General features: G+C 43.1%; 1 protein-coding gene and 1 long non-coding RNA gene across 4 annotated transcripts; both read left to right on the top strand.

Moving 5' to 3' along the window:
- The first annotated feature begins 151,291 nt into the window (after positions 1 to 151,291).
- LOC140196167 (neprilysin-like) lies at positions 151,292 to 455,146 on the top strand. 3 transcript variants are annotated; one of them, XM_072254924.1, is made up of 23 exons: positions 151,292 to 151,504; positions 156,543 to 156,748; positions 162,722 to 162,757; positions 170,677 to 170,838; positions 252,300 to 252,380; positions 253,631 to 253,726; positions 269,019 to 269,137; positions 272,988 to 273,053; positions 321,735 to 321,869; positions 337,914 to 338,015; positions 357,886 to 358,022; positions 362,339 to 362,432; positions 366,406 to 366,534; positions 382,119 to 382,217; positions 384,465 to 384,542; positions 392,475 to 392,578; positions 402,538 to 402,596; positions 420,213 to 420,332; positions 420,424 to 420,557; positions 430,874 to 430,939; positions 437,487 to 437,582; positions 446,155 to 446,231; positions 453,557 to 455,146. In XM_072254924.1, the coding sequence occupies exons 2-23, from the start codon at positions 156,586 to 156,588 to the stop codon at positions 453,654 to 453,656; spliced, it is 2,253 nt and encodes a 750-aa protein (XP_072111025.1). In that variant the 5' UTR covers positions 151,292 to 151,504; positions 156,543 to 156,585; the 3' UTR covers positions 453,657 to 455,146. The 3 variants fall into 3 exon arrangements, with proteins under 3 accessions (XP_072111025.1, XP_072111022.1, XP_072111024.1); XM_072254921.1 differs by lacking the exon at positions 151,292 to 151,504 and adding an exon at positions 151,797 to 152,032; XM_072254923.1 differs by lacking the exon at positions 151,292 to 151,504 and adding an exon at positions 154,972 to 155,216.
- Positions 455,147 to 470,429: 15,283 nt separating this feature from the next.
- LOC140195850 (uncharacterized) lies at positions 470,430 to 472,043 on the top strand. The gene is made up of 3 exons (XR_011885553.1): positions 470,430 to 470,698; positions 471,815 to 471,853; positions 471,965 to 472,043. It is a non-coding gene; the product is annotated as an uncharacterized lncRNA (long non-coding RNA).
- The last annotated feature ends 104,673 nt before the right edge of the window (positions 472,044 to 576,716 follow it).

The following is a 576,716-nucleotide window of genomic DNA, read 5'->3' as shown; positions in this document are numbered from 1 at the left end:
GGGGGAAAAGCACACAGTGTGAAAAGTACGAAACACAAAACTAAACAAACTCACAAAGCAACAAAATGTAAAACGGAATCAGACAACACAGGGCCTGACAAAAGTGAGCTGTCATGCCTAGAATTGTATAGCATTACGAAAGCAGATCACAAAATGATATAGATCACAATCGGGTCTGGTGTAAAACTGAAAAAAGAACTGGATACTGGGACAGCTTTGTCTACAACTTTGGAGGCTGACTACAACAGACTGTTTTCTAAGCCACAATTTCAAAAGACCCCAGTAATGCTAAAGACATACACATGTGAAAAAGTGTCACCCAAAGGCAAACTGAAAGTAATTGTTGAGGTATGGGTGAAAAACACAACAATTAGAGCTTTATGTTTTGAAAAGTGGGGGGCCAGCAATTGTTGAATGTGAATGGTTGAGAAAAGTCCAACTGGACTGTCACACAGTCAAAGCTCTCAATGAGTCATCAGCAGGCAAATGCACCCCAAACGGTAGCACTAATCATGACTATTATGATAATGAGAAGGTGTTAGAGAAGGGTGTTGGTAAACTCAAAGGCACAAAGGCCAGAATTGAACTGGATGAAGCAGCAGCACCATGAATCCACAAGACACAATCAGTGCCTTCCACCCTACGTTCTAAAGTGGATGCTGAACTGCAGAGCTTGAAGGCATAGGGCATTCTCTCCAAGGCTGAGTGGAGGGATTGGGCCACACGCATTGTCCTGGCGATCAAGAAAGGAAAGGCCGGAGCTGTTCGCCTCTGTGTAGACTTCAAAGTGAGTATCAACCCTGTGCTGTGCACTGTGCAGTATCCCCTGCCGTGAATAAAAGACATATTTGCATCTTTGTCAGGCAGGGAGAGGTTTTCAAAGATCGACTTGTCTGCAAATGGAGATTGATCAGTCAAGCAGGAAGTTTCTTACAACTAACACTCACAAGGGACTGTTCCAGTATAATTGTCTCATCATTGGCGGCACGTCAGTTCCAGGTATTTGGTAAAGAGCAATAGACCAAGTTCTCCAAGATATCCCAGGAATACAATGTTACCTTGTTGACATCATTGTGACAGGCAAGAATGATGAAGACCACCTCCAGAACCTTGCTAAAGTGTTTACCAGGCTGAGTGAGTATGATCTACATGCAAAGAGAGAGAAATGTGAGTTTCTCAAGAATGAAATCTCATATTGTGGACATGTCATTGACAAGCATGGCTGACGTAAGTCACAAGAGAAGACTGAAGCAGTGCTACAGAAACCAAACTGGAAATATGTTACAAATCAGGTCATTCTTGGGCCGGGTAAACTACTACCACCAGTTTCTCCCAAACACTGCTACAGTGCTGCATCCATTGACTGCATTGTTACAGACAGAAGTAAAGTGGGAATGGTCAGAAAGATGTGAAAGAGCTTTAAAGGAAACAAGGAGACTAATAACATCAGATGAACTGCTCACCCATTATGACCCATCTCCGTCCATCTGATTGGCATGTGATACGTCCCTCTATGGCACTGGAGCTGTTTTGTCACACACTATAAAAGATTGATCTGAATGCCTGATTGCATTCGTTCCAAGATCAGAGCTAGGCACAGAGTGACTAAGCAGTCCTTAGTCTAGTATGGGGAATAAAGAAGTTCCAACATTTCCTGAGTGGACAAATGTTTACTCTAGTGTCAGACCGCCAGTCCCTTGTGCCCATTTTCAATATCAGGAAGAAATTCCAGTGATATCTGCAACCCAGTTGCAATGTTAGGCACTTTTCCTGGGAGCCCACTCTATTACATAGAGTTCAAGGGTACTAAATCACACAGCAATAATGATGGCTTGTCACGTCTTCCGCTGTTGGCAACTGAAGAACAAAAGTCTTCACACTGTGACCCAGTAGAGGTGTTTCACACAACATTGGTGGACGGGTTGCCAGTAACAAATTTTCGAATGCAAAGGGAAACAAGGAATGACCCGACATTGTCAAAAGTCTGTGTACATCACCGTGCAAGGATGGCCAGCTCATGGTAACCCTATGTTTCCAGAGTTTTCAGTGAAATGAGACCAAATGTTGCTATGTCAAAGGATGGCGATGTGTGGATTTTGTGTTGTGTTTCCCTCTCATCTGCACACCAAAGCATTACAACATCTATATGAAGGACATTCAGGTACAGGCAAGATGAAGAGTCTCACCAGGAGCTAGGTGTGGTGGCCGGGAATAGATAGACAGACTGAAAGCTTGACCAAAGCTGTTTGGGATGCCACAAAGTTCAAAATGCACCTGCACAGGTACTGACTATTTTCACCATGGCAAAGAGTGCATATTGACTTCACTGGGTTATTCGTGGACTCCACGTTTCTGATTGCTGTGGATACGCATTTGAAATGGCCAGAGGTCATACCAATGAAGTCAACCACCTCAGAAAAAACATCTACTCTGAGGACAATCTTTGCCGGAAATGGCTTACCTGAACAAATTGTGAGTGACAATGGACCACAGTTCATGTTAGAAGAGTTTTGACTATTCATAAAGAAAAAATGGCATTGAACATTTCCAGTTAGCTTTTCACCACCCAGCAACCAAATCTTCAAGAAATCCATTAGAGCTATGAAATTGGAGGACATTTCTCTACAGTAGAAGGTGGACAATTTCCATCTTGTGTATCGGAACTCTGTTCATGTGATGACAAATCAAACACCGGCAATGCTGTTCATGAGCAGGAACCTGAGAGCATGCAGAGCCCTTTTGAAATCAGATCTACGGAGGGAAGTGGCAGAATAAACAGTTCAGCCTGTTGCCAAGTGAATCAGCACAAGGTTGAACAGGAAGACCAAGCATATGGATACTGAGGCCAGGTGGACATCTGGTAGGATAGCTACAAAAACTAGACAGCTGATTTACACAGTGGATGCTGGAGTTATACATGGAGACGTCATATAGGTGAGATACTGGATGCTTAGCCGAAGAACACACCTGAGTCGACTGCATCCAACAAGATGGTCATATTTCTGCCTCCAGACCTAACTCTGAGTGATGATCATGCCACTAACAGCAATGTGACACTTGCAACAGAGGAAGTTGTCTTTGACAAGATACCTGCCAAACAAATACCTCTCCACAGGTCCAAAGTCCCTCTCTTAAAAGAACCATATCACCGCCCAAAAGACTGAATCTTTAGTGAGTTATTTATGGACTGTTGTTGTGAAAGCATGTTATTTGCATATGGGTTGTTAAAGGAAAGTTGAAAGCTTTGTTACGTATTCAGTTTTATGTTACATTATTCTAAAGGAGGAGGATCGATTTCTTTTAGAGCAATGTCTCCCCTTAGCACTATGTAAGGACTGATAACTTACCTATGCATGTTGATCCTCTCCCTCCCTATGCCCATGGCCCCCTCTGCAATGGGAATACACCAGCTAACCTCATCTCCTGCATGTGTGCCTTTATTTAATTGATATATATATATATATATATATATATATATATAGCTGCTCAGATACAACACCCAGCACAACCCTCACACTATATTATCCAGGCAGCATCTCTAGGAAGAGGTGCAGTCGACGTTTCAGGCCGAGACCCTTCGTCAGGACTAACTGAAGAGTGAGTAAGGGATTTGAAAGTTGGAAGGGGAGGGGGAGATCCAAAATGATAGGAGAAGACAGGAGGGGGAGGGATGGAGCCAAGAGCTGGACAGGTGATAGGCAAAAGGGATACGAGAGGATCATGGGACAGGAGGTCCGGGAAGAAAGACAAGGAGGTGGGGGGGAGACCCAGAGGATGGGCAAGGGGTATATTCAGAGGGACAGAGGGAGAAAAAGGAGAGTGAGAGAAAGAATGTGTGTATAAAAATAAGTAACAGATGGGGTACGAGGAGGAGGTGGGGCCTAGTGGAAATTAGAGAAGTCGATGTTCATGCCATCAGATTGGAGGTTACCCAGACGGAATATAAGGTGTTGTTCCTCCAACCTGAGTGTGGCTTCATCTTTACAGTAGAGGAGACCATGGATAGACATGTCAGAATGGGAATGGGATGTGGAATTAAAATGTGTGGTCACTGGGAGATCCTGCTTTCTCTGGCGGACAGAGCGTAGATGTTCAGCAAAGCGGTCTCCCAGTCTGCGTCGGGTCTCGCCAATATATAAAAGGCCACATCGGGAGCACCGGACGCAGTATATCACCCCAGCCGACTCACAGGTGAAGTGTTGCCTCACTGTTGGAGGAACAACACCTTATATTCCGTCTGGGTAGCCTCCAACTTGATGGCATGAACATTGATAGAGGTGTACAAGATGATGAGAGGCATTGATCATATGGATAGTCAGCGGCTTTTCCCCAGGGCTGAAATGGCTAGCATGAGAGGGCATAGTTTTATGGTGCTTGGAAGTAGGTACAGAGGAGATGTCAGGGGCAAGTTGTTTTTTTAAAAAAAATGCAGGGAGTGGTGAGTGCGTGGAATGGACTGTCGGTGGTGGTGGTGGAGGTGGAAATGATAGGGTCTTTTAAGAAACTCCAGGATGGCTACATGAAGCTTGTCTTGTATAGAAAAATAGAGGGCTATGGGTAAAGCCTAGGTAGTTCTAAGGTAAGGACATGTTTGACACAGCTTTGTGGGTCAAAGGGCCTGTATTGTGCTGTAGGTTTTCTATGTTTCTAATGCATCTGTTATCTCTTCAGCAACCTCTCTCTGGACTCTGGGATGCAGTCCATCTGGTCCAGGTGACTTTATCCACTTTGAGACCTTTGAGTTTCCCTAGCACTTTTTCCTTTGTAATAGTAGTGGCAATCACCCTTCATCAGGACTGGGAAAAAAATGATGAAAAGTTAAAGCAAGGTGGGGGGAGGGGAGGAAGAAGTACAAGGTGGGAGGTGATAGTTGAAACTGGGAGGGGGAAGGGGTGAAGTAAAAGTTGGGATAGGTGAAGGGTTGGAGAAGGGGTATCTGATAGGAGAGGGTAGATGACCATGGACGAAAGGGAAGTGGGGGGGGCGAAAGCACCAGAGGGAGGTAGTGGGCAGGCAAGGAGATAAGGTGAGATAGGGAAACGGGGATGGGGAATGGTGAAGGACAGGGTTCAATTACTGGAAGGTCAAGAAATCAATGTTCATGCCATCAGGTTGGGGGCTTCCCAGATGGAAGATAAAGTTTTGCTCCTCCGACCCGAGTGAGGCATCATCATGTCAGTAGAGGTGGTCACAGACTGACATGTCAGAATGGGAATGGGAATGGAATTGAAGTTGGTAGCCACAGGGAGATCTCACTTTTTCTGGTGAGAAAGTAGGGAACCTTGGTTTTCAAGAGATATTGAGGCCCTGATAAGAAAAAAAAAGGATGTGCAAAGCAGGTATTGGCAGGAGGGAAAAATGAGATGGTTGATAAGAGAGGCAAGAGAACATTCAAGAAAGAAATCAAGAGTTGCTAAAAGGCAGCTTGAAGTTGCTCTAGCATAGGGGTCGCCAACCCATCGATCGTGATCGACTGGTTGAACTTTGAGACTTTCCCAGTAGATCCCGAAAAAAATCAAAAATAAGTACACAAATACTGTTGTAATGTGAGCATTATAAAAATAAGTAATACTAATTAGAATAATGGTAATATAGCAATACTTTTGCTACAAAGCTGTTTGTAAAGAGAGATTGTTTCCAGGTTACGGGGTTTTAGTTCCGTTCTTTCTGCCCAGTGCGCATGTGTGTAGTTCCCCCACCATGAAATGCGTTTTCAGTGTAGCTTGTGCTGCATCAAAGTGACCAATTAAATTAGGTACGCAGTGGTCCCCAACCATCGGGCTGCGAAGAATGCAGCGGTACAACAGTAGTCGGAATGCACCCAACACATCTTTAAGAAAAAAGCCGAAATAAACAAGCTACTTAATTAGGTGCCACCCAGCACGTAAATGTCGGTCCAGATCAGAGGCGATTGCGAGCTGTTTGTTTATTTCGGCTTTTTTTCTTAAAGATGTGCTGGGTGCATCCCGGCCACCGCTGTACCGTTGCATTCTTCGCGACCTGGAGGTTGGGGACCATTGGGTAAGAGTACAGACTGTCACAAACATCAATATACAGCAATCGCTTGTGATATCCTGATAGCATGGCGGAGGCTCCACGAAAGAAGGCGAAACGTACAAATTCCATCCAGAATGGGAACAGGAATTTCTATTTACCTTGGTGAAAGACAAGTGTGTATGTATGTTGTGCCACCAAACACAAGCACTAACTGAAAGAGGGAATCTGGAGCGACACCACAACACCAACCACCAGGAATTTAAAGACACCTACCCCCCAAAGAGCGCAATTCGTGCCAGGAAAGTTGAGGAGCTGAAATCAGGGATGAAGGCCCAGCAATCATTTTTCACAAAACATGCTGCTCAATATAAGGCTGCTATTGAAGCATCATTTCGTGTAAGTCACCTTTTGGCTGAACACAAGAAGCCTTTTACAGATGGTGATTTATTCAAGGAAGCAATGGCTATTACCGCAGAGAGTTTTTAATGACTTCAAAAACAAAAATGACATCAGAACCGCAATACATAATATACCGCTTGGCCCTGCAACAGTGACAAGGAGGGTAGAGTCACTGTTAGAGGACGTGGATATTTTTCACTAGAATTCGACGAATCCCTGGATGTAATGCAGACAGCTCAGCTTGTTGTATCTGTCAGAATGGCTTTCAAGGATTTTACAACAAAGGAGGACTTCCTCACTCTTTTGCAATTAAAGGAGAGAACAAGAGGTGAGGATACTTACAATGAGTATAAAAAATGTCCTTGAAAATGACAACCCCATTCATAAACTGGTGGCAATTACTACTGATGGGGCCCTAGCAATGTGCAGTGTGGATGCTGGTTTTATAACACTAAAAGTCAGTGCCTACTTCGGGTCAACTTATCTATGTGAAATTGCATTTTCACAGATGAAAAATTATTAACTCTAAGTACAGGAGCTGTCTTACTGATAGACACCTCACAGACTGTCTCAGACTGGCTGGCTGTAGTTATGAGCCAAGTTTCAGGGAACTAGCAATAAGTATTCAGCCCCAGTCATCACACTGAGTGCAACAGTCAATTTTTATTCATTTATTATTCATGTTGAAATAAAATTAAATAATGAAACTTGGAATTAAAGGTGTGAAGTATTGTAATATTCTTAAAGAAAGATATGCTAGTTAGTGTTTTCTTGTTTGAATTAATTTAAAAGTTTGACAAAAGTATTTTGTGTAATTCAAATACAATTAGCCCAAACAGAAGGCCTCAAATTGGCAGTACAATCTGAGCTGTTTTTTTCTCTAAACAATTTGGTAGGTAGATCTTGCCTTTCACTAAAGTCAAGGTAGGGGATCTTGGGCTTAAAAAGGTTGGTGACCACTACTCTAGCAGAAAAGGTGAAGGAGAATCCTTAGGGATTCTACAAATATGTTAAGATCAAAAGGATTGCAAGGGATAGTTCATGTTTGGAGCCAAAACACATGGGGAAATCTTAATTTTATTTTGCACCTGTATTTACCCAGGAGATGGATACAGAATCTACAAATGTGAGGCAAAGTGGCATCGACTTCATGATCCTTGTACAGATTACAGAGGAAATGTTTGCAATCCTGAGACAAATCAGGGTGGATAAATCCCCAGGGCCAGACAAGGTGTCCTCTCCAACTCTACGGGAGGCAAGTGCAGAAATTGCGAGGCCTTCAGCAGAGGTATTTAGATCACCCTTTGTCATGGTCCGGTCCGTGGACTCAGGACTCCGAGTCTTCTAGCTGTCCCTCGTTTGGGTGATTTAATAATAGGCACTTGATTCTCATCTTGGGGCTTGGAATATAAGTAGCCTTGGGGTTGAGTGTGGGCTGCTGGTTTGTCTTGTCAGTCCCCTTGGTGCAACCTGCTGATAGAAGGCTAGTGAAACCATTTGTGATCTCTAGGCCTGGTTGGAGGACCACTGCTTCATGGAGCCTTGTTGCCACTTGTTGGAGTAGTTTTTGTGGGATGGATTTGGCTGTTTCCTGGGCCACCTGAGTGACTGCCAGCCACTCTGAGCTAGGTAGGGATCTGGCTGTTTCTGTAGCCAGCTGAGGTTGCTGGCTGAACTGAGACTTGGAGCTACCCCTGGGGCAGAGATGGAACTGTCTGTTGTTCTTTGATGTTTGTCTCCTCTTGTCCTTGCCTCTGTGGGGTAAGTCAGGCTGTTTTGCTGTTGCTCTACAGGGGGATCTGTCTTGTCTTGTCTTGTCCTTGCCTCTGTTGGGTAAGTCTGGCCATTCTGCTGTTACCTGATGGAGAGACCAGTCCCACCTTGGTGTGGAGATGAAGTTGAGTCCTGACTTGTCTTAGGATAAGTCCTGGCTCTGTGTCTATGTTCTGTCCTGTCTCATGTTAGTATCATGTTAAAGATGAGTCCTGGCTTGTTGAAGGATAAGTCCTCGCTCTATGTTGATGTTTGGTTCCCAGTCTGTCTCTGAGCTCCAAGAACCCAGGCCTCGACGATCATGCAGCCGAGCTCCAAGAACCCAAGCCTCGACGATCCCGCAGCTGAGCTCCAAGAACCCAAGCCTCAACGATCCCGCAGCCAAGCTCAAGACTGTAGACCCCAGCCTGCAGCCATGTCATGTTCTTGCCTGGTTCTGGGGTCTGAACCCGAGGCAAGACCCAGGTTCTGGATCCTTGTCTAGTCTCGGGCTCGGAGTTGAAGCCTTGCCTCCTAGTCCTGGTCCCGCTTTCCCGAGCCCAAGTCTATGTTCATGTCCCTACTCTAGTCAAGTCCTGTTCCTTGTTCTTCAGTGTCTGTCTCGCATTTGGGTCCATTCCCAGCACCCCATTGTGACCCCCTTAGCAACAGGAGAGGTATCAGAGGATTGGAGGACAGCCAATGCTGTTCTGTTCTTTAGAAATGCTTCAAACATAAACCAGGAAATAAGAGGCTTGAGAGTCTGACATCAGTTGTGGGAAAGTTATTGGAAGGTATTCCAAAGGACTCTATATAGAAGTATTTGGATAGACATGGACTGATTAAAGATAGTCAGCATACTTCACAGGATGTACATTATGTCTAACGAATCTTAAAGTGTTTTTCCCAAGTATGTTACCTGGAAAGTGGATAAAGGCAAGGCAATGAATGTTATCTATATGGACTTTAGTAAAGCATTTGACGAGATCCCACATAGGAGGCTTGTCAAGCAGGTTCAGTCGTTAGGCATTCAGGATGAGGTAATAAATTGGACCAGATATTGGATTTGTGGGAGAAGCTAGAGAGTGGTAATAGATGGCTGCCTGTCTGACTGGAAGCCTGTGATTAGTTGTGTGCCACAGAGATCAATGCTGGGTCCTTTAGTGTTGTCATCTATATCAATGATCTGGATGATGATGTGGTTAACTAGACCAAATTTTTGGATGACGTCAGGATTGAGGGTGTAGTGGACAGTGAGGAAGACTATCATGGCTTGCAGAGGGATCTGCATCAGCTGGGAAAATGGGCTGAAAAATGGCAGATGGAATTTAATGTAGACAAGTGCAAGGTGTTTCACTTTGGTATAACCAACCAAGTAGGTCTTACACAGTGGGGCACTGAGGGATGTGGAAGACCAAAGCGATCTGGGAATGCAGGTCTATAATTTGATGAGAGGTATCACATGCAGATGGGTTTGTAAGGAAAGCTTTTGGCAGATTGGCCTTCATAAATCAATGTATTGAATACATGAGGTGGGATGTTATGTTGAAGTTGTCTAAGATGTTGGAGAGGCCTAATTTGAACTATTGTCAGGAAAGATGTGAAGATGAAAACAGAAAAACTTCAAGGGTGTTGCCAGGTCCAGAGGACCTGAGTTATAAGGAAAGATCGATTAAAAGTTAGGACTTTACTCCATAGGACGTAGAAGACAGAGGAGATTTGATACAGGTATACAAAGTTTATGCAGGGTATGAGTATAAATGCAAGCAGGTATTTTCTATTGAGGTTGGGTAGAACTACAAACAAAGGACATGGGTTAAGGGTTAAAGGTGAAAAATTTAAGGGTACGGGAGGAAAAACTTTTTTGCCCAGAGCTGCGAGTGTGGAATGAGCTGCCAGCACAAGTGGTGCATGCAAGCTCAATTTCAATACTTCAGAACGGTTTGGATGGGTACATGGATGGTAGTGATACGGCAGCAATGATCCTGGTGCAGGTCGATGGGAGTAGACAGTTTAAATGGTTTCGGAATTGTCTAGATGGGGTGAAGGGACTGTTTATGTGCTGCACTTTGCTGTGATTCTATGAATGGAAAGAAAGGGGGCAGAAACCAAAATAAGAAGGTGGGGGAAAGGGGATGGAGTAGAATTTGACAGATTGGGAAACAAAATTAAGTGTGACAGTGACAGAAAGTGTGGTACAGGCAAACAATAAGGTGCAACGCCATAAAGATCTGGTTTTTGATGTTCAGAGTCCATGTCATTGACTAGGGAACTGTTCAATAATCTTAATACCATGGAGGAGAAGCTGCACTCCATCCTAGAGGTGCCCACTTTCAGGCATCTATATCTTCTGCCCGATGGTGGGGTGGGGAGGGAATGTACAGAGTGGGTGGGGGGGAGGGGGTCTTAGACTATGATGGCTGCTTCATGTGATTATGATGGAGGGACCAGAAGGCTAGAGCTATGAGATTGTATAGTCCAGAACACAGAGCTGAGAGGTGACCTTAGAAAGGTTTATAAAATTCTGAGGGGCATGGATAAGTGAACACTCTCCATCTTTCTCCCTCAGTGTAGGAGAATTGTCATGATGCACTCATGAAGGACTGGACCTAGGTGCATAGGAACGGCAGGAATACCAGGAAGAGATGGAAACTAAAGGTTTAACATCAATATCAGTTTTGAAGGAGCAACTAAGGAACACCACAAGAATTCATCCCCTCTAACACAATGACCCAGGAAGGCACTGAGTGACAGTCCTCTTTAAATAATCATAGAATGCAGGAAACGTGTGCCAGCCAGAATTAACTTGGCAAAATTAAACCGGAAACACAAGGACTTAACAATTCTAGTAAAGATATTGATTTGTAAATACAGGTGCTCAAAACCTTAGAAGTTCAATGCTCTATGACAAACCATAGGGTTGATGACAGTACCTACCCAAGATCAGCACCTGACAGCCCAGAGAGCTCGCGAGGCAGGTCAGAAAAACACAAGGCAGTCTTGGGCTTGAGGAAGTACTGGAAAAATCAGGAACAGCTCTGCTGATCCCAAGGCAGACTGCTTGGGACAGGGCTGGCAAATCAAGAACAGGTCCAGAGCTGCCAAGATAGATCTGAAAAACAAACAAACATGAGGCAGAACTCTCAAGGCAGGACTGAGAATTCTACCCCCTGAACTCTGGAGGCAGCTCTGAAAAACACAAGGCAGATCTGGAGCTTGAACTCTCAGGACAGTTCTGAGGAAAAAAAAAAGCACAAAGCACAATTGGAGCTCAAGGCAGCACTGGGAAATCTGGAACAGGTCTGATGAGCCTCAGCCAGGTCTGGGGTGGGGGGGGGGAGAATACCCAGTAGATTTCTTGGGGGTAGGGCTGGAAAAATCCAGAAAGGATTATATAGCTCAAACTTTGAATTAGACTTGGAAACATAGCATTTCATTTTAAAACAAAATATAAATTGGAGTTGTAGCATATAATTTGGAAACAGCACACAACTCAAAGGTAGCTTATAACTCAAACATTGCATTTCACTTGGAAGCATAGCAAGATCATATAGCTCAAACACATTGTATTTCACTTGAGAACATAGCATATAACTCAGGTGGGGAAAAAAAAGCATAATATGTGAAACCTTACAAACCTTGATGACCCAGAGATCCTCAGAAAAATCTTAAACACAGACTGGAGAAGCTCAGAATCTCCACTGGGGCCATAGGTTAGTGGGGTAAATCTGTCATGATGCATTCATGAATGACTGGACTCGGGTGTGGAGGAATGGCAGGATCCCCAGGAACAGACAGAAGGAAGAGGTCAAACATCAGAGTTTGAGCCTCAGAGGAGCAACTTATCAACACCACAAGAATTCATCCTCTGACACAATGACACCACTGAGGGACTACTACTTCTCCTTTGTTTTATGGCGCTTGGCAACCAGTTTTCAGTGCTTTACTGCCACATGCTGGACTTGTGGTGTTCCAACCAAATATCTCCTGGAGTTCTCTACTTTAGACAATCTAGTTCAGCCTGCAGTTCTCTATTAGCATCATTCTGTAGTTGCAATTCCTTGTGAATGCTTAATGGGATCATTAGATAATACTTCAAACTGCTATTCTTCCCTAATTTTGTCACATGCTTTCGTGTAGTTGCATTACCTCAATTACATTGATTTCATCTACATCACTTGTAAGACTAAAATCGTCTTGTTAAAGAATAGTAATTATTGCATGTTATATTTTTAAAATTGCTGTTTTTCCAAGTCTATCTGCTTTTTCAGGTTTTCCTTTTCTTGGATCGTAGCCTGCAGTTGTTTACTGAGACCTCAGTTCTTCATTTGCTTCCATGTTTTCATTTTATAATCTGAATGTAGGTAATTCACTTTGCAACAAATTCCTTTTCCTTTCGTATCCTTGTAATAATTTCCTCCATTTTCCAATCTGTCCAACACACCGTTGTTCTTGTCGGGTACTTCTATCTGTTGTTGGAGTTCTGCACATATACCCTGGGCTTCAACCATAAAATCTGAGGATTTCCCATAAGTTCTGAAACATTTCTTAAATTCTTGACCATTTGCGATAAATATACTGCCATTAAGATTCCATCTCCCCTGCCTGTGAACTGTTGGATCCTCCATTCAGCGTTTCTTTGACTTCTTCCCACCTAATCCCTTTAATACCAAGATACTTCTCTGCAGATTTGACGATAATTTTAATTTTCTGAGTTCTTTTGCTTGTTTGCACTGAACAATTAATTGCATCCACCATAAAAAGCACAAAATCCTTTCTACTCATTTATAATGTATCCTTATTTTTCATATTACAGCTCTCACAATTCACCAGTTTATTATTCCCGGTATTTGTTTGCTTGACAGCCTTTTCTTATCAAATTCTTTCACTGCCTCTGCATAACTGATTCCTTAAGTTTCTTTTACATATTGTATCTCAGCCGCCTTCTTGCTATAAATGCACCCTCGATAAGCTGCGCTGTGTTCCTCACCACAACTGCAGCATTTCAGCCTAGCTCTCGCATCACATTTCCCACATTCATGTTCTCCAGCGCATCTCCCACATCTTTGTTTTCCACTGCAGACCGCCACAGTGTGCCTGAATTTCTGACATTTTAGGCATCTTCAAGGCAGTGGTATATATATTCTAACCGCATAACACATATATCCTAAGTAAACATTAGTCTGCAATTGCTCTTCATCAAAGTTAATCATTACCGATAAACTATCACAGTTTTTCCTGTTTCTTGTATCTTTCAAACGTTTGGCCTCAATAATTTTTGCTCCTTTTATGTTCTGTTTAATCTCATCCATAGTAACTTTTGTTGGTATCCGCAAAATAACTCTAGTCCACTTTCTACTGTTGGGTATTTACATAATAATACATTGCCTTGCTGAGCACTAATAGCGATCCATTTCGTAAAATCTTTCCTCCTTTAATCTCGCCTATAATTTTGTTGAGAATCTCCGTCAAACGAACTGGGGTTCCAATCACCAAAAGACACCTCGTCTTCACTTAGTTTTATAATTGCTTTAATCTCATCTTCTTTCCATTGTTTTACTGTCCTGTTTTGATCATCCGCTGACTCCTCAGAGTTTGATATCCCGTACCTCTGCTTTCTTTTCTTCCTCTTTCCCACCGACCTCAATCTCTAGTTCACTTCCACTCTCGCCAAAAACTTCTTTCAACAGCTTGGCTCTTTCCTTGATGTTCTCTGTCTCCGCCATTTTCCAGTCACAACTCAACTCCTCTCGATCCACTATCAACTGACCCAACTCCCTTCCTCCAGCAGCCCCACTAAGGCTCTGTCTGTATCTTCTTTTACGACAGTTGGCATCCAGCTTAATGGTGCATTACCGCCACCCTCTGCTCCAGAATGTGCACTAGACATACATTCTAAATCCCTTCACCCAATCGCGTGCGCACACATATACACACACATACAAACCTACACTTCACCCTCCCATCTTTGACCATCCTAGTATCCTATTCCTGTTTATTTGTCATATTCTATAAAAAAACCCTGTACCCCTTAAAAACGCTAAAAATACCCGGACTTGCGCTCTCTCGCCCATGCCCAGCAACTCTTTTAATGTGAATTCCTGCATCCCCAACTCCCTTAATTTATTTCTCATCATCTCTCTCTGTATCCCATACTTCCTGCAACACAAAACTACATGTTCTACTGACTCCTCTTCCTGACATTCCTCACACAATCCTGTCTGGCGTTTCCCTATTTTCAATGTTTTGTTTAATGCACAATGCCCCAGCCTTAACCTAGTCCACACAATTTCCTCTTTTCTGTTTCCATTACCTACCCTAGTAACTGCAACACTCTTTTGTATTTGATATAAATGCCTCCCTTTCCCCTCCCTGTCCCATCTTTCTTGCCACATTCGGTTGACTTTTTCCCAGATTACACACTTAACCTCTGCTTTACTGATACTAATGTGCATTTCCACATTTTCTTTCTTTAACACCCTCTTTGCCAACTCATCCACCCTCTCATTCCCCTTCACCCCTACATGTGCTGGAACCCATAGAAATTTTACCTGACCTCCCTGATTTGCAATTCTTGTAACTAACTGAAGGACTTCATAAAGTACATCTTGCCGATTGTTTGTGTGAAAAGACCTTAAACTTGCTAGAACTGAGGATGAATATGAACATATCAATGCTTTGGCTTGTCTGGCTTTCTGCACCCGTTGCAATGCAACCAACACTGCCAGCATCTCCACTGTAAACACCCCTAACTTATTAGATGTTCTTCTGCTGATTCCAATTTCTTTTGCTGGTATTACCACCCCAAACCCTGTCACTCCTGTTTCAGGTTCCTTCGCACCATCCGTATAAATGTGAGTATAATCACTATACTTTTCCATCACATGACAGTTAAATGCATTTACCAAATCTGTTTTATATCTTTCTTTCCTTTTTACCTCTAACAAATGCCAGTCTATGTCAGGCCATACAAGCTTCCATGGAGCTACAACCAGATAAACTACTGAAGGACTTATCCTCAGATCAAATACTCCACATTCTTTCGAGATATCATTCCCTACCCGACTAAGGGTATCCCTCTGAAACCTCCCATTTTCCCAGCACTCCTGCAACACTCCTTTAGTAGGGTGAGAATCATTGTGCCCCTGCAAGTTAGCCCAGTAGTTTGCCATCAGTTGCATCCTTCTTAGTTCCAAAGGCATTATTCCCATTTCTACCTGTAGTGCTGACACTGGTGACGTTTTAAAAGCCCCACTGCACACTCTCAAGGCCTGAGCCTGAATCACATCCAGTTTCCTTATAAGAGACCTAGCTGCTGATCTATATACTATATTTCCATAATCCAATACAGATCTTACTAAAGCCACATACATTCCACTAAGGCACTGAATGAGAGACCTCTTTAAATAATCATAGATTGTGGAACCATGTGCCACCCAGAATTAACTTGACAAGATTCAACTGAAAACACAAGGGCTTAACAACTCTAGTCAAGATACTGATTAGTAAATACAGCTGCTCAAAAATCCTAAAAGCTCAACACTCTATGGCAAACCACAGGGCTCGTGAAAAGCGTTTAACACTAGAAGTCATTGGAGAGTGGATAGTGGTAACTCTTCCCACAATGGGTGGTGGAGAGATCTGCCACTGGAAGTATGGTGGGTAAGTACAATTACTTTTAAGAGACAGTTGGACTGGTTTGTGGATAGTAAGATTTTAGGGGATGTAAGTCAAATACAGAGAAGTGGGACAGTTGATGTAGGCAACTTGAATGGAGTTCAGGTTATGAACAGAAAGGCTTACAAAATATAATGGATAGAGCCCAGTCTACCACAGGAAAAATCCTCCCCAATCTTGAGCACACCTGCAAGTAGGACTGCTACAATAAAACAGCATCCATCGTCATTGGGAAGGAGATACAAGAGCCTTAGGTTCCATGTCACTAGCTTCAGGAATAGTTATTACTTTCAACCATCAGGTTCCTGAACCAGCATGGATAACTTCACACACCTCAAGACAAAAATCATTCCACAACCTATGGACTCAATTTCAAGCAATCTACAATTCATGTTCCCTATGCTATCCATTACTTATTTATTATTATTATAAATAGGTTGTGTGCTTCCCCCAGCACAATCCTCACACTGTTATTCACTGACATGAACAGGCTACCAGGCCACCCGTGTGCAAATAATGTCAATTGGATCTGATTGATTCTCTGGCTTGAATTTTGAGATTTGAAATTGCACAGATGAATAGCTCTTCAAACCAGAGGATAAAAATAATTTTTATTTAAGTCAATTAATTCTATGATAGAGGACAACAGAAGAAACATCTGTGGAGTGAGAGATTATTTAGTGTCCTTTCGAAGGTAGGATGTGTTCTGATGTAACCTGATTAGAGCCTCCAGTAATTATGTTTTGAAGCCAGCTTTTAATTCCACAGGTAAATTGTTATGACTTTTATTTGTGCTGTGTTTCTGTTCATTACCAGTGGTGCTTTTATGGAAAAAAAAGTAGTGTGATCACTCGAATTGAGTATGATGTTCTCCCATGGGGTTAATGGAGAATGCCTATGCATGACTTTGTTTAACGTGGGGAGGTTGATTATACGGTCAGCCACCACACGATCCTTGACAGATTTGGATCAGGGACCAATGACATGGAGTGCAAGATGAATGGAAACCTTCACTGTGTGGACTTCCTCCACGTTCACTGTTATTGCTGTGGCCTTCACCATCTTCCTCCAGCTCCACCATGGATGACTTGGTATGAAAGAAAATGACTCCAAACTGAACATAAGACATTTTTATTCCAACTGCTTTGAACACTGCATACAGTTCTGTTTGCGTGGCTGGGCGAAGATAATACGTTAAGTCCATAAGACGTAGGTTCAGAATTAGACGTTTAACTCATTGAGCCTGCACTGTCATTTGATGAGCACCACCAACATAGAGCGCTGTCACAGGAAAGCTGCATCCGTCATAAAGGACCCCCATCAACCAAGACACACTCTCTTATCGCTACTGTCATCAAGAAGAAGGTACAGGAGCCTTTGGACCTACACCACCATGTTTAGGAACAGTTATTACCCCTCAACCAGCAGGCTCTTGAATTGGAGAGGACAAACTTATTCAACTTTAGTCACCCCATCACTGAACTGACTGCACAACCTATGGATTCACTTTCAAGGACCCTTTCTCTCATGGTCCTGATATTTATTGTTTATTTAGGGTCATAGAGACATAGAAAAGTACAGCATAGAAAAAAGGCACCTTTGCCCATTTACTCAGTGCAAAGCCATGTAAACTGCCTACTCCTGCGCTGGGACCATATCCCTCCATACCCCTACCATCTATGTACCTATCAAAGTGCTATTAAATGTTCCACGCTCTCACAACCTTCTGAGTGAAGAATTTCCCCCTCATGTTCCCTTAAACTCTTCATCTTTCACCCTTAACCCATGACTTCTGCCTGTTCATTAACATTTTTCATTTTTATTTTTATTTTTGTTTGCACACTTCTTGTCTCTTCCAGAGCCAGTCCTGTTGGGTGCAATTTTCATTGGTTCTATTGTGTTTGTTGGATTTGCTGTGTATACCCGTGAGAAAATGAATCTCAGGGCTCTATATGGTGACATATATGTACTTTGATAATACATTTACTTTGAACATTGATATATTTTCCCTCTTAATCCCATTCTCCTGCTTCTTTACTGTAACTTTAATTAAGAACCTACCAACCTCCACTTTAGATATCCCCAATGACTTGGCCTCTGTGGTGAGAAATTTCACAGGTATATCACGCTCCAGCTTAAGAAATTGCTCCTCATCTCACTAAGCAGGAAAGGGTTCAGGAATTATTTACAAAGATGGAAGTTGGTTTATTATTGTCAGTTGCATTGAGGTACAGCAGAAAGCTTGTCTAGCATAACCTTCATACAGATCACAAATGAGAAAATCTGCAGATGCTGGAAATCTGCTGGGGTCATATACTGTGTCTGGTATTGCTGGTGTGGTGTTCTGTATATTGGAGAGACCTGACACTGGTATATTGGAAACTGCTTTGCTGAGCGCCTATGCTCCATCTGCCAGAAGAGGCAGGATCTCCCAGGGGCAACCCATTGTAATTCCACTTCCCATTCCAATATGTCAACCCATGGTGTCCCCTACTGTCACAATGAGGCCACTCTCAAGTTGGAGGAACAATATATTATTTTCTGTTTGGGTAGCCTCCAACCTGATGGCATGAACATCGATTTCTTGAACTCCCAGTAATGCCCCCCACCTCCTCCTCCACCATTCTCCATCCCCTTTTCCGTCTCTCACCTTATCTCTTTGTCTTCCCATCGCCTCCCTCTGGTGCTCCTCCCCCACCCTTTTCTTTCTTCCATGACCTTCTGTCCTCTCCCATTAGACTCCCCCTTCTCCAGCCCTGTATCTCTTTCACCAATCAACTTCCCAGCTCTTTACTTCATCACTCCCCCTCCTATCTCACATATCACCTTGTGATTCTCTCTCCCTGCCCCACATACCTTTTAAAACTACTCCTCAGCTTTTTATCTCCAGTCCTACCAAAGGGTCTCAACCCGAAACATCGACTGAACTTTTCTCCACAGATGCTGCCTTGCCTGCTGAGATCCTTCAGCATTTTGTGTGTGTTGCTTTCGTACGGAATATTTCTTTACAGCCATGCATTAGAATAGTACAAGTGAAAACAACAGCAGAATGCAGAGTAAAATGCTAGAGGAACCCTACAGATCAGACAGCGTTGAGGGAGGAGAATGGCGTGGCCCTTCAGGACTGGAAAGGAAGGGGGAAGAATCCTGAATAAGAAAGTTGTGGAGGGAGGATGGAGTAGAACTTGGGGGAGGGGTGGGGGACGGGGAGTAGAACTTGGGGGAGGGGTGGGGGACGGGAAGCAGAATGAAGTGTGACAGAGAAAATGAAGTACAGGCAGACAATGAGGTGCGAGGCCATGAAAAAATTGGTTTGTGAGGTTACAAGTCCATCATATTGACAAGGAAACTATTTAATAATTTTAAAACCGTGGAAGAGAAGCTGTCCTTGATCCTGGTGGTATGTACTTGCGGGCATTTGTATCTTCTGCCCGATGAGAGGAGAGTGAAGAAGGAATGTACAGGGTGGGTGGGGGGCTCTTTGACTATGATGTCTACTTCATGTGATTATGTTGAAGGGACCAGAGGGCCAGAGCTTTGAAACTGGATCATCTGGAACAGAGAGAGCTGAGAAATGATCTTAGAAAGGTTTATAAATTCCTGAGGGGCTTGGATAACTGAACAGTCAGTATCTTTTTCCCAGTGTAGGAGAGTCTACATGTAGAAGGCATAGGAGAGAGGATAAGTTTGAAAGGGCCAACTTTTCACACAGCGAGTGGTGGACTGATGGAACGAGCTGAAGTGGAAATACGGTGGACGAGTACAACTACGACATGTATAATACAGTTAAACCGGTTCATGGATAGGAAATATTTAGGGGATACAAGTCAAATACAGGGAAGGAGCAGCTCAGGCAGACAACTTGAATGGAATTCAGTTCATGAACAGAAACTGCTATGAAAAGTACTGGATACAGCCCAGTCCATCACGGGAAAAATCCTCACCACCATTAAGCACCTCTACAAGGAGTGCTGCCACAAGAAAGCAGCTTCCATCATCAAGGACTCCCACCACCCAGGCCATGCTCTCTTATCGCTGCTACCATCAGGAAGAAGATACAGGAACCTTAGGTCCCACGTCACCAGCTTCTGGAACAGTTAGTACCCCTCAACCATCAGGCTGTGAAACCAGCGTGGATAATTTTACTCACCTCAACACTGTAATGATTCCACAACCTATAAGCTTACACTTAAGGAACCTACAATTCACATTCTCAGTATTATCTATTACTTATTTATTATTATTATAAATAAGTTCTGGGCTTCCCCCATCACATCCTCACACTGTTATCTATTGACATAAACACACTACTGGGCCACACATGCAAATAATGTCAATCGGATCTGTGTAATTCTTTGGCTTGAATTTTGAGATTTGAACTTGCACAAATGATTTGTTACTTAGCGGAACAGAAAGAACATTCTGTGGGTGAGAAAGAGATTCCCAGATGGTATGTTGCCTTCCTGGTGCCAAGGTCTGGGACATCACAGTTTGAGTCCTCAGCATCCTTGAGTGGGAGGGTTAACAGCCAGAGGTCATGGTAGCAATATAGGTACCCATGACATGGGCAGGATGAGTGATAAGGTTCTGCATAGGGATTTTAGGGAGTTAGGTGCTCAGGTAAAGTGCAGGACCTCCAGGGTTGTGATCTCAGGATTGCTACCTGTACTACATGCTAGTGAGGACAGAACTAGGAAGAGCAAACAGTTTAACACCTGGCTAAGGAGTTGGTGTAGGAGGGAGGGCATAAGATTTTTGGATCATCTTTCAGGGAAGATGGGGCCTGTACAGAAGGGATGGTTTGCACCTGAACTGGAGGGGGAACTAATATCTTAGCAGGGAGATTTGCTAATGTTGCACGGTGGGATTTAAACTAGAATTGCAGGGGGAGGGGAACCAGAGTGCCTGACAAGTTAGTGGACAGGTTGTGAAGACAGATGTTGGTAAGAGCTCAGACAAAGTCAGGAATTAAAAGGTTGAGTATGGGGCAACTGCTGTCCTGCCCTGCATATATTTCAATGCAAAAAGTATTGTAGGAAAAGTGGATGAGCTCAGGGCATGGATTAACACCTGGGATTATGACATTGTAGCTATTAGTGAGATGGTTGCTGGAGGGACAGGACTGGCAGATCAAAGTTCCAGGGTCCCGTTGCTTTAGATGTGACAGAGCGGGAGTGGCATTACTCATCAGGGTAAATGAATCTGCAGTGCTCCAACAGGACAGACTGGAGAACTCATCTAGTGAGGCTTTATGGATAGAGCTGAGTATTGAGAAACTTATGACCACATTATTGGGGTCATATTACAGATCACCAACAGTCCGAGGGATTTAGAGGAATAAATTTATAAAGAGACCACAGACTGTTGCAAAAAACATCGGTCATTATAATAGGTGATTTTAACTTTCCACATATTGACTGGGAATCCCATACTGTAAATGGACTAAATGGGATAGAGTTTGTCAAATGTGTTCAGGAAAGTTTCCTTCATCAGTACGTAGAAATCCTAATAAGATCATGTGATACTGGATCTGCTATTAGGGAATGAGACCAGGCAGGTGACAGAAGTTTGTGTTAGTGACCACAATGCCATTAGTTTCGAAGTAAATATGCTAAAAGATGAGTCTGGTCGGCGGGTTGAGACTCTAAATAGGAGAAAGGCCAATTTTGATGGTATCTGAAATAATCTGGCAAGGGTGGATTGAGACAGGCTGTTATCTGGCAAAGGTGTACTTGGAAAGTGGGAGGCCTTCAAAAATGAAATTTTGAGAATACAAGACTTATATGTGCCTGTCAGAATAAAAGGTAAGATAACAAGTGTAAGGAACCTTGCTTTTCAAGATATATTAAGGCCCTGGTAAAGAGAAAAAAGGAGGTGCATAGTGGGTATAGGCAAGGAGGAACAAATGAAGTGCTTGTGTATTATAAGAAATGCAAGAGAACACATTAGAAAGAAATCAGGAGGGCTAAAAGGAGGCATGAATTTGCTCTAGCAGACAAGGTGAAGGAAAAACAAAAGGATTGCAAGGGACAAAGTTGATCCACTGGAAGACCAGATTTGTCATTCCTGTGTGGAGCCAAAACAGATGAGCAAGATCTTAAACATTTTTTTGCATCAGTTTTTACTCAGAGACTAGCCAGAGGATTGGACAATAGCCAATGTTGTTGCTTTTTTTTTAAAAAAGGCTCTAAACATAAACCAGGAAATTATAGGCTGATGAGTCTGTCATCGGTTGTGGGAAAGTTATTGGAAGTTATTCTAAGGGACTGGATATATAAGTATTTGGATAGACATGGACTGATTAAGGATAGTCTGCATGACTCTGTGCATGGTAGATCATATCTAAACAATCTTATAGAGTTTTTCGAGGAAGTTGCCAGGATAGTTGATGAAGGCAAGGTAGTGGATGTTGTCTACATGGACTTTAGCAAGGGTTTTGACAAGGTCCCACATGGGCGGTTGGTTAAGATGAACCAGTCACTCAACAATCAAGATGAGTTAGTAAATTGGATTATATACTGGATTTGTGGGAGAAGCCAGGGAGTGGTTGTATAGGGTTGCCTATCTGACTGGAGGCCTGTGACTAGTGGTGTGCTGCAGGGATCGGTGCTGGGTCCTTTGTTGTTTGTCACCTATTGTCAATGATCTGGAAGATAATGTGGTTAACTAGATAAGCAGTTTCATCGTTACACCACCTTTGGGGATGTAGTGGACAGTGAGGAAGGCTATCATGCATGCAGTGGGATCTGTATCAGCTGGAAAATGGGCTGAAAATGGGAGATGGAATTTAATGCAGACAAGTGAAAGGATTTGCACTTCGGTAGGACCAACCAAGGTAGGTCTTACACTGTGAATGGTAGGTTACTGAGAAGTGTAGTAGAGCAAAAAAGAACTGGGAATACAGGTCCATAATTTGTTGAAAGTAGTGTCAAGAAATCTTTTGGCACATTGGCCTTCATAAGTCAATGGACTGAATACAGGAGATGAGATGTTAATTGTTGAAGTTGTGTAAGATGTCGGCGTGGCCTGATTAGTAATATTTTGTGGAGTTTTGCTCACCTGCCTACAGGAAAGATATAAACAAGATTGAAAGAGTACAGAGAAAATTTACAAGGGTGTTGCCTGGTCTGGAGGACTGTTTTCCTTTGAATGTAGAAGATTGAGAGGAAATTTGATCAAGGTATATGAAATTTTGAGGAGTATAGTTAGGGTAAATGCAAGCAGGCTATTTCCACTGAGGTTAGGTGGGACTACAACTGGAGGTCATGGGTCAAGGGTGAAAGATGAGAAGTTTGAGAGGAACATGAGAGGAAACTTCTTCACTCAGAGAATCGTGAGTGTCGAATGAGCTCTTTGCACAAGTGGTGCCTGCATTTTAGGGGATATAAGTCAAATGCAGGGAAATAGGACAGCTCATGTCGACAACAGGAATGGAGTTCAGCTGATGGGCAGAAAATCTAACCAGAAGGACTGGATATGGCCCAGTCCATCACAGGAAAAATCTTCCCTACCTTTGAGCATACCTACATGTCACAAGAAAGCAGTATCCATCAATATGGATCCCCATCACCTGGGCCAAGCTCTCTTCTACTACAGCCATCGGAAAGGAGATACAACAGTGATCGGTCCCACACCACCAGCATCAGGAACAATTACCCCACACAATCAGGCTCCTGATACATGGTGGATGACTTCACTCAGCTCATCGCTGAACTGATTCCACAAACTATGGAATCACTTTTGAGAAACCTTCAACTCATGTTCTGAATATTATTTATTGCTTATTTATTGTTATTATTATTTATCTCTTTTTGTATTTGCACCTTTTGTCATCTTTTACACTTTGGTTGTTAGTCTCTGTTTATGTGTAGCTTATCAATGATTCTATTGTATTTCTTTGTTCCTGTGGAAGCCTGCAACAAAAAATCTTAAGGTAGTCTTGTGAGACCATGGAGACCATGGATCTGCACCTGGAAAGTCTTCACTCTCCAGGGCGCAGGCCTGGGCAAGGTTGTATGGAAGACCAGCTGCAAGTCTCCTCTCTCCACGACACCGATGTTTTCCAAGGGAAGGGCATTAGGACCCAACCAGCTTGGCACCAGTGTCGTCGCAGAGCAATGTGTGATTAAGTGCCTTGCTCAAGGACACAACACGCTGCCTCGCTGGGGCTCGAACTCACGACCTTCAGGTCGCTAGTCCAATGCCTTAACCACTTGGCCACGTGCCCATCACCCCGAGATAGTATATGGTAACATATATATACTTTGATAATAAAATTACTTCAAGTCAACTTGTTTGGCATGGACTGTTTAATAATTATATGACTCTGTGATAAACACTATTCCGACCAGTTATTGCCATGCTTTAATTATTCTTAGTCTGTAGGCATTGTTAGCCAGGGTCCATTCACTGTACTTTCCCACTTGTTCTCCATCCTTTAAGCTTGGTGCATCTGTAGAAATGGATACAGCTGCAGATTAGGTAATGCTTTTTCTCCCTGAAGGAAATGAGTAGGACAAATGTGATTATTATGTCACTCTTACATCTGTAGAATGTTACAAAACCTTTGACGTTCCAGATTTAGACAATTAAATGTAAATTCCCTGGTCACAATGGTGGGATTGAATCCATATCACTAATTATCTGGATTCTAGTCCTGTAACTTAACCACCATACAACAGTACCCCATTCAAGCAGAACAAATTCTTCCTGATTATGGTACTGCACAAAAATCTGAGGCACATATATTTTTAGGGTGCCTAAGGCAGTACTGTAGTAATTTTATGTATTGCACTGTACTAACGCTGTGAGTGATGGTAAACCTGACTCTGATATGGGTCCCTATTCTGGACTGAGAGTGGGAAGGGGACAGGGAGAGGGGAATCATGGTTGCAAAAAGGGAGGGAGAGGAAGGAGCGGGAAACACCGAAGAGATATACTGTAATAATCAATTAAGCAATTGTCTGGAATCAAATAATCTTACCAACTGTCTCAAGGCTAGTTGTGTCTTCGCCCATGCCACCCACCACCCTGATACCTTCTCTGGCACCTGTCCCACACCCCTCCCGCGGTGCTCCACCCTCACCATTCCCAACATCCTTTGCTCCCACCAGATTTACAAACTTGCTTTCCGCTCCACATTGACAAATAGAGTAGTGTGCAAAAGTCTTGGGCAGTAGGTATGTACATGTACATTGGACTTTTGCACAGTGTTGAGAATAGCTGCCTCAAACACCCTAGGTAGATGATAGAATGATGCACAGCTGCCACTAGTATCTCTTGCTTTGAAGATAAAGATTAATTTCATCATACTATCTCATTTATACCCAGCGGCCACACATTATTTGGTACCTCCTGTGTCCAATAAAGAGGCCACTGAGTGTATGTTCATGGACTTCTGCTGCTATGGCCCAGTGACTTCAAGATTTAATGTGTTGTGCATTTAAACATAGAAAACATAGAAAATAGGTGCAGGAGTAGGCCATTCAGTCCTTCGAGCCTGCACCACCATTTATTATGATCATGGCTGATCATCCAACTCAGAACCCCGCCCCAGCCTTCCCTCCATACCCCCTGATCCCTGTAGCCACAAGGGCCATATCTAACTCCCTCTTAAATATAGCCAATGAACTGGCCTCAACTGTTTCCTGTGGCAGAGAATTCCACAGATTCACCACTCTCTGTGTGAAGAAGTTTTTCCTAATCTCGGTCCTAAAAGGCTTCCCCTTAATCCTCAAACTGTGACCTCTTGTTCTGGGCTACCCCAACATCGGGAACAATCTTCCTGCATCTAGCCTGTCCAATCCCTTTAGGATTTTATACGTTTCAATCAGATCCCCCCTCAATCTTCTAAATTCCAACGAGTACAAGCCCAGTTCATCCAGTCTTTCTTCATATGAAAGTCCTGCCATCCCAGGAATCAATCTGGTGAACCTTCTTTGTACTCCCTCTATGGCAAGGACGTCTTTTCTCAGATTAGGGGACCAAAACTGCACACAATACTATTATTGTCCCCTATTTCTGGAAGATTATTTATGTCCTCCTTAGTGAAGACAGAACCAAAGTAATTATTCAATTGGTCTGCCATGTCCTTGCTCCCCATAATCAATTCACCTGTTTCTGTCTGTAGGGGACCTACATTTGTCTTTACCAGTCTTTTCCTTTTTACATATCTATAAAAGCTTTTACAGTCAGTTTTTATGTTCCCTGCCAGTTTTCTCTCATAATCTTTTTTCCTCTTCCTAATTAAGCCCTTTGTCCTCCTCTGCTGAACTCTGAAATTCTCCCAGTCCTCAGGTGAGCCACTTTCTCTGGCTAATTTGTATGCTTCTTCTTTGGAATTGATACTATCCCTAATTTCTCTTGTCAGCCACGGGTGCACTACCTTCCTTGATTTATTCTTTTGCCAAACTGGGATGAACAATTGTTGTAGTTTATCCATGCAACCTTTAAATGCTTGCCGTTGCATATCCACCGTCAATCCTTTAAGTGTCATTTGCCAGTCTATCTTAGCTAATTCACGTTCCATACCTTCAAAGTTACCCCTCTTTAAGTTCAGAACCTTTGTTTCTGAATTAACTATGTCACTCTCCATCTTAATGAAGAATTCCACCATATTATGGTCACTCTTACCCAAGGGGCCTCTCACGACAAGATTGCTAATTAACCCTTCCTCATTGCTCAAAACCCAGTCCAGAATAGCCTGCTCTCTAGTTGGTTCCTCGACATGTTGTTTCAAAAAACCATCCCTCATACATTCCAAGAAATCCTCTTCCTCAGCACCTTTACCAATTTGGTTCACCCAATCTACATGTAGATTGAAGTCACCCATTATAACTGCTGTTCCTTTATTGCACACATTTCTAATTTCCTGTTTAATACCATCTCCGACCTCACTACGACTGTTAGGTGGCCTGTACACAACTCCCACCAGCGTCTTCTGCCCCTTAGTGTTACGCAGCTCTACCCATATCGATTCCACATCTTCCCGGCTTATGTCCTTCCTTTCTATGGCGTTAATCTCTTCTTTAACCAGCAATGCCACCCCACCTCCCCTTCCTTCATGTCTATCCCTCCTGAATATTGAATATCCCTGAACGTTGAGCTCCCATCCTTGGTCACCCTGGAGCCATGTCTCTGTGATCCCAACTATATCATAATCATTAATAACAATCTGCATTTTCAATTCATCCACCTTATTACGAATGCTCCTTGCATTGACACACAAAGCCTTCAGGCGCTCTTTTACAACTCTCTTAGCCCTTATACAATTATGTTGAAAAGTGGCCCTTTTTAATGCTTGCCCTGGATTTGTCGGCCTGCTACTTTTACTCTTCTCCTTTGTACTTTTTGCTTCTACCTTCACTTTACACCCCTCTGTCTCTCTGCATTGGTTCCCATCCCCCTGTTGTGAACTAACCTCCTCACGCCTGGCCTCTTTAATTTGATTCCCACCCCCCAACCATTCTAGTTTAAAGTCACCTCAGTAGCCCCCGCTAATCTCCCTGCCAGGATATTGGTCCCTCTAGGATTCAAGTGTAACCCATTCTTTTTGTACAGGTCACGCCTGCGCCAAAAGAGGTCCCAATGATCCAAAAACTTGAATCCCTGCTTTAGAGGTGCTTTTCTGCACATCACTGTTGTAACACATGGTTATTTGAGTTACACTTTCCTATCAGCTTGAATCAGTCTGGCCATTAACAAGGCACTTTCACCCACAAAACTTTTTTTTTTATCTTTTTTGCAGCATTTTCTGTAAAGCCTAGAGACTGTTCTGCATGAAAATCCTGGTATATCAACGCTTTCTGAGTTACTCAAAGCACCCCATCTGGCACCAACAATCATTCCATGGTCAAAACCATCTGGATCACATTTTTTCCCCATTCTGATGTTTGTTCTGAACAACAAATGAACCTTTTAACCATGTCTGCTTGCTTTTCTGAGTTACTGCCACATGATTGGCTGATTAGATATTTGCATAAACAAGGAAGTACAGGTGTACCTAATAAAGTGGCCACTCAATGTATTTTTAAGCCTTTTGTTTTTCTGATGTGCACACAGAGGGAAAACACAAAAATCAGGCCACACAAGATTGTGCAATGAACAATCAGATAATGAGACCAATCTTAATTAGCGGAGACTTCATAAAGGCAAGGCAGTGGAAAAGCACACTGAGAGCAGACACAGAGACTTACACTGCTCCATTGCCTTGTACTGTAGATAGTTTAAGAGTTTCAATTTGCCCGAAACTTTTCACCTCAGGAAGCCAGATGGAACTTGACAGACATGAGAACATCTGCAGATGCTGGAAATCCAGAGCAACACACACAAAATGCCAGAGGAACTCAGCAGGCCAAACCCAGTACTGATGAAGGGTCTCGGCTTGAAACATCGACTGTTTACACTTTTCCATAGACGTTGCCAAGCCAGCTGAGTTCCTCCAGCACTTTGTGTCAGAACTTGACAGACCTTTCTCTGGTCGTGATGCAGGTGATCGCTACAGTGATGCATTGGGCAGTTATGACGATCTGTTATAGACTGTTCCTCTTTGTTGCAGTGCAGCTTCCATACCATGCAGTGACGCAGCATGTTTGGGTGCTTTTTACTGCACATCTGTAGTTGGCCATCAGCGTAGGTGTGCTTAGTCCATCTCTCTTCAGCCTCTTTGGAAAGCAGAGGCATTGGTGAGCTTTCCTGATCAAGTAGGATGTGCTCAGGGACGATGAGAGTTTGCGTGTGAGATGCTCTCTAGGAGTTTGAAACTGCTCGCAGTTTCCATTGCTGTGTCACTTACGTTATGAAGGGTGTGAGTGGGGCAAGTTCTCTGAAGTGGATAACAATCTGCTTTGCCTTGTTGGCATTGAGGAAGAGATTAAAAGCCTGTATCCAGGCCTGGAGCTCTTCCACCTCCTCCCTGTAGGGCGTCTCATTGTTGTTGGTGCTGAGCCGCACCACTGTCATGTAATCGGTGAACTTAGGTGTTTGGCCATGAAGTCATGTGTGAGCAGGGCGAACCCTTGGCGTGCCGAACAATGGCCAGTCCTGAAACTCTGAGAATGGGTCCTACTCCTGCAGAGAACCGTAGTTAGCGGGTAATTCCAGGTCAGGGTCTCCAAAAGAACCCTGAAAGGGGGAAAATAAAGATGTTAAAGATGGAAATAGAGCTGTTTCTGAAGATGCAAACAAAGGAGTCGCCGTTTAGTGCCATCTTAACTCCACCTCCGTCTCCCTCTAAGCATCCTTCTTCTCCAGATGTGTAAGGACGGTATGTAGAGCAGTGGCTATTGCGTCATCTGTTGATTGGCTGCGCCGGTAGGTAAATTGTAGGTGGTCCAGTTTGGGTGGTAGCAAGCTGCAGATGTAATCCTTAACCAGCCCCTCAAAGCATTTGCTTATTATTGAGGTGAGTGCGACAGGACGCCAGTCGTTTAGGCATGTTACCTTAGTCTTTTTTGGTACAGGAACAATGGTGGATAATTTGAAGCAGGAGGGCACCCTGCACTGGGAGAGGGAGAGAGTAAAAATGCCTGTAAACACACCTGCCAGTTGTGCCGCGCACATCCTGAGTACTCGCCCTGGGACGCTGCCTGGTCCCGCAGCTTTGCGACTGTCCACTCGTTGGAAACACCTGCGTGCCTCAGTGATGACCAGGTTGCAGGTTGTAGCGGTGGCTTTCCTCGGAGGCTCGCGACGTCGAACCGAGCGTAAAAGCCATTGTGCTCATCTGGGAGAGAGGCCCAGAAAAGTGACGCTAGGCACAGGGGGGTCACTCTGGATCTAATGAGTACAACAAAATCACAATAAGATAAAGAACACAATAATACAAAGCACCCAATAAATATAGTACATCCATGAAATGATCCTAACCACAGGAGAGTCTGTACATAAGGTGACTCCAATGGGAAATGATAAATTAGTGGTGGTGGGGTACTGCTTGAGTGCAGCGTAGGTTCACGAGGTTAATTCCCGGGATGACGGGACTGTCATATGTTGAAAGATTGGAGCAACTGGGGTTGTATACACTGGAATTTAGAAGAATAAGAGGGGATCTGATTGAAACATATAAGGTTATTAAGGGATTGGATACGCTAGAGGCAGGAAGCATGTTCCCGATGTTGGGGGAGTCCAGAACCGGAGGCCACAATTTACGCATAAGGGATAGACAATTTAGAATGGAGTTGAAGAAAAACTTTTTCACACAGGGTTGTGGTTCTGTGGAATGCTCTGCCTCAGAAGGCAGTGGAGGCCAATTCTCTGGATTCTTTCAAGAAAGAGTTAGATAGAGTTCTTAAAGATAGCAGAGTAAAGGGATATGGGGAGAAGGCAGGAAAAGGGTACTGATTGTGGATGATCAGCCATGATCACAGTGAATGGTGGTGCTGGCTCGAAGGGCTGAATGGCCTAATCCTGCACCTATTGCTTGGGTTTTTGAGTCTGGTAGTGCTGTTTTGGATGCCACATAGCCTCCTTCCTGATGGGAATGGGGAAACTAATCTACCGGCAGGGTAAGTGAGATCCTCCATGAAATTGCTGGCTTTTTTTCTGGAACCTTTCTCTATATACGCTCTTGATGGCGGGTAGGCTGATGCCAGAGATATGTTGGGCAGCTTTGACCACCCATTGTGGAGCCCTCCCATCCGTCACAGTGCAGTTACCGTACAATGCAGTGATGCAGCATGTTAGGATGCTCTCTGCAGAAAGTTGTGAGTATTGACGTGTGCAGTCCAGCTCTCTTCAGCCTGCTCAAGAAGTAAAGATGTTAATGACCTTGCTTGATTGTATAAAAACTCATTCAGCTCAGTGACATCCTCCCATCCTTAACACAGAAGGCACGGGCACAACCCATATGCCAGCAGCAGTGTTTGACCTATAACAGCTTTGTAGAAACAATGAGTGTCTCAGTTCAGGAACAATTAAGTTTGGGTATTGAATGTAGCGCTTGGCCAGAACCGCCCACAGGTTGTAAATAAATGAAACAGAAATAGTCCAACATTCATGAGAAACTCAGCTTGAACAAAGTATTATATTCTTCATAAGTGATGCTGGGCATCGGGCAGAATACTTGGCAAACCCGTCCATGGCTCTTGTGACTTCTGAAATCAAAATAGGTTAAACAGTTGTTACCCTTCAGCCACGAGGCTCCTGAACCAGTGAGGAAAAAGTTCACTCACCTCAACACAGAACCTGCAGACTCACTTTCAAGGACTCCACAACTTGTGCTTTCAGTATAATTTATTATTTATTTATCAGGGAGTTTTTTTTGTATTTGGACAGGTTGTCTTCTTTTGCACCGGTCATTTGGCGGTCTTGGCTTGTGTGCAGTTCTTCTTTAATTATATTGTGTTTCATAGTTCTACTGAAAATGCCTGGAAGAAAATAAATCACAGGGTAATATATTATAGAACATAGAACATATAACAATACAGAGCAGGAACAGGGCATTCGGCCCATAGTTGTGCCGAACCAGATAAAGAGCAAATCAAAGACACCCAAACTCTAATCCCTCCTACCTACACCATGACCATATCCTTCCATCCTCCTTATAACCTCGTGGCTATCCAAATGTCTCTTAAAAGCCTCTAATATATTTGTCTCTACCACTTTTCTAGGTGGTGCATTCCAAGCATCTACCACTCTCTGAATTAAAAAGCTTATTCCTCACATCCCCCTTAAACCTACCCTGTCTCACCTTCAATGCATGCACCTCTGGCATTAGACCTTTCAACTCCGGGAAACAGATACTCTCTGTCCACTCTGTCTATGCCTCGCATTATCTTGTAAACCTCTGACGCTTCAAAGAAAACAACCCAAGTTTATCCAGCTGCTTGAGATAGCACATGCCCTCTAAACAAGGAGCATCCTGGTAAAAACTCCTCTGCACTCTCTCCAAAGCCTCAACATCCTTCCTATAGTAGAGTGGCCAGAACTGTATGCAGTACTCCAGATGTGGCCCAACCAGAGTTTTATAAAGTTGCAACATTACTTCCTACAAAGCGAAACCCAATAGTATGAATGGCAGCAATGCTTCACTACCAGATGAACTCGATGCCTTCTATGCACACTTTGAAAGGGAAAACACATCTACAGCTGTGAAGATCCCTACTGCACCTGATGATCCTGTGACCTCTGTCTCAGAGGCCAATGCTAGACTGTCTTTAAAGAGAGTGAACCCTCGCAAGGCAGAAGGTCCTGAAAGAGTACCTGTTATGGCTATAAGAACCTGTGCCAATCAACTAGCGGGAGTATTCAAGGACATTTTCAACCTTTCACTGCTATGGACAAAAGTTCCCACTTGCTTTAAAAAGGCAACAATTATACCAGTGCCTAAGAAGAATAATGTGAACAGCCTTAATGGCTGTCACCCGGTAGCACTTACATGCTTTGAGAGGTTGGTTATGACTAGACTGAACTCCTGCCTCAGCAAGGACCTGGACCCATTGCAATTTGCCTATTTTCACAATAGGTCAACAGCAGACACAATCTCCATGGCTCGTCATAGGGCTTTAGACCACCGAGACAACACAAACACCTATGTCAGGATGCTGTTCATCGACTATAGCTCAGCATTTAATAACATCATTTCCACGATCCTAATTGAGAAGTCGCAGAACCTGGGCCTCTGTACCTCTCTCTATAATTGGATCCTCAACTTCCTAACCAGAAGACCGCAGTCTGTGCAGATTGGTGATAACATATCCTCTCCGTTGACGATCAACACTGGTGCACCTCGGGTGTGTGCTTAGCGCACTGCTCTACTCTCTATATATACATGACTGTGTGGCTAGGCAGAGCTCAAACACCATCTACAAATTTGCTGACAACACAACTATTGTTGGTAGAAACTCGGGTGGTGACGAGAGGGCATACAGGAGTGAGATATGCCAACTAGTGGCGCCACAGCTACAACCTGGCACTCAACGTCGGTAAGACAAAAGAGCTGATTGTGGACTTCAGGAAGGGTAAGACAAAGGAACACGTACCAATCTTCATAGCAGGATCAGAATTAGAGAGAGTGAGCAGCTTCAAGTTCCTGGGTGTCAAGATCTATGAGGATCTAACCTGGTTGCAACATATTGATGTAGCCGTAAAGAAGGCAAGACAGCAGCTATTCTTTATTAGGAGTTTGAAGCTCTTTGGCATGTCTACAAATACACTCAAAAACTTCTATAGTTGTACCATGGACAGCATTCTGACAGGCTGCATCATTGTCTGATATGGAGGGGCTACTGCACAGGACCGAAAGAAGCTGCAGAAAGTTGTAAATCTAGTCAGCTCCATCTTGGGCACTAGCCTACAAAGAACCCAGGACATCTTTAGGAAGTGGTGTCTCAGAAGGCAGTGTCCAGTATTGAAGACCTCCAACACCCAGGGCATGCATTTGGAAACTCAATGCCTAATTAGGGAGAGCCAGCATGACTTTGTATGTGGCAGGTCATCCCTTAGCAAATCAATTAAGTTTTTTGATAAGGTGATGAGAGAGAGAGCTGAGAGCAGGGCAGTGGATATTGCCTGCATGGATTTTAGTAAGGCTTTTGACAAAGTCTCTCATAGGATGCTAATCCAGAATATTAAGATGCATGGGATCAGTGGCAAATTGGCTGGATTCCGAACTGGCTTGCACATACAAGACAGAGGATAGTGGTGGACGTGCCCTATTTGAGCTGAAGATCTGTAATTAGTGGAGTTTCACAGGGATCTGTGCTGGGACCTCTGTTCTTTGAGATGTTCATAAATGATTTGGGTGAAAATGTAGATAAGTGTTAGTAAGTTTGCAGATGATATTAAGGCTGGTAGAGTTGTAGATAGCGTGGACGAGTGGAAAAGAATACAGCTTGATATAGATCAGTTGCAGATATGGGCTGAGAAATAGCAGAGGGTTTAACCCAGATAAATATGATGTTGCTCCTCAGCAGGGCAGATGTAAGGAGACGGTACACTGTTAAGTGCAAGGTCCTTAAGTTCTCTCTGCTCAGCAAAACTTTAAATCCAATTCGTAGCTCCTTGAAAGAGTCTACACTGGTCGATAAGATGGTTAAGGAGGCTTATGGAACGCTTGCTTTTATTAGTCTAGGCATTGAGTTCAAAAGTCAGGAGGCTATGTCAGAATCAGAATCAGGTTTATTATCACTGGCATGTGACGTGAAATTTGTGAACTTAGCAGCAGCTGTTCAATGAAATACATAATCTAGCAGAGAGGGAGAAAAATAATAATATTAATAATAAATAAAATAAAACATAATAAATAAACAAGTAAATCAATTACTTATATTGAATAGATTTTTAAAAATGTGCAAAAGCAGAAATACTGTATATTTAAAAAAAAAAAAAGTGAGGTAGTGTCCAAAGCTTCAACGTCCATTTAGGAATCGGATGGCAGAGGGGAAGAAGCTGTTCCTGAATCACTGAGTGTGTGCCTTTAGGCTTCTGTATCTCCTATCTGATGGTAACAATGAGAAAAGGGCATGTCCTGGGTGCTGGTGGTCTTTAATAATGGACACTGCCTTTCTGAAACACCGCTCCCTAAAGATGTCCTGGGTACTTTGTAGGCTAGTGCCCAAGATGGAGCTGACTAGAATTATAACCTTCTGCAGCTTCTTTCAGTCCTGTGCAGTAGACCCTCCATACTGCTGTTTACTCAGTAGTCTATAATTCTCAGATAAAACAGGTCATGTGGACTGTTTAGGGATTTCAGAGGAGGAGGTGCTTGTTGTCTTGCGAGAAATTAGAGTGGGTACGTCTAACGCAGTGATGCCTCAGACATTGTGGGAGGTTAATGCAGAAGATCCAGCAGTCCTGGCTGAGGATTCCAGTTAATTGGGCCATCAGCAAATCGGGGCAGTTGCTTATTTGGGCCAACTCTTAAAGAACAAAATTAATCAAGAAAATAGCCAGGATCTCGTATATTTGGGACACTATGCCTCTTGATTGGGGCAGGAGACTGGTGCAGAGCTGTTTCTAACTAGCATTAGATGCATACACTTGTGTGGCTGTTAGACTGTACACTGCGCTTGGAGCAAACAGCTTTTAATCAGCATCATTTCTGTGTTTAAAAAGCAGTAATTTTTGTGACTGATGCCTGATGAGAAATATGGAGTAAGACAATTCAGAATGGTTTTGTTCACAGTCTGATCTGCTGGTCCAGATGTAAGACCATCTAGGAGAACAGTTGAGCCCACTCCGCCATTTCAACATGACTGATCCATTTTTCCTATCAGCCCCAATCTCCTGATCCCTGGATTGCTTCATGTCAATCAAGAACTTATCAACCTCAACCTTAAATAAGCATAAAGCTGGTCTCCACAGCTGCCTGTGGCTATGAATTCCGCAGATTCACCATTCTCTGGTTAAAGAAATTCCTCTAATTTCCATTCTAAAAGGACACCCCTCTATTCTGAGATGTGTCTTCTGGTCTTAGAGACTTCCACCATAGGAAACATCCTCTCCACATCCACTCTATCAAGGCCTTTCATCATTTGATAGGCTTCAATGAGATCACCCCCCATTCTTCTGAATTCTAGTGAATACAGGCCCAGAGCCTTCAAAAGCTCTTCATATGACAAGCTATTCAATTCTGGAATCATCTTTGTGAACCGGCTTTGAACCCTTTTCAGTTTCAGAACATTCCTTCTATTATATTACAATGGGTGATGGAAAATGCATGCCAACAGGGCAATATTACAATAGTCATGGGGGACTTCAATATGCAGGTAGATTGGGAAAATCAGATTGGTGCTGGATTATAGAAGGGAGAATTTCGAGAGTGACTACAAGATGGCTTTTTAGAGCATCTTGTGGTTGAGTCTACTCAGGGATCAATTATTCTGGTTTGGGCCTTGTGCAATGAACTAGAATTTATTAGAGTTTAAGGTAGAAGATCCCTTAGGGGAGGTGATTATAATATGATTGAATTCACCTCAAAATTTGGAAAGGAGAAAATAAAATCAGATGTATCAGTATTATAGTGGAGCAAAGGGAATTTCAGAGGCCTGAGAGATGAGTTGTCCAGAATTCATTGGAAAAGAACACTGGCAGGGATGATGGCAGAGCAACAATGCTGGAATTTCTGGAAGCAATTCAGAAGGCACAGGATACAGACACCCCAAAGGGGAAGAAGCATTCTACAGGAAAGATAACATTATCATGGCTAACAAGAGAAATCAAAGCCAACAGAAAAGCCAAAGAGGAGGCATATAATAGAGCAAAAAATAGTGAGAAGTCATAGGATTGGGAAGCTTTTAAAAACCATTAGAAGGCAACTTTTGAAGGTAACGATGGAATATGAAAGTAAGCTAGTCAATAATATTAAAGAGGATACCAAAAGTTTCTTCAGATACATAAAGTATACAACAGAAGTGGGAGTTGATATTGGGCCACTGGAAAAAAGTGCTGGAGAGGTAGTAATGGGGAAACAACAAAATAGTGGATGAACTAAGTAAGTATTTTGCATCCATCTTCACTGTGGAGTCACTGCAGTATGGTGGAAGTTCCAGGTGCCAGGGGTCCTGAAGTGTGTGAAACTAACATTAACAGGGAGAAGGCTCTTGGGAAATAGAAAGGCTTGAAGGTAGATAAGTCTCCTGGACCAGATGGGGTACACCCCAGAGTATTACAGGAAAGATCTAACATGGATAAAGCAGTGGCTGATTGGCAGCAGGCAAAAAGTGTGAATAAAGGGAGCCTTTTCTGGTTAGCTATCGGTGATTAATGGTGTTCCACTGGGGTCTGTGTTGGGACAGATACTTTTCTTTTTACGTTATCTATCTATAAATGGGATGAACAAATTGATGGCCTTGTTGCAATGTTTGATGAGGATATGAAGATAGGTGGAGGGGCAGGCAGCTTTATACAGTGTCGGGAGGTGCATGGTCATTCACTTTGGTAGAAGAAATGAAAGGGATGACTATTTTCAAGTGGAGAGAAAATAGAAAAACTGAGATGCAAAGGGACTTGGGAGTCCTTGTGTAGGATTTCCTAAAGGATAATTTGGAGGTGAACTATGTGGTGAGGAAAGCAAGTGCAACATTATCATTTATTTCAAGGGGGCTAGAGTATAAAAGCCAGGATGTAATGTTGTCATGTTGAGAATTTATAAAGCATTGTTCAGGCCCCACTTGGAATATTGCATTTGCCTTCCTCACCACAGATTCAACTGCAAATTAACCCTGTGTGTCAATTAACTGGAATGCATTGTATTTAAAATGTCCTTAGCCACAGGTGAGGTGCCTGAGGACTCGGTGATAGCTGTTTTTCAAGAAAGGCTCTAGGAATAAGTTGAGAAATTATAGGTCAGGTATTCTGACATCAGGTGGTAAATCATTGGAAGGTATTCTAAGGGACAAGATATATTAGTAGAAAATAGACAATAGGTGCAGGAGTAGGCCATTCGGCCCTTCGAGCCAGCACCGCCATTCACTGTGATCATGGCTGATCATCCACAATCAGTATCCAGTTCCTGCCTTATCCCCATAACCTTTGATTCAGCTATCTTTAAGAGCTCTATCCACCTCTTTCTTAAAAGCATCCAGAGACTTTGCCTCCACAGCCTTCTGGGGCAGAGCATTCCATATATCCTCCACTCTCTGGGTGAAAAAGTTTTTCCTCAACTCTGTTCTAAATGGCCTACCCCTCATTCTTAAACTGTGGCCTCTGGTTCTGGAATCACCCATCAGCGGGAACATGCTTCCTGCCTCCAGCGTGTCCAATCCCTTAATAATCTTATATGTTTCAATAAGATCCCCTCTCAGCCTTCTAAATTCCAGTGTATACAAGCCCATTCGCTCCAATCTTTCGACATATGACAGACCCGCCATCCCGGGAATTAACCTTGTGAACCTGCGCTGCACTCCCTCAATAGCAAGAATGTCCTTCCTCAAATTTGGGGACCAAAACTGCACACAGTACTCCAGTTGTGGTCTCACCAGGGCCCTGTACAGCTGCAGAAGGACCTCTTTGCTCTTATACTCAATTCCCCTTGTTATGAAGGCCAGCATGCCATTAGCTTTCTTCACTGCCTGCTGTACTTGCATGCTTGCTTTCAGTGACTGATGTACAAGAACACATAGATCTCATTGTGCTTCCCCTTTTCAGTATTTGGATAGACAGGGACGGATGAGAGATAGTTAGACCTTGTGTATGGTAGGTCGTGTCTACCCAGTCTTAGAGTTTTTTGAGGAAGTTACCAGGAAAGCTGATGAAGGCATGTCAGTGGATGTTGTCTGCATGCACTTTAGCAAGGCCTTTGACAAGGTCCTGCATGGGATTTTGTTCAAGAAGGTTCAGTCACTCCTTATTCAGTATGAGGTAGTAATCTGGATTATACATTGGCTTTGTGGGAGAAGTCAGAGAGGGGTAGTAGATGGTGGGCTCTCTGACTGGTGCCCTATGTCTAGTGGAGTTGCCACGGGGATCTGTGCTGGGTCAGTTGTTTGTCATCTATATCAGCTATCTGAATGATACTGAGGTTAACTGGACCACCCAATTTGTGAATTACACCAAAATTCGGCCTAGTGAATAGCAAAGAAGACTATCAGAGCTTGCAGCAGGATCTGGAGATCTGGACCAGCTAGGAAAAATGGGACTGAGAAATGGCAGAATGAATTTAATACAGACAAGTGTGAGATTTTGCACTTCGACATGACCAGGCAGGGTAGGACTTACACGGTGAGCAGTAGAGCACTGAGGAGTGTGGTAGGACAGAGTTCTGGGAATACAGGTCCATAATTCATTGTAAGTGGCATCACAGGTAGATAGGGTTGTAAGGGAAGCTTTTGGCTCATTGCTCTTCAAAGATTAAAGTATTGAGTACAGAAATTGGGATGTAATGTTGAAGTTGTATAAGATGCTTGTGAGGCCAAATTTGAAGTATTGGGTGCATTTCTGGTCACCCTTCCACAGAAGAGATATCAATGAGATTGAAAGAGTACAGAGAATTTTTACAGGGAGGTTGCTGGGAATTGAAGGCCAGAGTTCTATGAAAAGGTTGAATGGTTTAGTAATTTATTCAAAGGTGCATAGGAGAACAAAGGTTGATTTGATAGGCATATGCCAATTTATGAAGGGAATAGATAGTGTAAGTGCAGACAGGCTTTTTCCACTGAGGTTGAGTGAGACTAGAGCTAGAGGTCATCGGCTAAGGGTGAAAGGTGAAAAATTGAAGAGGAATCTGAGACGCAACTTCTTCACTCAGAGTGGCGCGAGTGTGGAATGAGGTGCTAGAGGAAGTGGGTTCGATTTCATATATTAAGAGACATTTGGATGAGAGGTGTATGGGGAGCTATGGTCGAGGTGCAGGTTTTTGTGACCAAGCTGTATAATAGTCCAGCACGAGCCTGACAGGCCTGTTTCTTTGCTGTAGTGTTCTGTGATTCTATACTATAACTGAACTGTTCTGTATTTTTGTATGTCCAATGACCTTTCCTTTCTTGGATAAGGAACTCAAACTGCTCAGAATACTCCAAGTGCAGTCTGATCAATGCCTTATAAAGCCTCAGCATTACATCATTGCTTTTATATTCTAATCTTTGTGAAATTAATGCTAACAATGCATTTGCCTTCCTTACTAGCAATTCAATCTGCAAGTTAATCTTTCGGGAATCCTGCCCTAGGACTCCCTCGTTCCTTTGTACCTCTAATTTCAGAATTCTCTCCATTTAAAATATATGATGATAAACTAATGTGATGTAATCTATTGGTTTACAAAAGGTGTTTCACCACCACCTGTCTAAGAAGCAATAAGGAATGAGGTATTACTGGCCTTACCACACCGCACATACACTCAGTGGCCACTTATTTAGGATACCAGTGTACCTGCAGTCCTGATGAAGTGTCTCGGCCCGAAACATCAACCGTTTGCTCTTTTCCAAAGATGCCGCCTGATCTGCTGAGTTCCGCCAGCATTTTGTGTGTGTTGCTTTGGACTTCCAGCATCTGCAGAAGTTCTTGTTAATGAGAAAGGTCAGTGGAGACTGGTCAGACTGGCGACAGTCACTCTAATAACCATGCGTTACAGAGTGGTGTGCAGAAGAACATCTCTGAATGCACAACACGTGGTCTTTCAAGTGGATGGGCTAAGGCAGCAGAGAACTATGAAGCTCTACACTCAGCGTATAATTTCTTTTAAAGGCTGGGGAAAAAAAAAACAGCCTAAGCAACGATTTGTTTCAATATCCGAAAATTAACTGATGACTATGCTTCCAGTGAACAACCACTAATCTCGTTGAGAGGACAAATGGCAGCAGTGGGGAGGCAAGGAAAATATTTTTATTGAGGAGCTGCTCCTGAGTATGTTTGCAATGGGAAGTAATAAGAGGCTTGTACAAATATTGCCAGCTGAGCTTCCTTCAACATGAGCTGACGGCTGCAAGTTATGAGTTGTGAGAGGTTTAGCCTTCGAGAGAATATTGAGTAAGACTGGCACAGTTGGTGGAGGTCATGAGATCTCACTGTTCTAGAGTGGTGATTGCATCTGTACAGACAGTCTGTTCCAGTTTCTATTCCAATTATTTCCAAAGTCAATTTTTCACTTTTAAAACTTTTAAGAATTTTACTTAAAGGAGTAACGTAGAACGGGCCCTTCAAGCCCAATGAGTCACACCGCCCAGCAACCCACCTGCTTAAATCTAGTCTAATCACAGGACAAGTTACAATGAGTAATTAGTCTACTGACCTGTATGGCTTTGGACTGTGAGAGGAAACCTGAACAGCTGGAGGAAACCACGCCATCTCGGAAAGGACGGGCAGACAGCGCTGGAATGGAACTCTGAACTCTGGCACGCTGAGCTGCAATAGCATCGCGCTAAGTGAGCTGGCAGTGCCAACACCAATGCGATATTGGCTGGTGGACCTCACATGCAAAGACAACTTTTTCCTTCCTGTTGGTCAGTGACCCCCATCAAGACCAACATGCATTTCCGATCATTGGCCTTTTTTCTTGAAACCCCAATTTCCTCGATTTGTCGGGTGCTCAATGCTGTGTTGTGTGTGTGTGCGTGTTTTTGAGTGTATATGCATGCATTTCTGTGTATGTTATGTATTTCTGAGTACAAGCTCATTTGTACGAGTGTATGTTTGTGGGGGGGGGGGGTGTAAGAGAAAGCTTTGTGGGAGGAGATGACCACCTTGTTTAACAGCTAGTTTGGGAGACCATCAGAGCACATTCCTGAATTCAGAGTCACAGAGTTAAACAGGCACAGAAACAGGCCTTTTCATAGTCATAGTCATGCTTTATTGATCCCGGGGGAAACTGGTTTTCGTTACAGTTGCACCATAAATAATAAATAGTAATAGAACCATAAATAGTTAAATAGTAATATGTAAATTATGACAGTAAATTATGAAATAAGTCCAGGACCAGCCTATTGGCTCAGAGTGTCTGACCCTCCAAGGTGGGAGTTGTAAAATTTGATGGCCACAGGCAGGAATGACTTCCTATGACGCTCTGTGCTGCATCTCGGTGGAATGAGTCTCTGGCTGAATGTACTCCTGTGCCCACCCAGTACATTATGTAGTGGATGGGAGACATTGTCCAAGATGGCATGCAACTTGGACAGCATCCTCTTTTCAGACACCACCGTGAGAGAGTCCAGTTCCATCCACACAACATCACTGGCCTTATGGATGAGTTTGTTGATTCTGTTGGTGTCTGCTACCCTCAGCCTGCTGCCCCAGCACACAACAGCAAACATGATCGCACTGGCCACCACAGACTCGTAGAACATCCTCAGCGTCGTCCCAACTAGTCCATGCAAACCTAAACGCTTGGCTCCTAAACTTCTAAACCTTGCCAATCCATGGACGGTACCTGTCCAAATGTCTTTTAAAAGTTGTTATTGTTACCTGTCTCAACCACTTCCTCTGGCAGCTCATACCACAGGTACCGCCCTGTAATAGGGCATTGGCCTGTGGCCAATTCAGGTATCCGAAGTTCGGAGAGGAGGGGATTTCAATCGGGTCCATTGCTCGAGGATAAAAGGCAGCAGCAGGGTGTGTTAGAGCTTTGACCAGTGGCCAATACAAGTATTGGAAGTTTGAAGAGGAGGGGACTTCAATTTCACTGCCCGAGGATAAAAGGCAGGAGCAGGTAGCGGCAGCATGATCGAGCTTTGACCAGTAACCAGTCGGCGTCTGGGATTGATTAGTAAGAGCAATTAAAGGAAGGCGGGGCAAGTGCTACATCTGTCATCTGAGTGGGCAGAATCAGAGTGGTGATCTTGAGGCTTCAGTGAGAAGAGGCTTCGCCCAGAGAAAACAAAGGAAAGAAAAGCTCAAGTTTTTTTTTTATTCTCTGCTCATCTAGAACAGTAGGGATGCCAGATGGTGAAATGCCCTTCTTGCTGGATGTGAGAAGGCAGGGAGACCTCCAGTGTTCCTGACTACAACTGCAAGAAGTGCCTCCATCTGCAGCTTCTAACAGATGTGTTAAGGAGTTGGAGCTGGAACTGAATGAACTCCAGATCATTCGGAAGGCTGAATGGTGACAGATAAGAGAGGTAGTTACACCCAAGGTTTAGGACACAGGAAACTGGGTGACAGTCACAAAGGGGAGAGGGGTTAAAGAGCCGGTTCTAAGTACCTCCGTGTGCATTCCCCTTAACAACAGGAATACCACTTTGGATACTGTCGGGGGAGACGACCTAACAGAGGAAAGTCACAGCAGTCAGGTCTCTGGCACTGAGTCTGCCTCTGTGATTCAGAAGGAAAGGTAAGAGAAGAGCCACGCTGTGGGATTGGGGATTCAATAGGTAGGGAAACAGACAGGAGGTTCTGTGCACAAGAATGAGATTCCCCAGTGGTATGTTGCCTCCCAGATGCCTGGAGCTGGGCCATCTCAGATCGAATACTCAGCATTCTTAAGTGGGAGGGTGAACAGCCAGAAGTCATGATCCATGTAGATACCAATGACATGGGTAGGATGAGTGATGAAGTTCTGTGTAGGGAGTTCAGTGCTCAGTTAAAGGGAAAACATCCTGGGTTGTGATCTCAGGATTGTTACCTGTGCTAGTGAGGCCAGAACTAGGAAGATTATACAAATTAATACATGGCCAAGGAGTTGATGTAGGAGGAAAAGCATACAATTTATGGATCATTGGGCTCTCTTTCCAGGAAGGTGAGACATGTACAGAATGGATGCTTTACACCTGAACTGGAGAGGGGCCAATATCCTAGCAGGAAAGTTTGTTAATGCTGCACGGTGGGGTTTAAACTAGAGTTACTGCGGGACAGGAGCCAGAATGCCAGAACAGTCAGTGGGGGCAGATGTTGGTAAGACCTCAGACAAAGTTAGGAATCAAAAGGTTGAGCATGGGGAAACTAGTGTCCTGGGCTTCATATATTTCAATGCAAGAAATATTGTAGGAAAGGCAGATAATAGTGCTGAGGATGAGGTAGCTGGTTTACAAACGGAGGCAATCTGTAATGAGGAGGGGTTGTTGAAAGGGCAAAATCACAGTCAACAGGATGAGTTGCAATGTAAAAGGCAGCCAAAATTGAAGAGGGTGAATACAGGACTGAAGGTGTTACATTTGAATACGCACAGTATACGGGATAAGGTAGATGAACTTGCAGCACGGTTGCAGATTGGCAGATATGATGTTGTAGGCATCACTGAACCATGGCTGAAATATTATAGCTGGGAGCTTAATGTCCAAGGATACATATTGTATCGAAAGGACAGGAAGGAAGGTAGAGGTGGGTGGCATTCCTCTGTTGATAAAAATATGAGATGCAAAGGGACTTGGGAGTCCTTGCACAGAATTTCCTAATTTGCAGGAAGGCAAATGCAATGTTAGCATTAATTTCAAGAGGGCTAGAATATAAAAGCAAATATGTTGAAATTTTATAAAGCACTGGTGAGGCCTCACTTGGAGTATTCTGAGCAGGTTTGGGCCCCTTATCTTAGACCAGATGTGCTGAAACTGGAGAAGGTTCAAAGGAGGTTCACAAAAATGATTTCAGGTTTGAATAGCTTGTCATACGAAGAGTGTTTGATCAATCTGGGCCTGTGTTCCCTAGAATTCAGAAGAATGAGGGGAGACCTCTTTGAAACCTAACAAATGGTGAAAGGCCTTGATAGAGTTGATGCTTCCTTTGAGAGTCTAAGACCAGAGGACACAGCCTCAGAATGGAGGGGAGTCCTTTAGAATGGAGATGAACGGGAATTTCTTTAGCCAAAGAGTGATGAATCTGTGGAATTCGTTGCCATGGTCAGTGGTGGGGGCCAAGTCTTCTTGTATATTTAATGCAGAGGTTGATAGATTCTTGATTGGTCTGGTCATGAAGGGATATGAGGAGAAGGCAGGAGAGTGGAACTGAGAGGAAAATTGGATCAGCCATGACAAAATGGCAGAGCAGATACAAAGGGCCAAATGGCCTAATTCTGCTCCTATATCTTATGGCCTGTGCGTTTTATAAAAAAAAAATAATAATTGTCTGGCAAGTTCCTCTTAAATCTTGCCCCTCCCATTTTAAATCTATCCCCTCTGTCTTCAAACTCTGATAAAATAAGTTTACATTCACCCTGTCTAGGCCCTCGAGATTTTATGCACCCTAGCAAGATCACTTCTCAGTGTCTTACACACTAAGTCCTAGCTTGACCAATGTCTCCCAATAGCTCAGTCCCCCAAGTCTTGGCAGCACTCTTGTAAATCTTTTTGCATTCTTTTGAGTCTAATAACATCTTTTCTATAGCAAGAGAAACACAATAGAACATTAATATTCCATGTACGGCCACTAACATTGCACTATGACTCCAAAATTTAATACTCATTAACATAACCTATGAAGTAAGTCAAAAGCATGCCAAGTGCTGTCCTGACGAAGGGTCTTGGCCTGAAACGTCAACTGTACCTCTTCCTAGAGATGCTCTCTGGCCTGCTGCATTCACCAGCAACTTTGATGTGTGTTGCCTTTTTTCCTATCCTGCTTATCAGTGACTCCACTTTCAGGGAACCATGTGTAGTGGAAAGTGTGCCGACTGGCTGCGTTACAGCCCCGTATGAAAACACCAGTGCCTTTGAATGGAAAATCCTACAAAAAGTAGTGGATTCAGTCCAGCACATCATGGGTGAAGCCCTCCCAACTGTTGAGCACATCTACATGAAACATCGTCGTAGGAAGGTAGCATCCATCATCAGAGATCATCAGCACCCAAGCCATGCTCTTTTTTTTGTTGCTGCCATCGAAGGTACAGGTGCCTCAGGACTTGCACCACCAGGTTCAGGAACAGTTACTACCCCACAACCATTAGGCTCTTGAACCACACGCACTTAGCCATCCATTGAGATGTTCCCACAACCAATAATCTCACGTTAAGGACTCTATCTTGATATTTCCTGTTTTCGTTATTTATTGCTACTTATTTAGATTTGCATTTGCAGTTTGTTGTCTTCTGAACTCTGGCTGATTTTTCATTGATCCTGCTCTATTTGTTTTCCTGAGTATGCCCACAGGAAAATGAACCTCAGGGTTGTATATGGTGACAGTATATACTTCATTGATAAAAGTTACTTTGAGTGCTTTTGAGTACTTGCACTCCAAGGTACCTTTATTCTACAACACTCCACAGGGCCCCTCCATTCCCAGTGAAAGTTCCATGTCCATTCAGCAGCTGATACTTATCCAAATTAAACTCCTTTCTCTGTTCCTTGCCCCATTAACTTGGCTGATCAAGATCCTTCATTGTTCTCTATGTAGCCCCCCCCTCCCCCCCGGCCAACCTCAGGGTCGCTCGGCTTGCTGTCGTCTAGGGAAACGGCCCTCGGCCCCGCCAAACTGAGTAATTAGTTTGTGTGGATGCTGTGTGATGTAACCCAACCCGCCCAAATAACAGACAATACACCAGATACAATTAAATGATTTACAGTTTATAGATATTACTGGAACTATAATTAATAGAGAATAAAATACAAAAGGAAAATAAAAGGTGCCACACTTATCAAAGTTCAATCTCTTCATGCAATTTAATGTTCCAGAGCAGCCTACAATGTAAAACCTAATCAAAGGCCTGACAGAAGTCCAAATAAGTCACGTCTACCACTCTGCCCTTGGTTACCTCACCAAAATAATCAATCATGCTCATAAGACATGATCTCCTGTCTTATGAACTTGATTGAGTTTTTCACTTTCAACTCTGGTGCCCCACAAGGCTGTGTCCTCAGCACCCTACTCTATTCACAACTGCTTGTCTAGATTCTGCTGAAACTCTATCTGCAAGTTTACAGATGATAGCACTGTGGTGGTCGCATCTCAAATAAAGATCAGACAGAGTCCAGGAAGGAGAGAGAGAGCCGAGTAACATGGTGTTATGAAACAACCCTTTCCTCATGCTCCTGTTTACAACAAAAGTACTAAGGTCAAGAGAGTGAGAGCTTCATGTTCCTCAAAGTGAACATCACCAATTGTCTGTCTTGGTCCCGCCATGTAGATGCAATTGCCAAGAAAGTTCACTGGTGTCTCTGCTTCCTCGGGAGGTTAAAGAAATTTGGATGTCCTATTGTCCCATTCAACCCTCAGAATTTGTTGTGCTTTCTACCATCAAGCCACTTGTGTATCCAGTTAGTTTACTCTTCTCCCTTGATCCCATGCAATTTAATCTTCTTACCCAGATGCATCACCTCCTGCTATAGTAAATGCTCTACCTGAGATGGCAAGAAACTGCAATGAGTTATGGACATAGCTGAACAGGTCATGGAAACCAAACCCCCACCTTGGACTCTGTTTATATTTCTTGCAGCCTTGATAAGTGTAGACAAACTCAAATATTCCACCCATCCTGGACAGTCCTCTCACTCCCATCAGGCAGAAGATTAAAAAAAAAGGTCTGAAAGTATGTCCCATCAGCCTCAAGAACAGCTTCTTCCCCATTGTAATAAGACTACTGAATGGCTCCCTAGTACAGAAAGATTCAAGGATCAAAGTAAATTTATTATCAGTGTTCATATATGTCACCATATACAACCAGAGGTTCATTTTCATATAGGCATACTCAATAAATCCATTATAGAATTATAACCATGACAGAATCAATGAAAGGCCACACCTACTTGGGCGTACAACCAGTCTGTAAAAGCCAAACTGTGCAAATATCAAAAGGATGAAATAATAATAAATAAGCAATAAATATCGAGAACATGAGATGAAGAGTCTTTGAAAGTAAGTTGATAGGTTGTGAGTTCACGTTGAACTCTTGACCTCACAATATAGCTCATTGAGACCCTGTACTCTGCACTGCACTTTCTCTCCGACTACAACACTTTATTCTGCACTCTGCTCTCCTTTTACCTTGTACTTCCTCAATGCTCTGTTGCAATATATGGACATTTTGTAAGGCATGATTTTCACCGTACAGTTGTACATTTGGCAATAATAAACCAATTTACCAGAGGGGGACTGTAGAAGCTTGGTCCTTAGACTCTATGGCCATAAAACATAGGAGCAGAATTTATTTAAATCTTACATCCATCCCACAGCATAAGTTAGTAAAAACCTTAGTATTATGACTCCATCGCAATGTACAGACATGTGAATTTACAAGTCTAATGGCTTGTAGAAGGAAGCCGTCCCGTAGCCTATCAGTCCTGACTTTAATGCTGTGGTACTGTTTGCCAGATGGAAGCAGCTGAAGCAGTTTGTGGTTGAGGTGACTGGTGTCCACAATGATCCTCCGGGCTTTCTTTATGCACTTGCTGCTATAAATGTCCTCAATGGAAGGAAGTTCACATCCACAGATGCACTGGGCTGTCCGTACCACTCTCTGCAGTGCCCAGCGATCAAGGTTGGTACAGTTCCTGTACCAGGCGGTGATATAGCCAGTCAGGATGCTCACAATGGTGACCCTGTAGGAGCTGGGGGCTTATGCCAGACTTCTCCAGTCATTTTATGCTCGAGTCCGCTCTGTCATTCCATCTATCCCCCTCAACCCCATTCTCCTGTCTTCTCCCCGTAACTTTTGACACCCTGACTAATCAAAAACCCATCAACCTTTGCTTTAACTATACGCAAGGAATTGACCTTACAGCCATCTGTGGCAAAGAATTCCACAGATTCAGCACCCTTGGGAGAAAGAAATTCCTTCTCATCTCTGTTCTAAAGGGACACCCTTGTATACTGAGGCTGTGCCCTCTGGTCTTAGACTCCCCACTATAGGAAACACTGCTCTCCACAACCACTCTATCTAGGCCTTTCAATTTTCTGTAAGTTTCAATGATATTCTCCTTCATTCTTCTAAGCTCCTGTGAGTACAGGCGCAAAGCCTTTAAATGCTACTCATATTAACTCTTTCATTCCCAGGATCATTCTCCTTTAGATACTCTCCAATGCTTCCCATTAAGGGGCACAAAACTGCTCACAGCACTCTGTGCAGCCTTAGTATTACATCCTTGTTTGAATAGGAATGTACAAGGCATGTTTAGTTTACATCTTTTCTGATTTTAGCAAGCTGTTTGTCAAAGGATTATTCAGATTTTCCGGTTCACCTCTGTTGCTGTGACTCTGACAAAACAGATTGAGCAGGCTTCACTGTGCATCCAGAATCATCACTTTAACTGCAATACAGGAACACTCTGTAATCTGACACATTCAGAACTGTGGTGAAACCAGATTAGTAGATTCTCTGGAAAAATTGGATGTCATTCTATTTAATTCAAATATTCTTTAAATGTTATTCAGTAGAATAATGTATTTTTTAGTGAACCCAAAGTCTGGAGGGAGTGAACAGACTCCACAACCTATAGAATCATTTTCAAGGACTCTAAAATTCAGTATTATTCGGCAAATAAACTCTTCTCAGGCTTCCAGCCAGGTAAAGGTATTGATTTTAACCGACCTTTCGATGACAACTTCTGCCATCTTCATCAGGGACGATGCTTAGGCATGTCTAGTCCACTGGTATATATACCCCCATCGTCCATCCCTCCTGATCGGTTACTCATCATCCAATCAGCTTTCCACTGTCCCACCTTGTTTACAATTGAATTCCTGTTCACACTTAGAGTGAGACCTTCCTTCATCTTTGTTAAAATTGTTTTCCTCTAGTTTTATTTCCATGGCTTCCTTCACCAGGCAGTCCCAAAAGCCATTGGCACGGCACAGTAGTTTTGTGCCATCAAGGTCAATCCTATGGCCATTGCGGACGCAATGTTCTGCTATTGCTGATTTCTCCAGGTAACCCAAATAGATACACCTCCTGTTCTCCTTGATGCGGGTTTCCACCGTGCATCCCATCTGGCTGATATACATGGCTCTTCACTCACAGGGAATCCTGTGAACGCCAGCTGATCTGAGCCCCCGGTTATCTTGGACCAGCGTAAACTGTGATTTGAGCTTCCTTGTGGGCTTGTGGATGGTACTAATCTGGTACTACTTCAGGGTCAGCCACTATCATGCCTCTCAACGTACAGCGGCTCTTTCTACCTTAATTAACCATGTGAAAACTATTTCGAGCCCAGAAAGTCTCCGCAAGGAAATGATGATTCTTCATGACATTCCTACAGAATGGCTACAAGGTGAAGGAAATCAGTTGACCCCTTAAGAGCACTGACAGAAAAACCAGGAAACCTAACAATGAGGAGGAACCCGTCACTACTGCCTGTCTTCCCTATATTTCCATGGTTTCTGTAAGGATCACAGATTTGAGTGCAGATAACAGGACCTTTTTCGCAAGTCTCCAATGAACAACATCATCTCAACGTCTCCGCTGCCAAACCACCTTATGATCTTATATACTGGAATAAGGTTATTTGAATAAAATAGAATGTTCCTGATGAACTTAGCAGAGTTGCAGTGCCTTCTATACTTACACATTCTTGTGCATTCGAACTGCCAAACCATAGTTCTAAGTTCAAAGTATATTTATTATCAAAATATGCATGCTATATTCAACCTTGAGGTTTGTCTCCTGATGGGCAGCCACAAAACAAGGAAACCCAACAGAACCCGTTAAAAACAAAGGCAGTCAGATGCCCACTGTGCAGGAAATTGTGCGAACAATAAAAGTAAGCAAATGGCATTCTGAACTGAAGTTCACCAAAGTGAGTCCACAGTTACGAAGCCAGGCGCAGGTGATCCTGTTAGTTGCAGGCCACGGCCTCAGTTAAGCGCAGAGATGAGTAAACTTCGTGGAAGAGAAAGCCGAACACCGGCCCTGTCACCCTAACCTTTCCAGTCTGGCCCAGCACTTCAAATAGCCAAACCTCGGGTTGTTCCTCACTCTAGGATTTGGGCACAGCCACTTCAATATGCTTTAGGGCCTGGAAACCACCGCCTCAATTTGGCCCATACTGAGATTTCCAGTTAGGCCCAGCGCTGAGTCAGTCAACCAGACCATGATCCATTGAGAGTACTGAGGACATGAGTTGTAAAGTAGTACACAAAATGCTGGAGGAAATCAGCAGATCAGGTAACATCTATGGAGAGGAATAAAGAGTTGATGATGTGGGCCAAGACTCTTCATCATTACTAGAAAGGAGGGTTGTATGTGGTAACATATACCCACTTTGATGATAAATTTACTTTGAACTTTGATGCAACCAGTCAGGATCATCTCTATCGTTCATCTGTATTCTTGAAATTATAAAAGATGTTAAAGTGAGTGCAGGAGACCACACCAGGTAAGCTTCAAGAGTGCCAACTATTTAAAGAATTTAGAGAGAGGTCAGGCACTGGGGCCCCAGTGGGTGAACAGGGAAAGCTGAGAAACTCACCTGCAGAGATCACAGGTAATAAACAGAGCCACTTAATCTGCAGCAATTTGGGTATGACAGCCACCCCATTCAGCTCGTTTGATTCTTCCACCAGAAACAGATGTCAAACAATGATGAGTTTTGCTGGGGAGCTAGAACCATCAGGAATATCTGAAATGTGATAATTTTACTAACTGGGCTTTTATAAAATATACATCATATAAGAAAAGTCAAAGCCAAAGTTGAGTTTCTTGTCACACGCAGAAGTATATACACAGTGGCCATGGTTTTCGGTGCACATGTAAAGCTGTGTCAGAAACTCAATGCATAAAAGTATGCAGAAATGGTCAAGAGGTTCAGTTGTTGTCCAGACCAAACATCAGAATAGGGAAGAAATGTGATCTAAGTGACTTTGACCATGGAATGATTGTTGGTGCCATACAGGGTGGTTTGAGTATATCAGAAATTACTGATCTCCCGGGATTTTCACACAGAGCAGCCTCTAGAGTTTACAGGGAATGGTGCAAAAAACAAAACACATCCAGCACGCAGCAGTTCTGTGGGTGAAGATGCCTCGTTAATGAGAGAGATCAGAGGAGAATGGCCAGATGGGTTCAAGCTGACAGGAAAGTGACAGTATCTCAAATAACCACGTGTTACAACAGTGGCATTCAAACAAGCATCTCTGAATAAACAACACATCGAACCTTGCAGTGGATAGGCTAGAGTAGCAGAAGACCACAGGGTACCTAATAATGTGGCCCTTGCGTGTATGTATGCACAGACGCAATGAAACACTTTCTTGCCGCAGCATTAAAGACTCTAAGCACAACACAAGTGGCATTCACAGGAAAAATACAACTTAAACATATACAAAATTTTTTACAAGAAAGACACAATTAGAATAAAAGGGCATCGGCCCAAAATTTCGACTGCTTATTCAGCTCCACAGATGGTGCCTGCTCTGCTGAGATCCATCAGCATTTGGTGTGTGCTGCACTGGATTTCCAGCATCTGCAGAACCTATTGTGTTTAGAATTTTAAAAAGTTAACTTTAGTGCAATGTGATCAGAGTGGTCAGAGTATTGCTGAACTGTAGTGGTGATTATGAAACGAATGGATGAAGGGAGGTAGCTGCTCATGAACCTGGTGGTGTGAAACTTCAGGCTTCTGTACTTGCTGCAAAAAATAGCATGAACCATATTTTTGATGATGGATTTTGCCTTCTTGAAGCAGCACCTCCTGTCGATGGTGGGGAGGGATATACCCATGTTGTATTTTGGACAGGTTCACTACTCTCTGCATCTTATTATGTTCCTGACCCCATTATTAAGTCATGACATTTTCCACAGTACACCTGTAGAAGTTTGTTAATGTGTTCGGTGAAAGTTTATGGTTATAGCATGGTAAGGGCTCTGTACAGACATAGAATTATCCCTGGATTTTGGCTGACAAGTTGCTAGAGTGAAAGAAAAAAAGCCTAGTGTTTATACAGTACTGTTCAAAAGTTTTAGGCACATACAGCTCAGGAGCCTAAGGGTTTTGCACAGTACTGCAGTAACTTGGTGTATTCCACTGTGCGGCTTTATTGTGGATTGGGAGTAGGAAGGGGGCAGGGAGAGGGGAATCATAGTTAGGAAAAAGGTAAGGGAGAGGGGAGGGAGTGGGAGGTAGACAGACATTCTGTAGTGACCAATAGCCCAATTGCTTGGAATCAAATGACCTTGCCTGGTGTCTCAGGGCTAAGTGTGTCTGTACCCACTGCAACCCCTCCCCCCAGCACTCCTTTTCACAACCCCCCTGCATCACTTCATCTCACCATTCCGAGCACCCTTCCCCCTCCTCCAGATCTCACTCTCTGGTCCACGTCGACAAATAACCTAGCGGTGTATATATATATATCTATGTGCCTAAGACTTCGGCACAATATTGTAAAGCACTTTTTTACATTGTTTTTCTGAAACATAGTAAACAGGTGCAGGAGTAGGCCATTCGGCCCTTCCAGCCTTCACCACCATTCAGTATGATCATGGCTGATCATCCAACTCAGAACCCTGTACCAGCCTTCCCTCCCTACCCCCTGATCCCTTTAGCCATGAGAGCCATATCTAACTCCCTCTTAAATATAGCCAATGAACTGGCCTCAACTGTTTCCTGTGGCAGAGAATTCCACAGATTCACCACTCTCTGTGTGAAGAAGTTTTTCCTAATCTCGGTCCTAAAAGGCTTCCCCTTTATCCTCAAACTGTGACCCCTCGTTCTGGACTTCCCCAACATCGGGAACAATCTTCTAAATTCCAACGAGTATAAGCCTAGTTCATCCCATCTTTCATCATATGAAAGTCCTGCCATCCCGGGAGTCAATCTGGTGAACCTTCTTTGTACTCCCTCTATGGCAAGGCTAGGGGACCAAAACTGCACACAATACTCCAGGTGTGGTCTCACCAAGGCCTTGTACAACTGCAGTAGTACCTCCCTGCTCCTGTACTCGAATCCTCTTGCTATAAATGCCAGCATACCATTCACCTTTTTCACCGCTTGCTGTACCTGCATGCCCACTTTCAATGACTGGTGTATAATGACACCCAGGTCTCATTGCACCTCCCCTTTTCCTAATTGGCCATCATTCAGATAATAATGTTTTCCTGTTTTTGCCACCAAAGTGGATAACTTCACATTTATCCACATTAAATTGCATCTGCCATGAATTTGCCCACTCACCTAAGCTATCCAAGTCATCCTGCACCCTCTTAGCATCCTCCTGAAATTACAGGATTTCTGATGCTAGAGGATGGAATTCAATATTTTTATGGGTGTTCTTATAAAGATATGCAAAATTATTAGGGGTGTAGACGCGTACAATCTTTTTCCCAGAATTGTGGTATCAAGAACTAGAAGGCATAGGTTTGTAGTGAGAGAAGAAAGAGTTAATAGGAACCAGAGGGGAAAATCTTTCACCCAGGTAGCGATCAGTGTGTGTAAGGAGCTGCCAGAGGAAGTGGATGAGGCAACTACAATAACATTTAAAAAGGTACAGTACTTGGGTAGGAAAGGCTTTATAAGGATATGTTGCAAGCACACATAAATGAGATTAATTTGGTTTGAAATACTGGTTGTCCTGGACCAGCTGAGCAGTTTCTATGTTGTATCAGTCTAGGGCTCTTTGAAAGAAATGAGGTGGATTGAAACATTACTGGACAACAGCCAAACTTTAAGGTCATTCTGACACTGAGAATAAGCAAATAATTGTGACAATGTACTTGAATGAACCTCTTGATCATGTCTGCATGCTTTTATATATTGAGTTCCTGCCACATGATTGTCTGATTAGGTATTTGCATTAACGGGCAGGTGTACCTAGCAAAGTGACCACTGAGTGTAATTTGATTTTCATACATAAATAAATATCTTCAAGTCTACTCTGTCAATTCATCTGATATACTTGGTCTGTATTAAAAGCCCATCATTCTGCTGATATTCTGAGTCTGTTAATCCTCTGCCTAACAAATATTTATTGGTTTTTGTTCGGATTGAATTTATTGATCATTGTTTCACATTTTTCACAAGCCACCATTTACTGTTTTTAAAAAAAAAAGCTGAAATATAGATCTAATTTTTAGATACTTTAGGAATGGATAAAAGAAGGGGCTAGATCTCATTGGTTATACACATCCTGCTCTTGCCTATATTAAAGATGAAAGGTTTCCACCTGAAACATCAACTGTTAACTTCCCTCCATGTGTGCTGCCTGGCCCTCAGACTTCAGCCCCGTGTATCACTCCAGATTCTAATATCTGCTCCTCATTATCATATGCGAGACCCCGGTTCCATTCTGATGCTCTCCATAACTAGTTTGTACGTGGTTTCCTCCCACATTCCAAAGATGTAGGGGCTAATAGGTCGCATGGATATAATTGGGTGGCACAGACTTGTTGGCCAGAAGGGCCTCTTACTGTGCAGTACACCTAAAGATAAAATTCAGAAGATGTGTAGCTCAGGTGGTTGATGGTTGGGGTGAGCTGTTCTCCAAGCTTGAGAATTTACCTGCAAACGTTTCCTCACTATACGAGGAGACATCATCACTGTGCTGTTGATTATGGTGTGTTCTCCGAATGCTTGGCCTTTATATACTGTACTTTTCAATCAACTGACTAGACATCAATTCAGAAACTGAATTGAGATGTGGGAAGGAAATCTTGTTGCTGATTAGCTGTGTGGTGAACTTCGTGCTGTGTGAACACGTAGCATAGACATAATCATACTTTATTGATCCTGGGGGGAAATTGGTTTTCCTTACAGTTGCACCATAAATAATAGTAATAGAACCATAAATAGTTAAATAGTAATATGTAAATTATGACAGTAAATTATGAAATAAGTCCAGGACCAGCCTATTGGCTCAGGGTGTCTGACCCTCCAAGGGAGGAGTTGTAAATTTTGGTGGCCACAGGTAGGAATAACTTCCTATGACGCTCTGTGCTGCATCTCGGTGGAATGAGTCTCTGGCTGAATGTACTCCTGTGCCCACCCAGTACATTATGTAGTGGATGGGAGACATTGTCCAAGATGGCATGCAACTTAGACAGCATCCTCTTTTCTGACACCACCATCAGAGAGTCCAGTTCCATCCCCACAACATCACTGGCCTTACGAATGAGTTTGTTGATTCTGTTGGTGTCTGCTACCCTCAGCCTGCTGCCCCAGCACACAACAGCAAATGTAATAACACTGGCCACCACAGACTCGTAGAACATCCTCAGCATCATCCGGCAGATGTTAAAGGACCTCATGCAAGAGAACTCCTAGAAGTGTGGTTTTCCACGAACAATTCTACCAACACGTAGACCGCGATCATATTTATGAGCCAATGCAGTCAAAGTTCCAGACCACAATGCACAGAGTTCACCACACAGCCAATCAGCAACGAGATTCCTTCCCCGCATCACAATTGTGTTTCCTAAATGACGTTCAATCAGCTGATTGATAAATACACAAAAGCCAAGCATTCAGAGGACACACTACAATCAACAGCACACTGATGATGTCTCCTTGCATGGTAACAAAGCATTTGTAAGTAAATTGCCGAGATCAGAGAACAGCTCAACACAATCATAAAATAAAATGGCTGGATAAGCACAGCGAGTGAGGCAGGGTATCTATAGAGGGGAATGAATAGGGCTTGGTCTGAAACGTCAACTGATTATTCCCATCTATAGAAACTGACTGACTTACAGGATTCCTCCAGCATTTTGCAGGAGTTTCTGTTTCCTTTTAACGTATCTTGGTGCATGTTACAGCCAAGAGTCTTCAGTGCTCCAGGCAAGGAACAATTTATGCCCTTTGAACAGGTCTCTCTGGCCTGTTCCTGCATCACAATGGTTTCTCACTGAACCAGACAAAAAACATTTATTGAAGTAGGCAGACTGGAAAAACAGATTAATGAGAGGCAGCTAGCAGCAACCATGTGGAAGTCTGTGTGACACACACAGCTGGAACTGTTCACAGGAGCTCGGTGACATGACAGAGTGTGCAGAGTCCATCACCGCCGGCAAAGTGGAGTTCGAACACGGAACGGTACAGCACTGTACCGAGGAGCAACTTTATTCACCATACACACTGTGGGTCACTTTACTAGGTACACCTGTACACCTGGCAAATTTCTAATCAGTCAATCACATGGCAGCATCTCAATGCAGACATGGTCAAGAGGTTCAGACCAAACATTGGAATGGGGACAAAGTGTGATTTCAGTGGCTTTGGCTGTGGAATGATTATTTGTGGCAGACAGGATGGTCTGAGATTCTCAGAAAATGCTGATCTCCTGATGTTTTCATGCACAAAACCCTCCAGAGTTTACAGAGAATGCTGTGAAAGCCAAAAAAAAAAATTCATGTAAGGGGTAGTTTTGTGGGCAAAAATACCTTGTTAATGAGAGAGGTCAGAGAAGAGTAGCCAGACTGGATCAAGCTGATGGGAAAGTGACAGTAAGTCAAATAACAAGGTGCTACAACAGTGGTGTGCAGAAGGGCATCTCTGAATCTTCAACACAGCGAACCCTGAAGTGGATGGGCTGCAGCAGCAGAAGACCACAAACATACACTCAGTGACCACATTATTGGTAAAGGGGGTTCATAATAAAGTGTACACAGAGTGTATATTCAGATGTATAAGGAGAGTTGGTACGATATGCAACACAAAACAATTTCAAAGAACATAGAAAAATACAGCACAGGAACAGGCCATTCAGCCCACAGTGTTATGCTGAACCAACTAAAAAGCAAATCAGAAACACCCAAACACTAATCCCTCCTACCTCCACCATGTCCATATCCCTTTATCTTCCTTACATCCATGTGCCTATCCAGACATCTCGTAAAAGCCTCTAATGCATTTGCCTCTACCACCATTCCAGTGCATTCCAGGCATTCACCACTCTCTGATTTAAAAAAAACTTAACCCCTCGCATACTCCTTAAAACTGCCCCCTCTCACCTTCAATGCACGCCCTCTGGTCTAAAACACTTCAACCCTGGGAAGAAGATACTCTCAGAATCTTGTAAACCTCTATCAGGCCTCCCCTCAGCCTCCAGCAACATCCAAGATGATAAAAGGTATAGGTCGATGTGGATAACCAGAGACATTTTTCCTAGGGATGAATTGGCTAATGCCAAGGGGCATAATTTTAAGGTGAATGGAAGAAAGTATAAGGAAGTTTGTTTTTTATTACCCAGAGAGTAATGGTTGCTTGAAATACCCTGCCAGGGGTGGTGGTAGAGGCAGATACATTAGGGACATTCAAGAAAATGTCCCTGGTACATGGATGATAGAAAAATGGAGGGCTATATAGGAGGGAAGGGTTTCATTGAACTTAGAGTAGGTTAGAAATTCACCATAACATTGTGGGCTGAAGTGCCCACACTATTCCATGTTCTATTCTACAATTATAACGGGCAGTTATACAGCCAATTATATTCTACGTGGGCAGACTATTATTTAAGTGGGGAGAGAATTCAAAGTTCTGAGATGTAACGGGACTTGGGAGTCCTAGTGCAGGATACCCTTGAGGTTAACCTCCAGGTTGAGTTGAGTTGAAGAAGGTGAATGTAATGTTGGCATTCATTTCTTGAGTAGCGTAAAGGAGAGGAATGTGATATTGAGGCTCTATAAAGCATTGGTGAGACCTCACTTGGAGTACTGTGCGCAGTTTTGGTCTCCTTATTTAAGAAAGGATGTGCTGACATTGGAGAGGGTACAGAGAAGATTCACTAGAATGATTCTGGGAATGAGAGGGTTAACATATGAGGAACGTTTGTCCGCTCTTGGACTGCATTCCTTGGAGTTTAGAAGAATGATGGGGAATCTCATAGAAATATTTCGAATGTTGACAGGCATGGACAGAGTGGATCTGGCAAAGTTGTTTCCCATGATGGGGGAGTCTAGTACGAGAAGGCATGACTTATGGATTGAAGGGCGCCCATTCAGAACAGAGATGCGAAGAAATTTTTTTAGCCAGAGGGTGGTGAATCTATGGAATTTGTTGCCACGGGCAGCAGTGGAGGCCAAGTCATTGGGTGTATTTAAGGCAGAGATTGATAGGTATCTGAGTAGCCAGGGCATCAAAGGTTATGGTGAGAAGGCAGGGGAGTTTAATCAGCTCATGATTAAATAGCGGAGCAGACTCGATGGGCCGAATGGCCGACTTCTGCTCCTTTGTCTTATGGTCTTAATATGAGAATAAAAAATTTTAATAAAAGATAAACTCAGGTGAAGGTACAGATTTCGAATATAGTGTGCATAAATACAAGGATATACTTGCAATGTAAACAGCATTATAAAAAGCAATTTAAAGTGTTTACAATGCAGTAACTGAGGTATTAGATAGAGGGGGATGGGTTGCGTAACTCAGTGGTTGATCAGATTAACTGCTTGGGGGCAACAAAAACTTAAGACAGAATCATAGAAATCTACAGCACGTTACAGGCCCTTCAGCCCACAATGTTGTGCTGACCATGTAACCTAAATGGCATGAAGGTTTTGTTTTTATAGACCTATAGGCTTTCCAGAAGGGAGTTTTTGTAAAAGACTTTGCTGGGTGGGTCATAAGAGATAAGAACATAAGAAATAGGAGCAGGAGTAGGCCATCCGGCCCACTGAGCCTGCCGCTCCATTGAATAAGATCATGGCTGATCTGGCCATGGACTCATCTCCACCTACCTGCCTTTCTCCCATAACCCTTAATTCCCCTACTATGCAAAAGTAGGGGTCCCTTGGGGACCCCGGCTGTTGATGCTGGGCCGACCTATATAAACCTGCTCCACAATAAATCTAATCCTTCTACACAATCCATAACTTTCCATTCTTCTCACATCCAAGTGCCTAACTAAGAGTTTTTTTTTAAATGTCCTTATTACTTTAGCAGGTTGGCAGGGTGGAATACTTCTTAACCAAAGGAGTTGTAAGACACTCCCTCCACTAGCCTGCAGATATGAGCAGCCAGTGCAAATCACAAGTCCTGGTTATGCAATCCCTGATGCCAGGCAGATCATCCCTGAAGAGAATTGATAATGGCTGGGGTCACCCATCTTGTGAAGACAGTCCAGAAGAAGGTAATGGCAAACCACTTCTGTAGAAAAATTTGCCAAGAACAGTCAGGGTTACAGACCATGATTGCCCATATCAGATGACACAGCACATAATTTTAATGATGGTGATTACATCAGCCTTTCCCAACAGTGCGTTCCAGGGACACACTGAAAACAGTTAATAACATTTAGAAATAATTTTCAAAACATGAAGTCAGAGAAATTCTTCCAACATGGTATAATCGTTGATTGGCCAGTAGAAATCTGGCAGCAGATTTGCATTGCCAAAGCCATTGACAGGTGTAGATTGCAGAAGTTGATGTATGGCTTTCCCAGTGTTGCTGCTGGCTGGCTCTCACTAATCCGGTTCTCCAGTCTGCCAACCTTAATTAATGTTTTCTCTCTGGTTCCACAAGAAACCATAGTGATGCAGTAACAGGGTGGAATGACCTGTACATATAACACAAACTATTCCTTGCCTGGAGCACTGAAGACTTTTGAGTGTGACATGCACATTTAAAGGAAATACCAAGTATTACAAAATGGCGGCTAGGTGAGGAAAGCAAATGCAACATTAGCATTCATTTCAAGAGGATTCAAGTATAAAAGCAAAGATGTAATGCTGAGGTTATTTTGTCAGACTGCACTTGGAGTATTGAGAGCAGTTTGGGGCTCACATTGGAAAGAGTTCAGAGGAAGTTCGCAAACATGATCTCAGGAACGAAAGGGATAACATATGAGGAACATTTGATGGCTCTGAGCCTGTACTTGCTGGAGTTCTGAAGAATGAGGGGTGATCTTATTGAAACCTCTTGACTATTGAAGAGCTTGTGGCATGGACATGGAGAGGCTGTTTCCTGCTGTGAGAGTGTCCAGGACCAGAGTGCACAGACTTCGAAAAGAAGATCATCCTTTTAAAACAGAGAAAAAGAAGAACTTCTTTAGCTAGGGGGTGGTAAATCTGCGGCTATTTAAAGCAGAAGTTGATATGGCCCTTCTTCAGTAAGGGAGTCAAATGTTAAGGAAGAAGGCAGGAGAGCGGGGTTGAGAAGGATAATAAATCAGCCATGATGGAATGGTGGCCCATATTCGATAGGTCAATTTGCCTAATTCTGCTCCTAAGCCTTATGGTCTTAAGTACATTAGCTGGTGAAGGTATTCCCAGACATTTTTAATCACTGCTTGCTTCAATCTGATGTTCCCATCTGCTTTAAGATGACTACTATCATCTCAGTATATTAAAAACAAGGTAATGTGCCTTAATGACTATGACCCGATAGCTCTGACATCATGAAGTTCTTCAAGGGTCTAGTGATGGAACACATCAACTCCAGTGTTGCAGACAAAACCTTGCCCCACTGCAATTTCCTTACTCCTGAAACAGGTCTACAGCAGAAGCCATCTCCCTGGTTGTACACTCATCTCTGGAGCACCTGGACAAAGTTCAAGGTACATCTATTATCAAAGTATGGATAAATTATACAACCTTGAGATTTGTCTCCTTAGGGGATCAACAAAACAAGAAACCTGAAAGTACCCAAATTAAAGAAAGACCGACAAACACCTGATGTGCCGAGAGAGTGAAAAAAACAAATCACACAAACAACAAAAGCAAGCGACAGCATTCCGAATGGAAGTGAGTCCGTAGTCAGGAAGCTTGGATCAGCCAGAGCTGACATAGGCCCATAGCCTCAGCCTCAGTTCGTCACACAGTGGGGAAAATCGTCTCAAAGCTCGCAGACATGGAGACTGAAGGAGCCGGAGCAGGACACAGCCTCAGTGCTGAGGAGAACCGTATAAATGTCATAGAGCAGTGAGCAGACCCTCACTTCCGGTCCCGACACCCAGCCTTTTCAGTGCATCAGGTCCGGCGTTTAAATTGACCAAACGCCAGGTTGTCTCTGGGGCCTGGGCCCGCCACATCGGTACACTTTGGGCTTGGAACCGGCTACCACGTTCTGGCCCGTACCTGATCTTTTCAAACTGGCCAGTGTTTAGACCGATCCAGCCTCGCTCCTAGTTTAGGCGGATGGGCTCTGAAACTTCTCTGCTCCACTCACTCCAGGACCGTCTCTGACTGTCTTGAAGGTACCTCAACCTTGTTCTAACCACTCCTTCTCAATCATGCCTCGACCTCGCTTTGACTTTGCGTCGCACCCGCACGCCTCGATCCTTGCATCAGTCTGCCTTTCGCTTGCCTCTTCATTGCTTGTGGTGAGTTTACCACAATTTCAGGCCGAAAACGTGTTATTAATAAAGTCCTATCCAGAAAGTTGAACTCACAAACTCCTGTCCGGAAAGTTGCCCATTGGAGCCGCATCCAGGGAAGCGTTCTGTGTGTATAGAGCCACTGAGGTGTGGAGAAGGACAGAGCACGAGTCAAGCGATGGTGCTGGAACAAGGGACTGTGCAAGCTTACCAGAGAGAAGGCTCCTGATCTCTACCTGGTGATGCCCTTTTTCCCAGATGCAGTGGGCATCTGATGATCAGCTGCTCTGAGCAAGCGCAAGAGTTATTTCTCCACCAATGCTCACACTTCAGGGGGTGACGGGATCTCCCTCTAATGGCATGGTTTGTGGAGGATTTGGTGGTGGATGTTCCCACTCCATGGAAGTAGTCTGGGAATGAACCTGGGGTTCTGGCTGAGGCTCTCGGGAGCCATGCCACATGGAGGGCTGGAGGGATGAGGCTTTTGTGGTCGGTCCTAGATAGGCAGCTCAATCGTTCAAGCAGCCCGAGAGGTGTGATGGAATAGGCCATCAGCACTTCCACCATCCAGCCGAACTCTGGTATGAGAGTGCTGAATTTCATGGTGTAATCCAGCACCGAGCACGGGCCTTGATGCAGGCGAATAGCCAGTCTGCTGCCTCCCTTCCATCTCCTGGATGGTCTAAAACCTGGCGTACCTCAGCAGTGAATTCCTCATATTTATTGCAAATGGAAGTTTTATTGTGGCAGCCCGGGTCAGAGCTCACCCAGTCAAAAGAGAGACGATGAAGGCAACCTTGGCTCAGTTTGTGGAATACAGCAACAGCTGCAGCTCAAAGCGAAGGTGCACTGGGACAGGAAGTTGCAGATCCATCCAAGCACTCGGGCACCGAGGGGGGAGGTTGATTGGTAACAAGACAGAGAGTGGTGAACAGATGGTCAATGGTTTCCTGCTGCTTCTGGATCACAAACTCTTGTCAGCAGACAAATTTCTCTCTCTTTCTGTTGGGCCAATCACTGGAACACCCATCCTATTAGGAAATGTAGAGGAGGCTTGACATAAATGCAAAGCAGCAGAGACGACTTAGCAATGAGTGCCCTCTCTAAAACTAAAACCGCAAAGCAGCGAGCCATGAAGGGTAATTGACAGCTCGGAGCAACTAGTTGAGGCTGGCTGGTTCGATGGGTGAACAAGTCTGGCTTTAAATGGTCTACAGGTGATGAGTTGGAAATGAGTAGCAGGTGACTCCTGTGAGCTGGGTGGAGACAGCTGCCTACCTTTACAGACCTGACAGCCCTCTTCTCATTTCAGGCTCCTATATCAATATTAAAGAGAAACTTGTGTAGGAACATGGATGGGAAGGGTATGGAGGGCCATGTGCAGATTGACGGGACAACACAGAATAATAGCTGGGCATGAACGAGAAGGCTCAAAGGACCCGTTTCTGCGCTGTGGTGCTCTATAACTCTACAACTCAAAGATACATACTCAACATCTTAGGAACAGTTTCTTCCCCTCCATTATCAGCTTTCTGAACAGACAGTGAACCAACCATGAACAATACCTCACTATTTTTGCTCTTGTTTTGCACTACTTATTTAATTTATTTTTTATATATTTACTGCACAGTCCTTATTGCAATTTATAGTTTGTTTTTATGTATTGCACTGTACAGAATATCAGTGATACTGATATTCTGTATTGCAACATACAGAATATCAGTGATACTAAACCCGATTCTGATTCTGGAAGACTTACATCCTGGCAGGCAGCCCACTGGCAGACTATTGGATCCATATGGAGGAACCACATCCAATGAGGACAAGGTTCAATTGTGTCTTTTAAAAAATAAATAAAGGAAGTAAATAGCTTCCAGGTTCCAGGACAGAACAAGAACTCGAACGAGTCCTGCCAGGGTTCAGCACGATGGCAGCAGTGAACTTCTGCTTTCAATATTATCTTATGATTCTGTTAATCTACAAATTACCATCAAAAGTAATTGCTTTATCATCATAATATGCACCAGAATGGGCAGAGGTCATTGAAGATATGCCAAATTTCTTTAGACTTCCGAGGAAGTAGAGGTAACACTGGGCTTTCTTGAATATCTTCGCATTCAGTTGCCTCCTCTGTCAGATGATGCCATGGATATTGTTGCAAAGCATAAGTAACTTCAAAGCTGCATTGTTTCATTGCAATACTTCTACCGTAGAAAAATCTGTGAATCTCATTTCTGAAACATTCAATTGAAATACCACCTCGGCAGTTTCTATACAGAGGGAGTTTCAAGTCCTTGATGGAGTGTCCCTACATCAATCCCAATCTAATTGCCTTTTATACACATGAGCCTGCAAAGCTATTAGCTTAATGCTGCAAGGGACTGAATATTTACTCTTCTCTGTGAAATCTGCTCTCATAATTTAAATCATTTCAGCCTCTTAGCTTGGCTTCTGTGGGAGAAAAAAAACAGAAGATTTACATGTCTGAACTGGAAGGTTCATCATCCCCCCGTGAGGTACTGTCTTTGTTCCCTGGTAAAGGTCTAATCAAGGATCATCATTAGTCACCCTGTACATTCAGATAGATTAGGAATTTTCTGTGGCATGCCAGTCAGGACACAACATGCAACAAAATGACTTCTTATGACACAGAGTGTCATAGGAAGTCATTCCTGCTTGTGGCCATCAAACTTTACAACTCCTCCCTTGGAGGGTCAGACACCCTGAGCCAATAGGCTGGTCCTGGACTTATTTCCTGGCATAATTTACATATTACTATTTAACTATTTATGGTTTTATTACTATTTAATTATTTATGGTGCAACTGTAACGAAAACCAATTTCCCCCGGGATCAATAAAGTATGACTAAGCCTAAGACTAAAATAAAACAACATTCAACAATTATAAAGAATAAATAATTCCATGGAAATAAAATTAGAGGTTAAGTGCAGAAATGGAATAAGATGTGCATAAATACATAAGTATACACATGGATTTACAATGTAAGCAGCATTATTAAAAGTGGTTTCCAGTCTGTGGCAGGAGAGTCTGGCAGTCTGGCAGGAGATTGTGGCACTGAGTCTGGTTCTGTGACTCAGAAGGGAAGGAGCGAGGAGAGGCACACTGTGGTGACAGGGGATTCAGAAGGGGGATGGACAGGAGATTCTGTGCATGAGAACAAGGCTTCCAGGTGCCAGAAACCAGGAGATCTTGGATCGAGTCCTCAGTATTCTTAAGTGGGAGGGTGAACAGCTAGAGGTTGTGGTCCATGTAGGTACCAATGACAGGTGTCAGATGAGTGAAAAGGTTCTGCATAGGGAGATCAGGGAGATAGGTGCCAAGTTAAAGAGTAAGACCTCCAGGGTTGTGATCTCAGGATTGTTACCCATAGCAGGTCCTGACTAGAAAGTTTATACAGTTGAATAAATAGCTAAGGAGCTGGAGTAGGAGGGAGGACATAAGATTTTTGGGTCATTGGGCTCTCTTCCAGGGAAGGTGGAACCTGTACAGAAGAGATAGTTTGCACCCGGGCTGGAGGAGGACAAATACCCTAGCGGGAAGATTTGTTAATGCGGCACGGTGGGGTTTAAACTAGAGTTGCAGGGGGATGGGAACCAGAGTGCCAGAACAGTTAGTGGAGAGGTGTAAGACCTCAGACAGTCAGGGGTCACCAGGTTGAGCATGGTGCAACTAGTGTCCTGATCTGCGTATATTTCAATGCAAAAAGTATCGTAGGAAAGGCGGATGAGCTCAGGACACGGATCAACATCTGGAATGAGGACGTTGCAGCCAGTAGTGAGACTTGGTTGCAGGAGGGGCAGGACCAGTAGCTCAGTATTTCAGGGTTCCTTTGTTTCAGATGTGACAGAATGCAAGAGATTAAAGGAGAAGGGGTGGCTTTACTAGTCAGGGAAATTGTCATAGCCATGCTCCCTCAGGACAGACTGGAGAACTCAACTAGTGAGGCCTTATGGGTGGAACTGAAAAACAAGAAAGGCATGACTTTGTTAATGGGGCTACACTACAGACCACCTAACAGTCTGCAGGAATTAGAAGAAGAAATCTGTAACAAGATCACAGACTGTTACAAGTGACATAAGGTTGCTATTGCAGGTAATTTTAACTTTCCAAATATTGACTGCAATCTCATACTGTAAAAAAGCAGTGTGACACCGGATGATCTCCCACAATTGTACTTTCACCTCAGCTAGGGGCTAAATATCGGGGGTGATAGCCCCCGGCCCGGCCAAACTTAAGAAATCTCATTTGGGTGGATGATGCGCGATGTGTCCCGTTACAAATCAGAACCCCAAAACAACAAACGGTATATAATATGCGATTAAACTACTACTACTATGTCGACTCAGGCCTAGGGGGCTGGCGTCGGGCATGATGTTGGACTCTCCACTTCTCCCTTCCCCTCATCAGTGTGTTCAGTTCATTTACATTAGCCGCGCCGCTGTCTTCTAGGAGCATGTTGACTATAGTCTTGGGAGGCCACCCAGGGTTCATCCTCTCATACTTGGGCTCCCATATGATGACTAGGCTGGCAGGTAGCTCAGGGTGGCATAGACAGTGCCCCGCTAGTTGCAGTCTTCTCGGCTCCATTTTAGTGGAGAGCATCAGTAGGTCATTATAGAGCTCAACATTCATCAAGTGCTGTTGCCAACTCACGTCAAGAGCCATCCGGAGCATTCGTGTGTAGCAACCATCTAGAGACTTTCGCACAGTCTTGGTGAGTGTTAATGTCTCACATCCGTATGTGAGAATGGACTATGACTGCTATGAAAATCTTCTTTTTAAGCCCTCTGGTCAGGTTCGACTTCCAGATTTCCTTCATGTCATTCATAGCCCTCCACGCCAGTGCCTTCTGTATCTTTATGTCCTTCTCCGAACTCATCATTCTTGACCCAAGGTACTTGTAGTCAAAGACTTTCTTAATGGTGCCATTCTTTATGGTCTTGAGAGTCCCTTCGTCTCAGTTAATGCAGTTAACGCAATTAATCGTTTAATGTGATGAAATGATTAAACTTTATAATTCTTACTTTGACTATATGGTTAGTAAAAATAACAAAAAAAAAAGAAAAAGGGCCCAATCTTATGAAACAGTCCATTGCGCAATGTTGGAGCTCACTGATACGCCAAATGTCCACCATCCACCTCCTCCGATCGTCGCTGCCGTTCGGACCCTCGCTCCAAGTCCACCCCATCCAGCAGTCTACCAACTCTCTCCATTCGTGTCTTCTCTCATCTCTCCCCAGCAAAAGACCGTGAAAATCTCTCTTCCAGCCTCACAAGAAAGAACAACAGCATTCCAAACCCTGTTATCTCCAGTCATAACCCAAACATTGCTGTTACAGAGAAACCGTTACATTATCAGTGAAACCCTACAGCAAGCTGAATGGGATAGAGCTTCTCAAATGTGTTCAGAAAAGTTTCCTTCATCGGGATATAGAAATCCCAATGAGAGACCATATGATACTGAATCTGCTATTAGGGAATGAGGCAGGGCAGTTTGTGTAGGGGAACATTTGCATAGGTCTGGTCCACAGGTTGAGATTCTAAATTGGAGAAGGCCCAATTCTGATGTTATCAGAAATGACCTGGCAAGTGTGGATTGGGACAGGCTGTTTCCTGGCAAAGGTGTACTTGGCAAGTGGGAGGCCTTCAAAAATGAAATTGTGAGAGTACAAAGCTTATATATGCCTGTCAGAACAAAAAATAAAGATAAAAAATGTAGGGAACCTTGGTTTTCAAGAGATATTGAGGCCCTGATTAAGAGAGGGAAAAAAAGGAGGTTCATAGCAGCTATAGGCAAGTAGGAATAACTGAGGCACTTATGGAGTATAAGAAATGCAAGAGAACTTAAGAAAGAAATCAGGAAGGCTCAATGAAGGAATGAAGTTGTTCCAGCAGACAAGGTGAAGGAGAATCTGAAGGAATTCTACAGATATGTTAAGAGCAAAAGGATTGCTAGGGACAAATTTGGTGTTCTGGAAGACCAGAATGGTAATCCGTGTGTGGACAGATGGGGGAGACCTTAAATAATTTTTTTGCATCTGCGTTTACTCAGGAGACGGGTATAGAAGTAAGGCAAAGCGGCATCAACCTCATGGATCCTGTACAGATTACAGAGGAGGTGTTTGCTGTCCTGAGGCAAATCAGGGTGGATAAATCCCCAGGGACTGACAAGGTGTTCCCTCAGACCCTACAGGAAGCAAGTGCAGAAATTGCCAGAACCCTAGGAGAGATATTTAAAACAGCCTTAGTGAAGGAGAAGTACCAGACTATTTGAGGATGGCCAAAGTCGTTCCGCTGTTTAAAAAAGGGTATAAACAGAAACCAGGAAATTATAGGCCCGTGAGCCTGACATCATTTATGGGAAAGTTATTGGAAAGTATCCTAAGTGATCGGATTTATAAGAATTTGGAGAGACATGGACTGGTTAAGCATAGTCACCAAGGCTTTGTGCATGTTAGGTCATATCTCATCAATCTTATAGAGTTTTTTAGGAAGTTACCAGTAAAGTGGATGAAGTCACCAGTAAAGTGGATGAAGTCAAGGCAGTAGATATTGTCTACAAGGACTTTAGAAAGACATTTCACAAAGTCCTGCATGGAAGGCTGGTCAAGAAGGTTCAGTCACTTGGCACTCATGATGAGGTAGTAAATTGGTTTAGACATTGTCTTTTTAGGAGAAGCCAGAGAGTAGTAGAAGAGGGTTGCATCTCTGACTGGAGGTATGAGACTAGTGGTGTGCTGCAAGGAACGGTGCTCAGTCCTTTGTTGGTTGTCATCTGTATCAATGATCTGGATGATAATGTGGTTAACTGGATCAGCAATTTTGTGGATGACACCAAGATTGGGGGTGTAGTGGGCAGTGAGGAAGGCTATCATGGCTTCTAGAGGGATCTGCTTCAGCTGGAAATATGGGCTAAAAAATGGGCAGAACGAATGTAATACAGACAAGTACGAGGTTTTGCACTTCAGTAGGACTAACCAGGGTAGGTTTTACAGAGTTAACAGTAGGGCACTGAGGAGTGTGGTACAACAAAGGAATCTGGGAATACAGGTCCATTGCAAGTGGTGTCACGTGTAGATAGGGTCGTAAAGAAAGCTTTTAGCACATTGGCCTTCATAAATCAATGTATTGAGTACAGAAGATGGGATGTTATGTTGAAGTTGGATAAGAGATTTGTGAGGCCTAATTTGGAGTATTGTGTCCAGCTCTGGTCACCAACCTACAGGAAAGATGTAAATAAGGTTGAATAAGTACAGAGAAAATTTATAAGGATGTTGCCTGATCTAGAGGACCTGAGCTATAAGGAAAGATTGAATAGGTTACAACTGTATTCCTTAGAGCACAGATGATTCAGAGGAGTCTTGATAGAGGTATGTCAAAAGATGAGGGATATAGGTAGAGTAAATGTAAGCAGGCGTTTTCCATTGAAGTTAGGTGGGACTACAACCAGAGGTCATGGGTTAAGGGTGAAAGGTGTGAAGTTTAAGGGGAACATGAGGTGAAACATCTTCACAAAGAGAATCGTGAGAGTGTGGAATGAGCTGCCAACACAAGTGGTCCTTGTAAGCTTGATTTCAAACTTTAAGCTTGGATAGGTGCGTGGACAGTAGTAATATGGAGGGCTATGGTCCAGTTGCAGATCATTCACATTAGGTAGTTTAAATGGATTTAGTATGGACTAGATGGACTGAAGGTCCTTTTTCTGTGCTGTACTTCTCTATGACTCTATGAGAGAGAGGAAACATTCTACCATCTGCCTCGTTCCAACCATGAGGCCTTGGGAATGAGGATACCTAACGTTTTTCAGATACATAGAGTGCAAAAGAGAGGTGAGAGTGGATATTGGACTGTTGGAAAATGATGCTATAATGCTGGAAAGGAAATAGCCAATGAACTGAATAAGTATTTTGCATCAGTCTTCACCGTGGAAATCACTAGCAGTATGGTAGAAGTTCAAGGTGTCAGGGGTCATGAAGTGTGAAGCTATGATTACCGGTCAGAAGGTTCTTGGGAAACTGAAAGGTCTGAAGATAGATAAATGACCTGGACCAGATGGCGTATGCCCCAGGGTTCTGAAATATGTGGCTGAAGAGATTAGACCATAAGACCATAAGGCATAGGAGCAGAATTAGCCCACTTGGCCCATCGAGTCTGCTCGGCCACTTAATCAGGGCTGATCCTTTTTTTTCCCTTCTTCAGCCCTACTCCCTGGCCTTCTCCCCATAACCTTTGATGCCATGTCCAATCAAGAACCTGTCAAGCTCTACCTTAAATACCCCCAACGACCTGACCTCAGCTGCCAGTGATAATAAATTCTACAAATCCGGCAAAGGAAATTTCTCCGCATCTCTGTTTTAAATGGACAACCCTCAGCCTGTGACCTCAATGGCTGAGACTCCCCCAACATGGGAAACATCTTCCACATCTACTCTGCCTAGGCCTTTCAACATTCAAAAGTTTTCCTTTTAAATTCCAACGAGTACAGACCCAGAGCTATCAAGTGTTCCTTGTATGATAAACCTTTCATTCATGGATAAACCTTGTCAACCTTCTCTGAACCCTCTCCATTGCCAGCACACCTAATCTTAGATGAGGAACCCAAATCTGTTCGCAATACTCAAGGTAAGGCCCCACCAGTGCCCTATAAAGCCTCAGCATCACATCCCTGCTCTTATATTCTAGACCTCTTGAAATGAATGCTAGCATTGCATTTGCTTTCCACACCACTGACTTTACCTGCCAGTTAAGCTTTTGGGTGTTCTGCACAAGGATTCCCAAGTCCCTTTGTTTCTTAGATCTTTGGATTTTTCTCCCCATTTAGAAAATAAACAGCGCATTTATTTCTTCTGCCAAAGTGCATGACCATGCATTTTCCAGTGTGATTTTTCATTTGTTGCTTTCTTACCCATTCTCCTAACCTCCTAGCCTTCTGCAGCCTACCTGTTTCCTCGACACCAACTGCCCCTACACCAAACCTAGTATCATGTGCAAATTTGACAACAAAAACATCTATTCCGTCATCTAAAGTTATTGACATACAGCATAAAAAGAAGTGGTCCCAAAACTGACACCTGCAGAGCACCACTAGTCACTGGCAGCCAACCAGACAAGGATCCTTTTATTCCCACTCACTGCCTCCTACCATTTAGCCAATGCTCTAACTATGTTAGTAACTTTCCTGTAATACCTTGGGCTTGCAATTTTGTAAGCAGCCTCATGTGATGCACCTTGTCAAAGGCCTTCAGAAAATCCCAATATACAACATTTATTGCATCTCCTTTATCTATCCCATTTGTAATCTCCTCAAGAAATTCCAACAGGTTCATCAGGCGAGGTTTTCCCTTAAGGAGACCATGCTGACTTTGTACTATCTTGCCCTGTGTCACCAAGTACTCCATAACCTCAACCTTAATAATTGACTCCAACATCTTCCCAACCACTGAGGTCAGACTAACTGTTCTGTAATTCCCCTTCTTCTGCTTTCTCCTTTCTTAAAGAGTGTAGTGATGTTTCCAATTTTCCAGTCCTCTGGCACCATGCCAGAGTCCAATGATTTTTGAAAAACCATTATTAATGCCTCCACAATATCTACCGATACGTCTTTCAGAACCCTAGGGTACAATTCATTTAGACCATAAGACCATAAGAGAAAGGAGCAGAAGTCGGCCATTCGGCCCATCGGGTCTGCTCCGCCATTTTATCATGAGCTGATCCATTCTCCCATTTAGTCCCACTCCCCCGCCTTCTCACCATAACTTTTGATGCCCTGGCTACTCAGATACCTATCAACCTCTGCTTTAAATACACCCAATGACTTGGCCTCCACTGCCGCCCATGGCAACAAATTCCATAGATTCACCACCCTCTGGCTAAAAAAATTTCTTCGCATCTCTGTTCAGAATGGGCGCCCTTCAATCCTTAAGTCATGCCCTCTCGTACTAGACTCCCCCATCATGGGAAACAACTTTGCCACATTTCAACATTCGAAATGTTTCTATGAGGTCCCCCCTCATTCTTCTAAACTCCAAGGTATACAGTCCAAGAGCAGACAAACGTTCCTTATATGTTAACCCTCTCATTCCCGGAATCATTCTAGTGAATCTTCTCTGTACCCTCTCCAACATCAGCACATCCTTTCTTAAGTAAGGAGACCAAAACTGCCCACAGTACTCCAAGTGAGGTCTCACCAGCACCTTATAGAGCCTCAACATCACATCGCTGCTCCTATACTCTATTCCTCTAGAAATGAATGCCAACATTGCATTCACCTTCTTCACCACCGACTCAACCTGGAGGTTAACCTTAAGGGTATCCTGCACGAAGACTCCCACGTCCCATTGCATCTCAGAACTTTGAATTCTCTCCCCAACTAAATAATAGTCTGCCCATTTATTTCTTCTGCCAAAGTGCATAACCATACACTTTCCAACATTGTACTTCATTTGCCACTTCTCTGCCCATTCTTCCAATCTATCCAAGTCTCTCTGCAGACTCCGTTTCCTCAGCACTACTGGTCCCTCTACCTATCTTTGTATCATCAACAAACTTAGCCACAAAGCCATCTATTCCATAACCCAAATTTGTTGATGTACAACGTAAAAAGAAGCGGCCCCAACACTGATCCCTGTGGAACACCACTGGTAACCGGCAGCCAACCAGAATAAGATCCTTTATCCCACTCTCTGTTTCCTGCCAATCAGCCAACACCCTATCCACGTATGTAACTTTCCTGTAATTCCATGGGCTCTTATCTTGTTAAGTAGCCTCATGTGGCACCTTGTCAAAGGCCTTCTGAAAATCCAAATATACAACATCCACTGCATCTCCCTTGTCCAGCCTACTTGTAATTTCCTCAAAAAATTTTAATAGGTTTGTCAGGCAGGATTTTCCTTTAAGGAAACCATGCTGAGTTCTGCCTATCTTGTCATATGCCTCCAGGTACTCCGTAACCTCATCCTTAATGATCGACTCCAACTTCCCAACAACTGATGTCAAGCTAACAGGTCTATAATTTCCTTTTTGCTTCTTTGCCCCTTTCTTAAATAGTGGAGTGACATTTGCAATCTTCCAGTCCTCCAGAACCATGCCAGAATCTATCGACTTTTGAAAGATCATCGCTAATGCCTCCGCAATCTCCACAGCTACTTCCTTCAGAACACGAGGGTGCATTCCAGCTAGTCCAGGAGATTTATCGACTTTTAGCCTATTCAGCTTCCTGAGTACTTTCTCTGTCGTAATTGTGACTGCGCACACTTCTCTTCCCTGCCACCCTTGAGTGTCAGGTATATTGCTGATGTATTCCTCAGTGAAGATTGATGCAAAATACTCATTCAGTTCCTCTGCCGTCTCCTTATCTCCCATTACAATTTTTCCATCATCATTTTTTATCAGTCCTATATCTACTCTCACCTGTCTTTTACTCTTTATATACTTGAAAAAGCTTTTAGTATCCTCTTTAATATTATTTGCTAGCTTCCTTTCATAGTTCATCTTTTCCTTCTTAGTTTCCTTTTGTAAGCTTTCAAAAAGCTTACATTTGACCCGGGTGACTTATGTACCATTACGTCTTTCAGCTTTTTGAGCACCTTCACCCTTGTAATAGCAACTACACTCACTTCTCTTCCCTCACACCCTTCAACATCTGGCACACTGCTCCACAGTGAAGACTGATACAAAATACTCATTTAGTTCATCTGCCATCTCCTTGTCCCCCATTATTGTTTCTTGTGGTCCTACATCCACTCTCATTTATTCTTTACAGATTTGAAAAAGCTTTTATTATCAACTTTGATAATGTTTGCTAGCTTGCTTTTATATTTCACCTTTTCTCTCTTTATGATTATTTTAGTTGCTCTGTAGGGTTTTAGAAACTTCCCAATCATCTGTCTTACCACTAATTTTTGCATTGTTGTATTTTCTCTCTTTTAAACATTTGTTTTAATTTCCCTTGTCAGCCACGGTTATGCTATTTGAGTATTTGTTTGTTTTTGGAATACGTCTATCCTGCACCTTACTCATTTTTCCCAGAAACTCACACCATTACTGCTGTGCTGTCATCCCTGCCAGCATCTCCTTCCAATTTACTTTGGCCAACACCTTCCACGACTGTAATTTCCTTTACTCCGCTTAAAAACTGTTACATCAGACTTAATTTTCTGCCAGATTTCAAGTTGAACTCAATCATTTTGTGATCACTGCCTCCAAAGGGTTCTTTTACCTTAATCTCCCTAATCACCTCCAGTTCATTACAAAACAGTCAATGCAGTGTAATGCGCTGTAAGGATTCACTGCTAATGTAATGGCTTCTTTGTAATGTTTCACTGCTAGGGCTAATGTAATGGCTTTTCTGTAATGTTCGCTACTGGGGCAACGGTTTCTTTGTAGCAGCAACGTTTGGGTTATGGCTGGAGACAGGACTGTGGTAAGCATGTTAGCCAATCAGAGATTGTTGCTGTCTTGTGAACCTGGAAGGAGGTTTTTCACAGGCTTGGTCGAGGAGAGATGAAGAGGGAAGTCACGTGTGGAGGGAGCTGGTAGACCACCGGACGGAGTGGACTGGGACCTGAGTGTCTGAAGGTCGGCAATGCTCGGAGGAGATCGATGGTGGAAGAATGACGACTGAGTGAGCTCCAGCGTGCACTTTTGACTTTTCCTTGAATTGGGCCCTTTCTTTATTTTCTTTATTAACCCTATATTCAGATCAAGATTCATAAAGTTCAGTCATTTAATTGCATATGGTGTACTGTCTGATATTTTGCGTTGTGGGTTTGTAACTGGGTAGTACATTACACAGCATCCACACAAATGTGATTTCTCAGTTTGACGGGGCCAAAGGCTGTTCTCCCCTCGACGAACACGAGCTGGGTGAGCTTGGGGGTTACAGCAGTATAGCTGATCCCCTAGTGGGCTCAATGACAAACTGCTATAGAAGCCATCTCGTAGGCATTCCACAAACTCACTCTCTTGAGTTCCATTAACAAACTGATTTTCCCAATAAGTTGGAATGCTGAAATCTCCCATGACTATCATAACATTGCCTTTTTGATACAACTTTTCTATTCTCTATTGCAATTTGTGGTCCACATCCCAACTACTGTTGGGAGGCTCGTATATAAATGCCATTATGATCCTCGTACCCTTGCAGTTTCTCAACTCAACCCACAAGGATTCAACATTTTCCAATCCTGTGCCACATCTTTCTAATGATTTGATGCCGTTCTTTACCAGAAAAGCCATGTCACTGCATCTGCCTAACTTCCAATCCCTTTGATACAGCGTGTAATCTTGGACATTCAGCTCCCAACTACAACCATCCTTCAGCCACGATTCAGTGATGGCCACAGCGTCATACCTGACAATCTGTAGAAGCACAACAAGATCATCCACCTTATACTCCGTGCATTGAGAAATAACACTTTGAGTGCTGCAGATGCTACCCTTTTTGATTCTGCATCCCTAATGCACTGATACTCACCCTGCTGAATGCAATTTTGTCCTATCATCTGCCTGCCCTTCCTAACTGTCTGACTGTATGCTATTTTTGCTTTTTCACTATCTGTCCTATCCTGAGTCCCTTCACTCTGGTTCCACCCCACCCCCAGCCAGCTTAGCTTAAACCCTCCACAACAGCTCAAACAAACCTGCCGACGGGAATATTGGTCCTCCGCAGGTTCAGGTACGACATGTCCCTTTTGTACAGGTCATACCTCCCCCAGAAGAGATCCCAGTGATCCAAGAACATGAAGCCCTGCCCCCTGCATCAGCTTCTCAGCCACATTTTAACTTGCCAAATCATCCTGTTTCTACCCTCACTGGCACATTGCACAGGCAGCAATCCGCAATTATTACGCTAGTGGTCCTGCTTCTCAGCTTTTTACCCGGATCTCTAAATTCTCTTTTCAGGACCTCTTTGCATTTCCTTTCTATGTCATTGGTACCAATATGTGCCAAGACAGCTGGCCGCTCTCTCTCCCCCTGCAAAATGCTGAGGATGCGATCCGAGATGTACTTGACCCTGGTACCTGGGAGGCAACATGCTATCCGCGTGTCATGTTCAAAGCCACAGGATCTCCTGTGTATTCCTCTGAGTATTGAATCCCCTATCACTACCACTCCCCTCTTCTCTCTCTTTCCCTCCTGCACCATGGAACCATGCTCAGTGCCAGTAACCCGGTCTCCGTGTCATTCCCCTGGCAGGTCATCCCCCACGACAGTAACCAGAGGGGTATACAGTACTTATTATTGAGAGGAATGGCCACAGGGATGCAGTGCACTAACTGTCTATTCACGTTTTAACTTCTCCTGTAAACTACTCAGCTACTCGTGTCCTGCTACTTCAGGGTGACTATTTCCCTGTAACTCTGATCGATGATCTCCTCACTCTCCTGTACAAGCCGAAGGTCATCCAGCTGCTGCTCCAGATCCCCAACACGGTCTTCAAGGAGCTGCAGCCGGATGCACTTCACACAGATGCAGTCCTCTAGGAGGCTCTGGGTCTCCCAGGGCTCCCAACATCTGGCATGAAGAGCACACAAGAGCTATTTACTACACCAAGTGCAGTAAGAGAGAAAAATAAGAAACCTAAACAGAAGCTTACCAGAGCCAACACCTCTTCTGAGCCAAAGCCTGCATTCCTACTTTCACCACTGGCCTACTCCCAACAATGACTGCGCTGCTTGTCCCTTCTGTACTTTTAAACAAGCATTGTTGACCTGCAAGAAACCTCGTCGCGGTGGTCTGCTCCTGCTGCTGATTTTGCTGCCATTTATTGTGTAGGCATTAATAATGATCTTTCAAGAATCTGTAGATTCTGGATGGTTCGGAAAGAGTGGAAAATTGCAAATGCCACTCCACTCTTCAAGAAGGGAGAGGGGAAGAAGAAAAGAAACTATAGACTAGTTAGTCTGACCTCAGTGGTTGGGAAGATGTTGGAGTCGATTACTAAGGGTGAGGTCTCAGGGTACCTGGAGCCACATGATAAAATAGGCCATAGTCAGCATGGTTTCCTCAAGGGAAAATCTTACCTGACAAATCTGTTGGAATTCTTTGAAGAAATACCAAGCAGGAGAGACAAAAGACAATTGGTTGATGTTGTGCACTTGGAGTTTTAGAAGGCCGTTCACAAGGTGCCACACATGAGGCTGCTTAACAAGCTACGAGCCCATGGTATTACAGGGCAGATTCTAGCGTGGATAAATTAGATACTGATTGGCAGGAGGTAAAGTGTGGGATTAAATGTGCCTTTTCTGGTTGGCTGCTGGTGACTAGTGTTGTTCCATAGGGCTCTGTGTTAGGAACACAGCTTTTTACATTATATGTCAATGATTTGTATGATGGAATTGATGGCTTGGTTGTAAAGTTTGCAGACAAAATGAAGATAGGTGGAGGGATAAATAGTTCTGAGGAAGAAGAGAGGCTATAGAAGTATTTAGACACATCAGGAGACTGGGCAAAGAAATGGAAGATGGAATATAGTGTCAGGAAGTGTATGGTCATACACTTTGGTAGAAGAAATGAAAGGGTTGACTATTTTCTCATTGGAGAGAAAATAGAAAAAAACCGAGGCACAAAGGGACTTGGGAGTCCTTGACCAGGATTCCCAAAAGGTTAATTTGCAGGTCGAGTCCATGGTGAGGAAGGCAAATGCAATATTATCATTCATTTGGAGAGCACTGGCATATAAAGGAAAGGATGCAATTTTGAAACTCTGTAAGGTACTGGTGGGACATCACTTGAGTCCTCTGAGCAGGTTACAGTCCCTTGTCTTCAAAAGGATGTGCTGAAATTGTAGAGGGTTCAAAGAAGGTTCACAAAAATGATTCCAGGATTGAATGGCTTATCATATGAAGAATGCTTGATGGCTGTGAGCCTGTATTCTCTAGAACTCAGAAGAATAATGGGTGACCTCATCGAAACCTATTGAGTAGTCAAGGGCCTATGGAGGAAGAATCTAAGGCCAGAGGACAAAGCTCAGAATAGAGGTGTGTCCTTTTATAATGGAGATGAGGAAGAATTCTTTTAGCCCAAGAGTGGTGAATTTGTGGAATTTATTGCTTTCGGCAGCTGTAGAAACCAAGTCTTTATGTATATTTAAGGCAGAAGTTGATAGGTTCTTGATTGGTCAGGGCATGAAGGGATACTGGGAGAAGGAAGGAGATTGGGGCTGAGAGGAAAGTTAGATCAGCCATGATGAAATGGTGGGCTAACTGAACTAATTCAGTAGATTTCAATAGGTACACTTAATATCAGAGAAATGTATGCAATATATCAATCCTGAACCTATCTGTCTTTGCAAACGTCCACTAAAACAGAGGAGTGCCCCAAAGAATGAATGACAGTTAACCATTAGAACCCCAAAGCCCCCCCAGCTCCCCCTCCCACACAAGCAGCAGCAAGGCAATGACCCCCCCACCAGTAAAAAAGCATCAGCATCCTCCACCGAGCACTCAAGCATGCAGTGAAGCATCAATAAAGACACAGACTTGCAGTACCCAAAGACTACTCATTCACCAGGTAATTCAACATTCCACACACTTTCTCTTTCCTTAATAAGGGAAAAAGGTGTGGCCCGTAGCCCAGCAAGAGGGGAGACATAACAAACAACTCGCTGATTTCTGATGTTAAAAGTTTGTTGTTTTGCTTTTTCCGAGCTCTGTGCTCAAAGAGTCATCCCAAGAAAGGTGCAGATCTCTGTAAACACAACCCCTGGCAGCTAACCTGCTGCTCCCGATGTTCGTGTTCTCCCATTGTGCCTCAGTCAGGGGCACTGGCCTAGAATCAGCATGGCTCCAGAGCCCGAAAATCCAGAGCCCTGAAGGTGTGCTCGCCTTCCAGGCCGCGTCCTTGGGATATCAAAAAACTGCCAGTAGTGAGGTCTTGTGAACAGTCCTATTCCCGCAAAGAACTGAAGTCAGAGTGTAACTCCAGTTCAGGGTCTTCAAAAGAACCTTGAAAAGGGAAAAAACAGATATCAAAGATAGTAATAGAGCTGTTTCCAAAGATGTAAGCAAAGGAGTCACTGTTTAGTGCCATCTTGACCTGCTCTTATATCTTACGGTCTTATGGTATGGGCAATGGAAGATGTTGAGGACTAAGTCAAGCATTCTGACAATTTGCATCACATCACAGTATGGAGGTTCCAATGCACAAGATCGCAAGAGGCTGCTGAGTGTTGTAGACTCAACCTCCACCATCAAGCACATCTTTCAAAGACGACGCCTCAAGAAAATGGCATCAATCATTACGGACCCTCACAATCTGGGGCATGCCCTCTTCTCATTATTGCACTTGGGGAGGAGGTGCAGGAGCCTAAGGGCCCGCAATGAATGATTCAGAAACAGTTCCTTCCCCTCCACCACCAGATTTCTGAACAATCCATGAAAACAAAACTTGTTATTCCCTTTATTGTACTTCTCATTTTTGTTTTAGTGATTAGTGCCAATTTCATGTCTTTGCAATGTATTACTGCTTCAAAACAACAAACTTCAGGTCATATACACACTTAGTGGCCACGTTATTAGGTATTCCTGCACTCCTACTCGTTGTGGCAGCAACTCAACACATAAGAGCATGCAGACATGGTCAAAAAGTTCAGTTGTTCAGATCAATCATCAGAATGGGGTAGAAATGTGATCTCAGTGACTTTGACTCTGTAAGGATTGCTGGTGTCAGATGATGTGGTTTGAGTATCTCTGAAACTGCTGATCTCCTGGGATTTTCATGCACAGCAGACTTTAGAGTTAACAAAAAATGAAAAACAAAGGACATCAATGAGTTGCTGGTCATAGCTGGAATCAGTTCCTACTTAAGCAAGGACATGGACACTGCAATTTGCCGATTGCCACAATAAGTCCACAGCAGCTGCAATCTCACTGGCTCTTCACTCTACCTTGGATCACCTGGACAATAGCAATAACTATATCAGGCTGCTGTTTATTGATTACAGCTCAGCATTCAATACGATCATATCCTCAGTTCTAATCAACAAGCTCCACAACCTGGGCTTCTGTACCTCCCTCTGCATCTGGATCCTTAACTTCCTCAGCAGGAGACCACAGTCAGTGCTGATTGGAAATAGCATCTTCTCCTTGCTGACAATCAACACTGACACTCCTTGAGGATATGTGCTTAGCCCACAGCTCTAGTCTCTCTATGCCCATGACTGTGGGGCTAGGCGCACCTCAAACACCAGTTATAAATTTGCCAATAGCCAACTATTGGCAGAATTTCAGATGGTGACAAGGAGGCGTACAGGAGTGAGATAGATCAGCTGGTTGAGTGGTGTCACAGCAACAACCTTGCACTCAATGTCAGTAAGACCAAGGAATTTATTGTAGAATTCAGAAAGGAAAAGTTGAGGCAACACACACCAGCCCTCATAGAGGGATTTGCAGTAGAAAGAGTGAGCAATGTCAAGTTCCTGGGGGTCAACATCTCTGAATATGTCTACTGGGCCCAACATATTGATACAACTATAAAGAAGGCACATCAACAGTTATATTTCATTAGGCATTTTGAGAAGACTTTGCATGTTATTTAAGACTCTCTCAAAAATCTACAGATGTTCTGTAGAGAGCATGCTAACTATTTATATCACCGTTTGGTATGGAGGGGCAGAATCGGAAAAAGATGCAGAAAGTTGTAAACTCAGCCAGCTCTATCATGCCTCCCCAGCATCGAGGACATCTTCAAAAGGCAATGGATGCCTCAGAAAGGCAGCATCCACTCTTAAGGACCCCATCACCCGGGACATGCCTTCTCATCGCTATCATCAAGGAGGAGGTACAGAATCCTGAAGAAACACACTCAATATTTTAAGAGAAGCTTCTTCCACTCCACCATCAGATTTCTGAAAGGACAATAAATCTATGAACACTATCTCACAATTTTTCTTCTTTTATGTTCTCCTTTTGCATTAATTCTCATTGTAGTCTATGTTTTTTTTAAATTATTATGTACTGCTGCCACAAAACAACAAATTTCACAGCATAGAAATGCCAGTGATATTAAACCTGATTCTGATTCTAAGTATAGCCAGACTGGTTCATGCTGACAGGAAGACGACAATAACTCAAATAACCACAGGTTACAACAGTGGTGTGCAGAAGAGCATCTCTGAATGCACAACACCTCATAACTCGAAGTGGAAGAACTGCGAACAGAAGGTCAGTGAAAATTAACCTGATTCTAATTCTAACGGAGAATTCAACAAAAAGGAAGACTTGTTTATACAGCGCCTTTAAAAATGTCATAAAATGTATAGAGAAGAAGAAGCGGTTGTGTTGCGTTTTATATGAAATACTTACCCAAAAATTTACCAAGAGCAATGTGATAATGGCCAGCCCATGTGCTTTCTTAGTCCCAACACACAAAATGCTGATGGAACTCAAAAAGTCAGGCAGCATCTATGGAGGAGAATAACCAGCCAATATTGTAGACCCTTTATCAGGACTGGAAAGGAAGGGGTCAAAAGCCACAATAAGGTGGGCAGAGGGGAAGGGGTACAAATGGCAGGTGTTAAGTGAGGGGGAGGGTGGGTGTGTGAGTGAAGGGTGATGAAGTGAGAAGCTGGGAGATGATAGGTGGAGGTGGCAAAGTGCTACAGAAGAAGGAAGCTGATAGGAGAGGAGAATGGACCATGGGAGAAAGAGAAGTAGGAGGGGCACCAGAAGCAAGTGATGAGCAGATGAGGAAAAGAGAAGGGGTAACTAGAATGGAAAGTGAAAAGGATACAAGGGAAACAGGGGAAAAAAATACCAGAAATGAGAAACATCGATGTCAAAATATCCCAAACAGAATATGAGATGTTGTTCATGCCACCTGAGCGTGGCCTCATTGAGGCATTAAAGTAGGCCATTGACTGACATGTCAGAATGGGAACGGAAAATCAAATTGATTTCATAATGTTGATTCAAAGCTAAATATTGAATTAAGAATTGTGAGAATTTCTCTGAATTTCCAAGGGATTGCCTTGGTATATTTGCGAATTCAGTTCAGCTTTTGCCTCCTCATTACCACAGCCTGATGTGCCAGGCACAATCTACAATCCTGAATTTCATGGCTTCCACTTTCCCATGTCTGTCTCCTCATTAACAGCCATCATTTTATAACTTTTGTTAGCAAACTCCCATGTTCAGTCTCCCCAACTGCTTCGAGTAACCCATCAACCACTTAACTTTGTCCACAGCTAATCCCCCGGAGATTATGTCCTCTCCCTACCAGAGAAATCCCTTCACTTTATCTCTCCCTCCACCAAGCTCATTGATATTAACTTATTGGAATATTATATCTAGTGTGGTCGCCTCATTATAGGAAGGTCATGGAAACTTTAGAGGAGGTGCAGAGGAGATTTACCAGGATGCTTCCTGGATGAGAGTTCATGTCTCATGTCTTTCACTGTACATGTGACAATAATAAACTCTAGCGATTTTAATTTCAACAGTGAAATGGATATTATGATCTTGGCATTTGTGCAGAAAGGTTAGGAGACTAGAGAGGTTGAGTTAGACGCAAGAAGGTTGAGGACAGATGTAGAAGAGCTGTTCAATTAAAGAGAGACTCATTGAGCAACACAACATAGACACAGGTACCTCAACCAAACTTATCACTGCTAACCAAGATGCCCTCATGAGATAGTCTCACTTGCCTGCATTTTACACAAATCTTCATCATGGATATGACCTACACCATCACCAGTAAAGCCCTCTCCACTATTGAGCACATTTACAAGAAATTCTGTTGCAGGAAAGCATTATCCATCATCAGGGACCCCTCAACACCCAGAACATGCTCTCATCTCATTGCTGCCATTGGGAAGGTGGTGCAGGAGCCTCAGGACTCATACTACCAGATTCAGGAGCAGTTTTTATCCCTCAACCATCAAGCACTTGAACCAGTGGGGAGAACTTCACTCAATTTCATTTGTCTCATCATCGAAATGGTCCCACAACCTATGGAGTGACTCACTTATAATTACTTTTCATTTCATATTCTCAATATTTATTGTTTATTTTTTATTATTATTATTTCTTTCTTTTTGCATTTGCATAGTTTGTTATCTTTTGCACACTGGCTGAATGCCCAATTTGTTGCAGTCTTTCATTGATTCTGTTATGATTATTATTCTATGACTTTACTGAGTATGGCTGCAAAAAATTATTTTCAAGGTTGTAAATGATGACATATATGCATATACTTTGATAATAATTTACTTTGAACTTCGAAGCCACTCTTCTCCATGTACCATCCAAATGGCTTTTAAATGCTGTAATTGTACTTGACACATCTCTACTTCTGAGAGCTGTTTCCATATCCCTACTCCCTACATGTGAAAAATAACTCCGGTCCATTTTAATTTTCTTCCTGTTCACCTTATCTCTATGTCCAGTAGCCTTAAAACTCCGCTACCATGGGAAAAAGGCTGTGACCATTGACCTCGCCTATATCCTTCATGATTTTACATTTCTCTATCACGACACCCTCAGCCTCATTCCATCCCCCCAAAAAAAAGCTCCAGTCTATCCCATCTCTCTTTATAATCCAAGCCTTTCAGACATAATAATATCGCTATGAATCTTTCCTGCACTTCTTACAATTTACTCTGTAATTTCTATAGCTGTGTGACCAGAACTGCACGCAGCACTCCAAGGGTGGTCTCACCAACCACTTGTACTGTTCAAAGGTGAAAGTATGTACGCAGTAGACAACCCTGAAATTTGTCTTCCCACAGACGGTCATGAAACAAAGAACCATGGAACCACCCCGTTCTGAGAAAAATGTCAAACTGTGATAACATAACGTCCCAACTCTTGTGCTCAGATGAAGGTAAGTATGTCAAGTGATGGATTCTGATGGTATAAACACTAGAAAAACATAATTATATGGAAGGAACATGCAGGCATGAAAATAATCCCAAGAATGAAAGAATTAACGCATGAGAAGTGTTTGATGCCTCTGGCCTGTACTTGCGGAGTTTAGAAGAATGGGAGGGAGGAGGAATCTCATTGAAACCAATGGAATATTGATAGGCCTAAATAGAGTGGACATGGAGAGGATCCTTCCTATGGGGGGGGGGATCTAGGACCAGAGGGCACAGTCAACAATAGAAGGATGTCCCTTTAGAGGGTCATGAGGACAGAGTAGGAGAATGGAGTTGAGAGGGAAAATAAATGATTGAATGGTGGAGAAGATTCGATGGGCTGAATATCCAAATTATGCTCCTATATCTTGTGGTCCAGTGGTCTTTTGACAACTGGGAAAGGAACCAGAGGGCATACATGATGTTCTGATGGAGAAGGGAACAGCACATGTGGTGCCGAATGAGAAACAGGCCACTTTTGTCCATTGACCTATATTCTGTGGCCGCTTTATTAGGTATGGCAATGTACGTTTGTGGTCGCTTGCTGCTGTAGCCCATCCACATCAAAGATCGATGTGTTGTGTGTTCAGAGATCCTCTTCCGCACACCACTGTTGTAACTTGTGGTTATTTGAGTTACTGTCACCTTCCTGTCAGCTTGAACAACGCTAGCAATTCTCCTCTGACCTCTCTCATTAACCAGGTATTTTTGTCTCTGCTGCTCACTGCATGTTTTTGGTTGTTATTTGCACCATTCTCAGTCAACTCTAGAGACTATTGTGTGTGCAAGTCCCAGGAAATATGCAGTTTCTAAGATACTCGCACCATACCATCTGCCGCTAACAATCATTCCGCAGAAAAAGTCACTCAGATGTTGTGCCGACCCTCAGACCCTGCCTTCCATATGACCCCCCCAACTTAAATTCCTCCATATACCTGCCTAGTAGTCTCTTAAACTTCACTAGTGTATCTGCCTCCACCACTGACTCAGGCAGTGCATTCCACGCACCAACCACCCTCTTGAGTAAAAAACCTTCGTCTAATATCCCCCTTGAACTTCCCACCCCTTACCTTAAAGCCATGTCCTCTTGTATTGAGCAGTGGTGCCCTGGGGAAGAGGTGCTGGCTGTCCACTCTATCTATTCCTCTTATTATCTTGTATACCTCTATCATGTCTCCTCTCATCCTCCTTCTCTCCAAAGAGTAAAGCCCTAGCTGCCTTAATCTCTGATCATAATGCATACTCCCTAAACCAGGCAGCATCCTGGTAAATCTCCTCTGTACCCTTTCCAATGCTTCCACATCCTTCCTATAGTGAGGCAACCAGAACTGGACACAGTACTCCAAGTGTGGCCTAACCAGAGTTTTATAGAGCTGCATCATTACATCGCGACTCTTAAACTCTATCCCTCGACTTATGAAAGCTAACACCCCATAAGCTTTCTTAACTACCCTATCTATTGTGCTGTACTATTCTGTGTTCTATGTTATATGTAGGTCACATTTCTTCCCTGTTCTGATGTTTGGCCTGAACAGCCACTGAACCTCTTGACCATGTCTGTGTGCTTTTATGCACTGAGTTGCTGCCACATGATTGGGTGATTAGATATTTGCATTAAAGAGCAAGTGTTCAGGTGCCTGAATCTGGGTGTACGCACTAAGTGCTGTTCACTCACAGCCTTGCCCTCGCCATCTCAGCACATTCAGAAATAACGGGTAAAGTTCTGCCCGCAACATAGTGAGCTCTTAGAAGACTCACAATAGTAATGGAGTGCTGATTATCACATAACAAGAAGCATTCATTTGAAACGGAGGAGGTTTTTGAATATGGCTTGCCCTTTTCTTTATTTCCCTGGCAGTGTATGAGTCGTGAGTGAAGCGGTTTGTTCCCAGGGCTAATGGGATTGACTTTTCCTGATTGAAGCTGTTGTGGCCGTTTGAAGGGGACATCACACCCAGACAAAAGGGATGATGAGTGGAAGTGACACAGATGTCTCTCCAGTATCCCTGGCGCCGCCTTATCACTCTCTGCTGTATAAAAGTCTGCCTATCCATCCCTGCCTGCTCCTTACTGAGCACTGAGAAGGCTCATTTGGCATTGATGTGAAGCAGCCTCAGCTGGAATCAATTCATTCCTTTTAAAGCCAAAGTTGAAATCAAAGTCTGGACTTCATGGTCATTTTCACTGGCACGAGGAAAACTTAGTTGCAGCACTAGCACAAGTATATAGCATCTATAAGCAGATTTCACAGGTAAAATATACTCTCCTTGTCCACTTTATTAGGTACCTCCTGCAGAAATTTCTCCTCATCTCTGTTCTAAAAGGATGCCTTTATATTCTGAGGTTGTGCAGTCCAGCTCCCACTGTAGGAAACATCCTCTCTATGTCCACTCTAACTGGGCCTTTCAACATTCAGTGACATCCCCCTCATTCTTCTAAATTCCAATTTCTACAGGCACTGAGCAATCAACAGCTCATGTGTTAACCCTTTCATTCCTGGGAACGTTTTGGTGAAGCTCCTCTGAATCCTGTCCAATGCCAGCACATCCTCTCTTAGATAAAGGTCCCACAACTGCTCACAATACTCCAATTTCAGTCTGACCAATGCTTTATAAAGCCTCAGCATCACACATAAAAGTTGCTGGTGAACGCAGCAGGCCAGGCAGCATTTCTAGGAAGAGGTACAGTCGACGTTTCGGGCCGAGACCCTTCGTCAGGACTAACTGAAAGAAGAGCTAGTAAGAGATTGGAAAGTGGGAGGAGAAGGGAGATCCGAAATGATAGGAGAAGACAGGAGGGGGAGGGATGGAGCTAAGAGCTGGAAAGTTGATTGACAAAAGGGATACGAGAGGATCATGGGATGGGAGGCCTAGGGAGAAAGAAAGGGGGAGGGGTGAAGCCCAGAGGATGGGCAAGGAGTATAGTGAGAGGGACAGAGGGAGAAAAAGGAGGGAGAGAGAAAAAGAATATATATAATTATAATAAATAAATAAATAACGGATGGGGTAGAAGGGGGAGGAGGGGCATTAACGGAAGTTAGAGAAGTCAATGTTCATGCCATCAGGTTGGAGGCTACCCAGACGGAATATAAGATGTTGTTCCTCCAACCTGAGTGTGGCTTCATCTGGACAGTAGAGGAGGCCGTGGATAGTCATATCAGAATGGGAATGGGATGTGGAATTAAAATGTGTGGCCACTGGGAGATCCTGCTTTCTCTGGCGGACAGAGCGTAGGTGTTCAGTGAAACAATCTCCCAGTCTGCACCGGGTCTCACTAATATATAGAAGGCTGCATCAGGAGTACCGGATGCAGTATATCACCCCAGCTGACTCACAGGTGAAGTGTTGCCTCACCTGGAAGGACTGTCTGCGGCCCTGAATGGTAGTGAGGGAGGAAGCGTAAGGGCATGTGTAGCACTTTTTCCGCTTACAAGGATAAGTGCCGGGAGGGAGATTGGTGGGGGGGGGGAACAAATGGACAAGGGAGTCGCGTAGGGAGCGATCTCTGCGGATGGGGAGGGAAAGATGTGCTTAGTGGTGGGATCCCGTTGGAGGTGGCGGAAGTTACGGAGAATAATATGTTGGACCCGGAGGCTGGTGGGGTGGTAGGTGAGGACCAGGGGAACCCTATTCCTAGTGGGGTGGCAGGAGGATGGAGTGAGAGCAGATGTATGTGAAATGGGAGAGATGCGTTTGAGAGCAGAGTTGATGGTGGAGGAAGGGAAGCCCCTTTCTTTAAAAAAGGAGGACATCTCCTTCGTCCTGGAATGAAAAGCCTCATCCTGCGAGCAGATGCGGCGGAGACGGAGGAATTGCAAGAAGGGGATGGAGTTTTTGCAAGAGACAGGGTGAGAAGAGGAATAGTCCAGATAGCTGTGAGACTCCGTAGGCTTATAGTAGACATCAGCAGATAAGCTGTCTCCAGAGATAGAGACAGAAAGATCTAGAAAGGGGAGGGAGGTGTCGGAAATAGACCAGGTAAACTTGAGGGCAGGGTGAAAGTTGGAGGCAAAGTTAATGAAGTCAACGGACTCAGCATGCGTGCAGGAAGCAGCGCCAATGTAGTTGTCAATGTAGCGAAGGAAAAGTGGGAGATGGATACCAGAATAGGCTAGGAACATGGATTGTTCCACAAAGCCAAGAAAAAAGCAGGCATAGCTGGGACCCATACGGGTGCCCATAGCTACACCTTTAGTTTGGAGGAAGTGGGAGGAGCCAAAGGAGAAATTATTAAGAGTAAGGACTAATTCTGCTAGATGGAGCAGAATGGTGGTAGAGGGGAACTGATTAGGTCTGGAATCCAAAAAGAAGCGGAGAGCTTTGAGACCTTCCTGATGGGGGATGGAAGTATATAAGGACTGGACATCCATGGTGAAAATAAAGCGGTGGGGGCCAGGGAAATTAAAATCATCGAAAAGTTTAAGAGCGTGAGAAGTGTCACGAACATAGGTCGGAAGGGATTGAACAAGGGGGGATAAAACCGTGTCGAGGTATGCAGAAACGAGTTCGGTGGGGCAGGAGCAAGCTGAGACAATAGGTCTGCCAGGACAGGCAGGTTTGCGGATCTTGAGTAGGAGGTAGAAACGGGAAGTGCGAAGTGTGGGAACTATAAGGTTGGTAGCAGTGGATGGGAGATCCCCTGAGCAGATAAAGTTGGTGATGGTGTGGGAGACAATGGCCTGGTGATCCTTAGTGGGGTAATGATCGAGGGGTAGATAAGAGGAGGTATCCGCGAGTTGTCACTGTGCCTTGGCAAGGTGGAGGTCAAGACTTTAGCAGTGAAGGGTCCCCATGATATCTTTGTTCTAATGTTGTAGCCCCTCTCGAAATAAATGCTAACATTGCGTTTGCCTTCCTTACTAACGACTCAACCTCCAAGTTAACCTTTAGGGGAGCCTGCATTAGGACTCCCAGGTCCCTTTGCACCTCAGGTTTCTGAATTTGTTCCCCGAGGCAGTGCCCCCATTAGATATTACAATGACCATAAGACCATAAGACAAAGAAGCAGAAGTAGGCCATTCGGCCCATCGAGTCTGCTCCACCATTTTATCATGAGCTGATCCATTTTATCCTATTTAGTCCCACTGCCGTGCCTTCTCACCATAACCTTTGATGCCCTGGCTACTCAGATATCTATCAATCTCTGCCTTAAATACACCCAATGACCTGGCCTCCACTGCTGCCCGTGGCAACAAATTCCATAGATTCACCACCCTTTGACTAAAAAATTTTTTTCGCATTTCTGTTCTGAAAGGGCGCCCTTCAATCCTGAAGTCATGCCCTCTCGTACTAGACTCCCCTATCATGGGAATTAACTTTGCCACATCCACTCTGTCCATGCCTTTTAACATTCGAAATGTTTCTATGAGGTCTCCCCTCATTCTTCTAAGCTCCAAGGAATACAGTCCAAGAGCGGACAAACGTTCCTCATATGTTAACCCTCTCATTCCCAGGATCATTCTAGTGAATCTTCTCTGTACCCTCTCCAAAGTCAGCACATCCTTTCTTAAATAAGGAGACCAAAACTGCCCACAGTACTCCAAGTGAGGTCTCACCAGCGTCTTATAGAGCCTCAACATCACATCCCTGCTCCTATACTCTATTCCTCTAGAAATGAATGCCAACATTGCATTCGCCTTCTTCACTACTGACTCAACCTGGAGGTTAACTTTAAGGGAACCCTGTACGAGGACTCCTAAGTCCCGTTGCATCTCAGAACTTTGAATTCTTTTCCCATTTAAATAATAGTCTGCCCGTTTATTTTTTCTGTCAAAGTGCATAACCATACACTTTCCAACATTGTACTTCATTTGCCACTTCTCTGCCCATTCTTCCAATCTATCCAAGTCTCTCTGCAGACTCTCCGTTTCCTCAGCACTACCGGCCCCTCCACCTATCTTCGTATTGTCAGCAAACTTAGCCACAAAGCCATCTATTCCATAATCCAAATCGTTGATGTACAATGTAAAAAGAAGCGGCCCCAACACTGATCCCTGTGGAACACCACTGGTAACTGGCAGCCAACCAGAATAGGATCCCTTTATTCCCACTCTCTGTTTCCTGCCAATCAGCCAACGCTCTATCCATGTACGTAACTTTCCTGTAATTCCATGGGCTCTTATCTTGTTAAGTAGCCTCATGTGTGGCACCTTGTCAAAGGCCTGAAAATCCAAATATACAACATCCACTGCATCTCCCTTGTCTAGCCTACTGGTAATTTCCTCAAAAAATTGTAATAGGTTTGTCAGGCAGGATTTTCCTTTAAGGAATCCATGCTGAGTTCTGCCTATCTTGTCATATGCCTCCAGGTACTCTGTAACCTCATCCTTGACAATCGACTCCAACAACTTCCCAACCACCGACGTCAAGCTAGCAGGTCTATAATTTCCTTTTTGCTTCCTTGCCCCCTTCTTAAATAGCGGAGTGACATTTGCAATCTTCCAGTCTTCCGGAACCATGCCAGAATCTATCGACCTTTGAAAGATCATCGCTAATGCCTCCGCAATCTCCACAGCTACTTCCTTCAGAACGCGAGGGTGCAATTTATCTGGTCCAGGAGATTTATCGACCTTTAGCCTATTCAGCTTCCTGAGTACTTTCTCCGTCGTAATTGTGACTGCGCACACTTCTCTTCCCTGTCTGGTATCCTGCTGTCTTCCTCAGTGAAGACTGATGCAAAATACTCGTTCAGTTCCTCTGCCATCTAGAATAGTGTATGGTGGAGAGGGATGTGATGGTAATGATCAACAACAGGAGTTCTCAGAATGGTTACAACATGAAGGGACCCTTCTAACCATTGAACATACTATATGCTCTATATAGTAATAGTGCAATCACTCAAGTCGACTATTATGTTCTCCTAAGGAGTTGTCTATTGGTGGCTGTGGAGGCCAATCTGAGATCCACATAACCAAGATGTTCAGGTGGATTTCCATGTGCATGACTTTGTTTAGTGTGGAGAGGGAAGTGCACGGGCAGCCAGCACACAGACCCAAACAGATTGGGATCAGGGTCCCAGTGACATGGGATGCAGATGACTGGGGACCCTTCACTGCTGCAGCCTTCCTCCACCTTCACTGCCATTGTGACGTTTTCATATTCTGCCGGCTCCACTGCTGAGGTCTTGGTGAGGTTGCTCTCTGTCTGGAATCTCCCTCGTGACCTTACCACTACAGGTGCACCTACCGGGAGCTTGGAGGGTCAGACACCCTGAGCCAATAGGCTAGTCCTGGACTTATTTCCATCTGGCGTAATTTAGATATTATTATTTAATTATTTATGGCTTTATATTGCTATGTTTATACTCTATCTTGGTTGGTGCAACTGTAATGAAATCCAATTTCCCCTGGGATCAATAAAGGATGTCTATCTATCTATCTATCTATGGATAAACTCCAGATGGTATTTATTTATTTATTGATTTCAGCCACACCGCCCAGCAATCCCCTAGTTTAATCTTAACACAATCATGGGACAATTTATAATGACCCATTAACCTACTGGTATGTCTTTGGACTGTGGGAGGAAACCAGAGCACCGTGAGGAAACCCACACAGGCCCCCTGTACTCTAAAGTGTTGTGCTAACCACTTGGAGAAGAGCATTCCACCCAGTAGCCTTGCTGTGGCCACCTGACAAAGCCGATGCACATCTCTCATCTGCCTTTCCAGATCCCTTTTGAACACTGCACTGCCACACATGTGGTCTGACCTGGGGGATGCTTCCAACACAGGTTTTATTTCAGTGGATACAAACTAGTCCGTCCAACCCATATAGACGACTCATCAAAGAGAGAATCAGGGTGAAATGTAAAGGATTGCAGATGGAGGGAAAAGAAGAAAAGATTAAAAAAGGGAGAACAAGAAAAAAGGACGATCTTGCATTCGAATAGCAATTTTCACAACATGTTTGCGGTTTCAAAGTAACTTACAGCCATTTAAAAATGTTTTGAAATTTATACACATCTTCTTGACCTGAAATATTAGCAAACAACAGAAACAATTTCTTCTGACAGTTAAAGATTACAAAGTAGTTTGTCAGCATAATTAGTTAATCTTAAGAAAAATAACTAATTTCTTCAATGTGGTTGTTGAATATGATGAAAACAGAGCAATTCTTGGAAATATTAACTGGACACAGTTAAATTTCAAGGATTGAACTTGTCATTACTAACATGATTCAGAACGTTCATTAAGTGAATGTTAATCCATGCTGTTCACATTAACGTATTTGGCTTTCTAAACAAAAAAGATTAATCATTTCCCAGCTTGAGATAAGTTGTTGAAAGTAGCCTTTAAAGAGAAAGTAAATTTATGACTAAGTTATTACTGAAAATTGTCTCTCTAAAGGAATTCCAACTCTTTGATCTCAAATGGGTGTAAATGTTTTTGACATTTAGAATGTCAAAAAACCCATACAAGATCAAAATTGTTACTGAATATCATACAATCAGAAGAGAAAACTGGAACCAGTCCCAGTAGTTTTTTCAGAATACTGATCAAAACTAAAAGTACATGTACAGTATTAATAAATAACTCTGTAAGACCTTAAGGCATCGTGTCTGCTCCACTATTCCATCGTGGCAGATTAGTTGTCCCCCTGAGCCCATTTTCCTGCCTTCTCCACATAACCTTTGACACCCTGACTAATAAAGAACCTATCAACCTCCACATTAAATATACTCAATTCACAGCCGCAATAGCAACGAATTCCACAGATCCACCACCCTCTGGATTAAGAAATTCTTCCTCTGTTCTAAAGGGACGTCCTTGTTTTCAGAGATCATGTCCTCTGGTCTTAGACTCCCCCACTACAGGAAACTTCCTCTCCATATCCACTCTTTCTAGGCCTTTCAACATTTGATTGGTTTCAGTGAGAATCCTCCTCATTCTTCTAACCTCCAGTGAGTTCAGGCCCAGAGCCGTCAAACACTCCTCATATGTTAATCCTTCATTCCGGGAATCATTCTCTTGAACATTCTCTGGACCTACTCCAATGCCAGCACATTCTTTCTTAGTTCAGGGGCACAAAACCATTCAAAATACTCCAAATGTGGTCTGACCAATGGCTTATAAAGCTTCATTATCTATGTACCTTGAGAGGTCCAAGAATTGTTCATGCTGACTAGCATAGTTTCAGGAACAGTTATTACCCTTCAACCAGAGTAGATAATTTCACTCACGCCAGCACCGAACAATTCCACAATCTATGGACTCACTTTCAAGGACACTATAACTCATGCTCCCAAATTTATTACTTATTTATTTATTGTTCTTATTTTGATTCTTTTTCTTTTATATCTGCACAATTTGTCGTCTTTTGCAGATTTGTTGTTTGTCCATGTATGCTTGTGTGCAGTTTTATCATTGATTCTATTGTGTTTCTTTGTATTTATTTATAAATTTATTATTAATTCATTGAGATACAGTGCGGAATAGGCCCTTCGGCCCTTCACGCCACGTTGCCCAGCAACCCCGATCAAACCCGAGCCTAACCGTGGGACAATTTACAATGACCAATTCACTTACCAACTCGTATGACTTTAGATTGTGGGAGGAAACTGGAGCACGCAGAAGAAACCCACAAAGTCACGGGCAGAACATATAAACTCCTTACAGACAGTGCACCCAGGCCACTAGTACTATAAAGCTCTGTGCTAACCACTATACTACCATGACTGCCCACAAGAAAATGAATCTCAGGGCAGTATATGGTGGCATATACAGTAATGTGCAAAAGTCTTAGGCACCCTAGCTAGATGTATATGTGCCCAAGACTTTTTCAGATTACTGTATGTTACCATATACTACTCTGAGATTCAATTTCTTGCAGGCATTCACAGCAGAACAAGGAAATACAAAATAATTTATGAAAAGCTATATGTAAACAAAGACTAACAACAAGTGTGGAGAAGAAGACAAGCTGTGTAAATAAAAAAATAAATACTGAGAGCACGAGTTGTAGAGTCCTTGAAAGTGAATCCATTGGGCGAGGAGTCAGTTCATTGTTGCGATGAGGGAAGTGAGTGAGAACCTGTTGGTTGCAGGGTAATAACTGCTCCTGAGCCTGGTAGTGTGGGTCCTGAGGCTCCCGTACTGCCTGTCTGATAATAATAGCAAGAAGAGAGCATGGCCTGGATATTGAATGCTGATTTCTTGGGACAGTGCTCCTTATAGAGGTACTCAATGGTGGGGAGGGCTTTTCTTGTGATGGACTGGCCTGTATCCATTATGGTTCCTACACACAAGAGATTCTGTAGATGCTGGAAATTCAGAGCAACACGCACAAAATGAGGAGGTCTAAGGCCTCTTTTTCTGAATGATGAGGCCACTCTCAGGTTGGAAGAGCTTTGAACCTAATGGCTTGAACATAAAATTCTCCAACTTCTGATAATTTTTCGCCTTCCCTTATCCCCCTTCTTCAGTTGCCCACTCTGGCCTCTTATCTCTTCTCCTCATCTGTCTATTACCTTCCATTTGTGGCCCTCTTCCTTCCCTTTCTCCCATGGGCCACTCTCCTCTCCTGTCATATTCCTTCCTCGTCAGCCCTTTACCTTTTCCACCTCTCACCCCCCAGCTTCTCACTTCATCCACCCTTCCCCCAAACACCTATCACCTTCCAGCTTGTACGTCCTTCCTCTCCCCACAACTTCTTATTCTGGCCTTTTCCTCCTTCCTTTCCAGTCCTGATGAAGGGCCTGGACCAGAAACATCGACTGCTTATTCACTTCCATAGATGCTGCCTGACCTGCTGCGTTCCTCCAGTACTTTGTGCGTGTTGTTATTACTCCTGTAGTTACTTAAATTATATTTTACTTGCAGAATTCTACCTCTTAGGTAACTGGTTACTGGAGATATTCAGCAAGCCAAGCAGCATCTGTGGTGGGGGAGAAAGAATAATTTATTTATTTAGTGATACAGCGCAGGGTAGGCCCTTCCAGTCCTTTGAACCAAGCCCCAGCAACCTCACAACCCCAACTAACCTTAACCAAATCACGGGACAATTTACAAAGACCAATTAACCCACCCGGTACGGCTTTGGACTGTGGGTGAGAACCAGAGCACCCAAAGGAAACCCCCGCAGTTGCAGGGAGAACGCACTAACTCCTTACAGATTGCGTCAAGCTCCTGAATAAACAGTCGAAATTTCACAATCAGACCCTTCATCAGGTCTGGACTTTGAGTTTTTTTTTAATCCATCATGGTTTACCAGTTTGCAAATTGGATGTGCAATGTGAATAAATTGGAATCTTTTTATATAATGGTCAATAATATAACAAAGTTCATTTGGTTTATTTCAACGCTGTCTGATCCCAGCCATTCTTCCCTCAAGAACTTTTTCCCATTCTAATCAATTATAGCGTACCTAAACAAGTTAATCAGGCTGTCAAAGTGGATGCACATGTATCTTAAGCCTTGAAACTGCACAGCTAAATTCTTTTCTGAAAGTGATAAGTTTATACTATCAGCCTAATCATGTTTTCCGACAAAGATCGTTTTGGTATGAACACAGAATTCTCCAATTTCCGGTAATTCCCTCCTCCTCCCTTCCCCTATCCCTATGTCACTCTGCCCCCTCCCCCGGATACCTACCACTTCCCTCTTTGTTCCGCCTCCTTCTACTACCCATTGTGTTTTCCCCTATTCTTTCTTCACCTTTCCTGCCTATCTTCCCCCACCGCATTATCTTTCCCCTTACTGGTTTTTCACCTGGAACCTACCAGCCTTCTCCTTCCCACCCTCCCCCCAACTTCTTTATAGGGCCTCTGCCCCTTCCCCCTACAGTCCTGACGAAGGGTTCCGGCCCGAAACGTCGACCTATCTTTTCCACGGATGCTGCCCGACCTGCTGAGTTCCTCCAGCGTGTTGTGAGTTGCTTTGACCCCAGCATCTGCAGATTATTTTGTGTTATTGTTCAACGGTTGTGCCTGAGAAACTCAAGAGACCGCGATACATTGCAGCACCTTAAAGAATAGCAATAAATAATCAGAATGAGAGATGCTGTCAGTCAGTCCCTTGGCTCTTCACGCTTGCACTTGCAATGTTATTACTCGCTGATGCCACATAGCAGCCAGGACTGTTAGCTGTCTGGAGAAGACACAATGGCAGAAGGCAGATTGGATCACTTTACTGTGGGCACAGCCTTGAGTGTAAATGCATCTCGTGTTGTGCAGCGCAGGAATTGCACAGTCAGAGGGAGCATCTTCTGCATGACATGTAAAAGTCCCAAGCGCTGAAGGTCAACCAGTGATTGGCAAGTCCTGGTATCAATCCCCAGAAGTTGCTGAAGACTGGAGGGCAAATCCAAAGGTTGAAGTCCAAAGCTTATCGAGTCTGGAGGCAGAAAGCCGGTATGATTGAAGACCGAAGTTGACAAGTCTGGAGGTAAAGGCCAGAGGCTGGAGGTTGGAGGTCCAATGCCTGCAAGTCTGGGAGTCTGGTAATTTATTTTTTATTGGTTATTTATTTTTTATTGCAACTTATTTTTTATTCATTCTACTTCTCTTCTAATATTTATATCTGTGCACTTGTAATGCTACTGTGACACTGTAATTACCGTTGGCATCAATAAATTTTCTATCTATCTAGAGGCTGGTTGGCTGCAAGTCTGGGAGTCTGGGCCAGGGACGAGGCATTAGAGGCTGGTTATCTGTAAGTCTGGGTGTCCAGACTAGAGGCCAGGCTTTAGAGGCTAGTTGTCTGCAACTCTGGGTCTGGGATGGAGACTGGGGTTGGAGACTTGATGTCTGCCTCCAAGGATGGGAGGTCCAGAGGCCTCCTGTCCTGGGGGTGGAGGCCCGTGTGTGGGACGACATGGGAGAGTGGGAAAAGGACTTAGAAAACATAGAAATTAGGTGCAGGAGTAGGCCATTCGGCCCTTCAAGCCTGCACCGCCATTCAGTATGATCATGGCTGATCATCCAACTCAGAACCCTGTACCAGCCTTCCCTCCATACCCCATGATCCCTTTAGCCACAAGGGCTATATCTAACTCCCTCTTAAATATAGCCAATGAACTGGCCTCAACTGTTTCCTGTGGCAGCGATTCCACAGATTCACCACTCTCTGTGTGAAGAAGTTTTTCCTAATCTCGGTCCTAAAAGGCTTCCCCTTTATCCTCAAACTGTGACCCCTCATTCTGGACTTCCCCAACACCGGGAACAATCTTCCTGCATCTAGCCTGTCCAATCCCTTTAGGATTTTATACGTTTTAATAAGATTCCCCCTCAATCTTCTAAATTCCAATGAGTATAAGCCTAGTCGATCCAGTCTTTCATCATATGAAAGTCCTGCCATCCCAGGAATCGATCTGGTGAACCTTCTTTGTACTCCCTCTATGGCAAGGATGTCTTTCCTCAGATTAGGGGACCAAAACCGCACACAATACTCCAGGTGTGGTCTCACCAAGGCCTTGTACAACTGCAGTAGTACCTCCCTGCTCCTGTACTCGAATCCTCTTGCTATGAATGCCAGTATACTATTCGCCTTTTTCACCGCCTGCTGTACCTGCATGCCCACTTTCAATGACAGGTGTACAATGATTTGGTTTATTGTCTTAATGTTTTGCTGTTGTTGTTGTTCCTGCTGCTTGTGTTGTTCTGTGCTGTGTGTTGTGTTGTTGTATTGAACCTTGTGGGTGTGCTCTGTTGTCCCAAATGTGTGGTGTCACTTGGGGGCTGCCCCCATACATCCTTTGATGTGTTGATTGTTAATGCAGACAATGCATTTTGCTGTATGTTTCAAAGTACATATGAAAATAAATCTGAAACTAATCTAATCTAAAACGGTGCTCTGATTGGCGCACGGTTTGATTTTGCATAATCAAAGCGTAATCAAGCACCCCAGTCATTCTGAACGTTCTCTCTTCTCCCCTCTCCCATTGGGCTGAAGATACAAAATCCTGAAAGCACATACCCCCAGACTCAAGGACAGCCTCTGTTCCTCTGTTAATCAAACAGTTGAACGGTACTGATACAATAAGATGGACCCTTGACCTCACAACCTATCTCCTTATGGACTTGCAACTTACTGTTTACCTGCACATCAATTATTACATTTTATTCTTCATTCTGCTATTATTTTACCTTGTGTTACCTCAGTGTTCTGTGTAATGATCTGATCTGTAGGAAAGATATGCAAGCCAAGCTTTTCACTGTAACGCACACAAAATGCAGGAGGAACTCAACAGGTCAGGCTGCATCTATGGAAAGGAATAAACAGTCAACATTTCAGGCCTGAAGTCCTGATGAATGGTCTCAGCTTGAAAAATGAACTGTTTATTCCTTTCTGTAGATGCTGCCTGACCTGTTAGTTTCAGACATTTTGTGTGTGTACTCTGGATTTCCAGCACCGGTAGAATCTCTTGTGTTTAAGTCTTTCACTGCAGCTTAGTACATGTGACTATAATTAACCATTCCAATTCCATTGTAAATGCTTCTTTCCTCCATTGACAGTGCACTGTAGCTGTAAGATGTGCCATCTACAAGAATACTCATCATTGGAGCAAATGGTTGAGACTTCCTTGACGGCATCTCTCAGACTCATAACTTCTAGGGCCTGGAAAGACAATGGGAGGAGGTGCTTGACATTAGTCAACATAATTACAGTCCACTCCCATCCTGGACATTTCTTCTTCTCCCCCCTCTTCCACTGGGCAGAAGATTGCAATGCTTGAGAGCATGTACCACCAGCTTCAAGGATAGATTCTATCCCACTATTATCAGCCTCATAAAGGTTCAAACATTCAAAGGTTCATTTTTTTTGTCAAAGTACAAATGTACAAAACAACTCTGATATTCGTCTTCTCCAGGTAGCCATGAAATACAGAGAAGTCACAGGCACCGTTGAAAGAAAAGACATCAACCCCACCCCATACACAATAAAGGAAAAGAAACAAAACTTGCAAACCCCAAATCCCCCCATCCCCTCACTCACACAAAGAACTAATGGATCGCCTACACAAAAAGGCAGCTAGAGCATCAAACCCCAAACTCCTAACCTCCTCCCTCACACAAAAAACAGCAATAGCATCAAACACCCCCAACCACGCTCTCACACACAAAAACTAACAGATCGCCCACACAGATAAACACCAACAAGAACATCAAACACCAAATCCCTACCTCTTCCGTCACACAAAAAGTAACACATTGCCCACCTGCCAATCGGCAACAAGAAAGCAGAAAACAAAACCCAAAGGAGACCAATAGAAACTACAGTCCAATAAATCTCAAAACTTTGAAAATATCCTCACGTCAGCATCGAACAGTGCAGCCGCACAAACTTAATCCTACTGTGAAGAGTGACTGCTATGCCAAGTCTGAACTGCACTGATCTGGCTACTGACCCCAGTCGACCCCATGGTCTTCATGGAGAGAGACTATTGACCTCCTACACATTCACCTCGATGCTTCAATCTTCTTCTATTCTTCAAAGTGGACTCGTTTATGAGTCCACACCTCGTCTCTGGTCTTCTCCACCAGCAAGCTCATGCTGTGTTCTACATTAAAGATAGACTGAAAAATCAAATGTCTATCTCATTTGGCTGTTGAAAGGATGGAGGTTTGGATGAATTACTGGACATTGGAGAGATCAATGTCCATACCATAAGGTTGGAGGCTATCCGGATGGAAAATGAGTCGTTGCTCCTCCAACCTGCGAGTGGCCTCATCGTGGCAGTAGAGGACGCCGTGGACAGGCATGTCAGAATGGGAAAGGGAGGTCAAATTGATGTGAGTATCTATGGGAGATCTTGGCGGTTGCAGAGGGCAGAGTGAAACTGCATACTGAAGTGGTTCCCTCATCTGTGTCAGGTCTCCACCTATGTGGCGGAGGCCACACCAGGAGCACAGAATAAAATAATAACACCTGACCCCTTCAGACTGTTCTACCATTCAATAAAATCATGCCTCATCTTCAACCTTAAATCAGGGCGGGTATAGTTCCAGTACAGGAATGAGGGAGAGTTAGAGGTCAGGGGCTGGAGCTGGCGTTGAAGTTCCAGGTCAGAGCACTCAGGTGGGAGATTAGTCACACCAGAGGTCGGCGAGTCTGGAGAGAGAAGCCCGAGATCTGTGAGTCCGGAGGTTAGAGCTTCAATGCCTGTGAGTCTGCGAGTCTGAGCCAGGGACTGGAGATTGGTGCTCTGATGTCTGCAGTTCCAGGGTCAAGGACTGGAGGCCAAGAGGTGGATGCCCCTGGGGTTGGAGGCCTAACTGTGTGTGTGAGTGGGTGGGAGGGAGTATGCGAAAGGGATTTGCTTTCCTGTTTTTGCTTTGTCTTGTTTTGTTTTCTTCTGTTGCTGTTGTGTTGTTCTTCTGAGCATTGTGCAATGCTGTGGTGGAGCCGGAACCTGCGAGCTGCCCCCAGCACATCGCTGGGTGTGCGAATGAAAATGATGCATTTCTCTGTATGTTTCATGAGATAAATAAATCTAAATCGAACAGATTGTGGCAATAGATTACAACGTGTGTATGTACAGGGTTCTACCTAAACAGTGGGTATATTTAAAGCGTAGATTGGTAAGTTGTTGATTAGCCTGGGCTTCAAAGGTTACGGGGAAAAGACAGGAGAATGGAACTGGGAAGGATAATAAATCAGCCATGATGGAATGGCAGAGCAGACTCGATGGGCCGAATAGCCTAATTCTGCTCCCATGTCTTATGGTCTTAAGGCCTGACAAACAAGAGTTGAAGGAATGTTTTCCATTGAATCTTTAGAAATAGGAAGGGAAAACAGAGTTCTCACTGGAACTGGATCTGGGGTGATTTTCCTCCCAACGATGCAAATAAACTTGGAACACAATAAAATTACTGTCTTGCAAAATCATTTTGCATAAAAACTTATTCTGGGCACATTGTCGAACTTGGGCACATAGGCTGAGTAATAAAAGAAATGGGTAATAAATGTTAACATGATGTTGTTCTGCCTTTGCCTGGAAGCTGAAGAAAGATCATTATCTCATAGAACAAAAACATAAAACAGGTTCTCTAGTGTCTTTATTTTCTTTGGCACCTCATTGTACCTGGATCTGTTTCTTATCAAAACCTCAGAACAAAATGTAATTGAGTTTCTACACGGCAGTGAGCTGGTAGAACAGGGTTGGAAGTTCAAAGTAAATTTATTATCAAAGTACGAAATGTCACGATATACCACCCTGAGATTCATTTCCTTGTGGGCATTCACAGTTGTGGGGTTGGGTTGCTAGTTCAAGTTTCAAAGTACATTTATTATCAAAGTATGTATGAATTATACAACCTTGAGATTTGTTTGCTTATAGGCAGCCATAAAGCAAGAAAGCCGAACAACCTCAGTTAAAACAAAAGACCAACGCCCAATGAGCAGGGAAAGGGGAAAATAAACACAAATCATGCAAACAATAGAAGCAAGCGACAACATTCGGAACCAAAATGACTCTTAGATCCGAAACCTGGAGCAACCCAGAGATGCCTCAAAGTCCCGGTATCAGTTCATCATGTTAGCGGGTACAGAGCCACTGCAGTCTTCATAGTGTAACGCCCTGGTTCAGGTTTTTACTACTGTGCTGTAGGTATTTCATTTTAGCGGTTCTCCAAGAGCAGCCTGTACTGCTTTCAGCTTGTTTGCATTTGAGCTAGGGTATGAGGCTTGTTATTCAATTTAGGAATGCGCTGTCGGCCAATTGAGATGGTGGAATTGGGAGAAGTTCTGGAGAATGCCGGGTCTTTGTCTTGGTTGGTAGGAGCTGGAAGAAGAGAGGGGGAAAAGATGGCCTTCCCTGTTGCACAAGGTGTTTTGTGCAGCTGAATGGCTGCAAGAAGGAAGAACCAATACTCCCACGGGGGCCGTGTTTGCTCGAGATGGATTTCGAATGACGTTCGGAAGGTGGTTTGTGCTTTTCCGTAGACTGAGGGTCCAACGTGTGAATAACAGGCATTCAAGATGAGCTCCAACTTAAGTGCACATCTGACTGCTTAAGAGTAATGGGCCCTTTTTTCTTTTTTTTCCTCTTTCATTTAATAACTATTACATTAACATTCTTAAATATACTTCTGTATAAATTGTCTGCAGTGACGATCTTTTATTTCTTGCTGGGGGCAGTAAATCAAACAGTATTCACACAAACTGGGGTTGGGGTGGCAAGATACCCCAACCTCATGGATTTGGTGGGACCAAAGTTGAATACATCCTAGATGTACAAAGCCGGAGAGGAAGTGGGGTCCACTTCTAGAGTGAACATCACGGGAGAGCGAGTGAAACTGGCTCTCCCCTCTGATCCTGACACCTTGTCTTTCCAGTCTATCTAAGCCAGCATTTAAATAGTCTGAACAGCGTATCATACCTCGCACTACGACCCAGGCACCACTGCAGCAAGGGCTCCGGGCCTGGACCACAATGCCAGCGACATCCTCCAGGCCCAGATTTTGCCAGCCAGCTCGAGGTCACTCTTGATTTCTCGCACCAGTGCCAGTTGTATGGGCATGGAAACTCCCTACAGGCATGGGAACCCCTCTGCCACGGCTTCCCCTCTCCGAACGGCTCACTCCATCTGCATCGACTCTACAAAGTACCAGCACGGTTCGTCCCTCAAACTCACTTCACCTTTGCTCTCCTCTTCATTGATTGCGGTGATAATTTATCATAATTTCCTTCAGAAAAGGAGTGATTAGTAATGCTTTTAGTCGGATTTCTTGTTTTTCAACTACCAGTGGGCTGTCGCACATGTTCGGTAGTACCATCCTAAACTGGAACTGTTGTCACAGCCATGATTACATCATTGCTGACCTGATTCCAATGATATACATGTCCATATTGGACTGGTAAAGCTCAAATTTATTTACATATTATACAGCCAAATGAAGCAACGTTCCTCCAAACCAAGGTTCAAACACGGTACATATAACTCATACACAGCACATACAGTAGTATTGCCACAAACAAATTAGCAAGTAAAATATATTCCAGAAGATGCAAACACGAAGAATTCTGCAGGTGCTGGAAATTCAAGCAACACACATCAAAGTTGCTGGTGAACGCAGCAGGCCAGGCAGCATCTCTAGGAAGAGGTACAGTCGACGTTTTGGCCCGAGACCCTTAGTCAGGACTAACTGAAAGAATAGCTAGCAAGAGATTTGAAAGTGGGAGGGGGAGGGGAAGATCCAAAATGATAGGAGAAGACAGGAGGGGGAGAAAGAAAAGGGGGAGGGGGAGAAAGAAAAGGGGGAGGGGGAGAAAGAAAAGGGGGAGGGGGGGGATACCCAGAGGATGGTCATAGTGAGAGGGACTGAGGGAGAAAAAGGAGAGAGAGAAAAAATGTGTGGACACAGCAGGCCAGGCAGCATCTCTAGGAAGAGGTACATTCCCCACCTCCCCCTTTTCTTTCTCCCTGGGCCTCCTGTCCCATGATCCTCTCATATCCCTTTTGCCAATCAACTGTCCAGCTCTGAGCTCCAACGACACGTGAGTTAGTAGGTGAATTGGTCACACGGGTGTATTTGGGCAGCATGGGCACATTGGGCCCACTGGGCCCACTGGTTGATGACCAATACATGCTGGTTAATGCTGCAGTGCTGAGGGTGTACAGCCCTGTTGTGTGTGAATCTGATGTAAGGTGTTGAAAGATCCTACAGACTTCTATCTTCACCCCTGGACAGAACTTGTGATATGATAATGGCAAGGATCATAAGGTGAGAGGTTCAGAATTGGCTGCTTGCTCGATGTAGTTAAAGTCAGAGTGAGATAGGGCACAGAGTCAGGCCTCCCTGCCCTTCAATTTTCTGCTAACCATCAACCATCCATCCACAGCAATTCTGCCTTCATCCCACATTCTCTGCAGGTATTTTTGTATTTATTGATTGACTGATTGATTTATTGAGATGCAGCATGGAATTGGCCCTTCCAGCCTTATGAGCCATGCTGTCCAGTAATCCCCTACTCTCAAATTTAATCAGTTTATTTCCAAAAAAAAAAGCACAGCTCTGAAAATTGTTTTTCTTCCAGTGAGAAAGGAAAGCATAGACCTTGGCAAAGTGCACTGGATTTTAAATGTGTGTGATAGAAATCGTTGTACTGGGCCAATGTCTAAAGAAACACACCAGCACCTTGGCTTCCTCAGGTGGCTGAGGATATTTGGAATGTCCACAACGATCCTCACAAATTTTTACAGATGCACTACAAAAAGCATCCAATTCAGATGCAACATAGCCTGCTATGGCAACCAAGACCAGCAGAGAGCTATGGACACAGCTCAGTCCGTCACACCAAACAGCCAAACTTCATGGACTTTGACTACACTTCCTGCTGCTTCGGGAAAGCAGCTAACAAAGCACCAGACAACAAAGATCTTGCTTCTTGAATACCTTTGGGTACATCTTATGTATTTTGGGCTGCTGATCATGAAAATAACCATGACATTTCCCTATTATGCTCCACAGGCAGGATAGATGTATATGGTAGGACAGGTTTTAGAAAGGCACTAAATTTCCATGAAGGATTTTGATATTTGAGAAGATGTTTCCCAGAATAACTGATACCAAGATTAAGGAAGGCATTTTTGTCAGTCAAATAGGTCAACAATGACAGGCAATTGGACGAAATCCTAGCGGGACCAGAGAAAATTGCATGGAAGGCATTCAAGGATGTTGAAAATTTTCTTGGCAACTACAGAGCACAAAACCGTGTGCAGCAGGTAGACAACATGCTTCAAGCATACAAAACCATGAACTGCAAGATTCATTTTCTGAATTCCCATTTAGACTTCTTCCCTGCAAATCTTGGTGCTGTCAGTGACGAGCATGGTGAAAGGTTTCACCAGGACATTGTGATCATGGAGAAACGTTATCAGGGTAACTTGAATCCATCAATGCTGGCTGATTGTTGTTGGACACTTAAGGGAGAAGCCTCAGACACTGAGTACAAAAGAAAATCGACAAAACCTTTTTAGCTGTTGCGCAATTAAAAGCCGTATATTCAATAAAAGTTAACATCTCGGTTTCTCCAAATTCCTACATGATACAAGTAATCTGAAATTATGTTTGTGTTCAGCTTCAAGTGGTCTATCATAAACAAAAAAAAAATCTGTGAAAGCATCAGTCGAAGAAAAGTTGTTGTCCAGTGTAATCAAAGACCTGAACATTCTCTCTTCTACCTGGCCCTTGGGCAGAAGATATTAAAGCCCTTTCACCAATCGACTTCCCAGCTTTCTACTTCACCCTTCCCCCTCTTCCAGTTTCAACTATCACCTACTACCTTGTATTTCTTCCTTCCCTCCCCCCACCTCTTACACTGACTTCTCATCTTTTTTCAACAGTCCTGATGAAGGTCTTTTCCATTGATGCTGCCTGGCCTGCTGAGTTCCTCCAGCATTTTGTGTGTGTTGCTTGGATTTCAAGCAACTGCAGATTTTTGCTTGTATGTAGTTACAAGGAATTTGAATACATGGATAAGAATTTTAAGTCTGAGTTATTAGGTATTCAGTCAGGCAGACACAGAGACAATAGCTAACCAGATTTGGCAGAAATCAATTTAGGCATTTATTATTAACACGAAAAACTGAAGCAGGATCAGTTTGAGAAAATCCCTTGTGTGTGTGAGAAAATACTTTTGTCCCCAAATGAAAAATAAAAAGATTTAGTGATGGGAAGGTATCTGTTTTCATTCAAACAATACAAACAGCCTTGGGAAATTGCTTCTTCAAACTAATGTTTGGCATGTCAGTGGGGATATCTTATCTTTCGCTTTCTGAAGCTCTGAGTATTACTTGCTTTTCCTATGTTTTCCTGACAGGTGTAGAAAGGGAGGCAAGATCAAACCAATAACATGAAATGTATCGGGCTAATCTGTATGTGATATTAATACCCCACTGAATTTATAGCCTTTGTCAAATTCTTTTGTAAATGAAGTTCGCACGGATTGCAACTCAGATGAAGCAAGAATATTGGAACGAGCTTTAAAAGAAACCTTCAGAGCTGTCATAGAGTGGTGTTTTGTGCAATCACTTTTAATGTGCAATCTTTATATTCTGTGAGGCAGTATTCTTTGCTTGTGAAAGAGCTGCAGAAATAACAATGGGCGTAGGCCATTTGGCCTTCGGGTAGGCGCTGCTCTGCGTCAGATTCACGGCAGATCATGCACCTCAAAGTGGAACAGAGCTGATGGGCCAAATGACCTATTTCTGCTCCTATGTCTTATAGTTGAAACACCCTGGTTTCCTCGGCTACATAAGTCTAGAGAAGACAATCCCTGGCCCTACCAAGCTTGTGAGATTGAGGTGCGTGCCCACCCCAAACACCTGTTTGTGTAGGTGCTGTGTAATTCTCAACCCTGTTACAAATTAATGCCACCAAATAACAGACAGAGCACTGCATACGATTAAAGGAATTATATTTATGAATCTTACTTCAAGGGTTAGTAAAGAATAACAAAAAGAAAAGGGCCCATTCTAATTAAGCAGTCAAATGTGCATAAGTTGGAGCTCATCTTGAATTTCTGTCACTCATACGCTGGGCCCTCGGTCAACATGAAAGCACGCACTACCTTCCGAACGTGGCTCGCAATCCATCTCAAACAAACGGGTCTCCAACCGGATTGTATGCTACAACCGGTTCTCCCCAGCATCTTCTCTCTTCATCCCCTCTCAAACAATAGCTCCAAGCCCAACCTTAGTGTTCCTCACCAAAAGAAACCTCCCCTTAATCCGACTATCCTAATTGGATGGCACACATTTCTCCTTTCTTGTCTTCTACAGTAACCCAAACATAAGCTGAAAACAAGCAGCTTGCACAGAACAGCACAAAATGAAATACATACAGCATAACAGTAAAAAAATATGAACCAGGGCATTACATAGTCGATAAAAGTTGCTGGTGAATGCAGCAGGCCAGGCAGCATCTCTAGGAAGAGGTACAGTTGACGTTTCAGGCTGAGACCCTCCTGATGAAGGGTCTCGGCCGGAAACGGCGACTGTACCTCTTGCTGGAGATGCTGCCTGGCCTGCTGTGTTCACCAGCAACTTTTGTGTGTGTTGCTTGAAATTCCAGCATCTGCAGAATTCCTCGTGTTTGCCTTACATAGTCTTAAGGTCTTAATGCCATTTTCCCACTCAAGCAAGTTCTGTTTTGAGTAAACTTATTGAATGATTCTCCTCAGCCTTCCAAGGTAGGGAATTGTACAGATTCCGCACCAGTGACCTGGGTACAGTCCTGACCTCCAGTGCCAGATGTGTGGTGTAGAGTTTGTCTGTGACCCTAATACTCTGGTTTCATCTCACATCATAGAGACATATAGTTTGGTAGCTTGGTAACTGCAAATTGTCCCTAGCAGATGCTAGTGGTGGAATTGTGAAAGGGCATCAAAGGTTATGGGGAGAAGGAGAGAGAATAAGGTTGAATAAGATAATACGTCAGCCATGGTGGTATGGCAGAGCAGACTCAATGGGTCAAATAGCCTAATTCTGCTCTTATGTATTATGGCTCTATAGTCTAAACCAGGGGAACAATAGGTGACAGGGAAAATTAGCAACCTGTCCAGATAAGGGGATCTGAAGTAAAACCAATAAGGTGGAAGCTACTCAGCAGGTCAGTCATCAGTTGATGTGAGTGAAAGATAAGGCTACCGTTGGGTTTTTGTTTGGGTTTAGGAAACAGGGCATTACCATTGGTGGATATTGTTTGGGTCTGAGAACAGAGATACCATTGGTGGATTTTTGTTGGGTTATGGAAACAGAGTTACCATAGGTGGATTATTGTTATGTTAGATAAACAGAGACACCATTGGTGGGTACTTGTTGTCTTCGCGAAAGAGATATCATTGGTAGATTTCTATTAGGTTGGATTATGAAGATAAGGTGTTCAATTGCCCTAATTGGTCAAGCTTCTTTGCCCCAGAGAACAAAATGATCTTTTCAGCCTTTTACTTACAGCTGAAATAACTGGGGCAAACAGAGCTGAGAGGGGATTTGATAAAGCTGTACAACATCCTGAGTTATTTACAGGAGTAAATGGAGGACAGTTTTCTCAAGGAGCAGATAGTTCAAAGACCAGAGATACAAATTTAAAACATACACAGAAGCCATAAGGGGAATGTGAAAAATACACTTTGTTTTAGACCACAAGACCATAAGACATAGCAGCAAAATTAGGCCATTTGGTCCATCAAGTCTGCTCCACTATTCAATCATTGCTGATACTTTTCTCCCCTCCCAAGCCCCACTCGCCAGTCTTCTCCCCATAACCTTTGCAGACAACTCCAACCACGAACCTATCAACCTCTGCTTTAAGTACACCCAGCGACCTGGCCTCCACAGCTGCCTGTGGTAACAAATTCCACAAATTCACTACACTCTGACTAAAGAAATTTCTCTGCCTCTCTATCCTGAGGCTGTGTCCACCATTGCTGAGACTCCCCCACCATGGGAAACATCCTTCCCACATCTACTCTGTCTCAGTCTTTCAATATTTGAATAGTTTCAATGAGATCCCCCCCCCTCATTCTTCTAAATTGCAGCGAATACAGACCCAGAGTCATCAGATGTTCCTCTTTCATTCCCAGAATCGTCCTTCTGAACCCTCTCCAATGTTAGAGCATTTTTTTTATATGAGGAGCCCAAAATTGTTCACAATACTCAAGATGAGACCTCACCAGTTCCTTAAAATGTCTCAGCATTACAAGTTAACCTTTAAGGTGTTCTGCACAAGCACTCCCAAGTCCCTTTAAATGTCAGGTTTTTGGATTTTTTCCCCCATTTAAAAAAAAGTCTGCACACTTATTTCTACTACCAAAGTGCATGGCCAAGCATTTTACAGCATTGTATTTCATTTGCCACTTTCTTGCCCATTCTCCTGATCTGTCTAAGTTCCTCTGCAGCCTGTCTGCCCCTCCACCAATCTTTGTATCATCTGCAAACTTGGTAACAAAGCCATCTATTCTAATATCTAAATCGTTAATATACACCATAAAAAGCAGTCCCAACACTGACCCCTACAGAACACCACTAGTCACTGGCAGCCAACCAGAAAAAGATCCTTTTACTCCCATTCACTGCTCTCTGCCAATCAGTCAATGCTCTAACCAGTAACTTTCCTATAATACCATGGGTTCTTAACTAGGCAATCAGCCTCATGTGTGACACCTTGTCAAAAGCCTTCAGAAAATCCAAATATACAACATCCACTACATCCCCTTTATCTATCCTACTTGTAATCTCCTCAAAGAATTCCAACAGGTGTGTCAGCCAAGATTTTTCCTGAGAGAAACCATGCTGACTTTGTTCTAACTTGTCCTATGTCACCAAGTACTGCATAACCTCATCCTTAGCAATTGACTCCAACCACTGAGGTCAGGTTAACTGATTTTTAGTGCCCTTTCTTCTGCTTTCCTCCTTTCTTAATGAGTTCAGTGATATTTGTAATTTTTCAAAGATTAAAAGTCCAATAATTTTTGAAAGATCATTACAAATGCCTCCGCAGTCTCTACCGCTACATTTTTTAGAACCCTAAGGTCCAGTTCATCTGGTCCGGGTGACTTATGTACCCTTAGGTCTTTCAGCTTTTCGAGTACTTTCTCCCTTGTAATCGTAACTGCACTCACTTCTCTTCCCTTACACCCTTCAACATATGGCACACTGCTCCTGTCTTCCACAGTGAAAGTTTTGCTCTGAATGCAGTGATGATGTGGGGCATCCTGCTTATCAGGGAAGCGGAATCAATGAGATCCTTCAAAAGTAATTCAAATAAATTCATCAGAGAGGATGATTTGCAGGGAAAGAGTAGGGGAGTGGAGCAATCAGACCTTCCACTAGGTATTTGTAATTCTGGCATGGTAGTCCCAAGCCTGGGTGTGAAAGGAGGAGAGTTGAGCAACCTTTTCCAGTAAAAACCCAGAACTCCAGAACCTCCAATGACCTCTTCCCCAGCAGGAAGGAAGAAGATACGTTACACCTGAGAACAACTTGAAAGGACAGAGGACGTTGGTGTCTGAAAAGAGGATGCTGTCCAAGTTGCATGCTATCTTGGACAATGTCTCCCATCCACTACATAATGTACTGGGTGGGCACAGGAGTACATTCAGCCAGAGACTCATTCCACCGAGATGCAACACAGAGCGTCATAGGAAGTTATTCCTGCCTGTGGCCATCAAACTTTACAACTCCTCCCTTGGAGGGTCAGACACCCTGAACCAATAGGCTGGTCCTGGACTTATTTCCTGGCATAATTTACATATTACTATTTAACTATTTATGGTTTTATTACTATTTAATTATTTATGGTGAAACTGTAACGAAAACCAATTTCCCCCGGCATCACTAAAGTATGACTATGACTCTGGCGAGCAGCTGTCAACATCCTAAGCCGTAATAGGGGTGCTGGGCTGAAGTGAGTGAGTGAAGTGCTAGGAATTGGGATTGAGCAGATGAACCGGAAAGCCGCCTCCATTGTGTAAGTAGTTCCTCAAACTTATTGTGATTATCATTAGCTTATCATTGTCATGTGTGCTGAGATAGTTGTTTTCTGTACATCCAAGCTGCCAGGCCGGTGGCAGTATGGCTGGTTCTGAAGCTGCACAGGGATGGGTTAAGTCAGCCAAAGCGGTATTCATAGGCGGTTCAGTGGTTAACGGGAAAGAAAGGAGATTCTGTGGTCACAAAAGAGATACCTGCCTGATGTGTTACTTCCTGGGTGCTAGGGTCCATGCTGTGTTGAAGCAGCTGCAGGATATTCTGAAAGGGGACGGGGAGCAGCCAGAGGACAATGACATAGGCAGGAAAGGAGAAGACATCCTGTGCAGTGAGTATACAGAGTTAGGAAAGAGGCTGAAGAGAAGGTTCTCCAAGGTTGCAATCTCCAGACTACTCCCTGTGCCTTGGGCTAGCGCAAGTAGGAAGGGGATGAATGAGTGGCTGTGGAGATGGTGCAGGAGGCAGAGCTTCAAGTTCTCAGATTTTCTGGAGAAGGGGTGACCTGTACAAGGAGGACAGAGTGAACCTGAACTAGAGGGGAACCAATATCTTGGCCGCGAGATTCGCTGATGCCACTTGGGAGAGTTTAAACTAGTTTTGCAGGGGCTGGGAACCAGAGCACCAGGTCAGTAAAAGAAGAATCAGACCATAGGGTAGATGTAGGGAAAGTACTGAAAGGCAAAATTGAAATAACAGGCGTGATGGGTCAGATAGATTGAATTTTAATGCTAGGAGTATTACGGGTAAGGGTGATAACTCGGAGTATGGATCAGTGCATGGAACTACAATGTTGTGGCCATTATTGAAACTTGGTTGAGTGAGGGGCAGGAATGGGTGATTAATGTACCAGGTTTTTGAAGTTTTACAAAAGATAGAGGAAGGGGGAAGAGAGGTGTGGGGGGGGGGTGTTGCACTACCAATCAGAGGCTATATCGCAGCTGCACTCAGGAGAGACATAATAGAGGGGTCAGATACTGAGTCCATTGGGTAGAACTCAGGAATGGGAAGGGTGCAATTATACTGATGGGATTGTACTACAGACCCCCCCCCCCCCCCCCATAGTCACCAGGACATTGAGGAACAGATATGAAATCAGATTAAGGAAATGTATGAAAATAAAAGGGTTGTTATCATGCGAGATTTCAACTTCCTTAATGTAAACTGGGACCTTCTTACTGTAAAGGGTTTAGATGGGGCAGAATTTGTTAAGTGTATCCAGGAAGGTTTTTTAAATCACTATATGGATGATCCAACAAGAGGAAGGGCTGTACTGGAGTGAGCCTGACCAGGAGACTGACCTTTCAGTGTGTGAGCAGTAAGGGAAGAGCGACAGTAACTCCTTAACTTTCAGGATAGCTATACATAAAGATAGGAATGGTGCTTATGGGAAAGTTTTTTTATTTCAAAATATACTTTATTCAAAAATAAAATTATATACAATAAACCATTCAATAGTTTTCCATCCTTTACATACGTTTCCATTATAGTCTGTACATATCCATACTTATGGCCACCCACATGGCACTCCAGTTGTTCACCTTACCACATCATTGTTGAAGGGTATACTCCCCGCCACCCGACACCTCCCACTCCCACGGGTGGAGAAACCTATACTGTGGTCCTTCCCCACCGGGCCCTTGCGGTGGCTGCACCGAGTTTCAGTGCGTCCCTCAGCACGTACTCCTGCAGCCGAGAATGTGCCAGTCGGCACCGTTCTCCCACGGACATCTCCATGTGCTGGTAGATCATCAAGTTTCGGGCCGACCAAGGAGCGTCTTTCACCGCGTTGATGATCTGCCAGCAGCACCGGACGTTGGTCTCCGTGTTCGTCCCCGGGAACAGCCCATAGATCAGAGAGTCCTCTGTTACGTAGCTGCTGGGCATAAAACATGACACTAGCCCGTCCATCCTCTTCCACACCCTCTCTGTGAACTGACAATGTGCAAAGAAGTGAGTCATAGACTCCTCCTCACTGCAGTCCTCCAGTGGGCAGTGGGGTGTGGAGACGACGTCCGGGGCGTACAGGAGTGCTCTGACTGGGAGGGCCCCTCTCACCGTCAGCCAGGCGAGGTCTTGGTGCCTGTTGGTGAGGTTTGGCGATGAGGCATTTTGCCAGATGAACTGGATGGTCTGCTCAGGGAACCACCCCACTGTGTCCATCACGTCCTTCTCCTGCAGTGCCTGCTGGACATTACGTGCCAACCACTGCCTGATGGCCCTGTGGTCAAAGGCGTTCTCCTGGAAGAACTTTTCTACGAAGGACAGGTATGGCAGCAATGACCAGCTGGCTGGGGCGTTGCACAGGAGTGGGGCCAGACCCATCCTTCGTATCCAGAGTGACAGGTAGAACCTGGGCACATAGTGGTACTTAGTGCCCACATACCTGGGTTCTACACACAACCTGATGCAGCCACACACGGATAGAGCAAAGTATGAGAGCATTAAGCAGGAACTAAGAAGCGTTGACTGGGAGGACCTTTGCTCTTGCAAGTCCACATCAGACACGTCGAAGATGTTTAAAGATTGGTTGCATGGAGTGTAGGAAATGTATGCACCTGTTAGAAGGAAGGATAGGGATGGAAAGAAAAGTGAAACTTGGATGTCCAGAGAGTTGATGAACTTAGTCAAGAAGAAAAAGTATGTAAAGCTTCAGAAGTCCGAACAAACAAAGCACAAGAGGATTATAAATAAGCCAGAAAAGAACTAAAGGAGGAAATTAGGGGCCAAGAAAAGTTGTTGGCAAGTAAGATTAAGATGAACCTCAAGGCATTCTATACCTACGTCAAGGGTAAAAGGGTAACTAGGGAGAGGGTGGGACCAGTCAAGGATAAAGGAGGAAGAATTTGCTTGGATTCAGAGAATGTGAGTGGGTTACTTACTGAGTACCTTGCTTCAGTATTTACCAAGGAAAATTATACAGTGGACCAGGAGATCAGTGCTGAGTGCATAAATAGATTAAAACATTCAGAGGTCTAGGAAGAGGAAGTGTTGGGTCTTCTAATAAGTATTAAGCTGGATAAGTCTCTGGGGCCTGATGTGATTTAATCCATGTTATTGAAGGACACAAGAGAGAAGATTGATGGGCCCCTTGACCAGTATCTTCGTGTCCTCTCTGCCCACAGGTGAGATCCCAGAGGACTAGTGCATGACTAGTGTCCTATCTCTATTTAAGAAGGGAACAAGGAACATCCTGGGATTTATAGGCCGATGAGTCTCACGACAGTTGAACGGAAATTGCCGGATAAAATTCTTAGAGATAGGATATATGAGCATTTGGAAACCCATAGCCTAATTAGGCCAACATGGGGCTTTGTACGTGGCAGATCATGCCTTTCCAACTAAGTTGAGTTCTTTGACAAGGTGAAAAGAGAGATTGATGAGGGTAGGATAGTGGATGTTGTCTACATAGATTTTAGCAAGGCGTTTGACAAAGTCCCTCCTTGGAGGCTAATTCAGAAGATTAAGGTGCATGGGATCCACGGCAGATTGGCTGTTTGGATTCAGAACTGGCTTGCATAGAAGTCAGAGAATAGTGGTTGAAGGGACTTATTTGGGCTGGAGTCCGTAATTAGTGAGGTTATGTAGGGATCTATGCTGGGACCTCTGCTGATTGTAATGTATATAAATGACCTGGATGAAAATGTAAATGGGTGGGTTAGTAAACTTGCAGATGATACCAAGATTGGTGGAATTGTGGATAGTATAGAAGACTGGCAAAAGATGCAGCATGATATAGACCAGTTACAGATATGGGATGAGAAATGGAGATTAAGAACATAAAACATAGAACATAGAAATCTACAGCACATTACAGTTCCCTTAGCCCACAATGCTGTGCCAACTATGTAAGCTACTCTAGAAGCTGTCTGGAATTTCCCTAGTGCATAGCCCTCTATTTTTCCTAAGCTCCATGTACCTATCTAAGAAGCTATTAAAAGACCCTATTGTATCCGCTTCCACCACCACCACCGGCAGTGCATTCCACGCACTCAACACTCTCTATGTGAAAAACTTATCTATGACATCCCTTGGTACCTATTTCCAAGCACCTTAAAACTATGCCCCCTTGTGTTAGCCATTTCAGCCCTGGAAAAAAGCCTCTGACTGTCCACATGATCAATGCTCCTCATCATCTTATACACCTCTATCAGATCACTTCTCATCCTCTGTTGCTCCAAGGAGAAAAGGCCAAGTTCACTCAACCTATTCTCATAAGGTATGCCCTATAATCCAGGCAACATCCTTGTAAATCTCCTCTGAACTCTCTCTGTAGTATCCACATCCGTCCTGTAGTGAGGTGACCAGAAATGAACACAATACTCCAAGTGGGGTCTGGCAAAGGTCTTATATAGCTGTAACATTATCTCACAGCTCTTGAACTCAATCCCACGATTGATGAATGCCAACACATCACATGCCTTCTTAACAACACTGTCAACCTGCACAGCAGCTATGAGTGTCCTATCGACATGGACCCCAAGATCTCTCTGATCCTCCACACTGCCAAGGGTCTTACCATTTACATTATATTCTGTCTTCAAATTGGACCTACCAAAATGAACTGCTTCACGCTTATCTGGGTTGAAGTCCATCTGCCACTTCTCAGCCCACTTCTGCATCCTATCAATGTCCCACTGTAAACTCTGACAACCCTCCAGACTATCCACAACATCCCCAACCTTTGTGTCATCAGCAAACTTACTAACCCACCCTTCTACTTCCTCATCCAGGTCATTTATAAAAATCACAAAGAGGAGGGGTCTGAGAACAGATCCCTGCGGAACACCACTGATCACTGACATCCATGTAGAATACCAACCATTTACAACCACCCTTTGCCTTCTGTGGGCAAGCCAATTCTGGATCTACAAAGCAAGGTCTCCTTGGATCCCATGCCTCCTTACTTTCTGAAGGAGCCTTGCATGGTGAACCTTATCAAATGCCTTACTGAAATCCATATACACTACATCCACTGCTCTACTTGTTACATCAAAGAGTTCAATCCCGCTCATAAGGTATGACCTGCCGTTCATGCTGACTATCTCTAATCAGATTATGTCTCTCCAAACGCTCATAACTCCTGCCTCTCAGGATCTTCTCCAACAACTTGCCCACCACTGAAGTTAGACTCACTGGTCTATAATTTCTTGGGTTATCTCTACTCCCCTTCCTGAACAAGGGAACATTTCCAACCCTCCAATCTTCTGGTGCTTCTCCTATCCCTATTGATGATGCAAAGATCATTGCAAGGTGCTCAGCAATCTCCTCCCTTGTTTCCCACAGTAACCCGAACATTTGCCACATTTCTGCTATGCATTTCCCTGAGAACATCTGCTCCCAAGTTCCTGCCTAATGTCATCAAATTTCTCCCTACCCGAATTAAATGTTTTCCCAAATTGTCTGCACCTATGCTATGGTGGAGGAGATAGAGTTGTGGCCACTACCTCCAAAATGCTCTCCCACTGAGACATCTGACCCCTGAACAGATTAATTTCCCGATACCAGATCAAGTACAGGCTCTTCTCTTGGTGCTTTATCTACAATTGCGTCAGGAAACCTTCCTGAATGCACCAAACAAACTCCACCCTATCTAAACGCCTTACACTAAGGAGATGCCAATCAATATTAGGAAGGTTTAAATCTCCCATCTCAACAACCCTATTATTAATGCACCATTCCAGAATCTGCCTCCCTATCTGCTCCTCAATATCCCTGTTATTATTGGCGGGGGAGGGTGGGGGGGTCTATAAAACCCACCCAGTAGATTTATTGTCCGTTTCCTGTTTCTGACTTCCACCCACATTGACTCAGTAGACCATCCTTACATGACTTCTTCCTTTTCTGCAGCAATGACACCCTGCCTAATTAGCAATGCCATGCCCCCATCTCTTTTGCCTCCCTCTCTGTTCTTTTTGAAACATCTAAAGCCTGGCACGCTCAGCTGCCATTCCTGCTCCTGAGACATCCAACTCTCTGTAATGGCCACGTCATAGTTCCACGTTTTCATCCACGCTCAAAGTTCATCTGCCTCGAGTTTAATTGAGGTAAATATGAGGTGTTGCACCTCCACAGGGCAAATGCAAGCAGAGAGTACACTGTTAAGGGCACAGCCCTTAACAATGTTGCTGAGCAGAGGGATCTTGGTATCCAAGTTCATAGCTCCTTGAAAATGGATACGCAGGTCAATAAGGTGGTTAAGGTTATGGAATGCTTGCTTTTATTAGTCAAGTTATTGAGTTCAAAAGGCAGGAGGTTATGTTGCAAATTTATAAAATTCTGGTTAGGCCACAGCTGTTGTATTGCATATAGTTCAAGTTACCCCACTATAGGAAGGATGTTGAGGCTTTGGAGAGGGTGCAGAAAGGGTTTACCAGGATGCTGCCTGGTTTAGAGCGCATCTGCTACCACGAGAGGCTGGATAAACTTGGGTTGTTTTCTTTGGAGTTTCAGAGGCTGAGGAGAGATCTGACAAAAGGTTTGCAAGCTTATGAGAGACAGAGTCCGTTTCCCAGGATTGAAATGTCTAATACCAGAGGGCATGCTTTGAAGGTGAAAGGGGGTAGGTTCAAGGGGGACGTGGGGGGAAAGTTTTTTTACTCAAAGAGTTGTGCATGCCTGGAATGTGCTGCCAGGTATGGTGGTAGAGGTAACTACATTAGAGGTTTTGATGTGACATTTGGGTAGGCATATGGGCTTAAAGAAGATGGAGGGGTATAGACGTGGTGTAGGTAGGAGGGATTAGGGTTTAGGTGTTTTTGATTTGCTTCTTAGCTGGTTTGGCACAACATTGTGGGCTGAGTGGCTTGTTCCTGTGCTGTACTCTTCGATTTTCAATTTTCTAGGTTCTATCATATACATTCAGTGGCCGCTTTATTAGATACGCCTGTACGTCTGCTCATTAATGCAAATATCTAATTAGCCAATCATGCAACTGCAACTCAATGCATAATACCATACAGACATAGTCAAGAAGTTCAGTCCAAACATCAAAATGGGTAAGTATTGTGATCCAAGTGACCTGTTTGACATGAATTCGTGGATGCTCGCACCGTGGTAACACATGGTTACTTAAGTTACTGTTACCTTCCTGTCAGCTTGAACCAATCTGTCCATTGTCCTCTGACCTCCCTCATTAACAAAGCACTTTTGCCCACAGATGCTCAGTAGATGTTTTTTTGTTGGGGGGGGGGTGGAGGTGGGATTTGCACCATCCTTTGCAAATTCTAGAGACGGTTGTAAATGAAAATCCCAGGAAATCAACAGTTTCTGAGATACTCAAGCTACCCTGTCTGGCACCAAGAATCATTCCACAGCCAAAGTCATGTGGATCACACTTCTTCTCCATTCTGATGTTTGGCCTGGACAGCAATTGAACCTGTTGGCTATAACTGCATGCTTTCATGCATTGAGTTGCTGCCACATGATTGGCTGAATAGATATTTGCAAAAATGAGCAGGCATGCAGGTGTACCTAATAAAGTGGCCATTGAGTGTCTATTAGTACCTCCACTTTGAAGGAAGGAGCAAGATCCAGGGATTCCCAATCTGCTCACGATACGAAAATAGGTGGAAGAGCAAGTTGTAATAAGGATATAGTGATTCTGCAATGGGATATAGATGGGTTAAGGGACTGGCAAAAAGGAGTTTGATGTGGGGGAAATAGGAAGTTATGCAATCTGGTAACTGGAATCAAAAGGTGGATTATTATTGAAATGGAGAGAGACTGTAGGCGGATGACGTACAGAGGGATCTAGATGTTTGAGTGAGTGTCACAGTGTCAGCAGGTAGGTCAGTCAAATAGTTAAGAATGCGAATTAAATTTTGGATTCATTGCAAAGTGGCAGGATTTTAAAAAAAAGAATTGGCATTGGAATTGTTTTAATATTATCACAAGCACTAAGATACAGATACAGTGAAAACCTTCACTTGTATTCCCACAACCTATGCACACACTTTCAAGGGTTCATCATCTCATGTTCTCCATGTTTATTGCTTAATTATTTATATTTCTTTTTGAATTTGCATAGCTTGTTGTCTTGTGCATGTTGGTGGATCAGCCACGTTGGTGCAGTAATTAATAACTAAATTATTATTGTAATTTATGCCCGCAACAAAAAATAATATTGTGATATATATGAACTTTCGATAATAAATTTACTTTGAACTTTATTCATATGGATCAGATGATTACACAGTGTATTGCAGTAGAACAAGGTAAAATCATAACAATGCAGAACAAAGTGTAACAGCTATAGCGAACCCATCACATTCATGTATTGATCCAAATTTCTCTTAAATGTTGAAATCAACCTGCATCCATCACTTCCACTGACAGCTCGTTCTACACTCTCACACTACCCTTCAAATGAAGAAGTTTCCTCTCATGCTCCTCAAGGAATACAATGCCCAGTTTCAACCTTTTTAACTAAAGATATAGTAATATTGGAAACAGTAAAAAGGAGATTCACTGAGCTGTCTCCTGGAATGAGAGGCTTGCCAAACTGAAAAAAGGCTAAATAGTTGGGGCCTGTGTTACTTTTGAGTTTTGAAGAAACAGTGGCAATACTAATCAGATCAAGATCCAAAGGCGGCTTGAGAGGATATTGTTGAGGTGATTTCACTAGTGGGAAAGTCTCAAACAATGGAACATACGGACAAGGGCTGGTTATTTAGAAGTGTGGTACAGTACTGTTCAAGAGTCTTAAGGACCATATTTACAGCAAGGGTGCCTAAGACTTTTGCACAGTACAGTACTTGTCAACATGGAGAAGGGAGCAAGTTTGTAAATCTGGCAGGAGAAAAGGGGGTTGGGAATAGCGAGGGTGGAGAACCGCGGGAGGGATGTGGCAGAGAAGGAGTGCCAGGGTGGTGTGGTGGATCAGGTACAGACGCACCCAGTCCTGAAACAACTGACAAGGTTATTTGATTCCAAACAATTGGTTTATTAATCATTACAGAACTTCTCCCTCTCCTTCTCCCTCCCCCATTTCCTAACTGATTCCCTCTCTCTGGCCCCTTCCCACTCTCAGTCCATAAAAGAGACTCATATCAGAATCAGGTGTGTCATCACTCATACACCATGAAATTTGCTTTATTTTGTGGCAGCAGTACAAGTAGTACAGAGCCTTACATAAAATTACTACAGTACTGTGTAAACAACTTAGCTATATGTATCTGAGACTTTTGCAGAGTACTGTACATACAGATTTCTTCTTGAACAGGATTAAAGTTCAAGTTAAATTTATTATCAGAATATGTATACCATATACAACCTTGACATTCTTGTTGCAGGCACTCACAGGAAAGCAAAGAAATACAATAGAATCCATGAAAACTAAAGACCAACAAACATCCAATGTGCAAATATTCAAAATGTTCGGAGGATCATTTTATTATCAAAGTATGTATGCAGAACACAGCTGAGGTCTGGCTTCTCCAGATAGCCATTAAATACAGAAAACCATGGTAGTAGTTGAAAGAAAGACATCAATACCCCATCTGCATGAAAAGAAAAAAGCAGCAAAAATTCACAAACCACAAACTGCCCCAACCCCTCCCTCACAACTAACAGATTACCCACGTGGAGAAACACCACAAAATCCCAGCCCACCAACAGGAAAGAATGGGCAAGAACATGGAAGAAAACACAGAACTGAAAGAGGCCAATATGAACTGCAGTCCAATCCATGAATTTTAGGATTTTGATAACATCTCTGAGAGTATCGGGACCCTAGCAAACAGTATCAAGGTGGATAGAAAATCCTTTTCAAGTATATAAAAAATAAAAGAGAAGAGAGGGGATATAGGACCACCAGAAAATGAGGTTGGAGAAATAATAACAGGGGACAAGGACTTCACTGTGGCTCACAATAACATGGTACTGGGTGTTGAAGGGTGTGCAGGAAGAGAAGTGAGTGTAGTCACTATTACAAGGGAGGGGGCGCTCAAAAAGCTGAAAGACCTAAAGGTGCATAAATCACCCAGACCGGATTAACTGCAACCTAGTGTTCTGAAGGAGATAGTGGCAGAGATTATGAAGTCATTGGTAATGACTGTTCAAAACCAGGTCGTTAGGTATATTTAAGCTGGAGATTGACAGGTTCTTGATTGGCCAAGGCATCAAAGGTTTTGGGGAGAAGGCTGGGGAGTGGGGCTGAGGGGAGGGAAAAAGGATCAGCCGTGATTAAATGGCAGAGCAGACTCAATGGGCCAAATGGCCTAGTTCTGCTCCTATATCTTATTATCTCCGAGGGCAGCAATACAAACCAGCATCCTCTGAGGGCAGACGTGAGCTAGTGGCTTCTCCAATGACAGCAGCATGAAACAGCAGCCCCTCGGAGGGCAGCGACAAATCATGCTGTTATTTCAACAGAGTAAAAAGTAGTACAGAGCTCCCAAACGTGAGTCTACAGGCTACAGAGTCAACTCAGTGCTAAGGTGAGTGCAGCCAGTCCAGGAGCCCAATGGCTGCATGGTAACAACCACTCCCGAAACTGGATAGGGAAATCTCTGCAAATCTCTGCCTCAGCCTCTGCTATAGAAGCTGAAACATTAGAAATATGATTAGTGTTGGTGACTAAATATTTGGTAGTACAAGGAATAGAGAGATGTGGAGTATAGGCACAGAGAAGGAGTCGAGTCCAGCAGAGAACAGCCATCTTCAGACTGGATGGCACACAATACTTTATTGTAGTCTTGTGAATGGCAGGAATGCGAAATGCGGGTAAAACTGTTCAGATTCAGAATAGTTTAGATCCCACATGCCAGAGTACAATAACATTTCTTGTAAAGCTCACAGAATAATCTGTATACATGGTCTCAAGATCTCTGAGGATCTAACCTGGTCCCAACACATCGATGCAGCTATAAAGACAGGACAGTGGCTATATTTTTGTTAGGAGTTTGAGGAGCATTGGGTTGTCACCGAAAATACTGTACTTGAAAACTTCTGCAGATGTAACATGGAGAGCATTCTGACAGGTTGCTTCACTGTCTAGTATGGGGTGGGGGGGGGGTGCAGAAATGACTGCACAAGGTCGAAGGAAGCAACAGAAAGTTGTAAAATTAATCAGCTCTATCTTGGGCTCTAGCCTCCATAGTATCCAAGACATCTTCAAGGAGTAGTGCCTTAGAGAAGCAGTGTCCATTATTATGGACCCCCATCACCCTGGGTGTGCCCCCTTCTCATTGTTACCATCAGCAATAGATGCAGAAGCATGATTCAAGAACAGCTTCTTCCCCTCTACCATCGGATTACTAAATTGACATTGATCCCCTGAAAACAACCTCACTTTTTAAATTTAAATATATATATATATATATACACACACACACACACACACACACATATACATACACACATACATATATATATATATATATTTACTGTGATTTTATTTATTAATTTTTCTATATCATGTATTCATTGTACTGCTGTCGCAAAGTTAACAAATTTCACAAAAGACCACAAGAGCATAAAATATAGGAGCAGAATTAGGCCATTTGGCCCATTGAGTTTGCTCCATTATTTCATCGTGGCTGATCCAATTTTCCTCTCGGTCCCAATTTCCTGCCTTCTGCCCATATCCCTTCATGTCCTGACCAATCAAGAATCAATTAAACTCTGACTTAAATAGACATAAAGACTTGGCCTCCACAGCTGCCTGTGGCAGAGTTCCACAGATTCACTTCCCTCTGGCTAAAGAAATACCTCCTCATCTCCATTCTAAAAGGATGCCTCTCTATTCTGAGGCTGTGTCCTCTGGTCTTAGACACCCCCCCCCCACCATAGAAAACAACTTCTCCATATCCATTCGATCAAGGCCTTTCACCATTCGAGAGGTTTCAATGAGGTCACCCTTCATTCTTCTGAATTCTAGTGAATACAGGCCCAGAGCCATCAGATGCTCTTCAAATGACAAACGATTCAATCCTGGAATCATTTTTGTGAACTCATTTGAACCCTCTCCAGTTTCAGGACATCCTTTCTAAGATAAGGAGCCCAAAACTGCTTACAGTACTCCAAGGGAGGCCTCACCAGTGCTTCGTAAAGTTTCAACATTACATCCTTGCTTTTATATTCTAATCCTCTTGAAGTGAATTCTAACATTGCATTTACCTTCTTCACCACATACTCAACCTGCAAATTACCCTTTAGGGAATGCTGCACAAGGACTCCCAAGTCCCTTTGCATCTCAGTATCTTGTATCTTCTCTCCATTTAGAAAATAGTCAATCCTTTCATTTCTTCTACCAAAGTGCATGACACTTTTCTCTCTGACACAGTGGTATCAGGAAAACAACCCCTCCCTCAGTGTCGCAACAACAAAGGAGCTGTTTGTGGATTACAGGAGGAATGGAGACAGGCTAACCCCTGTTGACATCAATGGATCTGTGGTTAAAAGGATAAACAGCTTTAAGTTCCTCGGCATCCACATCATTGAAGACCTCGTGGTCTGTACACACCGGTTGTGTGGTGAAAAAGGCACAACAGCGCCACCTTCACCTCAGACGGTTGAGGAAGTTTATTATGGGCCCCCAGATCCTAAGAACTTTCTATAGGGGCACAATTGAGAGCATCCTGACTGGCTGCATCACCGCCTGGTATGAGGACTGTACCTCCCTTAATGGCAGGTTCTGCAGAGAGTGGTGCGGACAGCCCAGCTCACCTGTAGTTGAGCCTGATGTTTCATGCTTTCAGGCTTTTATACAGTGTCTTCTACCCGATGGGAGAGAGGAGAAGAGAGAATGTTTAGAGTGATCGGGGACTGTGATTATGCTGGCTATTTTACCAAGGCAGTCAAAAAGGTGTAGACAGAGTCCATAAATGGGAGGCTGGTTTCCGAGGTGGGCTGTGCTGTATCCACAACTCTCTGCAGCTTCTTGCAGTCACGTGTAGAGCAGTTGCCATACCAAGCCACAATGCATCCAAATGGAGTTCTTTCTATGGGGCAACAGAAAGGTCATCTCCCTGCCTCTCCAAAAACAGACATCTTCAGAGTTTCTTCACATTTATTGTTTGTTGCATGTATTAAACCCAGAGCATGGCTGCTTCAAAATTAAGAAACGTAACAAATAGGAGCAGGAGTAGGCCATTTGGCCCAACAACCCTACTTTGCCATTTAATAAGATCATGGCTGATCAGGCTGTAGACTCATCTCCTCCTACCTACCTTTTCCCCACAACCCTGAATCTATCTAAATGTCTCTTAAATAGATTTAATGAGGTAGCCTCTACTGCTTCCCTGGGCAGAGAATTCCACAAATTCACAGCTCCCTGAGAAAAGCAGATTCTCCTCACCTCTGTCCTAAATATTTTCTCCCGAATCTTGAGGCTAGGCACCCCAGATTTATTCTATGGGGACAACTTTCCTGCCTCTATCATACTTATTCCTTTCATAATTTTACAAACATTTGTATATTTGTCTGTAAGATCCCCTCTGTCTTCTGAATTCCAAGGAGTACGGTCAATCTCTCTTCATAGGCTCAACTTCTCATCTCCAAAATCAACCTGGTGATCTTCCTCTACACCACCTCCAAAGCCAATTTATCTTTACTCAAGTAATGAGACCAGAACTGCACCCTGTACTCCAGGTGCAGCCTCACCAATACCCTATACAGTTGCAGCATAAGCCCCCGGCTCTTAAATTCAATCCCTCTGACAATGAAGGCCAACGTTCTACTTCACTTTGTGCTAATGTGTCTTCTGCTGCTTAGGAACACTCAGCATCAATAAAGTATCTTCTATTATTATTATTGATTTAACAGTTCTCTTCTGTGCATCTCTGTTAGGGAGTCTACTTAATATTGCAAACAGAATGGAAATTTTGTCTTCTGAGGGATATTTTTTCAGAAATAAAGCTATAGCAATGTAGTGGTTTAATATTTTGAGAAGGGATGCATTCAAGTAATCACAGCAAAGGTGATTCTTAGCCTGAGTAAAAATTCAGCAAATTTTCTTGCTTGAAATAGGAAAATCATGCCAATCTCATCTGTCTGCTCTTAAATCATTACTATATTCACACGCAACATTACCAAAAGTTCATCACAGCCTACTATGCAAGCACCAATGTTCTTGGATGGAAAGTAGTAGAACGGCCCACCCCAACCATTGAGCACCTCTACATGGAGCACTGTCACAGGTAAGCAGCATCCATCATCAGGGACCCACACTACCCAGGACATGCTCTCCTCTCACTGCTGTTATCAAGAAGAAAATACAGGAGCCTCAGGACTCACACCACCAGGTTCAGGAACAGTTATTACTCCTCAACCATCAGGCTCCTGAACCAAAGAGTACAACATTACTGAACCTCACATACCCCATCACTGAAATGATCCCACAACCTATGGACTCACTTGCAAGGACTCTTCATCTCATGTTCTCAATATTTATTGTTTATTTATTATTAAATATTTCTTTCTTTTTGTATTTGCACAGTTTGTCTTTTGCACACTGACTGAACACCCAAACTGGTGCAGTCTTTCATTGATTATGTTATGGTTACTACTTTTTTTGTGGATTTATTGTGTATACCTGAAAGAAAGTGAATCTCAGGGTTGTATACGGTGATAGGTATGTACTTTGTTAATAAATTTACTTTGAAGACTCATTATCCTGATGCTGCTTAATTAAGGTCATTAAGATGTGGACTCCCGACCTCACAATCTACCTTTTCATGGCCTTGCACCTTGCACCTGACAGGCTGCCTATGCTGCACCTTCTTTCTAACTTTAACATTATGGCATATTCTGCATTCCAGACCATAGAACATTACAGCACAGTACAGGCCTTTCGGCCAATGATTTAGTAATGACTTTTTAACCTACACTCAACAGGATTCTGAAGACCCATGCTCAACAGCTTTCTCTCCAACATCATATTTCTGAATGACCCATGAACACTAACTAACTCATTCATTATTCATCTTTTGCACTATTTACTTTTGTAATTTGTAGTATATTTAGTGTCTTTATACTCGTACTGTTGCCACAAAGCAACAAATGTCACTGCAAGGCTGGGTAACACCTTCCCCAAGGCTGTTCAACTTGTTAACACCCTGCTGCCACCCAGCACACATGTCTGAATGGCCTGCTGCTCTCCCCACTCCCCACCACACACACACACTTCTCATCCTGCACTGCTCACTTTTCCTCTTTTGTTATTACTGTTTCACATGTTTATACAACTTAGTTTTATTATAATAGTGTCAGTGACATTATACTGTCTTATATAAACATGCACCTCATCCTTCATGTCAACCCATTAATCTTCAGGCCATGTCATTCAGACACCTGCGCTAATATTATTTTGTGACTGTTTACTGTATGGTAACCATATGAGCTTACAGGAATGGGACCTGCTCTCAGGGTCTCACGACTGGCCGTTACTTGATATACCAAGGACACGGCCTAGAAGATTAGCTCACCTTTGGAGTTTCCGGATTTCGTGGCTTTGGAGGTGGGTGATGTCGAGGTCAGTGTCCCCGCAGGAAATCAATGCGTCATGGGAGTCAGAAGATCTCTGACTGTATGCCCAGAGACCCGAAATCTTTGGGCACAGAGCTCAGAAAAAGCAATGCAATGAACTTTTAACATTTTAAATCAACGAGGAGTGAGAGTGAGAGTGAGAGTGAGAGTGAGAGTGAGAGTGAGAGTGAGAGTGAGAGTGAGAGTGAGAGTGAGAGTGAGAGTGAGAGTGAGAGTGAGAGTGAGAGTGAGAGTGAGAGCTCTCTCTCTCTCGAATTACTGGGTGAACGAGTAGTCTTTGGGGTACTGCAAGTCTGTGTTTTACTGATGCTTTACTGCAAGCTTGAGTGCTTGGTGGTGGGCGCTGATGCTTTTTTTGCAGGTGGGGAAGGGGGGATCATTGCTTTGCTGCTGTTTATGTGTGGGGCGAGCTGGGGGTGGACTGGGGTTCTAACATTTAACTGTCATTCATTCTTTGGGGTACTCCTGTTTTCGTGGCTGGTTGCAAAGAAAAAGAATTTCAGGATGTATATTGTAAACATTTCTCTGACATTAAATGTAACTTTGAAACCTTTGTGTGCAGTATGTGCACTGAGTTTTGCATCTTCTAAAGATTCAAAGTACATTTATTATCAAAGTATTTATACAGAATACAATGCTGAGGTTCATCCTCCCACAGGCACCATGAAAGAAATGCCATTGAATCCGTTCAAGAAAACATCAAACGCCCTATGCGTGAAAAAAGAACAAATCATGTAAAGGGCAAAAAGTGAGAGAACAACACAGAGAATATATAAACACCAAACCAGGAGTCCAGTTGTATTCAGTTTAGTTCAGTTCAGTGCCTTGCCACTAACCCACTACAGATCGCAGGGCCATTCTTTGCCAAAGCACCCCAGTCCGCATTGGTTGCCCTGATCAAACCGCTCAAAACCAGCAAAAAATAAGGAGCAGCCAGAACACAGGAACACATGCAACATGAATCTCAAAGTCTCCCAAAACAAATCTATAGCCTTACTGATCAATCCTGTCAACATGGATCTCAAGACACTTGACCTTTTTGATTCTTGATTAGTCAGGGCATAAAGGGCTACGGGAAGATGGCAGAACATGAGAGGAAAAATGGATCAGCCATGATGAAATTGCAGAGCTGACTCAATGGGTCAAGTGGCCTAATTCTGCTCTGATATCTAATGGTTTTACTTTCCTCTGATCGTGGAGGAACAATGGTTCATTTAGCTGTAAATGAAACATCTTTCGTTGCATGATTGAATGACAATAGTGTTCATATATATCATGTCTTGTAGTTTAGTAGTGATAAAAAACCTGATTTTGATTGGTGCCAAATTAAATACTCAATAAATCAATATATACTGTCTGTCCTGCCTTTCTCTAGCTCATATCCTTCCATGTGTTCTTTCCAAAGCCTCCCCATCCTTCCTGTGATAGAGGCAACCAGAAGTGCACACAGGGAGGCACAGAGTCTGCAGATGCCGGAAGTCTTGTGAACCACACATGCAAGACTGCACAGAGTGCACCCAAGAGGTTCCTAACCATAGTTAATGAGCCAACCATACTGCCGAGAGTCTGAAGTCACCATCTCTACTTAATCGTGTCCTACCTGCAAGGTAGTGACCACAATTGCACACAGACCTCCTAATATGGCCTAGCCAACATTTTAGTCAGCAGTACCATGACATTTCTACCCTTATATCTAACCTTAGCTCAATGAGAATGGAAATTTCATCTGATCAAGGATATTAAAAAACCAGATGGAGTTTTGCAATAACTCTAGATGGAAAACAGCTTTTTAACAGTCACTCAACCTACACTTATACTCACTGGGATGAAATTAGAACTCATAATATTAAGTCACTTCTTAAAACCGTTGGACAGAGACATAACTGACCAGCATCTGTACAACTGAATTTATAACTGAATTCATTTTCTTGTGTGCATACTCAATAAATCAAGTAATCATAATAGAATCAATGAAAGACCTCACGCAATGGATGGACAACCAGTGGACAGAAGCTAACAAGTTGTGCAAATATAAAGAGAAGAAAAATAATAAGTAAATAAATAAATAATCACAATAAGTAAAATGTGGACTCATTTCCCTCAGAAGATGCTGCCTGACTTGATGTGTTCCTCCAGCATTCTGTGTGTGTTCCTCAAGATTTCCAGCATCTGCAGAATCTCCTGTCTTCATTAATGAGGCACTTTGTCACAAGGTGGGCACTGGGAACGGACCCAAATGCAAGACACAGACACTGAAGTACTAGGAACAGGACAAAGATGCAGGACCTGGCTAGGACGTGGACAAGAAACAGGGAACCCGGACAAGGAACTATGAATTAGGAGCCTGGGCTTGGACTCCAAGTCGGAGACTGGACAAGGACCCAGCACCTGGGTCTTACCTCAGGCTCGGACCCCAGAACAAGGCAAGGACATGACATGGCTACAGGACTGGACGAGGCCGGGGTCTTGAGGCTTGATGCTGGAGGCCAGTAACTCGGAAGTTGGAGCTCAGAGACAGACTGGGAACTGTACATCAACATAGAGCCGGGACTCATCCTTCGAAAAGCCGGGAGTCATCTTTAACACAACACTAACATGGGACTGGACAGTATATAGACATAGAGCTGGGACTTATCCTTAGACAAGCCGGAACTCAACTTCATCTCCACACCAACGTGGGACAGGTCCATCCATCGGATAATGGCAGAACTGCCTTACTTACCCAACAGAGGTGAGGACAAGACAAGACAGATCCCCCCCCCCCACAGAGCAACAGCAGAACAGCCACTACCCAACAGAGGTGAGGACAGGAAGAGACAAACACTGAAGAATGACAGACAGTTCCATCTGTGCATCAGGGTTGCTCTGAGTCACAGTTACAGCCAGCAACCTTGGCTGGCTACAGAAACAGCCAGATCTCTACCTAGCTCACTGGCTGACAGCCACTCAGCTGGCCCGGGAAATGGCCGAATCCATACCGCAAAGACGGCTCCGACTACCAACAGCAAGGTTCCATGAAGCAATGGTTCTCCAATGCAGCCTAAAGATAGCAAGTGGCCGCTCTAGCCTTCCACCAGAAGGTTGCTCCCAGGGAATCTTGACAAGACGAACCAGCAGCTTACACTTGACCCCGAAGGCTACTTATATTCCAAGCCCCAAGTTGGGAATCGGGTGTCTATGATTAACCCAACCAAAACAAGGGACAGCTGGAAGACCCGGAGTCCTGAGTCCATGGACCGGACCGTGAACCAGAATGCAGACTTCACATACCGGACCATGACAGTACCGCCCCCTTCTATGGGAGCTCCGGGCTACCAAAGAGGCTGTCCAGGACTGAGGACGACTCAGGCGGGTGGGAGGGCATTATTCAATCAGGAGGGACCCCAGGGTGACGGGAGTTAGATGACAGTGTCTGTGTTGCTAGGTCCATTAATGGCTGGGTCATTCTGTCACAGTCAGGGGAGCCATTAGTAACAGACCCAAATGCAAGACGCAGACACTGAAGTACTAGGAACAGGACAAGGATGCAGGACCTGGCTAGAACATGGACAAGAATCAGGGAACCTGGACAAGGAACTATAAACTAGGAGCCTATCTTGGACTCCCAGCCAGAGACTGGACAAGGACTCAGCACCTGGGTCTTCCCTCAGGCTCAGACCCCAGAACAAAGCAAGGACATGACATGGCTACAGGACTGGATGTGGCTGGGGTCTGGGGGCTTGACACTGGGGGTAGGGGGCTGTACATCAACATAGAGCCAGGACTTATCCTTCAAAAAGCCAGGACTCATCTTTAACATGACACTAACATGAGACTGGACAGTACATAGACATAGAGCTGGGACTTATCCTTAAACAAGCCAGGACTCAACTTTATCTCCAGGCCAAGGTAGGACAGGTTCATCCGTCCGGTAACAGCAGAATGGCCTGACTTACTCAACAGAGGCAAAGACAAGACCAGACAGACCACCCTGCAGGGCAACTGCAGAACAGCCTGACTTACCCCACGGAGGCGAGGACAGGTAGAATCAAACACTGAAGAACAACAGACAGTTCCACCTCTACATTGGGGTTGCTCCAAGTAGCAGTTATGGCCAGCAACCTCGGCTGGCTATGGAAACAGCCAGATCCCTACCTTGCTCAGAGTGGCTGATGACCACTCAGCTAGCCCAGGAAAGGGCCAAATCCATACCGCAAAGACAGCTCCGACTACTGACAGCAAGACTCCATGAAGCGATGGTTCCCCCAACGCAGCCTAAAGTTGGCAAGTGGCCACTCTAGCCTTCCACCAGCAGGTTGCTCCCAGGGAAACTTGACAAGACAAACCAGCCCCTCGCACTCAACCCCAAAGTTACTTATATTCCAAGACCCAAGATGGGAATCAGGTGCCTATAATTAGCTCAACCAAAACAAGGGACAGCTGGAAGATCCGGAGTCCTGAGTCCACGGACCGGATCGTAAACCGGAATGCGGAGTTTACGGACCGGAACATGACACACTTACCTATTGAAATTCTGTGGGATAAAGTCGAAGAGCTGCTCAGCATATAAACAGGCTCTTCTATACCAACCACTGCATACAGTATCTCAACTAATCACACTTCCATACATTAATTCCATATCCCTCCATGCTCTGCTCACTCAAACATCTGTCTAGATGCCTTACAGTTCCTGTATCCATCACCTCCTCTAGCAGCTTGTTCCAGAAACCAACTATACCTTAAGTGAAAAACAAATAGCCTTCAGATCCTCTTTAAGCCTTCTCCCTTTCACATTAAACCAATAGCTTCTTGCTTTGGATGCCCTTAGGATAAGAAACAAATAACTGGCTATTTACCTATTTACTATGCACTCATAATGTTACAGACCTTTATCATGTCATCCCTCTGCCTCTTTCACTCCAGGGAAAGCAGTATCTCCTTTTAACTCAAACCTTCCAATCCAGACAACACCCTTGTTAAACACATGCGCTGGTTGTGCATGCAGCCTGGTACAGCCTTTCCGATCTATTCTTACTTTCTTCTTCTTACTTTTTAATTTACGTTATCTTTTAAAATTCTTTTTTCTCACCGTAACACGTCGAAGCTGCACTCTCTCTTACATGCTGGTAGAGAGAGTTTTATTTGGGTTTTCATTAGCGCTGGAAATGGTTACATCCCGACACGTGCGACAGAAGCAAGGTCGCATTGTGTATTCCACGGACCAGCAAATACCAGCCGGTTTAGCAAGCAGAGTGGCGGACACCCTTGCTGAAATCCGGAAGAAAACACACAGAGGATGCAGAGGGGGATCATAAAGCTGAGGAAAGAGGACTGGGTCGAGACAACAGAGACTTTTGGAGAAGAGGAGTTTGGTGAGTAATACTGTTCCAGCTGACCAGAAGTGCACTGAGAGCGGTAAGCGTAAAGGAGTTGGGTGCTTACTGATCTGGTTAACAACAGATGGTGCAATCCGGGTCATATTACGATCGAGGAACGTGTTTGTAGACTGGATATTGAACTTTTTACTGTTGGACTTCGGCCACATTCCACTGTGATACAACACTGGGAGGTCGTTCCTGCCTGTGGCCATTGAACGTGCAGCTCCCCCCGTGGAGGGTCAGACACCCTGAGCCAATAGACTGGTCCTGGACTTATTTTCCATCTGGCATAGTTTGCACTTTGTTGTTTGACTGTTGGGTTTTTTGTATTGCTATATTTACGCTCTATTCTTGGTTGTTGAGGCTGTAACGAAACCAAATTTCCCTCGGGATTAATAAAGTATATCTATCTATCTATCTTCTCGAAGTTCTTCACTTGTACACCACAGTCAGTTTGGATTGACAAAAACATCTTCACAATTCCCATCAGCACAGTTGCACCACAGGGATGTGTTTTAACCCCCTGCTTTTCTCGGTTTACACCTGTGATTGTACGGCTACGCACAGCTTCAAAACCACGTTCAAGTTGGCTGATGATACCAGTGCTGTGGGCCATGTTAAACGTGGTGATGAATCAGCATACATGAGGGGGACTGAAAATTTGGCAGAGTCGTGTTATAACAACAACCTCTCACTCAATGTCAGCAAGACCAAGGAACTGATTGTAGACTTCAGGAGAGGGAAACCGGAGGTCCATGAGCCAGTCCTCATCGGAGGATCAGAGGTGGAGGGGGCAAGCAGCTTTAAAATCCTGGCTGTTACTATTTCAGGGGACTTATACTGAACCCAGCGTGTAAATGCAATTGCGAAGAATGCACAACAGTTCATCTCTTTCCACAGGAGTTGGCAGACATTCAGCATGACATCGAAAACTTTTGCAAACCTCTACAGATGTGTAGTGAAGAGTATATTAACTGGCCACATCTCAACCTGGTATGGAAACACCAATGGAGCTGAACAGAAAATCCTACAAAAGGTAATGGATTTGGCCCAATATGTCACAGATAAGCCCTCCCAACCATTGAGCACATCTACGTGAAATACTCCTGTAGAAAGGTGACAACCATCATCATCACCCAGGCCATGCACTTTTCTCACAGCTAACATCAGGTAGAAGGTACACGTGCCTCTGAACTTGTACTACCAGGTTCAAGAACAGTTACTACCCCTCAACCATCAGACTTTTGAACAAAAGGGAATAACAACGTTCATTCTATTTCTGGTGTTCCCACAACTGATGATCTCACTTTAAGGACTCTTTACCTTGTAATTTCAGGACCTCTTGTTATTTGCATTTACAGAGTTTGTTGGTCATTGCTCTTGTTTACAGCTGCTGTTCTATAGGTTTGCTGACTATGCTTACAGGAAAAGGAACCTCAGGGTTGTATGTCAAAGTTGCTTGAATTTCCAGCATCTGCAGAATTCCTGTTGTTCAGGGTTGTATGTAGTGACATGTGTGTACTCTGATGATAAATTTTACTTTGAATGTTGAACTTTGAACTTACCAAAGTATGTATACAATATATTTCACCATATACTACCCTGAGATTTATTCTCTTGCGGGCATTCACGGTAGGGCAAACAAGCACAATGGAATCAGCGAAAGAACAATAAGATTCCCAGAACTTGGATGGCAGGAAAAAACAATCGATCTTACTGGCCCCACAGCTTGTTTCTTAGTCAGTCACTTCCTCTGCCATTTCACTACCCAGGGACAAAAATCCATCACTGATAAAGCCCTCCCTACCAAAGAGCATGTCTACAAAGAGCACTCCCACAAGAAAGCTGCTTTAATCATCAAGGGCCCCCGCCATTCGAGTCATGTTCTGTTCTCTCTGCTGCCGTCGGGAAGCAGCTACAGTTAGGTGCCAAGCAACACACACAAAATGCTGGAGGATCTCAGCAGGCCAGGCAGCATCTGTGGAAAATAATTGTCAACATTTCAGGCCGAGGCCCTTCAGCAGGACCGGAGAAAGAAAGATGAGGAGTAGATTTAAAAGGTTGAGGAGGAGAGGGGAGGAAGAAACACGAGGTGGTAGGTGAATCCGGGAGGGGAAGGGGTGAAGTAAAGAGCTCGGAAATTGATTGGTGAAAGAGATACAGGCTGGAGAAGGGGGAATCCAACAGTACAGAAGGCCATGGAAGAAAGAAATGGGGAGAGGAACACAATGGGCAGGCAACGAGAAAAGGTGAGAGACAGAAAAGGGGGTGGGGAGTGGTGGAGGGGGTGGGGAGGCATTACCAGAAGTTCGAGAAATCGGTGTTCCTGCCATCAGGTTGGAAGCTACCCAGGTGGAATATAAGGTGTTGTTCCTCCAACCTGAATGTGGCCTCATCATGATAGTAGATGAAGCCATGGACAGACATATCAGAATAGGAATGAGAAGTGGAATTAAAATGGATGGCCACTGGGAGAGCCCGCTTTTTCTGGTGGACGGATTATACGTGCTCAACAAAACTGTCTCCCAATCTACGTCAGTTCTCACCAATATACAGGAGGCCACACCGGAAGCACCGGGCACTGTATATGACCCCAACAGACTCACAGGTGAAGTGTTGCCTCACCTGGAAGGATTCTTTGAGCCCCTGAATGGTAGTGAGGGAGGAGGTGTAGGGGCAGGTGAAGCACTTCTTCCGCTTGCAAGGATAAGTGCCAGGAGAGAGATCGGTAGGAAGTGGTGGGGAGGGAAAGATGTGATTGGTGGTGGGATCCTGTTGGAGATGGTGGAAGTTATGGAGGATTATATGATGGACGCAAAGACTACTGGAGCGGTAGGTGAGGACAAGAGGAACCTTATCCCTGGTGTGATGGTGGGAGGATGGGGAGAGAGCAGACGTGCGTGAATGGAAGCAATGTGGTTGAAGGCAGCGTTAACGGTGGAGGAAGGGAAGCCCCTTTCTTTAAAGAAGGAGCACGCCTCCTTCATTCTGGAATGAAAAGCCTCATCCTGAGAGCAGGTGTGGTGGAGGCGGAGGAATTGAGAGAAGGGGATGGTGTGTTTATAAGTTACAGAGTAGGAAGAGGTGTAGCCCAGGTAGCTGTGAAAGTCCGTGGATTTATAATAGACATCAGTAGATAAGCTGTCTCCAGAGATAGAGACAGAGATTGAGAAATGGGAGGGAGGTGTGGGATATGAACCAGGTAAATTTGAGGACAGGGTGGAAGTTGGAGGCTTTAGGTGGGTGCCACACCACCAGACTCAGGAACAGTTATTATACTTAATCCATGCGTCTTCTGAACCAGCGTAGATAACTTCATTCATCACAACAGTGAACTGGTTCTACAACCTATAGGCTAACTTTCAAGGACTCTACGACTCATGTTCTCAGTACCATCTGTCTATCTATCTGCCTATTTATTTATTTGCTATTTGTTTTTTATTAGTACCATTTGTCTTCTTTTGCTCATTGGTTGTTTGCCAGTCTTTGTGTGTAAATTTTCATTGCTTCTACTGTGTATGCCCGCAAAAAATGAATCTCTGGGTAGTATGTAGTGACATATATATACTTAGATAAGAAATGTACTTTGAACTTTGAACTGTGGTAACATCAGTGTGGCCTTCCCACTGCCAGTTACAGGGAAGGTCACCTCTCGGGTCTTCCTAATGGGGTGACCTATATGCTAGCGGGAATAACGCCATGTTCAGCATGGACAAGCTGCAATAAAGGGCCTGATTCCGTGCTGTAGAGTACTGATTGAAAGTCCCACTCTGTGCTCTCCTTCAAGTTTACTTCTCTGCATTTCCTCATCTCTCACATCCAGCTCAACACCTCTTCCCCAAAACTAACATACCCTTCATTCACATCGCTCACAACTGCACCATGTCAACTGGTACCGTGGGAACCAGCAAGGGAGCAACGATAAGATGGACTCTTGACATCACAATCGACAACTCACCTCAACACTGAACTGATTGCACAACCTATGGACTCAATTTCATGGACTTTACAACTCATGTTCTCAATATTATTTATTGATTATTATGATTTTCTTCTGTATTTGCACATTGGAGTTTGTGTGCAGTTTTTCATTGATTCTACTGTATTTCTTTGTTCTACTGTAAATACATGCAAGAAAATGAATCTCAGGGAACCGCAAAGATGTTCCTCACAAGTTTCTACATCTCCCTCATTCTCCTATGCACCAGTGAATAGAGTCCCAATGATTCCAAAGATATATGGGTTAGTAGATTAATAGCTCACGGTAAATTTCCACCCCTGCCCCGGGACAAAGTGTGGAATATGCAGGGATTTGAAGGGAACCTAGAACCTAAAATGCCGGAGCAACCCAGCAGGTCAGACAGCATCTATGGTGGGAAATAGAAAATTGACTTTCCAGATCAAAGCAGTTCATCAGGACTGGAAAGAAAGAGAGGAGGTGGCTGGTTTGAAAAGAACAGTGAATCAAGAGCTAGCAGTGATAGGTGGACCCAGCTGAAGGGGGAGATGATTGGCAGGTGAGGGAATGATGTAAGAAGTTTGAAAGTGATTGGCAGAAGTGAAAAGGGGCTGAAGAAGGTGGAACTTGTTAGGAGAGGACAGTAGAGCATGGAATAAAGGGAGGAAGTTGAGAAAAAGACAGGATGATGTGGAGCGGTTGGGTAAGGGAAAAAAGTGGAGGGGGCAATGTGACAAAGAGAAGTGGATACCAGAAGTTAGAGAAATTGATGTTCATGCAATTAAGGTGCCTATCATCCTTCTCTATCTGGCAGCTCTTATGGATTTAACAGTACAGAATAGAAAATAGGCTCTTCAGCCCATTTAGTCCATACTGAAATATTATTCTGGCTAGATCCTGCTATCTGTAGCCAGACCATAGCCCTCCATATCCCCCCCCCCCATATCCATGTACATATCCAAACTTCTCTTAAGTATCGAAATCGAATCTGCGTCCACATTTCTACTGACAGCTTGGTCCACACTCTCACCAACTTCTGAGTGAAGAAGTTCCACCTCACGTTCCCCTTAAACTTTGCACCTTTCACTCTTAACTCATAACCTGTGACTCTAGTCTCACCCAACCTCAGTGGAAAAAGCTTGCTTGCATTTACCCTATCTATACCCCTCATAATTTTCTATACCTCTATCGAATCTCCACTCCTACGCTCCAGGGAATAAAATCCTAACTTACTCAGCCTTTCCCTATAAATAAGATCTTTCAATCTTATTTATAACATTCCTGTGGGTAAGCAAGTAGCACTGTACACTGTACTCCAAATTGGGCCTGATCAACAAATTAGACAACTTCAACATCATATCCCAACTGCTGTACTCACCTCCTCTGGTTCTCCTCCCCTTTTTCTTTCTTCTATGGCTTTCTGTCCTCTTCTATAAGATTCCCCCTTCTCCAGCCCTGTATCTATTTCACCAATCAATTTCCCAGCTGTTTCCGTCAGCACTACCCCCAACACCTTAGTTTCTCCAATCTCCTCGTGGTTCTTCCTCCCCCTCCCCACTTTCTTACTCTGGCTCCTCATCTTTTTTCCCCAGTGCCGGTGAAGGGTCTCAGCCTGAAACGTCGACTGTACTCTGTTTTATAGATGCTGCTGAGTTCCTCCAGCATTCTGTGGGTGTTTCCTGTACTCCATAGTTTGATTTATGAAGGCAAATATTCCAAAAGCTTTCTTTGTGACCAAATCTACCTGGGATGCCACTTTCAAGGAATTATGGATCTGTGTTCCCAGATCCCTCTGTTTTACCAGACACCTCAATACCCTACCATTCATCTACCCTGGTTAGTCCTCCCAAAGTGCAACAACTCACACTTGATTGCATTAAATTCCATCTGCCATTTCTCCAGCTGGTCCAGATCTCACTGCAAACCTCGATAGCCTCCTTGCTGTCCACTACACCCTTGAACTTGGTGTCATCCGCAAATTTTCTGTTCCAGTTTGCTTTTGCTCCACCTCTTCCCTCGTCCCTTTATACTGTGTATCTCCCCTCTTCCATTCCAGCCCCCAGCACCCAGGACATGCTCTCATTCTCATTACTAGGTACAGGAGCCTCAGGACTCACACCAGCACGTTCAGGAACAGTTACTACTCCTCAACCATCAGGTCTTTCAACCAAAGGAGATAACTGCACTCAACTTCACTTGCCCATTATTGAAATGTCCCACAACCAAAGGACTCACTTTCAAGGACTCGTCATCTCATGTGCTTCATAATTATTGTTTATTTATTTATTATTATTATTTATTTATTTTTGTATTTGCGCAGTTTGTTGCCTTTTGCTTGCTGACTGAACGCCCATGTTGGTTCGGTCTTTCATTGATTCTGTTATGGTTATTAGTCTGTTATAGATTTATTGAGTGTTCCTGCAAGAAAATGAACCTCAGGGTTGTATATGTTTGGTTGTATATGTACAGCCAAATGCAGCAATGTTCCTCTGGACTACTACTATTACTACTACTACTACGTCGACTCAGGCCTAGGGGGCCGGCGTCGGGCACGATGACGGACTCTCCACTTCTCCCTCTCTCTCATCAGTGTGTTCAGTTCATCTACATTAGCCGCGCCGCTGTCTTCTAGGAGCATGTTGACCACAGTCTTGGGAGGGCGCCCAGTGTTCGTCCTCCCATGCTTGGGCTCCCATATGATGACTAGGCTGGCAGGTAGCTCGGGGTGGCGTAGACAGTGCCCCGCTAGTTGCAGTCTTCTCACCTCGATTTTAGTGGTGAGCATCGGTAGGTCATCACAGAGCTCGACGTTCGTCATGTACTGTTGCCAACTCACGTCAAGAGCCATCCGGAGTGTTCATGTATAGCAACCATCTAGAGACTTTTGCATAGTCTTGGTGAGTGTCCACCTCTCACATCCATACGTGAGAATGGACTTTATGACTGCTATGAAGATCCTCTTTTTAAGCCCTCTGGTCAGTTTCGACTTCCAGATTTCCTTCATGTCGTTCATAGCCTTCCACGCCAGCGCCTTCCGTATCTTTATGTCCTTCTTCGAACTCATCATTCTTGACCCGAGATACTTGTAGTCAAAGACTTTCTTAATGGTATCATTCTTTATGGTCTTGAAAGTACCTTCGTCGCAGTTAAACGCCATTTACTCTGTCTTTTTAGCGTTTAGGTGAAGTTCAACTTTATTGCACTCAATTACCACTTTTGTCAGTACCTGCTGTGCTTCCTCCATCTGGTCAGAGAGCAGGACGATGTCATCTGCAAAATCGAGATCTGTGGGCGTAACTGGTCTGATCCTTTTGGTTCGTCCTGGTTTTATGGTAAAACCAAGCTTGTCATGATCTTTGGTAGCTTGACGCAGAGCATAATCAAGGACGATTATAAAGATGTAGGGTGCCAGAGTGTCTCCTTGCAGCACACCAGCTAGGAGCTCGAACACTGCTCCGGACCAAGGTGCAGAACACAGGGCATATATCTCACGCACAGCACATACAGTAATATTACCACAAATAGGTTAACAAATAATAAAATATATTCCAGAAAACCGGCATTTCCCAGGGAATCACAAAATTTTAAGTCGGATTATCAATTAACTAGCTTCAGCTGCTATCTAGGTCACTGGCTTCCTAAAAAAACTACACATTCAATGAAAACAGCTTGCTCATCTGAAAAGATAATTCCCACGAGTTTGGAATGGAAAATGAGGTAGAGATTACTTTTTAAAGAAACACATAGGGTTAATTTCCTGAAGGCAATTTACACTTTCATCCATGGTGTCTTTATATAGAACTGCTGGCATTAATTAGCACTTTATTCCAGCTCCCAGTAAAACTCACAAACTCACAAAAGGACTCACAAGGCACATGACATACAAAGCTGCAGTGGTAGTGTTGCAGGCAAACAGAAAGATCCCAGGAATATATTGGCAGGCATCATGGGCGAGTATGATGGTGGCCCTCCCCACCATTGAGCACATCTACATGATACAATGTCGCAAGTGTGAGGGGATCCAGGAGTGCCCCTATTAACTGTTTGAAGAGAGACAGAGAGAGACATTCATCATTGATGGTTTGTTTGGAAAGGAGAGAGAGACAGAGTTACTTACCACCGATATGTTGCTTTTGGAAAAGAGAGAGAGAGAGATGAAGATTAACGGTTACTTTAAGGCATTGGAAGTAACTTTGGATTTCTACTGAGTTTGGAGTTGGAGACAGCACTGAGCAGCTCGAAGGTTGCTATGGTGACCAAAGGCAGATTGTTGATGTTACTTTCAAGGACAGGTTGCCTACTTGCACTCCTTTACAGACAAAGGAGGGAGGGACTCTTTGAATGACAGGTGATGCTCAGCCTGGTGAAATAGATGAGAGGTCAGATGATACAGACCTCAGATACATGATCTGGACACTGAATGAGCACTGTTGTGCCCGCAGAGAAAGTGGGTTTTGGAGGATCGATCAGGCGGATCGATTCCAAATTGTAATTCCAACGCAGGGGAAGGGGTTGACTGGTGGGGAGTTGTCTATGTGTCCACCCTCGCCTGGGTGATAGCTCCACCACAGAAGACCGGTCCCCCTGGTTAAAGTCACAGTCGGTGACTTGTAAAGGATTTCGGAGGACGACGAGAAGATCGACGGCATCAGCTCACCTGAAGACTCAACTCACTCCCTCTCTCCCTCTCTCTCTCTCTATCACTCTCTCTCTCTCTCTCTCTCTCTCTCTCTCCATCACTACTCAACTAAATACCACAAACTGAACTGAACTGAACTTTAATCAACATCGTAAGACTGCATCTTTTTACCCCTAGACTTAAGGAAGCTTGGTTTTCCTACATATATATTCCACACTTACTTTTATATATAATCATTGCTAACCTGTGTGATTTATTTACTTTGATATTACTGTATTGCGTAGTTACTAATAGATATTAGTAGTTTATAGCAATACGAGACTCCAAAGTGGTTTCTATTTCTGCTGGTTCTTTATCCCCGTCACGGGGTACGTGACACAAGAAAACAGCATCCATCAATAGGGATTCCCCACAACCCCGTCATGCTCTCTTCTTGCTTGCTGCAATCAGGAAGAAAGTACAGGAGCCTCAGGACTCACACCACCAGGTCGCTACCTCTTAACTATCAGGTTCATGACCCAGAGGGGATAACTTCACTGAACTTCACACCATCATTGAAATGTTCCCACAACCTAGGGACTCACTTTCAAGGAATCTTCATCTCATGTTCTCAATATTTATTGTTTTTTTTTACATTTGCATAGTTTGTGTCTTGTGCACACTGGTTGAGTATCCAAGTAGCTTTGGTTTTTCATTGATTCTATTATGGTTATTGATCTTGGTATGGGTTAGAAGGTCCGCTCAATATTGTGGGACATAATGTCCTATGTTTATGTTAAAACCTATTAAGTTAATCAGTTTTGAACCAACCACCAGAACCCGAATCACTACAGTTTAGCAACATGGTGTCCACTTTGATCACTAAAACAGGCTTTATTTTTCTTTTGTTCCAGTTGTGGTCTTGTTGCTCTATCAGAAGAAGAAGAAACATCAAGCGGTCTCCACCAGTCAAAGTTCAAAGCAATTCTATTATCAAAGTACACATATGTCCACCATATACAACACTGAAATTCATTTTCTTGTGGGCAGAACAAAGAAACGTTGAAGGCTATAAAAGTTACCGCTTGCTTTGCAGAACTTGGAATGCAAAATTACTGATAGTATTGAAGTGCCTGGAATGTTTTGCTGCAATGAATGGCAAAATATAAGCTCAAAGTTCAAAGTAAATTTATTATCAAACTACATTTTCATTTTCTGACAGGCAAGAAATGCAATTGAATCAATGAAATACTACTCGTTAGCCGGCTGGTGGGGTAGCAGCATCAGCAGTGAACTTTGAGATGAATGGTCCCGGGTTTGAATCCGGTCAGCTACTAGCATGCTTTCCATCCATGCTGGGTTGAGCGTCGAGCTAGCAGCTCGGCCCTGTAAAAACAATGAACTGCTACGGAGGCAGCAAAAACGCCGGCCAAAATGCCACAAGGCGCAAAAAGGAACGACAACAACTACACACAAACAATGTCTAACAAGCAAACATTGGGCAAAAGAAGACAATCTGGGCAAAAGAAGATGGCGGCGCGCCCGCATGTGCGTAGCCCTCCGGTGAAAAATGATATTGTATCTGTTAAATAGGGGCTGTGGACAATTCTGATTTGATGGAGAATGGACGTGAAAGCACAGAGGAACATCTGGAGAAATTTATGAAACGCCCGTTTTGCTGCTGTCATTACTGTGTGGTCGGGAATCTTTCAGAGGTAGCCCTCAAAATCCTTGGCCTTGCCCGCTTTTGGCAACTGAGAAGGAGGTCAAATCGTTCGGACAGAGATGGCACTCAGTGCTCGGTGTTGGAGAGCTGATCAGAGCTCGAAGTTTTCAGATGACTCAGAGTTGGATTGTGCTTGGCATGGCAGGGAGAGTTTTTCTTCCTTCTCCCATCTGCGTGAGATGTGGGACATTTGACAAACATTGAACTTTACTGTGCTCATGGACTTCTTCATCAAGTTATGGTATTGTTACACTGTTTGTAACTATATGTTATAAATATGTGGTTTTGTCAGTTTTTTTCAGTCTTGGTTTGTGATATCACACTGGAGGAAATAATGTATCATTTCTTAATGCATGCATTACTAAATGACGATAAAAGAGGACTAAGTGTCTTCATAATCATAAGACAATCTGTGTTAACAAAATAATAAATAAATAAATAAATAAATAAATGACTTATACTAAGGTCTCATGAGCTCTGTGGCTGCCAAAGAGCATTAAGCTTCTAGGATTTTTTGAGCACCTGTATTTACTAATCACTGTCTTAACTAGAGCTGTTAAGCCCTTGTGTTTTCTGTTTGGCTTTGTTGGGTTGGTTGTGGCTGATACATCATGACACATAGCATCTTCCCCCTTCATTTCCAGTCCTGACAAAGGGTCTCAACCTGAAACATCAACAGTTTATTAATTTCCATAGAAACTGTCTAACCTGCAGAGCTCCCCCAAGAATTTGAGTTGTAGAGTTCTTGAACGTGAGTCCAGAGGTTGTGTTCAGTGTTGAGGTGAGTGAAGTTATCCACACTGGTTCGGGAGGCTGGTAATTGTAAGGTAATAACTGTTCCTGATCCTGGTGGCGTGGGACCTAAGGCTCCTGTGTCTCCTTCCCAGTGGCAGCAGTGAGAAGAGAGTATGGCTTGGATGGTGGGGGTCCGTAATGATGGATGCTGCCTTCACGTGGCAGTGCTCCTTGTAAGTAGGCTTTACTTGTGATTGACTGGGCTATAGCCACCACTATATATAGGCTTTTCTGTTCATGGGCTTTGGGGTTCCCATACCAGGCCATCATGCAACTGGTCCACTGTGAATCTATAGAAGTTTGTCACAGTTTTCATACAGGCATAAATATTACAATGATTACAACATAAAGGTAACATGACAGTCAGCACAGTGCTATTGCAGCACCATCTGTCATGAAATTTGTCGTTTTGCAGCAGAGTGCAAGACAAAGCAATTTACTAAAATTTACAAAATAAAGATATAGTACAAAAAATGAATGAAGAGGCAATTTTCAAAGACTGAAAACCTGATTGTGGACTTCAGAATGGGTATGATGAGGAAGACAAACAAATCCTCAGAGAGATCAGCAGTAGAGAGAATGAGCAATTTCAAGTTCCTGGTTTCAGTATCTCTGGACCTAACCTGGATCCAACATATTAATGCAACTGTAAAGAAGGCAAGGCGGTGGCTATATTTCATTAGAAGTTTCAGATGATTTGGAATGTCAAAAAAACAGTCGCAAATCTTTACAGGGGTACCATGGAGAACATTCTAACTGGCTGTAACACCATCTGGTATGGGTAAGGTGGCTACTGAACAAGATCAAAGCAAGCTGCAGAAGGTTGCTACCCTAGTCACCCCTAGCATCTCTACTAGCCTCTGTAATATCAAGGACATCTTCAAGGAGTGCTAAAAGAAAAGCAGTGGGCATCATTGAGGACCCCCACCACCCAGGACATGTCCCTTCTCATTGCTACCATCAGGAAGGAGGTACAGAAACCTGAAGGCACACACTCAGTGATTTAGGAACAGCTTCTTCTCCTCTGCCATCTGATTTCTGAATATGCATTGAATCCATGGACACTGCCTCACTACTTCTTTATTTCCTACTTTATGAATAGGAATTACTTATTTAACCATTTAGTATATACTGTATATACTAACTGTAATTCAGTTTTCTTTTTTCTCTCTATTATCATATATTGCATTGCACTGCTGCCATAAAGCTAATAAATTTCAGAACATATTCTGGTGATATTAAACCTGTTTCTGATTCCAATTCATGGATCATTCTGAAATCTGATGGCAGAGGGGAAGAAGCTCTTCCTGAATCATTGAGTCGGAGGTCTTCAAGCTTCTGTACCTCCTTCTTGATGGTAGCAATGAGAAGAGGGGTGTCCTGGTTGACGAGGGTCCTTAAAAGTGGATGCCTTGAAGTAGTGATAGACAGGGGGTACAGGGAGGTGGAGGAAGGTAACTGGGTAACTGTCAGCAGAAGAAAGGAAAATGCACAGTAAATGCAGAGAACACTTGTGGCATTTCCCTCAATAATAAGTAAACTACTTTAGGTACTGCTGAGGGAGACAACTTACCAACGGGGAGCCACAGTGACTGGGTTTCAGGAGGTACTGATAGGAGGCCACACCTTGAGTATTGTGAACGGTTTTGGGCTCCTCATCTAAGAAAAGATGGGCTGGCATTGGGGAGGGTCCAGTGCCGGTTCACAAGGATGATTCCGGGAATGAAAGGGTTATCATACGAGGGATGTTTGATGGCTCATCTCATCGAAACCTTTCAAATGTTGAATGGCCTAGACAGAGTAGATGTGGAAAGGATGTTTCCCATGGTGGGGGAGTCTAGGACAAGAGGACACAGCCTCAGGATAGAGGGGCGTCCATTTGAAACAGAGATGCAGAGAAATTTCTTTAGCCAGAAGGTGATGAATTTGTGGAATTTGTTACCAGAGGCAGCTGTGGAGGCCAGGTCATTGGGTACATTTAATGCAGAGATTGATAGGATCTTGATTGGACATGGTATCAGAGGTTACAGGGAGAAGTCTGGGGAATGTGGCTGAGGAGGGGAAAAGAGGATCAGACATGATTGAACGGCAGAGCAGACTTGATGGCCCAAAGGGTCCAAGTCTGCTCCTATGCTTTATGGTCCCATAGTCTGAGGAATAGAGATAAACTGCTGTGGATGGTATGTTGCCTCCCTAGTGCCAGGGTCAGGGATGTCTCAGATTGGGTCCATGTCATTCTCAAGGGGGAAGGAGAGCAGCCAGAAATCTTGGTACATATTGACACCAATGACATAGATAAACAAGATAAGGAGGTCCTGAGAGAGATTTTAGGAAGCAATTTAGAAAGCTGTAAAATATGACCTTCAGGGTAGTAATCTCTGGATTGCTGTTCATACCATGCATTAGTGAAGGTAAGAAGAGGATGGTTTGGCAGGTGAATGTGTGGCTAAGGAACTGGTGCAGGGAGCAAGGGTTCATATTTATTGATCACTGAGATTTCTCCTGAGGAAGGTACGGACTATGGAAAAGCGGATGGGTTAAACCTGAGCCCCAATATCCTTGTGGGCAGGTTTGTGAGAGCTGTTCGGGAGGTCTTAGACTAATTTCGCAGGGGATGGGAAATGGTGTGATATTGTTGGGGATGAGGTAGTTCATTTACAAACAGAGGCAGTAGGTAGTGAGACTGCTAGGAAAAAGAGGCTGATGATAGGGCAAAATTACAGTCAACAGGATGAGATGCAATGTAAGAGGAAGAGAAAATCAAAAAGGGTAAATACAGGACTGAAGGTGTCATATTTGAATGTAATAAGGTATATGGTCTATATAACAGTGTATGCAGAGGATGCTGTCTAAGCTGCATGCCATCTTGGACAATGTCTCCCATCCACTACATAATATGTTGGGTGGGCACAGGAGTACATTCAGCCAGAGACTCATTCCTCCAAGATGCAGCACAGAGCGTCATAGGAAGTCATTCCTGCCTGTGGCCATCAAACTTTACAACTCCTCCCTTGGAGGGTCAGACACCCTGTGCCGATAGGCTGGTCCTGGACTTATTTCATAATTTACTGGCATAAATTCACATATTACTATTTAACTATTTATGGTTCTATTACTATTTATTATTTATGGTGCAACTCTAACAAAAACCACTTTCCCCCTGGGATCAGTAAAGTATGACTATGAAAATAAGGTATATGGTCTGTAGCACGGTTACAGATTAGCATCACTGAATCATGGCTGAAGGAAGATTATAACTGGGAGCTTATTAGTTCTATTTGTAAAAAATGAAATCAAAGGTGACACAGGATCGGTATGTGTTGAATCATTGTGGATAGAGCTAAGAAACTGCAAGGGTAGAATGACCCTGATGAGAGTTGTATACAGACCCCCAAATGATAGTAAGGATGGTGCCTACGAATTACAATGGGAGATATAAAATGCATGCCAATTGGGCAGTGTTATAATAGTCATGGGATTGGGAAAATTAGGTTGGTGCTGGACCTGAGAAGGGGAGTTTCTAAAATGACTACAAGATGGCTTTTAGAGCAGCTCGTTGTTGAGGCTGCTAGGGGATCAGCTATTCTGGACTGGGTGTTGTCCAATGAACCAGAATTGATTAGAGAGTTTAAGGTAAAAGAATGCTTAAGGGAAAATGATCATAATATGATTGAATTCACCCTGAAATGTGAGAGGGAGAACCTAAAGTCAGATATATCAGAATTACAGTGGAGACGCACGAAAGAGGAGTTGATCAGAACTGATTGGAAAAGAACACTGGCAGGGATGATGGCAGTGGAGGAATGGCTGGAATTTCTGGAAGCAATTCAGAAGGCACAGGATATATACACCCCAAAGATGAAGCAGTATTCTGTAGGCAAGATGACACAACCGCAGCTAAGAAGAGAAATCAAAGCCAAAATAAAAGACAAAGAGATTGCATACAACAGAGCAAAAATCAATGGGAAGTTAGATGCTTGGGAAGTTTTTAAGAGCCAACAGAAGGCAACCAAAAGTCATTAGGAAGGTGAAGTTGGAGTACAAAAGAAAGCTAGCCAACAATATTAAAGAGGATACCAAAAGTTTCTTCAGATACATAAAGTATAAAAGAGAGGTGAGAGTGGATATCAGGCAGCTGGAAAACAATGCTGTAGAGGTAGTAATGGGAGATAAGGAAATTGCAGATGTACTAAATAAGTATTTTGCATCAGCCTTCACTATGCTGGAAGTTCGAGGTGTCAGGTGTCAGAAGTGTATGAAGATGCCATTACTAGGGAAAAAGTTCTTGGGAAACTGAAAGGTCTGAAGGCAAATAAGTCACCTGGACTAGATGATGCGCACGACAGGATTCTGAAAGAGATGGTTGAAAAGATTGTGGAGGCATTAGTAATGATCTTTCAAGAATCACTATATTCTGAATTGGTTCTGCAATACTGGAAAATTGCAAATGTCACTCTACTCTTCAAGTAGGGAGAAAGGAAATTACACATCAGTTAGTCTGACCTCAGTGGTTGGGAATATATTGGAATCAATCGTTAAGGATATGGTTTGGGGGTCTTTGGAAGCACATGATAAAATAAGCCATAGTCAGCATGGTTTCCACAAGAAAAAATATTGCCTGACAAAACTGTTGTAATTCTTTGAAGAAATAACAAGCAGGAGAGACAAAGGAGAATCGGTCGATATTGTGTACTTGGATTTTAAGAAGGCCTTTAACAAGATTCCACACATGAGGCTGCTGAACAAGTTAAGATCCCATGGAATTATAGGAAAGATTTGAGCATGGATAAAGCAGTGGCTGATTGTCAGGAAGCAAAGACTGGAAATAAAGGGAATCTTTCCTGTTTGGCTGCCAGTGACTAGTGGTGTTCTACAGGGGACTGTGTTGCGACCACTTTGTTTAATGTTAGCTGTCAACAATTTGGTTGACAGAATTGATGGCTTTGTTGCAAAGTTTGCAGGTGATACGATGATAGGTGGCGGGGCAGGCAGTCTTGAGGAAGTAGAGAGACTACAGAAGGATGTAGGCAGATTAGCAGAATGCAAAGAAATGACAGATGGAATACAGTGTCGGGAAGTGTATGGACCTGCTCTTCGGTAGAAGGAGTAAAAGAGTATACTATTTTTTAAATGGAAAGAAAATTCAAAAATCTGAGGTGCAAAGGGACTTGTGAGTCATTGTGCAGGATTCCCTAAAGGTTAATTTGCAGGTTGAGTCTGTGATAAGGAAGGCAAATGTGATGTTAGCATTTGTTCCAAGAGGACTAGAATGTAAAAGCAAAAATATAATGTTGAGACTTTATAAAGCACTGGTGAGGCCACACTTGGAGTATTGTGACCACTTCTGAGCCCCTTGTCTTAGAACAGATGTGCTAACACTGGAGGGGGTTCAAAGGAGATTCACAAAAATGATTCCAGGATTTAATGACTTGTCATATGAAGAGTGTCTGATGGTTCTGGACCTGTATTCACTGGAATTCAAAAGAATGAGGGATGACCTCATTGAAACATATCAAATGGTGAAAGGCTTTGATAGAGAGGATGTGGAGAGGATGTTTCCTATGGTGGAAGAGTCTAGGACCAGAGGACAGAGCCTCAGAATAGAGGGGCATCCTTTTAGAACGGAGATGACAAAAAATTTCTTTAGCCAGAGAGTGGTGAATCTGTGGAATTCTTTGACACAGGCAGCTGTGGAGGCCAATTCTTTATGTATATTTAAGGCAGAGGTGGATTGGTCAGGGCATGTCAGGATACGGGGTGGAAGGCAGGAGATCGGGGCTGAGAGATAAAGTGGATCAGCATGATAAAATGGTGGACGATACTTGATAGGGCAAATGACCTAATTCTGCTCCTGTATCTTAATCGTCTGAAGGCAATGCTTTTTGAAGGTGCTATGGAGCTGGCTGAATTTACATGTTCTGTAGCTTTTTGTACACCAGTCATTGAAAGTGGGCATGCAGGTACAGCAGGCGTTGAAAAAGGCAAATGGTATGCTGGCATTCATAGCAAGAGGATTTGAGTACAGGAGCAGGGAGGTACTACTGCAGTTGTACAAGGCCTTGGAGAGACCACACCTGGAGTATTGTGTGCAGTTTTGGTCCCCTAATCTGAGGAAAGACATCCTCGCCATAGAGGGAGTACAAAGAAGGTTCACCAGATTGATTCCTGGGATGGCAGGACTTCCATATGATGAAAGACTGGATCGACTAGGCTTATACTCGTTGGAATTTAGAAGATTGAGGGGGGATCTTATTGAGATGTATAAAATTCTAAAGGGATTGGACAGGTTAGATGTAGGAAGATTGTTCCCGATGTTGGGGAAGTCCGGAAAGAGGGGTCACAGTTTGAGGATAAAGGGGAAGCCTTTTAGGACCGAGATTAGGAAAAACTTCTTCACACAGAGAATGGTGAATCCGTGGAATTCTCTGCCACAGGAAACAGTTGAGGCCAGTTCATTGGCTATGTTTAAGAGGGAGTTAGATATGGCCCTTGTGGCTGAAGGGATCAGGGGGTATGGAGGGAAGGCTGGGGCGGGGTTCTGAGTTGGATGATCAGCCATGATCATAATAAATGGCGGTGCAGGCTCGAAGGGCCGAATGGCCTACTCCTGCACCTATTTTCTATGTTTCTATGTTTCCAGTCCTCTGCAGTGGCCTGTCCACCAGATTAAAATTTAGATTTATTTATCATAGAAGATCTCCCCCCCCCCCCATTCTTCAACACTCCACTATGGTTGTAAGGAGAAGAGGGAATGTCCTGGATTGTGAGGGTCCTTACTGACGGATGTTGCCTTCTTGAGGCATTGCCACTTGAAGAGGGAACTGGCTGGGTCTACAGCCCTCTGAAGCCTTTTTCAATTCTGCATACTACATGCTCCAAACCAGGCAGTGATGCAACCAGTTAGAATGCCCTCCACTGTAAGAGCCCATCTCTCTGGAGCCAGCTCTTCATGGTTGCAGACATCGATCATGAAAATCTTATTTACAGATAAGATAAAGGTAGCACAGTGGTGTAGCTGGTTGGCCTGATTTCAGTCCTGACCATGGGTGCTGTCTCTGTGGAATTTGCATGTATTCCACATGATCATGAGTGTTTCTTCCAGGTGCACAGATCCCAAAAATCTACATCTCAGTTCTAAAGAGATGTCTTTTTTATTCTGAGACTGTACCCTGAGATCCTAGACTCTCCTTCTAATGGAATCATTCTCTCTATGTTCATGCTAAACAAAGTCCAAAGTTCAAAGTAAATTTATTGTCAAAGTATGTATACACACAGTGGCCAAATTATTATTTACACCTGCACATCTGCTTGCTAATGCAAATATCTAATCAGTCAATCATGTGGCAAGAACTCCATCTTGGCCTTTCAAGATTCATAAGGTTTCAATGAGATCCCCTCCCCGCATTCTTCTAAATTCCAGCGAGTACAGAAACAGAGCTATGAAATGTTTCTCGTATGATAACTCTTTCATTCTCAGAGTCATCCTTGTGAACCTCCCCTGAACGCTCTCCAATGTCAGCACATCGTTTCTTAGATGAGGAGCCCAAAACTGTTCACAATACTCAAGGTGAAGCCTCATCAGTGTCTTATAAAGTCTCTGCATCACATCCCTGCTCTTATATTTGAGACCTCTTGAAATGAATGCTAACATTGCATTTACCTTCCTCACCACTGACTCTATCTGCAAGTTAACCTTTAGGGTGTTCTGCACAAGGACTCCCAAGTCTCTTTGCATTTCAGATTTTTGCATTTTCTTCCCTTTCTGAAAATAGTCTGCACCTTTACTTCTTCTACCAAAATGCATGGCCATGCATTTTCCAACATTGTATTTTATTTGCCACTTTCTTGCCATTCTCCTAATCTGTCTAAGTCCTTCTGCAGCCTACCTGTTTCCTCAACACTACCTGCCCTCCGCTACCAATCTTCGTATCATCTGCAAACTTGGCAACAAAGCCATCTATTCCATCATCTAAATCTTTGACATACAGCATCAAAAGAAGCAGTCCCAACACTGACTCTTGCAGAACACCACTAGTTACTGGCAGCCAACCAGAAATGGATCCTTTTATTCCCACTCATTGCATCCTGTTAATCAGCCAATGCACCAACCATACCAGTAACTTTCCTGTAATACCATAAGCTCTTAATTTGGAAAACAGCCTCATGTGTCGCACCTTGTCAAAGGCCTTCTGAAAGTCCAAATATACAACATCCACTGCATCCCCTTTATCTATTCTACTGGTGATCTCCTCAAAGAATTCCAACAGGTTTATCAGGCAAGACTTTCCATTAAGGAAACCATGCCGACTTTGTCCTATTTTATCCTTTGTCACCATGTATTCCATAACCTCATCCTTAAGAAATGACTCCAACATCTTCCCAACCACTGAGGTCAGGCTAACTGGTCTATAATTTTCTTTCTGCTGCCTTTCTCCTTTCTTGGAGAGTGGAGTGACATTTGCAATTTTCCAGTCCTCTGACACCATGCCAGAGTCCAATGATTTTTGAAAGATCATTTCTAGTGCCTCCACGGTCTCTACTGCTACCTCTTTCAGAACCCTAGGGTGCAGTTCATTTGGTCTGGGTGGCTTATGTACCTTTAGGTCTTTCAGCTTGTTGAGCACCTTCTCCCTTGTAAAAGAAACTGCACTCGCTTCTCTTCCCTCACACCCTTCAACATCTGGCACACTGCTAGTGCCTACTACAGTGAAAACTGATGCAAGATACTCATTTAGTTCGTCTGCCTTCTCCTTGTCCCCAGTTATTATTTCTCCGGCCTCATTTTCTGGTGTTCCTATATCCACTCTAACTTCTCTTTTATTTTTTACATACTTGAAAAAGCTTTTACCATCCACTTTGATATTGTCTGCTAGCTTCCTTTCACATTTCATCTTTTCCCTCCTAATGATTCCTTTAGTTGTTCTCTGTAGGTTTTAAAAAGTTTCCCAATCCTCTGTCTTCTCACTATCTTTTGTTTCGTTGTATGCCATCTCTTTTGCTTTTACATTAGTTTTGACTTCCCTTGTCAGCCAGTATGATACTATTTTGCCATTTGAGTATTTCTTTGCTTTTGGAATACATCTATCCTGCACCTTCCTAATTTTTTTCCAGAATCTCATGCCATTGCTGCTCTGCTGTCATCCCTGCCAGCATCTCCTTCCATTTACTTCGGCCAACTCCTCTCTCATACCACTGTAATTTCCTTCACTCCACTGAAATATACTACAGCTGCATCAGACTTCAGTTTCTCCCTATCACATTTCAAGTTGATCTCAATCATATTGTTATCACTATCTTCAAAGGGTTCTTTTACCTTAAGCTCCCTAATCACCTCCAGTTCATTACATAACACCCAGTCCAGTATAGTCCATCCCCTAGCAGGCTCAATGACAAACTGCTCTAAAATGCCGCTTTGTAGGCTTTCAACAAACTTACTCTCTTGAGATCCATTGCCAACCTTATTTTCCCAATCTACCTGTATGTTGAAATCTCAATGACTATCATAACATTGCCTTTTTGATATGCCTTTTCTAATTCCATTTATAGTTTGTGGTCCACATCCCAGCTTCTGTTGGGAGGCCTGTATATAACTGCCATCGGGGTCATTTTACCCTTGCAGTCTCTCTCTCTCTCTTCCTCCCCAAACCACCATCCTCCCGCCTCCCACGCAAGTGCAGCTGGACCCGCCGATTTCTTCCAACAGGGGGTGTTTCGCTCCAGCATCTGCGGTCTCCATATCTCCAGCTGGAGGAACTCAGTGGGTCAGGGAGTTTGTGGGGAGAAGCCCTGTATGAGATGCCGAGTCGTTCCAGCAGTTTGTGTATTTCTTGACGAGAGAGAAGGATTATGCGAAGATGCAAATGAGGTTTTATGTCTTGCTGTTAAGGACTCTTCGACGCAGTCTAAATGTTAACGGCCAGAGAGTGGGTTGCGAATGGATAGTTTGCAAACGCCCAGAGCTGATGGAGTCGGTAAGGCCGTCGTTAGATGAAACCAGTACCGATCGAAACCTGCGCCAAAAGAATTTAACGGATTCTTGAAGGCAGACAATCCTCTTCCTTCTCCTCCTCCTTGTCCAGCACCACCAGCCCCCATTGCACCAACCCCCTACGATAATTTTAACCGTGCTGAGCATGCATGGCGCACAGCTGGAGAAATAAGCGCAGGATCGCCTCTGGGAAATGAATTCCGCTTGACAAGTGCTGGTGGATTACGAACTTCCATGTGACGGTGGGGAGGGAGGGAGGGAGAGGGAGAGAGAGAGAGAGAGGAAGATAGAGAGAAGGGCAGAGAGAAGGAGAGGCAGATATATATATAGAGAGAGAGAGAGAGCGAGAGAGAGAAAGCGAGAGAGGAGAGAGGGAGGTCTGGGCTAAAGTTTAAAGCTGCTCTCTTCGCCCTCCTTTTAATTTGTGTTGGAATTTGAGGAAATTATCACCTGGAAGAGACTAATGCCTGTGCCCCGCGTCCTATTGGCCACTGATCTCCAATGACACCCGGTGAGTTCGCGAGTGTAAGCGAGCGGAACTGAGACGTTTTGTATTTATATACATGTTTTGCTTATTATTTTCAAAGTGTTTAAAATCCTGAGTCGTGATTTGCATTTGGTTTAAAGACATTAGTTCCAATTTATTTCCGTGGAGACCTGTTGCACATGCAAAGTACAGCATTGTGTATCTTAAATGTTTAATGGTTTATAGTAAATTATCACGCAAGCGTGAATTCTGTCGGTCTCAAGCATGACAAACCTCTGGGTAACATTAAACAGGTTGAGGAGTATTTTGGTTAGGTTTACATCATTTCATCTCTAACTGAGGGATTGGGACGTGGGGGGGTATTGTCAGTAGTACTGGAGCAGAGCTGGGGTTAGTGTCTTCAATATTTACCTGTGTTTCTGCCCTCCGGCTCGATGGGACCCCAAGGAATTTACCCGTGTTGTGTTCACCTCGGGATATTAAGGACGTCTGTGCCCAGGGTGAGTGTAATCTGGGCCTCGTGTTGTAAACTGCTGTCACGGAGAGGCAAGTTCTTCCACCCGCCACCCTCTGTACAGAAGGTGCGAGAACGTAGTGACCTTTGCCCAGTTCTGCCTGAACTCATTGCCTCTCAGCGAGAAGGTGAATTCTTCCGCTCAGAAAAGGCGTAAACCTCAGCGTCAGCCTCAGGGACAAGTGGTTGGAAATGTACCAACGGGAGGTGTCTGGGTTGCGAATCCCCCTAGATCCGTTTCACACTAATCTCACACCCACAATTTATTTCTCTCCCGTCTCCTCGACTCTCCGTGAACTTGGTCTAAAATTGACCGCAGGGGATTTCCATTCGTCTGGCGTCTTGAGCCGCCATCTCCCCATGTGACCGGCTAGTCAGCAATCTTTCGCCAGCGTTAGTTTGAAAAATTACCGCTCCTTTCTGGCAGGATACTTGGTAGTGTGGAGGAGCAGAGGGATCTGGGGGTACATGTCCACAGATCCCTGAAAGTTGCCTCTCAGGTAGATAAGGTAGTTGAGAAAGCTTATGAGGTGTTAGCTTTCATAAATCGAGGGTAGAGTTTAAGAGTCATGAGGTAATGATGCAGCTCTATAAAACTCTGGTTAGGCCACACTTGGAGTACTGTGTCCAGTTCTGGTCGCCTCACTATAGGAAGGATGTGGAAGCATTGGAAAGGGTACAGAGGAGATTTACCAGGATGCTGCCTGGTTTAGAGAGTATGCATTATGATCAGAGATTAATGGAGCTAGGGCTTTACTCTTTGGAGAGAAGGAGGATGAGAGGAGACATGATAGAGGTATACAAGATATTAAGAGGAATAGATAGAGCGGACAGCCAGCGCCTCTTCCCCAGGGCACCACTGCTCAATACAAGAGGACATGGCTTTAAGGGAAGGGGTGGGAAGTTCAAGGGGGATATTAGAGGAAGGTTTTTTTACTGAGAGAGTGGTTGGTGCGTGGAATGCACTGCCTGAGTCAGTGGTGGAGGCAGATACACTCGTGAAGTTTAAGAGACTACTAGACAAGTATAGGGAGTTACATGGGAGGCAGGGTTTAAGGGTCGGCACAACATTGTGGGCCGAAGGGCCTGTACTGTGCTGTACTGTTCTATGTTCTATGTTCTATTCCTTACTCACTTGGTAACCTTGAAAGCAGCAACACCACTAAAGTTACTCTCGGACTCTTGCTCGGAGAGATCCCTGCTGTCTCTAGCAAGCGGAGGAGACGTCTCCAATCTGCAATTCGCATTTCCAAAGGGAAGATGGTTAAATTAGTAGATTACCGTAGTACCCGCAATATAACTAATCATGGACATTATTTATTAGGGTAAAGTACGGACTACTATAAGATAAAACATTTCAAATTTGTTTTATTAAATCTACCCTACTCGCAAACAAGGGATGCCGAATAATTTTTAAAATAGCCACTTATATTAAGGAGATACAGGAGCCACGCCGCTTTAGGTCCCACACCACCAGGTTCAGAACAATTATTACTCTTGAACAATCAGGCTCCTGAATCAGTGTGGATAGCTTCACTCACCTCAATACTGTACTGATCCCACAACTTAGATACTCACTTTTAAAGTCTCTACAACTCATATTCTCAATATTATCTATTATTTCATCGTTTATTTATTATTTTTCCCGTATTTGCAGTTTTCCTCTTTTCACATTGTTGTTTGTCAGTCTTTGCTTTGTGTGTAGTTTTTCATTGATTCTATTGTACTTTGTTCTTCTGTGAAATCCCTCATGACAATGAATGTCGGGGAAGTATATGACATAAATGTACTTTGATAATCATTTACTTTGAACTTTGAACCTGTATTTTGCCGTTCATCGCAGTAAAGTGTACCAGGCGCTTCAAAGCTATCTGTAATTTCGGAATCTCAAATTCTGAAAAACGAGCAGCCCAGGTAACCTTTTAAAACCTTCCGCCATGGCGCCTTCTTATCGTCGCGGGATTGGGGATGTGCAGAAGAACCTAGCAACACTATTCCATCACATCCTTGTTTATTTTCTTCCTAATCTAAACAAAATCAAAGTGTATTATCGCATGAACGATTCCTACGAGATTTTTACCCCGAGCAGCACGCACAAAATGCTGAAGGAACTCAGCAGGTCAGGCAGCGTCTATGGAAATAAATACAGTTGACGTTTCGACCCGAGACCACTGGCTGAAAGGTCTCGGCCAGAAACGTCAACTGTTTATTCATTTCCATAGATGCTGCCTGACCTGCTGAGCTCCTCCAGCATTTGGTGTGTGTACTGCTCTGGATTTCCAGCATCTGCAGAATCTCTTGTGTTTGCGATTTTTACCCGTCTGATATTTAGGATAAGTTAGCCCACCCGTACTACTTTGGAAGCGTTCGGATCGATTTACACCCATCCACAATCCTCGTTCATTCCTCTTCACATCACGTCCCTACAGTGAATTCACCCACACCCCTCCCCAACCGGTCTTGCCTACAGCGAGCGCAGTTTGCGCAAGTTTATGAAACTTAATTGAAACGCTGATTGGGTGTATGTCGGAACCAACAGTGGCCGATCTTTAACCCTCGTCCTGGTGTCTAAATGACTGTTACACATTTTCTACTCTATCACTCGACTGCGGAAGGTGGATGATTGAAACAGACTAATTGTCTGCTGCAACATTCCTGCTCTCCAGTAAATAAACTGAATCTGGTCAGCACAGTGTAAGTACTCAGAACCCGGGGACACCTCGGTAATTACTGAAGTGTTCATTTCTAAATTCCTCGGACTCCAACAGACAAAGCAAGTTTTTAAACGCTTTTAACTATGAACAAATCTCATTAGATTAATGCATTGGAATGTTAAATTCTATATGATTTTGCAATGATTTCAACGTTACTAATGTCAGAGAGTAACTTCCACCCGAATGACTTTAAATGCAGCTGTTTATTTGAAACCAAATTAGTTTGTATTTTATTGCTATTTATTCAGGATAGTTTGACTAGGGAAGTTATTAAATGCAAGCGCTCACTGCGCTATTTCACTAACTTGCTTTTAAGCAAACCTATCACCCCAGCTGAAGCACAGGCCGCCAGCAGCAGCTCACTGGCTCTGTCCTTGACCAGTCTTTCAAATTGCCCCCAAATGTAGCCCGTCTTCTTCCTTCCTCTCCCAGGGATGTGTCTTTACAGCATCTGTTGGTGTTCCCACTGCTGTGCGTCCCCCACCCCCAAAGGGTTAATAGCCCCATGTCCAACCCTCTTCCTTTCGAAGCCGGGTCGGGACCATCGGTGGCGAAGTTGTACTTTCACGAGGTTTATTTACTATATGGGACTGCGAGAGGTTTCTAGCGGAAAGTCACACCGCTTATTCGAGATTCGCAACGAGTTCAAGTCGATGTCATCGAGTTTTTGAACATAAGTTTTTGATAGTTCTGGTCTTAAAAAAAAACTAGCCCGACAGGTGCCATAATCAGAGTCATAGAACACTCCCGGCCCATCTAGTCCGTGCCGAACTCTTAATCTGCCTAGTCGTATCGAACTGAACCTTGACCAAAGCCCTCTATACCCCTCTCACCCATGTACCTATCCAAGTTTCTTTTAAAATATTAAAATCCGCTGGCATCTTGTTCCACAGCCTCGCCAGCCCTTGAGTGAAGAACTCCCCCCTCCTGTTCCCCTTAAACATTTCACCTTTCATCTTTAACCCAGGGCATTTAGCTGCAGTCTCACCCAACCTCAGTGGAAAAAAAAGCCTGCTTGCTTTCACCCTCTCTGTATAATTTTGTATGCCCTTTATCAAATCTCCGCTCATTCTTGTAGATTCCGGAGAAAAATTTCTAACCTATTCCAATAATAAATATTGAACCAATTATATAATGAAGCAATAATCTTCAATCCCCAAATAAAAGTGATGGATAATTGTGTCTTTAGCAAGTGGAAACACCAAGACCTGGATAAACTCCGCAGCGGATCACCAATGTGAATCATTTGGGGGACGTTATTGGGATATTCAGGTCGGTAATATAGTGCTGTGTTTTGATCTTTCAGGGGCTAGCTCGCTCGCTGTGTCTTTGCCTTGCAGTTTCACGTTATGGGGAAATCTGATAGTCAAATGGACATGGTTGACGTGAACCCAGAAAAATCGAGGAGGTCGTTGAAATCGTGGAGCTCCTTGGAGATTGGACTGACCGTCATCGTGATCTTGCTCTTTATAGTGATCGTCAGCTTGATCGCGCTTTATGCAACTCGCAAAGGTAAGCGAAGCAAACTACTTTGCTATTCATTCATGCGTATGTGCGCTATGCATGCACACAATTGCGTGCGGATCATGCGCCTCTTGAAGGTAGCAGAAGATCACAAGACAACATTCGGCCCATTGACTCCACAATGATATTTTTTTTACATAGTGTGGTGGGTGGGTAGAATGCGCTGCCAGCGGTGGTGGTAGAGGCAGATACATTAGGGACACCTCTGTGTAAAAAAAAAATAACCTACATCTGACAGCCTCCAATCCCCTCTTGTATTAGCCATAACTGACCTGTGAAACAGACGCTAGCTGTTCAGTCTATCATTTTATACACCTCTATCAAGTCACTTCTCGTCCTCCTTTGTTCCAAAGCAAAAAGCCCCATCTCAACCAACATGCTCTCTAAACCAGGTGCATCCTGGTAAATCGTCTCTATACCCTTTCTAAAGTGACACACCTTTTATATAATGAATCGACCAGAACTGAACACAATACTCCAAGTGTGGTCTAACAGAGGTTTCATAGAGCATTATCTTGCTGCTCTTGAACTCAGTCTCCAGATTAACGAAGGCCAACTCACCACATGCCTTCTTAATCACCCTATCAACTTGCATGCCAACCTTGAGGGATCTATGGACATCGACACCAAGATCGCTCTGTTCCATCACACTGCTAAGAATCCTGCCATTAACCCTGTATTCCGCCTTCAAGTTCGACCTCCAAGGTGAATCACTACACACTTTTCTAGATTGAACTCCATCTGCCACTTTTCAGTCCAGCTACAACATGTCACTGTCCTGTTCTTACCTACAACAACCTTCTGCACTGTGCTCAACACCACTAATCTTTATATGACATGCTTCACCTTTCCACTTCCTCATCCAAGTCATTTACAAATATCACAAATTTATTCAACTTCTCTGATGCCTCAATATATTCCCCAATGTAATTTCTCTCATTTCAGTCTGTAAGGGACCCATATTAACTATCAGTGATCTTTTCCTTTTCACATATCAGTAAATACATGGACAATTTCTTTCTGGTTTTCCTGCATTCTCTAATTTTTGACATTCTACACCTATATTCTGTTTTCCCATTTGTTGATAAGCTCTTTGTCTTCCTTTTCTGAACTTCCTCATTCAGATCATTCGCTTCTTTTGGCAACAGTAGAAACCTTTTCCTTTATGCTTATATTATGTTTAACTTTACTTCCACTGTGTGTCCTGATTGTTTTGCATTAATGGGAGACGTAACCTACTACTGTCATGGTCCGGTCCATGAAGTCCGTGTTCCGATTCATGATCCGGTCCGTAGATACCGGACTCCGGGTCTTCTGGCTGTTCCTTGTTTCATTTGGGCTTAATCATTGGCACCTGATGCTTGTCTTGGGGCTGGAAATATAAGTGGCCCTGGGATCGTGTGTGGGTGCTGGTTTGTCTTGTCAGTATCCCCTTGGAGCAACCTGCTGGTGGAAGGCTAGGGCAGCCATTTGTGTTCTATGGGCCTGGTTGGAGGACCACTGCTTCATGGAGCCTTGTTGTCTCTAGTCAGAGCAGTCATTGTGGTATGGATTCAGCTGTTTCTGGGGCCAGCTGAGTGGCCATCAGCCACTCTAAGCAAGATATGGATTCATTTGTTTCTGTAGCCAGGCAAGGTTGCTGGCCGCCCTGAGACTTGGAACCACCCCAGACTGAGCTCCCTGTTCTTGCCTTTGTGGGGTAAGTCAGGCCGTCCTTGCTGTTACCCTGCGATTGGATCTGTCCTTGCCTCTGTTGGGTAACTCAGGCTGTCTTTGCTGTTACCTTGAGGCAGGACTGTTTTCTTCTCCTCCCCATCTGAATCCCTGACAGTTTCCTCAGTGGTTTACCTCGGCAGTCATCCCGGCCCAGTGTCCAAGGAAGGGGCCCAGGCCTGTGCTCTAAGAAGGAGTACCTCATCCAGCCCAGGAAAGCCTTGAAGAACCCAAGGCTCGAAGAACCCAAGCCTCATTCAGTCCTGTAGCCATGTCATGTCTTCGCCTAGTTCCAGAGTCTGAGCCTGAGTCAAGACCCAGGTTCTGGGTCCTTACCCAATCTCTGGCTTGAGGTCCACACCCAGGCTCCTAGTTCCCAGTTCCTTGTCCTGGTCCCACTTTCCCAGCCAAAGCCCTAGCCCAAGTCTGTGTTCCTGTCCCAGCTGTTGGTCTGTGTCCAGTCCAGTCCCTAACTCTAGTCCAGTCCAGTTCCCAGTACTTCAGTGTCTGTCTTGCATTTGGGTCCTCCTTCAGTGCCCCCATGTGTGACAACAACATATTAATTCTTTGAAAATTAATCATTGCTGATTTTCCATTATATTCTTTGTAATGTTTACTAGAGTCATGAGTTCTTTATTCAAACCCAACATTCTGGTTTTAGATTGAATTAAACCTTGGTATGAAATTTTATCACACTAAGATTACTGTTCCTTAAAGTTCAGTTAATCCTTTCTCACACACAATACTAGATTAAAAAAAAAAGCCTGATAATCAAACCAATACTGCAGCACACTTTCCTCTTTAGTTCTGATTGAACAACTGTATTGATGTAGATTCAGATTTTGGAGATTATATTAATATGACATATATTTAATAGGTATTATAATGAAAATATTATATATACTTGAGAAGCCATAAGACTATAAAACCATTTGACAGTTGAGCAGAATTAGGCCATTTGGCCCATCAAGGCTGGCTTATTATCCCTCTTAACCCCATTCTCCTGTCTACTCCTAGTAGCCTTTGATGCCCCTGCTAATCAAGAACTTATCAACCTCCACTTTTAAAATACCCAATGACTTGCCCTCCACGGCAATGAATTCTACAGATTCACAACCCTCTGGCTTAAAAAATTCCTCCTCATTTCTGTTCTAAAGGGATGTCCTATCCTTCTGCCGCTGTGCCCTCAGGTCATAGAACTGCCCTACTGTAAGATATTCATTCTTCTAAACTCCAGCTAGTATGGGCTCAGAGCCATCAGATACTCATCATATGTAAACCCTTTCATTCCTGGCATCATTCTCGTAAACCTGCTCTGGACCCTCTTCAATCCTTGCATGTCTTTTCTTAGATATGGGCCCGATACTGCTCAGAATACTCCAGATGTGGTCTGATCAATGCCTTGCAGACTCTCAATATTACATTTTTGATATCCTTGTATGAGTGATAGAGTTGTACCAGAATGGCCTTTCAGCCCATGACATATATGTGGAACTTCAGCCCATATGTGTGAATCTCATTCATCAACACCAGTAATTGAATAAACACTTAAAAGAGCAAAGTATATTTGTTATCAAAGTATGTATGCATCTATATACTACATCGAGATTCATTTTCTTTCAGTCATTCACAGTATATTCAAAGAAACACAAAATAATCAATTAAAAGCTACGCACAACAAAGATAGGTGAATATCAATGTGCAAGAGACAACAAACTGAGCAAATACAAAAACAAAATGATAATGATGACCCTGAGGGAGACATTCTCATGATCTGAGCAGACTAGATGTCGATAAGGAAGTGCCGAACTGGAGACCTCTTCCCAGAAACAGAGGGATTGCTTGTGGTAATATAGGATCAGATGGTTAAAACAAAAAAAATGATTAAAAATTCACAACAAAAAACCCAGTCAAAATGAAAATGCCAAGAGAAACCAGAAACAATCCTACACATCACAGGATCCTGCAGCAGTTTAACTCAATCTGATTACTTGCACAGACACAATCAAGTGGCAAACATGACTCACCAAAATCTTGTCACTACACAATAGCATTATACAATCAGGCCTACACAGCAATTTTTATGTAAATCTCCAGAAAGCCACAATACTAAACACCTCTTGAATAGTCTGAAAGTTCCTAGCAATTAAGAAATGAGTGTGCTTGGCTATGCCCATACCTCCAGTTTTACCAGCTTGAGCTGAGAAAAAAATAACAATAATAATAATAAATAAGCAATAAATATTGAGAATACGAGTCGTAAAAGTCCTTAAAAATGTGTCCATAGGTTCTGGAATTATTTTAGTGTTGACCTGAGTGAAGTTATCCATGCTGGTTTAGGAGGCTGATGGTTGAAGGGCAATAACTGTTCCTCAACCTGATGGTGTGGGACCTAAGGCTCCTGTACTTCCTTCCTGGTGGCAGCAGTGAGAAGACAGCATGGTCTGGATGATGGGGGTCCATAACGACGGACACTGCTTTCCCACAATAGCACTCCTTATTACTTCTATGGTCCCAGCTTCTTCCAACACAGAACTTTAAAGAGTTTAAACTGTTTATTAAATCCAGTAAGATTTCTGCATGTGTCATGCACTCAAGTCAGGCACAGGTAGAGTTGCAGGTTCTGGCCCTTCAGCCCATCATATCTGTGCCAACCATCACATAACTGACTATCCTAATCCCAAATACCAGCACTTGGTCAGTTGCCTGGTAATCGGGGTGGCATGGTAGCATAGCAGCAAGCGTAATGCATTACAGCAAGAGTGGTAACATTGATTGGGGTTTAATTTCTGCCACTGTTGTAAGGAGTTTGTGAGCATCAGGACAGGTACTTGAATGAGTAGGGCGGTAATGGATATAGAATTAATGTGGGCATTGGTAGGTGTAGATAGTGACGATGGTCGGAATAAACATAGAGGGCAGAATGGCCTATTTCAATGCTATACCACTCTATGCATCTATTAGCATCATTAGTAACTTTAGAATCCCATTTATTATCTTAATAATGCAGTGCCAGCGATTGGAGATCAATTCCCACCACTCTCTGCAGGGAGTATATACGTTCTTCCAATCGGTTTCTTCTGGGTGCTTCAGTTATTTCCCACATTCCAAAGTCATACGTGTTAGGGTTAGGAAGTTGTGGGCGTGCTATGTTTGCCCCGTAAGTGTAGTGCATTTGTGGCCTGCCTCCAGCACATCCTTGGATTGTGCTGGTCGTTGGCACAAGCAACTCATTTCACTTTAAGTTTCAATGCGCACGTGAAAAATAAAGCTAATCTCAAGATCAAAATGTATTCACATTCCATTCAGAATAATGTAAGTGATAGACTTTGAAATAGTTGTGCTATCACTCAAGTGGAGTATGATGGTCTCCTAAGGGGCTGTCTGTATGATGGTCTCCTAAGGGGTCCTCATGTGTCTGTAGAGGCCAATCTGGGATCCACATACTCTGGTGCAGTGAGGGCAAGAGTAAGTGGTGGCTCTGGTTACTGGTTGGTTCCTTTGGCTGTTCAGAATCTCTTTCACTGCTGCCGCTTGTTCTCTGTGGCACAGCAGTGGCCACTCTCGTGTAGAACAGCTCCCGCTTGAGTAGATTTCCTCCACGTGTATCTATTGAGTACAGATTTTAATTTGTTGAATTTCTTCAGGCTGATTTGGATGTTATCTTTGAACAATTTTCTTTGCCCACCAGGAGCTCTCTTGACCTTCCTTCAAATCGATCTGTTTGAGGAGTTGTGAGTTAGACATCTGGATGAAATGACCTATCCATTGGAACTGGTGTTCCTTTATAATGGTGGAGATGCCTCATCCAGTATGTTGGTCTTACTGTATCTTTCCTTCTAGCTGATCCTCAAAATCTTTTGTAAGGCTGTATGGTGGTTTGGTTCCAGGGCTTTCTGGAGACTATTTTAGGGGTCCCATGATTTAGACTAAGAGAGGAAACGTCTGTGCAAGTGATCATGCTTCTTCCACCAGGCCATCATGCTGACACAATTGTATTTCTATCTTATATTGATTATCCTGTTGTACATATTATCTATTATAAATTACTATAAATTGCACATTGCACATTTAGATGGAGAAGTAACGTAAAGATTTTTACTCATGTATATGAAGGATGTAAGTAATAAAGTCAATTCAGTTCATGCTTCATGGAAGTGTAGACGCCAGCGATTGTGCTGTCTGACTAATATTAGTGGCACTAGATTACTGGCTGTTTCTAACGTTCATTTTTCTATTTCCTTACAGATGAAACATGTACCACACCAGACTGTGTAAAATCAGGTAAGCTGAAAGGATGAACCATTTCAGAAATGTAGTGGTTAGTGCAATGCTATTACAGCTTGGGATGTTCCAGAGCCTGGAGTTCAATTCTGACACTAGACGTTACAGTCCAAAGAGGTACTGGTTAACAAGTTAAGTTGTCTGTGATTAGGCTACGGTTAAATAGGTGGGTTGCTGGGAGGAGCAGCTCATTAGTCTGGAAGGATCTGTTCCATGCTGTATCTCTAAAAATAATAATCCAACACCATCAGCCTTCCAGGAGAAGCAGCTCCTCACGTTCCAACTGGGAGCACCCTTTGGTGCCTCTGGATCAGGGGTTCCCCGACCTGGGGCCCATGGAACCCTTGGTTAATGGCAGGGGGTTCGTGGCATGAAAAGGCTGGGAACCCCTGTTCTGGAATGAATAAGTAATTCCATGTTTCCACATTTCTCATTTCCAGTATTCACAAATCTGTAAGACAGAGGAGCAGAACTAGATCACTTGTCATGAATTCACAATCACCTAAGTTGATTTACAACTAACATATCATTTTCAAAATTAAATGAAATTTATACAATTAATTGAGATATTAACTAGACTACCAATAGAGTATTTAAAGACTTCACTGGCAGCATCTTCTTTCCTAGTTATGGGGCCCCAGAACTGCTCACAATACGCTAAATATGGTCAGATCAATGCCTTATAAAGTCTTAGCATTACATCCTTGCTTTTATATTCTAGTTAACTTGAAATGAATGCTAACATTGCATTTGTCTTCCTCATTACTGATTCAACCTGCCAGTTAACCTTTAGGGCAGGAGTTTCCAATCTGGGGTCCACAGACTCCTCTGTTAATGGGAGGAGTCCGTGGCCTAACTCGGTTAGGAATCTCCGCTTTAGGGAATCCTGTTAAGTCCCTTTTTCACCTCCAATTTCTGAATTTGCTCGCTGCTTAGATATAGTCTCTACCATTATACCTTTGGTGTCTCCATTTAAATGAATGGTACTTTAATAAGTGTGTCAAGTCAAGTTGTTAATTAATTATTTACTGAGGTACAGCATAGAATATGTCCTTCTGGCCCCTCGAGTCATGCCACATCCCCAGCAATCCCCCGATTAGCCCTAACCTAATCACAGGACAATTTTACAATTAACCTCCCAACCAGCATACATCATTGGACTGTGGGAGGAAACCAGAGTACCCAGAGGAAATCCACGTAATCACGGGGAGAACATAGAAATTCCTGAACGGCAGCGGCAGGAATTGAACCTGGGTCACTGGTATGTAAACGTTGTGCTAACCACTACAGGACTGTGCCGCGCCAAATTTATTGTCATGGGCACAAGTGGGGCACAGGTAGAATATAATTCACACTTGTAGCAGTATCCCAGGCACATAGGTTCAGACAGCGCGCAAGAACATAAATTACGTGTATGTTTTCTGAGACAGTGAAGGGCAAGTAGACAGGGCAAAACAAAGCCAACCAGTGACAGGTCCTTGTTAGTGCAAAAGGCCTTGAATGGAAAGTAGTGGATACAACCCAGTTTATCACAGGCAAAGCCCTCCGAACCACTGAGCACAACTATAATGAGCGATATCACAGGAAGGCAGCATCCATCACCAGACGCAGACAAGAAAAAAATCAGCAGATGCTGGAAATCCAAGCAACACACACAAAATGCTGGAGCAGCTCATCAGGCCAGGCAGCATCCGTGGAAAAGGGTACAGTCGATGTTTCTGGCTGAATCCCTTCATCAGAACAGCAGGTCCTGCTGAAAGGTCTTGGCATGAACCGTCGACTGTACACTTTCCCATAGATGCTGCCTGGCCTGCTGAGTTCCTCCAGCATTTTGTGTCCATCACCAGACCATGCTGTCTGCTCACGACTGCCATTGAGAAGGAGGTAAAGAGCCTCAGGACTCAGACCACTGAGTTCAGGAACAGTTATTGCCACTCAATCATCAGGCTCCTGAACCAGAGTAACTTCACTTACCTCAATACTGAACCGATTCCACAACCTATGGACTTACACTCAGGGACTCTACAACTTATGTTCTCAGTATTATTTATTATTATTATGTTTTTACTTTTTCTATTTGCACAGCTTGTCTTCTTTTGCACATTGGCTGTTTGTCCACATTTGTTGTGTGCAGATTTTGCCATTGATTCTAACGTGTTTCTTTGTACCTACTGTGAATGCCCACAAGAAAGTGAATCTCAGGGTAGTGTATGGTGACATAAATGTACCTTGATAATAAGCTTACTTTGAAGAGGTGGTCCACAATGTTCCCTTGCTGTGGCGGGCTGGTTCAAGAAGCTCATGGCTGTAGGCTGTGCCCACTCTGGTTGGCTCAGGGACTGACTACAATGAATAAACAGCCCTTCGTCTCCGGAACTAGGTATCACTGTGGACTCAGTGGTGAGTCCAGGAGTGGACTGTGAGATCCAGCTTCCAGTATTTCTGACCTCCATAGCATACAGCTGCAGAAAAGGCAGAGAGTGGGAATTGAGATAGACGATTGTCCAATGTTATATTCAATGACAGAGTGACCAGGAGGTACACACAGTGAACTCTTTATTATGTACCTCCTCTTCCTAATAAAGTTGATACTGAGTGAATATTTGTGATTCTCTGCTACTGTAGCCCATCAAGGTTTGACATGTGTGTTCAGAGATTCTCTTTTGCCCACCACTGCAGAGAGATGTGCTTATTTGAGTTACTGTTGCCTTCCTGTTAGCATGAACCTATTTTCCACTCACCTCTTTCATTAACAAGACATCTTCACCCACAGAAATGCCGCTGACTGTTTTTGTTCCTCTCACCATTCTCTGTAAATTCTGGAGACTGTCATATCTCTTCCCCATTCTGATGTTTGGTTCGAACAACAACTGAATGTCACCATGTCTGCATGCTTTCATGCACTGACTTGCTTTTATGCAATGATTGGCTAATTAGATATTGCATTAACGAGCAGGTGTACACATTGGTGTACCTAATAAGTTGGCCACTGAGTGTATGTGCCTTCTGCCTGCTTCTATTTCTCTCTTTGCTGCCTGCGCTACTGGACCCAGCCATTAAGCAATCCACCCATTAACACTGGTTGTCCCCAGTGGCTTATTTTAGTCTTCCAGCACCTGTCATCCTTTGCTGCTGTGTCGCAAATAAACTCTGATGACGTGTATCTGAAGGGGTTGTGCAATAACTTGTCAAAAATACATTCAGACTGCCCAGAGGTTTAGAGTGACTAAGGAGAAAACTGTATTGAGCTTTGCCTGCCAGTTAAATTACAGGTGAGGAAAAGCCCCTCCACATTGTCTCCTTTACGTTGCTGACACCCAATGAAATTGTCTTTCACTAGAACATCGAGAATACTGTCTTTTTACTCAGATCCTATATAATGTAATGTTTTGGTGAACAATAAAACTGCCTTCAAACTACTACTACACCAGGTCTGGCATTTACCAATCCTATTAGCTTGAGAAATGGTGAAAAGCTTCAAGTGAGTGCAGGATGCCTTCCCTTTTGCCATGATAAGGCCACTCTCAGGGTGGAGGAGCAACACTTCATAGTCCGTCGAGGCAGCCTCCAACCTAGTGGCATGTACATCAATTTGTCCTTCCGGTAAAAAAATTCACTCCACCTTCCCTCTTCTTCAATTCCTCACTCCAGACTCTTATCTCTTTCCCTGAGCTGTCTATCACTTGCCCCTTTTATTTCCCTTTCTCCAGTGGGCCACTCCCCTCTTCTAGCAGATTCCTTCATATCCAGCCCTTTACCTTTCCCACCCACCCGACCTCACCTATTACTTTCTAGCTAGTCCTCCTTTCACTACTGCCCACCTTTTATATTCTGGTGTCTTCCCCTTTCCTTTTCAGTCCTGATGAAGGGTCTCGGCCCGAAACGTCAATTGTTTATTCATTTCCATAGATGCTGCCTGACCTGCTGAGTTCCTCCAATACCTTGTGTGGGTTGTTCTGGATTTGCGGCATCCACAGAATCTCTTGTGATTAAAAAGCTAGTCATTTTCATAAGTGCTAATCATTTTAAAAAACACAGCATGTGCTGAAAATGTGAAATATAAACAGAAAATGCCAGAAGCATTGAGCAGATCACGAAGCATCTGCAGAGAGGGGAACAGAGTTAACATTTAAGAGCCAATGAAATGTGAGCCAATAGGATTCAAAGGTCAACGGAAGGGATAACCAATCAGGAGCAGGGCAAGTGAACAGGGAGCTATATAAATGTGAGCACTGCCAGAGAGAAACACCAACAACTATGCACTGACGATGTCACCTCGACATGATAGAATGCAAGCTAATTGTCAAGCTCAGCAAATATGACAATGTCAAGCGTTAATGTTTCCTATCAGAGGTTCTTCATCTTTCAGTCTGAAACATGTCCGCTTTTCTTTTGACAGATGCCACCTGACCTGTTCAGTATCAAAATCAAGTTTATTATCACTGACTTATGTTGTGAATTTTGTTTAGTTTTGCAGCACGAGTACAGTGAAATAAATAAAATGTACTATAACTGACAAAAAGAGTTATACGAAATGATCTTATCAAAATAAATCGTGCAAAGGGAGCAAATTAGCGTTGGTGGGTTCGAGGAACATTCAGAAGTCTGAGATGGAGGGGAAGAATCTGTTCCTAAAATGTTGATTGCCTGGCTTCAGGCTCCAGTCCCTCCTCGCTGATGGTGGTATTGAGAAGAGGGCATGAGAAGAGGTTCCTTCTTCCTCGATGCCACTTTCTTGAAGGATCCCTTTTAGAAGCTGTCCTTTGTAATGGGCAAGACTGTGCCTGTAATGGAGTAGACTGAGTCTAAAGTATAAAGTACAAAGTAAATTTATTATCAAAGTCTGTATATGTCACCATCTACTACCTTGAGATTCATTTCCTTGCAGGCATTCACAGTAGGACAAAGGAATACAATAGAATCAATGAAAAACTACACACAAGGACTAACAATCAATGTGCAAAAGAGGACAAACTGTGCAAACAGAAACAAACAAACAACCAATAAATAGATAATAAGACCAGAAGATATAGGAGCAGGAGCAGGCCATTCAGCCCATCAAGTTTGCTTCACCATTCCATCATGCTGATTTATTATCCCTCTCAACCCCGTTCTTCTACCTTCTCTCCATAACCTTTGGCACCTGACAAATTAAGAACTATCAAACCCCTCTTTAAATATACTCAATCACTTGGCATTCAAGCCATCTGTTAGAGTGAATTCCACAGATTCAGCACCCTCTGGCCACGGAAATTTCTCCTCATTTCTGATCTAAAGGGTTGTTTTTGTTTTCTGAGTGTGTACGCTCTGGTCCTAGACTCCCCAGCTGGAGGAAATATCCTTTCCACATCCACTTTGTCGAGGATTTTTAATATCCGTCAGCTTTCATGAGATCCCTCATTAGTCTTCAAAACTCCAGCAAAAACAAGTCCGGAACCATCAAATTCCTGTCATATGTTAAACCTTTCCAGGATCATTCTCATGAATGTCGTCTAGGACCTCTCCAATGCCAGCACATCTGCTCTTAGATAAGACCATAAGATATAGTAGTAGAATTAGGTCATTTGGCCCATCGTGTTTGCTCTGCTATTTCATCATGGCTCTTCCAATATTCCTTTCAGCCCCAATCTCCTGACTTCTCCCCGTATCCCTTAATCCTTTGACCAATCAAGTATCTATCAAACTCTGCTTAAATATACATTAAAATTGTCACACATGGCTGCCCGTGGCAAAGAATTCCACAAATTCACCACTCTCTGGCTAAAGAAATTCCTCTATTCCAAAAGGATGCCCCTCTATTCTAAGGCTGTGTCCTCTGGTCTTAGCCGAGAGAGAGGGAGAGAGAGACAGAGAGAAAGAGAGATATCTGACTACAGAGGCCTGCGACAGCTGATCCGCTGTTCACGATATTCCTGTTTCTCCCCTAGTGCTTTGGCCGGTGACACCGGCATGGAAACAGCTCATCCTCAGGGACTCAGAGCCTCAGAACCCCTTGGGCATCTTCTCAGCCATGTCCTCACAATACCAAAAAACGGCCCCAGAAGAGGGAACCATCACCGTAAAGAATTGAAGTTTGAGTGCAGCTGTAGGTCAGGGACTTCGACGGAAACCCATCCACCTTCAAAAAGAGAAAAGAAGACATGAATATTATAAATTAAGCTGTTTCTGCAGATGAGCTCTAAGAAGTCACTCTCTAGCACCATTGTAGCTTTTAAATCAGCGGTCCCCAACCACCGGGCCGCAAAGCATGTGCTACCCGGCCGCGAGGAAACAATATGAGTCAACTGCGCCTTTCCTCATTCCCTGTCACGCACTGTTGAACTTGACATAGGGTTGCCAACTGTCTCGTATTTGCTGGGACATCCCATATATCGGGCTAAATTGGTTTGTCCTGTATTTCCCCCGCTAAGGTAGAGCGTTCCTATGAAACCTTTCATGCCGAAACGGCGTGAAGCAAAGAAGCAATTACCATTTATTTATATGGGAAAAATTTTTGAGCATTCCCAGACCCAAAAAATAACCTAACAAATCATACCAAATAACACATAAAACCGAAAATAAGTAACACTAACATATAATAAGAGCAGGAATGATATGATAAATACACAGCCTATATAAAGTAGAAAAAATGTATGTACAGTATAGTCGGAAAGATGAAGGCAAAACCGATTTGTGGAGGAGAAGCACAGGTGCCCACACAAGGCTTCATGGTCATGGTAGTCTTTCCTGGGGTAAAGTGTCCCGGGATTTGACTGCTACTTTTGTCCCTTATTTGGGAGTGAGAAAGTTGGCAACCCTAACTGTAAAAGGCATGTTGAGGTGAGTTTAACCATACTTGAACAACGCCCCCCCCACCCCGTTCGGCCGGTCTGCCAGAATATTGTCAATATTAAACCGGTCCACAGTGCAAAAAATGTTGGGGACCCCTGCTTTAAAGGGTGGAGTGACATTTACAATTTTTGAATTCTCGGAACTATTTCAGAAACTGGTGAATCTTGAAAAATCATTACTCATGCCTCCACAATTTCTTCAGTCACCTCTTTCAGAACCCTGGGGTCCATCCATCTGGTCCAGGTGACTTATCTACCTTCAGACCTTTCAGCTTCCCAAGCATCTTCTCCATTGTAGTAGCAACTGCACTCACTTCTACTCCTCTGACACTGAGAATACTGAGAACATGAGTTGTAGAGTCCTTGAAAGTGAGGACATAGTTTGTGAAATCAGTTCAGAGTTGAGGTTACTCACACTGGTTCAGTTATCTGATGGTTAAAGGATAATAGCTGTTCCTAAACCTGTTGGCGTGGGACCCAAGGCCACTGTGCCTCTTTCCCAATGGAAGGGAGCAAGGCCGGGATGGTGGAAGTCCATGATGGTGAATACTGCTGAGTTGCGGCAGTGCTCCTTGTTGATGTGCTGAGTGATAGGGAAGGTGATGTCTGAGACGGGCTGAGCTGTATTGATCACTTTTTATAGGCTTTTCCATTCTTGGGCATTGGTGTCTCCATGCTCGGCCTTTAAGCAACTTGACAGAATAGTCTCCTCTGTACCTCTACAGAATCGTGTCAAAGTTTTAGATGACATACTGAATCTATTCAAACTTTTAAGAAAGTAGAGGTGCCATTGTGCCTTTTTGTAATGGCACTTAGGTGCTGGTCACAGGACAGATCTTCTGATACCAAGGAATTTAAAGTTATTAACCCTCAGTAAACTCTGGAAACCTCTGCAGATTCTTTCAGTCTTGTGAGTTGGGGCCTCCATACCAGAGGGTGTGCAACCTGTCAGAATGGCCTCCAAAGCACTTCTGTAGAACTATGCTAGAGTCTTTAGTGACATACCAAAATCTCTTTCAGACTTGTGTCCTTCAAAACCAGTGGAAAACTCGGCTTTGCCTTTAACATTTCTTATCTATCTCTCTTTAGCGGGCCGGCTTATTGAGAACATGGACCCAACAGCGGACCCTTGTGAAAACTTTTACCAGTATGCCTGTGGCGGATGGCTGAAGAAGCAAGTTATCCCTGACAGGAGCTCTCAACACAGTACCTTTGACATACTGAGGGACGAACTGGTCGTTGTTATGAAAGGTCAGTGAGCTAATAATTAGTGTAGAGGTTTTAAGCTGGCAAAAAACATCTTTTCAACTCATTTTGTGAAGAGTGCTTCTACCGTCTTGATTGTTATTGTTCCATTGAAGGCTTTGAACTTGACTTTATTTATACAGGAATGAAGGGTCTTTTCTGTTCCAACTAAATCTATCGTTCTGAAAAATATTTCCCTTGATTAAAGACCATAAAATTGTAACAAATAGGAGTAGAATTAGGCCATTTGTCCCATCATGTCTGCTCTGTCATTCTATCATGCCTGCTTTATTATCCCCCTCAATCCCATTTTCCTGCCTTCTCTCTGTAAGTGCCCTTACTAATAAAGACCCTATCAACCTCCGCTTTAAATATATGCAATGACTTGGTCTCCACAGCTGTCTGTGACAATAAATTCCACAGATTCACCACTCTTTGGCTAAAGAAATTCCTCTTCATCTCTGGTCTAAAGAGATGCCCTTCTGTGCACTCTGCTCTGAGAATCTCCCACTGGAGGAACTATCCTCTTGATGTCCACTCTGTTTAGGCCTTTCAATATTGGATAGGTTTCAATGAGATACCTCTTCATTTTTGATACTCCAGTGAGCACAGGCCCCGAGCTGTCAAACTCTCTTTGTATTTTAACGCTCTCATTTCTGGGTTCCTCCCACGAACCTCCTCCGGACCATTTTGCAGTTCTTGGCTCGTTCCTGTAATGAGGTTACATTAGCACCTACAGTATGTCCTCTGTCCAATGTAAATTATGTTTTGTTAGACTCTATCCATGTACATTGGATTCCATTGTGATCTCATCTATACAATGTGAAATAAACTTTGTTAGATGGAATGCATTCTCTATGATGAACTTTGAACCGGTTGTGAGTTGCCCCTAACTTTATAATTTTATCTTTGGAAAGCATGTGGTGTTAGTCTGTACTGGAGTTTCCTGAGGCTAGTTTTGAAGCATGCTGTCGTAGAGATGTTGGAGTTCCTTTGTTTATTAAATTTAATTTTTCATTTTTTTTTCGAGGTACAGCACTGTAATATGCCCTTCCATCCCAATGAGCCCTCACCACCCAACTACACTCATGTGACAAATTAACCTACTAACCCCCACGTCTTTGGAATGTAGGAGGAAACCAGAGCACCTAGAGGAAATTCATGCAGTCATGCGAACAACGTACAGACAGCGACAGGAATTGAACACAGGTCACCAGTACCGTAATAGCGTTCTACTAACTGCTATGCTATGGTACAACCCATTTTAACTGTGAATCCCCTAACGCTCCCTGTCAGAGGAGATGAGACCTGTCATGGGCAGTGATGCCATGCAAGCAATAACAACCCAATAACCGATGACTTTTCACCCCACAGGACATGTATAGCTAGGGTACCTAAGCCTTTTGCGCAGTTTTGTAATAATTTTAGGTAGGTATTGCACTGTATGGCTGCCGCAAAAAAAAATCATGACATATGTGAGTGATGATAAACCTGATTCTGATATGGGTCTCTCATAGTCATAGTCATACTTTATTGATCCCGGGGTCGCACCATAAATAATAAATAGTAATAAAACCATAAATAGTTAAATAGTAATATGTAAATTATGCCAGTAAATTATGAAATAAGTCCAGGACCAGCCTATTGGCTCAGGGTGTCTGACCCTCCAAGGGAGGAGTTATAAAGTTTGATGGCCACAGGCAGCAATGACTTCCTATGACACTCAGTGCTGCATCTCGGTGGAATGAGTCTCTGGCTGAATGTACTCCTGTGCCCAACCAGTACATTATGTAGTGGATGGGAGACATTGTCCAAGATGGCATGCAACTTGGACAGCATCCTCTTTTCAGACACCACCGTCAGAGAGTCCAGTTCCAACCCCACAACATCACTGGCCTTACAAATGAGTTTGTTGATTCTGTTGGTGTCTGCTATCCTCATCCTGCTGCCCCAGCACACAACAGCAAACATGATAGCACTGGCCACCACAGACTCGTAGAACATCCTCAGTATCATCCGGCAGATGTTAAAGGACCTCGGTCTCCTCAGGAAATAGAGACGGCTCTGACCCTTCTTATAGACAGCCTCAGTGTTCCTTGACCAGTCCAGTTTATTGTTAATTTATATCCCCAGGTATTTGTAATCCTCCACCATGTCCACACTGACCCCCTGAATGGAAATAGGGGTCACCGGTACCTTAGCTCTCCTCAGGTCTACCACCAGCTCCTTAGTCTTTTTCACATTAAGCTGCAGATAATTCTGCTCACACTATGTGAGAAAGTTTCCTACCGTAGCCCTGGACTGTTGTGGACGGAGAGTGAGAAGGGGGCAGTGAGAGGGGAATCATGGTGGGAAAATGAGAAGAGAGGGATGAGGGAGAGGGAAGCACTAGAGAGACATTCTGTAATGATCAATAAATCAATTGTTTGGAATCAAGTGACCTTGCCTGGCATCTCAGGTCTGGGTGCAACTATACCTGTACCACCCCCACCCAGCCACTGACACTCCTTCTCTGCTAACTGTTCCACATACCCCCCTCGCCATTTTCAATATCCTTTGCACCCATCAGATTTACAAACTCGATCTCCACTCCATGTCACTCCACGTTGACAAATACAGTACTGTGCAAAAGTCTTAGGCAATATATATATATATATATATTCCCATCCTGAATCCACTCACAAGGAAACAAAGCATCTGGTCACATCACAGTGGTACATTAATAGTGCCAGGGGACCACCACTCCAAAGACCCGAGTTAAGTTCCAACCTGTGGTGCTCTTAGTGTGGAGACTGCTCATTTTCCCCAATAATCACATCAAATTCCTCCAGGTGCGCAAATTTTCTCCAACATCCCAAGGGCACGCAAGGTTGGTGGATTAACTGGTTGCTGGAAATTGTTCCTAATTGTGTAACTGAGTCGTTGAGTCTTGGTGGTGCTGATGGAATTGATGGAAATGTGGAGAGAATAATTCAGTTGCTCTCCACTGGCATAGTGCTGGGGAATCAGCATTCAGAGTTCAATCCTGACACTGTCTATAAGGACATCCTTCCCATGACCAATTAACCAATTAACTGTTACATTTTTTGGAATGTGGGAGGAAAGCAGAGCTAAAGTTCCTCTGCCTGCTCTGGTTTCCTCCCACATTCCAAAACATGTAACAGTTAGTTGGTTAATTGGTCATTGTAAATCATCCTGTGGTTAGGCTAGGGCTAAATAAGTGGATTGCTGGGCGGTGTGGCTCGTCAGGCTGGAAGAGTTTGTTCCACACTGTTTCTATAAATAAATGTATAAATGAATTAAATAATCCTGTCAGTATCATGCTAAACCTCTTCTACGCCCACTCCAAAGCCTCCACAAATTTCCTCCATTAGGGCGATCAATTGCATTCATTTCTGGTTACCCCATTACATGAAAAATGAGGCTTTGGAGAGGGTGCAGAAGAGAGTCGCCAGAATACTGCCTGGATTAGAGGGCATGGGTTGTTTTCTTGGAGCATCGGAGCCCGAGAGGAGACCTGGCAGCTGTTTATTAAATTTTGAGGGGCATGGACAGAGTAGACAGCCAGTATCTTTTTCCCCGGGGTTGAAACGTCTAATATTTGAGGGCCTGTGTTTAAGTTGAGAAGGGATAAGTTCAAAGACTATGTTACTGTGCAAGTTGATGTTTGGAATGCGTTGCCAGGCATGGTGAGGGCAAATGTGAGAGAGGTGCTTGAGGTTCCTATGCATGAATGTGTAGGGAATGGAGGAGTATGGACATTGTGCAGGCAAAAGGGATTAGTTTCATTAGGCATTTAATTACCAGGTTAATTAGTTTGGAAAAAATTCATGGGCTGTAGGGCCTGTTTCTGTACTGTGTTGTTCTGCACTTAGTGGCCACTTTATTAGGTATACCTGTAGATCTGCTCGTTAAAGCAAATATCTAATCAGCCAATCATGTGGCAGCAACTCGATTGCATAAAAGCATGCAGACATGGTCAAGAGGTTCAGCTGTTGTTCCGACCAAACAGCAGAACAGAGACAAAATGTGATCTAAGTGACTTTGACTGTGGAATGCTTGTTGGTGCCAGATGCGATGGCTGGAGCATCTCAGAAACCATTGATACCCTGGGATATTCACACTCAACAGTCTCAAGAGTTTACAGAGAAGGGTGAAAAAAAACAAAACAAATCCAGTGAGCAGCAGTTCTGTGGACAAAAACGGCTTATTAATGAGAGAGTTTAGAGGAGTATGGCTGATTGGCTTGAGCTGACATTACAACAATGGTGTGCAGAAAAGCATCTCTGAATGCACAATATGTCAAACCATGAAGTGGAAGAGCTACAGCAATAGAACACCACAAACAAACACTCAGTGGCCACTCTACTAGTTACAAGAGGTACATAATAAAGTGGCCTCTGTGTGTATGTTCTCGTATAAAGGGACACGGATAGTATTAATGCATTTGCTGGCGTTTAGAATAGGGAGGGGGGAATCTCCATGAAACACATCAAATATTGAAAGGCTTAGATAGTAGATGAGGAGAAGATGCTTCTTTTAGTTGGGGTGTCTCGGACCAGAGGGCACAGCCACAGAAAGGAATGGTGTCTATGTAGGAGGAATTTCTTTAGCCAGAGTGTGGTGTACCTGTGGAATTCATTGCCACAAACTGTGCTTGATGATCAGTTTCAGGATCTGTTTCCACTCTGTTTGACTGTGTATGATCATGTGGCCCCAGAGAAAGTTACTTCTCTTATTGGAGAGCGAGCATTATAAGACTAGAATGGATCACTGACACCAGGGATGAGCCCAGTGTACATATGTTTACTCTGAGAATGAACGTTTAGAGGACAGAGCAGTGAGGTAATGTTACAGCTCTCAAACCTTGGTTAGACCACGCTATTTGATCATTTCTGGTTGCATCATTATAGGAAGGATCTGGAGGCTCGAGAGAGGGTTCAGAGGAAATTTACCTGGGTGCCGACTAGATTAAACAGCACGTCTTACGAGAATAGGTTTTTGGAGGTAGGGCTTTTCACTTTGGAGAGAAGGAGGATAAGAGTGACTTGATAGTGGCATACAGGACAATATGAAGCAGAGATCGAGTCGAGACTTTTTCCTGTAGGGAAATAGCTAATACAAAGGGGCATGCTTTTAAGATGATTGGAGTAAGTTATAGGGGGCTGTCAGAGGTGAGTTCTGTACACAGTTACTAGTGGGTGTGTGGTGCCCAGATAGGTGGTAGGAGAGGCAGAAGCATTAGGGGTATTTAAGAAACTTTTAAGTAAGTACATGGTTGATAGAAAAATGTAGGGCTATGTGGGAGGGAAGGTTAGATTGATCTTAAAGTAGGTTAAGAGGTCGGCACAATATTGTGGGCCAAAGGGCCTGTACTGTGTGGTAATGTTCTATGTTCATAATACAGGTCATTCACAAATTATGGCTGGGTTCCACTCCTGTGAATTGTTCATATCTAGGACAGTTCACAAGTCAGAAGGTCACCCAGGAATAGAGTTCCCTGGCAGAAGACGCCTACGGTCAGCAAATCCACCTGTTGCTCATATGGTCATCCAGTATGTATGAATGGGTGGACTCTCACAGTGAGGTGAAATAGAGTGGGAGGAGACTGGGAAAGACCAGCATCACTGAATATAAGGTCTGAAAGGGAGAATTGATTGGGTCAGTATGATTGGATGACCTGATATGGTTTGTTTTGTTACGATAGTTTTCCATCTATAGACTCTCCAATCAATAAAACTATTAGATAAGGGAATGAGATTGTAAACATAATGCATGACTGTGCAAGAAAGAAAAAAAAAACAGATAAAATAAATGGGCCTCATAAATACAGGTCATATTCCAATCTGTTGCAAGCTGTTGCTTATTTCCCGCAAAGTAAAATGCATTTTTTGCCAGATTACTCTGCACACCAGTTAAGGTCAAATTCATGAGCTGATGGGCTTCCCTCAGGTTGAAGGATCTCTCGTTCACAGCTGCTCTCCTGTCCAGTTCTGAGAGGAGAAGGCATGAGAGGTGAAGAGGTCAGGCCACAGGAAGTTGAGGGCTTGGCTCGAGCCAACTGCCTGCCCAGCTTCTGAATTGAATCGAATTGAATTAACTTTTTTGCTTCATATGCATGAGGAGTAAATAGCTTTATGTTATGTCTCCGGCTAAATGTGCAACGTGCAATTTATAGTAAATTATAATAAATAGTACAACAGAACAATCAATATATCATAGAAATACAGTTGTGTCAGCATGGATTAATCAGTCTGACGGCCTGGTGGAAGAAGCTGTCCCGGAGCCTGATGGTCCTGACTTTTATGCTGTGGTACCATTTCCTGGACGGTAACAGCTGGAACAGTTTGTGGTTGGGGTGACTTGGGTCCCCAATGATCCTTCGGGCCCTTTTTACACACCTGTCTTTGTAAATATCCTGAATAGTGAGAAGTTCACATCTATGAATGTGCTGGGCTGTCCTCACCATACTGCGCAGAGACCTGTGATTGAGGGAAGTACAGTTCCCATACCAGGCAATGATGCAGCCAGTCAGGATGTCTGTGCCCAGAATGTCCTTGGAGAGAGAGTATGTAGTCAGTATGGGCACAGCGGTGGAGTTCTGAGAATGGAACCCCCCCCCCCCCCCCCCGGGGAACTGAGTGTTTTATAGATGATAGTAATCATATTTTAATTTGAAATTGTAAATAGTCTTGCAAATCCCTGATCATCGTGTGCTTTTTGTGAGTGAATAAACTTTTGTAGTTTTGTGAAAAAACAGAGGTCAGAAACGAAGTACACCACTTGTCCAGAGCTGCCAGGCAATAGTGGTTTTCCATCGTGTCCGTTCACTCTCCAGACCAGTGGTACGAACAAGCTCACAAACTGGTGTTTTCCTTGTTTGCAATGGATGAGCATGACGTCTTCTGTGCCTTGTCATGCCCTTCACTCTCCACGAGTCATTGCAGAACTGCCTTCCTGACCATTCGATCTCACAGTAGACCTCATCTGCCCAGCGCACCAGAGCTGACTTCACATACAAAGTCCCAATCTCACCTGGGGTATGAAGCCACTGGATACTCTGTCGTGGCTTCGCCCACCTGTCGAAGCGGTGTACTGGGGTGTGACCACTGCTGCATGCAAACAGCTGCTAAGAGCCACAGGTGGGAGCTGAGTGTCCACCGGCGACCAAAGTGAGCTGCCCCGGAATAGACACAACAAGCCCTTTCACCAGAGTTACCAGCTCTCTCTGTATACCCCATACACCCCAACAATACTGCATCTGCTTAAGCTCAGGGATGTTTGACACAAGAGGCTTATGATCAACAGAAGTAACCAAGGAAGTCTGAGTGACCATTTGTCTCCTCCCGCCCCCCCCCCACACATACTGAAGCATTATTTACAGAGCAAAAAAAGACACTGAAGAGAATCTCCGGAGGGGAAGGCCCCAAATCCTTAGCTTTCCCTGTTGCCTGTTGCCGGGGCCGGGGTTGAAGCGCTTGGCAGAGATGGTGCTCGGTGTCGGAGGGCTGGTCAGAGGCTCGAAGTTTTCGGACGGACTCAAGAGTCGGCTGTGGTCGGGTGCTCCCAGGGTGCTGCATCGGCAAGTTTGTGGCGCTGGAGGTTCATGGCAAGGAGAGTTTTTCTTCCTTCTCCGTCTGCGTGAGATGATGGGAATTTTCGAGAGACTTTGAGACTTTTTTTTTACCATGCCCATGTTCGTTATCAAATTACGGTATTGCTTTGCACTGTTGTAACTATATTATAATTATGTGGTTTTTGTCAGTTTTTTTTAGTCTTGGTTTGTCTTGTGTTTCTGTGATATCATTCTGGAGGAACATTGTATCATTTCTTAATGCATGCATTACTAAATGACAATAAAAGAGGACTGCGTGTCCTTATAATCTAATAAAAAATCAAATACAGTGTATTGTCACATACAATTAGGTAGAGGTACAATGAAGACCTTGCAGCAGCCTTACAGAAACACAGATGCAGACAACACACAGAGGATAAACTATGTGTGTATATTATATATAAGGCAGTGACATTGAAAGGGGAAAAGAGACAGTGCAAAATAACAGAGTCAGAGACAAGCCTGCGATATTGCAAGAGATGGTCCTTTGTGCACAGCGCAGACATTGTGAGCTGAAGAACCTGTTCCTGGGCTGTACTGTTCTGTGTTCGAATGAAAAAAAGGACAAGTGCAGGATTTAATGTGAATGAGTGCTTGTTCAGGAGCCTCAGAATCTGTTTTCATGCTGATTGACTCTATTGATGGTGTGATCCTGGAGAAAGTTCTTCTTGTTATTGGAGAATTAAGCATTGTAGGATTGTTCTACTGTTCTAGACTCGGTGGCAACTTTATTAGTTACACCTGTACACCTGTTCATTAATGAGAAAATCTGATCAGCCAATCGTGTGGTGTAACTCAATGCATGAAAGCATGCAGACATGGTCAAGAAGTTCAGTTGTTGTTCAGACCAAGCATCAGAATGGGGAAAGGAATGTGATTTGAAGTGTCCTTGACTGGAATGATTGTTGGTTTCAGATGGGGGAGGGGGCAGGGTGAGTATCGCAGAAAATGTTGGTCTCCTGAGATCTTCATGCACAACTCCTTCTTGAGAATGGTGCGAGAAACAAAAAGCATCCAGTGTGTGGCAGTTCTGTGGGTGAAACTTCCTTGTTAATGATAGAGGTCAGAGGAGAATGGCCAGACTAGTTCAAGCTGACAGTAACTTAAATAACCACACGTTACAACTGTGATGTGCAGGACAGCATCTCTGAACGCAGAACATGTCAAACATTGAAGTGGATGGGCTACGTCAGCAGACCATGAACATACACTGAGTGGCCTGTTTATGAGATATAGGAGATATCTAATAAAGTGGCCACTAAATGTATCTTCTGTTTTATGACCATAAGCCACATCTCATCCATGCCAAGTATGATACATATCTACACTAGTCACATTTGCCTACATCGGGTCTGTATCCCTCCACCCCTTTCATGGATTTTCAGGGTTATGGAGCATAGCAGCTCAAACGTAGGCCCTTTGGCCCACCTGGTATGTACCAGACTGATATTCTGCCTAATCCCATTGACCGTCACCAGGATCATGGCCCTCCATAATCCCCCATCCATGCACCTATCCAAATTTCTCTTAAACTTTGAAATCAACACCATTAGCAGATCGTTCTACACTATGAATGAAGAAGTTCCCCCACCCCCCAGGTTCCCCTTAAATGTTTCACCTTTCATCCTTGACTTGTGATATCTACTTCTAGTCTCACTCAACCTCAGTGCAAAAAGCCTTCTTGCATTGTCCAGGTGTTTTCACAGTACAGTTGACTGAAAGGTCTCATTTGACACAGTAACACTCAATGAATTGAAATTAATTGAGCAGATGCATGTAATAGAATACAAGCAGAGTAGAATAGCAGGCTATTGGTTAGAAATCCAAAGGGCTGAACCACAGTTCTGGGGTTCATGTCCCACTAGAGGTGCGGAGTAATTCAATTTATTAAATGGATATTGAATAGAAAGTTGGCTACAGTAGTGTTGACCATGAAGCAATTAGATTGTTATACAAACCCTTCCAATTCACTGACGCCACCTTTGGCTAATCTAGTCTAGATGTGGCTCTCAACCAACGGCATTGTATCTGGTTCTGAAATAACTAAGAAGTTGCTGAATGTCAATCAAGAACAATTAGAGACAAGCAATAAATGCCTTGCTAATGTTACCATGTCCTCTGATTGACCCAATTTTTTTCATGCACAAATTAGTTCTGAGGAGTTTGTTTTTATTTCATGAAAACTTGTGTATGATGGTACGTCGGAACTGATTAAAATAGTTTCATGTCTGAAAATGTGATTACCCCACACAGCTAGTAATAAATGTTTAATAATCACCCCCAAAAATTCCCTAGACAGAAAGGGGTGAAAGTAATCTGTTAATTAGCTCATTTACTGTTAAGAGACTGTTTAGATTGCAAGAAAAGATAGATTAGCTTTACCTGTCACACGTGTATCGAAACATACAGTGAAACGTGTCATTTGTGTTCAATTAAATCAGTGAGGATTGTGCTGGGGCAGCCTGCAAGGTTCCCCAGGCTCCTGGCTCCAGCGTAACATGCCCACAACTCAGTAACCCTAACCTGTACATCTTTGGGATTTGTGGGAGGAAACTGGAGCAGCCATAGGAAACCCAAACGTTCTTGGGGAGAACGCACAGAGTTCCTGCAGGAATTGAATGTCCATTCTTACAGCTGGCACTGTAAAATGTTGTGCCAAATGCAAAACCACTACATACCTATTAATAAAGAGTTAATACTCACCCAAAAAAATTCTGCAGACATATATTTAACAAAGTAAAAATACCAAGTGCTGGCAGGTGGCATAGTGGCATCAGCGCCGGACTTCAGAGCGAAGGCTCCAGAGTTTGAATCCAGCCAGCTCCCTTGCATGCCTTCCATCCGTGCTGGGTTGAGCGTCGAGCTAGCAACTCGGCCTCATAAAGATAAAATAGCCTGCTAAAAATACGCCGTCATGACGGTGTCCTGATAACTCCACTTGGAGTTAAGGGCTTTCTTCTTCTTCTTCAAAAATACCAAGTACGAGATGATAATGATTTATAAATTAACTCATTTACTATTGAAGAACAACTTTGCAATGCTCCTTTTAAAAACTTATTTTATTACTTTCATTCTTTGTATGCTTTGTTTTTATTCTAAACATTGGGTGTTAGACGGTAGCTTGTTTTAATGGGTTCTATTGGGTTTCTTTGTTTTGTGGCTGCTGTAAGGAAATGAATCACAAGGTTGTATATAGTGTACATACTTCAATAACAAATGTAATTCAAACTTTCACTTCGAACTTTGAGAAGTACTTCATGGCCAAGGAACTATTCTGAAATGAAGCCAGAGTTAGTATAAAGGAACGATTTGAACAACTTTGTCCACAGTTATGGCACGTAAATCTCCTTGTGGTTTTGACTCAATTCTTGCCTTCAGAAGTGGGCCCAGCGCTAAGTGCAGGATGAGGAACTGGTGATGCATTAGTGCCTCAGCTTTTAGTAGTGCTGAGAGATTTGTTGCATTCATTGGTATTTGTTGTGAGATATGTTGCTTTTTAGCAGCCTTACGTTGCAATATATAATTTAAAAAAACTATAAATTTTAATAACATCAGAATCAGGTTTATTATCACTAGAATATTTCGTGAAATTTGTTAACTTTGCAGCAGCGGTACAATGCAAAATATAATAAGCAGAACAAAAAAACTGTGAATTATAATAAGTACAAATGGTGCCGATAAAAGAATATTCACCATTCCCCCTCCCCCCCCCTCGCCCGGGAAGTTTTCATGTTTTTATTGTTTTACAACATTGAATCACAGTGGATTTAATTTTGCTTTTTTTGACTCTGGTCAACAGAAAAAAGACTCTTTCATGTCAAAGTGAACGCAGGTCACCACAAAGCAATCTAAATTAATTACAAATATTCACTCCTTTCATGTCAGCATTTAGTAAATGCACCTTTGGCAGCAATTACAGCCTTGAGTCTGTGTGGATAGGTCTCTATCAGCCTTGCTCATCTGGACACTGCAATTTTTCCCCATTCTTCTTTACAAAACTGCTCAAGCTCTGTCAGATTGCATGGGGATTGTGAGTGAACAGCCTTTTTCAAGTCCAGCCACAAATTCATCAATTGGATTGAGGTCTGGACTCTGACTTGGCCACTCTAGGACATTAACTTTGTTGTTTTAAACCAATCCTGTATAGCTTTGGCTTTATGCTTCGGGTCATTGTCTTGAAAACAAATCTTCTCCCTAGTCACAGTTCACTTGCAGACTGCATCAGGTTCTCCTCCAGGATTTCTCTGTATTTTGCTGTATTCATTTTACCCTCTACCTTCATAAGCCTTCCAGGGCCTGCTGCAGTGAAGAATTCCCACAGCACAATGCAACCACCACCATGCTTCATGGTAGGGATGGTATGTTTTTGATGATGTGCAATGTTTAGTCTGATGGCCAAAGAGCCTAATTTTGGTTTCATCAGACCATAGGACCTTCTTCTAGCTGACTTCAGAGTCTCCCACATGCCTTATGGCAAACTCTAGCCAGGATTTCACATGTTTTTTTTTTCAACAGTGGCTTTCTGTTTGCCACTCTCCCATAAAGCTGCAACTGATGAAGCACCCGGTCAACAGTTGTAGTATGCACAGTCTCTCCCATCTCAGCCATTGAAGCTTGTAACTCTTCCAGAGCTGTCATACATCTCTTGGTGTCCTCCTTCATTAGTCCCTTTATTGCAGTTACTCAGCTTTTAAGGCCAGCCTGATCAAGTACAGCTGTGCCATATTCTTTACATTTCTTGATGAATGACCTAACTGTACTTCAAGGTATATTCAGTGACTTGGAAATTTCCTTGTATCCGTCTCCTGAATTATGCTTTTGAATAACCTTTTCACAGAGTTGCTTGAAGTGTCCCTTTGTCTTCATGGTGTAGTTTTTTGCCAGAATACTGACACATCAGCAGTTGGTCCTTCCAGATACAGGTGTTTTTTCACTACACACGATGATCTCCATTTCACTAATTATGTGACTTCTAAAATCAATTGGCTGCTCCAGTGATGATTTGGTGTGTCATATTAAAGGGGTTGAATACTTATGCAATCAACTATTTTGTGTTTTATATTGTAATTAATTTAGATCACTTTGTATTAATCAGTTTTCTCTTTGACAAGAAAGAGTCTTTCTATTGATCAGTGTCAAAAAAAAGCCAAATTAAATCCATTGTGACTGGATGTTGTAAAACAATAAAACATAAAAACTTCCAAGAGGGTGGGGTTGCTGAATACTTTTTATAGGCACTGTATATACCCATTTGATATAGGAACACATTAGATGATTTGGCCCATTGAGCCTGATCCACCATTCAAATCATGGCTGATCCTTTTTTCCCCTCCCCAGACCCACCACCCAACCTGCTCCCTGTAACCTTTGATGCCATGGTCAATCAAAAACCTTTCAATGTCTGCCTTAAATACACCCAACAACTTGGCCTCCACAGCTGCCTGTGGTAACAAATTCCACAAATTTGCCATCCTCTGGCTAAAGAAATTTCTCAGCATCTCTGTTTTAAATGGATGCCCCTCCATCCTGAGTCAGTGCCTTCTTGTCCTAGACTCCCCCACCATGGGAAACATCTGTTCTACTCTGTGTAGGCCTTTCAACATTCAAAAGGTTTCAGTGGGATCCCCCTCGTCATTCTAAATTCCAGTGAGTACAGTCCCAGAACCATCAAACATACCTCATATGATAATCCTTTCATTCTTGGAATCATCCTTGTGAAACTCCTCCGAATCCTCTCCAGTGCCAGCCCATCTTTTCTTTGATAAGGAGCCCAGAGCCATTCACAATACTCAAGGTGAGGCCTCACCAGTACCTTATAAAGCCTCAGCATCACATCCCTGCTCTAATATTCTGGGCCTCTTGAAATGAATATGAACATTGCACTTGCCTTCCTCACCACTGATTCAACCTGCAAGTTAAACATTAGGGTGTTCTGCACAAGGACTCACAAGTCTCTTCGCATCTCAGATTTTTGGATATTCTCGGCATTTAGAAAATAGTCTGCACATTTATTTCTTCTACCTTTTTCCAATATTGTATTTCATTTGCCACTTCCTTATGCATTCTCTTCATCTGTCCAAATCCTTCTGCAGTCTTCCTGTTTCCTCAACACTAGCAGCCCCTCTTCCAATCTTTGTATCATTCTCAAACTTGGCAACAAAGCCATCTATTCCATTATCTAAATCATTGATATACAGTATAAAAAGAAGCGGTCACAACACCGACCCCTGTGGAACACCACTTGTCTCTGGCAGCCAACCAGAAAAGGATCCTTTTATTTCTACTCACTGCCACCTACCAACCAGCCAATGCTCTAACCATGCCAGTAAAGTTCCTGTCGCAGCATGGGCTCTTAACTTGGTAAGTGGCGTCATGTGCGGCACCTAATCAAAGGCCTTCTGTAAGTCCAAATGTACAACACACACTGCATCCCCTTTATCTATCCTACTTGAAATCTCCCATTCTGAATTTGTCCAATTTTGTCCTCTGTCACCAAATACTCCATAACTTCATCCTTAACAATTAACTCCAACATCTTCCCAACAACTGAGGTCAGGCTATTGGTTGATAATTTCCTTTCTGCTGCTTCCCTTCTTAAAGTGTCATCTATAATTTTCCGGTGTTCTGGAACCATGCCAGAGTCCAATGATTTTTGAAAGATCTGTACAAATGCCTCCACAATCTCTACTGCTCCCCTTTCAGAACCCTGAGGTGCAGTTCATGTGGTCCGGGTGATTTATGCACCTTTAGGTCTTGTAGCTTTTCTCTTCCCTCACACCCTTCAACATCTGGCACACTGCTAGTGTCTTGCACAGTGAAGGCTGATGCAAAATACTCAATTTTTTCATCTGCTGTCTCCTTGTTCCCTGCTATTATTTCTCTGGCCTCATTTTCTAGTGGTCCTATATCCTGGAAAAAATTTTAAATACTGGAAAAAGCTTTTTCTATCCACCTGGATATTGTTTGCTAGTGTGCTTTCATATTTCATCTTTTCCCTCCTAGTGATTACTTCAGCGGCTTTCGGTAAGTTTCTAAAAACTTCCCAATCCTCTGCCTTCCTTCTAATTTTTGCTTTGTTGTATGCCCTCTTTTGCTTTTACATTAGCTTTTACTTCCCTTGTCAGCCATGGTTGTACCATTTTGCCATTTGAGTATTTATGTGTTTATGGACTACATCTATCCTGCACCTTCCCCATTTTCCTAGAAACTCAAGCTATTGCTGCTCTGCTGTCATCCTGCCAGCATCTCCTTCCAACTTACTTTGGCCATCTCACAGGCATTCAACAAATTCACACTCATAAGATCTATTATCAACCTGATTTTCCCAATCTACCTGCATGTTAAAATATCCCATGAATATCATAACATTGCCCTTTTGACATACCTTTACAATTTCCCATTGTAATCTGCAGTCCACATCCCAGCTACTGTCTGGAAGCCTGTATATAACTGCCATGAGGGTCCTTTATCCTTGCAGTTTCTTAACTCAACCCACAAGGTTTCAACATCTTCTGATCCGATGTCACATCTTTCCAATGATTTGATGCTGTTCTTTACCAGCAGAGCCACATGAGCCCTCCTGCCTATCTTCTTATCCCTCCGATTCAGTGTGTAACCTTGGACATTCAGCTCCCAACTACAGCCATCCTTCAGCCATGACTCAGTGAAGGCCTCAACATCTGACAATCTGCAAAAGTGCAGCACAATCATCCATCTCATTTTTTATACTCTCTGCATTGAGATATAACATTTTGAGTACTCTATTTGCTGCCCTGTTTTATTCTTCATCCTTAATATAGCCACTGTCTTGCCTTCTTTATAGCTAAATCGACATGTTGGGACCAGGTTAGGTCTTCAGAGATATTAACACTCAGGAACCTGAAATTCCCCACTGTCTCCTCCTCTGATCCCTCCATGAGGATTGGTGTGTGTTCCCTCGTCTTACCCTTACTGAAGTCCACAATCAGCTGTTTGGTCTTACTGATGCTGAATGCGAGGTTGTCGCTGTGGCACCTCTCAACTAGGTGGTATATCTCACTCCTGTATGCACTGTCATCACCATCTGAGATTCTGCCAAAAATGGTTGTATTATCAGCAAATTTATAGATGACATTTGAACTGTGCCTAACCACACAGTCATGGGTGTAGAGAGAGTACAGTAGTGGGTTAAGTACACTGGTATTGGAACAAGCATATTTTATATATATATATGTGGTGGCATCCGTTAGTCTCGCGAGACCATGGATCTGCGCCCTGAAAGTCTTGCTTCAGTCTGTGTTGGTAGAGCAGCATCTGTTGTGGCTGTAGAGGCCCACACGGGAGTGACAGTCGCGGCTGTAGCGACTGCTCTTGAAGGCGCTGTCCTCCAGTGTTGACTTGGTGCTGTTTCTCTGGCGAGTGCGCTTTTCTTCAGCAGCAAGCCTCAGCTTCTCTTCTCTTTTTAGACCTGTGCGTAGTTCCAGCCTCCAGTAAGAGCGATCACTTGCAATGTCCTCCCACCTCTCGACGTTCATGTTCAGTGACTTAATGTCTCTCTTGCAGACATCTTTGAAACAAAGATGAGGCTGCTATTGTGCTCTTTGTGCCAGTTCCCCGTACAGCAGGTCTTTCGGGATCCTCCCATCTAACATGCGTTGTACGTGGCCCAGCCAATGGAGATGGCATTTTTGGAGCAGGGTGAAGAGGCTGGGTATCTGGGCGTGGGCCAGGACCTTATTGTTGGTGACTTGGTCAATCCACGTGATGTCCAGGATGAGTCTCAGGCTGTGAAGGTGGAAGGCGTTGAGACGCCGCTCTTGTCTGTAGTAGAGGCTCCAGGTCTCGCTGCCGTAAAGCAGTGTGCTGAGGATGCAAGCCCTGTAGACTGCAACCTTGGTGTGCGTCGTCAGCTTTCTGTTCTCCCAGACTCTCTTTGTTAGCCTGGCGAATGTTGAGGCTGCTCGTCCGATCTGTCTGTTTTTCTCGGGGTCTAGGGAAAGACTGTCCATGATGGTGGAGCCAAGATATGTAAACTTGTGAACTACCTCCAGCTCGTAGTTGTTGATGGTAATGGCAGGGGGGTGCTCAGTGCCTTGGCCCAACATGTTGGTTTTCTTCAGGCTGATGGTCAAGCTGAAGTCCTGGCAGGCTCTTGAGAAGCTGTCCATGAGGAGCTGCAGTTGCTGTTCAGAGTGTGTTGCCAGTGCCGCGTCGTCTGCAAGCAACATGTCCCTGATGAGTACTTCACAAACCTTGGTTTTCACTCTCAGCCGGGACAGACAGAACAGCCTCCCGTCCAATCTGGTTTTATGTATATAAATTAATTAGGTAAGTAGTGGAAAAAGAGAGCCAAAAGGTGGCATAGTGTACATGGGTTCAATAGGCGGATGGAAGAAGCTGTTCCTGCAGAATTCTGTGCATGTCTTCAGGCTCTTGTACCTCCTCCTTGATGGTAGCAATGAGAAGAAGGCATGTGCTGGGTAATGGGGGTCTTCAATTATGAATGCCTACTTTTTGAGTCGTTACCTTTTGAAGGTGTCCTGGATGATTGAACTGGCCGGGTTTACAACTTTCTGCAGCTTTTTCTGATCCTGCGTCGTAGTTCCTCCACGGTAGGTGGTGATGCAACCAGTTAGAATACACTCCACAGTAAATTCCCTGGAGTTTTTAGTGACACACCACATCTCCTCAACCTCCTAATGATAATATAGCCACTGTTGTAAATACATCAATATGTTGCACCCTGGATAGATTTTCAGAAACATTGACACCCAGGAACTTCAAACTGCTCACCCTATCCAGTTCTGATCCCTCAGTGAGGACTGTGTGTGTTCCATTGACTTCCCCTTCCTGAAGGCCCCTATCAATTCCTTTGTATCTCATCTCTCCCACTGGATGGACATGCTTGATAATTTTCCACATCCACCATTTGTCCCACAGTCAACATTGTCAAAAAGATCAATGAATTAAACCATAGAGAGAAGACCTGGGATTAGAACCATTCAGATGGCCTCCTGGATAGCTGGCACAGTCTAGATGGGCTGAATAGTGTCCTGCTGTGTTCTAACCATTGTGTGGTTTTCTATCTTTAGTTGCTGACACAAACTAAGTGCGTGATCAATGTCTTCCATATATTCCCAGTGGATCAAGTGAAACTAGAGCAAAGTAGTACAGTAGTTACATGTCAAAGTTGAGTTTATTGTTCTCAACACAAGTGCGTGTGTGCACTGATGTAATGAAAAACTTACTTGCAGCAGCATCTCAGACAGAGAGCATAGTATATGCAGCACTCATGCATCATACTTAAATTTACAACAAAGAACAAAATTAAAACAAAAAAAAAGATCCATTTTAGTGATCAAGGCAGATTTAGTGTTGCTAAACTCTAATGGTGTATCCCAATTGGTTCAGGAGCTTGTACTCCTTCTCTTCCTCCCACCTACTTTTTCTGGCTTCTGCCTTGTTCCTTTCCAGTCCTAATAAAGGATCTTGGCCTGAGATATCAACTCTTTATTCCCCTCCTTAGCTGCTGCCTGACTTGCTGAGTTCCTCCAGCATTTTACATGTGTTGCTCAAGATTTCTAGCACCTGCAGAATCTCTTGTGGTTGAGGGGAAGTAATTGTTCTTGAAATGGGTGGTCCCATTTATCCTCATACGGTCTTCTATTTTGTTATTTCTTCAGTACTTCAAGAGTAGCTACCTCCATCAGGTCTTCAGGCAGTTCATTCAGACTCCAAAGAATCCTTCCTCATCTTGTAACATTTCACCTCAAACCTATCACAAACAAGAGAAAATCTGCAGATGCTGGTCATCCAAGCAACGCACACAAAATGCTGGAGGAGCTCAGCAGGCCAGGCTGCATCTATGGAAAAGAGTACAGCAGATGTTTCAGGCCGAGACCCTTCAGCAGTATTGGAAATAAAGATGAGGAGTCAGAGTAAAAGGGTTGGGGGAGGGGAGGAAGAAACATAAGGTGATAGGTGAAACCATGGGGGGAGGGCGCTGGTGAAGTAAGCTGGGAAGTTAATTGGTGAAAGAGATACAGGACAGGAGAAGGGAGATGACAGAAGGCCATGAAAGAAAGAAAAATGGGAGGAGCACCAGAGAGAGGTGATGGGCAGGTAGGAAATAAGGTGAGAGAGGGAAATGGGAATGGGGAGTGGTGAAAGAGAGTTGGGGGCATTACCGGGAGTTTGAGAAATCAATGTTCATGCCATCAGGCTGGAGGCTACCCAGGCAGAATATAAGGTGTTGTTCCTCCAGTTTGAGTGTGGCCTTATCGCAACAGTAGAGGAGGCCATGGACTGACATGTCGGGATGGGAATGGGAAGTGGAATTAAAATGGGTGGCCACTGGGAGATCCCGCTTTTTCTGGTGGATGAAGCGTAGGTGCTCAGTGAAGCAATCTCCCTATCTAAGTCAGCTCTCACCGAGATACAGGAGGCCACAACGGGGGCACCATTATTAAGGTCCCTCACCATTTAGGACATGTCCTTTCCTCGTTAATAGCATCAGGGAGAAACTACTGAGACCTGAAGAAGCACACTCAAAGATTCAAAAACAGCCCCTTTCCTCTAACATGACCAGCTAACCTACTAAATGGTACATCTTTAAACTGTGGGAGAAAACCAGAACACTCAAAGGAAACTTACAAACTCCTTAGAGGCAGCAGCAGCATATGACCTTGGGTCACTTGTACTCTAAAGCATTGAGCTAACCACTGTGAGATCTTGCTACAAGAACAAATAATTTTAAGGTGATTGGAAGAAAGTATAAGGGGGAAGTCAGAGGTAGATTTTTTTACACTGAGTGTACTGGGTGTGTGGAATGCGTTGCTTGAGGTGGTGGTAGAGGGAGCGAAATTTGGGACATTTCAAAGACTCTTCGGCACATGGATGATAGAGGGCTATGCAGGAAGGAAGTGTTAGTTTGATCTTGGAGTAGATTTAAAAATCGACACAACATCATGGGGTGAAAGGCCTATACTGTTCTATTCTTGTAACCTGAACAAAGTCACCGGATAGATGCAGCCAGTACATATAAAAGTAGTCTTTTATTTTAGTCTTTTAATCTGACAGCCTTTTGGAGTCACTCGAGAGAGAGAGGCTCCCTGATCCAACATTACAGTACATTTTTATGTGTTAAAGAACAAAGGAAACAGGGCATTTTCTATAGTTACGACGCCCTTATAATGCTTCTTTTGAGTTACAAATAGTTTTCAAATGCCTTAATTTTCCCACCAACACACTCAAAATAAGTGTTAATTACTGTTGTATTCATGAATGGGGTATTGGTTGCAGACAATGTCATTTGAGTGCCTGTGTCCTGGTTCGAGCTGCCTTTTAAATTTAATCTACAATCCATATTCAGATCTGAAGGTTGGTTGCTGAAATCAATTTTTGCCATATGTGCTAACCCCAAAATATGCCCTAACACTATGTTCTAAGTTCACACACTGCACGGTAGCACAATGGTTAGTACAACACCTTACAAAACCAACAGCCCAGGTTCAATTCCCACCACTGTCTGTAAGGAGTTTGGCTTTCGTCCCACAATCCATAGACATACCAGTTGGTAGGTTAATTGGTCATTGTAAATTATTCCATAATTAGCATTGGGCTAAAATTGAGTGGCGCAGCTCAAAGTCTCAATAGGGCCTGTTCCACACTGGATCTCAATAAATCAATAAAATAAATAAAACAAAAACATGGAGCGAGGAATGGATAATCTTTAGTCTCTCATAAGGAGGTTTTTGGGTTGTCAGAACAACCAGATGAGAGAGTTACAGCTGGAGTGTTGAAAAAAAAATTGGATTAGCTTTATTTGTCACGTACATCAGAACGCTATGTTCTAAGTTCATACACTTCAAGTGGTGAACAGTTAGTAGAATGCTTGGGCTTCCTTTGGGTTCTCCAGTTTCCTCTCACAGTTCAAAGATGTACTGGGTGGTAGGTTAAGTTGGCATTGTAATTGTCATGTGATTAGGCTAGGTTTAAATAGGGAGATTGCTGAGTGGTGTGGCTCATAGAACCCAAACGTCCTATTCAGCATCATATCTCAATAAATAAACAAGTTAATTAATTAATTAGGCTTTCCCTTTCAATACACTAATTCCGTTTGCCTCACTAACACATCCATTGTTCTCACTTGGAAAAGACGTTTGTCCTGTTATGCTTCTGAATAATATGGCAACTTGTAGTTCCCTGTTTAGGTTTCCCCATCAAGTTGAAATGTCTCCGTTCAGTCAAAGACCTTCATTGTATTCATTGCCCACTGGAGATGGGAATCCCCACACTAATCATATTGTTCTCCAGTGCTTACAGAGTTCCTTTAACACCTCCATTGCAGTGAGATCTTTTGGCCTGTGGTGTAGAATGATGCATGTTTCATATTAGATCAGCTACCGGGCACTTCAATAACAGCAAACAGAAATTGGATAATCTGGTCTCTCTGACATGTGAAAAGGTTGCACTCCCTTCTCCACTGCCGTCCTTCAATAACAGGCCCAGATTTCCCACAGCAGCATTAAGGAGCTGTACTCCTGTTTCACTGAGTTACGTTGGTACATTCCAGTGGTGCTAAATTAGTTCTGAACCATAACTATGCAAAGTTCTCAGCCAATTATTTTGAAATGTGGAAGAGAACCTTTGGTGAGGACACTGAGTCACGTCTCATCCTCCTGCACTTCAAAGAGAAAAGCTCTAGCTCACACAACTCTTCCTCATAAGACTAGTCCAGGCAGTGTCCTGGTAAATCTCTCCTGTACCCTCTCTAAAACTTCTAAATCCTTCCTATAATGGGACGACCAGCGCTGAACATCACATTCCACGTGTGGTCTAACCAGAGTTTTATAGAGCTGCAACATGACTTTGGCACTCTTGAACGCAATTCCCCAGGGCCAAAAAAACAGATGCCTTCTTAAACACCCTTTGAATTTGCACTACAAATTTCATCTATTGACGCGGATCCCAAGATCCCTCTGTTCCTCCACGCTGCTAGGAATCCTACCTCTATCCCTGTACTGTGCCTTCAGGTTCGACCTTCCAAAGGGAATGATTTCATATTTTTCCCAGTTGAACAGCATCTGCCTGTAGTGATGGGAGACTGCAGTCAATGACCTTTTCTGCTGATTTAACAGTTCACTGTGGATTTTTTATATTGTGAGTGGATACTGCACTAAGCAAGACAGTAATGGCTGATCACAAACAAGAGAAAATCTGCAGATACTGGAAATCCAAGCAACACACACAAAATGCTGGAGGAACTCAGCAGTCCAGGAAGCATCTAGGAAAAGAGTAAGATCGACATTTCGGGTGTTCCTCCGGCACTTTGTGGGTGTTGCAGTAATGGCTGATGTGAGTTTGGCTCTGTAAGGGCAGTGTAGAATTGCATCGGTATGTTCTGGGGAGTTTTATCAACTGTTGCAAGAAGTATATCCTCTTGCTGAGCCTTTTTGTTAATGAAGAAGATTGAGTACTAGTCAATGAGTGTGTGTCAGCTGTAGTTAAAAAGCAAGAAAATGAGGATTTTTTTTACGCCTTTCAGTGAACAGCTGACCTCAGTGGCAAACTGACACCCCCAAAACCAGATGAACTGGGAGAATTCACGCTATTGAAACCATAACTCTGTACTTTAAGGTATAAACCCTGGCTAATAAAGAATGCATCATTCACCGCCTTACAAATACTCAAACAATTCATTAATTTGGGGAGTGATTCTATGACAGTGTTGAACAGCAATGTGATATGTTCCATATACCCCTTGTTTAATGGAGTTGGTCCACTGCATAGAAAAATTTTTGGAACCCCCTGCTCTAAACCTTTCTTATCCATGTACCTGTCTACATTTCTTTTAAATATTCTAATGGTACCTACCTCTACCATAATTGTAACTCATTATAATTATACCTGCATTTATAGGATAAAGGTCAAAAAAAAATTTAGTGGCAATTTCAGTTTGGGGACCGAGTAAATAAGAATATATTTTATTTTAATTTTATTTAGAGGTACAGCACAGACTGGCCCTTTGGGCCTAATGAGGCTCGCTGCTCATCTACCCACCTATTTAACATGAGTCTAATCACAGGGCAGCTTACAATCTACTAACTAGACCAACAAACACCAAAAGCTGGAGGAACTCAACATGTCAGGCAGCATCTATGGAAATGAATGAACACTCGATGTTTCAGGTTGGAACCCTTCTACAGGACTGGAAAGGAAGGCCTCTACCCTGATGGCATGAACATTGAGTTCTTCTTCCAGTAAAACAAAAATCTTTCCCCCTTCCCTCTTCTTCTATTTCCCATTCTGACCTCTTACCTCTTGTCCTCACCTGCCTATCACCTCCTTCCCTTTCTCCTATGGTTCACTCTCTTCTTGTATCAGATTCCTTCATCTACAGCCCTTTACCTTTCCCACCCACCTGGCTTCACCAATCATCTTTTAGCTATCCTTCTTCCCCTCCCCCCACCTTTTTATTCTGGTGTCTTCCCCTTTCCTTTCCAGTCTTGAAAAAGGGTCTTGGTCCAAAACATCAACAGTTTATCTATTTCCATAGATGCTGCCTGACCTGCTGAGTTCATCCACCATGTTGTGTATGTTGCTCTGGATTTCCAGCATCTGTAGAATCTTTTGTGTTTGTAACCTAAAAACTGGAACATCTTTGAACGGTGTGAGTGTTGTCGTGGGAATGAAATCACTGGAGAGAGTTACTGGTTGATACAAAGCAGCTTCTTTATTTGACAAAACCAGGTACATCAAGCATCATATGAGATGCTTTCGGTGGAAAGGTCTGCTGGCCCAGTGTGGGGCTCGATATTTATTTGCTAAACACAAAGGACAATCCATATTTACAAAGTATAGACAGTGCTTTCTTTTGAAACTACATGTAAACTTCACACCTTCGGGTTCACCAGCATCATCTGTGGACTGGGATTCACAGCTTTTAAGAAGTGCATTGCTCCAAATTAAATCCATAATACATTGTCAAGGAACAGAAGACTGGTAGCCAAAGCCATTTGCTAAATGTAAATGACCTAAACCCAAAAATCACTCTAACAGTGAGGAAACTGGAGCACCTGGAGGAAACACACATTTTCATGGAGAGAATTTACAAACTCCTTACAGACAATGCTGGAATTGAACTCTGAACTCTGACAACCCAAGCTGTATCAGTGTTGCACTAATTGCTATGTTACCATGGCCCTTCTGTCCCAACAAGCCACACTGCCCAGTGACCCACCTATTATAACAGAATCACAAAATTCCCTAGAAATCTCTGGCATACTATGTGTGTGAGTTTCAGTTTAAAGTTCAGACTACATTTATTATCGAAGTATATAAACGCCACCAGATACAGCCCCAAGATTTGTTTTCTGAAAGGCATACTCAGTAAATCCAAGAACTATACTAGAATCAATAAAGGACTGCACCGACTTAGGCATTCAACAAGTATGCAAAAGACAACTAACTCTGCTAATACAAAAAGAAAAAAAAGTTATAATAAATAAACAATAAATATTAAAAACATGAGATGAAGGGTCCTTGAATGTGAGTCCATAGATTGTGGGAACAGTTTAGTGCTGGGGCAAGTGAAGTTGAGTGAAGTTATCCTCACTGGTTCAAGAGCCTGATGGTTGAGGGGTAATAACTATTCCTGAACCTGGTGCTATATTGACCTTCATCAATCGTGGGATTGAGTTTAAGAGCCGAGAAGTAATGGTGCAGCTCTATAGGACCCCACTTGGAGCACTGTGCTCAGTTCTGGTCGCCTCTGTACAGGAAGGATGTGGAAACCATAGAAAGGGTGCAGAGAAGATTTACAAAGATGTTGCCTGGATTGGGGGGCATGTCTTATGAGAATAGTTTGAGTAAACTCGGCCTTTTCTCCTTGGAGTGACGGAGGATGAGAGGTGACCTGATAGAGGTGTACAAGATGATGAAAGGCATTGATCATGTGGATAGTCTGAGGCTTTCTCCCAGGGCTGAAATGGTTAGCACGAGAGGGCACACAGTTTTAAGGTGCTTGGAAGTAGGTACAGAGGAGATGTCAGGGGTAAGTTTTTTACGCAGAGAGTGGTGAGTGCGTGGAATGGACTGTCTGCGATGATGGTGGAGGTGGATACGATAGGGTCTTTAAGAGACTCCTGAATAGGTACATGGAGCTTAGAAAATAGAGGGCTGTGCGTAACCCTAGGTAATTTCTAAGGTAAGGACATATTCGACACAGCTTTGTGGGCCAAAAGATCTGTACTGTGCTGTGGGTTTTCTATGTTTCTAAGTCCCGAGGCTCCTGTACCTTCTTCCTGATGGCAGCAATGAGAAGAGAGCCTGCCAGGGTGATAGGAGTCCCGAATGATAGATTACATATAAAAAGCAGGAGGAACTTAGCACGTTAGGCAGCATCTATGAAAATGAATATACAGTTGACATTTCAGCCAGAGACGCTTCTTCAGCACAGTGGATATGAAGAGTTTAGAAGGACAATCGTGGGCAAAAGGAAACACCTCAGGCTGATATCTTGCTCAATAAGGAGAACCCGTTTCTATACTGTATTACTCTGTCTTTTTAACAGTATAAGGTCTGACATATAGCAGGTTCAATCTCTTTAAATTCAAACACTCTCTCTAAAATATAAGGACAGATATAGACAGCTGGAAATCGTACCTAAATTCGCTTCAGAAAGTCTGTTTATCTCAGTAGCATTTCAAACTGTGAAGGCAAAATTGCCATAATTCCCAACAATTCTGCTATAAATAGCATGAAATAACATCAAGTGTAAACGGTGCCACATCCCTGTAAATTAATGCAAAAATAAATTACTGGCATATCTCAGCAGGTCTGTGGAAGCAATTGACACTTCAGATCAAGGTGTTGTATCAGGACTGCTCATATGCAGGGAAGGAGAGGCAGGGGTGAAACAAGGGCATTCAGGTGAGGGAGTATCTGAATGAGAAGGGGGATGATGGGCAGAATTAGCCAGGTCAGGTAGGAGAGGATGAGAGGAGTGTTGAGAGAAGCTGATAGGTGATCAGAAGAAATATAAGAAAAGAAAAAGAATATTTTAGCCAATAAGACTGATGGGGCAGGAAGGATTAAGACAGAGGAAGAGCCTGGTAGGTGATGGGGAGATGGAGCCAGCTGCGGAAGAGGACAGGAAAGGCAAATCAATGGAGAAGATATCCAGGTAAAGAGGTATGTGGCTGATAGTCTGACGGGGGTTATGTCCAGACAATGAGGAGGGGCTGTGGAGGAGGGACTGAAAGGGTGAACAGAGATTCTCAGAATCAGAATCAGGTTTACTATCACCGGCATAAGCCAAGAAAATTGTTGTCATGAGGTAGCAGTATACTGCGAGATATAAAAATTACTCAAAATTCTAAAACAATCAGATAGAGCTATATTAGTAGAGGAGAGCTACTAGGACTTGATGTTTCAATCCTTATGGTAAGTTGGCACTCTCGATGTTGGCAGGGGTTTGGAGTGGTGACAAGGAGGGAGGGTAGGTACGTCATCGGGGTCATCAGGTGGGCACCCTCCTTCTTTGACGTTTCGTTGATAAGCCCACGACGTCTCCAGAGGGCCCAACGGTGCTACCTGGCGTCCCAGATACACCCCCTCAGTTCCATACCCTCCTGTCTTCATCTTGCAGCCCAGTTGTTGTCTTTCCTTTTAATCCAAATCCAATTTAGAAGAACAATGAGGGAGAATTCATTAGTTGATTGACCATTCATAAATCTGATGATGGAGGGAAGGGGCTGTTTTTGAATCATTGAATGTGCATCTTCAGGCCTCTGTAGTTGCTCCCTGATGGTATTAGTGAGAAGAGGGCATGTTCTAAATGGCGAGAGTCCTTAATGATGGATGCCGCCTTCCTGAATCAGCACAAATTGAGATGGAGGGTAGGGAGGGTTGTGCCCGTGATGGAGCTGGCTGATTCTGCAGCTATGTGCAGCTGCTATCGACCCTGGGCATTGGCACCTCCACACCAGGCGGTGATACAACCTCTCAGATTATCTCCATCGTACATTTGCTCCAGTCTTTGGTGACAGAGTAAATCTCCTCAGGTTCCTAATGAGGTAGAGCCATGGGTGCAGCTTGGGATCACTGGTAGGAGTCGGGTGGGAAAACAGGTGATTGCCTGAAAACGGTCCATTCAGTCCTCGTCCCATTGGTCTGCAGTTTGCCCGAAGTGCTTTTTCTTCAGTTTGTACTTGGCCCCACACTGACAGAGGAGAGCGTCGGAGACAGATGGGTAGTGTGAGGTGGCTCAGTTTGGTAGGTCAAGTATGATGGCAAAATATAGCATTAATGGTAAGACCCTTGCCAGTGTGGAAGATCAGAGGGATCTTGGGGTCCAAGTCCATAGGACACTCAAAGCTGCATGCAGGTTGACTCTGTGGTTAAGAAGGCATACAGTGCATTGGCCTTCATCAACAGTGGGATTGAGTTTAAGAGCCTAGAGGTAATGTTGCAGCTATAAAGGACCCTGGTCGGATCCCACTTGGAGAACTGTGCTCAATTCTGGTCACCTCACTACAGGAAGGATGTGGAAACCATAGGAAGGGTGCAGAGGAGATTTACAAGGATGTTGCCTGGATTGGGGAGCATGCCTTTTGAGAATAGGTTGAGTGAATTCAGGCGTTTCTCCTTAGAGTGACGGAGGATGAGAGGTGACCTGATAGAGATGTACAGTACAAGATAATGAGAGGCATTGATTGTGTGGATAGTCAGAGGCTTTTTGTCAGGGCTGAAATGGCTAGCATGAGAGGGCACAGTTTTAAGGTACTTGGAAGTAGGTACAGAGGAGATGTCAGGGGTAAGTTTTTTACGCAGAGAGTGGTGAGTGCATGGAATGGGCTGCTGGTGGCAGTAGTGGAGGCAGAAACGATAGGCTCTTTTAAGACACTCTTGGAAAGGTACACTGAGCTTAGAAAAATTGAGGGCTATGGGTAAGCCTAGGTAGTTCTAAGGTAAGGACGTGTTCGGCTCATGAAGGGCCTGTATTGTGCTGTAGTCATGTTTCTATGTTTCTATATGGGAATGGGAAGGGGAGTTAGAGTCAAAACGACATGCAGCACCACAGCCCATCCAGTCTGTGCCAAAATCTTGAGTACTGCTGGCAATCAAATGGCCCTGCTGTAGAATGTGAAGTAATTCATGCTCAGAGAGTCATGGAGAATTACAGCACAAAAACAGGCCTGTCAGTCAATTTAGTCTGCGCCAAACTATTACTCCATCTAATCCCATCGACCTACACCCAGCACATAGCCCTTCATACCCTTCCCATCCACGTGCTTATCCAGATTTCTCTTAAATGTTGAAGTCAAACCGGCGTCCACCACCTCTGCTGGCAGCTCGTTCCACACTCCCACCACCCTGAGTGAAGAAGTTCCTCCTCATTTTCCCTAAACATTTCACCTTTCACCCTTAACCCATGACCTCAAGCTCTATTCTCATCCAAACTCAGTGGAAAACGCCTGCTTGCATTTACCCCATCTTTACCCCTCATTATTTTGTACACCTCTTTGAAATCTCCCCTCATTCTCCTACACTCCAGGGAATAAAGTCCCAGCTTATTCAATGTCTCCCTATAACTCAGGTCCTCAAGTCCCAGAAACATCCTTGTAAATTGTCTCTGTGCTCTTTCAATCTTATTGGCATCTTTCCTGTAAGGAGGTGACCAGTAGAAATTATATGCCAAATAAACCACTCCTTGTACTTAAGCACTTTACTTGATACTGTGTTTCTGGAAACACTGTAAACACTGGCATCAACTGGTACATTCTGGGAGAACAGTTGCCTCACCTGCACGAATTGTTTGTGGCCCTGAATGGAGGTGAAAAAGTGGCTGAAGGGGCAGGTGAAGCACCAGTGAGTGGATAGAGAGCAGAATAAATTGTGAGCTTGTTGCTGAACTATCAACGTTTCCAACCTGTCAGATACCAGTTCAATGCCATTTTGGTGCATTACTGTAAATATCGTCACATTCCTATAGGTCGTCATGCCAACACTGTCTCCCTACAGACACAGATGGACTGCACCAATTTAGGTTCTGCTTGGAACACAGAGTCCCAGAAAAGTATTTACATTGACACAGTGTAGGGAAATCCCACTGCACATGGTAAATGCATTCTCACTTGAGGAGATTATTACCCAATGTAGTAGGAGATTTTTCTGAAGAAAGTGTCACTATCAGCAGAGATACAAAGGATTCTGGAGTTGCTGGAAAATCCAGAGCAACACACACACAAAATGCTGGTGGAACTCAGCAGATCAAGCAGCATCTATGGGGAGGAATAAACAGTAAATGTTTCAAAAGAGCAGAGGAAAAAACGATTGGAAATAGAGATGCAGTTTGAGATGTTCTATATTCCCATAGTACTTAGCCTAGGGAACACATAAATAGTAACATACTCCAAGAAATCTCATTGGCTTCCCTAGGTAAATACTGACTAACACCCAACAGACTGAAAGGAGGTTCTGGTACTAATGCCGACACACACCAACTACAAATAACAAATCCTTTCGCAAAGTAGTGAATTTGAAAAGAAGTTCTGCTGCAATTAATGAGGCTCTCTGTCTGAAATATTAAAGGTCTGCAGGCTGTCCTGCGATTAATCAGTCGTTTTAGTTAACCATGGGCGCCCCTCAAGCATAGCGGTTGGCACAAAAATATTACAGGTCAGGACATTGGATTTCAATCCCCATGCCATCTGTAAGAAGTTTGTCTGTCCTTCCCGTGAGTTTGTGGGTTTCCTCTGAGTGCTCCGGTTTCCTCCCACAGATCAAAGATGTACAGGTTAGTAGGTTAATTCGTCATTGTAAATTGTCCTGTGATTTAGGCTAGCATTAAACCAGGGGATCGCTAGGCAGTGAGCTAGTTGGGCCGGAAGGGCCTGTTCTGTGCTGTATCGCTAAATAGGATGGTTGATTTATTTTCCCTCTCAAACTCCGTTAAATTCTACAATTTCACTACCTACTCGCTGAAGAAATTCTTCATCATCTCTGTTCTAAAGGGACGTCCTTCTATTCTGACACAGTGCCCTCTGGTCCTAGACTCAGTATATTTAAAACGGACGTTGATAGGTTCTCGGTTAGTCAGGGCATCAAAGGTTACGAGGAGAAGGCAGGAGTTTGGGTTTGAGATGAATAATAATCAGCCATGATGGAATGGGCTGAGTGGCCTAATTCTGTTCCTATATCCTATGGTCTTATAGAACATAGAACATAGAATAGTACAGCACAGTACAGGCCCTTCGGCCCACAATGTTGTGCTGACCCTGCCTCCCATACAAGCCCCCACCTTAAATTCCTCCATATACCTGTCTAGTAGTCTCTTAAACTTCACTAGTGTATCTGCCTCCACCACTGACTCAGGCAGCGCATTCCACGCACCAACCACTCTCTGAGTAAAAAACCTTCCTCTAATATCCCCCTTGAACTTCCCACCCCTTACCTTAAAGCCATGTCCTCTTGTATTGAGCAGTGGTGCCCTGGGGAAGAGGCGCTGGCTATCCACTCTATCTATTCCTCTTATTATCTTGTACACCTCTATCATGTCTCCTCTTATCCTCCTTCTCTCCAAAGAGTAAAGCCCTAGCTCCCTTAATCTCTGATCATAATGCATACTCTCTAAACCACGCAGCATCATGGTAAATCTCCTCTGTACCCTTTCCAATGCTTCCACATCCTTCCTATAGTGAGGTGACCAGAACTGGACACAATACTCCAAGTGTGGCCTAACCAGAGTTTTATAGAGCTGCCATCATTACATCACGACTCTTAAACTCTATCCCTCGACTTATGAAAGCGAACACCCCATAAGCTTTCTTAACTACCCTATCCACCTGTGAGGCAACTTTCAGGGATCTGTGGACATGTACCCCAAGATCCCTCTGCTCCTCCACACTACCAAGTATCCTGCCATTTACTTTGTATTCTGCCTTGGAGTTTGTCCTTCCAAAGTGTACCACCTCACACTTCCCCGGGTTGAACTCCATCTGCCACTTCTCAGCCCACTCCTGCATCCTATCAATGTCTCTCTGCAATCTTTGACAATCCTCTACACTATCTACAACACCACCAGCCTTTGCGTCATCTGCAAACTTGCCAACCCACCCTTCTACCCCCACATCCAGGTCGTTAATAAAAATCATGAAAAGTAGAGGTCTGACATATAACATAGAGCAGTACAGCACTGCACATGATGCTGTGCCAGTCCCTTAACACCTTCCAAGATCAGTGTAATCCTTCCCGCCTACATAGTCCTCCATTTCACTGTCATCCATGTGCCTATTGAAGAATTTTTAAAATATCCCTGATAGACCTGCATCTTCCAGCTCCACTGGTATGGTGTTCCACACCCTCACCACTCTATCTCTGACATCCCCCTTATACTTTCCTCCAATCACTTTAAAATTATGCCCCCTGGTATTAACCATTTCCACCCTGGGAGAAAGTCTCTGGTTGTCTACTCAGTCTTATCTTCTTGTACACCTCTATCAAGTCACCACTCATCTTCCATCCATATAAAGAGAAAATGCTGAGCTCACTCAACCTATCCTTGTAAGGCAATACTTCCATCAGAAAATGTAGAAATATGTTGAAATTTTCTGAAATACTGGCCTATTTTTTCAAATCGCAAAGTATATTCTGGACTCTCCCTGGAATTTACATTTTAGACAGCTTCCAAGAAATCCCAAAAGTAGGTACCAACTACATGATATACAAGTTGCAAATTTCAGACAGAGTGGAATATGGATAAAGGAATGAATCCAGGCATTCCCACTAAATATCCTTAATTCCACTTGTAAATGATAATCCAGTGGAGATCGGTACATATTTTCTCTAACTTTAGAACTCCTGGCATGATTCAAGAGATCTAAAATCCACTGGGAATGTTAAAAGTCAGTCCAAACTTAACCAGACAGACTTGACCAGATTCGCGGCAAAAACTATGACCTAGACAGAGGACCACAACCAAAGCCTCCATGCACTCCAGAATAAAATTATTGTGAATGTTAAAGCTGTCACAAAAATTGTACTAGATGGCCCATCTCAGGAAAGGCCCTCTTGTCTAGACTGAAGCATGCCAGGAAAGTGTATTCTAGACATTGGCAAAGGCTTTGAAAACACTCTTGAACTATTTCACCTGTGACATCCTTGAAATTTCCTGGCGTGAATTTACTCAGAGTAGAATTCCTGTCTCAAAAGTCTGGAATTAGGCTTGGCAACGCTGGGACACTGTCTTTGGAGCCAACTGAGCAGAATTAGATCCTGATGCCAGGGATATTGGTCTGCGATAGGATATCGGCACAGGGTCATTCATTCCTCCAATGAGGTTTGAGAGGAGAAAGAAGAGACGTCATATGCTGGAAAATCTTGGAAGAACTCAATGGGTCAGGTTGCATCTGTGGAGGGCAACTGATAGTCAATGTTTTGAGTCATGACCCTTCATGTGAGCAGAAAGATAGCAGTGAGATGGACAATATGAAAAGAAGAAGGTAGATAGAGCAAGAGCTGGTGCATGATAGGTGGATCCAGGCAAGGCAAGGTGATGAGTAGATCAGGGAGGGAAGAGTTGGAGTAGTGACAAAAGCTGGCAGGTGACAGGTAGATGTGATATAGGACTGAAGGTGGTGGAATCTGATAGGCAAGGAAGGTGGAATGTGGAGCCGAACAGGGGAAGTGGGTGGTCTGATTGGAAAGGGAATTGGTTTATTATTGTCACATGTACCAAGATACAGTGAAAATCTTGGCTTGCATACTGTTCATTCCACTATGCATTGAGGTAGAATAACAATGCAGAATAGAGTGTACTTGCTGCAGAGCAAGTACAGTACAGGTAAAGCAAAAGGTGTGAGATCATAATGAGGTGATTGTGAAGTCAGAAGTCCAATTCCAAGTTCAAGTTTTGTCATTCAACCATACACATGTATTCAGCTAAATGAAACATTATTCCTCTGGGGCCAAGGTGCAATATAGTCACACCAGTACATATAGTTATGATCCAGCACATACAGGCACAAAATAATATTAGCCCACATCCCAAGTTGCATGGCCTAAAGACTGACAGGTTGACATAAATCTTGTTATACTAGGAAAATATTTAGTAGTCTATGACAGCATCTACAAAGCTGTTCTTTAATCTGGTGGTAAGTGCCTTCTGGCTTTTGTATCTTCTGCCCGATGGGAGAAGGAAGCAGAATGAATGTCTGGGATGGGTGGGGTCTTTGATTATGCTGCCAGATGGGAACAGTAGGGGGAGGGGACCCAGTGTGTGGGTGATGGGCAGAGTGTGTGAGTGGCAATAGAGAAAACACAGGATATTGGGGATTGGGGAAAGTGTAGAAGGAACTGCATAGGCCAATAGAAAAGAGAAAGGGGATGGAGGGGGCACAGTTTACTGGAAAATGGAGAATTCAGTGCTCATGTTGTCAGATTGTAGACTATCCAGGTGGAGTGCAAGGTGCTGTTCCTCCAGTTCTTGTTCAGCCTCACCTGGAAAGTGGGGGAGTCTGAGTACAGTCAGCCTGGAAGTGAGGAAGCTGAATTAAAATGGCTGCCAACTTGGAGCTCCAGAAGGTCATGGCATTAAGAAATGTTCAGAGGTCAAGCTGTGAGATGACAATGTCAGCGCTGGACAGGAAGATGGGCGAAATGCCAAAGGTGCAAGGGGATATTCATCAGATGGGAAATGGAGATGCTTTTGCCTTACGACCTGAACGGGTTCTCTGAAGAACTTGATGAAATTTAGAGATGCAGCCTGGTAACAGGCCCTTCAGGCCCAATGAGCCCATGCTACCAATTACATCCATGTGACCATTTAACCTACTAACTGTACGTCTTTGGAATGTTGAAGGAAGTCAGAGCACCCAGAAGATACACACATGGTGACGGAGAGTGCCCACAAACTTCTTATAAACAGCAGTGAGAATTGAACCCCAGTTGCTGGTGCTGTAAAGCGATGCACGTACCACGATATTACCATGTCCTACACGGAGATCAGGTTGAGTGGCTGCTCCAGACTGTGGTTGTGAGCAGGATCCTCCCAGCCATCAGCAAGAATGCTGAATGTATCAATAGCTGTCTCAAAACCTACTGAACCGGAGTATCCACTAATCATGCTTCATCCCGTAAGGAACAAAAGCAAAAATAATTTACTGTGGAATTTCCAAGGATTTGTCAATAGATACAGTTGGACTTCCTGAAATGTGACTTCCTTTCTTCAGGAATGTGCATTTTTTTACACTGGAATTTCCTGACACATTGTGTCAGGGGTTCCATGGTATTTGCAAAAGGATTTCTTCAAATGTTGGGTTTACTGAAGATTTCCTCTGACTCTGAGGAAGGTCAAATCTCTGATACAATGACCGGAAGACCTTCCTCTTTTATCAACACAAACAACCCTATCTTCGAGGACATCTTCAAGACTTGGATTCTGTCACTGAAGACCCTCACCATCCAGTGCATGCCCTCTTCTCCTTGCTACCATCTGAGAGGAGGCTGCAGAGGTTGTAAACTCAGCTATTTCCCTCAGGTACAAAACCCGTATAAAATCATCCAGCGCATTTTCTACATGTGGTGCCTCAAGAAGGTGCAACCGTCAATAAGGAGCCTCACCATCCAGGGTATGCTGTCTTCTGCCATGAGGATGAGGTATAGAAGCCTGAAGACACACCCTTGGTGATTCAGAAATAGCTTGCTCCCTTCACCATCAGATTTCTGAATGGTCCATGAACTTTTTAGCACTGCCTCATTATTTACCTGCACAATTTAAATATGTTTATAACTTAAAATAATTTTTAGTTCTGCAGTGTCATCATCATTATCATCATCATTATGTGTCATCTCATATGACATCATCATTATGTGCCGTGCCATATGATGTGGGTGATCATAGTCAATGACCATGACTCTTCTTAGCAAATTTTTCTACAGAAGTGGTTTGGCATTGCTTCCTCCCGGGCAGTGTCTTTACAAGACAGGTGAGCCCAGCCATTATCCATACAGGACTTGATGAAGGGTCTTGGCCCAAAATGTTGACTGTTCACTCCTTTCCATAGATGCTCCTGCTGAGTTCCTCCAGCATTTTGTGTGTCCTTGCTCTAGATTTCCAGCATTTGGAGAATCTCTTGTGTTTCTGTTCCACGCAGTTACTCCATTACTTAATGGAATAGCAATCTGGTGCCTGTAATGGTATTTAGAAAACCACTGGATTGTCATTAAAAAATATCATGCACTTGATTTGTTAATGGAGGAAAACCTACTGTCCTTTGCTGCATGGCGGTCTAAAGCCTCCTGTTCTAAAGCAGTAAAAAACACCCAATCCAATACAGAAGTTGTTAATGAGGGACACACCCTGTGAGTGAATGAAAAAGAAAAGGAAAAATTCGTATCAAAAGTCAAAATCAAAATAAATTTATTATTAAAGTATGTATATGTCTATTTATACAGTACTGCCTTGAGATTTATTTTCTTTTAGGTATTTGCAGAAAAATAAAGACATAAAATAGAATTTACAAAAAGCTATACATAATGAACACTGACAAACAACCAATATGCAAAAGATGACAAACTACAACAGAAGTATATAAATAATACTAAGAACCTGAGTTATAGAGTCCTTGAAAGTGAGCCTGTAGGTTGTGGAATCAGTTCAGTGTTGTAAAGAGTGAAGTTATCCATACTGGTTCAGGAACTTGATGGTTGAGGGGCAGAGATCCCACCTCTCCCCGAAGGTCCGGGAGTCTCCCGCAAATTAATAGTGGCTCCCTGGTGCCTGCAAATTATATACAATGTCCCAGAAATTGATTTTTTTTTGAGAGCGAGCGTGAGAGAGCGCGCGAGAGAACGAGCGCAAGAGCAAGAAAGCGAGCGCGTGAGAGCGACCATAAGAGAGAGAGAGAGCAAGAGAGTGAGCGAGAGCGAGAAAGCGAGCGTGAGTGACAGCGACCACGAGCGAGAGAGCGCGCGTGCGCAATAGAGAGAGAGCAAGAGCGAGAGAGTTCCAAAAAAAGTCAGAGTGGCAGAGTGTTCCAAAAAAACAAAATATTAAAACGTACGTCACCCCAGACTACACTAAAGTGTACCCCTGCCTAACAGGGGTCAAAAATAATGACAGTGTTGCTTGCTGCTCTGTTTGCAACAGTGACTTTTCTATTGCCCATAGTGGGTTAGGACTGTAAAAGACATGTTGAGGTGAGGTTAATAGGTGTCATTTGTTCATCAGCACAGCTAATGTTATTTAAACTAGCTGGCTAGCTGCTAAGGAGCTACTCTATTGCAGACATCCCACCTCTCCCGGAAGTCTCCCGCAAATTGGTGGTGCTACCTCCCTGAAATGAGTTTTTGCAGGGTGGGATGTCTGGAGGGGTAACAACTGCTCCTGAAGCTGGTGGTGTGGGACTTGAGGCTCCTGTACCTCCTGCCCGATGACTTCAGTGAGAAGAGAGCATGGGCTGGATGATGGACGTTCCTGATGATGGATGCTGCTTTATGTGGCAGTGCTCCTTGTGAATATGCTCAATGGTGGGGAGGACTTTGCCTGTGATGGACTGGGCTGTATCCACCACTTCCTGTAGACGTTCCTCTTCCTGGGCATTGCCAAGGTGGCGGTGACGATATATAGGGACGCTTTGCACACAAAACTACAAGCATTAACCGTTAACCCTTAAGCATTAAGGGAGCTAGGGCTTTACTCTTTGGAGAGAAGGAGGATGAGAGGAGACATGATAGAGGTGCACAAGATAATAAGAGGAATAGATAGAGTGGATAGCCAGCGCCTCTTCCCCAGGGCACCACTGCTCAATACAAGAGGACATGGCTTTAAGGTAAGGGGTGGGAAGTTCAAGGGGGATATTAGAGGAAAGTTTTTTACTCAGAGAGTGGTTGGTGCGTGGAATACACTGCCTGAGTCAGTGGTGGAGGCAGATACACTAGTGAAGTTTAAGAGCCTACTAGACAGATATATGGAGGAATTTAAGGTGGGGGCTTATATGGGAAGCAGGGTTTGAGGGTCGGCACAACATTGTGGGCCAAAGGGCCTGTACTGTGCTGTACTATTCTATGTTCTATGTTCTATTAACCAATCAAAACTTTTCCATGGACGACTTCCAGACCGTTCGGGACTGAGCCGGACTGTGCACTGAGGGCGGTAAGTGTAAAGGAGTTGGGTGCTTACTGTTTTGGTTAACAACAGATGGCTGCAATCTGGGTCATATTACGATCGAGGAACGTGTTTGTAGACCGGATATTGAACTTTTTGCTGTTGGACCTCCGGCCATATTCCAGCGAGACACGACACTGCGTGGCACGGGAGGTTGTTCCTAGCCTGTGGCCATTGAATTTTGCAGCTCCTCCCATGGAGGGTCAGACACCCTGAGCCAATAGGCTGGTCCTGGACTTACTTTCCATCTGGCATAGTTTGCATTTTGTTGTTTGATTGATTGTGGTTTTTGTATTGCTATATTTATGCTCTATTCTTGGTTGGTGCGGCTGTAATGAAACCCAATTTCCCTCGGGATCAATAAAGTATATCTATCTATCTATCTATTAATAATATTCCTGTAATTTTAACATGATTATAACTTCAAGCATAATAAAATCTTATGAACACCGGCCCGCTTTCAACATACTTGATGCAAAATCAGATTAATTCCATAATGCAAAACATACCAGATAATATCTTGGGACGTTACAGCTGCTTTTAAAACAATTGTGGCATAGCGCTTAATTTAATAACTGATACATTTCAAAACCAGCTAATAAAAGAGTCAAGGAGATTGTACAGTAAATTCTTTTATTTGATGGTATTATATCTACATCTAAATTCCCCATGAAATAGTCCTGTGAATGATCACACACACCCCTGGAATTTAAAAGTAAATTTACACTCTAGGAAATGCCTTCCGGCACACTTCAGGCAAAGTTATTAAAATTACAAATACTCCATGAACTGTGCTGTTGCAGATAAACAAGAAAGACCTTGAAATCTCATCCCAAATCACTAGTGTAAATAAAGACACATTTTAGTGACTGTTAGCACATTGCTTTGAAATCCAATTGTAAATATTGACTTACTCCATTCAATTTCCATTACTAATAATATTTCTGGAATATTCATTGTGAATATTGGCACTGCAAGAAATTCCACTGTTGCTTTCCTGGGAACCCCAAAATAGCTGTGTTACAATTCTGGCCGTCGAACCGTAAATGTTATCCAACGCTGAGAAATTTTGCTGTGAGGGGCTAATATTCATCAAGTGGTGAACATTAACTTGTAGAATGGTGTGTTTAGACTTTTAGAAAGCTTTTGATAAGATCTTATGTATTACAATTGGTTGGTAAGTACTGAGATAGATACTGAAGTACTTGGCTGACAAGAGGCAAAGTGCAGGAATAAATAGATCTTACAAGGGACAGACACTGACTAGGCAACAGTGCTAAGAGCCCAGCTATTCACCATACATAGTAATGATAATGAATGATGTTTCCAAGCTTCCAGGTGTTACAGAGTAGACAAGCAGGTGGGAGAATGAGCCTTAAAGACTATGCAGTTGAGTTCCAGGTTGATTTGCACAGATTGAAAGGAACATAGAAGACAAAACAATACAGCACAACACAGGAACAGGCCATTTCAGCTCACAATATCTGTACCAAACACTGTGACAAAGTAAACTAAAGCTTAATAAAGGGCAGCATGGTAGCATAGCTGTCAGCTGGTTCAGAAGCCTGGTGGCTGTAGGGTAATATTAGTAGACCTCCGTCGGTCAGGGTCGACCATGGATATTGTGTCCTAGCTGTCTAGGTATGCAAGCCAGGGCAATACAATATGTAGAGCAAGCTGTCACCCACGTAGCAAGCTCTCCCTTGCCATGCACCCGATGAACCCAAAGGAATGGCAGAGATGGATACATTTCGGCACCAGAGGCATCGCAGGAGGTGCCAGTCAGTTTTCTGAACAATGTAGAACTGCACTTCGGGACTCCAGTTCTGGATTTCTTCCCTCAGGGTTTACTCCTGAAGCCTTCCCAATGAGTGGAGTATGGATTGCAAGAGCAGCGGAGGTTTGAGATCGAAGTTTTCCTTTTCCTAGATGAGCTGCTAACCACAGCTGATGAGAACCCCATCTGCCCTACGTGACTGGTTTTAATGTGCCAGTAACCCACCTTTGCTCCTTCTCCTGTCAGTAAAAACAGTTCCACCGGGCTTAGTAGCTAAGCCACACGTGAAGGCCAGGAACTGGACTCGGTTGTCAGGAGGGCTATTTGAGGTGCATGCCGTTGGTGGCATTTAATAGGTGGAGGGTGCTGATCATCACTACTAACCCCAGGTATAACAACCTGAAGGAACCAACTGTTCCTGAATGTTGTGGTGTGGGTCCTAAAACTCCTATACTTCCTGCAGCGAAACGAAAGTACTGGCCTGAATAGTGGGTGACCTTGATGATGGATGCTGCCTTCTTGTTACAGCGCTCCATGTAAATTCACTCAGTTATGGGGAGGGCTTTGCCTGTGATGTTCTAGGCTATATCCATCACCTTCTGTAGACTTTTCCATTATTAGGCGTTGGTGTTTCCATTCTAGGCTGCAATGCAACCACTTTAATAACTCTCCACTGTGCATCTGTAAAAGTTCGTCAAAGTTTTAGATGACATGCCTAATCTGCGCAATCTCTAAGAAATTAGAGATGCTGTCATGTCTTCTTTGTAATGGCAATTTCAGTGCTGAATTTGCTGTAGAGAAGTTTGGCGAAGGTACACCATACTGATTTCTGGGTTGGCAGGACTGATAGATGAGAAGAAACTAGTTCAGTTGGTTAAAATGATATGAATTTAGAAGGGTGAAACGGGATCTCGTCAAAGTCTACAAAATGGTAACAGGACTGAAGAGATTGGTTCATTTGGTTAAAATGATTTGAGTTTTGAAGGGTGAGAGGGGATCTCATTGAAATCTACAAAGTTCTAACTGGACTGGACAGATTAGATGCCTTGACAGATGATCCTGGTGACTGGGTTTCCAGGTCTGCAATCCCAGACTGATATGAGGAGAAATTTATGAGGTGATTAACCTGAGAAATTTTCAACCTCTGAAACAAATATATTCAACAAGGAGTTGGATGTTGTCCTTAGGACTAGAAGGATACACGGGTGTGGGGAGAAACCAAGAATTAGGAGGGTTAATTTTTTATGATCAACCGTGATCATATTAAATGCCGGACTAGGCTCGAAGGTGGCCTGAGTGGCTGACTCCAGCTTCTGTTATGGAGCCTCAAAGAACTGCAAGTGTTGGAGTCTGGATCGACAAACAAGAACTCAGTAGGTCAAGCAGATAGGACCTGTCAAACTGCAGTGTTGGAGTCTGGATCGACAAACAAGAACTCAGTAGGTCAAGCAGATAGGACCTGTCAATGTTTCAGGTCGAAATCTGCCACCAGGACGCAAAGATGCAGGATGTCAAAGTTCAGACTAAATTTATTATCAAAGTACATAAATGTCACCATATACAACCCTGAGATTAATTTTCTTGCAGGTATATTCAATAAATAAACCATAATAGAACCAATAAAACACTGAACCAATGTGTTAAGGACAACAAACTGTGCAAAGGGATGTTCAACCAGAACATGGACAAATCCCCCAACTGATGCCGCGTGACCCACTGGGTTTCAGCAGTGCACTGTTCACTGTTACCATTTCTGTTTGATAAATTGGTTTATTGTTGTTGCAAGTACAAGATACAGTAATGAACTTTGCAAGCCGTCCATGAAGATCGTTTTATTAAACAGTGCATTGAAGTAGTACAGGGGAAAACAATAGCACAATGCAGAATAAAGTGTGATGTCTACAGAGAAAATGAAGACAATATGGCGAAAGGACGTTGAGTTAGATTGAGAGGTCAGAACTCCATCTTATAGTGCTGTCGACAAACAAGCCTTGCAGAGGGTGGTTAGGGGAGCAGAGAAGGTTATTGGGGTCTCCCTACCTTCTGTTCAAGACCTGTTTCAGAGTCGATGCCTCCAGAAGACACGGTACATCATTAAAGACACCTCACATCCTCTCCATGAACTGTTTGTTCTTCTGCCATCAGGCAAATGTTACAGGAGCATCAAAACTAAAACCACAAGGCTACTAAACAGCTTCCTCCCATGGGCAGTCAGACTGCTAAATAGCTGCTCCACCTGACTCTGCTTTGGACACTTTTAACTTGCACTGGACACTTATAACTTGATTTTAACTGACATGTGGTTGTTGTGTTCTACTATTTATTGTTATGTTTATTATTTAGTGTTGTGTTTGTTATGTTATGATTGCACTGCTCCTGGGAAACGTTGTCTCATTCTGCCCTGCAGAGCTGATGTATGGTTAGAATGACAATAGAGTTTTTTGAACCTTTGAATCTTTGAATTTTACCAGAATACTGTTCAATGGTCTATTTTGTTATAAGCTGTCCATCAAAGTTCAAAGTACATGTGTACTGTGCAGAAGTCCTATATATAGCCAGGGTGTCTAGGAGTTTAGCACAGTACTATAGTTATTACATGTATTGCACTGTACTGCTGCCAAAAAAAACAAATTTCATGACATATGCAAGTGATGATAAACCTGATTCTAATAAAGGCATCCGTTAGTCTTGCAAGACCATGGATCTGCACCTGGAAATTCTTCACTCTCCAGGGCGCAGGCCTGGGCAAGGTTGTATGGAAGACCAGCAGTTGCCTATGCTGCAAGTCTCCCCTCCCCACGACTCCAATGTTGTCCAAGGGAAGGGCATTAGGACCCATACAGCTTGGCACCAGTGTCATCGCAGAGCAATGTGTGATTAAGTGCCTTGCCCAAGAACACAACGCATTCCCTCACCTGGGGCTCGAACTCACGACCTTCAGGTCGCTAGCCCAATGCCTTAACCACTTGGCCACGTGCCCACTCCCTGATTCTAATATGGGTCTCTGTTGTGGACAGAGAGTGGGAAGGGGACATGAAGAGGGCAAATTTGGTTGCGAAAAGGAGAAGGGAGAGGGGAGGGAGTGGGAATTACCAGAGTGACATTCTGTAATGTTCAATAAACCAATTATTTGGAATCAACTGACCTTGTCTGGTGTCTCAGCACAGGGTGTGTCTGCACCCACGCCAGTCCCCTGCCCCTGGCACTCCTTCTCTGCCACCTGTCCCACACCCATCCTGTAGCACTCCACCCTCACCATTTCCTTTGCTCCTGCCAGATTCACAAACTTGCTTTACCTTCCACATTGTCAACTACAGTACTGTGTAAAAGTCTTAGGCATCCTAGCTATATATATGAATTTAAGACTTCTGTGTACTATCTCAAGGGTTCCCAACCTTCCTTGCACTGTGGACCGGTTTATTATTGACAATATTCTTGCAGACCGTCCAACGGGGGTGGAGGTAGGGTTGCCAACGGACAAGAGTAGCAGTCAAATACGTTGTGTTTACCCCGAGAAAGACTACCATGACCATGAAGCCTTGCGCAGGCACCAGCGCACATGCATGTACATGCCGATTTTTTTCTACAAATTGTTTTTGGCGATTCTGTTCGGACGGGGGTGGGGGGGGGGGTGTTATTTACGACCGCAATATAGGTGATAAGTGGCTAATACACTCAATTTTGTTTCTAAATGGGTTTATCTAACAAATTTAATATTAAACACACAGCGCATATTTTCCTCGCATGAATACAGTGATAAGTTAATTATCAGGGGAGGACAGGGGAGTTTGAAGTAAGTGTTGAACGAATTTAGATTAGATTAGATTAGATTATGAGGACACATAATCCTCTTTTATTGTCATTTAGTAATGCATGCATTAAGAAATGATACAATATTTGTCGGGTGTGATATCACAAAAACACAGGACAGACCAAGACTGAAACACTAACAAAACCACATAATTATAACATATAGTTACAACAGTGCAACAATACCATAACTTAATGAAGAACAGTCCATGGCACAGTAAAAAAGTTCAAAGTTTCTTGAAAGTTCCACATCTCACATAGACGGGAGAAGGAAGAAAACTCTCCCTGCCATGCCCGACCACAGTCCGACTCTGGGTCATCTGAAAACTTCGAGCTCCGATCAGCCCTCTGACACCGAGTACCGAGCGCCACCTCTGCCGAAAGGTTTGACCTCAGCCTCGGTCGCCAACAGCAGGCAAAGATGGGGATTTTGGGACCTACCCTCCAGAGATTCTCAATCGTGCAGTAACAACAGCGGTGAACCAGGCATTTCAGAAATTTGTCCAGATGTTCCTCTGTGCTTTCATGTCTGTCTCCATCAAATCAGAATTGTCCACGACCCCTACTTAACAGAAACAATATCATTTTTCACTGGAGGGCTGCGCACGCTGCCATCTTCTCCTCTCCTCTTCCAGTAGGAGTGGTAGAGGCAGGTTCGATATTATCATTTAAAGAAAAATTGGATAGGTATATGGACAAGAAAGGAATGGAGGGTTATGGACTGAGTGCGGGTCGGTGGGAATAGGTGAGAGTAAGCGTTGGACATGGACTAGAAGGGCCGAGATCGCCTGTTTCTGTGCTGTAATTGTTACATGGTTATATAAGTCACTTATAAGTCAATAGCATCATAACATTTTAAGTAACGTTTGGATATTAAACGCACAGCATATATTTTCCCCATATGAACATATAAAATCATTGCAACTCACCAATATCGCTGAATCAGTGGGAGCCCTGGGCTTGTTTCCCTGCAACAAGATGGTCCCATCGAGGGGTGATGGGAGACCGCGATACTCGAAGGGGGTTCCTTATGTCCAGTCTATTCCGCAATTTAGTTTTCGTTGCATTCACTGCAGAGATATGTTGGAAATGGAAGCACGTTTTCAGTGCTTTCGTGGCTATCTCAGGGTATTTAGCCTTGACTTTGATCCAGAATGCCGGCAGAGATGTTATGTCAAACATACATTTCAGCCCACCATCATTTGCAAGCTCGAGGAGTTAATCTCATTCCCATGCTGACATGGATGATGCGCGGGTAATGACCTCGCATGCGTTCAAGCTCAACAGTGCGCGTGACAGGGAATGAGGAAAGGTGCAGCTGACTCATATCACCAAATCATATCGTTTCCTCGCGGCCCGGTGGCACATGCCTTGCGGCCCGGTACCGGTGGTTGGGGATCGCTGTACTACTGTATTTGTCACCATATATGATCCTGAGATTTGTTTTATTTATTTATTTTTTTATTCAGATACAGTGCAGAATAGGCTCTCTGGCACTTTAAGTCACGCTGTCCAGCAAACCCCCCGATTAAATCACCGGACAATTTAGAATGATCAATTAACCTACCAACAGGTATAACTGGAGCACCCAGAAGAAACCCATGTGGTCAAAGGGAGAACATTCAAACTCTTTACTGGCAGCCACAGGAATTGAACCCGGGTCACTTGGACTGTAAAGTGTTGTGCTAGCCACTACACTACCATCCCAGCCTAATGTCCAGCCTGGGTAGGTCTTTATCTTTGGAGATGCAGCAAGGTAATGGTCCAGGTGGTGCCAGCATCCAACATCCCCTCGGAAGACATCTTCCAGATAGTCCACAACACTCTTTATTTCACTTCTTTTACGGTACGTCTGCTTTGCATCCTATATGTGTTTCTGAACCTGTTAGAGCATACGGTTTACAGTTTGGAGACCATTTCAGTCATCAAGCACTTTGCTGTCTCTGAGACAGTCCAATAAGCGAGTGCGAGCTTGAGCGACCTCGAGGCAAAGAAGCTCAGAGATGGGGCGCGAGCTGAAGATCGACTCCATTTTGCTGATTAAAGCGTAAAGGAAGGTTCAAAGGTCGAGATGAATGTGGACGGTGAGCGAGGGTTCAGAGCTGACTGCCTGCCTTTTGATCGCTGCTGGAACGGATCTCTCAGCTGCCAGAGAAGTCTGTGTTGCAGCCTATCACTTTCTGTTGCCAGAGGGTAGGCCTTTGCATTCCAGTGGTACCTCATTCTGTCTGGATGCTGTCCGAGGATTTTCTGCATTTATGGATTGGACTATGGACTGTGGTCTTTTTCATTCTTATGATTTTTATATTCTGTGTTTCACCCACTCTTTCCCTTTGTCATGCAATTTGTTAGTTTTTTTGTGCGAGTGGTGCTTGGAGCATTTTGTAATTTTTTTGTGAGGGGTACTGAGGGTTGGGGTTGATGATCATGTTGCCATTCTTTTTGTGTGTGTGTGTGTGTGTGTGTGTGTGTGTGTGTGTGTGTGTGTGTGTGTTGGTGGGGTGGGTTTGATGTTTTTCTTTCAACGACATGGAGTTCTTTGTTTCATGGCTATCTGGAGAAGAGGAGTCTCAGAGTTGTATACTGCATACATACTTTGATAATAAGTGAATTTTTGAACCTTTTGAACCTTCCGGCCCAAAGGTGACCAATTGATCTACTAACTCACTCATCTTTGGTATGTGGGAGGAAACTGGGCCATCTGGGTGAAGCCCATGTGGTCATGGGGGAACGTACATACTCCATACAGGCAGCAGCGGGAAATGAGCCCGTGTCAGTGGCACTGTAAAGAGTTGTGCTAACCACTATGTTATGCACGCATTCACGGTAAATACAAAGAAACAGAATAGAATCAATGAAAGACCGCACATAAAAAGATGGACCAACAACCAAAGTGCAAAAGACAACAAGCTGTGGAAATACAAAAAGAAAAAAAAGCAAAATAATAATAAGGCTCCTATACCTCATTCCCGTGGCCAAGTGGTTAAGGCATTGGACTAGCGACCTGAAGGTCATGAGTTCGAGCCCCAGTCGAGGGAACGTGTTGTGTCCTTCAGCAAGGCACTTAATCACACATTGTTCTGCAACGACACTGGTACCAATCTGTATGGGTCCTAATGCCCTTCCCTTGGACAACATCGGTGTCGTGGAGAGGGGAGACTTGCAGCATGGGCAAATGCCAGTCTTCCATACAACCTTGCCCAGGCCTGCGCCCTGGAGAGTGAAGACTTTCCAGGCGCAGATCCATGGTCTCGAAAGGCTAATGGATGCCTTTAACCTCATTCCCGATGGCAATAGCAAGAGTAGAGCATGGCCTGGATGGTGGGAGTCCTTGATATTGGATGTTACTTTCCTGTGACAGTGCTCCTTGTAGATGTGCTAAATGGTGGAGAGGGCTATACCCATGATGGACTGGGCCATATTCGCTACTTTTTGTAGCCTTTTATGTCCAAAGGCATTTGTGTTTTCATACCATGGTGTGATGCAGCCAGTCAGCATAGTCTCCATCCTGCATCTATCGCTGTTTGCCGAAGTTTTAGATGACATGCCGAGTCTTCACAAACTTCTAAGAAAGTAGAGGCACTGCTGTGCTTTTTTTGTAATGCCACCTAGACGCTTGACACAGGACTGGTCTCCTGAAGTGATGATGCCTTGTTTGAGGCTAGTGGGATGTGCTTTTGGGCTTCTGTATCTGCTACCTGAGGGAAGAGGGCAGAAGGGAGAATGTCGGTGGGGTGGGGGAGGGGTCTTTGATTATGTTGTTTGTTTTACTCAGGCATTGAGAAACATAGAACCATAGAACATAGGAAACCTACAGCACAAAACATGCCCTTTGGCCCACAAAGCTGTGCTAAACATGTCCTTGTAGTCTAGATCAAGTTCATAGAGGGGAGGCTGGTGTCTGTGAGGTACTGAACTGTGTCAACGTCTCTCTGCAGTTCCTCGCAGCAGCTGCCTTACTGAACCGTGATGTATCTGGATACATGCTTCCCATGGTGCTTCTGTAGATGTTAGTGAGTGTCAAAGGAGACATGTCTAAGGAATTTTCCACTGTCTCTATCTCCTGGAATTCCACTGTGAATATTAACATTCAAAATAATTCCACTGCAAATGCTGGCACATTGTAGTGTGGGATACCGCAAAGCTTAATGTTTTCAGTACCTGTAATCCCAAGGTAAGAATAAAACATCCAATGGAAAATACTTGTAACTTTCCAGGAACCCTACTTCTAATACATACATCACCTACTTGTAGAGGTTTCCACTTGCAGAAAATCCCACTTTGCACATTTTCGGAACGCCCACTGCAAATGTTGACAAAAACTGCAAACGGCATTGAAAATGTGCAGTCCAGAAATCCCAACTCACTCCAGATCCAGGAAATCCCACATTAGGCACGAACACTTTAAGGAGCCTGTAGGTGTGGACAGATTCCAAGTGTTGAACATAGCGACACACTCCAGGAAATCTCTCTGTTAAGGCTGATATAATGCAGGTGAGAGAGACAGAGGGGGAGAGTGTGAATGCATTCCAAGGGATTCTGTTGTATTCACTGAACCAGCTCGTTAAACCAAATTGTAAAAGACAAATTACATTTAGTAAATGGCCAACTATCCCTTCTGCCTACATAATGTTCCTATCCATCCAATTTACTCACATTCGTATGCCTGTCGAAATGTCTCTCAAAAGTTCGTCATGTAAGGGTTTCCAACCTGGGGTGCATGGATCCCTCGGATAATGGAAGGGGTCCATGCAAAAAAAAGGGGTAGAAACCCCTGCCCTAATATATCTTCCTCTACCTCCAACCCAGGTAACACATTCCTGGCACCCACCGCTCCCTGTATTTAAAAGAAACTAGCCCCACATATCTCTTTTGAACCTACCCCCTCTCACCTTTAAAGCATGCCCTCGGGTATTAGACGTTTTTGCCCTTGGAAAAAGATTCTGTCTGTCTATCTCTGACTGTTGTAATCTTATAAACCTCCATCAGATCTCCCCTCGGCCTCCACGGCTCTGGAGGAAACAACGCAAGTTTGTCCTATTTGATGCATTTCTGAAAATCTAATTGATTCATGCAGCAAACCCCATTGTGAATGGCTGGCATGGCGACAGAACAGTTGGTAATCACACCAAGATAACAAATGTAGTCCTTACCCTAGGTGCTGTCTATGCAGAGTTCACTCTTCTGTTCATGGTTAAGTGTGCTTCTCCCTCCCAGATGGCCCACTTTCTTCCCACAGCCCCACAGCATGCTGGTGAGGTAATTGGCCAGTGTAAAGTTCCCCAAGTGAGGGTTAGTGGAAGAAAGAATCAAAGAGGAATACAGTATGTGGACATGTGTGAGAGAGAATGTTGGGTCCGAGGAAAGAAGGAGAACAGGAAAACAGGTGAAATTGGCTTTGGTTTTGACCACAAGATCATAAGATCGTGAAATAGTGGAGCAGAATTAGGCCATTCAGCCCACTGAGTCTGCTCCATCATTCCATCATGGCTGGTTTATCATCCTTCTCAACCCAGTTCTCCTGCCTTTTCCACATAACCTTTGGTTCCCCTTACTAATCAAGAATCTTTCAAACTCCAATTTAAGAATCTCCAGTGACTTGGCCTCCACAGCCATCGGTGGCAATGAGTGCTCTGGGTATATTAAAAGTGGAGCTTGATAGACTCTTGATTACGCAGGTGGTCAAATATTACAGGGAGAAAACTGGAGAATGGGATCAAGAGGGATAAAAAATTAGCCATGAAGCAAACTCGAGCAAACTCGATGGACAGAATTACCCAACTGTACTCCTATGTCTTACCATCTTATGAAAAATACAAGGCAAAAAATGTGTGCTGCTTGGAAAAAAAATTACCAGCTCAAGCACCATTTGTGGAAAATCAAAGCCTGTATCAGTCTTGATTTACTTCAAAATGGTAACCTCAGGCACTTTGCTTTCCTGGAATCCCATAATAGTATCAGAGGAGAGCTGATTCCTCACCACTTTGATCCCCATGGAATGTTACTGGAAAATTGGCACCAGTCAGGAAGATATCATATCTTTAAATAATCTACCAATCATACTTACTGTCTGATGTCTGTAAATATTGATCGTACTTACAGACCTTGATAAGAAAGCAATTGAACAAGGAACAGCACTAATTCCTTATCAATGAAATAATTGATAATGATTTCACTAATAAACACAATAGCTAGGTAATAATTGTCAGAGGGTCATGAATCTGTGGAGGCCAAGTGATTAGGTATATTTAAAGCAGAGTTTGATAGGTTTCTGATTAGTCAGGATGTCAAAAGTTATGAGCAGAAGGCGGGAGAATGGGGTTCAGAGGAATTATGAATCAGACATGATTGAATGGCGGAGCAGACTCAATGGACCAAATATCCTAATTCTGCTCCTATGTCCTATGGTCTTATGGAGTAATACAGTGCAGAAACAGGCTCTTTGGCCCAACTTGCCCATGCCCATCTAAACTGGAATGCATAAACAATAGGAAATAGAAAAGCAGCACACACAAAATGCTGGAGGTACTCAGCAGGCCAGGCAGCATCTATGGAAAAGAGTACAGTCAACATTTCGAGCTGAGACCCCTCAGCAGACTGGAGAAAAAAAGTTGAGGAGTATATTTAAAAGGTGGGGGAAGGGAGAGAGAAACACAAGGTGATAGGTGTAAACTGAGAGTGGGAGGGGTGAGGCAAAGAGATAGGAAGTTGATTAATGATGGACTCATACAGTACAGATATGTCCAATGATATCCTCCTCCAGAGTCATGATGAGGCCACATTCAGGTTGGGGGAGCAACACCTTATATTCTGTCTGGGAAGCCTCCAACTTGATGGCATGAACATCAATTTCTTGAACTTCCAGTAATGGCCACCTACTCCCCCTCCTTCACCATTCCCCATCCCCTTTTCCCTCTCTCACTTTATCTCCTTGTCTGCCCATCTCTAGTGCTCCTCCCCCCTTTTCTTTCTTCCGTGGCCTTCTCCCGTTTGTCTCCCCCTTCTCCAGCCCTGTATCTATTTCATCAGTCAGCTTCCCAGCTCTTTACTTCACCCCTCCCCCTCCTGGTTTCATTCACCACCTTGTGTTTCTCTCCCCCACTCCCCCACCTTTTAAGTCTACTCCTCATCTTTCTTTTTCAGTCCTGCTGAAGGGTCTTGGCCCGAAATGTCGACTGTATTATTTTCTATAGATGCTGCCTGGCCTGCCTAGCGTTTTGAGTGTGCTGCTTGGGTTTCCAGCATCTGTGGATTTTCTCTAGTTTGTGATTGAGAATGAGGAAAGCATCCTTCGGATGTAGGTTTCCTTGATAGCCCAGGAGACACATAGATAAAAAAAAGAACCATCTTCACACCTTTCACGCTCCATTGGTGAACCAATATCCTTTACGCTGAGCGGTGGTGTCTATTGGGAACCCTTGTGTGGAACACCCGGAAAATTATCTTGCAGTCGAGTCGGTGGTGGGGAAGGCAAATGCCATGTTAGCATTCATTTCAAGAGGTCTAGAGCACAAGCGCAATGATGTGATTCTGAGGCTTTGTAAGACTCTGGTGAGGCCTCACCTTGAGTATTGTGACCAGTTTTAGGCTCCTCATCTTCGAAAAGATGTGCTGGCATTGGGAAGGGTCCAGAGGAGGTTCACAAGGATGATTCCAGGAATGAAAGGTTTATCATACAAGAACGTTTGATGGCTCTGGGTCTGTATTCACTGGAATTCAGAAGGATGAGGGGGATCTCATTGAAACCTTTCGAATGTTGAAAGGCCTAGACAGGGTAGAGGTCATAAAGATGTTTCCCATCGTGGGAGAGTCTAGGACAAGAGGGCACAGCCTCAGGATACAGGCATGCCCTTTCAAAACAGAGATGTGGACAAATTTTGTTAGCCAAAGGCTGGTGAATTTGTGGAATTTGTTGCCACATGTAGTTTTGGAGGCCAGGTTGTTGGGTGCATTTAAGCAGAGATTGATAGGTTCTTGATTGGACATGGCATCAGATGTTACAGGGAGAAGGCTGGGAAATGGGGTTGAGGAGGAGAAAAAAAACGGATCAGCCATGATTGAATGGCAGAGCAGACTTGATGGGCCAGATGGCTTAATTCTGCTCCTATGTCTTATGGTCTTACGTTACATGTCTAGTAAAGCCACAAGGTTGTTTATCTGTCCCAGTGACTCAAATTAAATTTATGTTTATGTGCTAAGTACAGGGGTTACTGGTACAGTGAATAATTTGCTTACAACAGCACGACAGGCACACGAATGCAGATAATGCCCAGAACATAAATTGTACAAGGCCATGAAGAAAAAGACTGTGCAAAACAAGACGTAAGTGCAAAATCGATGAGGAATTAAGTCCATGGTAGTGTAAGAGGTGGTCGGAGGTGCTCCATTACTGAGGTAAAGTTTGGGTTATGCAGATCAGCTCAGGAAACACAAACTTGAACTGATTCCACAACCTATGGAATCAACACTTTCAAGGATTTTACAACTCATGTTCTCGGTATTATTATTTTTTAAATTATTTTCTATTTGCAGAATTTGTCCCCCTTTGCACATTATTGTTTGTTTGTCTCGTTTAGGTACAGTTTTCCATAAATTCTCTTGTATTTCTTCATTTCCCTGTAAGTTCCTGAAAGAAAATGAATCTCAAGGTAGTAATAATGACATATATGTACTTTGATAATAAATTTAGAACTTTGCAGCAGCCAGTGTCTCCTTTCTGTCAGTAGCAGCAAGAGGAGTGTGTGCCCTGGATGGTGGTGGCCCATGATGTCAGATGCCACCTTCTTGACGCAGCATCTCAGGAGGTTGTTGTCAGTGGTTGGAAGTGCTCTATGTCTTATGAGCTGAGTTGTGTCTGCTGCTTTGCAGCCTTTTGCATTTTTGTGCATTAGAATTGCCTCCTATTAAGAACACAGCCCATTTCAAAGTTTCTTCATCTAATCCGTTGCCTGAACAAGTGATTCCCTGCACATTTCCATTAGCACTGCAGAGTCAGAGAGTACAGCACTGAAACAGGCCCTTCAGCCCACCAAGTGTGGAGAGGCTGCAGTTGTTGGCCAGAAGTGTCTGAAGCGAGATTTATTAATTATTTTTTGAAACTTAGGGATAGATCCCAAAAAGCCTCTGCTCAATTATGCCCATGTATAATTAAATAAATAGTTGGAGTTTCGAGCTGAATCCATTCATGTGGACTGCTAAAGAGTCTTAGTCTGAAATGTCAGCTATTTATTTCTCTCCATAGATGTTGCTTGGCCTGCTAAGTTCCTCCAGCATTGTGTGTCTGTGTTGCTCTGGATTTCCAGCATCTGCAGAATCTCTTGTGATCCTGTTCTGTTCTATGGATCCCTTGGTTAATGGTAGGGGTCTATGACGTAGGAAAGGCTGGGAATCCCTGCTCTAGGTCATTAATATACCATCAGAGTCCATTTTATTAGGTGCACCTGTACACCTGCTTATTTAATCAGCCAATCATGTGGCAGAAACTCAATGCATAAAAGTATGCAGACACAGTCAAAAGGTTCAGTTCTTGTTCAGACCAAACATCAGAATGGGTAATAGATGTGATCTAAATGACTTTGACCGCGGAATAATTATTGGTGCCAGATGGGGTGGTTTGAATACCTCAGAAACAGCTGACCTCCTGGGATCTTCATGCACAACAGTCTCCAGAGTTTACAGAGCATGGTGCAAAAAACATAAAGAAAAAAAAAATTCAGTTAGTGAGAGAGGTCAGAGGAGAATGGTTACGTTGGTTCAGTCTGACACAAAGGTGGCTTTTACAACAACGGTGTGCAAAGAGCATTTCTGAATGCTCCTCAAGTTGAATCTTCAAGTTGATGAGCTACAGCAGCAGAAGATCACATGGGTTCCACTCCTGTACCCATTAAAGTTGTCATTGGGTGGTATATTCTGTATTCTGTTCTTTTTTCCCAATTTGTACTGTCTTGATGTGTGGAAGTTCAATAAAATGTGGTTGAAATCTTAAGGACGCCAGAGGGTTTTATGATTCTGTTCAACTGGTAATTTGCTTATTATTGTCACATGTACTGAGAATAGTGAAAATCTTTTGTTTGCGTGCTATCCATACAATCAGAAGCTTTTCACTGTCTCTCAGTACATGAGACAATAAATTAATTACCAACAGGAAGGGACCATGAAAACCTCTCTGCAGTCCTCAAGATTTCAACCTGATTTTATTGAACTTTTCAACCCTGTTGCTTTCCTGCCTGTTTCATATCTTTTTCCTTCCTCCTTACGATATCCAAATACACCAAGTAGTTTAATTCATGAATTACTTAAAGAATAAAATCCAGTTGGATCTAAAATCCAGAGCAATACTCACAAAATGCAAGGGGAACTTAGCTGGTCAGGCATGTAGAGGATTGAACAGTCAATATTTCAGGCCGAGACCCTTCAACGCACCTGGAAAGGAATGGAATAATGCTAGGATGGGGCTGTGAAGGTGATGGGAAGGAGTACAAACCAGGAGAAACCAGTTGGGTGGGGGAGGAGAGATGATGTGAGAAGTTGGGAGGTGACTGGTGGAAAAGGTAAAGGGTTGGAGAAGGAACCTGATAGGAGAGGAAAGTGACCATGGGAGAAAGGGAAGGAGGAGGGGCAACAGAGGAAAGTGATGGGCAGGTGAAGAGAACAGAAGCAGTAAGAGGGGATCCAGAATAGGAAATAGAAGAAGAGAGAAGGGGGAGGAGGAGAACAAGAAGGTGATTGGTGCAGACAGGTGAGTGGAAGATAGGTGGATGGGGGAGGGGGATAAGTAGGAAGCTGGGAGGTGATAGGTGGGAAAGGGAAAAGGACTGGAGAAGAAGGAATCTTCTAGGAGAGGAGAGTGGACTGTAGGAGAAAGGGAAGGAAGAGAGGCAGCAGGGGGAGTTGATAGGCAGGTGAGAAGAAGAGAGTGGGTGAGAGTGGAGCCAGAATAGGAAATGGAAAAAAGAGATCTAAAATCCATCCACTTGCGGCAATTTTATGTTCCTTTCAAACTGTTCCTTCATGTGGCCACTTCCAGTTATTCCATCCCAAATATTTTTGGCTGTCATTTCCTTGTGGTTTTGTAATCAAGTCTTATATTGCCTCTGTTCTTCATTAAAAACAGTTCCCACCAACTTTTTCCATTTCCGATGTTAGTTTATTGGCCTCAGGGATTCTGTAGAAGAGTTAGACTGTGTTTTACAATTTCACTATTTTATCAAATTGTCTGAAAAGTTCATGGATGAAAGTGGTTAATGCAGGTTTTGTTGAAATGTGTATTAAAGCATTAATACTTTAAAGGGGAAGTTAATTATCTCTCAACTAGACATATCTATAATAGTGTGTGATTACTCAGGTAGAGTACAATGTTCTTCTAATTGGTTGTCTTTTCCCTTAATTGAGAATGCCTGTGCGTGACTTTGGTTAACATCGGGAGGCTGGTGCATGGGCAGCCAGTACATGATTCCAGGGTCAGGATCAGGGGCAGGGGCAGGGACAAAGACAAGTGGCAAGGAATACAAGATGATTATGGACCCTTCACTCCTGCAGCCTTCTTCCCCCCACCAGATCCACCAATGAAATCTTGGTTGGATCACTTTGTCTGGAAACGCTTACTTGACCTTATCTGTCACAAAGCGCTCTGGCAGTGACTGAAACCAGGTGCAGAGGAATGGCAGACTCCCACGTAGAGATGGAAACAAGAGTTTATACATAGGAACACCAACAGAGCAACGGTGGCTCAATCGAGTGACACTGCGAGACAAACCATTCTCCATGCACAAGGACTCTGCGAGAGCACCAAACTGGAGTCCGCTTTAAATAACCATAGAATGCGGAAAACCCGTGACAGTCACAATTAACTTCACAAGATCAAACAGAAAGCACGAGGCCTTAACAGCTCTATTTAAGACACCAATTAGCAAATACAGGTGCTCAAAAAACTTAGAAACTGAACGCTGTATGGCAAGCCACAGAGGTCTGCAGGCCTCATGTCGTTACCACCATGGGGAACCCTAGCTGGAGCCAGGCTCCTAATGGCATCACTCTTGGGATATCAGGAAATCTTCACCGTGAAACTTTGGTTAACCCTGGTTAGGCCACACTTGGAGTACTGTGTCCAGCTCTGGTCGCCTCACTATAAGAAGGATGTGGAAGCATTGGAAAGGGTACAAAGGAGATTTACCAGGATGCTGCCTGGTTTAGAGAGTATGCATTATGATCAGAGATTAAGGGAGCTAGGGCTTTACTCTTTGGAGAGAAGGAGGATGAGAGGAGACATGATAGAGGTGTACAAGATAATAAGAGGAATAGATAGAGTGGATAGCCAGCGCCTCTTCCCCAGGGCACCACTGCTCAATACAAGAGGACATGGCTTTAAGGTAAGGGGTGGGAAGTTCAAGGGGGATATTAGAGGAAGATTTTTTACTCGGAGAGTGGTTGGTGCGTGGCATGCACTGCCTGAGTCAGTGGTGGAGGCAGATACACTCGTGAAGTTTAAGAGCCTACTAGACAGGTATATGGAGGAATTTAAGGTGGGGGGTTATATGGGAGACAGGGTTTGAGGGTCAGCACAACGTGGGCCGAAGGGCCTGTAATGTGCTGTACTATTCTATGTTCTATGTGACAAGATAACAACCCTCTGAGTAGAAACACATCTATATTATAAATAAAACATCTATATTATAATAAAATTCGATAATCCACTATGCTACGATTCAGAATTCCTGATTTCTTTTTATCTCAAAAATAAATTTTATTCACAATAAAAAATACAAAGGATGAAACATTACAAAAAACTCTTACATTTATGCTTGTTATGTTCAGGAGTACAAACTTTAAAAAATAAAGGACAAAGAAAGGCTCCCTGAGGTGATTCCCATTTCACTGTGCAAGGGGCTTCCCCACTCTCTAAGTCAAAGATGTGCTGGGGGCAGCCTGCAAGTGTTGCCATGCTTCCAGCACTAACATAGCACTCCCAAAACTAACTAACCCTGAATTATGTCTTTGGAAAGAAACTGGAGCACCTGGAGAAAACCTACACATTTATATGGAGAATGTACAAAGTCCTTACAGATAGCGGCGGGAATAGATCATTGGCGCTGGAAAGCATTGGGTTACCCACTAGCTACTGTGCTGGTCCAGTCTCAGGATAAGGCATTAGCATTTAAAGACTGAGTATACTCAATGCTTAAACTATCTGATGTCTTGACACTTAATGGAAAAGGAACTTGGTCGGAAACAAGCCAAAGCCATAGGATCAGCCCTATGAATCTCATTGAAAGCTGCAGAAGGGTAAGGCAAGATTGGACAAACTTGCATTGTTTTCTCTTGAGTGTTTGAGGCTGAGAGAAGACCTGATAAGGTTTGTAATATTATGAGTGGTGTAGGTACGGGTAGGTTATCCCGATATCAAATACCAGAGGGCTTGTGTTAAAGGTGAGAGGGGCTAAGTTTAAAGAGGATGTGGAGCAAGTTTTCTTTTACGTGGAGACTGGTGAGTGCCTGGAATGGGCCGCCAGGGGTGATATTGGAAGCAGATATGAGAGTGGCATTTTTAAGTGGGCACACGAATATGCAGAAACTAATTAAGAAGCTGCAGCTGTTAAGCAATCATGGCAGGAGTTCATATTGGTGTCAGCTAGGAGAGCACAGACATCTTGGCTCCAGGAATGCTGCGTGTATTCCTAGATCTGTTACTGGACACTTTGAAAACCACAAATCATTAACGCTCTTTCATCAACTCCTATTTTTAGCCTGAAGTATAGCAGAAAATTTTATATTAAATAATGCATCTGGACTTGAAATGTTGAACTTTTTGCTAAAAGTAACAGAATACTTTGAAAATCTACTTAAAATATTTGAGCATTCTCACCCCCAGTGCTTTCCTGTGTGGAGTTTGAACAGTTTCTCTGTAACGGTATGGGTTTCCTCTGTGTGCTCTGCTTTTCTCTCATATCCCAAAGTCCTGAGGGATGGTAGGTGAATTGGACACTCCAGATTGTTTCTAGTGCATTGGTAAGTGGTAGATTTGTGGGGAGCTAATGAGAGTGTGCATAGCGGATAATAAAATCGTATTGGTGTAGGGCTTGGGTGTTGAGATTGTGATTGGAATTGGTTTATAATTGTCTCATGTACCGAGACACAGTGTCTTGCATTCTAGAACATAGAGCACAGAAACAATCTGTGCATACAGATCAAATCATTGAAGTAGAATGAGGTAAAATCTTAAAAATGCAGAATAAAGTGTAACAGCTCAGAGAGAGGGTAAGCTTAGTACTTAATTAATATTGTAAAATTAATCAACCCCATCTTGGGTACTAGCCTCCGTAGTATTAGGGCACGGTGCCTCAGAAAGGCGGCGCCCATTATTAAAGATCCCCATCATCCAGGACATGCCCTCTTCTCATTGTTATCGTCAGGAAGGAGGTACAGAAGCCTGAAGGCCCACACTCAACGATTCAGGAACAGCAACTTCCCCTCTGCTATACAATCCCTAAATGGACATTGAACCCATTAACACTACCTCACTTCTTAAAAATATATATTACTTCTGTTTTGCACTACTTTCAATCTATTTAATATAAATATACACACTTACTGTAATTGATTTATTTACTTATTTTCATTTTTGTATTATTATGTATTGTAATGCTGCTGCTAAGTTAACAAATTTCATGACACATGTCAGTGATAATAAACCTGATTTTGATGTTGCTGATTAAACACTTGTCATTTAAATTAATTACAGGTTATATGTATAAGTACATGAATTGCATACAACATCACACTACCATGTGATACATGCATACCTCATTTAAGGTAAACGCAAAGTTAGACCCACATTTCTGATTCCCGTGTCTTCCTTTGAGTTGTTTAAAGTTTTAGGTTTTATGGTAGTGCTGTGGTTAGCACACTGCTTTGTAGTACCAATGACCTGGGTTCAATTCCCGCCACTGCCTGTATGTTTTCCCCGTGGTATCTGCTGGGTGCTCCGGTTTCCCTCCCCATTCCAAAGACGTACCAGTTAGTAGGTTGATTGGTCCCCTGATTAGGATAGCATTAAACTAGATGATTGCTAGGTGGCACAGCTTGAAGGGCTAGAAGGGGCTGCTCCATGCTGTATGTCAATAAGATAAGAATAAACAATAAAGAGCAAGATCCTAAGATCCTAATTAGGTAGATTGTGAGGTCAAGAGTCCATCTTATCGTACTAAGGAACTATTTAGTTGATTCCAGTACTGAACGGCCTGTCATATAAAGACCGTTTGATAGATCTGGGCCTGTATTCATTGGATTCGAAGAATGAAAGGTGACCTTATTGAAACCTATCGAATGATGAAAGGCCTTGATAGAGTACATGTGGAGAGGATGTTTCCTATGGTGGGAGAGTCTAAGGCCTGAGGAGACAGCCTCAGGGGTATTCTCTATTTAAAAAGGAACTGAGGAATTTCTATAGCCAGGGAGTGGTGAATCTGTGGAATTCTTTGCACAGGGAGCAGTTGAGGCCAAGTCTTTATGTATATTTAAGGCAGAGGTTGATAGATTCTTGATAGGTCAGGGTGTGAAGGGATATGGGGTGAAGGCAGCAGATTGGGACTGAAAGGAAAGTTGGATCAGCCATGATGAATTGGCAGAACAGACTTGATGGGCCAAATGGCCTAATTCTGCTCCTATATCTTATGGTCTTAATAGACTTATAAGAGTGGGGTAGGAGCCGTCTTTGACTCTGGTGCTAAGTGCCTTCAGACTTTTGTGTCTTTTCTTTAGAAATGTCAGAAACCGGCATAAGCACCGGCCTGATGGGCCACAAAGGCTCAGGACAGACTTTAACTTTAACTTTTTTTTACAAATGTTCATAAACTGACTTTATCCATAAGCTAGATAGTACAAATTGCCCTGTGCTTCCAGGAGTAGCAGTGGGAAAAATATGACCCATTTAGCAATGGCTGCATTTTGTCCTATGTCCATTTTGATCTCTGTTTGTGAAGGAAGCTGTAGCTGCAATCTACTACGGTTTTTTTTTGGCTTTTACTTTCTGACTGATCAGGAACCACTTAATATGATAATTACTGAGTGGAAATAACTAACCCACTAGTTATTACCAAGAATCAAGCATTCTACAATGATTTTGTTCAAAAGCTATACAAGCACGATAGTATGACATTAAGATATAGGACTGGAATTAGGCCATTCTGCCCATCGAGTCTCTCTACCGTTCAATCACTTTTTTCAACCCCAGTCTCTCACTTTCTCTCGGTAACCTTACCAATCAAGAACCTAACTATCCCTGCCTTAAATATACCCCAAAACCTGGCCTCCTGAGCCCTCCATGGCAACAAAGTCAACACTGTCATGCTGTTATAGCCCAAGTCATTCCAGAGTTCAGAGGTCAATTCCGGCTCCATCTGTAACGTGTTTGTATGTCCTCCTGTGAACCGCTGGGATTTTCTCTGGGTGCTCCAGATTATTTGCATAGTCCAGAGGCGTACTGGCTAGTAGTTTAATTGCTCATTGAAAATTGTCCTGTGATTAGGCTAGGGTTAATTAGGTGGGCTGCTGGGTGGTGCGGCTAATTGGGCTGGAAGGGCCTGTTCTCTAAATCAGGGGTTCTGAACCTGGGGTTCAAGGACCCCCTCAGTTAATGCTTAGGGATCCATGGCATAACAAAAAGATAGGGAAAGAAAGAAAGAAAGAAATTCCATATCATGTCAGTTCAAAAGGGACATCAATTTTTTCTGAGGCTGTGCCCTTGGATGCTAGACTTTCCTATGAATGGAACTTCCTTTCATCTTTCAATATTGGTAGTTTACAATGAGACTCCCACATCACTGTTCTGAACTCCTTTGAGTACAGGCCCAGAGACATCAAATGCTCCTAAGGGGTCAAGCCTTTCAATCCTGACGTCATTCCTGCAAACCTCCTGTGGACTCACTCCAGGGCCAGCTCATCTTTCCTTAAAAGCAAGGACCAAAATTGCTGACCATATTCCAAACGCAGTTTGGCCACATCCAATTTAGATAAATAGCACAGTTATTGGCATGCAGCCCAAACAAGCTCTGCTGGTGTTTACTTGAGCCTGCAGTCATCCTCAAGTACCATCTGCCAACTTTTGACATCCAGCTGTTTCTACAGGCTCCCTCTCTATCACATTGTCATTATAATTTAAAGCCACGCGCATTACTCATAAACAGCCTAGCCATTTTGTAGATATGATTTGGTTGGAACCAGTCTCGAGGTCACAAGAGATTCTGTAGATACTGGAAATCTAGAGCAACCCACACAAAATGCTGGAGGAACTCACCGGGTTAGGTGGCATCTATGGAGAGGAATAAATTGTTGACAATTTAAGTCAAGACTCTTCATCAGGACTCAGCCCAAAACATTGACTGTTTATTCCCCAGACAAGAAATTCGGTGCTCTCCAGCAGCAGTATTGTGCAAGTCATCAAAAAATTAATCTATGTTACAATTAGTAATAAAATAAATAACGAGTGCAAAGGGGCAGAATTCATGGATTCATGGAATTTGATCTCTGAATTCCAACACAATGAGATGTAATCAGAACCAGGTTTGATATCACTGGCGTACGTAGTGAAATGTGTTGATTTGTGGCCACAGTACATTCCAATGCATAATAATAAAAAAGCTATAAATTACAAAAAATACGCACAAAAATTACATGAATTAAGTAGTGCCAATAGAAATTAAAGAACCAAGAAAAGGTAGTGAGGTAGTGTTCATGGGTTCATAGCCCATTCGGAAATCTGATGGCGGAGGGGAAGAATCTGATGGCGGAGGGGAAGAAGCTGTTTCTGAAATATTGAGTGTGGGTTTTCAGTCTCCTGAACCTCCTCCCTGATGGTAGTGATGAGGGACTTTAATGATGATGTTGACTTCTTGAGGCACCACCTCAAAAAGATGTCTTGATAATGGCGGAGCTCATGCCCATGATGCAGCTGGCCTAAATGGAAGCGCCTTTCAATGTGTTTCATTGACGACCTTTGGTGATCTGAGTCACCCAGGAAGGCTGAGCATTTGAGTACATGCACGTGTTGTTAATAACTCAGAATCACAACAAGGAGTAATATCACTGAATTGCAGTGTGCATGAAATTTGTTGTTTTGCAGTAGTGGTACTATGCAAAAAATAACGGAAATGCTAGAAATTACAATGAGAAGTATATACTCAGTGGCCACTTTATTAGGTACACCTGCTTATTAGAGTCACAGAAAAGTACAGCACAAACACTGGCCCCTAGTCCATGCTGAACAATTTAAATTGCCTACGCCCATTGACATGCACCAGGATCAACCCCTACCATTCACGTACCTACCTAAGCTTCTCTGAAACATTAAAATCGAGCTCACATGCTCCACTTGTGCTGGTAGCTTGTTCCACGCCGTCACAACTCTCTGAGTGAAGAAGTTTCCCTTCATGTTCCCCTTAAATTTTTCTCCTTTCACCATTAACCCATGACTTCTGCATTTAGCATATTCATACACCTCGTAATTTTGCATACTTCTATCAAGTCTCCTCTGAATCTTCTACATTCCAAGGAATATAGTCCTAACCTATTCATCTTTCCTCGTAACTCAGGTCCTCCAGACATGGCAGCATCCTTATTAATTTTCTCTGTATTGCTTCAACTTTATTTACATCTTTCTTGTAGGTATGTGATCAAAACTGCACAGAATTCTCCAAATTAGGCCTCAGCTATCTTTTAGACAGCTTCAGCATAACATTGCATCTGCTGTCCAGCCATTTTTCAGTACAGCTTCCCAGATGGTCCAGAATATGTTGCAAGCCACGATAGCCTTCCTCGCTTTTCATGACACACCCAAATAGAAACCTAGAAACAATGAAAACCTATACAAGACCTTCAGCCCATGATGCCGTGTCGAACATGCACTTATTTTAGAAATTACCTAGGGTTACCCATAGCCCTCTAATTTTCGAAGCTCCATGTACCTATCCAGGAGTCTTTTAAAATACCCTATCATATCTGCCTCCACTACTGTCGCCGGCAGCCCATTCCATGCACTCACCACCCTCTGTGTAAGACAACTTGCCCCAGGTATCTCCTCTGTACCTACGTCCAAGCACCTTAAAACTGTGCCCTCTCATGTTAGCCTTCAGCCCTGGGAAGAAAGCCTCTGACTATCCACACGATCAATGCCTCTCATCATCTGATATACCTCTATCAGGTCACCTCTCATCCTCCATTGCGCCAAGAAGAAAAAGCCAAGTTCACTCAACCTATTCTCAGAATGCCTGCTCCCCAATCCAGGCAACATCCTTGTAAATCTCCTCTGCACCCTTACTATAGTTCTCACATTCTTCCTAAAGTGAGGTGACCAGAACTGAGCACAGTACTCCAAGTGGGGTCTGACCAGGGTCCTATACAGCTGTAACATTACCTCTTGGCTCTTGAACTCAATCCCACAGTTGATGAAGACCAATACACCACTTGCTTTTGTAACCACACAGTCACCTGCGCAGCAGCTTTGATCCCTCTGATCTTCCACACTGCCAAGAGTCTTGCCATTAATACTATATTCTGCCATCATATTTGACCTACCAAAATGAAACCCCTCACATTTATCTGGGTGGAACTCCATCTACCACTTCTCAGCTCCGTTTTGCATCCTATCGATGTCCTGCTGTAACATCTTACAGCCCTCCACACTATCCACAACACAACTAACCTTTGTGTCATCAGAAATTCTACTAGCCCATCCCTGCACTTCCTCATCCAGGTCATTTATAAAAATCACAAAGAGAAGGAGTCCCAGAGCAGATCCCTGAGGCACACCACAGATCACTGACTTCCATGCAGAATATTCAAAAAATTCAATCAGGCTCGTAAGGCACGACCTGCCTTTGACAAAGCCATGCTGACTATTCCTAATCATATTATGCCTCTCCAAATGTTCACAAATCCTGCCTCTCAGGATCTTCTCCATCAACTTATCAACCACTGAAGTAAGACTCACTGGTCTATAATTTCCTGGGCTATCTCTAGTCCCTTTCTTGAACAAGGGAACAATGTCTGCAACCCTCCAATCCTCTGGAACCTCTCCCGTCCCTATTGATGATGCAAAGATCATTGCCAGAGGCTCAGCAATCTCCTCCCTCGCCTCCCGCCATAGCCTGGGGTACATCTTGTCCTGTCCAGGTGACTTATCCAACTTGATGCTTTCCAAAAGTTCTAGCATATCCTCTTTCTTAATGCCTATATGCTCAAGCTTTTCAGTCCACTATAAGTCATCTCTACAATCGCCAAGGTGATTTTCCATAGTGAATACTGAAGTAAAGTATTCATTAAGTACCTCCGCTATCTCCTCCGGTTCCATACACACTTTTCCACTTGACTGGTCCTATTCTCTCAAGTCTTATCCTCTTGTTCTTCACATACTTGTAGAATGCTTAGACTTTTCCTTAATCCTGCTTGCCAAGACCTTCTTGTGGTCCCTTCTGGCTCTCCTAATCTCATTCTTAAACTCTTTCCAGCTAGCCTTTTAATTTTCTAGATATCTATCATTACCAAGTTTTTTGAACCTTTTGTAAGCTTTCCTTTTTCTTGACTAGATTTTCAACAGCCTTTGTACACCACAATTCCTGTACCCTACCATCCTTTCCTTGTCTCATTGGGATGCACCTATGTAGAACATCATGCAAATATCCCCTGAACATTTGCCACATTCCTGCCATACATTTTCCTGAGAACATCTGTTCCCAATTTACACTTCCAAGTTCCTGCCTGGTAGCTTCATATTTCCTCTTACTCCAATTAAATGCCTTCCTAACTTGTCTGTTCCTATCCCTCTCCAATGCTATGGTAAAGGAAATAGAATTGTGATCATTATCTCCAAAATGCTCTCCCACTGAGAGACCTGACATCTGACCAAGTTCATTTGCCAATACCACATCAAGAACAGCCTCTCCTCTTGTAGGCTTATCCACATATTGGGTCAGGAAACCTTCCTGAACACACCTAACAAACTCCACCCCATCTAAACCCCTTGCTCTAGGAAGATGCCAATCAATATTTGGGAAATTAAAATCTCCCACCTGTTATTATTACACCTTTCCAGAATCTGTCTCCCACCTGATCCTCGATGCCCTTGTTACTATTAGGTGGTCTATAAAAACACCCAGTAGAATTATTGACCCCTTCCTGTTCCTAACTTCTACCCACAGAGACTCAGTAGTCAATCTCTCCATGACTTCCTCCATTTCTGCAGCCGTGACAGTATCTCTGAAAAACAGTGCCATGCCCCCGCCTCTTTTGCCTCCCTGCCTGTCATTTCTGAAACATCTAAAGCTTGGCAGTCTATGTAACCATTCCTGTTCCTGAGCTATCCAAGTCTCTGTAATGGCCACAACATCTTAGATCCAAGTACTGATCCACGCTCTAAGCTCATCCGCTTTGCTCATGATGCTTCTTGCATTAAAATAGACACACCTCTAATCATCATTCTGAGTGTATCCCTTCTCTATTACCGGCCTATCCTCCCTCTCACACTGTCTACAAGCTTTTGCGATTTGTGAGCTAACCACCCCTTCCTCTGTCTCTTCAGTTGGGTTCCCACCCACCAGCAATTCTAGTTTAAACTCTTCCCAATAGCCTTATCAAACCTCCCTGCCAGGATATTGGTCCCCCTCAGATTCAGGTGCAACTCGTCCTTTTTCTACAGATCACGCTTGCCCCAAAAGAGGTTTCGATGATTCAGAAATCCGATCCCTGCCCCCTGCTCCAATCACTCAGCCACACATTTATCCTCTACCTCATTCTATTCCTACACTCACTGTCTCGTGGCACAGGCAGTAATCCCGATTATTACCCTTGAGGTGTTGCTTCTCAATTTCCTTCCTAACTCCCTGTAGTCTGTTTTCAGGACCACTGCTCTTTTCCTACCTGTGTCATTGGTACCAATATGTACCACGACCTCTGGCTGTTCTCCTTCCCACTTCAGGATATCGTGCACGCGATCAGGAACATCCCAGACCCTCACACCTGGGAGGAAAACAACCATCCGTGTTTCTTTCCTGCATCCACAGAATCACCTGTCTGACCTGTAACTATAGAACCTCCTATCACTGGTGCCTTCTACCTTCCCCTACCCTTCTGAGCCACAGGGCCAGACTCTGTGCCAGAGGTGCGACCACTGTTGCTTCCCCCAGGTAGGTCGTTTCCACCCCCCCCAACAGTACTCAAACAGGAGTACTTATTTTTAAGTGGGACAGACACTAGGGTACTCTCTAGTATCTGACTCTTGCCTTTCCCTTTCCTGACTGTTACCCACTAATCTGTCTCCTGAGGCCCAGTGTGACTACATTCCTATGGCTCCTCTCTATCACCTCCTCACCTTTCCTGATCAGACGAAGGTTATCAAGCTGCATCTCCAGTTCCCTAACCCGGTCCTTAAGGAGCTGCAGCTCGATGCACCTGGCGCAGATGTGGCCTTCCAGGAGGCTGGGAGTCTCCCGGACATCCCATATCTAACACCCAGTACAGAACACCAGCCTCACAGACATACTTCCTATTCCTCACAAGAAGCTACCTCACCTCGACCCAATATCGCCAAAGCCCTGTTGAACCAAAGCCCCCCCACTCTGCCTCCCTCTACTCTCTTGCCCACTCCTCTGGCATCTGCTCTATAAAGCTGTCTTCTTTTAAATCCTTCCCGCCGGTCTAACTCGCTGACGTCCAGGAGCTTGCGCAGTCGTACCTCAATCTCAATCTTGGCATCGTCAGCAAATTTGCTGATCCAGTTAACCACATTATCATCCAAATCATTAATATAGATGACCAACAACAATGGATCCAGTACAATCCCTGCTGCACTCCAATAGTCAGGGTTCTCCATTCAGAGAGACAATCATCTACTACCACTCTCTGCCTTCTCCCACAAAGCCAATGTCTAATCCAATGTACTACATCATCTTGAATACTGAGTGACTGAACCTTCATGATCAACCTCCAATGGGGGACATTGTTAAATACCTTGTTAATGTCGGTGCAGGCAACATCCATTGCCTTTCCTTCAACTTCCCTAGTAACTTTGTTGAAAAACTCTATAAGATTGGTTACACATGAGCTACCACACACAAAACCATGCAGACTATCCTTAATCAGTCCATGTCTATCCAAATACTTATATATCCAGTCCCTTAGAATACCTTCCAATAAGTTTCCCACTACTTATGTCAAGCTCAACAACCTATTATTTTTCTGCTTATTTTTAGAGCCTTTCTTGAACATCAGGACAACATTGGCTATCCTCCAATCTTCTGGAATCTCACCTATTGTTAAGGATGATCTAAATATCTTTTCTGGGGCCCGGGCAATTATCTGCACTCCCTCCTGCAGGGTCTGAAGGAACACCTTGTCAGGCTTTGGGGATTTATCACCCTAATTTGCCTCAGATCAGCAAACAACTCCTCCCCAGTAATCTATATAGGGTCCATGAAGTTCCTATTGCTTTGCCTCATGTCTACAGACTGTACATCCGTTGCAATAAAGATGCAAAAACTTTATTGATGATCTCCCCCATCTCTTTTGGCTCCAAATATGGATTACCATTCTGATATTCCAAAGGACCAATTTTGTCCCATGCAATCCTTTTGCTCTTAACATATCTGTAGAATCCTTTAGGGTTCTCCTTCAATTTGTCTGCTAGGGCAAACTTATGGCTTTGTTTAGCCCTGCTGATCTCTTTCATAAGTGTTCTCTTGCATTTTGTATACTCCATAAGTACATCCTTTGTTCCCACCTGCCTATACCTGCTATGCACCTCTTTTTTTTCTTAATCAGTGCCTTTTCATATCTCTTGAGAACCAATGTTCCCTACACCTTTTATCCTTGCCTTTTAATCTTGCAGGCACGTACGAACTTTGAACTCTCAAAATTTCTCTTTTGAAACCCTCCCACTGAAGCCTTCACACTTTTGCCAGAAAGCAGCCTGTCCCAATCCACACTTGACAGATCCATTCTGATAACATCAAAATTGGCCTCTCTCCAATTTGGAATCTTGACTCACAGACCAGACCCATCTTTTTGCATATTTACTTTGAAACTAATGGTATTGTGATCACTGGATGTAAAATGTTCCCCGTACACAAACTTCTGTCACCTGCCCTGTCTCATTCCCTAATAGCAGATCAAGTATCACACACTCTCTCATTGGGACAGATGATGAAGGAAACTTTCCTGAAGACTTTTGACAAACTCTATCTCATCTGGTCCTTTTACAGCTGTAATGCCGTGGTTAAGATTTCTAGTGCTATGTTGTGAGGTAGTTTATATTAGCAATTTTCTGTAAAAGCAGTGTGCCATGCTGGAAAGTGTGTTTTGGCTTTGGCTAAGATAAGGAGACATGTCCAACTTAGGAATGTGTGTCAGCCAATCAGGATTACAGGATGTGAGAGAAGGTTCTGGAGAGCTGTGGGGAAGAGTTTTCTGAAGGACAGTAGTCTGGTTTGGGGTCTTTTAGTGGGAGCTGTGGAGTGGGGCACAAGGGAAGATGTTGGAGAATGCCTTTGGAAGGAGACTCCTTGTTGCAGGAAGTGCTTTGTGCAGATAGATGGCTCCAAGGAGGAAGGGCCAGTACTCCTGAGAGAGAGCCCATTTGTCTGAGATGGTCTTTGAGGGGAATTCAAAATCTTGCAGGTGATTTCATGCAGATGGTGGGTCCAGCATGTGAGTAAGAGATACACCCCCGAATACTCCATTATGAGCGCCATGATTTATGAGCACTTTGGACTGGTTAAACTCTAATGGGGCCTTTTATTTTTCTTTTCTTTTCCTGTAATTGTTTGATAAAGTCAAAAATTTGGTAAATATACTTTCTTTATAATTTTATGCTGTTGTACGATCTGTCATTTCTGGGCTACTGGTAACTGTGTATGGGCAGTACTTACACAGTATTTGCTCAAATCGAAGTTCATTTCATTGGCGCTTCACCTGTTTAGTTGAACCCCAAAACATAAGGACCCTAGACATACAGTATATTGTTTATGAAAGGTAGATTTCTCATCACTGATTGAGTGGCTGTTAGCAAAGTTAGCTAACGTACAAACTCTGTATATGAGGTATGAGCGTTACACAGTGTGGGAGTCTCAGTGGCAAGTTAAAATCACCTATTATATCAACTTTGTGTTTCTTGCAACAGTCTGTGATTCCTTTACAAATTTGTTGCTCCAAATCCCTAGGACCGTTATATAGCCCCAGTAACATAGTCATACCTTTCATATTTTTCAGTTCCACGCATAACACCTCACTAGCTGCATTCTCCATTCTGTCCTGACTGAACACTGTCATGATATTGAACGCCACCCTCTTCTCATTCCACCGCTCCTGCTCTGTCTCGTCTAAAACAACCTGACCCCAGAATATTGAGCTGCCAGTTCTGCCCCTCTTGCAACCAAGTCTCACTAATGGCTACAATATCATAATTCCAGGTGTTGATCTATGCCATGAGCTCATCTACCTTTCCTATGATACCTCTTGCATTGAAGTATACACAGCTCAGAACATTAGTCACACCATGCTCAACCTTTTGGTTCCTGACTTTGTCTGAGGTCTTTACAACATTTGTCTCCACAACCTCTCCATTAACTCTGCTGGCACTCTGTTTCCCTCACGCCTGCAACTCTAGTTCAAACTCCATCGTTCAGCACTAGCAAACCTTCCTGCTTGGATATTAGTCCCCTTCCAGTTCATGTGCAATTAGTCTCTTCTCCTCAGGTCCATCTTTGCTGGAAGAGAGCCAAATGATCCAAAAATCTTATGCCCTCCCTCTTTCTCCAACTCCTCAGTCAATTATTAAACTTTATAATCTTCCTGTTTCTGGCCTCATTAGCACGTGATGCAAGTATCTACTCAGCTAATCACATGGCAGTAACTTAACGCATGTAAACATGCAGACATGGTCATGAGGTTCAGTAGTTGTTCAGGCCAAACATCAGAATCGGAAAGAAATGTGATCTGAGTGACTTTGTCCGTGAAATGATTGTTGGTGCCAGATAGGGTAGTTTATCTCAGAAACTGCTGAACTGCTGGGAGTTTCACATATAACAGTCTCTAGAGAACGGTACAAAAACAAAAAAAAACCAGCGAGTGGCAGTTCTGTGGGTGAAAATGCTTAATTAATGAGAGAGGTCAGAGGAGAATGACCGGACTGGTTCAAGCTGACGGGAAGGTGACAGTAACTCAAATAACAACGTGTTACAATAGTGGTGTACAGAAGAACACCTCTGAATGCACAATTTGTTGAAGCTTGAAGTGGATGGGCTACAGCAGCAGAAGACCACAACCATGCAATCAATGGCCACTTTATTAGGTACAGGAGTTACCTAATAAAGTGGCCACTTAGTGTACGTAAAAAAATAAGTATGTAGTGCTAATGAATGCACTTCATTATCCAAATATAAAATAGTGGAAGTGTGAAAAAAAATTCCAGATTAGTCTGAAAATGCAGGCAGATATTATTCCACTCCAATAACAATCACGTTACAGTACTAAACACTAGATGTTTCATTGCCATGGGAACATCAAGTCTGCTGTGCAACCCTTTCTGTCCTCAGTAGCTGAGCTGAGTCCACGGAAAAGGTGGTTATAGGAGGCAATAATTTGAGGTACAGAACTAAGGAGCTGATAGGTGGGGAGGGAGGGACAATAGCAGATCTCGATAAGAAACTTTGACTATCCTTCTGCCTCCACAGATGCTGTCTGTCCTGTTGAGTTTTACCAGCAGTTTTGTTTTTACTAATAATTGGGGGCAGTTGTGGTTAAAGTGTCATTTATAGAGTCAAAGAGTCAGAATTAGAATCATTATCAGTTTTAATATCACTGGATTATGTCATGAAATTTGTTTTTTTTTTGCAGCAGCAACGATATATTATAAAGTAAATTACAATAAGAAATATGCAGTGGATTCTGGTTAATTGGGACTCAGCAGAACTAGTAGAGTTTGACTCAGTTAAGTAGCTACCCCAATTAGCCAAAGTTTCATGGAAATAGTTAAAAAGGTATACAAAAGATTAACTATCATGTAACTGAGTAAAAAATATGTATTTAAGTCAAATATAGAATAAATTAGAACACTACTAATACTTCTACAGTACTATAACACTGTGTATTAGTTTTTAATAGTTATCGATGGAGGATTTCATCCAATATATGTTCTTTTGAGTGTAAATGAACAAAATCAGCACAGACACTTTGTGGACTGACTTCATACCATTCTGTCAATGACTCCAAATCTTCATTTTCATTGTAACAATCAAGGTGATTGTCGATATCTTCAAATTCTCCATAATTTTTAACTTGCCGAAGTAGTAAAATCATTTAATTTTCACTCCCAGCCATTTCTGGCATCTCCAAGCCTGAATACTTGAAACTACAGTAAGCAAAATTGTTCTGAGTTGCTTTTCTGCTGAAGGCTTTCAGCCCGAAACACTGACAGTACTCTTTTCCATAGATGCCTCCTGCCTTGCTGAGTTCCTCCAGCATTTTATGTGTGTTGCTTGGATTTCCAGCATCTGCAGATTTGCTTGAGTTGCTTTAATGCTTATTTGTCACCAACAATCAGTGACAAAAGTCACTACTTTTTGAACACAAACACACAGATTTGATGCTATTTAAAGTTCAAAGTTCAAAGCAAATTTATTATCAAAATCCAAATATGTCACTATATACAATTCTGAGACTTGCTTTCCTTTAGGCATATTCAGTAAATCCAAGAACCATAATAGAATCGGTGGAAGACCGCACTTAACTAGACAGACAAACAACCAATGTGCAAAAGACAACAAACTGCAAATAAATAATAAATAATAAGATTAAACAGATTTCCTGCTGGTGGCTGATGGAGTAACAGCAATCTAGTTATCTTACTATTTCCAACCTGACTTGAAACTTCTTTTTTAAGTGTGACATTCTTTCATTATGGATACAAGGAGGGCCAGAGGTACTGAAAAGGATGAGTTCCCTGCTTCTTTGGATTCTACTGTGGATTTGCTGCAAAGTCATACATGAGGAGCCTCTGAGAAGTTTCAACAATTCAGCTCTGAATTTAAACAAATAGGTGGTAAATTGGATTCTCTTCAACAAACTCTTAATGAACACGATAAACGTATCAAAAATAACGAAGAAATTTTGGCGTCTCTGGAAACGGAAGTGGATGATTTGCTTTGTGAAAAGCAATTGAAGTCCAACGAAAAGTTAAGACAGAAGATTATCAACCTAGAAAATAGAAGTAGAAGAAACAACCTGTGGGTTCTGGGTCTCGAAGAATTAATCGAAGATAATCATCCTATGGAATTTTTTGCAAACTTTTTGCAAGAATCATTTCCGGAGATTTTGACATCTATGCCTATGATTGATCGAGTTCACAGATCTCCTGCATTTAGAACTCCTAAGGGTCAGAGACCAAGATCAGTTATAATCTGTTTTTAGGAATTTAAAACAAAGGAACTCTTAATTCACAAATCTCATCGAAGAGGCATGATTGACTATCATGGTTATAAGAATAGAATTGTGGAAGATTACTTTCCTGAGGTTATGCAGGAACGTGTTAAATTCAAGGAAGTTATGTCCGAGCTTTTTAATAAAGGTTTCAAGCCTTCCCTTCGCTACCCAGCCCGACTCAGAATCACACTTAAAGATGGATCTTTCAAATGGTTCCTTTTGACTGTTCAAGCACAAAGGTTTTTAAAATCCGAAGGCTAACTGTTTAGTTTGTCCTTACATGAAGACACCAGATTAAATGAGAAACTTTAAATTCATAAATCCCGTTGAAGGGGCATGATTGGTTATAGATTATAGATTATGAGGACAGGCAGTCCTCTTTTATTGTCATTTAGTAATGCATGCATTAAGAAATAATACAATGTTCCTCCAGAAAGATATCACAGAAACACAAGACAAACCAAGACTAAAAAAAACTGACAAAAAACACATAATTATAACATATAGTTACAACAGTGCAAAGCAATACTGTAATTTGACAAAAAACAGACCATGGGCACTGTAAAAAAAAGTCTCAAAGTCTCTCAAAAGTCCCATCATCTTACGCAGTCGGTAGAAGGAAGAGAAACTCTCTTCCTGCCATGAGCTTTCAGCGCGCAAACTTGCCGATGCAGCATCCTGGAAGCACCCGACCGCAGCCGACTCTTGAGTCCGTCCAAAAACTTTGAACCTCCGACCAGCCCTCCGACACCGAGCACCGAGCACCATCTCTGCCGAGCGCTTCAACCCCAGCCCCGTCAACAGACAATAGGCAAAGCCGAGAATTTGGGGCCTTCCTCTTCAGAGAATCTCGATCGCACAGTACCAGCAGCAGCAAAGCAGGCATTTCAGAGGTTTCTCCAAATGTTCCTCCATGCTTCTCACATCCGTCTCCATCAAATCAGGATTGTGCACGGCATCCTACTTCACAAATACGATATCATTTTGGAGCGGCCACGCGCTGCGTCGCACCGCCATCTTCTCCTCCCCTCCAGATAGAGTGGAATATTAAGATTTTTGAAGATTATTCGCTTGAGGATATGCAGGAATGTGCTAAGTTTAAACAAGCTTTGTTGGAATTTTTTAAATAAGGGTTTTAACCCGTTCCTTGGCTACCCAATTTGACTGAGAATCTCATTAAAGATGGATCCTTCGAATGGTTTCATCTGAATACTGAAGCACAAAGATTTTTTAAATTTGAAGGCTAACTTTTTTATCATGAAGATATAAAATTAAATGTTTAATGTCTCTCTGTATGAATAATTGTATCTTTTACTTTTGGTAAACCTTTGTAACTGATTTCCTTTCGTATTTTTTAATACTATATTTTTAATATACGAGAATTGAATTTCTTGTTTGGATATTGTTTAGTCTAGGTTGGAATATAAATAACCTTGAAACTAATTGGAGCGGTCACTAGGTTTTTTGTGGGGTTGTCCGTAGTTGTAGATGGCGGTTGGTCAAGTTGATTCTATTGGTCGGTCTTCTTCCTTTGGGAAGTGGGCAGGGGTATGGTTTTTCTTTCTCAGAAGCTGTTTTTGAATTTTCAGCCAACTTGTTGCTTGGTTACTATTTCTCAAGGCTTATGGCTTGGTTTTAACTTACATTTTAACCCTTCCTTTACGTAATATTAAAAATGGACCAAACTATTAATTTACTTAATTTTAACATAAAATGGTTAAATCACCCTGTTAAACATAATAAGATTTTTGCTTATATTAAGAAATTTAAGATCCCTATTATTTTCTTACTAGAAATTCACATACACAAATGTGATAATCCACATTTTTTTAGCCATTGGAATGGATTTTGTTTTCTTTCTTCTTTTCAGGCCAAATCTAGAGGAGTTTCAATTCTTATAGATAATACACTTTCCTTTGTCCAACATAGTGTCTGACACTAATGGAAGTTTTGTTATAGTTTCAGGAAAACTAGGTAGTAAATTAATGGTATTTGCCAATGCGTATACCCCAAATGTAGATGATCCAGGATTGTTTGTGCATTTTTTTTTTCATTTTTACCAGATTTGAATCTTTATTCTTTGGTGATGGGAGGAGATTTTAACCATTGGCTAGACCAAATTTTAGACCGATCATCTTCTGAAACCAACATCTCTTAATAAATCAGCTTTGTTTATTCAATCTTTTTTCATTGAAGTGTGCTATTGTTGATGTTTGGCATTTTTTACATCCTTTAGATCGGGAGTACTCGTTTCTTTCCCATGTTCATCATAGATATTTCAGGATTTTTTTTATTCATAGTCAAATGATTTCATCAGTTCGTTTCTGTGAATATAAAGAGATCGCTGTTTCAGATCATGCTCCTGTATTTCTATCTTTAAATCTCCCTGGTGTTCCTCAAACCAACAGATCTTGGCGTTTGAATACAACTTTGTTATCTGATAAGGAATTTTTAAAATTTTTAGAGAAGCATATTATTTTGTTTTTTGAAGAGAATAAAAAGGAAGAGACTTCTAATATTGTATGGGATATTTTCAAGGCCTATATTTGAGGAAAAAATATTTCTTATACTGCCAGTGTTAAGAATAAAGCTAATAAAGAAAGAATTGAATTAGCCAATCAATTGAAACAATTAGATGAAAAATATGCTATAGCTCCAGATCCTGTTTTATATAAAAGACGTGCTGAAGTTAAAACTAAATATAATCTTCTGTTAACATATCCAATTGAAACTCAACTTCTTAAAGTAAAACTCAATTTTACATTCACAGAGATAAATCAGGCAAAGTATTGGCCAACCAATCAAAAACTTCTGTCGTTAAATGACAAATTAAAGAAATTTGCAAAGCTAATGGTGATAGGACAACTGAACACTCTGAAATAAATGATACCTTTAGAGAATTCTATTCCAAACTTTATAGCTCTGATTCCCCTATAGATAATACTGTAATGAATAATTTTCCAGATCAATTAAATATTCCTGAACTTTCTGCAGATAATTGCAAACAGATGGATCAACCCAATTCTTATAAGGAAATCGCCAAGGCTATACGTTTATTACACTCGGGGAAGGCTCCGGGTCCAGATGGATTTTCTGGAGAATTTTATCAGGGCTTTTCTTCATTAATTATACCACAGTTACACTTAGTTTTTTTGGATTCTTTCAAATTGGGTAGTTTGCCTCAATCTTTTTATGAATCTTCTATTTCGCTTATCTTAAAAAAGAACAAGGACCCAACTGAATGCTCTTCATATAGGCCAATTTCATTACTCAATGTTGATACTAAAAGTCTCTAAAGTTTTGGCTTGTAGGATTGAAAATATTTTACCTTCTATTATTTTGATGATCAGACGGGATTTATTAAAAACAGACATTCCCATTTTAGTATACGCCGTGTATTAAATGTTATTTACTCTCCTTCTCAGGAGATATCGAAATGTGTGATATCCTTAGATGTTGAGAAAGCCTTCGATCGGGTTGAATGGAATTACTTATTTAAAACCTTAGAAAAATTTAATTTTGGACCAGATTTTATCAATGGATTAAACTACTTTACCTATCTCCTTCTGCTCGGGTTTTTACTCAAATTTTCAAAATTCCAAATCATTTAAACTTCACCGTGGAACTAGACAAGACTGTCCATTGAGTCCTTTGCTCTTTGATCTACCTTTAGAACCCCTTGCTATTGCTTTCTGAGAATCTAATGATATCTGTGGTATTTTAAGGTATCTGATGATATATTGCTTTTTATATCTAATGTTGAGATCTCTCTACCTTGCGTACTTTCTTTACTCTCCCATTTTTGCCAGTTTTCAGGATATAAATTGAACCTACATAGGAGTGAATTATTTCCTTTAAATAATTTGATATCAATTAATACTAATCTCCCTTTTAAAATTGTAAGGAATCAATTTATTTATTTGGGTGTAACAGTCACTAAGAATTACAAACACCTGTTTAAAGAAAACTTTCTTACTTTATTGAACCATGTAAAAGGATATTATTAAATTGGTCACCTCTTTCAATATCGTTGATTGGACGAATTAATTCTATTAAAATTAATGTTCTACCTAAATTTATATATCTTTTTCAGGCTTTACCCGTTTTTATTCCTAAATCTTTTTTTGACTCTCTTGAATCTATTTTATCCTCCTATATATGGAAAAATAAATGTCTTTGTTTAAATAAAAAGTTCATCTTCAAAAATCTAAGAAGTCTGGAGGTTTAGCCTTACTTAGTTTTAGATTTTATTACTGGGCAGTTAATATACGATATCTTATGTTTTGGCTATATTATATTAATTGTGTAGGCTGTCTGGTATGGGTTTCTTTAGACGCTAACTCTGTTAATAAATTTTCTATTATTTCTCTTCTTGGATCCTCACTTCCTTTATTTGTAAGTAAACTAACTGATAATTTAATCGTTAAATTACTATTACTCTGAGGATCTGGATACAATTTAGAAAACATTTTGGTTTATTGAGATTTTCCCTTTCAAGTCCCACTTATTCTAATTTTCTTTTAAACCCTCTATGACTGATTTAGTTTTTAAAGAATGGGACAGATTGGGTATTAAATGCTTTTGGGATCTATTTGTTGGAGGAAATCTTTTTTCATTTGAGCAATTGTCAGCTAAATATAGCTTACCCAAAACTCATAGAGACTTTCTAAGATCTCAGTTATGCACATTTTCTATAAACTCAGATAAGAACTTACCATATGTAATTTTTAATTTGACACCTTTTTATAATGGTTCAGTATCTAATATTTATGGTATGTTACTGGAGACAAGGAATGTTCCTTTAGACAAAATTAAGAATCACTGGGAACAAGATTTACAGACATCAATATCTGAGGAAACTTGGAATGAAATTTTTAAACTGGTTAAAACTTCATCGCTATGTGCTCGCCATTCCCTCATACAATTTAAGATGGTACATAGAGTCCATATGACTAAAGATAAGCTTTTTCATTTTTATTTGGATATATCTCCCTACTGTGACAGATGTAATAATGGAGAAGCTTCATTAATTCATATGTTTTGGAATTGTCCGAGTCTTGAAAAATATTGGAAGGAAGTTTTTCAAACTTTTTCTTTACTTTTCAAAGTCAATTTTAAGCCTGATCCTCTGATGTCCCTATTCGGTATTGTTGCAGGACAAGATATCAAGCTGAAGACATCTGATTTACATATTTTGGCCTTTAGCTCTCTTATGGCTAGGAGGGCTCTTTTGTTTAAATGGAAAGATGTTTTTCCTCCTACTCATGCTCAATGGTTATGCAACATAATGTCATGCTTGGATTTAGAGAAGATTCGTTATTCAATTCCTGAATCCCGTCAAGACTTTCAAACATTGTGAGGACCCTTTCTGAATTATTTTCAAAACTTTCAAAACCTTCAATTTGTTGTTTAAATTCAGATGTTGGCTATTATTAATTTTTATCATATGAGAAGGTATTTTACCTTTTTTCTCCTTAATAAACAGCTTCGGTCTTGGTAGGGGTTAGACTGTTTTTGTGTAATAAATTAGTATATTTCAATATAACTACTGATTGTGATTGAGATGGTTATTATGAATAGATATAATGTAATTAGTAGTTTTTAAAAACCTTTTTTGACCTTTTATATATACTTCCTTGTACTCTATATTCTTCTATGTAGAAACTAATAAAAATATTGGAAAAATAAGATTAAACAAACACTAAATATCGTGAACCTAAGATTAAGAGTCCATGAAAGTAAGTCCATAGGTTGTGGGAAAAGTTCAGTGATGGGGCAAGTAAAGTTGAGTGAAATTATCCCCCTTGTTTCAAGAGCCTGATGGTTGAAGGGTAGTAACAGTTCCTGAACCTGGTGGTGTGAGTCCTGAGGCTCCTGTACCTTCTTCTTCATGGCAGCAGCAAGCAGCGAGCATAGACTGGAACGTGGGTGTTCCTGATGACAGATGCTACTTTCTTACAGCATGCTCTGTGTAGATGTGCTTGATGATGGGGAAGACTTTACCTGCGATAATCTGGGCCTTCTCCACTATTTATTGTTGGATTTTCCATTCAAGGGCATTGGCATACCAGGCCATGATGCAACAAGTCAATATAATTTCCACCACACACCTACAGAGGTTCACTGTAAACACAGTGTAGCATCTATAGTGACTGATGCTGGTTAGAAATTGTTTGGAAACATTCTACTGTCCTAATTCAGCAGCATTGTTTTCCAAATTTATGATGGGAATCCCAGCTATTCTCTCAATTAGTTTTTGTTCTTTAAGACCTGTCCCAAGTAAGCAGCTGTCCCATTGGCCCAATTAACAGGCATCCACAGTGTGTATATATAGATTTGGAAAAGGACTGAGGGTACTCACCCTATCTCTGCCCTTCATGATTTTACACACGTCTGTAAGATTACCCTCCCCCCCGCCGCCCCCAGTCTCCTACACTCTACTGAATAAAGTTGTGGTCTCTCTAACCCTTCCCTATAACTTAGGGCCTCAAGCCCTGTGCACCATTCACCAAATCTTTTTTGCACTCTTCCCAGTTTAATGGTGTCTTCCCTTTAACAGGGTAACTAAAACAGTATACAATGCTTAACGTTCAGCCTCACTAGCATCTTCTACATATGTAACATAATGGTCCAGCTCCTCTACTCTGTACCCTGATCGTTGAAGGCCAGTGTGCCAAGCACCTTCACTACCACCGCGTCTACCTGTGATGCTACTTTCAGGGATGTAAGTACTTGTGCTCCTGGGTTCTCCTACAACACTCCCCAGGGCACTACCATTCATCTCAATGCACTATAGAGAAAGCATCTCTATAAGAAGTATGCATCAGTCACCAGTCATAGCAGGACAAGGTGAGGGAGTGACCAATCATCACGCATAAAATTGCTGGTGAGCGCAGCAGGCCAGGCAGCATCAATAGGAAGAGGTACAGTCAACGTTTCGGGCCAAGACACTTTGCCTGGCCTGCTGCGTTCACCAGCATTTTTTATGTGTGTTGCTTGAATTTCCAGCATCTGCAGATTTCCTCGTGTTTGAGTGACCAATCATGGTAGGATGAGGTGAGCGGGCTGCAATTGAATAAGACATAGGGGCATACTTAGGCAATTCAGCCCATCGAGTCTGTTCCGCCATTCCATCACGGCCGATCCCAGATCCACCTAAACCCATACACCTGCCTTCTGGCCATATCCTTTGATGCCCTGACCAATCAGAAAACTATCGACTTCCACCTCAAACATACCCCTGGACTTGTCTTCCACCACAGTCCGTGGCAGAACATCCACAGATTCACTACTCTCTGGCTAAATAAAAATATCCTTGCCACTATCCTAAAAGATCACCCTTCAATTTTGAGGCTGTGCCCTCTAGTTCTGGAAACATCATATTCCCCACCATAGGAAACATCTTCCGCACATTCACCCTATATAGTCCTTTCAACATTCGGGGGGGGGGGGGGGGTTCAATAAGATCCTCCCACATTCTTCTAAATTCCAGTGAGTACAGGCCCAAAGTTGCCAAATGTTCCTCATATGTTAACCCCTTCATTCCCAGAATCATCCTTGTGAACTTCCTCCAATAACAGCACATCCTTTCTGAGATATGGGGCCCTAATCTGTTCACAATACTCTAATTGTGGCCTGACTAGTATCTTATGAAGGCTCAGCATTACCTCTTTGCTTTTATATGCTATTCCCCTTGAAAAACTTTGCATTGTCTTTTTTACCACAGACTCAACCTGAAGATTAACCTTCTCGGAGTCTTGCACGAGGACTCTTAAGTCCCTCTGCACCTCTGGTGTTTGAACCTTCTCCCTATTTTGATAATAGACTGCACTATTGGTCCTTTTACCAAAATGCATTATCATACATTTCCCAAAACTATATTCCATCTGCCACTTTTTTGACCGTTCTTCCAATTTTTTTAAGTCCTGCTGTAATCGCATTGCTTCCTCAGCACTGCCTACCCCTCCACCTATATTCGTATCATCTGCAAACTTTGCCACAAAGCCTCACTTCATCCTACTATGATTGGTCATGCCCTCAGCCTGTCCTGCTATGATTGGTCATGCCCTCAGCTTGTCCTGCTATGATTGGTCACCCCTCACATCACTCTGCTATGATTCGTCACCCTCCTTATAGCAAGAGAAGTGAGGGTTAACCAGTCATAGCAGGACAAGGTGAAAAAGTGACCAATCATGGTAGAATGAGAGACAAATCATAGCAGAGTGCTGCAGGACAAACTGAGAGTGTGACCAATCTTGTGAGGGGTGTGGTCATTGGCTATGGAGATGAGACATGGAGAAAAAGGTTTGGGAGTGGGGAACTGCACAGAATAGGAGGCAGAGGGGTGTGATGGTGACCTTTCTCTATAATTTGGCATATTTCTCAGACAATGTAGGAGAGAGTTTTCCATATCCCTCTCACTGTCGGGCTTTCCTTGAGGAAGAGTGAGTGTATGGGATTGAACCATCGAACATAAAACATTGGCAGGATTAGGACATTCAAGCCATTGAGTCTGCTCCGCACTTCCATCGTGGCTGACTTATTATCTCTCTCAACCCAATTATGCTGCCTTCTCCACATAATCTTTGATGTTCTGACTAAGCAAGAACCTATCCAACTCCCCTTTAAAAGGACTTAATGACTTGGCCTCCACAGCTGTCTGTGGCAATGAATTCCATAGATTCACCCACTGACTGGCTAAAGAAATTGCTCCTTATCGCCATTCTAAACAGGTGTCCTGTTTTGAGGTTGTGCCCTCCGTCCCTCTCTGCATCCACTCGATCAGCATCTGGAACACTGAGCTGAATATATTGGCTACATGACTCCGTGCTCCCGATCAGGGTGATGGTTGGTTGGAGCCTCATTTCGTAGAGAACTCTTTATAAAGGGCACTTTCAGTTTTGTCCATCCACCTCACCACTGAGTGTCTAACATCCAGCGAACCCCTCCAAACCTTGTATGGAGCAATATTGAAATATGTCACCTATATGGTCTGACAGAAGAAAGAAAGAGTTGCATTTCTGCAGCAGCTCTCAAGACATCCATTAATGTTTTATAGTCAATTAAATAATGTTGATGTCACTGGTAGGAAGCAGGATAAATTGCATGCAGCAACTTTACACCAATAGCATAACCATAACATGTAGAATCAGAACTAGTGAATCGAGTCTGTTCCACCATTCAATCATGGCTAATTTTATTTTTCATCCCCAGAACCCCTAGCCCCCTTACCAAACAAGAAACTATCAAGTTATGGTATGATAGTTGGTACAGGAGGGTATCATAGGCTACAAAAGGACATTGATAGGATGGAGAGCTGGGCGGAGAAGTGGCAGATGGATTTCCATCCGGAAAAGTGAAAAGTGTTTCAGTTTGGGAGATCGAACTTGAAGGCAGAGTATGACTAGGCTAACCACAAGGTTCTTAGTGGTGCAGATGAACAGAAGCATCTTGGGGTTGATGTCCATAGAACCCTCATAGTGCTACGCAAGCTGATAGGGTGATTAAGAAGACGTATGTATGACGGCTTTCATTATTCAGAAGACTTAATTCAAGAGGCATGAGATAATATTGTAGCTCTATGAAACACTGGTTGGACCACACTGGCAATATTGTGTTCAGTTCTGGTCAGCTCATTATAGGAAAGATGTGGAAGTTTTAGAGAGGAGCTTTATCTGGATGCTGACTGGATTAGAGGGTATGTTTTACAAGGATAAGTTAGCCTGCGCTTTCTTTTTTGGTGCGAAGGAGAATGTGAGATAACTTGTTAGAGGTGTATAAGATGATATGAGGCATAGAAGAGGCACAGCCTCGGGATAGAGGGATGTTGATTTAAAACCAAGAAGCGGAGAAATTTATTTAGCCAGAGGATGGTGAATTTCTGGAATTTCTTACCCCAGGCAGCTCTGGAGGCCAGGTTGTTGAATGTATAGATTGATAGGTTCTTGATTGGACATGGCATCAAAGGTTACGAGGAGAAGGCTGGGGAATGGGACTGAAGAGGGGAAAAAAGAATCAGCTATGATGGAGCAGACTCAATGGGCCAAATGGCCTAATTCTGCTCCTATGTCGTATGGTCATGATAGAGTGAACAGTCAGAGCCTAGTTGAAGATGATTAGAGGAAAGTGGATGTCAGAGGTAAGTTTTTACATAGAGAGTAGTGGGTGTGTGGAATGCCCTGCCGGGGATGGCGATACAGCAGGTACATTAGGGGCGTTAAGAAACTCAAGTGCATGGAGGATAATAAAAATGGAAGGCTTTGTAGAAAGGAAAAGTTAGATCGATCTTGGAGTAGGTTTAATGTTGGCACAACATTGTGGAATGAAGGACCTCTACTGTGCTGAACAGTTCTATGTTCTACAACAAGGTAGATTGTGAGGTCAGGAGTCCATCTTATCATACACAATAGTCTGATAAACATCTGGGTAGAAGCCGTTCTTGAGCCTTGTGGTGTGTGGTTTCAGACTTTCATATCTTCTGACGGAAGGGAGAGGTAGGAAGAGAGAATGTCCACTTAAATTCACATCCAGGTACAGGTTAGAGGGGCTGCATTGTTCCATCAATCTTTGGATGAAAATCTCTGCTTTTATTGTGAATAATTCTGAGTCCATTTGACCCCCCACTGATAGATTGATTTCCTTCTCTACACTGGTTTCAGATGTACTGGAGAAGCCGGGAAATGAAGATTCCACCGGGATTCAGAAGGCAAAGATACTTTACCAGTCATGTTTAAATCTGAGTAAGTAATGATCCAGATATTCCACATGGCTGCCATGATTTGTCCTAACATCTCTCCATAAGGCCATAGGACAGAGGAGTAGAATTAGACCATTTGGCCCATCGAGTCTGCTCCGCTATTTCATCGCGGCTAATACATAATCCCTCTCAACACCATTCTCCTACCTTCTCCCCATAACCTTTGATGCCCTGACTAATGAAGACCCTATCAACTTTGAGTAACAGAGGCTAAAAGCAGGAATGGGCTCTTTGTTAATTCATAATTATAATTCAGAATCAGAATTAGGTTTAAAATCACTGGCCCTATATCGTGAAATTTGTTAACTTTGCAGCAGTAGTACATAATAACAGAAAAGAAAAAAATATAAATTACAGTATATATTAAACATAGATAAGTTAACTAAGTGGTGCAAAAATAAAATTAAAAAGTTGTGAGGTAATGTCCTTACTAATCGACAACTCATCAATCTCCGTTTTAAATATAACCAATTGTCTCCACAATCAACTGTGGCAATGAATTCCAGAGATTCAATACCCTGTGGATATAGAAATTCCTCCTCTTCCCTGTTCTAAAGGGACATCATTCTATTCTGGTCCATTCTATTCTGGTCTATTCTTATCCCCCAATAAACAAAATACCCGCTCCACATTCACACTATCTAGGCCTTTTAATATTCCTTGGGGTACACTGTGACCCCCACCGATTCATTCCTCTAAACTCCAATGAGTACAAACCCAAAGCCATCAAATGCTCATACATTAATGCTTTCTTTCTCAGGAACCTCATCTGGAATGTTTCCAATTATTTCTAAGATATAAGGCCCAGAAATGCTCACAATACTCCAAGTGCAGTCTGATCTTGGACAATGCCATCTTGCACAATGTCTCCCACCCACTACATAATGTACCGGTTGGGCACAGGAGTACATTCAGCCAGAGACTCATTCCACCGAGATGCAACACAGAGCGTCATAGGAAGTCATTCCTGCCTGTGGCCATCAAACTTTACAACTCCTCCCTTGGAGGGTCAGACACCCTGAGCCAATAGGCTGGTCCTGGACTTATTTCCTGGCATAATTTACATTTACATATTACTATTTAATTATTTATGGTGCAACTGTAATGAAAACCAATTTCCCCCGGGATCAATAAAGTATGACTATGATTATGACTATGACCAATTTCTTATAAAGCCTCAGCATTACAGCCTTGCGTTTATATTCTAGTCCTCTCTCCTTGTGTTTATTTCAGCGGCAATTGAGAAGAAAGGTGTTGAGCCGTTAATCACCATGCTGCATGATTTGCAGGACTGGCCAGTTGCAACAGATAACTGGGAGAACACTAATGGTAAGATTGAACCACTGCTTCACATAATTCAGTTTTAAGTCCAATCAAGTAACTGTAGTTAGAAATAGAAAACCTACAGTACAATACCGGCCTTTCGGCCCACACAGTTGTGCTGAACATGTCCCTACCTTAGAAATTACTAGGCTTACCCATAGCCCTCTATTTTCCTAAGCTCCATGTACCTATCCAAAAGTCTCTTAAAAGGCCCTATCGTATCCACCTCCACCACCGTTGCCGGCAGTCCATTTCACGCACTCACCACTTTCTGAGTAAAAAACTTACCCCTGACATCTCTTCTGTACCTGGGAAAAAGCCTCTGACTATCCACCTGATCAATGCCTCTCATCATCTTATACACCTCTATCAGGTCACCTCTCATCCTCCGTCACTCCAAGGTAAAAAGGCCGAGTTCACTCAACCTATTCTCATAAGGCAAGCTCCCCAATCCAGGCAACATCCTTGTAAATCTCCTTTGCACCCTTTCTATGGCTTCCACATCCTTCCTGTGGTGAGGCGACCAGAACTGAGCACAGTACTCCAAGTGAGGTCTGACCAGGGTCCTATATAGCTGCAACATTACCTCTCGGCTCCTAACTTCAATTCCACGATTGATGAAGGCCAATACACCGTATGCCTTCTTAACTACAGATTTATCACACAAATCCTTGGAATAAAAAATGAAGTGCTATAATATGCGTATTTCCTATTGTTATAAAACAAAGAAACAGACATTTTTAACTGAGGTGCATAGAAATTCCTTCTCCGGCAAGTAATAAAACTCTGAAATTCTCTTTCTTTGAGAATGTAAAGAATGTAAAACAAAGTTTGTCACTTATCTTTGTTCTCTTTATGAACGGATGGTCTCTTGACATGACAATCATTCTCATCATGGGGCCTCCACCAGTATTGCACTTTCTCTGTAACTGTAATGCTGTGTTCTGCATTAGTTATTTTGTTTGTCTATATTTCCTCAGTGCACTCTTGTATTGAAATGTGTGGACATCTTGCAAAACTGATATTATCACTGTTATCCCAGTGAGATCCTCCACTGGTCGTGGTCGGCCATGGGTGCTGCGTCCTAATTGTCCGTGGGGTACACAAGCTAGGGTGGTAGAATATGAAGAGCAAGCTGCTGACAATGTAGCAGGCTCCCCCTCTCCATGTACCTGATGACTCCAAAAGAATGGCAGAGACTGATACAGTTTGGCACCAGCAGCATCACAGGAGTTGTCAGTCACCATGGGACTCAACGCAGGACTGCTTAAAGAACACCAGCTCTGAATTTTTCCTATGGTTTACTCCCAAACCCTTCCCCATGAGTGGGTATAGCTGCAAGACAATGGAGGTTGGAAATTAGGATTTTCCTTCTCCCAGAAGAGCTGCCTACCACAGCTGATGAGCCCCATCTGCCTGAAGCAATGGGTTATAAGACGCCAGTAACCCGCCTTTGCCTATTCTCCTATCAGTAGAAATTCTGCCGGGTTTAGTAGCTAAGCCACACATGAAGGCCAGGAGCTGGACTTGGCTGCCAGTGGCTATTTGAGACGTACACCATTGGGAGCATTTAATACCTAGGTAGTGGGAGCTTATAGGAGGTTATTTCCACTACTCCACCAGCCCCCCCCCCCCCACCAACCACCCAACTATGACAACTTTAAGCAAACTTAAAGTATCTCAGTACATGTGAGAATGATAAACGAAGGCACATAGCATTTGGAATAAGATGGGTGAACTCGTGGCGCAGTTAGAGATTGGTTGGTATGGCATTGTGGGCATCACTGAGTTGTGGCTGAAAGAAGGTCAAGTTGGGAATTGAACATCAAAGGATATATTTTATAGCGAAAGGACAGGCAGAAAGGCATAGGTGGTGGTGTGGCTCTGTTGGTAAGAGATGGAATTACAACTTTAGAAAGAGGTGGCATAGGGTCAGAAAATGTTGAATCTTTGTAGGTGGAGTTAGGAAACTGCAAGGGTTAAAAAACCATTATGGGAATCATATGTACGCCTCCAAATAGTAGCCAAGATGTGGGGTTGAGATTACAAAGGGAGCTGGAAAAGGTGTGTAATAAGGGTAATGTGACAATTGTAATGGGGGACTTCAATATACCAGGGGTTTGGGAAAGTCAGGTTAGTGTCAGATCGCAGGACAGGGTATTTGTTGAATGCCTATGAGACAGCTTTTTAAGAGCAGCTTGTGCTTGAGTCTACCAGGGGAAAGGCTATCTTAGATTGGGTGTTGTGTAATAACACAGGTTTTATTAGTCAGCTTAACGTAAAAGAGCCCTTAGGAGGCAGTGATCATAATATGATTGAATTCATTCTTCAGTTTGAGAGGGAGAAGCATAACTTATGTCTATCTGTATCGCAATGGAATAAAGGCAATTACAGAGGCATGAGAGAGGAGGCAGTCCAGGTGGATTGGAGGAGGATACTGGCAGAGATGATGGCAAAACAGAGGTGGCTGAAGTTTCTGGAAAAATGTCACAAGGCACAGGATAGATATATCCCACAGAAGAAGTTCTCAAGTGTCAGGGATAGGCAACCATGGCTGACAAGGGAAGTTAAGGACTGCATCACAACCAAGGAAACGGCTTATAAGGTGCAAAAGTGGATGGGAAGTTTGATGATTGGGAAGCCTTTAAAATCCAACAAAAGGCAAATGAAAAAGCTATAAGAAGGGAAAAGATTAATGATGAGGGCAAAGTTGCCAGTAATATTATAAAAAATTCTCAAAGATTTTTCAGTTACATAAAGAATAAAAGTGAGATTAGAGTTGATATTGGACCACTGGAAAATGACGCTGGCGAGGTATTAATGGGGGACAAAGAAGTGGCAGATGAACTTAATGGGAACTTTGCACCTGCCTTCACTGTAGAAGACACTAGCAGTTTGCCAGAGGTCCCGTGAATGTCAGGGAGCAGGAGTGAGTGTCATTGCTATTACAAAGGAAAAAGTGCCAGGCAAACTCAAATATTTTAAGGTGGATCAGTCACCTAGACCAGATGGTCTGCATCACAGCATCCTGAGAGAGTTTGCTGGAGAGAAACAGATGTATTGGTCATGATCTTTCAAGAATCACTTGATTCTGGCATGGTCTTGGAGGACTGGAAAATGTCATTCCACTTTATAAGAAGGGAGGAAGACAAAAGAGAGGAAATTATAGGCCAATTACCCTAACATCAGTGTTTGGGAAAGTGTTGTCCATTACTAAGGATGAAATTTGGGTGACTTGGAGACCAATGATAAATGTAGGGAAAGGAAGAAGGCAGCAGTAAAAGGCGACTCTGTAGTTAGGGGGTCAGACGGGCAACTCTGTGGATGCAGGAAAGAAACACAGGTGGTAGTTTGCTTCCCAGGTGCCAGAGTCCGGAATGTTTCTGATCGCGTCCACGATATCTTGAAGTGGGAAGGTGAACAGCCAGAGGTCGTGGTACATATTGGTACCAATGACATTGGTAGGAAAAGGGAGGAGGTCCGGAAAATAGACAACATAGAGTAAGGAAGGAAGTTGAGAAGCAGGACCTCAAAGGTAGTAATCTCAGGATTACTGCTTGTGTCACTGGACAGTGAGTATAGGAATAGAGTGAAGTGGAGGATAAATATGTGGCTGAGGGATTGCAGCAGGGGGCAGGGATTCAGATTTCTGGATCATTGGAACCTCTTTTGGAGCAGGCGTGACCTGTACAAAGAGGACGGGTTGCACTTGAATTCGAGGGAGACCAATATCCTGGCAGGGAGGTTTGCTGAGGCTATTGGGGAGCATTTAAACTAGAATTGCTGGGGATGAGAACCAAACTGAAGAGACAGAGGAAGGGGCGGTTGGCTCGCAAATAGAGAAAGCTTGGAGACAGTGCGAGAGGGAGGATAGGCAGGTGACAGTGAAGGGACGTGCTTAGACTGATGGTTTGAGATGCATCTATTTTAATGCAAGAAGCATCATGGACGAAGCAGATGAGCTTAGAGCCTGGATCAGTACTTGGAGCTATGATGTTGTGTCCACTACAGAGGGATTGTCTACTGAGTCTCTGTAGGTGGAAGTTAGAAACAGGAAGGGATCAACAACTCCACTGGGTGTTTTTTACAGACCACCCAATAATAACAGGGACATTGGGGAGCAGATAGGGAGACAGATTCAGGAAAGGTGTAATAATAACAGGGTTGTCGTGGTGGGAGATTTTAATTTCCCAAATATAGATTGGCATCTCCCTAGAGCAAAGGGTTTAGATGGGGTGGAGTTTGTTAGGTGTGTTCAGCAAGGTTTCCTGACACAATATGTAGATAAGCCTACAAGAAGAGAGGCTGTACTTGATCTTGTATTGGGAAATGCACCTGGTCAGGTGTCAGATCTCTCAGTGGAAGCGCATTTTGGAGATAGTTATCACAATTCTAACTCCTTTACCATAGCATTGGAGAGGGATAGGAACAGACAAGTTAGCAAAGCATTTAATTGGAGTAAGGTGAAATATGAAGCTATCAGGAAGGAACTTGGAAGCATATATTGGGAACAGATGTTGTTAGGAAATGTACGTCAGAAATGTGGCAAATGTTCAGGGGATATTTGCGTGGTGTTTTGCATAGGTATGTTTCAAGAGACAGGGAAAGCATGGTCGGTACAGGAATTGTGGTGTACAATGGTTGTTGAAAATCTAGTCAAATAGAAAAGAAAAACTTGTGAAAGTTTCAGAAAACTAGGTCATGATAGAGATCTAGAAGATTATAAGACGAGCAGGAAGGAGATTAAGAATGAAATTAGGTGAGCCAGAAGGGGCCATGAGAAGGTGTTGACAGGCAGGATTAAAGAAAACCCCAAGGCATTCTACAAGTATGTGAAGAGCAAGAGGATAAGATGTGAGAGAATAGGACCAAACAAGTGTGACAGTGGAAAAGTGTGTATGGAACCAGAGGAGATGGCAGAGGTACTTTGATTCAGTATTCACTATGGAAAAGGATCTTGGCGATTGTAGGGATGACTTACAGTGAATTGAAAAGCTTGAACATATAGACATTAAGAAAGTGGGTGTGCTGGAGCTTTCGGAAAGCATCAAGTTGGATCAGTTACCAGGACCAGACAGATGTATACCAGGTTACTGTGGGAGGCGAGGGAGGAGATTGCTGAGCCTCTGGCAATGATCTTTGGATCATCAATGGAGACGGGAGAGGTGCAAGAGGATTGGACAGTTGCAGGTGTTGTTCCCTTATTCAAGAAAGGGAGTAGAGATAGCCCAGGAAATTATAGACCAGTGAGTCTTACCTCAGTGGTTAGTAAGTTGATGGAAATGATCCTGAGAGGCAGGATTTGTGAGCATTTGGAGAGGCATAATATGATTAGGAATAGTCAGCACTGCCATGTCAAAGGCGTGTTGTGCCTTATGAGCCTGATTGAATTTTTTGAGGATGTGACTAAACACATTGATGAAGGTAGAGCAGTAGATGTAGTGTATTTGGATTTCAGTAAGGCATTTGATAAGGTACCCAATGCAAGGCTTATTGTGAAAGTAAGGAGGTATGGGATCCAAGGGGAAATTGCTTTGTGGATCCAGAACTGGCTTGCCCACAGAAGGCAAAGGGTGGTTGTAGATGGGTCATATTCTGCATGGAGGTCAGTGACTAGTTGTGTGCCTCAGGGATCTGTTCTGGGACCCCCTACTCTTCGTGATTTTTATAAATAACTTGGATGAGGAAGTAGAGGGATGGATTAGTAAATTTGCTGATGACACAAAGGTTGGGGGTGTTGTGGATAGTGTGGAGGGCTGTCAGAGGTTTCAATGGGACATTGATAGGATGCAAAACTGGGCTGAGAAGTGACAGATGGAGCTCAACCCAGTTAATTGTGAGGTGGTTCATTTTGATAGGTCAAATATAATGGTAGAATATAGTATTAATGATAAGACTCTTGGCAGAGCGGAGGATCAGAGGGATCTTGGGGTCCACGTCTGAGGACGCTCAAAGCTGCTGCGCAGGTTAACTGAAGGCATACGGTGCATTGGCCTTCATCAATCATGGGATTGAGTAATGTCACAGCTATATAGGACTCTGGTCAGACCCCACCTGGAGTAATATGCTCAGTTCTGATCACCTCACTACAGGTAGAATAGGTGCAGAGGAGATTTACAAGGATGTTGCCTGGATTGGGGAACATACCTTATCAGAATAGGTTGAGTGAACTCAGCCTTTTCAGGTTAGAGCGACGGAGGATGAGAGGTGACCCGGTAGAGGTGTATAAGATGATGAGAGGCATTGACCATGTGGATAGTCAGAGGCTTTTTCCCATCGTTGAAATGGCTAACATGAGAGGGCACAGTTTTAAGTGCTTGGAAGTAGGTACAGAAGAGATGTCAGGGATATGTTTTTTACGCAGAGAGTGTTGAGTGCCTGGAATGGGCTGCCAGCGACGGTGATGGAGGCAGATACGATAGGGTCTTTTAAGAGACTCCTGGATTGGTACATGGAGCTTATAAAAATAGAGGGCTATAGGTATTTCTTGAAATAAGTCCATGTTCGGCACAGCATTGTGGGCTGAAGTGCCTGTATTGTGCTGTAGGTTTTCTATGTTTTCTATGTTTCTTGTTGGACTGAAGAGAGGGATTGGGTGTGCGACAGACAGAAATTTGGACTTCTCTTCCACAAAGAATAATTGATCATTCTGTTAATTTTAGATCAAAGTTAGATAGATTATTGATCAAGAGAGACAAATACAGTGGCATGCAAAAGGTTGGGCACCTCTGGTCAAAATTTCTGTTACTGTGATTAGTTAAGTGAGTAGAAGATGAACTGATCTCCAAAAGTCATAAAGTTAAAGAATATACATTCTTTTCAATATTTTAAGCAAGATTAGTGTATTATTTTTGTTTTGTACAATTATAGAGTGAAAAAAAATGAAAAGAGCACCATGCAAAGTTTTGGGCACCCCAACAGAGTTGAGCTCTCAGATAACTCTTACCTTCATTAGCTTGTTAGGGCTATGGCTTGTTCACAATCATCGTTAGGAAAGGCCAGGTGATGCAAATTTCAAAGCTCTATAAATACCCTGACTCCGCAAACCTTGTCCCTACAATCAGCAGCCATGGGCTCCTCTAAGCAGCTGCCTAGCACTCTGAAAATTAAAATAAATGATGCCCACAAAGCAGGAGAAGGCTATAAGAAGATAGCAAAGCATTTACAGGTAGCCTTTTCCTCAGTTTGTAATGTAATTAAGAAATGGCAGTTAACAGGAACGGTGAAGGTCAAGTTGAGGTCTGGAAGACCAGGAAAACTTTCTGAGAGAACTGCCCGTAGGACTGCTAGAAAGGCAAATCAAAACTCCCATTTGACTGCAAAAGACCTTCAGGAAGATTTAGCAGACTCTGGAGTGGTAGTGCACTGTTCTACCATGTAGCGACACCTGCATAAATATGACCTTCATGGAAGAGTCATCAGAAGAAAACCTTTCCTGCATCCTCACCACAAGATTCAGCATCAGAAGTTTGCAAAGGAACATCTAAACAAGCCTGATGCATTTTGGAAACAAGTCCTGTGGACTGATGAAGTTAAAACAGAACATTTTGACTGCAATGAGCAAAGGTATGTTTAGAGAAAAAAGGGTGCAAAATTTCATGAAGAGAACACCTCTCCAACTGTTAAGCGCAGGGGTGGATCGATCATGCTTTGGGCTTGTGTTGCAGCCAGTGGCATGGGGAACATTTCAGTGGTAGAGGGAAGAATGAATTCAATTAAATACCAGCAAATTCTGGAAGCAAACATCTCATCATCTATAAAAAAAGCTGAAGATGAAAAAGAGGATGGCTTCTACAACAGGATAATGATCCGAAACACACCTCAAACTCCACTATGGACTACCTCAAGAGGCGCAAGCTGAAGGTTTTGTCATGGCCCTCACAGTCCCCCGACCTAAACATCATCCAGAATCTGTGGACAGACCTCAAAAGAGCAGTGCATGCAAGACGGCCGAAGAATCTCACAGGACTAGAAGCCTTTTGCAAGGAAGAATGGGCGAAAATCCCTCAAACAAGAATTGAAAGACTTTTAGCTGGCTACAGGAAGCATTTACAAGCTGTGATACTTGCCAAAGGGGGTGTTACTAAGTATTGACCATGCAGGGTGCCCAAACTTTTGTTTTAGGCCCTTTTCCTTTTTTGTTATTTTGAAACTGTAATAGATGGAAATAAAGTTTTCTTGCTTAAGATATTAAGAAATGTGTCATCTTTAATTTTATGCCTTTTGGAAATCAGGTAATCTTTTACTTGCTTAGCTATTCACAGTAAAAGAAATTTTGACCAGGGGTGCCCAAACTTTTGCATGCCACTGTATAATGGCACAAAATGGTAAACTATCTTTACCATCATATTGACATACAAATATAATCTGCATCAGCAATGACAAATGTGTACTCTGTGGCCCACTTTATTAGGTACACCTGTGCAATTGCTTGTTAATGCAAATATCAATTCAGCCAATCCTGTGACAGCAATTCAGTACATGCAACCATGGTCAAGAGATTCAATTGTTGTTCAGACCAAACATCAGAATTGGGAAGAAACTGCTGATCTCCTGGGATTCTAATGCAAAGCAGTCTCCAGAGTTTACAGAGAATGGTGTAAGAAAGTAAAATATCCAGTGACTGGCAGGTCTGTGCGTGAAAAGGCCTTGTTAATGAGGAAGGTCAGACGAGAATGTCTAGAATGGTTTGATCTGGCAGGAAGGCGACAGTAACTCAAATAACCACGTGTTACAACGGTGGTGTGCAGAAGAGCATCTCTGAATGCACAACACATTGATCTTTGCAGTGGATGCGCTGCAGCACCAAAAGATCTTGAGCATACACTCAGTGACCACTTTATTAGATACAAGAGACACCTATTAAATGGCTACTGAGTATCATTCACCGTACACAGATGTAATTGGGATTCCATGTGGTGATAGACTTATGTCGAAATTTTCTGCCAACACCTCTAAGAGGACCATTACCTGGCTGTATGGTTTAGAGGTTTGTGTGCATGAATGAGCTGGAGAGCTCTGTTGGCTGGAATGAAGGCCACTGTTGGTAGGGTCACCCATGTCAAACAGGTCAAAGGTCAAAGGGCCAAGGCCAGACTAAGAGCCGTACGCCGATCCTCAGCCCGAAACATCGACTGTTTACACTTTTCCATAGTTGCTGCCTGGCCTGCTGAGTTTCTCCAGCATTTTGTGTGTTGTACGCATAATTAAGAGTTAATAAGTTATGGAGAAGCTATGTTGGTGCTGGAAACATGGCAGCAATTGTGGGCTCACCCCAGCAAATCCTCAGACTATGTTGGCTGTTGACACAAAGAGCACATTTCACTGTGTTTTGATGTACATGTGGCAATTAAAGCTTATCTTGGTTTTCAAGCGCAGCCTCACTGATGGTACTCAAACTACTCCTGAGTCTTGCAGCTCATGTTTTTGTGTCTTCTTCTCAATATGAGAAAGAAGAGAAATGGAGTATAGTGGATTCCAGTTGACCAGGATACACTGGGACCCATACACTCTGTCCCTATTAAATGGCTGCCCCAATTAGCCAAAGTTTCATGGAAAGAGTTAAAGAGTATAAAAGAGACAAACTACTGTTTAATTGAGTAACAAATTATGTATTTAAATGAAATACAGAACAAACCTAAACATAGTAGTTATCAATACAGGAATTCATGCAGTTCGCTGCTGTGTTCTTTTGATTGATTGTAAATGAACGACAAAATCTGTGCCGGAACCTAGTGCAGATAATGGACTGTCTTCTTACAATCTTTTTGACAACTGCAACCTCCAAATTTTTATTTTCATTGTAATATTCAATGTGATTGTCGATACCTTCAAATTCTTCATAGTTTCTAACTTGTTGAAGTTCATTTTCATTTTCACTCCTAGCCGTTTCTGGCATCTCGAAGGTTGGATACTTGGAACCACAGTGAGCAAAGTGATTCTGAATTGTCTTACTACTTATTTTTCACCAACTATAAGTGACAAAAATTTCTGTTTTTTAATATAAATACACACAACTGATGTCATTTAAAACTGTTCGCTCTAAGCACAGTGCAGTGTCTAACAGCCACACAAGTGCATGCGACTGACCCTAGTTAGAAACTGTTCAACAACTCTTTCCTGTCCTCAGTACGTGGCATAAGACCATAGGGTTTAGGAGCAGAAGTAGGCCATTCAGCCCATTGAGTCTGCTCCGCCATTGAATCATGGGCTGATCCAATTCTTCCGGTCATCACCACTTCCCTGCTGTCTCCCCATACCCTCTGATGCCCTGGCTAATCAAGAACCTATCTCTCTCTGCCTTAAGTACACCCAGTGACTTGGCCTCCACAGCCGCTCATGGCCACAAATTCCACAGATTTACCACCCTCTGACTAAAGTAATTTCTCCGCATCTCTGTTCTAAACGGACGTCCTTCAATCCTGAAGTTGTGTCCTCTTGTCCTAGACTCCCCTACCCTGGGAAATAACTTTGCCATATCTAATCTGTTCAGACCTTTTAACATTCTGAATGTTTCTATGAGATCTCCCCTCGTTTGCCTGAACTCCAGGGAATACAGCCCAAGAGCTGCCAGACGTTCCTCATACAGTAACCCTTTCATTCCTGGAATCATTCTCATGAATCTTCTCTGAACCATCTCCAATGTCAGTATATCCTTTCTAAAATAAGGAGCCCAAAACTGTACACAATACTCCAAGTGCACTCTCACGAGTGCCTTATAGAGCCTCAACATCACACCCCTGCTCTTATATTCTATATAAGAATATAACTCTTTATACCTCTAGAAATGAATGCCAACATTATATTTGTCTTCTTCACCACTGACTTAACCTGGAGGTTAACCTTGAGGGTATCCTGCACATGGACTCCTAAGTCCCTTTGCATCTCTGCATTTTGAATTCTCGCCCTATCTGAATAATAGTCTGCCCGTTTATTTCTTCCACCAAAGTGCATGACCATACACTTTCCAACATTATATTTCTTTTGCCACTTCTTTGCCCATTCACCTAAACTATCTAAGTCTCTCTGCAGGCTCTCTGCTTCCTCAACACTACCTGATCCTCCACCTACCTTTGTATCATTGGTAAGTGTAGCCACAAATCCATTAATCCCATAGTCCAAACCATTGACATACATCGCAGAAACCAGCGGTCCCAACACAGACCTCTGTGGAACTCCACTGGTAACCGGCAGCCAGCCAGAATAGGATCCCTTTATTCCCAATCTCTGTTTTCTGCCGATAAGCCAAAGCTCCACCCATGCTAGTAACTACCCTGTAATTCCATGGGATCTTGTCTTGCTAAGCAGCCTCATGTGCGGTGCCTTGTTAAAGGCCTTCTGAAAATCCAAGTACACCACCTCAACTGCATCTCCTGTTGTAATTTCCTAAAAAAATCATAGTAGGTTAGTCAGGCAGGATTTTCCTTTCAGCAAATCATTCTGGCTTTGGCCTACCTTGTCATGTGCCTCCAGGTACCCCGTAATCTCATCCCTAACAATCGATTCCAACAACTTCCCAAACACTGATGTCAGGCTAATAAGTCTACAGTTTCCTCTCTGCTGCCTCCCAGCCCACTTAAATAACAGAGTAACATTTGCAATTTTCCAGTCATCTGGTACAATGCCAGAATCTATCGTTTCTTGAAAGATCATTGTTAATGCCTCCGCAATCTCTCCAGCTACTTCCTTCAGAGCTCAAGGGTGCATTCCATCATGTCCAGGAAATTTATCTATCCTCAGACCATTAAGCTTCCTGAGCACCTTCTCAGTCGTAATTTTCACTGCTCATACTTCACTTCCCTGACACTCTTCTATGTCCAGTATGCTGCAGACGTCTTCCACTGTGAAGACTGATGCAAAATACGCCTTCACTTCCTTTGCCATTTCTGTGTTTCTCATTACAATAACTCCAGCGCCATTTTGTATTGGTCCAATATCTACCCGCACCTCTCTTTTACCCTTTATATACTTGAAAAAGCTTTTAGTATCTTCTTTGATATTAGTCGCCAGCTTCCTTTCATAATTCATTTTTTCTTTCCTAATGACCTTCTTAGTTTTCTTCTGCAAGTTTTTATAAGCTTTCCAATCCTCTATCTTCCCACTGGCATTGGCTTCCTTGTATGCTCTCTCTTTTGCTTTTATTTTGGCTCTGACTTCACTCTTTAACCACGGTAAGTGTCCTTCTTCCATTCGAAAATTTCTTCTCATTTGGAATATATCTGTCTTGCACTTCCCTCAGTTTTTCGCAGAAACTCCAGCCATTGCTGCTCTGCTGTCCTTCCTGCTAGTCTCTCTTTCCAGTCAACCTTGGCCAGTTCCCCTCTCATGCCATTGTGATTTTCTTCCACTGAAATACTGACACATTGGAATTCAGTTTCTCTTTCTGAAATTTCAAAGTGAACTTGAACATATTGTGTTCACTGTTCACTAAGGGTTCCTTAACCTTAAGCTCTCTTACCACCTCTGGATCATTGCACAGCACCCAATCCAGCACCGCCGATCCCCTAGTGGGCTCAACAACAAGCTGTTCTAAAAAGCCATCCATTAGACATTCTACAAATTCTCTCTTGAGGTCCAGTACCAGCCTAATTTTCCCAATCCACTTTCATGTTAAAATTCCCAACAATTATCATGACATTGCCCTTCTGACATGCCTTTTCTATCTCCTGCTGTAATTTGTAATCCATATCCCGGCTGCTGTTTGGAGGCCTGAATCCAACTACCATTAGGGTCCTTTTACCCTTGCCATTTGTTAACTCAACCCATAGAGACTCTACACCTTCCGGTCCTATGTCATCCCTTTCTAATGATTTAACATTATTTCTTATACACAGGGCCACACCACCCCCTTTCCCTTTCCAATACATCGTATATCCTTGGACGTTCAGCTCCCAATGGCGGCTGTCCTTTTACCAAGTTTCAGAGATGGCCACAACATCATACTTGCCAATCTGTAGCTGAATTTCAAGATTGTCCATTTTACTTCTTATGCTGCGTGCAATCAGATATAATATTTCTGTCCAATATTTGATGCTTTCTGTTTGAATTGAGTTGAATTGACTTTATTTCTTACATCTTTCACATACATGAGGAGTAAAAATCTCTAAATGTGCAAAGTTCAATCATAGTAATTTATAATAATTTATAATATATAGAACAGTCAATGTACACTCAAATCAGCGTGTTCATCAGTCTGATGGCCTGATGGAAGAAGCTGTCCCAGAGCCTGTTAATCCTGGTTTTTATGCTGCGGTACCACTTCCTGGATGGTAGCAGCTAGAAGATTGTGGTTGGGGTGACTTGGGTCCCCAATGATCCTACGGGCCCTTTTTACACACTTGTCCTTGTAAATATCCTGAATCATGGGAAGTTCACAACTACAGATGCGCTGGGCTGTCTGCACCACTCTCTGCAGAGTCCTCCGATTAAAGGAGGTACAGTTCCCCTACCAGGCAGTGATGCAGCCAGTCAGGATGTTCTCAATTGTGCCCCTGTAGAAAGTTCTTAGGATTTGGGGGCCCATACCAAACTTCCTCAACCATCTGAGATGAAAGAGGCGCTGTTGGGCCTTTTTCACCACACAGCTGGTGTGTACAGACCACGTGAGATCCTCGGTGATGTGGATGCCAAGGAACTTAAAGCTGTTTACACTCTCAACCCCAGATCCATTAATGTCAATAGGGGTTAGGCCATCTCCATTCCTCCTGTAATCCACAACCATCTCTTCTGTTTTTGCAACATTGAGGGAGAGGTTGTTTTCTTGACACCACTGTATCAGAGAGATGACTTCTTCCCTGTAGGCCACCTCGTTATTGCTTGAGATAAGGTCGAGCAATGTAGTGTCGTTGGCAAATTTAATTAGCAGATTGGAGCTGTGGGTGGCGATACAGTCATGGGTATACAGGGCGTAAAGGAGGGGAATCAGTACCCAGCCCTGAGGGTGCCCTGTATTGAGAATCAGAGTGTTGGAGGTGAGGGCGTCCACTTGTACAACCTGCTGGAGATCTGACAGGAAGTCCAGGATCCAGCTGCACAAGGCAAGGTCAAGGCCGAAGTCTGTGAGCTTCTTGTTGAACCTGGAGGGAACTACGGTGTTGAATGCGGAACTGTAGTCCAAGAGCAGCATTCTCATATAAGCATCCTTCTTCTCCAGATGTGCAAGGATGGCATGTAGAGCTGTGACTATTGCGTCATCTATTGATCAGTTGTGTCGGTAGGCAAATTGGAGGGGGTTCATTTGGGTGGTAGTAAGCTGCAGATGTAATCCTTGACCAGCCTCTCAAAGCATTTGCTTATTACTGAGGTGAGTGTGACAGAACACCAGTCATTCAGGCATGTTACCTTGGTCTTTTTCTGGTACATGGACAATGGTGGATAATTTGAAGCAGGAGGGCACTCTACACTGGGAGAGGGAGAGATTAAAAATGTCAGTAAACACACCTGCCAGTGTGCTGCACACATCCTGAGTACCTGCCCTGGGATACCGTCTGGTCCCACAGCCTTGTGACTGTCCACTTGTTGGAAACATCTGCGTACCTCACCCTCAGAGGTGACCAGGTTGCAGGTTGTAGCGGTGGCTTTCCTCGGAGGCTCAGAGTTGGCGATATTGAACCGAGCATAAAAGCGATTGAGCTCATCTGGGGGAGAGGCCGCGATGTTGGCGGTACCACAACATTTGGCTTTCAAGTCTGCGATGGTACGCAGCCCTCGCCACAAGTTATGTGTGCTATTCGTTGTGAATCTTGACTCCATTTTGTCCCTATATTGTTGTTTCGCAGCCTTGATAGCTTCGCACAGATCGTAGCTGCCTTTCTTGAATTGCACCATGCATGCTTCTATTGCTGTATAACTCATCCCACTGGCTGTGATTATGCCTCATCTCCCGCCTGACCTTTCTATCATCTCTGTTGCATGCTATCTTTGATTTATTTCTGTTTTCTCCCCTTCAGCCCTATCTCTCCGGTTCCCATCTCCCTGCCAAATCAATTTAAATGAAGTTAAAATAATTTATTTTGCTTAGTGTTCCAAGTAAATGAAGGAAATCACTGCTATTTTCTCATTTTGTTTTTGTTCTTTCAGGCTGTCCCAAATAAGCAACTTAAACCAATGGCTTAGTTAACCAGAATCCACTGTATTTTTGCTTTGGTGAATAAACAAATTGTCTCTTTAATTTTCCTAAAGAAAAAGTGAGCAACTTCCTGTAACTTTTCCATAGGTGGTTTTGTTAAGTAGAGGAAAGTAATGTTTCCAAAAATCAAACAGTTTGCCATGGTCATAAATTCTGTTTTCATTTTTGTAGGTAAACAGTGGTCACTTGAGGACGTCCTTTCAAGAATGAATTACAAGTATGGAAGGCGGGCCGTCATCAACATGTTTGTTGGATCTGATGACAAAAACTCAAATGCTTTCATAATCCATGTGCGTGCCCTTATTGAGAATAATTCTTGTTCAGTGGTGAATATAGTAATTTGCAAAATACCGTTTCTGTTTAAGATAGAGCAGGTTTGAAATTTTTCCAGCTGACAATGTCTAGATTTTGATATCTGACTGTCTTCATTTCAGAGGGGAATGGAGGAAGTATATATCGATACTTTGCAGAGGGTGCAGATGAAGTTAACCAGGATTAGAGGGCATGTGCAATAATCAGAGATTGGGCAAACTACAGTTGTTTTCTCTGGAGCAGCGAAGGCTGAGGGAGATCTGATGGAAGTTTATAACACTATGAAAGCCATAGTCCCCCAGTATATTTGTCCTAGGGTTGCCATGTCTGATGCTCGAGGGCATATATTTAAGGTGAGAGGGGAATGTTCAAAGCAGATGTTCAGGGAAACCTGCAGGCAGATTCAAGAGGGCTTAAACTATTTTGACAGGGGAATGGGGAGTAAAGTGATAGGTCAGTGGACGGAGCAGTTGGTATACGGGCAGATGCAGTGCGTAGAGACTCCGTGAGGACGGATAGAGAGTTGATAGAGCAAATTTGCAGTCAGTGGGATGGGTTGAAATGTTTCTATTTTAATGCAAGAAGTATCAGGAATAAGGGTGGTGAACTTCGACAAAAGGTTAGAGTCTATGCCAGAATATTAATCTGCCCAGTCCCATCGATCTGCACCCAGACCAAAGCCCTTTATTCCCCTCCCATCCACGTACCTATCTAAATTTCACTTAAATGTTGATATCGAACTTGAATCCATCACGTCCACTGGCAGCTTGTTTCACACTCTCACCACCTTCCAGTGAAAAGGTTAAGAATCAGGTTTATTATCACCGGCACGTGATGTGAAATTTGTTAACTTAGCAGCAGTAGTTCAATACAATACGTAATATAGAAGAAAAAAAGGTAGCAGTAAATCAGTAAATCAATTACAGTGTATGTATATTGAATAGATTAAGAATCATGCAAAACAGAAATAATATATATTTAAAAAGCGAAGGAGCGTTCACGGGTTCAATGTCTATTTAGGAATCGGAGGCAGAGGGGAAGAAGCTGTTCCTGAATCGCTGTGTGTGTGCCCTCAGGCTTCTGTACCTCCTACCTGATGGTAACAGTGAGAAAAGGACCACACAGATTGTGGTCTTTTGTTTAGGAAGTCGTGGATCCAATTGCAGAGGGAGGTACAGAGGCCCAGGTTCCATAACTTATCAATCAGGATTGGGCCAAGATGGTGTTAAATGCTGAGCTGGAGGCGATGCACGGCATCCTGACATGTGTTTATATTGTCCCGGTGGTCTAAGGCCGTGTGAAGAGCCATTGAGATTGCATCTGCCATTGACCTATTGTGGCAATAGGCAAATAGCAGTGGGTCCAGGTCCTTGCTGAGGCAGGAGTTCAGTCTAGCCATGATCAACCTCTCAAAGCATTTTATCACTGTAGATGTGAGTGCTACCGGGCAATAGTCATTATGCTTTTTAGGCACTAGTACATTTGTTGCCTTTTTAAAGCAAGTGGGAACTTCCGGCCATAGCAGTGAGAAGTTGAAAATGCCCTTGAATACTCCTGCCAGTTGGTTGGCACAGGTTTTCAGAGCCTTACCAGATACTTCATTGGGACCTTCTGCCTTGTCAGGGTTCACTCTCTTTAAAGACAGTCTAGCATTGGCCTCTGAGACAGGGATCACAGGGTCACCGGGTGCAACAGGGATCTTCACAGCTGCAGTTATATTCTCCTTTTTAAAGCAGGCATAGGGGGTGTTGAGTTCATCTGGTAGTGGCGTTCAGCTCATCTGGCCACTCATGCTGTTGGGTTTTGCTTTGTATGAAGTAATGTCTTGCAAACCTTGTCAGAGATGGCATTCTCACAATGTCGCCTCCAACCTTGTTCGAAATTTGTTTCTTTGCTCTTGAAATAGCCCTCTGCAATTCATACGTGGTTTTCTGGTACAGACCTAGGTCACCAGATTTGAACGCTACAGATCTAGCCTTCAGCAGACGACGTACCTCCAGGTTCCTCCATGGCTTTTGGTTTGGGAATGTACAGTAAGTCTTTGTAGGAACACTGTCATCCGCATAGGTTTCAGTGAAGTTGGTAACAACTGCAGCATACTCATCCAGATTCAAAGATGAATCCCTGAATACGGTCCAGACCACTGATTCAAAGCAGTCCTGTAGGCACTGCCGTGTTTCCTTTGTCCATACCTGCCTGGTCCTCACTACTGCTGCTGAAGTCTTTGGTCTCTGCCTATACTCCCTCCTTATTCTCCCCTTAAACAGTTCACCTTTGAAGAAGGCTGCTTGCATTTATCTTTTCCATACCCCTCATAATTTTATATATCTTTATCAAATCTCCCCTCAATTGCCTAGTTTTAGGGAATTAAGTCCTAAACTATTCAATCTTTCCCTATGACTCAGGGCCTCAAATCCCAGCAACACCCTTGTAAATTTTCTCTGCAATCTTTCAATCTTATTGACATCTTCCTGTATGTAGGTGATCAGAACTGCACACAATACTCCAAATTAGGCTTCACCAAATGTCTTATACAGCTTCAACATAACATCCCATTTTCTGTATTCAGTAATTTCATTTACAAGGGCCAATGTACCAAAACTCTCTTTACAACCCCATCTCCCTTTGATGGCACTTTCAAAGAATCATGGATCTGCATTCCCAGAATTCTTTGTTCTACCACACTCCTCGGAGTGAAATAAAGAAACAAGAAACAAAGTAACATGATAAATAAAACTCAGTGAATCAGCAACTGAAGTGAGGAAATGCAATGGAAACAAACAAAAACAAAATCAGAACACCTGAAGAACTGAGTGGATGAGGCGAGCATCTCTGAAGACTAGTGGTGCAAATGTGTTTCTTCACAGGTGCTGCTTGACCCACTGAGTTTTTGCAACGTTCTGCTTCTATTGAGGAAATCCCATGCTGTTTTACAAGTGAGAGACAATGAAATAGTTAAGAAAAACATTTGAGCAGTTGTGATTCCACCTTTTTGTGACTTTCAAGAAACATTTGCCAGACAAATAAATGAAATTTCATTGTTTAAAATGTTCCAATATCCAGACTGTCAAGTTGACTTGAGTTGCTTCAACAATGTGCAGAATAATTTTGTTGCTGAAATCCTGATTTAAATTTATAACAGGCCACTGATATGCAAATCCAATAAGTTTTGAGGGACAACAGGTAACTAAGATTCAGTTGTGGCTTGTATGATTCAAGGAATCGAGCGATAAAACATAGAACATAAGACATATAAGGGAAGATATAGTTGAGTGAAATGCATTCTGTCTTTGTCCCAGGGTTAGGGAATCAAGAAAGAGGGGACATAGATTTAAGGTGAGATGGGAAAGTCTTAATAGGAACCTGAGGGATAACTTTTTTTTATATACAAATTGTGGTTTCTATCTTGAATGAGCTGCCAAAGGACATTGAAGCTGGCACAGTAACAACTTTTAAAAGGCAATTGGGCAGGTACATGGATTGGAAAGGATTCAGAGGCTATGGGCCAAACATTGGCAAATGGTGCATCTTGGTCAGCATGGACCAGTTGGGCCGAATGGCCTGTTTCTGCACTGTTTGTCTCTGTGATATAGAACAGCACAGGATGGGGAGAAGCCAGCTGATCCACCATATTTGCCAATCTAAACTAATCCCATCTGCATTCACATGGTCCCTCGATCCCCCGCCTGTTTACGTATCTCTCAAAATGCCTTAGATATTTGTTCAAGATTACTTTCTGAAGATTCACAATTTTTCAACATTAGAGAATTAAGGACAGCTGGAACCAATATAACATTAACCCTACTTTAACTTTTGATGAATTCACAGATTGACCAGCCCTACTTTGGACTGCCCTCCCGGGATTACTATGAATGTACAGGAGAATACCAAGCAGTAAGTGGTGATGACTTGCATATTGTTTTGTATTTTTGGATCAGAATTGGTAAATTGATTTATTATTGTCACGTGTACCAGAGTACAAGGAAATTTTTGTCTAATATGTGATGTGTTTAAGATGACCAACAGAGTGGACAGCCAGCACCGTTATCCCCAGGGTGGAAATGGGATAATTTGAAAGTGTTTGGAGGGGGATGTCAAAGTGTGGTGGGTGTGGGAAGTGCTCTGCCAGTGGTGGTAGAGACAGACACATTAGGAACATTTAAAAGACTTTGATAGGCATATGGATGAAAGAAAAATGGAGGGTTGCGTGGGAGGGAAGAGTTACATTGATCTGAGAGTAGATTAAAATGTCAGTACAATACCATGGGCCAAAGGGCCTGTACTGTGTGGTACCTTTCTATGTTTATTGCATCTAAGCAGATCATTTCAATATATTGAGATAGTACAATGACTGAATGTACAATAGAGTGTGAGCGGTACAATGTTAGTGGAGTGCAGGTAGACAATAAGATGAAAGACCATAACGAGGTCGATGGTAAGTCCAAGTATATTGTATTTAATACAATAACAGTGCTATAGAAGCTGCCTTCAAACCTGGTCGTATGTGTTTCAGGCTTTTGCATCTTCTGCTATGTAGGAAGTGGGAGAAGAGACAATGGTCAAAGTGGGTGGGGTCTTTGATTATGTTGGCAGCTTCGCTGAGGCCTTGAGAAGCCGAGGCCATAGAGGGGATTCTGTTTTCTGTGATGTGCTGAGCTGTGTCGCAACCCCTCTGCAGTTTCTTGCAGTCCTGGGCAGAGCAGCTGCCTTACTGAGCCGTGATGCATTTGGATAGGATGCTATCGAGGGTGCATCGATAATAATTGGAAAGGGTGTACGGGAACATGCCAACTTTCTGTTACCTCCAGAGGAAGTAGAGACACTGGTGAGCTTTCTTAGCTGTGGCATCCATGTGGTTGGAGCAGGACAGGTCATTGGTGATGTTCACTCCTAGAACTTGAAGCTCTCAACCTTCTTGATCTGAGCACCATTAATTAAACAGAAGCAAATGCCCTACCACCTTCCTGATGTCAATGGCCAGCTCTTTTGACTTGCTGAAATTGAGGGAAAGATTGTTGTTCTGACACCACTTCAACAAATCTCCTGGGATCTATACTGTATCTCCTTCCTGTGCTCCAACATATAGTCATTTCATCTTTGGCCCATTACAGTGGATTATCTGCAGACTTAATTTAATTTCAAAATTAAGATGAAACATGATAAAATCAGGAAAACAAAGAGGAATACCCAGAATTTGGTGCATGCTTCATGAACAGGATCCTGTATTTTAAATCACTCTTCTTTTTAAATCTTTCTTCAATTCCCCAAAATACTGAGGGAGCTCATCAGGCTAGACAGCATCCATGGAGAGGAATAAAGAGCCAGTGTTTCGTGTCAATACCATTCAGCAAAGCTGAAAAAGAAGTGGGAAGAAGCCAGAATAAGAAGGTGGGGAGGGTAGGGCAAGGAGTACAAGCTGCAGGTGATAAGTGAGACCAGGTGTGGGAGAAGGTGGGTCCTCTGCCTTCTGCACTGTTTCAAGAAAGTTCATGCCCAGTGCAAGATTTAACCCAAAATACTGACAATTCCTTTCCTATAACAGATACTGCTTGACCCACTGAGTTCCACGAGCAGATTCCTCCATATCCAGTCACTTCTGTCTCTGATTGCTCTCAATGTGCATTAAGTTTTAGAAATAATTTGTTTAAAAATCTACAGTTGCTGGAGACCTGGAATAAAAAGAAAAATTGCTGGAAACACTCAGCAGGTCAGGCAGGGAGGGAGAGAGACAGAGAGAGGAAAAAACTGAGTCAACATCTCAAATTGAACATCCTTTGTCAAATCCACATTTGTCTTTACTTTCCTTCTTTCTGACGTTGAATCAGTATCGGGTTTAATTTCAATGGCACAGGTTGTGAAATATGTTGTTTTGTGGCAGCAGTACACAGTATTACATAATAATTTAAAAACCTCCAAATTGCAATAAGAATATATATATAAAATACATGGTGCAAAAAAAGAGTAAAGTTAAGTAGTGGGGTAGTGTACGTGGGTTCATTATCCACTTGAGGATTACAAATACCTGGGGATACGAATTGACAATAAACTGGACTGGTTAAAGAACACTGAGGCTGTCTACAAGAAGGGTCAGAGCCGTCTCTATTTCCTGAGGAGACTGAGGTCCTTTAACATCTGCCGGACGATGCTGAGGATGTTCTACGAGTCTGTGGTGGCCAGTGCTATCATGTTTGCTGTTGTGTGCTGGGGCAGCAGGCTGAGGGTAGCAGACACCAACAGAATCAACAAACTTATTCGTCAGGCCAGTGATGTTGTGGGGATGGAACTGGACTCTCTCACGGTGGTGTCTGAAAAGAGGATGCTGTCCAAGTTGCATGCCATCTTGGTCAATGTCTCCTATCCACTGCATAATGTACTGGGTGGGCACAGGAGTACATTCAACCAGAGACTCATTCCACCGAGATGCAACACAGAGCGTCATAGGAAGTCATTCCTGCCTGTGGCCATCAAACTTTACAACTCCTCCCTTGGAGGGTCAGACACCCTGAGCCAATAGGCTGGTCCTGGACTTATTTCATAATTTACTGGCATAATTTACATATTACTATTTAACTGTTTATGGTTCTATTACTATTTCTATTACTATTTATTATTTATGGTGCAACTGTAACGAAAACCAGTTTCCCCCTGGGATCAATAAAGTATGACTATGACTATTTAGAAATCTGATTGTGGAGGGGAAGGACGGCAGCATCACAACTTCTTTCAGAGTTTGCAAAGATTCGGCATGCCATCTACAACTATGACAAACTTCTATTGATTTGTGCTGGAGAGTATATTGACTGGCTATATCATAGCCTGTTATGGAAACACTACTGCCCAGGGAGATGATACAGGAGCCCCAGGTCCCACACCACCAGTTTCAGGAACGGTTGTTACTCGTGAACCATCAGGCTCTTGAACAAAAGGGAATAACTTCACTTGCCCCATCATTGAAATTTTCTCACAAACTATGGACTCATTTTCAAGGACTCTTCATCTCATTTTTTTGATATTTATCACTGATTTATTTATTATTATTATTTATTTCTTCTTGTATTGCATAGTTTATTGCCTTTTGCAGACTGGTTGAATGCCCAATTTGCAGTGGTTTTTCATTGATTCTATTATGGTTAATATTCTATAATAAATTTATTGAACATGTCCATAAGAAAATGAATCTCAGGTTTGTATATAGTGACATACATGTGCACTGATATAAACTTACTTTGAAGAAACTGTTTGACTTGCTGAATGTTTCCAGCTTTATCTGTTTGTATTAGTGCCATACGTTTTTGTGAATTGTCAGGAGGTTTGGCTTCTGTTGAGAGATCAGTCTGGCAAAGAATTCATTTTCTAATGCAGCCTCATTGTTAAGCACAGTGAAAGACAAACTGCGGTAGGAACTTGACGAATCAGGCAGCGCCTGTGGAGGGAAATGGACAGCTGATCATTTGAGTTGACTCTCCAACTTGACCAGCGGCTCCTGTTGGTAAGGCTCCATGATATAAAAACAGGTTAGGAACCCCAGATCCAGACTGAAAAATCCAGTTCAAAGTTCTAAGTAAATTTATTATCAAAGTATATATATGTCACCACATGTAACCTTGAGATTCATTTTCTTGTGGCATTCATAGTAAATCTAAGAAACACAAGCGAACCATTGAAAGACAGCACCCAACAGGACAGACAAACAGCCAACGTGAAAAAGACAGCAAACTGTAAGTACCAAAGAAAAAAAAGAAATAAGCAATAAGTATTGAGAAAATGAGATGAAGTGTCCTTGAAATTGAGTCCATAGGTTGTAGGAACAATTCGTTGTTGGGGTAAGTGAAGATGCGTGAAGTTATCATCTTTGGTTCAAGAGCCTGATGGTTGAGGGGTAATAACTGTTCCTGAACATGGTGGTGTGAGTTCTGAAGTCCTGAAGCTCCTGTACCTTCTTCCTGATGGCGGCAGGAGAAAAAAGCATGGCCTGGGTGGTGGGGATATGTGCTGACAACACCCTGTGTAGTTGTGTTCACTTTACCTGCATTGGACTGGGCCATATCAGCTACTTTTTGTAGGATTTTCTGCTCAAGGGCAATGTTGTATCCATATCAGGCCATGATGCAGCCAGTCAATATACTCCCCACCACACATTTTAGATGCCATGCCAAATCTCCACAATCTTCTAAGGACGTGGAGACACTGCCAAGTTTTTTTTTTGTACTAGCACTTAGGTGCTGGGCTTGGACAGATCCTCTGAAATGTTCACACTGAAGTATTTAAAGCTGCTGCTCCTCCCCCACATCTGATCCTCTGAGGTCTGGCTCATGAATCTTCGGTTTAACCCTCCTGAATTTAGTAATCAGTGCCTTGGTCTTGAGTGAGAGGTTGTCGTTGTGACAACACTCAGCCAGATTTCCACTATCCCTCCTACATTCTGATTCGTCACCACTTTTGATTCAGCCAACGACACTGGCATCACAGCAAACAAATATGGCATTGGAGCTGTGCTTAGCCTCACGGTCATAAATATAAAGTGAATAGTGAAAGGGACTAAGCACACAGCCTTGTGGTTCACTTGCATTGATGGAGATTATGGAGGAGATGTTGTTGCAATGTGAACTGACTGGGGTCTAGCAAGTGAGGAAATCAAGGATCCAATTGCACAAGGAGATATTGAGACCAAGATCTTAGAGCTTATTGATTAGTTCTGAGGAAATGACAGTATTGAATGCCAAGCTGTAGTTTATAAAGAGCATCCTGATGTATGCACCTTTGCTGTCCAGATACCCAGGATTGAGTGTAAAGCCAATAAGTTGGCGTCTGCCGTGGACCTGTTGCTCCAGTAGGCAAATTGGAGCAGATCCAAATAACTTCTCAGGCGGATGTGTTTCGTCACCAACCCCTCAAAGCACGTCATCACAGTGGATGTAAGTGCTACTGGACAATAGTCGTTGAGGCAGGCTACCACGTTTTTCTTCAGCATTGGTAAAATTAAAGTCTGCTGGAAACGGGTGGGTACCACACACTGCCGAAGTAAGAAGTTCACGATCTCGGTGATCACTCCAGCCAGCTGATCAGCACAAGTCTTTTGTACTTAGCCATGTTCCGCATCTGGGCCAGATACTCCCTGTGGGTTCACCCACCTGAAGGATGCCTCAGAGACCGAAGTCACAGGTTCATTTGAGCTTGCGGGAGTTTGTGACGGTTCCTCCACGTTCTGAACGTCAAACTGAGCATAGAAGGCATTGAGCTCACCTGGAAGTGTGCCTGCAGGATGTCACTTGATTTTGCTTTGTAAAAGTCAATAACATTCAAGCCCTGCCAGAGCTGTTGAGCATCCTTCAATGATTCAAGTTCAGTCCGGAATTGTCACTCCACACATGAGATGGCTTTCCAGAGATCAAACCTGGATGTCTTGCATCTTCCTTTGTCAGCAGACCTGAATTCCACTGATCTAGCCCTCTGCAGATTGTAGATCTCGCGATTTATACAGGGCTTCTGGTTGGGGAAGACTCTGAATGATTTTGTGGGTCACACTCATCTACGACTGCTTTCATAAGGTCCATGACAACCGTGATGCATTCTTTCAGAATAGTGAGGGGAAGGGGTATTGCAAAAGCCCGCAGGTAATGGGCGGATCCAGAGGAAGAGGGGAGAGATTATCTTTAGTTGTCACATGTATTTCGAAAAGTGAAAGGTGTCAGTACGAATCTGTGCTGGGGGGCAGCCCACAAATGTCACTATGCTTCTGGAGCCAACATTGCATGCCCACAACGTACCAACCATAACCTGTATGTCTTCGGAAAGTGGGAGGAAACCGGATCAGTCGGAGGGAATTCACGCAGTTACCGGAAGAATTTACAAGCTCCTTGCAGACAGTAGTGGGAATTGGACCCTGATTGCTGATCATTGGCACAGTAATAGCATTATGCTAATGTGCCACACGTATACTTTACCATGCGCATATAAAGTGGGTATACTGACCGAGGCTGTGAGGTGATAGGTGGGGGCAACAGGGGGCTGCAGATGATGGAATCTGACAGGAGAAGAAGGTGGAGAATGGAATCAAATGATCTAGCTAGGGAGGGAATGTAGGAACAGTAGAGGCAACGGACGCAGTGGGAGGATTATATAACCGTATAACAATTACAGCATGGAAACATGCCATCTCAGCCCTTCTAGTCCATGCTGAACTCTTACTCTCACCTTTGAGGGTTACGAGGGTGACGGGCAGATAGAGTAGGTGGAAGAGAGGAAAGAAATGGGGGGAGGCAGTTGGCTGTAGGAGGAACTGAGTAGACCAAGAGGAGAGAGAAAAAGGACAGAGAGAAAGCAAAAAATGCAGTTCAGGTTACACCAATATCAGAATCAGTTCTTAATCCGGTTCATTATCACAGTATGTCATGAAATTTGTTAGCTATAGTAGCAGTGGAGTGCAATATTTAAAATATACTTAGGTTTCAATAAGAAATATACATTCAGTGTCCACTTTCTTAAGTTTTTCATGTACTGAGTAAAGTGCCCACTACGTGTATGTTCATGATCTTCTTCTGCTGTAGTCCATTGACTTCATGGATTGTTGTGTATTCAGAGATGCTCTTTTGCACACCACGATTGTAGTCACTCCATCCTCCCGCCACCCCACTAGGAATAGGGTTCCCCTGGTCCTCACCTACCACCCGACCAGCCTCCGGGTCCAGCATATTATTCTCCGTAACTTCCGCCACCTCCAACGGGATCCCACCACTAAGCACATCTTTCCCTCCCCCCCACTGCATTCCGCAGGGATCGCTCCCTACGCAACTCCCTTGTCCATTCGTCCCCCCCCACCCATCCCTCCACACTGATCTCCCTCCTGGCACTTATCTGTGTAAGCGGAACAAGTGCTACACATGCCCTTACACTTCCTCCCTTACCACCATTCAGGGCCCCAAACAGTCCCTCCAGGTGAGGCAACACTTCACCTGTGAGTCGACTGGGGTGATATACTGCGTCCGGTTCTCCCGATGTGGCCTTTTATATATTGGCGAGACCCGACGCAGACTGGGAGACCGCTTTGCTGAACATCTACGCTCTGTCCGCCAGAGAAAGCAGGATCTCCCAGTGGCCACACATTTTAATTCCACATCCCATTCCCATTCTGACATGTCTATCCACGGCCTCCTCTACTGTAAAGATGAAGCCACACTCAGGTTGGAGGAACAACACCTTATATTCCGTCTGGGTAGCCTCCAACCTGATGGCATGAACATTGACCTCTCTAACTTCCGCTAATGCCCCACCTCCCCCTCGTACCCAATCTGTTACTTATTTTTATACACACATTCTTTCTCTCACTCTCCTTTTTCTCCCTCTGTCCCTCTGAATATACCCCTTGCCCATCCTCTGGGTCCCCCCCCCCCCCCCCCGTCTTTCTTCCCGGACCTCCTGTACCATGATCCTCTCGTATCCCTTTTGCCTATCACCTATCCAGCTCTTGGCTCCATCCCTCCCCCTCCTATCATTTTGGATCTTCCCCTCCCCCTCCAACTTTCAAATCCCTTACTCACTCATCCTTCAGTTAGTCCTGACGAAGGGTCTCGGCCTGAAACGTCGACTGCACCTCTTCCTACAGATGCTGCCTGGCCTGCTGCGTTCACCAGCAACTTTTGTGTGTGTTGATTGTAGTGCTTGGTTATTTGAGTTACAGTCGCCTTCCTGTCAGCTTAAACCAGTCTGGCCATCCTTCTCCGACCTCGCTTATTCATGAGGCATTACCCACCCACCCCCCCACCCCGTCAGTACTGCCACTCACTAGATACTTTTTTGTTTTTCACACCATTCTCTGAGAACTCTATAGGCTTCCGTGTGTGAAAATCCCAGGAAATCAGCAGTTTCTGAGATACTTAAACCACACAGTCTGGCACCAAAAACCATTCCACTGTCAGTCACTTAGAAAACATTTCATTCCCATTCTGATGTTTGGTCTAAACAACAGTTGAACCTCTTGACCGTGTCTGCATGCTTTTATGCATTGTTGCTGCCACATAATTGGCTGATTGGATATTTCAAAGTTCAAAGTGCATTTATTATCTAAATATATATACCATATTCAACTTTGAGATTTGACTCCTTACAGGCATTCATAAAACAAAGAAACACAATAGAACCTATCTTTAAAATAAGGAGACTGTCAAACACTGAATGTGCAGAAAAAAACAAATCATGCAAGCAAATAATACTCAGAACTGAAGTACATGAAAGTGAGTCCACAGCCATGAAGCCAGGCATCACTAAAACCAATTCGGGAGCCCATTAGTTGCAGGCCACAGACTCAGTTCATTGCAGAGATATATAAAAATCACGGAGCAACAACTTGAATTGGCCCAATCCTCGCCTCCGACCCCAATATCCTGACCTTTTCAATCTGGCCCGGGTTAAATCGTGCAAACCTCCGGTTGTTCCTCGCACTCGGACTCGGGCCCTGCTCCTTCGATACACTCTGGGGCCCGTGCCCTGCCACTTCGATTCAGCGAATACCCAACGTTTCCAATTCAACTCTCGGGTCTTAGCCCGGGCCCCACCACCTTGCCTCCACTCACCTCCCATTGTTTCTGCCGCATCGAATCGGCTCCAAGTCCACTACAGCAAAGGGCAAACATCGGCTCATTCCCTGGTCTCAGGCCCAGGCCCTGCCACCGCGATTCAACCTGAACACACCACGCCACAACCATCCTGCGCCTTCGAGACTTTGATTCACAGCGCAAAAAATACCAGGTCAGACAGGCAGTTCAAAAGCTCAGCTCCGAAGTGGAAGTTATGGGCTATTGATAGCAGTAAAAGTGTGACTAATACAGTCATTTATAATTTTGTTTGTTTTGTTTGATACCTGTGCTTCACCAGGGCTTTCTTCAACTGGAAGATAATACCTAATAGCGTGGCCACCAAGTGTACAAAAGACAATTAAATTAAAGATGTAGTGCAAAAAGAGAACAAAGTTAATGAGATAGTGCTTGTGGGCGAGTTCATTGTCCGTTCAGAAATCTGACGGCAGAAGGGAAGATGCTGCTCCTAAAGTTGCTGCAGTCTCTTGTTTCTACGTTACTAAACATACCCTAGGGATAATACTGAATGGATTGGAACTGCATTTATGTAAGAAAACAGTGAGCTGAGTTCACCTGCCACGGAGACTGGAACCCAGAGTTATCGACCGTAAGGCATAGGAGCAGAATTAGGCCATCCGGCCCATTGAGTCTGCTCCACCATTCAATCATGGCTGATTTATGATCCCTCTCAACCCCATTCTCCTGCCTACTCCTCATAGCCTTTGATGCCCTTATTAATCAAGAACCTATCAACCTCCACTTTATATATACCCAGTGAGTTGGCATCCATAGCCATCTGTGGCAATGAATTCCACAGGTTCACCACTCTCTGTCTCCTTATCTTAAAATTCTCCTTATCTCTGTTCTACAGGGACGTCCTTCTATGCTGACACTATACCTTCGGGTCCTAGACTCGCCCACATCCTCTCCACATCTACTCTATCAATATTTGATCACTGACCATATGGTAGTGTGCCTGTAACAGATTGATTCCCCGTTTGGTCTTAGCCTCCCAGCAGTCCCATCACTGAGGTGATTCCTGATTGCCTTTCTGACGGTTCTCTGGGCTCCTTTCGTAAGATTTCCTGTGGCTAAACTCAGCAGGACTGACTCCCATGTGCAGCATGCTGCTCACTGTTAAATTTGGAGTCTGTTTTGATCACAGTCTCCAGCTTTACAGATGGTCTGTTTCCTTTATGTGGAGCTAGCAGTCTTTGTTGATGACAGCTCCATTAATCAGTGCTAATGAGCACAATTACAGGGGATGTCTGTCAGCTCTGTTTCTGCAGCTGTGTAAGTTTGCGACACTGTGAAATACAGCTATGACTAGTATTGCCGATTGATTTAGATTCTCCGAAAAGTGTCGGAAAAGCTTAGCTAGTACCATGGATTGTGTCAGTGGAGCGCATTAATTAAAGCCTTTCTGAAACTCTTGAGACGTTGAGTGGTGCACTGACATTTTCATAAGTCCAAAAATGAATTAATCACTTGGCCTACCGAGTCTGCAATGCTATTTGATCTGGCTAATTTATCTTCCCTCTGTCACATTTTGCCTATAACTTTTAACGCCCTTTACTGATCAAGAACCTATCAACCTTCACTTCAAATATACCCAATGACTTGTCCTCCACAGCTATCCATGACAATGACTTTCACAGATTCAACACCATCTGGTTGTAGAAATTCCTCCTCATCCATGCTCTAAAGAGACATCCTTGCATTCTGAGGCTGTGCCATCTGGTGTTAGGCTCTCCCACTATGGGAAACATTCTCTCCACATCCACTCTATCTAGGTCTTTCACCATTCAATAGGTTCCAATGAGATACCAATTCATTCTTATAAACTCCAGTAAGTACAAACACAGAACCATCAAAAGCTCCTCATTAACCCTTTCATTCCTGGGATCATTGTCGGAGTTAAGGGTCTTCTTCTTCTTCTTCTCCCTCTTCTTCTTCTTCTTCTAGGCATATTACAGCCCTCCACAGGATGTATAATTAATTACAGTACTTCAAGGAACTAAAATTCTCGAATACAACCTAGTCTCACGCATAAACTGAATGATAGACTCTTCAATCAGATGTTGATTCTCTTGATGGCCAAACAAAGATTTAATAGAAAACCAAAATAAATTTAAGCCAGATAGCCTCTTGACCAACATGTTTCTTTCAATTTTGTTTCGATTACAGCTCAGCAAAACATGCTGGACTGTTTCTGGACAACCACAGTCACATAATCCAGTAGGATGTTTTCCTATTATCTTTAAATAATAGTTTAGCCCACAATGCCCCAACCTAAGTCTTGTAAATTTCACCATATCTCTGCGATTTAAATAGTAACAGTCTGAGACCTTTTTAACAAGTGGGTGACTGGAAAAATAACGCCTGCCCCTTAATTCATTTTTCCAATCCTCCTGCCACTTCTCTATACCTTTCTTAATCCTATTTCACAATTCTGCTCTGCCTCGGGGAACTCTAATTTCTATTTGCCTGCTCTGTAAGGAAGACCTTACAATACCATCCACAACTTCATTTCCCTCCACCCCAGCATGCCCAGGTATCCATGACAATCTAACTGCACAACCCATCTTCCCTACTCTAAACAACACTAAGAGAATCTCAATAACTATGTCAGGACGAGCTTTTGATTTACTCCCTTTTATAGACTCTAAGGCAGCAGCAGAATCCGAACAGATGATAACCCTACGTGGTCGAGAGTCTTCTATCCACCATAAGGCCCAGAGGATTGCTAATAATTCTGTTGCAAGGACAGAAACACCATCTGAAACCCAGTGACCAATCTTAACTCCAAGTTGAGACACATACATCCCAAATCCTGCCCTACTGCTCTCTGGGTCCACTGAGCCATCAGTAAAAATCTTCAGATAAGATCCCCATTTATTATTTAAATATTCATTTGTGATCAACGCTGATGAAATTGCACTGCTTCCTTGAAGCTGCGAAAGGAGGAATAGGTCTATTTCTGGTTCTGGAAAGAACCAAAAAGGGATGGGTGGCAAGCAAATTTGGCCAACTATGTCTTCCTCAGTCAGTTTCAATTTCACAGCCCAGTTATTAACCAAATCTAAAAATGGGTATCTTTTAATTTTACTTTGGCGCTCCAACTTCCCCTGCAAAAGACACTTTGATGGACAGCTGTGATTGAATCCATTTAGTTTTACCCAATACTGCAGGCCCAACTGAATTCGTCTTTAGTGCAGAGGCACCTCTCCCGTCTTCACTCATAATGCCAGGACTGATGTTGTTCTAAATGCTCCACAACAGAGTCTAAGTGCTTTGGACTGCACAGTGTCTAGTTTTCCAAGCACTGCCGTAGCAGCGGAACCATGAACAATTCAACCATAATCTATAACTGATCTAATCATAGCTAGGTATATCAAGTACATAGTTTCCCGCCCTGCTCCCCAGTCACATCCAGCAATACTTCTCATAACATTTAAAACTTTCTCAAACTTTTCCAATTGTTTTATCTATATGAACCCTCCAAGTAAGTCTTTCATCAAACCAGACACGTAAAAACTTGAATACCTTGACTCTTTCTAGTGGAGAATCATATAGACACAATTCACAATCAGGAATCTTTCTTCTAAAGCCAAAAATCATGTATTTGGACTTAGAAACAGAAGTCCTGAAACCCCATTTATTAGCCCAGTTTTCAACTGATCTTAAAGTCTTTTGTACCGGCCTTAATATATTCTTGATGTTTCTTCTTCTTTTCCAGATTGCACCATCGTCTGCAAACAATGATTTGTCAAATCCTGTCCCTACCTGATCAAAGATATCAGTTATCTCTCTTCAACGCTTGCACATCCTTTCTTAGATAGGGAGTCCAAAGCTGCTTTTAGTATTCCAGGTGCAGCCTGACCAATGTTTTATAAAGCCTCCTTGAAATGAATGCTAAAATTTCATTTGCCTTTCTTACTAATGACTCAACCAGCAAGTTAACCTTTAGTGAATGCTGCACTAGGTGTTCTTTCTGTTAAGTATGTTTAAATGTTTACTTATGGTCTGCTTAAACACGACTGGTAGTTTATCTTTTGCAACTTCCCAGCAGTGTCTAAGAACTCATGAACAAAAGTCACATTAAAGAACCTGCAAAGAGCAATGTTGACAATCGACTACTACTATTACTACTACGTCGACTCAGGCCTAGGGGGTCAGCGTCGGGCACGATGACGGACTCTCCACTTCTGACTCTCCCTCATCAGTGTGTTCAGTTCATCTACATTAGCCGCGCGGCTGTCTTCTAGGAGTGTGTTGACCATAGTCCTGGGAGGGCGCCCAGGGTTCATCCTCCCGTGCTTGGACTCCCAGATGATAACTAGGCTGGCAGGTAGCTTGGGGTGGCGTAGACAGTGTCCCGCTAGTTGCAGTCTTCTCGCCTCGATTTTAGTGGTGAGCATCGGTAGGTTGTTATAAAGCTCGACGTTCATCATGTGCTGCTGCCAACTCACATCAAGAGTCATCCAGAGCATTCGTGCATAGCAACCACCTAGAGACTTTCGCATAGTCTTCGTGAGAGTCCATGTCTCGCATCCATACGTGAGAATGGACTCTATGACTGCTATGAAGATCCTCTTTTTAAGCCCTCTGGTCAGGTTCGACTTCCAGATTTCCTTCATGTCGTTCATAGCCCTCCACACCAGCACCTTCCATATCGTTATGTCCTTCTCCGAACTCATCATTTTTGACCCAAGGTACTTGTAGTCAAAGACTTTCTTAATGGTATCATTCGCTACGGTCTTGAGAGTACCTTCGTCGCAGTTAAGCGCCATGTACTCTGTCTTTTTAGCGTTTAGATGAAGTCCAACTTTATTGCATTCTATTTGCACTTTGTCAGTAACTGCTGTGCTTCCTCCATCTGGTCAGAGAGCAGGACGATGTCATCTGCAAAATCGAGATGTGTTAGTGTAACTGGTCTGACCCTTTTAGTTCGCCCTTTTGGTAAAACCAAGTTTGTTGTGATCTTTGGTAGCTTGACGCAGAGCGTAATCAAGGACGATTATAAAGATGTAGGGTGCCAGAGTGTCTCCTTGCAGCACACCAGCTAGGAGCTCGAACACTGCTGTTTCTCCGTCTGGTGATACAACTTTCGCCATGGTTTTGGTATAGCTGGACTCTATTTCTCTCAGTAGATGGTCTGGCACTCCGTAAGCTTTCAGGATCTTCAACATTTTACCTCGGTGAGTGGAGTCAAAAGCTTTGCAGAAATCGATGTAAGTAAGCGCGGCTGGTAGGTTGTTCTTCTTGACTTCCTCGATGATCCTACGGAGAGCAAGTATTTGCATTACTGTTGTGCGCTTCTGCAGAAAACCATTCTGATTGAATCTTAGCTTAGAGTCAATGGCGGTGCAAATCCTGTTCAAGATCATTCGATTGTATAGCTTTGCTAAGATGCAGGTCAAGCTGATACCGTGGTAGTTGACAATCGAGGACCTCTTCAAAATGCAGTGTCTCAAGAAGCGAGTATCCATCGTTAATAAAATCTCAGCATCCAGGACATGACCTGTTCTCATGCCAGTGATAATAAATCTGATTCTCATTCTGATTCTGAGCCTGTGCTCTGATTCTGATTGAGGCTGCTTTCAAAGGAGTGTTGCACAAGCATATGATTTCATGTCGCTACTAGCCAGATACCTCCAACAGGACCACAACCTTGTCGCGATTTGGAAACTTACATGCCACAATGATCCGGAGAGCTATGCTGGCTGGAGTTAGGGCTTTGTGTTTTGGCTGCTGGTAGGGTCACCTACGCCTGATGGTCATAGGGCAGAGGCCAGACTAAGGGCAGTCCACCGGTCCTCCATGTTCGGGGTTTCAGTTCAGGGCTAACAACCCTGACTGAGTTGTTAGATTAGATTATGAGAACACTCAGTCCTCTTTTTATTGTCATTTAGAAATGCATACATGCATTAAGGAATGATACAATGTTTCTCTGGAATGATATCACAGAAAACAGGACAAACCAAAAACTAACACTAACAGAACCACATAATTATAACATATAGTTACAGCAGTGCAAAGCAATACCATAATTTGATGAAGAACAAACCATGGGCACGTAAATAAAGTCTCAAAGTCCTGAGCTGATCGACTCCCGAGTCCCCGATAGTGGCAGCAAAAGGGAGAAACTCCCTGCCATAAACCTCCAGGCACCGTCAACTTGCCGATGCCTTAGAAGCAGCCGACCACAGCCGACACTGAGTCCATCCGTCCGAAAACTTCGAGCTTCCAACCAGCCTCTCCGATACAGCCTCCCGAGCGCCATCCCCTGCCGAGCGCCTTCGACCTCGCCCCGGCTGCTGAAACACGCAAAGCCGAGGATTCGGGGCCTTCAGCTCCGGAGATTCCGGTTACCACACAGTAGCAGCGGCAGCGAAGTGGGCATTTCAGAAGTTTTCCAGATGTTCCTCCGTGCTCTCATGTCTGTCTCCATCAAATCAGAATTGTGCACGGTCCCCTACTGGACAGATTACAGATATTCATCACCAGAGAGGCCGCGCGCACTGCCGTCGCACCATCATCTTCTCCTCCTGCCTCCCGCCTCCTGTTTATGGAAACAGCAATGAAGAATCCTTCTACGTCTGTGTGCAATGGTATGCACCATAGAGGCAGAACCATGCCTGGTGCACAATAGAGAAGGTAGCCAACGACAGACAGAGATGGAGGGCTTGCATTGCTGTCTTTAGCACCAGCAGTGTAACGGACAGTAAGTACACTAGCCAGACAGCCGGGCGAAAGAAACTTGGGTTGGCCCAAATGATAATGAGAACTCCCAAAAAGAATTAAATCAGAATCAGATGCATTTTCACTGACTTGAACAGCTTGAAATTTGTTGTGTCATGGAAGCAGTACAGTGTAAGGACATAAAATTACAATACATTACTAAAATGAATAGTCTTAAAAAGACTAATACAAGAGTTGGGTAGAGGGGGGGAAGATACATCACTACCAAAGGAGGTGTAAGCTGATCCTTCTCTCCATTAACCCACAGGTCACCCTTGGGCAAGGTGTAGCACCTGCTTAGCCTCCTGATGAGAATCGTATGACGCCATGGGAGCAGGTAGTGGATGGTTGCATGAGCAGCTGATGTCTATCACAAAACTTGGTTATGCAACCACTGATGCCAGGCAGATAATCTCTAAAGAGTATTGATAATGGCTGGGGTCCCCGTCCTTGTAAAGACACCGCCCAGAAGAAGGCAATGGCAAATTATTTCTGTAGAAAAAAATTGCCAAGAGCAATCATGGTCATGAAAAGACCATGATCGTCCATGTCATATGATGCTGCACATAATGAACAAATACAAGGGGTGTAATTTTAAGGTGATTGGTGGAAAATCTAGGGGTGATAATAGAATGGTGGGTGCAGTGCATGGGATGAGTTGCCAATGGTGGTGGTAGAGGCAGATACATTAGAAACATTGATGAAACTCTTAGATAGGCGCATGGATGATAGAAAAATGGAGGGCAATGTGGGAGGGAAAGATTATATTGATCATAGTCATAGAGTCCAGAAAAGTACAGCACAGAAGTAGGCCCTTTGGCACAGAAACAGGCCCTTTGGCCCATCTAGTCCATGCCAAACTATTTAAACTGCCTAAAAGTGTGTAGGTTATAAAGCTGGCACAACATCAAGGAACAAAGCCCTCACTGTGCTGTACTGTTCTATGTTCTGTTCTATCACGAGTTAGTGTTCACTGGTTCATGGGCCATTCAGAAAACCGATGACAGACGGGAAGAAACTGTTCCAACAATGTTGAGTGTGGGTCTTCATGCTCCTGTACCTCCATTCTTATGGTAGTAATGTGAAGAGGGTATGTCCTGGATAGTGAGGTTCCTTAGTGAGGATATCACTTTTGGAAGATTTTGTTGATGGTGGACATGGGTACAAGTTATTGGTGCTTCAAGTCATGGAAAACAACAAGTCAATTCAATAAAACAGTGACATCAGCCTTCTTCAACTTAATGTCAAGTAAAACTTAGAACTGACAGCAATACAAAATGTAATTTACTTCTTGCAACTAACTCAAAAATACATGTCCGAAACATCGACTGTACTTTTTTCCATCGATGCTGCCTGGCCCGTTGAGTTCCTCCAGGCTTTTATGTGTGTTGCTCAGATTTCCATCATCTGCTGATTTTCTGTTGTTTGTAAGCTGCTTGGCCTTTTAACATAACACACACAAAATGCTGGAGGAACTCAGCAGGCCAGGCAGCATCTCCAAAAAGGAATAGACAGTCCATGTTTTGTGCCGAGGGGTAAGAAAGGGAGATGAATCCAGAATAAGAAGGTGGAGAGAAGAGAAGGAGTACAAGCTTAGAAAGTGGTAGGTGAAGCCAGGTGGGTGGAGGAGAGCGGATGAAGTAGGTGATTGACGAAAAAGGCAAAGGGCTGAAGAAGAAGAAATCTTTTAAGACAGGAGAGTGAACCATGGGAGAAAGAGAAGGAGGAGAAGCATGAAAGGGAGATGATAGGCAGGAGGGGAGCAGAGAAGAGGTAAGAGGGGAGCCGGTGTGGCAAAGGAAGAAGAGAGAAAGGGAGGGGAAAAATTATCAAAGTTAAAACAAAATCGATGTTCATGCCATCGGGTTGGAGGCTACTCAGCTGGAATCTGAGGTGTTAGTCCTCTAAGCTGAGAGTGGCCTCATCATATAGGTAGAGGAGGCTATGGACCAACATGTCGGAATGTGAACGGGACACGAGGAATTCTGCAGACGCTGGAAATTCAAGCAACACACATCAAAGTTGCTGGTGAACGCAGCAGGCCAGGCAGCATCTCTAGGAAGAGGTACAGTCGACGTTTCAGGCCGAGACCCTTCGTCAGGACTTGTCGACTGTACCTCTTCCAGGTGCTGCCTGGCCTGCTGCATTCACCAGCAATTGGAATGTGAACGGGGATTGGATTTAAAATGGTTAGCCACCAGAAAATCCTGCTTGTTTCAGATGGAGCCAAGGTGCTTGACAACACAGTCCCCTAATCTTGGCCTTTTAAGCAGGCTTTGCCATCTGTTAAGGCCAATAAACTACATTGATACTATTAGACCATAAAACCATAAGGCGTAGGAGCAGAATCAGGGAGTCAACAAATAGAGAACATAGGAACATAGAGACAACAAATCACACAAAGAAAAGTTAATCGACTTTTAATAGACAATCTTGGCTTGTAAAAAAGCATTTTGTTTAAGACTTCTTCCTTATAGTTTTTCATCTAAACTGGGGGCATACTTGTTATTTTGCATTAACTTCTAGCCATATGAACAATATTATTTGCAGATGTTATATGTTTGGGAGACCACATGACACTATTTCCCTTCACTATTCCCATCTCCCTTGATGCTGATTCCTTTAATTGGTTTATTATGTTCACATGTAGCAGGATAATTTGAAAAAAATGTTTTCTCTGCCACCGAGACAGTTCATTCCAAATATAAACATATGGAGATACAGTACTTTGCAAAAGTCTTAGGCACACATATACAGCTAGGGTGCCAAAGACTTCTGCACAGCACTGTAGTAATTTTATGCATTGTACTGTACTGCTGCCCCCCATAAAAATAAATTTCATGACATATGTGAGTGATGATAAATCTGATTCTGATATGGGTCCTGTATCATGGACTAGGAGTGGGAAGGCAGCAGAAAGAGGGGAATTGTGGTTGGGAAAAGAGGAAGGGAGAGAGGAGGGAGCAGGAAGTTCCAGAGTGACATTCTGTAATGATCAATAAACCAGTTGTTTGGAATCAAATGACCTTGCCTGGTGTCTCAGGGCTGAGTGTGTCTGCACCCATGCTACACCCCCGCACATAGCTCTTCTTCAGTGCCACCCCTCCCACAGTGCTCCGCCCTCACCATTCCCAACAGCCTTTGCTCCCACCAGGTTTACAAACTGCTCCCTGCTCCACATTGACAAATACTGTACTGGGCACCCTAGCTGTATATACGTCTCTCAGACTGTTGCACAATAACGTAGTTCAAAGGAAAAAGCTATAATAAAGTTCAGAATATATTTCTACACTTGCAGAGAGAGTCCTTGTTTAGATATGGTTTCTCAGTGTCTACCCTGTCTTTCTTCCAAGAGGACCACAACCTTGTCGTTGGCTATTGAGGCTTGTGTGCATCAGTGGTACAGAGAGCTAAATTGTCTGGAGTCAGGGTTTTACACTTTGGCTCTTGGTAGGGTTACCCATGCCAAACAGGTCAAAGGGTAGAGGCCAGACTAAGAGCGGTCCACCGGTCCTCCAGGTTCGGGGGTTCAGCTCAGGGCTAGCAACCCTGAGTGGTCAAACAAAATTGTTACAGAATCAGCAATAAAGAATCCTTCTACATCTGGGTACAGTGGTATTTCTGAATCTCCACCCCGGACTGACATGACTGACAGTAGTGAGAACTGAGAGGAAGCTAATGACATGATGAAGGAAGCCCTGAACACCACCAGAGATGGAGGACCTTCACTGCCTCCCTAAACTCCAGTGGTGTAATGGGCAGTAAGTCAGCAACCTGTCTCTGCCTGTCATAGTTATATAAACTCTGCCAGGTCTCCTCTAAACCTCAGTCTGCACCATTCTATTGCGGACGGAGTGCCGGGGTTTAGGCTCAACGTCGATGAAGGAATAGCGAAATATTTCCAAGTCAGGATGAGTGTGCAGCTTGGAGGAGAACCTGCAGGGGGTAGTGTTCTCCTCTGTGTCTGCTGCCCCTCTCAATGCAGGATGTTGCATTATCATCTTTTGAGAATGACCAGTGAGGACATCTTCAAAAGTTGGTGCCTCAAGACATACAACATTATGAGGGGTAAATGCAAGCAGACTTTTTTCCACTGAGGTTGGGTGAGGTTAGAAACAGAGGCCATGGTTTAGGGGTGAAAGGTGAAATATTTAAGGGGAACATGAGAGATAGTGAGAGGGTGGAATGAGCTGCCAGCAAAAGTGATGGATGCTAGTTCAGTTTGGACATTGAAGAGAAATTTGGACAGGTACGTGGATGAGGGGTGTATGGAAGGCTGTGGTCTGGGTGCAGGTCGATGGGACTAGTCAGCACAGTAGGTTGGCATGGACAAGATGGACTGAAGGGCCTTTTTGTGCTACAATGCCCTATGATTCTTTAAAACAGCCATAGAGGTTGCATTGCCAGCAACTCACTGGAACACAGCACAGGGCTGATTAGCCTACAGAACAAACATAACTTCATAAATTACTCCACCAAATTCATTGCACTTTGAGGGGGGCCTGAGGACTTAAATGAAAAAAACAGTCAGCTGTCCATTGATATAATACTTTTCTCAGTGTTGCAGAGTACTTCACGGCCAAAGAGTGGTTTGCAAACTGGGGCCACTGTTACCCTTAAGAAAAAGTGGCATCAAACCTGCCCTGCAAGTTCTCACAGTTGGCATTCATACAACGTTTTTGTAATGATGTTTATCATAGGGTGTGAGGAGAGAACACAATGTGCCTTTTGTATCCATCAATGGGTGAAGAATGCCACCCTTTCAGACACAGATGGCACCAACAGAATACCTTGTAAATATACTAAGTGGCCACTTTATTAGGTACACCTGCTCCTTAATGCAAATATCTAATCAGCCGATCATGTGGCAGCAACTCAATGCAGACAATGGTCAAGAGGTTCAGTTGTTGTTTGGACCAAACATCGGAATGGGAGGAGGAAATGTGATCCAAGTGACTTTGACCGGGGAATGATTGCTGGTGCCAGGCCGGGCAGTTTGAGAATCTCAGAAACTGCTGATCACCTCTGGAGTTTACGGAGCATGGTGTGAAAAACAAAAAAGACATCCAGTGAGCGGCAGTACTGTGGGTGAATATGCCTTGTTAATGGTCAGAGAAGAAGGGCCAGACTGGTTTAAACTGACAGGAAGGTGAAAGTAATTCAAATAACCACGTGTTACAACAGTGCTATACAGCAAGGAATCTCTGAACGCACAACAAGTTGGACCTTGAAGTGGATGGGCTACAGCAGTGGACGGTCATGGAGATACACTCAGTCGCCGCTTCATTAGATACCTCCTGTTCCTGGCAAAGTGTTCGCTGAGTGTAAATTAAAAACTATTAACATATTAAAGTAAACAAGCAAGACAACTCAAATTAAAGTTGCCACTGAATGTACTTGGTTATTGTACTGATGCATGATTTGAAGCTCTACACTTTCTAGGGGCTGCCTACAGGGTTTACAACTGGCAGAACACCAGGAGTCAGCACAGCGATCTCATTATTGCTGTCATTACTGTTATTGATACCTTTGCTGAGAAACAGCTCTGTTTTCTATTACCACTCAATTTCATTCGCAACAACCATGAGTGATTAGGGATCCTGGCTCCACATCTGCTCCAAATGTTCAGTTATTTGCTGATGGCCACTAATTCTCTGATTGCTGATTGGAACAGCTCTCCAAGGGTTATTGTCTTTGGTAGACCAGTGACACCCTCACGCGTACAATTCCTCAAAATAAACTGCACAGTATTGTGAGCAGTTTATCTAAAAAAGAACGTGCTGGCATTGGTGAGAATCCAGAGGATGTAGACAAGAATGATCCCAGGGATGAAAGGGTTAACATCTGGTGAACATTTGATGGCTCTGGGCCTTTACTCACTTGACTTTAGAAGAATAATGTCCCTGTGCCTCAGAAGTGTAGGGAACGGAAGAGGATGGCAGCAGTAATAAGGGACTCTATAGTAAGGGGGCCAGATAGGTGATTCTGTGGAGACGAGAAAGATACACGAATGGTAGTTTGCCTCCCAGATGCCAGGCTCCATGATGTTTCTGAACAGGTCCACAAAAGGGAGGGTGAGCAGCCAGAAGTCGTGGTACATATTGGTACCAACGACATGGGTAGAAAATGGGAGGAGGTCCTGAAAACAGAATACAGGGAGTTAGGAAGGAAGCTGAGAAACAGGTCTTGTGCCACGCGGCATTGGTGATAGGAATAGAATGAGGTAGCAGATAAATGCATGACTGAAGAATTGGAGCAGGCACAGGGATTCAGATTTCTAGATAATTGGGACCTCTTCTGGGGCAGGTGGGTCCCGTGTAGAAGGGATGGGTTGCACCTAAATTTGAGGGGGTCGATATTCTTGTGGGCAGCTTCCCTAGAGCTGTTGCGAGTTGTTTAAACTAACATGGCAGAGGGATGGGAATCAGTATGATAGAAATGAGCATGAGTTGGCAGGTTTATAAGTAGATGATGTACGTAACATGAATGTAAGGAAGGACAAACCAAAGATTGGGATCAAATGTAGACAGAGCGAAGAATTGAATTGTATCACAGAGGCAAAATTCAAAAGGGCAAAGAATGCAGGACTGTAGGTGCTGGATTTAAATGCATGTAGCATTCAGAATACAGTGGATGAACTCGAGGCACAATTAGAGATTGGTCAGTATGGTGTTGTGGGCATCACGGAATGGTGGCTGAAAAAAGGCTATAGTTGGGAGCTTAACATCAAAGGATATACTTTGTGTTGAAAGGACAGGCAGAAAGGCATAGGTGGTGGTGTGGCTCTGTTGGTAAGAAATAGAATTACATCTTTAGAAAGAAGTGACGTAGGGTCAGGGAATGTTGAATCTTTGTGGGTGGAGTTAAGAAACTGCAAGGGTAAAAAAACATTATGGGAATCATGTATTGTCCTCCAAATAGTAGCCGAGATGTGGGGTTGACATTGCAAAGGAAGCTGGAAAAGGCATGTAGTAAGGGTAATGTCACAATTGTAATGGGGGATTTCAATCTGCAAGCGGATTGGGAAAATCAGGTTGGTGTCGGATCGCAAGAGTGGGAATTTGTTGAATGCCTATGAGATGGCTTTTTGGAGCAGCTTGTGCTTGAGCCTACTAGGGAAAGACTGCCTTAGATTGGATGTTGTGTAATAACCCAGATCTTATCAAGGAGCTTAACGTAAAGGAATACATAGGAGGCAGTGATCATAACATGATTGAATTCATACTGCAGTTTGAGAGGGAGAAACAAAACTCATATGGATCTGTATCACAATAGAATAAAGGCAGTTACAGAGGAATGAGAGAGGAGCTTGCCCAGTTGGATAGGAGGAGGATACTGGCAGGGATGACAGCAGAGCAGAGATAGCTGAAGTTTCTGGGAAAAGTTCATAAGCTGCAAGATAGATATGCCCCACAGAAGAGGTAGTTTTCAAATGGGTGGGGGGCAACCATGGCTGACAAGGGAGGTTAAGCACTGTATAGAAGTGAAAGAAAGGGCATGTAAGTCAGCAAAAGTGAGTGGGAAGCTGGATGATGGGAAGCTTTCAAAATCCAACAAAATGCATCTTAAAAAGCTATAAGAGGGGAAAGGATGAAATATGAGGGCAAACTAACCAATAATATAAAAAGGATTCTAAAAGGTTCTTTTTCAGTTACATAAAGAGGAAAATGATGGCGCGAGTTGAAAGTTGGCTGCCAGTGACTATTAGTATTCCTCAGGGTTCGGTATTGGGACCGCTACTTTTCACAATGATCTTCAATGATTTAAATAATGGAATTGATAGCTTTGTGACAATGTTTGCAGATGATATGAGGATAGCTGGAGGGTATGTAGTGCTGAGGAAGCAATGCAATTGCAGCAGGACTTAAACAAGTTGGAAGAATGGGCAAAAACGTGGCAGATCAAGAACAGTGTTGGGAAATGTATGATAATGCATTTTGGTAAAAGGACCAGTAGTGTAGTCTATTATCAAAATGGGGTGAAGGTTCAAACATCAGAGGTGCAGAGGGACTTAGGAGTCCTCTGCTGGACTCCCAGAAGTTTAATTTACAGGTTCAATCTGTGGTAAAGAAGGCAGAGGCAATGTTGGCATTTATATCAAGGGGAATAGAATATAAAAGCAAGGATAAAATGCTGAACCTTTATAAGACAATAGTTGGGCCACATTTGGTGTATTATCAACACTTTCAGGCCTCATATCTCAGGATGTGTTGACTTTGGAGAGAGTCCAGAGGAGGTTCACAAGGATGATTCTGGTAATGAAGGGGTTGACTTATGAGGAGCATTTGGCAGCTTTGGGTCTGTACTCACTGGAATTTAGAAGAATGCAGGGGGATATCATTGAAACGTACCGAATGTTGAAAGGACTAGATAAGGTGGATATGGAGACGATGTTTCGGAAGGTGGGAGAATCCAAAATTAGAGGTCACAGCCTCAAAGTTGAGGGGTGACCTTTTAGAATAGACGTAAGGAGGAATATTTTTAGCCAGAGTGTAGTCAATCTGTAGAGTGCTCCGTCACAGACTGTGGTGGAAGCCAAGCCCCTGGGTATATTTAAAGCAGAAGTTGATAGTTTCCTGACTGGTCAAAGCATCAAAGGATATGGCGAGAAGGTAGGTGTATGGGGTTGAGTGGGATCCAGGATCAGCCATGATGTAATGACAGAGCAGACTCGATGGGCAGAATGGCCTAATTCTGCTCCGATGTCTTATGGTCTTATGGAGGTCATTCAAACCTACTTGAATATTGGGAAGCCTAGACAGAGTGCATGTGGAAAGGATGTTTCTCATAGTAGGGGGAATCTAGGACCGGATTCAGAATACAAAAATATCCTTTTAGAAAAGAGATGAAGAGAAATTTCATTCACCAGATGATAGTGAATGTGTGGAATTCATTGCCATAGACAGCTGAGGAGACCAAGTCATTGGAGATATTTAAACAGAAATGGATAGGTTTTTGATTGGTAATGGCATTAAAGGTTATAAGGAGAAGGTAGGAGAATGGGGCTGAGAGGGATAATAAATCAGCTACGATGGAATGGTGGAGAAGATTTGATGGGATGAATGGCCTAAATTGGCTCTTATATCTTATTGTCAGGTTATTTTTGAGACCGAATTTTGTGAGTCCAAGTCCTAATCATTAGAGATGAAGGTAAAGATTAATTTGCAATATTAAGGGAGACTCATGTGTCTTTTAATGAATATTAATCCAGGATCTCATTTGCTTTTTTCTGCATTGCAGAGGAATTGAAATATCCTTAGTATCTTAAGTAGTATTGTCCATAATCGATATTTTTATTGAAAGATTATCTCTTCATGTTCCCGTTGATCCTTAAGACAATAAGACCATAAGACAAAGGAACAGAATTAGGCCATTTGGCCCATCGAGTCTTTTCCACCATTTCATCACGGCTGATTTATTATCTCCCTCAATGCCATTCTGCTGCTTTCTCTTCATAACCTTTCATGCCCTTACAAATCAAGAAGATATCAACCTCTCCTTCAATGACAATATATGCAATGACTTGGCCTCCACAGCTGTCAATGACAATAAAATCCATAGATTAACCACTGCCTAACTAAAGAATTTCCTCCTTACCTCTGTTCTGAATGGACATCTATTCTGAGGCTGTGCCTTCCAGTCCTAGACTTCCCCACTATAGAAGGATCTTCTCCGTATCCTCTATATCTCCATATCCTCTGTATCTAGGCCTTTCAATATTTGATGGGTTTTAATGAAAGCCCCATCATTCTTGTAAGCAACATCAGTACAGGCTTAGTGCCATCAAACATTTCTCATACATTAACCCTTTCATTCCTGAAATAGTTCTCATGAACCTCTTTTGGACCCATTCCAATGCCACCACATCCTTTCTTAGATAATGGGCCCAAAACACAGAAAACATAGAAAATAGGTGCAGGAGTAGGCCATTCGGCCCTTTGAGCCTGCACCGCCATTTATTATGATCATGGCTGATCATCCAACTCAGAACACCGCCCCAGCCTTCCCTCACTGCTCACAATATTTTGTGCAGTTCGACCAATACCTTATAAAGCCTCAGCATTACTTCCTTGCTTTTATTTTCTAGTCCTCTCAAAATGAATGCGAACATTGCATTTGACTTCCTCTCCACTGATTCATCCTGCAACTTAATCTGTAGGGAATCCTGTACGAGCACTCCCAAGTCCATTTGCACCTCTGATTTTTAAAAAAATTTTCTCCCTTTTTAAAAAATGGTGTATGCCTGTATTCCTTCACCAAAGTGCATGACCATGCACTTCCCTACACTGTACTCTATCTTCCACTTTGCCCATTCTCCCAATCTGTCCAGGTCCTTCTGCAGACTTCCTGCTTCCTCAACAATACCTGCCCCTCAAACTATCTTCATATTATCCACAAACCTCTCCACAAAACCATTAGTTCCGTCATCCAAATCGTTGACCTATATTGTGAAAAGAGGCGATCCCAGTATTGACCCCTGAAGAACACTACTAGTCATTGGCAGCCAACCAGAAAAAGACCCCTTTATTCCCACTGTTTGCCTCCCACCAGTCAGCCAATCGTCTATCCATGCTAGTATCTTACCTGTAATGCCATAGGATCTTATCTTGTTAAGCAGCCTAATGTGAGGCACTTTGTCAAAGGCCTCCTGAAAATCCAAGAAAACAACACCCACTGACTTTCCTTTGTCTATCCTTCCTACTATTTTCTCAAATAATTCCAGCAGATTTATCAGCCAAGATTTTACCTTATGGAAACAATGCTGACTTTGGACTATAAGACCAGAATACCATAAGACATAGGAGCAGAATTAGGCCATTTGGCCCATCAAGTCTGGTCTGCCATTCAATTATGGCTGATCTTTTTTTTCTATCTCCTCCTCAACCCCATTTCCCAGCCTTCTTCCCTTAGCCTTTGATACCATGTCCAATCAAGAACCTATCAATATCTGACTTAAGTACACCCAATGACCTGACCTCCACAGTTGCATGTGGCAATAAATCCCATAGGTTCACCACCCTTTGGCTAAAGAAATTTCTCCACAGCTTTGTTTTGAAATGGTGCCCGTCTATCCTGAAGCTATCCCCTGTTGTTTTAGACTCTCCTACCATGGGAAACATCCTTTCCACATCTACTCTGTTTAGGCCTTCGAAAGGTTTCAATAAGATCCCCGCCCCCCCCCCCCCCCCAATCCTTCTGAATTCCAGTGAGTACAGACCCAGAGCCATGAAACGTTCCTCTTATGATAACCCTTTCATTCCGGGAATCAACTTTGTGAACCTCCTCTTGACCCTCTCAAATGCCAGCACATCTTTTCTAAGATGAGGGGCTCAAAACTGCCACAATACTCAAGGCGAGGCCGCACAAGTGCCTCGTAAAGCCACGGCTTCACATCCTTGCTCTTATATCCTAGACCTCTTGAAATGAATGTTAACATGGCATTTGCCTTGCTCACCACCGACTCAACCTGCAAGTTAACGTTCAGAGTGTTCTGCAGAAGGACTCTCAAGTCCCTCTGTATCTCAGATTTTTGGATTTTCTCCCTGTTTAGAAAATAATATGCACATTTATTTCTATTTTCAAAGTGCATAACCATGTATTTTCCAAGATTGTATTTCATTTACCACTTTCTTGCCCATTCTCCTAATCTGTCCAAGTCCTTCTGCATCCCACCTGTTTCCTCAACATTATCTGCCTCTGCACCAATCTTCATATCATCTGCAAACTTGGCAATAAAGCCATCTATTCCATTATCTAAATCATTTATATACAGTATAAAAAGAAGTGGTCCCAACACTGAACCATGATGAAAACCACTAGTCACTGGCAGCCAACCAGAAAAGGAGCTGTTTATTCCCACTCACTGCTTCCTACCACTGAGCCAATGCTCTAAACATGTTAGTAACTTTCCTGTAATACCATGGGCTCTTAACTTGGTAAACAGTCTCATGTGCGGCACCTTGTCAACGGCCTTCTGAAAATCCAAATATATAACATCAACTGCATCCACTTTATCTATCCTACTTGTAATCTCCTCAAAGAATTCCAACAGGTTTGTCAGGTAAGATTTTCCCTGAAGGAAGCCATGCTGACTTTGTACTATCTTGTTCTGTGTCACCAAATGTTCTATCACCTTATCCTTAACAATTGACTCCAACAACTTCCAAGCCAGAGGTCAGGCTAACTGGTCTATAATTTCCTTTCTGCAGCCTTCCTCCTTTCTTAAAGAGTGAAGTAACATTTGCAATTTTCCAGTCCTCTGGGCACCATGCCAGAGTCCAATGATTTTTGAAAGATCATTTCTATTGCCACCACAATCTCTAATGCTACCTGTTTCAGAACCCTAGGGTGCAGTTCCTTTGGTCTGGGTGACTTAAGTATCTTTAGGTCTTTCAGCTTTTTGAGCACCTTCTCTCTTGTATCAGTAGCTGCACCCACTTCTCTTCCTTCACACACTACAACATCAAGCATACTGCTAGTGTCTTCCGCAGTGAAGACTGATGCAAAGTACTCATTTAGTTCCTCAGCCATCTCCTTGTCCCCTGTTATTGTACCTCATTTTCTAGCGGTCCTATATTCACTCTCATTTCTCTTTTATTTTTCATATAGTTGAAAAAACTTTTACTATCCACTTTGATATTGTTGGCCTCCTTGCTTTCATATTTCATCCTTTCCCTTTTAATAGATTTTTCTAGTTGCTCTCTGTTGGTTTTTAAAAGTTTCCCAATCCTCCATCTTCCCGCTAATTCTAGCTTTGTTGTATGCCCTTTCTTTTGCTTTTACAATAACATTGACTTCCCTTGTCAGCCACGGTTGTGCTATCTTACCATTTGAGTGTTTATTCATTTTTGGAATACACATGTCCTGCACCTTCCTCATTTTTCCCAGAAACGCACACCATTGCTGCTCTGCTGTCACCCCTGCCAGCAGCTGTTTCCAATTTACTTTGGCCAAAGCCCCTCTCAGCACTGTAATTTCCCTTACTCCACTGAAATACTGCTACATCAGACTTTACTTTCTCCCTATCAAATTTCAAGTTGACCATAGTTATATTGTGATCACTGGTTCCTAAGGGTTCTTTTACCTTAAGCTCCCTAATCGCCTCCAGTTCATTTCATAATATCCAATCCAGTATAAATGATCCCTTATTAGGCTGAACAACAAACTGCTCTGAAAAGCTATCTCTTAGGCATTCAGCAAACTCACTCTCTTGGGATCCATTACCAACCTGATTTTCTCAATCAATCTGCATGTTAAAATCTCCCATGACTACCATAACATCTCCCACAAAATTATCCAAAGCGGTATACTTGTTTTTGAGGGGAATGGCTATAGGGGTGCTCTGCTCTAACGGCCTATTTCCACTTCTGCTGACGGTCACCCAGCTACTTGCCTTCTGCAACATCAGGGTGGCTACTTCCCTGTAACTTCGATCAATTATATCTTTGCTCTCCTGAAGTTCATCCAGCTCTGTTCCAGATGCCTGACACGGTCTTCAAGGAACTGCAGCTGGATGCACTTCATGCAAGTGTAGATCCCCAGGAGACTCTGGGTCTCCCAGTTCTCCGACATCCAAAAGGAGATCTTAACAGACGCTTTACATTGAGCCAATGCTTCTTCCAAGCTGAAGCCTCTTTTGAGCCAAAGCCTGTCTCCACTCTTGCCACTGACCTACTCCTGTACAATGGCCACCCTGACAATGGATGCTTCGCTTATTCCTTCGGTACTTTTGTTTAGTTGGTAAAGCTCTGCCATTGATAGGCCACGTACAATGGACAAACATTCTCGAAGCTCCCTTTTTAAATAACTGCTGCTGAGCAGCAAGAAATGCTTCTTGGTAGAGCTCTGTTGACGCCACATCCAATCTACTTTATCCTGCACCTCCGAGTACCATAAAATCTCATTCTTAATAATGGACTCCAACATCTTCCCAACCACTGAGGCCTGGCTAACTGGCCTATGATTTCCTTTTTTCTGCGTCTTTCCCTTCTTATAGAGTGGAGTGACATTTGCAATTTTCCAGTCCACCGGAACCATTCTAGAGTCGAGTGATTGTTGAACGATCATTACTAATGCCTCCACAATCTCTTCGGTTACTTCTTTCAGAACCTGAGGTCCATCTGGTGCTGGTGACTTCCTAAAAATCTACCCTCAGACTTTTCAGCTTCCCAAGCACCTTTTCTTCAGTAATAGCAATGACACTCACTTCTCCTCACTGACACTCACATTTCTGGCATTCTGTTAATGTCTTCCACAGTGAAGACTGATGTAACATACTTATTTAAGTTAATCTGCCATTTCCTTTTCTCCCATTATTGCCTCTCTTGTGTCATTTTCCAATGGTCCAAAATCCACTCTGATCTATCTATCTTTTATTCTTAATATGCCTGAAAAATGTTTTTGTATCCTCTTTTATCCTATTGGCTAGCTTCAATATTTAATCTTTTCTCTCTTTATGGCTATTTTAGTTGCCTTCTGTTGGATTTTAAAAGCTTTCCAATCCTCTAACTTTCCACTGATTTTGCTATATTATATGCCCTCATTCTGCTTTTATGCTGTCTTTAACTTCCCTTGTGAGCCACAGTTTCATCATCCTCCCTTTAGAATAGTTCTTCATCTTTGGGACTGATCTATCTTCTGAATTGGATCCAGAGACTCCTGTCATTGCTGTCCTGCGTCATCCCTGTTACTGTCCCCTTCAAATCAGGTTTGCCAACTCTTCTCTCGTGCCTCTGCAATTCCCCTTACTCCACTATAATACTGATATATCTGACTTCATCTTTTCCTTCGCAAACTGCAGGATGAATTTTATCATGATATCATCACTGTCTCCTAAGGGTTCCTTCACCTTAACCTTCCAAATCAAATTACACAACACCTAATCCAGAATTGCCTTTCCCTTATTGGACTCAACCACAAGTTGCCCTAAAAATCCATCTTGTAGGCATTCTACAAATTTCTAAAAGTCAAGTCAAGTCAAGTCACTTTTTATTGTCATTTTGACCGTAACTGCTGGTACAGTACACAGTAAAAACAAGACAACGGTTTTCAGGACCATGCTGCTACATGAGACAATACAAAAACTACACTAAACTACATGAAACAACACAAAAACTACACTAGACTACAGACCTACCCAGGACTGCATAAAGTGCACAAAACAATGCAGGCATTACAATAAATAATAAACAAGACAATAGGCACAGTAGAGGGCAGTAGGTTGGTGTCTGTCCAGGCTCTGGGTATTGAGGAGTCTGATGGCTTGGGAGAAGAAACTGTTACATAGTCTGGTCGTGAGAGCCCAAAAGCTTCGGTGCCTTTTGCCAGATGGCAGGAGGGAGAAGAGTTTTATGAGGGGTGCATGGAATCCTTCATAATGCTGTTTGCTTTGTGGATGCAGCGTGTGGTGTAAAAGTCTGTAGTGGCGGGAAGAGAGACGCCAATGATCTTCTCAGCTGACCTCACTATCCACTGCGGGGTCTGGCGATGCGAGATGGTGTAATTTCCAGACCAGGCAGTGATGCAGCTGCTCAGGATGCTCTCAATACAACCTCTGTAGAATGTGGTGAGGATGGGGTGTGGGAGATGGACTTTTCTCTGCCTTTGCAGAAAGTAGAGACACTGATGGACTTTCTTTGCTATGGAGATGGTATTAAGGGATCTAGCACCAATCTGATTTTCCCAATCTATCACCTGCTTTTACCAATGCAACAGAGAAAGTTATCTCTCCAAATGCATCATGGCTTGGTCATGGAGTCATAGAGAACAGAAACAGGGCCTTCGGCCCATGTAATCTGTACTGAACTATTAATAGAACATAGAACATAGAAAACCTACAGCACAATACAGGCCCTTCGGCTCACAAAGTTGTGCTGAACATGTCCCTACCTTTGAAATTACTTGGCTCCACCACCGTTGCCAGCAGCCCATTCCATGCACTCACCACTCTGAGTAAAAAACTTACCCCTGACATCTCCTCTGTACCTACTCCCCAGCACCTTAAACCTGTGTCCTCTTGTGGCAACCATTTCAGCCCTGGGAAAAAGCCTCTGACTATCCACACAATCAATGCCTCTCATCATCTTATACACCTCTATCAGGTCACTCTCATCCTCCGTTGCTCCAAGGAGAAATGGCCAAGTTCACTCAACCTATTCTCATAAGGCATTCTCCCCAATCCAGGCAACATCTTTGTAAATCTCCTCTGCACCCTTTCTATGGCTTCCACATCCTTCCTATAGTGAGGCAACCAGAACTGAGCATAGTACCCCAAGTGGGGTCTGAATAGGGTCCTGCAACATTACCTCTCGACTTCTAAATTCAATTCCATGACTAATGAAGGCCAATGCACCATACACCTTCTTAACCACAGAGTCAACCTGTGCAGCTGCTTTGAGTGTCCTATGGAGTCAGATTACAAGATCCCTCTGATCCTCCACACTGCCAAGAGTCTTACCATTAATACTATATTCTGCCATCATATTTGACCTACCAGAATGAACCACTGCACATTTATCTGGGTTGAACTCCATCTGCCACTTCTCAGCCCAGTTTTGCATCCTATTAATATCTCGTTGTAACCTCTGACAACCCTCCACACTATCCACAACACCTCTAATCTTTGTGTCATCAGCAAACTTACTAATCTATCTGTCCACTTCCTCATCCAGGTCATTTATAAAAATCATGAAGATTATGGGTCCCAGAACAGATCCCTGAGGCACTCCACTGGTGACCGACCTCCATGCAGAATATGACCTGTCTACAACCATTCTTTGCCTTCTGTAGCCAATTCTAGATCCACAAAGCAATATCCCCTTGGATCCCAAGCCTCCATACTTTCTCAATAAGCCTTGCATGGGGTACCTTATCAAATGCCTTTCTGAAATCCATATACACTACATCTACTGCTCTTCCTTCATCAATGTCTTTAGTCACATCCTCAAAAAATTCAATCAGGCTCGTAAGGCACGACCTGCCCTTGACAAAGCCATGCTGACTGTTCCTATCATATTATACCTCTCCAAGCGTTCATAAATCCTGCCTCTCAGGATCTTCTCCATCAACTTACCAACCACTGAGGTAAGACTCACTGGTCTATAATTTCCTGGGCTATCTCTACTCACTTTCTTGAATAAAGAAACAACATCCGCAATCCTCCGTAACCTCTCCTATCGCTATTGATGACGCAAAGATCATCGCCAGAGGCTCAGCAATCTCCTCCCTTGCCTTCCACAGTAGCCTGGGGTACATCTCTTCTGGTCCCAGCGACTTATCAAATTTGATGCTTTCCAAAAGCTCCAGCACATCCTCTTTCTGACTATGTACATGCTCAAGCTTTTCAGTCTGCTGCAAGTCATCACTACAATCACCAAACACAAGGAATTCTGCAGATGCTGGAAATTCAAGCAACACTCATCAAAGTTGCTGGTGAATGCAGCAGGCCAGGCAGCATCTCTAGGAAGAGGTACAGTCAACGTTTTGGGCCGAGACCCTTCATCAGAACCTCTTCCTAGAGATGTTGCCTGGCCTGCTGCATTCACCAGCAACTTTGATGTGTGTTACTAAAATCACCAAGATCCTTTTCCATTGTGAATAATGAAGTAAAGTATTCATTAAGTGCCTCTGCTATTTCCTTCAGTTCCATACATACTTTCCCACTGTCACACTTGATAGGTCCTATTCTTTCACGTCTTATCCTCTTGCTCTTCACATACTTGTAGAATGCCTTGGGGTTTTCCTTAATCCTGCCCGCCAAGTCCTTCTCATGGCCCCTTCTGGCTCTTCTAATTTCCTTCTTAATCTCCTTCCTATTAGCCTTATAATCTTCTAGATCTCTAACATAACGTAGCTCTCTGAACCTTTTGTAAGCTTTTCTTTTCTTCTTGAATAGATTTATTACAGCCTTTGCACACCACAGTTCCTGTACCCTACCATAACTTCCCTGTCTCATTGGAACGTACCTATGCAGAACTCCACACAAATATCCCCTGAACATTTGCCACATTTCTTCCGTACTTTTCCCTGAGAACATCTATTCCCAATTTAAGCTTCCAATTTCCTGCCTGATAGCCTCATAATTCCCCTTACTCCAATTAAATGCTTTTCTAACTTGTCTGTTCCTATCTCTCTCTCCAATGCTATTGTAAAAGAGATAGAATTATGTTGACTATCTCCAAATGCTCTCCCACTGAGAAATGTGACACCTGACTAGGTTCATTTCCAATACCAAATCAAGTACAGCCTCTCCTCTTGTAGAATCTGTCTAGTTCTGTCGACCTGCACCTGGACCATGGACCTCCAATCCCCTCCCATATAGGTACCTAAGCAAATTTCTCTTAAAAGTTGAAATCAGAACCACATCTACCACTTTTGTTGGCAGCTTATTCTATATTTTTGCCACCCTCTGAGTGAAGAAGTTGCCCCTCATATTCCCCTTAAATATTTCAGCTTTCACCCTTGACACATCACCTCTCGTTCAAGTCTCACCAAGCTCGGTGGAAAAAGCCTGCTTGTATTTACCCTATCTATCCCAGCCATACCAACATGTCTGAGGGGTATAGATGGGGTAATTACAAACTAGGTGTGACAAATGCTCTGCCCCTGACCACAGGAAAGTTGCAGAGTGTTGTTCACACAGCTCAGCACAGCAGGGAAACCAACCTTCCTTCCATGGGCTTGGTCTACATCTCTCACTGGCTTGGTAGAGCAGCCAATATAATCAAAGACTCACCTACCACAGCCATTCTCTCTTGTCCACATTTCCATCGGACAGAAGATATATCATTATCATCTGTGCCATGCCATATGACGTAGGCGATCATGGTGACCATGACGGTTCTTGGCAAAATCTTCTACATTAGTAGCTTGCCATTGCTGCCTTCTGGGCAGTGTCTTTACAAAACAGGTGATCCCAGCCATTATTAGTGCTCTTCAGAGATTGTCTGCCTGGCGTCAATGGTAGCATAACCAGGACTTGTGATATGCACCAGCTGCTCATACATCCATCACCACCTGCTTCCATGGCTTCATGTGACCCTCATCTGGGGGGGGGGGTGCTAAGCAGGTGCTGCACCTTTCTTAAGTCTGATCTGCACTCTGGCATAGGGAAGAAGTGCCTTACACTCTTATCTCTGTTGGTAGTGGCATATCTGCAACCCCCCACCCAAGAAGATGCAAAAGCTTGAAAATACATTTTCCCCAGGCCAGAGGACAGCTTCTATCTTGCTGTTGAACCATTGATGTCACATAGACCTCGTAGGATGAGATGGACTCTTAACCTCAAAGTCTACCTCTTTATGATTTACACCTTATTGTTGACCTGCATTGTCCTTTCTCTCTGTAAATCTAACTCTTTAATGAAATGATCTGTACAAGACACATTTTTTCCCTATACCTCAGTACATGTGACAATAATCGAGCAATTTACTGATTTATCAATCATTATCCTGTTGCTGTTTGTGGAATCTTTTGGACAAATCGTCTGTCCTTTTCCCTCCATTGCAGCAGTACTGCACATCCAAAGTAATTCATTAACTACCCAGGACTTGGGGATGTTTGGAAAGGTGCTAACTAAATTCATGCATGGATACAGAAAGCAGTAGATATAGCCAGTCTATCACCGGCAACGCGATCCCCACCACTGAGTACATTTACGTGGTATGCTGCCACAAGAAAGCAGCATCCATCATTGACGATCCCCACTATCCAAACCATGATCCCTTCTGGCTACTACCATTGGGCAGGAGGTACGGGAGTCTTAGGTCCCACACCACTGGGTTCAGGAAGACTTAGTACCTTTCAACCATCCATCAGACTCCTGAACCAGCATGGATAACTTCACTCACCTCAACTCTGAACAGATTCTATGACCTGCAGACTCACTTTCTGGGATTCTTTACACGCTGTGTTCTTTGTATAGTTCGTCACCTTTTGCTGATTGGTGTTTGGCAGTCTGAGTCTGTTTTTTGTAAAGTTTTTCATTAAGTTCTATTTTATTTCTTTTTTTCCTGTGCGTGCAAGAAAATGGATCTGCAGGAAGTATATGGTAACATACTTTCTGCGATGGTAGCATACTTTGGTAATGCTTTGGGGCAGCATGGTAGTGTAGTGCTTAGCACAACTCTTTACAGTACAGGTAACCTGGAGTCATTTCCTGCCGCTGCCTGTAAGGAGTGTGTACATTTTCTCCATGACTGTATGCTCCAGTTTCCTCACACAGTCCAGGATGTATCTGTTGGTAGGTTAATTGGTCATTGTAAATTTTCCTGTGAATAGCCTCAGATTAAATTGGATGGTGTGGCTCGAAGGCCCAGAGAGCCTATTCCATGCTGCAATCAATCAATCAATCAATAAATAAATAGCTTAGAAATTTTAACTTAGACCTGCTTCTTGTTTTCCATGCAACAGCCTTCAGTGGATTTCACCTCACATAGAAACTGTTTTGTCTCATCATTGTTTCAAAGATGTGCCAAATATTCAACTCCTAACTGTTAATTCCAGTCCTTTCCAACAGAGAGTAGTTGAAGACATTCACCATATGCAGCTAATTGGGACCCAGATGTGGCCAGTTTCCATAACTGACAAATGAATGCCAGACACCCCAAATGGGGTTATGTTCACACATTTTGCAAGTGAGTGCTTAACATTAGTGAGACAAACAACAGTGTGCAAGTGTTCGTTGATCAATCGAATACTTTACTTCCTGGGCTAATTTATGGCAGTTAGTTAAGTATTCACAGGTGATAAGCATGTGCCTCTGTTATCGGTCCAGAGTTTTCTGCTGAAGTTAATGTGAACGACTCCGTCTGTGGATTTGGCCACATCTGTGTTGAGTTGCCAGCCACTATTTGACAACATTGCCTCACTAATGTGGTACATTTTTAGTCTGTTTTACTTCAATTTAATTGATCTTGAACATGTTTCAGAATTCCAGACAGGCATTAAACACCAGAGTTTGTATCCAGAGTAAAGGTTGACACTGAATCCAACTCTGCTGTGGGAATCTCTGCTCGATCTGTTCATTGTAGATTAATGTTATTCAGTACAATTATTTTCAGACACAGATTCATTTATTTATCACATATAACTCAAAGCATACAGTGAAATGCATGGTTTTGTATTAACAACCAATTAGGGATGTGCTGGAGGCAACCACAAGTCTCACCATACTTTCTGGTGCCAAAATACCATGTCCACAAGTTTCAGTAGAACAATGCAAGCAACAACAACAGTAAACAAGCCTCCCACCTTCCTACTGACCACCCACCCCATACACACACAGATAGGCCTCAAACCCCAGGGCAGACCACTTCCGGGCCTCTGACCCAGTCCTTGGCCTGGACTCACAGACATCAGACTTCTAACCTCCTTTCTATGGCCTGAACTCACAAATTAACAGACGTCTGTTCTCCAACCTCCAGGCTCTGGCCTGGACTCACAGATTCACAGACTTCAGCCTTCCAACATCCAGTCTCTGCCTGGACTTATAGACTCACAGAAATAGGGCCTCTGACCCCTAGCCTGGGTTCACCAACACACAGACATCATCACCCCTACACTCCCCAACCTTCAGTCCCTGGCCTGGACTCAGACTCATGGACATCAGGCCTGAGAACTCCTGTCCCTGGCTGGGACTCACAGAGATCCGGGCTTTGACCTCCAGTTAATATTGACGTCAAGGGATTGTCTCCTGAAGTCCAGGCTGAGGAATAGAGGGTTACAGCAACTCCCTTGAGCTTCTAGTAGGCTCTTCACCCCTTGAGTCTGCTCCACAATTCAATAACATCACTAATCCTCCATCCATTTCCTTATGAAAGTCCCCTACCACTTGATTACCATTCCATTGAATGAACTAAGTAGGCCCACTACCCTCAATGCAAAGAACCTCGGAGACTGGCAACCACCTCAGCAAAGAGATTTCAGAATCAGAATTGGGTTTATTATTGAAATTTGTGGCAGTAAGACAACAAAAGATTGCTGCAAGTTACGCTGATAAGTAAATAAATAATGTAAAAGAGGAAGAGTGAAATAGTGTGCATTAGTTCATATTGTTTAGAAATCTGATGACAGAGGGAAAATAATTGTTTCCGGAGTGCTGAGAGTGCGTCTTCAGGCTCCTGTTCCTCCCCCCGATGGTAAGAATGAGAAAAGGATGTGTCCTGGGACCAGCACACAAGAAGGAACAAGAGCATTTCTATTTTCTGTGAAGTTTGCACAGATTCTGCACGTCACCTAAAACTTTGAAAAACATCTGTAGATGCACAACGGAGTACATCCTGACTGGCTGCATCATGGCTGGGTGCAGAAATGCCAATATCCCAAGAATGGAAAGCTCAACAAAAAAGCGGTGGATACAGTCCAGTCTATCACAGGCAAAGCCATCCCCACCATGGAACACATTTACTAGAAACCCTGCTACAGGAAGTCGGCATCCATCATCAATAACCCTCATCATCAATAGTCTCTCCTCACACTGCCTTTGGGCAGAAAGTATAGGAGCCTTTGTTTCCTCACCACCAGGTTTAATAGTCATAGTCATAGTCATACTTTATTGATCCCGGGGGAAATTGGTTTTCGTTACAGTTGCACCATAAATAATAAATAGTAATAAAACCATAAATAGTTAAATAGTAATATGTAAATTATGCCAGTAAATTATGAAATAAGTCCAGGACCAGCCTATTGGCACAGGGTGTCTGACCCTCCAAGGGAGGAGTTATAAAGTTTGATGGCCACAGGCAGGAATGACTTCCTATGACGCTCTGTGTTGCATCTCGGTGGAATGAGTCTCTGGCTGAATGTACTCCTGTGCCCAACCAGTACATTATATAGTGGATGGGAGACATTGACCAAGATGGCATGTAACTTAGACAGCATCCTCTTTTCAGACACCACCGTGAGAGAGTCCAGTTCCATCCCCACAACATCACTGGCCTTACGAATGAGTTTGTTGATTCTGTTGGTGTCTGCTGCCTCAGCACACAACAGCAAACATGATAGCACTGGCTACCACAGACTCATAGAACATCCTCAGCATCGTCCGGCAGATGTTAAAGGACCTCAGTCTCCTCAGGAAATAGAGACGGATCTGACAGTTATTACCCTACAACTGTCAGGCTGCTGAACCAGCGTTTACCCAACTTCACTCATCTCAATGCTGAACGCTGAAATGATTCCACAAACTATGGACTTACTTTCAAGGACTCTACAACTCATGTTCTCAATATTAGTTATCTTTTTACTGATAATTTAATATTTACATGATCTATCTTTTTCAAATCGGATGTTTGTCAGTCTTTGATGTGTATAGGTTTTCATAAATTCTGTTGTATTTCATTATTTTCCTGAAAATACAGCAAGAAAATTAATGGCAAGGGAGCATATGGTGACATAAACATTCTCTGATAATAAATTTACTTTAAACATTGAAGAGGACAGGATAAGGGTACTTAATAATGGATACCGCCTTCTTGAAGCACCATCTTTTGAAGATGTCCTTGACGATGGAGAAGGTTGTGCCTGTGATGGGCCTGGCTGGGCTGAGTCTACAGCCTTCTGCAGTCTCTTTCAAATCCTGTGCATTGGAGCCTCCATACCAGAGGGTATTGCAACCAGTCAGAATGCTCCCCCTCTGTACATTGGTAGAAATTTACTAGCGTCTTTGGTGACATACCAAATTTCCTTAAATTCCTCATGAAATGTAGCCATTTGTGTGCCTTCTTCATGATCGCTGGGTTTTGAAAATTAAAAAAAAATTGCAGGTGCTGAAAATCTGAAGAGAAAACCAAAGATTCTATGTAAACACTCAGCAGGTCCAAATAGCATCTGTGGAAGCATAGGCAGTTAATGTTTTATGTTGAAGACACATCATCAAAAAAAACCTTTTTTTTTGGAATTCTAAATGGCCAGCTTATTATCCTAAAATCATAGCCAAGGAAAATGGGAACATGCTGTACAAGATCAAGAGTGGGCTAGTCTGTTTATATTCAATTGTATCCTGGTTGATGCAATCTTGGTCTTCTGCCCACTCCCCATAACCCTTAACTTCCCGATCATGCCATAATTGGAGACTAACGCTAGAGGTCAAGGTTTAGAGTGAAAGGTGAAATATTCATGGGGAATTTGAGAGGGAATTTCTCCACTCAGAAAACGATGCACTTGAACAAGGTGCTGCCTGTGGAAGTGGTGAATGCGGGTTTAATTGTGACATTGAAGAGAAATTTGGGTAGGGACATGGATGGGAAGGATGGGGTTAGGCTGAAGACCAGGTCTGCACAGACTAGATGGGCTGAAGGGCCCATTTCTGTACTGTAGTGTTCTATGAATCTATGACTTGTCAATCTCAGCCTTGAGTGTATTCACTGACTCTACTCTCTGAAAGGCAAAGGAATTCCTCCTTCTCTTCATCACAAAATGACTTCCCTAGCCTTTGTAGCATCTGCAGTTTGAAACCATAAGATCATAAAACCACATGATATTGAGCAGAATTAAGCCATCCAGAACATCGAGTCTGATCAACCATTGCATCATGGCTGATTTATAATCCCTTCAACCCAATGCTCCTGCCTTCTCTCTATAACCTTTGATGCCCTTACTAACCAAGAGCCTATCAAACTCTGTTTCCACCATCTTATCCTTTCACCTGACAAATGACAAAAGCAGCATCAAAGTTTCAAAAAAGCCATGCTCAAGGAACTATGGATAAACATACATCAGCCCATAATGTGGCAGCAACTCAATACACTAAAGCATGCAAGCACGGTCAAGAGGTTCAGTTCTTGTTTAGACCAAATATCAAAATGGGGAAGAAATGTGATCCAAGTGATTTTTACAATGGAATGAATGTTGGTGCCAGACAGGGTGGTTTGAGCATCTCAGAAGCTGTGGAGGATCTTGCCGTGCACATTCATGCCAATAGTTTCCCCTGTTACAAACACAATTAGAATTTATGAAGATGATGTCCTTTGGGATACAGGTAGTCATGAAAGGTGATAGGTCAGTAAATTGATTTGATGTAACTTCAGGTACAAAACAATAGGAAGCATCAATAGAGTGGACAGTCAGTGCCTTTTTCAGAAGGCAGAAATGGCTGATATGAGGGTATATATTTTAAGGTAATTGAAGTAAAGTTTTCGACAACGTCCAGTCCCTGTACACCTCCATCCCCCACCAGGAAGGCCTCAAAACTCTCCATTTCTTTCTCGACACCAGACCCAACCAGTTCCCCTCCATGACCACTCTCATCTGTCTGGTGGAAATTGTCCTCACTCCTTCCACTCCTCCCACTACCTTCAAACAAAAGCTGTAGCCATGGGCACTCACATTGGTCCCAGCTATGCCTACCTGTTTGTTGGTACAGTCTATGTTCCAAGCCTAAACTGGTATTACCTCCAACTTTTCCTACGCTACATTGACAACTACATTGATGCTGCTTCCGGCACCATGTGGAGCTCGTTAACTTCATCAATGTTGCCTCCAACTTCCACCCTGCCTTCAAATTTACCCAGTCTATTTCCAACACCTCCCTCAATTTCTTGATCTCTCCGTCTCTGTCTCTATCTCTGGAGACAGCTAATGTCTGTTTTAAACCCACTGACTGTCACGACTACCTGGGTGATACCTCTTCCCACCTTGTTACTTGGTAAAATGCCAACACCTTCTCTCAATTCCTCCAACTCCGCCGCATCTGCTCTCAGGATGAGACTTTTCATTTCAAAATGAAGGAGATATCCTTCTTCTTCAAGGAAAGGGGCTTCCCTTCCTCCACCATCAACACTGCCCTCAACCACATCTCTTCCATTTTATGCACGTCGGCCTTCATGCCATCCTAACACCACCCTACCAGGGATAGGGATCTTCTCGTTTTCACCCTCCATCCCCCTAGCCTCCACGTCCAGCACATAATTCTCCGTAATTTCCACTGTCTCCAATGGGAATCCATGACCAAGCATTTCTTTCCCTCACCCCCACCTCCACTTTCTGCTAGCCACAGGGATCGCTTCCTACATGGCTCCCTCGTCCATTTGTCCCTCCCCACTGATCTCCACTCTGGCACTTACCCTTGCAAGCAGAACAAGTGTTACATGTGCCCCTGCATCTTCTCCCTCACTACCATTCGGTGCCTAAAACAGTCCTTCTACGTGAGGCAACACTTCACCTGTGTGGTTGTTGGGGTCATCTGTTATATCTGGTGCTCCTGGTGTGGACTGCTGTATATCGGTGAGACCCGATGTAAGTTGGAAGACCGCTTCGCGGAGTACCTACACTCTGACTGCCAGAAAAAGTGTGATCTCCCAACCATTTTAATTCCACTTCCCACTCCCATTCCAACATGTCCATTAGACCATAAGACATAGGAATAGAATTAGGCCATTTGTCCATCAAATCTGCTCCACCATTCAATCATGGCTGATCCTCTTTTTCCCCTCCTCGGCCCCACTCACCGGCCTTCTTCTTGTATTCTTTAATGCCATGGCCAATCAAGAAACTATCAATCTCTGCCCTAAATACACCCAGTGACCTGGCCTCCACAGCCACCTGTGGTAACAAATTCCACAATCACTACCCTCTGACGATAGAAATTTCTCCACAACTCCTGTTTTAAATGGCACCCTTCTATCCGAAGGCTGTACCCTCTTGTCCTGGACTCCTCCACCATCGGAAACATCCTTTCCACATCTACTCTGTCTAGACCTTTCAGCATTCAGAAGCTTTCGGTAAGATCCCCCCTTTTCCTTGTAATTTCCAGTAAGTACAGGCCCAGAGTCATCAAAAGTTCTCATATGATAACCTTTCATTCCTGGATTCATCCTCATGAACCTTCTCTGAACCCTCTCCAATGCCAGCACGTCTATTAGACGAGGAGCGCAAAATTGTTTACAATACTCAAGGTGAGGCCTCACCAATGTTTTATAAAGCCTCAGCATTACATCCTTGTTCTTGTGTTCTGGACATCTTGAAATGAGTGCTAACATTGCATTTGCGACCTGCCGAAGGGTCTCGGCCCAAAACATCAACTGTACTCTTTTACATAGATGCTGCCTCACTTGCTGAGTTCCTCCAGCATCTTTGTGTGTTGCTTGCATTTCCAGCATCTGCAGAGCTTCTATTGTTTGTGATTGCATTTGCCTTCCTCACCACCAGTTCAACCTACAAGTTAACCTTTGGGGTATACTGCACAAGGACTCTCAAGTCCCTTTGTATCTCAGATTTTTGGATTTTCTCCCCATTTAGAAAATAGTTTGCACATTTATTTTTTCTACCAAAGTGCAAGAACATGCATTTTACAACATTATGTTTCATTTGCCATTTGATTGCCCATTCTCCTAATATTTCTAAGTCCTTCTGCAGCCTTCCTGTTTCCTCAACATTACCAGCCCCTCCACCAATCTTCATATCATCTGCAGACTTGGCAACAAAGGATTCTATCCCATCATCTAAATCATTGATATACAGCATAAAAAGCTGCGGTCCCAAAACCGATCCCTGCAGAAAGCCACTAGTCACTAACAGCCAGCTAGTAAAGGATCCTTTTATTCCCACTCATTACCTACTACAAATCAGCCAATGCTCTAACCATGCTAGTAACTTCTCTGTAATACCACAGGCTCTTAACTTAGTAAGCTGCTTCATGTTTGGCACCTAGGTAAAGGCCTTCTGAAAATCAAATATACACATCCACTGCATCCCCTTTATCAATCCTACTTGTAACCTCCTCAAAGAGTTCCAACTGGTTTGTCAGGCAAGATTTTCTCTAAAGGAAAACAGCTTTGTCCTATCTTGCCCTGTGTCACACCAAGTACTCCATAACCTCATCCTTAACAATTGACTCCAACATTTTTCCAAACACTGAGGTGTGGCTAATTGGTCTATAATTTCCTTTTCTGCTCCCTTCATTCTTTCCTAAATACTGGAGTGACATTTGCAATTTTTCAGCCCTCTGGAACCATGTCAGAGTCCAAGGATTCCTGAAAGATCATTACTATTGCCTCCACAATCTCTACCACTACCTTTTTCAGAACCCTAGGGTGCAGTTCATCTGGTCCAGGTGACTTATTCACCTTTAGATCCTTCAGCTTTTTGAGCACATTTTCCCTTGTAATAGTAACTGAACTCACTTCTCTTCCTCCACACCCTTCAACACCTGGCACACTGCTATTGTGATCCACAGTTCATCTACCATCTCCTTGTCCCCTGTTATTATTTCTCTAGCCTCATTTTCTAGCCATCCTATATCCACTCTCATCTCTCTTTTATTTTTTATATACTTGAAAAAGCCTTTTCTATCCATTTTGACATTGTTTGCGAGCATACTTTCATATTTCAACTTCTCCATCCTAATGATTCTTTTAGTTGTTTTCTGTAAGTTTTTAAAAGCTTTCCAATCCTTTATCTTCCTGCAAATGTTTGCTTTGTTGTATGCCCTCTCTTTTGTTTTTATATTAGCTTTGACTTCCCTTGTCAGCCACTGTGGAGCTATTTTGCTATTTGAGTATTTCTTCATTTTTGGAATACACATGTCCTGTTCCTTCCTCATTTTCCCCAGAAACTCAAGCAATTGCTGCTCTGCTGTCATCCCTGCTAGCATCCCCTAACCAACTTACTTTGGCCATCTAATACCACTGCACTTTCCTTTACTCCACTGAAATACTGCTACATCAGACTACTTTTTCACCCTATCCTTTACTTTCTCCATATCAAATTTCAGGTTGAACTCAATCATATTGTGATCACTGGCTCCTAAGGGTTCCTTTACCTTTAGCTCCCTAATTACCTCTAGTTCATTATATAATGCCCAATACAAATTAGCTGATCCCCTAGTAGGCTCAACAACAAACTGCTCTAAAAAGCCATCTCTTAGGCATTCGAACAACTCACTCTCTTGAGATCCATTACCAACCTGATTTTCCCAATTGACCTGCATGTTAAAATCTCCCATGTTTAATAACATTGCCCTTTTGACACGCCTTTTCTATTTCCTGTTGTAATCTGTGGTCCACCTCCCAGCCATTGTTGGGAGGACTATATGTAACTGCATTAGGGTCCTTTTACTCTTGCAGTTTCTTCACTCAACCCAAAAGGATTCCACATCTTCCAATCCTAGGCCACATCTTTCTAATGATTTGATGCCATTCTTTACCAGTGAGCCACATGACCCCCTCTGCCTACCTTCCTATCCCTCCAATACAACAAGTAACTTTGGACATTCGGCTCCCAACTTCAACCATCCATCAGCCCTGATTCAGTGAAGGCCACAAAATCATACTTGGCAATCTGTAGATGTGCACAAGATCATCCGCCTTATTTCTTGTACTTAATGCATTGAGTTAAAACACTTTGAGTACTGCATTTGCTACCATTTTTGATTCTGCATCCCGAATGCACTGATACTCACCCTGCTGGCTGAAATTTTGATTTTTTTCATTTGACTGCCCTTCCTAACAGCCAGACTGAATGCTATCTTTGTGTTTTTTTTTTAGCATCCGTCCTAACCTGAGTCCCTCACTCTGTTTCCCATCCCCTTGCCCAATAAGTTTAAACTGTTCCCAACAGCTCTAACAAACTTGCCTGAGAGAATATTGATCCTCTTTGGGTTCAGGTGCAACTCATCCCTTTTGTACAGGTCATACTTCCCCCAGAAGAGATCCAAGTGATCCAAGAATCTGAAACCTTGCCCCCAGCACCTGCTTCTTAGTCACACAATTATCTGCCAGATCATCTTGTTTTAACCCTCAATGACATGTAGCACAAGTAGCAATGCAGACATTACTACCCTGGAGGTCCTGCTTCTCATTGTTCTGTCCAGCTCTCCAAATTCTCTCTTCGGGACCTCATTTCCTTTCCTTTCTATGTCATTGGTACCAATATGTACCAAGATATCTGGCTGCTCTCCCTCCCACTCCAAAATGCTGTGGGCATGTTCTGAAATGTCCCTGACTCTGGCACCTGGAAGGCAACATACCATCTGGGTGTTCACATCCACAGAATACACAGAGAGTGCTATGTGCATGATACGCATTGCCAGGGCTGATGGTAGAGGCAGATACAGTAGGGACATTTAAGAAGCTTGTAGATTGGCATATGGATGAAAGAAAAATGGAAGGGAGGGAAGGATTGGATTGATCTCAGAGTAGGTTAAAAAGATATTGGCTGGAGAGAATGTACTGTACTGTAATGTTCTGTGCACATTGCAGAGTTGTGGCCACCCAGCACTTTTAAATCAATGCAGAAAATGTTAATATGAGAATGTATAATTCAAAGGTGATTGGGAGAAAGTATAGCGGGGGATGTCAGAGGTACGTTTTTATTTGCAGAAAAAAATGCATGAATGTGTGGAATGCTCTGCCACACTTGAAGTTAGAGGCAGATACATTAGGGAGATTTAAGAGACTCTTCGATAAGCATATGCAGGGCTGGATTTAGTGGGGTCGGGGCCCTGGGCTGGAGGCCCTGATGGGCCCCTGCCGACACCGTAAAATGCTGCTGTACCAAGCAAAAAAAAGGCAAGAACAAAAGCAAAGGCCGTACTGGTCTAAATATCAAAGCTGTGGAGCAAGACATTGGTTTAATACAATACGTAGGCTATAAACTTACAGGCCTTAAGAGGGAGGACAGAAAGTACAGGTAATGCAGATTCTTAGTTTGAAGGACAGTATCTAAAGCACTCAAAAATTGACCTAGGCTTAGTTGGCTTAGTAAAGTTATGTGGAAGTGAATTATGATGTACCCAATCTTAAATCCTTATTTAGCTTTTGCTGCTTTTGCTTATTTCTCAAACAATGCCAAAGCATTTTATCTAGGTATTTTTCTCAACCGTGTGTTCTGTGAAAGTAAAATGAAAATGAGAGACAAAAAGGCCAAGATTGATGGCACCATGGCAAACTAGGAAACTTGACAATACTCCAACAATCTTTTCAAAAAATGAGATCTAGCACATACTAACCTATTGCTGTGCTATGTGGCTTGCAGAGTAAAGACTACTGATTACTCACTAGGTTTGTAAACAGTCAACTATTAGCTTATTGCCACAAAAACAGGAACAGCACTGACACGCAAGCCGAGATATTTACAAAGTCAGATGCTTGTTTTTCAAAATTAAAGCCTAGTTCTTCTGGATTTCTTCGCAGCAAAGTCCTTGATCAGATCACTAAAATCCAGTTTCTGAACAAGATCACTTTCAAGTGACATCAGAGTAAGATGATTCCTTTTTTTTACGGATCTGAGCCTATTCTTCACTAGCGTGAGTTTGGAGAAAGATCACTCACCACTTGCATTTGTGACAGGGAGAGTCGGGTAAAGCCTCAAAGCAATGCTTACATTTGGGAAGATGACCTGAAAGTTTTTTTCTCTGAGGAAACATAAAAGCTCTGTTGCGGATGTAATATCTTTGCCACTTACAAATTCCCTGAAATGGACACTCTCCTCCACAAAGTCTAACTCCAGGTCAGCTGAATATCTGCTTTAGAGATCAGATGCTCTCTTGCGCAGATCTTGTACAGAGAGAGAATGCCAAATGTGTTGTTAAGGTCATTATATGATGCAAATCTGCAATCAATTTCTGCAAGCTTTCTATCCTTCACAACCAAAAAAACAGTAGCTGAGAATTTTTCTCTGGCTGACAAGCCAACATCAGGTGTTGTGGATTCATCCAGAAAGGCTTTATGTTTTCTTTGTCGTTGGGGGTCTTCTTTGTACACGTGAGACTGTTGGAGATATAGTTTTAGCTTGGGTCTCAAAAGTATCAAATTGATCACACAAGCTTGCTATGTATCCCCGTATTGATCTCACCAAATCCACAGCATCACACAGGCCTAGATTTACAGCTTGCAATGCAACACTTGCACTTTCAAAGTGCTGAAGAATGCAATGCCACAATTTGGTCAGTATCGTTTTCCTGTGGTGTTCGCTATTTTCATGCTCTCCTATGCGCTCAGCGGCATGCTTCAAGTCACTAAAGCCAGGTTAGAAGATGGACTGACAGTTACCATCACTGAAGATGTGGCATGCAAAACAAAACACACAGCCGGTGGGAGGGGAATGTAAGAGCCATTGCCTTGATATTGGAGAAAAAATGTCTCTGCTGTTTGTATACTCGTTCCAAAGCTTTGATATCCATATCCCTATTCTAGCAGGACTCCGGCCCTTTCTTAGCCCAGTATGCTCGGACTGAATCATCTAACATTTCCTTTCCCCAGCGAGCAGGATCAGTGCTGTAAGGATCCTCAGTAGCGGTAACGTTAACATTAATGGCGGCCAGACTTGGTTGTTCGGAGGCCTCTGTGGTCGGGAATCCCAAAGTCATGTTCTCTGCCTCTTCAACGTTAGCTGCTGACTGTGGAAAGGACGGTGGTCCTGTGCTAACGCTGGTGCTAGCGCTAGCTGTTGAACAAGTCTCCATTTGTCCACCGATCTCAGACTGTGACAACAGCGATGGTACTGCCGCATCATCGAGAACAGGGTTAAAAAATTCTGTCGATTTCGATGTCTTTTTTAATGTTTCTTTCTCACGGTCCTCTTTTTCTTGTTTCTTTTTTCTTTTCTGTGCTCCACTCTCGTACTTTTTTTTTGTCCGCCATGATGATCGCTACCTATTTTGGGCCCCTCTGCAGCTCGGGCCCCTGGGCTGCAGCCCAGCCTAGCCCTGCCTAAAGTCCGGCCCTGGTTATATGGTTGTTCAACATACTATGGTAGCTGCTTGGGAGGGAAGCATTTTATAAGAGTTCAAGGACTTTGGGGAATATGTTGAAGAAGAATTCACTAAAATGACGCCAAAGCTCAGAGGGTTCCATTTTCAGAAAGATTAGATTTTTATTCAGACGTTGAAATGTATCAAATATTGAAGGTGTAGACTGGGCATGGAGATGATGCTTCTTATGGTGGGGGAGTCTAGGACAGAGGACACAGCCTCAGAAGAGAAGGGCATCCCTTTAGAACAGAGGTGAGGAGGAATGTCTTCAGCCAGCAGGTGGTGAATCTGTGGAATTCATTGCCAGATATCTGTAGAGGCCAAGTCATTAGGTATATTTAAAGCTGAGGTTGATAGGTCCGTGATTAGTAAGGGTGTCAAAGGGTACAGGGAGAAAGCATGAGAATGGGGTTGAGAGCGATAATTAATCAGCCATGATAGAATAGCTGAGCATACTGGAAGGGCTGAATAGCTTAATTCTGCTCCTATGTCTTATGGTTTGAGAGTTTACCAACTAATCTAGTGATTTCTGAAGAGGATGCCGCATTTAATTTTTAATTTACTTTTACACAGGCATGCAAAGCTTACACCGTGTTCATGCACAATGTCGTTAACTTACTCAGAAAGGACAGAGGTCTGAAAGTGAATGAGTCTGACATCACAAGGGAGATGGAAATTGTCATGCAATTGGAGACAGAGATCGCCAACGTAAGTCTAATTGTTTTCAGCCAAAGGCTTCTTCTCAAGTCAAGTGAAGTTCATTGTCACGTACACTAGTACACGTGGGGATGGGCGTAAGGAAAAGATTACCTGCAGCAGTATCACAGGCACACTGCATCAAATAATTTGCATTCCCCAAAAAAAGCCTAAATTATGAACACACAACAGATTCTGCAGATGTTTTAAATTCAGAATAAAACACACAAAGTACGGGAGGAAATCAACAGGTCAGACAGTATGTATTGAAATGAAAAGATCTGATGTTTTGGGCTGATACCTGACGATGATAACTCCTTCTCTTCTCTGCACCTGCCCATCACTTCCCTTTGGTGGGGGGAGGGGAAGGAGGCTGGTTGGAAGGTGACAGGTGAAGCCAGGTGGGTGTGAAAGGTCAAGGGCTGGAGTAGAAAAAAATCTCATTGGAGAGGAGCATGGACCACAGGTGAAAGGGAAAGAGGAGGGGGCCCAGGGGAAGGAGGTAAGAGGCCAGACTGGGAAATAGATGAAGAGGGGAGAGAGAGAGAATTTTTTTTATTGGAAGGAAAAATCGATATTCATGCCATCAGGTTGGAAGCTACCCAGACAGAAAATAAGGTTTTGCTCCTCCACCTTGAGGGTGGCCTCATCTTGGCACAAGAGGAGGCTATGAATGGATATGTCAGAATGGGAATGTGAATTGGAATTATAACGTTTAGCCACCAGGATGGAATGGAGGTGCTTGACGAAGCAGTCCACCAATTTACGACATGTCTCGCCAAAGTAGAGGAGGCCACATTGGGACTGTATTAAAACCAGAATCAGAAGTAGAATCGGATTTATTATCACAGACATGGCTTTTAATTTGTTGTCTAGTGGCAGCAATGCAATGCAAAACGTGAAAGATTACTGTCATAAGTTCACAGTACCACAAAAGCGAAAAACAATAACAGAATACACAACGCATACAAGAGGAATTCTGCAGATGCTGGAAATTCAAGCAACGCACATCAAAGTTGCTGGTGAACGCAGCAGGCCAGGCAGCATCAAATGGCAGGATGCTGCCTGGCCTGCTGTGTTCACCAGCAACTTTGATGTGTGTTAACAGAATACAAAATATAGCATTGCAGTTATAGAGAAAGTGCAGTGCAGGCAGAGAGTGAGGTGCAAGGGCCATACTGAGGTAGATTCTGATGTGAATAGTTCAAAGCTCTCGGAGAAGAGGACCATTCCACAGTTTTCCAACAGCAGGATAGAGTAATGAGCTCTTTGGGCCTGTGTGGGGAGCCAGAAACCATGGGGCGCCAAGGTTTATAGAACAGCTGAAATGGATAAATGTTGTTTAATGAGCATCATTAATTGTTTAATCATTGTGTTTTTCTCAAACAACTCACTCTTTTTAGTGTGGTCTCCTAATGCTTTCTGTTTAAGCTTGTTAAGTTTATTTTCATAGCCTCAGGAATTCTGTGTTACTTGTATTATTTAAGGTGGATGTCTGATTAACACTAATCATGGGGTCCTAGTTTAGAAGATGTTACTTCTCGCGGTGTCACTTGGCTGAGCCACCAATGTTCTTTTGGAATTTAAATGAATAAACGCTTATCACTGTCTCTACATTAGCCTGCCTTTCCTCCACACTTGGTTTTAATATTGCTAGCGCACATCATGGTAGAAGGACTCCGCCAAATAATGAACCCAGCAGAGGCTGAACAGCAGTGTTTTGATATCAGTCGGCTTTAGGTGAGAATGCCATCTATTCTCAAATCCACGATCTGAGTTTCTCAATTCTACAAAACGAATATCTCCAGTCAACAGTCACAGCATGCTGGAGGAACTCAGCAGGTCGGGCAGCATCCGTGGAAACGATCAGTCAATGTTTCGGGCCGGAACCCCTCGTCAGGACTGTAGGGGGAAGGGGCAGAGGCCCTATAAGGAAGGTGGGGGGAGGGCGGGAAGGAGAAGGCTGGTAGGGTCCAGGTGAAAAACCAGTAAGGGGAAAGATAAAGGGGTGGGGGAGGGGAGGCAGGGATGTGGTAGGCAGGAAAGGTGGAGAAAGAATAGGGGAAAACACAATGGGTAGCAGAAGGAGGCGGAACCATGAGGGAGGTGGTAGGCAGCTGGGGGAGGGGGCAGAGTGAAATAGGGATAGGGGAAGGGAGGGGGAGGGAATTACCAGAAGTTGGAGAATTCTATGTTCATACCAAGGGGCTGGAGACTACCTAGACGGTATATGAAGTGTTGCTCCTCCAACCTGTGTTTAACCTCATCATGGCAGTAGAGGAGGCCATGTATGGACATATCCGAATGGGAATGGGAAGCAGGGTTGAAGTGGGTGGCAACCGGGAGATCCTGTCTGTTGTGGCGGACGGAGCGGAGGCGCTCGACAAAGTGGTCCCTCAATCTGCGTCCGGTTTCACCGATGTAGAGGAGGCCACACCGGGAGCACCGGATGCAATAGATGACCCCAACAGAATCACAAGTGAAGTGTTGCCTCACCTGGAAGGACTGTTTGGGGCCCTGAATGGTGGCAAGAGATGAGGTGTAGGGACAGGTGTAGCACTTACGCTTACATGGATAAGTGCCAGGTGGGAGATCCGTGGGGATGGACGTGTGGATCAGAGAGTCGTGGATGGACCGATCCCTGCGGAAAGCGGAGAGGGGTGGAGAGGGAAAGATGTGCTTTGTGGTAGGGTCCTGTTGAAGGTGGCGGAAGTTGCGGAGGATAATGTGCTGGATCCAGAGGCTGGTGGGGTGGTAGGTGAGAACAAGGGGAACTCTGTCCCTGTTGTGGTGGCAGGAGGATGGGGTGAGGGCCGAAGTGCGGGAGATGGAGGAGATGTGGGTGAGGGCATCATTGATGATGAAACACAACACGCTGGATTATGTGGAACCCAGCTATGCCTGCCTCTTTGTTGGTTATGTGGAACAGTCTGTGCCCCAAACCAATTCTGGTACTGCTCCCCAACTTTTCCTTCGGTACATTGACGACTACATTGGTGCTGCTTCCTGCACCCATGCTGAGCTCATCAATTTCATCGACTTTACTTCAAACTTCCACCCAGCCCTCAAATTCACTTGGTCTATCTCGGACACTTCTCTCCCCTTTCTCGATCACTCGTTCTCTGTCTCGGGAGACAGACTGTCCATTGACATCTTCCACAAGCCCTTTGACTCTCAAAACTACCTCGACTATACCTCTTCCCACCCCACCACATGCAAAAATGCCATTCCCTATTCCCAGTTCCTCCGTCTCCACCGCATCTGCTCCCAGGATGAGGCTTTCCGTTCCAGGACATCTCAAATGTCCTTTTTCTTTAAGGATCGTGATTTCCCTTCTGCCGTCATCAATGATGCCCTCACCCGCATCTCCTCCATTTCCCACACTTCGACCCTCACCCCATTCTCCCGTCACTACAACAGGGACAGAGTTCCCCTTGTCCTCACCTACCACCCCACCAGCCTCTGGATCCAGCACATTATCCTCCGCAACTTCCACCACCTTAAACAGGACCCCACCACTAAGCACATCTTTCCCTCTCCACCCCTCTCCGCTTTCCGCAGGGATCGGTCCCTCCACGACTCCTGGTCCACACGTCCCTCTCCACGGATCTCCCACCTGGCACTTATCCCTGTAAGTGCAAGTGCTACACCTGTCCGTACACCTCCTCTCTTTCCACCATTCAGGGCCCCAAACAGTCCTTCCAGCTGAGACAACACTTCACTTGTGAGTCTGTTGGGGTCATCTATTGCATCCGGTGTTCCCGGTGCGGCCTCCTCTACATTGGTGAAACCCGACGCAGATTGGGGGACCGCTTCGTCGAGCAGTTCCACTCCGTCCGCCACAACAGATAGGCTCTCCCGGTTGCCACCCACTTCAACTCTGCTTCCCATTCCCATTCGGATATGTCCATACATGGCCTCCTCTACTGCCATGATGAGGCTAAACTCGGGTTGGAGGAGCAACACCTCATATACCGTCTAGTTAGTCTCCAGCCCCTTGGTATGAACATAGGATTCTCCAACTTACGGTAATTCCCTCCCCCTCCCTTCCCCTATCCCTATTTCACTCTGCCCCCTCCCCCAGCTGCCTATCACCTCCCTCATGGTTCTGCCTCTTTCTGCTACCCATTGTGTTTTCCCCTATTCTTTCTTCACCTTCCCTGCCTATCACCTCCCTGCTTTCCCCCCCCCCCCACCCCTTTATCTTTCCCCTTACTGGTTTTTCACCTGGAACCTACCAGCCATCTCCTTCCCACCCTCCCCCCACCTTCCTTATAGGGCCTCTGCCCTTTCCCCCTGCAGTTCTGACGAAGGGTTCCGGCCCGGAACGTTGACTGATCGTTTCCACGGATGCTGCCCGACCTGCTGAGTTCCTCCAGCGTGTTGTGAGTGTTGCTTTGACCCTAGCATCTGCAGAGTATTTTGTGATTAAGAATAACTCCAGTCTATGTTCCAAATGTCTCCAGTCCACATTCTGAACTTCTGTAGTCTACGGTCTGAATTTCTCTGGTCTCTGTTCCGAGCTTTACAAGTCATAAGTAACCAGATTCCCAGCTTTGGGATCCTATGATTCAGGTCTGCATACCAAGTGAGCACTTCAAACAGGTTTGTTGACAAAGTTTGTTTGATTCAACAAATCATAATTTGTCAATAGTACCCCATGCTGCTGAGGGTTCCATCGTAACGCTGATGTCAGGAAGTTAATGCTCTTTCATCGGCTCCTTCATGTACGGCATTAAATATATCTTCACCATGGAAGAAATCTGTCTGCCCCATTTTAACATCTGAGAAAGCATTAAAGTTTTTGGTCTAAGTATTGGTTGATTATTTATCACAATTACCAAACTCCATCTTATTGTGCAAAAGGTCCATTCAAGAGTCTGGTAACAGTGGGATAGAAGTTGTCCTTGAGCCTGGCAGTATGTGCTTTCAGGCCTTTGATTCTTCAGCCCAGTGGGACAGGGGAATCGAGAGAATATACAAGGATGGGGCCTTTGACTATGTTGGCTGCTTTACTGAGGCAGCAAGAAGTGTAGACAGAGTCCACAGGGGTTGCTTCTTATGCTGATGTGTGTCCACAGCTCTTCTGCAGTTTCTTGCAGTCAATTGCAGAGCAGTTGCCTGCCATTAATTGCATTTCATATATTTAGGTGCCATATCTTTGTCACTATGTTATAAAGTAATCAGCACAGAAATAGATCCTTTCAATACACTTTGTCCATGACTCCCATGATGCCAACCTACACAAGGCCCATTTTCTAGATTTAGATCTGTGTCTCGATACCTTTCCTTCCTAAGTACCCAACCAAACACCTTTTAAACATTGCAACTATACCTGCCTCATTCTCAGGCAGCTCATTACAGATATTTACCACCCTGTGTGTGAAAAATTTACCCCTCAGACTAACTGAGAATGGTAGGTTCTTGACTAGTAAGAGGGAGAAGGCAGGAAAATGGGTTTAATAGGAATATCAGCCATGATTGAATGGCGGAGTAGATGATGGGCCAAAAGGCTAATTCTGCTGCTATATCTTATGGTCCCTTACATTTCTTCCCTTTTACTGTGCCCTCAAGGTCTAGCAAGTCATGGTCACAGATATTGTGTGACTAAATGCATTATTCTATGAAATATTAGCCCTATCCTGAGACTACCCTGCCTTTGGAAATAGATTTTGTCAATCTACCCTTTCTATACCCCTCAGAAATCCACAAACTTCTATAGAGACATTCCTTATCCTCCCACATTGCAGTCAGACTAAACCCAGCCTATCCAAACCCTGCTTCTAGCTAGAACCCTCAGTTCCAGGTAATATCCTGGTAAACCACTTCAGGGCTCTCTCTACTGCAATCACAAACCTCCTTTAATGTGACACCTGGAACTCTACACAGCGCCCGATATGCAGTCTAACCAATGTTTTTTATGGCTTCAGTTGGAGTTCCCAGTTTTACTGAAACCCCCTTTCCTCCCGGACATCTCAGGAAACGTCACGTTAGCCCTCGCTGACAGTCTCCCAACTCAGCGCTGAGAAACCACCGGTCTGCGGCCTCGTACATCTAGGGTATACACACTCCAGTCCCACCAAATCTGTGAGATTGGAATGTCTCACCCACCCAAGCCCCGGTTTGTGTGAATGCTCTGTGATTTGCTGCCCTGTTACAGCTCATCGCAGGAAATCACAGATCATATACTACGTACAATTAAATGTAGTATAATTAAAAGAAGTATATTTATGCATTTTAACTTAACTAAAGAGTTCATAGAGAAAAGAAAATAAAGGGCACATTATAATTAAAGAGTCAAATGTGTACAGGTTGGAGCTCAAATCTTCTGAAAGTCAGTAGACTCCTGCTCATTGGATCCATTGGATCACGGTACCCACTGGATCGAATCCTACAACCGGTTTACTCCAGCATCTTCTCTTTTCATCTCCCCCAAACAAAGAGAAAGACTCCCACCAATGTCAGGCACAAAAAATCTGCTCTGCCAGCCTTCTCTTTTGATTGGATGGCCCACTTTCTGAAGCACCCCTTATCTCTAACAGTTATCCAAACACTGTTAGCAGTGAAACCTTTATTAGGGTGTTACATTATGTACAATGTAAATGTTTTTGAGTCATATGGAAGGTGTACAATGGAGGCTTCATAGGATTAGGGAAATAGAGCACTTGGTCATAGAATTTGTACCACTCTATTGGTTGGGGTTGACCACAGATGTTGCATCCTAGTTGTCTGGATACGCAAGCCAGGACAGTTTGGCACCAGTGGCATTGCAGGAGTTGCCAGTCAGCATTGAACTCAGTGTAGGAGTGTTCTAGTGACTCCAGCTCAGGACTTTTCCTCGGGGTTTACTCACGAAGCCTTCCCCATGAGTGGGTATACCTGCAAGGCAGTGGAGATTTGAGACCAGAGATTTCCTTCTCGTAGACGAGCCCCATTTGCCCAAAGCAGCTGGTTTTAAGGCACCAGTAACCTGCCTTTGCCCTTCTCCTGTCAGTAGAAATGGTTCCACCAGGCTTAGTAGCTAAGCCATGTGTGAAGGCCAGGAACTGGACTTAGTTGTCAATGGCTATTTAAGGCACACGCCACTGGGAAGATGTGGGAGCTTATCCCCATTACAATCCCGGCTATAACAACCTTAAAGAATCTCAGTCATAGAAGACCAGGGTCATAAAGCATAGAGTACTACAGTGCAACACTGGCCCTTCAGCCCATCCAATCTATGCTGAACTGTTAATAGGTTAATAATACTGAAAATACTTAGAGAGTTAGAAAAGTGGACAAGTGCTACACTTGCCCCTACACGTCCACTCTACCACCATTCAGGGCCTCAACAGTCCATGCAGGTGAGGTGACACTTGGGAGTGTAATGGGGTCATCTACTGTATCCAGTGCTTCTGCAATGCCTTTCTCTACATCCGTGAGACACAACGCAGATTCGGGTAGCACTCGGTCAAACACCTTCAGTCTGTCCATTGCTGAAGGGGAGATTTCCTGGTGGCTACCCATCTCAGTTCAACTCCCCAGTCCCATTCCAACATGTTGTTTGATTGCCTCCTCTACTGCCATGATGTGAGGCCAGCTTGTGTAATCTCCGTAGAACTACTTGCAGGTGAACTGACCTTTACCGTAGACTCTCGTTCAGTCAGGAAGAGCTGTCCTTGACAGTAGTGCAGTGGGTGGCGCTGCTGTGTCACAGCGTCAATGAACTGGGTTCAGTCCTGACCTCAGGTAGCCACGATTCTGATGCTGAGCCTTTATAAAGCATTAGTCAGACTGCCCAGAGTATTGTGAGCAGTTTTGGGCCTCTTATCTAAGAAAGGCTGTGCTGCAATCAGACAGCATCCAGAGGAGGTTCACAAGAATGATCTTGAGAAAGAAAGGGTTAATGTATGAGGAACAGATAGTGGCTCTGGGACTGTACTCATGGGAATTTAGGAGAATAAAGGGGGATCTCATTGAACCCTATCGAACGTTGAAAGGCCCAGATTGATTTGATGTTGAAAGGATGTTTCTTATAATGAGGGAGTCCAGGACCACAGGGCACAGCCTCAGAATACAAGGATATTCCGTTAGAACAGAGAAGGGGAAGAGTTTCTTTAGCCAGAGGGTGGTGAATCTGTGGAATTCATCGTTACAGATGTCTGTGGATGCCAAAGTATTGGGTATATTTAAAGCAGCAGTTGACAGATTCTTGATTAGTGAGGGCATCAAAGGTTATGGGGAGAAAGCAGGGGAATGGAGTTGAGAGTGAAGATAAATTAGGCATGAGAAATGGGGGATTGGTTTCAACAGGCTGAATGGGCTAATTCAGCCTCTGTATCTTATGGAATTATCTTCTTATGATCTGATGGTCTTATGACCAAATTGCAGTGTCCTTAGTCATGTATCTGGTACAAATGTGAGGATTTCACAATTCATTTTATTAACAAAATTACTTCTATTAGGGAGAGTATAGCCACAGCTACTGACACAGCTACTGCTAACTTCTACAGCCAACCTTGTAAAAATATGCAATCATATCAAAATTCATAAGTATTTCTCATTCAGAACTGTATAAGATTGTAACAAAAAGTAAACTGTCCACTTGCTGACTCAACCCTGCCCCACCACCCTTTTTAACAGCTCTTTCATAGTTTTCAATTCTGTTCAAAAAATTATTAACACATTCCCTGAAACTGGAGATTTCCAGATGCCTTCAAAGTTGTGGCCGTCAAACCCCTACTTAACAATCCAAACCTCAATACTGGTGTACGAGCTAGCTACAGGCCTTTATCAACTCTTCCCTTCCTGGGCAAGGTTCTTGAGAAGGACTTTTTTCAACCAACTCAACCATTTTCTGAATGAGAACATCTCGGTAGAAAGAGTCTCTGGCTGAATGTACTGCTGTGCCCAACCAGTACATTATGTAATGGATGGGAGACATTGTCCAAGATGGCATGCAACTTGGACAGCATCCTCTTTTCAGACACCACCGTCAGAGAGTCCAGTTCCATCCCCACAACATCACTGGCCTTACAAATGAGATTGTTGATTCTGTTGGTGTCTGCTACCCTCAGCCTGCTGCCCCAGCACACAACAGCAAACATGATCGCACTGGTCATCACAGACTTGTAGATCATCCTCAGCATCGTCTGGCAGATGTTAAAGGACCCTTTACAGTACAGGCAACTTGGTTACAGTTCCTGCTGCTGTCTGTCAGGCGTTTGTTCATTGTCCCCATGACCACGTGAGTTTCCTCTGAGTCCTTCAGTTTTCTCCCACAGTCCAAAGTCAGTAGGTTACTTAGTCATTGTAAATTGCCCCAATGGTTAGGCTTGGGTTAAATTGGGGATTGCCGGGCGGTTCAGCTCAAAGGGCCAGAAGGGCTTATTCTGCACTGTATCTTAATAAATAAATAAATCCTTTCCCTCTCACCTTAAACCTATGTCCTCTCAACATGCACAGAATATAGAACACAGAACAGTACATCTCAGTATAGGCTATTCCACCCATGATGTTGTGCCAACCTTTTAGCCTATTCCAAGATCAATCTAGCTCTTTCCAGCTACATTTTTTTTTCATCCATGTGCCTAAGAGTCTCAGAAATGCCTCTGAGTATTTTCTTTCTAATTATAATGGTTGTAAGGTAGAACTTAGCAGGAGGCGAAGGAAAGTGCGGAATTATAATCAGGTTTATTACTGACTTACATTATATGGAATTTGTTGTTTTATGGAGCAGTACACTGCAAATTTTAAAATAGCAAAAAATAAATAGTGTGAAGGAAAGAATAACAAGGTAATGTTCATATTCTCATGAACCACTTGGCAATCTGATGATGGAGGGGAAGAAACTGCTGCTGGATCATTAAGTGTGGGTTTTGAAACTCCTGGAATTTTACCCTGGTGGTAGAAGATGCAGGTCCCTGCTTTTCTTCACATAACAGATTGCATCTCCAATTCCCCCAGTGAAACCTGACCTGACGTGCTGACAAACTTCCAAATAGAGCATCAACATCTCACTTGCCCATTGGGACCGTCAATTGATGTCAAGAGTGCAGCTTGAACTCAGGCGTTTTCTGATGTAGAGAGCTGCCTGTGAGGATGCACTTGGAAACAATACAATGCACTCGACTTATTGGTCATTCATTTGTTGAAGAATGTGTAGCAGATAATCTCATACTTTACAGTACTGTACCACTGGTCAGAATTCAATACCCGCCAAGCTTTGTAAGGAGGTTGCACATTCTCCCTGTAATTGGATGGATTTCCCCGTGGTGCTCCAATTTCCTTGCACATTCCAAAGATGTACAGGTTAGGGTTAGTAAGTTAAAGCATGCTATGTTACTGGCAGAAGCATAGCAACTCTTGTGGGCTTGCCCCCAGCTCATATTCAGACAGTGTTGATCGTTGACACAAACAATGCACGTTCACTGTATGTTTTGATGCTTCAATATATATGTGACAGATAATCTTTAATCTTATTGTGTTTGTGGACTTCAGGAAGGGTAAGACGAGGAAACACACACCAGTCCTCATAGAGGGATCAGAAGTGAAAAGAGTGAGTAAATTCAAATTCATGGGATCTAACCTGGGTCCAACATATTGATGCAGCTACAAAGAAGGCACAGCAGCAGCTATATTTCATTAGGAGTTTGAGAAGATTTGGTATGTCTCCAAAAACATTTAAACATTTCTCCGGACGTACCGTGGAAGGCATTCTAACTGGCTGCATCACATCTGGTATAGGGGGAGGGGGTCTACTGCACAGGATTGAAGTGAGCTGCAGAGATTTGCAAACTTAGCCTCCATAGCATTCAGGACATCTTCAAGCAGTATTGCCTTAAAAAGGTGGTGGCCATCATTAAGGACGTCCATCACCCAGGTCATGTCTTGTTCTCATTGCTAGCATCAGGAGGAAGGTACAGAGCCATGAAGCAAAATTTTAACATTTCAGGAACAGCTTCTTCCCCTCTGCCATCCGATTTCTGAATGGACACTGAACCCATGAACACTACCTCACTACTTTTTTTATTTCTCTTCTTGCATGTCTTACTTAGTTTAACTATTTAATATATACAGTGCCTATAAAATCTATTCATCCAATTGGAAATTTTCATGGTTTTTTGTTTTACAATATTGAATCACAGTGGATTTAATGTAACTGTTTTGACTCTGATTAACAGAAAAAAAGACTCTTTTGTGTCAAAGTGAAAACAGATCTCTACAAGGTGATTTAATTAATTACAAATATAAATCACAAAATAATTGATTGCATAAGTATTCACCATCCATTTAATATGACACCAAGTCATTACTGGAGCAGCCAGTTGGTTTTACAAGACACATAATTAGTTAAATGGAGATTACCATGTTTCAATTGATTATAGTAAAATACACCCGTATCTGGAAGGTCTCACTGCTGGTGAGTCAGTATCCTGGCAAAAACTACACCATGAAGACAAAAGAACACTCCAAGCAACTCCACAAAATGGTTATTGAAAAGCACTAGTCAGAAGATGGATGCAAGAAAATTTCCTATTCAATGAGATCCCTTAAGTACAGTTAAGTAAATCATTAAGAAATGGAAAGAATATGGCACAGTTGTAAATCTGCCTGGAGCAGGCCATCCTCAAAAACTGAGTGACCATGCAAGGAGGGGTCTAGTGAGGGAGGCCACCAAGAGACCAATGACAGCTCTGGAGGAGCTACAAGCTTCAGTGACTGAGATGGGAGAGACTGTGTATACAACTGTTGCCCAAGTGCTTCAGCAGTCATAGCTTTATGGGAGACTGGCAAAGAAAAATCCACTGTTTATAAAGACTCACATGAAATCTCAGTTAGTGTTTGCCAGAAGGCATGTGGAAGACTCTGAAGTCAGCTGGAAGAAGGCTCTATGGTCTAATGAAACCAAAATTGAGCCTTTTGGCCATCAGACTAAATGCTATGTTTGGTGTAAGCCAAACAATGCATTTCATCAGAAACACACCATCCCCACCGTGAAGCATGATGGTGGCTGCATCATGCTGTGGAGATGCTTCACTATAGCAAGCCCTGGGAGGCTTGTGAAGGTAGAAGGTAAAATGAATTTCTTTTAAGTTTATTCATTTATGGAATGTGGGCATTGCCAGCTAAGCCAGCATTTATTGCCCATCCCTAGATGCCCTTCAGAAGGTCGTGATGAGGGGTGTAGGTACACCCACAGTGCTATTAGGGAGGGAATTCCATGACATTGACCCGGTGACAATGAAGGAACAGTGATATGTTTCAAAGTCAGAATGGTGAGTGACTTGGAGGAGAATTTCCAAGTGGTGATGTTTCCAGGCATCTACTGTTCTCGTCCTTCTAGATGGAAGTAGCTGCCTTAGGAACTTTGGTCTGCTGTTGCAGTTCATCTTGTAGATAGTACACACTGCTGCAACTGTTTGTTGATTTTGGAAGGATTGGATGCATTTGGAAGGGTTATCAATCAAATGTGCTACCTTGTACTGGATGGTGTCAAGCTTCTTATGTGTTGATGGAGCTGTGCTCATCTAGGTCAATGGCAAGTGTAATTCCATAACACTCCTGACCTGAGCCTTGTAGATGGTGGACAGGCTTTGCGGAGTTGGGAGGAGAGTTACATGTCACAGGATTCCTAGCCTTTGATCTGCTCTGGTAGCCACAATGTTTATATGGCTAGACCAGTTCAGTTTCCTGTTAATGGTAACCCCCAGGATGTTGATAATAGCGGATTCAGTGATGGTGATGCCACTGAACATCAACGGACGATGGTTAGAGCCTCTCTTGTTGGAGACCTGGCACTTGCGTGCTCGAGTGTTTCTTGCCACTTGACAGCCCAAGCCTGGATATTGTCCAAGTCCTGCTGCATTTGGGTGTGAACTGCTCCACTATCTGATGAGTCACGAATGGTGCAGAACATTGTGCAGTCATCTGCGAACATCCCTACTTCTGACCTTATGACAGAAGGAAGGTCATTGATGAAGCAGCTGAAGATGGTTGGTCCTAGGACACTTCCCTAAGGAACTCCTGCAGTGATGTCCTGAGGATGAGATGATTGACCTCCAACCACCACAACCATTTTTCTTTCTGTCAGGTATGATTCCAAACAGCTGAGGGTTTTCCCCTGATTTCCATTGACTCCATTTTAGCTAGGGCACCTTGATGCCATACTCAGTCAAATGCTGCCTTGATGTTGGGGGCTATCACTCTTGCCTCACCTCTGGTATTTAGCTTTTTGGTCCATATTTGGACCAAGGAAGTGATGAGGTCAGGAGCTGAGTGGCTTTGACAGAGCCCAAACTGGGCATCCATAAATAGGTTATTGCCAAGTACGTGCTGCATGATAGGACTGTTGACGATCCCTTCCATTACTTTGCCGATAATTGCATATCTTCAGGCTGATTGGGCAGTAATTGGCTGAGTTGGACTTGTCCTGTTTCTTGTGTACAGGATATACCTGGGCAATTTTCCACATTGCCTGGTAGATGCCAGTGTTGTAGCTATACTGGAATAGCTTTGTTAGTGGCACAAGTTCTGGAGCCTATCTTCAGGACTGTTGCCGGGGTTTTGTCTGGGCCCATAGCCTTCATGGTATCCTGAGCTTTGAGCTGTTTCTTGATATCACAAATCGGATTGGCTGCATACTGACATCTAGGATGATGGGGACTTCTGGAGAAGGCTGAGCTGGATCATCTACTTGGCACTTCTGACTGAAGATTATCGCAAGTGCCTCAGCCTTATCTTTTGCACAGGCATGCTGGGCTCCTCTATCAATGAGGATGGGGACGTTTGTGGAGTCTCCTCCTCCATTGAGTTGCTTGATTGTCCACTGCCATTTACAGCTGGATGTGACAGGACCACAGAGCTTAGATCCGATCCATTGGTTGTGTGACCACTTACCTCTGTCTAGTAATTGCTGCTTATGGTGTTTGGCATGCAATTAGTCCTGTATTGTGGCTTCACCAGGGTGATGCCTCATATTGAGGTATGCCCTCTTGCACTCCTTATTGAACCAGGGCTGGTCCCCTGGCCTGGTGGTAATGTTGAAGTGGGGGAATGTGCCGAGCCATGAGGTTACAGATTGTAGTTGAGTTTACAACTCTGCTGCTGCTAATGGCTCACAACATCTCATAGATGCCTAGTCTTGGGCTGCTAGACCTGATCAAAGTCTATTCCATTTAGTACAATGGTATTGCCACACAACACAGTAGAGGGTTTCTTCAAAGTAGAGACGGGATTTGGTCTCCACAAGTTCTGTGCATTGGTCATGTCTACCAATGCTGCTATGGACAGACGTTTCTACTGTCAGGTGTGATTTTCCCTCTTGTTGGCTTCCTCACCACCTGCTGTAGTCCCAGTCTAGTAGGACCCGACCAGCTTGGTCTGTGGTGGTACTACCAAGACACCCTTGGTGATGGAAAATGAAGCCCCCCACCCAGAGTACATTTTGTGCCCTTTCCAACCCTCAATCCCTCCTCAAGTGCTGCTCAACATGGAGAAGTACTGATTCATCAGCTGAGGGAGAAGCAGGAGGTTTCCTTGCCCGTGTTTAACCTGGGGTCCAGAGTCAATATTGAGAGTTGTCAGGGCAACTGCCTCTCTACTGTATTCCACTGTGTCATCACCTCAGCCAGGTCTGTGCTGCCAGGGAGACAGTACATACCCAGGAATGGTGATGGTGGAGTCTAGAATGTTAACTGTAAGCTATGATTCTGCCAGTACAACTATGTCAGGCTGTTGTTTGACTAGCCTGTGAGACAGGTTTCCCAACTTTGGCACAAGTCCCCAGATGTTAGTAAGGAGGACTTTGCAGGGTCGACAGGGCTGGTTTTGCTGTTATCGTTTCCAGTGCCTAGGTTGATGCGGGGTAGGCCATCCAGGTTCATTCCTTATTATTTTCCTTTTAGCAGTTGGATGCAACTGAATGGCTAGCTAGGTCATTCCAGAGGGCAGTTTAGAGCCAATCACATTGTTGGAGTCACATATAGCCCAGACCAGATAAAGACGGCAGGATTCCTCCCCTAAGGATATTAGAATACAGGGAGATCCTGGAGGAAAACTTGATGCAGTCTGCAAGAGAACTGTGGCTTGGGAGAAGATTTGTTTTCCGGCAAGACAATAGCCCAAGACTAAAGACAAAACTACACAGGAATGTCTTAAAAACAACAAAGTTAATATCCTGGAGTGGCCAAGTCAGAGTCCAGACCTCAATCCAATTGAGAATTTTTGTCTGGACTTGAAAAGGGCTGTTCGCTCACAATCCTCATGCAATCTGATAGAGCTTCAGCAGGTTTGTAAAGAAGAATGGGGAAAATTTTCAGTGTCTGGATGTGCAAAGTTGATGGAGACCTATTCACACAGACTCAAGGCTGTAATTGCTGCTAAAGGTGCATCTACCAAATAGTGACTTGAAGGGATTGAATACTTACACAATCAATTATTTTGTGTTTTATATTTGTAATTAATTTAGATCACTTTGCAGAAATCCGTTTTCACTTTGAGACAAAAGAGCTTTCCTGGCGATCAGTGACAAAAAAGCCAATTTAAATCTACTGCGATTCATTGTTGTAAATCAATAAAACATGAAAACTTCCAAGGGGATGAATACTTTTTATAGGGACTGTATATACTTACTGTAATTCACTGTTTTTTGTGTTGCTCAGATTTCCAGCAGCTGCAGATTTTCTCTGGTTACTGTAAATCACTGTATTTTTCTATATTATTATGTATTGCATTGTACTGGCGTTGAAAGTCAACAAATTTCATGACATATGTCAATGATATTAAACCTGATTTTGATTCTCAGCATTATTTATTTATTTGTTTGTTTGTTGATTTATTTCTTATCTATTTGATTTTTTTTTGACTTTCCTCAGTAGTCTCCTTTTGCACATTAGTTGTTTGTCAGTCTTATTGTATCGTTTTTCATTGATTCTGTTGTATTTCTGTGATTGCCTGCAAGATTGCATACGGTCGCATATGTTTACTTTGAACTTCTGAGCTTTCATTTTTGCCTCTGTGTTTGAATTATGACTAAGTTGTAACGTATTTATTTATGTGTATATTTTTATTTCATAGGCTACAACCAAGTCTGAAGATAGAACCGATCCCACCAAACTCTACAACAAGATGAGTCTTTCCGAAGTGATAAATAAATATCCAATAAACGTCCCTAATAAGGTAAAGCATTTCTTGAATGAAAATGTGTGCTAAAACTGTAGCCATGTTGAAAATGAAAACTATTCCCACACTACAGCCCAGGATCAGCAATAGGAGATTTACTTTTCCCCAAATATACATTTTTGGAATCTGGACATTGTTAGTATGCACAGCATTTACCAGCATTTATACTCCGGAAGTAACTTGGAAAATATGTAGCTCAGGTTGGGTTAAGTTGTTCTCCGATCTAGGCAATCCATTTGCAAATGTTTCATCACCGTATGAGGAGACATCATCAGTGCATTATTAAGTTGTGGTGTAGCCTCCGAATGCTTGACCTATATATACATATCAATCAGCTGATTGGTCATCGTTACAGAAACTCGGTTGTGATGCAGGGAGGTGGTCTCGGGACTGACTGGTTGCATGGTGAACTCTGTGCATTGTGGTCTGGAACTCTGCCTGCACTGGTTTATAAACAAGATGGAAGTCTTTGTGCTTGGATACTGAATTGTTCACAGAAAACCATGCTTCTAGGAATTCTGTGGCGGGCCGCTTGTTTGCAACAAGATCCCCTCCCTGCATCACAACCGAGTTTCTGTAATGATGACCGACCAGCTGATTGATATATATACGTATAAAGGCACACCACAAATTAACAGTGCACTGATGATATCTCTTTGTATGGTGATGAAATGCTTGCAAATAAATTGCCAAAATTGGAGAACAATTCAACCCAAGGTATGGTCTCTTTGTCAGGTAGCTCCTGTAACGAATAATGTGGCCACTGAGTGTATGTTAATGGTCTTCTGCTGCTGTAGCCCAAACGCTTCAAAATGCGATGTGTTATGGGTTCAGGGAGGCTCTTCTGCGCACTGCTATTGTAATGGGTGGTTACTTGAGGTATTGGTGTCTTCCTATCAGCTTGAACCAGTCTGGCCATTCTCCCGTGACCTCTCTCATTAACAAGGCATATTTGCCTACAGAACTGTCACTCACTGGATGATTATTTTCTGTTTTTTGCACCAATCTCTGTGAACTGTAGAGACTGTTGTGCATGAAAATTCCAGGAAATCAGCAGTTTCTGAGACACTCGGTCCACCCCATCTGGCACTACCAAACATTCCACAGTCAAAATCACATGGATCACATTGCTTCCCCATTCTGATGTTTGGTCTGAACAACAACTGAATCTCTTGACCATGTCTGTGTGCTTTTATGCATTGAGTTGTGGCCACATGATTAGCTGATTAGATATTTGCATTAAAGAGCAGATGTATAGGTCTACTTGATAGAGTGTAATATGTAATGTCCATCAGAATTGACCTCGGATGACAGTGGTAATGTACTGCAGTTCTTTTGGTGACGGTGCTCCCAGAGTGTTGTTGGATAGGGAGTTCCAAAATTGAAGAATCTGCATAGATTAAAGTTTGCTGATTTATTTCCAGTTTGGAAGAATGTGTGAATTGGAGGGGGACTTGCAGATGATAGTCTTGCCATACAATTCTTGCCCTCCTTGGAATTGGTACTGGTTTATTATTGTCACATACTGAGATAGAGTAAAAGGTTCACCTTCTATAAATCCATCAAGAAATCAAGCATCAACTTTGATTGCCTTATACATTTACATGTATTAGAAATTTGCTGCGTTGTGTTGGCACAACATGTGTCAAGAAACAACAACATTCAAAAATTATGAAGAATAAAGAATGATAAAAAATAAAATTAGAAGTATGATATACATAAAGTGTGCATAAAGACATAAATATAGCATTATAAAAATAGGTTAAAGTGTTTACTGTGGAGTGAATGAGGCAGATACAATTACAAGGGTCAAGAATCAAGCGTCAGCTTTATCTAGGGTCAAATTTATTGCCAATATACATTTACATGTATTACAAATTTGTTGTGGTGTGTTCGTCAGGGCACGACATACAACAAAGAAAACAGCATTGAACAATTAAAAAGCAAGAAGAGTTATACATACATAAAGCTAGAGATTAAAAGATGGATATGGCATAAATTATGCAGAAATAAATACCAACATGCATTTGCAATGTAAATGGCATTATAAGAAGCGGTTTAAAGTGTGTACTGTGCAGTACAGTGATTGGGGTAATAGATAGAGGGTGTGGAGGGGTGTAGCTAGAATAGTTAATCAGATTAACAGCCTGGGAGAAGAAAATGTTAAGATGGCATGATTTTTTTTTTTGGTTTTATAGCCCTATAGCACTTTCCAGAAGAGAGTTTTTGGAAAAGGTAGTTTACAGAGTGGGTAGTGTCCAAAAAACATTTTTTCTGACTGTTTCTTTGTCCTGGACACATTCATGTCCTACACTGATGGTACCCTGCAACCAATGATCTTTTCTGCTGACCTGACTGTTCTCTGTAGTTTTTGTACATTGTGGGAGGATGCTGCACCTTCTCAGACACCTTCCCCCTCACTTCCATCCAGGGCCCCAAATAGCCCTTCCACGTGAGACATCACTGAACCTGCAGATCTGCTGGGGTTGTCTATCGTGTCCGGTGCTCCTGATGTGGCTTCCTCTACTTTGGTAAGACTCGTTGAAAATTGGGGGACCACTTTGTCGAGCACCTCCGCACCATCTGCAACAAGCGGAACATTCCGAGGGACAAAGATTTTAAACCATAGAAACCATAGAAACTACAGCCCAGAAACAGGCCTTTTGGCTTTTCTTGGCTGTGCCGAACCATTTTTTGCCTAGTCCCACTGACCTGCACACGGACCATATCCCTCCATACACCTCCCATCCATGTATCTGTCCAATTTATTCTTAAATGTTAAAAAAGAACCCACATTTACCACCTCGTCTGGCAGCTCATTCCATACTCCCACCACTCTCTGTGTGAAGAAGCCCCCCCTAATGTTCCCTTTAAACTTTTCCCCCCCTCACCCTAAACCCATGTCCTCTGGTTTTTTTCTCCCCTTGCCTCAGTGGAAAAAGCCTGCTTGCATTCATTCTATCTATACCCATCATAATTTTATATACCTCTATCAAATCTCCCCTCATTCTTCTACGCTCCAGGGAATAAAGTCCTAAACTATTCAACCTTTCTCTGTAACTGAGTTTCTCAAGTCCCGGCAACATCCTTGTAAACCTTCTCTTCACTCTTTCAACCTTATTTATATCCTTCCTGTAATTTGGTGACCAAAACTGAACACAATACTCCAGATTCGGCCTCACCAATGCCTTATACAACCTCATCATAACATTCCAGCTCTTATACTCAATACTTCGATTAATAAAGGCCAATGTACCAAAAGCTCTCTTTACGACCCTATCTACCTGTGACGACACTTTTAGGGAATTTTGTATCTGTATTCCCAGATCCCTCTGTTCCACTGCACTCCTCAGTGCCTTACCATTAACCCTGTATATTCTACGTTGGTTTGTCCTTCCAACGTGCAATACCTCACACTTGTCAGTATTAAACTCCATCTGCCATTTTTTAGCCCATTTTTCCAGCTGGTCCAAGTCCCTCTGCAGGCTCTGAAAACCTTCCTCACTGTCTACTACACCTCCAATCTTTGTATCATCAGCAAACTTGCTGATCCAATTTACCACATTATCATCCAGGTCATTGATAGAAATGACAAATAACAATGGACCCAGCACTGATCCCTGTGGCACACCACTAGTCACAGGCCTCCACTCAGAGAAGCAATTCTCTACCACCACTCTCTGGCTTCTTCCATCGAGCCAATACCTAATCCAATTTACCACCTCTCCATGTATACCTAGCGAATGAATTTTCCTAACTAACCTCCCATGCAGGACCTTGTCAAAGGCCTTACTGAAGTCCATATAGACAATATCCACTGCCTTCCCTTCATCCACTTTCCTGGTAACCTCCTCGAAAAACTCCAAGAGATTGGTCAAACATGACCTACCACGCACAAAGCCATGTTGACTCTCCCAAATAAGTCTCAGTCTATCCAAATGCTTGTAGATTCTGTCTCTTAGTACTCTCTCCAATAACTTACCTACTACCGACGTTAAACTCACTGGCCTATAATTTCCCGGATTACTTTTCAATCCTTTTTTAAACAACAGAATAACATGAGCTACTCTCCAATCCTCCGGCACCTCACCTGTAGACAGCGGCATTTTAAATATTTCAGCCAGGGCCCCTGCAATTTCAACACTAGTCTCCTCCAAGGTCCGAGGGAACACTCTGTCAGGTCCCGGGGATTTATCCACTTTAATTTTCCTCAAGACAGCAAGGACCTCCTCCTTTTCGATCTGTACAGTTTTCATGATCTCACTACTTGTTTCCCTTAATTCCATAGACTTCATGCCAGTTACCTTTGTAAACACAGACGCAAAAAACCTATTTAAGATCTCCCCCATTTCCTTTGGTTCCGCACATAGCCGACCACTCTGATCTTCAAGAGGACCAATTTTATCCCTTACAATCTTACAATTTTAATTCCAATTCACATTCCCGTTCCGACGTGTTAACACATGGCCTCCTCTTGTGCCACGATGACGGCATCATCAGGGTGGGGAGCAACATTTTCCGGTTACCCTCCATCCTGATGGCATGAATATTGATTTGTCCTTCTAGTGAACAAATTTCCACACCACCTCCTCTATTTCCCACTCAGAATTTTTACCACTTCTCACCTGCCCATTACTTCCCTCTGGATCCCCTTTCCTTCCCTTCCTCCTATTGTCCACTCTCCTCTACTATCAGATTCCTTATTCAGCCCTTCACCATTCACACCAACCTGGCTTCACCTATCACCTTCCAGCTAGCATCTTTCCCCTTCCCCCAACCTTTCATTCAGGCATCTCCTCCCCTTCCTTCTCAATCCTGAAGAAGGATCTCAGCTAGTGTGTTCCGCAGTACAGACTGATACAAAGTACTCGTTAAGTTCATCCACTATTTCCTTTTCCCCCACTATTACCTCTCCAGCATCATATTCCTGCGGTTCCATATCCAGACTTGCTTCTCTTTTGCTCTTTATATATCTGAAAATATCTTTGATATCCACTTTTATATTATTGACCAGCTTCCCTTCACATTTCATCCATTCCCTCCTTATGCCTTTAGTTAGTATTTGAAAGTTTCTCAATCCTCTAATTTCCCACTCTTTTGCATGATTTATGCTCTCTCTTTTGCTTTTATGCTCTCTCTGATTTCATCATCAGTCACGGCTGTCTCATCTTCCCTTTAGAATACTTCTTCATCTCTGGAATGTATCTATCCTGCACCCTCCCAACTGCCCGCAGAAACCCCAGCCACTGACGTTTTACCATCATTCCTGTTCCTCCCTCCACCATTACCGCTCTCATGAGCCTCTGAGTGAAGAATCATCTCCTCATGTTCCCTTTAAACATTTCACCTTCCACTATTAACCTATGGCCTCTGGTTGTCATCTCACCCAACCTTAGTGCAAAAAGCCTGCTTGCATTTACCCTGTTTGTACCCTCATAATTTTGTGTAGCTCTATTAAATCTCCTCTCAATCTTCTATGTTCTACAGTCCTAACCTATTCAATCTTTCCTTATAACTCAGGTCCTCCAGACTTGGTACATCATTGTAAATTTTGTTATTTACAAAATAACTGTCCCTCTTCACAGTCTCACTGCACACTTGCATACAAACTGCCCCATCTTCAACCCCATTATTCAGATTCCTGGCCCCCTGCTAAATTAGTATAAATCCTCACCTACAGCTCTAGCAACCTGCCTGTAAGGATATTGGTCCCCCTCAGGTTCAGATATAACCTATTCATTTTGTACAGGTCATGCCTTCCCCATAAGAGATCCCAATGATCCATAAATCTGAAATCCTGTCCCGTGCACCTGACCCTCGGCCACTCATTCATCTATACTATCATCCTGTTCCTGCCCAGACTGGCACGTGTTACTGCGAGTAATCCAGAGATTAAAACGTTAGAGGTCCTGCTCTTCAGCCTCTTCCCTAACTCCCTATGCTCACTGAGCAGGTCCTCTTACCCCTTTCTACCTACATTATTGGTGCCAGTGTACCCCATGACCTCTGGCTACTCAATCCCCCTTTGGGAATATTCTGCAGCTGCTCTGAGACATTATTGATGCTAGCACCTGTGAGGCAACACATCAGCTGAGCATCTTTTCTCGGAGCCACAGAATTTTGTTTCCATCCCTTTAACTATTGAGGGATAAACTTTCTGCTGAGGGGAATAGAAACATAGAAACATAGAAAATAGGTGCAGGAGTAGGCCATTCGGCCCTTCAAGCCTGCACCGCCATTCAGTTTGATCATGGCTGATCATCCAACTCAGAACCCTGTACCAGCCTTCCCTCCATACCCTCTGATCCCTTTAGCCACAAGGGCCATATCTAATTCCCTCTTAAATATAGCCAATGAACTGGCCTCAACTGTTTCCTGTGGCAGAGAATTCCACAGATTCACCACTCTCTGTGTGAAGGAAGTTTTTCCTAATCTCGGTCCTAAAAGGCTTCCCCTTTATCCTCATTCTGGACTTCCCCAACATCGGGAACAATCTTCCTGCATCTAGCCTGTCCAATCCCTTTAGGATTTTGTACGTTTCAATCAGATCCCCCCTCAATCTTCTAAATTCCAACGAGTATAAGCCTAGTTCATCCAGTCTTTCATCATATGAAAGTCCTGCCATCCCAGGAATCAATCTGGTGAACTTTCTTTGTACTCCCTCTATGACAAGGATGTCTTTCCTCAGATTAGGGGACCAAAACTGCACACAATACTCCAGGTGTGGTCTCACCAAGGTCTTGTACAACTGCAGTAGCACCTCCCTACTCCTGTACTCGAATCCTCTCGCTATAAATGCCAGCATACCATTCGCCTTTTTCACCACCTGCTGTACCTGCATGCCCACTTTCAATGACTGGTGTATAATGACACCCAGGTATCGTTGCACTTCCCCTTTTCCTAATCGGCCACCATTCAGATAATAATCTGTTTTCCTGTTTTTGCCACCAAAGTGGATAACTTCACATTTATCCACATTAAATTGCATCTGTCATGAATTTGCCCACTCACCTAACCTATCCAAGTCACCCTGCATCCTCTTAGCATCCTCCTCACAGCTAACACTGCCGCCCAGCTTCGTGTCATCTGCAAACTTGGTGATGCTTCATTTAATTCCCTTATCTAAGTCATTAATATATATTATAAACAACTGGGGTCCCAGCACTGAGCCTTGCGGTACCCCACTAGTCACTGCCTGCCATTCTGAAAAGGTCCTGTTTATTCCCACTCTTTGCTTCCTGTCTGCCAACCAATTCTCTATCCACATCAATACCTTACCCCCAATACCGTGTGCTTTAAGTTTGCACACTACTCTCCTGTGTGGGACCTTGTCAAAAGCCTTTTGAAAATCCAAATATACCACATCCACTGGTTCTCCCCTATCCACTCTACTAGTTACATCCTCAAAAAATTCTATGAGATTCGTCAGACATGATTTTCCTTTCACAAATCCATGCTGACTTTGTCTGATGATTTCACCGCTTTCCAAATGTGCTGTTATCACATCTTTGATAACTGACTCTAGCAGTTCCCCACCACCGATGTTAGGCTAACCGGTCTATAATTCCCTGGTTTCTCTCTCCCTCCTTTTTTAAAAAGCGAAGTTACATTAGCCACCCTCCAATCCTCAGGAACTAGTCCAGAATCTGAAGAGTTTTGAAAAATTATCACTAATCCATCCACTATTTCTTGGGCTACTTCCTTAAGCACTCTGGGATGCAGACCATCTGGCCCTGGGGATTTATCTGCCTTTAATCCCTTCAATTTACCTAACACCACTTCGCTACTAACATGTATTTCCCTCAGTTCCTCCATCTCACTGGACCCTCTGTCCCCTACTATTTCCAGAAGATTATTTATGTCCTCCTTAGTGAAGACAGAACCAAAGTTATTATTCAATTGGTCTGCCATGTCCTTGCTCCCCATAATCAATTCACCTGTTTCTGTCTGTAGGGGACCTACATTTGTCTTAACCAATATTTTTCTTTTCACATATCTATAAAAGCTTTTACACTCAGTTTTTACGTTCCCTGCCAGTTTTCTCTCATAATCTTTTTTCCCCTTCCTAATTAAGTCCTTTGTCCTCCTCTGCTGAACTCTGAATTTCTCCCAGTCCTCAGGTGAGCCACTTTTTCTGGCTAATTTGTATGCTTCTTCTTTGGAATTGATACTATCCCTAATTTCCCTTGTCATCCACGGGTGCACTACCTTCCTTGATTTATTCTTTTGCCAAACTGGGATGAACAATTGTTGTAGTTCATCCATGCAATCTTTAAATGCTTGCCATTGCATATCCACTGTCAACCCTTTAAGTGTCATTTGCCAGTCTATCTTAGCTAATTCACGTCTCATACCTTCAAAGTTACCCTTCTTTAAGTTCAGAACCTTTGTTTCTGAATTAACTATGTCACTCTCCATCTTAATGAAGAATTCCACCATATTATGGTCACCCTTACCCAAGGGGCTTCTCACGACAAGATTGCTAATTAACCCTTCCTCATTGCTCAAAACCCAGTCCAGAATAGCCTGCTCTCTAGTTGGTTCCTCGACATGTTGGTTCAAAAAACCATCCCGCATACATTCCAAGAAATCCTCTTCCTCAGCACCCTTACCAATTTGGTTCACCCAGTCTACATGTAGATTGAAGTCACCCCTTATAACTGCTGTTCCTTTATCGCACATATTTCTAATTTCCTGTTTAATACCATCCCCAACCTCACTACTACTGTTAGGTGGCCTGTACACAACTCCACCAGTGTTTTCTGCCCCTTAGTGTTATGCAGCTCTACCCATATCGATTCCATATCCTCCCGGTTTATGTCCTTCTTTTCTATTGCGTTAATCTCCTCTCTAACCAGCAACACCACCCCACCTCCTTTTCTTTCATGTCTATCCCTCCTGAATATTGAATATCCCTGAATGTTGAGCTCCCATCCTTGGTCACCCTGGAGCCATGTCTCTGTGATTCCAACTATATCATATTCATTAATAACAATCTGCACTTTTAATTCATCCACCTTGTTACGAATGCTCCTTGCATTGACACACAAAGCCTTCAGGCGCTCTTTTACAACTCTCTTAGCCCTTATACAATTATGTTGAAAAGTGGCCCTTTTTGATGCTTGCCTTGGATTTGCCTGCCTGCCACTTTTACTTTTCACCTTACTACTTTTTGCTTCTACCCTCAGTTTACACCCCTCTGTCTCTCTGCACTGGTTCCCATCCCCCTGTAGTGAACTAACCTCCTCTCGCCTAGCCTCTTTAATTTGATTCCCACCCACCCCCCCCAACCATTTGAGTTTAAAGTCACTTCAGTAGCCCTCGCTAATCTCCCTGCCAGGATATTGGTCCCCCTAGGATTCAAATGTTACCCGTCCTTTTTGTACAGGTCACGCCTGCGCCAAAAGAGGTCCCAATGATCTAAAAACTTGAATCCCTGCCCCCGCTCCAATCCCTCAGCCACGCATTTATCCTCCACCTCATTGCATTCCTACTCTCACTGTCGCGTGGCACAGGCAGTAATTCCGAGATTACTACCTTTGCGGTCCTTTTTCTCAACTCCCTTCCTAGCTCCCTATATTCTCCTTTCAGGACCTCTTCCCTTTTCCTACCTATGTCATTGGTACCTATATGTACCACGACCTCTGGCTCCTCACCCTCCCACTTCAGGATATCTTGGACACCATCAGAAATATCCCGGACCCTGGCACCAGGGAGGCAAACTACCATCCAGGTCTCTGGACTGCGTCCACAGAATCGCCTATATGACCCCCTTACTATCGAGTCCCCTATTGCAACTGCCCTCCTCTTCCTTTCCCTACCCTTCTGAGCTACAGGGCCGGACTCTGTGCCATCACAGAGAAACCCTGCACTGACTGCTTACTCCTCTTACTTTTCCGGTGGAGAAGTCAGCTACTACCTGAAGCCTGTACTCTGGGTGTGATCACCTCAATAAACCCTCTGAGCTTTTCAGCCTCCCGAATGGACCTGAGTACATCCAACTCCAGCTCCAGTTTCTTGTCAGTCGGGAGCTGAAGTTGGGTGCACTTCCTGCACATGTAGCCATCAGGGAGACTGTTAAGTACCCTGCATTCCCACAACTTACAGGAGGGGCATTTCGCTACCTTAACTACCATCCTGACTACACTTGTTATACCTTTGGCTCTAACCAGAAGCCCAGACTTGAAGCTTATGTTCTACAATCAACAAAAGACTGTTAGCCTCCACCTGTCCTGCCGAAGCATGTAAAGCCAAAGCCTGACCCCTCTAACACTTGCCCACTCACACAATGACTGCTCTGCTTACACCTTCCTTCATTTTATTAGCTGAAATAAAACTCACTCCCGACAAGACTTTTATTTCAAATGACTCCCGCCCTTGCAAGATGTTGCTCTCTCACCCGCTACTTCAAACAAAGGTGTTTTTATGTTAGCATTCATATCGCGAGGGCAAGAATATAAAAGCAAGGATGTAATGCGGAAACTTTATAAGGCATTGGGCAGACCACATTTCAAGATTCAAGATTCAGGATGACATTTCCCGTAAAAACGTGTAAGGGAGAACAAAACCATTGTTACTCTGGATCTGATGCAGCACAAAAATACCTAATAAGAAAAAGAACACAATAAATATAAATATGTAAGTTAGCATATATACATAGTTTGATAGTCTGTACTATATAAAGCGGTGCTAGGTACAGGGGTGTCTGTATATGTGGTGACTCTGACGGGAAATGATAGAGTAGTGGTGGTGAGGTGAGGAGGGGTGGGCTAGTGGGTGGAGGTATTGATCAGCCTTACTGCTTGGGGAAGTAAATGTTTCTGAGTCTGGGCTTCTGGTATAGATATTACCTAACCTCCTCCCTAATATCCTGGTGGGGAGGTTTGCTAAGACTATTGGGGAGAGTTTGAACTAGAATGGCTGGGGGGTGGGAACAGAACTGAAATGACAGAGGAAAGGGAGGTTGGCTCACAAATACAGAAAGCTTGGAGACAAAGGAGGATAGGCAGGTGATAGAGAAGGGATGCGCTCAGACTGATGGTTTGAGACATGTCTATTTTAATGCGAGGAGTGTTATGAATAAAGCGGATGAGCTTAGAGCGTGGATCAGCACTTGGAGCTATGATGTTGTGGCCATTACAGAGACTTGGATGGTGCAGGGGCAGGAATGGCTACTTCAGGGGCCAAGCTTTAGATGTTTCAGAAAGGATAGGGAGGAAGGCAAAAGAGGTGGGGCGTGAGTCTGTTGATCAGAGATAGGGTCACGGCTGTGGAAAAGGAGGAAGTCATGGAGGGGCTGTCTACGGAGTCTCTGTGGGTAGAAGTTAGGAATAGGAAGGGGTCAATAACTCTACTGGGTGTTTTTTATAGACCACCCAATAATAACAGGGACATAGAGGAGCTGATAAGGAGGACAGATTCTGGAAAGGAGTAATAATAACAGGGTTGTTGTGATGGGAGATTTTAATGTCCCAAATATTGATTGGCATCTCCCTAGAATGAGGGGTTTAGATGGGGTGGAGTTTGTTAGGTGTGTTCAGGAAGGTTTCTTGACACAATGTGTAGATAAGCCCACAAGAGGAAAGGCTGTACTTGATGTGGTATTGGGAAATGTGGTATCAAGCCTTTCAATGGGAGAGCATTTTGGAGATAGTGATGACAATTCTGTCTCCTTTACCATAGCATTGGAGAGGGATAAGAACAGACAAGTTAGAGAAATGCTTAATTAGAGTAAGCGGAAATATGAGGTAATCAGGCAGGAACTTGGAAACATAAATTGGAAACAGATATTCTCAGGGAAACGGATGGAAGAAATGTGGCAAATGTTCAGGGGTTATTTGCATGGGGTTCTGAGTGAGTACGTTCCAATGAAGCAGGGAAAGGATGTTCGGGTACAGGAACCGTGGTTACAAAGGCTGTTGTAAATCTAGTCAAGAAGAAAAGAAGAGCTTACAAAAGGTTCAAAAAATTAGGTAATGATAGAGATCTAGAAGATTATAAGGCTAGCAGGAAGGAGCTTAAGAAGGAAATTAGGAGAGCCAGAAGGGGCCATGAGAAGGCCTTGGTGGGCAGGATTAAGGAAAACCCCAAGGCATTCTACAAGTATATGAAGATCAAGAGGATAAGACGTGAGAGAATAGGACCAATCAAGTGTGACAGTGGGAAAGTGTGTATGGAACCAGATGAAATAGCAGACGTACTTAATGAATACGTTACTTCAGTATTCACAACAGAAAAGGATCTTGCCGATTGTAGGGATGACTTGCAGCAGACTGATAAGCTTGAGCATGTAGATATTAAGGTAGAGGATGTGCTGGAGCTTTTGGGAAGCATTAAGTTGGATAAGTCACCGGGGCTAGATGGGATGTACCACAGGCTACTGTGGGAAGTGAGGGAGGAGATTGCTGAGCCTCTGGCAATGATCTTTGCATCATGAATCAGGACCGGAGAGGGTGTGGAGGATTGAAGGGTTGTGGATGCTGTTCCGTTATTCAAGAAAGAGAATAGGGATAGCCCAGGAAATTATGGGCCAGTGAGTCTTACTTCTGTGGTTGATAAATTGATGAAGACCCTGAGAGGCAGGATTTATGAACATTTGGAGAGGCATAATATGATTAGAAATAGTCAGCATGGCTTTGTCAAAGGCAGGTCGTGCCTTACAGGCCTGACTGAATTTTTTGAGGATGTGACTAAACACATTGATGAATGTAGATGTAAAGTATGTGGATTTCAGCAAGGCATTTGATAAGGCAAGCCAGTTCTGGATCCACAAAGCAATGTCCCCTTGGATCCTATGCAAGGCTTATTGAGAAAGTAAGGAGGCATGGGATCCAAGGGGACATTGGTTTGTAGGTCTAGAACTGGCTTGCCCACAGAAGGCGAAGTGTGGTTGTAGACGTGCCATATTCTGCATGGAGGCCGGTGACCAGTGGTGTGCCTCAGGGATCTGTTCGGGACCCCCTACTCTTTGTAATTTTTGTAAATGACCTGGATGTGGAAGTGGAGGGACGGGTTAGTAAATTTGCCAATAACAGAAAGCTTGGGGGTGTTGTGCATAGTGTGGAAGGCCGTCAAGAGGTTGCAGTGTGACATTGATAGGATGCAAAACTGGACTGAAAAGTGGCAGATGGAGTTCAACACAGATAAGTATGAGGTGGTTCATTTTGGTATGTCATGTCAAATATGATGGCAGAATATAGCATTAATGGTAAGACTCTTGGCAGTGTGGAGGATCAGAGGGATCTTGGGGTCTGTGTCCATAGGACACTCAAAACTGCTACGCAGGTTGACTGTGTGGTTAAGAAGGCATACGGTGTATTGGCCTTCATCAATGGTGGGAATGAGTTTAAGAGCCAGGAGGTAATGTTGCTGCTATATAGGACCCTGGTCAGACCCCACTTGGAGTACTGTGCTCAATTCTGGTCGCCTCACTACAGGAAGAACGTGGAAGCTATAGAAAGGGTGCAGAGAAGATTTACAAGGATGTTGCCTGGATTGGGGAGCAATCCTTATGAGAATAGTTTGAGTGAACTTGGTCTTTTCTCCTTGGAGCGATGGAGGATGAGAGGTGACCTGATGGAGATGTACAAGGTAATGAGAGGCATTGTGTGGATAGTCAGAGGTTTTATTCCCAGGTCTGAAATGCCTAGCACAAGAGCGTATAGTTTTAAGGTGCTTGGAAGCAGGGACAGACGAGATGTCAGGGATAAGTTTTTTATGCAGAGAGAGGTGAGTGCGTGGAATGGGCTGCCGGCAACAGCAGTGGAGGCGGATACAATAGGGTCTTTTAAGAGACTCCTGGATAGGCACATGGAGCTTAGAAAAATAGAGGGCTATGGGTAAATCCTAGGTAGGGACATGTTCAGCACAGCTTTGTGGGTTGAAGGGCCTGTATTGTGCTGTAGGTTTTCTATGTTTCTATGTTTCTAATGGGAGTAGGACAAACAGTCCTGCATAATATTCCTGGTCTTTGTCCAGCTTCTTTCTATATACAGTAAATCCTTGGTAATCAGTAGGCTGGTGCTGGTAATGTGTTGGGCAGTTATGAGAGCAGTTTTGGGTAGCATATCTAAGGAAGGATGTGCTGGTATTGGAGAGGGTCCAGATGAGTTTCACAACAATAATTCCTGGAATGAAAGGGTTAACATATTAGCACCATTTTATGGTACAGGGCCTGTACTCACAGGGGTTTAGAAGAATGAGGGGGGATCTCATTTATACATATCAAATATTGAATGCCCTATATAGTGTGGATGTTTCCCATAGTGGGCAAGTCTAGGACCCAGAGGGCAAAGCCTTAGAATAGAAAGATGTCCCTTTAGATCAGAGAGGAGGAATTTATTAAGCCAGAGAATAGACCATAAGACAAAGGAGCAGAAGTCGGCCATTCAGCCCATCGAATCTTCTCCACCATTTTATCATGAGCTGATCCATTCTCCCATTTAGTCCCACTCCCCAGGCCTTCTCACCATAACCTTTGATGTCCTGTACAAGGTAATGAGAGGCATTGTGTGGATAGTCAGAGGTTTTATTCCCAGGTCTGAAATGCCTAGCACAAGAGCGTATGGTTTTACTTAGATACATATCAATCTCTGCCTTAAATACACCCAATGACTTGGCCTCCACTGCTGCCCGTGGCAACAAATTCCATAGATTCACCCCCCTCTGACTAAAAAAATTTCTTTGCATTTCTGTTCTGAATGGGCACCCTTCAATCCTTAAGTCATGCCCTCTCGTACTAGTCTCCCCCATCATGGGAAACAACTTTGCCACATCCACTCTGTCCATGCCTTTCAACATTCAAAATGTTTCTATGAGGCCTCCCCTCATTCTTCTAAACTCCAAGGAATACAGTCCAAGAGCGGACAAACGCTCTTGTGGAAAGCGGCCAGTGAGTGAGTGGGCCAGTGAAGGAGTGGAGCTTTGAGGCTTTGACTCGAGAGGCAGAACGAGAAGAGGCGGAGGACAAGCTTGCTCACAGTTAGTCTTTACAATGCCTCCTGAGATGGTGATGTGCCTCTCGTGTGAGATATGGCAGTCTTGGGGGAACGCCCCACTCCTGCAGAGTCACATCTGCCAGAAGTGCATATGGCTGGGCGACCTGGAAGACCATGTAAGGAATCTGGAGCAGGATGACCTTCGACTCATAAGCGAGAATGAGGCAGTCATAGATGAGAGCTACCGGGAGGTAGTCACACCTAGGCTGTCGGAAGCAGGTCGTTGGGTGACAGTCAGAGGGGGGAAAGCGAAGGTGAGCAGACAGGTAGTGCAGAGCACCCCTATCGCCATTCCCCTGAATAATAAGTTTACCGTCCTGGATACTGTTGGCGGAGACGACCGACCAGGTGTGAGCCACAGTGGCAGGGCCTCCGGCACTGAATCTGACCCTGTGATGCAGAAGGGTGGGACAGAGAAGAGGAGAGCTGTCGTCATTGGAGACTCTATAGTCAGGGGAGCAGACAGGAGATTTTGTGGACGTGAGAAGGACACCCGCATGATTTGTTGCCTCCCAGGTGCCAGGGTCCGGGATGTCTCTGACTGGGTGCACGACATCCTGGTACGATAGGAAAAGCAACCAGAAGTCATGATACATGTTGGGACCAATGACATAGGTAGGAAGAGGGATGAAGTCCTGAAGTGTGAGTTTCGGGAACTAGGCAGAAGGCTGAAGAACAGGACCTCAAGGGTGGCGTTCTCAGGATTGCTGCCAGTGCTACGTGACAGTGATGGTAAGAATTGGAGGAGATGGCAGTTGAATGCATGGCTGAGGAGTTGGCGCAGAGAGCAGGGTTTTAGATTTTTGGATCATTGGGATCTCTTCTGGGGATGGTGGGACCTGTACAGATTGGATGGGTTGCACCTCAACTCGAGGGGGAGCAATATCCTTGCAGGTAGGTTTGCTAGCATGGTTCAGGAGGGTTTAAACTAATTTGCAAGTGGGATGGGACCGAAGGGATAGAGCAGTGAAAGAAGTGCATGGAGTAAAGCCAGATCTAACATATAGAGAGGCTTTGAGGAAAGAGAAGCAGAATAAAAGGTGTAAAGACAGTAAGGTAGAAGGGCTGACGTGTGTACCTCAAAGCAAGAAGCATCAGGAGCAAAGGTGATGAACTGAGAGCTTGGATACATACATGGAATTATGATGTAGTGGCCATTACAGAGACTTGGCTGGTACCAGGGCAGGAATGGATTCTGAATATTCCTGGATTTCTGTGCTTTAAAAGGGATAGAGAGGGCGGAAAAAGGGGAGGTGTAGCAGGATCTTCTTTTGAGTCAGTATGGGTGGAAGTCAGGAACAGGAAGGGAGCAGTTACTCTATTGGGGGTATTCTATAGGCCCCCTGGTAGCAGCAGAGATACAGAGGAGCAGATTGGGAGGCAGATTTTGGAAAGGTGCAAAAATAACAGGATTTTTATCATGGGTGACTTTAACTTCCCTAATATTAACTGGCACCTGATTAGTTCCAAGGGTTTAGATGGGGCAGAGTTTGTTAAGTGTGTCCAGGACGGATTCCTGTCACAGTATGTGGACAGGCGGACTAGGGGGAATGCCATACTAGATCTAGTACTAGGTAATGAACCGGGTCAGGTCACAGATCACTCAGTGGATGAGCATCTGTGGATGAGTGACCACCACTCCCTAGCCTTTAGCATTATCATGGAAAAGGATAGAATCAGAGAGGACAGGAAGATTTTTAATTGGGGAAGGGCAAATTATGAGGCTACAAGGCTAGAACTTGCGGGTGTGAATTGGGATGATGTTTTTTCAGGGAAATGTACTATGGACATGAGGTTGATGTTTAGAGATCTCTTGCAGGATGTCAGAGATAACTTTGTCACGGTGAGGAAGATAAAGAATGGTAGGGTGAAGGAACCATGGGTGACAAGTGGAAAATCTAGTCAGGTGGAAGAAGGCAGCATACATGAGGTTTAGGAAGCAAGGATCAGATGGGTCTATTGAGGAATATAGGGAAGCAAGAAAGGAGCTTAAAAAGAGACAGAGAAGAGCAAGAAGGGGGCATGAGAAGGCCTTGGCGAGCAGGATAAAGGAAACCCCCAAGGCATTCTTCAATTATATGAAGAAAAAAAGGATGACAGGAGTGAAAGTAGGACCGATTAGAGATAAAGGTGAGAAGATGTGCCTGGAGGCTGTGGAAGTGAGCGAGGTCCTCAATGAATACTTCTCTTCGGTATTTGCCAATGAGAGGGAACTTGATGATGGTGAGGACAATATGAGTGTGGTTGATGCTCTGGAGCGTGTTGATATTAAGGAAGAGGAGGTGTTGGAGTTGTTAAAATACATTAGGATGGATAAGTCCCCGGGGCCTGACGGACTATTCCCCAGGCTGCTCCACGAGGCGAGGGAAGAGATTGCTGGGCCTCTGTCTAGGATATTTATGTCCTCGTTGTCCACGGGAATGGTACCGGAGGATTGGAGGGAGGTGAATGCTGTCCCCTTGTTCAAAAAGGGTAGTAGGGATAGTCCAGGTAATTATAGACCAGTGAGTCTTACGTCTGTGGTGGGAAAGCTGTTGGAAAAGATTCTTAGAGATAGGATCTATGGGCATTTAGGGAATCATGGTCTGATCAAGGACAGTCAGCATGGCCTTGTGAAGGACAGATCGTGTCTAACAAGCCTGATAGAGTTCTTTGAGGAGGTGACCAGGCATATAGATGAGGGTACTGCAGTGGATGTGATCTATATGGATTTTAGTAAGGCATTTGACAAGGTTCCACACGGTAGGCTTATTCAGAAAGTCAGAAGGCATGGGATCCAGGGAAGTTTGGCCAGGTGGATTCAGAATTGGCTTGCCTGCAGAAGGCAGAGGGTGGTGATGGAGGGAGTACATTCAGATTGGAGGATTGTGACTAGTGGTGTCCCACAAGGATCTGTTCTGGGACTTCTACTTTTCGTGATTTTTATTAATGACCTGAATGTCGGGGTAGAAGGGTGGATTGGCAAGTTTGCAGACGACACAAAGGTTGGTGGTGTTGTAGATAGTGTAGAGGATTGTCGAAGATTGCAGAGAGACATTGATAGGATGCAGAAGCGGGCTGAGAAGTAAGGCAGAGTACAAGGTAAATGGCAGAATACTTGGTTGTGTGGAGGAGCACAGGGATCTGGGGGTACATGTCCACAGATCCCTGAAGGTTGCCTCACAGGTGGATAGGGCAGTTAAGAAAGCTTACGGGGAGTTAGCTTTCATAAGTCGAGGGATAGAGTTTATGAGTCGCGATGTAATGATGCAGCTCTATAAAACTCTGGTTAGGCCACAATTGGAGTACTGTGTCCAGTTCTGGTCACCTCGCTAGAGGAAGGATGTGGAAGAATTGGAAAGGGTACAGAGGAGATTTACCAGGATGCTGCCTGGTTTAGAGAGTATGCATTATGATCAGAGATTAAGGGAGCTAGGGCTTTACTCTTTGGAGAGAAGAAGGATGAGAGGAGACATGATAGAGGTGTACAAGATAATAAGAGGAATAGATAGAGTGGATAGCCAATGCCTCTTCCCCAGGGCACCACTGCTCAATACAAGAAGATATGTCTTTAAGGTAAGGGGTGGGAAGTTCAAGGGGGATATTAGAGGAAGGTTTTTTACTCAGAGAGTGGTTGGTGCATGGAATGCACTGCCTGAGTCAGTGGTGGAGGCAGATACACTAGTGAAGTTTAAGAGACTACTGGACAGGTACATGGAGGAATTTAAATTGGGGGCTTATATGGGAGGCAGGGTTTGAGGGTCAGCACAACATTGTGGGCCGAAGGGCCTGTATTGTGCAGTACTATTCTATGTTCTATATCATTGGGTATGTTTAAAGCAGAGGTCGCTTTGTTCTTGATTAGTCAGAGTGTCAAAGGTTACGAAGAGAAGCACATGATGGAATGACTGGGCTGAATAGCCTAATCCTGCCGCTATATCTTATGGTATTAATGAAAAGCTTGCAAACAAAACTAGAATTTTCATACCAGCTCAGCAATCCAATGGCAACATCATGGTTAAATCCCAGAGTTCTGCTTGTTGAATCTTTTTAAAATATTGAAACACATGTCGTTAATCCTTTTCAATCACTGTGTTTAATTGATGACTCCAAGAAGATTGAAATTGTTCTGTGTGCTATTTGTGTGCACACAGACTAACACATTCACTTCAAATGCATCTGTAATTGCAATTATGATGCTTGAAATATGCTGTAGAGCAGTGAGGCTAAAAATAGCAATGCCTCTCAAAATTAGCCTGTAAAGGAAAACGAGCAGATTTTGAGTTTTCATTCCCTCCTGCTATCATATATTACCATCAACAGATTTGCAGAACAGTACAGCACAGTACAGCCCTTTGGCCCATCATAACCATGCTGGTAGGCACGGTAGCACAGTGATTAGCGTGATAATATTACATTTGGTGGCATTCTGGAATTCCCAGTTCAATTCCAGCATTGTCTGTAAGGAATTTTTACATTCTCCCCGTGACTGTGTGCGTTTCCACCAGGTGGTCTGGTTTCTTCCCACAGTCCAAAGATGTATTGTTTAGAAGGTTAATTGGTCATTGTAAGTCATCCTGTGATTCGGCTAGAATTCAATAGGTGGGCTGCTGGGCATGGTTCTGGAAGGGCCTGTTCTGTGCTGCATCTCTAAATTAAATAAAAACATGCTAATAAAGTTCTGGAAGGGCCTGTTCTGTGCTGCATCTCTAAATTAAATAAAAACATGCCAATAAAGTTCGCTGCTCCCAAAACTGCTCTCTAACACAAATGGAAGCAAATTTCCAACAAGCCAGAGAATCAAAAGGCCGACTGATCAGATTTTTCTGATGTTTTGAATACGATTTCTACATAGCAAAATAAGTATGTATTCAATCTCTTTCGTTTACCAGAACTTTGACTGGTTGAGTTTCCTCAACAAAATCTTCTCGACCGTGTCTCTGAATCTGACGGTTTCAGAAGAAGTTGTCATTTATGCACCCGAATATCTTCAGAAATTAAAAAATATCTTCACCAAATATAGTCCCAGGTATGTGTCTGAATCGTTTTGCAGCTCTCTGCACATGAAAAAGAACATGATTATGTTATCTACCCCGTAATGGATTAAAGAACCAGCAGAAATGGGAAACACCTTGGAGGCTGGTATTGCTATTTTCTAAAGCTCGTTTATTAGTAACTATGCAATACAGTAATAAAAATTCAGGTATATCGGACAGATTAGCAATGATTATATATAAGTGTAGAAATAATAGACACAAGCTTCTTTGAGCTTAGGAGGTAATTGGATACAGTCTTACGATGATAGGTAGAGTTCAGTTCGTATTATTGAGTTGAGCGGTGTTGGAGAGAGAGAGAGGTGTTTAGTTCTTCAGGTGAGCTGATGCCGTCGATCTTCCGTTGTCCTCCGAAATCCTTTATAAGTCACCAAATGTGACCACAACAAGGGGACCGTCTTCTGTGGTGAAGTTATCAACCCAGGCGAGGATTGGACACACTAATAACTTCCCAACAGTCACTACTTTTTCACACTGCAAGAGCTACTGATCGATTCTCCTGATCGATCCTCCAAAAAACCCACTTTTCTGTGGGCACAACATAGCTCATCCAGTGTCCAAAACCATGTGTGTGTCTAACAACCAGCTGGCCTTGTATTTATCTCAGCATGCTGAACACCAGCTGTCCATCACATAATGCCACCCTCAGTTACCCTGACGACTCACAAGCTGTACGTTGCTCTCTCTCTCTTTAAGTCAGTCACACTCTCTCTCTTTTTTAAAGGTACAGTCCATAAGGGATAATTCAGGATCCCATCTCAACTATAACTTGCTTTGCATCAATTCCCACTCAATACACCCAATTCCTCTCTGTTCTGCTTACTGTGGCCATCACTCCCGCTTAAAGACATTAGAATTATAGAGTCCTTTAGCCCATACAGTTCAGGCCCACCTGATTCTCTCCTTAGCCCCATTTGCCTGCACCTGGACCATAGCACTCCATACCTCGGTCATCCAGGTTTCTGTGGCAACACCTGTGTGATGACACTTGTGGGCTACCCAGCACAATCCTCGCTGATTTGATTTGTTGCCAACGATGCACTTCAGTGTATGTTAAGACGTACATGTAGCACATAAAGCTAATCTTAATTTACCCACTCTTATCTCTTTTTTATTCAAGCTTCTCTTAAAAGTTAGAATCCAAGCTGCACCTACCACTTCCGCTGGCAGCTCATTGCACACCCTCTGAGTGAAGAAGCTCCCCCTCATTTTCCCCTGAAACATTTCATCTTTCACTCTAAACCTGTGACCTCTAGTTGTAGTCTCACCTAACCCAAAAGCAAAAGCCTGCTTGCAGTTGGCCTTTCCATAATTAATTGAAAGTGACAGCACTTACACTTAAGGGCAGAATGAAAGCTTTTGGTCTTCATGTCAAAGTATTGAATACAGGAAATGGGATGTTATGCTGAAGGTGTATAAGATGTTGGTGAGGCCTAACTTGGAGTATTGTGTGCAGTTTTTTGTCACCTACCTGCAGGAAAGATGTAACTTTGAAAGAGTGCAGAGAAAATTTACAAGGATGTTGCCAGGACAGGAGGACCCAAGTAATAAGGAAAGATTGAATAGGTTAGGACTTTATTCCTTGGTACGTAGAAGATTGAGAAGAGATTTGATAGAGTTATACAAAATTATGAGGTGTACAGATGGGGTAAATGCAAGCAGGCTTTTCCCACTGAGACTGTGTGGGACTACAACCAGAGGACTTGGATTAAGATTGAAAAGTGAAAAGTTTAAGGGGATCATAAGGGAAGACTCCTTCATTCAAAGGTTTGTGAGAGTGTGGAACGAGCAGCCAGTGCAAGTGGTGCATGTGACTTCAGTTTCAACGTTTAGGAGAATTTTGGATAGGAACATGGATAGTAGGGATATGGATGGCTATGGTCCCAGTGCAGGTAGATGGGAGCTGGCAGTTTAAAAGGCTCAGCATGGACTAGATGGGCCAAAGAGCTTGTTTCTGTTCTGTATTTTACTATAACACTATGACTCTATCTATGCCTGTCATAATTTTCTATGCCTCTAATAAAATTTTTCCTCATTTTCCTGCACTTCTAAAGTCCAAACCTATTCAATCTTAGCCTATAACTCAGATCTCAGGTCCTGGAGAGATCCATGCAAACATTCTTTCATGGTCCTAGCAAGGTGGTCTAGCACTAACCACAAATCCTTTACAGTGCCGGCCATTACCGATCGGGGTTCAATTCCCAGCACAGCAAAGTGTTCGCATGTTTTCTCCATGAACGTGTGGGTTTCCTCTGGGTGCTCCAGTTTCCTCCTACATTCCAAAGACACTGTCAGTGAGTTGTGGGCATGGTACCATAGCTTTGGAAGCACAGCGACATTTGTGGGCAGCTTCCAGCATAACCCTTGCTGATTTGATTTGTTATCTGTTTTGATGTACATGATAAGGATCAGCTTAAAAAAAGATCTTTGTCTTTAACTTTTTTAAAGTCCCTAATTCCTTTAACCCCAAAGCCTACACTCCCCATGTTGTACAGTCACCACATGCATTCCACGATCAGTTGAATCAAAGAACTTTCTGCTGGAGATTTCTGATGCCTTGTCCATATAACACACTCAGTAGCCACTACCTAATAAAGTGGCCACTGAGTGTATGTTCACGCTGGTATGCTGTTGTAGCTCATCCAATTCAATGGTCAACATATTCTGAATTCAGAAATGCTCTTCCACACACTACTGTTGTAAGACGTGGTTCTTTGAGTTACTGTCACTTTGTCAGATTGAACCAGTCTGGCCATTTTCCTCTGAACTTTCTCATTAACAAGATGTCTTCTACTCACCTGATTTTTTTTCGTTTTTTTGCACCATTCTCATACTCTTGAGACTGTTGGGTGCGTAAATCCCAGGAGATCAGCACTTTCTGTGATACTCAAACCAGCCGTCTGGCACCAACAATCATTCCACGGTCAAAGTCACTTAGATCACATTTCTACCCCATTCTGATGTTTATTCTGAACAACTGAACCTCTTGACCATGTCTGCATGCTTTTATACATTGAGTTGCTGCCACATGATTGGCTGATTAGCTATTTGCTTCAACAAGCAGGTGAACAGGTGTACCTAATAAAGTGGCCACTGAGGTCAAATTGCTGCCATCATCAGCATTGATCACAAATGAATATTTAAATAATAAATGGGGATCTTATCTGAAGATTTTTACTGATGGCTCAGTGGACCCAGACAGCAGTAGGGTAGGATTTGGGATGTATGCATCTCAACTTGGAGTTAAGATTGGTCACCGGGTTTCAGATGGCGTTTCTGTCTTTGCAACAGAATTATTAGCGATCCTCTGGGCCTTATGGTGGATAGAAGACTCTCGACCACGTAGGGTTATCACCTGTTCGGATTCTGCTGCTGCCTTACAGTCTATAAAAGGGAGTAAATCAAAAGCTCGTCCTGACATAGTTATTGAGATTCTCTTAGTGTTGTTTAGAGTAGGGAAGATGGGTTGTGCAGTTAGATTGTCATGGATACCTGGGCATGCTGGGGTGGAGGGAAATGAAATTGTGGATGGCATTGCAAAATCTTCCTTACGGAGCAGGCAAGTAGAAATTAGAGCTCCCCTAGGCAGAGCAGAATTGAGAAGCAGGATTAAAAAAGGTATAGAGAAGAAGTGGCAGGAGGATTGGAAAAATTAATTAAGGGGCAGGCATTATTTTTCTAGTCAGCCACTAGTTAAAAAGGTCTCAGACTGTTACCTTTTAAGTCGTAGAGATATGGTGAAATTAACAAGACTTAGGTTGGGGCATTGCGGGCTAAACCATTATTTATAGATAATAGGAAAACATCCTACTGGATTATGTGACTGTGGTAGTCCAGAGACAGTCCAGCATGTCTTGCTGAGCTGTAATCGATACAAAATTGAAAGAAGCATGTTGGTCAAGAGGCTATCTGGCTTAAATTTATTTTGGTTTTTTTTTAAATCTTTGTTTGGCCATCAAGAGAATCAGCATCTGATTGAAGAGTCTATTATTCAGTTTATACGTGAGACTAGGTTGTATTCGAGAATTTGAGTTCCTTGAAGATCTATAATTAATTGTACATCCTGCGGAGGGCTGTAATACGCCTAGTTGCATCTAAACAGCCGGAAATAGAAGAAAAGAAATTGCTGCCACTTGTAATGCAAGGTTGTGTGGGGAGGAGAGCCAGAGGAGTGAGGATTTGAATGGCTGCAATGGCAATGAAACACTCTCCAAAAACGAATCAGAACACGAGGGAGCAAAAGCAAAGCAATGGGAGAAAGATTAACATTTCTGGTTCATGTGATCTGCAGGGAGATTCAAAACTACATCATGTGGAATCAAGCAATAAACTTTGTGGGGAGTTTGAGCAGTGCCTACAAGGACGCAAAAAAGGATTTTTACAAGGTAAGAGTGCCTCATGCTGGGACGCCCATGCTTTGGTGTGCCATGGCAGCGTCGTAGTTGGTGGAACACTATTACATCTCAGGGAGTCGGAGTCTGGAGTTCAGTTCCAATGCTGTCTGTAAGGGATTTGTACTTACTCCCTGTGATATGATTGGTTTCCTCCCACAGTACAAAGATGTACCAGTTAATAGGTTATTGGTCATTATGATTGTCAAAGTTCAAAGTACATTTATTATCAAAGTATGGATAAATTATACAACCTTGAGATTTCTGTCTGCTTACAGGCAGCCACAAACCAAGAAACCCGAAAGAATCCATTAAAAAAGACCAACTAACATCCAATGCGTAGAGTGGAAAAACACAAATTATGCAAACAATAAAAGCAACAGTGTCCAGAACAAAAGTGAGTCCATAGAACACGAAGGCAGGAGCAGCCCCAAGCAGGCCGCCAGCCTCACAGCCTCAGCATTAGAGCTGCTGAGAGCAAAGAAACGTCATGGAGCAATGAGCAGAACTGGCCCGAATCTCATCTCTTGTCCCCCAACATCCTGCCTTTTCAATCCATGTAGCCCGGTGTTTAAATCCTCCACACATCAGGTCGATCCTCGCTCCGGGACCCAGGCCCTGTCAATCTACATGCTCTGGGCCTGGACCTACCGCCACGTTCTGGCCCATACATGACCTTTCCAAACTGGCCGGACGCTAGTTCGATCAGACCTCACTCTCAGTTTAGGAGGACGAACTTCAAAACTCCTCCGCTCTGCATGCCCCTATTCCATCTCGACCTCACTCCAACTTTGCATTGTACCCACATGCCTTGGCCCTCGAGTTAGTCTCGCCTTCGCTCGCCTGTTCAATATCTGCGGTGACCATTAACTGTGATTTTTTTACAAAGAAGTGTCATTAATAAAGTATAGAGTTGTATCTCTTGCTTTATGAACCACCAGTAACTTGTTGCCCATCTTCAGTAGTACCATCTTAAACCGGACTGCGACTAGGCTGGAGTTAAATAGGTGGGTTGCTGGTCAATGATGCAGATCATTGGGCCAAAAGGGCCAATTCTTCACTGTATTCCTGATTTAAAAAACAAATATAAAAAATTATATAGAGTGAGAACATGAGTTGTAGAGTCCTTGAAAGTGAGTCCGTATGTTATAGACAATAGACAATAGGTGCAGGAGTAGGCTATTCGGCCCTTCAAGCTAGCACCGCCATTCACAGTGATCATGGCTGATCATCCACAATCAGTATCCAGTTCCTGCCTTGTGCTGTGGAATCAATTCAGATTTGAGGTGAGTGAATTTGTCGACATCAATCCAGGAGCCTGATGGTTGTAAGGTAATAACACTGTCTCTTCTTGCACTTCATGATGAAAGGTCTTGGCCCAAACCTTTTCCATAGATGCCACTTGGCCTGCTGAGTTCCTTCAGCTTTCTGTGTGTGTTGCTTGTCTACCTACATCTCACTGCTTTGGGAAAGCAGCCAATATAATAAAAGACACCGCTCACACCGGCCATTCTCTCTTCTCCCCCTCACAGAAGATACAAAAAACTGAAAGAGCATACCATAAGGCTCACGTACAGCTCTACCCTACTATTATGAGTCAATTCAACTGATCCCTTATGTATTAAGATGGACTCTTGACCTTAGAATCTTCCTTGTCATAAATTGCACCTTATTGTCTATCTGCATTGCATTTTCCCTGTAACTAACACTTTGTTCTGCATTCAGTTATTGTCTTTCCCTTGTACTCCCTCGGTGCCACGATATGATGAAATGAGTGGTATGAATGATGGGATGCAAAGTGGCATTTTTCACCGTACCTTGGTACAGATCAGGATCCCAAGCAGGTTTAATATCACTGGCGTGTGTTGTGAAATTTGTTGTCTTTGCAGCAACAGTACAATGCAGTATATAATAATAGAGAAGAAAAACTGTGGATAAAAGTATGCATACATATGTAGATAAAATAATTAAATTAAATAAATAGTGCAAAAATAGAAATTAAAAAAGCAGTGAGGTAGTGCTCATGGCTTCAATGGCCATTCAGAAAACAGATGGCAGAGGGGAAGAATTTGTTCCTGAGTCACTGAGTGTGTGCCTTCATGCTTCTGTACCTCCTTCCTGATGGTAGCAAACAGAAGAGGGCATGTCCTGGATGATGAGGGGCCTTAATGGTGGACAACGCCTTACTGAGGCACAGCTCCTTGAAGATGTCCTGAATACCATGGAGGCTAGTTCCCATGATGAAACTGACTACGTTTAGAGTTCTCTGCAGTTTACTTTGATCCGGCTCAGTAGCCTCCCACCTCCCTCCCCATACCAGATGGTGATGCAGGTAGTCAGAATGCAGTTCACAGTACATCTGGAGAAATTTTCGAGGTGTCCAAAGCTACCTATACAGATCATTTCAAAACAAGCGCGTTGAGGTAGCCCAGAGAAAGTGCAGTGCTGATAGGTGATTATGAGGTCAAGATTTTGTCTTTAACATTTGTGGTCCACTTGTGAGTCTATCACAGTGGGGTAGAAGTTGTCCTTGAGCCTGGTGGTATGTGTTTTCAAGCTTTTGTGGCCTCTGCTTGACAGGCGAGGGGAGAATGGAGAAAGTTCAAGTTTAATTGTCTCGCAACCATACATATGAATATGGCCAAATGGAACAGCATTCGCCTGGGGCCAAGTTGTAAAACACAGTCATACACAGCACATAACACATATAATATGGTAGCAAAAAAAACAAGCAGGCACAAATAAATGTATAGCCCAAGTCCATGAGTAGCATAGGATTTTGTCCTGGAGCTACACTCCTGCAAGAACAACATGCAGCTTGTCTTCATCATACACTTGCACAGCCTCAGACAAACACAATCCAGCTTCTCTTCTGCCGAGTGAACACTGAAACCAGCATTCACAGGAGGGGGGCCAGCACTCAATCCAGCACCGACTCCAGCTTGCCTTTGCTCTCTCCCACACCACCGCTGGCATCTTTGATTGTGCTGGTTGATTTTCCCAGAAAGCTTCCCCCCTCAAGGATTCTTTTGACAGTTCACGCTTTAACAACGAATGAAGATAATCACACCCAGTGATGTGTTTGGGAATGGCAGGGCTGGTGCTCGATTATCCAAAACATAACCTACACTGAGCTAGTGTCGTAGAGCCATGCATGTGGAAGGAAGCCACTCTGTCCATTGGGGCTGTGACCATCGACAAAGGGCTAACAAACTAGACCAGTCTTTCCACACTGGGACTGTGGCCCCCTACACTCCAATCTTCTCATGCACAGTTTAATTGAGTTTCTGCCTCAATCCCCTTCCCAGAAAATGAGTCCCAGACCCCTGTCACTGACCAGAGGAAAGCCTTCAATCTCCTACCCTCTAGATCCTCCTAAATCACTTTAAACCTCTGCCCATTGAGTGAAGATCCCACACTATAAGGCAGATAGTTCCCTCATTATTTAAAAATGCAAACACGAGGAAATCTGCAGATGCTGGAAATTCAAGCAACACACACAAAATGCTGGTGGAACGCAGCAGGCCAGACAGCATCTATAGGCAGAAGCACAGTCGATGTTTCAGGCCGAGAATATCCCTTCATACCCTGACCAATCAAAAATTAATCAACCTCTGCCTTATACATAAATATACATAAAGACTTGGCCTCCACAGCTATCAGTGGGAAAGAATTCCATAGATTCACCACTGTCTGGTTAAAGAAATTCCTCCACATCTCTGTTCTAAAAGGACAGAGTTCTGAAGTTGTGTTCTCTGGTCTTAGACTTTCCCACCATAGGAAACATCCTCCCCACAACCACTCAGTCAAGGACTTCCACCATTCAATAGGTACATAAAAAGTTACAAAAGTGAGTATTGCAAAAGATGAAAAACATGGGCTCATAGACAATTCAGAAAACAGATGGTAGAGGGTATGAAAGTGATTTTATATGAAACATTCTATTGATGTGTTTTGTTCTGCCTAGATTCTGTATGGTGTAAAATCAGAGACTGCAGAGTGGAGAAGGTGTGCACAGTATGTCAGTAGCAACATGGAGAAGGCAGCTGGACGACTCTATGTGGACGAAGCTTTTGTTGGGGAAAGTAAGCAAATGGTATGGCTATCTACTTTCTGAACATTTTTAGACTGGCAAAGCACTTCTAATGTGACAGACTTTTGTACATCTTATTCATTCCAGGAATGTGTGGATCACACAGGAAACACAGAACGTAAGACATGGAATATAATTCAAGTCTATTGTCAGTCAACCATACACATTCTATGGCATCACTGCTGGCATCTAGGGCAGCAATAAGGTCCTCCATCCCTGGTGTTGTTCAAAGCTTCATTCATCATGTCAGTAGTTTAGTTTCCTCTACTCTCAGACACGCAGGTCCCGGGTGGAGACTCAGGAATACTGTCACACTCAGATGTAGAAGGGTTCTTCATTGCTGTTTCCTCAACAAATTTGTTTTACCAGTCAGGGTTGGTGGCGCTGAGCTGAACCCCTGCACCTGGAGGACTGGTGGACCACTCTTACTCTGGCTTCTACTGTTTGACCCTACCAAGAGCCAAAGCATAAAGTCCTGGCTCCAGCCAACATATCTCAGGCCATTGAGGTACGCAAGCCTCCAAACCCTACAACAAGGTTATGGTCCTCTTGGAGGGACCATACACATGTAAACAGCTAAGCAAAACAGTGGTCTATGTCACTTAGATCACATTTCTTCTCCATTCTGTTGTTTGGTCTGAACAACAACTGATCTTCTTGACTGCATCTGCATGCTTTTATGCAATGAGCTGCTATTACATGATTGGTTAATGAGATATTTGCATTAACGAGCAGGTGCATCTAATAAAGTGGCCACTGAGTGTAGGTAGCCCAAGTTGGCTCTGTTATCAAAGTTACAAAATTAGTTAAGGACCTTTAGTGAAAATACAAAGGTTGTAAAAGTAACTTTACAAAAATTCCTCATGGTTATTGGAGGCTGTGGATAGACATATCAGAATGGAAATGGGACGTGGAATTAAAATTCCCAATCTGATATGTCCACACATTTTAATTCCACGTCCTATTCCCATTCTGATATGTCTATCCACAGCCTCCTCTACTGTAAAGATGCAGCCATACTCAGGTTGGAGGAACAACACTTTATATTCCGTCTGGGTAGCCTCCAACCTGATGGCATGAACATTGACCTCTCAAGCTTCCGCTAATGCCCCACCTCCCCCTCATACCCCATCCGTTATTTATTTATTTATACACACACACATTCTTTTTCTCTCTCTCCTTTTTCTCCCTGTGTCCCTCTCACTATACCCCTTGCCCATCCTCTGGGCTTCCCCCCCTCCCTCTTTCTTTCTCCCTAGGCCTCTTGTCCCATGATCCTCTCATACCGTTTTGCCAATCACCTGTCCAGCTCTTGGCTCCATCCCTCGCCCTCCTGTCTTCTCCTATCATTTCGGATCTCCCCCTCCCCCCCCACTTTCAAATCTCTTATTAGCTCTTCTCTCAGTTAGTCCTGACGAAGGGTCTCGGCCCGAAACGTCGACTGTACCTCTTCTTAGAGACGCTGCCTGGCCTGCTGCGTTCACCAGCAACTTTGATGTGTGTTGCTTGAATTTCCAGCATCTGCAGATTTCCTCGTGTTTGCATTGTTACACTTGTCTAAATTCCTTGCTGCCTCAGTAAAACAGCCAACGTATCAAACCCCTCCCCCGACCTCAGCCGAGGCTCCCCCATCGAGCCCGTCCAACAGACGGAGTCGTTCAGAAAACTTACTCCCCACAGTTTGGTTTCCAGCCATAGACTCTGAGCCAGCTCAATAAAATTCAGCCACAGACCCCGTCGTGCTGAAAGAAGATCGACCTGATACATTAATTCTGTTCTCCTCTCCCTGGATGCTGCCTGCGTTAACAAGTATTTCTCTGCTTCATTTTCAATTTGCAGTTTTGCACAGTTTTGCTTTCGAATGAAATTCATTATACTCCAACAAAAAAACTTCCTTAACTTTTATGATTAGCTCTGTATGTGTGTGTGTAGATAGAGTCACAGAGTCCTACAGCACAGAATCAGGCCCTTTGGCCCAGGGAGACATGCTGAACAAGATGCCCAACGCTTTGCAATATCAGTGACCAGGGGTTCAATTCCCACTTCTGCCTGGAAGGAGTTTGTACATTCTCCCTGTAGCTGTGTGGATGTCCTCCGGGTGCTGTGCTTTCCTCCCACCGTCCAAGACTGTGGTTGGTAGGTTAATTGGTCATTGTAAGTTGTCTCATAATTCAGCTAAAGTTAAGTCAGGGTGTAGCTTGAAGGGCTGAAGGGCCTATTCCATGCTGTATCTCAATAAATAAATCAGTTCCCCTAAATGTGTGTTCAATTGAAGCACAATAGAAAGCATTCAGTTTGGATGCATAATGGATTGATATGACAACTGCTCTGCACGTGACTGCAAGGAACTGCATCGAGTTGTGGATGGAGTCTGTCTGCACTTGTCACGGTCTTGGTAAAGTAGCCAGAAAAAAATCAAAGACTCACCAATGTCAACCATTCTGTCTTCAATTCTCCCCAACCAATCAAGAAGAAGATACAAAAGTCTGAAAGTCTGAATCCAACATGCTCAAGGACATCGCACAGTTATCAGACTATTAAATGATCTCCTAGTACAATAAGATGGATTCTAGTCTTCACAGTCTACTTTGCCTTGCACCTTATTGTCTACCGGCACTGTGAATTTATTTATTTATTTGTTTGTTTGTTTGTTTACAGTACAGAATAGGCCCTTCATCAAATCCTGATTTAACCTGAGCCTAATCACAAGATGGCCATGTCTGTGCCAGTTGCGTCGAGCTGCAGCTCCGAGGGAACGGGTTAGGGAACCAGAGCTGCAGCTCCGAGGGGACGGGTTAGGGAACCAGAGCTGCAGCTCCGAGGGGACGGGTTAGGGAACCAGAGCTGCAGCTCCGAGGGGACGGGTTAGGGAACCAGAGCTGCAGCTCCGAGGGGACGGGTTAGGGAACCAGAGCTGCAGCTCCGAGGGGACGGGTTAGGGAACCAGAGCTGCACCTCCGAGGGGACGGGTTAGGGAACCAGAGATGCAGCTTGATGACCTTCATCTGGTCAGGGGAAGTGAGGAGGTGATAGAGAGGAGCTATAGACAGGTAGTCACACCGGGGCCTCAGGAAACAGGTAAGCGTGTAACAGTCAGGAGAGGGAAGGGCAGATGCTACAGAGTACCCCTGTGGCTGTCCCCCTTAACAATAAGTACTCCTGTTTGAGTACTGTTGGGGGGAGAACGGCTTACTTGGGGGAAGCAACAGTAGCCGCGTCTCTGGCACAGAGTCTGGCCCTGTGGCTCAGAAGGGTGGGGAACAGAAGAAGGCAGCAGTAATAGGGGGTCAGACAGGCAATTCTGTAGACACAGGAAAGAAACATGGATGGTAGTTTGCCTCCCAGGTGCCAAGGTCCGGGATGTTTCTGATCAGGTCCACTATATCCTGAAGTGGGAAGGTGAACATCCAGAGGCTGTGGTACATATTGGTACCAATGACATAGGTAGGAAAAGGGAGGAGGTCCTGAAACCAGACTACAGGGAGTTAGGAAGGAAGTTGAGAAACAGGACCTCAAAGGTAATAATCTTGGGATTACCGCCTGTGCCACGTGATAGTGACTATAGAAATAGAATGAGGTGGAGGATAAATGCGTGGCTGAGGGATTGGAGCAGGGGGTAGAAATTCAGATTCCTGGATCATTGGGACCTCTTTTGGGGCAGGAGTGACCTGTACATAAAGGATGGGTTGCACTTGAATCCGAGAGGGCCCAATATCTTGGAATGGGAGGTTTGCTTAGGCTACTGGGGAGAATTTAAACTACAATTGCTGGGGGGTTGAAACCGAACTGAAGAGACAGAGGAAGGGCCTTTTGGCTCACAAATAGAGAAAGCTTGGAAACAGTGTGTGAGGGAGGATAGGCAGGTGACAGAGAAGGGATGCACTCAGACCGATGGATTGAGATGTGTCTGTTTTAATGCAAGAAGCATCACCCATGAACAAAACAGATGAGCTTAGAGTGTAGATCAGTACTTGGAGCCATGATGTTGTGGTCACTACAGAGACTTGGATTGTTCAGGGGCAGGGCTTGGAGTGCCAGGTTATAAATGTTTCAGAAAGGACAGGGAGGGATCCAAAAGAGGTTGGGGGTGTGGCACTGCTGATTAGAGATAGTGTCACGGCTGCAGAAAAGGAAGAAATCATGGAGGGATTGTCTACTGAGTCTCTGTGGGTGGGAGTTAGGAACAGGAAGGGGTCAATAACTCTACTGGGTGTTTTTTTATAGACCTCCCAATAGTAACAGGGATATCGAGGAGCAGATAGGGTGATCGATTATGGAAAGGTGTTCACAGAGTTGTCGTGGTGGGAGATTTTAATTTCCCAAATATTGGTTGGCATCTCCCTAGAACAAGGAGTTTAGATGGGGTGGAGTTTGTTAGGTGTGTTCAGGAAGGTTTCCTGACACAATATGTAGATAAGCCTACAAGAGGAGAGGCTGTACTTGATCTGGTATTGGGAAATGAACCTGGTCAGGTGTCAGGTCTCTCAGTGGGAGAGCATTTTGGAGAAGTGTTCACAATTCTATCTCCTTTACCATAGCATTGGAGAGGGATAGGAACAGATAAGTTAGGAAAGCCTTATTGGAGTAAGGGGAAATATGAAGCAATCAGGCAAGAACTTGGAAACCTAAACTGGGAACAGATGTTATCAGGGAAATGTACGGCAGAAATGTGGCAAATGTTCATGGGATATTTGTGTGGCGTTCTGCGTAGGTATGTTCCATTGAGACAGGGAAAGGATGGTAGGGTACAGGAACCGTGGTGTACAAAGGATGTTGAAAATCTGGTCAAGAAGAAAAGAAAAGCTTATAAAAGGTTCAAACAACTTGGTTCTGATAGCATCTAGAAGATTATAAGACTAGCAGGAAGGAGCTTAAGAATGAAATTAGGAGAGCCAGAAGGAGCCATGAGAAGGCCTTGGTGAGCAGGATTAAAGAAAACCTCAAGGCATTCTACAGGTATGTGAAGAACAAGAGGACAAGATGTGTGATAATAGGACCAATCAAGTGTGACAGTGGAAAAGCGTGTATGGAACTGGAGGAGACAGCAAAGGTACTTAATGAATACTTTGCTTCAGTATTCACTACGGAAATGGGCCTTGGTGATTGCAGGAATGACTTACAGCGGATTGAAAAGCTTGAGCATATAGACATTAAGAAAGAGGATGTACTGGAGCTTTTGGAAAGCATCAAGTTGGATAAGTCACCTGGACCAGATGAGATGTACCCCAGTCTACTGTGGGAAGCGAGGGAAGAGATTGCTGAGCCTCTGACAATGATCTTTGCATCATCAAAGGGGACGGGAGAGGTTCCAGAGGATTGGAGGGTTGCAGACGTTGTTCCCTTATTCAAGAAAGGGAGTAGGGGTAGCCCAGGAAATTATAGACTATTGAATTTTACTTCAGTGGTTGGTAAGTTGATGGAGAAGATCCTGAGAGGCAGGAATTTTTTGAACATTTGGAGAGGTATAATATGATTAGGAATAGTCAGCATGGCTTTGTCAAAGGCAGGTTGTGCTTTATGAGCCTGATTGAATTTTTTGAGGATGTGACTGAACACATTGATGAAGATTGAGCAGTATAAATAGTGTACATGGATTTCAGCAAGGCATTTGGTAAGGTATCCCATGCAAGGCTTATTGAGAAAATAAGGAGGCATGGGATCCAAGGGGTCCTTACTTTGTGGATCAAAAATTGACATGCTCACAGAAGGCAAAAGTGGTTGTAGATGGGTCATGTTCTGCATGGAGGTCGATAACCAGTGGTGTGCCTCAGGGATCTGTTCTGGGATCCCTTCTCTTTGTGATTTTTATAAATGACCTCGATGAGAAAGTGGAGGGATGGGTTAGTAAGTGTTTTTGATGACACAAAGGTTAGGGGTGTTGTGGATAGTGTGGAAGACTGTCAGAGATTTCAGTGGGACATTGATAGGATGCAAAACTGGGCTGAGAAGTGGCAGATGGAGTTCAAACAGGTAAGTGTGAGGTGGTTCATTCTGGTAGGTCAAATATGATGGCAGAATATAGTATTAATTGTAAGACTCTTGGCAGTGTGGAGAATCAGAGGGATCTTGGGGTCTGAGTCCATAGGACACTCAAAGCTGCTGCACAGGTTGACCCTGGTTAAGAAGGCATACAGTGATTAGGCCTTCATCAACCATGGGATTGAGTTTAAGAGCCGAGAGGTAACGTTACAGCTATATGGGACCCTGGTCAGACCCCACTTGGAGTACTGTGCTCAGTTCTGGTCACCTCACTACAGGAAGGATGTGGAATCTATAGAATAGGTGCAGTGGAGATTTACAAGAACATTGCCTGGATTGGGGAGCATGCCTTATGAGAATAGGTTGAGTGAACTCGGCCATTTCTCCTTCGAGCAGCAGAGGATAAGAGATGACCTGATAGAGGTGTATAAGACAATGAGAGGAATTGATCATGTCGATAGCCAGAGGCTTGTTCCCAGGGCTGAAATGGCTAACACAAGAGGCACAGTTTTAAGATGCTTGGAAGTAGGTACAGAGGAGATATCAGGTTAAGTTTTTTTATGCAGAGATTGGTGAGTGCGTGGAATGGGCTGCCAGCAACACTGGTGGAGGCGGATACGATAGGGTCTTTTGAGCACAAAATAATCTGCAGATGCTGTGATCAAAGCACACTTTCAGTACGCTGGATGAACTCAGCAGGTTGGGCAGCATCAGTTAGAAACGATGAGCCGACATTTCGGGCTGGAACCCTTCGTCAGGGCTGAAGAATGAAAGACGGTGAAGGATTTGAAGAATGCTTGTAGCTTCAGTTGAAAGACCAGTAATTTGAAAGACAAAGGGGTGGGGGAGGGGAAGCATTGATGTCATAGCCCTTGAAAACAATGGGTGGTAGAAGAAGGAGGCGGAACCTTGAGGGAGCTGGGGGAGGGGGAAGAGTGAAATAGGGATAGAGGAAGGGAGGGGGAGGGAATTACCGGAAGCTGGAGAATTCTATGTTCATACCAAGGGGCTAGAGACTAACTAGACGGTATATGAGGTGTTGCTCCTCCAACCTGAGTTTAGCCTCATCATGGCAGTAGAGGAGGCCATGTATGGACATATCTGAATGAGAATGGGAAGCAGAGTTGAAGTGGGTGGCTACCGGGAGATCCTGTCTGTTGTGGTGGACTTTTAAGAGACTCCTGGATAGGTACATGGAGCTTAGAAAAATAGAGGGCTATGGGTAACCTTAGGTAATTTCTAAGAACATGTTCGGCACAGCATTGTGGGCCGAAAGGCCTGTATTGTGCTGTAGGTTTTCTAATTACCTCTGTTTTTAAATTTACAATGACTAATTAACCAGTATGTATTTGGACTTTGGGAGGAAACTACAGCACCCAGAGAAAACCCACACGGTCACAGGGAGAACATACAAACTCCTTACAGGCAACAGTGGAGTTGAGCTGAGATTGCCTGTACTGTAAAGTGTAATGCTAACCACTACACTAATGTGCCAGTCATTTTCTCTGTATGTGTTATTCTACATTCTATTATTGCTTTTCCTTTCAATTACCATGCTGTAATTGGATGGCAGGATGGAAATATGTCTCTACCAAACAAAGTGTAAGGCACTCCTTCCCTCCTCTGCTAGCCTGCAGGTCACCCTTGGGCAAGGTGTAGCATCTGCTTAGACCCCTCTGATCAAGGTCACATGAAGCCATGGCAACAGGTGGTGGATAGTTGTATGAGCAGCTGGTGTATATCACGAGTGCTGGTTATACGACCATTGACACCAGGCAGGCAATCTCTGATTGGTGTTGATAATGGCCAAGAACAATTTGCCAAGAAAATTTGCCAAGAGCAATCATGGTCATGGAAAGACCATGATCACCTCCACAGTCTATCACAGCACATAACAAATGAACGAATGTTATAATGAAATGATCTGAAATAACGGCATGTGAAGATTTTTATTGTACCTCAGTACATGTGACTTTAATTAACCAATTTAAAGTTGGCTGACTTTCTATTCTAAGTTATATAGTTCCTTCACAGCAGCAGTGTGTTTAAAGAGTTTTATAAAACCATAAGGCATAGGAGCAGAATTAGGACAGACATTTGTGGAGGCCACATCTTTGGATATATGTAAAGTGGAGTTAACAGATTCTTGATTAGTAAGGGCATTAAAGGCTGTTGGGAGACAGCAGGAGAATGGGGTTGAGAGAGAGGCTAAATCAGCCATGATGGAGGGCAGAGCAGACTCGATGGGCTGAACGGCCAAATTCTGCTCCGAAGTCTTCTGGACCATGTGGGTTTCCTCTGGGTGCTCCAGTTTCCTCCCATAATCCAAAAGCATGCAAGTTAGGGCGTGCTGTGCTGTTCTGGAAGTGTGGCAACACTTGTGAAGTGTCCCTGGCATATCCTTGGTCTGTATTATCTGTTGACACAAATGACGTATTTCATTGTCTGTTTCGATGCACATGTGATAAATAAGGATAATCTTTCTTTTCTTTCCTCTGTTAGGCTCCGAACAAGGAATGATTTACATCTTTCCCAGATTCTATTTGTCTTTGCCTGAATATTTGTTGGTGTCTCCAATATATCAAGTGCTTCTCTATCCACCACTGTGATTTTACAATGCATCCCAGTGGCGACATTTTCTCTGTGTGGTCAGATACATCAGTTTCTGCAGGAAAACTGGACACACCAGTGCATCCTCCAAAGATTCCCAAGGAAGAAGTGTTGACTGAATATTTATTCCCTTGCTCTTTTCCACATGCCTGTTCAGCTGCTACACTTTGCACTTCCCCAGGGCAAAAATTTGAGAACTTTTAACCATCATGGGGCAGTAATTCTCTTCTTCATCTCATGTCTTGCTCTGAACAATTAAACTAACAGATATACTCTGGCTCTTTTCCCACAGCCCTGCAGACAGTTCCCTCTTAAGATCACATCCAATCATGTTTTGAAAGTTCAAAGTAAATTTATTATCAAGGTATTTAAATGTCGCCATATACAACCCAGAGATGCATTTTCTTACGGTTGTTCACAGTAGAACACAGAAATACAACTGAGTCAATGGAAAGCAACATACAAGCAAAAACTGACAAACCAATGTGCAAAGGAAGCCAAATTGTGCAATACAAAAAAAATAGCAAATAAATAATACTGAGAACATGAGTTGTAGAGTCCTTAAAAGTGAGTCCATAGGTTGTGGAGTCAGTTCGTTGTTGAGGTGGGTGGAGTTAGCCTGGTTCAGGAAACAAACAATTGATACTAGAACGTACAATCGTCACAGCGATATTTGGTTCTGCACTTCACACTCCCTGGATTACAAATATTAAATATTAAAAATATTTAAAATAGTTAAAATGAGTAAATATTAAAAATTTAAATTATAGATCATAAATAGAAAATAGAAAAATGGGAAGTAAGGTAGTGCAAAAAAACCGAGAGGCAGGTCCGGATATTTGGAGGGTACGGCCCAGATCCGGGTCAGGATCCGTTCAGCAGTTTTATCACAGTTGGAAAAAAGCTGTTCCCAAATCTGGCTGTACGAGTCTTCAAGCTCCTGAACCTTCTCCTGGAGGAAAGAGGGACAAAAAGTGTGTTGGCTGGGTGGGTCATGTCCTTGATTATCCTGGCAGCACTGCTCTGACAGCGTGCGGGTGTAAAGTGAGTCCACAGACCGAAGATTGGTTTGTGTGATGTGCTGGACTGTGTTCACAATCTTCTGCAGCTTCTTCAGGTCTTGGACAGGACAACTTCCATACCAGGTTGTGATGCACCCTAGAAGAATGCTTTCTACGGTGCATCTATAAAAATTAGTGAGGGTTTTAGGAGACAGGCCAAATTTCTTTAGTTTTCTCAGGAAGTAAAGACGCTGGTGGGCCTTCTTGGCAGTGAACTCTGCTTGGTTGGACCAAGTCAGGTCATTTGTGATATTGACTCCAAGGAACTTAAAGCTTTTGACCTGTTCCACTTGCGCACCACCAATGTAAATGGGGTCGTGCAGTCCGCTACTCCTTCTGAAGTCAACAACCAATTCCTTCATCTTGCTGATGTTGAGGGATAGGTTATTGTCTTCGCACCATGCCGCCAGGTTCTTAATTTCCTCTCTGTAGTCAAACTCATCATTACCCGAGATATGGCCTACATTGCAGCATAATAATTGTTGCTGAACCTGGTGATGTGGGACCTAAGGTTTCTGTACATTCTGTTCAATGACAACAACAAGGAGACTCTTCCTGATGAAATATCTCAATCTGAAATATCGACAGTTTTTTAACATTTCCATTGACGCTGCCTGACCTGTTGAGTTCCTCCAGCATTTTGTGTGTGTTGATCTGGATTTCCACCTTCTGCAGAATCTCTTTGTCTAGATGATGGTCAGTTTTGAAACCATTATTCCCAGTCCTTCAGGGAGTCCATTATGTGAAGTGACAACTCTAATCAAAAGGAAAAAACTGTCACCTCAGCCAGCAGGATTCTTTGCTTTGATTTTAACTATTCCTACCAAGATAGCTGCGTATGTGGAGGCCAGGCATTGTGTGTATTTTAGGTGAAGATTGTGTCATTCATTCATTCATTGTGTGCCATGTTGCATGATGTGGGTAATCATGGTCTTCTCATGACCATCATTGGTCTTGGCAAATTCGTTCTACAGAAGTGGTTTGCTACTGCCTTCTTCTGGGCAGTGTCTTTGCAAGATGGGTAACACCAGACATTATCAATACTGTACTCTTCAGAAGTTATCTGCCTGCTGTCAGTTGTCGCATCACCAAGATTTGTGACATGCACCAACTGCTCGTATGGCCATCCACCAACTGCTCCCATGGCTGCAGGTGACCCTGATCGAGGGGCTAAGAAGGTGCCACACCTTGCCCAAGGTTGACCTGCAGGCTAGTGAAGGGAAAGAGCGCCTCACCCCTCCTTTGGCAGAGACGTATCTCCACCCTGTCACCAAGGTGATCGGTTCTTGATTAGTCAGGGCGTGAAGGGTTTTGGGGAAAATGCAGGAGAATGGGGTTGATAGGGAAAAATAGATTAGTCATGATTAAATTCCAGAACAGACTCAAGGGGCTGAATGGTCTAATTCGGCTCCTATATCTTACAGTCTTATGAAGCAGAGCTAACTGCAAAGCATTTCTGTATTGGAGCAGCCATTTCAAATCAAGCAACTACACATATGTACACAATACTCTGTGACCACTTTCAAAACAGACCATAAACTATTTACAATTACATTATACCGCAGAAGTCCACAATTCGACATGCTCAGAAAATCGGTCATGCAAACATGCAGATTCTCTGGACTGCCAGATTTGATGTCTATTAATTCCAATATATTTCAAATTCTTGACTTTCCAATGTTCCCTGTATATTACTATGAATCCTCCGTTATACTTATTATTTTTATTTAGCAATTCAGTGTGGTACGGGTCTATCTGGCCCAACAAGCCACGTTGTCTAGAAACCCACCTATTTAATATGAGCATAATAACTCTGTGATGCTCTAAGCTCCATGTACCTATCTAAGGGTCTCTTAAAAGACCCTATTGTGTTCACCTCTACCACTGTCAATGGTAGTGCATTCCACGCACCCACCACTTTCTGTGTGGAAAAACTTACCTCTGACAACCCTCTTGTACCTACTTCCAAGCACCTTAAAACTATGCCCCCCCGTGTTAGCCATTTCAGCCCTGGGGAAAAAAAGCCTCTGGCTAGCCACACGATCAATGCCTCTCATCTTATATATCTCAATCAGGTCATCTCTCATCCTCCATCGCACCAAGGAGAAAAGGCCAAGTTCACTCAACCTATTCTCATAAGACATGCTCCCCAATCCAGGTAACATTCTTGTACTCTCTCTGTAGTATCCACATCCTTCCTGGAGTGAGGCTGGAGGCCCGAGAAGAGTTTATACATCATATACGCCGGGAAAGCACCAGATTCTTTTTCATCATGCTCCCATTCAGGTCACTGAGACATGTCCTCCATGCTCTCTTTAAATTGACCAGGGTCTCAGTTTCCTCCTTTCACTTTAGAATGGGGCACCACAATAGCACTGATATTAACATAAGACGATTTTTGCTCAGAGCATCACAGAGTTATTATGCTCATATTAAGTAGGTGGGTTTCTAGACAGCGTGGCTTGTTGGGCCAGATAGACCCGTACCACACTGAATTACTAAATAAATTTTAGGTAGTTTCTAGAGTAGGTTATAATGTCGGCACAACGTTGTGGGTCGAAGGTCCTGTAATGTGCTGCAGATTCCCTGAAGAAGATGGCAGAGTTTGTCATCAAAACAACAGCTATAATGGATATGTGTACCTGGCAGGAAGCCCAAGAAGCGTTTATTCAGAGCTCGATGAGTTTAAAGGGAGTGAGGGAGCCATGTTATGTGTACTACTGTGCTTTCCACCTAGGATCAGAAAAACATCTTCATTTCTATGTATATTATATGGTTATATATATGTATATAATTAAATAACAACACACTTGACTTGACTAACAAGCAGGTGTTTCTAATAAAGTGGCCTCTAGTGTAGATTGTGTGGGCTCGTGGCCAATTGGTTGAGGTATTGGACTAGCGATCTGAAGGTTGTGAGTTTGAGCCCCAGCCGAGGGAATGTGTTGTGTCCTTGAGCAAGGCACTTAATCACACAGTGCTCTGCAACGACACTGGTGCCAAGCTGTATGGGTCCTAATGCCCTTCTCTTGGACAACATTGGAGTTGTGGGGAGGGGAGACTTGCAGCATGGGCAACTGCTGGTCTTCCATACAACCTTGCCCAGGCCTGCACCCTGGAGAGTGAAGACTTTCCAGGTGCAGATCCATGGTCTCGCAAGACTAACGGATGCCTTTACTTTATTTTATTAGTGTAGATTGGAAAATATTACTTAAGCTTTAGTCTTAGGGATTGACTACTGATTAACAGTGGTAAACACTTAAGGAGCTCACGATTGACGGGAAGAAGAATAAAAAAGGAACAGAGCCTCCACTATAGATAGCGAGGGAACTTAGGGATAGTGTAAAATGCACAGCGGAGACACATCAGCCTGAAGAAATAGCAAAGCTGAGATCTGAGAATAACTTAGAAATCTTTTTGCTCCTCTTATAATGGAATCCCCGATCTGTACCGAACCCCTCTTTACTCCCCCCTTTCCTTTTGAGCCAGACACCCCGTCACTCTGACTTTCTCCTGGTTTGTTCCCGCAACCCCAACTGTATCCAAATTGGTGTACATATTATTGAGAGGAACAGCCAAAGGGGTACTTTTTATTGACTGCCTATACACTTTCCCTCTCCCAACTACCTGTCACCTGCAATTTAGGGGTGACTACCTCCCCGTAGCTCCTCTTCATCACATTCTGCTGTGTGATCCATAGGTCATCGTTCAAAAACAGATTCAGCATGGACTAAAATGGCTAAAGGACTTTCCTATGCTCTATTGTTCTATGATTCTAAGTCAGCAAAGGAGGACTAGGGGATTAATTAAAATGGAGAATAAAGTGTGACAGCAAACTGGCAGCTAACATTAAAAGTGACAGCAGAAATTTCTAAAGACATATGAAGTGAAAATAATTAGTGAAACAAATAAGGGCTCTTTACATCAGAAGTAGAGGAGTTTATTATTGGGTTCAAAGAAATAAAAGATCAATTGCACAAATGCTTTGGTCTGCCTTTACAAGGAAGGACCATTCAAACATATAAGGGAATCAAGGGCCAAATGAGAGGGGGTCATTGATGGGGTGAGATGCATCTCTTCCAAATGAGGTGTGAGGTGTTCGTTCCCTCTGCTAGTCTGCAGGTTATCTTTGGGCAAGGTGTAGCACCTGTTTCGCACCCCCCTCCCCCGCCCCGATCAGAGTCACGTGACACAATGGGAGCAAGCGCTAGATGGTTGTATGAGCAGCTCGTGCATATCATAAGTCCTGGGTGTGCGACCACTGACACCAGGCAGACAATGTCTGATAATGCCTGGTGTCACCTGTCTTGTAAAGACACTGCCAGAAGAAGGCAATGGCAACCTACAACCTGGGTGTATTTAAGGCAGAGATTGATAGGTATCTGAGTAGCCAGGGCATCAAAGGTTATGGTGAGAAGGCGGGGGAGTGGGACTAAATGGGAGAATGGATCAGCTCATGATAAAATGGCGGAACAGACTCGATGGGCTGAATGGCCGACTTCTGCTCCTTTGTCTTATGGTCTTATATGTAGAAGAAATTTGCCAAAACGTTTATGGTCATGGAAATGCCATGGTCGTCCATGCCATATGATATGGCACATAAAGAACACGTGAAGGACTTGAAAGATGGATGTCAACATTAGTAAGGAAGTGGCATGAGGTAAATTAATAGAATCTAAGACTCAACAGTCTGCATCGTTAAGGAAATGGCTTAAGAAGAAGAAAATGCATTATTTGGCAGTCTTTTTATTTGACATTCATTGGACTCTTGCTCAGTTTCCACCGATACTGGGCAGCTAATATTTAAAGAAGAGAAAGCAAATTGGTGGAATTAAAGATAGGTTAGCTTGCCCTTTGTTTGCCGATACAAATCATTAACACATGCTACTCAAAGCAGTGGTCTTAGTCCAGATTGCTTAGAAAGTCCTTCTGCCTTGATGTGTGACAACTGCTCTGCACATGACTGCTAAACACTGCCGGTCATTGTGGACACAGCTCAGAACATTATGGGAAACAGATTCCCCTCTGTGGACTCTGTCTACACTTCTCACTGCCTCCATAAAGCAGCCAGCATAGTCAAAGATCACACTCACCCTGGATGTTCTCTGTTTCCCTCTACCAAATACAAAAGCCATAAAGCACGTATTACCAGATTCAAGGCTAACTTCTATCCCAGTGTTATCAGACTCTTGAACGGGCCTTTGGTATGAGAAGGTGGACTTTTGATCTTGCGATCTACTGTGTTGTGATCTTCCATTTCATTGTTTACCTGCATTGCACATTTTCGGTAGTGTTACACGTTATTCTGCATTGTTATTGTTTTACCTTACTCTAGCCCAATGTGTTGTGTAATAACATGATCTGTATGTTATTAATAGTGTATCACTTGAGTCAAATATGACATTCCCAAGGGGTTGTGAATTAACTTAAAGGAGAATTCCAGTGCATGACTTTGTTTAACAAGGGGAAGCTGATGCATGGGTGGCCACCACTCAGCTGTTGACAGATTGGGGTCAGAGTCCAGTGGCATGGAATGCAGGACAACACTGCTGTTTTCCTCCATCGGCACTGCAGTTGTGATGTGTTGTCATCTTCTGCTAACTCCACCATTCAATTCCTGATGATATCACTTTTTGTCTGGAACCTCCTCCTTGACCATGTCTCCATAGGTAACCCTACAAGGAACAAAGCCCCAAACAGCACCGCTCTCAGGATCTCAGAAACACATAAGCCTCTCCACCATGACCAGGTGACAATCCGTGGAGAAGGAGCTGTAAAGACAGCATGCAAGACAAGTTTTTCACTGCATCTTGTTACTTGTGACAATAATAAACCAATACCAATATTTACCATCTGCCAGCCAGAAGACCTATCACCAAACATGACATGAAATATTGAGATTTTATTTAAAATCCTGTTCTTCCTTCCCTTCTCCAGGTTGAGGACCTGATTGAGCAGATCCGTAAGACGTTCATCCAGAACTTGCAGGAGATCAGTTGGATGGACCAGGAAACCAAAGCAAAAGCAGAAATCAAAGTAAGAAGGGCGGCGCAGTAGCATGGTGATTAGTGTAATGTTACTGCAGCACGGGTCACCCAGGTTCAATTCCACTGCTGCCTGTAGGGGGTTTGCACCTTCAGCCGATGACCCTCCTCCCAATCATGTACGGATTAATGAGTCACAAGGGTGGCACGGACTTTTTAGGGTTGACTTGCCTATTCAATAGAGAAAGGGCGGCATGGTAGCTTAGTGGTGCGCTTAATGTTATTTCAGCGCCAGCAACCCAGGTTCAATTCAGTCTCTGTCTGTAAGGGGTTTGTACTTTCCCCTGCAGATGGTCCGGTTTCCTCACACATCCTGGGGCTAGTAGGTTAATTGGTCACAATGTTGCAATTGGGTGGCATAGACTGATTGGGCCAGAAGGGCCTGTTACCCTTCTGTATTTCTAATTAATAAAATAAGAACTTCCTGGTCCAGTTAGACTCACAAAAGGGGATTTTTCTTTCTGTTGTTACATGCTCATTGACAGAGTGAGGATATTGCTGAGAGGGCTGTCAGTTATTCCACTCTCCTAATTGCTACCTTCTTGAATAACTACAGTCTGCAAAGCTATATTTCCAAGAACTTATGCAGTCTGTCAACCCCTTGAGTTCATTTTGGTCTTTTCATAAAGATTGGGAGTGATCCAGTCTTAACCCCATCATCTCTTTAGTCATATCGCCCGATTTCATTGAAGTAAATGTCATGTCAGGAAGGTGTGCAACTTGAGTTACAGTACACAGTAACACAGAAATTGTTGGAGGAACTCAGCAGGTCAGGCAACATCTATGGAGCAGAATTGAAAGTTGAGTTTTTGGGCTAAGATCTATCCGGAGAAACAATGACTGTTTATTTCCCTCCATAGATGCTGCCTGCCCTGCTGAGTTCCTCCAGCATTTTGCTACTCTGGATTTCCAGCATCTGCAGAACCTCCAATGCTATAGAACAGTACACACATTACAGGCCCTTTGGCTCACAATGTTGTGTTAACCTTTTAACCTACTCTAAGATCAAAGTAAACCTTCCCTCCCACGTAGCTCTCCATTTCTCTTTCATCCAAGTCCTACTTAAAATTTTCTTAAATATCTCTAATGTTTATGTGTCTACCACCATCATTGGAAGCATGATCCACATATCCACCACTCTTGACTTAGAAAAAACTTACCTCTGATATCCCCCTTATACATTCCTCAATCATCTTAAAGTTATGCCCTTTGTACTAGCCAGTTTATGGTTGGGAAAAAGACACAGGCTGTCCACTCAATTTGTGTCTCTTATCACCTTATATTCCTCCATCAAGTCACATCTCATTCTCCTTCACTCTAAAGAGAAAAGCCTTAGCTCACTCAATCATAAGACAGGTTCCTTAATCTAGGCAACATCCTGGTAAATCTCCTCTGCACCCTCTCTAAAGCTTCCACATCTTCCTATAATGAGGAGACCAGAACTGAATACCAAGTGTATACTAACCAGCTGTTTATAGAGGTGCAACATTACCTTATGTAAATTTCCAGCATCTGCAGAAACTCCTGTGTCCTTTCATTGTAATCCCTTTCTCTTTGTGACACTCCTCAGAACATATTTTCAAAATTTCAAGCCTTATATGTTTTCAAAATACTTAACTGCCCTATATCTTCTTTTCTTAAATGTGTTTTACCTTCACAAATGGATCTTGGAGCAGAGTTTGCTCTGGTGCAGAGTTAGTTGACTCTTCTGTGTTAAATTTCTCAGGTATCATTCAGATTAGGTTATGATTATGAAGACACGTAGTCCTCTTTTATTGGTCATTTAGTAATGCATGCATTAAGAAATGATACAGCGTTAATCCATGTGACTAGGCTAGTGTTAAATAAATGGATTATTGGGCGGTGTGGCTTATTGAGTCAGACAGACCTAATCGGTGCTGTATCAGTAAATAAATAAAGTTTTACTTCATCATCTGCAATCAGTACGAGACATAACATATCAAGCATTGTTGGTAAAACTGCCACTGGGGTCTAAAAGTGTGAAATAGTAAAATGCTGCAGATGCTGAAAATCTGAAACAAAATCAGAATGTGTAAATGTTAGATATATTCAGGCAGTGTCCATGGTGAAAGGAGCAGAGCAGATATTTTGGGTCCACAAATATTCACCAGAACTGCAAGAAGTTAGAAGTGGAACACATTTAAAGTCACACAAGATATAATTCAGTAAAGAGTTGTCCATTGTGCAAGTGAGTTTACCCCCAACTCTTTCGTTCTAGATGAAGGCAATCAGACAGAGAATTGGGTACCCACAGGAAATCATGGACAATGCCAAACTGGACAAAGAATACAAAGATGTAAGTAGCTGATTCATTTACTCTTGGGGAAAATATTTTGGCAGGACTTACAAGGTTCCTGTTGAAGTTTAAAGCTTTACTTTGTAGGGCTTTGCAATATAAGAATCAGAATCAGGTTTATTATCACTGACTCAGGTGATGTGAAATTTGTTTTGTGGAAGCAGTGCAAAGACATAAAAACTACTATAAGTTACAAACTAAATAAATTGTGCAAATAATTAAGAAATAAGGGTAAATAGAACAGTTCCATTAAAACGTTAGCAACTTAGGAACAGTTTCTCATACACTCAATGTCTTAGAAGCACTTTCCTCCCCTATGCCATCAGATTTCTGAACAGATCATAAACACGACTTCACTTTTGTTTGACTTTTTTTTTGTATTTCTTCTTGCAAATTTATTTGATATGCCTTGCACTGTATTGCTGTCACAAAACAACAAATTTACTGACTTATTGACAATGATAATAAACCCAATTCTGATTCTGACATCACTACAATTTTCAAGCAGACTGGTTTCCTGGCATCAACCACACCTTCCTTTAAGCTATTTGACCTGTTGGTTATGTATGAGGTCAAAAAAGTAGTTCTGGTATTTGCTTCCATAAAGTGTTTCACAGCCCAAGAAGAGAAGCCCCTTCTATTGAAGACATAGAAGCAGGGTTAGTGAATTGATTAACCAATTTTAAATTAGTGGAGGCTACTAAGGCTCCAGACTTTCTATTTTAATTCAATTCGCAGCTGCAGAATGTTTCAAGTGTTTTATAAGACCATAAGATATAACAGAACTAGTACAGACAGTTGTGAAGGCCAAACCATTGGGTATATTTAAACAATACACAGGAAGTGCTGGAGGAGCACATATCTAAAGCAGAGGTTAATAGGCTCTTGATTAGTCAGGGTGGCAGATCTGTGACTCACACCATGAAGGTGCAACAAAAGATCAACAAAGCAGAAAAAAGAAACAAGAAGGGACAGCTGAAACAACTTGATGGAAAGGTGGTTGAAGCTAGGACACCAGTCTACTCGAACGATGAATCAGAATCATGTTTATTGTCACTGACATATCTGTTGCTTTGTGACACCAGTACAATGCAAGACATATCAAGTAAAATAACTATAAGTTACAAAGTAAGTAGGTCAAGCAAAAAGCAAAGTCGTGTTCATGATCTGTTCAGAAATCTGATGGCAGAGGGGAAGAGAGTGTTTCTAAAACATTGAGTGTATGAGAAACTGTTATTAAAATGCTGATGATTTAATGGGACTGTTCTATTTACCTTCTGTAAGGATGAATTCCAAGGAGTCAATGGGCTTTTCATCAGACTTATCTTGTGAACTTGCAGGTCTTTCAGGGGAATGCGAGTTTTCTGTCTTCTGATACTAATGGACAATAAAATGTCTTTGTTTTGAACTCTGTAACAGTTCCACTGGCTGTGAGTAGTCCCTGTTGGTGCTGGATAAACTGATAATAGATGAGATTAAGCCACATGTTCATGAGTTGGAACATGAAACTCCTGATGGGCAAGAGTAGAAGTCATTGGTTACTACTCAGTGAAGACCGACATCTCCCCAGTGGTCTGCCTGCATGCACAGGTGGACGGGACAAGTCTGGACAGCAGTTTGACTATGGTGTTATTACTACCATTCCTCCTGCTAACCTCAACCCATGACATGACACACACATTACCTATGATCAGTATGCCTTCTACTCTACTCTTGTGTGGGGCACGTGGCCAAGTGGTTAAGCCATTCGTCTAGTGATTTGAAGGTCGCTAGTTCGAGCCTCAGCTGTGGCAGCGTGTTTGTGTTCTTGAGCAAGGCATTTAATCACACATTGCTCTAGTCTGTGTGAGGAGTGGCGCCCCACACAGACTTCCAACCTGTGCCTTGTAAGACATGAAAATGCCCGACGCAGGCCTCTCGTAGTCTGAGTCGATGTTCCCTCCCCTCCCTACTCTTGGAGTATTGTATTCAGTTCCGGTTGCCTCATTCTAGGAAGAATATGGAAGCATTAGACCATAAGATGTAAGAGCAGAATTAGGCCATTCAACCCATCGAGTGTGTTCTGCTATTCCATCATGGCTGATTTATTATCCTTCTCTACCCCACTTTACTGCCTTCTCCCGTAACCTTTGATGCATTATTAATCAAGAACCTATGAACCTCAGCTTTAAATATATTCAATGACTTGGCCTTCACAGCCATCTGGGGCAATGAATTCCACAGATTTACCACCCTGTGGCTAGAAACAGAAACATAGAAAACCTACAGCACGATACAGGCCCTTCAGCCCACAAAGCTGTGCCGAACATGTCCTTATCTTAGAACTACCTAGGCTTACTCATAACCCTCTATTTTTCCAAGCTGCATGTATCCATCCAGGAGTCTCTTAAAAGACTCTATCATTTCTGCCTCCACCACCGCCGTCAGCAGCCCATTCCACACACTCACCACTCTCTGCGTAAAAAACTTACCCCTGACATCTCCTCTCTACCTACTTCCCAAGAATAAATTCTTGGCTAAATAAATTCCTCTTGATCTCTGTACTAATGGGACATCCTTTTATTCTGAGGCTACACGATCTGGTCCTAGATTCCTCCATGATAGGAAACATCCTTTCCCCATCCACTTTAACTAGCCCTTCAAGAGGTTTTAATAAGTTCTTTCCTCATTCTTCTAAACTCCAGCAAAAACAGGCATAAAGCCATCAAAAGTTCCTCTTATGTTATTTCTTTCATTTTTCAAATTAGGGAATGTGCAGAGGAGATTTACCAGGATGTTGCTTAGATTAAAAAGCATGTCTTGGTTCATAGTTCAAGTGTATATTAGTTCAATATGGCTTGTCTTCTGCCGAATGAACACTAGGGAGCAGCATCGACTCCAGCTTGGAAACAGCACCACAAAGCCTCCATTGGAACATACTGACTCTGTGATCATTAAAAAAACATTTAAAAACGACAATAACACCTTTGGTTGATCCCATAGAAGCCACTGCGATCAAAAGCACTGCCATCTTTCTTATGAGGAAAGGTTGAGCAAGCTAGGACTTTTCCTTGTGGAGCAAAGGAGGGTGGGACATGACTTGATAGAGATGTATAAGATGATAAAAGACACAGACAGAGTGGACAGGCAGTGCCTCTTTTCTGTGCAGCAATAGTTGATACAAGGGGGCATTGCTTTAAGGCAGGAGTTCCCAAACTTGACCTACCTTGTGCAGCTGGATCCTGGACTTTGTGTCAGATCACCAGCAGGTGGTAGGAGTGGGTTCCCTCACCTCCACCCCTTTGACTCTCAATACAGGAGCCCCTCAGGACTGTGTACTGAGCCCTCTCCTTTACTCCCTGTATACCCATGACTGTGTCGCCACCCACAGCTCTAATTTGCTAACTAAATTTGCCATCAACACTACATTGATTGGCCTTATCTCAAACAAAAACTAGGTGGCTTACAGGGAAGAAGTCATTTCTCTGACACAGTGGTGTCAAGAAAACGATCTCTCCCTCAATGTTGCAAAAACAAAGGAGCTGGTTGTGGATTACAGGAGGAATGGAGATGGGCTAACCCCTATTAACATCAATGAATGTGGAGTTGAGAGGGTAAACAGCTTCAATTCTTTGACATCCATATCACCAAGGACCTGTACACTCTGGTTGTGTAGCGAAAAAGGCACAACAGCACCTCTTTCACCTCAGATGGTTGGGGAAGTTTGGTATGGGCCCCCAAATCCTAAGAACTTTCTACAGGGGAACATTTGAGAACATCCTGACTGGCTGCATCACTGCCTGGTATGGGAACTGTACCTCCCTTAATTGCAGAACTCTGCAGAGAGTGGTGTGGACAGCCCAGCACATCTGTAGTTGTGAACTTCGCATGATTCAGGACATTTACAAGGACAGGTGCGTAAAAAGGTCCTGAAGGATCATTGGGAACTCAAGTCACCTCAACCACAATCTATTCCCATTGCTACCATCCTGGAAGTGCTATCATAGCATAAAAGCCAGGACCAACAGGCTCCAGGGCAGCTTCTTCCACCAGGCCATCAGACTGATTAACGCATGCTGATTTGAGTGTACTCTATATTACATTGATTGTTCTATTTAATAGAAATTATTATAAGTTACTATGATTGCACGTCACACATTTAGATAGAGATGGAACGTAAAGACTTTTACTCATGTATGTGAAGGATGTAAGAAATAAAGTCAATTCAATTCAATGCATTGGAACAATAGCATTAAGCAATGGTCCATGACTCCAGTTGGGAACCTCTGCTTGAAGGCAATTTGATGAAAGTATCGGGGAGATGTCAGAGCTAGATTCTTTACAGAGAATGGCGATGCACTACCAGGGTTGGTGATTGAGGCAGATACATTAGGGACATTTAAGAGACTTGCATAGATAGGCACATGGATGAAAGAGAAAAAAAAAGATTGATGGGGGAGAGATGAGTTAGATTGATCTTAGAATAGTTTAAAGGTTAGCACAGCATCATAGGCTGAAGTGCCTGTACTGTGCTGTTCTGTTTCATATTCTATCTTCTATCTTCACCCTGATAATTACCTCCATTCCCTCACTTCTAAGTGAGGAAATATCCATTCCCAGATTGTGTGAGCCAAGTAAAGTGATGCTGTCTGGCTTGAGGTTCAGATGTTCTTTCAATGACCCAATGTCTCTCCATCCTCCCTGTAACCAAAGGACCATTCACCCTTCCTAACATCTTACTGAGGCGCTTTAGCTAAATGTGCTAAGTCAATGCGTATTATGGTCCTCCCCACCAACTGCCTTGTCCCTAAACTTCAAATCTCCCTTGCAGGGTCCATCCTCTCCCTCAAAGAGTCATAGAACACCACAGCCTTGCACCACAGAAACAAGCCCTGTAGCCCATCTAGTCCATGCCAATCTATTATTGTGCCATCCCATCGACCTTCACCAGGACCATACCCATCCATGTACTGATCCAAACTTCTCATAAAGGTTGAAATTGAACCTGCATCAATCACTTCCACTGACAGCTCATTCCACATGCTCACCACCCTCTCAGTGAAGACGTTCACTCTCAGGCTCCCCCCTTAAATATTTCACCTTTCACCCTTAACCTATGAACTTTAGGTCTAGTTTTCCCAAACCCCAGTGGAAAAAGCTTGCTTGCACTTATCCTATCTATACCCCTTAAAATTTTGTATACCTCTATCAAATCTCCCCACATTCTCCTGCATTCTAGGGAGTAAAGCCCTAAGTTATTCCACCTTTCCTGATTGCTCAGGTCCTCACGTTTTGCCAACATCCTTGTAAATTTTCTCTGCACTCTTTCAATTTTATTGAAATCATTCCTGTCAGTAGGTGACTAGAACTGCACTTTAAATTCTGCATCATCAACATCTTGTACAATTTCAATATAACATCCCAATACCTATAAGACCATAAGATGTAGGAGCAGAAGTAGGCCATTCGGCCCATTGAGTCTCCTCTACCACTCAATCAAGGGCTGATCCAATTCTTGTAGTCATCCCTACTCTCCTGCCTTCTCCTCATACCCTTTGATGCCTGGGCTAATCAAAAACCTATTTATTTCTGCCTTAAATGCACCCAATGACTTGGCCTCCATAGCCCCTGTTGGCAACAAATTCCAGATTTACCACCCACTGACTAAAGTAATTTCTCTGCATCTCTGTTCTAATTGGACGTCCTTCAATCCTGAAGTCGTGCCCACTTCGCTAGGCTAACTTCGCCATATCTATTATGTTCAGGCCTTTTAACATTCGGAATGTTTCTATTTGATCCCCCCCTCATTCTCCTAAGCTCCAGAAAATACAGCCCAAGAGCTGCCAGAAGTTCCCCATTGGGTAACCCTTTCATTCCTGGAATCTTTCTCATGGATCATCTCTGAATCTTCTCCAATGTCAGTATATCCTTTCTAAAATAAAATACCTGTACACAGTGCTCAGATTTATGAAGGCCAATGTGCCAAAAACTATCTGTGATGCCATTTTCAAGGAATTATGGATTTGTATTCCCAGAGTCCTCTGTTCTACCACACTCCTCATTGCCCTACCGTTCAACGTGCGAGTCCTAGTTTGTCCTCACAAAGTGCAACACCTCACACTGTCTGCATTAATCTGTCATCTGTACTTTTACCCTTAAGTCTTTCCATTCTGCAACACTCCGCAGAGCCCAGTCTATACATTCTGCCTTGGTTCAACTTCCAAAAAATAACCTCTTTGCAGTGGTCTATGTTAAATCTATCTCTCATTCATTAGCCTATTTGATATAGATCCTGAACTCCTTGGCAAATGGCTTCTCTGTCCACCAATGTTGGTGTCATCCAGAAACACACTAAACATGTCACTTGCATTCTTATCCAAACAGCCTAATCAAAGGACAATTTACCACGGCAAATTAAGCTATTAAGCAGTATACCTTTACATTGTGGGAAGACACCCATGCACTCTAGGGAATGATGTATAAATGTCTTAAAGACAGTGACAGATTGAAATTCAAAGTCGAACACCCTGAGATGGAATAGCATAACGCTAACCGCTACACTGTCATGGCGCCCCACGATATTTAGATGGATACAACACGGTAACAGGCCCTTCTGAGCCCATGCCTCCCTTGTGTCTTTCCCAATACATCGCAGAAAGTAGTGCGGGAAGCTGATTTTGGAAAAATCTCAAAAAAACTGTCATTCTCTCTACTGTACAATCAGACTTTGCACCATTCTGTTGTTTTTTTCCATTACTGTTGTACTTATTATTACTTTGTGTTTACCCCGTAAGCAGCATTGGCTCAAGAAGTTTCATTGCACCCTACCCTAGTGTACAGTATACAGGGCAGTATGGTAGTGTAGTGGTCAGTGTAATGCTATTACAGTGCCAGAAACCTGGGTTCAATTACAGCCGCTGTTTGCACGTCCTCCCCATAACCACATGTGTTTCCTCTGGTTGCTCCGTTTTCCTCGCGCATTCCAAGGGCATACCAGTCAGTAGGTTAATTAGTCACATGGTGGAATTGGGCAGTGTGGACTTGCAGGGGCCAGAAGGACCTGTTACTGTGCTGTATCTCTAAGTAAGAAAAAATAATTTTATGATTCCAAGATGACACCGGTCAACCATGGTGAGTTTTGAGGGCGACATACAGTACTTGTAAATGAACCTTGGAACTTTTAAATAAAAAATAGTGACATGACAATGAGCTAATTTTAACCTGAATCTGCATCAATAGATTTTTCTGTCCATACTGTCCTCGCTGGTAAGATAGTGGCACACTCAGTTGCAGCAGCCTCTTCTGGTCCAACAAGTAGTTCAAATGTTTGACTTAAATGTATTTTTTCTTGTGACTGCATTGGTAATACAAAATACTGAGAGTTTGGTTCATTAGTTCATTGGTGAGGCCCTTGGCAGAGGAGCTGCGTGGCCTTGGGGTGTTGCATGGACCAGACCCACATGCTGCACTGTCACCTGATGCAGCCACCCAGGAGAGGAGCTGCCAGAGAAGACATGGGAGAGAACAGTGGCCCAGAGGCTATACTGGAATCTGTGCTGGGTTGGGGACTGGCCCTTGCAGGCCTCCTCTCCCATCAGTGCTGCTCTCCAGTGTTCACAAACAATCTAGATTGCTTGTGTCTGCGGCCGACCCAGTGTGAGATGAGGAACTGCTTTGTACTTGTTCTTGGAGAAACATGGCTCAAGGACAACATCAGTCTTCAGACCACGCCACTCAGTGAGTTGTGCTGATATTATTTTTGTTAGCGTATGTGGTATCGTTACTATGTGCGCTGTGTGTGACTATTTTGCACCTCGGCCCAGAGGAACAATGTTTCATTTAGCTGTTTACATGCATATGATTCAATAACAATTAAACTTGAACTAAACAGTTCCAGTTAACTTGAACATGAAAGGCATGTATGATACTAATTGTGCTTTCTTTCTTCTTCAGTTGCAATTTTCTTCTGAAGAATATTTCAGCAACAAACTTCAAATTCTAGAGAATTCCCAGAAATATAAGCTGAAATGGCTCAGACAAAAAGTTGACAAAGAAGCGTACGTTTTCCTTTATTTAATTCTCTCATCACCGGTAATTACTTTGTAATGCTAAAATGCAGACAGTATCAGATGATAATTTTCTTCATGAATTGGTCCAGTAGATTGCAATGAGTATTGATTATTCATTCAATAGAAAATTTATTCATTTCCACCTACTAAATTGGCCACTGAATGGTTATGTCTTCTGCTGCTGTAGCCCATCCACTGACATGTTTGATGTGTTGTACATTCAGAGTTGCTCTTCTGTACACCACTGCTGTCAAATGTGGTTATTTGAGTCACTGTCACCATCCTGTCAGCTTGAACTAGTCTGATTATTTTCCCCTGACCTCTCTCATCCACAAAAGTGCTGACACACTGCACATTTTGTTTTGTTTTTCTAAAGATTATTATGAAAGTAGAGTATCACAATGGAATAAAGGAAATTACAGGGGCATGAGAAAGGAGCTTTCCCAGATGGATTGGAAGAAGATACTGGTGGGAATAAGAGCAGAGAATAGATGGCTGGTTTCTGGTTATAGTTCACAAGTGTCCCACAGAAGTAGTTCTTAAATTGCAGACAGTGGCAACTATGGCTGACAAGTGAAGTTAAGGACTGCATAAAAGCCAAGTGTTACGTACCCCGTAACTGGGTTGCCAAACCAGCAGAAATGGATCACTCAGTTGGAGTCTGGATTACTAGAACTAAGAAAGTTTTATTAACGAAACAAGCAACACAGTACTCTACTCAAAAGGATAATAAATGCAACAGTTCAGCAATGATAAACACACATGTACACAGAATTAAGCTAACAGGATTAATCGAGCTCTATCGTTGTCTAGGGGTAAATGACCAGTTTCAAAGTGACGCAAAGTTCAGTTCAATTTAGTTCAGTTTAGTTTGCAGTAATCGCTGCCGTGGGAGATGGACAGTGGGGAGAAGGAGAGAGAGAGCAAAACGAATGAATATTCAACACAGCTTCCACACAGACCTTCGATATTCTTCGCAGTCAGCTTTCGGGCGAGTCCTTTGTGATGTCATCTGAGGTCACCGACCGTGACCCCTCTGTTTCCAGATACGATCGTTTCCCTGCGCTGAACCTGGCACCCAGGCAAGGGCGGACACACACCAGGTTCCCGCTGATCGTGCCTTTCCACCCTGTGCGTTTATGGCCCGGTACTTCCCACCGACTTGTGAGAGACGCACCGCTTCCAGGGTCTTGTTACCTCGGGTGTCGTGTGTGTGTTGCCTTAGCGAACCTGTCCCTTTTTATCCCCCTGCTGGGGTATCGCCTGTCCATCACTTCAAACAGTTCAGGGTTCAAAGGGGGAGCCACTCTTGACAGCTCTCCTTCCGTTACTCTCCCTCCCGTCCCTTCATTAACATCTCCAAATGCTGCTCCGTTGTTTTCCTTATCTCTCTCTCTCCTGAAGACAAGTGGCAGACCAACTGCTGATCCCACTGGTGCCAGCACAGGACAGCTAACATCTTAATTTATGTGTATTCTCGTCACACAAGGAAAAGGGCATATTAGGTAGCAAAAATGAGTGGGAAGTTGAATGATTGGGAAACTTTTAAAATGTAATAAAACACAACTAAAAAAGCTATAAGATGGGAAAAGATGAAATATGAAGGCAAACTAGCCATAATATAATGCAGGATACACAAAGTTTTTTTTCAGTTATATTATTTTTCCATCCAATCTCAGTGGTTGCAGAAGCGTTGGAGTCTTTTATTAGGGATGAGGTCACTGGGTACTTGGAGACTAATAATAAATTAAGTCAAAGTCAACATGGTTTCTGAAAAGGGAAATCTTGCCTGACGAGTCTGTTAGAGTTCTTGGAGAAAATAACAAACAGGGTGGACAGAGGAGAGGCAGTGAATGTCATTTACTTGGATTTTCAGAAGGTATTTGATAAGGTGGCCACATGAGGCTGTTTAACAAGATTAAATCCCAAGGCGTTACAGGAAAGATGCTGGCATGGATAACGAAATGGGTGACAGGCACAAGACAGTGAGTGGGAATAAAAGGGGTCTTTTCTGGTTTTCCACAAGTGAGTAGTGGTGTTCCTCAGGGGTCAGTATTTGGACTGTTACTTTTCACATTGTTTGTCAATGATTTGGATAATGGAATTGATGGCTTTGTGGTAAAGTTTGTGGATGATTCGAGGATAGCTGAAGGGCTAGGTAGTGCTGAGGAAGCAATATGATTGCAAAAGGACTTGGACAAATAGGAAGAACGGCCAAGAATTGGCAGATGGATACAGTGCTGGAAAATGTATGATAATATTTTTGGTTAAAAGAACAATAGTGTAGACTATTAGCTAAATGGGGAGAAGGTTCAAACATCAGAAGTGTAAAGGGACTTAGGAGATCTCGTTCAGGACTTCAAGAAGGTTAATTTACAGTTTGAGTCTGTAGTAAAGAAGGCAAATGCAATGTTGCCATTTCTTTCAAGGGGAATAAAGTATAAAAGCAAAGAGATAATACTGGGGCTTTATAAGACACTAGTCAGGCCGCACTTGGAGTATTGCCAACAGTTTTGGGCCCCATATCTCAGAAAGGAGAGAGTTATTGGAGAGAGTCCAGAGGAGGTTCACAAGGATGATTCTGGGAATGAATTGGTTAATATATAGTCATAGTCATACTTTATTAATCCCAAGGGAAATTGATTTTCGTTAGTTGCCTCAACCAAGAATAGAGTATAAATATAGCAATATAAAACCATAAATAATTAAATAGTAATATGTAAATTATGCCAGGAAATAAGTCCAGGACCAGCCTATTGCCTCAGGGTGTCTGACCCTCCAAGGGAGGAGTTGTAAAGTTTGATGGCCACAGGCAGGAATGACTTCCTGTGACACTCAGTGTTTGCAGTTTTGGGACTGTACTCACTGAATTTAGAGGAACGGAGGGGGATCTCATTCAAACCTACCAAATGTTGAAAGGACTAGATTGGGTGAATGTGGAGAGGATGTTTCTTCTGGTGGGGGCATCCAGAGCTAGAGGGCACAGCCTCAAAACTGAGTGGTGACCCTTTAGAACAAAGGTAAGGAAGTGTTTTTTTAAAGCAGAGGAATCTGTGGAATGCTCAGCCACAGACTGCAGCGGAGGGAAAGTCCATGGGTATATTTAAGGCAGAAGTTGATAGTTTCTTGATCGGTCAAAGCATCAAAGAATATGATGAGGAGGCAGGCGTATGGGGTTGAGTGGGATCTTAGATGAGCCATGATGGAATGATGGAGTAGACTCGATGGGCTGAATGGCCTAATTCTGCTCCTGTGTCATCTGGTCTTATAGTGCCTGTAAATCCAAGGATATCAGCTGTTTCTCAGATAGTCAAACCACCTGTTTGTCACTAACAATCATTCCTCAATCAAAGTCACTCAGGCTACATATCTTCTCCATTCTGAAGTTTGGTCTGAACAACAATTGAACCTCTTCATCATGTCTCTATGCTTTTTTGCATTGAGTTGCTGCTAGATGGTTGGCTGATTAGATATTTGCATTAACAAGTAGGTGTACAGATATACCTAACAGAGTGGCCACCGAGTGTAGAGTTAAATTATCCAGGAAAACAGCCAGAATTGCGTTGGCTTGTTACACTGTTCGGTCTATTAAATTTCATAAGAGGGAAATGAGACCTTTGTAGAGCAAAGAGAATGGATCAATCTCTTGGCAAAGCTCTATCAAGCTGTTACATTGGGAAAAATGATATTCAGTGCCATCCAATTCTAAAGTGATCATCACCTTTTGTACTACTTTGACCATTGTAGTGTATTGGTTAGCCTGTTGCTATTACAGTGCCTGTGACTTGGGTTCAATTCCACTGCTGTCTTTAAGGACATTCTCCCTGTATTCTTGTGGGTTTCCTTTGGGTGCTCTGCTTTCCTGACCCATTCCAAAGGCTTACAGGTTGTCATTTGGCGAGCTCTGAACCTCGGATCACTAGAATTCAAAAGAATGAGGGGTGACCTAATTGATGAAAGATCTTGATAGAGTGGATGTGCAGAGGATGCTTCCCATGATCGAAAAGTCTAGCAGCAGATGATACAGCCTCAAAATAGAGGGACATCCTTTTAGAATGGAGATGAAGAGGAATTTCTTTATCCAGAGAATAATGAATCTGTGGGATTCATTTCCACAGGCTGCTGTGGAGGCCAAGTCTTTATGTATATTTAAGGCAGAGGTTGATAGATTCTTGATTGGTCAGACCATGAAGGGATACGGGGAGAAGGCAGGAGATTGGTGCTGGGAGGAAAATGGATCAGCCATGATCAAATAGCGGAGCAGACTCGATGGGTCAAGTAGCCTAATCCTGCTCCTATATCTTATGGTCTTATGGATTAATAGGTTCATTTTTCATGTGGGCAGCATGGACACATTGGGCAAGAAGGGCCTATTACTACATTGTATCTGAAAATATACTGTATAAGTGAGTTGTTCAGCCCATCCTGATGGTGACCAGTGAATCAACATTGGAAAATGTATACATCATAGGGAATGAAGATATAACAGTTCAGATTTAACAAATTATCTCATTGTATTGTCAAATTGAATAAAATTGAGGTTACAATCCAATTGCAAGGATATTTCAACTCATGTAGTAGCTGTTACCAGTTCTGCTGAATGTCTGAAATTTGGATTTATTGTTTATGACTTAAAAAAGCCAAATACAGTCTCATAATTCAGTAAGGTCATAGAATTTCGGGATGTATATTGTATACATTTCTCTGACATTAAATTGAGTCTATTGAGAATACTTAGTATAGAAACAGGCCTTCGGCCCATGCAGTCCATGCCATCCTGATTTTCTGCCTGCTCCTATCTACTTCCTCTTGGAGTAAAGCCAGAGGGTGGAAAATCTCTTCCATCCTTGTGTTTGTTAAAACTTTTCTTAAGCGTTACAATTGAACCCACAACTGTAACTTCTGCTGGCAACTCATTTCTCACTTGCACCACTCTCTGTGTGAAGTTCCCCCTCTGGTTCTCCTTCAATATTTTCCCTTTCACCGATAACCTATAACCTTTAGTTCCAGACTCACCCAACCTCAATGAGAAAAGATTGCTTGCGTTCACCCTATCTATAGCCATCATAATTTATACTCCTATCAAGTGTCCCCTCTTTTTCCTGCACTCTAAGGAACAAATTCCTAACCTGTTCAAATTTTCTCTATAACTCATTTCCTCAAGTTCTGGCAACATCCTTACAAATAATCTGTATACTCTTTCAAACCTATTGACATTCCTGTAAGTAGGTGACCAAAACTACACACAGTACTCCAAACTTGGCCACATCAATATCTTATACCACTTCAACATATCATTCTAACTCCTGTACTCAATTCTTTGATTTATAAAGGCCAATGTGCCAAAAGTACTCTTTATGAAGCTATCTAATGATTATACCACTTCCAAGGACTTATTGATCTGTATTCCCAGGTCCCTTTGTTCTACCACACACATCAGAACCCTACCATTCACTGTGCAAGTCCTACCCTGTTTTGTCCTTCCAAAGTGCAACACGTCACACTTGCCTTTATTAACTTCCATCTGCCATTTTTCAGCTCACTTTTTCAGCTGGTCCAGATCCATCCCCAAGCCAGAGGCTGGTGGATCTGTGGAACTTATTGGCACACACGGCTATAGAGGTGAAGTCCTTAAACATAGAAAATAGGTGCAGGAGTAGGCCATTTGGCCCTTCGAGCCTGCACCGCCATTCAGTATGATCATGGCTGATCATCCAACTCAGAACCCTGTACCTGCCTTCTCTCCATACCCCCCGATCCCTTTAGCCACAAGGGCCATATCTAACTCCCTCTTAAATATAGCCAATGAACTGGCCTCAACTGTTTCCTGTGGCAGAGAATTCCACAGATTCACCACTCTCTGTGTGAAGAAGTTTTTCCTAATCTCGGTCCTAAAAGGCTTCCCCTTTATCCTCAAACTGTGACCCCTCATTCTGGACTTCCCCAACATCGGGAACAATCTTCCTGCATCTAGCCTGTCCAATCCCTTTAGGATTTTATACGTTTCAATCAGATCCCCCCTCAATCTTCTAAATTCCAGCGAGTATAAGCCTAAAAGTTATATTAAGTTATATTTAAAGCGGAAGTTGATAGTTTCTTGATTAGTAAGGGCATTATAGGTTATGGAGAGAATAGAGATGAGAGGGATTTAAAAAAATCAGCTATGATGGAATGGTGAAGCAGACTTAATGAGTTGAATCGCCAAATTCTGCTCCTATGTTTAAAATATTGTGGAATACTGGTAACTCGGGTTGGCTATATGCTCCGATGTTTTATGGTGTAATGGTGTGGGCTTTTAGGTTAATCACCTCTGTAAGTTGCCCTGAGCGTGTGGATGAGTGGGAGAATCTGAGGGGGGGGGGGAAGGAACTAATAGGTGTGGGGAGAATAAAATAGGTTTAGCGTAAGTGGGTGCTCAATATTTGACACTGACATGATGGGCTGAAGAATATTTTTCCAATTTATGCACTCGTGTGAGGACTCGATCCCACTAGTATTCCTGATGGACATCTGAGATTGGAATTGTCTTCCCTCGCTCTTTAAATTTATCCGTAAGTGCCACTAATTGAACAGACTGTTACCATAAACATAAGAGATTCTGCAGATGCTGGAAATCTTGAGCAACACACACAAAATGCTGGAGAACTCAGCAGGATAGGCAACATTCATGGAGCGAAATGATCAGCTGAAGTTCGGGCCGAAATTCTTCATCAGGGCATGTTGCCAAGGGGCCCAAGAGCTGGAGAGTCGGCCTTCATCTTCACAAGTAAACTCACTTGCTGTGGATCATTTGATTGCAATGCTTTAAATTTTTCACATCTGATTCCTCTGTCTTTCGGTTTATGGAATGATGTTACGATGTTTGGCAACAGGGAGGGGCACTGAAGTCAGGAGACCCATGAAACACTAGGCCCATTTTCCAGATGCAAAGGAAATTGCGGGGAGGGGGTGGTGTGGGAGATGACAAGGAAATGATTGTAGACTTCAGGAAGGTGCAGATGAACCATCCCCCTCTGTGTATACACAGCTCTGCCAGAGAGAGCATTAAGTGCACACAGTTTCTTGGAGTTCACATCATGGATGACCTCAATGTCACCTCCCTGAATAAGAAGGCACGACAGCACCTCAACTTTCTAAGAAGATTGAGACAAGTGAGGTTCCACCTCCCACCCACCTTAACTGAATTTTACAAGATCCCCATTGAGAGAGTCCTGGCTAGCTGCATCTCCATCTGGGATGAGAGCAGCCAGATGTTGGGCTGAAAGTCCTGACAAAGGAATAAGATCGCAGCTGAGAGGATCATCGGGATCTCCCGACCATCCATCAGGATATTTGTCAGAAGCAGGGCCCTTAGTATTATTACGGATCCCACCCATCCATCCAGCCTCCTCTTTAACTCTCTATCATCAGGCAGGAGACTGCGATGTAAAAAAACAAGAACAGTCAAGATGGGAAACAGCTTCTTCCCTCCGGCCATTAGGCTTCTGAACTCCCTGCAGCATCGTATTCAAAGTGTCACTGGTTAATTTGTTCTAATCACAAACAACATAAAATCTGCAGATGCTGGAATTGAAGCAACACATATATAAAATGCTGGAGGAACTCAGCAAGTCAGGCAGCAGTTGTATGTGTTGCTTGAATTTCCAGCATCTGCAGATTTTTCTCTTGTTTGTGACTGGATTACTACACTGTGAAGCCCTTTCCAGAGATGCCTAACCTGAAGAAGCTTAACTCTTCCCTTAGACGGGAGTTCAGTGAAACCCTCTCTCACTGCTCCCCCTCTGTGATCTCTGCTACCTTCTGACTCTTCGACCAGCTGCTCACCCAGACCTGCTGCCACAGCCCCATATCCTTCCTAGGAACTTGTCTTCCCTACCAGCCCTGCTGAAGAGTCTCGACCCAAAACATTGACTGTACTCTTTTCCATAGATGCTGCCTAGCTTGCTGAGTTCCTCCAGCATTTAGTGTGTGTTGGTTAATTTCTGCTGTACCGCACAATATTTAATTTATGCTTGTTATTTTGTTTATCTATTTATTCTTACTTTCATAAGTTGTGTGTTATAAGACCATAAGACATAGGAGCAGAATGAGGCCATTGAGTCCATCGAGTCTGGTCTGCCATTCCATCATAGTTAATCCCGGATCTCATACACCTGCCTTCTCACCATATCCATTCATGCCCTGCCCAATCAGGAAAGGAGCAACTTCCCCCTTAAATATGCGCACTGACTTGACTTCCACCACAGTCTGTGGCAACGCATTCCACAAATTTACTACTCTCTAGCTTAAAAAAACCTCCTCCTTACCTCGGTTCTAAAAGGTCATCCCTCGATTTTGAGGCTGTGTCTTTTAGTTCTGGATACTCCCACCAAAGAAAACATCCTCTCCATATCCACCCTATCTAGTCCTTCTAACTTTCAGTAGGTTTCAATGAGATCCCCCCCCCCCACATTCGTCTAAATTCCAGTGAGTACAGGCTCAAAGTTACCAAATGCTCTTCATATATTAACCCCTTCATTCCTGGAATCATTCTCGTAAACCTCCTCTGGCCTCTGTTCAACGACAACCCATCCTTTCTGAGATATGGGGGCCCAAAACTGTTGGCAATACTCCAAGTGCAGCCTGACTGGTGTCTTTAAGAGGTTCAGCATCATCTTCTTGCTTTTATATTTGATTCCCCTTGAAATTTGCTAATGATTCTCCATTAGCAAATTTGCCGATGACACAAAGCTGGGTGGCAGTGTGAAATGTGAGGAGGATGTTATGAGAATGCAGGGTGACTTGGACAGGCTGGGTGAATGGACAAATGCATGGCAGATGCAGTTTAATGTCGATAAATGTGAGGTTATCCACTTTGGTGGTAAGAACAGGAAGGCAAATTATTATCTAAATGGAGTCAAGTTAGGAAAAGGGGAAGCACAATGAGAACTAGGTGTTCTTGTACATCAGTCACTGAAAGCAAGCATGCAAGTACAGCAGGCAGTGAAGAAAGCTAATGGCATGCTGGCCTTCATAACAAGGGGAATTGAGTATAAGAGCAAAGAGTTCCTTCTGCAGCTGTACAGGGCCCTGGTGAGACCACACCTGGAATACTGTGTGCAGTTTTGGTCTCCAAATTTGAGGAAGGACATTCTTGCTATTGAGGGAATGCAGCGTAGGTTCACAAGGTTAGTTCCCAGGATGGCGGGACTATCATATGTCGAAAGACGAAAGATTGGAGCGACTGGGCTTGTATACTCTGGAATTTAGAAAGCTGAGAGGGGATCTTATTGAAACATATAAGATTATTAAGGGATTGGACACGCTGGAGGCAGGAAGCATGTTCCTGCTGATGGGTGAGTCCAGAACCAAAGGCCACAGTTTAAGAATTAGGGGTAGGCCATTTAGAATGGAGTTGAGGAAAAACTTTTTCACCCAAAGAGTGGTGGATATTTGGAATACTCTGCCCCAGAAGGCAGTGGAGGCCAAGTGTCTGGATGCTTTCAAAAAAGAGATGGATAGAGCTCTTAAAGATAGCGGAATCAAAGGTTATGGGGATAAGGCAGGAACTGAACACTGATTGTAGATGATCAGCCATGATCACAGTGAATGGCAGTGCTGGCTCAAAGGGCCGAATGGCCTACTCCTGCACCTATTGTTTATTGTCTATTGAAATAAATGCCAACATTGTATTTGCCTTCGTTGCCACAGATGCAATCTGTAAACTAACCTTCTGGGAGTCTTGAACGAGGTCTCCTAAGTTCCTCTGCACCTCTGATGCTTGAATGTTCCCCTCATTTAGATGATAGTCCACACAATTGTTGAACTACCATGCTTTAAATTTGGTCTGGAGAAACATTGTCTCGTTTGATGGGATACACGTATAGTTAAATGTCAATAAATTTGACTTGAAGGGTCAAATGAGGTAGGGGAAAAGTCATTAATTTTGATCTTTCTTTGTTGTGCAGGTGGATTACAGGAGCTGCTGTGGTAAATGCATTCTACTCTCCAAACAAAAATCAGATTGGTAAAACTTTTTATTAAACCTTCCTGCTTTCAGTTTAATTTTATATTTTTTCTTTATGGGTCATGGACTCCATTCATGTTTCCAAGTAATCCATGAACTGCCCGATGACTTGGCAGATGTGGATGATGTTCCATGTTTTAGGATATGGCCCAACACTTGTGTCTGAGATGTTAAGGTTTATACTACAAGGGGACAGGTGGAAGAGGTGAACACCAGAGTTGGGTGTTCAATCCCAGTGCTGTCTGTAAGAAGTTTCTGCGGTATACATGGGTTTCTGCCGGATGCTCTCATTTCCTCCCACAATCCAAAGAGATACCAGATAGTTGGTTAATTGGTCATTTTGTCAAGTGATGAGTCCAGATCAAATCAAGTGTTGCTGACAGCACACCTCCAAGGGTTGGAAGGAGCCCAGTCTGTACTGTATTTCTAAATAAAATCAAGTCAAATAAAGCAGGAATCCAATGGGAGAGCACAGTGGACCATGGAAGAAAGAGAAGGAGAAGGGGGCACCAGGTGGAGGTGATAGGCACAGTTAATATGCAGATTTCAATAATTATATATCCATTCAATGTGTGAACAAAAAAATGGCAAAGAGGTCCATATAATAGTAACAAGATAATTTAAGACAGAATTGGCTTAAAGGAAGATTGTTGCCAAAAAAAATCAGTGAGACCTGAGAGTTCGTAAAATTTCAGATTTCACCAAAGCCTCTGTTAATGTTCAAAAAGGAAATGGATGGGGTCACCTACTGGGGAAGAACAAAATGACAGAGAAATTAAACAAATACCTTGAAAAGGACACAAGAAGTCTCTTGGAAATAGCAGAGAACAACAGATCTGGCTAAGGCCTGAAGGAAATTAGCACCAGTTAAGGGTAATGGAGAAGTCAACGGTCCAAAAGCTGACCCAGGATGTAATATCCTGCATCTCCGTATTTTAAACACCATGACAGTGAAGCTGGGAGGGTTGTTGTAGTGTGAACAAAGTTACTGGAGAGACACTGACACTAGTGGATATAGAAGTGTTTATGTTGCAAAAATAAGCAACAGGCATCATATTGAGACAGTCTTGGAAGAAGAGGCCTGCTGACCCAGTATTACATGACATTTTTATATGCTATAGATCAGGGGTGGCCAACCTTTTACATTCCAAGTGTCAATTTTTTCCACGCATGAGTTCAGATGTGCCATACAACTCTAGTACCCCCATTCAATTCTTGCAAAAATGTTAAAAGAGACAATTTAGCATTTTTACATGATAATCCAAGGTAACAGCAGGACAATTCCATAGTTACAATGCATCTACAATGCTTCTTTTGAATTATATAGTTTTTACGCACCTTCCTCTTTACATCCACAGACCAGACACCCAAAATGAATGTTATCCCCACTAACTGTAGGTTGCATTCATGCATATGCAAGCGTCAGAGGTCTTAGTGGAGTATTTTTTTTAAATTTGTGATTGACCCCACCTGCAGCTCCAAGAAGCCTGGTGTACTGAGCTGCATTTTAAATTCAATTTGCAATCCCCAATCAAATCTGAAGAATGGTTGCTGTTGAAATTAATATTTGCTACACAACCTAATTCTGGAATACATAATAATTGTTATGATAGAATAGTTATGATAGAACTGTAAGGAAGCTGGCTTTTTGGTCTACCCAATCTAAACCTTTTACCATTTACACTAATCCAAGTTGCTTGTATTAGGACCATATCCAACATCTTGCTTGCTTAGGTTTCTATTTAACTACTTAACCTTCTAAAATTTTACTGAGTCATGAAGGCTTCGCATGTGTTGGGAGGTTCCAAATGTAAACCAAGATTTAAGAAGGAAGAGACAGAAAAAAAATGAGGTAGCTCCAGACAACTTACATTATCAATAGAAAGAATGATGCTGGAATTTGTTGTTAAGGAAACGGTAACAGGGTCCATTGAAATTTTAAAAAGCTGAAAAGTCAAGCAACACACATCAAAGTTGCCAGTGAATGCAGCAGGCCAGGCAGCATCTCTAGGAAGAGGTACATTCGACGTTTCAGGCCGAGACCCTTCGTCAGGACTGGGTCTCGACTTCGCCGAGTCCTGACAAAAGGTCTCAGCCTGAAACGTCGACTGTACCTCTTCCTAGAGATGCTACCTGGCCTGCTGCGTTCACCGGCAACTTTGATGTGTGTTGCTTGAATTTCCAGCATCTGCAGGATTCCTCTTGAAACTGAAAAGTCAATCTGGATTTAAGAAAGGAGTCTAATTGAGTTTTGAGTTGTCAGTACCAGAATAAGTGAGGGAAAACTACTGAAGGTGGTGCATTTTGACTTTTAGAAGATCTTTGATGGGGCCATAAGATAACAAGATTTAGAAGAATTATGCCATTCAGCCCATCAAGTCTTCTGTCATTCAATCATGGTTGATTTCTTTTCCACTATTGTAAAGGAGAATAATACTCCATAATCTAATACAGCATAAAAAAATCCAATAAGTATAAGCAATAAATATAAACAATCCTATTTAACACATTGTATAATTAACTGTTACTTACATAGAAGGTAATGCCAGGTACAAGTCAATGGAATAAAGCACAGACTAGATAGGCCAAGGGCCTACTTGTGCTGTAGTACTCTATGACTCCAAGTGTAGTATATCACCAAGCTACTAACATTAAGACAGTCAGTTACCTTTCTGTCAACTAGCATACCTTGGCAATCAGAGTTAGTATCTGTCACACTGTGTCTTCAGACCCAGTCATTGGATCACACAGAGACAAAGTAAGGAATTTTATTAACAAAAGAGATAAAACAAAAAGTGGAACTTTCAAGGTCTTGGATAACTTGGCTAGAACTGCACTCAGCAAGGATCAGGACCACCAAACCCCAAGGAGTTAACATTGCCCTTTTAAAAATGCTTCAGGGCGTGAAGGAATCCATGCCCAGCTAATTAAAACCCCAGACTGTTTACGAGCTTACAAATAACCACTCTGATAAGAGACAAAACTCTAAGGATATTTACTTGGACACCTGCAAAGACTTGAGGGGAATTAATTGGAAGTATCCAAGGGCAATTGCAACTTAAATGAAAACTAGGAAAGAACTAACCATAACACACACAAAAAACAGAACCACAACAATATGTAATAAATATAACTAATAAAATGCAGAGAGTACAAAAAAAACCACGACTCGAGCTTATGACAATATTCACCATGTATATCAAAGCCATAGGGGGAAAAAGGGGCTTCCCTTCCTCCACCATCAACTCTGCTCTCAAACGCATCTCCCTCATTTCACACACATCTGTTCTCACTCCATCCTCTCGCCAAGCTACTAGGAATAGGGTTCACCTGGTCCTCACCTACCACCCCACCAGCCTCCGGGTCCAACATATTATTCTCCGTAACATCCGCCACCTCCAACGGGATCCCACCACTAAGTACATCTTTCCCTCCCCCACCCCCCGCTTTCCGCAGGGATCGCTCCCTACGCGACTCCCTTGTCCATTCAACCCCCCATCCCTCCCCACTGATCTCCCTCCTGGCACTTATCCTTGTAGGCAGAACAAGTGCTACACATGCCCTTACACTTCCTCCCTCACCACCATTCAGGGCCCCAGAATGTCCTTCCAGGTGAGGCGACACTTCACCTGTGAGTCAGCTGAGGTGATATTCTGTGTCCGGTGCTCCCGATGTGGCCTTCTATATATTGCCGAGACCTGACGCAGACTGGGAGACCGCTTTGCTGAACACCTACGCTCTGTCCGCCAGAGACAGCAGGATCTCCCAGTGGCCACACAGTTTAATTCCACATCCCATTCCCATTCTGACATGTCTATTCACGGCCTCCTCTACTGTAAAGATGAAGCCACAGTCAGGTTGGAAGAGCAACACCTTATGTTCCATCTGGGTAGCCTCCAACCTGATGGCATGAACATTGACTTCTCTAACTTCCGCTAATTCCCCACCTCCCCCTCGTACCCCATCTGTTATTTATTTTTATACAAACATTCTTTCCCTCACTCTCCTTTTTCTCCCTCTGTCCCTCTGACTATACCCCTTGCCCATCCTATGGTTCCCCCCCCACTTTTCCTTCTCCCCGGACCTCCTGTCCCATGATCCTCTCGTATCCCTTTTGCCAATCACCTGACAGCTCTTGGCTCCATCCCTCCCCCTCCTGTCTTCTCCTATCATTTCAGATCTCCCTCTCCCCCTCCCACTTTCAAATCTCTTACTAGTTCTTCCTTCAGTTAGTCCTGACGAAGGGTCTCGGCCTGAAACGTCGACTGAAACTCTTCCAATAGATGCTGCCTGGCCTGCTGCGTTCACCAGCAACTTTGATGTGTGTTGCTTAAATATCCAAATCTGCTAGTTATATGAACTCAGTGGCCACATTATGAGGCATCTCCCGTACCTAATAAGGTGGCCACTGAATGTGTATTTGTGATGTAGCTCATCCACTTCAAAGTTTGACATGTTGTGCATTCAGAGATGCTCTTCTATACACCACTGTTGTAACATGTGGTTATCTGAGTTACTCTCATCTTCCTGTCAGCTTGAAACAGTCCGGCCATTCTCCTCTGACTTCTCTCATTAACAAGGTATTTTCATCCACAGAACTGCCACTCACTGGATTTTTTTTTTGTTGTTTTTTGCACCATTCTCTGTACACTTGAAAGATCTACTGATTTTGAGATACTTGAACCACCCCATCTGGCACCATCAGTCATTCTACAGTCAAAGTCACTTAGACCACACTTCTTTCCCCATTCTGATGTTTTGTCTGAACAGCAACTGAACCTCTTGTCCATGTCTGCATATTTTTATGCATTGAGTTGCTGGTGCAAGATTGTCTGATTAGATATTTGTGTTAATGAACAGGTGTAAAGGAGTATCCAATAAAATGGCCAGTGAGTGTAGAGGTGACATTCAGTCTGGGTTGTGAGGAGCATCAACACAGATATCATGGGAATGTAAACAGGAAAATTGATTGGATGAGAATTTTGTGGGTGGAATATAATTTGGAAAAATGTGTGGTTATCCATTTTGATACAGAAAATACTATATTTAATAGGCTAAATAGTGAAATGAGTTTGTTTAATTGTAATTTTAATTGTAGGGTTAGTAAGTTTGATGATGACACAAAGGTTGGTGGCGTTGTGGATAGTGTTGAGGGCTGTCAGAGGTTACAGCGGGACATTGATAGGATGCAAAACTGGGCTGAGAAGTGGCAGACGGAGTTCAACCCAGGTAAGTGTGAAGAGGTTCATTTGGGTAGGTCAAATATGATGGCGGAATATAGTATTAATGATAAGACTCTTGGCAGTGTGGTGGATCAGAGGGATCTTGGGGTCCGAGTCCGTAAGATGCACAAAGCAGCTGTGCAGGTTGACTCTGGTTAAGGAGACATACGGTGTATTGGTCTTCATCAATCATGGAATTGGAGCCGAGGGGTAATGTTGCAGCTATATAGGACCCTGGTCAGACCCTACTTGGAGTACTGTGCTCAGTTCTGGTTGCCTCACTACAGGAAGGATGTGGAAACCGTAGAAAGTGTGCAGAGGAGATTTACAAGGATGTTGCCTGGATTTGGGGGCATGCCTTATGAGAATAGGTTGAGTGAACTCGGCCTTTTCTCCTTGGAGCGATGGAGGATGAGAGGTGACGTGATAGAGGTGTATAAGATGATGAGAGATATTGATCGTGTGGATAGTCAGAGGCTTTTTCTCAGGGATGAAATTGATGCCACAAGAGGGCACAGGTTTAAAGTGCTTGGGTGTAGGTACAGAGGAGATGTCAGGGGTAATTTTTTTATGCAGACAGTGGTGAGTGCGTGGAATGGGCTGCCGGCAACGGTGGTGGAGGTGGATATGATAGGGTCTTTTAAGAGGCTTTTGGATAGGTACATGGAGCTTAGAAAAATAGAGGGCTATGGGTAACCTTATTAATTTCTAAGGTAAGGACATGTTCGGCACAACTTTGTGGGCCAAAGGGCCTGTATTGTGCTGTAGGTTTTCTATGTTTCTATGTTTAATTGGTTTATTAATTTCAAGTTTATTGCTATTTCAGCCGTACACATGTATACCACCAAATGAAGCAATGTTCCTCCAGATGAGGGTGCAATAACACAGTACATATAATTCACACACAACACATAAAGTAATACTACCACAAATAATCTAACACATAATAAGATATTGAGTATTGAGCACAGGAGATGGGATGTTATGTAGAAGCTGTATAAGACATGGGTGAGGCCTAATTTGTAGTACTGTGTGCAGTTTTGGTCACCTATCTACAGGAAAGATGTAAATAATTTTGAAAGAATACAGAGAAAATTTATAAGGACATTGCCCAGTCTGGAGGATCTCAGTTATATGGAAAGATTGAATAGGTTAGTACTTTATTCCTTGGAATGTAGAAGATTAAGAGGTGATTTGATAGAGGTATACAAAGTTATGAGGGGTATAGATAAGGTGAATGCAAGCAGGCTTTTTCCACTGAGGTTGGGTGGGTCTACAACTAGAGGTCATGGGTTAAGGACGAAAGGTGAAAAATTTAAGAGGAACATGGGGGGAAACTTCTTGCCGCAGAGGGTCATGAGAGTGTTGAACAAGCTGCCAGTGCAAGTGGTGCATGCAAGCTCAATTTTAATGTTTAAGAGATATTTGGATAGGGCCATGCTCTTGATGCAAATTGATGGAAGTAAGCAGTTTAAATAGTTCAGCATGGATTACATAGGCTGAAGAGCCTATTTCTGTGCTGTACTCTTCTATGATCCTATGGCTTTGAGGTGCATTTACATCACAAGTTCAAAAATAATTAATATAACGCCAGTGGTGCTTCGTACGTGGTGACACCTGGGTGGTCGCAGAGAGTTCAGTGGTCTCACAGCCTGGGGAAGAAACTGTGTCCCACCCTGAAAGTTCTTGTCCTAATGCTACAGTACCTCCTGCCTGATGATAGGGGGTCAAAGAGATTGTTGTACAGATGGGAGGAATCATTGACAATGCTTGGGGCTCTGCCACACAACACTCCTGGAAAGTATCTCAGATCACCTACAGCAGTACAGCGGTACAGTTGCAGAGAAACTGCAGTGTAGGTAGACAAATAACATAACTCAAGTCCACAATGAGTTAGATTGTAAGATCAAGAGCTCAGTTTCGTTATACAAGCGGTCTATTCAAGAACCTGCTAAGAGCAAAAGTAAAGCTATCCTTGAGCCTGAGGTGTATATTTTCAAGCTTTTGTCCTTCTTCCCAATGGCAGGGAAGAAGAAAACGGCTGGGGTGGGAGGAGGTCTTTGGTGATGTTGGCTGCTTGCCCGAGGCAGCAGGAGGTGTATTTAAAAGAAATTGGGTGACATTTGTTCACAAGTCACTAAAGATGAATGTGCAGGCAAGGCAAAGCAATATGTTAACCTTCAGTGGCTAATAGAGGGAATATTATTAAAAAAGGTGAATCTCTGCCAGTAATAATCAGCATCAGAATTAGGTTTAATATCATTGGCGTATATCATGAAATTTGTTGTTTTGTGGCAGCAGTACATTGCAATTACTAGTAATGGAACTACCAATACAGTAAGAATTATATATACATATATACATACATACGCTGAGGTAGTGTTCATGCATTCATTGTCCATTCAAAAATTTGGTGGTGAATGGGAAGAAGCTGCTCCTGAAACACTGAGTGTGAGCCTTCAAGCTCCTTTACCGCCTGCTTGGTGGAAGCAATGAGAAGAGGGCGTGCCATCTTTTTTGAGGCATCACCTCTTGAAGGTGTCTTGGATGCTAAGGAGGCTAGTGGCTTAACATCCACTTAAGATCTCCCCCATCTCATTTGACTCCACGCATGGATTACCTTTCTGATTTTCCAAAGGATCAACTTCTGGTCCCTCGCAATCCTTTTGCTTTTAACATAGCTGTAGAATCCTTTAGGATTCTCCTTCACCTTGTCTGCTAAGGCAACTTCATGCCTTCTTTTAGCCCTCCTGATTTCTTCCTTAAGTATTCCCTTACAGTTCTTACACTCCATAAGATTATAAATCGATTGATTTATTATGTATTCAGAAATTTGAAGGCAGAAGGGAAGAAGCTGTTCCTAAAATGTTGAGCATGTGTCATCAGGCTCTGGTACCTCCTCACTGTTGGTAGCAATGAGAAGAGGGCATGTTCTGGGTGATGGAGGTCCCTAATGTTGAATACTGCCTTTTTGAGAAATTTCCTTTTGAAGATGTCCTCTGTGCTGGGGATGCTAATGCTCATGATAGAGCTGGTTGAGTTTGCAACCCTCTGCATGATGTCCTGATGTAAATTTCAGTAGATGTACTCTAGGGAGCATTTTAGTTGTTGCACCACCGTCTGATGTGGATGGGCTACTGCACAGGATCAAAAATAACTGCTGGAAGTTGTACATAAATCCAGCTCTATCAGGGCCACTAGCCTCCCCAGCATCACTGTCACCTGATTTAACATTTTTATAAGAAGTAATAGTGTTCAAGCCCTGTCACAATTGTCGAGCATCCTTCACTGAGTCCAGACTTTCCACATTGCTCGTCAAATGGCTTTCTGGAGATCGTACCTGGAACCCTTGTAACTTTCTTGGTTACCAGACTTGAATGCCTCTGATCTGGTCCTCAGCAGATATCAGATCGCATAGTTCAACCAGGGCTTCTAATTGGGGAAGACTTGAATGATCTTGTGGGGACACACTCATCTACAGCTAGTCCACTTCAACCATGTTGTATTCATTCTGATCCCTTGATGAGCCCTTGAACTCAGCCCAGTCCACGGACTCGAGGCAATCCTGCAGCCTGTCCTCTGCCTCCTGCGACCACATCTTTGTTGTTCTCATCTCTGGAGCTTGAAAGCAGGACAGGAGTCCAGGCAGAAAGACAGACAAGCAAAGCAGAGGTCAAAGGAAAAGCTCGAAAAAAGTCAGAATTGATTCAGAAAAGTCAAGTGCGAAGGACAAAATGGATATCTGATTCTAAACAGATAATGAGTGGAGGGGCACTTCATCTGTATTCAAAATAAGATCAATGAACTTGTGGCAGAGAGCAGTATAAAGGAGCATGATTTAGTGGTCATTATGGAAACATATGGCAGGGAAATTAAATACCCAAGGGTATTAGGTAATAGGAAAGGATAGACAGGAGGTAAGGGAGTTGAGGAAGTGCTCTTAAGAATGAGATCGGGTTGACAATGAGAGACAGTATAGGATCCAAAGAGCACAATTTTGAGTCCATCTGGAAAGAGATTATGAATGCTAAAGGGAAGAAAGTAAAGCATGGCAGGGAGATGTCTATAGGCTACTAAATAATAACAGCTTGTCTTCTGCCGAATGAACACTGGACGGCTAGGCCGACTCCAGCACAGACACCATGCCATATTGCCCTCGGCACTCCGGTGCAGCACGTTGACCCAACACCTGTCTCCTGGGCAACTGCCAACATGCGACACTATGGCTTGAGGCCTAGTTCATGCTACAACCAGGGCCATGCTGCTCCTCTGCTATTTACCAATAAGCCAGTGAATTGGACTTGCAGCATTCCACATCACCAAAGTCCAACAGGGTGTTGCGATCACGAGAAAAGCGACTAAGCCAATCGCTATTAGGCCGCACACAGCCTTCAGGAACCCAGTTTGATGCAGAGAGTAGTATGATCTGTACTGTCCAGCTCTTTCGGCTTCTCTGACAACGAGCAACTCGCTGATGCAGTAGACCTGCAGTACCTCTCACCTCTTAATATCCAGCAGGATTTTGCAATCGTAAAAAAAAAAGTTCAAAAAGACGATAACACCTTTGGTTGGCCCCGTAAAAGCTGTTGTGTCTCAGCACGCCACCATCTTACCAGAAGCCAGCCTTGGGTTACTAAAGAAATAAATGAAAGCATCAAATGCTCATGCAAAGTCGCCAAAGGTTGTGGGAAGCCGGAAAATTGGGAAAACTTTAGAAGGTATCGAAGAGCTATTAAACAAGCAATGAAGAAAGGGAGGATAGATTATGAAATTAAACTAGCACGAAATATAAATACAGACAATAAAATCTTCATAAATGCCAACCTTTCTTTCAGCGGAGAAACTTCCTTCTATGTTCTAGTCTGCATGAGCACGCTGTGTACAAAGTACAAAGTTAGTCCTGACGAAGGGTCTCCGCCCGAAACGTCGACTGTACCTCTTCCTAGAGATGCTGCCTGGCCTGCTGCGTTCACCAGCAACTTTGATGTGTGTTGCTTGAATTTCCAGCATCTGCAGAATTCCTCGTGTTTACAAAGTGGTTGCTGTTTTTTCTACATTAGAACAGCAACTATAATCCTGAGGAAAGTGACATCATCGGCAGTAAGATGGTTGGGTTGAGCTGAGAAGGATGGGAGAGGTGCCAAATAAATGAAAGTCGTTCCTTCCACGGAAAACAGTTCCTCTGACCCATCCACCGTTTCCTCATTCAGCAGATGATAGCACAAACCTGGGCCCTCTTAGCCCCAAATCATCTGGGATTACTTAAAACCGATTTACCTTGAAACGTGCAGAGTTCCTCTGACAGTAGAGGGTCAGATTCTCTCAGCTCAGGCCTAGCCTACTGCCCGCTATGCCATTGGCATTTTGGACAGTGATGAAGGTCCTCCATCTCTGGCAGTGTTCAGGGTTTCATTCATCATATCAGTAGCATGGTTTTCATTACCGTCAGTCACGTAAGTCCCAGGTGGAGAATACCGTCACACTCAGATGTAGAAGGATTCTTTCTTGCTGTTTCAATAACAGTTTTGTTTGACCAGTCAGGGTTGTTAGCCCTGAGCTGAACCCCCAAACCTAGAAGACCAGTGAACACTGGCCTCTACCCTTTGATCTGTTTGCAATGGTGACCCTACCAAGAGCCAAAGCATAAAGCCCTGACTCCAGCCAACATAGCTCTTCAGATCATTGAGGCACGCAAGTTTCCAAACCTTATGACAAGGTTGTGGTCCTGTTGGAGATCTCAGCTTAGGAATATGGAACAAATCCTTCAAGGCGACACTGAAACGGATCAGATTGGACTCAATATCCTGTTTCTGCTATATGGTATAACATTATTCCATTATCAGCCTACTGATAGTTAACTTCAAAGTCATTTTGAAGAGGCCTAGAATACAAAAGCAAGGATGTAATGCTGAGGCATTGGTCAGACCACATTTGGAAGATTGTGTGCAGTTTTTGACCCATTCCCTAAGAAAGCATCTGCTGGCATTGGAGAGGGTCCAGGTGAGGTTCATGAGAATTAGTCTGATGAGGGTTAGCATATGAGGACTGTTTGATGGCTCTGGACCTGTACTTCTAGAAGAATGAGGGAGGATTTCATTGAAACCTATTGAATATTGAAAGGCCTCGACAGAATGGATGTGGTGAAGTTATTTGCTACAGCCGGAGAGTCGAGGACTAGGGGGCATAGCCTCATAATAGAGGGACGTCTATTCAGAACAGAAATAATGAAAAACTTCTTTTGCCAGAGGGTGGTGAATCTGTGGAATTCATTGTCACAGGCCAAGTCATTGTGCAAATGTAAGGCGGAGTTCATAGGATCTTAATCAGGGCATCAAAGGTTACGAGGGAGAAGGCAGGCGAATGGGGCTGAGAGGGATAATAAATCAGTCATGATCAAATGGCAAATCAAACTCAATGGACCAAATAGCCTTGGGTCTTCTGGCCTTAACCTCAACAGTTCCACATCCTCTCTCTGACCTCCAAGACCAACTCTCTATTCTTTTTCATTAAGATGCACCTTGACATTATTCTCTTTGACAACACTTCTGGTCACCTGCGCGTAGCAACCGGGGTTCAGTTCAGCCACTATCCATAAGGAGTTTGTAAGTTTTCTTCGTGACTCTCTGGGTTTCCTCCATGTGGTCCAGTTACCTCCCACATTCCAAAGATGTGTGGTTAATTGGTCACATGGATATAATTGAATTGTGCGGGCTCACTCAGCCAGAAGGGTCTGTTACTGTACTGTATCTCAAAATAAAATAGTTATCTCTTCTTGCGAATTAGCATCACCTTTTATCTTATTGTGAACACAGAACATAGAAAATAGAAGATAGAACATGGAACAGTACGGGAGCAGGCCCTTTGGCCCATAGTGTTGTGCCAAACTAGTTAAACTAATTAAACTAGTCCCTAAATATCCTAGACCCTTAATGCTCAATGATCAAGGATCAAGCTGGATTCGTCAGATACACTACTGTGCAAGGTCTTAGGCGCATATATATAGGTAGGGTGCCATGCCTGAAACTTCTGCACAGTACTGAATTTGTTAATGTGGAGAGGGGAGTGAGTTTCTACATCCGGCGGGAGCAAAGGATGTCAGGAATGGTGGGGGTGGAACGCAACAGGAGCGGTGTGAGACAGGTAGCAGAGAAGGAGTCCCAGGAGTGGGGAGTGTCGCAGGTACAGGTACAACCCAGCCCTGAAATACCAGGCAAGCTCAATTAATTCCAAACAATAGGCTTATTGATCACTATGGAATGTCTCTCTGGTGCTTCCCCGTCTTTGTCTTTTCTCAACCATGATTCCTCTCTCCCTGCCCCCTTCCCACTCACAGTCCACAATAGGGACCAATACCAGTATCAGGTTTATCACCACTCACATACGTCAGGACATTTGGTGTTTTTTTGTGTCTGCAGTACAGGACAATACATAAAATTACCTCAGTACTGTACAAAAATCTTTGGCACCTGGCTATAAAGAATGAAATAAAAGTAAAATTAGAGATTACAGTACAGATATGAAATAAAATCTGCATAAATACATAAATACCAGCATGCATTTACAGTGTAAACGGTATTATAAAAAGTGTTTAAAAAGATTACAGTGCCGTGACTGAGGTAATAGATAGAGGGGGGTGGGGGGTTGCTAACTAGAATGGTTGATCAGATTAACTTGCTGGGATAAGAAACTTTTTAAGATGGCATTTAGGTTTGTTTTAATAGCCCCAACGCCCCAACCAATGCAGATAATTATGTTGTACACCTTTACTCTTCTATCTACTTGTGCCCTTCTTCACTAGCCTGTCTTGGAGCAAAGGACCTGCACACCAAGATCCCTCTGCACATCAGTGCTCCTAAGGGTCCTGCCATTTACTATATATTGTACTAGGACATGGGACATAGAACAGTACAGTGCTGGAACAGGCCCTTCATCCCACGATACTGTGCCAATCCAAGTACATCCACAATCATATGGCCAACTAAACTAATGCCTTATACCTACACAATGTCCATATCTTTCCATTTTCCCCACATTCATGTGCTTATCTAGTGTCTCTTCAAGGTCCTAATGTATCTGCCTCTAACATCACTCTAGGCAGTGCACTCCAGGCATCCACCAATCTATGTAAGGATCTTGCCCCTCACATATCCTTTGAAATTACCCCCCCTCACCTTAAATGGTCATACAGTCATAGAAAAGTACAGCACAGAAACAGGCCCTCTGGCCCATCTAGTCCATACCAAACCACTTCAAAGGCCTTCTCCCATCGACCTGCACCAGCACCATGGCCTCCATACCCCTATCCAAACTTATCTTAAATGTTGAAATCGAGCTTGCATGCACCAGTTGTGCTGGCAGCTCGTTCCATATTTTCATGACCCTCCTGAGTGAAGACATTTCCCCTCATGTTCCCCTTAAAATTTTCACCTTTCAACTTTAACCCCTGACCTCTGGTTGTTGTCCCACCCAACCTCAGTGGAAAAAGCCTGCTTGCATTTCCAATATCTATACTCCTCATAATTTTGTATACCTCGATCAAATCTCCTCTCAATCTTTTACATTCCAAGGAGTAAAGTCCTAGCCTATTCAATCTTTCCTTATAACCTATGCCAATCTTTCCTGGTGTTAGACATTACAACCCTGGGAAAAGGATTCTAGCTATCCACAGTACTCTCACATGTTGCTTACTTATTAATGCCTCAGCTAAGAGAAATAATCCCTCGCTTTGTTATTCAGGCTATTCATAATTTTCCACACTGCTGTCCCTTGTCGACTTAATTTAGCCTCACCATCACTCCCCATCACTGCAATTCTCCGAAGCTAATAACATGATCATTAACCCTCTCACTACTCTCAGAATCAGATTTAATATCACTAGCATATGTTGTGAAATCTGTTAACTTTGCAGCAGTAGTACAATGCAATAAATGAACGCAGAGAAAACGAGAACTAAATTACAGTAAATATGTATATAATAGTTAAATTAAATAAGCAGTGCCAAAAAAAAGGAAATTTAACAAAGGAAGTGGTGAGGTAGTGTTCATGGATGCGATGTCCATTCAGAAATCAGATGGTAAAGGGGAAGAAGCTGTACCTAGATCATTGAGTGTGTGTCTTCAGACTCGAGTACCTCCTTCCTGGTAGTGGAAGTCCTTAATGATGGACAGTGCCACTTTGAGGCACTGGTCCTTGAAGATGCCTGGATAGTATGGAGGTGCCCATGATGGAGATGTTTAATTTCTAAACTCTCTGCAGCTTACTTTGATCCTATGCAGTAGCGACCCCTCCCCCCACATACCAGGTGGTGATACAGCCAGTTCGAATGCTCCACACAGTACATTTGTACAAATTTGCTCTTAAGTACAGCGACACCCTGTCTTTGATGTGCAGACCTGAACTGCCTGTTAAAATCTAATTGTGTCTTTTAACTCTTTTTACACAGTTCCAGCTGTTTATTCTATTCCTTTGTTATTCTAGTACTCTGTATTCATAGATTTTTTTAAACTGAGTTTTCTGGAATAAAATCTAAAATTTCTTCTATAGAAACAGAAAATAGGTGCAGGAGTAGGCCATTCGGCCCTTCGAGCCTGCACCGCCATTCAGTATGATCATGGCTGATCATCCAACTCAGAACCCCGCACCAGCCTTCCCTCCATACCCCCGATCCCTTTAGCCACAAGGGCCATATCTAACTCCCTCTTAAATATAGCCAATGAACTGGCCTCAACTGTTTCCTGTGGCAGAGAATTCCATAGATTCACCACTCTCTGTGTGAAGAAGTTTTTCCTCATCTCTGTCCTAAAAGGCTTCCCCTTTATCCTCAAACTGTGACACCTCGTTCTGGACTTCCCCAACATCGGGAACAATCTTTCTGCATCTAGCCTGTCCAATCCCTTTAGGATTTTATACGTTTCAATAAGATCACCCCTCAATCTTCTAAATTCCAACGAGTATAAGCCTAGTTGATCCAGTCTTTCATAATATGAAAGTCCTGCCATCCCAGGAATCAATCTGGTGAACCTTCTTCGTACTCCCTCTATGGCAAGGATGTCTTTCCTCAGATTAGGGGACCAAAACTGCACACAATACATACAGTATCTCTTGTTTCCACCTTATTCAAATGATGGCAATGAGGCAGTCGTGTCTGAAATTGCTGGAGAAATATTGACGTCACTATAACTTCCAAGATTCAAAGGAACTTGTAATAATAAAATCGTCCCATTAGAAAAAAATGATCTTTAACTGGGTTAACATATCCATTACAACACCGTACCTAGCCTTTTTTGTTATGTTTTTATAAATAAACAATGCTCTCCATAAGAGCCTCAGATACAGGAGCAGAATTAGGCCATTCGCCCATTGAGTCTGCTCTGCAATTTCATTATGGCTGAACCATCTTTCCTCTCATCCCCGTACTCCTGCCTTCTCTCCATAACCATTTATGCCCTGACCAATCAAGAATCTATCAACCTCTACCTTAAATTCATGTAAGGATTTGGATTCCACAGCTGCATGTGGCAAAGAATTCCACAGATTCACTGCTCTCTGGCTAAAGAAATTCTTCCTCATCTCCATTCCAAAAGGACTCCCCTCTATTCTGAAGCTGCATCCTTTGGATTAAGACTCTTCCACCATAGAAAACATCCTCGCCACATCCACTCTATCAAGGCCTTTCACTATTCGATAGGTTTCAATGAGGGCATCCATCATTCTTCCGAATTCTAGTGAATAAAGGCACAGAGCCATAATACGTTTAAGTTTAAAATCTAACCAAGTGTATTTGCTTAATTTGTTGTCTTTTACACATTGGTTGTTTGCTCGTCTTTGTTTGCGTGGAGTTCTCCATTGATTCAATTGTGTTTCTTTATATTTACTGTGTACACCTGCAAGAAAATGAATCTTAGTGTTTTATATGGTGAACTACATGCACTTTGATTATAAATAATAAATAAACAATAATAAATACTTAATTTAATAAGTATTAAATGACAATTGATTTAATAAATAATAATAAATAAATAATTTACTTGGAACTTTTTTGAACTTTGCTTGCCATGAAGTTGGGTCTCTGTGTTGCCAGTCCAAGCTTTTAGGGTACTAGTTTACCAATTTAACAACAGTGCAATTTATATCCCTGTCCCACACCTTGAACACCCACGGCATGGAATAAAATGCTTGCATTGTGCTAATGGAGATGTGGGCATTCAGATCAGGCTTTAAGCTTCATTTTCTCTCTAGTTGATGTAAAAGATCCTGTGGAATTGTTCCAGTTTTGCTAATTCACATTACCAGGTTGTTACCATACTGCAGTTTATGGGAACTTGCTGTGTGTTAACTCATTATGAATGTTAGTCAAGAAGGGGACTTTTTCTTTCTTTCATTCTTTCTTTCTTTCTTTCTCTCTCTTTCTTTCTTCCTTCTTTTCTTCCTTTGTTCTGATTCTTTCTTTCTTCCATTTTTCTTTCATTCTTCTTCTTTAGCTCTCTCTTTCTCTCTTCCATTTTTGTTCTTCATTTCCTCTTCCTAGCTTTACGAGAAGGTCGTAGAACCAACAACAAAGTGCTCAGTCTATCAATCAATAACCATAATGCCATACGATACAGGAGCAGAATTAGACCATTTAGCCCATCTCTCTGCTTCACCATTCAATCATGGCTGAATTTTTAACCCCATCTATTTGCCTTCTCCCTGTAACCCTTAAGCCCCTTACTAGTCAAAAACCTATCAGTCTCTACCTTAACTACATCAAATGATATGGCCTTCACAGCTCTTTCTGACAAAGAATTCCACAGATAAACTTTCCTCTTGCGGAAGAAATTCTAAAGGGATGTCTCTTTACTCTGAATCTGTAGCCTCAGATCCAAGGTTCTCTCACTATAGGAAACATCCTCTCCACATCCACTCTAGCTAGGCCTTTCAATATTTGATAGGTTTCAATGAAATCTCCTTTCATCCTTCTACACTTCAGTACGTACAGACCGAGAGCCTCAAACAATCCTCCTCGGTTAACCCTTTCACTCCTGGGATCATTTTCTCAATCATCTCCCAGGCCTACACAAAAATCCTCAGAAACGGAGCACAAAGTGCTCACAATATCAAAACGCTTTCAGTCCAGTGCAGTAATGAGAAAATACTGCACCAAACAGTGGAGCAGAGTCGATGGCCCAAATGGCCTATGTACTATGGTCGAATACCAATGTGATGTTTTGGATAAGTTCTCAATCTGAGGCTCCCTCTGTCTCCTCAGACTGACTCAAAATGCTGGTGGTAATTTGGATTGTTGACATCAGAGGATGTATGCTGGGACAGTGAGGTAGAGTTAGCTAAAAAATATTAGGACACCAATGTTGAAATCATATTTTTCAGTCAATTATCTGGTTTGTTTTTGTGACAGTTTTCCCAGCTGGTATCCTCCAACCACCATTCTTTAGTAGGTCACAGCCGACTGCATTGAATTTTGGAGCCATTGGCATGGTCATAGGCCATGAATTCACCCATGGATTCGATGACAGCGGTAAGAGAAAAGCACTGACGACAACTCAGAGGGAATACAAGTTTGTGGCCTTTCTGTTTTTTTTTACTGACCATCTGTGCATTTGGTGCAGGTCGTAACTTTGACAAAGATGGCAACCTGGTGGATTGGTGGACCCAGCAATCTGCAGAAAATTTCAAAAACCTCTCGCAGTGCATGGTGTACAAGTATGGGAACTTCACGTGGGATGCGGCAGATGGACAGCATGTATGTTTAACCTAAACACAGGAGATTCTGCAGATACTGGAAATCCAGAATAATGCACACAATGTGCTGGAGAAACTCAGCAGGTCAGGCAGCATCTATGGAGAGGAATAACACCAACTCTTTATTCCTTTCCATAAGATAGTGCCTGACTGTCGAGTTCCTCCAGCATCTGATGTGTGTAAAACCTTGTAGTCATTATGGTTTTGATTAATATTGCATGCCTTGATTAACTTAGGATACTGGATCATTAAGCTGAGGATTAAGGCAAGTGCTGCACAGATGATCCATATATCTGTTCTGCCATTTATTTGGACAATTGCTGATTTGATCATAAACACAAAAGATTCTGCAGATGCTGCAAATCTTGATGTTGGCTGAGACTAGAGCTAGAGGTCATGGGCTAAGGGTGAAAGGTGAAATGGTTAAGGGAAACATATGGGGTAACTTTCACTCAGATGGTGGTGAGTGAGCTGCCAGCAGAAACGATGGATGCAGACTTGTTTTGAACATTTAAGAGAAATTTAGAAAGGTAGAATGAAGGGAAGAGTATGAAGTGCTATGCTCCTCCAGGTGCAGGTCGATGGGACTAGGCAGCATAATAGTTCAGCATGGACTAAAAGGCCTGCAGGACCTGTTTCTGTGCTGTCATGTTCTATGACTCTATGACTATGATCACTTCATCACAGGTTCTGTGCTTTCCTTGCATTCGGTATGTAGTTTCTCTCTGCAGAAAATTCAGAATCGTTCCGGGAGGTATCCACCCAAAACATCTTCAGAAATGTTGGTGGAACCATTGGGTTCACTGTTTCTGATGCACAGGGTTTGTTGTCCTGACAGCACAGGAGATTACAGGGAGATTTAATAGTTATAGAAACATAGAAACATACAGCACAATACAGGCCCTTCGGCACATAAAGCTGGGCTGAACATGTCCCTGCCTTCGAACTATCTAGGCTTTACCCATAGTACTCTATTTTTCTAAGCTCCATGTAGCCATCCAGGAGTCTCTTAAGAGAACCTATCGTTTCCACCTCCACCACTGCCGCCAGCAGTCCATTTGTTAGGATTTAGTTTTAAAAAAACAATTGCTTCCAGACCAGAACTCTCAAAAATAACAAAACACAAAGACTTAAACACAAGAGGTTCTGCTGAGGCTGGAAATCCAAAGCAACACATACAAAATGCTGGGGGGACACAGCAGGTTAGGCAGCATCTATGGAGGGAAATAAACAGTCAATATTCTGGGTGGAGATCCTTCATCAGGATTCCTTGCTCCCTCTCCAGCTTCCCACCTATAACGGGAAGGTCCTACAGTGTGGAAATAATGCCCCTCAGCCCTATTACTCCAGACCAGTCAAGATGTTCATCTGAGCCAGCCTTTCTCTACCTTTTTACCCTGGAGGAACCCTTGAAATAATTTCAGGTCCCAGAGAATCCCTGTGTTCACAGTATGTTAGTGTGATCAGTAAATTGAAGATATAATAATCCAAAAATAATTCCCAATGCACTTGAGAAGAGAATGAATTTTTATCCACCATCTCTTAAAAAAAAGGTAAGCTTAGCTTACCTGTCTTGAAATTAATCTTACCTTCTCTTTAATACATTTTGAAAACTCATAAGGCAAACGTAATAAATTTCTGTTAAATAACTGGCTTACAAATGCTACAATATGACAGTTTAATGAAATCTGTTGACTCATCAACCTGGATAGAGAAGCTGTTGTTTTTCAATTTATCACACCAAACTTCTTCAGCATCATGTGACATGTCAGCAATACATCCACTTATCGTTTAAGAGTGAAACCTTTTCAATTTCATGTATTGCATTTTACCCACTATAACTTTACATGCTGGCATTATAAGGTTCTCACCAACTGTGTGATTTCCTTTTCTGGGTAATAAGTTCTGCTACTAAATAACTTGCTTCCTGAACTTTTTTTCACTAACTGTGACTTTATTAACAAAAGCTTGACTATGTTTGTTTTGAGATTCCAATAGCCGTTTAAAATAATCAGCACTTTTATGTGTCATATGGCTGTGATTTGTAGTTAGTGTCTTTTCAAATTGGCTCTAGTCTTTTCATTGCTGTATTTGTAAGTTGCTTGTCACAGACTAGGCATGTTGGAATAGGACAACTTAGATCACTAGTCCATGTAAAACCCAAGATGGAGCTGACTAAATTTAGTCATAGTCATACTTTATTGATCCCGAGGGAAATTGGTTTTCGTTATAGTTGCACCATAAATAATTAATTAGTAAAAAACCATAAATAATTAAATAGTAATATGTAAATTATGCCAGGAAATAAGTCCAGGACCAGCCTATTGGCTCAGGGTGTCTGACCCTCCAAGGGGGGAGTTGTAAAGTTTGATGGCCACAGGCAGGAATGACTTCCTATGATGCTCTGTGTTGCATCTCGGTGGAATGAGTCTCTGGCTGAATGTACTCCTGTGCCCAACCAGTACATTATGTAGTGGATGGGAGACATTGACCAAGATGGCATGCAACTTAGACAGCATATTCTTTTCAGACACCACCGTCAGAGAGTCCAGTTCCATCCCTACAACATCACTGGCCTTACAAATGAGTTTGTTGATTCTGTTGGTGTCTGCTACCCTCAGCCTGCTGCCCCAGCACACAACTTCCAACTTTCTATAACTTCTTTCAATCCTGTGCAGTGGTCTCCCCATACCAGACAGTGATGCATCCTTTCAGAATGCTCTCCATGGTACATCTATAGAAGTTTTTGTGTGTTTTAGGTGACAAACTAAATCTCCTCAAGTTCCTAATGGAATATAGCTGCTGTCTTGCCTTCTTTATAGCTGCATTGATATATTGGGACCAGGTTAGATCCTCAGAGATCTTGACACCCAGGAGCTAGAAATTGCTCACACTCTCCATTTCTGATCCCTCCATGAGGATTGGTTCGTTCTCCCTCGTCTTACCCTTTCTGAAGTCCACAATCAGCTCTTTTGTCTTACTGACGTTGAGTGCAAGGTGTTGCTGAGATACCACTGCACTAGTTGCTATATTTCACTCCTATATGCCCCCTCATCTCCATCTGAGATTCCATCAACAATGTCTGCATCATCAGCAATTCTGCTCGAATATAACTCCAGTAAGAGACTGATGGTGTTATATTTGAATGCATGTAGTATAAATAAAAAGGAAAATGAACTTGTAGCACAGTTACAGATTGGCATGTATGATGTTTTGGACATTTACTGAATCATGGCTGAAAGAAGATTATAGCTGGGAGCTTAACGTCCAAGGATACACATTGTATTGAAAGGATATGCAGTTAGGCAGAATGGGTGGGGCGGCTCTATTCGTAAAAAAATTGAAATCAAATCATTAGAAAGAGGTGACAGGATTGGAAGGTGTAAAATTGTTGTGGGCAGAGCTAAGAAACTGCAAGGATAAATAGACCCTCATGGAAGTTATATACAGACCTCCAAACAGTAGCAAAGGTATGGTCCACAAGTTACAACGGGAGATAGAAAATGCATGCCAAAAGGTTACAATATGCATGAGGAATTTCAATATGCAGGTAGAATGGGAAAATCACATTGGCGCTGGATCCCATGAGGGGAAACATGGTGGCTTTTTAGAGCAGCTTGTGATTCAGCCCACTAGGGGATCAGCTACTCTGGATTGGGTGTGGTGCAATGAACTGGATTTGATTAGAGAGCTTAAGGCAAAGGAACCATTAGAGGAAAATGATCATAATATGATTGAATTCACTCTGAAATTTGAGAAGGAGAAGCTAAAGTCAGATGTTTCAGTATCACAAACAAGAGAAAATCTGCAGATACTGGAAATCCGAGCAACGCAGGCAAAATGCTGAAGGACCTAAGCAGACTAGGCAGCTTCTGGAAAAAAAGGTACAGTCAACATTTCAGGCAAAACCCTTCGGCAGGACTGGAGAAAAAAAGCCAAGGAGTAGATTTAAAAGGTGGGGGGAGGGGAGAGAACCACCAGGTGCCAGGTGAAACCTGGAGAGGGAGGGATGAAGTAAAGAGCTGGAAAGTCGCTTGGTAAGATGAGGTGAAAGAGGGAAAAGGGGTTGGGAAATGGAGAAGGGGTGGGAGGTGTTGAGGGCCATTACCAGAAGTCCAGAAGTTTGTGAAATCGATGTTCATGCCATCACGTTGGAGGCTACCCAAAAAGAATATAAGGTGTTTTTCCTCCAACCTAAGTGTGGCCTCATCACAGCAGTGGAGGAGGCCTTAGATGGACATATCGGAATGGAAATGGGAAGTGGTATTAAAATGGGTGGCCTCTAGGAGCTCCTGCTCGTTCTGGTGGACGTAGCATAGATGCTCGGCGAAGCAGTTTCCCAGTCTATGTTGAGTCTCACCGATGTACAAGAGGCCACATTGGGAGCACCAAACACAGTAGATGACCCCAACAGGCTCACAAGTGAAGTGTTACCTCACTTGGAAGGACTGTTTAGGGCCCTGGATGGTAGTGAGGGAGGAGGTGTAGGGGCAGGTTTAGCACTTGTTCCGCTTGTAAAGATAAGTGCCAAGAGGGAGATCAGTGGGGAAGGATGAATGGACAAGGGAGTCATGTAGGGGGTGATCCCTGTGGATAGCAGAACGTGGGGGGGGAAGGGAAAGATGTGCTTGGTGGTGGGATTGCCTTGGAGGTGGCAAAAGTTTCGGAGGATTATATGCTGGACGGGGAGGCTGGTGGAGTGGTAGGCAAGGACAAGAGGAACCGTGTCCTTGATAGGATGGGGGTAAGAGCAGATGTGCATGAAATGGAAGAGATGTAGTTGAGGGCGCGTTAATGGTGAAGGAAGGAAGCCCCTTTCTTTGAAAAAGGAGGACATCTCCTTTGTTCTAGAATGAAAAGACTCATCCTGAGAGCAGATGCGGTGGAGACAGAGGAATTGAGACAAGTAGTAATGTGGGACGAGGTGTAGTCTAGGTAGCTGTGAGAGTCCATGGGTTTGTAACAGACATCGGTAGATAAGCTCTATTCTGAGATAGAGACAGTAACTTTACTTCATCCCTCTCCTGCCAGGCTTCACCTATCACCTGGTGGTTCTCTCTTCTCCCCCATCCCCCAACTTTTGAATCTACTCCTCAGCTTTTTTTTCTCCAGTCTTGCCGAAGGGTTTCGGCTTGAAACATCAACTGTACTTTTTCCATTGATGCTGCCTGGCCTGCAGAGTTCCTCCAGCGATTTGTGTGTGTTGTATCAGTACTAGAGAGGCATGAGAGAGGAGTTGGCCAAAATTGATTGGAAGAGGACACTAGCAGGGATGATGGCAAAGCAGCAATGCATGGAACTTCTGGGAGCAATGTGGAAGGCACAGGATATATACATCTCAAAAAGGAAGAAGTATTCTAAAGGCAGATGATACAACTGTGGCTGACAAGAGAAGTCAAAGCCAACATAAAATCCAAAGAGAGGGTATATAATAGAGCAAAAATTAGTGGGAAGTTTGAGGATAGGGAAGCATTTAAAAACCAGCATAAGTCAACCAAAAAGTCATAAAGAAGGAAAAGATGGAATACAGAGATAGGCTAGACAATTAAATTAAAAAGTATAGCAAAATTTTCTTCAGATACAGGATATACATATAAATTGTAAAATAGAGGCAAAAGTAAATATTAGACTGCTTGAAATTGATGCTGGAGAGGTAGCAATGGGGGACAAAAATGGCAGATGAACGAAATAAGTATTTTGCATTAGTCTTCACTGTGGAAGACACTAGCAGTATGCCAGAAGTTTGAGAATGTCAGGGGGCAGAAGTGAGTGAAGTGGTGATTGGGAAACTGAAAGGTTTGAAGCTAGATAAATCACCCACACTAAATGGTCTACATCCCAGTGTTCTGAAAGAGGCGGCTGAAGAGATTGTGGAGGTATTGGTAATGATCCCTCAAGAATCAATGGTTTCTGGCATTGTTTTGGAGGACTGGAATATTGCAAATGTCACTTCATTCTTCAAGACAGAAAAAAGGAAATTACAGCCAGTTAGTCTGATCTCAGTGGTTGGGAAGATTTGTAGTTAGTTGTTAAGGACGTGGTTTTTTGAGTATCTAGAGGCACCTGATAAAATAGGCTGGAATCAGCATGGTTTCCTTCAGATAAAATCTTGTCTGACAAATCTGTTGGAATTCCTTGAAGAAATAACAAGCGGGATAGACAAAGGAGGATCAGTGGATGTTGTCCGTTTGCATTTTCAGAAGGCCTTTGCTGGGGTGCCACACATGAGCTGTTAAAGTTAACAGTCCATGGTATTACAGCAGAGATATTAGATGTTTCCTCTCATGGAGAGTCCAGGGCCAAAGGGCAAGTTTCAAAATAGAGGGACGTGCATTTAGAACGGAGATGAGGAGGTATCTATTTAGCCAGAGCATGGTGAATTGGTGGAATTCATTGCTGCAGGCATGTCATTGGGTATATTCAATGCAGAGGTTGATAGATTCTTGATAAGTCAGGGCATGAAGGGATATGGGGAGAAGGCAGGAGATAGAGGCTGAGAGGGAATTGGATCAGCTTTGATGAAATTGCAGATCAGACTCAATGTTCCAAATTCTCCAGTTCTGCTATGGTCTTATGGTCTTGTATACACACCAATCTCAGTGTGAAGAATTTGCCCTTCACATCCCATTGAAATCTCTCCTCTTTCACCTTTAACCTATGTGCTCTAATTTATGATTCCCTTTACCTGGGGGGGGTGGGGGAACATATTGTGTGCATTCACCCATCTCTGTCCCTCGGGATTTTATACACTCAATTTTTAATTCTCCTGTAGTCTGGAAATCTGACCATCATAACTTTGAATTTATTTAATTTTTCAGTGTCCACATCACTCTGAGAATGAAAAACTTTCAAGATTCAAGATTCAAATTTATTTGTCACATGTACATCATACCATACAGTGAAGTGCGTTGTTTGCTTTAACAATCAACACGCTCGAGAGGGTACTGGAGGCAGCCTGCATGTGTCACTACATCAACACAGTATGCCCACAATGCTTGGCAGTACAACAGAGAACACTACCACCAACAAACCAACAGCAGAAAAAAGTCCCATTCCTGCCTCCCACCCATGCACATACACAGTCCTTTGGCCCCAGCGCAGGCTTCCAGCCTCCAGCAGACACTGACTCAGTCATGCAGTCACGGGGCTTTGACTTCCCCAGCAGACCCACAGAGATTTTCAGATTCCTTCTTATCCTTGTATCCTGAAGCTGTGCCCCCTGGTCCTAGACTCCTCCACTCTTGGAATTATTTTCTTGGGCTTCGTGATTAAAGTGTTATTTGCTCATTAATCGCACAGCTGTTAAAGGAAATGAGCATTCCTTGGCTGTGTGAGGTAACTTGAGGTTAATCAGTAAAGATTTAACAATTGACTCAAACAAGCTATGGAAAGTTGAAGATAGTTCTCTTCATGAATCATCATCATGGCTTGGCTTCGCAAACGAAGATTTAGGTGGGGGGCTGCCCACATCTTCTGCAGGCTTGCTGGTGGCTGACGAGGCCTATATGGGACAGGCAGGTCCGGCCACAGCGGCTGCATTGTAGGCGTGGGCATGTCCTTTGGCCTACGCAATGGTATTTTAGGTGGAGTGCAGTGTGCGCGGTACTGGCGCCACCCTTTACACCCAGGGTTCGTCTGCCATAGCCTAGCAAGCTGGAACGGTGAAAGCGAGGTCCTCAGGTCATAGGATTTACGTCGGAGTGTCCTCCTCCGAGGTGGATGGACTGGCAAGGCTAACGAGCCCCACCTACCCAGGTTTGGATTCAGAGTTGTCCTTCTCTTAGACTGGCTGCTAACCAAGGCCAACAAGCCCAGCCTACCCATCCAGTTACACTGCCGGACACTCGGTCACCATGACGTAGCAAGCTCGGTGGAAACGGGGGGCACCGATGAGAAGGTGTTGCTATGAACGCAGTAATGTAGGAGAGGCCACTTGTAGTGGCCTCCTGCCTAGCAGAGCGGACAGTGACCGCGTGGCGATCACTACACCGGGAAAGGAGAGGCGATGTATCGCGCGTTCACTTTCCCTGGATGAGTGGGACGTCAGGCCCAGACCTCACCTGCCCCCTTTCATGAATAATCAGGGTAGAACATACATAGTGAGCGGTGGGGCACTGAAGAGTGTGGTAGATTAGAGGGATAAAGATCTATAATTCCTTGAAAGTGGCATCACAGCTAAATAGGGCTGTAAGGTGAGATTTTGGCACATTGTCCTTCATAAATCAGAGTATTGATGACAGGAGTTGGGATGTTATGCTGTTGAGGCCAAATTTAGAGTATTGTTGTGGCCGCATACCTACAGGAAAGGTAACAATAAGATTATTGATAGAATCAATAAGAATATTATTGATTCCATCAATAAGAGTGCAGAGAAAATTAATAATGATGTTGGTAAGACTTGAGGACTTAAGTTACCGGGATGGATTGAATCGGTTAAGACTTTATTCCCGAGTGCATAAGAGAATGAGGGGAGATTTGAATGAGGTATACAAAATGATGAGGGATATACATAGGGTAAAGACAAGTGGGCTTTTTTTCATTAAGAACTGGAGATCATCAATTAGGAGTTAAAGGCTTAAAGGTAAAATGCTTAAGGGGAATTTGAGGGGGAATGTCTTCACTCAGAGGCTGGAGTGTGCAATGAGCTGCCAGCAGAAGTGCTGGTTAGAGGTTTGATTGCAACTCTTAAGAGAAATTTGGATTGGTACATGAATGGGAAGGGTATGGAGGGTTATGGTTGATGGACTAGACAACATGGGTGTTTGACACAGACTAGGTGGGCCAGAGAACCTATTTCGGTGCTGTAGTGCTCTCTGACTGTAGGACACTGACATCCCTTCCCCGCTCCACACCCACAGCCAGGTCTGGGTCGTTCTTGAGGGAACATGTTCCAGATTTTCACTCTCTTCTGTTGATGTGTGCTCCTTAACAATGTTACTGAAGAGGCCTGGCTCTTATTCAAAGATTCTGCTCTCCAGATTCCCCTCACTGGTGGAAAAATTTACTACCTTATCCAATTCACTTTAAGGCTTTATAAAGCATTGGTTAGACTGCCTTTGGAGTATTGTGAGCAGTTTTGGGGTGCTTATCTTAGAAAGGATGCACTGGTATTGGAGAGTGTCCAGAATATGTTCACAAGAGTGATCCCAGGAATTAAAAGGCATGAAGAACATTTGATGGCTCCGGGCCTGTATTCACTGCAGATGAAAAGAATGAAGTGGGGAGTCTACTTGAAGCCTATTGGATATTGAAAGGCCTAGGTAGAATGGATGTGGAGAGAATAAAGGGTGAGTATAAAACCACAGGGCACAGCCTTGGTATAGAAGGATATCCCTTTAGAGTAGAGATAAGGAAGAATTTCTTTAGCCAGAGAGTGGTGAATCTATGGAATTTGTTTCCACAGACGGCTGTGGAGGCCAAGTCATTGGGTATATTTAAAGTGGCTGTTGATAGGTTCTTGATTAGTAAGAGTGTCAAAGGTTACAGGGAGAAACCAGGATAATAGAGTTGAGAGGGATAATAAATCAGCCACGGTTGATTAGCAGAGTGGACGCAATGGGCTGAATGGCCTAACTTTGCTCTTATATCTTATTGTCTTATTGTCTTATGTTTTAAATAAGTAAAGCCATCCCTACCTTTTCACTGAAGGTGAGTTTAGGCTATACAAATGCACACCTAGGTCCCTGTGTACCCTGGTCTATCTCTGATGAATACACATTGCACCCACTCCTGCCTGAGACACAGTGGCCAGACATTAGGGGTAGGGTTGAACACTAGTACCACAGGAGAGGGTGGTTGGTGTATGGAACAAGTTGCCAGAGGAAGTGGTTGAGGCAGGCACAATAACAACATTTAAGAAGCATTTCAACAGGTATATGGATGGGAAACATATAGAGCAGGGTTTCCCAACCTCAGGTCCATGGACCCCTCTGTCAATGGCAGGGGACAATGATATCGGGAAGCTTGAGCCCCCCTCGTTTAGAGTGTGTTGACCAAATGGGCCCTGCTTAGATTGGCTTCTTGGCTGGCATGGAGGAGCTGGACTGTGAGCCTGTTTCGGTACCCTACGCCTCTATGATTCTGTGTGATGAGGAACACAGTTGTGGCTGTTCAAATTCTAGTTTCTCCTGCAAATAAAGGCTACACACTCTCTGGTTCCAAATTTGTCGCACTTCCTTCTCATCCATAATCGGAGCTTCTTCTTTCTTGTGTGACGCAAGTTCACATCATGAGAAAATGGTGATAATGAATGCACAGAGGTTGAATAATCCTCAGATTCCACCATCTAATTTATTTACTTTTCTTATCCAATTACAGCTCAGTGGTATAAACACCTTGGGAGAGAACATTGCGGATAATGGAGGCATCAGGCAAGCCTACGAGGTAGGGGGCAGCTCTTTTGTTATGGAAGCAACTTGCATATAATGTTGTAAATGTCTCCTCAGATTTTACAAGAGATGCTGTATCAGTCAGTGTTGATTTGTTCGTGGATGTGAACATCAAAGGTAATTCTCACACTGGCTGACCATCACCGATGGCCCTCTAAATTACTGGGCCATTTCAGAGGTTAACTTGGAGTCAGCACTTTAGAGCAGACTGGGTAAGGGCAGAGGTTCACTTTCCCTTGGGACTCGATACAGAGATCACTACAGCATGGATACAGGCCCTAGAGCCCAACCAGTCCACGCTGGCCATCTGCCCACCCAGGTAGTCCCAATTTCCTGTGTTCAGCCATATCTCTCCCATCCCTGGCCTTCCATGTACCTCTCCAAGTGCTTCTTAACTTAGTATTATATCTGTTTCAACCACACTCTCTAGCAACTCATTAAAAAAAACTTGCCACACTCTGCATGGTAAAAGTTGTCTCTTTTATAGCTTCTTCTCTAAATCTGTGCCCGCTAGTTTTGGACTACCCTACACTGAGGAAATCACTGTTCCTTTCCATTTTATCGAGGTCTCTCATAATTTTATTCACTTTTTTAAGGGTTACACCCTCCCCACCCCTCATTCTGCCGCATTCCAAAGAATTAAGACCAAGCCTGGCTAACCTCTCCCTTTAACTCAGCACTCTAGTCTTAACATTAAAGCTCAAAATAAATTACTATCAAAGTACATTCATATATATTACAATATACTACCCTGAGATTCATTTTCTTGCAGGTATTCACAGTAATACAAAGAAATAGTGTATGGTCAATGAAAAGTTACACACTAACAAAGACAGACAATCAACTAATATGCAAAAGGTGACCAACTGTGCAAAAGCAAAACAATAAATAAATACATTATATTGATAACATAGAGTCCTAGCAGAGTCCTTGAAAGTGAGTCCATCAAGTGACTTTTTATTTACTTTCAAGATTCAAGGTTCAAGATTGTTTAATGTCATTTCCTGTACACAAGTACACAAGGAGAATGAAATAATTGTCACTCCGGATACAGGGCAGCACAAAAAAACACAATAAGATAAGGAACACAATAATTGAAAAACAAATTTAGTATTAATACACAAGATAGTTTATATACATAGAATGACTGTATGTCCATGAAGTGACATTAGGCACAGGTGACTCTGATAAGAAATGATAGAGTAGTCGTGGTGGTTTATTGGATGGAGGTTTTGATCAGCCTTAAAAGGATCAATTCCTGACATCAGTATTTTTAACTCCAGACTTATTTAATCCTGAATTTGGTTCCCTGAATCCTGTGACCATGCTATATTGGCGCGTGAAACATGACAACACTTGTATTTGCCAGAACATATTCGGACTGTGTTGGTCATTCACGAAATTTGTAAGAAGAAAATTTGTAAGGAGACATCAGATATTTGTAGTAAGCACAAGGTTGTGATTGTGGGAGATTTTAATTTTCCACACATAGACTGGGAAGCCCATACTGTAAAAGGGCTGAAAGGTTTGGAGTTTGTAAAATGTGTGCAGGATAGTTTTTTGCAGCAATACATAGAGGTACCAACTAGAGAAGGGGCAGTGTTGGATATCCTGTTAGGGAATGAGATAGGTCAAGTAACGGAGGTTTGTGCTGGGGACCACTTCGGGTCCAATGATCACAATGCTATTAGTTTCAAAATAATTATGGAGAAAGATAGGTCTGAACCCAGGGTTGAGATTTTTGAATGGAGAAAGGCTAACTTTGAGGAGAAGCGAAAGGATTTAGAAGGAGTGGATTGGGACAATTTGTTTTATGGGAAGAATGTAGTAGAGAAATGGAGGTCATTTAAAGGTGAAATTTTGAGAGTACAGAATCTTTATGTTCCTGTTAGGATGAAAGGAAAGGTTAAAAGTTTGAGAGAGCCATGGGATATTGGAAACTTGGTTCGGAAAAAGAGAAATACCTACAATAAATATAGGCAGCATGGAGAATATGAGGTGCTTGAGGAATATAAAGAATGTAAAAGAAATCCTAAGAAAGAAATTAGAAAAGCTAAAAGAAGACATGAGGTTGCTTTGGCAAGTAAGGTGAAAATAAATCCCAAGGGTTTCTGCCATTATATTACTAGCAAAAGGATAGTGAGGGATAAAATTGGTCCCTTAGAGAATCAGAGTGGACAGCTATGTGTGGAGCCAAAAGAAATGGGGGAGATTCTGAACAATTTTTTTTCTTCGGTATTCACTAAGGAGAAGGATATTGAATTGGGTAAGATAAGAGAAGCAGGTAGGGAAGTTATGGAAACTATGATGATTAAAAAAGAGGAAGTACTGGAGCTTTTAAGGAATAAAAAAGTGGATAAGTCTCTGGGTCCTGACAGGGTATTCCCTAGGACCTTGAGGGAAGTTAGTGCGGAGATAGCAGGGGCTCTGACAGAAATATTTCAAGTGTCATTAGAAACGGGCATGGTGCTGGAGATTGGTATATTTGTCATGTTGTTCCATTGTTTAAAAAGGGTTCTAAGAGTAAACCTAGCAATTATCAACCTGTGAGTTTGATGTCAGTGGTGGGCAAATTGATGGAAAGTATTCTTAGGGATGGTATATACCAATTATCTGGATAGACAGGGTCTGATTAGGAACAGTCAACATGGATTTGTGCGTGGAAGGTCATGTTTGACAAATCTTATTGAATTTTTTGGAGCGGTTACTAGGAAAGTTGATGAGGGTAAAGCGGTGGATGTTGTCTATATGGACTTCAGTAAGGCCTTTGACAAGGTCCCACATGGAAGGTTGGTTAGGAAGGTTCAATCGTTAGGCAATAATATGGAAGTAGTAAAATGGATTCAGCAGTGGCTGGATGGGAGACGCCAGAGAGTACAGGTGGATAACTGTTTGTCATATTGGAGGCCGGTGACTAGTGGTGTGCCTCAGGGATCTGTACTGGGTCCAATATTATTTGTCATATACATTAATGATCTGGATGATGGGGTGGTAAATTGGATGAGTAAGTATGCAGATGATACTAAGATAGGTGGAGTTGTGGATAATGAAGTAGGTTTTCAAAGCTTCTAGAGAGATTTAGGCCAGTTAGAAGAGTGGGCTGAAAGATGGCAGATAGAGTTTAATGCTGATAAATGTGAGGTGTTACATTTTGGTAGGACTAATCAAAATAGAACGTACATGGAAAATGGTAGGGCATTGAAGAATGCAGTAGAACAGAGGGATCTAGGAATAATGGTGCGTAGTTCTCTGAAGGTGGAATCTCATGTGAACAGAGTGGTGAAGAAAGCTTTTGGTATGCTGGCCTTTATAAATCAGAGCATTGAGTATAGGAGTTGGGATGTAATGTTGAAATTGTACAATGCATTGGTGAGGCCAAATTTGGAGTATTGTGTATAGTTTTGGTCACTGAATAATAGGAAAGATGTCAGCAAGATAGAGAGAGTACAGAGAAGGTTTACTAGAATGTTACCTGGGTTTCATTACCTATGTTACAGGGAAAGGTTGAACAAGTTGGATCTTTATTCTTTGGAACGTAGAAGGTTGAGGGGGGACTTGATAGAGGTATTTAAAATTATGAGGGGGATAGATAGAGTTGATGTGGATAGGCTTTTTCCATTGAGAGTGGGGGAGATTCAAACAAGAGGACATGAGTTGACAGTTAAAGGGCAAAAGTTTAGGGGTAACATGAGGAGGAACTTCTTTACTCAGAGAGTGATAGCTGTGTGGAACGAGCTTCCAGCAGAAGTGGTTGAGGCAGGTTCGATGTTGTTGTCTAAAGTTAAATTGGACAACTATATAGACAGGAAAGGAATGGAGGGTTATGGGGTGAGTGCAGTTCGGTGGGACTAGGTGAGAGTAAGAGTCCGGCATGGACTAGAAGGGCCGAGTTGGCCTGTTTCCATGCTGTAATTGTTATGTGGTTATATGGAAAACGATGCTTTGCACTGTGTGTTTTTATATACATGTGACAAATAAAGCTAATCTTTATTTGGTGAGGAAGGCAAATGCAATGTTAGCATTCCTTTCAAGAGGACTAGAATATAAAATCAAGGATGCAATGTTGAGTCTTTATAAAGCACTGGTGAGGCCTCAGCTGGAATATTGTGAGCAGTTTTGGGCCCCTTATCTTAGAAAGGATGTGCTGAAACTGGAGAGGGTTCAAAGGAGGTTCACGAAAATGGTTCCAGGATTGAATGCATATGAAGAACATTTAATGGTTCTGGACCTGTATTCGTAGGAATTCAGAAAGGTGACCTCATTGAAACCTATTGAATGGTTAAAGGCCTTGATAGACTGGACGTGGAGAAGATGTTTCCTCTGATGGCAGATTCTCAGACCAAAGGACATAGCCTCAGAATAGAATAGAGAGGATTTGGTTACAGTTTAGAAAACCTTGTGGTTTATTGCGATTCTCCCTCTCGAGTCCCATTATTTTCTAATTGTTTTTTAAAACCATGTATAATTGACTTATCTTTTAAAGAATGGGATAGATTGGGTATTAAATGATTTCAGGATTTGCTTTATGGAGGAAATCTCTCTTCTTTTGTGCAACTTTCAACAAAATTTAACCTTTCCAGTATCCACTTTTTTCAATACTTACAGATTGGAGATTTTTTAAGATCTCAGTTACATACATTTCCTACAAGGCCAGATAAGAATGTAATAGATACAATTTTTAATCTGAAACACTTTGAAAGCAGTTCAATATCTTACATTTACGGTCTGATTTTGGGACTGAAAAAGGCCTCTTCAGATACAATTAAAGGAGACTGGGAAAAGGATTTACAGATTTTCATATCTGAAGAGAGCTGGAAGATTATTTTAAAATTAATTAATTTTTCATCATTATGTGCTCGTCATTCTTTATTACAATTCAAAGTGATACATAGAGTTCATCTGTCTAAAGACAAGCCCTCCCGTTTCTACGCAGATATTTCCTCTTACTGTGATAGATGTACTAATGGAGTGGCCACACTAATTCATATGTTTTGGACATGTCCACGCCTTGAAACATTTTGGAAAGATGTACTTCAAACTTTTTCTGTACTTTTCAATGTTATTTTTAAGCCCAATCCCTTGACTGCCATGTTTGGTATTGTTGAGGATAATGCTACAAAACTGAAGCCATCTAACTTGCGGGTATTGGTCTTTATGTCTCTTATGGCCAGGAGGGCAATCTTGCTCAAGTGGAAGGAGGCCGCCCAGCCCATTCATGTTCAATGGCTATCTGATGTTATGTTGTGCCTTGATCTAGAGAAGATTCGTTGTTCGATTTCTGATTCTAAACATGATTTTCTAATGTTATGGGGACCATTTCTGAGTTATTTTCATAATCCTTGAACTGTTATTAAAGTATGGATCTGAGTCATTATTATTATAATATTATACGGTAAGGTATTTTTTTCTTCTCTTTTTTTCACCAACCAGCTCATTTTGGTAGTGGGGGTAGATGTTTTTAAATAAAATATAGTTATTTTATTTTATTTTATTTCATAATTCAATTTTTTTTTCTACATAATTGATTTGGCATATGGGATACTGTGATCACATTACTGTGATTTAAATGTAATGTAATTTGTATTACTTGTATCCTTATGAATTTTGTATTTGTATTCATGCAATTTATAATATTAATAAAAATATTGAAAGAGAATAGAGAGGCATCTTTTTAGAACAGAGATAAGGAGGAATTTCTTTAGCCGGAGAGTGGAGAATCTGTGGAATTCTTTGCTACAGGCAGCGATGGAGGTCAAGTTGTGTGAGTTATGTGTATTTAAGGAAGCAGATGATAGATGCTTGATAGGTCTGGGTGTGAAGTGATCTGGGGAGAAGGCAGGAGATTGGGAATGAGAGGAGCAGCTTCTTCCCCTCCATGATCAGATTTCTGAACAGTCTATAAACCCATAAACTCTAAAGCACTATTCCTCTTTAGCATGCTTTCTTTATTATTGTTATATTTCTTATTGTAACCTACAATAGACTCCTCATGTATTGCACTGAAATGCTGCTACGAAACAACAAATTTCACCACGTACAGTACTGTGCAAAAGTCTTAGGCACGTATATGTACTATATACTAGAGTACTGTTGAAATTATATATATTGCACTGTATTGTTGCTGCAAAAAAAAAACAAATTTCATGACGTATGAGTAATGATAAATCTGATTCTGATATGGGTCTCTTTTGAGGACTGAGAGTGAGAACGGGACAGGGAGAGCGGTATCATGGTTGGGAAAAGGGGAAGAGAGAGTGGAGGGAGAGGAAAACACCAGAGAGACATTCTGTAATGATCAATAAACCAATTGTTTGAAACAAATGTCCTTGCCTGGTGTCTCAGGGCTGAGTGGGTCTGCACCCATCTTATCTGTGTGAACTTGGAAATCTTTTAAATCTTATACGTTTTACTTTTTAAGGTAACTGATTTTGTTATACTTTCTTACTTCTCTTCCAATAGTTGTATATCTGTGCACTTGTAATGCCACTGTGACACTGTAATTGCCTTTGGGATCAATTAAGAATCTATCTATCTATTTCCAGGCTTATAAACAATATGGAAAGTATTCTGAGAAAGATAGTCTGCTACCAGGGATCAAACTGAACCACGAACAACTCTTCTTCCTGAACTTTGCCCAGGTACAGCCAACCATTCGGTGCTTCATTTTAATTGCCTTTGAAGGTAAATCATAGAACACAACAGTGCAGAAACAGGCCCTTCAGCCCATCTAGTCCATGCCAAGTCATTAATCTGCCTAGTCACATTGCACCTGCAACATCGCCCTCCATACCCCCCCATCCATGTACTGTCATCATCACCATAATCATTATATGCCGTGTCATATGACGTGGGTGATCATGGCCTCATGGCCATGATTGTCCTTGGCAAATTTTTCTGCAGGAGTGGTTTGCCATTGCCCTCTTTTGGGCAGTGTCTTTACAAGACGTGTGACTCCAGCCATTATCAATACACTTCAGAAATTATCTACCTGGTGTCAGTGATAGCATAACCAGGACTTGTAATATGCACCAGTTGCTCATACGACCATCCACCACCTGCTCCTGTGGCTTCATGTCACCCCGAACGGGGGGAGGGGGGCTAAGCAGGTGCTACACCTTGCCCAGCGGTGACCTGCAGGTTGGTGGAGGGAAGTAACACTTACACCTCCTTTAGTAAAGACATATCTCAACACTGCCACCTGTCCAAACTTCTTAAATATTTAAATTGAACCCACTTCTACCACTTCTGCTGGCAGCTCATTCTACACTCTCACCATCTTCTGAGTGAAGAAGTTCCCCCTCAGGTTCCCATTAAACATTTCAAATTTCACCCTTGACCTCTAGCTCTAGCCTCACCCAACCTCACTGGAAAAATACCCATTTGCATTTACCCTAGTAAGTCAGTGGAATTTAAAATTGTCAAGCTAATATGCATATCTTTTTCTGGAGCATTTGTTATAGAATGGCTCTTCCAGGACAGATACCAGAAGCTCTACATTCACAGAGAATTCAGCATTGTCAAGGAGGCCTCACATCCGTCCCACAATCTCTTTATCTCCTACAATCAGGCAGAAGATACTGCAGTATAAGAACAAGGACTGTTAGCTGGGTAATAGCTTCTTCCCCCAGGCTGTGAGACATCTAACAATCAGCCTTAAGAGGTTGGAGGTGGAACTGGATGAACTCCGGATCAGTTGGGAAACTGAGATTGTGATAGAGAAGACTTATAGGGAGGTGGTTACACCCAAGGTGCAGAACACAGGAAACTCGTTGACAGTCAGGAAGGGGAAAGGGGAAAGGGGCCAGTGCAGGGTACCCCTGTAACCATCCCCCTCAGCAGGAAGTACATCACTCTGCTAGGTGGACGACCTGGCGGAAGAAAATCACAGTGGTCAGGACGCTGGCACTGAGTCTAATTCTGTGATTCAGAAACGGGGGGGGGGGGGGGGAAGAAGAGGTGAGCTATGGTGATAGGGGATTTGTTAGTTAGGGGAACAGAAAGAAGCTTCTGCGGAAGAGAATGAGATTCCAGGATGGTATGTTACAGGAAAGATACTGGCACAGATAGCGGAATGTCTGACAGTTAGGAGCCAGTGAGTGGGAATAAGTGGGCCTCTTCTGTTCGGCTGCTGGTGTCTAGTCGTGTACTTCAAGGGTCAGGATTGGGACTGCTACTTTTCATAAGAACATAAGAACATAAGAAATAGGAGCAGGACTAGGCCATCTGGCCCATCGAGCCTGCTCTGCCATTCAATAAGATCGTGGCTGATCTGCCATGGACTCATCTCCACCTACCTGCCTTTTCCCCATAATCTATAATCACACTACTGTGCAAAAATCTATCCAAACTTGTCTTAAATATATTTACTGAGATATCCTCCACTGCTTCATTGTGCAGAGATTTCCACAGATTCACCACTCTCTGGGAAAAATTGTTGATTGTCAATGATTTAGATAATGGAATTCATGGCTTGGTGGCAAAGTTTGTGGATTTGTGGCAAAGTAGCGAGAGTAAATTGGAAACAGATGTTCAAGGGTGAAAGCACAGAAGTAATGTGGAGGAAGTTTAGGGGCCACTTGTGCTGGGTTCAGGACAGGTTTGTCCAAGACAAGGAAAAAGTTGTAGGAAAAGGGAACCCTGGCTGATGAAACACGTGAGGCAACTCATCAAGAGGAAGTAGGAAGCATGTGTTAGATATAAGAAGCAGGAAGCAGGAGGGGCTCATGAGAAATATAGGGTAGCCAGGAAGGAGCTTAAGAAAAGACTTAGGAGAGCTCGAAGGGGGCATGAGAAGGCCTTGGCATGTAGGATTAAGGAGAACCCCAAGGTGTTCTATGTGTATTTGAATGCAGCCCCCCTGGCCAGCCTCAGGGTCGCTCGGCTCGCTGTTGTCTAGGGAAACAGCCCTCGGCCCCGCCAAAGTGGGTAATTAGTTTGTGTGGATGCTGTGTGATGTACCCCACCCCGCCCAAATAACAGACAATACACCAAATACGATTAAATGAATTACAGTTTATAGATATTACTGGCACTATATAATTAATAGAGAATAAAATATAAAAGGAAAATAAAAGGCGCCACACTTGTCAAAGTGCAATCTCTTCATGCACAGTTGGAGCTCAGGACACCTTCTTCACCCTGCGACCCCTCAGACCAACTCGACCGGCCGCCTGGGACCAACAACAGTTGTCGACCAGACGCTCCACATGAGTCCGTCTTCCCTCCTTGCCGAACAGCCCGCTCGGGGTCCGACCCCGTTAGTGGACTCACAGCACCCGGTCCATTCTCTGTCTCTCTCTCCCGCCTTCTGCCCCAAAACCCCACGCATACAAATCTTCCAGATACACCAAAATCATAACAACTATCCCAATTAGTTAGTAGCACCCTGCTATCTGTATTAACCCTAGCAAATGTCTAGCTAAATATTTTCTCAGCATTTAACATAACAAAGAAGCATTCCCGATTGTAACATAACAAAGAAGCCATTTTAAATTTAACATACAAAAAAGAAAGACCCTGTACCCTCTTCCCCCACCAAACAAAAGTCATGCCCTCATGACTTCTGAATAACTCGCCAATCAGTCCTACAGACACACAACACACACATACACAGATACGCACAGTGAACGTGCTCCCCAAACAGTGAACCCTACGCCCGTCCCATGGGCGCTACATTGGCCAACCTATCTGGGAGCTTCTTAACCCTCCGAGACCTCCGTACCCCCTCACCTAAACCCAAAAGGCTCAGACACTACTAAGGATACCTCGGGCCTCCTTGCCAACTCCTCTCTCACTCAGACCACCACTACAGCTCGGAGCCCCCTGTCCCGTGTCCGGGACCCCGCTTCTTTTCCTTCATGATCCTGCCGTAACTCAGACTGCCCACAGCTAGTCCTCCCCACTACACCTGACTCAGTGGGAGAAGGGCCAAAGGTCTCGTCCTCAATCACGGGGAAGGTAGCAAAAGGCAGCATGTTCCACATGTGCAGCACATCATCCTTCGAATCCGTATTCTGTCTCATTCCGTCGATCAGTAGCTGCTGTTTAAATTTCTCCAATCTGAAACATTTAGCCGGGGCTACCCCTTCAGCTTCCTGCAGTTCTGACTCAGGTTTCTTGACAATCTCCATCTGAGACGCAGCTACCCCACCAGCTTCTTCCACCCTGACCTGAAAAGCAGCAGTTAAAGGATGTTCAGCCTCCAGTTTTTTCTTCCTGTTGACGTCTTCCAGTTCAACTTTCCGTTTTTCCACTTCATTTAAACTCGCAATAGTCATCTTCAGGTTCCTTTCTAGCATCTGCCTCCCTTTTCCGAGATCTGTCCTCCATTTCTTCACCTTCTCGGGAATGTAGTCAAACTCCCCTCCCTGGGCTCTTGGTTTTCTGCTGGCCTTAGTCAGAACACTTCCTTGATCTTCCCCAACTTGTAAGTCTTCTAATCTTCCCTGAATCGACGTCTTGAGTTTCTACTGATCCCTTCGAAGGTGGGTCATTGTTTCTGCTCGCTGGATTAATTCATCAGTACATGACCGGAGTGTCAGCTCGGAATTCTGTTGCTCCTTCTCCACGTTGACCAGCGTGAATTCCAAGTCTGCAATGGTCGTCCCACAAATGTAGCACTCAGTTTCCAGCCGGCATTTCTCAGCACTCAGTTCAGCGGAGCAAATCCCCTCTCTCGCCTGTGTCTCATTCAGATTGACAACCCGGGTTTCCATCCGCAGGTCCACCACCGTCTGTTTCAGCACCAGGAAGTTCAAATGGTATGTCGGGTCATTTTTCTCACATTGCACCAGACTCCTCCGGCCAAAAACTCCTCCACATTTGACACTTTGCTTTGGTCGCCCGGGCTCAGCCACTCGACTCGCTTCATAGTCCCCCCAGGTGAATCCAAGCTCTAGGCTGTCATCCACATACACCAAAACTCCACACACCTTCACTTCCCCCATGGTCTTCCTCATGCCTCGCGGGAAGGATGCAGGGGCTCCAGATATGCCCTTGGGCATCTTTTCGGATCGGAAGAATCCTAGGGAACTAATAACGGCCATCGTTGGCTCGACAGCCGCACCCCTCAGAATCTGGCAACATCCACTCCTCAGATCCAGCACTTTAAACCACATCGCATAATCCACACACACGCTGCCTTCATCTTCCACGCCGCCAGGGTCCAGTTGCCACGACCTCTCTCTCACTGAGGTGTCTTCAGCGCTCAAAACCCCTCCCTCATGGTAGTTCGGAGCATCTACTAAGAGGGTCTCACCCTCAGCTTCTTCCCCCAGGCCGTACCACCGCTGGGTTTCGCTTAAATTCGGTACCGGCTCAAGGTTGCTACACACGTCCTCAGAAGCAACTCGACACGCTGGGTGCCCAGACAATGCCCCCATGAACTCCAGGGTCATTAACCAATCATCGTCTTCTAGATAACTACTGGCACTGGTACCCAAAACCTCCGGTGCCCTTGCAGTTGTCAAGGGTAAATGCTTCAGACACCGGTTGTAAAACAAACTGTACAACAACTTGACCTGCGCCCAGGGGTCGAAGATAGCTTCAGCATCGCTTCCCTCTATCCGTAACAACACCCTGGGGCGTGGTCCCTCTAAGCCTTCAGGAATAGGGTCTTTTCCTTGCGGAAGTTGATTGGTACAGTGCTGGGAACGTTCTTCCCCAGAGACCCCAAGCCGTTCCCCCACTGGGCCTCCACTAAGTTTCTCGATCCCTCTCTGATCAGCTGAACAACTGAAGGAGGGGCATGATCCCCCTGGCACTGCAGACAATTTAGCCGCCCTCTTAGCCGGAGAAGACACACTGAAAACTTTCCCACCTCTTTCAAATAACTGACAGCTGTCACTACGGTGTAAGTGAACCTGACAGCTCTAACACTGTCACCAGCCCGCCTACTCAAACTTTTAACTGATCCCTGTCGCTCTCCCTCAACCGAGCACTGCCACTCATCTAACAACCGAGAGATCCACTCCACCCACGTCTGGCACGCCTCCGCCCCTCTTGGGGTGGACACTATCCCAAGCACCAGGCGGAGCCTGCCAGAGCTAGAACATTTATTCGCAGACCCTACCTTCAAATCAGACAGCCCTTTCCTCTCTCTCCCAACAGCATGGACAGCCCCGAGTGCCACCTCCAGCCTGAACTCAACCAAAGACCGCACCCACAACTCATACAGCAATCACCAGCAAATAACCCACAGAGACACACATTACAGATTTAAACAGGGCACCCACACAGCATACCAGTAGGCCCAATCCCAGATGAGCCCCCACAAGGTATCCCCCCGGCCAGCCTCAGGGTCGCTCGGCTCGCTGTCATCTAGGGAAACAGCCCTTGGCCCCACCAATCTGGGTAATAGTTTGTGTGGATGCTGTGTGATTTACCCCACCCCGCCCAAATAACAGACAATACACCAGATACGATTAAATGATTTACAGTTTATAGATATTACTGGAACTATATAATTAATAGAGAATAAAATATAAAAGGAAAATAAAAGGCGCCACATTTATCAAAGTTCAATCCCTTCGTGCACAGTTGGAGCTCGGGACCCTTCTTCTTCACCCTGCGACTCCTCGGATCCCCTCGACCGGCCGCCTGGGACCAACAAAGGTGGTCAACCAGACGCTCCACACGAGTCTGTCTCCGTCTCCCGTCCTCGCCGAAGACACGCTTGGGGTCCGACCCCGTTAGCGGACTCACAGCACCTGGCCCGTTCTCTGTCTCTCTCTCCCGCCTTCTGCCTCAAAACCCCGCGCATACAAATCTTCCAGATACACCAAAATCATACCAACTGTCCCAATTGGTTAGTAGCACCCTACTATCTGTATTAACCCTAGCAAATGTCTAGCTAGATACTTTCTCAGCATTTAACATAACAAAGAAGCATTCCCGATTATACCATAACAAAGAAGCCATTTTAAATTTAACATACAAAAAAGAAAGACCCTGTACATGAAGAACAGAAGGATGACGAGAATGAAGGTGGGGCCGCTAAAGGATAAAGAAGGCAACGTGTGCCTGGAGGTGGAAGAGGTTGGGGAGGTCCTAAATTAATACTTATCTTCAGTATTCACAAGTGAAAAGGACCTTGATCAGGGTGAGGTCGAAATAGAACAGGCTTGTGTGCTGGACAATGTGGAGATTAAGGAAGAAGTGTTGGATCTTCTTAAAAACATCAAGATTGATAAGTCCCCAGGGCTGGACGTGATATACCCATGGTTGCTGTGGAAAATGAGGGAAGAGATCGCTGGAGCAGTAGCTATGATCTTCGAATCCTCTTTCGCTGCAGGGGAGGTGCCAGAGGACTGGAGAATGGCAAATGTAGTTCCCTTGCTTAAAAAAGGTAATAGGGAGAATCCTGGAAACTATAGACCGGTGAGTCTTACATCAGTGGTCTGCAAACAATTGGAAAGGATTCTTAAGAATAGGATCTATGAGCACTTGGAGAAGTACAGTCTACTCAAAGATAGTCAACATAACTTTGTGAAGGGAAGGTCATGCCTCACAAGCCTAATTGAGTTTTTTGAAGAGGTAACAAAAGAAATTGATGAGGGTAGGTTGGTAGACGTGGTCTACATGGATTTTAGCAAGGCATTTGACAAGATCCCCCACAAGAGACTCATCCAGAAAGTCATGAGGCATGGGATCAGTGGAAACTTGGCTGTTTGGATGAAAAATTGCCTTAAAGGAAGAAAGCATAGGGTAATAGTGGAAGGAAAGTATTCTGCCTGGAGGTCAGTGACTAGTGGAATGCCACAAGGATCTGTCCTGGGACACCTGCTCTTTGTGATTTTTATAAATGACCTGGATGAAGAGATGGAAGGATGGGTGAGTAAGTTTGTGGATGACACAAAGATTGGAGGAGTTGTGGATGAAGCTGTAGGTTATCGAAGGTTACAAGATTAGATTAGATTATGAGGACACGCAGTCCTCTTTTATTGTTATTTAGTAATGCATGCATTAAGAAATGATACAATATTCCTCCGGTGTGATATCACAGAAACACAGGATAGACCAAGACTGAAAAACTAACAAAAACCACATAAATATAACATATAGTTACAACAGTGCAACAATACCATAACTTGATGAAGAACAGGCCATGACACAGTATAAAAGTTCAAAGTCTCTCGAAAGTCCCACATCTCGAGAGGATATAGACAGGATGCAGAGTTGGGCAGAAAAGTGGCAGATGGAGTTCAATCCGGATAAGTGTAAGGTGATGTACTTTGGAAGGACAAACCAGAAGGCTGAGTACAGGGTTAATGGTCAGTTACTTGAGAGTGTGGATGAACAGAGGGACCTTGGGGGTTCAAATCCATACATCCCTCAAGGTTGTTGCACAGATTGATAGGATAGTTAAGAAGGCCTATGGGATGCTAGGCTTCATTAATAGGGGAATTGAGTTCAAGAGTAGAGAGGTCATGTTGGCAATTTAAATGGTTTCAACATGGACTAGATGGGCCGAATGGCCTGTTTCTCCGCTTCACTTTTCTATGACTCTATGGCAAATGGTCAATTCTACTGGCTCCCAATGCTAATGTGACGATGCACTCCCTCCCTAGCATCCAGGCCATGCTCTCTTCTCACAGCTACCAACAGGAAGGAGGTGTAGGAGCCTTAGGTCACACCAAGTTCGGGACCTGTTACTACCCTTCAGCCATCAGGCTCCTGAACCAATGTGGTTAACTTCACTCACCTCATTGCTGAACTGATTCTACAACCTGTGGACTCGCTTTCAAGGACTTTACGACTCATGTTCTTAGTATTATTTATTTATTTATGAATTATTATTTCCTGTTGTATTTGTCTTCTTGTCCACATTGGCTGTTTGCAAGTCTTTGGGTGCAGTCTTTCATTAATTCTATAGCATTTCTTTGTTATACTGTGAATACAATTCCAGCAGAAGTGGTTGAGGCAGGTTCGATGTTGTCGTTTAAAGTTAAATTGGATAGATATATGGACAGGAAAGGAATGGAGGGTTATGGGCCGAGTGCAGGTCGATGGGACTAGGTGAGAGTAAAAGTTCGGCATGGACTAGAAGGGCCGAGATGGCCTGTTTCCGTGCTGTAATTGTTATATGGTTATATGGAATAACTCAATGAACCTCAGGGTTGTATATGTACTTTGATAATAAATTTACTTTGAACTTTGAGCATGGTTATAAAGTGAGAAGTGAATGATTGTCATTCTGTGTCACACTTGTAGGTGTGGTGTGGAAAATACAGACCTGAAACTGCTATCAGCTCCATTAAAACTGATCAACACAGCCCAGGCAAATTCAGGTGAGGATTTTATTCTGTTTTGTCTGAAAACTGATGATTCCTTCATTTTGTGAAAAGTACCTATGAAACATTCCAAAGCTTCCCTTCCTAGCCTCCAAAAACAAACCCATCCTAACCTTTACAAAAATCTTTAAAATTATGGGAGGGTGGTAAGGTGGATGGTAGCTGTCTAAACCCTTTATAATTTTATACACTCCTGTCAAATCTGCCCACATTCTCCTACATTCCAGGGAATAAAAGACCAACCTTATTCTATAAACCAGGTCCTCAAGTTCTGGCAAAATCTTATCTGGGGTATCAGAGTTGGAGTTCAACTCCAGCCTCCTCTGTTAGGAGTTTCTACGTCCTCCCCGTGAACACATGGGTTTCCTCTGGGTGCTCCAGTTTCCTCCCACATCCCAAAGACCTGCTGATTAGAAGGTTAATTGGTCATTGTGAATTGTCTTATGATTAGGCTAGGATTAAATATGTGGGTCGCTGGGCAGTGTGGCTCCTTGGGCTGGAAGGGCCTGTTCTGTGCCGTATCTCTAAATAAAATAAATTAAAGTTAAATAAAATTTCTTTTGTACTCTTTCAATCTTATTCATATTTTCCCAGAGGTATTTTTGGATATCTTCCATTACATTCTATATACTCAACACCTTCTCTATACTTGGTCTACAGTCCGACACGGAAAATGTTCATCCCAGTAAATAGTGAATAGTATTCTTTTCATTAGAAAGGATGTATGAGGATGTGAGCAAGACTAGAGGACTTAAGTTGTAGAGAAAAGTTGGCTAGGTTAGGGCTTTATTCCTTGGAAAATTGGGGAATGAGAGGTGACGTTATAGAAATATTTAAAATAATGCAGGGCATAGATAAGGTGGATGATAACAATCTTTTACTCAGGGTAGAGGAGTCCTGCCTTATTCCTTGCGGAATCTTGTTATGCACAAGTTGCCTGTGGGCCTTCCTTAAAGCACCATAGTAGCTGGAAGGTATATAAATGCAAATTCCTTCTTTCTTTCTGATTGATTTATTCATATAATGAAGAGTTTAAAATGATGAGGGGCATATATAAGAAGGATGGTAGAGGAGTCTAAAACAAGGGGCAAAGGTTTAGGGAGAGAGAGGAAAGATTTAAAAGGGACATGAGGGGCAACATTTTTTATGCAGAGGGTGGGTGTATATGGAATGAACTGCCAATGGATGTGGTTGAGGCAGATACAATATTACTTAAAAAGCACTTGGATAGGTACATGGAGAGGAGGGGCTTTGAGGGAAATAGGCCAAATGCAGGGAATTGGGACTAGCTGGGTGATCATCATGGACTGGTTGGGTCAAAGGACCTGGTATCTGTGCTGTATTGCTCTATGACTCCATGACTGAAACATCACCCCAGCCTATGCCAGTTTCCAGACTCTGTCCCTTCTGGACACATCTCTCCATGTCCAGCTCAGTGGCCTGCTCCCCCATCTCTGAGACAGGTAGTTGTGAGGTTCTTCTCCCACTCCAAAGGCTGATGCTCTGTGACTACATCGAGGAGGTGCTGCACTACAAGAGCTACCATAATTTGGATGATTACTAATTGAACCTTTTATATAACATGGAACAGCACAGCACAGAAAGTGGCCTTCCTTCCCGTGATGTTGTGCCAAACTAATTGAAGGGCAAATCTGAAGGCAGAATATAGCGTTGATGGCAGAATTCTTAGCAGTGTGGAGGAACAGAGGGATCTTGAGATCCACATCCATAGATTCCTCAAAATTCCCATGCAAATTGATAGGGTGGTTAAAAAGGCGTATGGTGTGTTGGCCTGCATTAGTCGGGAGATTGAGTTCAAGAGCAGGGAGGTAATGTTTCAACTTTATAAAACTGGTCAGACCACACTTGGAGTATTGTGTTCATTTCTGGTCACCTCATTCTTAGGTGCAGAAACTTTAGAGAGAGTGCAGAGGAGATTTACCAGGAGGTTGCCTCGATTAGAGAGCATGTTTTATGAGGATAGGTTGAGCTAGCTACCTTTTTGGAGCAATGGAGGGTGAGAGATGAGTTGATAGAGGTGTACTTGATAATAAGAGGCATAGATTGAGTCGAGACTTTTTCCCAGGGTGGAAATGGTAAATAGCAAGAAGCATAATTTTAAGCTGATTGCAGGAAACTATGGGGGGGGGGGCAGGAATGTCAGAGGTTAGCTTGTCTTACACAGTGAGTGGTCGATGTATGGAACATGTTGCTAGGCATTGCGGTAGAAGCAGATACATTAGGGATATTTAAGTGACTGTTAGGTAGGCACATGGATGAAAGAACAACGGAGGGCTATGTGGGAGAGAAAGGTTAGATCATTCTTAGAGTAGGTTAAAAGGTCAACACAACAGCATTGGCCAAAGGGCCTGTACTGTGCTGTAGGACTCCATGTCGTAATGATGGCTGGTTAAAATAAACACATCTGCCTGCATATGGTCCACATCCATCCATTTTCTGCACATGTACGTGCCTAACTATAGCTTTTTAAATACCTTTATCGTGACTGGCTCCACTACCACCCCTGACATCGCATTCCAAGCACCCACAACTCACTGTGTGAAAAACCTTGCCTCACACTTCCCCTTTCAACTTCCCCCCTCTCAACACAAAGGGGAAACAGGCACTTCAGCCTTTCTGCTCCATAAGACCAGAATTAGGCCATTCAGCCCATTGAGTCTGCTCTGTCATTCCATCATGGCTGATCCCAGATCCCACTCAATCCCACACACCTGCCTTTTCGCCATATACTTTCATGCTCTGACTGATCAGGAAAATATAAACTTGTGTCTTAAATATATGCACAGACTCCACCACAGTCTGTGGCAAAGCATTCCACAGATTTAACCACTCTCTGGCTAAAACATTCTGAGGCTGTGTCCTCTGGATTTTGATACCTCCACCAAAGGAAACATCCTTTCCACATCCACCCTCTCTCGTCCTTTTGGCCTTTGGTAGGCTTTACTGAGATCCCTCTGCATTCTTCTGAATTCCAGTAAGGTACAGGCCCAAAGCTGCCAAACACTCCTTATATGTTAACCCCTTCATTCCCAGACAACATTCCAATGACTCACTCCAATGACAACACATCCGTTCTGAGACATGGGGCCCAAAACCGTTGACAATACTCCACATGCGGCCTGACTAGTGTATTATAAAGGCTCAGCATTATCTCCTTGTTTTTATATTCTATTCCCCTTGAAATAAATGTTGGCATCTTCGTATCATCTGCAAACTTTGTGACAAAGCCATCACTTCCATTGTCTAAATCATTGACAAACAATGTGAAAAGTAGCAGTCTCAGTACTGACCCCCCCCCCCGAGGAACACCACTAGTCAGGTCCAACCAACCAGAAAAGGCCCCTTTTATTCCCACTTTCTGCCTTCTGCCAGTCAGCCATTCCTCTATCCATGCCAGTATCTTTCCTGCAATTCTAGAGGATTTTATCTTGTTCATCAGCCTCATGTGTGACACCTTCTAAAAAAAATCCAAGTAAATGACATCCACTGACTCTTTTTTGTCCACCCTGCTTGTTACTTCCTCAAAGAGCTCTAACAGATTCCTCAGGCAAGATTTCCCTTCACAGAAACATGCTGACATTGGCTTATTTTATCATTAGTCTCCAAGTACCTCAAAACCTCATCTTTAATAATAGACTCCAATGCTTTCCCAACCACTGAGGTTAGGCTAACTGGCCTATATTTTCTTTATTTTGCCTTCTTAAAGAAGTGACATTTGCAATCTTCCAGTCCCCCAGGACCACGCCAGAAACAAGTGATTCTTGAAAGATCGTGACCAATGCATCCGTTATCTGTTTAGCAACCTCTCTCAGGTCTCTGGGATGTAGTCCATCTGGTCCAGGTGATTTATCCACCTGAAGACCGTTCTGTTTGCCTTGCACTTTATCCTTTGTAATTGCAATAGTACTCACTCGTGCTCCATGACACTCACAGTTCTCTGGCACACTGCTAGTGTCTTCCACAGTGAAGACAGATGAAAGTACCAATTAAATTCATCTGCCATTTCTTTTCCCCCCATTACCACCTCACCAGCATCATTCTCCTGTCGTCCAATATCAACTCTCACCTCCCTTTTACTCTTTATATAACTGAAAAAAAATTTATGGTATCCTGCTTTATATTATTGACTAGTTTGCCTTCCTATTTCATCTTTTCCCCTTCTTATAGCTTTTTAGTTGCTTTTTGTTGGATTTCAAAACTTCCCAATCATCCATTTTCCACTCACTCTTGCTACCTTATATGTCCTTTCCTTCGCTTTTATTCAATCCTTAACTTCCTTTGTCAGCCGCAGTTGCCTACCCCTGTCATTTGTGAACTTCTTCCTCTGTGGGACATATCTATCCTGTGCCTTGTGAACTATTCCCAGAAACTTCAGCCATCTTTGCTGTCATCCCCACCAATCCACCTAGGCAAGCTCCTCTCTGATGCCTCTGTAATTCCCTTTGTTCCATTGTGACACAGATACATGTGAGATACATCAAATTGCAATATGAATTCAATCATAATATGATCACTGCCTCCTAAGGGTTCCATTACATTAAGCTCCCTAATAAGATCTCAGTTATTACACAACACCCAATCTAAGACTGAGTCCTGACGAAGGGTCTCGGCCTGAAACATCGACTGCACCTCTTCCTAGAGATGCTGCCTGGCCTGCTGCGTTCACCAGCAACTTTGATGTGTGTTACCCAATCTAAGATAGACTTTCCCTAGTAGGCTCAAGCACAAGCTGTTCTAAAAAGCCATCTCATAGGTATTCAACAAATTCCCTCTCTTGCAATTTGACACCAAACTGATTTTCCCAATCCTGCTACATATTGAAGTCCCCTATTACAACTGTGACATTACTTATTACATGCCTTTTCCACTTCCCTTTGCAATCTCAATCCCACATCTTGACTACTATTTGGAGGCCTATGTGTGATTCCAATAAAGTTTTTTTTTACTCTTGCAATCTCTTAACTCCACCCACAAAGATTTGAAATTCTCTGACCTTATGTCACCTCTTTCTAAAGATACCACCACCTATGTCTTCCTGCCTGTCCTTTCTATACAAAGTATATCCTTTAATGTTAAGCTCCCAACTATGGACTTCTTTCAGCCACGACTCAGTGATGCCTACAACGTCATACTGACCAATCTCTAATTGTCCACCATATTCCGAATGCTATGCACATTTAAATACAGCACCATCAGGCCTGCATTCTTCACTATTTTGAATTTCACCTCTGTGGTACAACTTAACTCTTTCCTCTGTCTGCATTTGTATGCAATCGTTGGCTTGTCCTTCCTTACATTCACGTTACACCCATCATCTATTTGTAAACCTGCTGGCTTATCCTCAGCTTTATCATTCTGATTTCTATCCCCCTCCTATATAGTTTAAACCACTCCCAGCAGCTCTACTAATTCTACCTGCAAGAACATTCATCTCCCTTGGATTGAGGTGCAACTCGTCCCTTTTGTACAGGTCCCAACAGCTCCAGAAGAGGTCCCAATTATCTAGAAATCAGAATCCCTGCCCCCTGCTCCAATTCTTCAGCTACGCATGCCAATCAGGATTCCTGTTCGCTCACATGTAGCCATGGATTTTCAAATATTACCTGTCCAATTGCCTTTTAAATTTTGTTAATGCACCAGCCACAGCGACTTTCTTTGGTAGCCCTATTCCATACAGAGATCACACTATGGGTAAATATGTTGCCCCATCAGGTTGCTATTAAATCTCTCCTCTCTTACCTTAAACCTCTGTCCTCTATTTCTTGATTTCCCAACCCTGGCAAGTAGATGTAAGAAAATCAAATTGCGCTATTTTCACCAGGGAAATTATTCAAATTGTTGCATGACGTGACTGTCGCTTCATCCACAGCACTCAAACAAATCATCAGTTTGCTCTGTGAGGATTTCTGTGCAGAAATTGTTTCCTTACACTCAGTGGCCACTTTGTTAGATACACTCGTATACCTGCTCATTGGTGTAAATATCTAACCAGACAATCCATGACAGCAACTCAATGCAGAAGAGTTTACAGACCTGGAGAAAAGGTGAGTTGTTGTTCAGATCAAACATCAGAATGGGGACGAAATGTGACCTAAGTGACTTTGACTGTGGAATGATTGGGTGCCAGACAGGGTGGTTTGAGAATCTCAGAAGCTGCCGATCTCCTGGGATTTTCATGCACAACAGTCTCTGGAGTTTACAGAGGATGGTACGAAAATCAAAAACTACCCAGTGAGCAGCAGGTTTGTGAGTGAAAACACCTTGTTAATGAGAGAGGTCAGAGGAGAAAGGCCAAACTGGTTAAAACTGACAGGAAGGTGATAGTAATTCAAATAAACATGTGTTACAACAGTGGTGTGCATAGGAGAATCTCTGAATGCAGAACACAGCCAACCGTGAAGTGGATGGACTATAGCAGCAGAAGACTATGAATGTACCTAATAAAGTGGCCACTGTCTGTATATCCCAACAGGAGCTAAACTATTAAAAGAGTTCACTGTGACAATGTGTAAGAACATCTAAAAATTCTGGAAAAACTCGTTTGGTCAGGCTGCACCTGAAGAAAGAAAACGATCTGCATTCCCGAATGATACTCCCTGACCTGTGGAGTTTTTCCAGCACTTTCAGTTTTTGTCTCAGGTCTCCAGAATATGTTTAATTTTAGATAATGAGAAAGGCTATTTTCATGGTAACTTAGCAGTTAGCATAACACTAATAGAGTGACCAGGTTTAATTCCAACCGCTCTCTATAAGGAATTTGTAGATTTATCCTGTCACCGGTTGGCTTTCCTCTGGTCACTGTGGTTTCCTCTCACTGTCTAAAGGCATGTGGGTTAGAGTTAGTTGTGGGCATGTTATGCTTGTGTTAGAAGCATGGTGACACTTGAAAGCTGCCCCCAGCACATCCTCGGACTGAGTTGCTTGGTTGACTTATCTCAATACATAAGTAAATAAACCCTGAAGAAACTCAGCAAGGCAGGCTGCGGCTGTGAATAGAGGAACAGAGTCAAAGTTTCACGTTGAATTGTCCTTGTAACTATGCTTTCATAGGGTACTAAAGCACGGAAACAGGCCCTTTGGCTGATCTAGTCTGTAATAAACCATCATCCTGCCTAGTCCGTTCATCCACACCCAGACCATAGCCCTCCATACATCTCCCATTTATGTACCTACCTAAATGTTGCAATCGACCCTCCATCCAAACTTCTACTGGGAGTTGGTCCACACCTGCATGATTTACCTGTCATTTTTATCATTAATTCCTGACATTTTTCTCTGTGCATTATTTCTCTTTTCTGCAGAGTTATAGGAACTCTCCAGAATTATGAAAAGTTCAGTGATGTCTTTCACTGCAGGAAGAATCAATATATGAATCCGAAGCAGAAATGCCGTGTTTGGTAATCAAACCATTCTACTGTACCTTCAAGTTGTGTGGAATGTCTTTTGACAGGAGTCTTTGAGAGAGTGAGACTTTGAACTGCAAAATGAATTACTTTGTATTCAGTAATTTGAATTGATCAGATCCCTCTTCTGCTGGAACCTCGTGTCAATCAAATTCCCCAAACCACTACCGTTCAAATAATCCAACAAAATTAAACTGTAGAATGAAAGAGAGAGAGAGCTACAACGATAAGTACAGCAACTGTATCACAAGCATGGGCTATCTTAATATTGTGTACCATCCTGAATGAAGAAATGTTTCGGTTCATGAGCAAGATCACAGACTTCAAATGAGGTTTGAAGAAGATGAACTATCACCATTTGTATTTTAATACCTGGAGCTTGATACTGTCCAAGATTATAAATGTTTTTCAGACAATAATTGGAGATGAATGCAGATTGAAAAAAAAGTCTACAATAAGACTAGGAGCTAGTGTGAAAAATTAATTAATACTGTGTTAAATTCCGAATTATACGCATAGAATGATCTTTAGAGATGGCAGTGAAGATGTTCTTTTGTATTCCAAGGAATCAGCACCATCTCGCAAATGGTAAAAGTTCAAGTCTTACTGGAGTTTCTGATCAGGGATTGAAGTTCAAAGAATGTAACTTCATGGTGGTTTTACCCAGTGGTTCTCTCCTCTTTTAATACAAATTTGCCTTGAGTCTCATTGATGGATTCGGCTTGACAAGCTAACCGGCATCTTGTTATTCAATGCATTGCATCTTTCCAGGAGCCATCAGATATGAAGAGAGTCTTGCGTGCTTTAGTTGAATGATCTGGAAAGAAAGACCATGCACTCAAATAATGCCAAAGTGACCTCAAAAGATCTGAAAGTGCCTTACAGCCAACTAGCAAAATCCAATCGTTATTGTAAATGAGAGAAATGAGACAGTCAATATGTACACAGCAAGCTCCCTCTACTGTCAATGCAATAACAAGGAGATAGTCTATTTCAATGGCGTTGATCTAGGAATAAATATCATCTAAAATTGAAACATGTGAGACAACAATCTAGCTTTGAAAACACAAGAGATTTCTGCTGATGCTGAAAATCCTGAGTAACACAATCAAAATGCTGGCAGAACTCACCAGGTCAGGCAGCATCTGTGGAGAGAAACAAAAAGGCACATTTTGGGCTGAGACCCTTCATCAGGTCTTTGCTGTGTATCCCCCTGGCATCGTATCTAATGCCTAATAAAGATTAGGTGTTAGATATGCTGAGTCCTGATGAAGGGTCTCGGCCTGAAATGTCAGTTCTTTATTCCTCTGACCTGCTGAATTCCTCCAGCAATCTGTGTTACCTAACTTTGAAAATCATTTATAAAATTATTTTATTAAATTTAACTTTGAAATGTGTTTATTAAATTTGCCTGGAAACATCAAATGTTAAGGAATCTGGTATTGTTTCATTCTTTGCTATTATTTTTTTGTGATAAAATAAAGTCTTGATATTTCACTGCAATGGTTGCTAATAATATTAGGCAGTAGATACATTGCCAGCAGAATGTACAACAGGTGCAGTTCGCTTCCCTATATGAAGTTATCTTAAATGGTTGAAAAGTCATGAGCAGTCCATGACCAGATTTCCAACAGCACAAGCTATCAGAGAAACAACAGACGTTTGTACACCTCCCACCGCAGCAGGGGCTCCCAACCTCTTATGGCATGGACCAATATCATTAAGCAAGGGGTTTGTGGACCTCATTTTGGGGACTGCTGCTCTAATCTCACAGGAGATTAAGGGGAGGTTTCATAGTCACAGTAGGATTAAGTTTTAAGAAATTGCTTCCAGACCAGAACTCTCAAAAATAAGGAAACACAGAGTCTCAAACACAGGAGGTTCTGCTGAGGCCGGAAATCCAGAGCAACATATGGCAAATGCTGGAGGAACTCAGGGGGTCAGACAGCATCCACGGAAATGAGTAACCAACGTACATGGAGAAATGGGCTATGGAGGACTATGGTCCAGGTGCAGGTAGTTGGGGCAAGGCAGAATAACAGTTCAGCATGGATTAGATGGGCTGAAGGGCCTGTTTCTCTGTTGTAGTACTCCACGAGAAAGAAAATGCCAAATTAACATTTCCAGATTTCTTACTTAATCCAGAATACTATTTTCTAAATGGAATATTTTAAGGACTTTTCAAATGCAGGTTGCATGGTATTCCTCTGGTAATTCAAATAAATTATCTCTAACTTCTACTTTGGCAGACATCCAGCAGTTAATTAAAAACAAATAAGTTACAGAGGAGTAAGCTCAGCCACACAAAGACCCTACTTAACTGGCAGCAACATAGTCATTCACTTCCACATTCTGTGCCTTCTTGAATGCTTTAAAAGCAATTAGAAACACATCTAATGGTCATGTGCAAAAAACGTACTGAGCACTTCAGAGGAAATTTGCAGAGAATGCTTGATAATGAACTCTTCAGACAGACTAACACACACAAAATCCTGGAGGAACTCAGCAGGCCAGGTAGCATTAATGGAAAAGAGTACAGTCGACTTTTCAGGCCAGGACCCTTCTGCAGGACTGGAGAAAAAATGCCGAGGAGCAGCTTTGAAAGGTGAGGGGAGGGGGAGACAGAAACACAAGGTGATAGGTGAAACCTGAAGGGGGAGGAATGAAGTAAAGAGCTGGGAAGTTGTCCCTCCAACTTAAGTATGGCCTCATCACAGCATGTCCTGATAAGGCCGCACTCAGGTTGGAGTAACAACACCTTATATTCTGTTTAGGTGGCCTCCAACCTGTTGGCATGAACATCGATTTCTTGAACTTTCGGGAATGCCCCCCTTCTCCTTCACCACTCCTCATCCCCTTTCCCCTCTCTCACCTCATTTCCTTGCCCGCCCATCACTTCCTTCAGGTGCTCCTTCCCCCTTTTCTTTCTTCCATGGGCTTCTGTCCTCTTCTATCAAACTCCCCCTTCTCCTGCCCTGTATCTTTTTCACCAAAAAACTTCCCAGCTCTTTACTTCATTCCTCCCTCTTCAGGTTTCACCTATCATCTTGTGGTTCTCTCTCCCTTCCCCCCCACCTTTTAAATCTAATCCTAAGCTTTTTTTCTTGATCTCGGCCTGAAACATCTACTATACTATTTTCCATAGATGCTGCCTGGCCTGCTGAGTTCCTCCAGCATCTTGTGTGTGTTTCTCAGATTTCCAGCATCTGAAGATTTTCTCTTGTTTTTTACTTTAGACAGACTTTTACATTTGATACTTGCATGTGTATGTGTATGTATGTGTGTCTGTGTTTGTCTGTGTGTGGCTATGTTTGTGTGTCTGTGTTTGTGTGTGTGTCTGTGTTGTGTGTGGGTGTATATATGTGTGTGTGTGTTTGTCTGTGTTGTGTGTGTGTGTTGTGCACCTGGTCTGGAGGTATGCTGTTTTGTTCAGCTGTATACAGTACATATATGCTGCTGAATGACAATGAACTTGAACTTCACGCCATGAATTACTGCAGAGGTGTTGGAGAACAATGGCTTAAGGAGATAGCCAAAGCAGGGGGCAGAGGTGGATTTGAAAACAAGAGTAAGAATTTTATAATTAAGGCGTTGGTAGTCTGCTATTCAAAGTCGTTCATCAGCTACAAAGGTGATAAACATCTTGGAGATGAAGTCTCTGGGCTTTGTTAGTAATTAAAAGTCTTAGTAGTAGTTTGTATTCTGTAGTGCAGCCACTAGAATGATCAGATTCTCCTCAAATGAAGCACTTACCAGTTCATTGCACTGCACATGGCTCCAGCTGGCGAGTTCATTTATTTACTGCTCTGTTTATCGCACCAAGTCCATCACCCCTGTATCTGATGAATGACTTTGAATGGCAGACTACCAACGCCTCAATTATAAAGTTCTTACTCTTGTTTTCAAGTCCACCTCTGCCCTCTGCTTTGGCTATCTCCTTAACCCATTGTTCTCCAACACCTCTGCAGTAATTCATGGCGTGAAGTTCAAGTTCAAGTTCAAGTTCATTGTCATTCAGCAGCATATATGTACTGTATACAGCTGAACAAAACAATGTACCTCCAGACCAGGTGCACAACACACACACACACACACACACACACACACACACAGGCACACACACACACACACACACACACAGGCACACACACACACACACAGGCACACACACACACACACACACACACAGGCACACACAGACACAAACACAGGCACACACACACACACACAAACACAGGCACACACACACACAAACACAGGCACACACAGACACACACAGACATGCATACATACACATACACACAACACACACATACACATAGATACAACACACTCACTCACACACATAAGCATACACAGGCACACGAACACCCATGTCAAATTTGCAAATATCTAAGGAAATCAAGGTGCTGCTGTGCTTTCTTTGAAGTGGCACTTACCTGCTGGATCCAGGACAGATCCTCTTAAATGATAACACTGAGGAATTTAAACTTGCTGACGCTCTCCACCTCTGATCCCCCAATGAGGACTGGCTCATGAGTGTCCACTTTCCTTCTCCTGTAGTCAACAACCAGCTCCCTGGAGTTTTGACATCGAGTAGAGATTGTCTGCTCAGGCAGGTTTTCAATCTCCCTCCTACATACAGATTTGTCACCATCTTTGATTCAGCTAATAACAATGGTGTTGTCAGCAAATTTAAACATGGTACTGAATCTAAGCAAAGCCTCACAGTCATTAGTATATAAAGTGAGTAGAGCAGGGTGCTAAGCACACAGGCTTGTGGTGCAGCTGTGCTGATGGTGATTGTGGAGATGTTGTTTCAATTGAACGGACTGGGGTCTGCAAGTGAGAAAATCGATCATTCAGCTGCACAAGGTTGTATGGAGGCTAAGGGGTTGGAGCTTATTGAGTAACTTTTCAGGAGATGATAGCATTGCATACAGAACAGTAGTTGACGCAGAGAATCCTGCGCCGTGCACCTTCACCATCCAGCTGCTCCATGGTTGAGTGAAAAGCCAATGAAACAGCCTCTGCTGTTGACCTGCTGCGATGGTAAGTAAATTAGAGATTTGCCAGATCTGCCAGAGTTCCCCAACATACATAAGCTGGTTTAAAGTTAGAGCAATGTTTTAGGTTAGCTCTATTTGTTACATCAACATTGAAACTGACAGTGGAACTCCAGACAGCGGTGTGAATAGAAACATCGAAACATAGAAAATAGGTGCAGGAGTAGGCCATTCGGCCCTTCGAGCCTGCACCACCATTTATTATGATCATGGCTGATCATCCAACTCAGAACACCGCCCCAGCCTTCCCTCCATACCCCCTGACCCCCGTAGCCACAAGGGCTATACCTAACTCCCTCTTAAATATAGCCAATGAACTGGCCTCAACTGTTTCCTGTGGCAGAGAATTCCACAGATTCACCACTCTCTGTGTGAAGAAGTTTTTCCTAATCTCGGTCCTAAAAGGCTTCCCCTCTATCCTCAAACTGTGACCCCTCGTTCTGGACTTCCCCAACATCGGGAACAATCTTCCTGCATCTAGTCTGTCCAATCCCTTTAGGATCTTATACGTTTCAATCAGATCCCCCCTCAATCTTCTAAATTCCAATGAGTACAAGCCCAGTTCATCCAGTCTTTCTTCATATGAAAGTCCTGCCATCCCAGGAATCAATCTGGTGAACCTTCTTTGTACTCCCTCTATGGCAAGGATGTCTTTCCTCAGATTAGGGGACCAAAACTGCACACAATACTCCAGGTGTGGTCTCACCAAGGCCTTGTACAACTGCAGTAGTACCTCCCTGCTCCTGTACTCGAATCCTCTCGCTATAAATGCCAGCATACCATTTGCCTTTTTCACCGCCTGCTGTACCTGCATGCCCACTTTCAATGACTGGTGTATAATGACACCCAGGTCTTGTTGCACCTCCCCTTTTCCTAATCGGCCACCATTCAGATAATAATCTGTTTTCCTATTTTTGCCACCAAAGTGGATAACTTCACATTTATCCACATTAAATTGCATCTGCCATGAATTTGCCCACTCACCCAACCTATCCAAGTCACCCTGCATCCTCTTAGCATCCTCCTCACAGCTAACACTGCCACCCAGCTTCGTGTCATCCGCAAACTTGGAGATGCTGCATTTAATTCCCTCATCCAAGTCATTAATATATATTGTAAACAACTGGGGTCCCAGCACTGAGCCTTGCGGTACCCCACTAGTCACCGCCTGCCATTCTGAAAAGGTCCCGTTTATTCCCACTCTTTGCTTCCTGTCTGCTAACCAACTCTCCACCCACACCAATACCTTACCCCCAATACCGTGTGCTTTAAGTTTGCACACTAATCTCCTGTGTGGGACCTTGTCAAAAGCCTTCTGAAAATCCAAATATACCACATCCACTGGTTCTCCCCTATCCACTCTACTAGTTACATCCTCAAAAAATTCTATGAGATTCGTCAGACATGATTTTCCTTTCACAAATCCATGCTGACTTTGTCCGATCACTCCAGCAGTTTCCCCACCACCGACGTTAGGCTAACCGGTCTATAATTCCCTGGTTTCTCTCTCCCTCCTTTTTTAAAAAGTGGAGTTACATTAGCCACCCTCCAATCCTCAGGAACTAGTCCAGAATCTAACGAGTTTTGAAAAATTATCACTAATGCATCCACTATTTCTTGGGCTACTTCCTTAAGCACCCTGGGATGCAGACCATCTGGCCCTGGGGATTTATCTGCCTTCAATCCCTTTAATTTACCTAACACCACTTCCCTACTAACATGTATTTCGCTCAGTTCCTCCATCTCACTGGACCCTCTGTCCGCTACTATTTCTGGAAGATTATTTATGTCCTCCTTAGTGAAGACAGAACCAAAGTAATTATTCAATTGGTCTGCCATGTCCTTGCTCCCCATAATCAATTCACCTGTTTCTGTCTGCAGGGGACCTACATTTGTCTTTACCAGTCTTTTCCTTTTTACATATCTATAAAAGCTTTTACGGTCCGTTTTTATGTTTCCTGCCAGTTTTCTCTCATAATCTTTTTTCCCCTTCCTAATTAAGCCCTTTGTCCTCCTCTGCTGAACTCTGAATTTCTCCCAGTCCTCAGGTGAGCCACTTTCTCTGACTAATTTGTATGCTTCTTCTTTGGAATTGATACTATCCCTAATTTCTCTTGTCAGCCACGGGTGCACTACCTTCCTTGATTTATTCTTTTGCCAAACTGGGATGAACAATTGTTGCAGTTCATCCATGCGATCTTTAAATGCTTGCCATTGCATATCCACCGTCAACTCTTTAAGTGTCATTTGCCAGTCTATCTTAGCTAATTCATGTCTCATACCTTCAAAGTTGCCCCTCTTTAAGTTCAGAACCTTTGTTTCTGAATTAACTATGTCACTCTCCATCTTAATGAAGAATTCCACCATATTATGGTCACTCTTACCCAAGGGGCCTCTCACGACAAGATTGCTAATTAACCCTTCCTCATTGCTCAAAACCCAGTCCAGAATAGCCTGCTCTCTAGTTGGTTCCTTGAAGTTCCTCAAAAAACCATCCCGCATACATTCCAAGAAATCCTCTTCCTCAGCACCTTTACCAATTTGGTTCACCCAATCTACATGTAGATTGAAGTCACCCATTATAACTGCAGTTCCTTTATTGCACACATTTCTAATTTCCTGTTTAATACCATCTCCGACATCACTACTACTGTTAGGTGGCCTGTACACAACTCCCACCAGCGTCTTCTGCCCCTTAGTGTTACGCAGCTCTACCCATATCGATTTCACATCTTCCCGGCTTATGTCCTTCCTTTCCATTGCGTTAATCTCTTCTTTAACCAGCAACGCCACCCCACCTCCCCTTCCTTCATGTCTATCCCTCCTGAATATTGAATATCCCTGAACGTTGAGCTCCCATCCCTGGTCACCCTGGAGCCATGTCTCTGTGATCCCAACTATATCATAATCATTAATAACAATCTGCACTTTCAATTCATCCACCTTATTACGAATGCTCCTTGCATTGACACACAAAGCCTTCAGGCGCTCTTTTACAACTCTCTTAGCCCTTATACAATTATGCTGAAAAGTGGCCCTTTTTAATGCTTGCCCTGGATTTGTCGGCCTGCCACTTTTACTTTTCTCCATAGTACTTTTTGTTTCTACCCTCACTTTACACCCCTCTGCCTCTCTGCACTGGTTCCCATCCCCCTGTAGTGAACTAACCTCCTCACGCCTAGCCTCTTTAATTTGATTCCCACCCCCCAACCATTCTAGTTTAAAGTCACCTCAGTAGCCCCCGCTAATCTCCCTGCCAGGATATTGGTCCCCCTAGGATTCAAGTGCAACCCATCCTTTTTGTACAGGTCACGCCTGCGCCAAAAGAGGTCCCAATGATCCAAAAACTTGGAATCCCTGCCCCCTGCTCCAATCCCTCAGCCATGCATTTATCCTCCACCTCATCGCATTCCTACTCTCACTGTCGCGTGGCACCCAAGTCAGTGATTGGTGATCACTGGCATTATAAGGCTGACCACTACACTACCCTATCAACAGCCAGCCTCTCCTCGCTACACGTTGCCTCTGTCTGTAATCCAGCTATTATCCACCTTTAGTATGGTGCTGAAATAGGTAATGAACAATGTGGTTTTGTGAAAGACAAAGGAACAAGAAACGCAATATTGATGTTAAGGATACTATCAGAATGAGCTGTTCAAGTGCAAAAAGATTTGTTTGTTTGTTTTATCAACTACACAAAGGCATTTGATAAAGTGAAGCACAATAAGTTATTTGAAATATTACAGAAAACTCTAGATCTAGATTTGAAAGACCTCCGCCTAATCAGAAATCTGTACTCGGGACAAACTGCCGCTGTAAGAATAGATGGACAAGTGAGTCAGTTTACGAAAATCAAGAGAGGCGTTAGACAAGGGGAATGTTACAATAGGGCAATGGGGACTTCAATGTGCAGGTAGATTGGGAAAATCAGGTTTTTGCAGGATTCTGGGTGGGGGGGGTGGAGTTTCTAGAGTGCCTACAACATGGCATTTTAGAGCAGCTCAAGGTTGAGCCACTTGAGCCACTAGGGGATTATTTATTCTGGATTGTGTGTTGTGCAAGAACTGGAATTGATTACAGAGCTTAAGGTAAAAGCACCTTTAGGGTAAAGTGATCATCATATGATCAAATTCACCCTGAAATTTGAAAAGGAGAAGCTAAAGTCAGGTGTATCAAGGGAATTACAAAGGCAGGAGAGAGAGCTGGACAAAATTGATTCGAAAACAGCACCGGCAGGGGTGACGCCTGAGCAACAATGGCTGGAATTTTTGGAAACAACTCAGAAGGCACAGGGTACATACATCCCAAAGAAGAAGAAGTATTCTAAAGGATAGATGACTTAACCGTGGCTAAAAGGGAAGCCAAAGCCAACATAAAAGCCAAAGAGAGGGCATATATTGGAACAAAAATTAGTGGGGAGTTAGAGGATTGGGAAGTTTTTAAAAACCAACGGAAGTCAACTAAAAAAAGTCATTAAGTAGGTAACGATGGACTTCGAAAGTTAGCTAGCCAATAATACTAAAGAGGATACCAAAAGATTCTTCAGGTACATAAAGTGGGAAAAAAAAGAGAGGTAGTAATGGGGGACAACAAAATGGTGGATGAACTGTCTAAGTATTTTGTGTCACTTTTCACTGTGGAAGACATTATCAGTATGGTGGAAGTTCCTGGTGTCCGAAGGCATAAAGTGTATGAAGTTACCATTACTAGAAAGAAGGTTCTTGGAGAACTAAAAGGTCTGAAGGTAGATAAGTTACCTGGACCAGATGGTGTACACCCCAGGGTTCTAAAAGAGGAGGGTGAAGAGATCGTGGAGATATTAGTGATGATCTTTCAAGAATCAATGGATTCTGGAATGGTTCAGCAAAACTGGCAAATTGCAAATGTCACTCCACTCCTCAGGAAGGGAGAAAGGCAGAAGAATGGAAACAACAAGCAATCACTGTTGTAACATTTCCCTTTTGGCGTGCATTTTCAACCTTCTGTTGTAATTTGTAGGCCACATCCTTACTACTGTTTGAGGGTCTGTATATAACTCCTATCAGGGTCTTCTTACTTTTGCGAATAAGCTCTATCCACAATGATTCAACGTGGTCCAACCCTATGTGTTCTCTTTCTAATGATTTGATTTGATTTGATCCCAACAGAGTTACACCACTCCCTCTGCCTTCCTCCCTGTCCTTTTGATACAATTTGTATGCTTGAACATTTAGCTCCCAGCTATAATCCTATAAATTAAGGAAGAGGTCTCAGGTTGCCTGATGAAAGAGGCCATGGTCAGCATGATTTCCTCAAGGAAAACTCTAGCCTGTCAAATCTGTTAGAATTCTTTGAAGAAATAATAAGCAGGATAGACAAAGGAGAGTCAGTTGATATTGTGTACTTGGATTTACAGAAGGACTTTGACAAGGTGCCACACATGAGGCTGCTTAATAAGTCAATGGTATTACAGGAAAGAATCTAGCATGGGCAAAGCAGTGGCTTATTGGCAGGAGGCAAAGAGTGGGATTAAAGGGAGCCTTTTCTGGTCAGCAGATGGTACCTAGTGGTGTTCCATTGGAGTCTGTGATGGGACAGATTCTTTTTACGTTTTATGTCACTGATTTGAATGATTTTGGATGGTGGAATTGATAGCTTTGTTGCAAAGTATAGAGGCTACAGAAGTACTTAGATTAGCAGAATGGGCAAAGGAAATGGCAGATGGAATACAATGCTGGGAAGTGTATGGTCATGCACTTTGGTAGAAGACATTGTAGGGGTGACTATTTTCTAAATGGAGAGAAAATACAAAAAACCTGAAGCACAGAGGAACTTCAGAGTTCTTGTGCTGGATTTCCTAAAGGTTAATTTGCAGGTTGAGTCTGAGGCGAGGAAGGCAAATAACAATGTTAGCTGTCATTTCAAGAGGACCCGAATATAAAAGCAAGGATGTAATGTTGAGATTTTATAAAGCACTGCGGAGGCCTCACTTAGAATATTGTGAGCAAGTTTGGGCTCCTTATCTTAGAAAGGATGTGCTGAAACTGGAGAGGGTTAAAATAGGTTTGGAAAAATAATTCCTGCATTGAAAAGCTTGTCATGCAAAGAGTGCCGGATGTCTCTGGGACTAGAGGGGTGAAATGCGCCAGGATCCTCAATGTTCCTGAATGCATCCACAATGTCCTGAAGAGGGAAGGTGAGCAGCCAGAAGTCATGGTACCTGTTGGTACCAATAACATAGGTAGAAAAATGGAGAAGGTCCTGAAAACAGAATACAGGGAGTTAGGAAAGAATCTGAGAAGAAGGACCTCAAGGGTGGTAATCTCAGTGTTGGTGCCTGTACCAGACGACAGTGAAGTTAGGAATAGAATGAGGGGTCAAATAAATGCATAGCTGAAGAATTGGAGTGGGGGGCAGGGATTTAGATTTCTGGATAAGTGGGACCTCTTCTGGGGCATGTGTGACCTGTGCAAAAGGGACGGGTTGCATGTGAATCCAAGGAGGAAGAATATTCTTACGGGCAGATGGCTGAAGTTTCTCGAGCTGTTGGGAGTGGTTTAAACAAATATGGCGGGGGAATGGGAAACAGAATGATAGAGCTAAGGATGAGCCAGCAGGTCTACAAATAGATGATGGATGTAACATTAATGTAAGGAAGGACAAACCAATGATTGGATTCAAATGTAGACAAGAGCAAAGAGTTAAATTGTACCACAGAAGCAAAATTCAATAGGGCACAAAGGATGCAGGTCTAAAAGTGTTGTATTTCAATGCATGCAGCATTCAGAATAAGGTGGACGAATTCATGGCGCAATTAGAGATTGGTCAGTATGGTGTTGTGGGCATCACTGAGTCGCAGCTGAAAGAAGGCCATAGTTGGGAGCTTAACATCAAAGGATGTACTTTGTATTGAAAGGACAGGCAGAAAGGCATAGGCAGTGGTGTGGCTCTGTTCGTAAGAGATGGAATTATATCTTTAGAAAGAGGTGACATAAAGTCAGAGAATGTTTTATTTTTGTGGGTGGAGTTAGTAAACTGCAAGTGTTAAAAAAAACACATAATGGAAATCATATATAGGCCCCCAAAAGGTAGCCAAGATGTGGGATTGAGATTGCAAAGGGAGCTGGAAAAGGCATATAATAAGGGTAATGTCACAATTGTAATGGGGGATCTCAGTATTCAAGGGGATTGGGAAAATTTGGTTGGTGTTAGACTACAAGAGAGGGAATTTGTTGAATGCCTATGAGATGGCTTCTTCGAGCAGCTTGTGCTTAAGCCTACTGGAGGAAAGGCTATCTTAGATTGGCTATTGAGTGATAACCCAGGTCTTATGAGGGAGCTTAACACAAAGGAAACCTTAGGGGACAGTAATCCTAATATGATTGAATTCATACTGGAATTTGAGAGGGAGAAGCACAAGTCACAGTTATCGTTATTGCAATGGAATAAAGGGAATTAGAGAGGCATGAGAGAGGAGCTTGCCCAGGTGGATTGGAGGAGGATACTGGTGGGGATGACAACAGAGCAGAGATGGCTGAAGTTTCTGGGAATAGTTCATAAGGTGCAGGATGGATATGACCCACAGAAGGAAAAGTTCTCAAACAGCAGGGCTAGGGCAAGGCAACCATGGCTGATGGGGGAATTTAAGGACTGCATAAAAGCCGGTGAAAGGGCATATAAGGTAACAAAAGTGAGTGGGAAGTTTTTAAAACCCAACAAAAGGCAACTAAAAATGCTATAGGAAGGAAAAAGATGAACGATGAGGACAAACTAGCTGATAATATGAAACAGGATATTGTCAGTTTTTTTTTTCATTCATTTGGAGAGTAAAGGGGAGTTTGGAGTTTTTTATTGGACCACTGGAAAATGATGCTGGTAAGGTAGTAATGGGGAACAAAGAAATGGCAGATGATCTTAATGAGTACATTGCATCAATCTTCTCAGTGGAAGACACCAGTAGTGTGCCAGAGGTTCGTGAGTGTCAGGGAGCAGGATTGAGTATCATTGCTATTCCAAAGGAAAATGTGCTGGGCAAACTCTAAGATCTTTTGGTGGATAGGTCAGCTGCTCCAGATACACTATATCCCAGATACCTGAGGAAGGTTGATAAAGAGATATTGGATGCATTGGCCATGATCATTCAAGAATCACTTGATTCAGGCATGGTCCCAGAGGACTGGATGTTTGCAAATGACACTCCACTCTTTAAGAAGGGAGGAAGGCAAAGAAAGGAAACTATAGGCCAGTTGGCCAAATCTCAGTGGTTGGGAAAGTGTTGGAGTCTATTATTTCAAGGTACTTGGAGACTAAAAAAAAATAAATCGAAGTTAGCATAGTTTCTGTAAAGGGAAATCTTGGCTGACAAATCTATTGCAGTTCTTAGAGTGACAAGCTGGGTGGACAAAGGAGAGGTAGTGGATGTCATGTTCTTAGATGTTCAGAAAGTATTTGAAAGGTGCCACACGAGGCGATGTAACAAGATAAAATCCTATGTCTGAAGAGGAAAGATATTGGCATTGATAGAGGAATGGCTGACAGACAGGAGGCACTGAGTAGGAATAAAGGGGGCCTTCTCTGGTTGGCTGCTAATGGTGTTCCTCAAGAGTCAATATTGGGATTGCTACTTTTCACATTGTTTGCCAATGATTCTGATAATGGAATTGACGGCTTTGTGGCTAAATTTGTGGATGATACGAAGATAGGTGGAGGGATAGGTAGTTCTGAGGAAGCAATATGCTTGCAGCAGAATTTAGAAACACTGGAAGAATGGACAAGAATGTGGCAGATAGATTACAGTGTTGGGAAATGTATGATTAATGTATTCTTGTAAAAGGAACAATAATGCAGACTATTATCTTAATGGGGAGAAAATTCAAACATCAGAGGTGCAGAAAGACTTAGGAGTCCTTGTGCAAGACTCCCAGAAGGTTAATTTACAGGTTGAGTCTGTGGCAAAGAAGGCAAATGCAATGTTGGCACTTATTTCAAGTGGAATAGAATATAAAAGCAAGGAGAAAATGCTGAGCATTTATAAGACACTGGTCACGCCGCACTTGGAGTGTTGTCAACAGTTTTGGACCCCATATCTCAGACAGGATGTGTTGTCATTGGAGAGTCCAGAGGAGGTTCACGAGGATGACTCTGGTAATGAAGGGGTTAACATATGAGGAGCATTTGGCAGCTTTGAGCCTGTACTCACCGGAATTTAGGAGAATACGGGGGTATCTCATTGAAGCCTACCGAGTGCTGAAAGAACTCGAAAAGTTTGACATGGAGAAGATGTTTCCTATGGTGGGGGTGTCCAGAACTAGAGGGAAAAGCCTCAAAATTGAGGGGTGATCTTTTGAAACGCAGATAAGGAGGAAATCTTTTTAGCCAGAGAGCAGGGGATCTGTGGAATGCTCTGCCACAGACTGCGGTGGAGGCCAAGTCCATGGGTGTATTTAAAACAGAAGTTGATAGTTTCCTGATTGGTCAGGGGATCAACGGATAAGGTGAGGAGGCAGCTGTACGGGTTCGAGTAGGATCTGGGATCAGCCGCGGTGGAATGGCGGAGAAGACTTGTTGGGCTGAATGGCCTAATTCTGCTCCTATGTTTTATGGTCTTCATTGAAGCCTATCAAATGGTGTAAAACCCTGACACAGTGGAGGTGAAGATAAAATTTCAACCATGATGAAATGGCAGAGCAGACTGGATAGGCGAAGCGGCCTAATTGTGCTCCTGTATCTTATGGAACTTTATCTCAGAAAGGATGTGTTGGCATTGGAGAGAATCTAGAGGAGGCTTGTGAGAATGATCTGGGAAATGAGAGGCTTAATGTGTGAGGGGCATTTGATTGCTTTGAGCCTGTAGTTGCTGGAGATTTGAAGAATGAGGGGTGATCTTATTGAAGCCTGTTGAGTATTGAAAGGCCTAGATAGATTTCAAAGGTTTCAAAGGTACATTTAACGTCAGAGAGATGCATACAATATGCATCCTGAAATGGTTTCTCTTTGCAACCATCCACAAAAAACAGAGGAGTGCCCCCAAAGAATGAATGACTGTTAAATGTTGGAACCCCTAAGTCTGCCCCAGCTCCCCTCCGTCCCACACGTAAGCAGCAATCCCCCCCACACCCCACCAGAAAAAAAAGCATCGGCACTCACCACCGAGCACTCAAGTGTGAGTAAAGCAACAGCAAAGCCACAGACTTGCAGTACCCCAAAGACTGCACGTTCCCCTGGTATTCGATATACAATAGACTTTCTCTCTCCCTAATAAGGGAGAAAGAAATGTCTCTGTTTCACAGCGAGAGGGGAGACATAACAAGCAACTCACTGGTTTACAATGTTAAAAGTCCATTGTGTCACTTTTTCTGAGCTCTGTGCCCAAAGATCTCGGGTCTCTGGGTACACAGCCTTAGATCTTTCATCTCCCACGAGACACCAATCTCCTGCCCGGACACCAACCTTTAATCTGTCCGTCTCCAGAGCCACGAGATCTCAGCCCTCTGAAGACCAGCTGAGCTCCTAGGCTGCGCCCTTGGCGTGCCGAACAGCAGCCAGTTGTGAAACCCCGAATACAAGGTCCCATACCCACAAAGAAGCTTAGTCAACATGTAACTCCAGGTCAGGGACTTCAAAAGAAATCTGAAAGGGAAAAATAAAGATACTAAAGATGGAAATAGAGCTGTCTCCAAAAATGCAAGCAAAGGAGTTGCTGATTCTCTATGGCATAACCTCAGAGTTGTTGTGGAGTGGATGCTTTCTATAGTGGGGGAAGTCTTGGATTAGAGAGCACAGTCTCAGAATAGAAGGACAGCCCTTTAGAACAGAGATGAAGAGGAATTTTTTTAGCCAGAGTGTAGTGAATTCAAGGAATTTATTGCCACAGATGGCTGTGGAGGCCAAGTCATTAGGTATATTAGAAGCTGTTTTTGATAGTTTCTTGATTTATAAATGTATCAATAATTACTCAATGAAAGCACAGGGTGAGCGGGTCTCTGATTACGTAGGGTGCTTTTCTGATGCGGCAAGAAGTATAGGTTTGCTCAATTTCAACGTTTAAGAGAAGTTTAGATAAATACATTGTTAGCAGGGATATGGAGAGCTATGGCCCCAGTGTAGGTCAATGGGAATAAGCAGTTTGAATGTTTTCACCATGGACTAGATGAGCTGAATGGCCTGTTTCTGTGCTGTACTTCTCTATGACTCTAAGGCAGGAGAATGGGGTTCAGAGTGATATGATAGGCATAATAGAATGGTGCAGCAGGCTTGTTGGGTGAAATGGGCCAATTACGCTTCCATGTCTCATAGTTTTATGGTCTTACAAGAATGACCCAAGGAGTGAAATGCTTAATATATGAGCCAAGCTTTATGCCTCTGGGTTGAGAATCGAATTCAGGAGGACGCTGGGTGAACTTGTATAGAAATCTACTGGATAATGAAAATCCTGGGAGAATGTTTAGTGTAGTGGATGAGTCTAGGACAACATGGCACAGCCTCAGAACCCTTAAGAACCAAGCTGAGGAAGAATTCCTTCAGCCAGAGTGTGATGAATCTTTGAAATTCATTGCCAGAGATGGCTGTGCAGATGACATTAATACAGAGATTAACAGTTTCCTGATCGGTAAGAGGGATAAAAGTTATGGGGAGAATGCAGAAGATTGAGGCTGGAACAGAATTCAACCGTTTCAAATGAATATCGATTATGTGTAACTAGGGGCCGTGCACAATCCGGATTTGATGGAGGCAGCCATGAGGAGTGCAGAGGAACATCTGGAGTAACTTCTGAAATGCCCGCTTCGCTGCCGCTGCTACTGTGCGATCGAGAATCTCCGGAGACAAAGGCCCCAAATCCTCGGCTTTGCATATCGCCTGTTGCCGGGGCCGGGGTCAAAGCGTTCGGCAGAGATGGTACTCGGTGCTCGGTGTCGGAGAGCTGGTCGGAGGCTCGGAGTTTTTCAGACTGACTCGGAGTTGGACTGTGGTCGGATGCTTCCAGGATGCTGCATCGGTAAGTTGGCGGTGCTGGAGGTTCACCGTCTGCGTGAGACGATGGGACTTTCGAGAGACTTTGAGACTTTACTGTCCCTTGGTCTGTTCTTATTAAATTACGGTATTGCTTTGCACTGTTGTAACTATATGTTATAATTACGTGGTTTTTGTTAGTTTTGAAGTCGGTTTGTCATGTGTTTTTCGTGATATCATTCTGGAAAAACATTTTATCATTTCTTAATGCATGCATTACTAAATGACAATAAAAGGGGACTGCGTGTCCTCATAATCATCATCATCACCAAAAGAGCCTGTTTCATGGATCACAATGTTTCTACAAAGATTAATTTTATAATCAGTGATCTTTATTTGTCACATGTACAATGAAACATGCAGTGAAATCCATCATTTGCATCAATGACCAACGCAGTCGGATTTGTGCTGGAGGCAGCCTGCACGTGTTGCCATGCCTCCAGCACCAACGTAACATCCCCATAAGTGCAGATGTGACTCTCTGACAGATTGGTAGTGCTAAAGTTCCATTGCAAGCACACATGCTGGCATTTTTCAGCAACAAGAATCGCTCCAAGATGGTATATTGACTCCCTAATATTAAGTTCAGGGATGCCTTGAAACCATTTTACCAGGATCCTGCCAGTACCAGAGAAGATCTTGTGAGGAAAGATACAGCAAGTTAAAGCTTTTTTTTCTGGAGCAAAGGAGGACATGAGGTGACTTGATACAGGTGTACAAGATGATGAGAGGCAGAAATTGAGTGAACGGCTGTCAGCTTTTTTCTCCAGAACGGCAACAGCTAATAATAGAGGATATCTTGAGTGGAGAAAGGTTTGTGGCGGGCGGGGGGGGGGGGGGGGGGAGATGTCACATTTAGTTTTATTGATTTTTTAAAAATTTTGTTTACACACACAGAATGGTAAGTGTCTAGAGGCAGGTACATTAAGGACTTTTAAGAAACTCTTAGGTAGACATGGATGACAGAAAAGTAGAGGCCTTTGTGGAAGGGAAGGACTAGATTGATTTCTGAGTCGGTTAAAAGGCTGGTAGAACATTGTGAGCGATAGGGCTTGTACTGTTTGCTAATATTCTATCTTCTGTGTTCTATTTTGCACTGCAGAGTATCCTGAAGGGAGACCATGAACAGCCACAGGTCATGGTAGGCTTCTGTGTCAATGCAAAATTGATTCAGCGCTAAATTCAAAGTCAATGCACATTTATTGTCAAAGTATATATACTACATACAACCTTGTGATTTGTCTCCTTACAGGCAGCCATAAAACAAAGAAACCCAATAGAACCCATTAAAAATTGAAGACTGTCAAGCACCCAAAGTGCAGAAAGGAAAAATAAATCATGCAAGCAATACAGGTAAGAAAGCCGCTGAAGTCCACAGCCCCGAGGCCAGTCACCACAGCAGGTGACTCAGGCGACCATTAGTTGCAGGCCACAGCCTCAGTTCGGTGCAGAGGTGAGTTAACGTCGCAGAGCAGCACGCTGAACCGGCACGTCCTTCGAAACCCTGAATTTTCCAATCTGCCCCTGTCTTAAATTGTCCAAACCTCAGGTCTTTTCTCACTCTCAGGCCTGGGCACTACCGCCTCAATTTGGCCCATACCTGTCCAATCTCAGAATTACTTTGGTGCCACACACACACTAGTAAATACAAGAATAGGGGTGTAGACCAGATGAATGTGTGGCTGAAGAGGTGGTGCAATACTGAGGGCTTTAAATATGAGAAATAGTGGGACCTGTAGATGCACAGCAGCTCACCGGAGAGCCGTGCCCTCGTGGGGGTGTTTGCTAGTGCTATTGGGATGAGTTTAACCTGGAATGGCAGGGATATGGGAACCTAAGCCAGACATCCCACCTCTCCCGGAAGTTCCAGGAGTCCACCGCATATTAATAGCAGCTCCCTGATGCCCCCAAATTATATACAATATCCCGGAAATGAGAGGGAGAGGGAGAGGGAGCGAGCATCCTGGTTGGTCTCTCTTTGTGCTAAGTAGACCTATCAGTTTTCCCTGTGGGCGGGCTTTACAGTCGACCTCTGTGTCTCCATCAGTTCAGTTTCGTGTCCTGCGCCGCCATGGCAAAGTGTTTCAAAAAAAGAAAATATAAAACGCACGTCACCCCAGACTATACTAAAGTGTACCCCTGCCTAATAGGACAGTGTTGCTCACTGCACTGTTTGCAACAGTGACTTTTCTATTGCCCAAATGACTGTAAAAGACATGTTGAGGTGAGTTTAACAGGTGTCATTCATTCATTAGCATAGCTAACATTATTTAAACTAGCTGGCTAGTTGCTAAGGAGCTACTCTATTGATGTCCTACGTGATCAGGCCAAACTCCCTGTAGACGTGCTTAAATTTGTAATAGAATTTAAAAACCACTCCATGATAATATATAAGTACATATTGTATTTTAATGTCACATTTTCTGCATATACCCAGATTACAGATTGGTTTACAGATTAGACAAAATCACTAAACAAAGTATTGCATAGGACAATATAATAGGGATACACCTTATGTTTTTATTTCTTTTAGGGACCACAACATATTAGGGAGGCTAATCGCAGGGAAGGCTGCTCAAGTATTTCACAGTTCTTTTCAGCAGAGCCACATCACAGTACAAGGAAAGTTTGCAAAAGAAATAGAAAAGCTATTTGTGTTAGCATTGAGATTGCCAACAAAATACTCAACAAAGAATATATGTGTGTGTGTGTGTGTGTATAAATAGTTTCAATATGTGTCAAATAAATTGTTGTGTTCTTTCATAATCAAATGTCCCATGCACCCGTGGAGGTCGGCTGGTGGGGGGGGGGATATGGCGTTGCGGGGGGTGGGGGTGCTATCTCCCTGAAAAGAGTTTTTGCAGGGTGGGATGTCTGCCTAAGCAGAGAGTATAAGAGGAGAGAGACAAAAGAAGAAATGAGAGAAAGATCAGTGGAATATGTTAGATTTTGAAATTGCAAAACAATAAACTAATTCAAAGAAACCCATGGGAGTCCAAAATGATAGTCTAACTTCATATTTCACTTTAAGTGAGGTGTGTACACATCATGTGGTAGTGTGATGATGTATGCAATTCACGTGTTTATACATATAATACAGTGACTTATATAAATGAACACTTCTGTTTAATCAAACAATATGTATACAAGGTTACACAAAATTACGGAAATAATAAATACACAACAGAATATGCAAAGGCAAACACCATGAAATCATGGCAAGAGTTAAATGGAGTCGCAGTACTAATAAAAGAGATCAAGTTAGGTTTATTGTCATGTGCACAGTACAGTAAGGTACAGGTACAATGAAAAGCTTGCTTGCGACACCATCATAGGCATGTAGATTCGGAGCATAAATTATACAAGGCAGTGAAGAAAGAGAATGCAAAACACACCACTAGTGCAAAGAGACACAATCAGAGACAAATTCATGGTAGTACAAGAGGGGGTCCATTGTGTTCTATTGCAGGCTCTAAACTACTTTCATCCTAGGATCCTGAATATAATTATTACCTGATAGTGGATGCCCTGGCAGCAATCTGACAAAAATCTCTGATGCTGGAGATGTGCCTGTGGATTGGAAAATTGCCGATATGACGTTCTTTTTCAAAAATAGATCCAGACAAAAGCTGGCTCACATCCGGCCAAAAAGTCAAAGTCCTTTCGTGTACTTAAGGCAAAGGTAGATCGGTTCTTGATTAGTGAGGGTGTGGATGGTTACAGGGAGAAGCCAGGAGAGTGGGCTTGAAAGGGAAATGGATCAGCCATGATGTCTTATGGTCTATTATTGGTAAAAGTTAGATTCAGTTATTGAGGATTCAACACTCTTATTCCTTTCTATTGTACTACCATAACGTACTGATATGATGAAATGATCTGTATGGACCCTTAGGTGCCACAACATCAGGTTCAAGAAGTTATTACCCTTGAACCATCAGGCATTGGAACCAGCATGGATAACTTCACTCATACCAACAATGCGCTGATTCCACAACTGGCTTTCAAAGGGACTCGGTAACTCGTGTTCTCTTATTCTTAGTATAATTCATTTGTTTGTTTTCTTTTGCATTTGCATGTTTGTCTTCTTTTGCACATTGGTTGTTTGTCAGTCTTTGTGGTTTTTCTTTGATTCTATTGTATTTCTTTGTTCTGTTGTGAATGCCCACAAGAAAATGAATCTCAGGGTAGTAAATGGTGACATACACATATTTTGATAATATATTTACTTTGTACCCTGAAGAACAACATGCAAAATAAAGATTTTTACTGTCTCATGTTCTGAAGTACAATAATAAACCAATTTACCAATTAACTATAACCGCAACACGTTTGAAAAATCATAATGTTGTAAGATCAGGTCTGCATGACTTCTCAAAGGGAAAATCTGGTCTGACAAATACAACCTTCAGGAAATGTCAACCAGAGTGCACTGAGAGCAACTGGTGGACATGCTGTGGTTGGACTTTATGAAGGCAGTAGACAAAATTCCTCATGACAGACTCAGTTTATCATTGCTGGCTGACGTAGTGAGGAAGATCCCACGACCTATTAAATGCTCCCAATGGCATGGGTTTCAAATAGCCTCTGCCAACCAAGTCGAGCTCCTGGCCTTCACATGAGGCTTAGCTACTAAGCCCAGCAGAACCGTTTCTACTGGCAGCAGAAGGGTGTAAACCCTGAGGCTCCTGTACCTCCTTCCTAATGGCTGCAGCAAGAACAGAGTGTGACCTGGGTGGTGGGTGTCCCTGATGATGGATGGGCTCCTTTCCTGCAACAACGCTCCACATAGATGTGGTCCATGGTGGGGAGGGCTTTACCTGTTATTGGCAGGGTGGTATCCATTACTTTTTGTAAGATTTCCCATTCAAGGGCATTGATGTTTCCATACCAGGCCATGATGCAGCCAGTCAATATACTCTCCACCACACATCTATGGAGCTTCATTAAAGTTTTAGATGATATGCCCAATGTTTGCAAACATCTGAGGAAGTAAAGGTGCTGCCATGCTTTTCTTTGTAATTGCAGTTGTATGCTAGGCCCAGGACAGGATCTCTGAAATGATAACGCCAAGTAAATTTTCATTGTCCCCGTGCTGACATGTACTTGTGCACATGACAATAAACTCAACTTTATTAATTTCTTCCCTGCTTTCTTTTTCATTGTAGAGAGAATATAACTGAGTTAACTTAGACCATAAGACAAAGGAGCAGAGGCCGGCCATTCGGCCCATCGAGTCTGCTTCGCTATTTTATCATGAGCTGATCCATTCTCCCATTTAGTCCCACTCCCCCGCCTTCTCACCATAACCTTTGATACCCTGGCTACTCAGATACCTATCAATCTCTTTTTTAAATACACCCAGTGACTCGGCCTCCACTGCCGCCTTGGCAACAAATTTCATAGATTCACCACCCCCTGGCTAAAAAAATTTCTTCACATTTCTGTTCTGAATGGGCACTCTTCAATCCTTATGTCATGCCCTCTCGTACTAGACTCCCCCATCATGGGAAACAACTTTGCCACATCCACTCTGTCCATGCCTTTTAACATTCGAAATGTTTCTATGAGGCCTCCCCTCATTCTTCTAAACTCCAAGGAATACAATCCAAGAGTGGACAAACGTTCCTCACATGTTAACCCTCTCATTCCCGGAATCATTCTAGTGAATCTTCTCTGTACCCTCTCCAACGTCAGTACATCCTTTCTTAAATAAGGAGACCAAAACTGCCCACAGTACTCCAAGTGAGGTTTCACCAGCACCTTATAGAGCCTCAACATCACATCCCTTCTCCTTTACTCTATTCCTCTAGAAATGAATGCCAACATTGCATTTGCCTTCTTCACCAACGACTCAACCGGAGGTTAACCTTAAGGGTATCCTGTACGAGGATTCCCAAGTCCCGTTGCATCTCAGAACTTTGAATTCTTTCCCCATTTAAATAATAGTCTGCCCATTTATTTCTTCTGCCAAAGTGCATAACCATACACTTTCCAACATTGTATTTCATTTGCCATTTCTTTGCCCATTCTTCCAATCTATCCAAGTCTCTCTGCAGACTCTCCGTTTCCTCAGCACTACCGGCCCCTCCACTTATCTTCGTATCATCAGCAAACTTAGTCACAAAGCCATCTATTCCACAATCCAAATCGTTGAGGTACAATGTGAAAAGAAGCGGCCCCAACATTACATTAGGGTTGGCCAGTCGTGAAACAAGACAGAAGCGAAGATTATCTGACATTGCTGACATCCTTATTGAATCCTGAGATATTACAGTAAGTGTGCATCCTACTTGTACATCAGAAGCCACTCCCTCAAGTAAGCTAGGGATTGGCCCATTTGAGGACCATTGCAGTTCCTCCCACTGCTGCCATTTAGCTGTTGACATCATGTCACTGGTGGTGTATAAATCTAGCGCGCTAAAAGCACACGCTCTCTTTTACCGTCTGGGTCACTGATGGACCAGGTCATGACCTGTGAGAGCAGGCCTGAGCACACAATTTAGATAAGTATTTGCCACTGGGAGTAATTTGGAGGGTTTACTTAATGTTTAGTGTCTGTCTTGTTATGTAAGTAAATGATTGACTTACTTACTGGTAATGAGTGTCTTCTGTCCGCACTTACAGAACCCATGAACCTGATTTCACATAACAGGAAAGCTACAAATTGCTTTAATTTATTTATCTATTAATCAACCTATCTCTCTATCCATCCATTTATTTGTTCTGGTGCTGCCCAGCAGTCCCCAACAACTACGATTTAACCCTAAACTAGGGGCAATTTCAAATGACTAATTAACCTACCCAGTATGTCTTTGGACCGTGGAAGAAACCAGAACCTATGCATTCCACAGGGAGGATGTACAGAGACTGCTTACAGAGGATGCAGGAACTGAACTCCAGATTCCAATGCCCCGAGCTGTAATAACATTGCGGTAACCACCACACTACCATGGCACCCTGCTCTTTTTTTTTAGCTGTTCCCCCTGTTCCGTCCGCCCCTTCACTCTCCGCAACATTAGACAAATGTGCTCTCAGCTTTCCCATTTCGGTGAAAGACTATTGCCACGAAACACTGATTCTTCTGTCTTTGGATGCTGCCCTGAGCTTGGACACAGGCAATTGAATTTTGGCTGACCTCAAGTTCAAGGTGAGGGAGACCAGCCAGGATTGTGGTGGAGAATTACAGAGGAATTTTGGCTGGGAACTCTGAGCTCTTTGTCTGGAAATGCCGTGGTCTAACACTCAACACTGGATAACTTTACAATTGACTCCAGGTGTACAGCGGCTACAGCTGAGATTTCTCCACGGGTCATCGCCCTGTTGCGGGTGGAGAGTCTCGGGGGTTCCTGAGATCCTGTGTGCGACAGCATCTGGAGCTTACCTGCTGGTAGAGTTTCCCATGGTGGTAATATCAAGGGGGAAGTTCCAGAAAAAGTGCGATCCAACCAAGAACTCAACAGTGGATCTGAAAGAAGCTGTTGACTCATCACAATGGAGTGAAGACAGAGAAAGGGTGCAGCAGTGAAGGGTCCCCAGTCATATTGCATTCCATGCCACTGGACCCTGACCTGATCTAGCAAGACCTGTGTGGTAGCTGTCCATGCATCAAGCTCCCCAGGTAAAAAAAAAGAGTCATGCACAGGCATTCTCCATAAAGGAAACAATTCCTTAGAAGAACACCATACTCGACTCTAATGATCGCTCCAAGAGTACAGTTAATGCTATGTGACAACTCCCTCCTCTGTGAGTCAGGGGCTTAGTGGCACAGTCCCACCCTTAATTCTGTCTGATACCATGCCAGAAAAGGAACACACTGTAAGGATGACTGTCATAGAAACACAATAATATCTTTCCTGCAACGGGCTGACTGCTGTGGTGGTGCAAGCTGATATGGGAGTGATGTTTAAGAGGCTGTTAGAGATTGACTCCCAGAACAATCCTCAGATTGTGCTGCTGATTGATGTAAGCAATATATTTCACTGCATGCTTTAATGCACAGTGCCTACAAAAAAGTACTCACCTCCCCATGGAAGTTTTTATGTTTTATTGTTTTACAACATTGAATCACAGTGCATTTAACTTGGATTTTTTAACACCAATCAACAGAAAACGACTCATGTCAAAGTAAAAACAGATCCCTACAAAGTGATCTAAATTTAATAGAATAATTAAACACAAAATAATCGATTGTATAATTACTCACCCCCTACAAGTCAGTATTTAGTAGATGCAACTTTGACAGCAATTACATCCTTGAGTCTGTGTGGATAGGTCTCTATTAGTTTTACACATTTGGACGCTGCATTTTTTCCCCATTTTTCTTTACAAAACACCCAAGCTCTGACAGATTGCATGGGGATCGTGAGTGAACAGTCTTTTTCAAGTCCACCCACAAATTCTCAATTAGATTGCGGTCTGGACTCTGACTTAGCCACTCCAGGACATTAACTTTGTTGTTTTTAAGCATTCCTGTGTAGCTTTGGCTTTATACTTGGGGTCATTGTCTTGCTGGAAACAAATCTTCTCCCAAGTCACAGTTTTCTTGCAGACTGCATCAGGTTTTCCTCCAGGATTTCCCTGTATTGTGTTGCATTCTTTTCCCTCTATCATCACAAGCTTTTCAGGACCTGCGGTAGTGAAGCATCTCCACGGCATGATGCAGCCACCACCATGCTTCATAGTAGGAATGGTGTGTTTTTGACGATGTGCGGTGTTTGGCTTATGTAAACATAACACTTCTTCTAATGGACAAAGTTTTGGTTTCATTAGACGATACAAACTTCTTCCAGCTGACTTCAGAGTCTCCCAACTGCCTTCTGGCAAACTCTAGCTGAAATTTCATGAGCTTTTATTTAACAATGACTTCCTCTTTGACACTCTCCCATAAAGTTGCGACTAGTCCAGCACCCAGGCAATAGTTGTTGTATGTGCCGTCTCTCCCACCTTGGTGACTGGAGCTTGTAACTCCACCAGAGCTGTCACAGGTTTCTGGTGGCTTCCCTCACTATTTCCCTTCTTGCACAGTCACTCAGTTTTTGAGGATGTCCTGCGCTAGACAGAATTACAGCTGCTCCTTATTTTTGATGATTGACTTAACTGTACTTCAAGGTATAATCAGTGACTGAAATAATTCTTCTTCTTCTTTATCTTCCTCCCAACTTAAAGGTGCATTACTGCCACCAGCTGGATTGGAGTGTGGTGTAGAGAGCTGGGAAATATTCCAGCCACCAAAAACTAAAAAACACTCTTCTTGTGATGTTCCCAACAATCTTCCAACACACTTTTATCCGGGTGATCATTCCTCTGACCACCTGAAGTTAACCCAGTATGTTAACAATAACTTCATTCACTGCAACTGTAAGGGTAATTGTCCCATTTCAACCAGTAAAGCTGAAACAGGAGATGACCTTACTGCACCACAACACAGACTTAAAGCCTGAGCTTGTATCACATCCAAACATTTTAAATTTGAAGATGAAGCTGATCCTTAGGCCACACAGCCATAATCAAGTACCCATCTAATTAAACGAATACATAGTCAACAGGGATTTTCATGTAACACCCTAAGAATACCTACATAAACACATAAGGACATGTAATGCCCCTTTACATTTGTCACTTATCTTACTGATATGGTACATCCATGTCAGGTTACCCAGCCACAGGCCAAGAAATCTTACCAGTGATACTTCTTCAAGAGTTTGACTATACAATTTCAAATTAAATACAGATCTATTGATCCTCTTTGTAAAACATATAATTTGTGTTTTAGCTACTGAAAGATTAAACACCATCTATTTATCAACTGTTCGACCTTATTAATTACTAATTGCAGTTATATTGAAATATACAGTTAAAATGAATTTTTTTTTCAGATCCATAAAGCTCCATCATCTGCTAAAAGTGATTTACCCACCTCAGTGTCTATCTCACAGAAAATGTCATCATAATATTAGACAATAAATGGCTGTAAATACTCCCTTGTGGAGTCCCATTCTCTATCTCATGGAAGCCCAAATATACCTTTCCAACCCTAATGTGCCTGGACCGTCCAAATAAGAAAATACTGCTATTACAACTTCATTTACCCGTGCTTCCTTAGTATCATCTTCCAAACATAAAATTGAATCCAATGTCATTCAACCCTTCCAAAATCCACTCTGATAAAATACCGTATCACCTCATTTTTCCAAAATATAATTCAACTGCTTTATTATAAGAGGAGGAGAAAATGGCGGTACGACACAGTGCGCGTGGCCGCTCCGAAATGATACTGATATCTGTCAAGTAGGTACCGTGCACAATCCTGATTTGATGGAGGCAGATGTGAGAAGCACGGAGAAACATCTGGAAAAACTTCTGAAATGCCCGCTTCGCTGCCACTGCTACTGTGTGATCGAGAATCTCCGGAGGGGAAGGCCCCAAATCCTCGGCTTTGCCTATTGCCTGTTGCTGGGGCCGGGGTCGAAGCACTCGGCATAGATGGTGCTCGGTGCTCGGTGTCAGAGGGCTGGTCGGAGGCTCGAAGTTTTCGGATGGACTCAAGAGTCGGCTGTGGTCGGGTGCTTCCAGGGTGCTGCATCGGCAAGTTTGCAGCGCTGGAGGTTCATTGCAGGGAGAATTTTTCTTCCTTCTACCGTCTGCGTGAGATGATGGGACTTTTCGAGAGACTTTGAGACTTCTTTTTACCGTGCCCATGGTCTGTTCTTTATCAAATTATGGTATTGCTTTGCACTGTTGTAACTATATGTTATAATTATGTGGTTTTTGTCAGTTTTTCAGTCTTGGTTTGTCTTGTGTTTCTGTGATATCATTCTGGAGGAACATTGTATCATTTCTTCATGCATGCATTACTAAATGACAATGAAAGAGGACTGTGTGCCCTCATAATCTAATCTAATCTAATCTATTACTATACACTCCATAAATTTGCACACATGTGATGTTAATGATATTGGTCTATAACTAGAAGGATCCAACAGGGGTTTTCCAGGTTTTAGACTAGGCACTACTACTGCCATTTTCTTTGAGGGAAGATGGTCTCGCAGTTGGATCATGCAGAGAGAGATTGTCATATAGTGTCATTGAGATGGAAACAGGGTCTTTGGCCCGAGCTAACATTGACCTTGGTACTTCAACTGCTTTCTGATTTAAGCATGAACAGCTTCATGAACAGCTATCCAAGTTCTGTTTAAAGACACGATCACATCCAACAATACAAAATATTCCCTTGTTGGGTAATGCTCAAACTAGTACATCAGGTAGGTCCAGTTTGCTCCCAGAGATACGTTAGATAAATTCTGGAATATGATAAAGGCCTTTCACAGAGAAAAAGACGTTTTAGCATTATGTACGTAATATTTGATTTATTGGCAATTGGAAAGTAGTGCCATCACGGGAAGATGCAGGTCTTCAGAACCTGTTAGCCTCTTGAACTTTGCCATGTCAACCTGGACTTTGTGGCAGAAATAGTGGAGAAGCTATTAACCAAAGAGTAAAGCATGCACCATTTTCTCCAGAGGCACAGTTAACGGTATCTCATTGAGATAGCCCTTAGCCTGTTCTGGTCCACCCACATAGACACCACAGCCAAAAAAAGCGCACCAGCATCCCTACTTCCTTAGGAGGCTAAAGAATATTAACCCTTTGACCCTCAACAATTGTTTTGATGCATCATAGAAAACATCACATGGAGAGGCATCGGGGCTTGGCAAGGCAACTGCAATGGCCAAGAACCCAAGGAACTGCAGAGAGTTTACACAGTTCAGCACATCACAGAAACCAACCTCCCCTACAAGGATTCTATCTACACTTCTCACTGCCTCAGGAAAACAGCTAGTATTATAAATGACTATCCCATTCCAAAAGTTTCCTCTTCTCCCCCTTCCATAGGGCAGAAAATAATAAAGCCCGAAAGCACCTACCACTATACTCAGGGTGATCTTGTATCTTTCTACAAAGTGTATTAAAAGACTACTGAACAGTCCCCTAGCATGATAACTACACTGCAATTTTTTTCTGTCACTGTAATACTATTCTGCATTCTGTTATTGTTTTCCCTTGTACGACCTCAAAGCAGTGCTGCAATGATCTGTATGGGTGGTAAGCAAAGGTTTTCGCTGTACCTCGGTACGTGTGACAATAATAAACCAAGTTATCACTTTACCCATTTGAGACGATCAGCATTCAGATAAGTTCACGGGCAGAACTTTCCATTCCCAATGTACTAAGATCTGAATTAGATGATATGGACAGGAATGGAGATGGCACTGATAAGGGGAGGCTCATTGTGTACAGCTCCGTTGAGAATCATCAGGCATTCCCATTTAAGATGACTACAGCTGAAATCCACAGTCACAGCTATGGGTATTTCAGTAAACTGCATTATTTTAAGATTCTTTTAAAAAATCTATCAATTCTCAAAATGTACACAACACGGATAGCTGACTCAGGTGATGAGTGCAATTTCCCTTTGAGAAAAAGAGAATGAGGAAAGCCTGTTGGGCGGCAAGCAAGATTGAAATGCTAACACTTTAGATTCCCACTCCTGATTACCTGCTGGCAAATGTACAGTCTCTGGAAAATAAAACTGAAGATCTGACAGCAAGATTGTTGTACCTGGGGGACATCAGGTACTACTGTGTATTTTGCCTCATGGAAACATGGATCAAACCCGCCATTTTGGATGCAGGACTGCAGCTGGCTGGCTTCACCATTCATCAGAAATATCGAACAGCTTAGTCTTTTAAAGGCAGAAGAGGAGGAGTATGCTTTATAATTAGCTCATCATGACTCACAGACGTGGCTGTTCATCTAGAGCTTCAATGTTGTCCTTTTAATCTGTTGAGGGAGTTTTTTTCCATCATCCTGGTAGTGGTGCACACTCCACCTCAGGCTAGTGTTCAGCTGGCACTGGAGGAACTAAACTTTGTAAACAGCAGGCACGAAACACTGTATGCTGACATCTTCCCTATTATTGTGGGCAATTTCAACCCGGACAGATGAAGAAGTCTCTGAATAACTACAACCAATATATCAAATGTGAAGCCAGAGGAGCCAATACACTGTTATACCTCCATTAAAAACACTTACCAGCCAACCCACACCCACACTTTGGAAAGTCCAATCATCTGGCTGTACTTCTATTCCCAGAGTATAAGCAGAACCTAAAGACTGCAACACCAGTGTGAGGACCAAGGAGGTATTGTCAAGGGAGGTGGAGGAGTGCTTACAAGATTGCTTTGAGTCGGTGGACTGGACAATATTCAGGGATTCATCTTTGAGTCTGAAAAGAGTATGCTACAGTTGTCAGCGACTTCATCAAGACCCATGTGGATGAGTGTGTGCCTTTGAGAACATACTGGACATACCCAAACCAAAAGCCATGGATGAACCAGTAGATTCGTATTCTGCAGAGGTCTAGATCTGTGCCATTCAAGACTGATGATCCAGACAAGATGAGAAGTCCAGGTATGATCTATGGATGCCAATCTTAAGACTGAAAAAGCAATTCCAATTGAGGATAGAGACTGAATAAGATGCATGTTAGCTCTGGCAGGATTGGTCAGGGCATAGAGCAAAATCTAACATCATGAACAGCTGTAATGCTTCAGTCCCAGATGAGCTCAATGCCTTTTATGTACACTTTGAAAGGGAGAAAAAGATACTTCTATGCAAATTTCCATAGGACCAAACGACCATAGGACATAGGAACAGAATTAGGCCATTTGACCAATTGAGTCTGCTCCGTCATTCTATCTTGGCTGATCCGTTGTTCCTCTCTACTCCAATCACCTGCCTTCTCCCCGTATCCCTTCATCCCCTGAACAATCAAGAATCTATAAACCTCTGTCTTAAATATACTTAAAGACTTGGCCTTCACAGCTGCCTGTGGCAATAAATTCCACATATTCACCACACTCACTTCTCCTAATCTCTGTTCTAAAAGGATGCCCCTCTATTCTGGGGCTGTGTCCTCTGGTCTTAGACTCTCCCAGCACAGGAAACACCCTCTCTACATTCACTCTATCAAGGCCTTTCACCATTTGATAGGTTTCAATGAAGTCACCCTTCATTCTTCTGCATTCCTGTGAATTCATGCCCTGAGCCATCAAACATTCTTCACATGACAAGCCATTCAAACCTAGAATCATTTTTGTGAACCTCCTTTGAAACCTCTCCAATTTCAGCACATCATTTCTAGGATTAAGAGCCCAAAACTGCTCACAATACTCCAAATGAGGCCTCACCAGTGTTTTATAAGGTCTCAGTGTTACCTCCTTGCTTTCATATTCTAGTCCTCTTGAAATGAATGCTAACATTGCACTTGCCTTCCTCACCACCGACTTAACCTGCCAATTAACCTTAAGGAAAACCTGTACCAGGACTCCCAAGTCCCTTTACACCTCAGTTTTTTGTATTTGCTCTCCATTTAGAAAATAGCCAACCCTTTCATTTCTCTACCAAAGTGCATGACTATACACTTCCCGACACTGTGTTCCATCTGTCACTTCTTTATCCATTCTTGTAATCTGTCCAAGTGGTCTCTCTACTTCCTTAAAACCACCTGCCTCTTCACCTATCTTTGTATCATCCACAAACTTTGAAACAAAGCCATCAATTCCATCATGCAAATCATTAACATACAGCATAAAAAGAACTGGCCCCATCCCAGACCCCTGTGGAACATCACTTGTCACTGGCAGCCAACCAGAAAAGACTCCCTTTATTCCCACTCTTTGCCTCCTGCCAGTTAGCCACTGCTTTATCCATGCTAGAATCTTTCCTGTAATACCATGGGCTTCTAGCTTGTTTGACTTGTGTGGCATCTTGTCAAAGGCCTGAAAATCCAAGCACACAACATCAACCAATTGTACTTTGTCTATCCTCCTATTATTTCTTTAAAAAATTCCAACAGATTTGTCAGGCAAGATTTTCCCTTGAGGAAACCACGCTCACAGGCATCCTAGAAACTCTCCCTCTTGGATTCCCGCACCAACCTGATTTTCCCAATCTAGCTGCATATTGAAATCCTCCATGACTATTGTAACTTTTCTCTATAGGCATGGATTTTCTACCTCCTGTTGTAATTTGTAGACCACATCTTGGCTATTGTTTGGGGGTCTGTATATAACTCCATTGGAGAATTTTCACTCTTGCAGGTCCTTAGTTCTATCCACAATGATTCAACACCCTTCAATCCTATGTCCCCTCTTTCTAATGATTTAATTTCATTTTCTACCAACAGAAACCATCCCCTCTGCCTTCTTGCCTGTCTTTTTGATACAACTTGCATCCTTGGACATTAAGCTTCCCGCTATAATCTTTTTCAGCTGCACGATTCAGTGATGGCTACAATATCGTACCTGCCAATTTCTAACAGTACTAGAAGTTCTTACTCCATATTCTGTGTACATTCAAATATAACACCTCAAGTCCTGTATTCACCCATTTCGATTTTGTCTATCTTTTATATTATACCTAATGAAGCAGCCACTGAGTGTAGAACACAAAACACAGTACAATGCACAATATCATATTGATCCTTTACCCTACTCCAAGATTAATCTAATCCTTTCCTCCTAAATATCCTTCCACATTTCTGTCATCCCTGTTCCTATCCAAGTCTCTTAAATGTTTCTAATGTATCTGCCTCTACCAACTCTCTTGGTAGCATGTTCCTTAGACCCACCATTCTGTGTATATATAAAAAAAAGCAGCCTCTGATATCTACCCCATATTTTCCTCCCAACACCTTACAGTTATGACCCCTTGTGTTAGCTATTTCTCCCCTAGGAAGAAGTCTCTGTCTGTCCACTCAATTTATGCCTCTTATCATCTTGAGCACTTCTACCAAGTTATCTCTCATCCTCCTGCTCTCCAAAGAGAAACATCCTAGCTCACCCAACCAATCCTCATAGGGTATGCTTTCTAATCCAGGCCTTGCTCTAGTAAATCTCCTCTGCGTTATCTCTAAAGCTTCCACAATCTTTCCTATGATAGAGCGCCCAGAACTGAACTCAATACTCCACGTGTGGTCTACTCAAACTGTACTTTTATAGAGCTGAATATTACTCTTGAACTCTATCTCCTAACTAATGAAGGCCAAAACACCATACGCTTTCTCAACGCATCAATCTGTGCTGCAGTGTTGAGGGATCTATTGATGTGGATTCCAAGATACAAAAGGCAGCATCCATCATCAAGGACCCCCAATATTCAGACCATGAACTCCTCTCATTGCTGCCACCAGGAAGAAAGTACAAGAGCCTCACGAGCCACATTATTAGTATTAGGAACAGTTATTAACTGTCAACCATCGGGCTCTTGAACAAAAGGGGATAACATCATCCAACTTCACTAAATTGTTCCCACAACCTTTGGACTGATTTTCTTGAACTCTTCATATCAGGTTCTCAATATCTATTGATTATTTATTGTTATTACTTACTAACTTTTATTTGCATAGTTTGTTGTATTTTGCACAATGGTTGAATGCCTAGTTGGTGCAGTCATTCACTGATTCCATTATGGGTATTATTCTATTATGGATCTATTGAGTATGTCCTCAAGGAAATGAATCTCAGTGTTGTATATGTTTTTTTAATTTTATATATTTTGAATTGTGAACTTCTGTTCCTCTGGACTGTTAAGAATCCTGCTATTATCCCTGTATTCTGCCTTTAAGTTGATTTTCTGAAGTGAATCACTTTATACTTTTCCAAATAGAAAATCTTAAAAAAATCTTTATCATTGAATACCACCTGCACTTCTCAGCCCAACTCTGCATCTTGCCAATGTCCTGTTGCAACCTATGACATCTTTCTACTTATATATATGAGCAAGTTGGCACCAGCAAACAATGTGACCAAAGGCGATGTCCTGCAGACAGCTCACAAAACTACTTCATTACTTCTTCTTTCAAATACGATTCCATTATTAATCTGCGTGTGATTGAAACCAATGACGTACATTTTGATGGGTTTTTTTGGGCCAATTGAGCGGTCTGGCACTTTGTCTCCATGGTGGTATTTTGCTTCATGTCTGCCTGCAGGAGGACCATACTCCAAGTTGATAATAAATGCACTTTGAATCTTTGAACACCAGCCACCTTAGTGTCCTCTTGGACCAATGTGTTCCACAACTCCGTGTAGAAGTAAGAGCACTAAACCCAAAGAGGACCCAAAGACAATGAGCTGAAAAAAAGGCTCCTTTTAGTTGGTGTGCAGGGAACAAATAAGTAATAAATAAATCACAGCAAGATGAAGACAAGCTCAGCAGGTCAGGATCAGAATCCAGTTTATTACCACTGACATGTACCAATGAAATTTGTTGTTTTGTGGCAGCAGTACAGTGTATCTATGGAGGGAAATGTACAGTTAATCATTGATGTAGAGTGGTGCCTAGCTAGGAGAGAGACATACAGGGACATCGAGACTGAGAGGAGAAGTACTAGCTGCTGGGGTTGCAGATGGAAACGGGAAAGACAAGTGTTACAGCTAGCTTAACACTCAGCCATTAACGGTATCTTCAATAGGTGGTGCCTCAAGAATATGGCATTGATTTTGAGAATGTGCCCTGGCAAATTTTATGTCATCCAGATGAGTGGCAATAATTCTGATTCCAAACCTCACTCTTTCCAGTCCTGATGAAGGGTCTTGATCTGAAATGTTGGCTGCCCACTTCCCTGACCTGCTGAGCTCCTTGAGCATTTTGTGTGCATTGTTTAAAATTTCCACCAATTACAGAACACCTTGTGTTTCTCATTCTCATGTGTTGAAGAAAGTCGAGCAGAACTCCAACAATCTTAATGCAGTTGTTCAGAAAGTATGATGGTCTGATGTCTGGCTGACTACTTATTCCAGAGTGTGGACTGAGAGGTCAGAGTGTGGCTGGGACCACTGTCCAGTCAGTGGGCAGAGTGTGCTGTCCAAAGCCCCAGAGGTCAGGAATATGAGCAGGTTAGTGATCAGGGTTCAGGGTCTTTGTACATTCCCTGCTCTCTTTATCTTTGTCAAACCTATTATACAAAGCTGTAACATGTAAAAAATCATTAATATTAAAGTATGTTTTAGTGTTAATATGAGTAACATCCAAGAGTTTGGAAAATGTTTGAATCCAGCTCCGAAGTTGTGTTGTGGATAGCGTAGCATTTTACAGTGCCAGCGAACTGGGGTCAATTCTGCCACTGTTTGTATGGAGTTTGTACATCCGTCCTCTGAGTTTCCTCCAGATCCTCCAGTACCCCCCCCCCCCATTCCAAAGCCATTTGTGTTAGTAGGTTAATTGTTCATACGGGTGCAATTGGTCTCCTTGGGCTGGAAGGCCATGGTACCGTGCCGTGTCTCTAACTAAACGCCTCCTAAGGTCTCTAGGTTGTTGAATTACTGGAAAATGTTTTAGCCCAACACCAAGGTAGCGTAGCGCTATTACAGCACCAGCAATCTGGGTTCAGTTCTGCCACAGGCTGAAAGGAGATGATATGTGCTTTTCCTCCAGGTGCTCCAGTCTTCTCCCACATTCCAAAGATGTACAGGTTAGTAGCATAATTGGTCAAAATTGTATAATTGGGCAGCACAGGGTTGTTTGGGTAGAAGCACCAGTTACTGTGCTGTATCTAAATAAACACCATATTAAGCCCCCAGGATGATGAATTATTGGAGTTTTGCTGTACAATGTTCCAAGATATCTCACACCAAGTGTTGTTCAGTAAAGTCTGACTGTTGAGCTTTTGCTCATCTTTACAGTTCTCTTCTCCTGTGTCTCAGCATCAAAACACAATGGTGCACTTGTTAAAGTCTGCATAGTTCTGTTATTGTCATTCACTTAACATCTGGGGAGCAAGTATGATACTTGGACAGATGTGCAGTGCAGATTGTTGTTTCGCTAACCAGTTTCACATGTTCTGGCAGCTCTCTTGGATTCTCTGTACACTTCGCACTGTGCTTGAAGAAAGCAGTACATGCATCTGCATATGAATTATAAACTGGTGACAAGGTCAACAAAGTGAAAAGGAATAAACTCAAGAGATTCCGCAGAGGCTGGAAATCTTGAGCAACACTCACAAAATGCTGGAGGAATGGCTGGAGGGAAATAAACAGTCAACGTTTTGGATTGAGACTGGAAAGGAAGGGGGAAGAGGCAAGAAGAAGAACGTGGTGGGAGGGGAAGGAGTACAAGCTGGCAGATGATAGGTGAGAGCAGGTGGGTGGATGGGACAGGAGAATGAGTAAGAAGATGCGTGGTGAAAGACATATTGGGCTAAAGAAGAATGAATCTGATAGGGGAGGAGAGTGGACCATGGAAGAAAGTGAAGGAGGTGGGGAACTAGAAGAGTAGCTAATGAGAAGGGTGAGAAAGTAGACAGAGTGGGGAATGGAAAATGAGAGAAGTGGGAGGGGTGAAATCACTGAAAGTTGGGGAAATCAATATTCATGCCATCAGGTTGGAGGCTACCCAGACAGAATATGAGAAGTTACTTCTCCTACCTCAGAGTTGCCGTGAAGAGGAAGTCAGCAAGCCTGGTTATGAGTTGGATAGGATGGGACCTCATCTTGCTTCAGCTTCCGGATTGTGCATGGATTAGGCCACAGTAAACAGCGGTGTGCAAACAAGCAACCTTCAGAGAGAAAGCAAATAAGGAGGAATGAAAGGGTGTCAAAGGCATCAAGCAGAAACAGCCATTACAGTAGAAGTGGAGAAGTGGTAACTGAGCTCAGTTTGAATTTGTTACATAGGAAGGTTTGGTGTCCACAAAAGGATGCATTGTCTTTGTACATAAAATATAGAGCAATATAGCACAACAACAGGCCCATCAGCTCACATTGTCATGCTGAATCAATTAAATTAATAGTAAAATTGCCAACTAAACTAATCCTTTCTGCCTACACAGTGTCCTTATTTTTCTACTTTACTTTCATTCTTGTGCCTATCTAAATGTTTCTTAAATTCCTAATGCATCTGCCTGCCTCTACCACCACCCTGGGGAGCACATTCCAGACACCCACAAATCTAAAAACTTGCCCCTCACTTATCTTTAAACTTACCTTAAATGCACGTCCCCTAGTATTAGAAATTTCAACCTTGGAAAAAAGATGCTGTCTGTCTACTGTACTTATGCTTCTAGTCAGCTTATAAACTTCCATCAGGTCTCCCCTTAGCCTCTGCCACTCCAGAGAAAACAACCCAGGTTTGTCCAACCTCTCATGATAACAGATACCCTCTAATCCAGGCAGCATCCTGGTAAACCTCTTCTATACTCTCTCCAAGGCATTTACTCATTATTCTTTTCATAATATATTCTTTTCATAGTGTATGTAGTGTATATGGATTTCAGCAAGGCATTTGATAAGGTACCCCAAGCCAGGCTTATTAAGAAAGTAAAGAGGCATAGGATCCAAGGGGACACTGCTTTGTGGATCCAGAACTGGTTTGCCCACAGAAGGCAAAGAGTGGTTGTAGACATGTCATATTCTGAATGGAGGCCGGTGACCAGTGGTGTACATCAGGGATCTGTTCTGGGACCCATACTCTTCGTGATTTTTATAAATGACCTGGATGAGGAAGTGGAGGGATGGGTTAGTAAGTTTGCTGATGACACAAAGGTTGGAAGTGTTGTTGGTAGTGTGGAGGGCTGTCAGAGGTTACAGCGGGACATTGATAGGATGCAAAACTGGGCTGAGAAATGGCAGATGGAGTTCAACCCAGATAAGTGTGAAGTTGTTCATTTTGGTAGGTCAAATAAGATGGCAGAATATAGTATTAATGGTAAGACTCTTGGCAGTGTGGAGGATCAGAGGGATCTTGGGGTCCGAGTCCATAGGACACTCAAAGCTGCTGTACAGGTTGACTCTGTGATTAAGAAAGCATGGGGTGCATTGGCCTTCATCAATTATGTGATTGAATTTAGGAGCCGAGAGGTAATGTTGCAGCTCTATTGGACCCCAGTGAGACCCCACTTGGAGTACTGTGCTCAGTTCTGGTTGACTCACTACAGGAAGGAAGTGGAAGCCATAGAACTGGTGCAGAGGAGATCTACAAGGATGTTGCCTGGATTGGGGAGCATGCCTTATGAGGATAGGTTGAGTGAACTCGGCCTTTTCTCCTTGGAGTGACGGAGGATGAGAGATGACCTGATGGAGTGTATAAGATGATGAGAGGCATTGATCATGTGGATAGTCAGAGGCTTTTTCCCAGGGCTGAGATGGTTGCCACAAGAGGACTCAGGTTTAAGGTGCTGGGGAGTAGGTACAGAGCTCAGGGGTAAGCTTTTTACTCAGAGTGGTGAGTGTGTGGAACGGGCTGCTGGCAATGGTGGTGGAGGCAGATACGATAGGGTCTTTTAAGAGACTTTCAGATAGGTACATCGAGCTTAGAAAAATAGAGGGCTATAGGTAAGCTGAGTAATTTCTAAAGTAGGGACATGTTCGGCACAACTTTGTGGGCCGAAGGGCCTGTACTGTGCTGTAGGTTTTCTATGTTTCTAATAGAGCAACTAGAACCATGTGTTAAGAATCTTACAGATGCAAGAGAAGACATTCCCCACACATATGTTAATTTTACTGGTCAAAGTGCCAGATAAAGAAACATATTTTCTCAACTTGATAGTCCAGAATCATCAATTTATAAAGATCTTCAAAGGGGAAGCAGCCCCTCCAGCCAAATCACCAGTGCCTGATTCTCATCCACACTAATCCTATTTCCCTGTGTTGTGTGGTTAGCCTAATGCTTTACAATGCTAATGATCAGCAGATTAGAATTCAATTCTTGACGCTGTCTGTAAGGAATTTGTATTCTCCCTGTGACCATGTAGGCTTCCTCCAAGTGCTACAATTTCCTCCCGCATTCCAAAGCCATGTGTGTTAGGGTTGGTAACTTGTAGGAATGCTATGTTGGCACTGGGAACATGGCGACGCTTGCGGACTTCCCCTAGCAGATCCTTGGACTCTACTGTTCATTGATGCAAATGACCCATTTCAGTGTATGTTTCAAGGTTTCAGTGTAACTGTGACAAATACAGCTAATCTTTAATCTTTCTTACGTTTTATAAGCTTGATGGTTCAGAATCATCAATAGTCCTGGGAAACAAACCCCTCAGCTAAACCATCTATGCCAACCAAGATGTCTATCGACACTCATCCCATTTGGCCCATATTCCTCTAAACCAGGCTTCCCGGACCTTAGTTATGCCACGGACCAATGTCATCAAGCAAGGGGTCTATGAACCCTAAAATGGAAACCCCTGCTCTAAACCTTTCCTATTCATGCACCTGGCCAAATATCATTTATGTGTTAGAATTGCAGCTGACTTTGCCACCTTCTTTGGCAGATCATTCCATTTACCCTCCAATCTCTGCATGAAAATCTTACCACTCAGATCTCCATTAAATCGCTACCCTCTCATATTAAACCCATGCCTTCTAGCTTTAGATTCCTCAACCCTGGGAAAAAGACCGTAACTACTTATCCGAACTGGGCCACTCATTTATTTTAAAGAATCCATGATGGGCACAACTGTCCCTGTCATCAAGGACATCTTCAAGGGGCAGTGCCTCAAGGAGAAATCCACCTTAAGGGATACTCACCATTTAGGACATGCTATCTTCTCATTAGTGCCATCAGGGAGGAGGTACAAGAGCCTGAAGACACACATTCAATGATTCAAAAACAGATACTTCCCCTCTGCCATCAGATTTTTTGAATTATCCATGAACACTTCCTTGTTATCGTTTTCTTCATGCATTATTAATTGGAAAGGTCGTGTATGAGCCGAATTGAGGAGGCAGGGCCCAGGCTTGAGAGTGTCTCAAAGTGACAGGGTCTGGGTCTGAGAGCAAACAAAGACCTGAGGTTTGGGTGATTTAGTGCTGGGCCAAAGGCGAGGAATGGTCTTACTGCTCTGTGATCGAAGGCTGTGGCCTACAGCCATGGGCTCCTGAATTGGCTGCTGTGCTGCCTGGCTTTATGTCTGTCGCTTACTTTCGTGAACTTCAACTCTGAATGTCATTGGCTTACTTTTATTATTAATTTGCTTTTCCCCCCTTGTAAATTGTGTGTTTGATGGTCTTTTTTAAAAATTGGTACTCACAGTATTAGGTTTCTTTGTTTAGTGGCTGCCTGTTAGGAGACAAATCTCAAGGTCGTATAAAGTATACATACTTTAATAAATGTACTTTGAACTTCCAACTTCGAACTTTTACTATTTTGTCATTTACAGTAATTTTATGTCTGTGTACTGTACTGCTGCTGCTAAACAACAAATTTTATTTCAGTGATGATAAATCTAGTTCTGGTTCTGATAAAACCTCCTTCACACTAGGGTAAACAGTCCCAGCCTGTAAAACCTCCCCTTAAAGATCAAAAATTAAAGATTAATGATGAACTTTATTTGTCACATGTAGATCAAAATATCAAAACATACAGTGAAATGTGTCAATGACTAACTCAGTCTGAGGCTGTGCTGGGGGCAACCCACAAGTGTTGCCATGTTTTATAGTGAGCCTGTAACTTACTAACCCTAATCTGCAAGTCTCTGGAAAGTGGGAGGAAATTGAATCACAAGGAGGAAAACAACATAGTCGTGAGGAGAACATACAAACGCAGCGGCTGGATTAAACACCTATCATTAATCACTGACACTGTAAAGTGTTGCACTGGTTGCCAACTCAAACTGTCCAGTCCAGGCAGCAGTTCAATGACTTTTCTTCTCTACTTTCACTGGCTTTATCACTTCCTTTGCTGGTCTGTGGCAAGACCATTAACCAGAGAATGACCTACCAAAGAAAAACCTGAAGCAAGAGGTTATGGTGAGGAAGTCAACGCAATATTAAAACCTGAAAGAACAATGAGAAATTGGGCAAGAATCGGCCATTTCTGGGCAACCGATAACTGCATGAGCTGTATTTACACAGCATTCGCTCAAATAGAGATTCCTGTAATTGGAACATCCTGACGTTCCAGTTTGGTTGAACTCCAAATCATACTGACCCTAGACATGCTGTTCATGAAAGGTTGCGTTCTCACTGCTCAGTTACGTGACTTAGTAGAGATGGCTAATGAGACAAATTGATGTAAGAGGCCTGGTGAGAGGGTTACACATGTGTACACTTGGATGATAATAAACTTGAAATTTTGCTGATGAGTATTGGTGTTTTTGTTTCCCAGGTAGGGCTGGAAGCAACAACTCTTGCAGAGATAAATGGTAATTAATGTTAAGGCTTAACCATGTATGTCAGGAAAGAAAATCTGCTTTAAAGTTCGACGGAGTTGAATTGAGAAGTAACACATTCCCCAAGTTTAGATCTGACACAATAACCAACAACAAGATTCTCCGGTAAGAATAAGATGGCTCAGAAAATCTGGGAATGAGTCCAAGTTGTAAGACCACAAGTTCGTAACGCAGGAGCAGAATTAGGCCATTCAGCATCACTAAATGAATGCATTTACTGTCCTTACTACTGACTGCGTGGCAGGGTGGAGATACATCATTTCTTCCATAGGAAGTGTAAGGTGCTTCTTCCCTCTGCTATCCTGCAGATCATCCTTGGTCAAGGTGTAGCACCTGCTTAGCCCCCGGGTCAGGGTCACGTGAAGCCATGGGATTGGGTGGTGGATGGTCATATGAGCAGCTGGTGCCCATCACGTCCTGGTTATGTGACCACTGATAACAAGTAGACAATTTCTGAAAAATATTGATAAAAGCAGGAAGCACCCATCTTGTAAAAGGCACTACCCAGAAGAAGGTGATAGTAAGCCACTTCAGTAGAAAAAAAAAATTGCTAAGAACAATCATGGTCATGGAAAGACCACGATTGCCCACATTTTACAACGCAGCACATAATGATGATGACTACTGACTCAACCTGCAAGTTAACCTCTAGGGAATACAGCACTAAGACTCCCAAGTCCCTTTCCACCTCTGATTCCTAAATTCACACCTCATTTAGAATAACATACAAATTGCTGGAGGAACTCAACGTGTCAGGCAGCATCTACGGAAAGGAATAAACAGTCGCCGTCTCAGGCTGAGACCCTTCATCAGCACTTCAGCCAAAAATTATTCCTATTATTATTATTATTCCATTTATTCCTTTTCAGCCTGACCTGTTGAGTTCCTTCAGTGTTTCGTATGTGTTACTCTGAATTTCCAGCATCTGCAGAACCTCATGTTCCTCATTTAAAAAATAGCCTACACATTCCTTCTATTGAACTGAAAGGATGAAAGCAGTGTAGGAGGCGGAAGTGTCACACAACCAGGTTAAGCAGCAGCCATTTCTCTTCAGCCATTCAGTTCTTGAACCAACCCTAATCCCTACTTTGGTACAGCACACAATGACAACTTCCATTGCTTTGCATGGACACAGAACTGGTGTACTGTATTAATCTAGTTGTAAAAGTTGTGTATACATTATGCCAAATTTATGTTCTTCTAGTGAATGCTGCTTATAAGACAATAAGACATAGGAGCTTAATTAGGCTATTTGGCCCATTGAGTCTGCTCCACCATTTTGATTATACTCAATTTATTTTGCCTCACAACTCTGTTCTCATGCATTCTGCCCATAACCCTGATGCCCTTACTAATTAAAAGCCTATCATCCTCCAGTTTAAAGATACTCAGTGACTGGGACTCCACAGCCATCTGTGCCAATGAACTCCACAGACTCACGATCCCCTGGCTAAAGTAAATCTTTCTCATCATCTCTGTTCTAAAGTGACAACTTTGTATTCTGGGGTTATGCCCTCTGGTCCACCGCTCCCATATTCCCAGTGCTAAAATACTGTTATGTGAACCACTACAGCACTGTGTTGCCCTGAAAAAATTATACTGTAGATACAGAACTACATGTACCATTTGATATTGTTATTCTAGTTAAGGGGAAAGTTTTTAAAAAATCAAATATGAAGGCAAGCGTCACACTCAACAGCCAAGCCTTCACCGCCTTCCACATGAGACTGTAATACACAGGAGATAAATTAGGCCACTTGGCCCATTAAGTCTGCTCCTCCATTCCATCAAGGCTGATTTATTATCCCTCTCAATCCCATTCTCCTGCCTTCTCCCTTGACACCCTGTCTAATTAAGAACCTATGAATCTCCACTTTAAATATACCCAATGTCTTGGTCTCCACAGCTATCTGCGGCAATGAATTCCACAGGCTCGCTGTCCCCTGGCTAAAGAAGATGATACCAGACATCCTGCACTGTGATACTGCTGCAAGTTCTCTTTTTCATTGCTCTTGTGCATATGACAATAAAGTTGACTTTACTAGGGTGGCATGGTAGCGTAACATGACGAATGCTATTACAGCCCCCATGGGTTCAATTCCTGCCGCAGCCTGTAAGCAGCTTGAACGTTCTCCCCGTGACCACATGGGTTTCCTTTGGGTCTCTCATTTCCCCTCACATTGCACAAGTTAATTGGTCCCTTGGATGTACATGGATGACATGGGCTGGTTTTGTCTGGAAGTACCTGTCCTTGTGCTGAATCTCTAAATAAATAAATTTAATTTAGCTAAGTGACACATGACCACTCCACTGTGGAGTTGGTTGGCTGACCAATGAAGTTGCACATCTTCCAGCAACTCAGTGTTTCCACATGTAGTCTTTAACCCTTCATTTTTTTAATAAATAAAATAAATTTAAAAAATTAAAATACAGTACGGAATAGGCCCTTCTGCCCTTCGAGCCGTGCCTCCCAGCAAACCCCAAATTTAATCTTAACCTAATCACAGGACAATTTACAAAGATCAATTAACCTACCAACCCGCAAGTCTTTGGACTGTGGGAGGAAATCGGAAAGAAACGCCAATGCGTATGAAGAGATTGTACAAACTCCTTACAGTCAGTGGCGGGAACTGAACACGGGTCGCTGGTTCTAACCATTATGCTCCCCTCCCATGCTTTGTTACAATGTGGAGAGTGTGTATACGTCTACAAAAAAGTTTGCTCTTTAACTGCAAGTGGTTGTTGTCCTGCTGTTTCTCATCTGTGTCAAATAGCAAACAGGCCAGATGTTCACAAAAATTAAAAAAAACAGAACAAAATGCATTGAAAATTGCTGGAAAAACTGAGCAGGTCAGGCAGCATCAGATGAAGGGTCTCAGCCCAGAATGTCGACTGATTATTCCCCTCCATAGATGCTGCTTGACCTGCTGAGTTCCTCCAGCACTTCGTATGTGTTACTCTGGATTTCCAGTGTCTGCATAATCTCTATGTCTAAGAATAAAAGGTCCAGACTGACAAACACAGAACAGTTAATGCAAAATTATTTTTCTAGGATATTAAGGAATAAAAACAACAAGAGCAACAATTTCCTTTTGATCACAGAAAGTGGAATGTTCCAGAACTAAATTCCAGACAAAATATTTGTAAAAACTATGTCACAGAGCAGCTGAAGTCAAGATTATAAATAATACCAAAGAGGCACATATTACTTAGATGCAGTTCCTAATGTGCCTGTCAAGGAAAGTAATGGTTCTGTTGAGGCAAGAACAATAATTTTTTACCATGCATGGTTAATTCCTTCTTAAGGGATACCAAGATTTGATAAGCTGCCTGATAAATCCATAAAATATAAATAAGTTGTTCTTTTTCCATGGAATTACAAAACACGGATAGGGATTGTTCAGTCCATCATGCCCAAAATAGGTCAGTAAAAGCTGCCTAGTGTATCACTGGCACAAACACAAAATACTCTGCAGATACTGGGGTCAAAGCAACACTCACAACATGCTGGAGAAACTCAGCAGGTCGGGCAGCATCCGTGGAAAAGATCGGTCGACGTTTCAGGCCAGAACCCTTCGTCAGGACTGTAGAGGGAAGGGGCAGAGGCTCTATAAAGAAGGTGGGAGGAGGGTGGGAAGGAGAAGGCTGGTAGATTCCAGGTGAAAAACCAGTAAGGGGAAAGATAAAGGGATGGGGGAGGGGAAGCAGGGAGGTGATAGGCAGGAAAGGTGAAGAAGGAATAGGGGAAAACACAATGGGTAGTAGGAGGTGGCGGAACCATGAGGAAGGTGATAGGCAGCTGGGGGAGGGGGCAGAGTTAAATAGGGATAGAGGAAGGGATGGGGAGGGAATTACTGGAAGTTGGAGAATTCTATGTTCATACCAAGGGGCTGGAGACTACTTAAACGGTATATGAGGTGTTGCTCCTCCTACCTGAGTTTAGCCTCATCATGGCAGTAGAGGAGGCCATGTAGGGACATATCTGAATGGGAGTGGGAAGCAGAGTTGAAGTGAGTGGCTACTGGGAGATCCTGTCTGTTGTGGCGGACGGAGCGGAGGTGCTCGACAAAGCGGTCCCCCAATCTGCGTCAGGTTTCACCGATGTAGAGGAGGCCGCACCGGGAGTACCGGATGCAACAGTCTCCATTCCCTATTTACAACAGCTGGGATGTGGACCACAGATTACAATGAGAAAAAGAAAAGCCATGTCAAAAGGGCAATGTTATGATCGTGATGGGAGATTTCAACATGCGTGCCAATTAAGAAAATCAGGTTGGAAATGGATTTCAAGAGACCGAGTTTGTCGAATGCCTACGAGACACTTTTTAGAGCAGTTTGTCATTCAGCCTACTGGAGGATTGGCTGTACTGGATTGGGTGTTATTTAATGAACCAGAGACGATTAGGGAGCTTAGGGCAAGGATAGATATACACCAAATACAAAGAAATACTCAAATGGCAAAATAGTACAGCCGTGGCTGAGAAGGGAAATCAAAGCTAATGTAAAAGCAAAAGAGAAGTCATACAACAGGGCAAAAATTAATGGAAGACAGGATTGGGAAGCTTTTGAAAGCCTACAGAGTACAACTAAAAAAAGTCATAAGAGGGAAAAGATAAAGTATGAAAGCAAGCTAGCAAATAATATCAAAGTGGATAGTAGAAAGTTATTCAATTATGTAAAAAAAAACAAATGAGAGTGGAAATAGGACTGCTAAAAATGAGGCTGGTGAAATAACAGGGGACAAGGAGATGGCAGATGAACTAAAGGAGCATCTTGCATCAATCTTCACTGTGGAAGACACTAGCAGGGTTCCAGATATTGTAGTGTGTAAAGGAAGAGAAGAGAATGCAGTTACTATTTCAAGGGAGACAGTGCTCAAAAAGATGGAAGACCAAAGGGTACATTAGTCACCCACGCCAGATGAACTGCACCCTAGGGTTCTGAAAGAGGTAGCGCTAGTGATTATGGAGGCATTCGAAATGATCTTTCAGAAATCATTGGGCTTGAGCATGGTGTCAATGGACTGGAAAATTGCACTCTTTAAAAGGAAGAAGGCAGCAGAAAGGAATTTATAGACCAGTTAGCCTGATCTCAGTGGTTGGTAAGATGTTGCAGTCAATTGTTAAGGATGAGGTTATGGAGTACTTAGAACACAGGACAAGATAGAGCAAAGTCAGCGTCGTTTTCCAAAAGGAAAATTTTGCCTGGTGAAACTGTTGGAATTCTTTGAGGAGATTACAAGATAGATAGATAGATAAATGGGACGGAGTGGATGTTATATATTTGGACTTTCAGAAGGCCTTTGACAAGATGCCACACATAAGGCTGCCTACCAAGTTAAGAGCCCATGGTATTACAAGAAAGTTACTGGCATGGTTAAAGCATTGGCTGATTGGCAGGAGGCTGCAAGTGGGAATAAAAGGATCCTTGTTTGGTTGGCTGCCAGTGACTAGTGGTGTTCCACAGGGGTCAGTGTGGGGACCGCTTTGTTTTATGCTGTATATAAATTATTTAGATAATGGAATAGATGGTCTTGTTGCCAAGTACACAAGATACGAAGATTGGTGGAGGGGCAGGTAACGTTGAGTAAACAGGTGGGATGCAGAAGGACAGGTGAGGAGAATAAGCAAGAAAGTGGCAAATGAAATACAATGTTGGAAAATGCATGGTCATGCACTTTGGTAGTAAAAATAAATGTGCAAACTATTTTCCTAAATGTGGAGGAAATCCAAAACAAATCAGAGATGCAAAGGGACTTGGGAGTCCTTGTGCAGAACACCCCAAATGTTAGCTTGCAGTTTGAGTTGGTGGTGAGAAAGGCAAATGCAATGACAGCATTCATTTCAAGTGGTCCAGGATACGAGAGCAGGAATGTGATGCTGAAGCTTTATAAGACACTGGTGAGGCCTCATCTGAGTATTGTGTACAGTTATGGACTCCTGATCAAAGAAAATATGTGCTGGCATTGGAGAGGGTTTACAGAAGGTTGACGAGGCTGATTCCTGGAATTATAGGCCTTTCTTATGAGGAACATTTGATAACTCTGGGTGTGTACTTGCTGGAATTTTGAAGGACGAAGGGGGATCTTATTGAAACTTCTGGATGTTGAAAGGGCTAGACATGGTAGATGTGGAAAGGAGGTGTCCTATTGTGGGGGGAGTCTAGGACAAGAGGGCACAGCTTCAGGATAGAGGGGTACCCATTCAAAACAGATGCAGAGAAATTTCTTAAGCCAGATAGTGGTAAATTTGTGGAATTTATTACCACAGGCAGCTGTGGAGGCCAGGTTGTTGGGTGTATTTAAGGCAGAGCTTGATAGGTTCTTGATTGAATGTGGCATCAAATGTTATGGGGAGAAGGACAGGGAGTGGGGGTATGGAAGGGGCAGGGGAAAAAAAAGGATCAGGCATGACTGAATGGTGGATCAGACTAGATGGGCTAAATGGCATAATTTTGCTCCTACGCCTTCTGGTTTACCAGGAACATTGTAGGCGAAGGGGCTCAAAGGTTTAAAAGGTACATTTAATGGCAGGGAAGTGTATGCAATATACATCCTGAAATTCTTTTTCTTCGCAACCATCCACGAAATCAGAGGAGTGCCCCAAAGAATGAATGACAGTTAAATGTTAGAACCCCAAAGCCCCACCCATGTACAAGCAGCAGCAAAGCAACAATCCCCGCTTCCCCACCTGCAAAATAAAAGCTTCAGCGCCCCTCCACTGAACACTGAAGCATGCCGCAAAACATCAATAAAGACACAGACTTGCAGCACCCCAAAGACTACTCTTTCACCTGGTAATTCGACATATCACAGACTCTTTCTCTGTCTCCCTAACAAGGGAAAAGGAGCTGTCTCCATTTCACAATGAGAAGGGAAACATAACAAACAATTTGCTGGATTTACAATGTTAAAAAGTCTGTTGTGTCGCTTTTTCCAAGCTCTGTGCCCAAAGAACTTGAGTCGCTGGGCACACAGCCAGCAGCTGCTTTTGATCTTCTATGTACTTCCATGACACACCAATTTCCTACAGAGGCACTAACCTCGAGTCTGCCCACCTCCAGAGCCAGAAAATCCTGGAACCCTGAAGGCACACTAGTCTTCTAGGCTGCATCCTTGGTATATCAAATAGTGGCCAGTCGTGGGACCCTGAGAGCAGGTCCCATTCCCGCAAAGAACCAAAGTCAGCCTGAAACTCCAGGTCAGGGTCTTCAAAAGTCCTGAAAAAAATGGAGATATTAAAAATAGAAATTGAGCTGTTTCCGAAGTGCAAGCGAAGGAGTCGCCGTTAGGCGCCATCGTCCACCTAATCTCCACTCATCAAGTTACCACCCATCCCACAAACTCTTTGACCCACTAGGAGGTACAGGAGCATTAGGACAAGAACAACTTGACCTGGTAACAGCTTCTTCTCCTAGGCTCAAAGACTAATCAATACCCTGCCACCACCGAGGTTTTGTCACTCGGTCACCATGTTATTCATTGTTAACTGTACTGTTTACCTGCACTGCATCCATTTTGAATAACATTTTACTAACATCTGTGATAATATTTTGGTCTAGGTGCTGTGTGTGATATATGTTTTGAGTGTGCAGCATGGTCCAGAGGAACATTGTTTCATTTGTTGCATACATGTATTTCATAGCTGAAGTTTAATTGTCATTCAACCATACACGAATACTCACAGCCAAATGAAACAGCATTACTCCAGAGCCAAGGTAAAAAACGTAGCACCAACAGGTATACCCAGCAAAAGGACGTACAGAACAGCAAGCACATAAGATGGCAGTAAAATGCAGTCAGAAAAAATATAGCCCAGATATATACAATCTGATGACAAACTTTTTTCCCCAATCATTTTCAAGTTTATTATGATACAACCATAGATAGGAGAAATACATACAGCGATTGCTTCTCTCTCTCCACAGATTCACAGGTCTTGTTTTGCTCAATATTCCATCGTCCCCATCTCGTGTCACTTTACTTTTCCCCAAGGTTGTAGATTCAATAACTTGAGGATATAGGAGATAAAACAAAAACCATTGATCAGTGCAGGTCCTTCAGCCCATGAAGTTATGCTGATCAATTAACCTGCTCCAAGATCAATCTAACCCTTCCCACCCACATACACTGTCTATAAAAAGTATTCACTCCCTTGGAAGTTTTCATGTCTTATTATTTTACAATGTTGAATCACAGTGGATTTAATTTGGCTTTTTTTCCACACTGTTCAACAGAAAAAAACACTTTTGTGTCAATATGAAAACAAATTCCTACAAACTGGTCTAAATAATTATACACAAGATAATTTATTGCATAATCACTCATCCCCTTCAAGTCTGTACTTAGCAGCAATTACTGCCTTGAGTCTGTGTGGATAGGTCTCTATCAGCTTTGCACATCTGGACAATGCAATTTTGCACTGTTCTTCTTTACAGAACTGCTCAAGCTCTGTCAGATTCCATGGAGATCATGAGTGAACAGTCTTTTTCAAGTGCAGCTATAAATTGTTAATTGCATTGAGTTCTGAACTCTGACTTAGCCACTGCAGGACATCAACTTTGTTGTTTTTAAGCCATTCCTGTGTAGCTTTCGCTCTGCGATTGGGGTCATTGTCTTGCTGGAAAACAAATCTTCCCCTAAGACACAGTTCTCTTGCAGATTGCATCAAGTTTTCCTCCCAGGATTTCCCTGCATTGTGCTGCATTCATTTTCCACTCTACCTTCACAAGCCTTCCAGGGCCTGCTGCAGTGAAGCATCCCCACAGCACGTTGCAGCTACCACCATACTTCACAGTAGGAATGGTGTGTTTTTGATGATGTACAGTGTTAGTCTGATTACCAAAAATCTCAGTTTTGGTTTCAGCAGACCACAGAACCTTCATCCAGCTGAATTCAGAGTCTCCCACATGCCTTCTGGCAAACTCTAGCCAAGATTTCATGACAATTATTTTCAACAGTGTCTTTCTCTTTACCACTCCCCTATAAAGTAGTGACTGTTGAAAGACCTGAGCAACAGTTGTGGTGTATTTAGTCTCCTCCTCTCAGACACTGAAGTTCATAACTCCTCCAGAGTTGTCATAGGTCTCTTGGTAGCCTCTCTCATTAGTCCCCTTCTTGCACAGTCACTCCATTTTAAAGGACAGCTTACTCAATGCAGATTTCCAGTTGTGTCATATTCTTTCCAGTTCTTGATAATTGACAACTGGGATATTCAGAGACATGGAAATTTTCTTGCATCTATCTCCTATCTTGTGCTTTTCAATAACCTTCTCATGGAGTTGCTTGATGTATTCTTTTGTCAGGACACTGACTCACTGACCCACTGACCATTGGGCCTTCCAGATACAGGTATATTGTTACTGCAATCAATTGAAACACTTCAACTGCACACAGATGATCTCCATTTAACTAACTTTGTGCTTTCTAAAACCAATTAGCTGCAACAGTGATGATGCGGTGTGTCATAGTAAAGGAGGTGAGTACTTAAGCAATCAATTATTTTGTGTTCTAGATTTGTGATTAATTTAGATCAATTTGTAGAGATTTGTTTTCACTTTGACACAAAAGAGTTTTTCAGTTAAACAGAGTCAAGAAAAGCCAAATCAATTCCAATGTGATTCAATGTTGTAAAAAAAACATGAAAACTTCCAAGTGGGGGGCAGGGGCGGGGGTTGTGAATACTTTTTATAGGCACTGTAGCCCTCCATTTCTCTATCATCCATGTTCCTATCTAAGAGTCTTTTAAATATTCCTAAAACATTTACCTCTACCATTCACCCACCAATCTCTGTATAAAAAAAACCTTACCTTCCCCTTTACTCCAATCATCTTAAAATTATGCCCCCTCATATTAACTGTTTCCTCCCTTGGGAAAAATGTCTCTTCCTGTCCACACTATCTATGGATCTTATCCTCTTATCCACTCTATCAAGTAACCTCTCATCCTCCTATACACCAAAATAGGTTTAGGTCTGAGAAGAGAGAGATTTATTAGGAACCTGAGGGGTAATGTTTTCACCCAGGAGGTGGTCTGTATGTGGAATTAGTTTCCAGATGAAGTGGCTGAGGTAGAGGGGAGATATATAAGAGGTGAGGTGAAAGGATGCAGCAGCTAGATCCAGGTGAGGAGGGATGATATGCAGACATGAGAGTGAAGAGTGGGAATACTGACAGAGGCTGGGAGGTGATGGGTGGAGGCTAGAAATTAAGGAACCTGACAGGAGAGGAAGGTGGATCATGGGATAAATGGAGGGAGGTGGAGCAGGCAGAGGGTAACAGTGGGGGAGTTATATCGGAGGGATAGGAAGGTAGGCAGACGGGGTGGTGGGGCTCGACTGGTAATGAATGGCATCAAGTCAGTAGAAAAGTGTGCCATAGGATCGGAAGATGTTGAATTCTTGTGGGTTGAATTAAGAAACTGCAAGAGTAAAAGGACAGGACATCAATGGCAGTTATATACAGGCCTCCCCACGGTAGCTGGCTGGGAGGTGGACCACAGATTACAACAGGATATAGAAAAGGCACGTCAAAAGGGTAATATTATGGTAGCCATGGGAGATTTTAACATGCAGGTCGATTGGGAAAATCAGATTGGTAATGGATCTCAAGAGAGTGAGTTTGCTGAATGCCTAAGAGATGGCTTTTTAGAGCAGTTTGTCGTTAAGCCTATGAGGGGATTAGCTATACTGGATTGGGTGTTATGTAATGAACTGGAGGCAATTAGGGAGCTTAAGGTAAAAGAATCCTTAGGAACCAGTGATCACAATACGATTGAGTTCAACTTGAAATTTGATAGAGAGAAAGTAAAGTCTGATGTAGCAGTATTTCAGTGGAGTAAGGGAAATTACAATTGTATGAGAGAGGAGTTGGCCAAAGTAAATTGGAAGGAACTGTTGGCAGGGATGTCAGCAGGACAGCAATGGTGTGCGCTTCTGGGAAAAATGTGGAAGGTGCAGGACACGTATTCCAAAAATGAAGAAATACTCAAATGGTAAAATAGAACAACCGGGGCCAACAAGGGAAGTCAAAGCTATTGTAAAAGCTAAAGAAAGGACTTACAAGGGGTGATAGATAAGTTTGTGGCCTAAGGTACTTTAGAAAACCCAGCACATTTATTTTTCAATGTAGTCCCCTCCTACATTTACACAATTAGTCCAGCGGTCTTGGAGCATACGGATCTTGACCTCCAGAAAGCGTCCACAGCAGGGCTGATTGATAAGTTCGTAGCCTAAGGTAGAAGGAGATGAGTTATACAGCTCTCATTACTTGAACGTGCAGATCAACTCTGAGTGGTTATAAAGAAAGTTTGAGGTTAATAACTCATCGGGGTGATTGATAAGTTCATGGTCTAAGGTAGAAGGAGATGAGTTATTAAATTCAAATCATTAGAAGGGAAAAGATGGAATATGAAAGCAAAATAACAAATAATCTCAAAGTGGATAGTAAAAGCTTTTTCAAGTATGTTAAAACTAAAAGAGAGATGAGAGTGGAGATACGAGCATGAGAAAATGACGCAGGAGAAATATTAATGGGGGACAAGGAGATGGCTGATGAACTAAATGAGTATTTTGCATCAGTCTTCACTGTGGACGACAATAGCAGTGTGCTTGATGTTGTAGTGTGTGAAGGAAGCGAAGTGGGTTCAGTTACTGTTACGAGAGAAGCTGCCAAAAAGCTGAAAGTCCTAAAGGTACACAAGTCACACGGACCAGATGAATCACACCGGAGGTTCTGAAAGAGGTAGCATTACAGATTGTGGTGACATTAGAAATGATCTTTCAAAAATCATTGGACCCTGGCATGTTGCCGGAGGACTGGAAAATTGCAAATGTCACTCCACTATTTAAGAAAGTAGGAAAGGAGAAGAAAGGAAATTTAGACCAGTTAACCTGACCTCAGTGGCTGGGAAGATGATAGTCATTTGTTAAGGATGAAGGTGATGGAGTTCTTGGTGACACAGGACAAGACAGGACAAAGTCAGCATAATTTATTTCAGGGGAAATCCTGCCTGACAAACCTGTTGGAATTCTTTGAGGAGATTACAAATAGGATAGATAACGGGGGTGTAGTGGATGTTGTATATCTGGACTTCAGAAGGCCTTTGACAAGGTGCCACACATGAGGCTGCTTACCAAGTTAAGAGCCCATGGTCTTACAGGAAAGTTACTAACACGGTTGGTAAGAGGCAGCAAGTGAGAATAAAAGAATCCTTTTCTGATTGGCTGCTAGTGACTAGTAGTGCTCGGCAGGGGTCAGTGTTGGGACCATTTCTTCTTATGTTGTATGTAAATGCTTTGGATGATGGAATAGATCGCTTTGTTGCCACGTTTGCAGATGATACACTGATTGGTGGTGGGGCAGGTAGTGTTGACGAAACAGGTAGGATACAGAAATACAAACTAGGAGAATGGGCAAGAAAGTGGCAAATGAAATACAATGTTGGAAAATGCTTGATTATGCACTTCAGTAGTAGAAATAAATGTGTGGACTATTTCCTAAACGGGAAAAAATTCCAAAAGTCTAAGATGCAAAGGGACGTGGGAGTCCTTGTGCAGAACTCCTTAAAGGTTAACTTTCTGGTTGAGTCAGTGGTGAAGAAGGCAAATGCCATGTTAGCATTCATTTCAAGAGGTCTGGAATACAACAACAAGGATGAGATGCTGAGGTTTTATAAAACACATGTCTCCAGGAATGAAAGGGTTATCATTTGAGGAACGTTTGATGGCTTTGGGTCTGTACTTGCTGGAATTCAGAAGGATGAGGGGGGATCTCATTGAAACCTTTTGAATATTGAAAAACCTAGGCAGAGTAGATGTGGAAAGGAAGTTTGCTATGGTGGGAGAGTCTAGACCAAGAAGGTACGAAGAAATTTCTTTAGCCAAAGGGGGGAGAATTTGTGGAATTTGTTGTCACGTGCAGCTGTGGGGGTCAGGTCATTGGGTGTATTTAAGGAAGGTTCTTGATTGGACATGACGTGAAAGGTTACAGGGAGAAGGCTGGGAACTGGTGTTAGGGAGGAGGAGAAGAAGGATCAGCCATGATGGAATGGTGGAGCAGACTTGGTGGGCCAGATGGCCTAATTCTGTTCCTATGTCTTATGGTCAATGGAAGGAGTGCGTGGGTGATGAAACTGAGAGGCAAGTAGGTGACCTATATATGGAATGAGCTGCCTGAGGAAATATTGAGGCAGATACAATGATAACATTTAATAGATAGTTTGGACACGTAAATGGATGGGAAAGGTTTAGAGCAGGAGTTCCCAGCCTGAGGTCCATGGTTAGTGGTCGGGATCAAAGACATAAAATAGCTCGGGGGCCTTTGGTTTAAAGAGATATGGACCAAATGTAGACAAATGGGACTAGTTTAGATGGGAACCTTGGTCAGCATAGACCAATTTGGCTAAAGGACCTATTTTCATGCTGTATGAATTGATGACCTCATGATAATTTTGCTTGGTCCATCAACCTGTCTCCCAAAATGCCCCCAGTTATCCTTTCTTTATTTATGCTCTCTCACATGACCATCCTCTGGTTCCTTTGCCACTCACCTCCACTGAAGGTGTCATTTATTGTTGCACGTTTACTTGCCAGTGCCTCTTTGAGATGAAGCAAGTACAGCTTGCATGCACCGCAGGGAGGACGTGCAACCTCCACACAGCCAACACTGAAAGCTAGGATCCTGTGTGATGGATTTTCACTTTCTAGGGCGCATGAGGCTTAACACTAACCTCAACTTCTGACCAATATTCTTTGTTGTTTGCCGAAAACAAGTAACCAATGAGTTCACGTAAGCCCGAGTTTAATGAATAGTAACAATGGGTCCACACTGGCCTAATTAAAAGTTGTATTCACCTAGCCTGACAACTTAACTGAGAAGCAGCGCATGCAGATAATCTCAACCAGCAGTAAAACAGTACTAACGTCAGAAAGCAGTCAGGATAGTTTGGAATGGCAGAAAGAACACTAAGAATACATTCCTCAACCTGCAGTTTCTGTGATGGAAAACTCAATCGTCTGCAACTCATTAGTATATTCTTTTAGTTCATAAGAATTGTACCTGCATTTGGGAAGTCTTTTCTTTGTAGTTTAGAAATCTTATTTATTTACTTAGAGATATAATGTGGAACAGACCCTTCTGGCCCAATGAGCTGCGTCTCCAAGCAGCGCATCTATTTTTAACACTAGGCTAATCACAAGACAAAGTACAATGATCAATTAACCAACTAACCGGTATGTCTTTGGACTGTAGGAGGAAACCAGAGCACCCCGAGGAAATCCACATGGTCATGAGAAATCGCAAGGCTGCAGGACCCGATGGCATCCAGGGTGGGTACCCAGGATATGCACGGCACAACTAGCAAGTGTGTTTACAGACATTTTTAATCTCTTCCCCTCCCAGTGTAGAGTGCCCTTCTGCCTCAAATTATCCACCATTGTCCCTGTACCTAAAAAGACACAAAATAAAATGTCTGAATGACTGGCGTCCTGTCGCTTTCACCCCAATAATAAGCAAATGCTTTGAGAGGCTGGTCAAGGACTACATCTGCAGTATGCTACCACCCACACTGGATCCCTACAATTTGCCTACCGACACAACCAATCGACAGATGATGCAATAGCCACAGCTCTACAAACTGTCCTTACACATCTGGAGAAGAAATAGTTGTAAGAATGCTGTTCTTGGACTACAGTTCAGCGCTCAACATCATAATTCCCTCCAGGCTCGACAAGAAGCTCAGAGACCTCAGCCTTCACCCTAACTTTTGCAGCTGGATCCTGGACTTCCTGTTAGCTCGCCAGCAGGTGGTAAGTGAAATGCTCCCTCACCTCTGCCCATCGGACCCTCAACACAAGGCTGTGTCGTAAGCCCTCTCCTTTACTCTCTGTATACCCATGACTGTTTCATCACTCACAGCTCCAATCTGCTAATTAGACTTTCTGGCAATACTACATTGATTGGCCTAATCTCAAATAATAACGAGGCAGCTTACAGAGAAGAAGTCATCACCCTGACACACTGGTGTCAAAAAACAACCTCTCCCTCAATGTTGCAAAAACAAAGGAGCTGGTTGTGGACTACAGGAGGAATGGAGACAGGCTAACCCTTATTGACATCAAGGATCTAGGGTTGAGAGGGTGAACAGCTTTAAGTTCCTGAATACTGGGATTTTGAAGGAGTAAAAGATTTGCAAATTGCTGTAATATTTTTCTGATGATGCCATTAAGCACATTTGAAAGTTTTATAGTCAGTGTATAATTTATCTTTGGGAGTTGTGCATTTCTGAATGGCGTGTACTCAGTGGCTATTTCATTAGGTACAGAAATGTATCTAATAAATTGCAGCAAGAGTGGAAGCTATTGTAGTCTTCTGTTGCTGTAGTTCATCCACTTCAAGGTTTGATGTGTTGTGCATTCAGAGATGCTCTTCTGCACATTGCTGTTGTTACGTGTCCCCAGTTTCATTTTACTGGGAGTTCACAGTTTCGATTCTGTGAGCATTACCTTATGGCGTATGCCGACGTTATAAAAGAGGGGGTCGAAGGAAAGAGAGAAAGAGTGATGATCGCAGGCTTCGAGCAATCCGGGAACAGCTCACGATCGAGAAGGGTAAAGTCTAATGCTTACCCACACCCAATGGATTGGGTAAATCAGTGGCACACTGTGCATTGTGGAGACGTGTCTGTCCTTCGTATGATCCCTGGGTGTGGATTTCGTGACAGTCACTTTGTGAAATCGCTCTTCGTGGACTTCGGAACAGTATTGCTCGGCTGGGATCTTTGGTGACCGTTTCTTCGTTCGCTAGTCATGGAATCTTTGGAATTCGTCGTGATCGACTCATCGCTGCATTGTGAATCCTGTTATGCACCAGCAGCAATGGATATGAAACTGAGTCAGGTTTTTATAAATAAACAACAAAGTTTATTAACCTCTACTCAAAAATATCGAAAAATAAACGAATGACTAACTTAAATGGAAGTTAACGGTTTTATGCGTCTATAGTTATCAAACAGTCGAACTTAAAGACAGTTCTTAACATATATTACTTAAGCACAGTTTTAAGGTGGTAGTTTAATAAGTCCATATGAATTATACAGATATTAAGGAGAGACTTCCCCGAAACGATTCCTTCGAAGCAATGACGAATCTGCCGATCACAGCCGAGGGATGCCTTGTCCGAAGAAATCACGAAAAAAATAAAGTGTCCTAAAGGAACTGACCTTTTGGCTGGAGGGTGGTCACAGCACTAACCTTCCCGACCTTGCAGGGGTTTGACTCAAATGTGCATGCCACAATTCCCGAATGAAAATTCAAAAATGTCGATCATTCTCAAAACGCCGAACGACGTTAACTTTACCCAATCCTTTGGGATAGGATAACGCTGGTAATGTCTTCACTCACCAATACTGGACTATAAGGGGAAAATAAATGTACAACAAACAAAACCAGTGGCACCTCCAAAATATCTGACCGCCAACAACAATGTTGTACCAAAAATAAAAATGAGAACCCCGTCACAGTGGCGGGCTTTTCTTTTATACTTGCCATCACGTGACATCACATCACCCCACTATCATAAGACAATTACATCATGCCCATCACGAGATAATGACATAATGCTCACAAGATAATTACATCATGCTCACGGGATATATAACAATCCACAGGTCTCTCCTCTCACCTATTACGTGAATTACTGGGAGTCTCTGAACTGCCACTTTAAGACTGTGCTTGAGTAAGATTTGTTAAGAACAGGTTCTAAGTTTGACTGTTTGGGAGCTATAGACGCATAATACTGTTAACTTCTGTTTAAGAAAGTAGTTTATTTAATTATCTATATTTTTGAGTAGAGGTGAATAAATATAGTGGTTTTAATATTAAAACCCAACTCAATTTGTCATCTCTTGCTGCTGATACATTACGGAATCGTGACACTGTTGTAATGCATGGTTATTTGAGTTACTGGCACTTTCCAGTCAGTTTGAACCAGTCTGGCCATTCTCCTCTGGCTTCTCTCATTAACAAGGCATTTTCACCCACAAAACTTCTTTCAGTGGATTTTTTTTTTGTTTCTCTTACTATTCTCTGTAAACTCTAGAGACCTCTGTGTGTGAAAACACCAGGAAATCAACAGTTTCTAAGAAACTTAAACAATCATTCCACAGTCAAAGTCACTTGGATCACATTTTTCCCCATTCTGATGTTTTGTCTGATCAAGAATTGAACCTCTTGACCAAGTCTGCATGCATTTATGCACTGAGTTGCTGTTAGATGATTAGCTGATTAGATGTTTGCATTAATGAGCAGGTATACCTACTAAAGTGGCCACTGAGTGCATGTTTAAATATTTGAACTTCCTTTAAAATTCTATGTATCAGCTTGGGAGAACTGCCTGCTTTACTTTTAGTTAATTTCTTCCGCAAGTGTTCTAACATCACTGAACTCCCACTCCAGGCCTTGCTATTTTAAAGAAATAAATTGCACACATCTGATTTTCACAGAACAAATTCATGTGACAACGTAGAAGCAACTGATGCAGCCTAGATACTGATGCTGTCCCAAAGCAGGGTCCCAGCCTGAAATGTTGACTGTTTATTCATTTTCATAGACACTGCCTGACCTGCCAAGTTCTTCTAGCATCATGTGTGTGTTGCTCTGGACTTCTATCATCTGCAGAACCTCATATTTCCTGACACAACCAAGCAGGATTGTAGTCCTTGTGGTCCTTCTTTTGACTAGAGAATCAGACCATGCATATAACAGACGATTGATCTTCTGCCAGACATCTTGTGTCTCAGCTCATGATGAATTGTATCACCAACGTGCCAAAAATATAGAAAGGAAACAAGGAGACTTTTTTTTCCCCCCTCACAGAATGCAGTTCTGGCCAGAACACCGTTGGAAGGATGTGATGAAGTCATTGAGAATGTAGGTTCAGATTCATTTATTTACCACATGTACTATATTGAAACATAAACTGAAATGCATATTTATGTTAACCATGCATTGCACACATTCTGAAACAGAATCAGAATCTGGATTACTATCACTGCATATATTGTGCAATTTGTCGTCTTTGTGGCAGCAATACAGTGCAATACATATGTTGCCTGTCCCCAGTATCGATTCCCGTGAGTGTCCCATGACTTTGTTACCTGTGAGCGTCACATGATGGCATATCCCACTGGTATAAGAGGGGGGACCGCCGATTGTTGGCAGTCGCTTTGTTGGGGAGTCGCAGTCAGTGGTTACGCAATCGTAGAAGGAGAGAGAGAGAGAAAGAAAGGGATTGCAGGCTTCGAACAAACCCAAACGATTGGGGTTAATCAGCGGCATTCGGTGCATTTCGGGTGTGACTGACACTGGGTATAACCCATACATGGCACGTACTTTTGTTAACCCTTACATGGTTTGGGTGTTGTGTGGTGACCACTTTGGTGAAAGGTCATATACTTTGAGAAAACTCACTCTTCGTAGTCTCTTCGGAAAAAGTACTTCTCGGCATCAACGGTCTCTTCGTTTCTTCAAGAATGACCTCATCACTACTTCAGGAAGTCTCTCCTCTCACTTATTTCATGAATCACCTGGACTTCTTAAACTACCACTTTAAGACTGTGCTTAAGTAAGATCTGTTAAGAATTGTCTCTAAGTTCGACTGTTAGATAGCTATAGACGCATAACACTGTTAACTTCTGTTTAAGTTAGTCGTTTGCTTATTTTTCTATGTTTTTGAGTAGAAGTTAATAAATTTCATTGTATATCTCTAAAAACCCGACTTGATTTCATATCTATTGTTGCTGGTACGTAACACATAAAAACAGGAAAAACTGAATTACAGTAAGTATATATATAATTGTTAAATTATATCAGTAGTGGAAAAACAGAAATAAAAAAAAGTAGTGTGGTAGTTTTCAAGGGTACAATGTCAATTCAGGAAGCATATGGCAGAGGGGAAGAAGCTGTTCCTGAATCGCTGTGTGTGTGCCTTCTCTCCATTCTCTTTTCTTCCCTCCCCTAATGGGCAGAAAGCACATACCACCAGACCAAGGACAGCTTCAGTCCTGCTGTTATCAGACTCTTGAATGGCCCTGTTGTACTATCAGATGGACTCTTGACCTTCCAATCTACCCCATTATGTTTCTGCATTATGTTGATGGCTACCCCTTCACCATTCTACGTTCCCTTTTGCCTCTCTCACCTTATTTCCTTACCTGCCCTTCACCTCCCTCTGGTGCTCCTCCTGCTTTTTCTTTCTTCCATGACCTTCTGTTCTCTCTTATCAGATTCCCCCTTCTCCAGCCCTGTATCTCTTTCACAATCTCTTTACTTCATCCATCCAACCTCCCGATTTCACCTATCACCTTGTATTTCTCTCTCCCCTCCCCCACCTTGTATATCTACTCCCTGTCTTTTTCCCTCCGGTCCCGCTGAAGGGTCTTGGCCCAAAATGTCAACTGTACTTTTCTCTATAGATGCTGCCTGACCAGCTGAGTTCCTGCAATATTTTGTGTGTTTTGTGATGTTTCTGCATCTTACTGTTTGCCTGCACGGCACTTTCTCTGTAGCTGTTACACTTGGTCCTGCATTGTCATGGTTTTACCTTACTCAACCTCAATGCACTGTGTAATGATAAAATCTGTATAAACAGTATGCAAAATAAAGTTTCACTGCAGCTTGGTCAATGTGACAAGAATAAACTAAACTGAAAACACAAGAGGTTCTCTGGTGAAACAAGAGAGCAGATCTGGAGCAACAAAGAGAAAATGCTGGAGGAACTCAGTTAGGTCAGGCAGCATCTATGGAGAGGAATAAACAGTCACTGTTTCAGGCAGAGATCCTAATGGTGCCTGACCTGAGTTCCTCCAGCATTTTGTGCTTATTACAACAATACCAATTATCCAAGGAGGTGTAAGTGCTTCTTTCCTCCATTAACCTACAGGTGTGCCCTGGGTAAGGTGTAGCACCTGCTTAGCTCCAGGGTTTTGTGAAGCCATGGGAGCAGCTGGTGGATGGTCTTATGAGCTGCTGGTATATATCACAAGTCCTGGTTATATGTGATGCCAGGAAGACAGTCTCTGAAGAGTATTGATAATAGCTGGGGTCACCTGTCTCATAAAGAACCTGCCCAGAAGAAGGCAATGGCAACCACTTCTGCAGAAAAATTCGCCAAGAACAATCATCGCCAAAGACTATGATCACCACCTCATACAACACAGCACATATTGATGATGACGAGCAATTACAATCCAGTTCAAACTGTTCTGGTTACATTATGCTCTGGTACTCAAACACCAAAGCTCATGAACAGAAAAGCCTCACAGGAAAAACTCTCCCCTCTATTGAGAACATCTACAAGGAGTGATGCCAAGAAAGCAACATCCATCATCACATACCACCTCCACCCCAGCTATCCAGCCATGTTCTCTACTCTCTGCTGCCATCAGGAAAGAGGTACAGAAGTCTTAAGTCCTCACCACCAGGTTCAGGAGCAGTTATTATACTTCGATCACAAGGGTCCTGAACCTGAGAAGATAACCTTATTCATCTCAATACTGAACTCATTCCACAATCTATAGACTCACTTTCAAGGACTCTACAACTCATGTTCTCACTATGTATGATTTATTTATTTTTTTTATACTTGCACATGAGTTGTTTGTCAGTTTTCATTTGTGTGTGGTTTTCAATTGATTCAATTGTGTTTCTTTGTATTTACTGTGAATGGCAGCAAGAAAATGAACATCAGGATACTATGTGGTGACATATACATACTTTAATAATTTACTTTGAAATTTGTATATGTACTGTGAGACAGTGAAAGCTTTTGTTCATTTCCAATCGAGGGAACAATGAAAATGAAACTCAGGTAATATACAGTACTGCGCACAGTAGTATATTTGTCAATGTGGAGTGGAAAACAGATGTGTAAATCTGACAAGACCAAAGGATGTCAGGAGTGGCGAGGGTTGAGAGCCGTGGGAGGGGTATGGGAGAGGTGGCAGAGAAGGAATAAGGAGCTGGGCTGTGGCACAGTTGTAGACACACCCAGCCCTGGGACACCAGGCAAGGTCATTTGATTCCAAACATTGATCATTACAGAATATCTCTCTGGTGCCTTCTGCTCCTGCAACCCTCCCTTTTGCTTTTTCCAACCATGATTCTCCTCTTCCTGCCCCTACCAGCTCTCGGTCTATAATAGAGACCAATATCAGAATCAGGTTTATCATAGCTCACATATGCCCTCGAAATTAGCATTTTTTTAATGTGGCAGCAGTACAGTGCAATACATAAAAGTACTACAGTACTATGCAAAGTCTTAAGCACCCTAGCTCTAATTTGGATTTTTTTTTTGACGCTGATCAACAGAAGAAGGTTCTTTTGTGTCAAAATGAAAACAAATCTCCACAAATAAGTTAAATGGAGATTACCTGTGTTCACTCAAGGTGTTCCAATTGACTGTATTAAAAATACACCTGTATCTGAAAGGTCCAACTGTTGGTGAGTCAGTAACCTGGCAAAACTACACAATGGTGACAAAAGAACACTCCAAGCAACTACATGAAAAGATTATTGAAAAGCACAAGTCAGGAGATGGATACAAGAAAATTTCTAAGTGACTGAATTCAAGTACAGTTAATTCAATCATCAAGAAATGGAAAGAATATGGCACAGCTGTAAATCTGCCTGGAGCAGGCCATCCTCAAAAACTGAGTGACCGTGCAAGAAGGGGACGAGTGAGGGAGGCCACCAAGAGACCTACGACAACTCTGGAGGAGTTACAAGTTTCAGTGGCTGAAATGGGAGAGGCTGCGCAAACATCAGCTGTTGCCTGGGAGCTTGACCAGTTGCAGCTTCATGGGAGAGTGGCAAAGAGAAAGCTATTATTGAAAAAAAGTTACATGAAATCTCAGCTGGAGATTGCTATAAGGCAAGTGGAAGACTGAAGTCAGATGGAGGATGAAACCAAAATTGAGCTTTTTGGTCATCAGACTAAACACCATGTTTGGCGTGAGCCAAACGCTGCACGTCACCAAAAACACACCATCCCTACTGTGAAACTTGGTGTGAGGATTCTTCACTGCAGCAGGCCCTGGGGGGCCTGTGAAGGTAGAGGATAAAATGAATGCAGTATTAATGGTAAGACTCTTGGCAGTGTGGAGGATCAGAGGGATCTTGGGATCCGAGTCCATAGGACACTCAAAGCTGTTGTGCAGGTTGACTCTGTGGTTAAGAAAACATACGGTGTATTGGCCTTCATCAATTGTGGCATTAAGTTTAGGAGCCGAGAGGTAATGTTGCAGCTGTATAGGACTCTGGTCAGACCCCACTTAGAGAACTGTGCTCAGTTCTGGTCGCCTCACTACAGGAAGGACGTGGAAACCATAGAAAGGGTGCAGGGGAGACTTACAAGGATGTTGCCTGGTTTGGGGAGCATGCCTTATGAGAACAGGTTGAGTGAACTCAGCCTTTTCTCCTTGGAGCGACGGAGGATGAGAGGTGACCTGACAGAGGTGTACAAGATAATGAGAGGCATTGATCATATGGATAGTCAGAGGCTTTTCCCAGGGCTGAAATGACTAACATGAGAGGGCAGAGTTTTAAGGTGCTTGGAAGTAGGTACAGAGAAGATATCAGGGGTAAGGTTTTTACGCAGAGAGTGGTGAGTGCATGGAATGGGCTGCCGGTGGAGGTTGATACAATCGGGTCTTTTAAGAGACTCCTGGACAGGTATATGGAGCTCAGAAAAATAGAGGGCTATGGGTAATTTCTCAGGTAAGTACATGTTCAGTGCTGCTTTGTGAGCCGAAGGGCCTGTAATTGTGCTGTAGGTTTTCTATGTTTCTAAAATATAGGGAAATCCCTGAAGTGCATTAATGAACGGTATCCAATAATTTCATGGAAATTTTTCATGACACCAGATTTTCATTCCAGATTTATTTTCCCAGATGTCATTCTCATACTGAAATTCTGGGAATGTACGAACAGCCTGTTCAGCTGTTTAGCTTCTGAGCTGCATTGATGGAATCTGAATCCATGTCTGAGGATCACTACAGGTTCCTCTGAAACCTTTAACCTTTCACTCTTAACCCTTGATCGCTAGTTCTATTCTGCTTACCTTTTCCTTATCTGTGCCCCTCATAATTTTGTATCCGTCTATCAAAACTCCCCTCATTTTCTTCTGCTCCAGGTAATAAAGTCCTAACCTATTCAATCTTTCCCTGTAATTCATGTTCTCAAAACCCTGAAACATCCTCGTAAATTTTCTCTGCACTCTTTCAGTATTATTACTATCTTTTCTGTGGGAAACCAGCCCTGCAAGTAATACTCTAAATATCTCCCCTCATTCTTTTATACTCCAGGGAAAGAAATTCTGATTGTGTTGGACATTATCCCAATGATTTAACCACAATGCGGGCACTATTCTGATGTAGAGAAACTCAGGAGGTGCAGTCACAGTCAAATCAGCGGAGGAGGCCTCATACAGGTCCGGGAGTGAAAGATTTTAGAAAGGAGCTTTTGCAGGGTTTTGACTTTTCTTTGGCGGAGTAGACGTGACTCATTAGCAAGGGCAAATAAAAATAAGGCAGTGACAAGCAGTACATCTATTGTATACTCATTAATACATTTGAGGCCACTTCTTTTTATGTTGTATGTTAACGAGAGCCAATTTCACTTGTTCTCTGTGATGGTTATCTCCATGGCACTGAGGCTACGAAGACTGCCCCAGCTGCTGTGCTCCGTGACCACGAATATGTTGAACTGATAAGTGAAGCCTTGGGCCTATTCCACATTGATCCAGGGTTCAGATCTGAGGGCTCAGTTTTGGTTCGGAACACAGTTGTTTGCTTCAATTGTTTGCGTGATTTGTATTTTTTTCCCTTTTTCTCTTGCACATCAAGTGTTGGTCTTTTATTTTTATTTTTTTCTTTAATTCTTTCGGGTTCTTTCGGGTTTCTTGCTTTGTGGCTACCTGTGAGCAAGGAAATCTCAAGGTTGTATAATTTATGCATTCTTTGATAATAAATGTACTTGAAATTAATTAAGTTGATGTGGACGATGGAATTGATGGTCTTATGGCCAAGTTTGCAGAAGATTCAGAGTTAGGTGGAGAGGCACGTAGTACTGGGGAAGAAAGGAGTGAACATCCAGAGCTGCATTAAACAGGCATCAGCTGCCTTTGGGAGACTTCAACGTAGAGTCTTTCAGAACAGGAGCCTTCATCCCTCCACAAAGGTCGCCGTATACCAAGCGCTCTGTGTCACCACCCTCCTTTATAGCTGTGAAGCTTGGGTAACCTACAACCACCACATCAAGTCCTTGGAGCGCTTCCACATAAGCTGCCTCCAGCACATCCTGGGAATTACCTGGCGTGAGCGGGTGCCTCACACTGAAATACTTGTAAAGACCAACTGCAGGAGTATTGAGGCCCTGATCACCCAGCGTCAGCTGCAGTGGCTGGGGCACGTGATAAGGATGCCCCCATGTCGGCTACCCCGCAGAGTGTTATACGGCCAGCTACAACATGGTCGATGCTCAGCTGGAGGGCTGAAGAAGCAGATCAGATGAAGAATGCTTTAAGGAAGTGCAAGATCAGACCCGAGGACCTGGAGGATGTTGCTGCTGACCGTACCACTTGGCGACAGCTGTGTAGGGATGGGGTTCGTATTCTGGAGATGGAAAGAACAACCAGAAGACAGCAGAAGAGAGCCAGGAGAAATGCAGCCATGGTTGCCACCACTACCACATATACATGTCCCACCTGCAATAGAGCTTGTGGGTCCAGGATAGGACTGTATAGTCATCAAAGATCTCACCGTTAGAGGAGTGGATGTCGTCATCGGATTTCGATGGACAACCGAAGAAGACTGAGGAAGCAAGGAGGCTGCAGATGGACTTGGATATATTAGGAGAATGGGCAAAGAAGTGGCAAATGGAATACCGTGTTGGGAGGTGTTTGGTCATGCACTTTGGCAGAAGGAATAAAAGCATTGACTATTTTTTAAATGAAGAGAAGCTTCAAAAATCTAATGTGCAAAATGACTTGGGCGTCTTTGTGCAGGATTCCCTGAAGGCTAGCTTGCAATCTGAGTCGTTAGTGAGGATTCAAAAAGAAATGTTAGCATTTATTTCAAGAGGCTGTAAATCTGAGCCTTTATAAGGCACTGGTGAGTCCTCACTTGGAGTATTGTGAGCAGTTTTGGACCCCCTATTTAAGAAAGAATGTGTTGACATTGGAGATGGTTCAGAGGAGGGTCAAGAGAATGATTTCAGAAATGAAAGGCTTATCCATTGAGGAACAGTTGATGGCTCTGTGCCTTTATTCACTGGAATTTAGAAAATGAGGGAGATCTCATTGAAACATCACATATTGGAAGGTCTAGATAGAGTGGATGTGGAGAGGATGTTTCCTAGCGTGGGGGAATCTAGGACCAGAGGTCATAGCCGTATATCATTTAGAACCAAGATGAGGAAGAAAGCCTATAGCCAAAGGATGGTGAATATGTGGAATTTATTGCCACAAGTGGCTGTAGTGGACAGATCATTGGGTGTATTTAAAGGGAATGTTGATAGATTCTTGATTAGTCAGGGCATGAAGGGATACGGGGGAAAGCAGGAAAATGGGGTTGAGAGGGAAATGGATCAAATGGTCTAAATCTGCTCCTATACCTCTTATGGTCTTAGTGGTCTAAATTATCTTGTGATTAGGCTTGTGTTAGATAGGTGGGTTGCCTACTGGGTTGAAGGGGCTGTTCCACATTGTATCTGTTAAAAAAAATAAAAATTAGTAAAACCTTTTCTCTTCTTCTCTTTGCATTCTTTCCTTTCAGTGCACGCATGTTTAAGCTTGGAAAAAGTGCAGAAGTGAATTATGAGGATGTTGCCAGGTGTACAGGGTTTTAAGGAGTCTGGGGTGTTAGGTCTTTATTGTGAAGAAATTTTTTTAGCCAGAGGGTGGTGAATTTATGGAATTTGTTGCCACGGGCGGCAGTGGAGGCCAAGTCATTGGGTGTATTTAAGGCAGAGATTGATAGGTATCTGAGTAGCCAGGGCATCAAAGGTTATGGTGAGAAGGTGGGGGAGTGGGACTAAATGGGAGAATGGATCAACTCATGATAAAATGGCGGAGCAGACTCGATGGGCCGAATAGCCGACTTCTGCTCCTTTGTCTTATGGTCTTATGGTCTTTGTTCCCTGGAGCAGAGGAGAATAATGGATGAACTCATCAGCGGCACAGATAAGGTGGATGCTAGGAGACAAAGACTTCGGATGAGAGGGGAGAATTAAGAAGCAACTTTTTCACAGAGTTTAGTGAGTATATGGAATGAGCTGCCACAGGAAGTGGTAGAAGCAGGTACAACAGTGTCATTTCAGAAGCACTTGGAGGGTTATGAGCTGAATGCAGGAAATTGAGACTAGCTGGGTGTGCACTGTAGTCACCATGGAATTGTTAAGTTGAATGGCCTGCATCCGTTCTATGACTCTATGACAGCAAAGCACCCTTTATTGCGTATATCTAATCTCCCACTAAAGATTAGTTTTACTTGTCACATGTACATCAAAGCATACAGTTGTTACGTAACTGGCAACAGTGAATATCAATCGAGACAGGTTATATAAAAGCAACCAAACATTTATTAAACACGGATAAACGATAAGGAAAAAAACAAACAAAATCTTTAACTGGAAGTTAACCGATATGCAGCCGTTCACCAACTCGTCACTCAGCACTGATTCTTAAAGTGTTAAATGCGAAAACAGTTCTTAAAGTGATAAAGTCAAATATAGTTCTTAAAGCGATAAATTCGAAAGTCCAACAGATTTACACGTTCAATTGGGAGAGACTTCCCTGGAGAAGGATTTCTTCATAGATGCAACTTTCCTGCTGGTTTTGTCCAAAGGAATCACGATGCCAAAAATAAACAGTTTAAACCAACTGACCTTAAATTCTTTTAGAGAGTGAAAGCAAACCTTTGCATGGACTCTTTGCTCTTTTTGGCAAGAGTTATCCTTAATGCAGGTGGCTACTCCTCCAACAAAGACTTAATAAGGTTGATCCTTTATTAAGCTGCCAAAAGATGCCGACTCCTCTCGATCCTTCGGTCCTGTACTTCGATAAATTCTTCACTCTCCCTTCTACTGTTGGAATTGAGTAAATCAGCACATCTAGCTAAAAATTTCCAGTCCAATAATATTGTATCTTACAGTAGAACGCAATACTCCGTTTTAAAAATGAAACTGTGTCACAAAGACAAACATGCAATAGAAACGAAGAAACAGCACGTTCTACCTGGAAATCTACAAACTAAAAACTAACTGCGTCATTGGGGATCTTCCTTTATATATTCATGGTGCACATGTCGTCACGTGACCTCACATTGGTGGGAAAATCACATCAGGTGACCTCCAAAAGACCATTGCATCATTCTCACAAAAAAATACAGATCTCTTTGAGCATGTAACACAGTAAAATATATTGTTTGCATCAACGACCAAAGCAGCTGAATTAAGTGCAGGGGCAGCCTGAAAGTGTCGCCACACTTCTGGCACCAACTTACTAATCTAACTCTTACATCTTTGGAACGTGAGAGGAAACCGGAGCACCCGAAGGAAATTCACGTGGTCATGGGGAGAACGTACAAACTCCTCACCAACAGCACAGCGGGAATTGAACCGGGTCACTGGCCTGTAAACCATCAAGCTAACCACTCTGCTACCGGACTGCCTATGAGAGTCTGGTGAGGAGCCACTTCCTTGAACTGCCACGATCCTTCTCGTGAAGGTTCTTCCAGAGTTCGATTGGATAGGGAATTCCAGGAATGATCCTGGCAATAATGAAGATCTGGATGGTTAAAACTTTGAAATGAACTTGCAGGTAATGGTGCTGCCATGCATTACTTAGTGGAAAAGTCATTGACCAACAAGTTCTTTGGAACATTCCTGAGGTTGTAATACGGTGCTATACAAATGCAAGATTTTTACTTTTATTCTTCATTATCCCTCTCACTGTTGCCATGGAACTGCAGGATGTGCATTTCTTATTGGTGGTTGGAAGTAGTGTGGTTGCTAGGGGAACCTTTGTTGTTTGGTGTTATAATTTTTCCGTAATGTGTGGGCAGAGGGGGTGCCCAGCTGCACAAATTTGATCCGCTCGATTGCTATCCTGGGAGGATTTCATGAAATAAAAATTACTTGAGGCCCCTTTTATGGATTTTATCCAAGACATTGTATATTAGCAGTCCAGCATGAAAATACATAACTGGGGAGGAACTGTCTTCAACTTACAAAGGGAAATCATATGAAGAGAATGCCACACAGTAACCTAGGGGTTAGCGTAGTGCTTTACAGTGTCACTGACGCGGGTTTAATTCCCACCTCTGTCTGTAAAAAAGTTCTCCTCATCACCACGTGGGTTACCTCTAGGTGCTCTGATTTTCCTCCCACATTTCAGAGATATACAGGTTAGTAAGTCGTGGGCATGCTATGTTGGTGCAGGAAGCATGACAACATTTGCAGGCTGCCCCCAGGACATCCTCAGACGGTATTGCTTATTGACACAAACAACCTTCAGTATTTCACTGTATGTTTTGAATTTTTGATATACATGTGACAAATGTGCACTGGGACACATCATCTTATTTTTTTATTTTTTTTAATATAATTTTTATTGAGTTTTCAAGTGATACATGAGAAAAAAAATCTACCCTCCCCCCTCCCCTTAACCCTCCCCCCCCCGATATATACTCCTACCTAAAAAGAAAAGAAAAAAAAGGAAAAAAAAGGAACCGCCTGAATATTGGAAGGTTTGCACATGCTCCATGGGATTAAAAATAAATTTAATATATATTTGTTACTTTCCCCCAAGGAACCCAGATCTTCATCATCGGAGCTATAAATAAGGGTTCCAAATATTCAAAAATGTTACATATTTATCTCTTAAAATCTAAAACATTATTTAGCTTCTCAACTCTCATAGTTCCCTGGGGAATCTCTTTGAACTTCACCATGTTGCTATGTGTTTCCCTCCCAATCATCCAGGCAAAAAGAAAAAAAAGATAGATAAGATACAAAAAAAGAAAAAACAAAATACCCCCCCACTAATGTTGTGAATGAAAAGATACACAACACTACCCCCCTCCATTGTGCGGGTCGTTGCTATTGCCACGCTTGCACACATGAATAACGTAACGATTGGACAGTGTTTCTTCCAGCTCCCCCGTAACAAAAAATTATATATATATATATATATATATATATATATATATATATAGAAGAAAATTAATGTTATTATCCCCAGCTAATATTCCTCAGATTTTAACCTTTCTTCCCCCACCCCATATAATTAATAATATATTTATATATTCATCCGCCTAAAAATTCAACAGGCCTAATCCTTGACCCAGTCTTCATCTTCAATCCATCTCGCTCCCCTAAGTTTGTTCTTGTATCTGGTGAATATCAAAGAATCTCGCACAAACTCCTTCGCTTTCCGGTAATCGTCAAAAAATCTTTTTTCTCCACCAGGTTAGAAAATCTTCAAGGTTGCAGGATAATGCAATATAAATTGATAACCGTTTTCCCATAGGGCTTTTTTCACTGGATTAAACTTCTTCCTTCTTTTCAAAAGTTCATAACTTATGTCAGGGTAGAAAAAAATTTTCTTCCCTTCTATCATCAGTGGCCCTTTTCTCTTCTTGGCAGCTTGGGCAGCCGCCTGTAGAATCCTTCTTTTCTTGAAATCTTAAGAATTTGATTAAAATTGATCGTGGATATTGGTCATCTTGTGGTTTTGGTCTCAGAGCTCTATGTACCCACTCAATTTCAATTGATCGGTCTTCCTCTTTGATTTGTTAGGTTTTCGGGATCCATCTTTGAAATAATTCTATTGGATTATCTCCCTCTAGACCTTCTTTGAGACCAACAATTTTAATGTTATTATGTCTACTAAAATTTTCCAACACGTCCACTTTCTCCAAGAGTCGATTTCTTTCCGTGTTCCAAACAAGCACATTATTTTCTGTTTTTTCCACTCTATCGTTAATATGCTCGATTGTTCTTTCCATCTTCTGAAGTTTCTTATCCATTTTATCCTGTCTTTTCATAGCTTTATCATAGCACATCTTCACGTCTCTAAGCTCTGTTCTTAATTTTCTTAATTCAGCCGTTAACTGCAATAAAGCCTCTCTTATGTCTCCATCGTCTCCTTTACTTCCAATCTCTTCCAGTTCTTCCTCCTCTTCTTCATCTGTATTCTCTGTGATATCCAATTCTGACGCTGAGTCACTTTCAGTTGCAGTGGCCGTCGGTTCTTGTAGTTTAAATTGTGTCGATTTGCGCATGCGCAATTCCGGCATCTTCTTCCGAGACACCACTACCGCCGCCATTGTTCCCCGTTCTTCTACGCCAGAGATAAAATGTGTCTCCTCTGAAGGAGATCCAACCTGAATCCGAGGCTCCATCGCTGCAGTAGGCCGTTTTTTCTTCCCATCTCGCGGCGACTTCACAACAACAGACTTCTTCTGTTGCAGTTTACGAGGCATATCGTAGAGTAGTCTTACGAAGTTTATAAGTAGTTTTTGGAAAGTATTTATTAGCTTTACCTTGTTTAAACGGTACTTTGCTGATTTTTTACGGGAGAGCTGGATTTACACCTCTCAATTCTACGTCATCACGTGACGCCCCCTCCCACATCATCTTATTTGAAACAGGATAACCTTGGACAAGGAAGACATTTCAATCTAAGTGATGACACTGTTATAGCGTAACCTATCCTACCATTTTCCATTAATGGGTTGTAAATAAGTCCAGTTCCTGAGAAATCTATTCCAATGCTGATATCAAGAATTATGCCCAGTTATTCTCAATATATTTCTTAATTGTACATGCAACCAACCTATGTATATGAATGATCTTATGTATTGATATTTATTCAGTTTATTTACTATTATGTTCTTTATCGTATTATGTTTTTTAGTGCTGCAATGGATCATGAGTAAAACTTATTTCATCCTTTGTATTGTGGACAGGAAATGATATTAAGCAATTGAATTTCTTGTGTTTAAATCTTCAATATCAACACACTAGTGTCCTTTATCTTCTACATCCTATGTCTCGCCCTTGCTTGTAGCCTTAATGCCAATGCCTTTAGCTAGAATATCTCCAAGTTCATGACTTCTCTACTTAAACCTCATTGCCACCTTTGCCTTAAAACCTACACATTTAACCATTAATTTTTAACCCTAAAGAATCAGAATCAAATTTATTGTCACTACATGTACGTTTGTAGTACGAAATTAGCTTTTTGTGGAGTAGTACAGTGTTTGGTGGTTACGTGAAAACAAACCAAAACCACTCAGAGACTAAGCGAGGGACTCAACACTGTATTAAGCGCTTCCAAATGAGATCCAAGCTGAAAAAAGTACAGGCGATCTTCTATAACAAAACCAGCAAACGCAAACGATCTTGTATAGCAATGTTAGAAATTATGGTAACCAAATTTAGTGAAATAACAAAATAAGTGGAATAAAAGTAATTAGCATTCAAATTAACAATAAATGAAAAACTGTTATCCTCAGCTCAAACCCTATCAACTCAACTCAATGAACTAACTGGGACAAAGCATGAGTATGTCACTATGCTCATTTGCTTCTACCATGCTCCCAACGCATACGACAAATTATTGCAACCCACAATAAAACGCTCTCCACAAAATACAATACAGACAGACAGAAGACAAATATGTGGCTCCTTCACAGTGCAGAACATAAAATTACTATAATTTAAAATAATAATATATATAAAAAAATAAATATATAGTACAAAGAGAGAACAAAATAGCGAGGGAGATTTCAAGGCTTCATGGCCCGTTCACAAATCTGATGGTGGAGGGGAAGAACCTGTCATTAAAATGATGAGTCTGTATCTTCAAGCTCCTCCACCTTGTCATTGATCATAGTAATGAGAAGAGGGCATGTCCTGGATGGCAAGGGTCTTTCATGATGAGTGCTGCCTTCCTGAGGCATCACCCTTTGAGCATGTCCTCGATGGTAAGCAGCTTGCAGAGTCTACAACCATCCAACACACATCAAAGTTGCTGGTGAACGCAGCAGGCCAGGCAGCATCTCTAGGAAGAGGTCCTGACGAAGAGTCTCGGCCTGAAACGTCGACTGCACCTCTTCCTAGAGATGCTGCCTGGCCTGCTGCGTTCACCAGCAACTTTGATGTGTGTTGCTTGAATTTCCAGCATCTGCAGAATTCCTGTTGTCTACAACCATCGGCAGCTTTCCCCGATCCTATCACATTAGCCCCATGATACCAGGTGGTTTTGTAACTGTTAGAATGCTCTCCACATCTGTAGGAATATGCTGGAGTCGTTGGAGATATTTAGCCAGAGAGTGATGAATCTGTGGAATTTGTTGCTGCAGGTGGTTGTGGAGGCCAAGTCATTGGGTTTAGTTAAGGTGGAGGCTAACAGATTCTTGAAAGGTTCCGGGGAGAAGGCAGGAGGATGGGGTTGAGAAGGTAATGGATCAACCATGATCAAATGGTGGAGCAGACTTGATGGGCCAAATGGCCTAATTCTGCTCCAATGCCTTAGTCTTATATCCCCTCAGACTCCTAATAAAATACAATCACGGCTATGATAAAGAGTAGCCCCGTGTCATCTTTAGTCTGGTGTCTCTCCTATTTGAATCTTACTCCATCATGTTGTGTACGGCCCCTTCTGGGACAGTTCTTCGTGAATTTGAAATTTCTTCATTCCTTGTTTTTGCACTGCCTTTAGGATCCAGAAAGCCCAATTATTTCAGACAGAGCAAATCCAATTTTTACCTTGTTTGCATTATAGCATTTTGTGTTTGCAAGTAGGAAAAGCATCATTGTGTTACTAACATTAGTAAGACAATAAAGAAGCATCTAATTTTCCTTTCCAAATTAAATTAATACCGATGTTCTGCAATTGCAATCCAAGTCCCTTAGAGATGGCTAGACAGTGTCATTGAAGACTGCAATTAAGGATATAATTTGTTTTCTTTTTAGTTTGGAGAAGTGGAAACTTATCTTGCTTCTTCTTCATCTTAATGGAAAAAATCTTTATGCACGCCATAGCTTATTAGAAATGAGCATCAAAGTCCTGGAGAAAAGAAAAGGGTTTGTGTCAGATTTGGCACTGGTGATCAGTAAACAGTTCATGAAGCATACCCAAGCACAACCTGCAATAAATGTTGAGGTGGTAAGATCAATACACATTTCTTCAAAGAATTCAACAAGTAGAGATACAGTAGCATAGAAAAGTACAGCAAAAAAGCAGGCCCTTTGACCCTTCCAGTCTATGCCAAGACCATTTAATCTGCCTACTCCCATCGACCATCACCGGGACAATAGCTCTCCATACCCCTACTATCCACCTATCTATCCAAATATTGAAATCACGGTCGCCTGCACCACTTGTGCTTTCAGCTCATTCCACACTCTCACAACCCTCTAAGTGAAAAAGTTACCCCTCATGTTCCCCTTAAACTTTTCAACTTTCACACTTCACCTATGAACTATGGTTGTAGTTCCATCCAACCTCAGGAGGAAAAAGCTTGCTTGCATTTACCCTATCTATACCCTTCATAATTCTGTATACCACCATCAAATCTCCACTCAATCTTCAATGTTCTAAGGAATAAATCTTTAACCTTTTCAATCTTTCCTACATCGCTCCTAAGTGCTTCAAGGCCGTCACCATCGTCCCCGTGCCAAAGAAGTCTTCAGTGTCCTGCCTCAACGACTACCGTCCCGTCGCACTCACATCCATCACCATGAAGTGATTCGAGGGGCTCATCATGAGGCACATCAAGACCCTGCTGCCCCCCTCACTGGACCCCCTGCAGATTGCATACCATCCCAACCGCTCAACAGATGATGCCATTACCATCACCCTCCAGCTGGCCCTAACCCACCTGGACAAAAAAGACACGTACGTTCAAACGCTGTTCAGAGACTTCAGTTCAGCATTCAACACAATCATTCCTCAGAAACTGATTGGAAAGCTGAGCCTACTGGGCCTGAACACCTCCCTCTGCAACTGGATCCTAGACTTCCTGACTGAGAGACCTCAGTCAGTCCGGATTGGAAGCAGCATCTCCAACACCACCACACTGAGCACGGGGGCCCCCCAGGGATGTGTGCTCAGTCCACTGCTGTTCACTCTGCTGACCCACGACTGTGCTGCAACACACAGCTCGAACCACATCATCAAGTTCACCGATGACACGACCGTGGTGGGTCTCATCAGCAAGAACGATGAGACAGCATACAGAGTGGAGGTGCAGAGGCTAACAGACTGGTGCAGAGCCAACAACCTGTCTCTGAACATGAACAAAACAAAAGAGATGGTTGTTGACTTCAGGAGGACATGAAGCGACCACTCTCCACTGAACATCAATGACTCCTCCATCGAGATCGTTCAGAGCATCAAATTTCTTGGTGTTCACCTGGCGAATAATCTCAGCTGGTCCCTCAACACCAGCTCCATAGCAAAGAAAGCCCAGCAGCCTCTCTACTTTCTGTGAAGGCTGAGAAAAGTCCATCTCCCACCCCCCATCCTCACCACATTCTACAGAGGTTGTATTGAGAGCATCCTGAGCAGCTGCATCACGGCCTGGTTCGGAAATCGCACCGTCTTGGATCACAGGACTCTGCAGTGGATAGTGAGAACAGCTGAGAAGATCATCGGGGTCTCTCTTCCCAGCATTACAGACATTTACACCACGCACTGCATCCATAAAGCAAACAGAATTATGAAGTATCCCACGCATGCCTCATACAAACTCTTCTCCCTCCTGCCATCTGGCAAAAGGCACCAAAGTATTCGGGCTCTCACGACCAGACTATGTAACAGTTTCTTCACCCAAGCCATCAGACCCCTCAATACCCAGAGCCTGGACTGACACCAACCTACTGCCCTCTACTGTGCCTATTGTCTTGTTTATTAGTTATTGTAATGCCTTCACAGTTTTGTCCACTTTATGCAGTCCTGGGTAGGTCTGTAGTCTAGTGTTTTGTGTTGTTTTTTACGTAGTTCAGCGTAGTTTTTGTATTGTTCATGTAGCACCATGGTCCTGAAAAATGTTGTCTCGTTTTTACTGTGTACTGTACGAGCAGGTATGGTCTAAATGACAATTAAAAGTGACTTGACTTGACTTTCCTTACAACTCAGGTCCTCCAGACCTGACAACATAATTGTAAATTTTCTCTGTACCCTTTCAAACTTATTTATGCTTCCTGTCGGGAGGTGACCAAAATTGCACACGATACTCTAAATTAGGCCTCACCAATGTTCTTACAATTTCAACATACCATCCCATCTCCTGTGCTTAATTCCTTAATTTATGTAGGCAATGTGCCAAAAGCTTTCTTAATGGCCTAAGTGAATAATGGATTTATTTTCATCTGAGGAACATAGAAAACATTGTCAGCTGTGAATTTGTGGCAGGACATCTTCCGGGCTTAGAGTTGAATAGAATAGATTAGACTTTGTTGTCATTGCTCAAGACAACAAGATTGCGGTGCTACTCCAGTCTGTGCAAAACAGATATTGACAATGCATGCAGTATGGCTTAATTTTGCTAAAAATCCCATATTTACATACAAGTGACTTTGATAGTCTATAACACTCAGAGGCTTTTGTCAAACCAGGGGCAGCGTTATTCAGCTGCACAACGGCCCGTGGGAAGAAGCTGTTTTTCAGTCTTATTGTCTTGGCTAAGATGTTTCTGTATCTCCTACCAGATGGTAGGAGATTGAATTATAGATTGTATTACTGAAGACTCCTTCCTCCAATTCCCAAATACAAAACTAATGCAGAATGGCCATGCAGCATTGTGAGTAGTTTTGGGCCGCTTATCTAAGAAATGATGTGCTGGCATTGGAGAAGGTCTCAGAGGAGGTTCTTGAGAATGATCCTGGGAATGAGAGGGTTAGTGTATCTGAGAACCTGATGGCTCTGGCCCTGTACTCACTGGAGTTTAGAAGAATGAGGGTGTATCTCACTGAAACCTAACATGCATTGAAATAGATGTATGGAGAGGATGTTTCCTATAGTGGAGGAGTCTAGGATCAGCTGGCACAGCCTCAGAATACAATGACATGTCTTTAGAACAGAGATGAGGAGGAATTGCTTTAGCTAGGGAGTGGCGAATCTGTAGAATTCTTTGCTGCAGATGGCTATGGAGGACAAGTCATTGGGTATATTTGAAGTAGAGTCTGATAGGTTCTTGATTAGGAAAAGAGTCAAAGGTTATGGGTAAAAGGCAGGAGAATAGGTTTGAGAAGGATAATACTTCAGCCATGATTGAATGGTGGAGCAGACCCGATGGGCTGAATGGCCTAATTCAACTCCTGTGTCTTATGGTCTAATGGAATTATACTGCACAGAAACAGACCCTTCAGCTCTACATCCCCATGCCAATCAAGGAGCCTTCTGGTTCCTATAAAGAGTTTGTACATTCTCCCCTGAGTTTCCTCCAGGTGCTCCAGTTTCATACCGTATAGGTTAAGGGTCGTAAGCTGTGGGGATGCCAGTGCTGGGAGCACATGTGATCCTGATGCATCAGTTCAGTTGCACCCTGAACGGTCCTTGTCCATTTTGGCCAGTCATAGACCTCAGAATAGTTCACAAGCATGTAAACCCAGAAAAGCACCTGCACATGTAAACATGGTGGTCCATCGTGGGCACATCCACGGAAAACATGGTGGTCCATTGTGGGCATATTCACTGAAAACATGGTGGTCCATCGTGGGCATAATCACTGAAAACATGGTGGTCAATTGCGGGCACACTCACAAAACATCTGTATGAGGTGCTGCCTACGAAGGATATGAGAAAGGATCCCCAGCATCTGGGAAATACCATCTTCTCACAGCTATCATCAGGCACATTTGTGGGGTGGTTCCCAGCACAACCACAATGCAAATGGCGCACTTCACTTTATGTTTCGGTATTTTGATACACATAGAAAAGGGAGCAAAATTGCTGTTCAACCTGTTGAATACCTCCAGCAAAGTTTTGCTCTTTTTTAGTACATGAAATTATCCAAATAAATTTTAAACCATTATCATTTCCTCTACTACTTCTACAAATACTTCCTCTGGTAGCTCATTCCACATATCCTCCACCTTCTGTGCGAAAACATTGCCCTTCGGTCCAATTCAAATATTTCTCCTCTCACCTCAACCCATGCCGTCTAGTGTCAGACTCCCTTGCCCTGGGAGAAAGTTTATTACCATCCACCTTATCTGGCCCTTCACGGTTTGATACACCTCCATAAGGTGACCCCTCTGCTTCATTAGATTAGATTATGAGAACACTCAGTCCTCTTTTACTGTCATTTAGAAATGCATACATGCATTAAGAAATGATACAATGTTTCTCCGGAGTGATATCACAGAAAACAGGACAAACCAAAGACTAACACTGACAGAACCACATAATGATAACATATAGTTACATCAGTGCAAAGCAATACCATAATTTGATGAGGAACAAACCATGGGCATGGTAAAATAAAGGCTCAAGGTCCCCGAATCGATCGACTCCCGAGTCCCCGATAGCTGGCGGCAAAAGGGAGAAACTCCCTGCCATAAACCTCCAGGCAACTTGCCGATGCCTTGGAAGCAGCCAACCACAGCCAACACTGAGTCCGTCTGTCTGAAATTTCGAGCCTCCGACCAGCCCCTCCGATACAGCCTCCCAAGCGCCATCCTCTGCCGAACGCCTTCGACCTCGCCCCGGCCGCTGAAACAAGCAAAGCCGAGGATTCGGGGCCTTCTGCTCCGGAGATTCCGGTTACCACACAGTAGCAGCGGCAGCGAAGCGGGCATTTCAGAAGTTTCCCAGATGTTCCTCCGTACTCTCACGTCCATCTCCATCAAATCAGAATTGTGCACGGTCCCCTACTTGACAGATTACAGATATCATTCACCGGAGAGGCCGCGCGCACTGCCGTCACACAGCCATCTTCTCCTCCTTAAATCTTTCAAGTGTTCTCATGCATTAGTGACTGCCCTGGTAAATTCAAAACATTAGAAAGAGATGACATAGGGATAGAAGATGCAGAATCCTTGTGGGTAGAGTAAAGAAACTGCAAGGTTACAAAGACCCTGATATGAGTTATATACAAGCCTCCAAAGGGGAGCCAGGGTGTGGGTTATAAATTACAACGGGAGATAGAAAATGCATGTAAAAAGAGCAGTGTTATGATAGCCATAGGAGATTTCAATATGGAGGTAGATTGGGAAAATCAGGTTGGTGTTGGTCCCAAGAGAGGTAATTTGTAGAATACCTCTGAGATGGCTTTAGAGAGCAGCTTGTGGTTGAGACCACTAAGGAAAAGACAATTCTGGACTGGCTGTTGAGTAATGAACTAGATTTGATAAAGGAGGTTAAGGTAAAGAACCTTCGGGAGGCAATGATCGTAATATGATAGAATTCACCCTGCAGTTTAAAAGGGAGAAGCTGAAATCAGGTGTATTACTATTACAGTGGAGTAAAGGGAACCACAGAGGTAGGAGAGAAGAGATAGCCAAAATTGATTAAAAGGAGACACTTGCAAGGATAATGAAGAGTAGCAACGGCTTAAGTGTTTGGGGGCAATTCAGAAGTGGCAGTCTAGATACATCCCAAAGAAGAAGTATTCTAAAGGCAGGATGTGGTGAAAAGGATATAAAAGCAACATAAAATCAAAGGAGAGAGCATAAAATATAACAAAAATTAGTGGGAATTTGGAGGATTGGGAAGCTTTTAACCCAATAGATCATCATCATCATTACGTGCCATGTCATATAAATGGGTTTGTCATTACCTTCTTTTGGGCAGTGTCCTTGCAGAATGTGGTCCCTCCCCTACCCCACCACCCTCCAGCCATTATCAGTACTCTTCAGACATCGTGCCAGGTGTCAGCGGTCGCATAACCAGGACATGATATGCACCAGCTGCTCATAGGACCATCCACCACCTGCTCTCATGTTTTCACATGACCCTGGTCAGGGGCTAAGCAGGTGCTACACATTGCCCAAGAATGACTTGCAGGTTAGCGGACGGAAGGAGCTCTGTACATCTCCTTTTATAGAGATGTATCTCCACCCTGCCACTCAACAGAAGGCAATTAAAAAAGCAACAGGAGAAAAGATGAAATATGAAGCTAAGCTAGCCAATAATATAACAGGATACCAATGTTCTTATGAAGTATAACTCCCATCCTTGAAGAGTAAAAGAGAGATGAATGTGGATATCAGGCCATTGAAAAATCATGCTGGAGAGGTGGTAATTGGGGAACAAAGAAATGGTGGAAAATCTCTAACTATTTTGCAGCAGTCTTCACTGTGGAGGACTAGCAGTATGCTAGAAGTTCAAGAGCGTCAGGGGGCAGAAGTGAGTGTAATTGCTATTACCAAGGACAAGGTGTTTGGGAATCTGAAAGGTCTGAAGGTAGATAAGTCACCTGGACCAGATGGATTATACTGCAGGGTTCTTTAAGAGGTAGCTGAGGAGATTGTGGAGACATTATTAGTGATCTTTCAAGGATCACTAGATTATGGAATAGTTCAGAATGGCTAAAAAATTGAAAATATCAATCCAATCCTTAAGAAGCAAGGGAGGCAGAAGAAAGGACAGGTAAGATATTGGAGTCAATTATTAAGGATGAGGTTTCAGCTGACTTGGACGCACATAATCAAACAGGTTGGAGACAACATGGCTTCCTTAAGAGGAAATCCTGCCTGTCAAGTCTGGTAGAATTATTTAAGGAAATAACAGACACGATAAACAAGGGAGAGTCAGTGGATGTTGTTTACCTGGAGTTTCAGAAGGCCTCTGACAAGGTGCCACAGCTGAGGCTGCTAAACAAGATAATTGCCCACGTTATTAACAGGAAAGATACTAGCAGAGATAGAAGATTGGCTGACTTGCAGGGGCAAAGCGTAGGACTAAAGGGGCTGTTCTGGTTTGCTGGGGTCAAAGCAACACTCACAACATGCTGGAGGATCTCAGCAGGTCGGGCAGCATCCGTGGAAAAGTTCGGTCGACGTTTCGGGCCAGAATCCTGACATAGGGTTTCGGCCCGAAACGTCGACTGATCTTTTCCATGGATGCTGCCCGAACTGCTGAGTTCCTCCAGCGTGTTGTGAGTGTTGCCGTTCTGGTTTGGCTGTTAGTGGCTAGTGGTGTTCCTCATGGATTGATGTGGGATCCGCTTCTTTTCCCATTACATGTCAATGATCTAGATGACAGAATTGATGGCTTTGTAGCCAAGTTTGCGGACAGTACTAAAATAGATCGGGGATCAGCTAGTTTTGAGGAAGAGAAAATCTGCAGGAGGACTTAGACAAATTTGGATACTGGGGAAATTGGCAAATGGAATATAATGTATGTAAGCGTATGATCATGTACTTTGGTAGAAAGAATAAAAGCATACATTATTTTCTAAACATGGAGCACACTTGGTGTACTGTGACTGGTTTCAGACCCCTTATCTCAGAAAGGATGTGTTATCATTGGAGAGGGTTCAGAGGAGGTTCATGAAAATAATCCCAGTAATGAAAGAGTTAATGTATGAGGAGTGTTTGATGGCTCTGGGCCTGTACTCACTAGAGTTTAGAAAAATGCATTGGGGGGAGAGGATCCTATTGAAACCCACTGAATATTGAAAAGTTTGGATAAAGTGGATGAGGACAGGGGTGTTTCCTGTTGTGGGGGACTTTAGCACCAGAGGGCATAGCCTAAGTATACAAGGTTGTCTCTTTAGGACAAAGATGAGGAGTAATTTCTTTAGCCAGAGGGTGGTGAATCTGTGGAATTCATTGCCACAGGAATCTATGCAGGCCAAGTTTCTGGGTTTATTTATAGTGAGGATTGACAGATTCTTGATTAGTCAGGGTTAAGGGGAGAAAGCAGAAGAATGGGGTTTAGAGGGATAATCAGCTATGTGAACCTGCTGTTTAACCCAAATATCTAATCAGCCAATCATGAGGCAGCAACTCAATGCATAAAAGCACATAGACATAGTCAAGAGGTTCAATTGCTGTTTGGACCAAACATTAGAATGGGGAAGAAATGTGATCTAATTGACATTGACTTCGGAATGATTGTTGGTGCCAGACGGGGTGGTTTGAGTATCTTCTAGGATTTTCATGCACAGCAGTCTCTAGAGTTTACAGAGAATGGTACTTAAAAACAAAAATAACATCCAGTCCTGTGGGGGAAAACAGCTTGTTATTAACAGAGGTCAGAGGAGAATGGCCAGACAGGTTCAGGCTGACAGGCAATATTAACTCAGATAGTCACATGTTAGAACAGTGGTGTACAGAAGAGCATCTCTGAATGCACAACACATCGAACCTTGAAGTGGATGGGCTAAAGTGACAGAAAACTACAAACATACACGTAGTGTAGCCACTTCATTAAGTATAGGAGGTACCTGATAAAAAGTCTATTGAATGTTTATTCTTTCAATACTCCTCGCACGCTGTCCGTTTAAGATGATTGGAATTGACCTGAAGTAGATTACTAGTCAAAAATGTCTTCAAGTTTTGATTAATTGTGTTGTTGGGGTGGCACCGTAGGTTAGCAGTTAGAGTAACACTTTAACAGTGCCAGCAGTCCGGATTCGATTCCCGCCCCTGTCTGTAAGGGTTTTGCACGCTCTCTCTATGACTGTGAAGGTTTCTTCGCCTGCTCTAGTTCCTTCCCACAGTCCAAAACATACGGGTTAGCAGATTAATTTGTCACATGGGTGTAATTGGGCAGTACTGGCCTGGTGGGCCTAAATGGCCTGCTAATTTGCTGTATCTCTAAATAAATTAGCTAGCAAACAATCAAATAAATAAATAGAGAGAGAGAAAAAATAACAAACAAACAATTAAGTAAATAACATTGACACACAAGAAGCACAGTGTAAAACAATCGCAGCAATGGCCAAAGTTAAAAGGTCACATGCACAGCTGTGAGGATAAAATGCCCAGCTTAAACACAGCCTGCTTTAACTTTCCCCTTTGCCTGAAGCCACAGTAGTGAAATAAGTTACAGTGTATTAGAGCACACAGCTGTTGAACCCTGCCACCTACTGTCAAAACCCTTTCAGTCATTCAAACTATCTTTAGCCTAGTGCTGTGTCAACAGTGTGGCTGAGAACAAGAGCTCATTGACATGGATTGTTGAAAGTCTCCCCGAACAAAGAGACCAAAGGCAACTGGAAGGAGTGATAAACTGAGATACCACCCAGATTGCCAATACAGGGTACTTCATCAACAGTCATTGAACATAGAACACAGGAAAGTGCAGCACAGTACAGACCCATCAGTCTATGATGTGTGATAACTTATATAACTTGTTAACTTGCTGGCAGTAGTACAATGATATATGATAATATAGAAAATTACAATATAAAAAGCTTAATAAGTCGTGCAAAACAGATATTTTAAAAAAGTAGTTAGGTAGCGTTCATAGGTTCAAAGTCCACTCAGAAGTCAGTTGGCAGAGGGGAAGAGCCTGCTCCTGAATCATTGGGTTTATGGCTCCAGGCTTCTGCACCGCCTTCCTGATAGTAAGAATAAGAAGAGGGCTTGTCCTGGGTGATGGAGGTCCTTAATGATGGACACCGCATTTTGAAGATGTCTTGGGTACTACAAAGACTAATAATGCCCATTATGGAACTGCCTAATTTTACAACTCTCTGCAGCTTACTTCTATCCTGTTGTCCCTCACCCCCGAAACCAGATGGTGATGCAGCCAGTCAGAATTCGCTCCATGATATATCAGTAGAAGTTAGTGACTGTTTTAGGTGATACACCAAATCTCTTCAAACTCCTAATGAAATTTAGCTGCTGCCTTGCCTTCTTTATAGCTGCATTGATATGTTGGGACAAGATTAGGTCCTCAGAGACATTAACACTTAGGAACTTGAAATTGCTCACTTTCTCCACTTCCGACCCCTCTATGAGGAATCATGCATTTTCCCTTGTCTTATGCTTTCTGAAGTCCATAATCAGCTCTTTAGTCTTACTGATGTTGAGTGCAAGGTTGTTGGTGCGACGCCACTCAACTAGTTGGTATACCTCGCTCCTGTATACCTTCTAATCACCATCTAAATGTTCTGCCAACAATCGCTGTATCATCAGCAATTTTATGGATGGCATTTGAACTATACCCAGCCACACAGTCATGAGTATAGAGAGAGTAGAGTAGTGGACTAAGCACACGTTCCTGAGGTGCACCAGTGTTGATTGTCAGCAAGGTGGAGATGTTGCTTCCAATCCCCACAGATTGGACCATAGGAGCCGATTTGGGCCATTCAGCCCATTGAATTAACTCCACCATTCCATCATGGCTGAACCCAGATCCCACTCAATCCCATATACCGGCCTTCTCACCATGTCCTTTGATACATAGAAACATAGAAAATAGGTGCAGGAGTAGGCCATTCGGCCCTTCGAGCCTGCACCGCCATTTATTATGATCATGGCTGATCGTCCAACTCTGAACCCCGCCCCAGCCTTCCCTCCATACCCCCTGACCCCCATAGCCACAAGGGCTATACCTAACTCTCTCTTAAATATAGCCAATGAACTGGCTTCAACTGTTTCCTGTGGCAGAGAATTCCACAGATTCACCACTCTCTGTGTGAAGAAGTTTTTCCTAATCTCAGTCTTAAAAGGCTTCCCCTCTATCCTCAAACTGTGGCCCCTCGTTCTGGACTTCCCCAACATCGGGAACAATCTTCCTGCATCTAGCCTGTCCAATCCCTTTAGGATCTTATACGTTTCAATCAGATCCCCCCTCAATCTTCTAAATTCCAACGAGTACAAGCCCAGTTCATCCAGTCTTTCTTCATATGAAAGTCCTGCCATCCCAGGAATCAATCTGGTGAACCTTCTTTGTACTCCCTTTGTAGGATGCAAACCATCTGGCCCTGGGGATTTATCTGCCTTCAATTCCTTCAATTTACCTAACACCACTTCCCTACTAACATGTATTTCACTCAGTTCCTCCATCTCACTGGACCCTCTGTCCCCTACTATTTCTGGAAGATTATTTATGTCCTCCTTAGTGAAGACAGAACCAGAGTAATTATTCAATTGGTCTGCCATGTCCTTGCTCCCCATAATCAATTCACCTGTTTCTGTCTGCAGGGGACCTACATTTGTCTTTACCAGTCTTTTCCTATTTACATATCTATAAAAGCTTTTACAGTCTGTTTTTATGTTCCCTGCCAGTTTTCTCTCATAATCTTTTTTCCCCTTCCTAATTAAGCTCTTTGTCCTCCTCTGCTGAACTCTGAATTTCTCCCAGTCCTCAGGTAAGCCACTTTCTCTGGCTAATTTGTATGCTTCTTCTTTGGAATTGATACTATCCCTAATTTCTCTTGTCAGCCACGGGTGCACTACCTTCCTTGATTTATTCTTTTGCCAAACTGGGATGAAACAATTGTTGTAGTTCATCCATGCAACCTTTAAATGCTTGCCATTGCATATCCACCGTCAACCCTTTAAGTGTCATTTGCCAGTCTATCTTAGCTAATTCACGTTCCATACCTTCAAAGTTACCCCTCTTTAAGTTCAGAACCTTTGTTTCTGAATTAACTATGTCACATTAATCAATTAGGAAAATAATCAACTTCCGCCTTAAATATACCCACAGATTTGACCTCCACTGTGGTCTGTGGCAGAGCATTCCACAGATTTACTACTCCGGCTAAAAGAGTTCCTCCTTACCTGTTCTAAAAGGTTGCCGCTCAATTTTGAGGCTGTGCCTTCAAGTTCTGGATGCCAGCACCAGGGGAATCAACCTCTCCACATTCACCTTTTCTCGTCCTTTCAACATTTGGTGCGTTTCAAAGAGATTTGTCCCCCCCCCCACCCCCCCCAGTTCTTCTAAATTTCAGTGAGCACAGGCCAAAGCTGCCAAACACTCCTTATTTGTTAACCCCTTCATTCCCAGAATTATCCTTGTGAACCTCCTCTGGACTCTCTCCAATGACAACACATCCTTTCTGAAATATGGGGTCCAAAACAGTTGACTATTCTCAAAGCGTGTCTTATGAAGCTTTAGCATTATCTCCTTGCTTTTATATTCTATTCTCCTTAAAATAAATGCCAACACTGCTTTTACCTTCTTTACCACAGTCTCAACCTTTAAGTTAACATTCTGGGAGTCTTGCACGAGGACTCCTAAATCTCTCTGCACTTCCGATGTTTGAATTTTCTCCCCATTTAGATAATAGTCTGTACTATTGTTCCTTTTACCAAAATGGATCATCATACATTTCCCAACACTGTATTCCGTCTGCCACTTTTTTTTACTCATTCTTCCAATTTGCCTAAGCCCTGCTGCAATTGCATTGCTTCCTCAGCACTACCTGACCCTCCAGCTATCTTCTTATCATCCACAAACTTTGTTATAAAGTCATCAATTTCATTATCTAAATCATTAACAAACAATGTGAAAAGTGTGGTCCCAATTCTGACTTCTGAGGAACACCACTAGTCACTGGCAGCCAACTAGAAAAGGCCCCCTATATTCCCATTCGCTGCCTCCTGTCTGTCAGCCATTCCGCTATCCATGCCAGTATCTTTCCTGTAATGCCATGGGATTTTATCATGTTAAGCAGCCTCATCTGTTGCACCTTATCAAATGTTTGCTGAAAATCCAAGTAAGCGACGTTCACTGACTCTCTTTTGTCCACCCTGCCTGTTACCTCCTTGAAGAACTCTAGTAGATTTGTCAGGCAAGATTTCCCTTTACAGAAATAGAAACATAGAAACATAGAAAACCATCATGCTGACTTCGACATTTTATCATTAGTCTCCAAGTACACTAAAACCTCATCCTTAAAAATAGACTCCAACACTTCACCAACCACTGACATCAAACTAACCAGCCTATAATATCTTTTCTTTTGGCTTCCTCCCTTCTTAAATAGTGGAATGACATTTGCAGTTTTCTAGTCCTCCGGGACCATGCCATATTCAAGTGATTCTTGAAAGATCATGACCAATGCATCCATTATCTCTTCAGCAACCTCTCCCAGGACTCTGGGATGTAGTCCATCTGCTCCAGGTGATTTACCCACCTTAAGACCTTTGAGTTTGCCTAGCACTTTTTTCTTTGCAATAGCAATGGCACTCATTCATGCTCCCTGACACTCATGGACTACTAGCACACTGCAAGTGTCTTCTACAGTCGAGACTGATGGAAAGTATTCATTAAGTTCATCTGCCATTTCTTGTTGCCCAATCCTACTTCACCAGCATCACTTTCCAATGGTCCAATATCAACTCTCACCTCCCTTTTACGCTTAAATTACCAGAAAAACAATAGACAATAGATGCAGGAGTCGGCCATTCAGCCCTTCGAGCCAGCACCACCATTCACTGTGATCATGGCTGATCATCCACAATCAGTACCCTTTTCCTGCCTTCTCCCCATATCCCTTCACTCCGCTATCTTTAAGAGCTCTGTCTAACCCTTTTTTGAAAGAATCCAGAGAATTGGCCTCCACTGCCTTCTGAGGCAGAGCATTCCATAGAACCACAACCCTCTGTGTGAAAAAATTTTTCCTCAACTCCATTCTAAACTGTCCACCCCTTATTCTTAAACTGTGGCCTCTGGTTCTGGACTCCCCCAACATCGGGAACATGTTTCCTGCCTCTAGCGTGTCCAATCCCTTAATAATCTTATATGTTTCAAACAGATCCCCTCTCATCCTTCTAAATTCCAGTGTATACAACCCCAGTCACTCCAATCTTTCAACATATGACAGTTCCGCCATCCCGCAAATTAACCTCGTGAATCTACGCTGCACTCCCTCAATAGCTAGAATATCCTTCCTCAAATTTGGAGACCAAAACTGTACAGAATATTCCAGGTGTGGTCTCACCAGGGCCCTGTACAACTGCAGAAGGACCTCTTTGCTCCTATACTCAACTCCCCTTGTTATGAAGGCCAAAATGTCATTAGCTTTCTTCACTGCCTGCTGTACCTGCATGCTTACTTTCAGTGACTGATGAACAAGGACACCTAGATCTCGTTGTACTTCCCCTTTTCCTAACTTGACACCATTCAGATAGTAATCTGCCTTCCTGTTCTTGCCACCAAAGTGGATAACCTCACATTTATCCACATTAAACTGCATCTGCCATGCATCTGCCCGCTCACCCAACCTGTCCAAGTCACCCTGCGTTCTCATAACATCCTCCTCACATTTCACACTGCCACCCAGCTTTGTGTCATCTGCAAATTTGCTAATGTTACTTTTAATCCCTTCATCTAAATCATTAATGTATATTGTAAATAGCTGTGGTCCCAGGACCGAGCATTGTGGTACCCCACTAGTCACTGCCTGCAATTCTGAAAAGGACCCATTAATCCCTACTCTTTGTTTCCTGTCTGCCAACCAATTTTCTATTCATGTCAGTACTCTACCCCCAATACCATTTGCTCTAATTTTGCACACTAACCTCCTATGTGGGACCTTATCAAAGGCTTTCTGAAAGTCCAGGTACACTACATCCACTGGCTTTCCCATGTCCATTTTCATAGTTACATTCTCAAAAAATTCCAGAAGATTAGTCAAGCATGATTTCCCCTTCGTAAATCCATGCTGACTCAGTCCTATCCTGCCACTGCTATCCAAATATGCCGCTATTACATCTTTTATAATTGATTCCAGCATCTTCCCCACCACTGATGTCTGTTTTCTCTCTCTCCCTCCTTTCTTAAAAAGTGAGATAATATTAGCTACCCTCCAGTCCACAGGAGCTGATCCTGAATCTATAGAACATTGGAAAATGATTACCAATGCGTCCACAATTTCTAGAGCCACCTCCTTAAGTACCCTGGGATGCAGACCATCAAGCCCTGGGAATTTATCAACCTTCAGTCCCATCAGTTTACCCAACACCATTTTGTGCCTGATGCAATTTTCCTTTAGTTCCTCTGTTACCCTAGGTCCTCTGGCCACTATTACATCTGGGAGATTGTTTGTGTCTTCCCTATTGAAGACAGATCCAAAATACCTGTTCAGCTCATCTGCCATTTCCTTGTTCCCCATAATAATTTCACCCGTTTTTATCTTCAAGGGCCCAATTTTGGTCTTAACTAGTTTTTTCCCCTTCACACACCAAAAGAAGCTTTTACTACCCTCCTTTATATTTTTGGCTAGCTTACCTTCATACCTCATCTTTTCCCCCAGTACTACCTTTTTCGTTATCTTCTGTTGCTCCTTAAAAGTCTCCCAATCCTTTAGATTCCCACTCATCCTTGCTGTGTTATACTTCCTCTCTTTTATTTTTATACTGTCCTTGACTTCCCTTGTCATCCAGGGTCAACCCTTACTCCCCTTAGAACCTTTCTTCCTCTTTGGAATGAACTGATCCTACACCTTCTGTATTATTCCCAGAAATACCTGCCATTGTTGTTCCACTGTCATCCCTGCTAGGGTATCGTTCCCGTTAACTTTTGCCAGCTCCTCCCTCATGCGTCCATAGTCCCCTTTGTTCAACTGTAATACTGACACTTCCGATCTTCCCTTCTCCCTCTCAAATTGTAGATTAAATCTTATCATATTATGGTCACTACCTCCTAATGGCGCCTTTACCTTGAGCTCCCTTATCAAATCTGGCTCATTACACAACACTAAATCCAGAACTGCCTTCTCCCTGGTAGGCTCTAATACAAGCTGCTCTAAGAATCCATCTCTGAGGCATTCCACAAACTCTCTTTCTTGGGGTCCAGTACCAACCTGATTTTCCCAGTCTACCTGCATGTTGAAATCCCCCATAACAACCGTAGCGTTACCTTTGCGACATGCCAATTTTAACTCTTGATTCAACTTGCACCCTATATCCAGGCTACTGTTTGGGGGCCTGTAGATAACTCCCATCAGGGTATTTCTGCCCTTACAGTTTTCTCAGTTCTATCCATACTGACGCTACATCTCCTGATTCTATGTCCCCCTTCGCAAGGGACTGAAATTCATTCCTCACCAACAGAGACACCCTACCCCCTCTGCCCACCTGTCTGTCCTTTCGATAGGATGTATATCCCTGAATATTCATTTCCCAGCCCTGGTCCTCTTGCAGCCATGTCTCTGTTATTCCCACAACATCATACTTGCCAATTTCCAACTGAGCCTCAAGCTCATCCACTTTATTTCTTATACTCCATGTATTCATATATACTACTTTTAATCCTTTTAAAGTAATACTTTGATTCCCCTCACCTTTCACATCGATTCCTATTGCACATGCCCATACTCTCCAATCCCTTCCTGATCTTTCTGCCCCTTTAGTTCTGTTGTCTTTCTTAACTTCTCTTATTCTCTAATTTCCTTTAACTTCATCCTTATATTTCCAGTTCATTCCCTCCCCCCCACTACTCAGTTTAAGCACACCGGTGTAGCAGTGCAAACCTGCCTGCCAGAACGCTGGTCGCCCGTCTGTTAAGGTGTAACATTTTGTATCCTGCTATATATAATTGGCTAGTTTTCGCTCATATTTCATCTTTTCCCTTCTTATAGCTTTTTTAGTTTCTCTTTGTTGGATTTTAAAAGCTTTCCAATCATCCAACTTTCCACTCACTTTTGCCCTTGTATGCCCTTTCCTCGGTGTTTATGCAGTCCTTCGCTTCCTCTGTCAGCTATGGTTGCCTAGCCCCTGCCATTTGAGAACATTTTCCATGAGCGTATTCATCCTGCGTCTTGTGAGCTATTCTCAGAATCTTTAGCCATCTCAGTCCTGTCATCATCCCCGCCAGCATCCTCCTGCAAATCAGCTGGGCAAGCTCCACGCTCATGCCTCTGTAATTCCCATTATTCCATTGTGATACTGATATGTGTGACTCATGCTTCTCCCTCTCAAATTGCAGGATGAATTCTATCATATTATGATCACTGTCTCCTAAGGGTTTCTTTACGTTAACTTCCTTAATAAGTCTGGATTATTACATACTACCCAAACTAAGATAACCTTTCCACTAGTAGGTTCAACCACAAGCTGCTCTAAAACGCCACCTCACAGGCATTCAACAAATTCCCTCTCTTGTGATCTGACACCAACCTGATTTTCCAAATCCCCTTGCATATTGAAGTCACCCATTATAATTGTGACATTACCCGTATTACATGCCTTTTCCAGCTCCCTTTACAATCTCAACCCCACATTTTGTTTACTATCTGGAGACCTATATATGATTTCCATAATTTTTTTTTTACCTTGTAGTTTCTTAGCTCCACCCAGAAAGATTCAATATCACCTCTTTCTAAAGCTGTAATTCCATCTCTGACCAACAGAGCCACAACACTGCCTGTGCCTTCCTGCTTGTCCTTATGATACAAAGTATACCCCTGAAATTAAGTTCCTAATGCGGCCTTCTTTCAGCCTGACTCAGTGATGCCCACAACTTCATACTGATCAATCTCTGTCTAAATGTGCAATGTGCAATTTATAGTAATTTATAATGAACAGTATGTACTGCAGGACAGTCAATATAACATAGAAATACAGTTGTGTCTGCATAAATTAATCCATCTAATGGCCTGGTGGAAGAAGCTGTCCCGGAGCTTATTGGTCCTGGCTTTCATGCTGTGGTACCGTTTCCCAGATGGTAGCAGCTGGAACAGTTTGTGGTTGGGGTGACTCGAGTCCTCAATGATCCTTTGGCTCCATTTTACGCACCTGTCTCTTTAAATGTCCTGAATAGTGTGAAATTCACAACTACAGGTGTGCTGGGCTGTCCGCACCACTCTCTGCAGAGTGCTGCAATTGAGTGAATTACAGTTCCCATACCAGACAGTGATGCAGCCAGTCAGAATGCTCTCAATTGTCCCCCGGCAGAAAGCTCTTGGGATTTAGGGACCCATACTAAACCTCTTCAACTGTTTGAGGTGAAAGAGGTGCTGTTGTTCTTTATTTACCACACAGCCAATATGGATAGACCATATGAGATCCTCCGTGATGTGTATGCCAAGGAACTTACAGCTGTTCACCCTCTCAACCCAAGATCCATTGATGGCAATAGGGGTAAGCCTGTCTCCATTCCTCCCCACCACGAGCACATGTACACGAATTGTTGTTGCAGGAAAGTAGCATTCCTCATCAGGGACCCCCACCACTCAGGACATGCTCTCTTCTTGTTGCTGCCATCAGGAAGAAGGTGCAGAAGCCTCAGGAATCACACCACCAGGTTCAGGAACAGTTATTACCCCTCAACCATCAGGTTCTAGCACCAGTGGGGATATCTTCACTCACCTTCACTTGCCCCATCATTGAAGTGTTCCCACAACCAATAGACTCACTTTCAAGGACTCTTCATCTCATTATGTTCTTGATATTTATTTATTACTTTTTTATTTGCACAATTTGTTGTCTTTTGCACACAGGTTGAAAGCCTAAGTTGGGTGGTCCATCCATTGCCTCCTCTACTGTCAAGATGAAGCCACACTCAGGTTGGAGGAACAACACCTTATATTCCGTCTGGGTAGCCTCCAACCTGATGGCATAAACATTGACTTCTCTAACTTACATTAATGCCCCACCTCCCTCTCGTACTCCATCTGTTATTTATTTATTTATTTGTTTGTTTTATATATATATATCTCCTTTTTCTCCCTCTGTCCCTCTCACTATACTCCTTGCCAATCCTCTGGTCTTCCCCCCTCCCCCTTTCTTTCTCCCTAGGCCTCCCATCCCATGATCCTCTTATACCCCTTTTGCCAATCAATTGTCCAGTTCTTGGCTCCATCCCTCCCCTGCCTGTCTTCTCCTATCATTTTGGATCTCCCCTCCCCCTCCCACTTTCAAATCTCTTACTAGCTCTTCTTTCAGTTAGTCCTGACGAAGGGTCTCGGCCCAAAACATTGACTGTACCTCTTCCTATATATGCTGCCTGGCCTTCTGCGTTCACCAGCAACTTTTATGTGCGTTGCTTGAAATTCCAGCATCTGCAGATTTCCTCGTGTTGGGTGGTCTTTCATTGTTTCTGTTAGGGTTATTATTCTAGTTTTGTTGAGTATGCCCACAAGAAAATGAATCTCAGAAGTTGTATATGGGGAGATATATGTCTTTTGAAAATAAATTTCCTTTGAACTTTGAACTTAATAGAGAAATGTTTGTTGGGACACTAAGATAATTCCCACTTCTCTTCATGACTGCAGTAGAATCTATGATGATTCTGCCAACAATTAGGAGGGTCAATAACCTCCAGTCACGTGCCAACATTATAGAGCTACCTAGATTAATTGAAGATAAAAAAGATTCTGCAGCTGCTGGAAATCTTGAACAATACACACAAAATGTGTTTATATCCCAGGAGTGAAATCCTTAATGTTTAAGGAGCATTTCATGGCTCTGGGCCTGTACTCACTGGAGCTTAGAAGGATGAAAGGGGATCTCATTGAAACCTACATAATTTTGAAAGTCCTAGACAGAGTGAACATGGAGAGAATGTTCCCTATACTGCAAGAATCTAAGACCAGAGAGCACAGCCTCTGTATACAAGGATGTCCCTTTAAAACAGAAATGAGAAAGAATTTCCTTGGCCAGGGTGTGGTGGATTTGTGGAACTCATTGCCACAGACAACTGTGGAAATGTAGTCAGTGAGTATATTTAGAGTGGAGCTTGACAGGTTACTGATCAGTCAGGACGTCAAAGGTTACAGGAAGAAGGCAGGAGAATGGAATAGAGAAGGATAATAAATCAGTCATGATGGTATGGCAGAGCAGACTCAATGGGGTGAATGGCCTAATTCTTAAGGTTTTTATGGTCTAAAACATACAAGATCCCCTCGCATTCTTATTCTGCCTCCTAACCCCTTCCTATCCAGTCGTAATAAATGGCTTCAGCCCAAAACGTCATCTGTTTATTCTCCTCGGCTTGTTGAATTCCTCCAGCATTTTGTGTGCGTCCTTCTATCTTGATTAGTTGCCTGAAGGATGTCTGGTTGCACAGCATTTGTGTTCGGATAAACCACAAGTCAATGATCATGAGAATTCTAGTGTAATAGTTGTAAACATTTAGTTTCGCAAGAACTAAAATCCGAGAGAAAACTTAAACCAATTGAGCTACAAAGCATGAAATTTATTGATGTTTACAACTGATGATCATTACAGGAGTGAAGCAGGAAACATTGTATCTTATTTCTCCATGATGTGAAATCACAATATCCTGTTTTCCATTGTCCAGGATGCATTTACAGTTGCTGAATCAGAACCATCCATATCGTCTGTTCCGGTTCTGGAATCTCATGTTCCTGTATACAAAAAAAAATAAACACATGAGGGTAAAATTATAAAACATCCCATGTAAATTTAAAGTATTCAGCAAATTAGTCCATAAACTAGGAGAATAGGAAAAGGAAGGGAGATTTGATAAAGGTATATTAAACTATAAAGGATATAGATAGGGTAAATACAAGTAGGCTTTTTCCACTGGGTTCAGGTAAGACTAGAACTAGAGGTCATAGGTTAAGGATGAAAGGTAAGATGTCTAAATGGTACATGAGGGAAATCTTCTTCACTCAAAGGGTAATGAGAGTGTGGAACGAGTTGCTAGTGGAAGTGGCGAATCTGGGTTCGATTTCAACATTAAGAGAGGTTTGGAGAAGTACATGGACTGGAGGGGTATGCAGGGTTATGGTCCAGCTGCAGGTCAATGAGATTAGGCAGAATAATAGTTCATCATAGACTAGATGGGCCGAATGGCCTACTTCTGTGTTGTAGTAGTCCAGCAGTGTGAAAACTCAAGTCAAGTCATATTCTCCTAAAGAGTTGTCTATTGCTGGGTCCAAAGGTGGCTGTAGAGGCTGATCCAGCATCCACATATTCTGGTGCAGTGTGGGCAAGAGTAAGTCGTGTCTGTGGTTAGTGGTTCTGTCATTTTTCTGTGCTGTAATGCCCTATGACTCTAAAAGAACAAGGGAAGAGCACCACAAATTCCAGTTTAACCTTCTGTCCTTTCTGAGCTCAGTAAAAACTTATAAACTGTTCCTATTTTATCAGTTGATTTCAAAATAGTAAAGAGACTGCTGTTTGTATTTACACCTCAATTTGACTCAGTAAGTGGAAAAAAAGTTGTGGACATTGTAAAATTTCAATCAATAGCATTGCAGCTTGGTACTGATGCTGAGATACATCCTAGGATGTGCTGGGACACATCATCAGTGATGTAAACTGGGGTCACCGGGTATTTCAGGTCTTTCAACATCAGACATTCCCACCCAGGCAACCCAGCCAGGGTTGATCAGGCTCCGGCTGTGTCCCATAGCATTTTCATTGTACCTCAGTACACGACAATAAAAAACTGAAATAGAAAATGCTGGTAACACTCAGCAGATATGACCTTATGTTACCCCAGTGTTTGCATTTTCTGTTTTAAATTTAATTTCATTACTTGTCTCATTACCACCCCTGTCAAATAGGGTCCTTTTCCTTTCTGTCATTTGTGAGAAGTTTTGAGTCCCTAGAGTTGGAAAGGATCCAGAGGCGATTCACGAGAATGATGCTAAAATTGAGAGGGTTTATGAGGCGCATTTGATGGCTCTGGGCCTGTACTTGCAGGAGTTTCAAAGAATGAGGGGGGAATCTCATTGAGACCTATCGAACATTGAAAGGCTTTGATAGAGTGAATGTGGAGAAGATGATTTCTATAGTGGGGTAATCTAGGACCAGAAGCACAGTCTCAGAAGAGGATTTCTCCTTAGAACAGGGGTTCCCATCCTTTTTCATTCCATGGACCAATACCATTAAACAAGGGGTCCGTGAACTCCAGGTTGGGAAGTCCTGCTTTTGAATGGAGATGAGCAGAAATTTCTTAGCCAGTAATCTGTAGACTTCAGTAGTTTGCAGTGAATCTGTAAACTTCTTTGCCACAAGTGGCTGTGGAAGCAAAGTCATTGTGTATATTTAAAGTGGATGTTGATAGCTTCTTGATTAGACAGGCATCAAATGATACAGAGAGAAGGCAAGAGGATGGAGTTGAGAGAGATAATAAATCAGCAATGATCAAATGGTGGAGCAGCCTTAATTGGCCTAATTCTGCTCCTATGCCTTATGATGTTATTGTCTTCTTTAAACAGGCTTACTTCCCTTCCTATTATAGAACTTCCCTATTGTTCTTACTCCCCACAGTTTCATCCACACTTCACTTGTTTGGAAGCTCATACAACGTTTGTAATTTTCAACTTCTTTCCACATATGATGGGTGATTGCTGAAACAAACACACATGTGGGCTTGAACCCATTTTTCTGTTCTCTTTTCCAATAACTTGGATGTGAAAGTGGAAATGTGTGTTAGTAAGTTTGCAGCTGACATGAAGGTTGATAATGTTGTGGACAGTGTGGAAGGATGGTGGTGTTGTGGATAGTGTAGAAAGTTGGTGATGTTGTGGATGGTGTGGAAGGTTGGTGGAGTTGTGGACAGTGTGGAAAGTTGGTGGTGTTGTGGATAGTGTGTAAGGCTGGTGATGTTGTGGACAGTGTGGAAGGTTGGTGGAGTTGTGGACAGTGTGGAAGATTGGTGGAGTTGTGGATAGTGCAGTGTTGTGGATAGTATAGAAGGTTGGTGGTGCCGTGGATAGTGTAGAAGATTGGTGGTGGTGTGGATAGTGTAGAAGGTTGTCAAGGATTTATAGGATTCAGAGCTGGGATGAGAAATGGTAGATGGAGTTCATTCTGGAAAAGAGCGAAGGAGGAAGAGTACTGACTTAATATCGTTGTATCAGATGATAGAGATATTAATCGAATGGACAGCCAACGTGTTTTTCCCAGGACAGAAGTGGCTAATATAAAAGGGTATCATAGTAGGTTTTTTTATACAGAAAATGATGGGTGAATGGAATGTGTTATCATGGGCGGTGCTAGAGGCAGGCATATTAGGGACATAAGAGACTCTCAGATGGGCACATGAATGAAGGAAAGATGGAAGGGTATGTGGAAGGGAAACGTTAGATTGATCATAGAATAGGTTAAAAGGTCGGCACAACATCATATGCCATGGGGTCTGTACTGCGCTGTAATACTCTATGTTCTCTGTGCTCCATGTTCTTTTCTAGAAATTTCTTATTTTGCAGGTATAGCATAACATTCAGCTTTGGAAAATGAGTTTTTACCAGGATGCTGACTGGATTATTTTGTTTTTATTTTTTATTCAGTAATACAGCACAGTGACAGGCCCTTCTGGACCAATGAGCCTGCACCACCCTATTACACACAGGCGACCAATCAACCTCCTAACCCATATGTTTTTAGCATTCAATTATGTATTTATTTATTTATTGAGAGCCCAGAAATCCCACAATTTAATCTAAGCCTAATCACAGGAGTATTTACCATGACCAATTAACCTGCCAACCAGTACATCTTTGGACTGTGGGAGGAAACCAGAGCACCTATAGAAAGCTCACATGGCCATGGGAAGATCATACAAATTCCTTACAGGCAGCGGCGGAAACTGAACCGGGGTTGCCGAACTGTAAAGTGTTGTTACCATGCCGGAAGAAACCGGATTAGAGGGTATGAGAAGCGGTGTTACCCAGAAACTGCCTGGAGTTGATGCTATGAGCTGTAAGGCAAGGTTGGACACACTTGTTTAGTTTTTTTTCTGGAGTATTGAGGTTGGGAGGAGAGCTGACAGAAGTTTATAACATTATGAGCAGTATAGATCGATTCGACAGTCATAATGCACTGTGTAATGATTTGAACTGTATAAGCAAGACAAGCTTTTCACTGTATCTTGGAACGTGTAACAATAATAAGACCATAAGACCATATGGAGCAGAAGTCAGCCATTTGGCCCATCGAGTCTGCTCCACCATTTAATCATGAGCTGATCCATTCTCCCATTTAGTCCCACTCCCCCACCTTCTCACTATAACCTTTGATGCCCTAGCTACTCAGATACCTATCAATCTCTGCCTTAAATACACCCAGTGACTTGGCCTCCGCTGCCGCCCGTGGCAACAAACTCCATAGATTCACCACCCTCTGACTAAAAAAATTTCTTCATATTTCTGTTCTGAATGGGCGCCCTTCAATCCTTAAGTCATGCCCTCTAGTAAGAGACACCCCATCATGGGAAACAACTTTGCCACATTCACTCTGTCCATGCCTTTCAATATTAAACCAAAAGCAAGGCAGACATTTCAAGTACCAGAGGAGATGCATTTAAAGTGAGAGGAGGAAATTTTTTTAAAAGATGTGTGAGACAAGACTTTACATAGAGAGCGATGGGTGCCTGGAATAAGCTGTCTGGGTAGTGGTGGAAGCAGATACAATAGTGGCATTTAAGAGGCTGTTAGATAGACACAAGAATATCCAGGACGAATGGAGGGAAATGGATTGTGTACAGGCAGAAGGGAATGAGTTTAATTTGCTATTGTGCTCAGCGTAGATATAGTGGGCCAAAAGGTATGCTTCTGTGCTGTAATGTTCTATGTTCCTGATCTTCTGAAGGAATCATTTACCTACTGCTGCATTCTCATGGTCAGGAGAAGATGTAGTAAACAGCCACCACGCACCCTACGATCCATCCAACCAGGAGAAGCACAGGAACAACGTATCGCTGGTCTGAAGAGAAAACCGCAATTTATAATTTCAGTCAGTCTGAGCACATCTCACTTGTATGGCTCAGCAATACACATGGTGACAGAAATACCTAAACCACAGGAAATACTGCAGATGCTGGAAATCCTGAGCAACACGCATAAAATGCTGGAGGAACTCAGTAGGACAGGCAGCATCTATGTAGAGGATTAAACAGTCGATGCTTCAAGCCGAGACCCTTAATCAAGGCTAGAATGGAAGGGGGCAGAAGTCAGATTAAAAAGTTGGGGGAGGGAGAGGAGTACAAGATGGCAGGTGATCGGTGATTGCACAGAGAACAGAGGTAAATGGACCACGTGCAGATAGAAGGGATTAATTTAGTTAGATGTCATTTAGGTGTAATTAGTTAGGCACAACACCGTCGGCTGTTCCTGTGCTGTTCTTTGTTCTATATTCATTGAAAGATAAATCTATACAAATTAGCTAAACTTAAGTGGTGCTCCTGTACCACAGGTGAGCTGGAAGGTGAGTGTGTGGGGAGGGGAACGAAGTAAGAAGTTGGGAGGTGCTAAGTCGAAGAGGTACAGGGCTGAAGAAGAAGAAGTCTGATAGGAGAGGATAGTGGACTATAGGAGAAAGTGGAGGAGGAGGAGAGCCTCTAGGGGTGAGGAGAAGAGAAGGGGTGAAAGGGAAACCAGAATGGTGAACGAAAAAAGAGATAAGGAGGGAGGACAGAGATATGACCGGAAGTTGGAGGAATCGATATTCATAATCAGAATGAACATCGATTTCTCCAACTTCTGGCAATGGGATGAGTAGGTGCAATCAGGTTGGAGGATGTTCTATTTGGACATCCTCCAACCTGATTGTACCTACCCATCCCATTGCCAGAAGTTGGAGAAATCGATGTTCATTCTGAATATGAATATCAACAAACAAACAGACATATGTCATCATATACAACCCTGAGATTCATTTTCCTGCAGACATATTCAATAAATCCATAATAGTGTAATAACCACAATCGAATCAATGAAAGACCGCACCAACCATAGAGCAGGGAAACAGACCATTCATTCAGCAATTGATTCTGGAGTGAACACCAGGCACCCACTTTTTCTTGTGCCATACTATTCTCATTTCCTTCTTCCCACATAGCCAGCAATATACCCATCAGTCACCTGCACGTCAAGGACAATTTACAGTGGCCAGTTAACTTCCCTACCAACCTGCAGGTCTTTCAGAGCAAACTGGAGCACCACATAAGTTTAGCTAATGTGTTTCTCGGAGGAGATAGAATGTAGAACGGTACAGGAACAGCCCACAATGTTGTGGCAAACTAATTAGACCCATATAGCACCTAATTAAACTAATCCCTTCTGTCTGCACATAGTCCATATTCCTTCATTCTCTGTGTATTCATGTGCCCATCTAAAACTCACTGAAATACTTCTAACATACCTGCCTCCAACACTATCCCAGGCAATACAATCCAGGTACCCACCACTTTCAATGTGAAAAAAAAATTTGCCCCACACAGCTCCTTTGAACTTATCCACCCCTCACTTTCAATTCACACCCTCTAATGTTGGACATTACGACCCTGGGAGAAAGATGTCTATCTATACCACTCATAACTCGATAAGCTACTCTTAGTTTTTCCCTCAGCCTCTACTGTTGCAGAGAAAATAACCCACATTTGTCCAACCTCTCCTTACAACACAGGTCTTCCGATTCAGGCAGCATCTTGGTAAGCCTCTTCTGTACCCTCTCCCCCATATTCTTCCTATGACGTGATGTGACCAGAATTGCAATGCTCCACTTGCAGCCTCTTTTTATGTTCATTAAGGCATATTTAAGTTTAGTAATGATTTAACAGTGCTTTAATATTATCTTAAGTATACATATCCTTAAATAAACTATTAAAATTAATTTCAGCTATTTTAAAATTTCCCTTTTTAATATTTTTAAATAGCACAAGAGACTTTTGCAAATCCTCAGAGAGTAAGGAGGAGCTTCCATCGTTAAACGGGGGACTCCACTCAATCCAGCATAAGTAGAGCTTCTCAGTGGCCAAACATTTTAATTCCAATTCTGATACCCATCTTGTGCCAAGATGAGGCCACCCTCAGGGTGGAGGAGCAACACCTTGTATTCCGCCTGTTTAGCCTCCAACCTGATAGCATGAATATCAATTTCTCCTTCGGTAAAAACATTTTCTCTCCCCCTCCCTTCTTCTATTCCATACACCGGCCTTTTACCTCTTCTCATCTGCCTATCACCTCTCCTTGGTCCTCTTTTTCCCTTTCTCCCATGGTCCTCTCACCTTTCCTATCGGATTCCTTCTTCTCCAGCCCTTTATCTTTCTCACCCACTTGGCTTCACCTATCACCCTCCAGTTAGCCTACTTCCCCTCTCCTTAGTTTTTTACTTTGGCATCTTCCCCTTTCCTTTTCAATCCTGAAGAAGGGACTCGGCCCGAAACGTCAACTGTTTAGTTGCTGCTTGACCTGCAGAGGTCCTCCAGCATTTTCAGTGTGTTGTTTTAACATGCAATGCCTAGAACTTGAATTTTCAGAAGGCCTTTGACAAGGTGCCTCACATGAGACTGCTGAACAAGATAAGAACCCATGGTATTACAGGAAAGATATTAGCATGACAAAAAAAATGGCTGACTGGCAAAAGGCAAAGAGTGTGAATAAAGGGCAGCTTTCCTCATTGGCTGCTGGTGACTAGTGGGATTCCACAGGGGTCAGTGTTGAGTCCGCTGCTTTTCGGATTAGATTTTGATGATCTGGATGACGGAACTGATGGCTTTGTGGCCCAGTTTCTGAATGATACAAAGACAAGCAGAGGGGCAGGTCATGTTGAGGAAGCAGGGAGTCTACAGAAGGACTTAGACAGATTAGGAGAATGGGCAAAGGAGAATGGCAGGTGGAATACAGTGTAAGGAAGCGTACTGCCATGCACTTTGGTAGAAGAAATAAAGGCATAGACAATTTTCTAAACAGGGAGCAAATTCAGAAAGTGGAAGTACAATGGGGCTTGGGAGTCCTTGTGTAGGATTCCCTTGGGTTAAATTTGCAGGTTCAGTCGGTAGTAAGAAGGCAAATGCAACATCAGCATTCATTTCTACAGGACTAGAATATCAAAGCAAAGGTTTAACGCTGAGGCTTTATTGCTAAGACCACACTTGGAGAACTAAATGCTGCTTTGGGCCTTCATCTTCAAAAAGAATGTGCTGGCATTTGAGAGGGTCCAGAGGAAATTCAAGAGAATGATCCTAGGAACGTAAGAGCTCACATATGGGAAGCATTGGATCGTTCCGGAAGTGTACTCAGACTTTGGAATGGCAGGGATCTCATTGAAACCTACTGAATAATGAACGACCTAGATAGAGTGAACTTGGAGATGATTTTCCAATAGTGAAATTGTATAGGACCAGAGAGCACAGCCTCAGAATAGAAGGACGGCCCTGCAGAATCAGAATCCGGTTTAATATCAATGGCATGTATCATTAAATTTGTTGTCAAGTGGCAGTAGTACATGGCAATACATAATAATAAAAAACTGTGAATTACTTTATCTCCATAGATATGGGTGCTAGTGGATCATAGTCACTAAGCAAGCCCACCCTGCTCTTCTCGGGAACTTTGGAACAGAGATGAGGAGGAACCTCTTTAAACAGAGGGTGGTGAATCTGTGGAATGAGTTGCCGCAGGCAGCTGTGGAGGCCATCATTGGGTATATTTAAAGCGCAGGTTGATAGGCCCTTGATTAGAAAGGGTGTCAAAGATTACAGGGAGAAAGCAGAAGAATGGGTTTGAGAGGAATAATAAATAAATCATCCGTGGGAGCTGACTAGATGGTCCAAATGACCTAAATCTGCTCCTTATGCCTTTGCTCAGAGGGTCGTTGGTGTCACGTAACTGCTGCCGAACTGTAGCCTTGGAGTCACCATCATCAAAATGGGGACAGCATGGGATAGATGTACGAATGGTGAATCATATTATACATGACCCTGACTGGTGGAAGCAGTAATAGGGAGAGATGACGTTAAGGGGAGAAAGGTACTGGAAAGACATGGTAGAAGTAGAGGGAGTGCAGAAGAGAGTCACAAGGATGTTACCTGGAGGAGAGAACTGTGGTTCAATAGTTCATTACTTCAATAGTTCTATTTAATATCAGAGAATATATACAACATACAACCTGAAATTCCAGCTTCCTGCAGACATCCACAAAAACAGAAGAGTACCCCAAAGAATGAGAGACAGTAAAATGTTAGAACTCCAAAACCCCCTCTCCCCCTTCTCATGGACAAGCATCAACACTCTCCCGCCCCCACTTATTTCAGTAAAAACCATCAGCGACCACCACCCAACAGGCAAGCAAAAGCAAAGCCCCCAAGAGAGTCCATGATCTGCAGTGCAGAAAAAAACTAATCGTTCACCAGACAATTCAACATACCACAGGCTCTGTTTCTCTCTCTCTCTAATAAAGAGACAGAGAGATGTCACTTCATGAGAGGGGAGATGTAAACAAAAGAACTTGATGTTTATGGTATTAAATGAGAGGGGGGAGAGGGGAGAGAAAGAAGGGAGAGGAGAATGAGAGGGTGAAAGAGACGGGCTTTATTCTCCCTGGAACAGGGAAGGTTGAAGGGTGACCTGATAAAATTTGGTGAGTATAAATAGGATATATAGAATGTTGGAGCAACAGTCACAAAATGCTGGAGGAGCTCAGCAGGTCAGGCAGCATTGATGGACAGGAATAAACAGCTGATGTTTCTGGCTGAAACCCTTCATCAGGATTGGTATGGAAGGGGAGAAATGGCAGAATAAAAAGGTGAGAGAAGGGGAAGGAGTTACAAGGTAGAAAGTGATAGGTGGGGCATTTTGCAAGCATTGCTCTGGATTTTCAGCATCTGCAGAATCACTTGTGGTTAGGTAGTTAGAATTTATTTTGGGGGGGCTAAAGAAGTCTGGAATAAAAAGGATTCATTTTATGGTCAGAGGGGAAAATTTTAAAGAGTGTCTGAAGGTCAAGATTTTCACCCTAAAGATAATGGTATGTGGAGCAAGCTGCCAAACGAGTTGGGAGGTGGTAGAGGTAGGTACACTTGCCTTTGGTGGTGTAGAAATTAGCAAAACTCTTCACAGAGTCGTCGATCAGAGTTCAATTCCCACTGCTCTATGTAAGGAGTTTATACATTTTCCCCATGATTGTGCAGCTTTCCTTGAGGAGCTCCAGTTTCCTTCCGCACTCCAAAGACATCAGTTCGGGTTAGTAAGTTGTGTGCATGCTATGTTGGTGCCAAAAGCATGCAGGCTAGCACAGCACATCCTCGAACTGTGTCAGTCTTTGACCCAAACAAGGCATTTTATTGAAGGTTTTGATGTATATGTGACAAATAAGGTTAGCCTTTACAAAGTTGAGAAGACAGCTGGACAAATCCTTGGATAGGAAAGGCATAGAGGGTGTGTGCCTTAAGCAGGCAAATTTGATTATTATCATAGAAGGCATGGACAGGGTGGAATGGAGAACCAATACTTTGAAAGTGTAGCACCATTATAATGTAGGAAATACACAATGCAGTTTTGTCTTCATCTCGTGCCGGTAAGCGCTGCGGTGACAGTGGTCAGATATTCATTCTGCATCATATGACAAGGGCGATCATGGTCTTTCCATGACCATAACTGTTCTTGGTAAATTTTTCTACAGAATTGATTTGCCATTGCCTTCTTCTGGACAGTGTCTTTACAAGACGGGTAACCCCAGTCATTATCACTACTCTTCAGAGGTTCTCTACCTGGCGTCAGTGGTCACATAAGCAGGACTTGTGATGTACACCAGCTGTTCATATGAACATCCACCACCTGTACCCATCTGCCTGCACTTGGACCATATCCTACCATACCCTTCCCAATGATGGACCTATCCAAGCTTCTCTTAACTGTTACAATTGAACACACGTAAATCCATAAGACCATTAGAAACAGGAACAAAATTAGGCCATTCTGTCTAACAGGTCTGCTCCACCATTCCATAACACCCAAAGACCATAAGACATAGGAGCAAAGTTAGGCCATTCAGCCCATCGAGTCTGCTCTGCCATTCCATCATGGCTGATCACGGATCCCACTCAACCTCATACACATGCCTTCTCACCATATCCTTTGATGCCCTGACTGATCAGGAAGCAATCAACTGCCATCTTAAATGTATCCATGGGCTTGACTTCCGCCACACTCTGTGGCAGAGCATTCCACAGATTCACTACTCTCTGACTCAAAAAATTCCTCCTTACCTCTTTCCTAAAAGGCCATCCCTCAATTTTGAGGCTGTGCTGATTCCATCTTGGCCGATTTAATATCCCCCTCAAAGCCACTACCACTTCTGCAGGCAGCTCGTTCAAAACCCTTACCACCCTCTGATTGAAGAAGGGCTCCCTCAGGTTCCCTTTAAATATTTTATCTTTCATCCTCAGCCGGTGACCTCTAGTTCTAATGTTGCACAACCTTTGGGGAGAAAGCCTGCATGGGTTCACGCGATCCAAATCCCTCATACCTCTATTAAATCTCCTCTCCTTCTCCTGGGCTGCAGGTGTTTCATGTTTCCAGGAAAAGCAGCAGCTGATTTTAGTTTAACGTCATTGTGGCACTGACTGAGGGATAACTATTGACCAGGACATTGGTGGGTGGCAGGATGGTGTGGCAAGTCACGTACTGCTTTTACAATATCAGCAACCCTGGTTCAATTGTGCCACTGTCTGTAAGGAGTTTGTACTTTCTCTCTATGACCACGTGGATTTCCTGGTGCTCCCGTTTTCTCCCACATTCCAAAGACACAGCTGTTGATAAGTTAATTGGTCATGAGGGTGGAATTGGGAGGGATGGGCTTTATGGGCCAGTCGGGCCTGTTACTGTGATGTCTCTCTAAATAAAACTAAAACACTCTGGGAAAGAGTTTCGTACTTCATCCAAAAGGCAGCATTTTGGAAGCTGCAGCTCTCCCGCTATACAAAGCAAAACCGTTGGCTTACATTTTGAGGCTGAATATTCTGGAGAAGGGCTTGAAATTTCTGCATCACTGCTGAGCGTTTGACTGACTGCGACGCAGCAGATATCTCAATCCCAAAATGGAAAGAAAATACAACATCCCAGCAGGCTGTAAAGCAGGCGTTCCCTACCTGGGGTCTACGGACCCCTCAGTTAAAGGTAGGGGACCACGGCATAATAAAGGGTTGGAGCCCCTTCTGTAAAGCGTCACCCGGAGTGTGTGTGTGTGTGTGTCTGTGTGTCTGTGTGTGTGTGCGTGTGTGTGTCTGTGTGTGTGAGTGTGTGTGTGTGTGTGTGTGTGTGTGTGTCTGTGTGTGTGTGTGTGTGTCTGTGTGTGTCTGTGTGTGTCTGTGTGTGTGTGTGTGTGTGTGTGTGTGTGTGTGTGTGTATGTTCACAGAGTGTTCCAAACACATCAGTTTGAAAGTGACTGCTTAACACTGACAGGGAGCATTGCCAATTCATTCGCACTCATTTCACATGATCACGTAATGACATAGTTACCCCCGATAAACATAAATTGGTCTAGTTCCCCCGATTACTGACTTTGTTCAGTAATCCATCACCAGTGGCTGAATATAAATATAGAATATACAACAGTATAGTATCATACAGGTCCTTTAGCCCAGAATATTATGCTGACCTTTTAACCTACTCTAAGATCAATCCAAGACTTCCCTCCCACATAGCCCTCCATTTTTTCTATCATTCATTTGCCTGTCTAAGAATCTTTTATACACCCTAATGTATCTACCTCTACCTCCAGGCTTGGCAGCATATTCCACACACCTACCACTCTCTGTTTGGAAAATCTCCCTCTGACATCCTCTCTCCATACTTTTCTCCAATCACCTTAAAGTTATGCCCCAGCGTATATTAGCCATTTCCACCCGAGGAATACAAATGTTTTCTATTTATGCCTCTTATTATCTTATGCACATCTATCAAGTCACCACTCATCCTTCTTCTCTCCAAAGAGAATAGTTCTACCTCGCTCAACCTTTCATAGTCATGCACTGTAATGATCTGCTTTATGTAATATTAATCATTAAAAAAATGAAAAAGTGGGCCAATTTATTAGGTACCTGCTCATTAATGCAAATGTCTTATCGGCCAATCATGCGGCAGCAACTCAATATATAAAAGCATGCAGGCACGGTCAAGAGCTTCAGTTGCTTCTTCAATTAAGGGAAAATTTTAATCACTTTAGTTATCTTTAAGAAACAGACCAAGAAGGGGAATGCAAAGTATATGGCGACTTACCAAATTGTAGCATGATTTTAACTTCGGGATTTACAGGAGTTCAGGAGTTGTAAGCCTTTCCACACTTGGGTGCAGTGGTCGCTAGGGTTATTTAAAATAGAACTGCCTTAGTGTCAATAACTGTTAAATGTCTGCTATCTGGATCAATGCATTAGCCCGACAGAGCATGAGCCAGCTACAACTATTCCATTTTCTTTCCGTCACAGTACAGAAGCTCCCAGCTCAGTGCTTCACAGAGCTGAGAATATTTGAAACAGGAGGTGGAGCTGGACACCTCAATAGGTGGATATTTTTGGATGCTTTGGCACCAGGAATGTATTTGTTTTCCTAATCTGTACTCAGTTATGTTTGTATGCATGTGTAACCAACTGGCAAATCAACATCCCATGGCCAATAGTTAATTACGAATCGGCGATACTTATCCACAAGCAACTGAATCAAGGAGCTACTCTGAAACTAAGGCAACTTACTGGAGGGTTCAGGGTATCGACCTCAGTCAGTTCCAGGCTTCTTGAATCTAAACACTGCTGCATCATTTGCAGTCAGAGTGCTACAGTACAGAGACAGGTCCTGCTCTCCATGCCTACCCTCACCATCCAGGGCATGCCCTCTTCGCCCTACTGTGATCAGGGAGGAGGTACAGCATTGTTACTTTGTTACATGTACACTGAAACATACAGGGAAATGTGACGTTTTTGTCAAATCAAATCAGCAAGGATTTTAATGGGTGGCCGGCGTGTGTCAGAACACTTCCCTGTGCTGACTTAGCATGCCCACAACTTACTAACCGCGAGTGGCAGCATGCTTTCCTGTGCCCACTAGCGTGCCCACAACTTACTAACCCTAACCCGTGCATCTTTGGAATGTTTGTGGGGGCGGGGGGGAGTGTGGTTGGGAAACAGAGCACCCGGAGGAAACCCCCCCCTAGTCACAGGGAGAACATACAACACCTTACAGGCAGTGGCAGGAATCGAACCCCAATCTTACAGCTATCCGATGTGAAGCGTTACACTAACCACTACGCTACTGTACTGCCTGAGGAGTCTGACAATGCACTGTCAACATTTTAGGAGCAGGTTCTTCACCTCTGAAATCAGATTTCTGAACGGTTCATGAGCCTATGAATGCTTCCTCACTATTTTGCTTACTTTTTACACTATTTGTGTAATTTTACACACTCAGTGGCCACTTTATTAGGTACATATGCTTGTTAATGCACATATCTAATCCACCAATCATGCATTGAGTTGCTGCCATATGATTGACTGATTAGATATTTGCATTGATTCTCATCTTCTGCTCAATCCTGAACCCAGATTCTGTTGCTCCAAGCCCCTCCCATATATGTACCTGTCCAACTTCTCTTAAATGTTATAATTGAATCTGTATCCATCACTTCCACTGGCAACTCACTCCACACTCTCACCACCCTCTGAGTGAAGAAGTTTCCCCTCAGATTTCCCTTAAATGTTTAATGGAGGGCCATTATTCTGTGATTTCCTTAATATCAGAATCAGAATCAGGTTTATTATCACTGGCATGTGTTGTGAAATTTGTTAACTTAGCAGCAGCAGTTTGATGCAATACATGATAATATAGAAGAAGAAGAAAAGAAGTAAACAATTACAGTATAAGTATATTAAATATTCAATTTAATCTACAGATTAAAATAGATTGAATATTCCTCAGAATCAGAAATACATACAGTGGCCACTTTATTAGGTACATATGCTTATTAATGCAAATGTCTAATCAGTTAGTCATATGGCAGCAACTCAATGCATGGAAGCATGCAGACATCAACAGGTTCAGTTGTTGTTCAGACTAAACATCAGAATGGAGAAGAAATGTGATCTCAGTGACTTTGACTGTGGAATGATTGTTGGGGCCAGCTGGCTGGTTCGAGTATTTCCAAAACTGCTGATCTCCTGGGATATTCATACCCCAACAGTCTATAGAGTGCGAAAAACAAAATTGGAAAAAAAATAATCCAGTAAGCAGTGGTTCTGTGGGGGAAAAAGCTTGTTAATGAGAGAGGTCAGAGGAGATCGGCCAGACTGGTTCAAGCTGACGGGAAGGCAACGGTAACTGAAATAACCACGCATTACAACAGTGGTATGCAGAAGAGCATCACTGAATGCACGGCATGTCGAACCTTGGATGGGCTACAGCAGCAGAAGACAACAAACATACGTACATTCCTTATTGTAACTTATAGTGATTCTTTATGTACTGCACTGTACTGCTACTGCATATCAAAAGATTTCACAGTATGTTGGTGTTAATAGACCAGATTTTGATATTGATTCTCATCTTCTGCTCAATCCTGAACCCAGATCCTATTGCTCCAAACCCCTCCCATATATGTACCTGTCCAACTTCTCTTAAATGTTACAATTGAATCTGTATCCATCACTTCCACTGGCAGCTGACTCTACACTCTCACCACCCTCTGAGTGAAGAAGTTTCCCCTCAGATTTCTCTTAAATGTTTCACCTCTTAAACAATGACCTCTCATTTTAGTGCGGGTTGGCACTTCCATTGTATTCTGGATTATGGACTACCTGACTGGCAGGCCACAGTTTGTGACAGACATGGCTATAAGCAGCACTGGGGTCCCATAGGGGACTATATTGGCTCCCTTCAGGTTTACCCCGTGTACCTCAGACTTTAAATACAACACTGAGTCATGTCATCTGCAGAAATTCTCTGATGACTTAGCGATAGTTGGGGGTATAGAGGCAGGACAGGAGGATGAATACCGGGCCCTGGTGGAAGACTTGGTCAAATGGTGCAAGCTGAATCATCTGCAGCTCAACAGCAGTAAGACAAAGGAAATAGTGATGGACTTTAGCAAGACTAAGCCTGCATTGCTCCCTGTTACTATCGATGGTGAGGGTGCAGATGTGGTGAGGACCTACAAGTGCCTGGGGGTACACCTGGATGATGGACGAGAGGAGCACCGACACAGAGGCTGTGTACAAGAAGGGCCAGAGTTGCCTCTAATTCCTGAGGAGACTGAGGTCCTTTGGAGTATGCAGGCCTCTCCTTCACATGTTCTACCAGTCTGTTGTCACCAGTACAATCTTCTATGCGGTGGTGTGCTGGGACAATGGCATCAACACGGGTGATGCCAACAGGCTCAATAAACTGATTAGAAAGGCTGGCTCTGTTATAGGAGACAAACTGGACACACTGGAGGCTGTGATAGAAAATAGGACTCTATGGTAAATCCTGACAATTCTGGACAATGATTCCCACCCTCTGCATGCCACCTTGGCTGAACACAGGAGCACTTTCAGTAACAGACTAAGAAAACTGCACTGCTCCAAAGAGCGCTACGAGGTCATTCTTACCCTCGGCCATTAGGCTCTATAACGAGTCAACCTATAGCCTGGGAAGTGATGCCCCCTCCTGTTAGACTGTTTGAGGTAACTTTCTTCATTCTTTCTTACTTCCTCTTGTAATATTTGTTTATCTGTGCACTTATAATGCTACGGTGACACTGTAATTTCTTTTGGGATCAATAAATTATCTGTCTATCTATCTATCTAGTCTCAACCAACATGAGGCAAAAAAAGCCTACATGTATTTATGCTTGTATTTACCGCTCATTTTTTATATACCTCTGTAAGATCTCTCCTCATTCTCCTGTGCTCTACGGAATTAAGTTCAAACCTGTCCAATTTTCCCTATAATGCAGGCTTCAAGTCCCAACAACCTGATGTTAAATGGAACTAAATCTCTTCTTTCCTGAGGAAGATGAACTGAACTCATATGTAAAAGAGGTTCAGCAGATGCTGGAAATGCAAAGTAACAGACACAAAATACTGCAGGAACTCAGCAAGTTTGGAGGAGTTTGGTTCTGATAAAGGCTCTTGGCCCCAAATATCAAATCTTTATTCCTTTCTATAGATGCTGCCTGACTGCTGTGTTCCTCCAGCATTTTGCATGTGCGTTACTCTGGACGACCAGAACCACATACATTAATCTAAATTCGGCCTCAGTAACATTTTGTAGAACTTCAGCATTACATCTCAGTTCCTGTTCTCAACGCCCTAATTTATAGAGACCAATGTGACAAAATATAGCAACAATTAGTGGGCCATTAGAGGATTGGGAAGCCTTTAAAAACCCAGCACACGGCAACGAGAAAAGCCATAATGCGGGAAAAGATGAAAAATGTAGCTAAGCTTGCCAATAGCATATATACATTAATATGTATTATACATTAGTCTTTGCTGTGGAAATTCGAGTGTGTCGGGGGCAAAAGTGAGTGCAGTTGTTATTACTAAGGAGAAGGTGCTTGGGAAGCTGAAAAGTCTGAAGTTAGATAAGTCACCTGGACCAGATGAACTACATCCCAGTGTTCTAAAAGCAGAGGCTAAAGAGATACCCCTTGTCTTTGCCATTTCTGCCCTGGATAAAAGTCTTTGGCTTTTCACTCTGTCAATACCTCTGATCATCTTATACACCTCTCATCCAGTCACCTCTCATCCTCCTTTGCTCAAAAGAGAAAAACCTGAGCTCATTCAACCTTTCTTCATAAGATATGCATTCTAGCCCAAGCAGCAAATCTCGTAAATCTCTTCCGCACCCTCTTTACATCCTTCCTATAATGAGGGGCCAGGAATGAGCACAATACTCAAAGTGGGACTTAACCAGAGTTTTATAGAGCTGCAACTTTACCTCTCAGCTCCTAAACTCAATCCCCTGACTAATAAGACCAACACTCCACACACCTTCCTAACCTATAAACTTGCGTGGCAACCTTGAGACATCTTTCCCCACATTTATTCTTCAACACACCCAGGAAAAGAAAAGATCGCAGTTTATCCGATCGTTATTACGGTGGTGTGTGTGGGAGCTTGCTCTGCACAAATAGGCTGAAGACAATCCTTTATTAAACAGAGAACAATCACACCTTGTCTGCAAAGTTGCTTCTGGCACTTGTAGTCCTTCAAAAATGCAGACAAATTGCAATATTCCTTCGGAATACTGCTTGTTCCGCATCTGCCAGTGAAAGTGAAAATGCAACTGGCAGTTCCTGAATTGATTTATTATAACCTCGGGAAGACTGCGCTTGATGTTCTGCTAGCTGACACAGGTTGATCCTTTAATCCCGTTGTAAACCAACGGCAGCTAAATTAGGCCTTTATAAACAAAGAACAGAAGGTCAGTGGAGACTGATGCCTATGTGAACATTATGGAGCATGCCACATCCCCTCGATCTTCGCAGGGCTAGTGATTGAAATGAGTTAACAATGACCTTGAAATGCAACATGTCTGGAGTTCATCCAGTGCAACGTGACTTGGCAGCAGCATCTGGACACGAGAGATGCCATCATCCAGGCCAACGAGAATAAAAATGATCTGACATGCATTGCGCTGAAAACGTTACACAAGGCCTTCTCTTGCTTCACTTCTGAATAAAACTATTGTTTTTTAACCTTAGCACCTATGTCCAAGAGATGACTGTACTAGAGAGAAATATAATGCTGATAATTCCAATTCTGATTCCTTTATTTATCACTTAATATGAAATGTGTCATTTGTGTTAACAACCAAAAAATGTTCTACGAGTAGCCCACAAGTGTCACCTCGTGTCCCTGCGCCAGTGTAGAACTGCCCACCATGTACAGCAGAACAACACAGGCAGCAACAATAACAACAACAACAGAACAACCGCAACAAAATAGCAGAAAAACAAGCCCTGTTCCTCTCTCTTATCAGAGTAATAGAACTATTTTGATTTTATTCACTTAGAGATACCTCACGGCAGCATGGCAACAGGCCTTCTGGCGCTAATAGCCCATGTCACCCAATTACACCTGTTATGTTAGAAACATAGAAAACCTACAGCACAATACAGGCCCTTCGGCCCACAAAGCTGTGCCAAACATGTCCTTACCTTAGAAATTACTTAGAGTTACCCATAGCCCTCTATTTTCCTAAGCTCCGTGTACCTGTCCAGGAGTCTCTTAAAAGACCCTATTGTATCTATCTCCAGTGCTGTCACTAGCAGCACATTCCACACACTCACCACTCTCTGCATAAAAAACTTACCCCTGACATCTCCTCTGTACCTACTTCCAAGTATCTTAAAACTGTGCCCTCTCATGCTGACCATCTCAGCCTTGGAAAACAGCCTCTCACTATCCACTTGATCAATATCTCTCATTATCTTATACACCTCTATCAGGTCACCTCTCATCCTCCGTCACTCCAAGGAGAAAACACAGAGATCACTCAACCTATTCTCATAAGGCATGCTCCCCAATCCAGGCAACATCCTTCTAAATCTCCTCTGCACCCTTTCTATAGTTTCCAAATCCTTCCTATAGTGAGATGACCAGAACTGAGCACAATACTCCAAGTGGGGTCTGACCAGGGTCCTATATAAATGTAACATTACTTCTCGGCTCCTAAACTCAATCCCACGGTCGATGAAGGCCAAGGCACCACAGAGTCAACCTGCGCAGCAGCTTTGAGTGTCCTAGAGTATTACCATTAATAACATGTTTTGTAACTTCAAATCATTAGAATGAATTGAATGGAAAACAAGGGAGCCAGGAGATCACTGGTGTATGTTCGGTTTTACATTAAGTGTGGTGTACATGTATAACATAGAACCATATAACAATTACAGCATGGAAACAGGCCATCTCGGCCCTTCTAGTCTGTGCCGTATCAGTGGTAGTGTCATTGAGTATGCATTTATTTTTATGTATAACCTATAATAAGGCCTTAAGACATAGGAGCAGAAATAGGCCATTCAGCCCATCGAGTCTGCACCATCATTTCATCATGGCTGATCCCAGAACCCGCTCAACCCCACACACCTGCCTTCTTGCCGTATCCTTTGATGCCCTGACCAATCAGGAAACAATCAACTTCTAACTTAAATATATGCACAGACTTTGCCTTCACTGCTGTCTCTGGCAGAGCATTCCACAGATTCACTACTCTCTGGCTAAAACATATCCTCCTTTCCTCTGTCCTAAAGGGTCATCCGTCAATTTTGAGGCTGTGCCCTCTAGTTCTGGATACCCCCATCATAGGAAACATCCTAATAATGGATTACTTAAACAAACAAAACTGCTTAATCAAACAATATATTTATCATATTACTCAAAAAACTACTGAAATATTAAATACATAATGACATCCATGTGACCGATTAACTTACTAACTGTTTGAACTGTGAGAGGAAATTGTAGCACCCAGAGGAAACCCACATGATCTCAGGTAGAATGTACAAACTCTTTGCAGACAGTGGTGGAGTTGAAACTGGATCGCTGGTGCTGTATTAGTGTTCTGCTACTCTGCGATCCTACATGGAAATGGTACGTAGCATAGAAAAAGACTCTTCAACCCAACTGATCCGTGCCAGACAAGTTGCCCCATCTCATTCATCTACTTCCATTTGCCAACATTTGGCCCATAACTTTCTAATCTTTTTTTTCCACGTGCCTGACCAACTGTCCTTTGGAAATTAATAATGGATCTGCCTCTACCCCTTCGCCTGGCAGCTGTTTCCAAACAGATAGCACCCCTTTCACCCCTTTGGATAAAAGTAGGCCTCTGTTTTCCGAAGTTCAGATGAATGGGAGATAATTCTGTTGATGCATTCAAAATAAGTTCAGGTTTTGTCTCTCATCTTAGTTTTGTATGCACTGCACCAGTGCAGACTTGATTCAACCACCAAAAATTATGTCTACAAGCCAGCAACACATTTTGGCAGAAATTAGAAAGTCTCTGGCAATTTTAAAGAAAGCTATGAAGTATGAGAGGTTAAGAAGAAGGAGAAGATCATTCAGCCCCTTTTGATTCTCTCTACACCTCCTGGGAAAGCAGCCTTCAGGAAGGGGAGAGGTGTACCTGCTCTTGTCTACATCAACTGAACTGAGGTTGACAGCTTCAGGTTCCTAGGAGTGAATATCACCAACAGATTGTCCTGGTCCTACCAAGTTGATGTCAACAATGCACCTACTTTCTCAGGAGGCTAAAGAGAGTTGGTGCGTCTCCACTGACCCTCACAAATTATCATCAAAACACCAGAGAAAACATTCTGTCTGAATGTACGGTAACTGCTCTGCACATGACAGTTGTGGAGGCTAAGTCATTTTGTATAGGTACAGTGGAGGTTGATAAGTTCTGAATTGGTAAGGGTGTCAAAGATTACAGGAAAAAAGGCAGGAGAATAGGGTTGAGAGGGATAATAATTCAGCCCTGATGGAATGGTGGTGCAGACTCGATGGAATCAATGGACACAGATGAGCTCTGCCCACAACTTTCTGCAGTTTCATGCAGTTATAAGACTATAAGGCATAGGAGCAGAATTAGGCCATTGAGCCAATCAGCTCCACTCTGCCATATGATCATGACTGATTGCCTATCCCTCTTAACTACATTCTCCTGTCTTTTCCTCATATAACCTTAATAACCTTACTAATCTAGAGCCTATCAGCCTCTGTCTTAAATATAACCAAGCCATCTGTGGCAATGAATTGCATAGATTCACCAGACTCCGGCTAAAGAAATTCCTCCACATTTCAGCTCTAATTACACTTGAAGGTTTTTCTGGTGGTCCAATAGACAATAGACAATAGGTGCAGGAGTAGGCCATTCATCCCTTCAAGCCAGCACCTCCATTCACTGTGATCATGGCCGATCATCCACTATCAGTATCCAGTTCCTGCCTTATCCTCATAACCTTTGATTCCACTATCTTTAAGAGCTCTATCCATCTCTTTTTTGAAAGCATCCAGAGACTTGGCCTCCACAGCCTTCTGGGGCAGAGCATTCCATATATCCACCACTCTCCGGGTGAAAAAGTTTTTCCTCAACTCTGTTCTAAATGGCCTACCCCTAATTCTTAAACTGTGGCCTCCGGTTCTGGACTCACCCATCAGCGGGAACATGCTTCCTGCCTGCAGCGTGTCCAATCCCTTAATAATCTTATATGTTTCAATAAGATCCCCTCTCAGCCTTCTAAATTCCAGAGTATACAAGCCCAGTCGCTCCAATCTTTCGACAAATGCAGTCCCGCCATCCCGGGAATTAATCTCGTGAACCTAACTGTGTCCAATTGTGATTAGGATGTGGAAAGGAACCGGAGAACTCATGAAAGATCTACACAGTCACAGGCAGAATCTGCAAACTCCACGTGGACAGCACCAGATTCTAGGGTTGAACCCAGGTCAATAGAGCTTGACACTAACAGCTCTACCAGCCTCACCATTCTGCTGCCCCATTCCTTATCAAGGCTCAAAGTAAAATTATTATGAAAGTTCATACTGTACATGTCACCATATACCACTCTGAGATTTATGTTCTTGCAGGCACTTACAGTAGAACAAAGAAATACAGTGGACTAAATGAAAAGCTACCCACAAAGACTGACAAAAGAAGACAGCTTGAACATGTACAAAAATAAATAAATAAATAGATCTTATTGAGAATATGAGTTGTAAAGTTCTTTGAAGTGAGTCCATAGGCTGTGGAATCAGTTCAGTGTTGAGATGAGTGAAGTTATCCGTATCGGTTCAGGAGCCTGATTGGTGTAGGGCAGTGGTCCCCAACCACCGGGCCGCAAAGCATGTGCTACCGGGCCGTGAGGAAACGATATGAGTCAGCTGCACCTTTCCTCATTCCCTGTCACGCATTGTTGAGCTTGAACATAGGGTTGCTAACTGTCCTGTATTAGCTGGGACATCCTGTATATCGGGCTAAATTGGTTTGTCCCATACGGGACCGCCCTTCTCCCGTATTTCCCCCACGAAGGTATAGCGTTCCTATGAAACCTTTTGTGCCAAAATGGCATGAAGTGAAGAAGCAATTACCATTAATTTATATGGGAAAAATTTTTGAGCATTCCCAGACCCAAAAAATAACCTACCAAATCATACCAAATAACACATAAAACCGAAAATAAATAACAGTAACATATAGTAAAAGCAGGAATGATATGACAAATACACAGCCTATATAAAGTAGAAATAACGTATGTACAGTATAGTCGGGAAGATGAAGGCAAAACCGATTTGTGGGAAAAAATCGGCATGCACGCGTATGCGCACATCACATGTGCACGACACGCATGCGCACACAGGTGCCCGCGCAAGGCTTCATGGTCATGGTAGTCTTTCCTAGGGTAAAGTGTCCCGGGTTTGACTGCTACTTTTGCCCCTTATTTGGGAGTGAGAAAGTTGGCAACCCTAACTGTAAAAGACATGTTGAGGTGGGTGTAACCCTACTTGAATACACCGCCCCCAGGTTGGCTGGTCCTCAAGAATATTGTCAATATTAAACTGGTCTGCATTGCAAAGAAGGTTGGGGACCCCTGTTGTAGGGTAATAACTGTTCCCGAAACTGGTGGTGTGGGACCTTAAGCTTCTGTCTCTATTTCCCAATGATAGCAATGAGAATTGAGCATGGCCAGGACGGCAGTGTTTTTGATGATGGATGCTGCTTTCTTGTGGCAGAGCTCCATGTCATTGTTCTCGTTGTGGGGAGGGGTTTGCCTGTGATGGACTGGGCTGTATCCACCACTTTCTCTCTTGTAACTGCGGGATAAAAGCTGTCCTTGAGGTTGGTAGGATGCCCTTTCAGAATTTTGTATCTTCTGCCCGATGGGAGAAGGGAGATGAGAGAATGACTGGGGTGGGTGGGAATTTCATTTACTGAAGCAGTGGGAGGTACATGGAGGGGAAGCTATTTTCCAAGATGGTCTGAGCTGTATCCAAAACTTTCTGCAGTTTCATGCAGTCTATAGGACACTGATGCTTCCATGTCTGAGAAAAAGTGCTGAGAGGGCTATAAAATGAGATTAACTTCTGGCATTTATTCGGAGAAAGGCTTGATCCATCTGCTGTGTGGAAAGCTAAAATTAACAACACAATGGGTGTGCTCTCACATCATGTGTTAAAGAGATGGCTTGTCAGCTCCTGAAAAACGGCAGGAACTAATTTTGGAAAAAGACACACAAGGAAACAATTCAATGCATGTGTTGAAGAGGCAATGGCAGTGAGAAGTTGTGAGTTAATATCATTTAGACACTCAATAATTTGAAGCTTTAAACTAGATCTTGTAAGGGCAATCATTAAATTATCACAAATAAGTGATGTTACTGGATTGCTGCTGAGGGGCAGATAAGATCAAGGAACCACAGTTCATTGCCACACAGCTGGAATTTTCTTTTATACAAACATAATTTTGAAATTATGTTCATTAAATTGTGAAAGATGCTGTTATTAATGATGTGTTAAAGAATATAATCCATAAATTTTCTATATAATAAACATACTGCAATCTTTACTTTGAAACATTTTAGAACTTCAATGTATTTACATTGTCAGTGTTTCGAGTTGCAACCCTCTTACAAATTGTAACAATAAACACAGAATGGAAGTTGGTGCAACACACGCAAAATGCCGCAGGAACTTAGCAGTATCTATGGATAGGCAGTATCTATGGAAGTTGGTAGCTGATTGTTAATAAACCATCAGCCCACTGTACACCAAAGCCATCTAGTCAAAATATTTTACTTTTACCATTGTGCCTGTCAATTTTTTGACTGCCTAACGTTGTTTACGTATTGTGAGTTATGTTTTATGTTTGTTTGATGTGCATATTACAAAAAATATGCACATAAAACAAAGAAAATTTAAAGTGCTGTGCAGTTTCCAGGCCATGTAAAAATTTCCTGCTCAGAGCAATAATTACTCCATGCATCTGTAAAAGAGAATAGAGGGAAAGTTGTTAGGGACTAGCACAACAAAAGGAAATCATAGCAACCAAAATGACATTGTGTTGCCAGTCTGCAGATCAATAATAGCTCCTGACATGGAACCGCTGTGGTTATTTGCAGAGATGTATTCAAATGGTCTGCGCAATGTTATTGTACAGATCATGAAGATTTAATTGCTGGCACTGATCTGGATGCTTGGGATTAAGAATTCTACAACTGGAATTTCCATTTAGCAAGCCAGGAATTTCAAGCAGTAGCACCCAAAAGTGAAATGGCATGATAATGCAGATTTGGTGACAGTTTTTGCTTCATTGTGCCCTTGAGAAAGAGAATCAAAGGCCATGATGTTTTGTCCAACTAGTGGAATGGACATGGAAAATGAGGGCCTTGTGATTCTGTGGCACTTTAGCTACCCAGATCCCCATAAGATGAAGGCACAGTCCCTGGACGGTGCATACACCTCATATACATCTCCAATACATCGTTTGGAATATATTTTAGTCTTACACACTTGTATGCAATGAAATTCCTTTATCAGGTGAAGTTCACAGAATAACCATCACATGGTTATAATGAAGAAATTAGTCAATATAGCAAAAAACACATATCAACAGAATGGTGCAAAGGTTGCAATGGCACAGGTCAGGAGGGAAATCCTATCTCCTCCACGTGCCTGAAGCTCAGTATCATTCAGACCACTCAACTAGTACCTCATCCACCACTCCGAACAGATTCTTTCTCTCCATTACAGACATCACAGTATTCTGGCCCAACGTCGACAGAAGAACTGCAATATATTACCAAGCCTGTGAACTGGGTAACTTGCTGGGGAACATGCACTTGAGGCCTGTCCCTTTCTGGCTGACAGAGATCATAAACGTTTTTCAATTCGCCTACTGGGAGCAACAGGTCAACGACAGATGCCATCTCTCTGGCCCCACATTCCTCTTTAGAACAACTGGAGAATAAAGACTCATATGTAAGGTTCCTTTTTATTGACCATAGCTCTGCCTTTAATACCATCATTCCAAATAAACTGATTCCTAAGCTCTGGAACCTGGGCCTTAGCACTCAGATCTGCAGCTGGATCTTCAACCTTCTCACAGACAGGATCCAGGCTGTAAAGATAGGGGACAAGCTCTCCTCTACAATCACTCTGAGCACTGGTGCCCTACAAGACTGTGTACTCAGCACCCTGCTGTACACACTGTACACCCATGATTGTGTAGCCAAGTTTCCATCGAACTCAGTATATAAGTTTGCTGATGACACTACAATTGTAGGCCGTATCTCGGGTAATGATGAGTTCGAGTACAGAGACAAAATTAAGAATCTGGTGGCATGGTGCGAAGACAATAACCTACCCCTCAACATCAGCAAGATGAAGGAATTGGTTGTTCACTTCAGAAGGAGTAGCGGACTGCACGACCCCATTTACATCAGTGGTGCGCAAGTGGAACAGGTCAAAGGCTTCAAGTTCCTCAGGGTCAATATCACAAATGACCTGACTTGGTCCAACCAAGCAGAGTCCACTGCCAAGAAGGCCTACCAGTGCCTTTACTTCCTAAGAAAGCTAAAGAAATTTGGCCTGTCCCCTAAAAACCTCACTAATTTTGATAGATGCACCGTAGAAAGCATTCTTCTTGGGTACATCACAGCCTGGTATGGAAGTTGTCCTGTCCAAGACCGGAAGAAGCTGCAGAAGATCATGAACACAGCCCAGCACATCACACAATCCAATCTTCCGTCCTTGGACTCACTTTACACCGCACGCTGTCGGAGCAGTGCTGCCAGGATAATCAAGGACACGACCCACCCAGCCAACACTCTTTTCGTCCCTCTTCCCTCCGGGAGAAGGCTCAGGAGCTTGAAGACTCATACAGCCAGATTTGGGAACAGCTTCTTTCCAACTGTGATAACACTGCTGAACAGATCCTGACCCGTATCTGGGCCGTACCCTCCAAATATCCGGACCGGCCTCTCGATTTTTTTGCACTACCTTACTTCCCATTTTCTATTTTCTATTTATGATGTATAATTTAAATTTTTAATATTTACTATTGATTTGTACTCCAGGGAGCACGAAGCACAGAATCAAATATCGCAGTGATGATTGTACGTTCTAGTATCAATAGTTTGGCGACAATAAAGTATAAAGTATAAAGTAAACTATAAAGAATTTTTGCATTAGGGACATGACAGAGACTCATAGATTAGGGCATGTATGATAGAAGAATGGAGGGCTCTGTAGGAAGGAAGGGTTGGATGGAACTTAGAGTAGTTTAAAAGGTGGGCACTACATGATGGGCTGAAGGGTCTGTACTATTCTATGGTCTATAATCTAAGGCAGTGCAGAAGGAAATGCTCAAGTGCGAATAAGGAAAGACGAGGAGTTAAGAGACCAAGAGCTTGGCAGCATCGTTGGGAAGCGGATGTGAAGGAGGTGATTGTTTCAGAAGTCTGAGATAAATGGGTGAGAAAATGTTTCTGACTCTCGTTGTCCAAACTTTTAAACTCCTGTATCTTCTCCCGAAGATACGGCACATAACAAATGAACAGTCTTCTCCCGAATTATAGGAAAGTGAGAAAGGAATGGCCAGGTTGGTAGGCATTCTTAACGATACTATTAAAGTTCAAAGTTCAAAGTAAATTTATTATCAAACCACGTATATGTTACCATATACAACCCTGAGATTAATTTTCTTAGACAATAGACAATAGACAATAGGTGCAGAAGTAGGCCATTCGGTCCTTCGAACCAGCACCTCCATTCACTGTGATCATGGCCGATCATCCACTATCAGTATCCAGTTCCTGCCTTATCCTCATAACCTTTGATTCCACTATCTTTAAGAGCTCTATCCATCTCTTTTTTGAAAGCATCCAGAGACTTGGCCTCCACAGCCTTCTGGGGCAGAGCATTCCATATATCCACCACTCTCTGGGTGAAAAAGTTTTTCCTCAACTCCGTTCTAAATGGCCTACCCCTAATTCTTAAACTGTGGCCTCTGGTTCTGGACTCACCCATCAGCGGGAACATGCTTCCTGCCTGCAGCGTGTCCAATCCCTTAATAATCTTATACGTTTCAATAAGATCCCCTCTCAGCCTTCTAAATTCCAGAGTATACAAGCCCAGTCGCTCCAATCTTTCGACATATGACAGTCCCGCCATCCCGGGAATTAACCTTGTGAACCTGCGCTGCACTCCCTCAATAGCAAGAATGTCCTTCCTCAAATTTGGAGACCAAAACTGCACACAATACTCCAGGGCCCTGTACAGCTGCAGAAGGACCTCTTTGCTCTTATACTTAATTCCCCTTGTTATGAAGGCCAGCATGCCATTAGCTTTCTTCACTGCCTCCTGTACTTGCTTGCTTGCTTTCAGTGACTGCAGGCATTCATAGTAGAACAAAGAAATACACGAGCACCATGGTAGCGTAGTGGTTAGCATGACCCTATTACAGCTCGGGGTGTTTCGGGGTGCAGAGTTCAATTCCAGCGCCATCTGCAAAGAGTGTCTACATCCTCCCCAAGGAACGCATGGATTTACTCTATATGCTCCTGTTTCCTTCCTCTCACAGTCCAAAGACATACCGGTAGGCAAATTGGTCACTGTAAATTGTCTTGTGATTAAGATAGTGTTAATCGGGTTTGTTGGGGATTGCTGGGGCAGCTTGGCCGAAAGGGCCGGAAGAGCCTACTCTATGCTGTATCACAAAATAAATAAATAAGTAAATTAAATATATAAAAAAATATATGAATAAAATATCCTTAAGCCACACTGAATGACCCCCATGCTGTCTTACTAAGGCTACAAAGACTTAATTCTTACAGTCAGCAAACATAATTCATAGAGTTCATACCACTCCACAACTGACTTGCAACAGCAGAATCTAATTCTCTTTGAAATGTTGAACATGGATTAAACTTTGGCAAGGACACTGTCAAAAATGCTTCCTTGAAAATAGTGCCACAAGATATTCTACAGCTTGTGAGGTTCAATTTAACATATTTTGTGCACAACCCTATTTCCAACATTTTCCTATAACAGGGTAACCAAAACCAACACAATTGAAGACATCTTCAATGGGTGATGCCTCAGGAAGACAGTCATTAAGTACCCACACATCCAAGACT

The sequence above is a fragment of the Mobula birostris genome, chromosome 4, assembly GCF_030028105.1.
Source record: "Mobula birostris isolate sMobBir1 chromosome 4, sMobBir1.hap1, whole genome shotgun sequence".
Lineage (NCBI taxonomy): Eukaryota > Metazoa > Chordata > Chondrichthyes > Myliobatiformes > Myliobatidae > Mobula > Mobula birostris.
The sequence above is the reverse complement of the archived record's forward strand: the minus strand, read 5'-3'. Positions and strand labels throughout refer to the sequence as shown.

What these genes read in the sequence shown, in the direction of transcription:
- LOC140196167 (XM_072254924.1), top strand. Translation starts at nt 156,586, where the DNA reads ATGGGGAAATCTGATAGTCAAATGGACATGGTTGACGTGAACCCAGAA. An exon ending in ACTGGTCGTTGTTATGAAAG is followed by an intron (nt 170,839 to 252,299) that starts GTCAGTGAGCTA and finishes CACTGGTTTCAG; the next exon opens with ATGTACTGGAGAAGCCGGGA. An exon ending in CACAGCCCAGGCAAATTCAG is followed by an intron (nt 446,232 to 453,556) that starts GTGAGGATTTTA and finishes TCTTTTCTGCAG; the next exon opens with AGTTATAGGAACTCTCCAGA.